The 573,758-nt window shown below is 53.5% G+C and overlaps 1 protein-coding gene across 1 annotated transcript; it reads right to left on the bottom strand.

Moving 5' to 3' along the window:
- Positions 1-316,717: 316,717 nt before the first annotated feature.
- Positions 316,718-320,501, bottom strand: LRFN5 (leucine rich repeat and fibronectin type III domain containing 5; the record flags this gene model as incomplete). Its single annotated transcript, XM_080345821.1, has 2 exons — positions 316,718-317,954; positions 319,114-320,501. 2 exons carry the CDS (start codon positions 320,499-320,501, stop codon positions 317,030-317,032), a joined length of 2,313 nt encoding a protein of 770 aa, XP_080201947.1. The 3' UTR covers positions 316,718-317,029.
- Positions 320,502-573,758: the final 253,257 nt, after the last annotated feature.

Genomic DNA, 573,758 nt, shown 5'->3' with positions numbered 1-573,758 from the left:
CCTTGTGCTGTGTTTTATTTGCAAACAAACAAGCAGGAGTCGGGCAGTGAGCGGCAGGAGCAGAGGGAAGGGAGAGCGGGAGCACAGCGCGGGGAGCAGCCGGGCTCTGTCTGGCGCAGCGGGGGATGGGACTCACCCGCGTGGCTCCTGAGCTGCTGGTTACAACCTCAGCCACTGACCAGCTGGGGTTGACGGGACCTCTGGGGATCACACAGTCCAACCCACCCGCTAACGCAGGCTCACCACAGGATCCCGTCCGGGTGGTTCCAATGTCTCCAGAGGAGACTCCACACCCGCTCTGGGCAGCCTGGGCCAGGCTCTGGCACCTCCCAGCAAACAAGCTTCTGCTCATGTTCAGATGGAGCCTCCTGTGCTTCAGTCTGTGCCCGTTGCCCCTCACCCTGGCGTTGGGCACCGCTGAACAGAGTCTGGTCCATCCTCTGACACCCACCCTGAGATATTGATCCATTGATCAGATCCCTCTCAGCTTCCCTCCTCCAGCTGAACAGCCCCAGCTCTCCCAGTGTCTCCTCACCAGAAAGCTGCTCCCGACCCCCACCGCGGTTCCTCCTGCCCTGCGCGGTGCCGGCGGTGCTGGGCGTGTTGGCGGAGCCGCTGCCCTGGCAGAGGTGGCCCGGGGAGGACGGATCGCGTTCTGCAGATGTATCTCCCCAGCACAGCTCAGTCTGCATGAGGTGCGAGACCGTGCTCGGCCACAGCTCTGTGCCCCCAGAGGGGTCGGGGCTGGTTGTCCACATTGTAGGCAGAAGGTTCTTGGTCGTGTTTGTGATTTGTAGGTCCCAGCAGTCCTGTCACATGAAGGAGATGTTTTGGGGAGCTGGCTTTCTGTGGGGGTGTGTAAGCTGGCTGTGGAGAGCGACCTGCAACAGAACTCCTAAGACTAGAAGGCAGTTTTTGAGGGGACAGTTACAGGTTGATTCATTTAAGTGTCTATAGCACTCCTGCATCTCCTAAACCATTATAAAAGCTTGATTTAATTGCCTACCTTTTCTTGAGCAGTCACAAACCAATATCAAGACAAAGGATGACTTATTTTGTTTTAAATCCTCTACCTCATCCTACCCGAGCATAATGCAATATATCTCAATCAAAACTACTTCTAACTCTTTACTTTGGGATGTATTTTTGTGTCAGTGTGGTTGCTTTTGCTCTTTTTGGTAAGCTGAGATGGAAATTTTATTGTGTTTGAGCTTATCTTCCCATAATTCATTTCCAAAGGAAAATCGCCCCTGCAATTGAAAATATTTAAGAAGCACCTTTCCTAAGGAAAACATAAGGTAACAATAGAGACAAGTCTAGAGCTGCACCATTCTCTGTGCCTGAGCAGAAACGTTTTTAAAGTGTGATGGGGTTAATCCAGATACCGCGGTCTCCATCTTTGCAGTCCCATGGTACCTCATGTGGTGCATGGTGGCTTTGGGACAGCATGGTGGCTCCGGGACAGTGCGGTGGCTTTGGGACAGTGTGATGGCTCTGCGCAGACTGCGTGGTGGCTCTGGGACAGACTGTGTGGTGGCTCTTGGACAGTGTGGTGGCTCTGGGGCAGACAGTGTGGTGGCTCTGGGGCACAGAGCGCGGTGGCTTTGGGACAGTGTGTTGGCTCTGGGACAGACAGTGTGGTGGCTTTGGGACAGTGTGTTGGCTGTGGGACAGCACGGTGGCCCTGGCCCTCGGTGTCCGTCCTGGGGGACTCCTTGGAGCTGGGACGGGCTCTGCTCTGAGGACACGCTGCCAGAGAGCCCTTCTCCTCCGCCCGCCCGTGGCTCTCATTAGCGCCGGCTCGTTTAAGGAGAGGCCAACTGCTCTGTAATTTCCTGCTGGGTCCTGAGCCCTCTTTTCATAAGATGAGGCTTTTGGTGACTTTCCAGCTCCCACAGGTAATTCTTGCGCCGGGGTTTTGCCATGAGAAGTCCGCATGGAAAGACACGTATTTTTCAAATATAACCGTGAAACTTTCGGTAAGTGCCTTTGACGCAGGCCATCAACAGCACACGTTTTTAACCGCTTAATAGGGATTTGAAATGCAAATTCTACATCTCCAGTTCCTAATCAAACATTTGTTCCTTCTGTAAATTTGATATTTATATTTGTCCTGATATATTTAATTTCAAATCCAACACATATTTTATGTGGATTTATTTTCTTTAGTGATAAGTTTAAAACAAAAATCAGCCACACGAACCAGACCAAAACCCTTTGATGCCATTGAGAAGAATTGCCAGTGTCATTCTTATTCTTTATATCTGTTAATTTATTTTCAGAATATACTCAACAGGACCGTTTTCTTTGGAGATAAGTGACCTTGGGAGCAAAATACAGAAGCAGAGGGGGAGAAACATTCTGCTTTTGTTTGCCACCTGTGACTCCCCCCACAGCGAGACAAGCTGCCCGTCTTTCTGCTCCAAGGTTTATGGCTCAAATGAGCTGGAAAACAGCTCAGTCTGCTCAAGCGAGGCCGCACTGACACAAACGGGCTCTCAGGAGGCGCTGAGCTGGTAGCACTGGTCCCTCTGGCATGTCCCTTCAGCCAGACTGCAGCGGGCCAGGTTAAACCAGAGGTCAGGTCTAGCAGCATGCTCAGCTCTGCTGGCACCGCAGTCACTGAACTCAGACACTCGCAGTTTTAATTCAAAGCCAGGGGAGGTCTGGGTTAGTAAAGCTTGCACTCAGCTTGCCTGGTACCTGCAGGTAGCTGACATGTTAATTTTACCCCATCATTTTAATACTTGATGAGCTGTGTGGGCTGTGCTAAAAATAGACCCGAAGAGCTTCTCCGGAGCAGCCAGCCTGCTTGTAGGGGCAGATACCACACTACCGACTGTGGGGAAGAAAACAGCAAGAGCTCCACGTTTGGGGTGCGGTGCAGCTCTCCCCCCTGCACAGAGACCCCTGCCAGCCTGGGGTGCTGGTGAGGGGTGTCAGGGGGTGCCTGGCCGGGGGAGGGCAGGTCACCCCCCGTGTGCAGGGAGAAGCCAGAGGATGATTATCCACCAGTTACCTGAGCAGCAAAGGTGAGCTCTGCCTGGCGCTGTTCTCCTGCTGTGACCCAGAGGGGTGCACAGGAACCTCAAACAGACTGGGCAGGATGGAGCTCTGGAGGTCCGTGTTCAGCCACTGGCTCAGAGCAGGCGCAGCTCAGGGCAGGCTGGATTCATTCACACCGTTAGTGCAATATCTAGTAGTTAGATATTCCTTTATCTCTCTGTTTACACGGTGCCCACATGGCCTGAGCTGCATCTGAAAAGCCATGAGCATGCTTGTGTTCAGATATCATTCCAGGCAATGAGAGGAAACTGAAAACCCTACCACACCTTTGCAAGCCCTACCACACTTTTACAAGCCCCTACCACACCTTTGCAAGCCCTACCACACCTTTGCAAACCCTACCACACTTTTGCAAGCCCCTACCACGCCTTTGCAAGCCCTACCACACTTCTACAAGCCCCTACCACACCTTTGCAAGCCCTACCACATGAGATCATCAGGGACAAGGCAGAACTCCGGTATGTGTGGCTGCTATCAGCACCAAAATTCATCCGTATGCCTGCAGAGCCCGGGAGGTCTCTACGCAGCAGAGCTCACACCAGGCACTGTCTGACACACATGTACGGCCGCAGCCTCAAACAGCTTTCAGGGAGCACACGGACTTTGTCCATCTCTCCTGACACGGGGGCCGGCAAGAGGCCAAGGCATTGCGCACAAGGCAGAGGAGTCAGAAGTACATAGGGGGACATCTGATCAGGTTACTGTCCCAAACCTGCGATATTCAGCATTCACTTCTCAAGGGATCACAGTTCCAAAGATTTCTAAGAATTGTTATGGGAAAGCTTTTGATTTATTGCAACAAATAATATACATGTACCCCCTGGCTAGTGCTATACACCCTGGCTTATCCAAGGCAGGTAGCTTGCTGCAAGAATATATACTGAAATACACGCTGTGCTGGCCCCAAAGCCTTGGCCTTCAGGATCACTCCAGCCAGCTGCAGCTGCCTGCTCCTGTCCCCCGCCTGATCCCACTCCTGTCCCCTGCCTGATCCCTGCTCCTGATCCCTGCCTGATCCCTGCTCCTGATCCCTGCTCCTGTCCCCTGCCTGATCCCACTCCTGTCCCCTGCCTGATCCCTGCTCCTGATCCCTGCCTGATCCCTGCTCCTGATCCCTGCTCCTGTCCCCTGCCTGATCCCACTCCTGTCCCCTGCCTGATCCCTGCTCCTGATCCCTGCCTGATCCCTGCTCCTGATCCCTGCTCCTGTCCCCTGCCTGATCCCACTCCTGTCCCCTGCCTGATCCCTGCTCCTGATCCCTGCTCCTGATCCCTGCTCCTAATCCCTGCCTGATCCCTGCTCCTGATCCCTGCTCCTGATCCTGCTCCCAATCCCTGCTCCTGATCCCTGCTCCTGATCCCTGCTCCTGATCCCTGCCTGATCCCTGCTCCTGATCCCTGCTCCTGATCCCTGCTCCTGATCCCTGCCTGATCCCTGCTCCTGATCCCGCTCCTGATCCTGCTCCCAATCCCTGCTCCTGATCCCTGCTCCTGATCCCTGCTCCTGATCCCTGCCTGATCCCTGCTCCTGATCCCGCTCCTGATCCTGCTCCTGATCTCTGCTCCTGATCCCTGCTCCTGGCCATCTCTGCCTGGTCACTGAACCGCTGCTGCCAGCCAGGGCTGCTCAGCAAGTGGCACTTGCAGCAGCTTCCGTCTCAATCAGCAGATCCTCATCCGAAACATCTCATGCTATGGTCCCAGAACTACCGGAAAAAATATGTAAAGAAAGATGGAATGTATAAGAAATAGAAGTTTACATGTAAATAGAGAACAAGGGCACCTGGCCACCCTGCGCTGGTGCTCTGCCGCACCTCCGTTTAGCAGACAGACCTGTTTGTATCCAGATGTCCACAGGGATTCATTTCAACTCGGTTTCACTCCCAGCCCACTGACACCGTTCTCCCCATGCGTCCCCAGCAGAGGCTCCAGAGCTCTGTGCCCCGCTGCACTTTGTCACCAGGCTGTGAGGGACCTTCTGACCAGAGCAGCGGGGCAGCCCGGGCGGGGTGTGCACAGCAGCTGTACCCACGCTGGGATCACCGCAGGGCTTTGGGTGCTCCCAACCTGCCGCTCACCACTGGCGACGGGCGCTGCCATGCCAGTGGCACATTGCTGCAGGACAATTACAGCAGCGTTTCACAGCCCGTGCCATCGGGAAATGTGATGGGTACTTCTGTGTGGTCTCCTCCTCGCTTTGCAGGCTGCTGCCTCTGCAGACAGGTTGTAAATTAGCACCTTGAACGTGGGAGGGGAGCGTTTGAACCTCCCTGAGAGGCTGCAGGGCATGAGCAGTAAATCAGATAATGTGGCCAAGGAGGAAAGCGGCTCAGACACAGCTGAGAAATGAAGGATCGTGGGGCAGACGGTGCCTGCGCTCCTGTAAGGGGTCTGGGGGCACAGGGACGGTCTGTTCTCCTGGAGCAGGTTTCTTTTCCTGAAGCTTTTCAGTGAACATTAAACTGTTCTCTGTCGGGCACAAGTGGGGTTTCACCTCCAGCCGGGCCAGAGAGCTCGGGGGGGATTGGAGGCAGGTCCAGCAGCACCCATGGTGTGTCCTTCCGCAGACCCCTTGGAACAGCCCCCTCTGCTGACGTGGGGACAGGGCTGGGGCAGAGAGCTGGTGCAAGAGGGGCTCGATCTCAGGAGCAGCCTGATCTCCTGCGCAGCCCGGGCAGAAATCGCTGCAGCGTCTCCTCATTTCTGAAACGACTATTGCATCGCGAGCAAGGTGTGCTAGGAGTTTTAAACTACCGGGAGGTGTAAGCCCACAGCCTTCCTGGCTCCCTCCATCTTAGAGCACTGTAGTGGCACCCTGTCCATTGAGCATATGGAGGAATTACAATTTATACATATGTAAAAGTGAAAAACCGTCGCATTTCTTCACCCAGGGATTCCCAGCGTTCCTGTTACATCAGCTGCACTACACTCCGGTTCCCCAACAGTCATTAGATGGCAAAGATAAAGCCTCCAGCAAATAATTAGCATTCTCAGAACACTCGTATCTGTAAGGTGTGTAAATATACTGATTAAGAAATAGTGTAGATAATGTGTTACTTTTGCCTCTGTGTGTGTTGAGCACACAATGAGAAATGGTGTGTCTGGGGGCCAGAGGAGCTGCCCAGCCGACGGGTCAGTCTCAGGCGGAGCCTGGCTGGGTCTAGCCTGCCCAGCCTGGCTCTGGGTCGCTCTGAGCCAGCCCTGGGGACACGGAACCCGCTGGGACTTGGTGCTGCTCTGACCAGCATCAGCGTGTGCTCTGGAGATCTGAACTGCGACCCCCGTCCTGACGTGCGTGCTGTGAGCGTGTCACCGCTGCATATCACGGAAAGCACCTTCTGTGCCAGTTAACTCTAGATACGTTTATTATTTCAGTTTCTCAGCCTTCAGGTTTCCCTCACAGTGCTCTCCAATCATTTACTCTCTCCCAGAAATCAGTGCCCGAAAAGTCTCACAGATTAAAGAAATGTGTCCTCACTACAGGTGAGATCCGTGGAGAAGGCAGAGGAGCAGGCAGAGGAAAGAGCTTTTGTTCGGCACTCAGGATGGCTCATTTTCAATATACTGTTAAGCTGTCACAGCACAGCCCTGTCAGGAAATACAAGAGGCTTTCAGATACCCACTGATGGGCTAAGTTCTGAAAAAGTTCAATGGCAGAAGATATAGATGCAGCCAGAGTAACAATTCAGAGGAAAAAAGCCCCTACGTTTCATTACAAGGAGCTTTACTTGTCCCCCGTCCAGTACAGTGGCCCCATGAATCCCTCTCCCGATCCGTGTGAGCGCTGCAGGGACATCCTCGGGCAGATCCGTGTGAGCACTGGAGCGACATCCTCGGGCAGGACGGGCTGGGTGGGAGCAGACACCGCACGGGGCCGGGCCGGGTGTGGGAAGAGCTGCAGCTCTTGCACAGCAGCACACGCTGGGAGCCTCCTGCCATGGGCACCATTGCCTGCAACTGCCTACCGCACCCAGCCCGTCCCCAGCCCCTGCACCATCCCCTGCACCATCCCCTGCACCCATCCTGGCCCCATCCCCTGCACCCATCCCATCCCCAGCCCCTGCACCATCCCCTGTCCCATCCCTGCACCCATCCCCTGCACCTATCCTCTATCCCCATCCCCTGCACCCATCCTGTCCCCAGCCCCTGCACCATCCCCTGCACCCATCCCCTGAACCCATCCTGTCCCCAGCCCCTGCACCATCCCCTGTCCCATTCCCTGCACCCATCCTGTCCCCATCCCCTACCCCATCCCCTGTCCCATCCCCTGCACCCATCCTGTCCCCATGCCCTACCGCATCCCCTGTCCCATCCCCTGCACCCATTCTGTCCCCATCCCCTACCCCATCCTCTGTCCCATCCCCTGCACCCATCCTGTCCCCATCCTCTGTGCCGCTCTGACCGTGTCAGCTCAGCTTCTCTTACAAGAGGAACTCACCTCGGAAAACCGAAATGTGGATAATGATGTTGTGAATCACTGTTGTAGTGCTGTACGTGATCTGCAGACACGGTGGGATTCCTGCTCCTCCGTACAGAACACTTATGCAAAGGGTTTGATTAATAATTCAGATCACCTTCCTCAGCTACGTACCACTTTCTCAACCATTTCTTGGTGGAATATATTCCAGCACTTATGGATCATTTTGTTGCCTTTTAAGTCTAATATATTTGTAAATGAGTGCGGGCTGGTTGTCCTGCAGTCTGTTACACACACAGATTACAGGACTTCGGCAATGGTGAAAAACAAGAATAAATACTCTGAGAAAAATAGAGTTGAGATTACTTCATGTGAGCCATTTTTTATTAAAGTGCCTGGCTTTAAACTAGGCAAATGGAGATGTAAAGCTGGAGTAAATCTAAGAGATGTTATGGATGAGAGCGGAGTTGCGGCCTCATGTACATTCATGGGGTCCCCGTCGCACTGTGCGGGACCGTCTGGGCAAAGATCTTTCCAGATACGAAATGTTATTGAAAAACCAGTTATGTCGAGTTTATAGTTTCTGCAAGATGTTCGAGACTGATGTTGCTTGTGGTCCTTTTTTGTTGTTTGTTTTTGTTCTGGTTTGGTTTGCGTTTCTTTTTGTTTTGTTAGTTTGGTTTTATCTAGATATCAGCTAAATATATGCAAAGCTATTACAGAGAAAAACTAATAGCCTGATTTATTTTAATGAGGCTGCCTCTATTTAACAGCCCTTTGAAATTTACTCTTAAAATAGTTACAAAACTCAGAGTTGTTAGATTTGAATTTCACCTCCTCCCCACCTCTCCCTAAGGCAGGAGTGTTAAACACTGTTCCATGACTGCGGTCAGTAAAGGTACATAGCTTTGCATCTAACATACCTTAAACTTCAATGCTTCACACAATTCACCCAGGAAAGGATTAAGAGTTTTCAATTGTTAAACCTTTGGAACCAATGATGGAGTTTTTCATTCAGTTGCCCTCCGTTGTGCTTCCCTTGGGCAGGTGCGATCGGTTGTGGTATTTTAGAGATTCCACCAAATGGGGCAGAGATCTGCAAATCTCTCCTCTGTGTGGCCCTTACGTGTCACAACTTGTCACACCTGCTACTGCAAACAAGCCGGATCATCTCACAGAGATACGGTGCTTATTGTAGGGTTGCCCAAGTCTGGATGCTGCAATAAAGCCAGCAAGAAAAGTAAATGCCATTATATACAAAAACATAGCACTATGTTCACACCCTAAAGAGCCATTTGCATATTGCATTACATAATCCTTTTAGCATGTAACGGGCAACATTCACTCAGAGGACACTTTATCCAACAGTCTTGTGATAGGTGTTAAAGCAAAATTGAACTAATTGTGCGGCTTCACAAGGTCTAAAGCCGCAAGGTCAGCAGTGTCTGCAGTTCACAGTGGTGTTATCTGTGTCAGACTCACCGAAAACTGAAAGGATTTACACACCTTCAGTCAGCAACTGCAGACAGGATTCATTCTTTTAAATGATGACAACACCTCCAGCAGCGAACAAGAGGCTTGTCTGCTCCATAGACCCTCTGCCTGCCCCATTGCCCCTCTGTCTGCCCCACAGCCCCTCTGTCTGCCCCACAGCCCCTCTGCCTGCCCCTCAGCCCCTCTGCCTGCCCCTCAGCCCCTCTGTCTGCCCCTCAGCCCCTCTGTCTGCCCCATTGCCCCTCTGCCTGCCCCATTGCCCCTCTGTCTGCCCCATTGCCCCTCTGTCTGCCCCTCAGCCCCTCTGTCTGCCCCATTGCCCCTCTGCCTGCCCCACTGCCCCTCTGCCTGCCCCACTGCCCCTCTGCCTGCCCCTCAGCCCCTCTGTCTGCCCCTCAGCCCCTCTGTCTGCCCCACAGCCCCTCTGTCTGCCCCATTGCCCCTCTGTCTGCCCCATTGCCCCTCTGTCTGCCCCACTGCCCCTCTGCCTGCCCCTCAGCCCCTCTGCCTGCCCCTCAGCCCCTCTGTCTGCCCCATTGCCCCTCTGTCTGCCCCACAGCCCCTCTGCCTGCCCCATTGCCCCTCTGTCTGCCCCATTGTCCCTCTGCCTGCCCTGCAGCCCCTCTGTCTGCCTCACAGCCCCTCTGTCTGCCCCATTGTCCCTCTGCCTGCCCCGCAGCCCCTCTGCCTGCCTCACAGCCCCTCTGCCTGCCCATTGCCCCTCTGCCTGCCCCACAAGTGCTGTGTGTGCCCCACGGCTGTACCTGCAGCAGCAGGCTGGGTCTGTCGGGGCAGGGCTGCGCCTCCTGGAGCTGCAGCTGAGCTCAGTCATGTCATCTCATTCGGTGCTTATTAAATTAGCATAATTTAAACCTCAAACCCTCTTGTCAGTGGCAGCGAATGTTTCCGTGCGCGGGAGCAAAGGCGTGCGGGGCTGGAGAGGACCGCTGGGCTACCAGCTCCTGTGCCCTGGGATGGCTGCAGCTTCTTCCTCTTTATGAACTCATTGAGCCTAAAAGTGCAGATATCGTCTGCACCCACTGCTGCACTTGGAAGCCTGTTCTTGAATCTGTAAGCTTTGATGTTTAGGAACTTTCTTCTAACGACACCACTGTACTTTTCAAGAATATATTAATTCATGACCGCTTTATCATCATTTTTTCTTATCCCAAAGTTATTTTTAGAATAAATACTTTTTATCCTCCCTGATGTTTTCCCCTTGATGTGCTTGTAGAGGGCAATCATGTCCTTTCTCAGCCTTGGCTTATTTGGGCTGAAGCGGCAGCCTCATTAGGCTGAGCTTGTGAAGGCGTCCTCGGCTCGGTGCTCCTCAGCCGCGACGCCTTTGTTCTGATGGTTCCCATGTCAGCTGTGAGCACCTACCGCCCTTCTCCGCGCGATCATTGCACGAACCAGGCTTTCCACACGCCTTTCACCGTCACTTCTGTTCCCAGTTGCCTTTTCTTTCCCACACAGTATTTTACGTTTTTCTCTCCCGCTTTGATTAGTGTTTGTGGTTTCCAGGCCGGTCCTTTCGGGGATGTCCTCCCCCACCTCTGTGCGTCCCGGCCCCTCCTGCCCCCGTGTCCTGCACGCGCTGCCCCATCTTCTCTCCTCATCCTCTCAGGTTCCCTTACAGCTCAGCCCCCATCAGCACCGTGTCCCTGGTGTTTGCCTCATCTTCTATACACTTTACAAGGCATCATGATATATTTAGCAACTTCCATCTCTGCTCGAGGGCGATGTCCACCCTACAGCTTTTGTCAATATTTACACTCAACATTGACTTAAAGCCAGTAAATATCCAAATTATTACCATTGTCAGTGAAATGAGTATGAGGTCTGGGTACAAAAATATCCCTGAGGGAAATAAAGAATCTACCTGCTCGTTTTTGTGCAGAAGCTCCTCTGTTCCTGCAGTAATCCTGCTATTGTGTACTATAGCTTTTCCTTGTTCTACTCTCTCTATTTTTTCTCAAGTTCAGACTTGATACATAATCTGCAATCTCTAAATCCGTTGTGAACACGGAGATGCTGTTTCCCTGCTGCTGGGTGCCTGGCACCAGGCAGAAGCTACTTTTCATCCTGTGGTCCACACTGCGCGCCACTTGTCACCCCTCAATGCACCAGCCATGGTCAGAGGAACCAAGTTCCTGCAGCTGCAACCAGCCTGCATCACCTCTGCTCACTCCAGCCTGCATCACCTCTGCTCACTCCAGTCTGCATCACCTCTGCTCACTCCAGCCTGCATCACCTCTGCTCACTCCAGCCTGCATCACCCCTGCTCACTCCAGCCTGCATCACCCCTGCTCACTCCAGCCTGCATCACCTCTGCTCACTCACCTCTGCTCACTCCAGCCTGCATCACCCCTGCTCACTCCAGCCTGCATCACCTCTGCTCACTCCAGTCTGCATCACCTCTGCTCACTCCAACCTGCATCACCTCTGCTCACTCCAGTCTGCATCACCCCTGCTCACTCCAGCCTGCATCATCTCTGCTCACTCCAGCCTGCATCACCTCTGCTCACTCCAGCCTGCATCATCTCTGCTCACTCCAGCCTGCATCACCTCTGCTCACTCCAGTCTGCATCACCCCTGCTCACTCCAGCCTGCATCACCTCTGCTCACTCCAGCCTGCATCATCTCTGCTCACTCCAGCCTGCATCACCTCTGCTCACTCCAGCCTGCATCATCTCTGCTCACTCCAGCCTGCATCACCTCTGCTCACTCCAGCCTGCATCACCTCTGCTCACTCCAGCCTGCATCACCTCTGCTCACTCCAGCCTGCATCACCTCTGCTCACTCCAGTCTGCATCACCCCTGCTCACTCCAGCCTGCATCACCCCTGCTCACTCCAGCCTGCATCACCCCTGCTCACTCCAGCCTGCATCACCTCTGCTCACTCACCTCTGCTCACTCCAGCCTGCATCACCTCTGCTCACTCCAGCCTGCATCACCTCTGCTCACTCACCTCTGCTCACTCCAGCCTGCATCACCTCTGCTCACTCCAGCCTGCATCACCTCTGCTCACTCACCTCTGCTCACTCCAGCCTGCATCACCCCTGCTCACTCCAGCCTGCATCACCTCTGCTCACTCCAGCCTGCATCACCTCTGCTCACTCCAGTCTGCTACAGGAGACGGTGTTTTTAATATATAAACCCACACTAGTCTCAATAAAGTGTCTCTTTCACCCGTACTGCCGCGTTATTATCCACGGTTACTGGAGACTGGGGTTGTCTGGCTGCCTCTGAAGCAGGAAGGAGCTGCAGAGCCAGCTTTGAAGCCTTTGCTGTGACAAACCAAACCCGAGCCGCGTGCTTGCTGAGCTGGGGGCTGGTGAGGGGCGATGCCCACCCCGGGGAGCACTCTGTGTCTGCTGCTGAATAGCCGGGCTTTGTGCTGCGCTACAGCGACCCTGAGCATCACCCACGGCAATTTAAAAGTGCTCCATGTGTTTCATCTGAGAGCTTAGCAGCTCTCAATTGGCCTACAATAACACTGACCACAGGATCTTCTTTCCCTTGAAGAAGAGAAAAGGCACTGGAGAAATCTTTGATCTCAAAAGGAGAGTAATATTAATTTTTCCTGCCAACTGACATCTTTCAATTATCTTCAACCTTTACTGAACAATATTCTCTCCACTTCTCTTGGTGTTTCCTATTATTTCAGTGTCTCGGTTACCAGAAATTCCTCTACTACCTGCAGGCACAAGCTCAGTTTATTGAACAAGATGAGCATATTTATTGTAGAAGGTAAGTGCATGGAGGAATACCCAGTATTGAGAAAAATGGGTCCCGCTGCTCTAGTGCCTCTTCCTAAAAATGCCAATTACAGAACGTGAGATCCAGGGCCCCCTCAGGGAGCCGCGAAAGTGACACTCAGGGACAGGGCCAAGGACAGGGACAGGGACAGGGTCCATCTCCATCCAGCGTAATGGGCCATCTGGGGAGCCTGCGGATGCAAACCTGCGGATGGAACTGGCTTCCCTTTCTCTGTACAGCAGTTTTTTTCACATACTTTGGATCACGATAAGCACAACATACAACAAGTTCCAATTTTAAAACAAAGTAGAATCATATTTAAGTGGCACATGTGGTTTGGAGTGAAATGAAGCCACACATTTGCAAGGAAACAACTGCTGAATAATATCTGTGAACAGAACATGGGAAGGTTTTACTAATATTAGATGACAAGAGAAGATTCTTCTTAGCTATAAAGATTTTTAACTTTAGTCACCATTCGGTATGTGTAGTTTTACCACCGGTACCAATGGATACCTTGTACAGTATGTATTCAGAGAAAACAGCAGAGCAGGTTGGTGTTGTGACAATGACCCATAAACGCTTTATTTCAACTAGTTCACCCAGCTCCAGCTGGGCTTTCACCAGCCAGACTGACTTCTGCTGTGTCCTTTTCTACACCTGAGTGTGCCTGTGATGGACAGTCAGACAAACGGACCCACGTTTGGGGCTGCGGAGCTTTTCTGCCAATGGAACCCGGTAGTGGCGGTTGGTAACGTGGAATGACCTCATCCGTCTGCTCGTGCGTGGTCATGATCTGTATTTTAAAGGCCAATTATGTTCTTATTTACTTCACCAGGCTTTGACTTTTGTCTTCGGCATAGCTGGGGGAGGTCCTAGTTCCCAAAACCCTTGGTTCTGTTGAAGTGACCGAGAACCAGCGTTGCTGGAGCCGGGACCTCGCGCTGTGCCGCTGTTGACAGGGCCAGGATTTCATGTACCCATCCCACAGCCGACAGGGCTTTGAGGGTCAGGGTGTTCACAGGCATTTTTGTGGGACAGGCTGCTGCACGTGGCTTCACGCATCTGCCAGGTTAAAGATAACTCCAGAAACCCAAGAATGAGCAACGTGGGAAAGAGAAGGAATGCTGAGAGGCACCAGGGAGCTTCCCTGGCCGTGTGCGCCATGGCGAGGGATCTCTGGCCCTGGGCACGCTGACAGATCTGCCCAAAGTTACTCTTTTTCCTTTCAGTGTGATTTCATTAACCCGTACGAATTGATGAGGGTGCAGTTACCCTGAGGCTGAACCTATTATGAACAGCAGATGTATCACTTTATTCAGTGTGACTTGACCCAACGTGAACCAACGGAGCATTTTGTGCATTTCATTTCATGCATCCTGTTCTAAAAATATTACTTGCTAGATGTAAAGAGGATTTACCTACAATGAATGGGAGCTTGTAGCTGCAGGCTGAGGAGGGATCCTGCCTCTCTGCTCAGCACTGGGGACACACAGCGGGGTGCTGGGCTCCCAGTGCAGGAGAGACCTGGGCTCGCTGAAGACACTCCAGAGAAGGGCCACAAAGATGATGGAGGGACTGGAGCGTCTCTGCTATGGAGAAAGGCTGAGGGAGCTGGGGCTGTTGAGAAAGCTCCAGGGATCTTATCCATATGGATAAATACCTGATAGGGGACAGTAAAGAAGGTGGAACCAGACTCTGTAGTGGTGCTGACTTCTCAGACAGGAGCCAACAGGAACAAATTAAAACAATTTAACTTTCTTCTGAAGTCAGGAAAGCGCTTTTTTACTACGAGGGTGGCCAAACACTGGAGCAGGTAACAGAGCGAGCTGCGGAGTCTCCATCCACGGGATATTCAAACCCCACCTGCAGCTGGTCCCAGGCAGCAGGTGCTGCAGGTGCTGCAGGCGGGTGGCCAGGGTCCCCTTCAGAGCTGCCTCCAGCATCAGCCGTCGGTTGAGCCTCAGTCTTGTGCTGTTGTGCTGACTCAGGTATTGACACTGCTGGAATCCTTGTTTCAAAGGCTCAGAATGAGCCACTAGTTCAAGCTTTCATGGTTTGAGCGGTGTGCTGACAGCCGTTATCCTTCACAGGACAATGTTCTTTAAATGCAATTTAAAAGGAATTATAAATATAATGGACAGGTGAATCCAGTAGCAGAAGTAAAATCAACTTCAAATCAAGCCCATAAGTAACGTGATTTTTTTTTTTCTAGTTAGTTTACAGTTCTATATAGGTTTAGTGAGGTCCAGACTGTCATCTCACATTTACTCATAGGCATCCAAAATCCAACAGGTTTCACTCTCTGGTGTCTGCTATACTATATTTGTGAAAACGAAGAATCTTTTACCTTTCCTTTGAATGCGCCTATGTCAGTGCTAAAAAAACCCAAACAACACACCAAAATGATCTGAATTCATCTGTCCGCCATATAATTCTCATGCCGACCTGTGGAAGCCTGATATAGAAGTGCAGAAATGAGTGCAGAGCAAGCAATGTCAAGATGTCACTGAATTACTAGAGCGTTGCTGACTCTCGTGCATCGCACAGAACCTCTGTTGCTCAGAGGTGAAATATCTTTATTTTTTATTCCTGCACGCCATTAATATTTGAAATTCACCCTGAAGCCATCAAAGTTTAGCGTGCTTCCTATCAGGTTAAAAATGGATTAGATGATGCTTTTGGTAATGCAAATTGTGAAGAGGACACCCATTTCCCTAGTCAGAAAGTTCATCTTCTTTTGTCGCTTCATATGTTAAATAAGGGCACGGGCAATTACTCACTTTCATAGCTGGCTGGATTCAATACTTCAGAAGCTGAAATAAAATAGACTTTGTTCTATTGACCCCAATGTTGTCGATTCTATATTTAACTGTCAATAGCTTACAGAGCATCACAACAGAGTTTGAAAAAATAATTGACGTCCAGTCTTTCTATTTATTTTCTGCAGTAAAAAATCCAAAATAATCAGTTTCCTGGCTGAGCAGAAAAGACAGATTCTTTTGTTTGTTTCAATTGAATTTGTCCACACCTGAACACTGGCTGCTCTGGTCGTCAGGAATGGGTCACAGGGATGGAGTTCACCCGTAAAGACTCGGGGCTTTAGCTCATCTGAAGGGCTGAGCCGTACTTGCTCCAGCGCACAGCAGCTCCAGCAGAAGAGGGTTTGCGGTGTTGTGGATGATGAATCGTGTGAGTTTCATTCACCACAATTGCACGGTGGTCAGCACAGTTTGAGCAGATAAGCGGACAGGGGTTTACCGTCATGGCCGCAGAAGCGGAGCCGTTCCCAGGCTGAACGCCGCTGGCTGAACGCCGCTGGCACTCTGGCTGGGACCGCCAGCCCGGCACAGGGGGAGCTTGGCCGTGACACCAGACGCACTGAGCTTCCGTGGGGAACAGTGCCAGGACAGCTCCAGCGGCCTCACGTAACTGAGAGTCTGAACTGCCGGTGGCAAATAAAGTCATCTTTAAACTTTAAAGCTGCTACATGCATATTAACATTTCTGTTCTTATGGAGAAAATGTGCTGCCACGTGAATTACCAGAACAATTTATTAACAGTCATACTTCTATTTTTCCCAGTTGTTTTCAGGACAACAATCCCTAAACATTTCTAGCTCAGCTGGAGGTACCATGGAAATTCCACGTATGTAGCTGACATGATGGTGTATCTCAACTGTTCTTCCTCACCTTCCACTGATAGCGGAGAAGCCGTGCAGGGACTCCCTTATGGCGCCCAGTCCCCACAGTTTGAAGCCCCTGGACTAGAACATATATAATCGTGCAAGACAGTGATGTGATGTGATGTATGATCCGGAGAAGTCAGATGCTAGGAAGGGAACCATTTTTTCTTCCAAAGACCCAAGTAGTATTCACTCTTTTTGAAGTAAATTCCGAACACAAAGCATTGCTATGCATCCCATAGCCTGCCCTCCTCCAGTGGGTAAAGCGTATATGACCCATCGGAGGTATAGATTAAATGCCCTTTTTCATCCGCTCAGTCCAAGAAAATGTTCTTCCAGGTTGTTGGTGCTCAGTGACCCTCCTGCAGCTCCTACTGAGCGAAGAGGAAAACTCTTCCCTTGGGAACTAGATGGATTGAAGAAATGTATTTATATCTTCTACTCAGAGGGAATATAAATTCCAGAAGCGGCTTTTTTGGATTTGTATCTGAATAAAAAAAAATCAATGACTTAATACAGAAAATGTATCGCTGAGCCCTGTTTAGTCATCCTGGAAGCTGCACTGCCTTCTCATCAGGGAAAGAAGATCTGGAAGCGATACCCCAGAGCCCCAAGTGCAAATGGGGAATTAGACAAAAGTCCTTTTCTGCAGTGCCGTCAGGTGCCGGGGCAGCGGTGCTGCTGGCGCCACGCAGCACCGGCCGCCACACGGGCTGCCAGCCTGCTGGTTCGTGACTGTGACAGCAGAGCCGCCTCCAGCTGCCCTGTCTGGGTGCGCCAGCTCGATCCAAGCAAGCCAAGCTTGTTCCCAGCGCACTCCTGTGCTGGACGTCACTGCCGGATTATCTCGCTGTTCGGGAGCTTGCTCGGGACGCGGCGGCGCAGGGCGAGCGGGGCTGCAGCGCAGGCGCAGGCGTGGGGCTCACCTGCGGAGGACTCACACAGCTCAGCGAGGAGGTCGGGACAGCGGGGGAGCGGGAAATAAAGCGAAAAATTAAAGGATATCAACCACTCAAAAATAAGACTGCTAAATACCTTAAACTGGAAAAACAGACTGTGTCAGGAAGAAATGCTGGTGGTCCAAGGTTTGTTTTCGTTCCAAAGGGAAGAGGAAGCCAATGCAAAAAATGTAATGAACACAATTTAAGGAATTAATTGAAAATGGCAAAACTGCAAATGTTAATTAAGAAAGAAACATTTCAACATTTGAAATGAAATGTTCAAATAAATGTCACCATGAATGGAAATGTTTATATTTGATCTGTCACTTTGAAATCAATATTGTCCTGCACAAAAATCTCATTTGATTTAACCCACACTCTCCCCGAGGACGAAGCTTTGTCTGCATTCCGCCGCCGTGTGTCCCTGCCCAGCCCGCGCAGCCTCACCGGAGCAGCGGGCACGGGTCGTGTGGACTCCGCAGAAAGCATCCCATGCCATAACCGGGGTAGAGCCGGGAAGACCAGCCGGGCAGGACCTGCTGGCACTGGGGCCAGCCGAGGCCCATCAGATGGTGGCACATGGACCAAGCCCCTCCTGTCCCCACCGCCCCCCTCCGCACCCTTGGAAATGGAAACCACAGAGCACTGAGACTCTGCTTATCGGGGGTGACTTTTCATTCAGGCCCCAAACTCAGTACAAGTGTGTAAATGCGTGTGCTCGTGCTGGAGTGTGTGTGTTTGTGTGCTCAGGTGTGTTACAGGTGTCAGACAGGTTTTCCCAGGCATCCTCTCAGCAGTGGCACGGCTTCTTGCTCTCTGAAACGTTTCAGCTATGAGCTGCTGCACAGACTTGCACATGAATACACTTATTGTTTCCTCAGGAATGTGGCTGTGTCCTGGGTTTGTTAAAAAACAAGTTTCTCTTTTAGTGGATTTGCCTGTCAGATAAAGCTTCATATTGGCTGCATTTTCCTGAAAGCCAGATCCATGTTTGGTAGACACAGCCATGGGATGCGAGGTCACTGATAAGGATGGATGGACATCTCGGGAGAGGGGCAACGAGAAACAGGTGACCAAAAACTGACCAACCCAGTGTAACATCCTATTCACCTGATACTTCATATAAAAGGGGGAAATCACCAGGATCTCATCCCTCTTTGTCCTTCTACGTCCCTTCTGCTTATGGCGACATTAGCAGAGGACCTTGCGAGTCGTCCCTGCGAACCGAGGCCAGTGCCAGACTGAATCCAGCTCCGGTTGGCTGCAGAGTCCAGTCCAGGACTTGGGCTGCCGGCTCTGCAGTTGCCGGCACTTTCCAGGTTGGTTTGGTAGAGTTTGGATTATTTTCTCTATTTGATCAGCAGCATTAGTAAAACATTTTGAATTTCCCAGCTCTCTTCTCTCTGTCCTTCTTTCCCTCCTGGTCGCCTGTCCTGAGTAGGAAGGGGGGTAACAATACACCTGCCAGGGTTTTATTGGTTTGTACTGGTTTACTGGGGAGTCCCGTGACTAAGCTGATCTCCGCTGCGGTGGCGCTGGGTCCCAGCCACACGGTGCACGGCGTTGTCAGCGTGGACGGGGCTCTCACGCTACAGCCCCAGCCCAACCAGCCTGACCCCGAGAGCTGGTTCTTCAGGGAGACAAACGGGCACAAACATTTTCCACCTGACAAGAGCTGTTGCCATGGATTAAGGAGAAAAGAAAAATCACTTCCTTTTGTTTTGCCAGGGAATCCAAATGCTCTAAGATTTAGTGTAACACAGGATCTGCTTAAGTGGTAATTGTTCTTTGTTTCAGACTGCATCAATTTACAACTGGAACACTATGGCTGTCACTGAAAATGCTTTGTAAATTTATTTACAGGCTGCAGGAAAGTGAAGAAGCACACAGGCTGCATTTTAAATACAAATTGCTTCAAGGTACAATTTGCCCAAATTGCTGTAATGTGCATTATGAATTTAATTTCAGTACATTTCTTCTATATAATAACCTGATTTGAAAGTATAAATGCAAATTAGATTTAAATAACTTATAATTTTTATGTGATGTGATGTTTCATAAATATTTACTATGGACGTCTTATTATTGAATCAACTAGTCCTTAAACTGTGTGGATAGTAATAAAGGCAAGGTCATCTCCTACTTGTATGTATTAAACTTGTAATCGGCAGTATCTGTTTGTTCTTCAGCTCATCTGTCTAAAAAGAGATAATCACGGTAGCGTCTGAGAGCCTCACAGTCTTTAATGCATTTATCTTTCTGCTTCTCTCTGAGCTAGGAAGTGCTTTTATCACCATTACACTTACTGGGAAGGGAGGCACAGGCAGGCGGCATTTAAGATCATTTAGGTGCCAAATGATTGTGGCAATCGATGGCAGTTAGTGCTGAAATATCTGTGAGGAGCCGTGTCCAGGTACCCGTGCTCGGATACACACGGGGAGGGTGCAGCAAATTGCCATTGATCCCAGTGGTAGATGAAGGCTCAGCTGGTCTCAGATCCGACTCGTTGGCTACGTGGATCATCACTAAGCCTCTGCCTGCTGATCCAGGTACTTCCTGAGCTGCGTCTTCAGCTCTGACAGCGGAGACATCCTGGCCTGCCTACACTAGACATCCCTGCCTGCACCAGGCATCCCTGCCCTGCCTGCACCAGGCATCCCGCCCTGCCTGCACCAGGCATCCTGCCTGCACCAGACATCCCTGCCCTGCCTGCACCAGGCATCCTGCTCTGCCTGCACCAGGCAGATAGAACAAGCAGGTCCAGGGGTTTCAGAGGGTCTGGACACCCAGGAGAGTTTTAATTGATGTGGGATAAGAGTTAATACATGTTAATTGCACAACACTTGGATAAGCAAGTGAGCCCCAAAGGCAGTCCCTGCGGCAGACACTCGCTGCGGGGTGGGTGCCACCGGGCTGGGGAGCATGGTGGGGGGCGACAGGGGGACCAGAGGCTCCTTCACCCCAGCTGGCACGAGCAGCGCAGGGGACTGAGCACAGGGGCTGTGGGATGGGCACCAAACCAGCCCCTGCCCACAACACATGGCAGCTGCGCTGGTGGGGAAGGCACAGCAGGAGAAACCCAACAGCTGAGAGAAGTTTCTGCTTGTGCAAATCTGTCCGTGCGAGGAAACATGACCTCAAGGATAACACTGACTAACCTGGGTGTAATATGTGCTTCAAGAAAGCTTTTATGGAAACCAGAAGTTGTAACGTTACAGCACTGTTCACACTGCAGAGGTCGGCTGGTCAGGGGTGGCTGGGGCACCACTGTGTGCACGCCACCTTCTGCTTTTCACTGCTCTTAATGTAAAGGGTCTTGAAGGAATCTCAAACGGGAGGTCAGCTCTGATGCAGTGCCTTTTAAATGAATGCGGGGACTTTCACTGCGTGAACATGCGACCTGTGATCAAACAACAAAGTGGCAGAATAGAATGATAAATCTCTTACCATAAACAAAATAACAGATGCTTCCATAACAGATGATTTAACAAACTAGTGTTATCCCCATTCTCTGCAGAGGGAGGGCACACTTTCTCCTGACCTCCCAGCACTTCCAGCAATGCAACCACGCAGCAATTAAATAATATTTACTTTACAGGTGATGTTTGTAAAGAAAAAGAACACAACTCCTAAGAAATTGAGGGTGTTTTTATAAACTTGATGCTGACTTTTCAGAAATGACAGTTATCTCTCCTGGGGTTTGTGACTCAAGGACTCTTCCATCTCACTTTAAAACATAATTGTATCAGGCTACATGATCTCTATGGGAAACTTAATATTTTATAATAAAACAAGCAGGGTTTTTTGCTTGGTTTGTTTTCTTGTGCTGTGTCCCCACTGCAAATACGGGGCTGGAGTTAAAGCACTCTAAACCGTGAAGAGGGAAGTCCACTGACCAGCTTAAAAACACGAACGGAGATCCCCATGACCCCCCTTAACCGCTGCTGGTGTCCCCATCAGCCCCTCGCTTTGCCGGCTGGAGGGCGAACGGTCTCTGCTGGAGGAACCTGCGGGTCAGAAGCACAACGGGGATGGCTTCTCATTGTTGCTCTGCCCAGGGACTGTTTGACCTCGGTGTCCCCGTTATCTCCCGGAGCAGCCGCCTTGCCTGGCGGCGGCGAGTGTGCACAGCATCGCGCCGAGCGCTTCATTAGCGCTAATTGCAGGAGAAACAATGGGGTGACAAATGGCTCATGGCGCCGGCAACGGCTGGAGGAGCGGCTCGGGATCCAGCAGCCCGCTCTCCTTGGCTCAGATAAGGGCTGTGTCTGTGTATCCAAGGTAAATAAATACCTTGCCCAGTTGCTCAGAGGACCTAAAGCAGAGATTGTCCAAGAGAGTCCGGCTGTGAAAAATACACTTTCTTGCCAAAAACCAGGCAGATGAGGAGGAAGGGTGGGCTGGGGGCTCGGAGCAGCCCGGTGGGCAGCGGCGGCTGCTGGAGCTGCAGGGGCTCACCTGGCAGCTCTCTCGCTGGAGACACAGCTCTCTGTTTGCAGGGATTATTTTAAAGAGGCCACCTGCAGAAATGTGACGTCCATTCAAGCAAATTACTGCAGCAGGTGTTAAGTGCTGCCCGGAACATTTCTGTTTCTGTAGAGAAAGAAACCTCAAAAATATCGAAGACCATAAACCTCTGTTTGTTGTCACCAAAATGTGCCTTTCATTCACAGCCTTGTACGAATAATTAATTATGTAGCTTTACAAGAATTTGGTTAAAAGTACCATGTTTTTCCTCGCCACACCTGTGAAACATGGCAGTTGGAGGCTGAGCTTTATTGCCCCGGGTATCTTTTCTGCAGCAAGCAGAGAATTGAAGGTGAGCGTGTGGGTTTGCGAGGGCGCTGGGTGATGGTTTGAGCCCAGGTTTGAGGTCTGAGCCCTGCCCACCGCCCCAGCAGCGCAGCTTGGAGCCTGATGGCTCTCGCTTGTTTTGGGCTTATTATCTGCAAATTCAGGAAACTCCCTGGGCCAAGAGTTATTTCATTCCATGATCTGACCAACTCAGGAGAATCACAGTACTTCTCTGTTTCACCTAATGTCTCACCCAGCTTTGTCTGCTGTCCAGCGAGGGGACCTCTCTTGCATTCTTTCTTTGTTTTTTCTGTTTTCAGATGTATGCCCAGGAAATTTAGTTCACTATTCACCTCTCTCTGTTCTGTAAACCTGATCTCTTCCAGCTGTAACTTCTTACCAGCCCTCTTATACCTCCCTCTAGAACTGCAGGCTGCTTTGTTTTTTCCAATGGGTTTCCTTCAATTTTGCAATATTGTCTTGAAATGTTAAGAGTGGGAGCATTGCAACACCCAACATGTTGTGCTGAGTGATTTCACTGAGCAGAACACAGAGACGTAACTGCATTCTCCTGAAGCCCATGCCGGGGCTGAGCTCTCTCCGCACCCTCATCACTAACAGACAAACAGAGGCTCCTGGCTCCGAAACATCCTGCTCTTCTGGGAGAAGAGTGAGAGCAATAATGGAACTAGTATAAAACATCGGCTGGGGGACAGGCAGGGTTTGAGGAATATATCTGAACTGCTGGCTCGGATGTCACGACGCACCTTGTATATGGAAAAGAAATATATTCCCTGAAAATCTGCGGTGTGAGTTTGAAGCCCTTCTGTGGAAGGGAAAGCTGTGATGCCCATCTCACGGACCCAGAGAACCTTCCCCTCATTATTCCTCTATGACAGTGTTTGCTTATGTGCTGAGGTTGGAGATGGGAAAGCATTGTAAGCTCAGGTTTACATTTAATGCCATGAAGTCATGTTAATAATTTATGTGTACAGTATGTGATAGACCTTCCTTATGAATGAGTCAGGGCCCAGTATAATCTTAAAGACAGTTGTATCAACACACCACAAAATTTTGAAACTATCCATGTTTAACATGACAGACTCATACCCACCCAGGCCAGCTTACTGCCCGGCAGCCATCATACAGGTGACTGCCACTGCTATTTCTAAGGCAATTCCTGATATTATTTGATGTTGTATGATCTTGTGTATCAGTAGAATTCCTGTTTCTGTAGGTTGATTTCTTTAGGGAAATCCTCTCCCAGCAGAACTCACCGCTCCTTTCCCCAGCAGCTCCGTCCCTGGGGCAGCAGCGCTGGGTCCTGCTCCTCTACTGCAATCCAGCTCTCCCACCTGCCCCTGCGCATGGTAATTGAGCTTGGAGCTCTCCTGGCACACAGCTCTTCCTGCTCTAGCCTTTTCCTTCACAGAGGAAATATCTGCTTTTATAACTGTCACCTGTGTTGCTCAGCTGTGCTTTAAATTGGCAGGTGAGGAGAGGAAATTGCCAGATGCTGCAAAGGCAGGAGGAGCAAGGCAGAGGGGTCTGGGGGAGCAGTGGGATTCTGCTGGAACTCAAGATTTGCAGCCAGGAGCTCAGCCCTTCACAAGGAGCACATGGGACATGGAGGAAGAGGGAAAGCCTGTTTTCTCTGGAGTTGTGATTCCCCCCGAGCAGCCGTGGGAGAGCGTCGGAGGCTCCGGGGTGACTCACTGGAGTGGGTTCGGCTCAGACGCTCTCCCAGGCCCTGGCTAAAGGATCCCAATGCTGACACGTGCGGCAGCGCTGCCCTGGCCGCCCGCCCCGCGGCTGCCGCCCGTGACTCGGAGATCACGCCCAGGCTGCAAGAAAGCTGCGTTTTTCCTCCAAAGGCAGTTTATTCCAAACCTCTGTTAGCGGTGGAAGCCCTTTCTGAACTTCTTCTTGTTTGTTGACATTTTTAATGGTTTAATATCAGAATTGACCTTATTAATACTGCGTATGATAATAAAATTCCCCTTTGCTCTTCTGTTTATGATCCTAACAACAGGGGAGGCCGTGTGTGGCACGGGGAGCAGTGAATGATGCCCAAGACACGATTGCCAAGCTCTCTACCTTGGTTTTTATGGCTGACTTGCCCTTGTCCTTTTGCCAAAAATAATTCTGGTTTCTTCCATGACACTGGTAAAACACTGGAGAAAATTCTGCGATGAAGATAAAGCTTATGTTGCACAGTGATTTTGCATTTAAAATTACTGCCAGGTGGATATTTTAAGATACATTTAGTATATGGTGCAATGATTTGAATATTATAAATACCATCTAAGATAATTTAATAAAATGTATCGTAAAACATAACAGCAATAATACAATATTACGTAAGTTTATAAATTCATACTTTTTAGATGCAACTGTTTTGTTAACAAAAGTTAATAAAACAAATCAATTGCACAATACTGATACAAATCACATTAACAATAACAAATATTATTAACGTTAACAAATAAAATCAATAAGAACTAACTCCAGCGCCTCCAGCGCACAGCCCAGGTCCCCGCACATGGTCCATGGGGTTCTGCAGCCCCTGGCACGGCCGCACAGCGGGGCCAGGGGATGGAGATTCTCTCTTTCAGGTGCACTCAGGTAGATGTGCTGGGATTGAAAAGCTGTTTCTGTGCCTGGTCAGAGCTGTAAAAGGGGAATCGCATGTGGAGGATTCCGTCATTGATAAACCTGGTCTAGAAATTCGGTGGCAAACGCTGAGTTCCAGACTTCCCAGTGAGCTCCCGCTCACTGGTGTGTCCATTTGCACACACATGTACGCAGAGCCCGTGACTCCAGACAAGCGCACAGCGGGTGGCCCGGAGGCAGCAGCTGTCCCGGCGTTCACGGAACCGTGAGCTGCGCTGTGCAGCACAGCCAGCGGAGCCCGGGAAAGGCCCGGGGCGCTCACGCAAGCTGAGCTGACTGGATGAAGCGCAGGAGCACTGCTCAGGAGGGGAAACAGCAGCGTGTGCTCCCCTCTTCCACTAAGCAGGTACGGTTTGGTGCACTAAGGGCTTTGTCCCTTGCTGTGCTTGCACTGACAACACAGTGCAAACGTTTATCATCCATTATTGCACTATGGTGCAAAGAGACTCAGCCTCCCCTGCAGAGGCAGTGGAGATGCTGAAAGCCGACGTCCTTCAGCCCTGCAAGGCAGCTCTGTGCCACACTGTCACCGTGGTGCCCTGCACACTGCTGTCGCCTCTCAGCTCCGTTCTCAGCACAGACTCAGCAAAGCTGAGCTCTGAGCACCTCCCGGGAGCCAATGATAGAACCCAGAGGTAAGAGCGAGGCCGGCGCAGCCCCAGGGTCCGTCCGTGCCGCGCTGTGTTGCAGAGCATCCCCGCAGCCTCCAGCGCTCACACAGCTGCACAATGCGGCCCTGGCCGTGCTTGCTGGGTTATCTCAGGTAAGTCACCCATGCCCTGGTCTCTGTCCCTTTCTCTGGGAGCTGCCGACACTGCTGTAGCCCAAGGCTGGCAGGAGGGACTTCCCCTGGGACCGGCGCTGGTGGGATCCTGGGCTCCTTCTGCACCACCTCACGCTAGAAATGTCACTGGGACAAGAGACGGTGAACTCAGGTTTGGTACTTTCATTTGCTCGGGCAGCTGATAGAAGTGAGGAGGTGGTCCCTGACACCACGGACAGCCTCTGTGAGGACCCGTCCTGGGCTGGGCTGCCACTCCGGGGGTCCTGAGGTGCGTTTGCAACTGTGACACCGCCACAGGGTCAGGGGCCTGCTCTGTGGGCACTGATTTCACAGGCACCTGGGGGCTTTTTATTGAAAATACCAAAAAAAGAATGAGCCGTACATACCAAAGTGGGATATTTTCCTGTTTTCATTCTGAAAGTCTGCTCCTTGCAGCAGTTAATTATGTGTCCTGACAGAGGTTTTGCACAGGGATGTGCAGGAAGGTCGCCCCTGGTTCATCCTCAGCATGTCTGGGCAGGCAGACCTGGGACCTGGGGAACGGCACAGGTGTCCTGCTGGTAGCCAGCTCCCTGGTCAGCTGCTGCCGTCACCCCACGGGAGCATCTCCTGTTGTGGTGCCTGCCCGCCTGCACCTGGGCCTGGGTGCTTGCAGGGATGGACATGGGGGAAATGGCTTCACCGGGGTTAAAGACTGCGGAGAGCGACAGGGTGCGCATGGTGCCGGCTGAGCAGGCTGCTTCAGTGCAAAGGGACCTGGTGTACGTGTCCCAGGAAAGGGACAGTGTGCACATCCCACAGCAAAGGGACAGTGTGCACATCCCACAGCAAAGGGATGGTGTGCACATCCCACAGCAAAGGGACAGTGTGCACATCCCACAGCAAAGGAACATCACTGTGCACATCCCACAGCAAAGGAACATCACTGTGCACATCCCACAGCAAAGAGACACGGCTGTGCATATCCCACAGCAAAGGGACGGTGTACACATCCCACAGCAAAGAGACATGGCTGTGCATATCTCACAGCAAAGGGACGGTGTGCACATCCCACAGCAAAGGAACATCACTGTGCATATCTCACAGCAAAGGGACATCACTGTGCACATCCCACAGCAAAGGAACATCACTGTGCATATCCCACAGCAAAGGGACAGTGTGCACACCCCACAGCAAAGGGACATCACTGTGCACATCTCATAGCAAAGAGACATGGCTGTGCATATCCCACAGCAAAGGGGCATCACTGTGCATGTCCCACAGCAAAGGGACAGTGTGCACACCCAACAGCAAAGGGACATGGCTGTGCATGTGTCCCAGCAAAGGAACATGGCTGTGTACGTGTCCCAGCACGGCAGCTCCCACCGAGGTCGTGGCGAGGCAGAACAGCCATTTCCCAGCAGGACAGCGGATGGGGGAGCAGACATCAGCCCTCAGCCCCGGTTCCACTGGCCCTGAGTTGGAGCTGGGTTAAAGCGAGCAGGCAGGGGCGGGTTTGGCAGGCTGGGCCGGAGGGGCCGCTCCGCAGCGCCCTGCCGGGGCCGTTCGGGAGCAGGGCCCTGCCGGGGCCGTTCGGGACCACAGCCCTGCCGGGGCCGTTCGGGAGCGGGGCCCTGCCGGGGCCGTTCGGGAGCGGCGCCCTGCCGGGGCTGTGCGGGACCACAGCCCTGCCGGGGCCGTTCGGGAGCGGGGCCCTGCCGGGGCCGTTCGGGAGCGGGGCCCTGCCGGGGCCGTTCGGGAGCGGGGCCCTGCCGGGGCTGTGCGGGAGCGGGGCCCTGCCGGCCGCTGTGCGGGAGCAGGGCCCTGCCGGGGCTGTTCGGGAGCGGGGCCCTGCCGGGGCTGTGCGGGAGCGGCGCCCTGCCGGGGCTGTGCGGGAGCGGGGCCCTGCCGGCCGCTGTGCGGGAGCACCGCTCTGCCAGGGCTGTTCGGGAGCGGCGCCCTGCCGGGGCTGTTCGGGAGCGGGGCCCTGCCGGGGCTGTGCGGGAGCGGGGCCCTGCCGGGGCTGTGCGGGAGCGGCGCCCTGCCGGGGCTGTGCGGGAGCGGCGCCCTGCCGGGGCTGTTCGGGAGCGGGGCCCTGCCGGCCGCTGTGCGGGAGCACCGCTCTGCCGGGGCTGTTCGGGAGCACCGCCCTGCCGGGGCTGTGCGGGAGCAGCGCCCTGCCGGGGCTGTGCGGGAGCGGGGCCCTGCCGGGGCTGTTCGGGAGCGGCGCCCTGCCGGGGCTGTTCGGGAGCGGGGCCCTGCCGGGGCTGTGCGGGAGCGGGGCTCTGCCGGGGCTGTTCGGGAGCGGCGCCCTGCCGGGGCTGTGCGGGAGCAGGGCTCTGCCGGGGCTGTTCGGGAGCGGGGCTCTGCCGGGGCTGTTCGGGAGCGGGGCCCTGCCGGGGCTGTGCGGGAGCACCGCCCTGCCGGGGCTGTGCGGGAGCGGCGCCCTGCCGGGGCTGTGCGGGAGCACCGCCCTGCCGGGGCTGTGCGGGAGCGGGGCTCTGCCGGGGCTGTTCGGGAGCACCGCTCTGCCGGGGCTGTTCGGGAGCAGGGCCCTGCCGGGGCTGTGCGGGAGCAGGGCCCTGCCGGGGCTGTTCGGGAGCGGCGCCCTGCCGGGGCTGTTCGGGAGCGGGGCCCTGCCGGGGCTGTTCGGGAGCGGGGCCCTGCCGGGGCTGTTCGGGAGCGGGGCCCTGCCGGGGCTGTGCGGGAGCACCGCTCTGCCGGGGCTGTGCGGGAGCAGGGCCCTGCCGGGGCTGTGCGGGAGCGGGGCCCTGCCGGGGCTGTGCGGGAGCGGGGCTCTGCCGGGGCTGTGCGGGAGCGGCGCCCTGCCGGGGCTGTGCGGGAGCGGGGCTCTGCCGGGGCTGTGCGGGAGCGGGGCCCTGCCGGGGCTGTTCGGGAGCGGGGCCCTGCCGGGGCTGTGCGGGAGCAGGGCCCTGCCGGCCGCTGTGCGGGAGCACCGCTCTGCCGGGGCCGTTCGGGAGCACCGCCCTGCCGGGGCTGTTCGGGAGCACCGCCCTGCCGGGGCTGTTCGGGAGCGGCGCCCTGTCGGGGCTGTGCGGGAGCAGGGCTCTGCCGGGGCTGTGCGGGAGCGGCGCTCTGCCGGGGCTGTTCGGGAGCGGGGCCCTGCCGGGGCTGTGCGGGAGCAGGGCCCTGCCGGGGCTGTGCGGGAGCGGGGCTCTGCCGGGGCTGTTCGGGAGCGGCGCTCTGCCGGGGCTGTGCGGGAGCAGGGCCCTGCCGGGGCTGTTCGGGAGCGGCGCTCTGCCGGGGCTGTGCGGGAGCAGGGCTCTGCCGGGGCTGTTCGGGAGCGGGGCCCTGCCGGGGCTGTGCGGGAGCGGGGCTCTGCCGGGGCTGTTCGGGAGCGGCGCCCTGCCGGGGCTGTGCGGGAGCGGGGCCCTGCCGGGGCTGTGCGGGAGCGGCGCTCTGCCGGGGCTGTGCGGGAGCAGGGCTCTGCCGGGGCTGTGCGGGAGCAGCGCCTGGCAAGCAGACCTTGGGGAACATGTGGGAGAGTTTGGTTTTCAGATTGTTTTAAGCTACTGCAGTTAAAAATAAATAAATACCAAAGGGCAAGTTTAGAAGCGTGATTCTAATTTGTTTAATCAGATTATGTTGTTTTCTTCTCTGCTGCCTTCTAATTCAGATATATGAAAATGAAATTAATATTAAATTCTCATATTTATTCAGACTTAATGAGATGACTGGAATGGCTTGCCAGAATATAGTTGTCTTTTAAATGTGGCCAAACATTACTTCCTGAAATTTGTCTTTCGTAAGGACTTTATTACCATCTGAATTTTAGGAAAATAACCCCAAAGATCACTTTCATTCCTAATCGTTTGAGAATCATGACATGAGAGATTAAAACAGATAAGTATTAAACAAGATTTAGCAGAATTAAAGAGCAGTATAAGGAGCAGAGTGAAAAAATATATATATACATATATATATAAAATTCCTGTTACATATCACAGCAAGGAAGGAAAAACCCTTGTTTGGCAGCAGGTGATTTGATATCAGTTCAGCCTGTCCATGGACCAGCTGCCCTGCCCTCTCAGTGCTGCCCTGCCCTGCCTACAGCATCTCCTGCCTGCACGGCCCCTGCCTGCACCCTGCTGCCCGCAGCATCTCCTGCCTGCACAGCCCCTGCCTGCACAGCCCCTGCCTGCATCCTCCTCCCTGCAGCATCTCCTGCCTGCACCCTGCTGCCTGGCCCTGCCGGGCTGGGGACGGGTGGGAGGTGTCACAGCCCAGGGCTGGACTCAGGACAGGGATGGTGGCCCCAGGACCCGCTGCCCAGGCTGGGGATGCCATGTCCATTCCAGCAGTGTTGCTGCAGGGCTGGGGTCCTGCCTGGGGGTCGCTCCCTGGCTGTGATGGGACAACCAGCCATTCAGCCTCTGCTCCCAGCACCTTTCATAGATCACAGAATCACAGAATGTCCTGAGCTGGGGGGATCCACCAGGATCATGGAGTCCAACTGCTGTCCCTGCACAGGACACCCCACCATGTTGTCCAGTCTCTTGAACACTGTTGGGTTGAGGCTGTGACACCTCCCTGGGGAGCCTGTTCAGTGTCCAGCACCTCTGGGGAAGAACCTTTTCCTTGTCCCCCACTGACCCTCCCCGGCACATCTGCCGCTCCCTGGGGCAGCTGCTGTGCGTTTCCCTCTGACCCCCGCAGCCCAGGGCAGGACAGCAGGGATCTCCTGAGCAGATATTGTCCCCTCCCATCTGCACTGCGTGGGGCTGCCCGTGGACCCTGTTCCCGTGCCAGCCGCCCCAGGACCTGATCCTGCGCAGCACGATCCTTGTGCCATCAGCCCTTTGGCCACCTGGCGCAGGGCTGGAGCATGGAGAGAGAACATGGAAATTCTTTAAAGATGTAATTATCCTGAAAGCATTTTTTTTGTGTTGGACACAAGAGTTCTCCATTATCTCTCTGCAGAGTGAAACCCAAGTACCTGGCAAGGCAAAGCCATCCAGGAAGGAAATTCTTGTTCCTGGAAGCTGGACAAAACAGAGAGAAAGGGAAAGTCATTAAAGCAGTTTGTGCATTGCAAAATTAAAGTGTACCTGCTGGTAACAACTGTGTTTGAATTTGGCCAACTGCTTTAGACTAAGCGATAACCAAATTATACCTGCTCCAGGCTGTTGCAAATTCTGCTGGTAGGGGGTAGGCTGTAATGGATTAGCTCACATCCCATTTTGTGTGCATCATTAGAAGGTCTGAGCTCTCCAGCGCCGATTTCATCTCTGCAATGCAGCCTTGAGATCAGGAGAGAAAGGTGCTGGGTTTTCTTCAAATGATTCATTCTGCTGTCACATTTCCTTATCTCTCGTTCTCGCGTGTTTAACACTGGCAATATGCAGCCATAAACAGCAGGTTTATAGCTTCAATCAAACAGATTCTTCCCGCAGGAAAAAAACATTCCAAAACTTCAAGGGTTGAGCTCTGTCCTCCCAGGCATGTCCTTGGCTCAATGATTTCATTGCAAATGGACATATGGAGCCAGAGCCCGGGCTGTACATCCAGATTTATGCGAGACACGGCACATCGCTCTCCGACGGCAGCCCGAGAGCTGCAGCACTTGGCAGGAGCGTCCTGGAGCAGAAGGTGCTGGTGAGTGACAGCTTGATGCGTCCTGGCACGCGCTGCTCCTGCACATCGCCGGCGTTTGGAGGAAGAGCTGTTGGTTAACTCTGCCTGTATTGTACCACTCGGCAGGCACACTCCGGTAATTATTTTGGGTATTCAACAGACTTCTCATTTTAAAATCACTGAGTAGTCCTTTACCTGATTGTCTTCATTGTGAATCCAGCCTTGTCTGTATGATAAGATTTCCCACTCAATCAACACGTCTCTAACTTGTAATTATCTTTGGAAATGTTTTCATAATGTCCAACCCTTAACCTTTTTTATGTGTTGATTTATTGCCTCTGAGTTAAACCTTGATGTTCAATTTCCTGGTGTTGTTATTAACATCTCCTGCTAGAGAAAACAATGTAACTAAAATTTCACGGGAAAGCAAATCAAAACACGATGATATTTACATGTGGCCTTTTAATCATTTCAGACATATATAAGTTCTTGATTTAAAATTACAGTAATCTTATTTCAATTGTTCTTGGTATTATCCTCAGCCATAATTAGGAACATGTTCCTGATCTTCTCCAAAAGATTCTTCTTGCCAGTAAGTAACTGTGCTATCAGTGATATTGAAAGCTGATTCTTTTTCCCTTCAGTTGCCCTCTCCAAGTGACACTCCTTGCCCTCAGCTCTGCTACCCAGTGAAGTCTATCAGGTCAGGTCTGTCTGTCCATTTCTCTGTCTCCAGGGCCTGCTGTGCATTTGGAGTCTGAGTGCTGCTCTGTGTGCAGTCAACATAAACTTGGCTGCTGGGGCTCCATAAAAACTGAACCATGCTCAGCCCATCCAAACCTCACTCAGCGTCCATCACCGCTGCACCACAGTGCTCACACGGCACCCAGGAGCTATCAAACAGATTTGGATGGATGACCCTCATTTTACCATCTACAAATCTAATTAAAAAAATGCTGTTACACTTTAATGCATTATCTGTCATGATAATGAAGTTTTATTTACCATTTCCAAGAGCATTTTCACTTTTAGAGATATTATCAGAACAAGCAGATTGGTGGAATCACTGGTGCTCAGTGGAAGGTGCCAAGTGGCAGAGACAAGTCTCTGGTGGGGACGTCCGTGTGTTGGGACACACCGTTCATAGAATGACAGGACGGTTTGGGTTGAAGGGAGCTTCAAAGGTCCCCCAGTGCCCCCCCTGCCATGACAGGGACATCTTCACCAGCTCAGGGTGCTCAGACCCCATCCAGCCTGGCCTGGGATGTCTCAGGGATGCTTCATCCACCACCTCTCTGGCCAACCTGGGCCAGGCTCTCACCACCCTCAGGGCAACAATTTCTTCCTCATGTCCAGCCTGAATTCCTCCAGATCCACTTTGCCACAGGTTTGCTGGCTCCTATATTTATTTTCTGGAATGCAGTGGAGCATGGAGCTGCAAGCTGTGCACATCGTGCATGGCCTGGTCCGCACCCTGCAGCTCCTCGGGGCTGTGACCTGCCAGGACACATCTCTGACGTCCCCATCCCACCACGCTGCTCCTGGTGCCACCACGACATTTCCCATCCCCGGTGAGAGCTTCTCCCTCCCCAGCTCCATCCCCGTGGCCGCAGCAGCCACAGCACACTTTGCAGCCCAGGTAACTGGGGCTGCTGCCTCCTGCAAGACTCCTCCTGGGGTCCAACACTCCCAGCCAGCCCACTGCCTCTCGCCCCATCCCCACCTTCGCTTCCTGAGGTCTTTCTCCAGCTTCTCCTCCACTCCACTGCTGGTTCCCACTCTTGCTCTGCTTACAACATCCAGCGGTTCACGTGACACTTTCAGCCTAACTCTGCCCCTCACCCTCAGGATATGTTTTTCCTACCACATCTCCCTTCCACCCCCCCAGTATTTCTGCACCCTCTTCCCACTTTCAGTCTGCTACTTCATTTACTGCATCTCGTGTTAAAATAACCCACCAGGGTTTGCGTTTGCGCAGCACCTGGCACGGCACCGTCCCCAGACCTCCTCCAGATGGTACTGCGGTGCAAGGGCATGGCCGGCACTGCTGAGACCCCTCATGGCTACAGCAATAGTCAACAATTTATCCTAAGACTGAATTTACTCCTCTTCTTCTTCCTGATAATCTGCTGATGCAGTGATCCATAAAACTTACCAGAAATATTTATAAAGGTGACAGCCCTGACATGTAGAATTAAATCACAATATGAGAATGTGCCAATTTAGTAGCTTATGAAGTTCAAGTAAAAAAAAATCCACAAAAACAGATGAAGAAGTGTCACAGCTGAGAAAAACAAGCATATGAGAAAGAATTAGAGCTACAGATTTCCTATATATGACAAAGACATAAAGAGGATGAATTTGTGCCAGGTGACAGGTAGGCAAGAAGCGAGTGTTAAGCACCATGTCATAATATCTTATACATGAGCAATCCTTACTGCAACAGCTGTTGTTTAGGAAGGGAGAAGTGCCTGTGTTGTGGCACGGAATTAAACGATGAGGCAGCAAAAACAATGCACCAGAAGCACGTCTCTTTTTTTTGGCATAATGTGAGGATTTGTTCCCTGGGAAGAGACGGGCACGGCCGAGCATCCATCTCACACCCGTGTTGGGCCTGCGCTCTCCCACCCTCCTCAGCTGCACAGACCCTCTGCTGCGGGAGCGAGGTTCGTTCTGGCACAGCCACGGCGGAACAGATTTTACACAGAGATTTCTACCAAAACAGAGACACGACTATGACAGACTCAAAGCCGGCACTGCGATTTCCCCTGATGGCAGCAGAACATTCACCGTGGCCCAAGCACATCTTTCCTACTGACTCCTCTGCTTTCTTCTGGAGCTGAGACGCCCTCTCAGGTTTCTGTGATTTTAAATGGGTTTTATTCAGAGACAGAACAAAGTAGGAAGCATGCTGTAACTCTTGTGAGGATAAAGATTAAGGACTGATAACGTATTTGAGAGTCTGTGTTTCGACTGGGAAGTTTCCCATCAGTTACCCCCTGTGAGGTATTGGGGAGCTTTAAACGTCTCTTTGGTTTAATAGCCTGTTTGCTTGGGATGATGCACATAAAAGGGCTGCAAGTACTTCGAAGGTGGAAAAATGGTTGTCATGATCTCAAGGGAGACTATAAGGCGGGGATATTTCTACAATACATTATGTTTTCCTTTTTAAGGAAAGAAAAGTAATGGAGTGATTACATCATGCCGGAGCTCACAGCCCTTCTCATGCTGTTTAGCACCAATCTTCCCCCAACACAGTTCTGCAACTCGGGGATCGAGTTATTGCCAGTGGTGGGGTCCCGGTGTGACAGCCCTGGGCAGTGGCAGTGGCTGCAGGGCTCTGCTGGGGACGTGCCGCACGGGGCAGCTCCCGCTGCTGTGCCCTGTGCTGGCACATCAGTCCTCAGTGCCACACTTAAAGGGTCCAGACGGTTGTTTTCTTTAGCCCTTGCTTTGTTTCATTTTGATTTGTTAACCAAAAGCACTCCCAGCTCCCAGCTGCTTTCAGGGCGTGCTGCACCTGCACTGCCCTGCCCTGGGCAGAGCTGATGTGGATGGGCCATAAATGCAAAAAGATTGTGTGTGTGACCAGCTCTGGTTTTGGTTAAAGTGAAGGTATTTGACAGCTCCAAAAGCCAATTTCTTATCTAGAGCACGACGGTCTAAAAGATGGGGAAAGCTTTTAAACTAGGTTACAAGTGCATCATTACCAGTTAGGAACATGACCCTTGTCCTTATGTGTACATGGAAAAATAATGTAATTAAATAATAGAAACTGAGAAAATTAAGCAACCTACAGTAGTCTGCTATTTCTTCACTGGATTTCAGCCTATGGAAATGAGTCAAAATCCCATGACCAGCTGTGGAACAAGGTTGGGAGGGTACAAGGATCTGCTCATGTGAACAGCTCTTCGCATATGGCAGTAGAAAAGGTGATGGAGAACAAAGTGACCCCACAGCAACAAACCAGCAGCGGCAACCCTGCCAGGCACTGAGAAATGAGGAAGCGGCAGGTTTGTAGCTCTCTGTTAATCCCCTCGCCTCTATACTGTGTCCGTGGGACTGATCAAAAATTCATTTATGTCAGACTTTTAATCAATTTCAATTTTAACAATTACTTAGTCATCCGGTGTTTTCTCCATGTAAATCCATTTCAGGGGCAGAAATATGCCCCTGACCCCAGGACTCCAAAATGTTAATTCACACTCTGAAATTCTGAAACAACAGGATACTAAAGTGCTCAGGGCAAGGAGTCAACTGGGGGCAAACATACGCAGTGAAAATTGCAGGGCAGAAGAACAGGGTGTTGGTATTTCATCGACTGCAGAGGAGCTGTTACCGGCTCCAGAGCCTGCCATCGCCCTGCCCGCAGTGAGGCTCACCCGCGAGTGCTGCCACCACCCTTTGTCCCCCCGACTGCCAAGATACTTGTGGTGACGATGACAGCAAAGGCTTTGCCTGCACGCCACAATAGAAACCTGGGGCCAGAGAGATAGCTAGGAGGAAGGGTTAAGGTAATAGAGGAAAGCAAATCAATGTCAGGAAGGGGCTGGACAGATTTAAAGCTCTTCCTCACCCAGCTCTTCCCAGCAGCATCATCCCAGGTTGCGGCCCCACCATGGCGGGCTGGCCTCAAGTACAGGCGGCCAAACCCGGGGTGCTCGAGGTCTGACAGCTCTTTGTTCAGGTCCAGAAAGCAAGAAGATCCCAATCCTCATATTGTCTTTGCTTGGTTTGTACTCTTCAGTCTTGCTTTTTCCTATGAATCTCAGAGTAGTCTAGTCCCTATTCCCTGTTCCACTCAGTCATGTTCAGGGGGTGACAGCTGTATCTTACAACAAAGAAATTCAGACCAAGAGTCCTCCGGTTTTGGTCCAGAATGTAGAGCCTTTCCAAAATGGCAGGCAGCTGCTTCTGGCCCCAGGCAACACCTGTCCGCTCTGTGCCGGGATACAGCTCCCGTGACCCAGGGCAGGTGCCCACTTTGCGCCCAAATCCCCGCAGACTTACAGGGAATGATCTTACTGCCCTACCAGCAACTGATTCTCATCTTAATATCCTGGTCCCTTTCTAAATACCAAGGATGTTCCCCCCTTGCACTTCTTGGAGGACTTCTGGAGTAATTCTGATGGGAAATGATGAAGAATTCTGTGGTCCTAAACGTGGTCAGGCGATGGGAATTGTTGGCTCCTCCCGTGACAAACAGTGGGGTGATGAGCGGGGCAGGAACCTCACGCTGTGCAACAGCCTTTCCACCCAAAGGCTGTACCACAAAGGGCTGCAGCCGGGGGTGCTGGGAAGGACGCGCTGCCAGGAGCAGCGGGGGCGGACCAGCGGTTTCTCTCTGACCCTCTTTTTGCCCGGACTGACAGCAACGAACCAGCGCAGAGCAAAGGTACCGACTGGCGCTTCCTTCTCTTTAGACACAGGCTGGGAGCCAGCCGTGCTCTGCAGCGTGCTTGTGCCGAGCACTATGGGCTGACATTGTGTAGGCAGCAGTGTTCGTTTAGGAAGCCTGGGAAAGCCCAATTAGCATACAGGGTTCCTAGAAAATGTAGTTGCATCTGCTGGAATTGCAAGTAAATAAATGGTGTTGTTGTGTAACAGAAGAGCCGTCTCCACATCAGTTCTGCCTATAGCAGCTGATATGGATGCGGCTGGTAACAAATTGTACAGAGGATTTAGGGAGCATTTACAACACCCACCAGGACCGAGATGTAAGGTTGGTGTGTGTTTACTGCCAGACTCACCTGTCTCTTGTGTGTAAGCACAATTAACAGGAATTAAGGGCATCGTCCCAAACTTGCTGATCCATTAACCACTGAAAAAATGTAAAATATAGTGAACAAACAAATGGAAATGCCTAATTCACTCCTGAACAGAGGTTGTTAGAAGGTGGCAGCTGGTTTCTTCAGCAGAATACTGGTCCCATACACGGGTTCTGCTTGTGCTGCGTCATGGATACAGTGTTTTGTGTGGTGAGGAGACACAGAGTGGCTTCATGTGTGTTTGCTTTGCTTACTGCTTCAACCGCCTGGAAAATTACAGATTAAATAATTAGATTGCTAACAAAAGAATGCATTATAAAGGAGAAACAAAAGTTTTGCATCATTCTGCAAGTTTGTATTTATGTGATTGTTTTACACAAAGTTACCAGTCTTCGTGAGCTGCTGATTGGGGTGTCTTATTCCCAGACCTGCTCCCCACACCTTGTGCCGCGTTGTGGTGCAGGGAGGATGCCGGGGGGTTTGACAGCAGCACCGCGGGCTCAGGGCAGCTCAGGACCCCGCGCTGTGCAGGTCGTGGTGCTGCCGCGATGTTCTGGGCCCCAGCTGTGCCAGCAGCCCTGGGCTGAACATGCCATGGGGGTGTAATTGCATGCTGTGCAACCCCAAACCACATCACCTTGTCCACCACCTTAGTTTTATCTGCGGGATTTTCATCACAGAATTTAGTTGCTTGCTCTGAAATTGAAAGGTTGTAAACTGAAAACCAGTGGAGGACTTGACAAGTGGGCACAGGTTCAATTGTGCAAAGCACACTGTCTCCCAGGGAGGTGTTAAACCGCTCAGCACCAGCACAGGTTCAGTTGTGCAAAGCACACTGTCTCCCAGGGAGGTGTTAAACCGCTCAGCACCACCACAGGTTCAGTTGTGCAAAGCACACTGTCTCCTGGGGAGGTGTTAAACTGCTCAGCACCAGCACAGGTTCAGTTGTGCAAAGCACACTGTGTCCTGGGGAGGTGTTAAACCGCTCAGCACCAGCACAGGTTCAGTTGTGCAAAGCACACTGTCTCCTAGGGAGGTGTTAAACTGCTCAGCACCAGCACAGGTTCAGTTGTGCAAAGCACACTGTCTCCTAGGGAGGTGTTAAACCGCTCAGCACCAGCACAGGTTCAGTTGTGCAAAGCACACTGTCTCCTAGGGAGGTGTTAAACTGCTCAGCACCAGCACAGGTTCAGTTGTGCAAAGCACACTGTGTCCTGGGGAGGTGTTAAACCGCTCAGCACCAGCACAGGTTCAGTTGTGCAAAGCACACTGTCTCCTAGGGAGGTGTTAAACCGCTCAGCACCAGCACAGGTTCAGTTGTGCAAAGCACACTGTCTCCTAGGGAGGTGTTAAACCGCTCAGCACCAGCACAGGTTCAGTTGTGCAAAGCACACTGTCTCCTGGGGAGGTGTTAAACCGCTCAGCACCAGCACAGGTTCAGTTGTGCAAAGCACACTGTCCCAGGGAGGTGTTAAACCGCTCAGCACCAGCACAGGTTCAGTTGTGCAAAGCACACTGTCCCAGGGAGGTGTTAAACCGCTCAGCACCAGCACAGGTTCAGTTGTGCAAAGCACACTGTCTCCTAGGGAGGTGTTAAACCGCTCAGCACCAGCACAGGTTCAATTGTGCAAAGCACACTGTCTCCCAGGGAGGTGTTAAACCGCTCAGCACCAGCACAGGTTCAGTTGTGCAAAGCACACTGTGTCCTGGGGAGGTGTTAAACCGCTCAGCACCAGCACAGGTTCAGTTGTGCAAAGCACACTGTCTCCTAGGGAGGTGTTAAACTGCTCAGCACCACCACAGGTTCAGTTGTGCAAAGCACACTGTCCCAGGGAGGTGTTAAACCGCTCAGCAGCAGCACAGGTTCAGTTGTGCAAACCACACTGTCTCCCGGGGAGGTGTTAAACCGCTCAGCACCAGCTCGTGGTGTCAGTGCCCCCGTCACCCCTGTTCTGCCCCGGACCTGCCAGGGCCAGCGGATCCGCTCCGCAAACAGAAACGGGGTGACCAGCAGCTCAGGGTGCTCAGGGTGCTGCTCTGGGTAGCACAGGAGTCAGAACGTCATTTGAACAGGAAAGAAAACCGAAGAGTCCAAGGCTGGAAACTCTGCTTCTACACTAGTAGTAGTAGCAGTGTTGTTGTTGTTGTTGTTGTTGTTATATGAATAAAATAAAAAGGTACTAAGAGTTGCTTGACAATTTCATCTGATAGAAATGTGGCTGTTGAGGCTAATTTTGGCACTAGAAAAAAGAGTGTAAACGAACTGTGAACACACTGGTGGTTATAGTGAAGGTTTGCAACTCTCTGACTTTCTGGTAGCTGAGTTTCTGGAAAAATTTTTCACTGGAAACTCATTTGTGCATGAAATGTGAATATTACTTGCGACAGAGTCTCTGACAGAGTGAACCGCAATAAGTGACCTCAAAGACTCCTAAATGTGCTCCAGGAGATGATCTTTCCGCTTTTCTCAGTGTTACACATGATCAAGTGGTGTGCACATTCAATCCTTTATTACTCACCAAATGCAAAGAAGAACCAGGAAAAGGATAGAAAAAAGCATGCAACGCTTTATGTGGAAGCTGAAAGAACAGATAAAGCAATGGCAGAAGGAACTTCCCCACAAATTACTCTAAGAAGTGATCATGTTGGGAAAAAAGTGGCAAGAACAAGAGAAAGACTCCTGAAAAGTAAGAATTTTGTTGTTCTAAGCTCTAAAAGACTCAAATGGATGTTGTAGGGAAAGTAAATCTGAAGGACATAGGGAAGTACAAGGTGCAATATAGGTATAGGGCAAAGGCTGTTTGAAAGAACAGCAGACGCTTTCCTCCAGCCATAAAGATGGGGAAATAATTAAATTCCAATCAAGAGAAAAATCAGTGAGAACAAGAGAGATAATTAAAAAGACATTGGAAGTAGTAATGTCATCAATAAGTAATTTGTCCTGCGAGGAGCAGGGAGTTGGACTCTAAATGGGTCCCATCTAACTTGAAATATTCTATGATTGTGGTATTGCAGAGCCTATGGGTGTTGTAAACACCTGTTTGCTACTACAGATGTAGCAGGATGCGGTCCCAGCAGCATTGTCTGCAGCCTCTACACAGACAGAGCCTGTGCAGTACAGAAAACACGTACAAGAACAAAACGAGAACATCCCTTTGCGCCGGGAAAAGCCAAAGCAAAGAAGGCACGAATGAGCTCGGCTTAGCTGCCTTGGGCTGCCCATGGGCCCTCATTGCTGCCACATGCACGACCAAAGCAAACTCACCCAAGTGGCATCCCCGTTGAAACCCCAGTCAACTACCTCCAGCGGATCCAGACAGGTTCTGCGCCATGTTCCACTTGCTTCACATGTTTTTTAAACACCTTAATACAATTTCTAGACAATTAGAATGTAAAATGTTGTAATTACTATTAATTTCTATTACAGTCTAGTCTTTCTGTCAGTTACCACTTTTGAAAGCAAGAAAAAAGAGAAAAAGCCTCTGTTGACTGCTTCCCTACCTATCCAATTTGTCTATTAAGAGACTGTTAATAATCTTGATGTGTAGACACTTATCGGATGTAAAAACCTTGTGATTCATAAATCAATGGGGGACTGTTAACAAAGAGCATCATGTTTTATCCAGGCACTTATTGGTTTAGGTGCTGCAGGTTACCCGATTTTTATGATAAAAATCTTCCTAGTCAAAACAAGTGGGTAAAAGTAAATGAAGTTAGAATCATTATTACATTTTTCTATTCATCTTGCACGATGAGTGTTCCAGGAGGAAAATGGAACTACCAGTTCTTTACAATTCCAGGGGAGTGGAGTGTTGTGTGAGAATGCAGCAAACCTGAATGGGGTTAAATGGAGCGTTTACGCAGCTTTGTGTCCCACTGAACTGCGGGTCCTCCGCTGGTTCCGCTGCCAACCAACGTCTCCCAGCCCTGTTCAAAGTTACATGTGCATTCTGTTCTACAGGTAATCCATACTGAAACCGTATTTCAGTACAAAAATGAGAACATGAGATACAATTCAACATTGATGGGTAATGAAATAAGACTCTACCATGTATTTAATGGCAGATTTAGGAACTACATTGCATTTCACTCTCAAAGTTACTTGGAAATTGCTTAAATCCAGAAAAGATTTGCCAAGTAACTAGGAAGAAATATGGATTTCTGCATTATTATTATTATTCCTATTTGACTGTTACAATACAGCTGTGGTTCACACGTTGAGCTCTGAGCAACTATTCAGTGAGCATATGTCTAAAACTTCATTTAATCTCTTTGAATGTTTCTGGGAAATGGACTCCAGGGAACAGATCTCGCTTTGGGAAGGAGACGTATTGCATGGCTTAACACATCTTTCTGCTTCTACTGCATCTAGTTCTGTTATATGAAGTAACTTGTTGGAGTGATGTAGTCACTAAAAGAGGAATTGGAACTTCCTATGGATTAGGATCTCACGAATGTCTCGGGCAATTGGGAAGAGATATATGAAGATGTGCTGGGTCTCTCTGGGATGGAGTTGATTTTCTTCATAGCAGCTCATGTAGCACCATGTTTTATATTTGTGACTGAAACAAGGGTGATAACACCGACCCGTGGGCTAACGGGGAGAACAGGGATTGGCATTAATTAGCTGAGAGGACTGGTGGATGATGATTAACTGCCAAGTAATGAGCAATAAGCAAAGTGCAATAGCTCCAAGTGTTTAGAGGGTAGAGCATTATGGGAAAACCTTGAATACTCTGGGACTTCCATCAAGGAAACTTTCAGTACATGAGCAGAGGAGGAATGGAACTGCACTGGTTTGCCACGGCTGTTTCCCCAGCACACACCGGCTCTTGTTCTTTCCAACATTACAGCTGTGTCTGTGTGGAGCAGAGCACATCAGCACCATCCTGCTCCGTCTGTGGGTCTGGAGCAGAGCACATCAGCACCATCCTCCTCCATCGGTGGGTCTGGAGCAGAGCACATCAGCACCATCCTGCTCCATTGGTGGGTCTGGAGCAGAGCACATCAGCACCATCCTCCTCCATCGGTGGGTCTGGAGCAGAGCACATCAGCACCATCCTGCTCCATTGGTGGGTCTGGAGCAGAGCACATCAGCACCATCCTCCTCCATCAGTGGATCTGGAGCAAAGCACATCAGCACCATCCTGCTCCATTTGTGTGTCTGCTGGAGCAGAGCACATCAGCACCATCCTGCTCCATCGCATCCTGCAGCGGCACCCACGCCGCGCACACCCCAGAGCTTTGTTCGGAAGAGCTGGGACACATTCTGCCCGAGGGATGAGTGAGTACAGCAGCGGGTGGGGAGATAACGACACGTACACTCATGACTTATGAGCACAGTTCCGGTAAAATAAGCAGAAGATCGTTTTTCTAACACAACCACAAATAACAATACCTTTTTACAGCACACAGTAAAATACGGCGTCAGTGCCAGGGACTGGAAACGCTCCCACTATCTAATAAATGAGGAGAGATAGCACTACTCTTAGTGTTGTCCAAAGGGATGTAAAGCTCTGCTGGAGCCCCGTGCTGCTCCCCCTCCGCCGGCTGGGGAGGCCGGTCCCGTGCACACCGCACGCGGTGCGGCACAGCGCTCGCTGCGGCGCTGGGACGCGCTCGGCGCCGCAGTGATGAATGTGCGGTGAGGAACTACACGGTGCGGAGCAGAGAGGGCTGTTATTGCTTTATTCTGTGTGACACCCATCCTGTGGCTGCGCTCATAACCTTTGCAGCTGAGAACTGAACACCGCTGTAGAAAGACAGATGAAAAAAGGAGAAGAGAATTACAGCGCAGTGGTACAGCTGCGACTGAGGTTTTAACCCAGTAACGGAGTCAATGTTTTAAATGATGCATCAGAAGGTAAAGCCATAGCACTGTAATGGTATGTACAAAACTAAAAAGCATTTATGGTCCTGGAGCAAAGAGAAAGAGCTTTTTGGACAGAGCTGCAGAAACACTATTAGAGGGATGGGCTGTTTTGTACCGAGGAGCAGGACGCCACGTGTGCCGCATCGACGTGGAATCTTCCTTTCTCATGCGCCGCTCAGACTGCCTTGTTTTTCCCCAAAGTTTAGGTGTTGCAGAAGTTCCCATAAACCTCTTCAGAAGGTCATTTCTGGTGTTACACGTTGGATTGAAAATGTTATTTAAATTTAAATACATTTCACACGCACATAGACGTTTATTATTAAACTGGAAGGAAAACATTTTCTCGAAAGTTTACGCAAGTTATCAACTCCATGTTTGCATTTAGTAGCTTTCTAGCATTGCATTGGGAGAAAACATTCTAGATTTGAGGAATAAAAAGTATTTCTAAAGGCATTTGGACTTATCTTCCTCTATTTTCCCCCTTTGCTACGTGGGTCTATTAAGGTGGCAGCAATCTTGTCCTGAAGAAAACATGTCATTTGTCATATCTGTATTTTGCTGCCTTCTTTCAAATGGGCTCAGAACACCCACAAGTGGAAAAAAAATAATCAAGCCAGCAAAACGACAGCCCAGGAAGAGCGGCTGAGCCCAGACAGGCTTCCATACCATCACAGAACCACACAATGCAGGTTTCCGAGGTTTAATCCCTGCAGCTGGGCAGCAGCTGCGCTGCGGTGGCCAGCGGTGCTGCCAGCTGTGCTGCCCCCGGCACTGACCACTGCAGACCCTCGGGTGTGCGGACGAGCAGCCCCTTACACAAGGGGACGAGCAGCCCCTCGGGTGTGGGGACGAGCAGCCCCTTACACATGGGGACGAGCAGCCCCTCGGGTGTGGGGACGAGCAGCCCCTTACACATGGGGACAAGCAGCCTCCCAGGTGTGGGGACGAGCAGCCCCTTACACATGGGGACAAGCAGCCTCCCAGGTGTGGGGACGAGCAGTCCCTTACACATGGGGACGAGCAGCCCCCTACACATGGGGACGAGCAGCCCCTCAGGTGTGGGGACGAGCAGCCCCTCTGCGCCCCAGCCTTTCTGCCCTCCCTGCAGGTCCCAGCTCCCTCCACTTCCTGCCTTGGCCCCTGGTTCTGCAGTGGCTGCACGACTCCTGCACAAGTAATCAACGCCAAACGATGCAAACGTGGACTTCGGCACTTAAAACTCTGTTCCACCTCACTCGTACCAAACGAGAAACTTGGAATCATCTTTAGACCACTGATGAGCTTCAATCATAGTGATTTGTAACTGATTAATGAGATTTTAGATTTGATGTAGCATAATATATCAAAGCTCTATGCACATAAATTAAAGATGCTGCAGTATGCCTTATTATGGGGTAGGAACGTGTCCAGCTCCAGTTTATGCCCAGAGGCTCAACACAGAGATGGACCAGCAGAAGAGGAGCTCATCGCTCCCCTGGCAGTAGCTGTGCCAGTCTCTCATGAATTAGAGAGCACGTGGAGGCACAGATAGAGCGCAGGGCATCCACCGGGCTGGGAACAAGCTCTGTCAGCACGGCCAGTGCTGCCAGCAAAGTGGACACTTGCCATTAGGCTGATTGTTTCCTGTGAAAACATTTTAAGATGACACTTTCAACAACAGGATGAAGTTATAAAGGAAATCACCAGGGTTTCTGGCACGGGGGAGGATCTGTGCAAACCGGACAGCACGTCAGAGCAGGGCTGCGTTTTTCTCTGCAGTCCTAAATTTTACTTCTTCTTAGCAAAAATTGATGCAAATTGTAGTGCAAATGTACTATTTGCGACCCTATCTCTGTCCGCTGAAAAGCAAGCACACAGCCATTCCAGCACCAGGGGTGGGTTATTGTCAATTTTGCTTTCCATAAGCTGTGATTGATTTAGTAACAGGACACAGAACTTCCTCCTCTCCTTCCCGATGGCTCCTGCTCCCTGGTACTTGCACTTGATCCCAATCAGCTGCATCTCTGGATCAATAGTCCGGGCCGTGGGCTGTCGCACAGGCTGACACAGGCAGTGATCGCCGTCGCTGCCGGAGCGCAGCGCGGCCGGTCAGCGCAGCGTCTGTGCTCAGAGCCACCGCCCCACCATCCCCGGCCCCACCGCTGCTGTCATGTCTTAGAGCTGTTTTCAGTGTTTGATTTATTCTCTGCTCGTTTAATAACAAATGATTATGTGTCTTCTGCTTGTGATTTATAGCGATGAATCACCTTTTCCCTGAAAATCCTGGCATGGTGTGTGCAGCCCTCCACGTTTATAAATCTGAACTGTTATTCTGTGCTTGGCAGGCCAGCTCCAGACTGTCACCCACAGCCGTGGACATCAGGAAACCCAGGGAGAGGGTAAGTAAATGATGTGGGCTGTGCTGATCAGGGCGTGTGTCAGGGGACCCGAGGTGAGCGGGTGAATCGGCATCAGCAGTGTGACAACCGGTCTGCGCTGCTGCCAGAAGACGCCGTTTGCATTCGGAACCCTTGGATGATGTTCAGAAGCCTGTGAATGGTGTTCAGAGCCCCTGGATGTTGTTCCCCTCTCAGCACTGGAGCATCTGCAGCCCTTGGCTCTGCAGGCAGCGCAGAGCCCCTGCGCATCTCAGCAGGAGCCGCAGCCACACGTTGGGAGCAGGATGCCCAGGACAGGTCGAGTGGGACATCGCTCCGTGTCAGCACATGCAGGGGTTGCAGAGGAACCTCTCGTTACCAAAGCCTAACGAAAGTCTTTTAGAGCCTTTCCCGCACTCCGACACAGAACTGAACAAGGAGGGTGCTGCCAGGTTCTCCTGCAGTTTCCAATAGTCTCCTTTGCATCACGGATCCAGGTGCCTGTGCAGGCACCTCGCTCTGGTTTGGAGACCCCAGGGCATCCCTGGTGTGGGGCGGTGGGTCTGGGGGGCATGGGGAGGGTCCCTGCCCGGGGGAGGGCAGCTGGTGGCCCCGCGGTGTCACAGGGCTGCACGGTGCCCTCCGCCCCTCAGACACGTCCTCCGGGTGCTTTTTGACCATCACAAGGTACTCCTGGCAGATCGTTCACCTCTCTATAGGACCTTAACAGGAAAATACTTTTATTGAGCTAATTGGCTAAATGTAAGCGCTTCATTTTTATCCCATTATGATTTTTTATATCATAGCCATTAGAAAGAGTTTGCATCACTTTTATGTACTATTTTCCTTCAGATATCAATAACGGTTATTTCCCTTTTAAAGAGGGCACTTAAGGCTATTTGCTGCGTCTCCTTTCGAACAGTGCTCTCAAGCCCATTTCAGCATTCACTGTTCAAAACCAGCACTTGTAGAATATGTGGAAATCAAATAAAAGCCAACACAATTGAAGGGACCAAGATTAGACAGATGCATTTAAAACCTGGTTATTTCTATCCATCAGAAGCGAGGAGTTTCAAGGTAGTTTTAAATGCAGCCCCTACCTAGCACAGATTAAAGCTTCTCTCTGACAGTTGTGGTTTGTGTCTGAGTTTCTAAGGACAAGCACAGGGGCTGGGAAGTGAACACGGAAAGGAAATCTCTTCCTTGTGTCTCGAATGCAGGTTTCTGGAAGTAAGGGATAATCCAGGAAGAGTGTATTTTAAAAATCCATAATGCTGAAAGGATTTTTCTCAATATCTCAGGAATTTAACAAATAAATAAATAAAAGCTCGCTTTGGTTTCAGCCGTCACGTTTGCGAGGTCTGTTCAAGGTCTGTTCAGCCCAGGGGGTCTCGGGACGCCAGCCGAGGTGGGTGCGGGACCCGGCTCGGGCGGGGAGCTCTGCACCCACCCGCACAGCACCCCGATTCGCAGCCTCGGATTTCTGCCGAGGACAGAGCTCTCCTGGCTGAGAGGGAAACAACGCGACACGGGGGTTCGCAGCTCGGGGAGGCAGGACTGGCGTGGGGACCAGCTTCATCTCCCTTGCGTCAGCCCACCAGGCTGCAGCTTCTGCACGCACAGACCTACTGCAGATGATCGCTAACCTGCATCATCTCCTTATGAAATGCACCGGCTCTTACAGTAAATACAGCTGCAGACCTTTGCGCCTCCGCAAGTCTGGCGCTGCTGGGCAAACAGCAGCACCAGCAAACTCAGCACCTGCGCGGATGATCCCGGATAACGGTGCCAGCCCAGCACAGGCGCTGGTGCAGGCTCAGGGGTGTCTGGTGCTCCCGCTGATGACACCCACGAGTGCCGCAGGGTGTGCGGTGCTGTCCCCAGGCTCCGAGCGGGCACTTTGCTGTGTCACACAGCCGTGAACAGGGGGAGCTCCTGGCTCCCCACAAGTGCACAGGCAGAGTGCGACGTCCAGCATTCCCTTTTCTGGAGTAACATGAACATCAGAGCATCCCTGAAATGCATAATGCATCAGCTTTATTCCAACTGATAAATAAAGGCATAGTTGTCAGAGATTCGAGTTGCTTTTCTTCTGCTGGCTTGAAGCTTTAGAAGAGTATTTGAAAGGTGTGTTTAATCCATCCAGCACTCGCTCTCGAGAGAATCGAGGCTTCAGCTTTAATTCTGCGCTGATGCTCACCTGAGCCTATAAACACCCAGACTCCTGGTGCAGCCCAGACGGGAGCTTTGATATGTGGAAGGTGTTTGCAGTAGGAACCAGGGCAAAAGTGACTAATCGGTGCCGCAGATCCAGGGCAGGACAAGCCGTGCTGTGTGCCGGCTGAGCGCTCACTGCCGCACGGAGCTGGATGTGACCCCGGCCCGCGGTGCAGGGACAGAGCCCCGCTGGCACAGCCGGGGCCACGCGGCCGCTCTCCGCACCACGCCACGTCTGTGCAGCTGCACACCGAGCAGCGTCCCTCCTTTCATCTGCGGAAAACTGAGACATCTGGGCAACAGTTAATTACTGGCACTGGTAATTAATTAGATCTACGTATTGCTTTTCATTTTGGGTGGAACTCAGATGATGAATGGTATGTTTGAACCTACAAATCCATTACAACTAATAGAATTGTAACAGCTTTTTCTCTCTAGCTATTATTTTGTACCAAATGGCCTACTCACAAACAACACATAAACGTAATTTATTTTCACCACAGTGGCAACTTTTGCTGTTACAACAGTCATGCGTATCCAGGCTTCTTATTACAGCACCCTTTTTTATTTACATTAACATTTATTTGTAAGCCAGTTATTATGCTCAAGATGTTATTTGCAAAAATATGCCATACTAAATCCCATTTTACTTCAGGATTTTTAGCAGCTCTTTTAATGAGAAGTTCTCAGGGACAATATCTATAGGCCAGCGGCCTCTGCATCACCCTTTGCCAGGTGCTGCCGCCAGCAGGAGGGACAGGCTCACGTGTGCTTGGACTGTGCTCAAAATCAGCAACACCGCGGGATGACAGAGAGGGAACTCGGAGGAAGAGAAATGCAGTTTGGGTAGGAAAACACAGTGAGGCAGAAGGCAGGATTACAGCAGAGCCAACACGGAAGAGGAAGAAATCCAAAACGCTGAGACTGGTGGTGTCTGTGACATGAGAGCCTGTGACCCCACGGGGACTGGGGAGGCTGCGGCAGCTTAAATCCACTTATTGTGGTATTAATGACTTTCTTTATATGGGCCAGTTCCCCAACCCAACAAAAAAAACCCAAAAGAAACAAACAAAAAGTTGTCGTGTTTTCATCAGCAACCTGCCCTGTATGTTATCACTGACCGTCTTCCCTACAGCTTCCTAGAAAAGACCTCAATAAAGTTCTGCTCCCTCTTCAGTACAAACTGGAGCTGTTGTGCTTATTGCCCCAGCCACACTGGATTAATTTCTTGCCATATCTCTTCAGAAATCCACCTTCAAACAAGGTTTGTTATTTCCCTTGACTCATTTTCGGTGCTCTAGATTTACACAATGCTGCTCCTGCTTTATTTGTGTTTTCAGGCTAAAAAGACTCATATACGTAAACATGATTTGCAAATTCCACAGAATCATAAAGGTCCCTCAGAAATGCCGAATATCCTCGCCGGGCTGGTTTTGAGCGCTTTGGCACTGGGTACACACACCAGCCCCTGCGGCTCCAGCCTGTGAGTGTCCAAGGGGCTGGAATGAACGCGGTCGCTGTTTCCACGGCTCACATCCCGCTCTGACCGCTGCTCCTCTGCTCCGGGTCCCACGCCAATAAACGCGCAAAAAACTCAGGTCGAAGAATTCCTGAAAAATGAGACAGACAATGCACACAAACACCTCAGTGTCCCCGAAACGTGCTTGTGGCAGAGATCAAGTATTCCATGGTGAAACTATTTTGTTTAGATACATTATTTCCCTAAGGAATATTTAGACAGAAGACTTTTAATGGAAACATATTCACAGTAACAAAAACCTCACGCCTGCTGTTTTTTAACGTGGTAGCAGAACGGGAAGAAAAACTTTTTAAAAGTCAAAACGTTAAAAGAACGATGTGCACGCCTAGTCCTGGGTCTGGAGGATAACTACAGGCACACCGACTAGAAGGGATAACACCTCGCTTTATTCTTAGGAAGCCCAGAGCGGGTTTAGCCGAGCGCGGCTCCCACTCTGCGCCCCCAGAGCCAACAACACGCTGGCAGCAAAGCAGCGGCCCTAAAACCACTCGCAGTCCTAACCCAACTGCAGTCCTAACCCAACTGCGGTCCTAACCCAACTGCGGTCCCAACGCCGCCGTGCCCCGTGGCGGTCGTTAGCCCCGGCTGAAGCCAGGCAGCCGCCGCTCATTAGCGGCAATCACCTGCGGGGGGGCAGCCGCCGCTCATTAGCGGCAATCAATCACCTGCGGGAGGGCAGCCGCCCCCAGAGCCGCCAGCCGGGCGCCGGGGGAGCGGAAGCGCACCGGTAATCAGCGCTTTTGTGCGGCGGCGCCGGGGGGACCGGTCCTTCTCACTGGAAAGAAAGCAGAGCAAGTAAATAGTAATCGAAGGGCTTTATTTTTACAGCGGTAACTGTTCCACTGGTTAATTTAAAAATGTCTGGGTTTCTTTCTTTTATTTTTAATACAATTTAAGTTTAACACTTTTTTCTTTTTTCTTTTTCTTTTTTTTTTTTTTTTTAAGTGGAAAAGTGTTTCCTTTAGGAAAAATATAAACCTTCAATACTCGATTAATCAGTTTTGGTTTTCTTTCTTTTGAGGTTGACGACAAAGAGAAGCCGACCTTGTTTTAAGCTGCCCTTGTTTTAAGCTGCCCTTGTTTTAAGCTGCCCTTGTTTCAAGCTGCCCTTGTTTCAAGCTGCCCTTGTTTCAAGCTGCCCTTGTTTTAAGCTGACCAGAGAGCTGAACAGCCGGTGACTGGTACAGCTGCAGCCCAGAGAGCCGCTTCACAACCCAAACCAGTGGGTTACGTAAGTTATCAGGATCTTTAGAGTTCTCTGCTGAGTGATGTGACTGTTTAGCCTGTTTAGCCTGTTTAGGTTAAACATAGTAAACTAGATTAAAGTGTTTGTGAGTTTTTACCCTCTGAAATAATGAATAATAACAAAAAGATTACTCTAAAGCTTATAGGAATCTATAAAATTCATTGAATTTGATTGTCACATTTTGAAGTAACTATAATGACTGATGCCATACGTGCATATTTTTAATAAATTCATTTAGAATGAGGTATATGGGTTAATTAGACATTAGAGGTGGAATCCATAACACAAAATAATACACAAACCAAAATATACACAAAATAAACCACAAACCCAAACTGGAAACTTTTCTCCTTAACTCTTCTTTTCAGTTCTTTCATTTGCTGTGAGCTTTCCAGCTTACCCACTCTGCCTGCAATTAATTTAATGTACATAACGAGAATAGGTCCTGTCAGGAGCCATTGCAAAACACAAGCATCCATTTCCAATGCAAAAGCTAAACCGCAGGTCTCAGAGGAGAGGCCCATGGAGAGCCAGGCTCAGCTCCGGGGTGGATGTCCCAGGCCTGGACGTGTCAGTCGCCAGCGCTGAGGTGCCACCACTTCGGAGTTAGAGAAGGGGGATTCTGTGGGACCCAAAAGGTGACATTTCTTTGCCCTGACCCAGCACTGGTGCTGTTCATACGGATTTCTGCCTGCTGGGTTCAGGGAAGCTGCCCCGACCTCAGGTTTGTTTCGAGGTTTGTTCTTCTCTTGGCATCTCTCCCCGCCTTGCTGGAGACAGAAGGTACCGGTACACACATAAAGTGAGAGACTATTGAATTCCGAGCGCCTGACGGGGGAGTCTTAGCGCTTTTATAACACAACATCACTACCATTTACCATATGCACAGTGACTAAAAGAGCTGAGAAAAGCAAGCAAAGCGGTGTCCCAGGTGAGGGGCCGGATGTGCCCAGGAGCAGCTCTTCCCAGCCCAGGTTCTGCTCCGACACGTCTCACTTATGTTTTTATTGGTCTCTTCTTTCCATTCACATTTGTCTCCGTGCTGCAGAATTTCCCAAACCAGCTCGAGTTTAAGCTTACAGTGCATGCACACTTGGCTCTGCTTATCTGCAAAGATAATTTTGCCCCTGTGGCCACTTTTCTCTCCTTTCAAAATGTCACATGCTGCTGTGCAGCGCCAGGCTGCCTATTAACACAGGATTTCGGTGCTATCCATCTCCGGGTAACGGCCACTGAGATCCCCTCTCGTGGGTGGAGAGCTGGCGGTCTGGGGATGATTCACGCACCAAGTCACCGTTACCCTGCTGCTTCCTGACGGGCTGTGCACTGGTGCTGAGCCCCGGGCTGGTGCTGTCCCCATCCCTGCCCGTGTGCTGGGACAGCGGGCTGCTGCAGCGTCACCCGTGCAGGCTGGAACCGCTTGGCCTTGCACGGGCTCCATCTCCTTCCCTGGGGGGTTCTTTTCCCACTCTTGCTTTGGGAGGTCAAGGGAACCGCTGGAGTCAGTGTGGAGCTCCTGCCCACGTCAGGCACCGCTGGATGGCTGCAGCTGTCAGCTGGTTCTGCTCTCATCAGCCCGTGTTTATGTAGCGAAGCCCACTCAGTCTCGATCAGCACCGAAATGAGGTTGTTTTGAAAGAGGTGATTCCGCACAAGTTTCATTCCAGAGACCGCGAGCAGCCTTGTGCCTGCTGGAGCGCCCGCCGGGCTGGGCCGTGCGGTGTGCCGGCACCCAGCCGCAGGGGCAGCCGCAGCGCTGCCCCCCTGCAGCCGCAGCGCTCGCTGGAGTCACCGGCACGCGAGCACTGGCGCTCAGAACCTGGCTGTGCGCCTGCGATGGGCCACGGCCGCGTGTGCCGGCGCTGCGGGCACGGCGCTGGCACCGGGGACACCGCGTGGAGCCGGAGCTGCTTCCTTCCCTGGTAGCAGCACTCAGGTCTGATTTATTAAGTGAGGTTTTGTAAGTCCCAAACAATATACTGCTTCAACAGCAAACAGGCTTTTTACTTGGGACCTTCCCCAGTGTCGTGTTTGATGGGCCAGCTGAGGCGCGTATCAGTTTGAGACTCATAACATCGGTGCCAAAAAGCATCACATCCGTAAACACAGCAGTGTTTGGTACATTATACACAAAGATCATCTCTATAATTTAATGTCTGTTTTGCTTGTATTGAACAAGTGGTGACCATTTGAAGAGAGCATATAAAATATTTGAAACTACTGCTGTCAGGAAATTAATGACATTTTCCTACACCATTTCAGCGGCTGTAAGACTTCTATTCAACGTTTCACTGACAAAGGTTGTGAGATTTAATAGTCAAAAAAAGGCAGAACAGGAAATGTATGGAGGAAGGTGATGGTATTCATGTGATTTAGGATAATCATTGAAGAAGAAAGGGAATAAATTGGGAGACACAGTGCCTGTAATTCTGCAGCATAATTTCATTATTGCCTACTGAAATTGGCTTCATCACAGTTACTTTAGCCCTTAGAAAGTTCGAACAGATGGCATCTCTTGCTCTAACTGTATGTCTAATTTAGTTTGCATGACTTTTTGATTGTGTATATTTGAATTAATGGTCTTCTCTATGTTTGTTACATCATCAGGTTAATGGTGTTTAAAAGATGGTCATATGTATCAATTCTCCATTGGTCAAGAGTCAAAAGTAAATGAAACTTACTACACAAAATTGGTACTGAACAGTGAAATAACTCTACTAGGCATGAATCGATTCATCCTTGCTAAACGAGGCACAGCTCTGCTGCCTGACCTGTGTAACAAGGGCAGTGACTGGTGACTGGAGCAGTGATCCATCCCTGTATCATCTCTGCCATTATTGCATCAATACGATAGGAAATCAACATTCTTTGAATCTTTGGAAAAAAATATCTGAAGTCTGATATTGCTTTTTAGATGTTACAGAAATAAGGAGTCAACCTCTTGCTTTCCTTTGCAAAGAAGATTCTTATCTAAGTCCTTTAGCAATCATGGGCAAGGACTTCAGCTCAGGCTGCTGGTGCATTTTGTGGCTGATATGGCTCTGGCAGGAGAAGGGCATGAAATACTGAGAGGCAGCGTGGGAGCGCTTGATGTTTTCTCTGTCTTCCCAAGGCCCAAATGCTCTGTTTAATCGCTAGAGTTGGTCAAACTGCGCAATGGGTTCCCAAGCATCTGCTGCAGCGCAGGCAGCCGCTGCCTTGGAGCCTGACCATCTCTTTCCTGTGCGTAGTCACAAACACCCATAAAACTGGGGCTGTCTTCCCAGAAATGTCTAAGGACTGAGTTATTTATATGCAAATGCCCATTCATATCTGCATGCAAACAAGGAGTTTTGTGGCTAATGACTATTCTTTCATGTTATTTTTGCTGCAGCTTAGAAGTAGTGTTGAAGGAACATAATCATGAGTGTGTAGCAGCAGCAGCGAGCGGTTAGTGCAGCACTGAGCAGCTGTCACGAGCACGTTTCATTCAGCTACTTTATTTTCGTTGGTTTTTCCCCATGTTTTTAAGGCTACTTTATCTCTCTACATTTCTACATATGTTACGGAGAATTTCAATCAGTCACCTCACAATGGTTATTCAGCAACACATTAAACTGATACAAAAATCCTCTGTTCGCAGGGTTGACTGGCTCAGAGCTTTCACAACCTGAGATATCAGAGGGGGCAGGTTGCTTTGTTTTATGTGGCAAAACAAATTGATTTTTTTTTCCATTTTGGCCCATCTGGCACCATTCCCAGCTGTAGTTTCTCGGACTCTTACCCCTTTAGTGAAGACATGTAGTTCAGCGACACCACAGCCCAGAAGAAGCATTTAGAGCATCTAAAGAACCATTCAATTATTGAAGCTTTCTCCCTCCCCAGTAGAAAGCCAAGAGCTGCATCTCATACCAGCAAGAACTGTGTCTTGCACAGGACTCCCACAGCATCCTCTCATCCTCAAATGCTTCCATGTGCTCACCCCCACCATGTTCTACCACTGTTCTTTGTGCCTTCTGTGGCAATTTTACCACCGAACCTGTGGTGTCCTCTGCGGGCAGAGACGCTCCAGCCGGGAGTGGGGACGGGACCCTTCGCTGCTCCCTCGCCTGCCCGACGGGGGTGGGAAGAGAAGAACTCGGGTACAGAGAACAAACCTGTTTGTTCTCAAAGGTAGTCGGACAGATTTCCCATCAATTTCCTATGATTGTCTGGGAAAGTTAAAAATTAGAGATTTAGGATTCTGCATCATTGCTACCAAAGCTTTACGGATGCTGCTTAACAAGGAAGATTAACAAGACACCGTGATAAAAATGAGCTATAACAATAAATGATTAATGTTTCCATAAGCCTCACCTTTCAATGTGAATTATCTATGGGTTTAGTTGTACAACAGCATCTCCTATAAATAAAGCTAAAATTGGGTCATCGTTAGCAGTGCCTCTGCACTATGTTTCTTTCTTACTTTATGTTTAATTTTTTAAAAAGTGTGGGTTTTAGAGTGTAAATGACAGTATGGCTTATGCAGAGTCACTGAAGATAGTAACGGATGCACCAATCCCAGTTCTGGGTATTGTGGTCCTATCAGTCCTCACAGAGGATCCTGGCGGTGCTGGCATGGGCAGAGGAGTTCGCATCCGTGGGCAGGGGACAGGCAGGTGTACAGGCTTCGTGGCAACAAAGAGCTTTTATTGAAGAATTTATAGTCCCCCTCAGCTAAGCTGGAATTGGTGCCACTGCTGCGAGCGCAGAGACAGCTGCAGGCACAGCGCCGCACGATCCTGCGCAGCCCGTGCAGTGCTCCCTTCCCGTTTTCTGCCATGGCCTTGGTGTGAACAGGAGGTGCCCGTGAGGTCCCTTTGAGCCCCGGGGACCCGACCATTGTCACTCTGGTGCTGGAGGAAGAGCCGTCTCACTGCTGCAGCTCTCAGCTCCTCGTCCTGCAGAGCTGCAGGTGCTGCAGGACCGGGGGTGTCTCTGGGCCCCTTCCCAGCCCCATGGCCCCCACAGCCACTGCCACCCAGCGGGGTCTGGCTCACCCAGGAACCCCTCTGACCACAAGGCTCTGCTTCCCGAGGCTGCTCGGCCAGTCCCAACGCACACCCACTGCTGAGGGCCAGGACATCTCACTGCTCCACGGACACTGACAGTTGCAACGCCTTCGTGAAAGCCATAGCAACATAAAGTACCACATAAAACAAAGCAAAAGAGATAGCCCTTGTGCACATCACATTTGACATCACCTGACACAGGTGTGATAGGATTCACTCCAACTTTTCTTTCCTACATACAGCATCTCCAAATTGGAAGGATTTCTCTCAGCCAGGCAAATCTCTCAATGAAGCTCCAGGTTTATCTTCTCATTATGCAGGAGATTTCCATCAGCTCAGTGAAAACGCTACAGAATTCAGAATTTTGCTCCTGCCGTTTGTCCTGAGGCAGCTGCACGAAGCCATCTGGCCATGCAGGAGCATCCCTCTGGCTGGGACTCACCGCTCACCATGGTCTGCTGCGGGGGATGATTTCCCATGTCTCCTGCAGATCTTCACAGCAGTTTTACCCGTGAGGTCCTAGCAGATGATTCTGCAGCCCCAGCCAGCAGAGACCCTGTGGCAGGAGCGTTGCCAGTGGCACACGAGCCAGCCTGCAGCCACGGGACAGACGTCACCAGGGTCCGCTTGCACGGGCACGGCTGCCTCGGCTGCAGCATCTGGAAGGTGAGGGGAGCAGGGGCAGCACCTTCAGGCTGGAGTGTAAAGCTGATCTTGGAGTCACATTGCACCAGCCACTGCTGACACAGACCAACAGAGCCTCTCTAATTGATAGCAGATCTCTGTCAGCCCATTCTGCAGCTGCCACTCACGGTGCCACTCTGCATGTGTCCCCCCTGCTCTTGCTGTGACAACAGACCTGTACTTCTTGTGTGCTCAGGGAAACCATGAGGGTTCCAAATACAGGGAGAGGGAATTTCTCTGCTATTTCAAATTCCTCCCTTGGATCTTCCATAAGTCTCGTTGCAGGTCTCCTGGACATAAAATAGACAGATAGGGGAGAACATAGACAGGTAAGTACATGGATGGATGGATGGACAGACAGATGATAAAACAGCTGAGTTATGCAGCCCTACTCTTTCAGCCACATTGAACCAATGTGCATAAACAGACACATTGCAGCCTGACGAGTTCAATAATTGTCCTTGTTGTTTCCATCAAACTATAGCAAAAGGAATACTCATTTTTCCAGACAATGTATGAAAAAGACTCCATAACTGCTTACGCCTGGAAGTCACTGAGTGCAGCAGTTTTGTAAGGTTTTTTACCTGTCTTGTTCACAGCAGTGGTTAAAAACTACCCCTCATTAATGTTAGTGAATTTTGGGAGCGGTATTTATCATGTTTTCTCTTTTAGGAAGTTTAAAGTAATACACATGTACATGTGCACACAAATATTAAGGAGAAGGTGGGCAGGTTACCCTTTCATTCTGTATCTTGTGTTTAAAGGATCTTACTATTCAGTGGGAGCACTGAATCCTGGTGCTGTATCTGACGCTATTTCCTTAAACAGATCACAGGCCCAGCAATTCCTGTGTGCCGTTTGTTTCTTCTTTCGTGGTTAACTTTCTGTCCTTACACTAGCTTGAATACCCAAATCAAAACAAGCAAAGTAGCCCAAGTCTTCCCAGCGTGGCCAGGAAGTGACGGAATAACGTTGGTGGTGTTTGTGTTGTGCTCCGTCCGCACCGAGCAGGTTCGGCAGCAGCGGTGTCGCAGCTCCGCATCCAGCCGAGCAGCGCGAGGCTGCGGTGCCGCTGGGCAGTGATTCACCCGCCGTGACCTTGCACCCCACCGGGGAGACGTCCGTGAGATACAGCAGCCCCATCAATAACCCAGCGCAGACGTGCACACCGTGGGCGTGAAGCTGCAGCGACGGAGGGGTGGGAGCAGGAGCAGGAGAGGCTCTTCCCGCAGGGTTCCCGGCCGGAGCAGGGCTGCCCATCTCCATCCAGCCCCAGCACCGCTGGTGCGGTGGTGCCAGCACTCACACCTTCCAAAGCTCTGCTCAAAAACGGGGCAGAAAGAGCACAAAGCCACTGCCTCCTTTGCACTGGCAGACCTGCAGCCTGGCTGGCACCTGGACCTGCCGGCCTGCGCTCAGAATTTATCTTGCCTTAAAGCACTTTTGCATTTTGATGCTGATGAATTATGAAACCTGTAATTAGTCTATATCATTTATCATTAAGTTTGTCATTTAGCCTTTAAATGGAAAGGTTCTATTTGTTGTATACGCTATTCATGTAATGAGCATTTATCTTTATTTGATTGTAATTATTTTATCTAGAAGGTGCCCCTCTGCTAAGGCACTTGGGAAGCTATGTACGCAATTAGGAAGAGCATGAATTTGTAAATGCAAATCCTAAAAGCCTGACACAGAAGCAGCAGATAAGAGCAGAAGTGGGAAATTTACTTAAGGAAATAACAAGGTTACGGTGTAGAAATGTGCAGAAGTCGGTCGGCAGCGGCACAGCCGCTGCGCAGAGCAGGGACGCGGCTGCGGCCACGGCGTGGGCACATCCGACACCCGCGAGCCCCACTTATTCGCAGCCCCGGTACAAGTGAAGCCCGTGCTGCATCACTTTCCTCTTCCTCTGCTAAACTAATGCACCCAAGAAAATGTCTTGAAAAGTGTAAAATGAAAGTCTGCTTTTAGTTTGAGTTTCTTTCTCCTGGAGGGGAATGGCAGAGGGAGTTCTAGCTGGGAAATGATTTTACCATGTCCTACGCCGGCAGTTCCAGCTCCCTCACAGGCGCTGCCCGCGGCTGTTCCCGTGGTGCCCGCTGTTTATCCAGCTCTGGTGTGGTTTATCCAGCTCCCCGTGGGGATGCTCTGAACTCTTGGGGGACGCTCGGAGCCGGGTTGTGCCAGGTCCTGCCAGGTGGGAGTTGAGCACCCCAGGGTCTCCCCAGCGAGTCTCCTAACGTTATTGTCCTGGGTTTGTCTGGTCATCATCTCCTGAATTTTACAGATTCGTTTCTACATCTTTTTGCGAATGTCTGGTCTGCCCTTCCGTGCAGCTGTTCCTTTGCCCACTCCTGAAAAACACATAAGGGGAACAGGAAAAAAACCCAACAACCCCCAGACCAGACAATGTTTCTGCTCTAAGTGTGCGGTGAGACAGGAGCAGCGTGGCTCGCGGCACTGGGCTTGTCATGCCAGAGCAGCCGCCGTCACCGCTGTCCTGTGGGAAGGAGCCGATATCTCAGCTGACACGACCTTCGCGATGTGGCAGGTACTTGATTCCAGCACTTGCCCTGTGTCACACTTGACAGGTTTAGTTTGGATCAAACGTGTCATCTTAAAGAAAAGTCTGTCCTGATTTAGTGGTGCTAATGGACAGATTCTCCACCATTTCCACAGGCTTTTGTTTTGTATTTGCTCAACCTTGCTGTTAAAAATGTATTTCTAATTTTGAACATTAATTTTGAATTCGTTGTTGTGCCTTTTCCTGTTGGAATGAAGTCCCCTGAATCTCTGCTAAGGTTTCTTTCTGAAAGTGTTGAGCCATTGTGTTCCAGGGGTGGTCAAAGTGGGTGTAAAGTCCATTTTTTAGAGAGCAGCCCTGTAAGAGCGGCTGTCACTCACACTCCAGCTCCAGGTTCCACCCGAGCCGAACCGCAGGTTTCAGGAACTGCAGCAAGACGTCGGATTTCAGGCACATCCCTTTCTACAGTTCTTGCCCAGGCAAAACCCACTTTCTTCCCCGCTTTAATTGCTTTAATTCTGAGGGTCCACTGTGACATGAGCTATGGGCGTCATGGACAGGCTGCGCTGATGGAGACACCAGGGACAGAAGGTCTGACATGACATGAGCTATGGGCGTCACGGACAGGCTGCGCTGAGGGAGACACCAGGGACAGAAGGTCTGACATGACATGAGCTATGGGCGTCACGGACAGGCTGCGCTGATGGAGACACCAGGGACAGAAGGTCTGACATGACATGAGCTATGGGCGTCACGGACAGGCTGGGCTGATGGAGACACCAGGGACAGAAGGTCTGACATGACATGAGCGGTGGGTGTCATGGACCAGGGGCTGTGTGGGCAGCCGCGGTGCCGGCACGCTGGTGTCCCGGCGTTCATGGTGAGGATGGGATGGAAAACCTGGAGATGTCACCCATTGGAGATGCCCCTGGGAAACTGTGATGTTTTCTGGGAACAATTTCTGTATTCTGCAGGGCTAATTATGAGATCCTGCAAACTGGAATAAATCTCTACTGGTATTTAAGGTGATTTGAGATACTCTCCTGATGAAAAAATGTTGGGTTTTGCCATTTAAGGATTTTAAATCCTGAATGCACTGATACAAACTGAATAAAATCACCTGCTGTCCTTCAAAAGTAGTTTGCATTGTTATAATGGCCTTCAAATAGAGGAGTTTTAAAAATCATTCCCATCGATTCACAATGATTTAGTGTGCATCACAGCATAAAGCAGTCCTATCAATTATTATTTTATCTAGGTTCTTAAAAATTTTCCTATCCTATTAGAGCAGTTACGTCTGTGCTAAAAATAATTTAAGCTCCATTAAACATGTTCAAAATATCTAAATCAATCCAATGTTGACCAAAAAATGTTTTATGTTTGTCAGTCTCTAGTGATAAATTGTTCTGGATGCCTATTACATGGAATCTCAGATCTCAGGTTGTAATTGTTCAGTTTTGTGTGTGCAACTGGGAGCGCCAGGCTGCAGGAGAGCAGCGCCACGCTGCAGGAGAGCAGCGCCACGCTTGTGCAGCACCACGCTGCAGGAGAGCAGCGCCACGCTGCAGGAGAGCAGCACCATGCTTGTGCAGCGCAGGGAGGTGAACGCACTTGGAACGGGATCAGCTCCCGCTGCCCGCAAATACTGTAAAGACATAGAGTTAAAATGAACAACAACAAGAACTCTTAACCACGTCATACAGGGTTACACTGCAAAATTATACATATATATATATATATATATATACACATATATACATACACACACACATACGTGTATATATATATACACACATATATATATACTTATTTATTCCTGCCTTTATTGAAATACTACCTATTTTATATATATATATAAAATAATATATATAAAAATATATATTATGTATTATATATATAGATAATATAATATAATATAATATAATATAATATAATATAATATAATATAATATAATATAATATAATATAATATAATATAATATAATATAATACAATACAATATATATAAAATATATAATATATTATATATTTAATATATATTATATATAATCTAGTATATATATAAAAATATATAATATTATATAATATAGATAAAATATATATATATATAATAGGTAGTATTTCAATAAAGGCAGGAACAAAATTAGAATGAATTTATCTATGGTACTACAAGCTATTATTTTTCCATTAGAAGAAAGTGTTTTAGGGATGTATTCCCTAACTGGATATTAAAAATAATCATAACATAGAAGATGACTGCAGAAAATGCAGGATGTCTCAAAACACATGCTAAAGTGGCTTTACAATTTTGTATTATGATTTCCACTTCTGGTTTTCAGCTTGTTTTACTTTCCCCAAATGCAAAAGAAAATCTGTTCATGGAAGCTGAAGTGTCAGACAGCTGAGTCCTGAGCACAAGAGACCAAAAGCGCTAAATTGCATCTTCCAGTGAATTCTGTGATTATTGAACAGTGACAAGCACAGGTGCCTAAAAATGACGATCTGATGGTCGGAAGGCGCAGGGGCAGCGGCGGCACCTGCCTGGCCACGGGCACAGAGCAGCAGGTTCGTACAGAGCGCGGCTCATACCTGTGTACGAGCATTCTGAGGAAACCGAAGAGTGAAATGAGAGGTGCAAATCCTTTTAAAACTGTGACCTCTGGGAACGACAGCGCTGCCTTTGTGTTTGGAAATACCGAACAGTGGGGGCTTTATTCTAATCCAGATAACTAATTGCAGCACAATTATTTTGCAGAAAGTCAAACACAATGCGCAGGATTCAATTAATAAATGCTTAGGAAGATGCTTGAGCACAAGAGCACACTTCTCTTCCCCCCCAGTATAAAAGAAAGCTCCACAGATTAATTTCCGTAATTGATCATTTTAAGCATTGGTTTAACTAAAAAATGGTCACATGTATTTGACAGTCCCCAGAAGCTCCAGTGAGCTCAAGGAGATAAGCCATGTACTTCACGTGAGAAAACTCGGTAACTGGCAACACAGGTGCCCATTCTATCTCTTTGTTTTTTTAAATATGAACTTTTGGCAGGACTGACGCCGTGTTTTCCCCACTTTTCAGAATTTCTCAGCCTCCCACGCTCTCCAGCGCTGGCCGGACAGACGGTACCTCCAGGGCAGTCAGGGCAGTGCCGGGGCCCACGCGCGGCACCCGCTGCTGCGGCACCGAGCAGAACCAGCGGCAAATGAGCTCTGCCACCGGTGCAAACCCAGAGTTAGAGCCCAACAGACAGGTCTTTTGAGTCACTTTCACAAGACACGCTGTTCAAATAGAATAATGCAAACAAAAGCAGTTCTCCCGCTCTGCGGAGGGCGAGTGAGGCTCTGGGAGGCGCTGGCTCTAACGCTTGGCGTGAGCAGCAGGAGCGCAGCTCTGCCAGCGACAGACACTGCAAACACGGGGACACAGGAAAGCAGGATGTGAGCACTGCAAACCTGCTACACGGCTGCAAGAATGGCAATGACTAAAACAAAACTGGAGCTTCCCTCCGGTTCGCTATACCTGCTAAATGTATTTATACACAGACGTGTTATACTGAGAGTGTCCGAACATCTCCATTTCTAGGTGCCATACTGCAGCCCAGAGTTGGCTTTCTGATAGAAAACACCAGAAACTGAGCTTCATAACCACTCAGAAACACAGGAATGGGTCCCTCTTCAGAAAATACAGTCAATACTGGGTTTGAAGGATGCTATTTTTCCACATAATCCCTCTGCATAGTTCGTCTTAAACTGTCAACATTCCTGATATTTATTATGACATCTATATATGCACTAATCCTCAGTCCTACTTCTTCCAATTGACTACTACACTATTAGCTATTTTTTCCTTTAATTTTTGTTGCATTCCCTTTACATTCTTTTTATGAGAAGAAGAAACTATTAGGTTTTTTTTTTTTTTTTTCCTTAGAACTTCATCATAGTAATGGGAAAAATGTCAGAAATATTGAAGAAAAGGAGGTAGTGAAATGTCACACGAAAGGAAGAAGTCTTTCATCTGGCGAGTTTATCAAAAGATGCTATTTGACACATAACTGCTTCATTTATGGACTGTCAGATTATAAAGCCGCGTTTTTCTCCAGCAGAATGGCAGCAGATAGCCAGGAGGGATGCCGCGTTTACAAGTCCCACAGCAGAGGCTTTTTGGGAGCCGGAAATTACTAACTTGGCCAAAGGAACCTTGTCATTTAAGCAGAGGTTAGAGGCAAGAGTGATGGAAAATAATGAGGGATGAGGGGAGGAAGCTGGTTAAGAGCCTGGCCCGGCTGCTCGCGGAGCGAGGCACATTCTTTCCGTGGGGGTTTGAAGTGGGTTGTGCAGCCCGAGAGCTGAAAAGATCATCCCGGAAGGGCGGCCCTTGGAGGCAGGAGGTTTTGTGTCACTTCGGGTAAAACCCACCTTGCTGCCCAGCCACGAGCGGGCGCCGGCACAGCGTCGCTGGTCCTGGGCGCCCCTGGAGCTAATAACCCCCAGATACCCTGGTGTCCTCAGGGACCAGCGCTGACTGTGCCAGGGAAGGGAGCACTTCTCTGCAAAAGTGAAGACCAAACCCATATCCTTGGCAAACAAAGGAATCACAGCTAAGGAATCTGTAGGAGCAGGGAGATGCTGCTGCTGCAGGGGTGCAGGGGTACCCCGGTCCTTGCCCTCTGGCCCCCGCAGACATGACCTGCTTGTCCATCAGACAGAGCTCAGCACACCCAAAGCAACACTGAACTGCTTCCTGCAGAACAGGCTATAAAGCATTATAAGCTGCACAAGCAAACAAAAGCCTTACAAGCCCCTTGAAAGCTCATCAGCACCAGCAGCAGCCGTGGTGGGTGGACTGGCTGGAGCCCAGAAGGACCCTGGGGAGGTGGTTCAGTGAACACAGGGCCTGGGAAACACTCACGCCTTTTTTCCTGAGGATTTCAGAGAAAATAATTCATCCTGTGCATTTTTTTTTGCTGAGGATTTTGAAGACAACCGGTCTGTGAGCCGGACCCGGTGCTGCCGGCCTGGTCGCTGCTGCCACGGCCCCTGTGGCACCGCGGCGTCTGTCCTCGGGGCAACCTGCTCCCCTTGGCCGACAAACCGGGGGCTGCAGCGAAGGGCGGGGAGCTGGTGTGTGCACGGGCACAGCGGCACCGGGGCACCGCGTTCACGGCCACCTGGGATGTCCCGGGTCTGTTCTTCCACAGCTCCTGGTCGGTAACTGGAAGAACGTGATTGACTCACATGCATTATTTAACTACATCCAGTGCATACTTTGCATCCTCAGCAAGAAAGCAACAGCCTGTGCATTCCCAGAGCAGCAGAGTCCCTGTGCTCCCTCCAGCCATCCTGGAGGAAAGCTTGCCAGCCCTCAGTCTGCATGTCCTCAGCCTATTGACAGCCCTTCTACCTTCTACATTAATTCCTACTTCAGGAAATAGAAAGAGTAATAGAAAGACATAAAGACAACCAAAGCAACTCATCAAAGGGTAGGAGAAGTTGAGCAGGAAATTGCCCACATGTAAAATTTGCCATCTGTCTCACAAGACTTCTTGCTACTTGTCCAAAGGATTGAGTTTGACAGTAAGCTTTGCACTTAAGCTATTAAGCTGCTGGCTTTCATTTTCTTGCTAAAAGTAAGTGGAAATCTATGGCTAGGTAGAGCTCAAAACAGGGAGAGCATTTCTAGCTTCCCATAGGATGAAGATAACTGTCTGGTACGTGATCTGTCTCCACGTTCCCTTTTTTTTCCTCATTTTTCCAGGTAATAAGCATATCCTGCAACCTGCTCACCCACCGGGGCCGCTGCGCTACCCTAGGAACAGCTCAGACTGCAAGCAGGGTGAGCAGAGCGGCGATGCACAGAGGTGTGCTGCGATGCTGGGTGGGTTTGGCCTGGGTTTATAACTTCTGCCATTGATCATCCGGAAGAAACAGCAAGAAATTGCCCTACATGCAGACCTTGCTGCTGGTTCACAGTGCTAAGACTCTGAGAACATGCTGCCCTTTCCCCTCCTGCGGGACCCGGTGCAGCCAAACTAACAAAACGCTGCATTTTAAGCCCAGTCTGTGTTCGACAGGCGTGTTCATTGGGAATGTATGTGACCTGAAAACCCCAGAGAAGGATGAAACTCAAACGCAGTGTTACAGATGTGACACTGGCACCGGTCAGCACCATCACAGCTGAGCACCGGCACACACCCGGTGTTTGATTACAAGTGCTTCATTAAGAAGACACGCCAGAAATCTGGTGTTCTACAAATTAACTTTCATTTTTGAAGAAATAATCTCCAGACCTGTCTTTGCATTTTAAAAGTATTAACATGACTACAAGGGGAAAAAGAATATAGCAGAATATAATCTCAGAAACAGTTACTTTAGCTCATGAAATGTGGACTGGAGTTTCACATTCCAGATGACAGGTCCAACCACAACTGCAATCAGGCTCCATCAGAGAAGTCAGTTATGCTGCTCTTCATTTCAGTGTTCTCCTGCGTGCCCTGTTGGGTGCTCTGATCTGGCTGCACGCTCGGTTGTCAGGAGCTGTTTGGAGAGGGAGCCGTGTCTGCATTTCCCTTGCAGAGCACACAGGAGAGCTGCAGAATCCGCCAGGTGAGCCTGCCGTCTCATTAGCCAAGTAAAGCATCTTCAGCCAATGCCACACACTGCTTCTATTTGATAAGGAACCCTATGAGCGAGAGATGTCTTGAGATAGTGGAATAATTGATGACCTCTGGAGACTGCTCGTCCTTTCTTCACCCAGGACACCCCCGTTCTCCCAAGGCACCGTCCCATACAGACCCGGGTCTCCAGCCATGACCTGGAGGCGGGGCAGAAAAGGGCACCAAGAGGCGCAGCCCCAGTGCCAAACTGCCTGATTACCGGGCGCCAGCAGAGAATTTCAGGCCATACCCTGACAGGTAATATGAGGACATCCACCTCCTTGGTTGGACGAGCAAGCGGCTTTTCCCTCTCTCCTTTGCCAAACACAACGTCTGGACGTGATGCGCGGGTTTCCGTCCCGGCTGCGGCAGCCGCGCTGCTCCCGCTGCAGCGCTCCCGTTGCAGACAAGAACGCTCAGCGCAGCAGCGCAACCAGCCAGCGGGATTCAGAACGGCTTCTCCAGGTAACCAACCACCCTCGACAGTGCTAAATACGGGTTTACATGTTGTTCTTACCAGGAACAAAGAAACAAAAACCCACAGCCAATCCAAGTGAATGAAAATCCCCACCAAAAACAACAACAACAACAACAACAACAACAACAACAACAACAAACCAACCAAACAAAAATCAACCAAACACACACACACACAAAAACCCTTGGTAAATTCAAACAAAAAAACCTGCTAAACTTGAGAGCACTGCAGTGCTTACCAAGGATATTCCTTCTTCAGAACAACAGAGGGAGATCTGCCAGACAAAACATGAAGCCAACACAAGAGACCTGACGCCCCCATTGAAAGACGCACATTAAGCAGGAACGGCACTTGCAGCAAAGCAGGAGGGGCTGCTCCCGGGACGGATCCTGCACCGCCAGCCACTGCCCACACCACCCACAGAAACGGGATGTCAGAACCAGCACCATGTCCCGCATTTCGTTCTCATCTCACGAAGCGTGAAGTCTTGTCGCTGCTGTTCTGTAAAATAAGGCACAGGAGACTCTCTGCTTGGTGCTGCAGTCACCAGGCTGATCTCTGCTTTTTCAAGCACATGAGCATTAAATATCATTTTGTGCCCTTTTCATTCTCCTGATCACTTTGAATTCCTGTAATGTTCCTCGATACAGAGCGGGAGCTGCTTTGCTCTCCTCACATTTAAGTCAGGGCAGCGCCTGGCGGATGAGCCGCTGCACAAGCACTTCAGATGAAAGCGATGCTGCAAAGGCATGAGCAGATCAGGCCTCTCGTTTTCAGATTAGTCTTCATCATGTGTTTTCAACACTTGATGTGGCAAAAAAGGCAAAATCCACTAAATCTGCTTTCTTCCTCATGGCTCTCACAGTGCTGGTATTTTCTAGTTTATCAGTCACTTACAAACTGTCAGAGCCAAGTGTATGTCTGGTAATGCTCAGAGCTAAGGCTGAACTTAGCTAAGCGCTCCAAGGTTGCTTAAACCTTACCCTAGAGCAGAGCTCTGAAACAGAACTAGAAATCTGATGAGAACAGATTTTGGGAAAGATTTTCATCGCACCCGCTACCTCTTGCAGTAAGCTGGGCATGGAAAAGTGTGGTGTCAGAAGAAGTGAAGTCCAGCCCAGGCTTGCACAAGGACTGGCAGCACCATTAGTGCTCTGTACCGCCCAACAGCCGAACACGAGCCCGCCCTGGGACAGGGGCAGGGGCTCAAACCCAGAATGGGTCTCCCGGGAGCTCAGAACCTCGCCCAGCTGCCGCCGGGACGCGGCATAGGGACACGCGGGGACACGCTGGGGTGCTGGGCAGCAAAGGCCAGTCCCCCAGGCAGGTCGAGAGGGCAGGAGTGACCCCTCTCCATGTCCACAAGCATGGCTGGTGCCCACTGCAGGTGAGGACCCGTGCCTGGAGACCCACCGAACACAAAGCTGCTCTCCGGAAAGCACGTGCGTTAATTCCTCTTCAGTGCCCAGGGTCCCTGTCTCTGAAGAAAGGGTTAATGACTGTTGGCTTAATTAGTGCAACATGAATGAACAACATTTTTGTGAGCTTGAGGGTAAATTAAGACAACGTTTAGTTCTGCTTCTTATTAGCTCTGCATAAATTCTCCCAGGAGCCTAATTAGCACTGTCACAGCAAACGTCTCCTCTATTTACACGAGGGAACGTATTCCTTTTCTATAGATTTTGCCCTTGTAATAAACCGTATTAGCAAAGAACGCCGTCTCATCCGTTCTGTGCGCGTTGCCACCGGTGCAGCGCAGGGTCCTGCTCCTCAGCGCTGCCCAGCACACCTGGCAGTGCCATCGGCTCTGGGTGTCAGGCTGCTTTTCACCTGGAAGAAAGGAATCCACTGATTTCAAGTGTTGTTTTCAGATCTCAGCACTTTCCTCCTGTAAAGTCACTGCAGTACCCCGCTTATCTATCGGGCTTCTCTCAGGCCTGAAGTGGGTTAAATTGCTCCTTGTGTCAACATTTGGCGCCCGGCGCGGGGAGCGGGATGTGTTTGTGTCACAGGTTGTGCAGCCCAGCCCTGCCCACCGTCCGCAGGCTGCTCACATCCTCTGCCTTCAATAAGCAAGTATAGGTTTTTTAATATTTTTTAAAATGTATCTTTGCTTCATCTCTGTTCTTTGGAAAGACAGCACTGCTTTCCTTGCTGCCCCTTGCTCTGTAAGCAGGTCTCTATCCATGCAGAACTGGGGTGCTGACATGTTTATGAGTTTTGTCAATGCCTTCCCATCCCTGGGCGGCAGCGGGGGCTCCAACCCCCGCGCTGCTGCTGCTTCACCCGCTGGCCCTGTGCTCGGGGCTTGGAATAAATACACGTTACATTAGCAACGTTCCTGCAGGCCAAGAGTGGCTCACGTATTTAATTGCAGCCTTTCTTAAAGGACATAAGCTTGGCCTGGACTTTGACCTTGGCCGTGAGCTGCGGCTCTGTGACCCCTCAGGGCGCGTGGGGACGTGCAGAGGTGCAGCCCGGACCAGCCGTGCCGGTGCTGAGCGTCATTATCAGCCGCCTTCCCCCGAGCCCTCACCAGCTCTTCTCCTGCCCCCCCAAGTGATTTCAAGCATCTTCTGCTGAGCTGCTTTTAGCCATTAGTTCCCAGGACTACTCTACTGCCTCATTTTAAGATTCTGCTTTTCTTTTTTTACTTGTCCTTTTGGTATCAAAGTAATCTTTTACCTTAGATAAATGGTTCCACACTAAAAGCCATGTTCTTTGTGCTTCATTCCTGAGAAGGGACGTTCTGGCCATGATGACCTCTTGTCATTCCTGGACTTTTCAGAGGCATCTCTCCCGCATCGCCAGCAGCTCTCTAAGCAACCACCGTCACACAGGAATTTTCCTCAGGGAGAGTAACAGCCATACATCTTGAAGGAATAATCACCAGTGAAAATCGTCTCTGTACATTAATTACCTTTGGAGATCTGTTCCAAAACACAGGTAGCAATTTTTTGTGCTTTAACATTCATAGTTCTATGGAAAGCACATCATTATGCAGGAGGATCTCCATTCAGACAGCTTCTCTTCTCTAAATCTTTATGTAGAGCTTCCAGAACTTTGGGGTGACACCTCTGTCCCATGCTGGGGGTTGCTGGTCCCCCCCATGCTCCCCGGGAACAGCCCCTCCAGTGCAGCTGTCCCTTCTCCTCATTTGGGGACAAGACATTGAGAAGAGCTGGCCCCAGGTGATGCTGCTGGTACCCCTGGATGCTGCAGTGCTGGGTGCTCCCCGCTCCCGCTCCCCGCGAGCCCGCGGGGACACTCTGGACGCAGCAAAGGCTGTCCCGAGGGCTGGCCAGCGACAGCCCTGCTCTCCTGCTGGGTACCTGGCAAGCTCAAATGTTAAAAGTCATGGAGATTACACAGTGCAAAGATTTCTAACCTACAAAACTGCAAAGGCATCTTTCAAACATTTTCATCACTGATTACAGCAAATTATCAAAGAGGCACCTGCCACACTTGTTCAGCATTACAATGACATATTTAACATCAGACCTAGAGGGTGGATCACATGAGAAATCCAAGGGAGAAGTCTTTGTAATATGACTTGTTCACAGCTGCAATTTTAATGCCTTTCACTTTGAGAAATATTGTGCTTGAGATGTTTTCCAGCAAGTCTCAGGCTGTGTTCTGTGGGGGAAGCAATGGTAAGATTAAGATATCTGGAGGTGCAGCGCTACCAAGGAAGTTACTTCTTCTCAGGCTCAGCAAGACACTGAGGATGAAGTGGCTGCTGAGCCAGTGAGTGACACCAGGTCAAGCTGGGGACACGTCTGTCCCTCATGCCGCCCTCAGACAAGGGCAGCGCCGGCTCCCGAGGCCCAGCAGGTCCAGCTTCGGCGCTTCGCTTTGCCAGCAGCTGTGCCACCGCACGGCCGCGCAGCCTCGTGTGCGCCGGCTGCGCCCCGGCCAGGAAATCCACACGGGCGGTCCCTCCAAGCTCTGCGGCAGCCGCAGGTGTGATCCCTGGCGGCAGCGCAGCCGGGACAGCCTGGCGCTGGGACTGCGGAGGACGGACACACGGCAGCCAGCCGGGCAGGAGCACATCTTCTCCTCCTGCCCACAGCGGGTGTAGGAAGAGCGTCTGGCATCAGCTCAGAAGAGCATGAAGGCTCCCGAACCCGACACTCACGTTCTCTGAAGAGCTCCTGCCCTAGAGAGCTCTCCTAGCTGGATTTCTCTGGAGTCTGATTAAACCCATCATTTGCCACTGAAAGTGTCATAAAATATTTATGACACAGATGATATTTAAAGATCACTGTAGAACATTTCTAATAACTGATGTAATTCAGTGGAAGCATCATAAATTGACACAATCAGAAAAAGGAAATAATGGAGCAAAGTGACACTCCAGTGAGTCCACTAATTAGATCTCCACAGTTCCTGGGGTAAAAAATCACATCCACCTCATCGGTGCACACTCACATCTTATCCAAAGACATTCACAAAGCACCAGCAAGCGCAGCAATCACTGCAGCTGTGCAGCAAATGGTGTCTGAGAGCGTGCAGACCAACGGATGCTCCAGCATGGGAGCTGGGACACAGGGGGACTGAGCACCTGGCAAACAAGTCACCCTCTCCACAACGACTGTAATGCAAATGTGTGTATGTCTGTACAGGTGCACAGGCAGGAGAAAGCGATGCGTGCCCAGGTCACAACATGCCTCCTACTATGAGAAACAAGGAATCTTCTCCATCTCCCGGAAAAATCCACCAAATCCCTCCTCAGCCTTCTCTGCCCCACCGCAAGCTGAAGAACTTCTGTCCATCTACACATTGCTGCTCAACGTGGAGAAACAAAGTCAAGTCCTAGGAATGTTATTTTAAAGCTACTGTCTCTGCGAGTGCTTTCCAAGGGTAACGTTACCCAGCAAATATTGATCAAGGAGCTGGAGACCGGAGAGCTCTGACCACCCACCTGGACACCACTGACATTCCATCTCAGGCTTGTTCCCCCCCGACACGTGGGAGGTGAGTGACTGCGGTGCCAAGGAAATCAAACCTCCCGACTCGGGAAAACCAGTCTGAACCTCCGTAACCCTCGGCTTTGGTTCAAGTGATCTCTGGCGTTTGCTCTGAAAATACAAATGGATAATTTGCTCTGAGCTGGAGACAGTGAATTTTGCAGCCTCTGTCACCTGTTGGCACAGCTTTGCTCTTAAGAAGTTTCATCGACTCAATCCAGGTGAAGAGAAAATATGAAAATGTTGCAGTTGTAAATGTTTTCTGAAAACCATTTAAAAAACCCCAAACACACACACAAAATGGAGTTTGTTTTCAGTACTTTCAGTACTTTAAGACCTGCAGGAATGTTGTCTAAAATGTCACTCCTTTCTCACAGAAGTGCTTTTGTGAAGGGAGGACAACTGTGCTCATTTCTATTTTGGGCTTAGAACATTCTGGTTCTGGTTTGTAACGTGGTACATAAAGCTTTTTCCTTAACTTGAAGTTACAGAAATTGTTGCATCGCTACTGGTAAAGCCAGATGTTCACAGTTGCTTGGGATAAAGTGGCTTTTTAATAGCCTGCATCATCAACTACAGACATTTTAAAACTATAGAAGAGAGTTGTAATAATAACAAATTGTTCAAGAAAAGAAGGCAATTGATATAACTGCTTCCAAAGTAGTGAGGAAAAAGAAAATAGGTTTCCAGAGAAATGAATGAGTCATCGTACATCATCTACAGTCTCGGCAAAACTCCAGATTTAGTCACTGGTAGGTAACACACAGTTATAGAGGAGCAAGTACAGAAGGATTCTGCTCCGCTCACCTGCAGCTGCCACCAGCCAGAGGTGGCGTTATGGGATCTGCCACCAGCCAGAGGTGGCATTACAGGATCTGCCACACACCGTTTCGTTCCCCAATGGGAGGAGCTGGCACAAAAAGCAGAGCTAAGCCCACACTACACCGTGCTCTCCCCACTAAAACCAAAACCCACAACGCACCGTGCCCAGGCAACCCGGAGAGGGAAGTCCTGCCTCTGCACAGCCTCTGTGCAGGGGGCTGGTATGGGCATCCCTGCTTCTCGCGTTGCCAGATCACACTGGCACTTTAATCACCCCCTCACACTCATGTGCGGATTGTAGTGGTGGAAAAATTCCGTTTTGTGAGCGACTCAAAGGTCTCCGGTTGATCATCTGACTCACAGGGCTAACATCAAATCATCCATCTCTGCACCGCCTCTCACCTTTCCACAGCGCACCCAGGGGAGCACCTGGCTCCAGCTGCTCCGAAGGGAGCTCAGGTGGCAGGAACATCCTCCTCCCCTCCTTCAGCTCCATTTTTCTGGTGTATTTTGGCAGGAGTGGACCAGGGGAAGGGGTGAGGAGGTCCGGAACGTGACTGAATTTTCCAGCTTCATTCAGAGAGATAATTATAGCTTCTCTTTCCTCCCTACATACCAGAAACCAGGCTAAGATTAAGATAGTCTACTATCAAAATATGTGAGGCAGCTGTGCAAATAGCTCAATAGGAATATCCCAGATGAGTAGACAGCCTATTAAACTCTATGTCTGTGGATTGGTCTATTGTAGATCAAGAAGATCCTTATCAGCTGGTATTGTTCAGCAGCAGAGAAGTCATTTGTCTTCAATATGAACACAATGCTCCTATTGTTGCACATCAGCTGGGGACCAGCTCAGATATTGTGGCATTGATTACCTGGTTTGAGAGGGCCGGGGAGAGGTCTTAGTTTTAACTACAATTGAAATCAGGTACGGGGATGGTGAGCAGGGAATATAGATCATACGAGCAGCCTGTTAAAAGGAACTGCCTAAGATTTTTTATACAAAACATCAGCTCCACCGTTTTGCAGAGATGTCTCCAGCCCCTGTGCTGGTCACAGACCTCTCTGGCAGCAGCAGGACCGCGAGACTTTCCCCAACAAGCCCTGTTCCGATCCTGTAACCAGATGCTGGAACAGCACCAGGAAGATGAGAATTGTCTCCAAGAGGAGCTTCTTCCAGCCATCTTACCATGACCCTCCCTGCCTCAGAAATGTGACCAGGAGCTGCCCCTTTCATTTAATGTTTCCCTGGGAAAAGGTGAAAAACCTGCGAAGGATCACTGGAGAAACAGTGACAGTCTCCTGATTCATGGGTCTCACTCTGCTTTGTAATTGGTTGTTCTGAAAAATATCAATGCTGTTGATATCTGTCAAAATTATAGATGTGCTACTATTTGTAGATCAGTTCCGTGCATTTACAATCCCAGGAGAGAGCTCAGTGCCAAATTTACTCATTTTCTCACTGATGTTAACAACACAAGAACTTTTTTCCAATATCGGCTTCGTAGGTGCCAATGAAATTCTGCATCTGAAGAAGCAACACGAGCAGAAATAGCGTTGTGCCACTGGGTAAGCAGAGCAGAGCTCAGCTTGGCCCCCTCTCTGTCCTGCCTTACAAAGGACCCCGCAGACATGATGATCTCCTCTGGGTGTTTTAGAACGGAGCCGCAGCCATGGGTGCAAATCAGTGGTCACGCGATGCCCTTGGCTCTCTGGGACCGACACCCCACTGAGTCTGGGGTGGAAACTGGAAACCCCACTGTCACTGCTTTGAAAGTGGATGGGTCCTGTTGCTGGTAACATTCAGCCATTATGAACATGGATCTAGATCTCCCCACTTTTTACATTTGATGTACAAAATCCCTGAAGGGAAGCAGCCTCATGGCGGCTCACGTCAGCCTGCCCAGCAGTACAGGGCGGGTTGCGAGTACACAGGACAGACAGGGAAATCCCTTGAACCGGTTGTTTCCAAAATTCAGTGTAACTTTAGCCTATTTCTGTTTATTATTGTGATTTGCTAGTTAAATTAAAACCAAAAACAACAAAAACATCCATTCCCAGCAATTGGGCAGCACCCTGCCCAGCAGCTGCTGCCCCGCAGGAACCCCCAGCCGTGCCCCAGGATGCTGCCTCTGACACACTGTCCACACCAAGCACGACCTAGTGCAGGCTGCCCCCAAACCAGAACATCTTGGGAAGGAAAGATGTGGCCAAACTCCTGTCTTTCACTGAAAAGCCTGTTCGGAGTCCAGCCTCGTTTCAATCATCTGTATAAATCTCTAATTTCATATGTATGTGGACACAATGAGGTTGGATGGGTTTTGAGCGACATGACCTAGTGGAAGGTGTCCTGCCCATGGCAGGGGGTTGGACCAGAGGACCTTTAAAAGGTCTTTTCCAACCCAAACTGTTCTGTCATCATTGTTTGGGCAGCTGACTTCCAGAATGTTTCTGTCCCAAAAGACCTTCCACAATGCGATCTGTTCTTCACGGTAGGAAATCTCTTGATTTTCTGGCTGCTCTGGGCTGTAGGGACTTTTCTCATGAAGAAATGATGCCCTTTTCCTTTCACACACACTTTCCTTTTCAGGCATGACCTACAAATAACAGCTAGATATTAAACAAGGGAAGGGTAAACACCAGAATTCCTCCTTCGTCAGCTTGACTTTGTGGCTTTCAGCTCGCTGGCTTCACTCTGAACCACTCAGCTGCAGAGCAAACTGCAAAAGGACAGAGTTTCTTTGCACAAAGAGAAGTCGAGGCCTTCGAGAAAACATCAGCTCATTCCACGTTCCTTCTGGGACTTTGAAGCCACGTTCTTTCCAGCCTGGACCTCTTTGCAAGGGGTCAGGAGCCTGGATAAGTTCTCACCTGCGAGCACCACCCCTGGGACTGCAGAGCCCGTCCTGAGCGCCCCCAGGTGGGAGCAGCTGCAGCCTCAGCAGCTCAGCTCGGGGCACCCACAGAGGGGCCTGGGGGTGTCTGTCCCAGAGAGGTAAAACTCTTCATATTCCAGCGGGCAAAAGTCACATGCACATAAACCAAAACCTGTGCTTCTAGATCGATCAGTGACACACTGGTTAGATTTACGCACCTGGATTTTTCCACTGATACACAGATAAAGCTTTTTAACTTGCAACACCCAGACAACAAAGCTACTGCTTAACTGTTGCCCTTGTCCTGTTAAAAAGCAAAATTAGCCTCACAGCCTGTACAGAGCCTGTGGGTCATGATCTGCAGGGTCCTCACCAGTCACTGTTTTCCAAAGAACACTTCTGCCCTTTAACCCGACCGGGAGCACTGGATTCTATCCCTATAAAGCCACAAGGCTGAAGCAAATACTGCCATTTTACCACACAATTCAGTTCACCCGCTACACGTAACCTGCTCTGATCCATTATTTCGCAAGCTGCGATTTGTATTCACCACCTTGACACACAACACCAGAACATATAATAAAACAGACTGGCAGTGGAGTAAGAAAATGTCCCTGCAGGACCCCATTAAGAAGCACTTTAATGAAATCATGCCTCCTTACCTACCACTTGTTTTTCAGACCTGTTAAGTAATTCAATTTTCTGATACATTTAGCGTAACCCGGTTTGATTCTGCAGAGGACTGGTCTCACGGGAGCCCCCGGCAGCGGTGCAGCCCCAAGCACACGGCCGTGGGAACAGTCCGGGAGGCGCGCTCCTGCCCTGCACCCCGCTCCATCTCATCCCAGCCGCGTCCTTCACCAACAGAATCCCAGGGTGTCAGGGGTTGAAGGGCCCTGGAAAGCTCACCCAGTGCAATCCCCCCATGGAGCAGGAACACCCAGATGAGGTGACACAGGAAGGTGTCCAGGCGGGTTGGAATGTCTGCACAGAAGGAGACTCCACAACCCCCTGGGCAGCCTGTTCCAGGCTCTGACACCCTCACCCCAACAAGTTGCTTCTCATATTTCAGTGGAACCTCCTGTGTTCCAGTTTGAACCCATTGCCCCTTGTCCTGTCCCTGGTTGTCACCAGCAGAGCCTGGCTCCATCCTCCTGACACTGCTCCTTTCCATATTGATCCCCAGCAATGAGTCCCCCCTCAGTGTCCTCTTGTCCAGCTCCAGAGCCCCAGCTCCCCCAGCCTTTCCTCACACGGGAGATGCTCCACTCCTGGCACTCTGTTACTCACGCCCTTACTGTGGAAAATCTTTCTGAAAAATCTTTCTCAGTCATTCTGGAGACCCATGGAAGGTGACACATCCGTCATACTGCTGCGGCTGTCTGGCAATTGTGATGGCTTCTCCGGGTCATCTCCAGCTGGCACCACACTCTGGGCAAGAGGGAGCCCAGAGCCAGTGAAACGGGGCAGCTGAGGCCTCTTTAGCAGAACTGAAGTGTTATAACATATTTCCTGCAGTGCTCATTTGTGTCTGTGCCTCCTCATTCGCAAAACACTATTTTTACCATAATATGACAAATACCACAAAATGACCAGGCCCAACATGCATTTAGCTGAGGATGCCCAGTGACTCCAAATCCTCTGGCAGCTGTTTCTCATCCTATACCAGTGAGCTCAGCCTTGCTGAGGTCATTATCTCATACTTACCCTCGCTGCCCCAGATCAGGTTTCCATCCGCCAGTACAGCTTGGACTGGAACCAGACACAGGCGCTGGTAAACAGCCGGTCCATATCCTACCAACGCCGCAATCCACCATCTGCAACTGTATGTTTTTCGCTCCTGTTTCACAGAAAGACATTAAGAAAACCTTTGCCTAGTTTCCTTAAAAGTGTCACATGCAATAATAATTGAGTCAGTGTCATGAATTCCTGTGTATTGCCTGAGCTACAGTAAATTGCCTTTTTATGAGCCCTTAGCCCATAAAGACACAAGGGCAGCAGCAGGAGATCCCGGGTGGGTGCCATGGGGCTGCAGCTGCTTCATTAGCAGCTCATCCCATTTGCTCCCACCCTCGAGAAGCTCTGCCAACAGCTTTAAATGGCGGGGCTGATGGAGAGCAGACTTCTTGGGAGCCAGAAAGGAGCAGCAGTGCCTTCAGGACAGTTTTGCTTGGTTGTGTTTAAACCTGCCTTGAAGTTACTGCTGCACATCCAGGGGTCAGTTGTCTTTGCCCACATTTCCCAGTTCAGCTGGATAACCCGAAGCCTGGTGAGGTGCTGCCCCGCGTCTGACAGGTCTTGTCCCAGGCCCCATTGAGGCGCGGAATGACCCCACAACCCTTGAAGTTATAAGGAAGGTCTGTATTTATTTACAAAGCCGGACACACGGGGAATCATTTCACCTCATACGTGTGTAAAGTTACAGTAGCTGTGAGCTCGGTTAAATGCAGTAAAGAGTTACATATTCATGACAGTTTTAGGAACGCCTGCACATATCCATAACCTGTCCCCGGAAGGCGGTTCTTATGACAATGAGTCCAGGAGACATTTCCACAGTGTGCATCTCCGGCTCCTCCTGGTTGTGATCGCAGGGATCGTGACCCCGGGTCCTCTGCTCCGCACACGGGACCTTTGGTCAGTGTGATGAGTGGGTTGGACTCAGACTGCTGGGTTGGTTGAACTGGCGTATCTCCTGTCCTGTGCCCAAGTTTCTGTTCTCTAGTTCACCCAAGGATGCACCAAGGATTATTATCTTTGCACGGATCAGCGAGCTCCTGTTTCTCGTACAATAAGTTACACAGAGCTAAGCAAGGCTCGGCAATAGTGATGTGGGTTAAAGGGTTGGCTCTCTCAGTGTCTTTAGTGATGTGGGGTAGGGTTAGTTCTTTAAGTGCCAAGTGTTAGTTTAAGTGTTAAGTAGTTAATTGTCAATTCCCTGTATCACCACCCTGCCCCTGGCCCCGAGGGGCCGATGCCGCCGGCGTCTCCGGGTGCCAGATCTGCCACTCGCCGGGGTGAACCCAGGGGGCAAGTTAATTATGTTTGCTGGGGGCTTTTTATTCATTTTGAAATGTTTATTTCTCTTTAGAACTCAGAACCGGAACATCCTAACTGCAAATCTGAAAGCTTCAAACTGCAAATAGAAGTTTGGGGTGACTTGGCTTTTTTTCCACAGAGGTCGTGCAGTTTACATTTGAAATGCTTGGCAAAGGGCTGACCTCACAGTGAAAGTACCATTTACACTAACCGACTGTTCTTTGCTACATTGTAACACCGATTCTGTTGATGTTTGTGAAGTTTCCATAACAAACTCTCCTGGAAATGAACATATTTTCAAAGTGTCAGTTTTGTTTTGTTTGCTAGCTTTATTCGATGGTGCTTGGTGTCTGCTTGTTTTTCCCCATGGGGGTGTGTGGCAGGTAAAGAGCACCCAGAGGATTGTTTACTCAGAGGAAGCTGCAAATGTTCTTTGTTAACTTTCTGAATGTAGACCCTTGCTTTCTGCTGTTTGCTGGTACCTCTGCATTAGCCGTGAGACCCAAGAGCATTGCCGTAAGTAATGCCAAAGTCATCTGGAGGCTGAAGCTGCAGTGGGAGCTGGGGGTGCCGGTCAGGGTGACACAGGAGGGGGACCTGTGGGGTGGCCCAGGGCACACGGGGGTCACCGTCCTCCAACAGCCCCCCCGGGCGCAGATCTGCCTGGGGACAGCGCTGCTTCGTTTCAGTGGGCGCCGGTAACTGCTGTTGCTGATTGAGGAGTTGGGTGATTAACGGTGAGCGCAGCCAGCAGCCCCCCAGGGGCTGGTGCCGGCGCCTAGGGTCTGGTGTAGGGGCTGGTTTGCCTCCCTTGTACCTTGCATGGGAAGAGTTTACTTTGCTGTAAGTGTTATTATTGGTTTCCAGGTACAGAAGGCTTAATTTTGTGTTGAAAGGTAATAGGGAAAAAACGAGTTATTTTTGAAGTGAAAATATCTGCAAGATATGCCTTAGAAATGTGAGCAGAGTTGATTAGTAGAAAGAAAAGAAAAAAAATCGGAGAAAGTGCCATGGCTGCATCACAGAAAATACAGTTAAACAGTGTTTTCTGGTTTGGTGACCAAAAAATAATAAACACATTTTTAAAAATAAAAGCAGACAAAGAAACAAAACCCAACCTGCCCGGGGCAGCCGGTGCACCTCCGAAAGCCCCGGTCCCGCTCTCAGCACCTACAGGTGGAGCAGACACGGACAGATCCAGAGCAGGGGCTGCCGCACCGACACGGGCCCTGCGGAGCTGGCCCACAGGGCACTTCGGAGCTGCTGTTGGGCGCATGAGCCACGGACCCGGCCCGGGGACAAACCGTGCCCAAAGCCGCAGCGGGCAGCACGGCAGCGCAGCCCGGCTCTGCTCTTCCCGAGAGCCCTGCACGTCCGGTCTGAAAATAAAAACACCTGTAAGAAATACATTATGTGCACTATTGCAATAGAATTTATCAGTGCCCAGCTGTAAGAGCGACAAGGCAGTCGAGAACTCAAGCGGCAAAGATAACTTTGATCCTGGGGACCTTTTGTGCTGCTGCTCAGAGCCGGCAGTCGAATCACAATGAGCGTTCAGGCAAAGGCTGCTGGAGGAGCCTCAGGAAGCTGTAATGGGGTGGTGGGAATGTGTGTGCAGCTCCGACAGTCAACAGGAGCAGCAGGCAGGAGTCCCCGAGCTCACGCTGCTGTCACCGCTGTCAAGGAGCAGGTGTTTGATGGGTGCGAACTTGGAAAGATGATCTGTGAACTCTGGTCATTGCCCCCGTCTGCAGCCAGGAGGGCTCACGACGTTTCTGCCACGAGGAGTGGAAACCGAGGTATTTTTACCTGCAGGTGGGGACAGAGTGCTGCCCAGCCGGGACCCCGGGGGTGGAAAGCGGAGCGCTGGTCCCCCCTGTGCTGGGACGCAGTGCGGGTCACAGGGTGGAGCCTGTTCTGTACCCACTGCAGGTTATTTTACACCATGTTATATATCATGGTTATGTAGATTTGATCCATTTGTCAGAATTTTATGCATTTACATGTAAGTTTGCTTAAAAACAAACACACACCCCCCCCCCCAAATCCCCAAACCCAAATTATGCTTATGACCTTGTAGTGTGTACTTTAAACTTGAAGTTTTTTATTTCACCTTATACATGGAAAACATTTTTTCCATCAAATCATGTGTACCTTGAGTCGACAATATGCAGGGTGGAGGGATAAATACTTCTTCACGACACACGGTGTTCAGAGTGTTACCGGTCAGAGGCTGCTGCACGCCCATGAGAAAACGAGCGGGCAAACCCCTATAGAAGTGTTCAGAAAACTTCTATATGAAACCAGGACAAATCTGGTTGAGGCAATGAGTAATGATACGACAGTGTGAAAGGAAACAGGCAAACTTATCGAGACAAGGCAGTTCACTTTACCGCAGTAAAACACGATTGACATAAAACAGATTTTCTCCTGATTTATGGGGTTTGCTTTGGTTTTGGTGTGTGTTTTGTTTGTGGTTGGTTGGTTGGTTGGTTGGTTTTTTCTTATTGTACAATGTCCTAGAAAATCTGAAGACCCAGATCTGCAGCTCTTGGAGAACTTCCTGGTTTTTCCTCCACATAATTAAACCTTTTTATTTCTACCCTCAAGAATCAAGCAGAGGGGTCCCCGTCCTGCACACACACGCTCCTCTTGCTCACTTGGGACACTGCTGTGGATTCCCTTTCTATCACATTGTCAACTACTTCCCCTCTATATTGCCACTGAAACTGTATAGTTGGACATTTTATTTACATGGATAGAATAAGCTAATTATCCTTACTTATACATTTCTAAACAATCCATCAATGTAAGTGGGTTATAGAAGTAATTAGACAGAAACTTGCTAAGCAGGGAGAACAGCAGATGAAAATGTTGGCTCTTTTACACACAGTTCAGTTGTGATACAGAAGCATTTGATAATATATAAGAGCAACTTGTTACAATCCATTACTGCCAAGGAATTATTTCTGATCTTCTTAGTAATTCCCTGTCTTCATTACCTGCTCTCCACAACTTAAATATTCCTGATTTTGCAAGCAGTGCATTTTGGGGTACATTGAAAACTACATTTTTGCCCCTTATCATCCAATGGTCCCTCTTCATCAGGATTGTTCCTTCTGCTTTGAGTTATTCCATCTCTAATTTGTGTATGAAACAACTTGCTCAGTGTTCCATCCTTTGGAGTTTGGGGTTTGTCCCCTGGGAGCTGCTGCCCTTGGCTCCCTGGTCTTGCAGGAGCTGCTCCAGCTGCTGGGGCTTCTCCGCAGCACCAGGGTGGTTCCGTCAGGACTGTCTCGTGGTGCAAACACTGGCGCAGCCCCTGCAGCGTCGGCCTTTCAAAACCCCCATTCTTTTACAAGGTTTTAATCCTCCTGCTTATTTTCGAGTCGAATAGGTCCAGCTGGAAGGGACCCACAAGGATCATCTAGTTCCACTGCCTGAGCATGTCAGGGCTGACCAGCACATACAGCACGTTGTTCACGGTGTTGTCCAATGCTGACAGGCCTGGGACATCAAACACCTCTCTAGGAAGCCTCTTCCAGTGTTTGACCACCTCACTGACCCATTTGCTTTCCATGCATCTGCAAAATAAATATTTATAGCACAAACAGCTCTGCTGTGGAAAACCAGCTGCACTTTCAGGCTGAGGACAGGAGAAGGAAATGCCTTGTTTTGCCTCAGATTGCATGGACCAGTCTCCCAGGTGGTTTGTTTCCTCTGCCTTTCAGTATGTCCGTCACGAGGTGCTTTGAAATGCATTCCTGGCTCAAAGTCGTGTCCTGAGAACAGACATCGCTGTGCCTGTTTTAACAGCCCTCCGCCTGCTGCCGAGTCCTGGCAGGGGCCGCGCTGCCTTCCCAGGGTGCTGAGTGTGCTGGTCAGCAGCTGTAATAACTTGGTGATATATTAAAATGTCTTGTAAACCAATTTGCAGCAGGTGAATGATTGCTGTGCTCGAAAGACTTCCATTTTCATTTCTTATTTTTCAAAGCAGATACTTATTATAATACAGGTTATTAAACATCAAAGGTTTACCTTGTCTTGAGACAATTTAGCTTCTTTTAGAGGCTCATAAATGCTTTATTGTGCATGGTTCTGAATAAATATTTGATTCAATGTGAGATCGGTATCCATCCACGGAAGTCACAGGGCTGGCTTGCCAACCCCAGAGCCACCTGAGCTCCGGCGGAGCTGCCACCTGCCTCTCCTCGCTCTTGCCACATAAGGGCTGTTCTCCAAACCCTCCTGTTCGTCTGAATTGTGTCTCAAGTGCCATGCAATCAAAATCAGCTCATACCGCTTGCATCTGCCTCATGCTGGGTAAGGGACGGCAATGCCGGGAGGGGGTGCAGGCAGTGACACCCCAGGGACGCCTCACCAGGTGCAAGTGGGGTCCCCCGGTGCCTGGGGGCTGCCGGGGCCAGGGCAGGGACCCGCTGCAGACCGGAGGTGCTGGAACGCGGCCGCACAGCCGCAGCACCAGCCGGCTCTGCCAGCGGGGAGGTGTGACACGCATTGGAACAGGAGTTGAGACCTTTGAAGGAGGTTTTCACCATGTGCGCACAGCTGTGTACAGTTCAGCTCACCGCAGAAATCCATCGTTTCCCCACCACACAGATCTCGATTCAGCGCAGAGATGATGCAGATTTCACAGAGTCACAGAATGTCAGGGGTGGAAGGGACCTGGAAAGCTCACCCAGTGCAATCCCCCCATGGAGCAGGAACACCCAGCTGAGGTTACACAGGAAGGTGTCCAGGCGGGTTGGAATGTCTGCACAGAAGGAGACTCCACAACCCCCCTGGGCAGCCTGGGCCAGGCTCTGCCACCTTCACCCCAACAAGTTGCTTCTCAGATTTCAGTGGAACCTCCTGTGTTCCAGTTTGAACCCGTTACCCCTTGTCCTGTCCCTGGATGTCACCGAGAAGGCTCCTACAAGGGAGCGTTTTGCTTCTGTTGCCTCAACACTCAGGTGAACGCGGGTCCCAGAAGAGGACACATCGCTCAGGCCTCAGGTCCACCAATAAAAACTTAAACATTCCCGTTTCTCAGGATCGCTACTCACACCTAAACTTCAACAGAAACACCCTGAGGGCATTACGGCTCCTCCGCCAGTGCGAAAGCGACAATGCCCTGGGCTGGGGGTTTGCAGGGGCTGCGGCTCAGCTGCTGCCGGGGAACCAGAGCTGCACAGTCAGTTGTTCTTCTCTGCTGGAGCAATTCCCAAAACGCCTCATAACACCTGTTGCTTCCAGTTTGTCCTTCAACCTGTTGCACTGGGCTGAACCACAAGGAAAAGGCTGGACGTGGCACAGTATGTAGAGCTACACAGAGAGCAAATTTTCCCCTCAGAAAATAATTAAGGTAAAGATGAATCAAGGCACTCATTTTGTTTTTTTAATGAATGATTTTGAAATTGATTTTCTATAGCTCTGGATTTTTAGAGGATTTTTTGTTTTTTTAATGACTAAACTATTCACAAGATATGATCTTCAGAAGAGACGCAGACTAAAGCTGCCAGGAAGCTGCCAGGAGTCGTGTCCATGGTTATTCCATGTTTCTGGGGAAGAGCTAAGGGAGGGGAGGGCAAGAGCCGTTTCTTGCCTCACAGGGCAGTCTGCATTCCTTTGAGATCACCATGCCCGTTTTCCCAGGGAACCACTATTTCTTCAGTGTTTTGTGTTTCACAGCACATACGATGTGAAAAGGCATCGGGGAAGCTGCCTGCCAGACCAGAGCGCTTTGCAGCAGCAAACACCTGGGAGAGTCGGTGCCCAGGGGGTCAGCTGAGTGCAGGGCAGCGATGGTAACGCACGTCTGGGGAGTGAGAGCCGGTGCCGGGGGGCCAGCCGAGCGCAGGGCAGCGATGGTAACGCACGTCTGGGGGAGTGAGAGCCGGTGCCGGGGGGCCAGCCGAGCGCAGGGCAGCGATGGTAACGCACGTCTGGGGAGTGAGAGCCGGTGCCGGGGGGCCAGCCGAGCGCAGGGCAGCGATGGTAACGCACGTCTGGGGGAGTGAGAGCCGGCCCGGGGCAGCCCAGCTGCCTCTGTTCCCCCTGCTGTGCCTTGCCATCTGAAACGGAGGAATCCTCATGCCAGGGAAGCCCCAGAGATGTTTGCTGGGAGCAGCCGGGTCCCTTACTGGGAGACACCTCATGCCAGCAGCAGTGTGGATTGCCTTGCTGTGTGCTTCATTTATAGCATAACTATAGCATAATACATAGAAGCATAAATATAGTGTAATATAAGAAGTTCAGTAAGAAAAAGTTATCACTATGGCAGCTGCCCACCTCATCCCCATGAGGTCTGGCGCTGTCAGTGGGGCAGCTGGTGGCTCCTCAGCACCATCCTCGCTCTGCACCCTGATCTGTGCCGACGGTCCGGTCACAGCGGGTGCTCAGCCCGGGGGCCCAGGCCCAGCTCAGCTCCTGGCCCAGCTCGTCATGGCCACAGCCAGACCCGGCCGGGCTGGACACGGGGCCGGAGCCCCTGGTGGGTCTGGGCCAGCGGGACTGTGCCCGGAGCCCCCCCTGAGCTCAGGGAGCGGCGGAGGAGACTTCCCGGGATGGAGCCTCCCTGCTCCGTGGGGAGGGATTATTTCTGGGGGGGACCCGAGAGCCCTCGGCCCCCGGCCGTGGGTTCTTTGTGCTGGGTGCCCGGTGAGAGCGGCTGCTCTGGGCGCGAGGGCTGCGGGCTGGGGGTCATTGCTGTGTGTGCTGGGACAGACAATGTCCCCGCGGGCACACGGAACCTGCCGTTGGGAAATGCTGCCAGAGCGATGACGGATTTTGGATTACCCCTCCCAACCCACCCCCCAACGCCATGCCCACTGTTCACATTGGGTTCTGTTGTTTCCCTTCAGTTTGTCATTTGGTTTTGGTTTCAGTCCCCGATTATAGTTGATTTAAGCTGATTATTTGCTTGGAGTCATTTTGGGGTGCTTCCATAACAGTCACACATGCTATAAAGTGTTTCCCAAGGAGGCCTGGGTTTGTCTCACTATCTCCTGCCATGCAAATCCCAAGCAGGGATGTGGAGAACTCCATCAGCTGAGGCCAGAAAAACATTGCTCATTGTCCCGAATGAACAATAAACCAGGCTTGCGGGGGGGACGGTGGGACAGAAAAAGCTATGGTGGTCAGTGAGATTTTCCTGCGTGCTCATGGGTAAAGAAAAAGGCACAGTCTAGTGCCAAAACCCAGACACAGCTGAGGTGCCATGTGGAGTCCTGGAGAGGTTTACAGCACCCAGATCCTCAGCTGTGCCTGGATGAAGAACCAGCTGCAAAGCTGCTGTGTCCCCTCCCAGCTGTGCCCACCCCACCCCACCCCCAGGCTGTGTCCCTCCCAGCTGTGTGCTGGGCAATGCGCAGGCACATCTGCACAGCCCTCACCTGCCTCTCCCTCATTTGGAGCCAACGCGCTGCTCTGCCTGTCGCCCGCTGCTCTCGCTGGTGCAGGTTCTGTGAAAACACTTTGCTTTGCTTTCTTCTCAATGAAAGTCAACCTGAAAAGTGCAGAAAGAATCTTGGCTAATGCTGGTTGAAGCCATCACATTTTATTCTTCTCCAAAGCTGCGTAAATGTAAAACCAGTAATGTCTCTCTTGCATGCCGAGGATCTTCTTCCATTCGCACTGCCGCCTCCAGCATTAGCCAAATGTTTGGGGAGTAATTTTGTTTGAAATGCACCGTCATTATTATTCAGACAATTTATGCCCTCCCGTTCACAAGGACTGTAATAACAAGAGTGGATGAGAAGAAACCATTCTACCGATAATGATTTAAATGGGAGTGTGTGGGATACCAGCCCTCTGTGCATTGTAATCCACCAATTGTTCTGATATATGCAGTGCTTGCAGGTACCTGGCACCAGCTTCTCCAACTATTTTTAAAAGTATGAAGGAAATTCGCCCATTTTCTCCTCAAGGTGAGTGATCAACACTCAGTAACTTGCCTCATTTAATGAAAAGTGCAACGCACCCATGTCCAGCATCCCTCTCGGCAAATAGAAGATTCCATACATATTAATTCGGTAGTTTTGATTTATCTTAGTGGAATAAATTAATGTGAGAAAGGAATTCAGTTCTAGAGAGGAAGGCTCAGTTAATTGCTAACCAGAAGGAGCTGGGAAAGCCGATGGACTCCTGTCGGCGTCATGTTAACCATCCCCACGAGAGCCCGTCCCGGCTGTGGGACCCTGGACAGGAGCTGGTGTCCCGAAGCGGGGGCTGTGCGTGGGACAGTCCTGTCTGTGGGGCGGACGGGGACAGGAGGGTCCTTGTCCCGGCCAAAACCTGCAGGGATGGGAGGGAAGAGTCGCCGGCCCCTCCAGACTGTCCTGGTCCTGTCCGCAGGCAGCGCGGCGCCTCCCCCGGCTGCGCGGCTCGGGGAGCCCGCAGGGCTTGCAAAGGCCAAAACGGCACGAAAGGTGACTGTAAATCCATAAGAGCAATTATTATGGTTAAGAGTTCAGTGAAATCTCCATGCCTATTTATTTTCCATGTCTATCTACAAGCCGAACGACCATGAGAAGTGAGGTCGCCCATGGTGCTACACAGGTGGAAATTGCCGTGTGGATTTCCTCTCCGGAAAAGCTAATGCAGGTCTCCAGGAAACATTGTCAGTGCCCCTTTTATTTTCTGGGTTTCAAAATACAAAAGTAAAACGTGTACTTTTCAACCCTCATTTGCTCTCCAGGGAACCCCATAAGGACGTCACAGCACTCGTCAGGCTCCTGTGCAGTTTGGTACAAATGCTTTTCCCCAGTCCCGGGCCCCGCAGCCTGAGGGACAGCGATGTCCCCAGTGCTCGCTGCTGCAGACGTTGTCCCCTCCTGACCCCCCACCAGGGCCTGCAGTTCGCTCTTCCTGCGGGGGCAATGGAAACCACAGCTGCTTGTATCATGATATCTATGGGAAGTATCCAAGAGTCATTTCTGTAGGGGTCGCTTATGAAGCGGTCTCTAGCTTTGTGTAAACCGTGCTGCTACAGAGACAGCTTCCCTAGCCCTGAAAACGGTGCTGGGAATGGACACTGGCAGCGTCTCCTGGGACCCTTTGCTCCCACTCCCGTTTGTTTAAGCTAATTGTGCTTCCAGATGCAAAGAAGAAGGAAAGGAGTTGTTCTTACCAAAGCAGAGCACGTGAACCCCATGGGACCGGTGCTGGGCTCCTGCTCTCAGCAATGGCGACCTGAAATTTCTGACCAGGCAGTGTCTACCCAACCTGCGAAATGGTGACGGTCCAAGCCAGCGCCAAACACACAGCACCGTCGGTGTCTGCCTTGCAGTCCTCCGGGTGCAGCCAAACCCTGTGTGTCCGCTGAGCTGCAGAGGATTCTTAAAAAAGACCCGTTTGGGAATGTTTGGGTATTGACCTCCTGTGAAGGAACAGGTTCCATCAGTGGTGTGTGAGGACAGGAAGGAAAACCATCCATTTCTCTTTGAAATACAAACTTCTGACACTGTTTGTGCTGCTGCTGGGACAACACATGTTTATTCAGCTGCTGTAAGGTGCAGCCGTCTCCTGCTCACCCTGCTCACCATGGGTGACAACACCCGATGCAATCTGAAACTGCTCCTGTAAGCCTGGCTCCGCAGAACGACCGTCGCAGCAGCCCGGACAGAGCAGTGCAGCGGGACGGAGCAGTGCAGCGGGACGGAGCAGTGCGGCAGGACAGAGCAGTGCAGCGGGACGGAGCGGTGCAGCGGGACGGAGCAGTGCGGCGGGACAGAGCAGTGCGGTGGGACGGAGCGGTGCAGCGGGACGGAGCAGTGCGGCAGGACAGAGCAGTGCAGCGGGACGGAGCAGTGCGGCAGGACAGAGCAGTGCAGCGGGACGGAGCGGTGCAGCGGGACGGAGCAGTGCAGCGGGACGGAGCAGTGCGGCGGGACAGAGCAGTGCGGTGGGACGGAGTGGTGCAGCAGGACGGAGCAGTGCAGCGGGACGGAGCAGTGCAGCGGGACGGAGCGGTGCAGCAGGACAGAGCAGTGCAGCGGGACAGAGCGGTGCGGCGGGACAGAGCGGTGCGGCGGGACGGAGCGGTGACAGCTGCTCCACAGTGCACCTTGTGAATGCAGCCCCGCTCTGCGCTGGGGGCTTTGGGTCACCAGGGGGTGACTGATTTTTGTTCCTGACCGACCTGAAGGACTAATTTAGGCCTGGCATTTTGCAGCTATCTTCTGACGTTGAACTCGCAGCTGGTTGCCTAACCGAATCCTTTAAGTGCTTTGTCAGGGCTTTGCTGGTCTGCTGCTGCGGTTCTGCTCCCTTCTCAAGCCTCCAAAGCTCTCTGTGCAGCTGCCATTCAGCAGCACTCAGCTGAATTGATGCCAGAAAGGGTTCCAAACATTCCCAGAATTCAGCAACCCCATGCTGACAAGTCTGAAACCCGCATGCCGTGGGGTGAATGAATGTCGTGCGTTTCTGTTGGCGCCCGTGCAGACGTGCGGGTCCCTGTGGCTGCTGATGGTGCCCGCGATGCTCCCGCTGCAGCTCTGGCACGAGCAGCAGCAGGGCCAGGGGACATGGGGTAACGGGTTCAGCACAAACCAGCACAAGCTCCCTGGAGACAGCTCAGGCCAGGCTGGACGGGGCTCTGAGCAACATGATCAGGGTGAAGATGTCCCTACTCACAGCAGGGGTGGCACTGGATGAGCTTTGAAGGTCTCTTCACACTCAAACTGTGGTTCTCGATCAGCTTTAGCTGCTGCACAGCTGTAGCTTCACACATGGAAATCCATGTCTGTGGGCTCTTATGGCCTCGTTTTCTGCAGTCTGTGAACAGATTTGCAGAAGGTAACCAGGAAAATAGGTCACTCCATTGCTTTGGGTACTTCAGTTTGAAAACACAAGCAGTAAAATAGATTAGAAGAGAAAAAGAGGGAGAGGGAAATTGGACCAGTATAGTGTGGCATTATGAGCACTTTGTCAACTGATGATTTTCTCTGTAATTTCATCTCTGGATAAACTGTACCACGAAGATATTTCACATATCAACCAGAGAGACAGAAATGGAGGAAAACTAAAGACCCTGACTGCTTTGCCATGGTCAATATTTCCTCAAAGTGGGAGACGGAGGGAGATTCCTGGAGCTAGCTGTGGGCCCGGCCGTGTCCGTGGGTTTGAGAAGGATCTCTGGTTCCAGGGCGACTGGCACTTGGACCGAGCCCTGCGCCCAGGCACTGTGACGTTACTCGTACAGGTACCTGATACAAGGTGGGCACCGATTAATGTCGAAGGTTCCTCACAGGCCTCAGCTATGCCCAGAAAAGCAATTCGTGGTGTAGCCAGGGGAGGTGATGAAGTCCGTCCTCTGTAGGTCTGGTCCCCTCCGGCTGCAAGGCGCTAACACCCTCCCTGGTCCCTCAGCCCACCCCCCGGCTGTGCCTCAGTTTCCCCGCTGGGCCTCCCCTGACCCCGCCGCTCTGATTTCAGCTGCCGCTTTGAGCACTTTTTATTGCAGTATGGTAATTCTGTGCATAGGTATATTACTTCCAAAAGAAATCATATTTAAAAGGTGACATCCTCCAGTGATTAGCTGTGGAATATCCATTACCAGGGCAGAAAGCGTAAAATGCAATGATAAGTTCCTTGAATGAGAGAATCTTGATAAATCTCAATCCTTGCAATTTGGCGTAATATTCACATTGTGATTCCACGTGCGCACCTGTAACTGTTTTGCTGCTAGTGTTTGATTCTGTGCTGTCCCCAAAGGCTGTGCGGTGGATCTGCTGGCCCAGGACAGGCGCCCCCGCAGCCCCAGGGCTCTGGGTTGGTACCCGGGGTCTGTGACAGCTGCTGGTTCTGCCAACGCGCCGAGGAGCTGCTGGGGCACCCAGCATCCCAGCGCCCCGGCTGTTCAGAGCGTCGCCCGTGTCCCGATGCCCTGTTTCAATGACACAAACATTGCTTGACTATGTGAAAGATAAGAAGAAAAACATATTATCAAGATATTGGTGGCTGCCTCAAAGGCAGGCTGAAGCCCAGACTCCTGTGCTCACACACCCTTGGAGAGATGGAATAGTCAGGGCCGTACAAGAAACAGAATATTTCATGTGTGTTATCTGACCTACCACTGCCACATTTCTACCTCAAATTCCCCCAAAATAAAAGACATTCAACCTCCTTTTCTAAGGAAAGATTTCAGGTCTTACCTGATAGGGAATGATAAAGGATGAATACTCAATGCATAGAAAAATGTTAATAAACGTATTTCATCATAACTATATTTTAATAAATCATATAATAAAATGGATGCAGAAGGAATGAGGGCCTCACTGTGCCAAGTGCTGTAGGAAATGGGATGTTTTATCAGCTCCAGTAACTCATATGAAGCATTTTAATTAGCAGCATGGTCAGAATAGGCTGCTGTGGGCTTCATCCTTCTGGGTGCTGAGCATCTCAGACTGACCCCCTGTGCCTGCAACGGGCCTCAGCAGCCCAAGCGTTAGCACAGAGCAAGTGTAAATACGAGTGAAAAGCAGAAATGCAAGTCTCTTTGCAGCTGGCTGGTGCGAGGGGTCGCTCCCATCCCAGCCCATACGGTGCCCGGGTACCCGCCCAGCCCTCGCTCATCCCTCCCCATCCCATTGCAGCCCCATGTGCTCCCACCCAGCTCTCCCCACTCACTTTCCTTTTTGATTTTCCTTGCTGGTGGCATTTGCATTTCTCCTCTGGCAGCACCTTCCCGCTCACTTTTCTCCAGGAAGATCAATGCAGCTGAAGAAGGGGAAGTTATTTACTTTGACAGCCATAAATTCAAATGAGCTCAGCTTAAAAAGTCCCCGTGTCCAGCTCTGCGGAAGGAGCAGCCCCATCCTCACATGCCCCTCTGACAGCTCCCGGCCGATGCGGAGGGTCCTGAGGCACAGGCTCCAAGTGCCACGTGTGTCCCTGGCACCAGCGCGAGCAGTGACGGACACGGTGGCCGTGACTGCACCCAGTGACCCTCAGCTTCTCAGACAGCTATTTGAACCTCAACAATGCACATGTTACTGTGATTCCATTGGGAAGGGTTATCTTTCAAAGAGACCAGGCACAGGTGGAGTGTCACTGTAAGCAGGTTACTACATTGCAAAATTATTGTTAGTTTACATGAGGAAAGTGTTGTCTTTTCAAGTGTCAAAACGTTGGGTTGAATTTTCTCTTAATGACAATTAATATTTTTTACAGTATTGTGTGCAATACTGCCATAGGCTTTGGTCTGCACAACTGCCAAATTAAGGACTGTTCAGTAATTTATTACGTGTGGTTCATAGTGTCCTAGAATCATGGGGTAGTTCGGGTTGGAAGGCACCTTTACATGCCATCTGGTCGAGCCCCTGCCGTGAGCAGGGCTCCTCTCCACCAGGCAGCAAAATTCTCTAAGCAAGTAATTGGGCACGAAGTCTGACTGATCTGTATTTACTTTTCTTTAATTACCCCTAATGTTTAGAAGTTCTGTTCCACCTGCTCCGTTCCACTCTATCCTCTTCTGTACTATTTCAAATGTCTACTCTTACAATGATGGGCTATTATATTATAAAGCCTCACACCCTTCTCAGGACTGATACGTATTCTTGTTTTTTAAGCTCTCATTGCTAAGCACCCTTTTTTGAATCAATAACTTTGATACGTATTTATTTGCATACTTAAATGCCATATGAATGATCTATGTTATTTTTACTTCAAATACCTAGTTTTTAATTATCATAACGAGAAGGATGCACAGTTTTGTACAAGCACACATATAACTCAAATGCTGTACTGCACATTGTAATGAAAATGTGTTCTACAAATGGCCTGCTACCAGCAGTCATCTATTTCCTTCAACTTTCGTAAGATAGAAATAATTTCCTATTTGAGAGATAATTGACTCGACTGTCCATAAATAGATGTTCCAAGGACTTTCCAGAAATTGCTTAACTGAATCTTTTCTACACTGTTCTTAAGTGTGGAAAATCCACTTTCACATAAACCTGCAGTCATAATTCGGAGCCCTAAGTGACAGGGTGCCGCAGTTATTTATATTATATGGTGCCAACAACCATCCAACCTTTGCTGTAAATCTGTGCCCCAAATTCCCTGCTGGAATTGCACGATAATTCCTCAGTGGTGGAATCTGATCAAGCACTTTGCAAAACCAGGTTCACCGCGGGGAGATACACAGTGATCCTGGGGAGATTTCCCTCCTCAGGGATGTGGCTGGGAGTTCTGCCATGAGCCGTGATGCTGCGAGCAGAGCTGCTGTCCCTGCTGTCCCTGCTGTCCCCGATGCGCCTCCGAGCACCGCAGAGCTGTGCAAGGCCCCTTCCAGTGTGCCAGCCAGCAGCGAAACACACACAGCTTCCCTGCCTTTCTCTTCCCAGTCCTTGCTTTACAGGCTTATTTGTTTAAAGCTTTCCTGAAAGGCTCCCCTGTCGTTCACTAATAGCCTGTGTACAGCCGAGCGGTGGAACAGCTGGGGAGGCAGCAGCTCTGGGGAGGCCTTGGTGTCAGCCTTGTCCCTCCCGCGTGCCTCAGGCTTTTAGCTCCGGGATTCTTCTACAAGGTCTGGGTTGCTCTTGAGCTGTGCTAAGATGAACCCTTTAGTTCTTGTTTAGAGTTGAATGTGATACAAGTCCATAGTTCAGGAGTGGAGGCATCATTGATGCAGCTTGCCCTCCTCTAGACTTTTTCTTTCAGCTTATCAGCTCTGCCCTGTATTGCCACACACAGTGCTCCCATCCCATCCCATCCCACCCCATCCCGTCCCGTCCCATCCCACCCCATCCCGTCCCGTCCCGTCCTATCCCATCCCATCCTCACCAATTTGTTAGTCAAGTATTTATCAGAAGCAGAATCAAAGCCTTCGTTTTCCACCTGAAAGTCCTCATGGGCTTCACACAGGTGCCGAGTGTCTCAGTGCTGTTGGGGCTGGTGTTCTTGCTGCCGCTCGGCTCCCACGGGGCAGCACCCCCACCGTGCCACCTGCTGCTTCGCTCCCTGAAGCTGCTTGCAGAACTAACTGCTGCTGGAAATAAAAACCTGAACCTGTACAAAGTGACAAAACGAATGGAGCTCATTAAACCCAGGAATTTAACTACTGCGCTTCAGTCTCAGGCGGGAGTTCCCCTGCGGATGGAGCTGGTCCCCCCGTGCGCCGCGGGAGGGTGGCGCAGAGCCCGGGGCTGCGAGGGCAGCACAGGCAGGGGCGAGGTGTGCGCTGGGACAGTCACCTGCCCGCAGCAGCGCTGGCCCACAGGGCAGCACCGCAGCCCAGCACCTCCACCCTGGGACAGACCACGGCAGCACCGCCGTGCCCAGCCGGGGCTGCACAGCCCGTCCGTGCCGGCTCAGAGGGGTGAGAAGGAGCTCTTGGTGCCCCCCAGCACCCTGCAGGCCCCTGGGACTGACGGAAAATGGGAGCCAGCGCAGGGAGCCCAGAGAAAATGGAACACCAGGGAGATGCTCTGCTGAATTCAAACCAGCTATTTATTGAATGCCCCGTTTCCTTTGAATTCACAAAAGAGATAGTGTAAAGCTGTGCACAATCAGCTCTTTCTATTGCATTATTTATTATTCATCACCCTCCAGGGGACTGAAGATGCTAAATGTGTCAGGCTAGCACTTTGTAGGACACAAGAAGCATTTTGCTATTGAAGATATTCTCACTCTCCTTCCCTTGACGATGATCCCATTTAGAGGAAAAGCTCCAGGAAGGGGAGGACCTGTAACCAGGATTGTCTCAGTACAGCAGGACACATCTCTACAAACATGGACTCTGCAAAAATGAGTTCCATTCCTCATTTACTGCCCTTGAAAGAACAAAGCTGGCAAGACCTCGTGGCTTTAAACTAACGTTCAAAGGTCCTTGTCACCATTTATTGCAGTATTCCCTTTCCCATCCGTGCCGGGGTGTCTGTGATCACGAGTGGGCAGAGCTGTGCTGTCTCCTTCCAAACGTGACGAGGTCCCCGGGTGGTGCAAGGTCCCCGTGCTTGCGTGTGTCCCTGGTGTCATTCACCATGTCGGGAGCAGGAGTCCCTGTTGCCATTCCCCGTGTCGGGAGCAGGAGTCCCTGCTGCCATTCCCTTTATCGGGAGCAGGAGTCCCTGCTGCCATTCCCCGCCCGCGTCACGGCAGAGGCCGAGCCAGATGATCTGATGGTCCTGCAGACACTCTGATGCATTGATCTTTAATACTTTTCCTTCAGCTTTTGCCAGTTTCTTTCTTCAGACATTTTTTACCTCACTTGATATCTCGACCTCCTTTGGACCTCTGCCTTTCACCACTTCCTTAATTAATTCTGTATAGTCAGATCAAAACTTTAGCTCTGCTGTGACATGTCAGTGACAAGTGCCAGACACCCGGGACGCACTGCTGGTTTGCTCCATGTGAGAACCACAAAGTATTTGGAACTCACCTTAGAAGAGTTTAGGAATTCATATTTTCTAATCGAGTCAATAAGCCACTGTGGGGATCATTTTCCTGCCATTGCTGCCCCCAACAAGGCAGCAGGAGCTGTGTAGGGGGTGACAGTCCTTGCAGCACTTCTGGACAGGGGTCCCTGCAAACGCACAAAAGACACGAAGAGCGGGACTGCAGGAGGACGTGGTGGCTTTTCCTACACGTTGATGTAACACACTGCTGTTAATTACACTGAGATAACAACACTTCCAGTCTCTGGTGATCACCCAATCTTTGCTGATTTAGGACACTAATTTCCCCACGTGTGGAGCTGGATGATGGTGACAAAGTGGCTCTGGAGCTCTTCCAGCCTGCGGTGGGTCTGGGCAGGAGCCTGGCTTGGCTAGGAGCAGCAGAAGCTGAACGGTGGCTTAAACCAAACCTTTGGTGTAAGACTTTGGGGCAGCAACAATGAAGCACAGTAGGGCAGCAAAATTCTGTTGAAGAGATACTGCTGCTGCCTGGCACTCTGTCTCATGTCCAGTGGCTGCCTGCTCAGGGTGGGGACTGGAGACACTGGCCTCGCCGCCTCCTCCCATGGAACGTCACAGCCGCCGCGGCTGCCTCCTGCAACACACCCTTCCCAGCCCTCACAGACCTCTCCAGCACCGACATCTGCTCACTGCTGGACCTTTTTATCACACGAATTGGCTCCTCTCCTCTGGGACGGGGATTTGTGCTCTGGCATCTCCAGCAGCGTATGGCGGTGATTTCCCAGCCCACCCAGCGCTGTGTGACAAACACGCTGCCTTGTGCTGCTTTTACGCTTAGACCAGCACATCTCCTTGGATGCCTCCTGTTGTGAGAAATGCTCAAGAAATGTTTCCCGTGTATGCCGTGCTCCTCACCCTGCACTTGCTGATGGAGAGAGCCCAGGCAGATCCAGCAACACGACTGTGACCACGGCATCCGGGGTGCATGGGAGGACACACATGCACCCACCACCACACACGTGCACCCACCACCACACGTGCACCCACCACCACACACATGCACCCACCACCACACACGTGCACACACCACACATGTGCACCCACCACCACACATGCACACACCACCACACACGTGCACACACCACCACACATGTGCACACACCATCACACACGTGCACACACCACCACACGTGCACACACCACCACACACGTGCACACACCGCACACATGCACACAGCCCCGTGCACGCTCAACCGGCCCTATTCGCCAGCTGAGGAGGGTTCCCCAGGCGCGGGGAGGCGTTTGGACACTCGGCTGCTGTGCTGGGGCACTGCCGTGGCCAGGGAACATTACAGACCCCCAGCGTCACGGGGAAGTGCGAAGCGATAGCAAAGCCAGCCTGCTGGTTCCGTGCGCTGCTCTGACACGCGGTGCAGAGATGAATTCAGGGACTGACGAGAGAGGAAAAGTGAAGAAAATAAAACTAAGCGAAAAAAACATGCTGGCCTGCCTGATGCTTTGAAGCTTTCAGAAGTGCTTGGTAAAAGCAGTGCCATTAGTCACGTCCCCTCAGAAGTCCAACATCACTCACACCTGTAAATGTGAATGAACTGCAGAGCTTCAAGGGAGAAAAGGAACAAGACCGTCATGTGACTTGTTTTACATGGTGGGTGGTAAAATCCTGGTGGCAAGGGACATCACAGGAGTCTCTAGCTCTTCTGTTGACCTTAGTTCACTCCTGCAAAGGAGCAGACCTTCCCTCCTTCCAAAAGAGTGTTTCCTCTCAACAGGAGAACAGTGGACATGAAGACGTATTAAACCAGGAGATAAATACAGATGTGGTGGGAGGACACCCATGTGTTTCCGTTGCTGTTCAGGGTTTGTGTCTGTGAGGAGCAGGTGGCCCCTGCGGGTCCATGGCACAGGTGCCCGCTGCTGCAGCGCTCCACAAGCCCACCCCGCCGGTCCCGCGGACTCACCTCTGCGTGTGCTGCTCGGCATGGTGGCACCAGCCCACCAAAGAACGGGAATTGCTATCACCTGTTATGTAAATATCCATGCAAATGACAAATAACACATCCATTACAATAGTGACAAAACACAATGAAGTGCTGGATTGTCGATTTTTTGCACACCAGGATTAGGAGAGATGACTTCCTAGAAAAACCTCTCTAGCCAAACATATTTTGAAATTGAAAGCAGTGTGGTGTTTTGTGACATGCACCGTCAGTTTAGTATTTGTGAAGTTCAGCGTTTGGTTGGCTTGCATTGTTGGATCTGTTTTGTTCTGCCTTGTTTGTAGGCATCTGCACATTAATGGATTTTCCTCTTTCTCTGATGAAATAAGCACTCTGGTGTCACAACATCCCCACTCTCAACATCTCCTTGTCTGTTTCTGTGCCAGTTTTTGCTGCTGGGCATTAACAATGTCTCTGCTGTAATTCGGTGTGACCCCAGCCACGGTGCCCTGAGACACGGCTGCTTTTATAAACTGCCGCAGCAAGCATCATGCCATATACACTGATGTTCTTGATGAGAGTCGATTAATTTTATTAGCAAACAGGAAAGCTCTAAGTAGCCGTGTAACATTAAGGGACCTCTGCTTCAAGGAAATTAGTACTAATGATTTTTTGGGGGCAGATAGCAAGCAATCTCTTAATCAACAGCTAAATCCAGCAGGGTTTAGTGTGATACACTAAGTCAAGTTGTTCTTCAGCGGACTGTTCATGCCACACTAGTGGCATTCTTGCTCTATAACCAACGTGTGGTCACCTTGCACCAGGACACCTGCAGAAAGTTTGAAAAGGGACATTTGAATGTGATTGTTGGGGGAAAAAAAAAGAAAAAAAAAGGAAAAAGAAAGAAAAGCAATTTTGACCATCTCTAAGCAAGGTGCGAGCTCATGGAGAGCAGCGCAGTGAAGGAGCAGGGTGGGTCAGGTGCTGACAAGGTAATTTAGACGTGGTTTCTTTCCTGCAGGCTCTGCGGCAGCAGCGGCCGTGCTGCCACCGCCGTCGCCACCAGCACCTCTGCGGGACGTCACCGCTGGCACTGTCCCCTCTCCCAGTCCCGCGCGCTGTGTCCATTGCTTCCTGTGCTGCGGAGCCCCGGCACCGCTGCTCTTGGCCATGCCCTTGCCCCCCCCCTTGCCCTCGGACACCCCTTGGCTCCCAGCCGGAGTTTGTTTCCCATGCAAAACCACCTCCTTCATGTGAACTGTATCAGTGATGTGTTCCCTTCTCTAAGACACCTCTGCGATCTCAGCTACCTCTGACTGACTGCAAGCCACTGGCTGCTGCAGGAGTGTTTTGCCATCGTCCATCTGACTTTGTAATTATTCTGTAAGTAACACAGGCTGTTTATTATCTCTATCAGCAGCTCTCATTTAGATCAGCATGGAGTGTACCAAGATAAAACTTCACTACGCCATAATTTTCTGCCCTACCAAGAAGTTTTCTAAACATTATCAAAGCACTCATTGCCTCTCAGGTCTGTGGAAAACCAGGTGCTTTTCTGGGACAATCTCCGTATTTTTGTTTAAGTAGTTCTTACTACAGCTCCTAAACCTCTTATTCTGATATGAATCAAATTTCAGACCAAGGTAGCTGGAAAAATCAAGACACATAATTTAAAAATGTATTTTTCATAATAATTTCTATTGGAATTCCTTTGAAGCAACATTGTGGCCAGAGAGCCAACAGTGTTCATGGTATAAACCAAAACTGCTGACCGGGAAACAGTCTGAGAGGCAGTCCCTTCAGTCCGAGGGCAATTAATTGTCATAACACGCCATCCAAAATCATTCTGAAATATTAAAAGAAAAAAGGAGGGGAGAGCACACAAAAATGCCAAGTGTTCACACGTGCAGTGCTAAGAGCCTTCCATTCAGCGGTATCTTTCAGTACCTTTCCTGCTGGCGACAGGGGCTTTGGCTGGAGCAGGAGCACACCAGGACAGACAGAAACCCCCGGTCGGTCCCTCTGTGCCACGGGCGATGGTTCAGGTGTCCCCTGCGCCCCCCTGTGCTCCTGGCCAGGCCAGGGCTGGGCACCTGGGCACGGGGCTGTCCCCAGCCTGCCCCGTGCTGCTGGGCTCTGTCCCCGGTGCCGCGGCCCCTCCTGCCAGCGGAGACACCGGAACATGCAGCCAGGCCAGATTCACAGTGTGTTGAAATGCTGTTCCGTCTTGTTTGGGTTTTTTGTTGGTTTTTGTTTGTTTGGTTTTTAACTGATCCACGAATGTTTGTAACTATTTCTTTAACTGCCAAACTCCTCACCATGTATGTAACTGTCGGCTGTTTTTCCCTGCAAGCACATTTTCACTGCACATCTACATCTTTCTACTTGACTTGAATAAAATGTGCAGTTTCGGTACCTATTGACTCTGCATTTGGAAGTCCTTGTGTATCTCTTCACAGCTCATCTCTGTCTCTAATCATCAGCCTGTTATCTCACCGTTCCCTCCCGTTTCGTTTCATTTGTGGATATCTCGAGTTCCTCAAGCCTCAGCACAGATCTCTGGGGGATTTCAGGGCAGATTTTCTTTTTTCCACCTGAAAAATCTTCTTTTCCCTCCACACTCAGTCCTCGGGCAGCTGTTTATCTAAGCAGCGGCCTTTCTTCTCATGCTGCGGCTGTGTAATTTCTTTAGGCTCCTTTGGTGAATGCCTCGTTAAACACCCTGTGGAAACCCAGGCGTGTTATATCAGCTCGCTTGCCCTTGTCCATGCGCCTACTGGCTCTTAAAGAATCCCGCTGTCCAGGGTGTGCCTTTATCAACACAGGTTTATTACACTCCTCGTATGTCACAGGTGCCCGTGAGCCCTTTCATCCTGTTCTTTATCATCATTGTTATCAATATGACTCAGCAAACAGCTCACCCGGGAGGGTTCGCCAGCCCAGCTCAGCTGGGCGGGTTTGCTGGGGACACCGTTGAGTTCCCAGCACGACGGCTGAGGAGCCATTGCCGTGTTAGGTCCGTATAACAGCTCCTGGGTGAAAACAGAACCCTTCTTTGCTTTTCCATCAAACTTCTGGTTATATTTGTTCTCCAATATTAATGTTTTACCACAGCACTGATTTGCGATTTCATTGAACTGGCTGCCTTTAATGGCTAGCATTTGCATGAGTTCCCTGCATCGGTATCCATGTTTTTATATATATAATAAAGTAAACCACATTGAAAGATCATCTTTATTTACTGTGGCCATTCTGTAATATTTAGACCTGCTAAAATCATTAGAGCATTTTAATTGTCTTATCATTATTCAGTCGAAGCACCAGATACCCTTTCCAAAGACCATGTGCACATATGAAATTGCAGAATATAACTTGACTCTTTACTGAGTATCGAATCTGCTGCTGGATGGTTCTAACTGCCAATAAATCGCCCTGCTTATTTTTAAAATATTTTCGAAGTAACAGCTGATGTCCTCTATAAATGAAAGTTTGTGACTGTTTATGGTTTTAGTTTGGTCTTTTTCCATTCCATTGCAATGAGGAATTATATGTTCCTTATTGGAGTTTGCCAGTAGATTTTGCAATGGAACATAGTGGTTGGGACTCTGTTACTGCCCAAATACCATTAAAACCATTGGGGAGGGGACTTGGTTACAGAGCACAAATCTATCTAGCTTCCTTCCTTCCTTCCTTCCTTCCTTCCTTCCTTCCTTCCTTCCTTCCTTTCTTTCTTTCTTTTCTTTTCTTTTCTTTTCTTTTCTTTTCTTTTCTTTTCTTTCTTTCTCTTTTCTCTCTCTCTTTCTCTCTCTCTTTCTCTCTCTCTTTCTCTTTCTTTTCTTTCTTTCCTCCTTCCTCCCTCCCTCCCTCCCTTCCTCCCTTCCTCCCTTCCTCCCTCTGTCTCTCTCTATCCCAGGAAAGCCAGAGCGGAGGGGCCCCGTGTCCCCAGCAGCCCAGCGTGTCCCCACCACCGTCCCAGGGCTGGTGGGTGTCCCCGAATTCCTCCCGCCAGCACGGAACCCTTTGAGCTGGACTCTCCAGGGAAGAGACTTTCACAAGTTAACCGGCTGCACAGGACGTTGCTGCTCATTAACCAGCTGTCCCTGAGCACAGTGGAGGCGGGAGGGCAGCTGCACCCACAGCTGCTCTGCAGGGACTGCCTTCAGGTGGGGTTCTTACGTGAAAACACTGAAATTAGCTTGCTTTGGTATCTTCTTCTCACTGTGTGAATCTGGGATTTGTGAAATAGCCATAATGTCATTATCAATGACTTCATAATACGTCTGAAGGAAAGGGAAAGAAAAGGATTCTGGAATGACACATAAACATCTCTGGTGTTTTCCTCATTTGACCAGTCTTCAAGAGAGAAATAGAAAAAAGTGTAAAATTGGCAAGCAATATTTTACCATGCAGAAAGCCTTCCCCTACTTACACAAAGAAGATGAATTTGCATGCTGGAGTTAAGCCTAGATTTACAGTACAAATGACAGCAGAGCGAGCAGTCGCCGTCTGAATGCAGAGAGCGTGGTCCTGTTCATCCAGCTCGCGCCCGGTCAGTTGGGGATGGCTGTGCTACCCTGCTTATGTGACGGCAAAAATCCAAGTGAAGCTCAATCTGTGTAATGGATTTCATTATAAACTAATTCCTGACTAGCACAGCTGCTGTAAACATTTGCCTGTTCCAGTGTGTACCCACATAACGCGGATCGCAGGTGTCACCTGGTACGTGTCGTTCTGCAGTGCCGCCGCGCACGTTGCACAAAAACGCCGTAGTCCTGTAAATTTTAAGAGGCTCTGTGAATTGTAAACATATTACATTTGCCTTATGGAATAGATTTGGGCAATAGAGTGTGCAGCAATGTGTAGAAGCTCTCTGCCTTCACTTACAGTCATTCCCTCAAAGTCTGAACTGCCAGATGTTGAGCCCAGGGTCAAATTTTCCCGCTGTTGCTGTTACCTACACCAGGAGAGAGTGCCGGAAAATGGCTGTTCTGCCCGCAGCTCCACAGGGAGTGCAGAACACGGGAGGCAGGGCTGCCTTACGGAGCGGAGTGCACATACCGGGCTGGGTGGGTGCGGGGTCTGGGGGACGCAGGCACCCTGTCCCGTGGGTGTCCCATGAGGGTGAGTGCACCGGCACCCCCCGTCAGTCACAGCGACTCTTCGACTTGGGGCGGCCGGGGGAGGCACCGAGGGCCCTGCGACCTTGTGTCCCCCGCAGATTCCTCTGGAATGCAGAAGGACTTCAGAACGTATCCCCAGAGGTGGGTCCTGGCACCGCATAGACCGAAACCTTTAAAAATGTTCTCAACATCCTTTTGTTTTAAATCTTTCAGTAATAGACAAGGTGAGGGTTTTTTGTTTATTGTGTTTTGTTTTGTTTCTTGATTTTGAAAGCATTACTGTTGGTGTTTCAGCAGCACAGTCTGCGTTACAGCCATAAGTGCTCTTACTAACCAGTGGTTTAAGACTGAAGTATTTTGACACTGAAACTGGCCATGATGCAAGAGCTTCCAGCCCCAGCTATTTTCCTGACAGAGTGCTGTAATGATCTATCTAAGTGCTCCTCTAAGTGCTGTCTTGGCACTGGCCAGTGCCTGAACATGCCGACTCGTCAGCCCCTGAAGCAGTGCCATGCCGGCTTTGATCGTTCTCTTCCAGGCATCCTTTCCAGTTCTGATTCAGAACCTTATTGCCTTTATTTTTCTTCCTCAAGCCTCTTTCGCAAAGGCTGCGCTGAATGCTGTACCGCATGGCCAAAGGCAGGCGAGCTCATGGAAATCATGGACGGAGAACCAGAGTTTGTCCTTGAACACAGCAACTTCATTGCTGCTTTCAGTGCATTTGTAACATCCAGGGCTGAGAAATATTCTTCTGTGTGTACATATATACATATGATTTTCACATAATAATCTAACAGCATTTAATGACCTCAAGTTGCCATATACTCTATGAGTGCCCTGGGTGTATTCAGAATAAATAGAACCATAGAATCATTTGGGCTGGAAAAGACCTTTAAGATCACCCAGTCCAACCGTTAACCCAACACAGCCAAGTCCAGCTCTGCCCCATGTCCTGAGAACCTCATGTCCGTCTGTCCAGCCCTGCAGGGCTGGTGACTCCAGCACTGCCCTGGGCAGCCTGTTCCAATGCCCCACAGCCCTTTGGGGAAGAAATTGTTCCCAGATCCAACCTCACCCTCCCCTGGTGCAGCTTGAGGCCGTTTCCTCTGCTCCTGGCGCTTGTTCCTGGGGAGCAGAGCCCGACCCCCCTGGCTCCAAGCTCCTTTCAGGCAGGTCAGAGATCAGAAGGTCTCCCCTCAGCTCCTGTTCTCCAGCTGAACCCCCAGGTCCCTCAGCCGCTCCATCACACTTGTGCTCCAGCCCCTCACAGTGTTGCTGGGACTGAAGCTGCTGTTACCAAAGGATGGTGACAGATTGGAGGGACCGAGGCCATTCTGGGGAAGGGCTGTACAGGACAAAGCTCTGCTCACCAGCTCACAGAGTCCAACAGCTCATTAGATACACACAACACCAAGGCAGAAATCCCGTCAGCAGGTGAGGAGCCTGGAGAGGAGACGCCTGACCCGGAGCTCTGAGCCATCTCCGGTACCTGGCACTGGAGGGTGTCCTCCTTCACCGTGTCTGCTGTGGAAATCCACACCGGTAATGTTGGAAAATATGTAAAGATAATATTGATCTTTATAAGAAATGCTTTCAAAAGTATCTATAGACTTACACGGTGCTTTTTCATTTCATTTCTGAAGCAGCACAGAAGAAAAAATGAATCTGGATTTTTGTAAATGGCTTGTAAAAAAGTTCCTCTCATTCTGCATTTCAGCCTTTGTGTATCTCTGCTCTCCTTTGTGCCTTTATTTGAGGATTTATTGCTGCTTCCCCATTAGACATTAGTACTGTTTGTTTCTTTAAGCTGGCTGTCTAACAGCATCCAAGAGCAACGCAGTGGCACCAGACCAGCAGGTGGATCAAGGCACTTAAATGGTCATGAGATATCAAATGTATTTGAAAAATTAAACCTTTTATTTTGATTGCATTTCAGCAGCACGGAAATTAAAAGGGCATTTGTGCAGCGTGCGAACTGCAGCACAGTGCCCAGAGGCTGACGGAACATAATTCTAAACAGTGAGAGCATCAAAGCATGAAAAGGGAGAGGAAAGAAGAGGAAAGAGAAGGCAGAGCCAGGCGGGAACAGGCTGTGTAAAAGTGGGCTCTGGAAGTGGGTTTTACAGGTCCCATCCTGCCTATGGCCCCGCCAACGGTTTTGAACATGTAGTGAAGGGTTGTTCTCGGTTTTCTCCTGGTCTCCTTACAGATGCATCTCTCCAAATGTATTTTTGATGGGAATTGCAACTGGACATTAAATCAAATTGTGAGGCAGATGAATTAAAGGAAAGTTTCAGCTTTCTGGGATCCTTGTCTTTTCTTACGAGCCTCTTTTGCTTTGCAGAGAGTAAATCAGAGAACCCTTGAATGTGCACCAGGCGATACCACTGGGCCCTCCAGACTCTGTCTATAGCCCAGGAATTAGCCAACAAATCCCCTGCAAACGGGGTTCCAGCCCCACAGCTCACCCACCCAAACCCCCTGCAAACAAGGTTCAGCCCCACAGCTCACCCACCCAAACCCCCGCAAACAGGGTTCAGCCCCACAGCTCACCCACCCAAACCCCCTGCAAACGGGGTCCAGCCGCACAGCTCACCCACCCAAACCCCCTGCAAATGGGGTTCCAGCCCCACAGCTCACCCACCCAAACCCCCTGCAAACGGGGTCCAGCCGCACAGCTCACCCACCCAAACCCCCTGCAAATGGGGTTCCAGCCCCACAGCTCACCCACCCAAACCCCCTGCAAACGGGGTCCAGCCGCACAGCTCACGGAGCCGGGTGGGAGCAGAAGGGGGCGCTGCAGGGCAGGCAGCGGTTGGGGCAGCGGGGCTCAGCGCCCGGGGAGGCTGGGGCAGGGTCTGCTAGTCTGGGCACTGGTTTATTGCAGTGGTTTTGCCAAGCTCAGCTCACTCTTTGCCGCCGGTACGTATGGCTTCAGGATGTCACCAAAAGATCCTTGTTTTCCGAGCCCCAGAGGAGCCGTGCAGTGATGCGAGTGAGAAATAAACCAGAAATGAATGTATAGCACAGGTTTAGCTGCACCTCTGCACTGGATTTTAAACAGGTATGTGCTAGGAGAAAAAGTACAGACTACGAGTAATTGTTTGTATACAGCTAGAAGAGCGATAAAATAAAGCCACTGAGTTCCATTTTGTGTGGAGTGTTGCAACAACTGACTTTGGAAAAAGCATCAATAGGCATCCTCCAAAATCCCCAAATCCCGCAAGGCTTTTCCTTTTTTTCCTGATTTCTATCAAACACACATTCTGACAGACGCAAAACAATAAAAAGAAACCCCAAACCAGCCTGGAAAAGTATAAGTCTTCAAGATAAATGCTTTGTGAAGTGCAGTTTTCAAGCATGACTAAAACTGCTTAAAATCTAAGACCATTAAGGAATTTAAACTATGTGTTTTTCAGCTTGATCCTGTGCACTGACACAAGTTACCATTTCTCTGGTTTCTGTGCTCTAGGAGGAGAGATTTGGGCTGGACAGGCAAGAGAACTTTCTAATTGTAGAGGCAGCAAGAGCCTCCAATACATTCTTGGGTGTAGGTGACACTGCATCGCCCTGAGGACGCGGTGACAGGGACGGGAGGCACCTTCACACCTTCACTCAGTGAACGTCTGGATCTCCTGCCAGAACCTCCCCTTTGGTGTAAGCCAAACCCCTGCTATCAAATTGCAATCGGATTTTGGGTTGTTTTGTTTTTTTAGGAAGTCTGTATACGCCTGGTAAATGCACTTACAAGCTGACACATCATTTGTGAATTTGTGCCGAATTCAGTGAACAATTCTAGCAAAAAAACCCCAGTAAAATCTTGGAGAGCGTGAATGCATCAGAGAAAGGAAGAGGGTGGGAAGGAAAGCAGGAAGGCGTTTCTGTGATGGTGGAAAGCCTCGTCCTTCCTTCAGCGTTTTCTCTGACTGGGAAGTGGCGCAGCCTCCCAAAGGGTCTCAAGGGTTAAGACGGGTTTGCTCACGTGTTTTACTTGAGTCACGTGTCATGTTTTCATCCCACTAACGTAGAATCTGCGGACTGATGAATACTAATTTGTAAATTATGGGCTTTTTAATTAGCAGAAAAAATAATTAGCATTATACTGGCAAAAATTTCTCTCTGTCTCTCTAATTTTTCTCCCTGCAGAACTCCAAGTCACAATCACGCTGACGAGCATCACGCAGACCCGGACCCTGGGACAGGGTGCTGGGTGGTGCTCCATGGTCCATTCTGCTCTGTGGTGCATGCTGCTCCACGGTCCATGTTGCTCTGGGGTCCATGCTGCTGCGTGGTCCATGCTGCTCTGTGGTCCATGCTGCTCCATGGTCCATGCTGCTGCGTGGTCCATGCTGCTCCATAGTCCATGCTGCTGCGTGGTCCATGCTGCTCCGTGGTCCACGCTGCTGCGTGGTCCATGCTGCTGTGTGGTCCACGCTGCTCCATGGTCCATGCTGCTGTGTGGTCCATGCTGCTCCATGGTCCATGCTGCTCCATGCTGCAAAGGCCGTCACCACACCCCTGCTCCCAGCTCTCTCCCATCTCCAGGCCTTGCACCACCACAGGGAGCCGAGCCTGTCCAAAGCACTGATTAAACCCCATGCTCTGTGCAAAGCCACATGCACCAGGATACCAGGGCAGGAATCAGCGTTGCTCTCTCGTGTCACTCCAGGCAGCTGCTCGGGGCCCATCCTGCCCAGGACCGAGGGCTGTGCTGTGGAGATCCGCTGCGGGAGGTCACACTCGGTGCGCAGACATTAGGAAAGACACAAACAAGGATTTTCATAAGTGTAATTAAAATGATAACTAGATTTTATCAGACAAATATAACAATTAGATTGCAATTATTTCCCTAAGCGAACCACATTGCATTACTAAGCAATTAAAAGACAATAAATTGTGCTATTAAATCCAGACAGGTAACGTTTCCTTACAGGGTGCTTTTCTCCACTTTGGTTTTCATTCCTTTCCAATACCACTTTTCATTAAATAACCTCCTTTTCTTTAAGTAGTGTCCTTATGACTGCAACAACTGGAAACCCCACGTCTTGCCTGGGCAAAATGCAGCAGAGAGCAGTGAGGGGTCCCGCAGCCCCCCATGGCGCAGCCTGCGCAAGCGCCAGGGCCAGGCATGCGGTGTTCAGCCCCACAGCAGTGACCCGCAGGTTCGAGACCGCGGTGCAACCAGCAGGGCAGGGCCGGGCCAGCACCGCTCCGGGACAGCTGCTGCGGGGACAAGATCATGATGCTCCTCGGCCAGGTGCATCTTTGACCCCTTTCAACCCCACTGTATGTGTTCTAAAAGTATACGTTTTGATAACTGAGCTTACAGTAAGAAAATAAACCAAAATTGCTGAATCTGTGTTTTGGTGCTCGTCTCCTTCAGCAAACAGAGTAATAGGTTTTTGGCAATCTTAAACCTGCCACGACAACGTAAGTACTTTGACAACGTTGCTGTGACCCTCTGGGACAGATGTTCTCAAGATCAGTTTCACTCTAGGGGCAGTAACAAAGCTCCTCTTCTTCAATATTGAGCGCTGTCTTTGCAAAACCAGGAATGGGGGGTGCAGAGAAGATCTGCAGAGGTTTGGGGATTTCTGTACAAGGAGCCCCAGCAGAAAGCACAAAGGTGAGTTGAGCCTCTGGCAGGTGAAGAGTGAGGGTGAGCTCGGTGCCTGTCAGAAGCGGGGCTGGAGTCCCGGCTGTGAAGGGAAGGTGGGCAGCGCAGGAACGCAGCCCGTGAGGGTCTCACCCAGTGAGGATGGGGAACTCTGCTCCCTCTGGCAGAGAACATGAGAGGATGGGTGGGCTGTGGAGTCAGAGGGCAAGACTGGGTGGGCTGTGGGGTCAGAGGACAAGGCTGGGTGGGCTGTGGGGTCAGAGGACAAGGCTGGGTGGGCTGTGGAGTCAGAGGACAAGACTGGGTGGGCTGTGGGGTCAGAGGACAAGGCTGGGTGGGCTGTGGGGATTACAGGACAAGGCTGGGTGGGCTGTGGGGTCAGAGGACAAGGCTGGGTGGGCTGTGGGGTCAGAGGACAAGGCTGGGTGGGCTGTGGGGTCAGAGGACAAGACTGGGTGGGCTGTGGGGTCAGAGGACAAGGCTGGGTGGGCTGTGGGGTCAGAGGACAAGGCTGGGTGGGCTGTGGGGATTACAGGACAAGGCTGGGTGGGCTGTGGGGTCAGAGGACAAGACTGGGTGGGCTGTGGGGTCAGAGGACAAGGCTGGGTGGGCTGTGGGGTCAGAGGACAAGGCTGGGTGGGCTGTGGGGATTACAGGACAAGGCTGGGTGGGCTGTGGGGTCAGAGGACAAGGCTGGGTGGGCTGTGGGGTTACAGGACAAGGCTGGGTGGGCTGTGGGGATTACAGGACAGTACAATTAGGAATGGGACATGGACCAGAGCCCAGCACACCACCTTCCCAGGAGCGAACAGGGGCCCCGCTGCCATGACAGCGGTTAAGAATTTTATAAATTATAATTATGAAAAGTCATCTGCTCTTTTTATGCTCCCATATACTCACGTCTTGGACTGTTCCTTAGGCACAGGGCACCTATGTGACTCCCAGACAGAAGAGATTTATCCCTTCAGTCCTACCAGTGACACAAGAGAAGACCAGGACTCACATTGCGTAAGTGGGAACAGACTCTAAAACGTTAGGTGAGTAACTGCAGCCCACCCAGGACTCGCTGGTTTGCAGTTCCAGGTTGAACAGCTGGGCCGTCCTGACCTGCTTACAGAACCCGTCATCTCTGGTCACAGAGCGCGGGGAAGACAAGCAGCTTTCCTCAGTGCCGCTTCCAGCAGCAAGTCCGATGCCATGTGCTCCCATCACACGAGCACGAGTGTCTGTTCACGTTAAGGTGCGTGGAGCCTGACACAGCTCCCAGTGGCGCTCACAAACAAGGACTGCAGTTCCTTTCCTCTGGAAATCATCTGCTCAGTACCTTCTCCTCCATCACATCACCTGGAAGCGCTGATGATTTCAGACAGAGAAAGCCAGAGGAGACTCAGTCTGCAGCCCCTGCTCATCCCAGTGTGCTGGGCTGCTCTCGGGGTGCTGCAGCACCCCGTCCCCTGCCAACCATGGCTCGGGGGAAGCCCAGCTGAGCTGGTGCTTGAACTCGCTCCTCCTGTGGAGCACAGAGGTGGCTGTTGGGTATTGTTGGGTATTTTAACAGGAGCGTAACAGCACGTGTCAGACAGGTCTCAGCGTGGAAGGGTTGCAGCCAGGAGAAATGGCTGAGGATGTGTGCTGGCTTGGGCTGGGGCAGAGTTAGTCTTCACAGTACCTAGTATGGGACTACATTTTGGATTTATCCTGGTATTGTGGTTTAACCCCAGCCGACAACTAAGTCCCACACAGCCACCCACTCACTCCCCTCTAGGGGGATGGGGGAGAGAATCACAAGAGAAAAAGTGGGAAAACTTGTGTGTTGAGATAAATACAGATTAATAAGTAAAGCAAATGCAGACAAAGTAAACCAAGCCATTCATTCACCACTTCCCATGGCAGGCAGGTGTTCAGCATCCCCAGGTCAGCAGGAGCCCATCGCGTGTGATGGTGACTTGGGAAGACAAATGACATCCCTCTGACCACGGGCCTTTAGCCCACGTAAATCCGTTCACATCAGAAAACGAGTCTCAGCCTGTGTTGTAACAAACATGAACGTTTGGTTTGGACACGGTCAAGGTGGTTTGGCCTTGGATTTTTCTTGACCTGAAGAGGGAGCAGCCACCAAGTGTTTTGGTTTCCATCTTTCTAAGGCTATGGGGAAGTGAATTACCCGTCAGCTTTGGGACACTGCCCAGATTAAAAATGAATTCCCTGCTTCATCCTACTTTTAGCTACCCAGGAGATTCATGTGTTTCAGCTGTACAAGAACGACACAGAGTGCATTGCCTGTTCTACTTGAGGCACTCTGCAGTGCCTTACACAGCTATTTAATTTTGCAGTGAATTCATTAAAGATAACAGAGTAAAGCACGTGCTAGTGAAAGCAGCAGACCCTCATATTGTTACTATATGCACATCATATATCTCGTAGGAAAACAACAATACTGTGACAACAAATTTTGGAGGCATGTTTATGACAGCAACATAAATAAGGGACTGCCAGGGCCATTTACCTGCTCCGAGATAATACGTGCATTACAATGCCTGCTCATCGCTGCTATTCACATGCAAAAGATGGCATTTGTAACCTGGCCATTATTTTTAATTTCCCTAGCAGACAGCAGTTACAGAGCCGTGTTCAGTTACATTTTGACATCTCAGTAATAATATTGTTTTAGTGTTCGTGGACTGCTGTCCCAAAGCAGCTCAGCCTAAGTGCGAGGCGGTAGATATTTATTAAGTTTGAGACAGTATCTAGGGGCCCAGAGCAAATACAATTTACACTTTTATGTGGAACCAGCTGGAAAAAGACAAAAACCCCCACTAGTATTAATATTTCTGTCATTCACTGAAAACAGCATTTTGATCTGAATGTCATAGTTAACTCTGCTGTCATAGAGAAATGGGCTTAAACCCATACTCTTCATGTTTACTATCTCAGTAGGTTACACATTTGCTTGTTATTTCCACTATGGAGAGGGGCAATCTGCAAGGAAGCCGTGCAGGTTCCTTAGAATACTTTTGCAGCCTTTGGGTGAGAATCACAGTCTCTGTGAAATCTCCTCGGTTGTGTTTCCTCTGTTAAAAGTCTGACACGAAAACCAAAAGCAAAACGAAAGCTCTGGAGGCACCGAAACCCGTGCGGGGAGCAGAGCGTGTCCTCGCTCCCACGCAGAGGCGCGGGCAGGCGGGTGCAGACCCAGCAGCACTCGCTCACTGGGACACGTGTTAGCAGCTCTCTGGGTCACTGATACTCTTGCCGGGTGCCTTTCTGTCCCTGTTCCCAGAGGGTGTTGCTGCCCTTGGCTCCCCACAGGAGGACCCTCAGCCCCACGAGACCAGTCACGCTGCTGACGGCATCTCCAGCACGGCTGCGAGGAGCACAGCCCTGCGCCTGCAGCTGCAGAAACCGCTGCTGAACGGGTTGAGCCCCAGGAAGGCTCGTTCCCCGGCACTGCATGTGGCTGCTGGAGCCTGGCGCTGCTGTGGTGGACATGGCGCTGCTCAGAAGAAGGGCCTGAGCAGCATCTGTGCCCCCATGCGTGCCCTTGGTCACACAGCGGGGATGAGGGAGCGTCCATCCCGGTTTGGTGCTGCGGCTGCTATGACACCGGGGACAGTCTCACTCCACAATTCATTGGGCTAAGCCACGACTTCTCCCTGAACCGCTGTGCAATTGTCACAAGTGTATCCAGACAGAGACTGTAAAATTGAACATCTCCAGCAAAGACGTTATACTTGTAATTTAGTATCACATCAACATGTGCTGCTTTTGGTTTTTTCAGTCTTCACGTTTTTATTTCCAGCCCTAATGGCAACTCTGTTTTTCAGCTGCTGGGTTCCGTACCCACGGTGCCGGCAGCTGTGGGCAGAAGCTGTAGGTGAAGCCCCATCTCCTGAACCACACACATGGCCGGCTGGTAAATGGGTTTGTTTGGCTGATAAATCATCAGCATCAGCTGGTTGCTGCCCCTCATCTGAGAGAGGGGCTGGACATTGCCGGGGCCATGCCCTGGCCTCCTGCGTCCTGTCCCCTCCAGTACGGCATTGCCACCACGGCAGGGGACATGGCCAGCTCTGTCGTGGGTGGGATGGTGTCCTGCACCTCGTGTGTCCCCTGGCCTGGCCCCGCGTCCCCACGGGACACACGTCCCTCTGCAGGGATCTGCCGTGGCTGCAGATGCAGCACAGGCAGCACCTGCGGTCGGGAGCGGTGGGGAGACATGGGGTGAGGTGGAACGGGCTGGCTCTGCCCATGGAGCACCCGCGTGCAAGTGGAGACATTCTTGCCAAACCTATTCTTCTTGGGTTTTTTTTTGACAACTCTTTCCAGGTGAGGCCAATTAATTTTTTAGTATATTTGACGTGGAAAACTCTCTGTAAACATGCTTTGAGTATCTGCAGAATGAATAAGCAGCAATTTTTGGCTTTGCTTTAGGGAGCTGTGATAATGTATTTTTAATTGATGGCTCCTTGGCAGCGCAGAGCGAGTGATTTGCCAGGGTGGGAGGCAGCGTTTTGAAAAGGTCAGCAGTCATCAGATGTTGTCCTAGGCAGCAGCTCCGAGGCCCCGTGCGCAGCTGGGCCATGTTTTGCAGCCAGCATGCTTTCTCCCCCTCTCCCTCCGTACGAGGTGCACGATTTATTTCCGAGTCCGGCTGCCGGGTCTGCGCTCTCCTGCTCATGCACGAGGGTGCCCAGAGCACCGGCCGCGGGCTGCGCTCCCCGCTCTGCCCGCTGCCGTGCGGTGAGCGGGTTAGCGCGAGCCTGGCACGGAGCAGCCTGCGGCTGTGCGGGGAGCTGCGGCGGGAGCAGGGGGGTCGCACAGAGCAGCCTGCGGCTGTGCGGGGAGCTGCGGCGGGAGCAGGGGGTCGCACGGAGCAGCCTGCGGCTGTGCGGGGAGCTGCGGCGGGAGCAGGGGGGTCGCACGGAGCAGCCTGCGGCTGTGCGGGGAGCTGCGGCGGGAGCAGGGGGGTCGCACAGAGCAGCCTGCGGCTGTGCGGGGAGCTGCGGCGGGAGCAGGGGGTCGCACAGAGCAGCCTGCGGCTGTGCGGGGAGCTGCGGTGGGAGCAGGGGGTCGCACAGAGCAGCCTGCGGCTGTGCGGGGAGCTGCGGCGGGAGCAGGGGGGTCGCACGGAGCAGCCTGCGGCTGTATGGGGAGCTGCGCGGGAGCAGGAGGTCTCACAGAGCAGCCTGCGGCTGTGCGGGGAGCTGCGCGGGAGCAGGAGGTCTCACAGAGCAGCCTGCGGCTGTGCGGGGAGCTGCGCGGGAGCAGGAGGTCTCACAGAGCAGCCTGCGGCTGTGCGGGGAGCTGCGGCGGGAGCAGGGGGGTCTCACAGAGCAGCCTGCGGCTGTGCGGGGAGCTGCGGCGGGAGCAGGAGGTCTCACAGAGCAGCCTGCGGCTGTGCGGGGAGCTGCGGCGGGAGCAGGGGGGTCTCACAGAGCAGCCTGCGGCTGTGCGGGGCGCTGCGGCGGGAGCAGGAGGTCTCACAGAGCAGCCTGCGGCTGTGCGGGGAGCTGCGGCGGGAGCAGGGGGGTCTGAAGCCCGGGAGCAGGGTGAATCTGCTGGCACAGGCATTTCTGTCATGACCAAAGATGTGGCTGCATCTTTGGGCTTTTGGTTTGGGCATTGCTTTTTTCATGATGAGCTATGCTCTGGCAGAAATGTAGCAAAATACAGCAGGGTTTTGGCTTGTGTGACACCGCTAATGACTGCCTGTGTGGAGAGGTCTGTCTGTCCGGGAAAAGCTGGCAGAGGGTGCCCGTGTGTGCCCAGGAGATGCTGGGTCCAGTGAGGGAATAGAGGGAGAGAGCACAGACGGGGGACACAGATGGGGAGCACAGACAAGGAGCACAGGGAGCACAGACCGGGGAGCACAGATGGGGAACACAGGGAGCACAGACAAGGAGTAGAGACAAGGAGCACAGACCGGGGAGCACAGATGGGGAGCACAGATGGGGAGCAGCCTGGCTGGTGCTGCCACCGATGCCCTCACACCGGCTCTTCGGGGGTGTCCCCAGGTGAGCTCTGGCCTGGCCACGGGGCTGGAAGCTGCAAGAGCATGGGGACAGCCCTGGGGCTCTCCCTCCCGTTCACCTCCATGATGAGGGGAACAGGACCCCTGGGGAGGACGATGCTCAAGACATGCATGGGAAACAAGACTTGGAAAGCCACCAGGGCTGCAGAGGACACTGCTCAGACCTCAGGAGGTGTTCTATGCTCTGTGTACAAAATGGGAGGTGCAGGAAATCCCTGGGAGAACATGCTTGCTAACCTACTTAGAAATTCATGTTTGACAGCAAAGTCATTAGAAAACCAAGCTGTCACCTGTTTGTCCTTTTTCAGGTGTGTTACACTTCTGACAGTGATATTTCAGCTGTGTCAATCATATTCTGGCAACCCAGGCCAGAGCTTAACATGCTGCGCAACCACTTCATAATGTATTTCTCCATTTTTCCACAGATTAAGACACTGGACTATTTCTAAAGATGAAAAAAGGATTCATGAGGAGCGAAAGGGAGAGAAATGGCAATGTGCTGCTTTATGACTGCCAAGCACCACCCAAGGTTATTAGCTGGCTCACGCACCAGGAATAGCGATGAGGTGGGGGCAGGTCCCAGCAGTGCTGAGCGCGGGGGCCCCTCCAGCCCCGTGTCCCTCCTGCCCCTGCGCCAGGGTGTGACATGATTGTCTGATTTCAGTCGTGTGGGCTTCAAACACAGGGACCAAAGCACCCAGAGACTGAGCAGGGCTGATATTTTGAGATAATGTGTCCATATGTATATTCTAGGGAAGAGCTGTTTAGTGGCACAACACTCTGCTTTGCTGCGGGGTTGCCCTGGAGATGCGGTGGTAAGCACAAGCCTCTTTCATGACCAGAAGACATTTCATATGGATATTTGCATTAAAATTGATTCTCTGCAATTTCAAAGGGAAGCTGAGCATTCTCTTGATGCTCTCAGCAGCCGCACGCTCTGTGTCCACCGCACACAGCCTGCTCCCCCGGCCGCCCGCACACACCTCTGCAGGCTGCGCGTTCTGTGCAGGTTGTGTGTTTCTTTGCAGATTACATGTTCCTGTGCACATTGCATGTTCCTGTGCACCCTGGCAGCACATCCAATCCTGCGACAGGTGTGTGTGAGCTGGGAACACCCACATCTCACCTGTCATTCCCCACACTGGCTGCAGATGAGACTACAATGAAAGCAGCAGTTCCTGCAGCTCAGGCTGGGAGGCAGAGCTCTTTCCCCAGCAAGCCTGTGGGGGTTATTCCTGACCCCGCAGTGTGCAGGACAACCCACCTGTGCAGGAGGTGACATGGGAACTTGGCTTTTAAGATGCTGTGGTCAAAGCACTTGACTTGGTTCCCAAGGTGAGTTTCTTGGATTTGGCTGAGGGGTTGTGAGTGTGTCTGCATATTCTGCTGTTGCTGGGATAGTTTGGGCAGAGAGGCAGCAAAGCAGCGCGTTCAGTCAGAATCTACTGCCTGGAGATGCAGCTGTGGGCCGTGGACATGTGTTACCACAGCTCCTCTTCCCCATCCTTGGGCCTGTGGAGAGGGAAACTCCTTTTGTTCAGGCAGAGGTTTATCCCCAGCAAGAGCACAGCCTGAAAAAGTAGCATTTTCTTCAAATGCATTTTGCTTTTCCATCACATATTGCTGGCCCTGCTTTTAGATCTGAAAGGAGGCAGCCTAATCGGTCATTTATCCCTTTAGCTTTTTATTTTTCTCCTGAGAAGACTGCATAAACTGTTTGCTGTTCTGTAGGAAATTGCTTAAGTGGGTGACAATGGCTTTGGATCCAGCAATTCTTGCAGCTCAGTTGCCAGTCGCTTGGTGCTCGCTCCAGCGCTGCTGAGAGGAGCGGGAGCTGATGGGGCTGAGCTCTTGCACTATCTGCACTCGTGGTCCCCGGCTTCTTCGCACAGCTGGCACGTCACAGCTGGCACGTCACAGCTGGCACGTCACAGCTGGCATGTAATGACTGGCACATCACAGCTGGCACATCACAGCTGTCGAACCACTGCAGGTGCCCACGGCTCGGGTGCGGGACCCGCAGCACACTGCACGCTGCTCCCGCGCTGCTGCGTCCCAAGCCACACTTCGTGATCGCTCACCCCCACAGGATCGTTAGCACCGCACATCCAAGGGTAAATACTAATCATAATAAAAATAAAAATAATCATACCAGTACAAACCAGGAAATCAGAGAAGGTGCATGCACGGGGCTCTGTTTGGGAGAATCACGTCCTTACTTTGTAGCGACAATTTTATCATTGACATAAAAGCAGTTTTTAGACAACTCGAAGGTCAGCGGGTTTTATCTGAGCTCAAGTCACACAATCTTTTAGATTAGAGAATTATGGTTTTAGTAACTTGTGCCAAACATTTCTGCTCACTAGAAAGTGACATTAACCCCCCTCAGGATTAAAGTCTCTCCTTTAATGACTGAGATTTCCAGCCCCACATGTAAGTTTTACCAACTGGTTCTGCTCTAACACAGGCATTTGCTTCTGGAGAAGAAACAGCAAATTGTTAAATGTGAAAATTGAAGCTCCTCCAATCTGCAGTTCTCCTTTTACTTGCAGCTGAGAATGAAGTAGCTGGAAATCTGGTCCTGTAAATGTCAAACCAATAGTAATTTACCTGAAAAACTATATTAAGAATATAATTCCCTGGAAACTGCTATTTATTTCTGATGTTAGTATGTTATTACTCAGTGAAAAAATATCTAAGAAAATCTTTCATATACGCAATAAATTGAAGACTTTTCCCTAGGCTCTCTGGAGCTTATATAATTCTTATATTCATGGGAAAGTTCCTGATGCAATTTGTTTCTTAAGCAGTTTACTACTGGAATAAATGAATCTTTTATATTGATGTTTTTATCTCTCATTGAGGACGAGCTCTCCAGGAAATGGTGGCACGTTACCTGTTCAGGAACATAGGAACACAGGAGCACAGCTTTGTCTGGGGGTGTTTGCCGCGCTGCTGTTCTCTGCAGAAAACCCCCATCGCCGCGCGTCCCGAGAGCGCAATAGCTATTGGGAGCAACAAACCTGTCTTCTTAATAACCAGAGATGGTTTTTCTTATCACAGCATCCTCCATTACTGCTGAGGTTGTAGCTAGAGGAAAAGGTCATTTTTTGTGAGATACAGACAGCTATTAATATAGGAAAAGCAAGAATAAAATTAAAAAACCAAACTTATAAAGGTGTTCCATGTCGATACAGTAACACAAATTCACTGGAAGAGACATGAGGAAACTTCAGTGTTACTCTAAAACACAACTGAAATACATGATGGTATTTACTGCAGTTGGATGCAAACAGTTTGCTCTAAGTGGTTCATTAAAAACCATTTGGGAATACAGTTTTCTTAGTTAAGAGCAGAAAAATCCCGATAGATATGATTATTCCAAAAAGACCTGCCTTTCAAAGTAGATGAGATGAGGAATTAAAACAAAAGGTACAATTTGAAATTTCAGAACTCGAAGTGTTTATTCCCTGTGAAATTTAGGTTATTTCAAAGTAATTTTTGTTCTGAACCAGAAAAATCAGTGGTAAAGGTGAATTCTTTTTGGCTAAAGCTGGAAGATAAGTTTCCTTTGTGATGTTGGGTATGTTCTGGATTTTACCAGGAACGTAAACTTTGTACAGAAAACGTGGTTTTGTCAGCAATGGGCACTGTCAGAAGGCCGTCAGAACGCACCTGAGCAGCCGCGGGGGCGGGCGCCCTCCACCACGGCGCGTTGGTCGGGTCTGGGCTGCGAGATCCCCCGTTCCCGTGCAGGGGAGCGCAGCCTGGGGGGAGCAGCTGGAACGGCCCCGGGGTGGCAGCCCGGGGACCGGGGGACGGGGACACGCTGCGTTCCTGCTGCTGCACCGGAGCAGCTGTGCCCAGATGTGCCGCGGCTGCCCTGTGACAGAGGGGTCCCGCACAGGCTGTCACAAAGTCCTGACGGGTGAATAACGATGATTTCTGCTGCCGCTCTGGCTGTGACCGCACCCTGCTGTTAATTACCGCCTTCCTCTGCTGCTGATGGCTCATTGTGCTGTAATTATATAATGGATTGTAACAAAAGGAGGTCAGGAAACTCTGGGTATTCAGGGAAACCTCTAAAGAGAAGTGTTCTGCAGTATTGATCACCCCGGCTCACTCCGTGCTCTGCTCTCCCGAGTCTCCAGATAAACCATCCACCGAAACCAGAGCTTCCTGCGGGAGGGACACGGGAGAAAACTGACACTTCTGCCAAAAGACAACGCTCTGTATGATGAATGTGCTGCCTACAGTACCATAATGGTTTTTTTCATCCCTGTCCATGAATGTGTGCAACAGAGAGTCATGTCATAAAGGCTCATGAGACTGTAGCGTCACCAGTTCTGTTTTCTCAGGGCTCCATGCAGCCTCTGACCAGCTGCCTTAATGCATTATTGCATTGAACCAAGCCGGAGAAATTGGATCTCATAGGTTCATTTCTTATTAATGATGATGCAGTCCCTGGACACTGAGAATCCATGTACTGTCTCTCATCTGTGCAAGTTCATCTTATTTTAAAAGCAGAGGATCATTAGGTCCACAGTTTGAGACTGTGGGTAAATTTTAAGATGTCTGTGTCACACACAAACACAAATATAAATACATGTTCAAATATATATTATGAATCCATTTTTGTTTGTCCGGGTTTTTTCATTCCTTTGGGTGATTGCAGGCGTGAGCTGGTCAGCCTTTCCCATATGGGAAATGGCACGGTGAAGCCCACGGTTCCCAGCACTCTGCTGGGGATCAGGAACGCTGCATTGACGTTGTCAGCCCCGTTCTGAACGCGGTCACTTGTTTTCCCGACAGCCCCCGGGGGCCGTGCTGCTCTGAGCCGGCTCTGCCGGGCGGGACCGTGGTCCTGGGCGTCCTGCAGGGTCAGGGACTCGCTGAGTCCTTCATTTCCTTCTGGTTTATGTTGCTGTCCTGACCGTGCCTTACCCTGACCACTGAGCATTGCAACACCCAGATCCTGGCCCTCTGGCGCCTACATGTGCACACACTCTCTGGACACCCACCTGAGCTGGGTGACAGGGGCAGGTGCTTTGGGAACCCCTGTTCTGCATCCTCTGCAGCACCATGACCTGGCCACGGTCAGCATTTCTGCTGGCACCCGCTGAGCCCGTGTCGCCTGGCTAAGGATCATCATATTTGTGCCCCGTTTGATCTTCGGGTGTCTTCTCACTGTCTACCAAACGTCCGTCGTGTGGCAGGACCGTGTGGTACTGCCACGTACATGCATGACCTAAGGGGTTATTTTCAAGTTTTTGGTCTAATCTGGTATCTACTGGGCATATTTTGGAAAACTCAGCAACTCTGGGGAAATAGAAATGAATAGAAATACTTAGCATAGATATAGTGATCTTATTAAGTTATTGTGATGAAGGTTTTGGGTACTCAGAATGCAGCAGTTCCACCCTGAAAAGCACGCAGGGGAGATAGAAACTATCCGCACTTTTCATTCATTGTGCAACAAAGGCAGAAGTCAAGTCCTCTAAACACCCTGTGAGATGCAGGTTGCTGTGTCCAGCCGGATGGAACACGTTGCTTTTCAGGTGAGTTTAATGTCCCTTTGGCCGTGACTGCAGGGACAGCGGGGAGGGGACGGGGCAGACTGCATCGTCTTCTTCCCAAGCGTCCGAGAAATCTTTGTGCCTTTACATTGGTCTTTCCCCCTCTCATGGACCCGAAAGCAGCCTTTGTTGACTCTGCATTAATGTGGCAACAAAATGCAAAATACTATTAAAATATCTTTCCCTTTGCTTGAATGCCAAAGAAATGTCTGATACATGTTTGTGGGGGATGTTTGCAGAATCATGTGTTTTAAGTAACAGGGACAGGTAAGATCAAGTTTCCTGGGGCAACAGCATTAGAGGACCTGACTGCAGCCCAGAAAGATGAACACTCTGCATTAGCAGTGGGAAATGAACCTGAAGACCATGAATCTGGATTAATGAAAAGATCAAGGAATTGGAAAGTTTTCTTGGCTAGAAACACAAGTGACTGCGACTCCCGTTATTTGCAGCATTTAATTTTACATATCCATAAATAGATAGGGTGATAGTTTCAGTGGTGGGGATCATTAAAAAACTGAACAATTGCAATAGTGTTCTATTCTTTATCTGCTGGGTATCACTTTGTAGCTGGAAATGAACAATACACAGCATTATTTTTTTACTTGAAAATATTGCCATCCACAGAGAGTGATGTCCTTTAAATTCTAGATATGAAAAATAACAGTGCGTTCCATTTTCTTTTTTTCTTTCGAATTGTCACAGACCTCTTTTGTTAAAGCCAAATAAAAATCCTTTACAGATGGTTTTAGTCCTTCATTTTTCATCAGTTTTATTTTAATAGTCTTCCAACTATTTTTTCCTGCGAAGAAGTAGAAGGTTTCTTGTGGAACTACTTTTTTAATGATATATGTTCCAACTTTATTTATCTATGCTTTCTCGAGTTTGTGCACCTGAGTAGCTCACTCTGTGTCATAAATGTTTCTCCCAAAAAGCAGCATGGATAATAGCAACGTTGTGCACCAGTTCTGTGCCAATGAATGTATTTCTTTTCTTCAAGCTGCTGGAGAGAGCAAGCTCTCTCCCTGGACCGCATTTGGTGCTTTTCTCACCTCCGAAGGTTTGCACATCACCGTGATGGAACCTCAGCCCCTCCTCATCGCTGCCCGGCGCACGCAGCTCACACCCGCGGTGCAGCGGCTGCTCCGTGGGTCTGGCTCTGATGCGTTGACTGCTTCGTCATCACAATAAGGAATGTTAATCCAGAGAAATTAATTAAATCCAAAGCAGGGAAGCTGCTCCAGAGCTGTAGCAATGGGATGTGAGCTCTGTGGGCAGGAGCAGAGCCCCCGTCCCAGCAGGGTCCCTGCACGGGCAGCACAGCCCCTGCGCCAGGAGCCAGCTGTGCCCATCTCTTGCTGTCCCACCCCACTCACCGCTGGGCTTGCCAGTACAAGTGGGGCTCCGCTGGGGCCCCGGAGGAGGACGGGGCACTGGCCGGGCTGTGTGCTCTGTGTGCTCCAAACGGTCCCTCCACGCGTCCGTCCCCGGCTGGGGCCGCGACCACCTCCTCTCCTCCCGCTGCTTCCACCTTCGCGCTCTGAGCGTCCCTTCATGACCTGTTCACAACTTCACACTGCAATGGGAAGGATTCATCTGGATGTAGGTGATCAGAAGAGTGATCAGGAGAAAACAAATCCATTCCAGCAGGTGTAAAAACTCCCGAACCCACAGCAGCGTGGCCATGGAGCAAACCGGGGGTCCCTCATCTGCAACCCCTGCCCTGCGCAGCACTCGCTGCCCGTCCCTGCCCAGAGACCCCCCGGGACAAGATCTGGCCTCAAATCCTCCCATCAGCACATCTGCATGGCACCCAGCCCCTGCCCTTCCTGGAACAGTTGCAGGAAGGCTCCTGGGGGCTGCGAGATGAAGCACCAAACCACTTCTTCCTCTGTAACGTGAGTTTTCCTTCAAGTGGAAACAGGGCACTTTTCTTCAGACCTGTGCTCAGAAAGGTGAGATTTCTTCCTGGAATATCAAGTGTTATCTTGTGGGAAAAACATAGTTCTTGTGCAGCAGGTTGAATTTCCACCAGCTTTTACATCGTGAATTCTTTGTTGCTCCTCCAAGTGGTGTTTCACCTCTTCTGGAAGCAGACTTGCTTCCCATGCGGATACTTGTGAAATGAAAATGGTTGGGTTCTCCTGAGTCTCCTGTCTCGGAAATGGGCTTTCTGCTTTCTGCAGGGACCGCCAGTTTCAAATAGAAACCGCAAATGCTCCACTTCAAAACGCTCTAACAGCTCAAGGAAAAAGAATACCAAGAACAGAAAAAAAGAATAATCTTTCAAACAGTAACTCAAAACTGTTTGAAGAAATTGCTACACTTGCTGGACAATGATTTTTTAACTACCAAAAGTCATGAAAGTCATTATTTTTTCAGTTCCTTTAAAATAACTCCACAAATACATAATAACATGGGGCTGGAGCAGACAGATGTGCTGGTGTCAGCAGCGGGTGGCGCTGGGCCCTCCTGCCATCGCGCAGCTCCTGAGGTGGAGGAACATAGTGACGGAGGAGGAGGGAAAGGTGCTAAACACCTCTGTACTTCAGTCTTTAATAGTCAGACCAGTTGTGCGCCAGCTAAACCCCCTGAGCCAGGGGACGTGGGTGGGGAGCAGAATGAGGCCCCAGCAATTCAAGGGGAAATGGTTGGTGACCTGCTGCACCACATGGACACCCACAAGTCTATGGAGCAGGTGGGATCCACCCACGGGTGCTGAGGGAGCTGGCGGAGGTGATCACCAAGACACCTTCATACAATCATAGAACATCCTGAGTCAGCTGGGAACCGTGGAGTCCAGCTGCTGTCCCTGCACAGGACAGCCCCAGAATTATAGAAACTTTCAATTATTTGTCAACAGTCCCAGCTGGCTCAAAGGCGGCAAACGTGACACCCATCTGCAAGAGGGTCAGCGGGGGATTGCAGATCAGCCCAGGTGCCACGCACGGCGTGTCCAGGACAGCCAGGAGCTCAGGTCTGCTCAGCGGGGTCTGTGACGGGCAGGTCCTGCTCACCAGGCGGTGAGCTCCGTGAGCACAGGCGGTGCTGCCCATGGAGGTGCCTACCGCTTAAAGCTTAGCATTCTCATTTCTGAATACTCCCATCAGTGATCTGAAATGCATTATTTCTCTTAGAAATTTCCGCAAAGAAACCCATCTCCTAAAATGTACTTGAAAATAAGAGACACAAGGCTATACATATGGTGGGGAAAAGTTGCATTTAAACCTCCAAGTTATCATCCAAGGAAATTGTTTCCAAGAGCTCTGTCCCCTGAGTCTGCTACAGACCATTTCACATTCAGCAGCTCCCGGCGCAGCCCAAGCAAACGCTGGAAAGGAAAAAGAGACGAAACAGCTCCGAAATCTGCCTTCAAAAGGCAAAGGAGTTGCGGAGATCTTCCCAGCCTGTGTGGAAACATCCACATTGCTCCTCCAACTCATCAGAAACTCTGGCAGAAAAACTTCCAACAGCATCCAATTTAACCTTTCAGAAAATGCTGTTTCATCAAAAAACCATCTGCTGGGAGTAAGCCACTATAGGCAAAACTATTTAGGGAAAAATATGTGAAACAAACTGTTTTCATAAGAAAGGAACAACGCAAATTTATAAATACTAGGCAGAATCACAACAGCTAAAATCTAAAAGTATCAAAAATAGGGCTTATCAGTATGATTCTCTTGATCAATAAAATGTTTGTCTCATTTTTGTACACACACCTATATAAAAATTCATAGATGTATGAATTGAATGGAAATTTTAAAAGTATATGTTTTAGTTCTGATTCAGAAAGAAACAGAGGTTTTAAAGGTGGAGAATTCCTGCAGAAAAACCAGACTTTCCAAAAGCTTTATTCTGGAGACACAGGCTTAGTTTCTTATGGCACGATACTGTTGCTCAATGTTACAATTAAGAATCCCTTGCTGCACACCTTAATAAATTGCAGATTCACTTGTGTGTGAACACAGAAGGGCTGGTCCCCTGCCCGCGGGCTGCGAGGGGCCAGCAGCGCCATGGACGGGCCGACACTGCACGCGTGGGCTTGGAGTCTCTGCGCCTTGAGCAGCACTAACAGGCTCCTGCTGGCTTTCCCTTGGGCAGGTTTCTGGGACACACTGTCCCGTGAGGAGCTCCAGTGACAGGGGCAGGATCCCACCGGGAGCGTCGGGATGATGCGGGTGGGACCGAGCGTTCCCATGGCGGGTCCTTCACAGCAAACCCATCTCCAGGTGGCGAGCGAGCCCGTCCTGTCCTCTCTCTGCAGGGAGCTGCTGCGTGCCCTGGCACACTCCCAGCATTAGGAGAAGAGCTCCAGAGTCTCCCCTCCCATCTTTTGCAGCAGGTCTCTCCAGGTGTAGCCTCTCCTCTAGACCAAGCCGCTGCTCAGGTTCTGCAGGTGCCGCTGCTGCTGTCCTGGCAGGACAGGGCTCCGCGGTGGCCCTGGACACGGGGACGTGCGGCAGCAATGGGGCTGCGGCACGGGAACCGCTCACACCTTCTGCAACAGTTCTAATTGCCGTATTTCATCTGACCTTGATAACAGGAGCAGATGGCATGTTTTGTATAACAACATATTGAAAAGTAAGTCTCGGAAGTAATTAGTGTCATAAATAAATTCCTCTGCTCTGGGGCTCTGGGATTGATTATATAGAAGTCTTAGGAGTGATGATTGCCATGGAGATGAGAAAGCAAAACTTTGCCCTTGCAGCAGTAAACACCAATGGTGTGGCCATAACTGTGTCCCCCAGACTGTTGGTTTTTACCTCTCAGTGGAGTGGGTACCTGCCGGCTGTGTCGATTGCTGTGTGCCAGCGGTCCAAGAATGTCAGAGCAGAGGCTACTGCGTGCTGGGCATGTTGGGCATTTCACCATTTCTTTAGAACAGAAGTGGAGCAGAGAGGAATATACCTAAAACACATAACACCAGACAGACATAGACTTTTGCATGTGCAAAAGCACTAAGGTTCTGGATCTCTTCCAAACCCCCCGGGATCCTGTCCCTGAGCAGAGCTGGGTGCTGGGCGCCCGGGTTCCAGCTGATTCCCGTGCACTCAGCAAAACGTGGGCACGTTATTTACTGTCCTCAAGGTCCCCATTTCTTCTTGAAAACTTTGTTGTTTTATGAGTGTAGTTGCTTCCTCTGCAGTTTAACCCTAATTCCATATATCATAGCTTATTTATATCACCCTGTATTATTTTTATATAATACAAAACCACCAACATTTCGTGCACAAATCCTAAGATAAAGGGTTTCTATTTATTGCACAGAAAATTATACTTCAAGCAGAGTCAGAAATGACATTTCCTCTTCTGATTTGTACTTAATGGTTTTAATGTTTTAATTCCTACTACATAAAGGTGTGTCTGTAACTAATTCAGGCAGCATGCAGATATGGCAATGCCCTTCTTACATGCAGAGTTCCTTGCAAAAATGGGTAGTTCTACGTGTAGAATTCTCTGTAGTGGTTATGGATCACCGGACAGCTCAACCTTTGCAAAGCGAGTTCTCACACTGCAGCTGATCTGAAGCAGATCCAAAGCAGCATAACCCAGATAACTCTACGCGGTTTGAGCATTTAAACTTAAAGGGGTTTTTTGAATGAAATTATAAGAAAACCTTTTTCTGTCATGTTTCTTGGACTGCTTTCTCTTTTCCAGCTGTTCTGGGGAAGCGATGTGCTGGATGGACAGCTCGCCATGCGGCGCTGGGTCTGACTGCCCCTTCAGACCCGTGTCTGGAGAGGACACTGAGTCAGATGGGTGTGCTGGGGGTAGGTTTAGCAATGTTACTGCACAACTGTATCACTGCAAGCGAAGGTGAGTTCCAGTTGTGTTGCTGTTGCTGGTGTTACTGGAGATGCGCGGTTACGTTGCCGCAGCGGGTCTTGCACGTCACACTCAGCAGCGCAGTTCTCCAGGTCCTCCTGTCCCTTGCTGCTGCTCCCAGCAGTCAGGTACATGTTCACTCCTGACGGACCTGTCCCCTCGTACTGCACCCGGCACAGGGAGCCATGGACACAGAGAGCCCGGCAGCTGGCCCCAGGGTCCCGCAACTCAGCCCAGCCCGTGCCCGTCCCCTCCTGCCGCCAGAAAGCCCCTGTTCTCTGTCCTCCCGGCAGTTCCATGCCTGTTGACTGTTGTTTCCCTCCTTGAACTCACCTTTTTGCCAGCTCCACATGTCCTTTCTTCACCTACACTCCTCCCAAATAAGCAGCTGGGCACCCATTGCATTGTCCTCATCCATCCCCGCGCTGTCACATCCGTACTCGGGCTCGGCGGCCAGCGCAGCCGCAGCCTGGCGCGGTGTCACCCCTCTGGGCAGGCGGCCTCGCACCCACCGGCCCCCCGGCCCTGCCGTCCCCACTGGGTTTATTGGGTTTCCACTAGCCGCTTTTTGGACAGAATTATCTCACGTTAGCCTGAGTAGCCCTGTGGGTCCTGATTAACACCACCACATGCCCACACAGACGGAGACGTCATTAAGAAAGACACACAAGCGGTAGTCAGAAGGAAAAACAGAATTATTGGGCAGTTCAATGTAGTGTCTGCTGTTCCGCCTGCCACTGCCAGAGCTGCTCTGCTCTGCGGACAAGGTAAAGGAAAACCATCAGCAGAGAAAACTGATTAAAATATGCAAAATATTTCTTATCACAGGTGGTTGCTTTAGATTATTTATCACAACAAGATTTCAGAGGGTCCCTGGGGATCTACCATCCTCAGATACTCACAAACCAGTATTAATTTCAAACATTATTAAGACACATTTAAAGCCCTTATTAAATGCAATCAAATCTGATTTAGAAGGACTGGGAAGGTAAACATAATTAAAATGAACACACTGCCTGGAATATAAATTCTTTTTCATCCAGCATTTGAGAGTCATATTGTGAGAAAATTAATAACCTTAAGCGGTATTTTTTTGTGGCCCACTGAGAAAATAAAAGGTTTGGTTAACCTTGTTAGAAACTTTACAGACTCTTTTGAAGAGGGATCCTGAATCCTAAATACAATTTTACTAATGCGATGCTTCCTCCGTGGGTTGCTCATGCCCATAGCGCACTTGAGCTGAAAGCTTCAGGCTGACTTTAATTGAATAACAGTCACTAGGAAAGGGGAAGGGAGAGATGGGGAAAATGAACCTCGCTGCGGTGTCTTCCCACAGCTGTCCCCAAGCCGTGAGCACACAGACCCGGGAGCTGTTTGCAGGGGCTGCGGGACGGCCAGAGGGACAGTGCAAACCGGGACACAAGTGTCACCGTCCAGCCCCCAGCGCTGCCACCCCCACCTTAGGTGGGCGATGCACAGAGCCAGGAGCGCTCCCCAGAGCACCCAGGTGGGGATTCAAGTGGTTCTGAAGGGGACGAAGAACAGACGGGGCTGGTGGGCAGAGCAGACCCAGCCGGTCAGCCCGTGCCCGGCTCTGTCCCAGCCTGGGCCGCCGGAGTTGGGATGAGCGGAGGGTGGATGGAGCACAGTGGGCAGGAGCAGCTGCTCTGCTCAGAGCCAGGGGACAGAGGACAACCCGGCGGGGAGCGGGGACAGGCCTGGCGGGTCCCTCCCGTGGCCGGGGTGCCACCTGAATCACACAGCAGTGACCCCGGTCACCGCTCTGCCCGGTGCCGAGCGCTGGATCCCGCTCGAGGCGCAGATCTCGGCAGCCAGCAGGACGGAGCAGGCGCCGGCAGCCCCTCGGCCGCCAGCCCGTGCCATGGCCAGGCTTGAACGGTGAGCTGCACCGCCAAGTTTCTCCTGAGTGGTTTGTATTGTTGTTTTAGTTTCCCTGTTTATAAAATAGGCGAGAGTTGGCAGATGGCAGTGAAGGCAAACAAATCTACTTGCAGTGCAAAACAAGTTAATTTCTTAGCTTTTTTATTTTTTGTAAAGCTATTTTCTTGAGAGCTGTTAGATACAAGGCAGTAATCCCTCCTTAATCCATCATAATGCCATTTGTTGAAAGTCCTGTTTTCACTGCTAATTGTGTTTCTAGAGCTAAACCTTGACACTTGCCATCAGCCGGGTGTTCCAGGCAGCACAAGCACAGGGTTAATCTTCCAAAGCCGGTTTAATGTTTAATGCCCTCTGGTGCGGCTCCCCCGGGGCTCTGCCCCAGACCCAGCTCCCCATGTGCACGTCATTCCTCCCAAACCTCCCCGTTTACAGAGGTTCCCACAAGGCTGGTGTGACCAGTTTTACACACACACCAAAAGAAAGCGAAATCGGTAGTTGTGGTAGCAGGGGAGGGGAGGGACACCGAACATCAGCCAAGCCGACCTCTTAAAATACAGCCAAAAGGTTTACATTGTGTTCCTGCCTGAGAAAAAGCATTTACCAGTAAAGATTCTGTTGAAGAGAAGCAGTAGGAAAAGTAAGTGAAAGAGTGCAGATAAACCCACTATTTCTGTGTGTTTAACCGAGAACTCAGGACCTTGCATTTGCAAGTATGAATGTAATGGTCCTATGGAGAAGGGCTGTAAGGACAGACAGATGCCTGACAGGCAGCAAGTATTGGACTTTATCACTCCAGAATTACTCAGGGTCAGCAGAATGGATTTCATTGCTGACTTCACAAAGTCATCTCACAGTTCAAGAATTTGGTCACATCCCAGAAGACTGGGAAAGGATAACATAAATCAGTATTTTCAGAACAGAAGATCAATCCGCTTTCTCATTCGATGGAAAAACAGAGTTTTTATTACTCCCAGTTTTAGAGCAATGGTATTGGACAGCCACGGTACACATCAATCCCCAAATAAGAGGCAGCTAGTTTAAAATCTGTGCAGGCTGAAGCACAATCTGCAGTCTGTACGCTTTTTGGTTTTTTAAAGGAAAATGACTAGGAGCAAAAGGAATTTATCACATAGAATTTGCAGGTGCTTCCGACTCAATGCGCTATGCAGCAGGGTGGCAGAGCGGCTGCGGGTGGGTGTCTCAGGCCTCTGCAGTCCCTTAGCTCGGGCACAGAACCGTGTCAGTGCGTCTGCAGCAGTTGGGAGCGGGGCTGCCTGTTCTGGAGGCAGCTCAAGAGCGAGCAGCGGGGCTCGTGCTGGCCCGCGCCTGCCCGCACGCACCCGCGGGCTGCGGGGCAGCCAAGCGGTCCCGGCTGCGGCTCCGCTGCACGTCCTTCTGCCGTCCAGTGTTTCTTTCATCAACATTGCTCAAAGTCACATCGATTCTTTTTTGATATTTTTTCACAAAGGCTGACTCATAGAACCATAGAATCACAGATGGTTTGTGTTGAAGGACCTTCCCAGCTCCCCAGTCCCCTGCCATGACAGGGACATCTGCACCAGCTCAGGGTGCTCAGACCCCGTCCAGCCTGGCCTGGGGTGTCTCCAGGGATGGTTCATCCACCACCTCTCTGGGTACATGGGCCAGGCTCCCACCACCCTCAGGGCCAACAATTTCCTTGTTTTATCTAGAGTGAATACAGAGCGAATGTTGTAGGGGAGGAGACTGAAGTTATCTTGCTCACTGGAGCCGTCAGGGAGCTACGGCTGCTCTGGGACCTGCAGAACAGCCACGCACGGAGCAGCACAGAGACCCACCCGGCTCTGGGAAAAAGGCACCGGCTACCGAGACAGCCCACGCCAGGGACGAGTGTCAGCGGCGGGAACGGCGCCTGACCCCAGAGCCGCGGGTGCTCCTCCATGCCCGGGCTGTGCTCAGCCCCCCGCTGCTTGTGCAGAAGCCTCTGCAGCTACACGAAAACAAAGCAGCGACCCAGACCGTCTGCGCTTTGGTGTCTGTGGCAGTTCAAGGCACAGAACTCCAGAGCTGAAGCCGAGCGGAGCTTGTGCTGCGGAAGCAATCCCCAGCGACCCAACTTGCTGTTTAGAGACGGAAACATCGGCTTTTCTTCCCGTAAGGAGAGCAAAAAGTGGTTTCTGAGCCTTCTATTGGGAAAAAACAAAATCCTTTGTGCTTTTTTGCAGCATCCACACGGTGCTTTGAAAAATGAGGTGGAAATAGAATGAAATAAACGCCTTAGATAAATAATGTCCACTGCACCAAAAGGTGGTTTCTGAAAAGCAAACCACGAAGCGCGGTGGCAGGGAGAGCTCGGCTGCGGCGGCGCCTGCTCCATCAGGAGCTTGGAACAAGTGTCTTTTTTGGTTTGAAATTATCTTTGTTCAATTTAAAACCATTGCAGAATATACCAGGCAGTAAAAAATGATGTCATAAGACATTTTTGAGCAAGAAGCTGGTTTTTAATGGCAAATCACATCTTTGTGGGATTTCTGAGAATTTTATTCTCCAGGTTTTATTACCTGTTGAAATGAAGGCAAATTTGAAATGTATGGAATGTTTGGGTAGTAACACTTATAGTATCTATATTTCTAAGCACTCCATAGCTAGCCAGAGCTATATCCTCTACAGTGCTTATTTGTTCTATCAGGTTTTAGGTTTTTTGTACTGCTGTCTTGAACCAATACACACATTACAAAGATACCACGAGACAAAGGTTGTCTAGAAATGCGCTGGTCCAGCTTCCTTCTTTCTAATGCCATAGGGGAAAAGAACACCTTTATTTTCCCACAATACGTGCCAAGAAAAAGCATCTATTGTTTCTTTTGATTCTCCGCACCCGTTTCCGAGAAAGCTGAGCCCAGCTCTCCATTGCTTCCCTCGTTCCAGGGACCACTTTCCGTGGACTCGCTCCTCAGTTCTTGTTCTGTCCCCATTGATTTTCCATTATTGTCCTGTGCCGTTTCATGTTATCTGAGGTCAGTGGTGAGTTTTGCTTGAAGATTTGTATCGCTATATAGCTTTTGTTTCTTTCTGGTTTACATCCAGTTCCATCCGTGTTGTTGGAAGTGTTTCTTGCTTGCTCTTTATTTCTCTATTAGTTTTTCTTCCTTGCTTTCTTTGTCTTTCTGCATTTCCCTCCCTGACATCCTTTTTCTATCTTTATTTTATGTTTTTCTCGCGTTTTCCCCGTGTTCTGCCTTCCTCCCAACCTCTAAAGCTGAACACGCGCTCTTCCCCACAGCAGCTGGTTCCCGTGGCACGGAGCCCCCGCTCCTCCGCGCACCCCCAGCAGGACACGGGTCCCGGTTCGGTGCTGGGCTGAGCTGGGGACGAGGGGAGTCAGTGCAGTGACTAAAGTGGGGCTAAAACCTGACCTCATTTACCTTACAAAATCAACAGGATTGCTTTGGGGTCATCCTGATATAAGGTTGTACTCTGATATAAGGCCGTATTTGTTTTTAAACTTTCTGTTTATGTTTTTTCTATTTCCTTCCCATATTCAGGCTTGTGACCACTTGGAAAGCTTGATAGCGTGTATGAATCACCTTGTTTTCATGAGGTCCCAGAATAGCATTTGTAGCAATTAAACTTGGATTGAACCTGACTCCTCTACCCTGCCTGTGGCAAGCTCAACCGCAGATGCCAAGCAAATTTGCATCAATGAGTTATTTTCTTGCAAGGAAGAAAATACAACTTTTCTGGTCGTTGCTATGCACATGTATGTTTTGTGAAAGCAACCACTTGCATCGCCTAATTATGCCAAAATAACACAGCGAGGAGGGGCATGCAGTAATTAACTTTATGTAATGCCTGTTCCCAATCAGCAGCGGGAGGGCTGGCGGGTTCCCACCGTCCGGCCCCGGGAGCTGAAGGACGCGTCTGTAGTGCGCACGGGCTGCTACAGCGAGCGGCACTGATCCCCAACCCAAAGATCCCGTTAGCAGGCTAATTAGCTGCTGTGTACATTCCAATTAAAAAACACGTACTATTAGAATCACGCTCGTTCCATGTCACAAAGAGAAAGCGTTTTTGAAGTACAATTACAGTTTAATGACTGAAGGACATAAATACAAGGAGTGAAGGTCTCCAGGCTGTTCCCACGGCAGGAGCAGCCGCACAGCCCGTGTGGGGCGGCGAGGAGCCCAGTGAGTTCATGGCCAGAGCAGCACAGGTGTGACTGGGCAGACAACACAGACACAGCTGAGACCGAGCAAAGGTCTCCCCTGTGCTTGGGGATAAGTCTGCACTTCCTCCATATTTCTCTTCACATTTTCTTCCCAGATAAACAGTTCTTGTGGTCAGTTGTTCCCAATCACAAGCTGTATGTATTTGGTGAATACTGATGCCCAGCCACTAGTTCTTACGGTGTTTTTTCCTGCAAGCCTTTCTAGCACTGGGTATTTTTACTAATGAAAGTGATGATTATTGTTGTTGTCGAAGGGGCTTGAAAGCTCTGCCAAGCTCTCTTCCTGATTAGTTTAGGGAGCAGTGATTTAAAACATCAGAGAAAAAGTGAGATACATGAGATTTTAAGAAAAAAGAAAATGTGAGGGGTGGTGGATCCTCGTGAGTACATTAAGGACCCAAGTTGTAAGAAAAATCAAGATAGTTTCTCCTGTTGAGCAGGAAACTGAGGCATGAAATGGAAAATGGGCTTCTTCGCTGTCCGTGTCAAGCTGCCTATTCCTGCCTGGGTGACCTCAGCTCAGGAAGAATCATTTCAGAACCAGTGGCATCTCTGTCGGCTGCCGCCCGCACCCACTGCCAGTGGGTGAGGACACCTCGTCTGCTCCTCTGAGCCCGGAGGGGCCGCAGGCAGGACGGGCGTCTCCGGCCTCTGGAAGGAGCAGAGTCACTGGAGGGCAGGTTCGAAATTTAAATACACAGTCACAGTGTGGATTCCCCTGAGAAAAGCTGAAGAGAACTAGATTCCCATGAGCACTGAGCACAGAGGCTGGTGAGGAGCAGGCTGGGGACAGCCCTGCCAGCCACTGTGTGCAGGGAAGGCGCCAGCTCCAGCTCCACCGCACCAACAGCCGAGCTGGCTCTGCCGCCAGCGCCGAGCGCGTCCCGCTCGGGGGACTCCGACTTCGTCACATTAGGTGACACGGACGGCTCTGCTCGTTCTGAGCCGCTCTGCCCCGCCGGGTCCAGGTGCGCTCCTCTAAGCCCTTAGCGCTGTTCTGCCGAGCAGACAGGGAGCTTTGATCCCAGCAATCCCCGTGCCATAGGTGTGCGTTAGACACGGCTAATGAGGTAGGATCAAATGAAACAAAGCACGCTGTGTGCTTGGTCACAGTTATTCAAGTCTGAAGAGAAAAATCGATGCAGGGCTGCAGTCTCAGCTGCCGGGCTGTGTCCTGCAGGGCTGCAATCTCAGCTGCCGGGCTGTGTCCTGCAGGGCTGGTAGGGCCGGCAGATGGGCTGTGTCCTGCAGGGCTGCAATCTCAGCTGCCGGGCTGTGTCCTGCGGGGCTGCAGTCTCAGCTGCCGGGCTGTGTCCTGCAATCTCAGCTGCTGGGCTGTGTCCTGCAGGGCTGGTAGCGCCGGCGGATGGGCTGTGTCCTGCAGGGCTGCAATCTCAGCTGCCGGGCTGTGTCCTGCGGGGCTACAGTCTCAGCTGCCAGGCTGTGTCCTGCAGTCTCAGCTGTCGGGCTGTGTCCTGCAGGGCTGGTAAGGCCGGCGTATGGGCTGTGTCCTGCAGGGCTGCAATCTCAGCTGCCGGGCTGTGTCCTGCAGGGCTGGTGAGGCCAGCGGTCGGGCTGGGGCGGCTGTGCGGACCTGCGGCAGCTCTGCAGCACGGCCGGGCTGCTGCACAGAGCGGAAACATGGGAAAAGCCATCGGTTTTGATTTTCTTGCATGCCTTCTTAAAACAACCCTGTGTAAAAGTGCAGCTGCAGCGTTCATCAAACAGCTTCTTGTCAAAGGAATTAATGGAAGTCCCCAGACTATTCCTCCTTGACATATCAAGTGTTTTGAAGTCCTCTAAATACTCGTGGAAGAAAACCTTTGTTTAGTGTTAAACTGAGCTGTCCTGTGAACAGGTTTATTTTTCTCAAGTAGCAGTAAAAATAATAAAGGGCCATGTGCACAACTAGGATTACAAGTCTCCAGGCTTTTCACTCTCCTTGAAAAGATGTATCAGTGACACGTTGACCTAATTTTTAATTTTTCTTGTGGCTCACTTAGAATACAGAGGGCCAGGAGCCAGAGGTAATTAGCATTTGCAGGTGCATTCGTTATACACAAATATTAAATACAATATTTACACAAAATACAGTACAACATGATGTAAAGTATAGGTATGTGATGTGTGTGACTGTAAAGTTCCGAGTCACCCAGGCACAATGATGAGCAGGTAAATCTATCCATAAATACCTTGATTGGAGAATCCTTGCATATAAGTAAGAACTACATGCCATACCCATGCCGTACCCATGCCATACCCATGTCATACCCGTGCCATACCCGTGCTGTACCCATGCCATACCCATGCCATATCCATGCCATACCCATGCTGTACCCATGCCATACCCATGTCATACCCATGTCATAACCGTGCTGTACCTGTGCCATACCCCTGCTGTACCCATGCCATACCCGTGCCATACTCATGCCATACCCATGCCGTACCCATGCCATTGATTTATGTGCCCCTTGCTATCAAGGAGAATCAAGTGCTGTCAGCGCCCTCCCCTCCAGCGTCACTGGTGCCTGCAGTAACCCACTCTGTGCTAATCAACATTGACATCAAGAGCAATCACACAAATCAAGTTACCCAAACCTGTGCAGAGCAGCAGAAGTGAGATTTTAGAGATACACTGATCTCACCATTTTCTCTCCTCCTGTAACTCCCTTTCCACCACAGGCTCTGCTGCCTCCGCTGCAGACAGGGGCCTGTACGGAGAGGAGGTTACAGACAGAATGTATGTGCTTGGAGGTGAAATAAGGCAGCAAGGAAAAAAGGCAGGGCAGAGCTGCTTTAGAGAAGAGTGCAGTGTACTCGTGAGTAAGGGCAGCTGTGGTCCTTTCACCACGCTCCTGGTTTCACTCAAGATGCTTTTTGCTAGTGGCTGTCTTAATTCCTGATAGATAAGAATGCTGTTCTTCAAAAATCTTTATCAGTAACTACAGAAACCCCGGGTTGCCCTAAAATCATACCAGTTTCTTGGCCTGAACAATTTAATATAGCAGCAACTTCCTGCAGCAAACTGCAGAGTGTGCAAAATGTAATTTGAATTTCATGGATTCTCTTCTGGCCTCTGACACAGCTCTTCAAGCCCTACATGTTTAATCGCCTCTATCACATTCCCCTTCTCCTCATCTCCTCTTTTCAAACCCACATGGCTTCTCCGTCTCTGCTCACGGGGAAGGTGTTTTGCTGTTGCTCTTTGTTTTCTCTCCTTTCTGTTGTTTTGGGGGCTGTGCCGTATCACCATGAGGCATTTGCAGGTTCTCTACGCTCTCCCGTGCCCCTCAGGACCTGCAGACACGGGACGGGAGCAGGCAGGAGCGGGGAGGAGCGGGCAGGAGCAGGCAGGAGCGGGCAGGAGCAGGCAGGAGCGAGCAGGAGCGAGCAGGAGCAGGGAGGAGCGGGCAGGAGCAGGCAGGAGCGGGCAGGAGCGAGCAGGAGCGGGCAGGAGCAGGCAGGAGCGAGCAGGAGCAGGCAGGAGCGGGCAGGAGCAGGCAGGAGTGAGCAGGAGTGAGCAGGAGTGAGCAGGAGCAGGGAGGAGCGGGCAGGAGCAGGGAGGAGCGGGCAGGAGCAGGCAGGAGTGAGCAGGAGCGAGCAGGAGCGGGCAGGAGCAGGCAGGAGCAGGGAGGAGCGGGCAGGAGCAGGCAGGAGCGGGCAGGAGCAGGGAGGAGCGGGCAGGAGCAGGCAGGAGCAGGCAGGAGCAGGCAGGAGCGAGCAGGAGCGAGCAGGAGCAGGGAGGAGCGGGCAGGAGCAGGCAGGAGCGGGCAGGAGCGAGCAGGAGCGGGCAGGAGCAGGCAGGAGCGGGCAGGAGCGAGCAGGAGCAGGGAGGAGCGGGCAGGAGCAGGCAGGAGTGAGCAGGAGTGAGCAGGAGTGAGCAGGAGCAGGGAGGAGCGGGCAGGAGCAGGCAGGAGTGAGCAGGAGTGAGCAGGAGTGAGCAGGAGCAGGGAGGAGCGGGCAGGAGCAGGCAGGAGCGGGCAGGAGCAGGAAGGAGGGGGCAGGAGCGGGCAGGAGCGGGCAGGAGTGGGCAGGAGCGGGCAGGAGCGGGCAGGAGCAGGGAGGAGCGGGCAGGAGCGGGCAGGAGCAGGGAGGAGGGGGCAGGAGTGAGCAGGAGCGGGCAGGAGTGGGCAGGAGCAGGGAGGAGCAGACAGGAGCAGGGAGGAGCGGGCAGGAGTGGGCAGGAGCAGGGAGGAGCAGACAGGAGCAGGGAGGAGCGGGCAGGAGTGGGCAGGAGCAGGGAGGAGCGGGCAGGAGCAGGGAGGAGCAGACAGGAGCAGGGAGGAGCGGGCAGGAGCGGGCAGGAGCGGGCAGGAGCGGGCAGGAGCAGCGCACGGCGTGCGTCCCCGGTTCGCAGGGTGCGGGCGGGAGGAGGGTTTGCAGACGGAATGGGCGGTCTGATGGGTAACACGGAGCCGTGTCAGGCTGAGGACGCCTCGGTGTGTTGTCGAGAGTATCCTCGCAGACAAAGGAGATTTTGAGGGAAGACGAAAATAAGGCTGTAATATTTGTCCTGCTCGATCAGCACAGAGGGTGCTCTGTGTGTGCTTTCAAAAGGACCTGCAGGAAAGCTGGAGAGGGACTTTACACAAGGGCAGGTAGCGACAGGACAAGGGGTGGTGGCTTTAAACTGGAAGAGGGGAGATTCGTGTTAGGTATAACGAAGAAACTCTTCCCCAGGAGGGCGGTGAGAGCCTGGCCCAGGTTCCCAGAGAGGCGATGGATGAACCATCCCTGAGACACCCCAGGCCAGCCTGGACGGGGTCTGAGCACCCTGAGCTGGTGACGATGTCCCTGCTCATGGCAGGGCTTGGAACTAAATGATCTCTGATTCCTTCCAACCTAAACCATTCGATGGCTGTAGGATTCTGTGGTCACTGCCCTTCTGGGGATTCACTTGGTTCTGTCCATGTACCAACCAGCAGCACACTGCCTGCCTGGCACTGCCGGTGAAGAGCACAGTGAACCATCGCCCTGTCTCGCATGCACAGCACCAGCTTAAAGTAGCTGACGTTGTGCATATTCCTGACAAGTCTCTATTAATTCCCACATGAAGCCTCCATTTTAATTAAATTTGTAAGCCATGTTAGACTGGTAGTCACTGGGTTCAAACGCTAATCACTGACTATGCTATTTACTGTGCAGTAAAGGCTGTACCAGGGGAAAGATATTGCGAGTGCTCTTTGCATTTCAAATAAGGAGAAGCAGCTGACAGAAACACTGCAATAGATTTACACAGACATGCAATGGAATGGAGCATGACTGAGAGCAGCATTACAGCTCAGTTTGTAACCTCCCTGGCCACATTTATAGATGCTTGCAGTTCTGCATTAAGAACCAGCAGGCACATAGGGCTCCACGCAGCCCTGGTGAGACACTGAGCACAGCAGCTCGCGGGCGTGTGGCGCCTGGGAATGTTCTGATTCGGTGGCTTTTTCCTGGCTGCCTTCTGCCCTTCTGCGGGGGACCAGTGATCCCCAGGACCTCCAGGTTACGGCAGATGTCACAGCTATTGGTTTGTCTGTATTTTATACAGGTGGATGTCACCTGCATCTGTCACTGCTGTTCTCAAGTGCCTCAATAATATTCTAATACATGTTAAGTCTTCATTGGCGATAGCATCTCAACCTCACCTCATCAGCAGGTGTAACTTAAGGGCCATCTTTTGGTTCCAGAATCACTCGTGAAAATATTACAATGTTTTCAAAGACCTGTGTGGAGAAGCTCTGCTCCTTATGGCCATAATTTCTGCTCAGTGCAACCTGCTCTTATCTCCTCCTCATCTTGTTCCAGACTCATCTGGGTTCAGTTTTCCCCAACACAACTGGCAATATGCTTTCCATGGACTTTTACTGTCAAAGAAGCCTGTCAGGTGCAGGATCTGTCTTTTCTAAAACTTTGCTGGATTTTCTTCCAGCCACCATCAGTTTGTGGTTCTTCATTCAATAACATGTTGTGACTTTATTGGCCTGCAGACTGTTGAAAACAGATTAACAGATTTACTTTTGCTGTGTTTTTCTGCGGGCGGGTCGGTGGGGCCGGAGCCGTGCGCAGCCTGCCCAGCGCAGCGCCCGTGCGGGAGGATGCAGGGGAGGAGCAGCCGCTGCACTTGCAGGTGTCGCAGTGACCTGCAGAGCTGGGATTGACACAGGGGGACACGGGGAGCAGAGGAGCCCCAGGGGGACCCCAGAGGAGCCCCAGGGAACCCCAGAGGAGCCCCAGCGCCGCTGCCTCTGGATGCGCTGGGAAGGCAGTGGAGCAGCCGCGCCTGGGCAGCTCGGTCCCTGCAGCCGGCCCGTGCGCCCCGGGAAATCACTGCTCAGAACTGGCTCGAGTCAGCACTTTCTCCACCGTGCTGCACGGCAATTTTCCCGATCCTGCCTATATTTAACTTTTCCCCTTGGACTAAAACGTTGTTGCAAAAAATCTTCTGTCAGCTGGAAAAAAAGAACAAAGGCTGGCTCAGAGCCTGTGCTCGGCAGTGGAGAGTCCGCAGTTACAGCACGGAAAAAACAGAGCCCCAGAACACCAGGAATGAAAACAAAGGCAAATCTTGTTCCAGTTTCTCTGAGATTCTTCCTTGCAGGCTCTTTTTTGCTCTTTGTGTTGTTTTTTTTTTTTTTTTTCTCACAAGGATAAGCAATATATAAGAGACCTCAGAATGGAGAGCAATAAAAAATGAAATAAATAAAATAAAAATCCTACAGCCTATTTTGCCTGCCAGAACATCCAGCACTAAAACTGACTGCAGACAGGCAGCAGCACCCATGGTGCACAGCAGCGCTGGGAAGGAGCCTGACTGCAGTCGCTGGGGCCACACTGGGAACCACTGGGTGTTACTGGTGTCCCGTGCTGGGCTGGGACAGAGCCGCGGTGACAGCCGGGCCAGTGGCATCGCACCCCCATCCAGACTGTAGGCTCCGCTTTGCCACTTTTGGTCCGGCTTATCTCCTCCTGGGTTTTGGGGCAGGCATCACCACTGGTTTTGGGAAAGACAGCATGCTACGCTCTCTGCTGTTATTGTCACTGAGATACAATCACTCCTGCTAGAGGAGCCGTGGGCTAATATTGCAGCCAGGGGAACCGCAGGAAATGTGTTTCCATCAGATAGAAATGCATAAGTAGGAAACAGGCCACGATTTTGTGTGAGTCAGGGCGATAGCAGCATGCTTGTGGAATCACAGGGAATAGTGTAGGAGGCATCGTGAATGTAATCGTGTCCCGATTCCAGGGCACAATCAGCTGCACCTGAAGCATTGCCATGGATTTGCTTCTGCTTCCTGTAGTCATCTCTAAAGAAAATCATATGTTTAGGCACAACTTCTTCAAAACAGCTGGGCAGCCAGTTAATCCCTGAAGAACGAGTGCTGCCATGCCAGTGTCTCTCTTGAAATCCCTTTTCTTCCACATTTCCCGAGAGGTTCCCAGGACCATCTTGCCAGACGCTGACACCAGAGGCTGTTCTGCTGGGATTCCCGACGTCAGCCCCACAGCCCCGGTGCACAATGCGGGCCCGGACAGCCCGGCTCTCACACCCGCGACCCCCCTGCGCCCCACCTGTGACCCCCCTGCGCCCCGCCCGTGACGCCCCTGTGCCCCACCTGTGACCCCCCCTGCACCCCGCCCGTGACCCCCCTGCGCCCCACCTGTGACCCCCCCTGCGCCCCACCTGTGACCGCCCTGCGCCCCGCCCGCGACCCCCCTGCGCCCTGCCCGTGACCGCCCTGCGCCCCACCCGCGACCCCCCTGCGCCCCACCCGCGACCCCCCTGCGCCCCACCCGCGACCCCCCTGCGCCACGTCCGTGACCTGTGCCCGTGCTCCGGGGTTGGGGGGGAAAAGCAGGTGCAGCCGCTGGCCGGGAGGCCCAGGGCACACAGTCACTGGGGCCACAGGACCAACCCGTTTCTCTGCTGCAGACAGCAGGGGACCCGTTTGAGACACCGCTGACTACAGGGCTTTGCCAAGCTCACAATATCCTGATGTTTTTCTTCCATTTTGAATTGTTCACCCACTTCTCTCTTTCTGTTGTTTTAGACCTCGTCCTTACACAGAGTCGTGAAGCTGGCTGGTCAATGCTGCACAGGTTTTTAGTCTCCCTTATCTTTTAAAATGTGGTGGAATTAATTATTTATGTTTTGCAAACGGAGATATAGATCCCATGAAATGTTAACGTGTGTGGGAAGGAGGAGAGGATGTTTAATGAGAACAAAGCCGGGACGCGGGGGGCCGAGCGCCCTCCCTTCGAGGGGAGCGGCCGCGGGCCGGGCTCTGCAGGGCCCGCGCTTGATCCCTTTTAGCTGCAAGACCTTCACGTCTGGTTTAGAGAAAAATGAAAGGGGAAACTAAACAGAATCCAGTCCGGTGATTCCCAGCTGGCTTGAACGTGCAAGCACAGCAGCGTGTCAGATGCACATTGATCCTGGGGAAGGGCTGCAGACGGGAAGCCTGATCCGGTGTCCTGCAGAGGGTCGCGGCCAGATGAACTCCTGACATTTCCACCTCCTGTGAAGCTGAGTCAATGACAATGAGCCCAGAGTGTGCAGAAGAGAAGGGAAAGCATTTTAATGATGTGCTTTCATTTAGCAAGGCACTGCACTAGTTAGAGTAGAAATCCTGCAACAGAATGAGCATGCATTTTAATTACAAAAAATGATATAAATAATTAAGATAAAAATGCTTTTAGGTACCATTACAGTGAGGATCCAAAGCAAAGCAGCAGTGCGAGAGATGGTTAAACAAACCTTGATTATTCCATTCCCAGCTCTGCTGAGGGATCACAACACACAGAGAGGAAAGGGGAGGGTGCCGGGTGCTGGGTGCTGGGTGCTGGCAGGGCCACCTCACCCGCTGCAGCTGGGGCTCTGGCTTCTTTTGTATCGGCGTGCCTTTTTCTGCACAGCACTAAGGTAGCATCCACACTCTAACTGCCATCTTTGTTCTGTCATTAATTGTAAGTACTAGCTTGAATCACACTCATTAGCTGAATGAGCAGTAATGCACGTTAAGCCTCTATCTGTTGATAATATTCTCCAATGGGTTGAGTATGTGTCATTTGACACTGATAAACTAGGCAACATTATGAGCTGAATGTCTTAAAAGCCACGCAGATGGGGAATATATTAATTTAAGAAAATGTTATTAAGTGTTTAAGGGGAGTAATTATGAGCAGCCTTCTCATTTGACACCTGTGTGCAGTCTTTGCTGTGAGACAGACAGAGGAACGAGAAGTCAGCCTTCAAACCTCGCAGTTTTATTCTCTCTTCAACTTCCTGACAAATTAATTGTTTCCAAGACACAGGCGGTACTGTAAAGAAATCTGGACGGCAAACAAGACCCTGTGCAGCCCGGAGGGACGCGGAGCTGCTGCTGCTCAGCAGGGCGACCGGGAACAAACCGGGGGCGGGAGGGACGGACTCGGAGCCCACGCACGTTCTGTGGGGGCTGCTGCTGCAAAGATGCTGAGCTCGCATTGCCGGCGTGTCGGTGTGTCAGCTGCTGCTCACCAGCTGCCCTGCTGGGCTCCAAAGCGGCTGGAGAGAAGATTCTTGTTAACGGAGAAGGCTTCTGAAAATAGAAAAAGCATTTTCTGGAAAGGTGGTAACTGGCAGCTGGGACGTGTTCCCCTATAATTCTGCTGCACAAATCACTGGAGAAGCTTCATCTGGAATAATGTATGAACCTGTGCAGGTGAAAAAATCAAACGGAAGCTGCTGTCAACCAGGCACAGGCTCACAGACAGAATGGACGGAATATTCTACCAGGGGCACCAAAAAGTTTTGGACTCGTTTAACACAGCAAAAACCGGTGGAACGAAGGACATGATTGACGTGTGTGAACACATCAGGAATGATCATGAGGAGAAGGACAAAAGTATTGAATTGAAAAGGGCAACCGCGAGGAAGAAAGGCAAAGGTTAATACTCTAATTCCCTGGGAACTGGATTTATTTAACCATCACAGTGTCGTGTTGTGCAGTCAGCACGGGGAGTGGGTGCTGGCTCCTACAAGACTCGATTCCTTGTCCAGACCAGACTCCTCTTGGACTCAGGAGCAAACAGAGGGCGCGGTACACGGGCACAGTGACGCGCTCTGGCTGCTACCGGTGCCCACGGCACCCGGCTGGCCCCGGGTCCCTGTCCCCTGCTGAGGGACACTGCTGGACCTGGGGATGTGCCCACAGTCCTCTGCCCCCACTGCTTAATTTGTGGGGAATCCTGGCTACCACTGGTAGCTTTTGCAAGCTGTTTGTAGCCTTCCATGGAAAAACTCTAATCTTGGCACATTTCTTTCCCATTCAATGGTTAGATTCATAAATATTAATGTAACACTAATGTACTAAACAGAAAATAAAATTGTATACTTAATAGCACCAGATTATCACTCTAGATATCCCTTATTGCTTTTTTTTTTGCCTGTTTTGGAGCCCTGTGTTTCCCGGCACCGATCTGCAGATGGCAGGGGCGGGTTGGGGGCCGTGTCCCCGCACTGGCGGTGGCGGCTCTGCCCTGTACACCCTGTGGCAGCAGCCTGTCCCAGACCCTGACCCACTCCAGGACCCCGTCCCACACCTGGATGCCACCCCACACCCAGACCCTGTCCCACCCGGGACCCTGACCCACCCCAGGACCTCATCCCACACCTGGGACCCTGTGCCACACCAGGACCCTGTGCCATCCCAGGACCCTGTCCCACTCAGGACCCTGTCCCACCCCCAGACCCTGTCCCAGCCCCAGCCCCTGCTGCTGTGCACAAACACACCTCAGCACTGCACTTGAATTCAGTCTGTTTCACACACAGCATAATCTCCCTGTGTTTGTATAAACACCAAACCCCCGGCTTCTCCTCCAGCATGCGATTTTATTTATGGCGCATCCAAAAAAGAGTCAATAAAATAGAGTTCAGGATTTCATTTTACTGGAACAGCTAAAATGCAGGAAACATTCAGTTCATTTATAGACTTGGATTTGCAGACATGGGTGCTGAGCCTTGTCGTTCTTCTCCATGGTGAATAATGATGGCCAAGCAGAGGGGTCACAAAAACATTTAACTATGAGCTATTTTAGCACCTGGTATCCAAAAGCACTGTTTGGTTCATTTATTTTCTTCATTTTTGTTTCAAACACAACCTCAATGAAATAAACCACAAAAGAGCCAACGTTTCATCCTTCTCTCCCAGGTGTGAATGCAAAGCTGAAACACTTGGGATGTGCATTTCAATTGGAGCTAGCTACACATTTTTTGTCAAGATTGCTTATGTCAAGAACATAAATAAACATGTGTATAGTGAAACATTTCAATACTTCAACACTGGTTTCTTTTTGCAATTTAAAAAATGAAAGTCCAAAACACTTTTATCAGGAATTTGGATGAGAGAATGTTGAAAGGATGAAAAATTTACATTTTCTAAAAGTCACATCATAGATAAAATTGCGGTGTTTCAAGAAAACCATCGCATGAACTAACATCCTTCAGTTCCATTGAAACACTCATGAAACATCCAGAGTAAAATGGTTCTTAAAATCGTTCTTCCCAAAGCCAGCTGGACACACCAGCCCTTCCTCACCAGCTCATCCTTCGTGAGCAGTGACAAAGGGTGGGGATCCCAGCGGCGCCGCTCGCACCTGCTCCTTGGTTTTCTCTGCAGAAATTAGTGCAGTGTCATTAACATCAGATGAGACAAAGTGGCCGTAAAGCAGGCGCCGCTGCGGGCCCCGGGGTTTCCGGGCTCTCGTTGCCTGGCTCCGCTCTGCAGGGCAATTCTTTACAAGGACAGCTCCGAGGATGAACTGGCCACTGATAGTCCGGATCGATTTATATTTCCTCTCTAGGAACTAGCAGCTGAAATACAAATTCCAGCTGAATAAAACATGAAAAAAGTCTTTAAAAACGGTGCCACTGAAGCACAGAAAGCTCTTCTCTTCTGAATGGTGCTGGCGAAGCAATGGGGACCCTGTGCTGGCTCCCGCTTTGCCCACGCACAGTCTCGCCATGTGCACAAAGCCTGCACGCCCGCGGGGACGCACAGACATCCAGAGGGGAAGCGAACAAAACCAAACCCAAAACCTACACCAAACCCAAAACCTAAACCAAACCCAAAACCTACACCAAACCCAAAACCTACACCAAAACCAAGCAACCAACCAAACCCAAAACCTAAACCAAACCCAAAACCAAGCAACCAACCAAACCCAAACCCAAGCAACCAACCAAACCCCAAACCTAAACCAAACCCAAAACCAACCAATCAACCAAACCAAACAAAACCCCTGAAAAAAAACGAACTCCTCAACAAACAAACAAACCAAAACAAAAACCAAAACAAACCAAAAATCAAAACAAACAAAAACCCCCACAACTATGCGAATGCTCTGGGATTCTGGTGCGGGCTGTGATAATTTAGGACCCTTGCAGAGGCAGCTCCCTGTCTCGAGGTTAATTGACACCCTACTGCTGAGCGATGGGAAATGCCCCAAGCAGAACAAACCCGACTCAAAAAGCAGCAGAAAGACTCAGAGGAATGAATTTCAGCTTGTTTGAGGCCTGCAGTCTGCAGCCCATAATGCTGGTGGCAGGGGATGCTGAGGGAATGGGACTGACGCTCGGAGGGACACACGTCTCAGGGGTCCCTGGGAGCAGGTTGGCCGGTGCAGGATGGGTTCTGCTCATGTCCCCAGGCAGTGGCATCTCAGGGGTCCCTGGGAGCAGGTCGGCGGGTGCAGGATGGGTTCTGCTCATGTCCCTGGGCGGTGACATCTCAGGGGTCCCTGGGAGCAGGTCGGCGGGTGCAGGATGGGTTCTGCTCATGTCCCCAGGCAGTGACATCTCAGGGGTCCCTGGGAGCAGGTCGGCGGGTGCAGGATGGGTTCTGCTCATGTGCCCGGGTGGTGACATCTCAGGGGTCCCTGGGAGCAGGTCGGCGGGTGCAGGATGGGTTCTGCCCGTGTGCCCAGTGGTGACGGGGGCTGAGCGCTGGGGTCTGGGACCGTCTGGGGGATGGGGGTTCAGGGACACAGGGACACAGCTGGGACGTGTGTGGGCCAGCGCACCCCGCTGCTGGACACCCACCGAGGGAGCGGGTTGCTCGGTGAAACCTGAAGGCAGGCACCATGCAGCATGGATACCGAAATAACGGCAGCAGCACTGGAATAAATGGCAGGCTCAATTGCTCTACTTTATTAAACGCTGACAAGCAAACATAAATCCCTATCTGCAAAAATCGGTTATGTGCATTTGGACAACTGAATAAGGAGGACTGAAATATTGTTCTATTTACTTTCAAGGCACAGAACCAAGACACTCTTTGTTACCTCATAAAATGCAGCATAGTGAAGTTAATACCTTTTTGCCAGCAGCTTTTTGCTCTCTCTTGCCAGAGATAGCCTTCGCTTTTGAGACTGCACCATCAATCCAGAAACCATAAGGACCCAAGTTTTTATACATGCACTTACTTGGTCCAAGGCTGAAATAAATGCATATTTTCCGTCTGATGCACTGGCTGTCTTGCAGCAGGAGCTGGTTAATATCAGCACGATGAGGATGCAAAGGCCATTTCAAACCCCACTGACCTGCCCCGTGTCTGTTCTCAGCACCAGGCAGCGTGAGGTGCACGGGAAGGCTGAGCTGTCCCCCGCGGGGACGGGCAGAGCAGCCTCGATCGCAGGGGCCGGGGGGACAGGGTCACCCACACTTTGGCCTCACGGCATCGCTGGCGCTTCCACCTTCACCTGGGCACCGAGAGGTGGGCGGCCGTGGCTGAGTGCTGTGTGCCTGGTGCCTGGGACCGGGTCCCTGGGCACCGAGAGGTGGGCGGCTGCGGCTGAGTGCTGTGTGCCTGGGACCGGGTCCCTGGGCACCGAGAGGTGGGCGGCCGTGGCTGAGTGCTGTGTGCCTGGGACCGGGTCCCTGGGCACCGAGAGGTGGGCGGCCGTGGCTGAGTGCTGTGTGCCCGGTGCCTGGGACGGGGTCCCTGCCCACCTTTGCTGTTCAGCACAGTCAGTGATTGTTGGGAAGCCCCTGGGACAGATCCAGACTGTGAGTTAAACCAGCAAGTCACATGAACGTGCCCCTTTGGTCTCACCTGGAAGCCAACAGCGAGGAGTGCTTGTGTGTAACTCGTAATCAATGATTTATTTAGCATAAGTGATTTATTTTATTCTGTCCTTTAACACTCAAAAGCAAAACTTTCAGTCTTCAGAGGTGCTCAGCTCAGTGCTGTTTTGTTTTGTTTTGAAACAGAAATAATTCAGAAGTGTTGCTTGCTCACAACAGACAGGACGCGTCAGATAACTCCAGCTTTATTCTACAGCAGGGCAGGCAATCCAGGATGGCAGCATTTGTTCTCAGACCGTTTCAGGCAAGGCGATGTTCACTCGCATCTTCTTGATATGCAAACATTAAGCAGTAGGCACTTGGCGAATTAAAATATTTATGAAGCTCCAACTCTGAAATGGAAAACAGGTATGTATGTCTTTTTGCCGTACCTTTAGGAAAAATAAAAATCGAGTTGATCCAGGAAATAAGAGCTGTTTCTCCTTCCCTTTGTGCTCTAAACACACCCATTCTTTCCTTACACGGGGAAGTTACACAAGGATTATGCACAATCTTTTCTGTTTCTATCCTCACATAATTTTACCTTCCTACTTTTTTCCCATCAATCACAATTTGTCGCTCTTTCTTAGCATAGCGCACATCACGTCAAGGAAACACGAAATACACGGGTTGCCCCAAACCGTCGTGGTAAATCACTCACTTTTAGTGCTGCGCAGGCGTCGCACGCACGTTCCACCGCGTGAGCTGCGTGAGGGGCTGTAGAACTTCCCTCATCCGTTCTCATTGATTCTTGCAGGCAAGAAGAAGAGCCGGCACTTCCCAAACCTCCCGATGGCTTCCTCATTAGCAGCTCAGCGTGACGTGTCTCGTGCATACTGAATGAAGCGCTGTGCCTGAGTATCACGCTTCCTTTCCGCAGCAACAGTAGAAGCACAGTTATTTTTGAGATGACTTCCCTCTATTGTTGTCTTTGCCCTCTCGCTACAGCTGCGGGTGATTAAAGGATGCTCATACACTGAGTTCCAGTGGAGTCAGATCCTCAAGCACGGTAAATGGAGAGAGACCACAGAAAGTGGCAAAGACGGCCTAATAGAAAAAAAAATCATGGTCTGGGTGTTTTTTGGTGTTTTTTTTGCTGTTGTTTTTTTAATTAAAATAACACCCTTGAGATGAAGTCCAGGACCACCACAGTAATTAATATTCGGGCCAGGTTTTCAGGGGTTTGGAGCCGTGCAGAGGCCCAGGGACTGGCCGGCGCTCCTCATGTGCACCGGGTGAAGCACTTTCTGCTCCCAGAGGCACCCGGTGTCCAGGCGTCCGGTTTGGTGCAGGACATCCTGACTCAATTCTGCCAACAGCTGACGGGTGTTGGGCGGCCTTCAGCAGGAAACGGAGTCGTGTCCTGCACAGCTTGTCCTGGTTGAGCTCCAACTTGCCTGAATAAGGGGCATAATTGGAGGGAAGAACTCCAGCACACCTGAATAACTCGCACATGGAGGACCCGATTCTGGACGCTGTGGGTGGCGACTGCTTGACCTTAAGGCATATTTTATGTCATTCATTTTAGTTTATGTTGCACTGTATACAAGATGAGCACAGTAGGGAATAAGTAGAAACCAGCTTATTTTTGGTGTTTCATAATCCATAAGTTAATGTTACTGTCTCGCAGCCTCACTGGTTCAGCAAGGTCAGACTGGCACCTAATTTTAGGCAACCGAAGCTCCAGAGAGGACACTGTGTGGAGCAATGGAAGCGGGGGCAGGTCAGTGCTCAGTGGGCATTGACTCATAACCAGCAAACCACTAATGACCCCGCTTGTCCAGGCAGAGCAATTTGTTACAGCTCTCAGGTTTCTCCCTGTGCACCTCAGGGAAATACAAACCCCCTTATTCAATTAGAAAAACCCATAGGTGGTGCTGGAAAAGAACATTTAATACATTAATATACAGCTAATCTGAAGGAACACGCCACACATTGGAGCAACCACGCTGTGTAGGGGCTCCTGAGCAGCACAGCTCCCTGTGCACCCAGCGCCCTGCAACCAGCGCCTGATCCTGCAGCAAACAGCGTCATGGTGCAGGGCCAAGGGTGCAGAGCCGCACCGGGAGCGGGGAGAGAATCCTCCATATTCAGAAAGCAAAACGATTATATCCTCAGCAGAACATGCACCTGAGACATCGGTAATGGATTGGCTGCCGACTCTCAAGCTCCAACAGAAAACTAATTTGCGTCATATAATTAGAAGTGTCATATTCAATAGCACTTTCTTATCCCTTTTTAAAAAGAGAATTAACAATAATTTGTTGTAATACAGCCCCATTGATTCTTGTTTGGAACTATAGATCAGGTAATTAAACATAACAAAAAGCAGAGGAGAGAGAGGGATGTAAAATTGCCAAAACTACAGAGGTCATCATCTATCGCAATGCTTATATAGATTAGCTTTATTGTACAGCACCTTGAGTTCTTAAGAGCAATTACAGCGGCACTTCCAGTGCTCCAGGGCTCTGGCAGCCCCGGGTGAGGAAGGTTGTGCAGGGCCAGCTGGGACGTGAAGGAGCAGACGGATGAGCGGACATGGGCACCAGAGGGATGTGACCCCTGCCAGGTCCGCCCTGCGGGGGGGGATGAGGGACAGCAGCCAGCGCATCCTTCAGAGTTCTCCTCTCTGCCGCCCTGCTGGTGTCTGAGCTTCATCATTTCAGTCCTTTCCCAGCTCCATTTGGCAGCTGCTGTCGGGTGCAGCTTCAGAGCTGAGAGAGGAGAGAGGAGACAGGGAGCAACAGCATCGGGTCCCTGCACCTGCCTCCAGTGTCCTCCTGGCCCCTGCAGAGGGACAGGGACACCAGGACCCCGTCCAGAGCCTCCTCCTGCTGTCCCACACTTCTCTCTGTGATACCGCAATCACAGAGCCCCACAGCCCCTTGCTTCCTTGCTTCCTTTCTTTCTTTCTATAACTTATTTTTCCAAGTGACCTATAGATGAAAAGGCTTTACTTCAAGAGTTTTTCATATCCTGGCTCTTACACTCAAGTGCTGAAAAACCTCCCCCCAACAGGCTGATCCACCGTAAATGCAGCCTGCGGTAAATGGAACAGAAGTGATTGAGTAGTGGAGAAGAGTTCCACATCTCGCCTCTCTGCCGAGATCGCTTTCAAGAGGGAAACAGGGCACCAGAGGGCGGGTGAAGCGGGCGACGGGCTGGGGTGGTCAGCTGCAGGAACCAGGCACCGCGGGGTGGGAGGCGCCCGGGCTGGCTCCGCGGGCGCCTCCTCGTGCTCCGGGGCTCGGCACAACCTTTCACGGGAAGGCGTTGGGGGGAAGTCCCCCCCAGGCAGGTTTTCCATATTTTAGTCCTAAGCTTTAAGACATTTCCCCTGCTGCGCGTGCCCAGCCCCCGGTACAGAAAGGACAGGGGCACGGAGCTCTGGGTTTTGGCAGGTGAGGACTGATAATACATATTTTCTCATGTATTTGTAAATGAAATGGACATGAAAGCCAGACACAAACAGAAATGTACTTTAATAAGCATGTTCTCCCTGCATAAACTGACAGGGAATTCCTCTGGAAACGTTCCCTTTTCCTTGCATGGGAACTTGATCTGTGTTCAGCAAGCACAAAAGATCATGAAGTCTTTGAAGGAGTTTAAACATGCAGCGCTAGACTTCACATTGGGAACGCAGGATGTGTGAAACCGGCTTGAAACAGGGAAAAAGAAAGCTGTTCTGTTCCCCTGGGATCTGCCATCCTGCTTGCAGGGTCTGGGACTTCTCAGCATTTATAATGTGCAGTATTATAAATATTCATACAGACACTCAGAGGCTAAAATTAAATGAGCTCGTCATAGCTATTTTTAGTACAATGGATGCAGGCAATAAGAAAACCCCAAGCAAGTGAATAGATGTAAACGGGGTAACGGTGGCACCCGTTTCCCCCAGTTCAGGGTATGACGTGGATGGAGGTTCAGCCGCTGCTGGGGAAACGTGTTGGGAGGAGACGGCAGATGGTGACAGGGTCACAGCCGCTCCCAGCAGAGCCGCGGGGTCAGAGCGGGGCTGCGCTGGTCAGTGCTCAGGGGTGCTGGGGAGGGGTGCGCAGCAGCCGGCACATCTGCCAACAAACATGGGCTCCCGAGCAGCACCCAGCCCTTGAGCCGGGGAGCGCGGGCACCGGGGTGGGCAGTGAGGAACAAAGCCAAATTCTATCAGGTGAGAATTACCTGGTGCGCGTCGGTGCAGGGGAGGAAGCACCTGGCGGGGTGCAGGACACCAAATCGTTCCACATCTCACTGGAAAAGGAGCTTTGACTCACATGGGGCCGATCTGAAAAAGGAGGTTGGGGCTCGGCAGCAACCTCAGAAATGCAGGTCTGGAAGTGGAAATGTGGAGGTTACGGACCACGCGAGGGGTTTCTGGGTGCACGTCTGGGTGCTGAACCACTGCGGAGTTCCCAGGGTGACCGAGGAGCCCCTGGCCAGGTGACACCCGGGCACGGAGCTGGACGGAGCGGCAGCAGGACAACCTTCCTGAGCGTGTTCTTGCATCTGTTCCATTCCTGCATTTTCTTACTAAAAACAACCCTTGAGGCCACCCTGAGCGCCGCGGGGCCGCAGGGACCATCGCTCCAGGCCGCCCTGAGCGCCGCGGGGCCGGAGGGACCGTCGCCCCAGCGCACAGCGGCCGCTGCTCTGCCAGAGCTGTATGCAGAGATTTCTTTTTCCTGCTTTATGATTTCAGTTTTAATCTTTTGCAGTTTGTAGGAGCATCTTTAAAGAAAAGAACTCTTGGTATTTTCTCTGACAATCTCACACGCAGACCCCAGCAGCACCAGGGTACACATCCCTCGGCAGCTGAGAAGGAACGGGGTTTCTGTACGTTGTAGTGTGCAAAGAGCCCCCAGCAAGAGCAGAGACCCGCCTGTTGTTCATTTAAACTCCACCTTTTCTCCCGGGATGCTGGTCTCATGGAACTAGAGCTGAATCTGTCTTGCCCTGTACCACATTTTCTCCAACTCGCTGGATTTAGTGAGTGTGCGTTATTCCTCTGTCGAAAGCAGAGAAGTGACTTTGCCTCTTGGTTTGTGATTCAGATCTCTTTTTTGACATAATGTGACATAATACAATGTACGAGATGCAATTCTGTGCGGTTTGATTGCATGCGGAATTGACACTTAGGGCAATTATTTCTTTTTAATAGCAGTGATTGTTGCTCTGAGTTGCAGTAGATCACCAAATCCCCGCAGCAAGCAAAGCCATTTGTCATCCGTGTTCTCTCGATAAATAATAATTGAATTGGCTGACTGTATTGACAAACAGAGAGACGTGTCTGATCTGAGGGAAATGTGGAGAATCAGAAAGCAGCAGTGTTGTCAAAGGAATGTCATTTACCTAGAAATAAATATACCACATATTTATACTTTTTTTCTCTTCTGAAGAGCACTTGCTTCTATTCAAGCAGCCAATGATGGCAGGTGACAGTTTCCTCAGAGCTTCATCCTGTAATGCTTTATATTTATTTATAAATATATATCGTTGTATCGTATCCTTCACAGGCAATCTCCTTAATCTTAATAGAAAAAATCATTACAATCAAAAAAATAAAGTGAAAAAGCACCAGTCTTTTGATAAAAAGAGGAAGAAAAATGCAGTTACGTTTGACTCTTGACTAACAATTAAAGTAAAGGCCACAACTGTTTAGACTAGGTCTACTGAAGGAAACTAATACCCATTTAAACCAGCTCATGTCAGGTCAGAGTCCATCCATTGTCCCATCCAGGCGGGTGTCCCATCTCAGGTGGGGTGTCCCATCCAGGCGGGTGTCCCATCCAGGCGGGTGTCCCAGCTAGGCAGGTGTCCCATCCAGGGTGGGTGTCCCATCCAGGCGGGTGTCCCATCCAGGTGGGTGTCTCATCCAGGCGGGTGTCCCATCCCAGGCGGGTGTCCCATCCCAAGCGGGTGTCCCATCCAGGCGGGTGTCCCATCCAGGCGGGTGTCCCATCCAGGCAGATGTCCCATCCAGGGTGGGTGTCCCATCCAAGCGGGTGTCCCATCCAGGTGGGTGTCTCATCCAGGCGGGTGTCCCATCCCAGGCAGGTGTCCCATCCCAGGCGGGTGTCCCATCCAGGCGGGTGTCCCATCCAGGTGGGTGTCCCATCCCAAGCGGGTGTCCCATCCAGGCAGGTGTCCCATCCAGGCGGGTGTCCCATCCAGGCAGATGTCCCATCCAGGGTGGGTGTCCCATCCAAGCGGGTGTCCCATCCCAGGTGGGTGTCTCATCCAGGCGGGTGTCCCATCCCAGGCGGGTGTCCCATCCAGGCGGGTGTCCCATCCAGGCGAGTGTCCCATCCAGGCGGGTGTCCCAGGCATACAGGGGTTACCAGGCTGACTGCAGTGTCAGGGTCATTCACAACGTGATGTGTTTCCCACTCAGCAACATTGGAGCACCTTCCTGTATTGTGTTTGAAATACTGAACATACTGTCATATTATACTAACATTGTGAGGATTTATCCCTTTTGCCTCTCCCTAGGAGAACCTTTTTGATAGTAAAATGTTTTACTTTGTATTTATGGTTCTCTTAAGTAGCCTTTACTCTATTTTCAGAGGATGACTGTGAAGGATGTTAATCCCAACCATGGGCAAAGAGACCACACTGGGACACAAACCAGCCCCCACTTGCTGGATGTGTTTATTCCACACACTTGGTCCTGTCTCTGTTATGGATCTGCTTATCTTAGAGGAGGAACATTCGATGGTGTTTTAAGAAGTTATCACACCGAAAGCCTTTCCCCATGTATTTGTTTATTCATTTCCTCATTGATCCCTCTTTAGCTAAACCAGGCTCTCTCCGCCGGCTGAGGGCTGTGGAGACAAACCGGACTGGCTGCTCTCTGCGCAGCGCGCGGGGCAGCTCTGAGCACCCCAGCCCAATCCGCTGCTTCTGAAGGAGCCACGGTCAGACCCGGGTGCCGCTGGCGGGGAAGGGCGCGGGCTGCCCGGTCAGAGCGGGGCCAGGGCAGCACTGCTGGTGCCGCGGGGGATGCTCCAAGTGTGACGGGATGGGGCTGATCGGCGTGCGGAGCGACCAAAGGCAGCAGCTGCTTCAGTGCCTTTGAACCCCTGAGGAGAAAAGGAACACAGGGAGGAATTCTCATCGCTCGATGACAATGACTTATCTATCCGAAAGCTTCAATGCAAAAATAAACTCTGGAACTGCCCGTGTGAGATGAGGTTATTCACCTGGAGCAGGTACACACGGCTCCTGCACACCCTGCTCTCTCTGTTCCGATGGGTCACTTCTCAACCCCAGCCAGGATGAGTTTCAGGGCAGCTGTGTTATTCCAGTGCAGATATTTTTGCACCCAAGTGTTTGCAGAGTTAATCCTCGCCTATTTCTCCCATAAAGACTGCATATTCTTGAAAGAAGCAAGAGCTGTATTTGGTGAGGCAGACACAAGGCAGCTGCTTCACTCTGCAGCCTTGTAGACATTTTTCATACCCACTAGTGATAACAAGTGAAGATGGAGCACCTACCATAGGGAAACAGGATAAATATTTCATGAGCTGTTAAACATTTATTAATGATTCATATCCAGATGATTAAAAAATTAATACAAAATCTGAAAATGATTTAGGAATGAGTGAACTTACGCTGACAGATGCAAGGAACTGCTGGAGGAGGGTGGGGAACGTTGGAGTCCTTTGGGCACAATCCTGCCTTTCTTTGCAAATAGCGAGCAAGCCAAGCTTGACAGAGACCCAGACCCTCCTGCACCCAGGGGTGAGCTGGAGGACAGGCAGTGATGGGCAGGACATGCAGGGATGGGCAGGGATGGGCAGGACAGGCAGGACAGGCAGAGACCTGCAGGGATGAGCAGGGATGAGCAGAGACAGGCAGGGACGGGCAGGGATGGGCCGGACAGGCAGGGACTGGGAGGGACAGGCAGGTCAGGCAGGACAAGCAGGACAGGCAGGACAGGCAGAGACGGACAGGGACAGACAGGAACGGGCAGGGACAGGCAGGACAAGCATCCTTTCCCCGTGCACCCTCCTGATCCTGCACCCCCAAACCCCTCCAGCTCAGGCAGAAGTGCTTCCTTGGCAGGAAACCTGCCACCACAGCCACGGCAGCTCAGCCAGGAGCGCAGCATGTGCCCCACCTGTGATTAAAACCACAGAATGCATTTCAGTTGGCCAGAAAAGCTGATTTGTGTTTGCACTGAACTGTGTTTGCACTGAACTGTTGTTTTCTTTTTCTTCTTGTTTCCTTTTCCGCAGCGGCTCCCAGCAGCCGCGCTGCTGACGGTGCTGCGCTCAGCGGCAGAATGGCAGCGCTACGGCTCCGCTTCTCCGCTGTGCCTCTGATTTTCCAGTTTTTAATATGAATAAGAAGAAGATTTGTGTTTTCTTCTACATTTAGCATAGCAGCTGCCCAGGGAAGACTTTGGCATGACATTACTTACAAGATAAACAAGTCTGAGTGCAGAGCCTGCAGTCTTTGTGCTTATTACACCACATTGCTTATCAGGAAAACATTATTTCCTGATAATCTTATTCTTTGTATTACAGAAAAAAAGCTGCATCAAATGGTCACTGTTTCCTCAGCAGTGGGTTGTGCAGAAGCTTATGAAGTCAGTTGTTTATTACAAACGCTAGACAAATATAATTTATGTTTGCAAACATTGGAGGGTACGAGTTGGCTCATTGTGCCCGTCGGAGCCATGTGTGCTGGAGCAGCAAAGCCGAGTGCAAGTTGCCTGTTTGTGCTGTTGACCTTTCCATGATAAACACGGTTTCTTCAGCACTTCCCGGCAGCGGCACAAACAGCAGCTGATATCGGGGAACACAGAAACGGGCACATCCCAAACAAACCCCCGTGTCTGCGCCGCCTCTCCAAGAACATCCTTTGCTTTTCTTCTTTTTTTTTCTCCATACAGCTGTGTGCCAGAGGAACAGCCCGTGTTCGGTTCCATACAGCTGTGTGCCAGAGGAACAGCCCGTGTTTGGTCCCTACAGCTGTGTGCCAGAGGAACAGCCCGTGTTCGGTTCCATACAGCTGTGTGCCAGAGGAACAGCCCGTGTTCGGTTCCATGCAGCTGTGTGCCAGAGGAACAGCCCGTGTTCGGTTCCATACAGCTGTGTGCCAGAGGAACAGCCCATGTTCGGTTCCATACAGCTGTGCGACAGAGGAACAGCCCGTGTTTGGTCCCTACAGCTGTGTGCCAGAGGAACAGCCCGTGTTCGGTCCCTATAGCTGTGTGCCAGAGGAACAGCCCGTGTTCGGTTCCATACAGCTGTGTGCCAGAGGAACAGCCCGTGTTCGGTTCCATACAGCTGTGTGCCAGAGGAACAGCCCGTGTTCGGTCCCTACAGCTGTGTGCCAGAGGAACAGCCCGTGTTCAGTCCCTATAGCTGTGTGCCAGAGGAACAGCCCGTGTTCGGTTCCATGCAGCTGTGTGCCAGAGGAACAGCCCGTGTTCGGTCCCTACAGCTGTGCACCAGCTGTGCGCCAGCTGTGGGCAGGAGCCGAGCAGCTGCGCACTGCCGGCATTGTGGGTCCGGAGCTGGCAGGCCAGGCCGCGCGCTGTACCCATCGGAAAGCCTGGAAAAGCCATGCTGGCTTCCTAAAGGCCGGAGTGGGAACACAGACAAACAACAGAACCACAGAAGACAAACTTTGCAATATTTGGTGATATTGCAAATATTTGAAATATTTTCTGGAATGCAGAGGCAGTTTTCAGCATGGAATAATTTCATTAGACTTCAGAAGACTCTCACATTACGGGAAAAACAACCCTAGTTTGGGCGGTTGCCAGAATACCCATTCCCCTTGTAATATTTCCAGCCATATTCACACAAAAAAGGACAGAAAATGAGAAAAAATATCATTAATAAAGCCAACATCTTTCCTTTTTATTTGATTAAATAATTATTGTCCATTCTCACTTCACAACACTGAATAGAGAGAAGTCCTGTGGAACAAACTGTCTATTTGCACCTACACGTGTGGAATGGAACCAAACCGCAAACCCTCAAGGTTTTGATTACACTTATGAAAAAAAGATTATCTGTCCATGTATGTGGGTAGCAACGGCAATTCATTCTTCTCTAATCACCAACTCCTATCAAACTTGCTCCAGCATGATATATGATCATCTATTATTACAGCTTTGTATTGTGCTTCTAGAAACTCAACAATAAATGGTTTTAATTGTATTTAAAATTATGGTAATAACTCAGGTATATGCAGTATGCATACAATGTTATTGATGGTGCAAAAGGTGTTTCTCATATCGTATTCACCTGATTAATTGTGCTGGGAAGGGCAGCGCTCGCAGCCCCGCGCTGCGGGTTCGGTTCGGTGTGGGAGCAACAGAGAAAGCAAAGCTGCCTCTATGATGAAATGACAATGACCCTTTTCCTGCCTTACTGCTTTTCCTATCGTGACAAATAGATTCAATTTCAGTGCTTTCTAGGAAATTGCATCAATATTTAAACTAATTTTGAAATGTTATTTTGCAAATGTAAATTCTCTTCCCTATCCTCACACTGGTGACACATACCCCACTGAACCTGAGTGAGTGAGGATGCAAACCTCAGGAAACATTCGTGTCATTAAAACCACAGCAAACAGGAGTCACTGTGGTTTTCCCACCCCACGTGGTCGGTGGCTCGGGCTCGCTGCCTTCCTCTGGGCACCAGCTACAACGTGTCTGCTACAGGCTGAGATAAGGCCACGTCCATCAGTGGAATCGGTGCTTCCAAATGTGTGGAAGAAAATAAGATTTTAATCCTCCCAGTTCCTGTGCCTTAGAGAATGAGACAAGCTGGTTGATAACAGGGGCTTCTTCCTTTTGATTTTTCAGATCCTGAGACTCAGCGTTGTTTGCTTGTTTGTTTTTTTAACTTTGCATTCAAAATCAGCAGATTCTGATCTGATTTGATGGTGATCTGATTAACTATCATAGGTAGGAATTACAAAGTCGTGAGGTTTGGGTATAAAAACGTACAACAGGAAGGTAATGAAAAGACAGAGGACTTTGATGTCCCTGGGCTACCATGCAATTCGACTTGAAGATGGATTTTTATTTCTTCCTCTTGATCTTGTAACGTGGGGACTGTCCACGGTCACCTCCGAGCACAGGTCCCACGGTCACCTCCGAGCACAGGTCCCACGGCCACCTCAGAGCACAGGTCCCACAGCCACCTCCGAGCACAGGTCCCACGGCCACCTCAGAGCACAGGTCCCACGGCCACCTCAGAGCACAGGTCCCACGGCCACCTCCGAGCACAGGTCCCACGGCCACCTCAGAGCACAGGTCCCACGCCCACCTCCGAGCACAGGTCCCACGGTCACCTCAGAGCACAGGTCCCACGGTCACCTCCGAGCATAGGTCCCACGGCCACCTCAGAGCACAGGTCCCACGGCCACCTCCGAGCACAGGTCCCACGGCCACCTCAGAGCACAGGTCCCACGGCCACCTCAGAGCACAGGTCCCACGGCCCCCAGGCCAGCGCGCTGCTCCTGTGGGCTCAGAGGGACGAGCTGGGAGCGCTGAAAACGGGGCTCACCTGGAGCACATGTGAGCTGAGCAGCAGAGCTCTGCAGAACGTGGGTGTGCAAGCCGATCGACAGCAGCGGTGCGACTGACGGGGTGATCAAGGTGTTATTCCTTCAAACATCAGCTGAACTGTCTCTCTTCCACCTGCCTCCCCGCCCCCGCTCGCACCGTCTCAGGGACCGGGAGCGCGTGTTTGTGGGTCAGACCCGTGCCCCGTGCTCCTCGATGCGTGCATACAGCCAAACTGCTCAGTGCAGCCCCAGACACAGAACCCCGGGTCGCTCGACACACGCAGTGTGAACCGGCCCTGGCTTTACAATGCAGAGAGAAATAAGATGGGAGTTTAGAAAGCGGACATGCCTGGGGAAGCAGGGGTTCCCCTCTGCAGTAAATGGCCTTGGTGTCCCCTGCACGCCCGCATTGTGTGCTCTTGTCACGTTGCCAGTGCAATGTGCAGGGGGTACACCAGGGCAGGGGATGCAATTTAAGTTTAGGCTTTTGAACTAAAGCTTAATTATATCCCAGAATTTACTCTGTCCTTCGCATGGGGCTCTAGCTACATCAAGATTAATTATGCCATAGAGAGCTTTCCCCTCCGGCCTAAATTTCTTTATCAAACTGGTTGCTCATGTATTTTGACTGGGCAATAAACCATTTTCTGAAGACAGGAGAACGACCATTTCTTCTTGCTATTAGCAGTAAGGGCTTTTCTGCACTGGAAAGCTTCATCAATTATACCAGCATAATTACCATATAACTATACTACAGTAATTATTTCACTATATCTCTTTCTGTAGTGACTGCTATTGGATAAAGCAGCTTTTTCAATATACCTTAAATCTATTCCCTAGCAACATAAACTAAACCAAAACGTGTCCTGTTACTGAAGAACAAATATCTTGTGTTGGGAAGGATGCTGGAAGAAGCAAAGCTGTTCAGCTCTACCATTAATACTGGCTCCTGGTGGAATAAACCAGTGCCAGTTAAAGCTCAGCCTGCAGCAGCCTCTGTGTCCCCCATCCCACGCAGACGGGGGGACCCCCTGTCCCCACGCCGCTGCTGCAGACCGGAGCTGGTACCTGGCCCAGGCCAGCGCGACCCGGCTCTGCGTCTCCTTCCAGAGGAGATGTGGGTTGTGTTTCCTGGTTGCTGTCAGCAAGCGTCTCCTGTCCCAGCAGCTCTGCAGGGAGGAGGGCGCACAGGGGATGGTGCTGAGCTGCCTGGGGTCCGGCCTGGGACCTGCCCCTTGCAGGACGAGCCACCCGCTGGTGCGGGACCACGGCTGGTCCTGAGCCACCGCGCCGCTGACACCGGGCGGGAGTGGGGACCCCGGACATTCCCCTTGGTACCAGAGCTGAGCTGCACTTCATCACTTGTATCTCCCTGTACAACAAACAGGACAAACAGGCTTAATGAGGAGGAACCGGCAGATGTTTAAGAGGGATGGTCTATTTTCTGTGTGTGCCCATTGCTAATTGCCTGTTTGTACCTGCACCCCATCAGATGCTTGACCTGGCAGGACGCTGCAGGGTCAAGTCAGGAAAACCCCACCCGTATGCATCCTGAGCTTGCGGAGAGAAAATCAGGCAAAGGGCTTTGCAAACCCGAAGAAGCCACCTGGTTCTGCCGGTGACAGGTGTGCAACACAGCTGGGACGGTCCCCGAGCCGTTAGAGGCAGGTCTGTGCCACCGTATGTCTTCATCACAGCGCAGTTCAGGGGGAGTTTAAGACTGTACGTCTCCTCCTCAGCTCCAGCCATTTCTCCTGACATTTACGGTTACCATTATTGCAATGCTAACTTGCAATAAAATAAATGGTTTAAATCTCATTTGCTTTTGCAATTCATGATACATAAACCAAAGGCGAGTAAAATAAATTTGTCTGAAAAGAATAAATTAACGGTTTATTTCAGGGAACGTGCACTCAGGTATTGTGACACAGGCATTCTATTGGTGGGATATCCCTCTGCCTTCATGTGCTGAACAACAGATAACATCGGGCTGGCCATTTCTCTTGGCAGTCTCGGGGTGCTCAGAGCTCGCGGGATGTTCGCAGCGCTGGTTCATCCATTCTGCTTGTGTGGAGGTGGAAACCATGATCCCACGGTCCTGGGTGGAACACAGGGGTCACATTTCCGCTGCACATCTGGGCTGCTCGGGTTTTTCTTTGGTCCTTCACATATGCAGAAATTGGCAATAGTGTGTGTATGTGCATATTACACCAACAGTGTGACTCCCAAGCCCCAAATTATGCTCACTTTATGGCAAAATTTTAATTTAAAAACAAGATCACAGTGTACACATTCAACCAACTTTATCCATTGCTGCATATTTGCTCAATCTTGTTTGATCCATTGATGTTTGCAGGCAGTCAGACTGCTGTGGTGCATATCTCTAGCAACCACATAAACTATATCTGTGTTTTCAAATCTGACATTGTCTTCTGATGCAAAAAAGCCGAGCTGAATGGCAAGAAAACAATAATAACTGGAGAACTATTGTTCACTGTTCCTCCCATCATGAGAAGCAGGGGTCACTGAACAAATAGTCTGATGGTAGCTTTAAAATAAACACAGTTTAATTAGTCAAACTTTTCTTCCACGTAATGCATAATTAAATACGGAACTGGGAGCCATGGGAGAGTTTGGAAATTAAAAATATAAATATACTCAAAAATAATTACACGTATTCAGGCCAAAAAGATCCACAAACTAATTGTGTTGTATGCAGAAGGTGGAATTTTGTCTCAACTGAAGCCCATGTTAACATCCAATTTATTTTAACAAGGCTCAAGTTTAACACCTAGCAGGCAGGGCTGAAAACAGAGGCGTGAGTTAACAAACTGGGACAAACTGATTTCTACTTTCTGATGTATGCCACACGTTTGGAATTAATTAATGAAAATGTATTTATGTTTATAAACTACTTAATGAGAGAAACTTTACGAATCCACAAAATCCTTCTTCAAATGTCACTCATACTCAGCCTTTTTTGGTTTTCATTTCACGTTCCACTTACGGAACTGTGTCCTTAACTCAGACATTCTTCTTGTCTTTCTAAATCTAAGTATAGTGTAAGAAAAGGAGCCTGCTCACGTTCTTCTGTGCCTGTGCATGGCTAACACCCGCACAGCCTGGAAGGGACATAAGGTAATTTCTCTTCTTTTTTCTCCTTATATTGCCATATTCTCCCATTGTTGCACTTCTCAGACAATTATTATAACCAATACTTTGGGACCCAACACTAAAACAAAAAAATCAAACCCAAATCTTGGGAGAGCAGGGACCTCGCAGGAATATGGGATGCATCACTGGTGTGTTCTATTCCCCTTTGAAAGCCGTCTGTGGTTCATCACTGGGAGCACATCAGAAGCAATGAGGTCAATTTTTGCTCTTTTTGTTTGTTGCCCCCTCATGGCGGGGCAGCCGGCAGCCAGAAAACGAGCTGTTACTCTGCATGGAGGATCAAACGGCTGACTGAGTGCGGACAGGCTGGCTTGTTGGAGCCCGTCTGCCTTGCCCTGGCCGCCCTTCCCCCGGCTGCCGGTGCCCCAGGTCCGCACAGCCCCAGGGACCGGCCCGCGCTGACCAGTGTCACCCAGGCGCTGCTGGGATCAACAGCCAGATTTCTTCTTCTTTTCTTATAGAATAAAGCCAGTCTGGGCTGCACTTGGGTTTTATTGTATCTCAGGTGTGCTGAGCACCATCCGGGACCTGCCCGCGTGCAGGTTTCTCAGCAGCATCTCTCAGAGGGGGTTGGGGACGCTAACGGGTGACACCTGGGACTCCCCTGCCAGCTGCAGCTGTGGCTCCAGCGGGACATGGGGACGCGATGACACCTGGGGATGGGAAATGGCGTGCCCAGGAGGCACCGCTCCTGAGGAAGACACCCTGCCGAAGAGTACAATACCACCGCTGCAGGACACCGGCCAAGAGAGACAGGTCAATGAAAGCATCGAGCATGACGAGGGTGACTTCATCGTGTTGGTAAAAATTATACGGGCTCTTTAAACCCATTCTATCAAAACCTACATCCTCCACTTTCCAGTGTTTGACTTAGTTACCATTTCCTCCGCATTCGGAGGGAATTTAGTCAGGCACATAGGAACATAACCATGCCAGATATTCATTCCTGGTTTTCAGGCACTTTTGTTTAAATATATGTGCATTTATATTGTAGCTTATTTTGTATCTGAAAAAGGAAAATTACAGAGATGTATACACTTGAGAATAACATTTGCTCTAGTTCACTGAATACAGCACTTACTTTTGGAGTATCAGGACCATGGAGTCTCTAAAGTACAAAAACCCACACTTGGTTCCTGGCATAATTGCTTAATCTCAAGGGGTGTGGGAGATGTTGAAAAAGCAATTGAAAAATCCTGCTGAATTTCAGCCTGAGATAGAATTTTGCAGCAAAGCAGATTGTGTTCCTGCCTCGGGTTCATTCTCTGCGTGAGTTTTGTTCTCCCTTGGAAAATTAGTCCCCAGAGCAGGTGCTGGGCCAGGGCATCATCACAGTGTCCTGAGAGAGGCTGGGAGAGTCTCAGCGCGCTGCAGGTCCAGCACCACCTGCAAGGAGTTGATCGATGGAGGGATGGATAGAGGGAGGGAGGGATGGATGGAGGGAGGGATCAAGGGATGGAGGGATGGAGGGAGGGAGGGATCAAGAGAGGGAGGGAAGGAGGGAGGTAGGGATCAAGGGATGGAGGGAGGGAGGGAGGGAGGGAGGGAGGGAGGGAGGGAGGGAGGGAGGGAGGGAGGGAGGGATGGAGGTATGGATGAATGGATGGAGGGATAGATGGAGGGATGAAGAGATGGAGGGAGAGATGGATGGAGGGATGGATAGAGGGAGGGATGGATGGAGGGCGGGATGGATGGATGAAGGGATGAGGGAGGAAGGGATGGAGGGATGGCGGGATGGATGGATTCCTGGATGCTGTAACAAGGAGAGAGTGTTTGGCCCTAAGCACCATGTTGAACAAATAATTTCTGTTTTGTTCCTGTGAATTTATGAGGCCAGGAGGAGCATTAGTAGCCTAAACCAAAGCCTAGTAAATAAACGACCTAGAAAAAAGTCTCGCTGGGCTCAGTTTTCTGGTATTACCTTGTTTTCATTCCAGCCTCCTGCTGCTCACCGGTGTCCACACACCAACTCCAGAGGTGCTTGTCCCAGCCAACACTAAAATAGCACCTTTTTTCAATCTACATCAACAGGAACGGGAACACAAAACCCTCACAGCACCCTGCTCAGGTGCTGGGCTGCAGCACCAGGGCTGGCACCTTCCAGCCCCCACCTCGGGGTGTCCCTGAGGAGCCCCCAGCTCTGCGACACGGGAACCCCCAGGATGGGTCTGTGCCCGGACGGCAGCGCAGCCGGCGGTGCGAGCCCCGCGTGTGCAGGAAACAGCACCGCATGGCGCCCTCACCGCGCGCTGTGCATCCTGCCCAGGGACAGTCTGCAAATCACTATAATATCTGGGGCTAAAAATAGCTGCCCTGCTAATTATCTTCGCAGCAGCTAAGACCCAAAAGTGTTAGCAGTGGCTTTTACTTTATTCACTTGAGAAATACTTTGGTGTTTGGTAATTCTGTCTATCCAAACAATATTTAAGCAGAAAATTGATAGCATTTGACGTTCTGTGTCTTACAATAAGAGGTATTTTTTAAAACACAATGATGGTATCTTGAAATAAAAGGGAATTTCATAGATTTCCTCTAGTGAGTAATTCCTCTCAGTTCAGATAATTTATAGAACAGACACGCAGGCCAGAGGCCACAAGCGAGGATGTAGTTTGGTTTACCCTGTGCAAAGGCAGAGTGACGAGCTGACCTGGGCTTGGGGTGGAGACCAGTGCAGGAGCCTGGCCATGCAGGGTCTCGCCCCGAGGATGAGGAGCTGTCGGCTCCACGCTCTGTTCTTTCTCAAGCCAGGGTCTCCTAATGGGCCGAGGAGCCCTGCACAGAGTCGTGTCCAGACACCGCTCCCCAAGAGCCTCTTCCCCGCCTGCAAACCCTTGCAGAGCATCTTCCCTGGGGACACTGAGCCTGACGGCCCCGGGACACCGAGCAGCCCCAGGACACTGAGCAGCACCAGGACACTGAGCAGCCCCGGGACACTGAGCACTGCAGCCCCGGGACACCGAGCAGCACCAGGACACTGAGCAGCACCAGGACACTGAGCAGCCCCAGGACACTGAGCACTGCAGCCCCGGGACACCGAGCAGCACCAGGACACTGAGCAGCACCAGGACACTGAGCAGCCCCGGGACACTGAGCCTGACGGCCCCGGGACACCGAGCAGCCCCAGGACACTGAGCAGCACCAGGACACTGAGCAGCCCCAGGACACTGAGCACTGCAGTCCCGGGACACCGAGCAGCACCAGGACACTGAGCAGTACCAGGACACTGAGCAGCACCAGGACACTGAGCACTGCAGCCCCGGGACACCGAGCAGCACCAGGACACTGAGCAGCACCAGGACACTGAGCAGCCCCGGGACACTGAGCACTGCAGCCCCGGGGCACCGAGCAGCCCCAGGACACTGAGCAGCACCAGGACACTGAGCAGCCCCAGGACACTGAGCACTGCAGCCCCGGGACACCGAGCAGCACCAGGACACTGAGCAGCACCAGGACACTGAGCAGCACCAGGACACTGAGCAGCCCCAGGACACTGAGCACTGCAGCCCCGGGACACCGAGCAGCACCAGGACACTGAGCAGCACCAGGACACTGAGCAGCACCAGGACACTGAGCAGCCCCAGGACACTGAGCAGCACCGGGACACTGAGCAGCCCCAGGACACTGAGCACTGCAGCCCCGGGGCACTGAGCACTGCAGCCCCGGGGCACCGAGCAGCACCAGGACACTGAGCAGCACCAGGACACTGAGCAGCCCCGGGACACTGAGCACTGCAGCCCCGGGACACCGAGCAGCACCAGGACACTGAGCAGCACCAGGACACTGAGCAGCCCCGGGACACTGAGCAGCCCCGGGACACTGAGCAGCCCCAGGACACTGAGCAGCACCGGGACACTGAGCAGCCCCGGGGCACTGAGCACTGCAGCCCCGGCCCCGCAGCACGGGCGGGCTGAGCTGCTGCTTTCTGCTCTGTGCTTACCGAAATACTGCTGGATTTTGCTGTGTTTTAAACCCCTGCTATTACTCTGGGCACAAACAGATCTATACAGGATAAAAGCAAACAAACAACCTAAATGCCCTGGAGTGCCAGCCATATAGGCTGTGATATTGACCAAGGGTGAGAAAGGGGTTTTGTCCAGAGTCAGTGTCTGTGGAGGCGTGAGATGAGGAGGTGCCAGAGCTTTGTGCTCCTGCACAGCCCCCTCCCCAGCTCGAGCTGCGTCTTCCCGCCCCAGCCACTGACAGAAGGTCAATTTTCACCCTTGGCCCCCAAGCACACAAATCAATTCTGTGCGCTGAATAGATAACTCAGACAGTTTCATTCAGTGCTCCTGACAGTAATTTTTAATTCTTCACTCTAAGCTATTATAAAAAAATCTGCCTCAGATTGGATAAAGAAGATAAATTTTAAATATGTGTAATGCAATTTATCTTCTTTTTTTGCGGTTACCGCAGTGCTCATTTGTAAGCAACCACACTGACACCTTCCATGAAATTCAGAGTGAATAGGAGGAAAACTGAAGATAATTAATTTAAAAATAATTGTGTTCTGCTGACTAAGAAACTCCAATTTTCATTTTCCCTTCACATTTGCTATTTTACATACGCCAGCAGTCAGTTGTTCCCTCTGTACGGGGGTGACCACCATCAGTCAGTTGTTCCCTCTGTACGGGGGTGACCACCAGCGGTCGGTTGTTCCCTCTGTACGGGGGTGACCACCATCAGTCAGTTGTTCCCTCTGCACGAGGTGACCACCATCAGTCAGTTGTTCCCTCTGTACGGGGGTGACCACCATCAGTCAGTTGTTCCCTCTGTACGGGGGTGACCATCAGCGGTCGGTTGTTCCCTCTGTACGGGGGTGACCACCAGTGGTCGGTTGTTCCCTCTGTACGGGGTGACCACCATCAGTCAGTTGTTCCCTCTGTACGGGGGTGACCACCAGCGGTCGGTTGTTCCCTCTGTACGGGGTGACCACCAGCGGTCGGTTGTTCCCTCTGTACAGAGGTGACCACCAGCGGTCGGTTTTTCCCTCTGCACGGGGTGACCACCAGCGGTCGGTTCTTCCCTCTGTACGGGGTGACCACCAGCGGTCGGTTGTTCCCTCTGTACAGAGGTGACCACCAGCGGTCGGTTGTTCCCTCTGTACGGGGTGACCACCATCAGTCAGTTGTTCCCTCTGTACGGGGGTGACCACCAGCGGTCGGTTGTTCCCTCTGTACAGAGGTGACCACCAGCGGTCGGTTGTTCCCTCTGTACGGGGTGACCACCAGCGGTCGGTTCTTCCCTCTGTACGGGGTGACCACCAGCGGTCGGTTCTTCCCTCTGTACGGGGTGACCACCAGCGGTCGGTTCTTCCCTCTGTACGGGGTGACCACCAGCGGTCGGTTCTTCCCTCTGTACGGGGTGACCACCGGCAGTCGGTTGTTCCCTCAGTACGGAGCCGATCCGGCCGCGGGCGCGTGGAGGATGTGCTGCGTGTCCCTGGTGGGAGGGCACCAACCCTGAGGAGCTGCGAACTGAGACAGGATTTCACGTGTGTAAATGTGCATCACCAACTGATGGAGAAAGCTGCAAATGTAAACCGGATCTAAACATTTGCAAACCGGATCTAAATATTTGCAAACTGGATCTAAATATTTGTAAGCCAGATCTAAATATTTCCGTGTTTTTCACCGGGGATGTTTGTTCTGCTGGGGTAGAGGTGTGGCTGAACCCAAGATCCTGCCTTACACCTGCAACCTGCGTTTCATTTTAGGTAACAAGTGAAACGAAGCAGCCTCCCCAGTACACACTAGACAAGTAGCCAGGATATTGAGAAACGAGCAGGCTCTGAACCCATCCTGCGGACGTGCCCGGGCACTGGCAGCAGCACCAGGTGCCAGGCAGGGGGTGCGCGCTGCCCACGGGCTCCAAGCAAGAATGCCAGAAGGTTTGATTCAGGAACGGCTGCGTGTGTTATTTCCTTGCAGTCAAATGTCTTTGGGTCTTTTCCCATGGGTTTCGGTGCAGTTTGAGCCCCAGCCCCTGGCAGAGGCCGGGGGTCCGTGGCTCCCTGTGCCACAGTCACGGGTGGGCACCACGGGTGCCCTGGTGTGACAGGTGTGCAGACACCACTCCTCCCTGTGCCCCCCGGTGGGGCCCCGGGCACTGAAGGACGTGACGGAAGAAGGTGATGGGGGGACAGAAAAGGGTGTGAGGTTTGGTGGAAGCCAGGGGTGCCGCGGGGTGGCTGGTGTCAGGCTGGGACATGGGGACCGCAGCTGGCGGGCTCCGGAAGAAAATTAACACAAGTAGACAAACAAACTAAAGTCCAAAATGTGAAGTTTTCCATTACATCTGGAATCCTTACAGTTCAGCATTAGAGTAAAAAAAAAGAAAAGGTCACGTTTATTTGCATGACGGAGAAAGGAAAAGGAGAGGAGAACGCATGTTTGTTTCTTTCCTTGCTGTGTGGATGCTACAGAAGCATCAGCTCTGATTGCTTTGATTGAAAATGAGTGTACAGGTTAATTTTATCAAGAGAAGACGCAGAGCGATGAAGTGAGATGATACCCCGAGCCTGAGGGGTTCACGTTTTGCACATATTGGCTCTCAGCTGCGGACGCGGAGGCCCCAGCAACACGGCAGGAGTTGGACCCGTCAGCACGGCGTGTCCCGGTCCGTGCTGGGCGGCGGCCGCGCCGGGCGCCGAGGCTGAGGGACCCAATGCCAATGCCAGGATGCAACAAGAAAACTCTGCTCTCCTGGCAGCTCTGGAGCGGTGTGGAAACTTTTACCATTCAAAGTATGATTTTAATCATGAAAGTTGTGATTTGTAATTCTAATATTTACACAGAAATCTCTTTTTCTTACGTCTTTCTTCATAAACTGATATTGAAATCAAAGTGTGGGTTTCATTTCATACAGCTTTGAAGTTGATCCTTTTGACATTTCACATTTTCATGTCACGCTTTTCATTATGCAAAAAAATGAAAAGTTTCACTCATCATCATTCCTTAACCGCCTTTTCTTCACCTGCATCGGCAAACTCAGCAAAGAACTGATAACAAGGAGCGATGCCTGTGAGCGTTCGGTACCCGTGCAGCCCTGGGAACAGCCACACGTCTGTTTGTCCTGCCTGGGGGGGTTTGACACGGCACGTGAAGACGTGGCACATGAAGATATGGCACATGAAGATGCCCGTTCCCTGCTGTCAAGGGCAGGTTCACCCTGGGCAGCTGGAGGTTTCTGCTGGGGGTCAACACCCAGTGCTGGGGGCTGCACAGAGCACCCACTGTCACCCACAGCTCACCCTGCTGCACAGAGCAGCCACTGTCACCCACAGCTCACCCTGCTGCACACAGCAGCCACTGTCACCCACAGCTCACCCTGCTGCACAGAGCACCCACTGTCACCCACAGCTCACCCTGCTGCACAGAGCACCCACTGTCACCCACAGCTCACTCTGCTGCACACAACAGCCACTGTCACTCACAGCTCACCCTGCTGCACACAACAGCCACTGTCACCCACAGCTCACCCTGCTGCACACAGCAGCCACTGTCACCCACAGCTCACCCTGCATGCACACAACAGCCACTGTCACCCACAGCTCACCCTGCTGCACACAACAGCCACTGTCACCCACAGCTCACCCTGCCACACAGAGCACAGCCACTGTCACCCACAGCTCACCCTGCCGCACAGAGCAGCCACTGTCACCCACAGCTCACCCTGCTGCACACAACAGCCACTGTCACCCACAGCTCACCCTGCTGCACACAACAGCCACTGTCACCCACAGCTCACCCTGCTGCACACAGCAGCCACTGTCACCCTGTGCTGCCGGCAGAGATGGGGTGACAGGGAACAGCTGGTGTGCAGGGTCAGAGCCAGCAGCACAGGCTGAAGCTGGTTCTTGTCACAGTGTCTGCTCTCAGGTGTGTCCCTGTGCATGTCCCCCGGCAGCAGCACCAGCCCGTGCCCCTCGCCCCCATCTCTGCCCCCCCGCCGAGGACACCAGCCAGCAGCCGCTGCCAAAACCGCGCTGCAAGGTGAAGTGGCTCACCAGCATGTCACCCTGTCACCCCATCAATCTGTCACCCTGTCACCCCATCACACTGTCACCCTGTCATCCCATCACCCCATCACCCTGTCAGCCTGTCACCCTGTCATGTGCAGAGTGGCAATGACCGGTCAGACACCTCCCAGAAACAGAAGTGGCTCCTCCTCTGAACAAACTCAGAGCATCCTCCTTCCACCCCGCGGGGAGCAGCACGGGTGTGGGTTGGGTTTTGGGTGGGGGGGCACAAAAGGGAGAAGGGAGAGAAAAGCGGTTGTTTTTAAAACTAATGACAATCCGCAGCTGTGCATACCCAATATGGTTTACAAGAGCCAACATGAAAGTGACTTTTCTCCCTGAACACAGGTACGGGGAGTTCAAAACGCCCATTTTCCTCCCCAGGAGACAAAGTGGGCTCTTTCCAGCACCCCCTTTCTGTTCTTTCCTGCCTCTGCAGCTATTTCATTATACTGAGAGATTTCAGTACCAAACTCCTCGTTACTATCTCAGAGCAAACACCAAAGCAAAGAGGTTTGATGCTCTGCGCAGCCCAGCCGAGAATCACGCGGCGATCCCCCCGCCGATGGCTGGAGGGGCTTTGCAGGGCGTGGGGAGGCACAACCCACCCCAGCCCACACGTCGCTCTGCGCCCCGCGGGTGCCGCGCAGCCGTTCCCCGCAGAGCCCCCGCTGCCGCGCGCCCTCACGCAGGACACGGCCTTGCTTCGCCATTTATTTATAAGGTTATTTTCCATCCTGGGTTGTGGCAATTATTCCGTAAACTACAGTCAGCATAACAAGATCCTAATTATGCACAGTTATTTTGGGCTTCGCAGAGACATGATTATTCAGCCACAAAACCAGGGACACATCTAGTAGGGAAAAAGAAAGAAAGAAAAATGATTGTGAAATACTGTAAGAGGAAAGCAGAGGGCAGGCAGAATGGAAGGGAACGTGAGGTTATTCCTGTGACTGCGACAGCCCTTCCTGCCCTGTGCTGTGGATGATGCTCCGGGCTCGATGCCTCTTCCCAGCCCCCTGAGCCCGTGTCCCTCTCCCATGTGCAGCAGCAGGATGAGTGATCGCCCTCCCAACTGCTGCTCCTGCCTCACGTGTCCCTGCCAGCTGGAGGATTCAGATGTGCCACCGTTGTTTACTCCAGGTGTCACCAGAATTCACGGCCAGCCCATGCTGGTGGCAGCCGGGAGGCAGCAGGTTCCTGACAGAGCTGGGCTTTGGACGTTCGTGCCCAAGAACAAGCCGCCTGCCAGACTTCCAGTGCCAGCCGGTTTCTGCCTGGAAACAGCACGGCCAGCGCCATGGGCTGTTCTCCAGGCACGCATGCCCTCCCCTGCCTTTGCATCCTGGACACACTTCTGCTGTTTGGTTGAATCTCCAGTGAAGTCAATCTGGGTTGCAGGACCATGGTTTACTGAGAAAGGGGAAGCAGAACAGGACCAGGTTTAAGAGCTGTGCTGGAGGGGACACGGTGGTGGAGCTGGATCCACTGCACCAGCCAGACTGTCATGTTGTTCAGCGATATCCAGGACAGGGCCACCAAGCCCAGTGCATCAGAGACATTGCGCTGCCATCTGCTCCTTCATTCATACTTTCCTACCCCAGCAAACGCACAGAAGACGGTTGCCTTTCGGGTAAGGCAGGGTCATTCTTTTTCCTCCAAAGCCCCCCATGTTGTTCCTTCAGTGCCCACGGTGCTTGTGCAGAGCGGCTGGAGGGACGCGCAGCCGGACAGGGGGTGGGGGTGGGCAACCCACACACAGGAGCACCCCACCCCCTCCCACCGCGCCACGGCAGCCAGAGGCACGTCTGGCCCCAGCCCGCACATCTGCCTCCCCTGGCAATGACCGCCAGCCGCAGCGGCACTGCCAGCCTGTGCCATGGCCCGCACATCTGCCTCCCCTGGCAATGACCGCCAGCCGCAGCGGCACTGCCAGCCTGTGCCATGGCCCGCACATCTGCCTCCCCTGGCAATGACCGCCAGCCGCAGCGGCACTGCCAGCCTGTGCCATGGCACATCTGCCTCCCCTGGCAATGACCGCCAGCCGCAGCGGCACTGCCAGTCTGTGCCATGGCCCGCACATCTGCCTCCCCTGGCAATGACCGCCAGCATCAGCGGCACTGCCAGCCTGTGCCATGGCCCGCACATCTGCCTCCCCTGGCAATGACCGCCAGCATCAGCGGCACTGCCAGCCTGTGCCATGGCACATCTGCCTCCCCTGGCAATGACCGCCAGCATCAGCGGCACTGCCAGCCTGCGCCATGGCACATCTGCCTCCCCTGGGCAATGACCGCCAGCATCAGCGGCCCTGCCAGCCTGCGCCATGGCACATCTGCCTCCCCTGGGCAATGACCGCCAGCATCAGCGGCACTGCCAGCCTGTGCCATGGCACATCTGCCTCCCCTGGCAATGAACACCAGCATCAGCGGCACTGCCAGCCTGCGCCATGGCACATCTGCCTCCCCTGGGCAATGACCGCCAGCATCAGCGGCCCTGCCAGCCTGTGCCATGGCACATCTGCCTCCCCTGGGCAATGACCGCCAGCATCAGCGGCCCTGCCAGCCTGCGCGATGCCCCCGCCGGCAAAAGTGAGCTGGACGTTCCTCAGGAAGAGGTGAGTGTTAATGTAATGGGAGAAGAGATTAAATTACGTACAGCTGCTCATGGTCTTCCTTCTATACATCAAAAATGTGGAATAATAGGTCAGGGAATAACCGTGCATATAAAAGAGAAGAATTTCCATCATAATAAATTCATAAGCATTCATAGCAAACATTACTTGTTTGTTTATGCAGAACTGTAATATTGACCTGATTACAAAAATAACAGGAAACCTCAAAGGAAACCATAGGGCAGAGTGATCCCGGGCAGAAGTGTGGGGGAAGATTAATACTATCGCTCACAAGATGTGACAACAGCTACCCTTGGAACACGAAGATATCTGAAAGTTAATGAAGAGATAGGAGTGCGATAATAAAGATAAACATGTCTTTTTAGGTTAGGCTGACCCACTGCAAGCCTTATATTGTTTGATAATGCAGTTCTTCAAAAACATGCTGATGACAGCCCTGCAAAGGCAAGATAATTTATCTCAAAATTGAAGAGAGAAACCTGGAGGCGCAGAATGTGGCACCAAAATATGGATGGCAGTGTCCTTGCCAAGGAGGCAAACAACCTTATTAAGGGAGAAAGGGGAAGAGACGGCTGCATTAGCAATGAAAAGAAAGTCTGGGGGTATATAATTAGGGCGAGGGATTCATATCAGCGTTCGCACTGCCAGGCTTGAGGAGCTGACAATCATTTTATGTAGAGAACGTCAGAAAACAAATGGCACCATTTCTAGTGCATGGCCTTTATGCATCAAATTCATTAGTCCTGAAGGTATATGATGAGAGTTAATTTAAAGGGAAGAGAAGCGGGGCAGTAAACACTGCCTGCAGCAGCAGGAAGGCTGTCACCTCCAGCAGCGGCTGGGGCGCTGGTCCTGCAGCCACCGCTGGTGTCACCGCGGATGGGGACCGTGTCACCCCACTGCCACACAGGGCCGCGTGCGCCGCAGCAGGGACCACCCGCTGCCCCGCACCGACAGCGCCCGGGGACGCGCCATCCTGCGTCCCAGAGGCGCGGGGGCTCCGCTCAGAATCGCGGCTTTCCTCCAGTGTCACAAACGCACAAGCACCTGCCATGTCAGGCAGCGATTGTTTCATTTCCTGCAACCCTTTTCTGTAGACATAAATGTATTAATAAAACACTGTGATTTTTATACACAGTTCTCAGCAGGAGACAGTTCTCAGCTATAAGGGAGTTCTGTCAGGCTGTGGATTTTTTGCCATGGAATTTACTTAATTCATTATATTTTTATCATGACATATTCAGCTTCTAATAAAACACTGCTTCCCTCAAAACCTCATTTTTTATAGATCCTAGCAGTGCAAGGGGAAGGGAAGCAGAGAGAGCGCATTTGGATGCAGCACACTGCTTTCCTCCAGCAAAACACAACAAACGGCAACGAGAACGCGTCAGCCTGATTTCTGGGTGGCTGCTATCCCTTGGTATTTTGTGAGCAGAAAGGAAAACACATTCTGCTCCAGATTCTCAATTTCTGCAGGTTTTAGGGGTATGACTTAACCTGAAAATGTAAACTGCAAACAATATAATGGTCTAATCTGCTAAATGAATTGATGCAAAGCATGACCCTTGCAGAGTAACAGCCTGGCTGGTGGAACAAGGTGGTCTGGCCTGGACACAACCCCCAGACATCATCCCCAGACATCACCCCCTGCAGGGCCAGCACACAGCACCTCCTGCCACGGACACCCACTGCAGGGCCAGCACACAGCATCTCCTGCCATGGACACCCATTGCAGGACCAGCACACAGCATCTCCTGCCATGGACGCCCACTGCAGCATCAGCACACAGCATCTCCTGCCATGGACGCCCACTGCAGGGCCAGCACACAGCATCTCCTGCCATGGACACCCATTGCAGCACCAGCACACAGCACCTCCTGCCATGGACACCCACTGCAGGGCCAGCACACAGCATCTCCTGCCATGGACACCCACTGCAGGGCCAGCACACAGCATCTCCTGCCATGGACACCCACTGCAGGACCAGCACACAGCATCTCCTGCCATGGACACCCACTGCAGGGCCAGCACACAGCATCTCCTGCCATGGACACCCACTGCAGGACCAGCACACAGCATCTCCTGCCATGGACACCCACTGCAGGGCCAGCACACAGCATCTCCTGCCATGGACACCCACTGCAGCACCAGCACACAGCATCTCCTGCCATGGACACCCACTGCAGGGCCAGCACACAGCACCTCCTGCCATGGACACCCACTGCAGGACCAGCACACAGCATCTCCTGACATGGACACCCACTGCAGGGCCAGCACACAGCATCTCCTGCCATGGACACCCACTGCAGGGCCAGCACACAGCATCTCCTGCCATGGACACCCATTGCAGCATCAGCACACAGCATCTCCTGCCATGGACACCCACTGCAGGACCAGCACACAGCATCTCCTGACATGGACACCCACTGCAGGGCCAGCACACAGCATCTCCTGCCATGGACACCCATTGCAGCATCAGCACACAGCATCTCCTGCCATGGACACCCACTGCAGGGCCAGCACACAGCATCTCCTGCCATGGACACCCACTGCAGGGCCAGCACACAGCATCTCCTGCCATGGACACCCACTGCAGGACCAGCACACAGCATCTCCTGCCATGGACACCCACTGCAGGGCCAGCACACAGCACCTCCTGCCATGGACACCCACTGCAGGACCAGCACACAGCATCTCCTGCCATGGACACCCACTGCAGGGCCAGCATACAGCATCTCCTGCCATGGACACCCACTGCAGGGCCAGCACACAGCATCTCCTGCCATGGACACCCACTGCAGGGCCAGCACACAGCATCTCCTGCCATGGACACCCACTGCAGGGCCAGCACACAGCATCTCCTGCCATGGACACCCATTGCAGCACCAGCACACAGCACCTCCTGCCATGGACACCCACTGCAGGGCCAGCACACAGCATCTCCTGCCATGGACACCCACTGCAGGGCCAGCACACAGCATCTCCTGCCATGGACACCCATTGCAGCACCAGCACACAGCATCTCCTGCCATGGACACCACCCACTGCAGGGCCAGCACACAGCATCTCCTGCCATGGACACCACCCACTGCAGGGCCAGCACACAGCATCTCCTGCCATGGACACCCATTGCAGGGCCAGCACACAGCATCTCCTGCCATGGACACCCACTGCAGGGCCAGCACACAGCATCTCCTGCCATGGACACCCACTGCAGGGCCAGGACACCCCTGGAGGGCCCGTATCTCCTCCTCAGCCCTCCCTGAAGCAGCTGCTGTGCAGGGATGGGCAGCGCAGGCAGCAGAGCCACCTCCAGCTCCTCATGAGGGTCCACCAAGCTCCCCAAAGGTGGCCTGGACTGAGGAGATTGGCCTTTGAAAGGGCTGGAGAGGTTTTATTATACACCCCTGAAAGAGTGTAAAATACTACTGTTGTATGTATACTACATATAATATAGAATAATATAGAATTAAACCATACATAAATATGCTATGTGCATTGTATTTGTAGCTTATATATGTGCTTATATGAACATAAAGATTTGGAGGGTTTCGAAATAATTTTTTTCATAAATGGAGTGGGGGATTTTTTATGAATAAAAAGTAAAAATTAATCTAAATTTAAAATTCAAAATGTCTGATTATGCTGAAAGTATTTGGAGATCTGAAAGGTTTTGGTTAAAAAATGGAAAGCATTGATCTCCATTTTCATTGATAATGAATTCCATCACACACATTTTGGGAAGATTAAATGATTTTTCATTTCTGTCACCAGCATTTTGCTTCATTATTCTCATAAATTTTCTCTTATGCTTTTAATAAAATAATTGTGGGCCACAGATATTAATCAAACTCAGCTCGTTGTTCTGTTGTGTTTGGAAATGAAATGCAGCCAGACTTTCAGAGTTTTTATTTAGCACCGGGGTAGCCAGATCTTTTTGTTTTCAGGATTATGAAATACGACAGAATAAGAGAAAAAGAATTAACATTTTTCAGCCAATTAAATTAGACGGAATGGTTAAGATAGATAAGACAGCTGAACTATTGAAAAGAAAGTAAATTAACGTGCCTGCTCAGGTGTAAGATCCTCTCCTGTAATAGATTTCACTTCACTTTTCTGACATGTTTTCCCATGATTTAGAGAGAAAGCAGCAGGCTGAGCAAGGGCTGAGGAGCCTCTTTCATCCGCTCTCTTGTGCTCAGATGATAATTCCAAATAGCTTGATGTGGGTTCGAACAGTTTGTCTCAATCAAAATGGAAACTGTTGCAAAGTAAATCTTTAATTAAAAAATAAGTGTATTTAGCACAGTTTTGTGATTTTGAATAAAGAGTTCATTCTGAGACAGCGAAAGAACATTTTGTGGCTTTTCCAGATCCCCCTTCCTTGGCCACGCATTTTGGACTGAATCAATCAAAATTCACCTGGATTTGCATCACCCAGTCAAGAGGGCGGGACAGCAAAGGGAGACCCGTCTCCCTTCGCTCTGCTTTTCCTTTATAAAGCGTGCACACACAGGTGTGCACTCACATACATACCTGCACACACAGGTATGCACTCACATATGCACTCACATACATACCTGCACACACAGGTATGCACTCACATATGCACTCACATATATACCTGCACACATACGCTCACACAGGTATGCACTCACATACATATCTGCACACATATGCACACAGGCATGCACTCGCATATGCACACACATACATATCTGCACACAGATATGCACTCACTATTACACACACGTGCACACAGGTATGCGCACACACATATGCACACAGGTATGCACGCACAAACTGCATTTTACAGGTAAGGGAACAAATGTGCACCCACCAAACGCGCTGCAGAGGATGTGTGGACGGCTCTCAGTTGCCGAAGGGGTCGGGGTGCAGTCTGCTCTGTGGGGGTGCCCCCAGATGTGCTCAGGGACAGACCCCCGTCCCACAGCTCCTCTGCAGTTTGCTGAGCAGCACTGGGTGTTTGCCGTGTCTGTTCCCAGCAGCGGGGACTCAGAGCGGGACTGTCCCTCACAGCTGGCACTGCTGCCTTTAACTTGGTCAGGGCTCTCAGGTGATGAGGAAAGGAACAACACCTGGGCAGCACAGCCCGGCCCCTGCAGGTCAGCTCAGCTGTGCTGGCAGAGGGGTCAGGGTGGTCATTTCTAACAGAGACCTCTCGGGTCTGGAGCTGCAAAGCCTGGTGCCAGCGCGGTGTGAAATTTGTGTGTGATTTGCAGTGGCACATTAAAAAGAAAGCTTGTCTTAGGGATCATTGTGCAAGCTGGATCAAACTCACACTTTTCTCCTTTTTTACCTTTGCACAGAGCATTGTCTCTGTCCTTGCAAAGCGCTTTCATCTGCCACGTCTGGCACAGCGGAAGAGAGAAGTGCAGAAGAGGATGCTCTGCTGCTTCACTGTGTCCTCTGAGCGGTGGTGCTGTCGCCCCCGCACCCAGCACAGCCCCGCTGGTAACCGGGCGGCGGCGCCCGGACAGCTTTGGTTTTGCACAGGGGTTCTTCGGTGGGTCTCGACTCTGTCACCCATGCCCCTCAAACAACAGCCGGTGTTTCAGAATGTGTTGGGATAGGAACTGAGGGTGCCTGGGACACCTCAAGTCAGCTGTTGTGCAGGATGCTGACCCACCTGCTGAACTGTCTGGCTCTGCGTGTTCCATCCCTGATCAAGGCAAGCTCTGCTGTATCTTTGAACCAGCATAAAATGTTCTCCTGCCTTGCGGGGATGTTTCCAGATATTTCACAGGCAGCTGTAACGCCGTGCACAACCTGTGCAGCTCGGGCTGGCGCTGCAGCGAGCAACAGCCTCTAGTTGTCTTCTCTTCTGGCACTTGTGCTCTTTAAGCTCTGAAGCAGATGGAGAAGAGTCAACACAAGCAGCAGGTTTGCAGGGGTGTCTCCTGGCTTGGGTCTGGGCAGTGCTGTGCAAGGCACGGACAGACACAGATGGAGACACAAGTCCTGCCTTGCCTCGAAGTGTTTGCGCCATCGATAACGTTAAGAAATAGGAGGTGTGGAAGCAGAGAGGGATCCAGAGCTGTGAAATGATGTTTCTGAAGGCAGCGCTGCAGGTTGGTGGCAGAGGGACCGTGTGTTTATGTGAACCCTCATGCAGTGAAACTCCAGATCTTCCTGCCTGTCAAAGAGGGAAAAGCAACCCCGTGAGGTGTGACCTGATGCACCCCAACGGCGACGGACACGCACCGCTGCCTCTCCCACACACACTACAGTCATACCGCAAAATTCCCTTTTCATTTCTGGGATTAAATCTGTTACCATCCATTCCTGACCTTCAGGAACATGACCAACAATACTGAAAAATAAAATGTACCATGGCAAATGTTCTGGTCAGCCCAGGGAGGAACGTCCTGGAGCGGCAGCGGGGGGGGATGAGCAGCCAGGGTGGCCTCGCGATGGCTGTGGCACAGAGCAGCGTGATCAGCAGGGAAAGGACCCGGCAAACCAGTACTGGGGTTGTTTGGGGAGATGAAGGTTCTTTAAGAGCACAGGAACAGAAAATATTGCTTAGAGAAGGCTCTTGCCAACTTGCATTGGGGTGCCCTGGCAGAAGGGGCTTTTTCTAAGGGGTGGAAAGTGCAGGTTTGGAGGGGGCTGGGCTGCCTGTTGAGCCTACAAATAACCACGAATACGAGACCGCTTTTCCCATCAGTTTTCCCCTCAGATGTCCCTTCAATTAGATAATATTGCGAATTATTCACTAAGTTGATTGAATCATGCTGAGACTGCACAGAGCAGAATTTTAACAGAATTCTAACACGAGAGCAAAGCGAGTGGTAACAATTAATTATAGAGGCTACCAGTGCGCGTGTTGTTCTGTTCATGCCCTTCCGGCAGTGTCAGTTGTGTTATTTCTGAGAGGTACCGAAGCCGTTTCAGTTGCTCCCTCGGAAGCGGAGCCCAGCAGCCGTGCCGGCACAGCCGCGGGAACCGGCGTCCGGGCGCTGGGGGCCGGCACCACCACCGCCCGCCAGGAGCCGCACACGAGTGAAGGGAAATGCCAGCGCCTTGGTAAAGGAATCAAAGGGAGATGTTTATTTCGCAAAGACTCTATTATGCATAGTCTGAGAAAACACTAATCAGTAGTGGAAATTATTTTTGGAGAATCTGAAGGAACAGCCAGACGCTTGCATGTTATCTGCATAACAATGAAACCAAAGGTTGCCCTGATTAAAAGTAGAATGAGAAAAATATATACAGCGGAATAAGCAATGAGACCCGGTGGTAGCAAGGTATGAAAAATGTCCTTTTTCCGCAGTACGGCAGACATGGTAATTCACAAGAGAAGGAACAGGACTATGATATTATGCAGAAGAAGCTGAAAATGTCCGTTCCCTCAGCTGTGGGTGATGGTGAAGCCGTCAGACCCAGACCTGTTGGGGCACAGTCCATGTCCCTGTCCCTGGACCCGTGGGGACACAGTCCACGCCCCTGTCCCCCACCAGCGGGAGCTGCTGACACGGGGCCGGAGCTGCAAGGGCATCCAAGGTGTGTTTGAACCAGAAGTTCCCTTTCCCATCGCACCTCGGCAAGTCAGGTACAATGATAAATCCCCTGCAAAGAGAACTCCCTCCAAGACAACTCTCCTGCAAGGCAGAAAGGCGGGGGGTCACCCCGCAGGGCTCAGCCCCATCCCTGTTCACGTGCCCACACATCGTGCACCGACCCGCACAGGGTCCTTCCAGCGCCGGGCCGGCCGGTCCAGCACCAGCGTGCACGGGGACGGTACAAGCCCGGTGTCATTTTGAGCTGGTTTTCTGCAGTCCTGGTGGCAGAGAGAGAACAAACAGACAACAGAAACCTTTTTTTTCCTTAAGCCATCCCCAAACCTTCAGCTTAAGGGAAGAGCCTGGTTTGGAAACCTTAGTAAAGTTATTAGCAGCTAAAATGAGTTTTTGTAATGAGGACTATCTGGCAAACATTTTTATCATTGTTACCAGCATCGTCTCTAAGCACCCATTTCTTTAAACAAGGCATGGTAAATTAATATAATGGAGAAGAAATAACTATTGTTATGTATTTACTCTTCACTCTCCCGTGTCTAAGTACAGATGATTCATTTAAGGAAACGTGGACACTTGTGTACTTTCTCAGCTCTAATTTGTTTGCAAAGGGAAGAGGACGGAAATCTTTGATTAAAGTGTTTGGACCTCTTGCAGCAGCACTGCACTGACGTCAAAGAACAGCTGTATTTGCAATCCATGTGTCTGTTAAATCAAACCGTATCAAGCATGCTGGGTATATTTTAGTCTGAACATGAGACAGAAGGAGACATCTGGAATGCCGTAGCCGATGTAATAATTTTGAACTACATTTTAAATTGTATGCATGGATCCTGTACATTTTGTGCAGTATTTTCCATCTCATCAGCTTCAGCTCCGCACCCCTTGCCCAACAGAGCGAGCGTGGATTCCACGGTGCTGTAGCACCTGAATTCGTGTTTCGTTCCATTTCACAGGGCTGGCAAGGACAGGGTTGCTTTTGTTTTCTATTACAAACAAACAAATGCACAGGGCTTTCTCCCCGGGCTCAGAGCCCACGAGGGGGTGTCCCTGGTGTCCCTGGTGTCCCTGTGGCAGAGGGCTGGCGAGGACAGACGGACAGCCTGGGGACCGCGGCAGCGCGGAGCAGGGCCTGGCCACGGCCTCTCGTTTCCACGGGCGTCACCCGCGTCCCTGCGTCCCCAGCCAGCGCTGCGGTTCTTCGTTAGCCCACAAAACACCACTGACTCACTGACTTAATTGATGCGATGCTGCATGTTAAAGAGTCTCCGCAATTATCCAGTAAAGTCTATTATTCTAGATTAAAGCTGTGCGAATACAGTAATAGAATACATGACTATTTGTTTGAATCCTAAGCTAATTTCAGCACGAACATGCATGAGACATCTCTATATTCATGTCCAATTTCCATTCTCATTGAAACTCTGCTAGTAAGAGCTCTACAGTAAGTTCATTCTCAACCACAGTCCGCTCACTTTTGTCATAAGAAAATGGTTCAGACTCTGCAGGTAAAGCTTTGCAGCTCGGCTCGTGCCTGGTCCCAGGGTGCGCAGTGATGGGTGAGACACAGACCAGCGTGTGGCACGAAGTCACTGCTCAGACACAGAATGACAGCAGTGCAGTCAGATTCCAAACAGGACGGAAATTCCGGTGCCATGGTGTCAGCTGGTCACAACAGCCCCGTGCCCAGCGACACCCCGGCAGTCCCAGGTGTCCCACAGCCAGGGATCTGCCTCCTGAGGGACCGACGGTGAGTCCGGAACCAGCTCTGGAGCTTCAACCCTCTCCCCCGTTATCCCACAGCTATGGTTGTTTCCTGAATCTCCCGTAGCCAGATGAAAACTTGTACTCAATTAACAGCAGGAGAACCCTCTTTCCTGTGCACGGTTTCTGACCCGGGTCCGCGGTGGTTCTCACTGAGGACCCCAGGGCATCGCAGTCTTTTGAAACCTGCTTCTATCAGTGCTCACAAAGCAGCACCACTGATAGCCAGAAGATGGATTAAGATGGACTAAATACCTGAGGAACAAAGAAAACAGAAGTTTTATAAAAGTTTCATTTTTAACTAGAAGTTGCCCACTGATATCTGATAATATTTTTCTTTGAAATTTCCTGTGTTCTTACTTGGATAAAATTACACCAGTAACTATGGGCAGGGAACTCAGGTCCTTGCCGATTCTCTGCTCAGTCACTCACAGGCCTGAACAGACTATGGCAAGGACTCACCTGATCTTCTTGAGCAACCACAGACACAGACTAATTCACTTCCACGTTAAAAGTGACTTCCTGTGGCAAGATATTGTCACCCTGAAGCTCCCAGCAGCAGGAGCAGCTCTCCACAGACACCATGCAGGTCTGGTGAGTCCCTGGAAAAGGAAAATACAACCTCTTGTTCAGGAAAGGAGAAGGGGCAGGGGGACAGGAAGGGGCAGATGTTCCCGGCACGGTCCCGGTGGCACCGATGCCCCGTGGGCAGGAGGGACAGCAGAGGGTCCCGGGCAGCCCTGCCCTGCTCTGCCCCTGCTCGCCCGCCGTGCCCAGGGCCGCCCGGCACCACGGGCTCCTCCTCGCCCAAACCGCTCGTGTGCTCCTGCGAATCGGGTTATTTCAGCTAAATGACACATCCAATTTTGTTTGGCAAGTGGCGCGTGTGTGCTGAACTTTCCCTCATCTCAGAGCACCCGGCGCGTCCTCCTCTTTGGCATTCTGCATTTAAACTCCAGCGCTGACCTTTTCAAACATAATTATTCTTACTTCCCATGGAAGGTCTGACACTTTTGGACAGATGAATAGATTTGCCCTTATTCCTCCTATACAGAGTAAATATGATCAATAGGAACATCCTTCCAGTGTTCTCTCCCCTTGCTCTCCCCCACGTACCTTCACACTTCTGAGGAGCCTCCTGAAGGTGTCCAGCTACCAGGTCTCCTTCTTCAAATACCAGAACAGAAGATGAAGGCTTTGTGCATGGACTGGATTGAGTTTTATTTCAGAGACCTGGGCTGGGCTGACTGGAGCAGTAAAGACCCAAAGTGAGTGTCAGGGGCCAGGAAGGCTTCCCTGAAATAACGCTCACTGCGGAAATGGGTCATTTATCCAGATTTTTGTCAGCATTACCTAATTCAGTGGTACTCCTGCAATGCATGTGGTTGCTTTACACATGGCAGTGGCCGTAACAGAATTATGTCCCCGTAGGTGTGACCTTACCTAAGGTCTCCTCCTGAGGCAGGTTCCAGTTGCCATCTGAAACACCCCGGCACACACGATGCCTGCCTTCCAGGTGCCTTTTCAGGGAGCAGTGCTTCCCCATCCAGTGCCACCGTGTCCACCAGCTCCATGTGGTCATTCAAGAATGCTCAAAAGTCACCAATGGCCATAGGAACCTCCGTCTCCAATGGTCATGGACACCTCCATCTCCAATGACCATGGACACCTCCATCTCCAGTGGCCGTGGACACCTCTATCACCAGTGACCGTCAGTAGCTCCATCTCCAATGACCATGGACACCTCCATCTCCAGTGGCCATAGGCATCTCCATTTCCAGTGGCCATGGATGTCTCAATCTCCAATGGCCCCGGGTATGTGCATCCAGGATTTAACGTGTGGCCAGGAAGCTGCTGCCCGGGCTCACAAGCCCCAGAGCTCCCTGCAGAGCCCGCGGTGGCTCCATGACCTTCCCTTGGCTCCTTCTGTCAGCACGGCCAAACAGAACATTCGATCAAAAATGCTGAATTATGCTCCTGAAAACCCTGACTTACAGACTTTTGTGCTTATGTGGTAATTCCAGTTTAAAATAAATTCCAGCAAGATTATGCAAATAATTGTTTTTTTCATTTGTTTCATTATTTTCTAGCTTCTTGAAAATAACAAGAGTAATAAGAATAAAATCAAAAATAAATCTACCCGAGTTTACTTTTTTCAGTGCAAAAGAGCAACTTCAGTTTGCTCTTTTATTGATAATACTCATCACTATTTCATTTTGACAAATTTAAAATGTAAATGTTTGGAAATTAAATATTGATTCTTTTTTTTTTTAACAAAAGAAATTACTGTGTCTTCTGGAAAATATTTTACCTCACAGAGTTCAGTAAAATCTGACCAAATTCTCTAATACCTTGCCAAGGTCTTATTTTTAGCTGGTGTTATCTGAGAAAAGTAAAACACAGGAGCCAGGCACACCTTCAGACCCCAGGAAAAACAATTACAAAATGCATATGTGTGCCCCGTGACTTCTCATGGCAGGACTGACGAGACTTTCTCCCTCTCCACGTCCTTGGTGTGACGGTGCGAGTCTGTCCCTCAGTGTCACCGCGTGGAACCGCCCCCGCAGCGGCGGAGGCAGCGCCGGGACCTGCGGGGCCACCCGGGACAGCAGCGGGGTGGGAGGTGACAAAGCTCCCGGCGCTGTGCCACTGCCCGAGGGCCACGAGAGCTGCCAGGAGCCCCGGAGAGCTCCGAGAAACCTCGGACACAGAATCCGTCCCGCCCGCATCCCCCGCCGCACCTGCCGGGCTTGGGCTCATTGTGCCGGGACGGGGCGGGGCTGCGCCCTGGCCGAACCGACCACGGGGAGCTGCGGCTTCAGCACACCCAGCAGCTGGGGAGAAAGCCCTGCAGGTCACTTGCCAACATAGGTCAAGAAGCAGCAAACAAACTAAGTTCATGTAAATATTTTCTTACATCTCCAGTCATGCATATGTATATAAATTACAGTGTGAGGCGTTTGAAATCAAGTTCTGGAGACAAACGGATTTATTCAGATAGCAGCACAGTTAACTAACCTACCATTCTTCAAATAAACTTAAAATTGTGCTGCCATTGTTACTGATAAAAACGGACTCAGAATCCCATAGGGAAAAACACCCTTGTTTCTAGAGGGGGATGAAAGCAGCAGCAGCTCATGGTTCCCTACAGCGAGTGTCTGCCAGTAAACAGAGCCCCAGGCTCTCAGCAGCTTATGGAAATGCGCAGACACCCAGGTCCTCCCGTCGCCTTTGCACATCACGCTGCTGGGTTACTTTAACGCATCAGTTATTCTTATTCCTTTACAGCTGTATTTTGTAATTAATTCTTTGCTCAGTACCAGGGGACTGGCCTGCTCTCCTTGTCTCGAGTGTTTTCTGTATGTCCCACGAGCAGAGTGGGTGGCACGGCTGTGTCCCTTGTGCAAAGGGGACCCTGCTGGGACTGCGCCCGGCGGTGCTGGTGCCTTCACGGGGGGCAGAGCGGGATCAGTGCCCACATCTGCCCAGAAAATCCCGTGTTCTGCTCCTCCTCCTCTCCCCGCCGGAGCAGCCGCCTCTGTCCGTCTGCCCCCATGGCACCCCAAACCACCACCCCCCTGCACAGACAGTTTCTCTTTCGGGGTGACCTTTGGCTTGTCCCCGTGAGAAAATGCGGCCGGTTGTGGGGTTCATGGGGGAGATGGGCAGAGCTCTGCCGGGGGAACAGGGTGGGACGGAGGTTTTGCAAGAAGGGATTAACTGTCTTCCCATTTGGAGACCTGTATTATAGAAAGGCACTAGAGAGCTGAAGGAATTATATAATTAACAGCAAACTTAATATTAAACCTCTTTCATATCACAGTGAACCCTCTTTCATATCACAGTGAACCATTTGCACAAAAATAGATGCTTCCTTCACCGCGAGCACATCTGAAGTGCAGATTAAAGGATCCTACATTTTGCATTTCCAAAATTCCATGGCTTATACCCCTCTAATTTATTAACTTCAGATGCATATCTCCAGTCCCAGAAGAGCTTAACACGAGCTGCGAGGCTGAGCCCTCACAGGATCAGTGGCAAACTGGCAAGGTCATCCCATCCTCCCGTTGCCATGGCGATACTGTGATAATATAGAACATGGCAACACCATCTTTCTACCAGTTCCTACAGCTCAGCTCTTGGCTTTGTCTGAGCTCCCTGAAATGGAGACGAGATAAAAGGCGAGCTGACGGCAGCGAGGGCAGAACTGGAGAAGCTGCCCACGAGTTTTATGCCCGTTCCCTGAATCAGAAGAGTTTTCAACAAAGGTTTTCTTTCAAGGGTCTGGTGTGTGTCTCGGAAGTGCCACGCTCCTGGTGATCCTGCATTTGGAGATCTGGATCCCACCAGAGATCATTTTTTTAGTTGTTGATCAGGAGGTATTTTCCCCACAAGCAAAACTAAATTTCACCTGTTCCATTATTAGCACACAGTTGCGTTGAAAGCAAAACAATGGGGGGGTGACAAAGCATATTTTGGTGTTGGAAAAAGAAGCAGAGGGTCTGGCACGCAGCTTATTCCGGGTACCTGGAGAGGACGATGCTGTGACACGGCTCGACACGGTCCCTCCTCCAGAGGACGCCTGGGGGGGCCGGGACGGTCTGTCCCCACATGGGCAGGTTGCTTTCCAAGGACGGGCAACAGCCTTTCAGCCCAAATCCTTCTTGTGTCTGGAAACAAAAGGTTTTCAAACCTCAGCTCTTCGCAGTGAGAGCGGCTCCAGTGAGCATCTCACGTATCTGGAGTTAGAAGTTTAAATTGCTCACAGAATAATGTTTCCAGTATTTGATTAAGTAATCAGAAGTTCTGAATTCTGATTCTGAGAATTCTGGAATTATTTTAGAATTGCAGGAATATATATGTATTCGTATGTCTACGTGTGTATATATATACGCATGCATCTACAGATTCAGACGTGAGTTCCACAAGCACTCCATGAACCAGCCACGTAACTGCTGTCCCCAGAGACCTGCCTTGCTTTCCCCTGTCTCATTTTTAGTTTGTCTGTTGGAGCTCCCGAGGGTTTGTCACGGCCGTGGGAGAGGACGGGCCACCGGCCACAGAAGAGTACAGGACATCAGATGGGCCATCGGCCACGGGAGAGGACGGGCCATCAGATGGGCCATCGGCCATGGGAGAGGACGGGCCATCGGCCATGGGAGAGGACGGGCCATCAGATGGGCCATCGGCCACGGGAGAGGACGGGCCATCAGATGGGCCATCGGCCATGGAAGAGGACGGGCCATCGGCCATGGGAGAGGACGGGCCATCAGATGGGCCATCGGCCACGGGAGAGGACGGGCCATCAGATGGGCCATCGGCCATGGGAGAGGACGGGCCATCGGCCATGGGAGAGGACGGGCCATCAGACGGGCCATCGGCCACGGGAGAGGATGGGCCACCGGCCGGGCTCCTGGCAGATCACAGCTGACGTTCCACTCATCGTGGGGCTGCCCAAGAGAAATGCTGGGAAAGAGAATTTCCACTGCCCATCTCCTGTGAACATCAGGACTACAGCCCACCCTTTTCTTGTGAGCAAGATATATTGTTCTAACAAAAACTGGTCAATACTTTAAAATTATTTACCAGAAGGGGAAAGACTACTCCTTGAATAGAGAGTGCCACGTGAAACTTTCTTCTGAAGGAAGTCATCTAAGGAACAGTCGACTGGGACTGGAAGTAAGCAACAGTTCCTAGACACCTAAATACAGCTGTTAAGAGCATCCTTGCTCTGCAAGCTGAACAGAGAGATGTAAAAAAGGATATGTCATTGTGGTGCACTATATTATCATATTTTAAAGTTGTCTTCAGCTGTAACAAGCTCTAAGGTATTTCCCAGAGTGATGAAGTATTTAACAAAAATAAGACAAAGAGTCACTGGAGACCTTAGTGTCTTGCATGCCCTTTGAAACACTTTACTGGTCCAGAAGGTATTAGCTTAATTCCCTCTTCTAGTTAAAACTGTGATTCATTCTCTAAAAGTAGAGAGATTTCAATAGATCTGCAAAACTCTTTTAGCTTCATTCAGCATATCTGGATAAAATTTCCATACAGTTCTCGTTTCGTCTGTGTAGAAAAAGAGACACTATGAAGGATACCATTGTCTAACGGGAATACCTTACTGCAACTTCCTTAAGCAACGTCCAGACCTTCCAGCGTGCGTCCCCCAGGCAGCCAGCGCTCCCCGTCCCGCGGCGCCCGAGCCAGGCAGCTCTCCTGCCGCGCGGCCGTGCCGGCCCGGCGGCCTCACCACGGCCAGTGCCCGCGGGGCCAGACAGCCTCCAGGGAGCTGAAACCTGCCCTGAGGCCCAACGTGTGCTTGTGTCTGTGCGACCTGCACGTTTTTACCCCCTTCTAGTTGCTGTTGACTTGCGTGTTCCTCTCTGCGCATCTCGTGGCCCAACGTGTCCTTAGGAGCTCTTGTTCCAACGTCAGCACAAGGTTTGCAGTGGCTCCAAGCAGCACCAGGATGCTCAACGTGCTGCTCGGGGTCACACACACACAGACGACAGCTGGAAACCAAGGGCTCGTTTCTCCTGGCTGCTCCATCCCCTCCCATGGTAGGACCAGGACGCAGCACCCAGAGCTTCTCCTGGCTCCCCTCAAACAGACCCACAAGCCGAGAACGTCCCTGCCCCCGCAGGCTGGACGGGTGACCACAAACCCCAGAGGGGGCGGCTGAACGCTGAGCCTCGCTGGAGACACGCAGCCATCGGCTCTGGGGACACTGTGACCCCCGTGCCCCCGCACCGCCTGCTCTCGGGTTCAGGTGACTTTTCTTGTCCCCTGTTCCAGCAGGACAAACGTTCTGTTCCCTCCCTCTGCTCACATTCTTTGCACTGCAGCCACTAATGACGCTTTCCTCTCAATAATGTAATGCAATCATATGGAGCTGGTGGTGATTCAGCCTAACCTGTATTTAACTTGAATTTGCTGCTTCTTGCCAGAGCCGAACATCACACCTCCCTCACTACAAGTCTCGAGCTCAAAGCAGTTAACCTTTTCTTTTTTTTTCCTGTACTGCCTGGATTTCAGCTTATTTTCCAAAGAAATGATCTTCTCTGAGCATGCAACGATCCTATAATTAAACTAATTTGCCCTTGTGGCATAGAGGTTACATAATTGGCAGGTAAGGGTACTTGATATTTTAATAACAGTGAGATATATAAGAAATGTTTCTCACCTTCGGCCGGCTGTGAGCAGGAGCTGCTGTGCTTTGTGCCTTTACGATCTTCATCCGTCCTCCCGACCTGTCATTCCCCAGAACTCGATTTTCCAAATGACCCAGTAGCTCACTCAAATAAGCTGAACTCCTCTGCAAAGAGAATCAATCATTTCCTACAAGATCTTACTAAGAAACATTCTGAGCTTGCTAAACTAATACACCGAATTCCATATGCAACGGCAAAACTTTCAAAAGGTTAACGTTTTAATGCAAGCGCTGAGTCTGAAAATGGAAAGGGTCTTTGATGTCTGAACCTGCCTATTACAGAAATGTCACAGGACTGGGCTTCACCAGTGATTCCTTCTAATGGCACCTTTGGCAGGGGCAAGAACTAAAATCTGACACCAGTCCCTGCTGTGGTGTTTTGACGGTTCCGTGCCTGACCTTTTCAAGCCACGCGTGCAACTATCTGTGCTTTTAATCACTTGGGAAAAGATGTTGCAAAAATCCCATGGAATGAAAAATAAACACAATTCCCAAAACCTCCCTAAGTGCAGAGGGTGGGACGATGCCGAAGGGTGTTGTTGCACCTCTTCTGCCTGCCCTTCAGGCTTCTCTGCTCCCTGACCAGGAGAGCGCAGCGAGTTCCCTGCGTGACGTGTGACGTGTGACGTGACATGTGACATGTGATGTGTGATATGTGACACATGACGTGTGACAAGTGACGTCCTCCCAGACATCCCCACAGAGGTGTAGGGGACCCGGCACTTCTGTAAGAGTTTCAGAGGAGAGAAAGATAAAAAGTGTTTGATTTGTGCCCTTGAGAATCGATGTTTAGCATCACAAGGCTTTCTAAGGATTAATTTGCAGTTTTTTTCTAAATATATCTAACAGCATTTTGAGGAACTGTTACCAGGTAGTTAAAAATAAGCTCGTCAGACGAAATTTAGAAATCAGAAAGAGGATGAAGAACAGGAAACAAGAGATGAATCTGTCTTTTGTTTAGTCATAGTGAATGGCTATTTAGGAACAATGCCTGGGGAGCTCAGGCATGCAGATGTCTCACTAAATAGCGAGTCTTACCTCAGTCATTAAGATGTCAGTCATTAAGCCGGGAGGAAGGGGCGCCGAGGCAGCTCTGTGGCAAGGAGGAGATTACATTCTGTGACTTCATTAGACGTGGAAGAAAACCACATCGGGCTGGCCTAGGGCAGACTGATGGCCCTTTTACACAAGCTGGTGTGATCACAGCTGCTCCCCCTCCCGGGGCACCGGGACAGAAAACACAAAGCTCATAGGGAAGCGAGGTCGGGGGAGGAATGGGACAGACGAGCAGCCAAGCAGGGACAGAAGGGGGTAAAAGCGTCCGAGGGGAGGGAGGGCTGGGGCCGGCAGGGGGATGAGGCCGAGCGCCCACCGCTGTGCAGGGCAGGCGCCGGGATCCCGTCCCCATCCGCTCCGGCCCCGACCTCACCCCGAGCACGACCAGCAGCCCGAGCTCCGCATCTCATCTGCTGCGGGGAAGTTAACAGCTCAGTCTGTTCCCGTTTTTGTATGAACCAGAGAAAACACTTTTACTGCCTTACTTCGGCAACATTTCCATGAAAAAGTTGTTGGTTTTTTTTTCAGCAGATATGAAGAGATATAATAAAAATAGACACAGTGTTATATGATCTTTTTCATTTTATCCAACAACTGTTCCATCACAATGAGAAACATCGTCTAGCAGCACAACCTCCCGGCCCCGAGCACAAGCTGGAACCCTGGACGGGCTGCACGGCCCAGGCAGCAGCTGGCACCATCCCGGCTGTGCCGGTGGCCGCAGCGGTGGCGGAGCGCGGCTGAGCGGGTCGCCCCGCCGCTCGCCCCTGCGCAGCCCCGCACCCTGTCCCGCTGCAGCATCACCCGCGCGGGCCCGGGGCAGGATGCAGGCACCAGGGACACACACCGCCACGAAATCAACCTGTGCGTGGCACTAAGCTGTTTCAAAACCCGTGCACAGCCCTCCCAGGAGATGGGGTTACGAGAGCCAGGAATTGCTGAGGATAATCCGTGTTCCCCAGGAGCCCCTGTGGCACGCGGGAGCTGCCTCTCAGGAGACAGAAATTCTCACTCAGGGCAGGATGGTTGTTGCTATAACACTTTAAAATTCCGTTATATTTCGGTCCCATGAAGCACTGCCGCAGATGCCGGCCCCACCGGGCGAGCGGCCGCGCGCGGCCCGTGCAGCTCACACCGGGCAGTTCTAAAATGTAGTTTATCATCGCTGTCTCCCTCGGCCAGGATTCCCGCACACACAGAGCACGGGCCCGCCGCCCTGTGCTCAAAGAGGGGGGCAGGCAGTGTCCATGGGGAGCACGGGCCAGCCGCCCTGTTATAAATGAAGACAAGTCTTTGAGCCAATTAATTAATTTTATTGAGCAAGCGAATTTAAAGCAAGCAGTAATTAGGCAAAACAGTGCTGGGTGACCGGGGGAAGCTCAGTTCCGCCACGGCACAAAACTCAACTTTTCGTATGTGCTTATATATGTTATACACTTGTTCACGCGCTGGGACACCCTGACGAGTTAGCTCCTGGTTGGCTAGTCGACAGTGAAAGATGTTGCTGGGTGTCGCTTGGTGTTTCTGCCTCTGGAGTTCTGTTATCTGTTACACCATCTGGGAGCTCTGTTATCTGTTGCACCATCCGGCCATTGGCTTGGTTGGGGTCCGGCATCCGGCCGTTGGCTTGGTTGGGGCCCGGCATCCGGCCATTGGCTTAACTACTATTTTTTTACAAAATATAATGAAACTTGCACAAACGCAATTACTTCTTACAACGATATGCATAATATGATTGAACCCTACTCGATTTGTTCAACAACCTTGACCATTATTTATTACACGCCCTGTGCTCAAAGAGGGGTGCAGGCAGTGTCCATGGGGAGCACGGGCCAGCTGCCCTGTGCTCAAAGAGGGGTGCAGGCAGTGTCCATGGGGAGCACGGGCCAGCCACCCTGTGCTCAAAGAGGGGTGCAGGCAGTGTCCCACTCTGTGCTCAAAGAGGGGTGCAGGCAGTGTCCCACTCTGTGCTCAAAGAGGGGTGCAGGCAGTGTCCCACCCTGTGCTCAAAGAGGGGTGCAGGCGGTGTCCTGCCCTGTGCTCAAAGACGGGTGCAGGCAGTGTCCCACCCTGTGCTCAAAGAGGGGTGCAGGCGGTGTCCCGCCCTGTGCTCAAAGAGGGGTGCAGGCAGTGTCCCGCCCTGTGCTCAAAGAGGGGTGCAGGCAGTGTCCCACCCTGTGCTCAAAGAGGGGTGCAGGCGGTGTCCTGCCCTGTGCTCAAAGAGGGGTGCAGGCGGTGTCCCACCCTGTGCTCAAAGAGGGGTGCAGGCGGTGTCCCGTCCTGTGCTCAAAGAGGGGTGCAGGCGGTGTCCTGCCCTGTGCTCAAAGAGGGGTGCAGGCGGTGTCCTGCCCTGTGCTCAAAGAGGGGTGCAGGCGGTGTCTGCGGGGACGGGTTCGCAGCAGGGGCTCCCCTGCCCTCCCCAGCCCGGGGGTCCCTGTGCAATGGGGCTCAGGCAGCATCAAGAGGTGCAAATCTAAAAGAGGCTTTTGACAGAGAGGCAGGGAATGTTCATGCAGTCAGAGTGGGAATAGTTTGATATTTAGATGTTAATGAATCAGGAAAAGGCTGTTTCATAAGCTAACGATGGAAAGTGAGAACAAGCCTATTTAACTGAACTCCAGGGAGAGGACAGTGTTCAACCAGGAGCTTGAAAGGACAATGATCAGCGCCAGAGGACGGGCACCCGCCCTCAGCACGAAACACAGAGACCTGGAGGCAAACAGGAACCAGAGTGACCACAGACCCTGGATGCCGCCTCCCCAGGACCTGCAGCCATCACTGGACACGTTCCCACCTCTGTTCCTGTGAGATGCAGGTGATTTTGTATAGAATCACAGGGTTATTCGGGTTGATTCCCTCAGTACCACTTGCTCAGGCGCTGGCCACAGCGGGGTTATCTCCATCTGAGCCACGTGCAGCAGAGCATCACCAGCGGCCGTGTCGGTAAAGATGCACAAACAGCATCGTCACAGAAATCCCCCGTCCTCCAGATGTAATGCTGGGTGATGCTCTGCTTAGTACAGGGCTGAATGTGACATGTTAGGGCTTCTTTCTCATTAGAACGAGGAGTAGAGCTTTTGATGAGTGGAAGAAGCATAATATTGAAAAAGAAAAAAAAAAAATCTTAGAGCTTAAAATTATTGTTTCTTAAGTCTCATTTTCTCTTCCATATGGACCATTAACAACTGGAATAGCAGAGTTATCAGAGAATCACAGAATGGTTTGGGTTGGAAGGAATCACACAGATCACTCAGTGCCCCCCCTGCCATGACAGGGACATCTTCACCAGCTCAGGGTGCTCAGACCCCGTCCAGCCTGGCCTGGGGTGTCTCAGGGATGGTTCATTCACCACCTCTCTGGGAACCTGGGCCAGGCTCTCACCACCCTCAGGGCAACAATTTCTTCCTTATACCTAATCTAAATCTCCCCTCATTCAGTTTAAAGCCATCACTGCTTGTCTTATCACTGCATGTGCTTGTAAAAAGTCCCTCTCCACTTTTCCTATAGGTCCCTTTATTTATCGGAAGGCTGCTCCAAGGTGTCCCCGAACCCCCCTCTTGTCCCTCTGGTGCTGGGTCCCCGGAGCCGGGCCAGCCCTGCAGGGGTGTCAGCGGAGCGGAGGGGCAGAATCCCCCTGACCTGCTGCTCACGCTGCTGGGGACGCAGCCAGGACACACGACACATTGTGTGCCATGTTGAGCTTCTCATTAGATGTTTCCTTTTATGTGCATCCTGTGAAAAAACAAGTTGTTATTATCCTGCACTGACAGATTTCATACTACAATGTGAGATAAAAACATTAGGATGTGAGGTGTCATTCTCTATGATGGTCCAAAATATAAACATGAGGGGTCTTTTTAACAGTGCTAAAGAAACACATTGGATTCTCTGTATTTGCATTTTCATTGAAAAGATAAAACAGAATAAACAGAATTCCAAGGTAAACACAAAGATATCAATACTACACACATTTTCTTTCTAAATGGCCAATGAATGCCATATTTTTAATGGGAGTACTTCAGAAAATGATACAATAAAAATGCGTATGATACCTGTTCAAGCTGCTCTCTCTGCTAGTAGGGCTGAAACCACCAGCCCTAACCCAGACTGCCCGCTGCCCCGTCCCTGCCCCTGCAACCGGGCTCGCGAGGGTCATGCAGCATTGCCACGGAGCCACTCAAAGAAGTCGGGTCATGCAGATATGTGGGAGCTGTGCAGGGCCCCTGGCCTGAGCGGAGCCCAGGACAGCCCCAGCGCCTCCTCTAGAGACCTGGACATGGGCGGCAGATCCCATCTGCTGGGAGCTGGTTCAGCATCATTCGCAATGGCAAAAACAGCCCAGCTCTGCACCCACCGAGCCTGTGGTTCATTGTGTCCTTTGATATTTAACACACAACGGGAACCCCCCAGCCCTTTGATATTAAATACACAACAAACCCCGCAGCCCAGCTTTCTGAATTGAGCAGAGGAGTGGGCGCGTTTTCCAGCTCACCCGCTTTCCTGCCAGGCACTGGGTGCCTTTGTGCCTCTGTTGCAAGACTGCAGTGATTTGCTGTCATTACTATTGCTTTTATTTTTCAAGTATCTCTTTAGTTATACCTCACTTAAAAATGTGGTTATATAGCACACCAATTGCTTTATTACATATGTACAGCACATTTTGTTCACTTCTGTTCAACTTTCTGGGACAAATGGCAGGAGCTGACCGGTCCGGATCCAGCTAGTGATAAAATCACACAACACATTTTAAGCTTCTTGCTAACAGTGATCATTGGCAATAAAAGCATTAATTGAGATGGTCTGAGGATTTGGAAGCACAGCTAGTGAGGAAAGGTAATGTCCTTCACTTCAACTAATGGTTATGGCCAGAAGTGCACACATTTCTGGAAAAATAAGTCCTTTTATCACATAATATTAATTTCATTCTTGTGTTTGGTAAATGTTATTTTAATCTCACTTGAGGTTCAAAGCATATAATTAAAACAATGATAATTCCAGTCCACTGAGGATGATGTGCCATTGAGCGCTGGTGAAAACGCAAAGCCCACCCAAACCCCTCCAGAAACGCAGCATCAGCGTCTTGTCACTCCTTTGGCTCTGGCTCCCGAGCCTGATGTGGCTGCAAACTCCCCGTGAAGCCGGAGCCGCTCCAGCGGTCGATGGGAGGTGGTTTTGGTGCAGCCTCACTCCTCATTCCCGCTGCAATCAATTGCACTCGTCAGGAAGGCACCAGGCGCTGCCTGCACTTTTTCCCCATATAATATTAGGAAGAGAAAAACATTCAGCAAAAGGTGTGTGGGGAGACTGATTGAAGTGTATTTAAAATTAAAGAAACTGAGACTACAAGTATTGACATTTCTTTTACTTTCTTATTTGCAAACTTATGTTTATATGCTCCTGACTTCTTCAAAAATAACAAACAAGGAGAACAAAAATAAATGGAAGCACATTAAAATTCAAATAGGACAATACCCCGCAGATTTCATTGTGTCCTTACACTGACGAATCATCCACTGGATGTAATGGGAGCTGTGCTAGGGCAGATACTAAAGCCTTTGAGGTTTGCAGCGTTTCCCTCCTTTGCTTTTTAGACATGTATTAACAGAAGACAGAATAATTGTAAATGATGAGCAGTTCTGCATCTTCAAGGTGGTGATCACGAGAATAGGTTACAGAAAAAAACAACCAGATGGACCAAAAATCAGTACTTTTTAATATATTACCATGGCAGGATTATTACATAGTTTAGTTCTCCTTATGTTTATGTAAGAAGAAAATAAATAGGCTATATACCTTGAAATATATCACTAGTATTCTAGAATTCTGTTCTAGGAGTTTATTTTATGATCAGTGCCAGGAAGGCTGAGTGAGGAGGAGGATCAGTAAACCAGAGAAATGCGGATGTAAAATACACCTACGGAAAACGACTTCTGAATATCTGCTGTAGGAGCTCAGCCCCTGTCCAGGGACCACAAACCACGTGCACAGAGGAGCCGCAAGCCTGGCTGACTTTGGTTTGCCAGCAGTGTGCACCGACCGCAACGAAACCCCGCGAACCGCTGCCAGCTCTGGTAACGCACCCTGCACGGGGAACCACGGCATGTGGGCTCATCTACAATAACGAGGCAGCAGGGGCTAATGCCACTGCCGAAAAATACAGAGGTGAGTCTCGTCAGCTTTGTGTTCAGCTGAAAGTGCTGATCTCCACCTGTCTTCAGGGCAGAAATCCAGCGGCACCGCTGCCGGGAACGCGCTGCTCGGTCTGCAGCTCTGCCCGCTGCACTGTGACCTCACTTTGGTTTTGAGGTTTGACCTGGATTCAGGGCCGTTTTGGAGAGGCACACGTCAAACTAATATAAACCGCGTGATTAAATACAGCAGAAATGTGTTTTGCCAGACATAGAAAGATTGGTTTTTTATTGATCCAACACTGTTCTGATTTTAAATTGTATATTTACATAGTCACCGTCGTAGGCATTGCAGGCATCCTTGTACCTCCGAAAAACAATCCTACATACCCTTGAAACACTACTATCAGCCTTGAAAGAAAGGAGAATTAGAGACAGCTGTCTGCAAAGATAATAATATATAAAATCTGCTTTATAAAAGTATTCATCTTATGTGTGTTAGCTTAAAGAGAAAAACATGCATACACACACACACACGTACACAGCAGGTTGCAGCGGCGTGAAACACACGGCCCAGGGTCTGCACTTCGGTGTGGAGGCGGTGGCCAAGTCCCCACCCCATCCCATCCCATCCCATCCCATCCCATCCCATCCCATCCCATTCCATCCCACCCCATCCTGTCCCACCCCATCCTATCCCATCCCACCCCATCCTACCCCATCCCATCCCATCCCGTCCCACCCCATCCTATCCCATCCCACCCCATCCCATCCCCCCCCATCCCGCCCTGCCCACCTAGCAGCCAGGCTTCTCCAGGGGCAGCCCTTAGCCTGATACTTTTAGCTGGTTGGCATTACCAAGTTTTCGTAAGATAAAATTATTTCAGAAACTTTTTTTTTAATGAACACCGTCTAGATTATCAAGAAACATAATTATTTTCGATATAGTGCTTCCTTGGCCTTTTCTCAGACCTTGTTTTCTCGTTCCCAGGGCTGCTGCCCCGTGCTCAGGTGTCCCCCGTGCTGGACCGGGGAGGACACCCGCTGCGGGCTGCAGAGAAACGGGCAGGGGGGGTCACTGACGTTCACTTTGCTACAGCTACATACTGAAAACAAAACATTTGGCAAAGTTCTCCGCTTATTTACCCATAAGACATTTACGTTTTTATTTTCTCTCTTCAGAAAAAGCAGCTGTTGCCCAACGTATACAACCTGAGCGCTGAGCTCCAGAGCCACAAGAGTTTACAACACAGATTAGATCGTGATGAATAATTCAGAAACCCAAATGTGCTGTGCCGTGCAACGAGAGAAGCTAAATGAAAATGTGCCATTTCGGAATACGCATGCAACAGATGTAAATAGCAAGGCTGTAAGACAATATATGCAAAATATTTGCAAGTAAGTAAACACTTCTGTTCAAAACAACAGTAGAATTTCAGGAAACAAGTAGAAAGCACAAAGAACACAGAATCAATGGCAGCCGCTGACGCCTATGGCTGCACAGCGCACACTCGCCCCGTGGCCGCTGGGCCGGCAGGGACGCGGAGTCACCTCCGCTCCCGGACAGCAGCGCGAGCAGAGCAGAGCAGAGCCGAGCCGAGGGCTGTCTGCGCTGTCAGCTGCAGATGCGCTCACTGCAGCCCTTGCTCGGCTGCCCGACCTGCCGCGGCGATCCTGCAGGACAGCAGGAATAAAGGCTGTTATTAAGGGCTATCATAGATCAGCTTTGTGCGGTACAATAGGCATTGAAATGATGTGTGATGCTGCTATCATTTGCAATTTCAGGCTTTCGATAATTACAGAAAACTTTACAATATCAAGGTGTTTTCCAGGAAATGGTGAAATGGCCTGTGAAACAGCGCTGGAGCCGCGGCTGTCTGCCACGAGTGACGAGGGCACTTCGCTCCCCCTACGGAACTCTGCTGCTATCGATGCCTTCCAACCCAACCCTTCCATGATTCTATGACTTTTATCTTGATTTCTCTACTAATTACGGTAAGCCAATAAGGAAGACTTATTTTATATACATATATGTGGAAGAAAAAAGTTCCAAACACAGAACGGGACTGACGCCAGAGCGAAGCAGGGAGAGGCTCAATAGGCGTCACTCTCCTCTGTTCAGAAGCAGCAGAACAGTACAGTGCTTCAAGTGAGGATGAAACAATATTTTCTCATCCTTAAGGAGACGTTGAACTCCACCTGACACAGTTAAACATTTAGATCACTTAGTCTGGCCAATATGTGATATTTGTGACGGGAAGGACAGCGGGTGTGACGGACGTGATGAGCAGAGGGCACGTGAGCTGCGGGGGCTGCGAGGGTCGGGAGGATGCTGCTGTCAACAGACAGGACGCTTCTTCCCATCACCCCTGCAGCATCAGATCACACACACGCCTCTTCCAGCACATGCAAGTGTCAGGATGGGGCCTGTGTGTGAGAATACTGCCTTCATTTTAGTGATAAATGCATACAGATTTTCGTAACTTTGCTTCATAGTGAAGGATCCACCTCAGACTTTCCCTCCTAGCTCCAGTGAAACACTGCAGGAGAAAAATCAGTGTGCAGCATGTTAGTCCACGTTCCTGTCATCACTCTGGGCTGGTATTTTTTCCATCCACATCCTTCAAAGTGCTGGAAATGACTCAGGTGGCAAAAGAATCACCCACCCTTGGCCTTGAAAGAAGAGCAGGCTTGTGGTACAGTGAGTAGAAGTGCCAGGAACCTGGACAGAACATCACAAAATCCATCAAGACCTTCAGTGGCCACTTTAATTCTATTGCTACATATATTTGTATTTGAAACAGTTAATATTTTAACGTATGAAAATATATTTTAAAATATTTAAAACTTGGCCATGTAGATAGGTAGTCCAGATATGAGGTTTTGTGCAAATAAGCTCGAGAGATGTCTCATATCACTGAAGTGCTTGCGGTGCGCATAGCAATTAATACGTGAAGTAAAGAACAGGCAATCTGTATATTTAAACCTCCCATGGATTTTTCTCTTTGATAATCGGAATCAAAGTGTAATAAAGATTCATAAAATTTCCTATAGAGGAGTCAAGCACTTGGAAGAAGTGGTGTCTGCAGGTTTCTGAGCAGAAACGGTCCCGCTCCTGGTAGACCTTGCGCTCCCCAGCACACACGGGTCTCCAGGCCCGGGAGGTCCCTGGGGACACAAAGGACGTGGTGCCTGCTTGCTCTGTCACCCAGGGGACAGGGGCCCTCACTCACCGCCAGCTGCAGGGAGACAACTTTGGATCCAGGGCTAAGAACGAAAACAAAGAAAACATATCCAGCTTCGAAGGCATCATGTGTAACAGACACAACCTGGACCTGCAGACCGATGGAAACCAGGAAAGAAAGGGAAAAGGTGCAAAAGTACATTAGCAAGCCTGTGAAAATAACCCCAAATGAGCCCTGGAAGAAGGAAGAGGAAACTGTCACCGTGGGCATCATGTCCCTCCAGCCCAGGACCTGATGCTGATGACGGACAGCATCACCCTCTCCAGCTGCACTAAGCTGCTGACCTGGAGGACCAGGGCAAGGGCGGGCACAGCTCTGTGAGAAATGACGGAAGACGAGAAAAGTGTGCATGCTGTGCTTTTAACTGCACTATAAGCATTATTGTGACTTTTGTGTATCTAAGTGCTCTAGCTTCATCACCAAGGAAGGTTTGTGCAGATGGTGGTACCCACCATGGCAAAGTCCATCCCCGGTGGCAGCCAGCGTGCTTGTGCCCTGTATTTGCTCGCAGGATTTCACTTTGGCATTGTGGCAGATGAGGGGAAGGTTACTGTTCTGCTCCGATAAAGCAGAGGAAGAGAGAGGATACGCTTCATTTGCACTTAGCAACTCACAACAAGGAAACTGGGTGACAAAACCCCATTGCCCAAGGGATACCTGCACACACGAGCTCCTCCAGTCCGTGCGGCTGCCTTTAACCAGAGCGCGGCTCCTGAGCATTCCGCCCGTGAGTCAGCAGGGGTTCTGGTCTGCTAATAATTAAATTCAGGATCAGGAGGAGAGGTCACCTGTGCAAGAGCACAAGCTGCTTAGCTTGCCCACAGACCTCCAGCTAGAGCACGGGGCCACCAAGCTGCTTACAAAGCATCTCCTTAATAGCCACTAATCTTTAACCATTTACCTTCCTGTTAATTACAGAGTCATGTCAAACCCTGCTGCCTTTTGCAATTGCTTTCATGAGAAAAGATGACCAGGTTGCCTTCTTAAGGATACCGTCCTCTCCAGCACACCCCCCTCGTCCAGGATGCCTCCCCCCCACCGCGATGCAGCGCCGTCTGCGAACGCTGCGGCTCCCACCGGTGCGGGTGCTGTAGTCAGATGCACCTGATGGCGCAGTCATCATACTGATTTTTCCCTGTTGCAGTAGATCCTCTTCTGTCCAGTTCCCGAGCACTTGAGGAGAAAAAACACAAAATAAGACCGTGGCTGGATGCATGTTTCTGAGATGCTGTTTTTAAGGTCCCTGGTAGTGCCCAGCACTGCCCCGTCACCTCCCGGTGGGTTGGGGTGAGCCGGCCCCGAGTCTGACACCGGCCAGCGCTGCCCCGGCTCCAGCGCTGAGCCGGCAGGGGACAGACGGACTGTCCCCACTGTGCTCGGGGCCCAGAGCAGCGCTGGGGTGGCCAGAGCCCCTCGCAGGCTCCTACCCCACTGCACAGCGTCTGCACCCGCAACGGGGACATGGGGACATGACCCAACTCTTGGGGGTCAGAAGTGTGAGGATGAGGGTGCTGCATGTGCTTGGTTTAGTGTCCCCTCCCTGGGCACCTCCACGGTCCCTCACACCTTCCAAAACCTGCATTGCTGCAGCTTTATTAATCAGTGTTTCTCTGACAGATGCTAGAGGAACCTGAACTGACAGCACCTGAAAAAGGAGTCAGGTAGAACTCAGCACCCAAGGCAGGGCTGTGTAAACCCAGCTGGTGAAAGCCTGGCTTTCACCCCCAAAGCAGAGCAGCAGCAGCAGCAGCAGCAGGGAAGGGTCCAACCCCAGCCCCAGCCCCAGCCCGTGGCAGTCGGGGTGTCCTGGGCAGGAATGACCAGAACAACCTTGACACTTTGCCTGGCCCACCAAGGCGCTCCCAAAGGTCGGTGAAGAGCCCCAAAGCAGACAAAGCTTTGGAAACTTGATCAGAAACCTCTGGGAAATGAGGTCGAATAACGGAGCTCAGGTGCTGACCCTTCTGACCCAGTAAAATCGGGGCTGCTGAGGATCAGTGTGCACCTCCAGCTGAGGTGGGTTCGGGAGGACGAGCACTGGAGAACTGGAGCTGGGCCAGGGTCCTCAGGAGAAAACTCTGGTGGGGGGCTGTGGGGGTGTCTGAGTGGGCGAGGGGACAGGGGCTGGAGCTGGGACAGGGGCTGGGGCTGGGACAGGGGCTGGAGCTGGGACAGGGGCTGGGGCTGGGACAGGGGCTGGGGCTGGGACAGGGGCTGGGGCTGGGACAGGGGCTGGGGCTGGGACAGGGACAGGGGCTGGGACAGGGACAGGGGCTGGGACAGGGACAGGGGCTGGGGCTGGGACAGGGGCTGGGACAGGGGCTGGGGCTGGGACAGGGGCTGGGGCAGGGACAGGGCCTGGCTGAGCAGCAGTTTGCTGAAGCAGAAAGTTCATGTGGGACTCATTCCCCTTTCAGGGTAATAACCGTGATCTCTCATGTTGCCATTTAACTCTTGTCAGTTGATTTTTATTTTTCTTTTCAATTCCCAAAAAGCCCCATTACTGGAATAACAAAAACATTTGCTAAGCAGTACACATTTTTTTTAAAATTTTTTTATTTTAACAGAAGCTCAACAACACAATTGGTGAACAAATTGCTCGTGTAATTTCCCTGAGGACCGCCCGCCCTCCCTCCCGCCGTGGCCGCCGTGCCCGGGCTCCGCGGGGCACAGCAGCCTGGCCGCGCTGCCACGGCGCGTGCTCTGAGCGCAGCTCATCCGCTTCCTTACTTTGTGTAGTTTGCTGTCAAATAACAGCGGCTCCTCTTCTCCGAAGGAGCATGGCGTGCATGCAAAATCACTTCAAGGATATGTGCCCTTAGGACATATTATTTTCTTAACTAAAATTCAAGTGCATACTTATTACCCAAATCTTTGTCTCAGAAATAGCTTTGCATTCACATGATGGAATTACAAACCACTAGACAATTTTTAAGACTTGTATGCAAAACTGTTTTTTAACATGGCTTTTATAGTTGTCTTATTTATCTAATCTCCATGAGTCATAATTCCTTTAGGACCACTTTCTTCTTTCTACATCGCATCTCGCCAAAACAAATTTTCAAAAAAGCACTGGAGAAACAGAAGGGGTATCCTGCCCTAGCCTGGAGATCTCGTGAAATGCTGCATGTAATTCCTATTTGTTGCACCATTTCTAATAGGAACAGACAGCCCGAGTGCTCACAAAGAGAGTCCCCAGGCAAAAGACTCGGGCAGAACATCTCCCTTGGAAATGAGCGAACTGGATAGATTAAAAACAAATTTAAATACATAAATAAATAAATCCCCACGGCTGTTCCTCTGGCAGTTCCCAGAAAGCGTTGGCCAAAACTGGAGGGAGGTGTCTTCCTTTCCCCTAACCGGGGAGCAGGGCAGGTGAGCTGGGATCTGCTGTAGCGTGCTGAACACGACTGTCGGGGATGGTTTCACAAATCGCAGGCTGAAGCTGCCCCGATGTCGGGTGCTGAGCTCTGATCACAGCTCTGCCCACACAGCAGGATGGGGACAGGCAGGAGCCCGAGTCCCTCATACAGCATCATTTTACCAGACCCTGTTACCTGCTTTTTAACACAGCCCCCTTCTTTCCTTGCCCAACAGTAACAGGGGTCGCCTGCCAAGAGTTCCGTTTGTCTCAGGGTAATGAGAGAGACAGATGAAGTTCCCATTCTTCACCATGGACAAAGGAATGACCAACGAGGACAGCTGCCCAGGGCCCCAGGGCCAGGCTGGGTGGCTCAGGACACACCAAACAGCTCTTCCAGGCAGCTGAAACCTTTGCTCCTGCATTTCACTTGCATTACAATGCAAACGTGGCTTTGTTTGCGTCACCCAGCAATGCCCTGAGACCACCCTGGGCTGCCCTGCCTGTCAGTGCTGGGACCATTTGTACTAGTGTCTCTCTACTCACATCAGCTACCAGCTGTGCCCAGGAGCCACTGATGCTAAAGACAGAACACACGGGAGAAGGGAGCTGCTGCTGCTGACCTTAAGACAAAAATACCACACCTCTCTTTCTTTTTTGTGTGCAAATTCTGGAGACCACATAACAGGTCTTTACATCCAAGCAATGTGATGCAACCGGAGGTGAGACAACAGACTGATCACTAACGCAGAGCCAGAGCTCAGTCCATGCCCTGGCACCCCCAGCAGCACCGGGCACGGCTGGGACGTTCCCCTGCTCACCGGGGCTGCCCGAGCAAGGACAGCAGCGCTGGGTTCCAGCGCAGCTTCAGCTGCAGGGACCTGCCGGTGGAAATCACTTTATCTGTGCATCAGCAGGGGAAACTGCTGAGGTCTGGGCTCACAGCAGTAAGACAAACGTTTTCCCTGCTAAGGGGCACTGCAGCGGGTCTGTGTGCTCACCCTGCAGCCAGCCGGATGGGGACACAACGGGACATGTGGATGGGGACACCATGGGGACATGTGGATCGGGGCCATCCCTGCCTGAGCCCCAGATGGGGGACACAATAGGGACATGTGGATGGGGTCCATCCCTACCTGAGCCGCGCTGCTGCACGGGCAGAGGACCCGCAGTGTCCCTGCTCCAGGGGCGGGACACGGAGCAGCTCCTGCCACGCTGCAGCTCTGTCACACTGCAGCTCTGTCACACTGCAGCTCTGTCACACTGCAGGCCGTTCGGAGGGTAAGTCCTAATTGTATGATCAGGACAGCAATTAATACCATCATAGACCAGTGAGAATCAGGAGTTGGGCTGCCTAGGACTGGGAATTTTTAATCTGTGATCAATTCTTCTTACCAAAAAACCCAGATATCTGAGATTTAAACAGTTTTCACATCTGGAAAAATATTTTTCTTTACTGTCACTTGAGTACCAAAATGTTGAGTTTTCTACAATTCTGTTTGGCCGAAGCAACTACAAAACGATATTAACAGTGATCTTACAAGCTGTTCCAATCAAGATAGGAAACTGATAATTGAGTTCAAAATCTCCAGGAGGAAAGGTTACTGGAACTTGCTGTCTTTTACATCTGCCCATCATTTTGCCCTTGCAGACTAAGCCAGGAGAGAGGTGACAAACTGCTTATAAAGTCTTGCTCTGAAACGCCCACCTTTCTTGTTTTAGCCACACAAGACAACTGTTTCTTCAGTTGGGCTCAAGTGACCCCGAGATTCTTTGCGCTGATGCTGATGGAGCTGGTGACCACTGAATGGACCATGTTAACATGAGCTAATTAACCTGTATCTAGTTTTATTCTGTGTGGCCAACAATAGCAACAAAGAACATTAGCCCTGGCCCAGAGGCTCAAAATTTAAATGTCCCGGGGGGTGAAAGGTGGACAAAAAAGAAAAGCGGCCCCAAAGTGTCCACATGCACCAAAAGCAGCTGAAAAGGGGACATGTCTGTGGGCTGCACAGCCAGGGGGTACCAGGGAGTTCTCACTCCGCTTCTCCCTCATAACTTACTGCTTGGCCTTTCCTTTTGTTTGCTGCACTGTCTGGCAGAAGAGGATCAATAAGCAGGGAATTTCAGTGAAAAAGCAGACCAAGTATATTTTCAGAACAAAGAAATGCAGGAGTGACTGTACTTGAGAAAAGAGCAGGGCAGAAAATAGCAGACCCATTTCTTCTACTGCATCACATAGCGAGGATTATGATTTTTATCAGATTAGTCCATTCATTTTTAATAGCCAGCCTTACGTAGCCGAACCCCACAGTTTCAGGTTAAGTATCTTCCCAGTCCTCCAGTGTCGGCAGGCTCTCCGAGCTGCATCCTGGAGGGTGCTGAGGGTAACTGAGGTTGGGTGGGTGCAGGGAAGGCTCCTCAGGTGAGCGGGGCTGGAGCATCTGGGGACCCGAGACCCCGGGGCAGCCCAAAGCTCCATCAGTGCCGAAAGCACCGGCCCCCTCCTGCCTCCCTCCCAGAGCCCCCCCGGGTCGGGAAGAGCTTGGACCCGCCCCGCTGTCCCCGGCCATGGGCTGGGGGTGCCCGAGCAGGGCAAACATGGAGCGTCTGCCCCCGGCAGCACCGCGACCTGCGGCCACAGGCACGGGGGGTGTGGGTGCAGGGTCTGGCCCTGGGGAAGTGGGAACAGCCTGAGAGACAAAGGGCAGATTCCACTCGGGAAAATAATTGCTGCCACGTTGTGCGTGACCCTTTTTTCCAAAGGTAAGGAACCCTACGCCAGCTTTGACAAACGCCTTTACAATACGCGTTTGCTGCTGGTGCCATTGTTTGCTTTACCTCCCAAGAAGCCAGCAGATCAGTTACTGTAGAACAGCACATCACCCTGACACCAAGAATTAAAACAAAATATCACTGACCCGACCAGCAAAGACAATGCAAGGATTAGTGCAGTTTCACATCATAATGCCATTTATAAACTCCTGACAAATCACTGATAGTTCATATTGATTCTCTGGACTGGGGACTGTGAGTTGAAAATCAAAATCCAGAGATTTGCTGAACTGAAATTATGAACACAACTGAGCACAGAGCTGAGCTGACGGGTGTTTACCCTGCTGCGCTCGTGCTCAGAGCTCACCGGAGGTTTGCGTCGTACACTTTGTCTTTCGAATTCAACACTTCGTTGGTGTCCTCTCAAAACCAGGAGAGCTGGCTGCCTGAACTCCTGCAGTTAAACTCCCCGGCCCGTGGGGAGCGGGATGAGTCGTACACTGGCAGCTTTTAGGTACAACAGCAGCAGCGTGGGGATGGAAATGCCTAACAACAAATGCCGTAGCAAAACCAACCAGAGAGTAGGGTGGATGGATTACGATGGACTAAATACCTGAGGAACAAAGAAAATAAAAGTTTTATTTTTAACTAGAAGTTACCTACTCTGATATCTGATAATATTTTTCTTTGAAATTTCCTGTATTCTTGCTTGGATAAAATTACACCAGTAACTATGGGCAGGGAACTCAGGTCCTTGCTGGTTCTCTGCTCAGTCACTCACAGGCCTGACCAGACTATGGCAAGGACTCACCTGATCTTCTTGAGCAACCACAGACACAGACTAATTCATTTCCACATTAGAAGTGACTTCCTGTGGCAAGATATTGTCACCCTGAAGCTCCCAGCAGCAGGAGCAGCTCTCCACGGGCACCACGCAGGTCTGCTGCTGTGAAAGCCAACTAAAATCTAAGCAAGCGCATTTCCTCCCATTCACGCTTTTATGAGTGTAATACTTGAGTCTTTTTCCTTGAATAATCTAATGGGGGCTGAGAGGTTTCCACTTCTGGTGAAGAAGTGAATGACAAACCAGAGAAATTGTGCTGATAACACTGAACATGGAATAATGTGGAAAAAACTACAGAGCCACAGAAGGACGTGTGTGGGAAGGGAGCTCGGGGGTCTCCATCCAAACCCCTTACGGTGCCACAGCTGGATGCAGCGCTCCAGATGTTGTGAAAAAGCACCAAGTCAACAGCGACTTCTCTTAATTGAAAGATATTGTGCAGTTGTGATCACGCAGCTCCTGGGCAGCAATCAGAGGATGCGGAAAACTCTGCTCTTTACTGAGGCCCATGAGAAGAAAATCAAACCACAGAGATCCAGGAGAGTGCAGTTATTTCATAATAATCTCCATCTGAGCATGACATTTGAGCAGTTCAACATTTTATTCTGTAACTCTTCCCATACCTTCTTTTTCCTGCACACAGTTTTTTGTCTGATGACTTCTTCTCAACCATTCTTACAGGTCCATTTTAATCTCGCTGTCATCAGGACCGGGGACCTGTCACACTCTGCCCCACCATTTAAAGCCATCATGCTGTCAATAAACCAGCTGACTGCCCTTTCCACAGCACAGAAATTGCCATGAGTGCTTTCTTAAACAATAGCTGCACTCACGGAACGACGAGCGCAGAGAAGGAAAGTATAGACTTCACTGCCGCAGCCTCATCTGTTGGCAACACAGGTGATGATAACTGCTTAGAGAACACCGCAGAGCACCTCGCTGTGCCTACCAGGGCGTTCCACATGAGAAGCCTGAGAAAACAACAATTCTACTAGCTGTAGAACAACATTTCAGCAGAAGGAGACTATTCCAAGGGGGAAGAAGACACCCCCACAGGTGGGGAAAAGAGATCCGTCCCTCACAACAGCATCAAGCTGCCAGTGAAGGAGCTCTGGAGTTTACGAGTGTGACTGGTGCCAGCCCAGATTTCCTTAAGTTAGTATCTGCTAGAAAGTCCTTGCTGGCAGAGGTCACCTGCCAGAAGGTGACAAATGAACTCCCACACACTGGGGACCCACCACCCCTGTGTCCTTGGGTTTTTTCCCCATTTCCGATGATAGCGTGCTCCTGGCTCTTCTCCGGTTGCTCTGGAAGCCCCAGCGTGGTTGGGAGCAGCTGCTGCTGCGCAGGTGTTGGACTCCAGAAGGTCCGGCTGGGCTGTTCTGACCACCCCACATCAGTCTGTGCGATGCAGCTGGTGCCAGCACAGCATCCTTCCCCAGGGACCCCGGAGGCACCGCGGCTGGAGAGACCCCGAGCCCGGGGAGGAGCCGGTGGAGGTGACACGGAGGTGGCAGCAGCCATGGGGCTGTGGGGACAGCGGCTTCTGGAGTGAGGCTTGGCTGCAGGGCACCTGGAATCTGCTGGAGTGGGATTTGTCCTGAGAATTTTCACCCTGATCGGGGACGTGTCATCCACCAAGGACACGAGCTAACAGGGACACTGCAGACACAAGACCTGTCCTGTCACAGTATTTCAGACACCAAATTAAGGGTTTTCTGTGCCAGAAAGGCTTTTCTATTTCCTTTACAGAAAAGGAATAAATTGCTTAATTGAAAGTCCAGCTTAAAAAAAAGTAATGAGTGCAGCTGTCTCTTGTCATGCAATCCCCCTTCCCAGCGCCCGAGGCGGCGCCGGGTGTCACAGCAGGGCAGTGACAGCTGTTAGATGGAGGCTGGTTGTGAGGGGGGTGCGGATCCCTCGGGAGGGGACGGGCGGTCCTCGCACTGCTTTCCCGAGTGTGTGCTCACATGCATGTACATGTGTGTACATGTGCACACGTGTATATCTGCACACATGTGCATATGTGCGTGTGTTGCATATGTGTTGCTGGGCGCAGCTTTTCCATTTCCCAAGAGCACGGCAGTTGTGCTGCAGTGACACGCAGTGGGGCAGCCGAGGGTCCACCTCTAATCGTTCGCAAAAAACCTGTGGGGAAGGAGGCAAACAGCCCCTCGAGCAGCCCCACAGTGTCCCTCAGGAGCATCCCGAGCAGCCCCAGTGTCCCTCAGGAGCACCCCGAGCAGCCCCACAGTGTCCCTCAGGAGCATCCCGAGCAGCCCCAGTGTCCCTCAGGAGCATCCCGAGCAGCCCCACAGTGTCCCTCAGGAGCACCCCGAGCAGCCTCAGTGTCCCTCAGGAGCCAGGAGCACCGCGAGCAGCCCGGCAGCTCCCGGAGGATCTGCTGCGCCACCAGGACTCCCATCCCCTTCTCGTCCTTCCATCCTCCCCAGCCGCGGCCGTCAGTTAGGACGGGACTCAAGCAGACCATTCCCCCTCTGAGAGCGGCAGTCTGGAATAAGCCAGGTGCTGCAGGATGAATCCCGCCTCAAACCGGTGTGAAACCGATTTGAGACCGGGCTCTGGAAAGCCATGCTGTGGATGCCCTGTGCATAACTGTGTTGCTTCAAAACCCACCTGGAGCAATCTTGCTAAGAAGTTAGTTACCTCCTGCTTCTGCTCGGGCAGCTTCCTCTGTGCACAAGCACCTTCACCACCTGCGTCAGCTGCTCAGACCTGAGGTTCATGTGCAGGAACATGGAAAGCGCTGCAGAGCCCCAGAGAGGGTCTGTGACCCCTTCCTGCCCCATCAGGATCGGATCTCCCCCACTGCAGGCCTGAACTTGGATTTGCACATAGGAAACCTATTGGAAGTATACATGATTAAAATGTTGATGATGACTGGAGATCTTCATAAGGAAACTGTTGCTCTGAAAAAACGTGGTTGTGGCTGGGACAGGAATTTTGTTAGAGACTGGTCTTTGCTAAATGTTTGTGTGTCCATGATTTATCTACATAGGCTTTGAATTCTTGAGGCTACACTTCTTAATCAGTGCTATTTGTATTACATAACATCCTTTATTTTCAGTCTGAATTTTGTTTTAATTTTGTTGTTGTTGAATACGTCAATGGCGAGTTTTCCCTGCCAAGTTATTCCAGATACATTGCATTTGTTAAACGTTTTTTTTCATTTTCATTTTCTTTGTGTTCTAAGAAGGCAGTGTATTTTGAAATTAAGGATATTTTCAAATCATTACATTTCACAAACTTGGGGGTATATTTCAAATAATAGACCTAAGTCCCTCCAACTTTGGGTTTTCCTCCCCGGCACAGGATGATCGAAATGTCACTGCTGTTCACCGTGTCGCAGGTGACGGGAGATCTTGCTCTGGGTGCGACGCTGTCAGGGAACTCTCCAGGAAAACAAGGACACTTAACAAAGCAGATCCTCCACCTCCGTCAGTTGTATCAACTTACTCAGCTTGACAACATGCAATTGAACAGTCCGTCGTGATGTACCAACACGCACCCCGCAGCGGGGTCAGCTGCGCGCCGCGCTCGGCGGGTGCGGGAGCGGACACCTGGTCCCCTCGGACTCTTGTCACTGAGACGTCCCAGAGTAACTGCGAGGGAACAATAAGCTTGAACCAACTTTAACTGGGAACCGAAACCGTATGACAGAAACCAATACAAGCAGCAGGAGGGGCAAAGGGAGGAGAGAACGGGGTACAAGGAAGGGGAGTGTAATCCAAAATCCGTCAGCACTCACACCTTCCCGCTTCTGAAGGATTAAGATCAATACGTCCAGGTTTCGGATAGCTCTTTTGTTGTCTTGGTGAAAGTGGTGATTTAGGAAGCCCCATTGATATCAAGTGTAGAGTTAATTAGTGTTTAACACCCACTTAACACCTTCCCCTGGAGCCCAGTCCTGAACCACTGCGGCCCTAAGGTGTGTACTGTTGTCACTGCGCGTGTTTTCGGGGGTGGGTAAAGCACCGAACCACCCAGACAACACTCGCACCGTTCAGTTTCCTTGAATGAGGTGGATAGAACAGCAAAGGCTGTGGGTGAGAATAACAAAGGCTGCGGATAGCCCGTCCTGCTGCGCCGGGCAGCGGCCCCGCTCCAGCGCCGCTTCAGCCCCGCTCTCGATCGCGGCGGCCCCGAGCAAACTGCGCGCGGCTCCCACCCTGCGACTTCCGCATTCATCGAAACTAAACGTGTCCGTTTCGGCACAGAAATACGTCCCCAGGGCATTGTCAGGCGTTCGCTCAGCGGGCTGGGGCGGCCCCAGGTCCCAGCGGGACACAAAAGGTGCTAACGAGCCATCAACTGCCCGATTGAAAGCTCCGGAGCTCGGCGGGGGTGCGGCCCCACAGCCCTCCGACACCCCAGGGAAGAGCGGAGTGAGACTCCAAGGGCTGAATCTCAATTTCCAGAAATTATAAAAAGCGAAATGAAAGAAAATAATTTTAAAAAGCAGCAGAGAAAGAAAACCAAACTGTATATAATACAGGTTGTAATTAACTGCTGAGACAATTTGCATGGCACTATTACTCTAACACTACATGCCAAAAGTGACAGCCCAAAATGTGTACTCTGGTTCCCATCCAGGAACCGGGCTTGCAGCAGGAGTTACTGACACAGACTTGCTGGAGCAGCCGATGCCAAGAGCAGACTAGGTGTTCATAAAGAGCTTTTTGGCTTGGATAAATAGTTTCCAACCAGCGAGGCAGGGCACGGCTGGTCCAGAAACGGAACTGCTGGCAAGGTCTGGCCATTAGCCCCGTCTCCTAAGGAAAAGAGATTTCTCTTTCCCAGCCGCGCTGCTGCAACCCGGAAAAGCTGCTGGAGACACCCCGAGAGCGGCCGGTGGGCTGAGAAACCCACCGCAAAATACATGCACTTCATTTAAAAGAGAAGTAAACACAAGTGAGTATCCGAAGTGTGAGGGAATGTGCACCCGGGTGACGGATTGCAGGGAAGGGTTATCCCGCAGGGCACGGCACAGGAAAGCCCTGTTCCTCTGTGCCTAAGCGGCGAACAAGCACGGGATTCATCTGAGAGGCCGGCTGACGGGTTCTTAATGAGATTCCGCATAGTGATCCAGGCTTTATCATTCATTATTAAAATAGCTTCCCACAGTGTCAGACAACCGCAGTGCGTGGGAACAGGCAAACTGGGTGGGCACTTTGTGACCAGGAGGATGAAGACTTCGTTCATTTGGGAGCAGGGTTTTCCCCTTTCTTCCGAGGCTATGCTGTAAATTTTAAGAATTCATGTGTGCTCTGTACTTATAATAACCCAGTAACACAGCTGTTGTGACATGCTGCTTTTCTTCTTCCCATCGCAGAGATCAGACTACATTTGCTGTTACTCTTGGCTCAGGAAAGCTCTTCTTTGCCTCCTGACATGCCTTGAGCTTCCTGCCCCGGGTGACAGGTCTCCTGGGACAGAGCGGCAGAGTCCTGTGCCCTTCAGGGCCAAAGGGCCAGGCGAAAATTCGATAATACTGTGGACAATTAGCAGCTCAATCCTCATTCTTTTATTCCACTTATACTTTGTGAGACCTGTAGTTAAACTCTGCTTGTGTGTATGCACTCCTGTAATTAAACCATCATAAGAGCTTTTAAGGGCTGGGATGGTGGGAGGGAGGCACGCAAACAAGCAAACGGAAGCAGCCGAGCACCTTGAAGTTCAGCTGCTTCCCAAAGGCGCATGTCGGGCCCCTTCCCCTTGCAGCGGTACCGGGGCTCACAGGAGCAGGCAGCGCTGCCCCCCTTCCCTCCGCACGCACCAGCCAGACTGGCCGTGCCAAGCGCTCACAGCGCCTCATTGCTTACGGCGTTAATTGCTCGGGTTTGACCTCTCCTCGCTTAGCAGGATGCTGCGATATGTCAGGATCCCAGACGGGCTTTCCCACATCTCAGGGCTCACGGAGATGGGTGTGCGGGGGCACGGGAGGGAAGAGCAGCGTTTCCCTTCTCTGGGGCTTCCACTGGCTCTCGTGGTTTATCAGCTGTTGACATAAACACAAGCCACACTCTGAGAGCACACCTGTAATAAGTCTTCGCTGATTTTCACCGGCCTGTGTTCTGCACGCACACAACCTTCCCAGTATCGGTGCTTCACCCTTCAAGGTGCGTTTCCCCAGGAGCCGCAGCGTGCAGCGCTGCCCGGGCAGCCCACGATGCCTGCAGCCGCTTCCCGCACGGGTGTCTGTCCCACCCCGGGGAGATGTCTTTGCTTCCTCCACCCGGGGATCCCACGAGAGACCCTTGTGACGGAGGGACGTGGGCAGGGCCCCCGTGCTGTTTGCTGCGGATGGTGCAGAGGTTGTGGCCCAGCAGCGGCACCTGAGCTGAGCGCACGGGTGAGCGCAGCAGATGTGCTGACCCGTGCTTTCACCTGGATGGTTTATTGACCTGGGCGGCACAGGTGGGCAGGTGTTTCCTTGGAACCACAGGGAAGGTGCAGAAAGCTGTGCTCACCAGGAGCAGCATTTGCTGTACCTTCTCCTACTTTAACGCCAGCGCTCTCAGGGGTGATGTGAGTGCCCCTCTTCCACATCCCTGACACCCCCAGAAACCCTCACCAGGTGACACCCACCCGTTCTAGCCTGGAGAAAACTGACAGTGCATTCCAGGGAAATATATCTTCAGAGACCTAATGTTACAATCCATCTTTCTCCGGTTTTGGCCGTGTGCACATGCCAAGCCCGGCTGATTAGTGACGGTGGGTAATGCGTTTTGGTGCACACAGTTATCAAGGAGGAAGTAAATGAGAAACCTTTTTTTTCTTTCCAGGATGTAACACCCAGCAGCAGCTGCATTCTGTTCTCAGAGCAGGAGCAAGAAATCCATTATTAATCTTGCTGCTGGAAAGATCCACGTTTCTGTCCCTTCTTCTGTGTTCCTTGTCTCGTTTTTCTCAGTTTCTCCTTCTGTCTCCTTTCTGTGCATCCCCGAACGATTTCCCGTCCAGGCAGCGCTCCATGTTTAGTCACGTGTAGGGAAATGTTGAACATCTTTCTTTTATTTATGTTCAGCTCTCCTCTCACACGCAGCAATACCCGCACCGGGAGCCGCTGACACGGCACCTTACACCTCACGCTCAATATTTGAAGCGGGCACAGCTGTGCAATGGGGCACGTCGGACTCGCGGGCTGGGAGTGCAAGGACCTGCTACAGAAAGTGCTCTTCTCTATCAACACAGACAGAGGGCTTGGCTTGCTCTGCGTTGTGCGCAGGGACAGCAGGACCACCCCGTGCCCAGGGCCGCGGGTGGGTGGTGGTGGCCAGGACAGCCCGGGGCGACCCGCTGCAGCGCGGTGCTGAACAACAAACACCCACTGCACCTTCAAAACCGCGGCTCTTGCTGGTAATCAGCAGTTCAGGCTGATGAATCTGGTGCTTTAACAGACCTGCAAAAAGGAAACCACCCAAATGCTGCTCTGAATTGGACTTCTCACCAAGAAGCTCACATGTGAAGCCGATTCTTTGTGACTGATGGGCTGACTTGCAGTGAAGTATATCAGGAATGGTTCAGTCCAACGTGGCTGTAGCCTTGGGCAGCAAGCGCTGCCTCCCCGAGGGCTCTGTGGCAGCCCTGTGGCAAGGGAAGAGTTTTTTTCAACCTAAGAGCAAAGCAAAATGTTGAAAAAAATATAAAATTACAAAATGTAAAGCTCTGCCATACTATAATGTGTTGTCAGAGTCATTCCCAAAGGTTACACATTAGTACAACATTATTTCGTTAAAGAAGCAGACACTGTGACAAACTCACTTGCAGGTTCTGGAATGAGAAGGCAGAATTTTGCACCTCCATTACACACACATTATGCAAATGTGTGAGAATAAAGGGCAGAGATTGTTCAACTGCACAGATATATGGGAAAGCTGACCTTTGCTACGCTTCCACCGCATGCAATAATGTTATACTGCCAGAAAAAAGAGCAGAACAGCGGCTGAATTAGACATGCACAGAAATGAAATGCAAGAGCTGCACTGGCAGGCTGCAGGACCTCTCCCCATCCATCTTCCAGGTTAATGAGTCATAAGAGACCCACGAAGGTCAAGGATTCTCTAAGTGTCTCCTCTCAGCCTGAACCCCAAGGGAAGCAGAGGGAAGGGTAATTCCGGCCATGAGGTGTGTGGTGGGCTGATGCGAGGGGTGAGAACGCAGCAGTGGGGACCCGCAGGTGTGGGGGGCTCAGACCCAGCAGCAGAGCCGGGAGTGGGCGAGGGTGGCAGAGCAGGGCTGACATGGGCTGGGCTGGCAGCGGCGCTGGGGACAATGGGGTACACACCTGAACCCCTCTCTGTGTCCCCATGGGACGGGACATCTCCTGCCTCTTGGCTCCTCACAGCTCCACGGGAGCCACAAGCCAGGAGAGCGCAGGGAAAGGAGTCTGTCACCCCTTCCTCGGTCACAGCCCCTGCGATAGGAACGGGGAGGGCGCAAGACCTTGCTGATGGAGGACGGTGCCGCGCGGGCAGAGCCGCTGCGGGGGCACATGCACATGCAGCACTGTCGTCTCCCCACGGACAAGAGCTGCACAGAGAGAGCATGGTGCATTTCACAGCAGGAACCACACCGGAGGGGGTGAGCCTGCGCCCCACAGGCCTGCACACCCAAACCCCCACCCTCACAACACGTTTGAAAATAGACGCTAATTCTCCATGTGAAACTGAAATAGCACATGTAATGCCCTTCCTGTGGGGATGATGTGGGATCTGAGCAAACCGAGTGTGCTGGTGAGTTAAAAGTGTTTCCATTCATCGATTTAAGGCTCTAGAAACAGATGATGTTGTGTTCAAGGTCAAGTGTTTTGGATTACCGCTTCTGTAGTTCCTCAGTTCAAACAGCACTCATCTTGCAACAAGGTGAAACTTTGACTGACTTTATTAAAGCAATTGTTCGACAGTAAATCCTGTTTCCTGGTTTTCTAAGCAGGCAGAAATAGAAACAATCAGAAGTAATTGCCTGGTAATCTTTTGCCTACATGGTTATTTTCTCATTCTCCAGAGTCTGAAATTGGCCATGGAAGAGACTCGGAGTCTTTGAGGCTTCACTTTTGGGACTGGACTGTGTTCACAACGTACAGAACAGGCTAATTCCTGAGTGCACCAGCCAAACGAGTCCTGCTCCGGGAACAAAGAGTGACTCTTCCCATGTGTCACGCAAGAGGACAGAATGACCCAAACGTATTTAATAGCATCAAATGGTCAGGAACTTGCTGACTTGCAAATGATTGCAGCAGACACTTCCAGAACCCACTTCAGGATTTTGTCTCCTGCTTTTCTTTAAAGACAGATTGTGGTGAGTGTTTTAGTAGCCCAGAAAAAACAAAACAAACCCAACCAACCAACAACAACAGAAGGGAACAATTAAGTGAATGAGCAAGAATTGCATAAACAATTAATTTAGGCCACAAACTAATGATGCTCACAAGGACAAACAACGGTCAAAGGACTGGAGAACCTGCCCTAGAAGGAGATACTGGAGGGGTTTGGTCCCTTCTCCCTGGAGAAGAGAAGGCTCAGAGGGGAGCTCATCCCAGCATTCCCGTACCCAAGGGTGGCTGTGAAGGGCATGGAGCCCCCTCCTCACAAGGACACACATGGAGGAGACAGGGGGCAACAGGTACAAGTTGCACTGGGGGAAGTTCTATCTCAGAATAAGCAAGAACTTTTTGACCATGAGAGCAGCAGGGACAGGTGGAGTCTCCGTCGCTGCAGGTTTTCAGTGTGTGGTGCACAGGGTGGTGGTTTAACTCCCCTGGGCTCCCTTTCCCAGAAACGTTGGACCAGGTGATCTTTCGAGGTGCCTTCAAAACTCAGCTCTTTGTGATTCTACAACTCCGTGACGTCCGTCTGTCTGTCTGTCCACACTCCCCGCTGGCGGGGCAGCCTCACCCCAGGGACCAACGCGGTGGCGCCGGGTGCCCGTGCAGCGCTCGGGGGGCTGGCGCTCCCACCTCTTCCCTGGTCCCTCTGGGCGAAGACGATGGAGGGAGAGGGAACTCTGCACAGACGGGATTATCTTCGAGGTTTTTAAATCAATTAATTTAATTAACTGTGAGATTTCGTTTTTAAAAATTGTCTATGTATGCAACAGACATAAAATTATAAGTTTTCTAGTGAAATTAACACCTTCAGAGGACATGGGTTCTGTGCCAAACATTTCTGCTCACATCAGTGCTGTTCTTCAAAAAGAATTGTAATCTGACCAGCTGAATGTCTCTACCCAAGATATTTGTCAATATAGATCCAAACAGAGATTTTCATCCTACAAAATCTGTTGGTAGTCCCTGCCCTTCCCTTGCAGGCTCAGCGCTGTGCGTAGCTGCCATACAACGGGGTGCACGCACTCCTGCCCCTGATCGCTCCTGTACTGCTCTGCTGCCCAATTACGCTGTGCAGGGAAAAAGTACCTGTGATGCACAACACCCCTCATTTATTTTAGAGTCTCAGGGAACTGCATGTGACACTTTGGCACAAGAGTCTATTAAACACTCAGAATAATCTTAAACGGTGCGTTTGCATAGATAGAATATAAAAAAGAGGGGGAAAAATTAAAATCATTGACTGAACACAGACCCATGCAATTTATTTCACATCTATGCAACCAACCCAATCCTAATAAGAGGAATGATTAACGTTTAAGGGACATGAAAAATAAAATGGTTATAATAAATGGGCATTACTAGTAATTACCACTTACTCGTGTGTTCTAGAAAACTAATGGCACGGCACAATGCTGAGTATTAATATGTAGTCCAGCCTTACAAACGCTGAGCAGCAGCTCCACAACGCCCTGCCCAGCGACTCCAGCGAGTCCGTGTCTAATGAAGCATCCGCTCGGTGTCTGCAGTGAGTCAAGGACAGGGCACCCTCTCCCAAGGGTCTCTCTGGGAAAGCAGCAGGTTCAGTGCCTCAGAATGGAAGAGTTAGATTTTTTCCTAATCATTCCACCAAATTTCTTTAGCAAGAGGGTTCATAGAAGAGCAGAAAATGCACATGTAAGTCAGGAGAGATAGGGTTCCTTCCCAGAGCACTGAAAGACACTGCAAATAAGGGCTGGGAGGAATAAAGTGATTCTTGAAATAGGTTGATATAAAATACAAATAACAACAAAAGAAGTACAGAAGACATGAATCTTGCCAATAAGCTTTGATAATACCTCCAGTATATATATAAAATATATATAATATATTATATAATATACATAATATCCACCTACCTATTATATATATAATATATAATATATCCAGACAGGGTGGCTGGAAGCTTTGTGGGGACCACTGGGTGCAGTGTGTGGTGGCCGAGGCCCCGGCTCAGAGCGGTGCCAGGTGGCAGTGATGGCGATGGGCAATGTGGTGATACAAACGGGCACCGTGGTGATGCCAATGGGCGATGTGGTGATACAAACGCGCACCGTGGTGATGCCGATGGGCACTGTGGTGACGCCGATGGGCAATGTGGTGATACAAACAGGCACTGTGGTGATGTTCACGGGCACTGTGGTGACGCCTGTGGGCGCTGTGGTGATACAAACAGGTGACATGGTGACGCTGGTGGGTGCTGCGGCGGGGCCGGTGCTGCTCCGTGTCCCCATGGCAGCCCAGCCGAGGGGCCGTGGCACACGGTCCTGCCGCTGGCAGCTCTCGATGAGGCGATGCCGAGGAAGAATAACAGGTCAGATTTTTGACTGCTTGTACTTGTTTAAAAAACAGGCACTTCGGCACGCTAATTGCTGCTGTGTGCCTGAAGCCAAGGAAAAGGGCAGTCAGAAAAATGTAGATACTTGGCAACAAGTAAGGTTTAGTTACACAAAGGATAAATGATGATCTGACTTTGCAACATTTTTCAGGTGAACCAAGGGAATCCTCTGCCCGACACCCAGCGCTGGCGGAGCACCCGGGGTAACTCAGACCCTTTATTGCGTCTGCGTTGTTTTTAAGCCCCGTCCCCGTGGCTGTGTCAGTGCAGGAGCACTGGACCTGCTGCACCCCCACCCGCCCGCCTCCTAAATCCACATTTCCCATCACTGACCTGGAACTGTATGGGCAAAACTCTGTCAAGACCTGGAAGGCTAATAGTGACAATTTGCAGCATGCTCAGCCAGCCACTGCTCTTTGCTCTTGACAGACGTTTCCCAGCGTGGAAATGCTGCTGACAGGAGCACGGAAGGCGGTTTGGGCAAGAGCAGCACGTGGATGCTGAGCAGAGATGTGCAAGAGAAGCTGCGCTAAATGCCGCTGAGATGGACGCGACAGCTGCTCCGCACGCCACGGTGTCCGCAGGGATCCCGGGACAGGGAACCACCGCGCTGCAAGCGCCCAGGCTCCTGCGCAGGGTGACACGGTGGCACCGCCTGCCCCACGCTGCGGCCGCCGGGACAAACGCTGCTGAGCCCAGCCCCCCCGCGGGGAGCGCAGCCCCGGCCGCGGGCACCGCGTGCAGCGCTGGGCGCCGCGTGGCGCTGGCAAGCCTGGCCCAGGCTGACCGGCAGGCTGGAGGACATCTGTGTTCCAAACCACCTCACACACCCTCTGAAGATTAACGTGTTTTCCGCAGCTGGAAACCGGAGCCTGATGGAGTAATGGGTTCCCGGATAACTTGGAAGCTGATTTCAGATGAGAAGGAAACTTAAGACAACTGAAGCCCCTTGAAATGAGGTTCAGGAAAGCAGTGCAGAGGTTTTGCAGAGGTGAGGGCACAGGTCCCTTCCCTGCGAGGACACAGGACCCGGCAGCAGAGCAACAGCTGCACAGGCAAAGAACCCCTGTCCTCTGGGGATAGCAAAGACCCCCCATCCTATGGGGACAGCAAAGAACCCCTGTCCTCTGGGGACAGCAAAGAACCCATCCTATGGGGACAGCAAAGAACCCCATCCTATGGGGACAGCAAAGAACCCTATCCTATGCGGATAGCAAAGAACCCATCCTATGGGGACAGCAAAGAACCCCATCCTATGGGGACAGCAAAGAACCCCATCCTATGGGGATAGCAAAGAACCCATCCTATGGGGACAGCAAAGAACCCCATCCTATGGGGACAGCAAAGAACCCATCCTATGGGGACAGCAAAGAACCTGCATACTCTGGGGACAGCAAAGAACCCCATCCTCTGGGGACAGCAAAGAACCCCATCTTATGGGGACAGCAAAGAACCCCCATCCTCTGGGGACAGCAAAGAACCCCCGTGCTCTGGGGACAGCAAAGAACCCCCGTGCTCTGGGGACAGCAAAGGCCACCCAGTTCTCTGGGCACAGCAGACTGGGATAAACTGGCCGGGAGGTTTGAAGGAAAAGATGGAGACTTTATTTGATCACCCCCCCAAAATGTGCCAGTGCAGTGTGATGTATTCAGAACAGAGCAGCAGGAGTCTGGCATTTGTATTTTCAACAGAAATTAGGAAATTCATGTGAAGCAAGCTGTGGCAAAACGGGTCCCAGACTCGAGGAAGGCTTGGGTCATGGATCGCCAGATAACCGCTGCTGCCTGTACCACAGCAATAACAACTGCGGGAAAGAACACATTGCGCACAGATAGAAAAGATCACAGCCATCCTGCAACAGCACCCATCTCATATCTGCACTTAGATCATTGACTTAATAAAAAATAAATCATGATTCATTTATTCTAGACAGCCTGGTGGATCAAGATGGGAAAAAACCCAAAGTATTTATTGCTGTATGTGAGAACCCCCAGTCATGTTAAGGGCTGCGACATCTCCCACTTGAGAAGACACGCTCACTGTGATCAGTGGAGATGTTCTCAAGAGCTGCTTCACGTCTGGCCTGGTCTGCGGGGGAAGCAGCTGCAGTGCACGCAGCAGCCTCCGCCAGGGCAGAGATGAGCCCTCGGGTCTCGTTTGCTCAGAAACCTTCATTCTCCACCAGAAATGTAAAATAACCGAGTAAACAACCCTGTGATTGCAAAACAAACGGAAAACCGAATGTTGAAAATGAAAGGAGTACAAGATGCGTTTCAGCCCTGGGTCTTGGTTTCACTTTTGTCTTGGAAAAATCCGAGTGTGGCAGCGTAGTGGAAGATGTTTTGTATATAAAATATAAAACAATCATATAGCTGAAAAGCAGTGGTGGTGACCCTCACCGGAAAATGAGCGTAGAACGCTTCCATAGTGGCTGTACGCACAGAACCCCTCGGCGAGATGAACAGGGTGCTACAATGGCCACGTTCATGGCGGTTCAGCCCCCGTCTGCTGCAGCTTTCAGCAGAGCTGGACGCAGCAACGTGCACCTGCTCAGCTCCACTGGTCTGCAGCACTGAATCTGGAAAATATGTCTGAAGAGTGCATGATGGGCATGGTAAAACTAGAGAGAAACAACTGAGAAAAGGAAAAAATAATTAAAAACAAAAAAGGAAGAAGAAAACAGGCCCCACAGAGAAGGAAGAGATACAAGAAGGGATGGAAACTGCTGCTGTTCCCAACAACGGTGGGCTGACCCTGAGCAGAAATTCCAGTCCCTCTGAAAAAACAGCACATAAAAATGAAAGACCAAATTGAGATAACACCCCACAGGTTCTGAATTGCCCTGATCTCTGTGGTATTTGCTAATATTGCAGAAAAAGCAAAAGGGTAAAAGCTAAAATTGCATAATTTACTGAGCAGACCTTTTCCTGAAAATAGGGAGGGATATCGCATCCAGCATCATCAGTGCGACCGGGAGCAGAGCAGGCAGAACAGACCTGGAACGACGGCCAAACTCTGGTTTTGTTCAAAAATCCGCAGAAAACCAGCAACACCAAGGAGGGAAAAAGAACCATGGCACTGTTGTTTCTACATACGTCAGTCTTATTGAAACCAACGTACACACCTTTTTAGACAGTATCATCACGCACACAAGCTTGTGTTACTGCTAGTAAGTTCTTAATTAATAGCTCCGTAATGAATATTGGGGTGCACAGGACTTGTCGTTGCACTCAGCAGCACATCTGCTCTGCTCTGGTTCCTGATGCTTTGCCCAGGGGGGTGGGTGAGCACTGGCCACAAATGGGATAAAAACGTTCTTACGTTTCCCTTCAGAGTGCGGGCGGCAGAGAAAACGAGCACGGAAATGTACCCGAAACACCTCTGCACTGAGATGGCATCGTTTTCCTGGCAATGCGCCTGGCACGCACCGTGAGCTTATGTTCCATCAGCTCTGAATCCAGACTTGCTAGTGGGGTTAATTTTGCATTTTGGACTATAAAAGCATGTTGAGAAGTAAGAAAGAATACGACATAAACTGATTTTAGGCAGCTTTTACCCGGATATGAACACAGATCCAAGAGAGCTTGCATTTAAGTTTAATTGTTATGATTTGCCTTTCGGTTTCCAGGGAAGGCTTTTCCTCTCCAACGTGATTTAGAAAACCAACGATAACAATAGGAAGCAGCCTGGAACGCAGCCGGTCCTGCCCTCGCAGAGCCCGTCCGGCCGAGGAGCAGGGCTGCTCCGGGCGGGGGGCAGGGCGGCTCGGGCCCGTGTCCTCTTGTCCCCACGCCGAGGACACCGCGAGCAGGTGGTCCTGCCCACCACCCACCCGAATGAAGCAGAAATCCCCCCATCCCAGAGCAGCCGGGACAGACAGAAACAGCCCTGGGGGAGCCAGCGGTGAGAGCGGGGGGACCCGGCCAGTGCCACCACCGGACCCGGACCCGGACCCGGACCCGGACCCGCTTCCTCCCGGTGCCCGGTGACCTCCCAGCAGTGCTTCCGTCCCCCTGTCCCGCCATCTCTCTTGCTTTCCAAAGGGCAGGAAGAAATCAAACCCCCCTTGAGCCCCCCGTGCCTCCGGCCCCATTTCCTGCCCCAGGCTCCGCACCACTTTGGCTTCTCACTCTTAGTGCTACTTTGTGAAAATCTCAGCCCCACTATAACTTTGACACGGGAATGAAAACACCTTTATTAAACACTAATAAAACCATCCTAAGAGGAGCCAAACAGAAACGCGTCTCCGGCGAGATGCAGTTTTCATAGCATCCGATGCATTTCTCTGTTTTCTTTACAACGGTTCCAGGGGAGATGCTGGAAACTGTCACTTCACACTAAACTAATGGAGGGAAACTTCATTGCTAAGAATTAAAGAAACAAAACAGTTGAATGTGGCTCCTGTCCAGCCAAGGAAACATTCACCCCGACACATGAAGGGAAGAGATGGAAGGTTTCCTGCAGGAGGAAATCCTCCTCATTAAGTGATCTGCAGAGAGCAGCTTCTTCAGTAAGCTGGGAATAATCAAAGAAGGATGAGAGATGGCAGTCATCCAACAAGGGCTCACAGAAGTGGAACAAAGGACCGGTGACCTGGAACACCACACAAAGAGATGAAACTCGTATTTTAAAAGCAGCATGCCCAGAAGCCACTTAAGAGCGGTTGTTTTGCAGCGTTGCAGTGTCCTCCATCCAGCGCTGACAGAGCACGGCTGAGCTGAGCACTTCGGCTGCGCTAGCGGGTAAATGCCGGGGGACCGCGCTGAGGACGGGCAGGAGCTGTGACACTGTGTCCCTGTCCCCCATCCCTCCCCGAGCCCTGTGTCCCTGTCCCCCATCCCTCCCCGAGCCCTGTGTTCCTGTCCCCCCATCCCTCCCTGAGCCCTGTGTCCCTGTCCCCCATCCCTCCCCGAGCCCTGTGTTCCTGTCCCCCATCCCTCCCCGAGCCCTGTGTTCCTGTCCCCCCATCCCTCCCCGAGCCCTGTGTCCCTGTCCGCCATTCCTCCCTGAGCCCTGTGTCCCTGTCCCCCATCCCTCCCCGAGCCCCATGTCCCTGTCCCCCCATCCCTCCCCGAGCCCCGTGTCCCTGTCCCCCATCCCTCCCCGAGCTCTGTGTCCCTGTCCCCCCATCCCTCCCCGAGCCCTGTGTTCCTGTCCCCCATCCCCCCTGAGCCCTGTGTCCCTGTCCCACATCCCTCCCCGAGCTCTGTGTCCCTGTCCCCCATCCCTCCCTGAGCCCTGTGTCCCTGTCCCCCATCCCTCCCTGAGCCCTGTGTCCCTGTCCCCCCATCCCTCCCTGAGCCCTGTGTCCCTGTCCCCCATCCCTCCCTGAGCCCTGTGTTCCTGTCCCCCATCCCTCCCTGAGCCCTGTGTCCCTGTCCCCCATCCCTCCCTGAGCCCCATGTCCCTGTCCCCCATCCCTCCCCGAGCCCTGTGTTCCTGTCCCCCATCCCTCCCTGAGCCCTGTGTCCCTGTCCCCCCATCCCTCCCCGAGCTCTGTGTCCCTGTCCCCCATCCCTCCCTGAGCCCTGTGTCCCTGCCCCCATCCCTCCCCGAGCCCCATGTCCCTGTCCCCCATCCCTGCCCAGCGCTGGGGGTTTCTCTGCCCGCTCTACCCGTGTCCCCAGCGCAGGGACAGGCAGAGGGGGTTTGTTCCCTGGTGCCCCCAGCTCTGCAGAACTCGCTGCTGTTCCACCACAGCAAAGCCCCAGCTCCCCGAGTTAAAAACCAGGGTTTCTCTCTCTCTTCATAACATTTCAAAGATGAGTTGGTCTGTGCAACCCCTGAAGAATAATGGTCGGCCTGAATATCCTCCTACACCTGAGAAGAAAACATAATGAAGTTATGATGATAGAAGCACAGATAGGATGACCTCCTAAGGGATGGATCATTTATTCCATTTACAATGAACTTTAAGGAATATTTTAGGGTGTTCAACATTTCGGCTATGTTTTTTTCCTCAAAAAGAGAAACAAACAGAACAAAGAACAACCGGCCAAGCAAACATGCTTTTCTTACCACTCTCATATCTTCACAGCGGTTTACATGCTGAGGAAAATGTTATTTCAGACATAGCTCAAACACAATCCCGTCATTGGTAGTGAGTAGTCCTTGCCTAAATGGAAAGGATGTTAATCCTCAGGATTGTGTTTAAATTGTGAGCATTAGCTCGGGAGAAGGTCACCTGTGCGGGAAGGTGACAGGACAGACCTTGTGAACGCTCCTCTCCTTGGGCGCTGCGCTGTCGCCACTCTCACCCCCTCGCTCCTCAGGCCCCCAGCGAGCGTGACGGGCTCAGCACCTTCACGTTGCCCAGGTTGCTCAGTTCCACCAGCTCAGCACATTCCTAATGATGGTCATGCCCCATTTCATACGGGTCCGAGGCAGCAAAGGTTGAGTCTGAGTCACTGTCTCGGGAGTGTGTGCAGGACGCGCTGAGACCAGCAGGGCGTCGGAGCCCACTGCTGCTTCTGGCCACGGTTTGTCATGTTCATGAGCTACATGAGCCTATTTAGAAATGTCAATTAAACTGGTCAATTTTTTCATGGTATTAGAAAGTACTTGATATCTTTGCTGCCCTTTAGTTTTACGAAATAGGAGGGAATAATCCTGCAAAAAGAAAGCCCCTCCGGCTATGAGCTTATCTGTAAAATATTCATTTTTAATGGCATTATGTTGAAACAAGATCTTTTTTTCTCTTTCTGTAAACAGAAGGAAGATTATATTTGCGCTACTTATGAAAAGAGGTATTAATGCAAAAATGAACAGATGAAGACAAAGACAACAGGGAATGTACTAATTAGAAGTCTTTAAGGAGCCAACATTGGCCAAAATTACGAAAGTCACCATAGCAGAAACTTATTTTCTTAATTAGGCACCAGGTTTTGTGCAGTTTTTCCTCTTTTAGTATTTTTAAGGAAGGGAGTAAACAAATATAGTGTGTGTTTTACTGCTATAGGCCGGTACAGTCCTGATTAAGCCAACGAGCCGTGTCCCAGCTGACGCACCCGGCGTGACGTCAGTGCTGACATCAGCAGGGGGCTCCTGGTTGGCCCCCCCCACCCTCAGCAGCTGCTGACACCCCTTTGCCAAGGGTCACCCTTGGGAGCCCCAGCCGCTGACACCCCTTTGCCAAGGGTCACCCTTGGGAGCCCCCAGCCGCTGACACCCCTTTGCCAAGGGTCACCCTTGGGAGCCCCCAGCCGCTGACACCCCTTTGCCAAGGGTCACCCTTGGGAGCCCCAGCCGCTGACACCCCTTTGCCAAGGGTCACCCTTGGGAGCCCCCAGCCGCTGACACCCCTTTGCCAAGGGTCACCCTTGGGAGCCCCCAGCCGCTGACACCCCTTTGCCAAGGGCCACCTGCCTGAGGGACACGGTCACGGCTGAACCACCCTCACAGCTCCTTGGCTGGGCTCTGACCAACCTGCTGTGGCACCAGACAGCACACGTGGTGACACCTGCGTCCAGGTGAACCTTAACAGTTGCGTGTCTCCTAAACACTGCCAGACAAAGCGCCATGGGTTTGTTCATGACTGAAGTCACCCATCCACTTTTCCTTTAGATCCTTCCTCATCTCCTGGAGCTGGCGGAGGTGCCGCAGCCCCATGAGGACACAGGACACAGAGATGCAGGTTCTGCAGATGGGAAGTGAGAGGTGGGGAGCAGCAGATGCCGCGTCTCCTGGGGCTCAGCCCGTGCAGCCCCCGTGGCGCTCTGTCCCCAGGCTGCGGGGTGTCCCTCCCCGCTCGGGGTCCTGCGTGGCAGCGCAGACGCGCGTGGCCCGGCCACAGACGGGCGGTGACAACACGGTGACAGTTACGGCTGAACGGGGGCTCAAAGGAAGCAGTTTGAACAGCCGGCAATTAAGTGACAAAGAGAGGATTAGGGCATCAGCTGGAGATTGAACAGCGGGAGCAGCGGGACAAGAAATAAAACCAGATCTTAATTTTACATAAACGCATTATAAAGCGATGTGTTCGTGCCTGTATTGATGTGTCTGTGACCCAGTCCCCAGGGGAGCTCGTCTTCCCCTTGACTTAACAATTCCTCTCTAAATACATACTTAACAAAATCTGTTCAAAGAGCACCGCAATGTCCACTGCCCTTACTGTTCCCTGCCGGCTCTACACAGAATGTTTTGAGACTGAATTTTTGTGCTAAATAATCCAATAGGTGCCTCCATCACTTTTCTGTAGTTGTGTATCAGCTGACACCATCACACAGGCCATTTCTGGGTGTGTTTAACATGAAACGGGGCGAGCTCACCCGGACCGGCTGGGAGCAGCACTTGGCGGTGGCTTTTGGAGCAGGAGCCAGCGCTGGAGGGCACCGGCCCCCCCTGGGCTCCGGGACTCGGGTGATGAACCTTGCTCTGGCTTTAGTTCTTTTTCTTTCTGCTTCTGAACTGCTCCCATAGCAGGTGTCCTTAACAGAGAGAGACACATCTTCAGTGATCTCTGTGGGTAAGAGCTTTTAAAAATACACCAGGCTTACCACCAACAGCAGAGAGGGGTGGTCACATTAACAAATCCACGGGCATTAAACCGGGGATTATTTTTATCTGGCTGTGATGCTGATTTTTATTTTAGAATGTTCTTCAACAGCAAAACCATGGGATGATATCATCACTAATCCGAAGTCCTACACGTACAGAAAGCAGGAAAATCAGAGAAGGTAAGATATAGGAACAAATACAGCAAAACAACCCGAATGTTCAATGATCCATTCTGAAGAGCAGCAACTGGAAACTAAAGTCTGGATTGTAGTCAGAGATTTTCTTGGAGCCACCCTGGTTTCTGTGAATCCCCATGCCCTGCGGTGTCAGCTCAGCAGCCCTTCCACCCAGCAGCCCGGTTAGGCTGGGCTCAGGCAGGACCGGACTGGGCTGGGCTCAGGCAGGACCGGACTGGGCTGCGCTCACTGCAGAGTCAGCGCGGCGCAGGGAAGGGCTGCGCAGGGAGCTCTGCAGGGCTCTCCTCACCTTCATTGCTCCTCATAATGACTTCTTTAATGAAGAGAAAACACTCACGGAACAAAAGGCATCTCTGAGAATGAAAGCACCGGTTTAATACATTATGAGAATGGAAAAGAAAATAGAAGAATAATGTATTTCAGTTGGAAGGAGTCTCAACGATCATCTAGTCCAACTGCCTGGCCACTTCAGGGCTGATCGAAAGTTAAAGCATATGATTAGGGGCATTGTCCAATACTATCGATATTTCCCTCTGACCTGATTTGTGTGCCATTTTGGTTTCCCAGCCCCACACGGAGCTGTGCGGACAGGCAGAGCTGAGCCCAAAGGCTGGTCCTGAGCTCTGCACCGCTGCGCACCGAGAAACAAAGGTGCTGGGTTTGTGCACCGAGAAATGTGCTGGGTTTGTGCATCAAGAAACGCGCTGGGTTTGTGCATCAAGAAACGCGCTGGGTCTGTGCAGGGATTGAGCAGGAGCAGAGCAAGCATTCGAGGGATCTCTCTGGAGTTTCTCAAAGTGTTTGCTTTTGGTTTATTTTAAGTTATCGGAGCACAGATTTGTCCCTGAACTCACGTTTATTTTTGTGTCCTCAGACTTCCCTTTAGCCAAATGCTTTCATGTGATCCTCCTTCAGAGACATCAATACTAACCCGTATTGCACTGGAACTGTCCCATGCTGGAAGTTAAGCAACCGCTACGGGCCAGCACCTGGCAGCTTCAAAATGATCAAAATAGGGCAGGAGAAGAACAAGATGGATCTTCTTGGTTGAATTCTCAAAGTACCTGATGGCTAAGAGATGGGAGACTTTGAACAAGGAGCGAGCAAGCCATACGTTGGATAAGAAACCACAGCTCAGGCTGGGCTGCTGGGGCTCTGCTCGTACCAGGGGCCCAACGCTCAGCTGTTGGGCTTTTTTCTCAGTTTTCAAAAGCTCATTGACTAAAATCTGGGCCCTGCAGCACGGCAGCGCGAGGTGCTTCGGGCAGGACAGACGGACCCCGTGCGGTGCCGCCGCAGCCGTGACCTGCAGCTGCGCCCCAGGTCCTGCACGAGAGCTGAACTTTGCAGGCAGGAGCTTTGCCAGGTGGGAAGAAAGATGCGAAAACAGCGTATGAATTGAGAACACACCTGCATTCAACACAGCGTCTCTTCTCATTGGAAAATGCCTTCCTGGCCCAGAGATCCCCCTTCTGATTAAAGTTTTGGAAACTGGCACAGTCCAGTGATACAATTAGATGAAATCCCGTGCTCCGGTGCAATTGTTATACTGGATAACTTCCAGGCAACCGCAGCACAAAGATGTTCATCAGCCTCAGGAGAATATACAGTGACTACAAAACCAGCATTAAACCATCTATGGTAGGCAGCCCAAAATTCAGGGTTCACGGAGAACAAGATTATTCTTGAGAGCAGAATTACAAAGATATAAAAACGGGGAAAAAAATCTTGAAAGCCAGAACCTAAGTGATTAGCTTCGTAGTGCTCTGTTCTCGAGCTGACATCGGGTAACCGAGGCTTTTACTCACAGGGGTGTAGACTGAAATCCAGCCTGTCCGGTGTTAACAAGGATGACCCAAACCCTGCGCCCCAGCGCTGGAGCCCGGCGAGCGCTCCAACTGCCCATGCTGTGCAGAACGAGGGGAATATGCCCCATGTGCTGCCCTAAGCCCGGCTTTGCCCCCGCTGGGGCGAGGACAGGGACACAAGGGGGTGCTGACAAGTGCCCCACGTCAGCCACATCCCCACCCAGGGACAGGAAAGCTCCTGGACAAGCCCAGCGCTTTGCGAGGGGCTGGAGGCGCAGGACTCTGTGCAATTAGAGCCGGGCTTAATGCCGCGTGAGAACCTGAGCACAATGGGAGCTGGCCTGCTTAAAACGGTGATTACTGCGGGCAGGATGGGTTTCGTTCAGTGGCAAGTCGTGTCATTAGGCTGGGTCTCAGCTGGGTGCCTGCTTGTCCTCCTGTTAAACAACCTGTACCTAAATCTCTCCTAAATTTAGATGAAGGCTTAAACTGGTGACAGAAAGTTCAGAATTGCATAGGTGAAGACAGGTTTTAAGGCAAAGGAACACTAGATCATGGGCTGTGAATGTCTGCATTGAATGTCTGTTAAAGCACTTTACTGTGGTCCTAGAGAAAAATGTATTTGGGCTTGAATTACACCACTGGCTTCCATGTGCTGGACTTTGATTTCTGTGCGGTTTTGAGAATCTTCGAGGGGAAGAACATGCGCCAATGAGGCTCCTCAGGTGCCATAAAATGTGAACTCAGAGAGAATAGATGCAAAAGACCCAGCTTTAGGGAGAGGCAGCCAAACTTTGCAATTATCTCCTCTATAAATGATGGGTAACTTGCTGATAAATGGATCTGCATGACTTTGCAGCATTGATAAATTACTTATGCCAGGAAACATGAAGATTGATGCATTGTTCAACCTGAAACTAAACATATAACGTTGACGTTAATTCACTGGTAGGCCCTGCAACCTGGATTTCATCAGCATATATAATTAAACATGTTGCTTCATGAATTTTACAAATATGGCACAAAGTTGCTAATGGAGTGTCTTAAATTCTATTAACATTCATTTAAACTCTTTGGTTTCTCTTTAAACATGCATTTAAAATTCTAATCACTGCAAAGAGATTTTAATAAAACACAATGTTAATGAAATATGTGAAAGTGCTATAGAAAGAAAGAGTTCTTAAAAAAAATAAAGAACTGCAAGAAAGAAAAAGGAAACATGCTAAGCTAAACTGGCATATAAACACAGTCAGGGAGCTATTTAAAGACTGAGGAAAGTGCATATGTGTTCTGGGATGGCATAATTCTAAAAGGCTCTTTTTTGTACTAAATATTAGTTATCGGGATTAATTAGGGGGTTGAGCCTTGAATTCTTCCCAGCTCTGTTGTTTGGATTCTGCTCTCTGCCTGGCTCTGCAGCCGTTCTCACCCTGCAGCACAGGCACGCTGCTCCAGTGCAGCCACTGCATCGCCACTGCCTGCATCAGCCCCGGCCGCATCACCCCTGGCTGCATCAACCCCGGCTGCATCAGCCCTGGCTGCATCACCCCTGGCTGCATCAGCCCTGGCTGCATCAGCCCCGGCTGCATCACCTCGGCCGCATCACCCCTGACTGCATCAATCCTGGCTGCATCAACCCCGACTGCATCAGCCCCGGCTGCATCACCCCTGGCTGCATCGGCCCCGGCTGCATCAACCCCGGCTGCACCAGCCCCGGCTCACTGCCATGTTCCACCACAGATAACAGATTCCATTTCCCTTGCTATCCACCAGAGATAGAAACTGTTTCCAGGGACATGCAATGCCATTCTCTCTGTCTGATGGTGGGGACCATGCAGAAACAAGACCTTCTGTGCATTCCTTCACAAAAGCCCCACCAGCAGAAGCCGCCAGGACCCAGGGATGAGCTTCACCAGCGCAGCCCCGGCAGAGCGGCTCTGCCCACCCAGCACGTCCTCCTCCGTCCCCTCTGCCACCGGGAGCAACTGCAGAGCCTCATCCTGCCACATTCACACCCGTCATCTCCAGTGACCTCCAAATCTGATTAGCAGGCAGAAAAAACACTGGCTTTTCCTTTTCGCTCCCTCCTGGGGTTGGCCCTGGCTGCCCTCGGCCTGGGACGGGTACCGGTCCGCGCCCACGCGGCTGGGAAGATGCTCGCACTTGATCCGGTCGGAGCAGATCCATCTCCGTCAGCCTGTGAGAGCGACAAGCGACAAGTGCCACCGCAGGGATGGCGAGGGCCCGTGCCTGGACCTTCCTGCGCTGCAGGGCCGGGGTCTGTGCCACAGCCCAGGGGGGCTCCGAGTCGGGGGTCGCTGGGGTGGGGGCAGTGGGGCTGGCGGGGCACCCGCAGCTGCTCCTGGTTCTGTCTGTGAGCTCCACCGAGCGGCGCCAGCACAGCGGGGGACAACAGCTGCACCGAGATAAAGGCTCAGCGGGCGGGGACAAAGAGCCAGGACCTTGTTTTACTGGCAGAGAGGGGAACACAAAGGAAAAGACCGTTTTAGGCACCTCTGAATGAGACAATAACCTGGTTTGTGTTGGTTTTTTTAGGTTTCAGTTTGAAGGTGTTCAATGAGGAGAAACCAAAGGAGATTCAGACACAGCAAGGAATTCCTTCCCAGGCTGGAAGCTGAGCCTGTCACCTCGCCCGCAGAGGTGCCCTAAATCAGCAAATAAAATGGCTTTTATTGCTTCCATTTTCATCATACTGGCCCCATGCCCCTCTGTTCTCTAGCTCTGCTTCTTAAACCCCATTAGTCCTGCTGTGATTTTTACCAGTGTTTGCAGCATTGCCTGCAGTGCTGGGAGAAAAATGCCTCCAGCAGTTAATTCACTGAAAACACATCTGAAAAGATTGGGGAAAAGAGGCAGAAGCCGGTGAGCATTTTGGCTCAGGAGAAAAAAAAACAACACACCAACACACCTCATATCTAATTCGTGAGACTGCTTTGGAAAGTGTCTCTGAGTTCCCTGCACCCTTCTCTTTTAAAGAATCAAACTAATTGTTAGCTTTAGGGGCGAAGGGCGGCGGTGTCCCCAGGGTCCCGGGGTCAGACTGCGGGGACACGTCACATCTCGCACAGGAGCCATGTCTGCTCCCGCCTGCCTTGTCCCTCTTGGTGCCATTGCTGTGGTTGGTACGGGTCCTGGCACCTGGGGCGGGACGGGGCAGCGGTGACCCTGTCACAGCCACCCGAACTCGGGGAGCCTCGCGCCAGCTCGGGGAGCTGCCACTGCGGACTGCACAGCGTGCATTCAGTGCAAGCTTGTTCCTGCACTTATTGCTCCATTCATATTTTAATGCAAAATGTGTTTCTGCACTTATAATTACTCCATTAACATTTTAATGCAAAAATAAGCTTATTGCTTGCGGTAATACTCTGCCATAATCTTATATAAGTGATCCATATTATGCAATAACTGGTCAATACACATTCTTTAATTCATGGATTGGGATTTATTCTTCTTTTTGAAGAAACCTGCATGTGCTGTGTGAATATGCGGAATGCAGGGGAGCACTGGAGAAGGAAATCACAGTGTCCGATTCCTGATGGGAAGAGCACTAACCTGTCACTGGCACCGTATTAACACAGCGAAGCGAATGACGCTGCAGAAGCATGAAGCTGTCGCGCCCAATCCTGGAGCAATGAGCAAAGCAGAAGAGAAAGACCTGCCGCGTGAAAACTTCCTTTTCTTTTCTGATCAGTCACATTCAGCAGCACACACGGTACCAAGGGATGGTGAGAATTATGCACCACAATTTGCACAGCACGCACCTCTCAGCGGTGCAGATCTGTACCCTTTGGGCAATAAATAGAACAGAAAGGCAGTGGGCAGCCAAGAGAAACGTAACAACTGCAGTATTCCCACAGGTGTAGCCACAGCGCAGACAAACCAGGAACATCTGGAATCCCGTGTGATGCATCCTGGAGCATCTCTCCATCCCTTGTCCCCACACACACCCGGCAGCGGGCGGTGCCCGCGGGTCCCACCCAGCACCGCTGCGGGTGACAACGTGGCCCTGGAGAACGCACCTCCAGCTCCCGTCTGCGGGGAGCACACATTGCACGGGAGCACATGTCGTGTGGGAGCACACGTCGCACGGGCGCACACGTCGCACAGGCGCACACGTCGCATGGGCACCCAGCCACGCAGAACTGCTGAAAGCACCATTATCGAGAACTGCGCAAGGAGAAGCCCCCAAACCTGCACCAAACACAACCAGACCAGCTGGAACAAGAACATGCTGAATGGGAGCGACTCAGAACAGCCGGTGTGCCCTGCAGGAACGTGGAGGTTGCACTTGCACTTTCCTGGAATATTCAGGCCATGTACTTTTATTTATTTCTAACTACCTTTTTTTTGTTTGCACTGACCCTTTTCCAGAGTGAAGATGAACAAACATCAAGTATCAGAATGCCTTGCAGAATAAAACCTCTTGATTTTCTTCATTTTAATACAGTTTTAGATAGATATCAACACAGCATTGTAAGACCAGTGGCTGTAGCACGGTGACTCTTTTGTGAGCTTGGCATGATTTTTTGCTACACTCGAATATCTCCAGGTATTTATTTGTTAGGTTGCATTGTCTGTATTTGGAAATCGGCGGAAGTGTCGGAGTTCAAAGGCAAACCCCCCAGGCTGTGCCATGGGGAAAACCTCGCTGGTTTGCAATTGAAATTGCTGAAGTTGGTCCCATAACGTACCACTCAGACTAGGACCCGCTGTTCTGCTAGGGAATGCAAAGGGAACATTTCTGAGACTCCCTTCTAACTGTGAAGCAAGGTACTAATTGCACAGTACCATTGCTAGTAGACAGAAATGAGTCATTTCATGCACAATTTACAATATGCAAAAGTCAATACTTATCATTAGCATGAGCTGAGCATGAAGGAATCATCTGCGTTATTAAAACTGACTGCTTGATTAGCTGGTGCAAGTGTCAACAAAGCATTGCCAAAGATGTTGTGGAAACTGCCCATATAGACACACATACAGACATTCAAGTGCCCTTTCTACACGGATTCTTGGCACATTTGTTTTGGTTCCTGCATTCCCCACTGATACTGGACGTGCATTAACAGCAAAGCTATCACAAACACCGCCTGTTTACCGTCATTTCAGTTCATATTTACAGCTACACTGTGCCCTGCCCTTGTGATAATATACCCAGTTCTCTCTAAGAGCAACACCGTGCACACTGTGACCCATTTCAATGGATCGGGACTCTTTATGTGTGAGGAACGGCGGGTGGGGGCTGCGGCAGGACGCACACGGCCCGGCTGAGCTCAGGAAGGAGCGAGCGCCGGCCCGGCTCTGGTGCTGAGGCCGCGCACAGGCACGTGCTGAGCGAGAGGAAAATCCCCTCTCGAGGCCCTGGGATCTGTGCTCCTGCTCTTGCGTTTCCTCCTGACACGAGGAGGACCCAGGGAGAGCATCGTGTGTCTGCTCTGCTACCCGGGCACGGCCCAGGCAGGCGGGGCAGGGCCGTAAATGTTCAGGCTTGGTTTAACTACACCCACCAGCGCGGGAGCCGCCCCCGGCGCCCGTCCCTGTGGGCACCCTGGTGATGCCAGGGCCCGTGGGGCCATGCTACACACACACTGACAGCGAATCACATGAAATCGTCACCAAAGAGCCGCAGAGCATGGATTACTGAACACACCGCTTTCTTTGCTCAGGCACACATGTTGCTGGCTGATATTTTGCTTTATCTACGATTTCAATCAGCCATATGGGAGAAAGTCTGTAAATTATCATATAGCAATTAATACGTACTTACACAGTTTGTAAAAAAATGTTGAATGAATTATACTACAGGAAGCAAGTATACTAAGCCAAATAATGGAACTTCATGAATATTTAATTCTTATAATTTATTTAAAGTAGTAAAGGCATAGCATACGATCGCCTTCAGAACACCAGTTAAGATGAAGCATTTTGTCTCTTAACAATCTTTCTTAAAGAGATCCAGTAAACTATCCTGCTGTAATTGATATTTTACCCAATAAACGGGGGGAAAAGGGGCCGAACACGGGATGCCGCTGCCTTCCCAGGGACAGGGCAGCGGGCGCGGCAGCCCCAGAGCGGGACCGCGGGCTGAGCCCGGCGCCCGCACGGAGCGGGACCGCGGGCTGAGCCCAGCACCGGCACGGAGCGGGACCGCGGGCCGAGCCCGGCGCCGGCACGGAGCGGAACCGCGGGCTGAGCCCAGCACCGGCACGGAGCGGGGCCGCGAGCTGAGCCCGGCGCCCGCACGGAGCGGGGCCGCGAGCTGAGCCCAGCGCCGGCACGGAGCGGGACCGCGGGCCGAGCCCGGCGCCGGCACGGAGCGGAACCGCGGGCTGAGCCCAGCACCGGCACGGAGCGGGGCCGCGAGCTGAGCCCAGCACCGGCACGGAGCGGAACCGCGGGCCGAGCCCAGCACCGGCACGGAGCGGGGCCGCGGGCCGAGCCCAACGCCGGCACGGAGCGGGGCCGCGAGCTGAGCCCGGCGCCGGCACGGAGCCAACCCTCTGCGCACGGCCAACCCTCTGCACAATCGTGGATGGTGCAGTTGACTTCTCTGCCTGGTGTTTTTCCATCCCCAGCTCTAACTGGCTCTGTGTTCCTGGATGTTACAGTTCAAATTGTCTTGGCTGACTGTGGTGATTCCAGGGGGAGCCTCACAGATCTACTCCCAAAGCCAATGCCGAGCGGCTGTCGGCGCCAAGAGCGAGGTCCTGCCGCCCTGCCGGCCGGCGCGGCCGCACGGAGAGAAGGGGCAGAGCCCCCCTGCCCTCGCCGGCGCGCGGTGCTGTCACACACCGCACGGAACAGGGGCAGCGGTGCTGGTGCAGCCTTACAGACCTTTTCAAGGCCAAAACAATGAATTTCAGGCCTTGCATATTCATCACAAGCTGGGATATCAAGTGTCTGTGACAGAGTTTACCCAGGAGAGGCATTAGCTATAGTTAATGCAACCTTGACTGTTTACAGGCCAATACCAGTTTGTTATCCAAATACCAAAAACCAGCACATCATGCTGGCAAGTAACAAATAGAACCCCACACTTTGCAGTGATCCGGAACAGCTGCTGGCCCGGGCTCGGCTGATAACTGTTACCTCTGAACCCACCCACTTGTGTTTGGTATCTCAGCTGACAAAAGCTGATTTGGTTTTAAGGTTTGAAAAGTATTCACCTCTTGCTCTATAAGCACACTAAATGCATTTAATTGAAAGATGATTTTTTGTTCCTCTAAGATATTATCATATAATTACCTAAACAAACTACCTAATTTCTGCCACTCTGAAGCATTGCATGTTCTGACTTTACTCATTTTAATACCTATTGTTTAAATTTGCTAAAAAAAATGACCGAGACTTCTCACATCAGCAGAAGTGCCTATTGCAACCCTCTTCCCATTTACCTACATTATCTCTCTTCAACATATAAAAACAGGAAAGTTACTAAATGGACAACATTAGGTAGTGATTTAAAAATGAAAATACTTATACTGTTCAAGAAACAAAACTGTGATTAACTCTATGGCTCAGAAAACAAGCCAATATCAGGACACAAACACAAAAATCTTTGTGTTTTGACAAATAGAAAAAAGTCCATGTTAACGCAAGTATTTTCACTTGCTAAACCCAGCAGCTGTATATGGATTTCAATGGGACAACAGCACTTTATACCTGGAGAGACTACAGCTCTACACTGAGCAAACTTACAAAACTGTTCTAGTTTAGCACCTCACAGCCAGCCAGGTAACGGATAGAAACATTCTCCTACCCATAGTCTACAAAATCATGTGCCATGGGCTGTGATTTAAAGCCTCCTGCCCACCACAGGTGAGCTGCATGGTGCTGGGACCACCAGCAGGAACCGCAACCCAGCCCCTGCCACAAAACAGCAGAGACAACAGAAAACCCCTGCAGACCCACCTGAACCCGTGGAAGGGAGTGACCAAAGGAGCACGGGCACCCTGGGTCTCCTGGAGTGCTGGAGGAGTCTGCTGGGCAGCAGGTGCCGTGCTGGGCAGCAGGTGCTGTGCTGGGCACCCAGTGCTGTGCTGGGCACCCACACCCTGGGATGAGCACCCCCAGGGTGCTGGTCCCGGGCAGAGAGGTAGGTGGCTCTGCTCGCACCCTTGGATCCAAGTGCTGGTTATCACTGCTTGGATGATGAACTTTGTTTCTGTTCTGCAGAATAGAATTCTGAGGTTCCTGAGGCTGGGGGGACCTAGAAGGGCTCTCTGCTGTAGGATGGGGATTCAGGTTGATGTGCCTGCACTCCCCACTCCTCGGTGGCTCCACGAGGGTGTCGGGCTACTCTGCACCCAGTGGGGTACCCTGCTTGTCTCGGGGGCCCCAGGCCCACAGCCCTCCCTTGGAGTCTCTTTCTGGTTGCTGCCACCAGGCTCTTGACAACCCACCAAGGTGAGAGGAGCTGGACATCCCTCTCTGGCACAGCAGCCAGAACCTGCCCACCCAGTGGGACCCCAGAGTGGTCCCACCAGAGCTTCTCCCACTGGAAGCCTCAGCTGGATGCTCTGGTCCCAGAGTCTTCTTTTGAGTAAATGGACTCGAACACGGAGCAGCATCCTTTCTGCTGGGGCTGCTGGCTCCCCCGTGCAAACCAGCAGAGACCAGCGTGTGCTGATGAGAGCACTGGAAGTCCCTCCCGGAGCTGCTTGGCATGCAACCTGTGCTGCTGCCAACACAGCATCTGCCGGGGCTGCGACTCCATCTCCCCCAGCACCTTCAGAGCAAGCCTGGAAGAGTCAGTCTCTGGGAAAACAGGGGGCTCTGAAGAATGCATCATTAAAACACCTTTATTTAAGCACATTTGGCCTTGGCTTTTCTAGAACATAGATTGAATTTTCGCAGCTGTAATATTTCTATGTGTGTTTAGAGGAGGAAAAAATTCGAATAACTTACACACCCTGCCGATGTGAATGACCAGCTGTGCGCCCAGGTCTGTGCGCTTGCTCTCTCTAGCAGTCCAAAAGACAAGCCAGCATCATGCCTACGTTTCCATGTTTTCCTGTGTTGTGGAGCACGTTGCCACTGCTCGGTGTCACAGTACAGAGCACAGCACCCCTGGCACGGCGCACAGGGCCAGGCGTGGATGGGTGCCATGGGGGGACGTGGTGGGCAAGGACTCCGGGCTGACCGCCAAACGAAGGTGAAGGACTGGCCATTTTGTCCATCAGACTCAGGGTGTTATCAACTGTATCTTTCTTTGCTGGCTTCCTCTCCACCCCAAAATATGAGTCATCAGAAATGTTGGGGTGTAGGGAAAACAGACAGCTGTTGTCATCTGGGGGAGAAAGCATCCCAGAGCCTGCTTAATTCAATCCCCACACAGCATTTTTACTAAATGCTCTGTGGTAATGATATTGCACTCACTTAGATGCACTGATATGTGGAAAAGAAGAAACGCAGGGTAAAATGAAGAGGATGTAGAATACCTAATGCCACATTTCACTATCATAATTGGTTTAGACACTATAAATTTTTTTTGTATTTACATTTTTTAACAAAAAAAAATTGCTCTTTCAAGCAGTAAATCAGGCTTGTTAGCCTCAAGTTTAATAAAGTTTCCAGTAATGAGTTTTCCAAATGTTAAACTTGTTATTCTCTTCTTTTTGATGGAAACTAAAGTTGCTCTTCAGACGCGAAGCTGTCAGCACAGGACCAGGACTGACACAGCGACTCCAAGGAGCCGTCCCCGTGCCCACGTCCCGCTCGCCCGTCCTGGCCGCAGGAGCAGGCGGGACGGCCGCGGCTGCTGGGGCTGCCGGGGTGCGGGGACCCCGCCAGGGCACAGCTCCTGCCCCAGGTCGGGGGTGGGCTGGACCAGCCCGTCCTGCTCCCTGGGGCCCCAGCAGGACCTGCTCCAGTGCCGGGCTGCCAGGACGGGCAGCGGCACGCGGGTGTCTGCGGCCTTGCTGCGGGACAGGACGCGGTACCTCCCGTCTGCCCGGATGGAGCCTGGCGACTGCAATGACTTGAGTCCTCCAGGGACCAGTCCCAGGGCCTGGGGACTCACAGATTAAGGCTTGCCCAGAGCATCAGTCTCTGGCAGGACCGTGGGTGAGCTGTGAGCTTGTCCCCCGCGTGTGTGGGGCAGGAGGAAAGCTGTGCTCTGTGTGTTGTGAACCCCAGGAACAAAGAGGTGCCCAAGTTACAGAGCGTGTCACCTAAACTCAGGGCAGGTCAGGAGGTGCTGCACTGGGGACGCTGGGGCAGCAGAGCCCCGGGAAGAGGAACGAGCCCAGCGTGCTGGGCACCGCTGAGAGCGGGACCATCAGCTATGGTCACATCCATAACTCAGTCCTGCAGAGACCTCAGGTGATGTGGGGAACACGAGAATTCGGTCAGAGCAAGCTCGCGCTAGAGAAATGCAGGGAAATGTGGTCTGTATTCTGATTTATCCTGATAATTGGATTTACCCCTTTCTTTCATAAGGGCTCTACAACCCCTGAGCTTCAGGTGGAATCCTGCTGGCCAGCACAGCCGCCCACCCCGCAGCTGAGCTGACACTTTGCCGCTTGCAGAGGTTGTTTGTTAGTCCTCTCATGGGTAACCAAAGAATTGTGCCCTCACTTGATCTACTTGTCCTGAATTAAAACAAAACAAAGCAAAACAAAAACAAACAAAAAAGAAACAAACCAAAACAAAGACAAAAAACCAAACCAAACAAACAAAACCCCGCACCTCTTTGCCCTTAGAATCCCCAGCAGAACACCAGAAAGCATATGTTCAATGGCAGCTTCTTGATAAAGTTATCAACAATATCCTCAGATGTCTGAAAATACGACAGGGGTTTTGATTACAACTAATGCCTTTTGACACCTCAGCTACAAACCTGCAGGAAGCACAGAGAGATTTTGCCACTTCCATGAAAGAAGAAACGTGATAAGTCCCTGGAAGCGTCAGCTGGCACGAGGTTTCCACACAGACCCAGCAACGGGGAACCCGCGCGCTCCCCAGAATTCAGCAGGCTGTGAGCGCTGAACTCGGCTCAGTGCGTCAGCAGGAACCGGGCTCCTGCGAGACTTCGATTACAAACAAGTTCAAAGAGGTGCTCAGAATCACAGAGCAAAAGCAGGAGTGTGCAAAGCTGTCAGAAGGATGAGGAAGAAAAGAGGGACCTAGGGGGGGTTGCAGAAGAAACGCGTGTGCGGTTGTCTGTACAAATAGCACAGGAAATCATCAAACCAGCTCCGCAGAGGAAAAACTTGAGGCAAAATTCTGAAATGCAGCAAAATGCACTGCACACCACGGGGCCTGCACGTGCTCCCTGCGCCCTGGGCGGTCGGGGACTTCAGCGAGCAGCCGCAGCGCACGACGGGGACACGCGGCGTCCAGCAGCCGCGGGCAGCGTGGGGACCCGGGCGGGCAGCGTGTCCGGGAGCACAGCGCTGTTCTGCAGACGGGGGCTCCGGGGGGTGTCGGTGCCTGTGCTGCCCCGGGCACCTGCACTCTGTCACCTGCACCCTGTCACCTGCACCCTGTCACCCTGTCACCTGCACCCTGTCACCGGCACCCTGTCACCCTGTCACCTGCACCCTGTCACCTGCACCCTGTCACCCGTCACCTGCACCCTGTCACCTGCACCCTGTCACCTGTACCGTGTCACCTGTCACCTGCACCCTGTCACCGGCACCCTGTCACCCATCACCTGCACTCTGTCAGCTGCACCCTGTCACCCCATGGGGCGGCTCAGCTGCGGCACCCGGCACAGGTCTGTCCTGAGGACAGACACCCACACCGGTTTAGGGACAGGGGTTGCACTGTCCGGGGGAGCTGGAGCGGCTGTTCCCGCTGCCCAAGCCAGCCTGGGAACAAGGCTGGGTTTAAATGCTGGCCCACCTTGTCCCAGCTCAGCCCCGGCCTCCATTCCGACCCAGAGCTGTCTGCTTTGGTTGCACATGTTGGGATTATTTTCACGTCTTCTCAGGACTCTCCAAATGTCAGTTTGATAAAGCAAACAACAGATCAGGGAACACTCTGAGCAGTTCTTCTGGTGCTCATACACAAACTATTTGTTTTTAACCTCATTGCTGTTATGAAACTCCATCTCCCAGCCACTGACAACAGAAGGAATGTCTATTTTCTCTCTAACCCGTGATTACATCTCCTCTGCATATTCCTCAAACCAGCAGAAATGTAGAAAATACTTCTGCTTTGTCTACATTGTTTTGCAGAAACATTGTTATGGCAGAACTGTGGTTATATCACAGTAAAATGTTCTTGTGGAATACCGAATAATTCCTTTTTATGCTTGATAACTCATGTGGATGTGGATTTTTTCCAGTAACATCTGTTGATTGCTTTATTCTATGTTCCCCAGTGCGGTTCTGCGTTCTGCTCCGCCAGCGCCCCCGTTCTCTCTCGCTGCGTGCAGCTGCTCCTGCCTCCTCCCGCCCCGGCTCCTTCGCTGCCCAGCTCCACTCTTCCGAATGGCACTTCGATTTAAGGCTGTTCCACAAGGGAGTTCTCCATGCTCTACTGAAGGTAGGACAACAGACCCAAAACAGTCAGTCCTAGACGAAGCCTAACAGGGCAGGGGTGAGCAAAACGGAAAGGCTGTCCAAACGCCCGTGTTGGCCCTTTATTCTGGGTTTATGTCTAGAGCCCACAGAGGAAGGCGCAGATCCAGGACTCGGTGGGGACTGGGACAGGGATCAGCACGGGGCCGGGAATCCCGTCGGAGCCCCGGTGCGGGCTCCATGCAGCTCCCTCCCCCGGCAGGGTTCTCGGTGCTGTCACCTTCCAGATGCTTCTCTCCAGCAAATCTCAGTCTTTAAAGGGGCCACGACCGATCTCTGTTTATCGGCAAACAGAAGAAAACATACAAACGGCCATGGAATGGGCTGTGTATCTGGCACCGATCCATACAGCTAACTCCCAGAATGTATGGATGATAAATGGCACTTTGAGGCTGTCATCCCTACAAACGCCCTGAGCACAAAGTCAATATTTACCATTAACATTAAAATTAACATTTTAATGACTTGTAAACTATATGATTCTTTGCTGCATATAACTATATTTTAGGTTTGCTATAACCTTGTTCTTTCTCCATAGCTAGAAACAGTGTACCAGACTGATGTCTAAAATATCACAATGAAAAGGGTTTTTCTGGGCGATGTGCATACTCTGGTGCTGATAACCGGGTGCGTTTTGGCAGCTGCAGTGGTGATGGGGTGAGCAATTCTCAGAGCTCCGGGCTGCTCCAACACAGTGTGGTATCCACTAACGTTTCATTTCCCCGAGGATACATCAGAGGTATGTAATTCATAAGGGGTCTTATTTATTGCTGAACTTGAGGGAGATTTTACCAGGGACTTAACAGAACATGGGAAGAAACTCAAAACCTGTGGAAAAACAAGGATGAGAAATAAATTCCAGCTGGCTAATGGATTTGGTGCATGTGTGTAGGCTTGTGCTGCTAATGTCAGAAAAGATAAAACAATCATTTTCCCCTAATCCTCCAGGATGTATCCGCTCCCTTGGGTTCTTGAAACATCCATCCTTATTTTCTTCATGTGCTGCCTGCAGATTGCTTATCCCCTCGGCTCCCAGGATGTGTTAGCTGCCCGAAGCCAAGATGAAGATTGCTGCCGTGTACTTGATGGGATAAGCAGGACCCTGGCCTGCATGTCACCCTTTTCCTTTGCTTTTTTCTCGCTTGCAGCCCTGATGAGTGCCTTGGTTATGAAATCCATGTAAATACATGAATGCAAAGTCACACAAGTCAGCAGAAATCTTGTCTTCTTATAGAAGAATCTTGAAAACCCATTTTAAAACAGTCACGCAGGCAGCACACCCGTCCGCAGACAGGAGGTGAGCGGCGGCGGAGCCGCAGGCGCCATCCAGGACCCGGCCGGGTTGTGGAGGATCCTCATCTCCTGCTGCTGGAGCAACGTTCAAGAGATGCTGCTGGCCCGACGGCCAAGGAAGGGTTTGCTAACGAGAAAGGTCCGTTTGCCAGCCGTGCCTTGTGTGTCCAGCTGCTCCCTGGGCAGCTCCTCGTGCCGAGTGTCGCGGGGGACGCCAGCACAGCCTTGAGCTGTGTCAGGATTAGTCCAGCTGCAATCAACCCACAAGTCGGCAAGGACAGAACGTGGGCAAGAATTATTGTTTTCTCCTGCTAACGTGGGCTTGCTAAGGTTTCACATGCCTAAGCTAAACTCAGCTTAGAAACAAATCCCTGGAGGAAATCCGCCGGCTCTGGTTCGAGCACAGCGTGGTGGGCACGGTCTGCAAGCAGAGCTGCTGCGCCCTGCGCAGAGCTGTCCTCCCTCCCTTCAGACCTCTCTTCTGCTCTCCCTGCAGCCCGTGCGCTGGCTGTTGTTGCTCTCTCGCTTCAGTTGGTTCCTGGTTTAGCTCTGGGTCAGTAAATGAGCGGAGTCCCAGGCAGAACCAGCTCTTCAGGGACAGGTGGTTGTTCTCTCGCTGGCCTGGGGCTCCTCAGGCCCTGGCAGCCAGCAGGAAAATTTTCAATCTCGGTTTTCTTCTCCAGGGAACTCTTTGGGTGTATTTTGGATACACAGGGTCTACCTTGCAGCTGAATTATTAAAAAAGCCTGAGAGTCAATCATCAATGCTCAGGTGTACCAAAGCAACCTCTTCTTCTTATTAAATAGTGCACTATTTCCCCAAAAGAATACGAAATACAATATTGGAGAAGAGAGTTGATGAAAGGAAGGGACCGCAGCGAATACTGGCTGAGGTTTAATAATCCGTGCTCCCGGCAGGAATAAGCGCCGGGCGCTGGTGGGCTCGGTCCTGTGCCCGCATGTGGGTCCCTGTGCCGCGCAGCCGAGCCCCATCCTGCCCGCATGGGTCGGGACAGGGGTCACCGTCTGTCACTGACCGCAGAGATCTGCTGGACAGGGGTCACCGTCTGTCACTGACCACACAGATCTGCTGGACAGGGGTCACCGTCTGTCACTGACCACACAGATCTGCTGGACAGGGGTCACCGTCTGTCACTGACCGCAGAGATCTGCTGGACAGGGGTCACCGTCTGTCACTGACCACACAGATCTGCTGGACAGGGGTCACCGTCTGTCACTGACCGCAGAGATCTGCTAGACAGGGGTCACCGTGTCACTGACCGCAGAGATCTACTGGACAGGGGTGACCGTGTCACTGACCGCAGAGATCTGCTGGACAGGGGTCACCATCTGTCACTGACCGCAGAGATCTGCTGGACAGGGGTCACCATCTGTCACTGACCGCAGAGATCTGCTGGACAGGGGTCACCGTCTGTCACTGACCGCAGAGCTGTCCCTGCAGCAAACGCCCTGCGGTGCCACCGCAGCCGCCTCTGGAACCCACCCCCTCCTCTGCCCCAGTCCTGGGGGACAAGACTAAACACAGGTATCTAGGCTTGCTTCTCCAGCTCCTTCGTCTTTCACACGTGCACACGCTTGTCCTCTGGTTTTGTGAAGCATTTTTACTGAAAGCTTGTTTCTTTTTACCATTATATACTTTAATCTGGAATGACTTCTCCTCTTCACTTAATACTTTTACTCTCATTTTTCATATATTTGAAGAGTTTCAGCAACTGCATAAACACTATACTAATGCAAGTTATTTACTATGTTATCTCGGCATAACACATAGAGAATTATTGACAGCTACCATATATTTATAACCTAATGGAGTTGTCAGCTATTTTACAACATATTTATCATTACTGTGATGCATTTCATAAGGAGTAGAAGACAGCTCAGGAATACAGTAGGCATTTTTTTTTATAGTAAGGTCTTGATTACGTTCATATTTTTATTCAGTCACCTTTTTTTTCTTATTTCTCACCTCTCTACATCCTAGGAATTCTGAAAAAAAAAGAAAAGCACCAGCATAAAAACCAGGTTTCTAAAACAAGTTTCCTCATTCACTTTCACACTTTCCTCTTTCCAAGAATCTTGTTTCTGGACGCTGTTCCCCATCAGCTCTGCAGCAGGTTGGTCACCGAGCCCCGTGCTCCGCGAGCCCCCGTCCCCAGCGCCGCCCGCGCCCGCCGCCCGTGCCGGCCGGTTTCAGCCGCCGCGCCGCTGCTCTGGGAGCGCTCGGGTCGGGGTTGCCGTGCAAATGGAGGGGAGAATGTGCACATTGCCATGTCAGAGCTGCAGAGCCCGAGTGTCGTGCTGAGAGTGAGGGGAACAAGGGCCCTGGAGGAGGAGGAGGAGGAAGATGAGGAGAGGGCTGTGGTGCCAGGGGACACGACGCCAGCTCTGTGCATGGAGCCGGGCTCAGTGGTCACCTCAGCAGGTCTCTCTGGAGGGAACAGACCCCCCGCCCACCCGTGGGGGTGCGGAGCTTTCAGCCGAGCCCCCCTGTTCCAACACCCCCAGCAGGGCAGGAGCTGCGGGGACAGCTGGGACCTTTGTCACAGTCACAGACAGACAGGGGTGGCAGGGACCAGCATCCCTGCCCAAGGGGCTCCCACACCGGGACAGTGAAGGTGGGGAGGGGGCACCAAGCCCTCCCAGAGCCACAAGTACGGCTCCCAGATATGTGTGTGGACAGCTCGAGTGATGCTTCTGCACGATGAACCCTTCTTCCTCCAGGTGAAGGTACACCGAGCCCTTCCAAACAATGCCTCTCGCCGTGCTTCGAAACCCACCAAGTCAGGAGAAAATTTAGATTTACAGCTTTGGGTTGTTTGGTGAAATAACATAAACACACCGTCATGGCAAACTGTAATAGCTGAAGGCATTTCTCTTCTTTAAAATTTAAAAAGCTGTATTCCTAGAAGTAGCGTGCAACAAAGTGGAAGCCACGTCGCTGCCTTCAGCACGGCGGGGGAGGCCGAGCAGAGCAGGTGCGCAGGAGGAGCCCATGGCGCTGTGCTCCCCGGTGGTCCTCAGCAGGGCGATCACGCACCCAGCAGCCCGAGCAGCCGGGATCATTTCTGTCATGTCAGTGGTGGCACTTCTATCTACCTGAGGATCACTGCTGTGGAGAGGGGGAATCAGAAAGGAACCAGCAACAACTGATCCCCCCAGAAGCAAACCGGAGCAGCTCAGGGTCAGGCGTGCCCCCTCCAGCCCCCTTTCCACGGCTGTCCCTCGCTGCCGCGCTCCTGGGCCGGCACCAGGGACAGCTGCGGTTTCAGGCCAAGTTCAAGTTCAGAGCCAGCTGGTGGGAGATGCCAACACCTGCCCCAGGGGTGGCGCACGGTACAGATGTACAGAGCCTCTGCCAACCCTGACAGGGCTCAGAAAAGCCGAGCAGGGCTGGCTGCAGGGCTGGCTGCGGGGCTGGATGCGGGTCTGGCTGCAGGGCTGGATGCGGGTCTGGCTGCAGGGCTGGATGCAGGGCTGGATGCAGGGCTGGATGCAGGGCTGGCTGCAGGGCTGGCTGCAGGGCTGGATGCAGGGCTGGCTGCTGAGCAGGGCTGGATGCAGGGCTGGATACAGGACTGGCTGCAGGGCTGGATGCAGGGCTGGATGCAGGGCTGGCTGCAGGGCTGGATGCAGGGCTGGCTGCAGGGCTGGCTGCGGGGCTGGCTGCAGGGCTGGATGCAGGGCTGGCTGCAGGGCTGGCTGCGGGGCTGGATGCAGGGCTGAATGCAGGGCTGGCTGCAGGGCTGGCTGCGGGGCTGGATGCAGGGCTGGCTGCAGGGCTGGCTGCAGGGCTGGATGCAGGGCTGGCTGCAGGGCTGGCTGCGGGTCTGGCTGCAGGGCTGGATGCAGGGCTGGCTGCAGGGCTGGCTGCAGGGCTGGATGCAGGGCTGGCTGCAGGGCTGGCTGCGGGGCTGGCTGCAGGGCTGGATGCAGGGCTGGCTGCAGGGCTGGCTGCAGGGCTGGCTGCAGGGCTGGATGCAGGGCTGGCTGCAGGGCTGGCTGCGGGTCTGGCTGCAGGGCTGGATGCAGGGCTGGATGCAGGGCTGGCTGCTGAGCAGGGCTGGATGCAGGGCTGGATACAGGACTGGCTGCAGGGCTGGATGCAGGGCTGGCTGCAGGGCTGGATGCAGGGCTGGATGCAGGGCTGGCTGCGGGTCTGGCTGCAGGGCTGGATGCAGGGCTGGCTGCAGGGCTGGCTGCAGGGCTGGATGCAGGGCTGGATGCAGGGCTGGCTGCGGGGCTGGCTGCAGGGCTGGCTGCAGGGCTGGCTGCTGAGCAGGGCTGGATGCAGGGCTGGATGCAGGGCTGGCTGCAGGGCTGGATGCAGGGCTGGCTGCAGGACTGGCTGCAGGGCTGGATGCAGGGCCCTCCTGTGCAGCTCCTCACCCTGGTAGCTCTCAGGACATGGGGCTGGGGGACAGGACAGTATTTGGGGGCAAGTGGGCAGCACCCTGCTTGTCCAAAATGGGGGAACACGGGCAGGAGGCAGCCTGGCAGTGCCTGGGTATGGGGAAAGATGAGGAAAGGCTCCTCATGGGCACCAGCACCATAGGAGCCTCTTCAAAAAGCCACTGGCAAATTGGGAATGGCAAGTGTGTGCCTTTCAACATGTGTGTGTGGGTACCCATGCACATATCTCCACCAAGAGATCAGTTTGTTTCTTAAAAATATTCTGTCTGCAGTCCTATTGCCTTTGCCTTTCATTCTCTTCACAGCTGTCACAATATTTGCATGGACAGGGGTACATGAATCTCATTTTATCCTCAGGGATAAGCCCAGACCTTCCATATTGCATTGCAGAGGACCCACTTGTAGACAAGCACAGCAGCAGGAACTGAGGAACAGTTCGGCAGGGTCCGGGGTGCCCACAGCCCGGCGCAGCTCAGGCGGCGGATGGGACTGGTGGCGGCAGGTTTGAGAGCTGTACGTAAACGATGTTCCTGGGATCTCTGGAAAATGACACAGCACCGCGTCTGTCAGCATGTGCACAGACACTAAGTCATCATGACACAGCCTTCTGGAGATGTGTCAGCACTACGGAAATGAGAAAAAGCAGCTTTAAAAATGCCTTAAAAAGCCTTTCCATCAGACTCTTTAGCTTTCAAAAGACACTCCAGGATACTTCTCCCTGAACGAGTGAGGTTTCCTGTGTGACTGAGCGCTGCAGCACCGAGCCTTGCCCCCAGCACACACAGCGCAGAATGGACCCCGGGGCTCCACACGGCTGACGTTAGAGGGGACAGAGCTGCAGGGGTCTGCGGGCCGCCACGCTCCCTGGGACAGCGCTGCTCTGCTGGGCGGCCAGGCCTGCCCATGTGTTGGGGAGCACGGCGCTGCACCCTGGGTGCTGCTCCCCGGGCAGATGGGGGTGCACAAGGGGCATGGGCGGCAGGGACAGGGTGGGAGACCCCCCGCAAAGAGCCTCTCATTAACCTCCTTCGCAGCAGCAGTATTTAGAATGGCAAGGAAATATCAGTTAGTGGTCAATGTCCCTTTCCGTGGGGGTCAGCCAGGTCACACGTCCCTTGGTGCTGGTGGCAGGCAGAAAAGCTGCACTTTCAGGTGCACCCTCATCTCGTTTTTTGCTGCAGAGCAGGGATGCTAGGCTCAGAGTAGAAGGACCACAATGCGTGGAGGTGTCTGAACGGTTTAACACAGCCAGTTTCCTCGGGACGAGCAGCTTCAGAGGCATTTCTGCACAGGATGGCCGCTCCGCCGTGCAGGGTGCACAGACAAGCCGGGCTTTGTGCTGGGCCAGCGTCCCCGCCTGACCCTGCTGACCCTCTGAGCCACCCAGAGCTGCACCCGCGGTGTCCACGGCCCCCACAGCCCACCCCGAGGAGCCGCCCCCCTGTCCTCCCGTGCCCACCCGTCCCCACCCACTGCCCCAAATCCTGCTTCTCCCACGGCCGGTTTGGGGCAGTGGGTTCACGGGGTTGCTCCCAAAGTGCAAACAGTAACAAAACTTAAACAGGCTGGAAAAATGATGGCTGCTCCATCAACCAGGTCTAGAGCAATGCAGATCCTTCATTCTGATCTGCCATAGAGAGAAATGAGCTTGCTTTCCTCTCGTGAACAAGAAATTTAATTTCATAAAAATCTAAATGAATCCACATCAAATTCAGTGCACAGACATTACCGTAGAGTTATGAAGCCACAGAACTATAGGACTGAAGTTTGCCACAAGGGTAATGTACTTCTATACACACAACAGAAGCTGTTAACTTGATTGTTAATCTGTAAAGTGTTTTTTTCCCAGGGAGAAATCAGACTAAATTACAGAGTCAGTCATCAGTAAATGCTCTCATGGATCTGTTCTTACACATCTGAGAAAATGTAGGGCAGAAAATGAGAGCAGCAGGAGCCGCCTGCCCATGAAATCAAACCTGCGAGTGCCGGCCCCGAGACGGAGGTGTCATTGTCACATCTGGAAACACCGGACCAGGCCCAGAGAGCTGAAGGTTCGCGGGAGGTCGGGCAGCCGGCGAGAGCGGCTCCCGCTGGCGACCCGCAGCTCCCTCCCCCGCGAGTGCCCGCGCAGGCGGGATGGGCCGGGGATGGTTATTGCGGGCGCTGTCCCGGGAGCTCTGTCACCACCAGCTGCCCCGGGCCACGGCGCGAGCCGGTCCCTGCTCACCCCCCTGCTGCGGCGCAGAGCTGCGCGTCCATAAATACCGTCACTTCTAGCAGCTGTTCCCCAGCGCTCATTTTGCCGTATGGTTCCTACCCCTACAGTCAGGATCTATGATTTTGCATTTATATTTAAAGTAAAATTACAAAGGTTACAATGGATGAAAACAGTGACAAGTCCGCCATGGAACAAAGCACTTAATAAACCCATTGCCACAGCCACTAGTACGGCTGGTAGGGCAAATACAGCGCCCACATAGAAATGCAAACATGACAGGCTGAGCATATGCTGCGGGACTTGTTCTTCAGACATTGCCGAAGTAGCGGTTGTTTCCAGGGAGGCGCCCGTTCTCAACTGAAAATAACTTGTTTCAGTGGGATAAAGCAGAGGTGGGTTCAGCAGTTCATCAGTGGGTTCAGCAGTTCATGGGTGGCTGAGATCTGGCTGCCCCGAGCACCGCGGTCTGCCAGTCCCGGCTCTGCGGCCTCTGTGCCGCAATGGGCGCTGGCACCGGCACTGGCACCGGTACTGGCACCGGCACTGGCACTGGCACCGGCACCGGCACTGGCACCAGCTGAGCACTGGGCACCAGCAAATTTTTAAAATGACAGAGAATAAAAAGTTTTCCAAAGAAAGAGTTCCTTTTTATAAATTAGAGACATTTAATTCGTTGTTTATGGATGTGGCTGTCATATATATATCCGTAGGTGTTCATTTGTCATTTGTATCACTTAATGGAGATTTAGCACTTTATAATTAGTGAGAACGTTTTACTGCAAGTGTGCTGTTATGATGAGTTAATTAAGTATTCATTGTAATAACACTGATAATAACAAAGTTATTTTGTATTCATTTTTCACATGCGTATGTTCCTTATTTCCATAAGAGTACTATTTTAACTCATCACTGGATATCAGAAGTATAAAACTAAAAAAAACTTGTCACCTAGGCTTTTTCTTCTATTTAGTAACAGCTTATCACAGGGTGAAACAGCGCTGGTGTGGTGTACCAGAGAAGGTCCGTTGTGCAGGACAACCCAGCGCAGTGCAGTAGAGCCCTTCCCTCTGTGCCAAAGTGCCGGTTTGTCTAAGGACACGAGCGCAGTTACGGTTACACGGTGCAGGCAGGAGCTTCCCTGCACCGCGGCTGGCACAGGGTCACCAGCCCAAGCCGCCCCGCCTGGGCCAGCTCAGACCCACGGGGATGGCAGCAGGGAGAGCAAAACAGGCCAAAAGACCTGCTGAAAGCTGCTGGCAAGAGTAACACAATTTATAATAGGCAAGGAAGGCACAGCTGGAGGGAAAGGAGCAGGAGAGGCGTCTCCAGCCATCACAACTGAAGGCTGGTGGCGTGGTGTTTGTGCGCTTCTAGGGAGCAGCAGATGGAGAGGAGCTGCTGCAGCTAAATTTGTAGCTGTTTAGGCAGTCTGTGCATTTACTGAGCTGCATTTAAAATGTGTCTTTCACTTCACAGACCTCTGCAGAAGTGACCTGCACCTTGGGGTACGCACATCCCAGCCAGCCAGCAGGCTGTGCCGGGGAGGGTGAGGTTGGATCTGGGAGCAATTCCTTCCCCAAAGGGCTGTGGGCATTGGAACAGGCTGCCCAGGGCAGTGCTGGAGTCACCAGCCCTGCAGGGCTGGACAGACGGACATGAGGTTCTCAGGGACAGAGTTGGGTCATGGTTGGATGCAGTGATCTTGAGGGGCTCTTCCAACCAAATTAACTACTCTCCTTCTCCGCAGCTCCCGGATTGCAGAGCCGCAGGTCAGCACACCTGGGAAAGGCACCAAAGAGCAGCAGCTGGCGGCCCTGCCGACTGGATCACGAAGCATCTCTGAACTAACAGAAGAAAACGTAGGGGAAAAGGAAGGAAAATGGGTGGAGAGGGAGAAAAAAATATTTAGTACAGGAGACAAGAAAAAAAATGAAGCAAATAATGTAAATTCAGGGAAAAAAAACCTGACTACCATTTTGTCCTTTTACTTTTCGCAGACTCCCATGGGCGGCGCGGAGCGGGGGCCAGCAGGAGGAGGTGGGTATTCTCAGGCTCTTCCACACAAAAAACTCTCCAATGTACTTTGGAATTCAGTCATAGCACAAGGAATCTAGATTAAAAATGACACTTTCTAGGCTGTTCCCATGAGGCCTCTTATTTTCTATAAATCTCTGCTTTGAACAGTGAGGGTCGGGGCTGTGAGGATCCTCACCAGCACGGCCAGCCGAGCCAAACCCAGACCTTTGCTTGCTCAGCTGGGATGGCTGGGGGGCCCCGAGGTCCCTGTCCCTGTCCCTGTCCCACATGGCTGCAGAGGTTGGGGACAGCAGGAGGTGTAGTGCCGGGTGCTGGGGTCCGGTGGGACCCAGGAGCCGGGCTGGCAGCAGGGACGACACGTGCGATGGAGCCGCGGCAGCCGCGCGGTGTGTTTGGTGCCCAATCTGCTCCTCCTGTGTAAATGTTGATACTGCTCACCACAAGTTTGGCAGAGAGGATGTTGCAATGGCTCTGCTCAGGAGCTGCCTTCCGTTGGTCTCCGCACCCTACAAATAGCTCCCGTCTCACAGGGTGGCTGTCTTTGTCTCTGAAAACCACTGGCAAGAACCACAGCCCTCAGAAATAATTTCTCTGCTAAATATGGATAAGAAAATCATGTAATATAAAAATATAATATTGGCTGACATTTACTTCTGACAAAACCAACCAAGAGTTTTCATGCTGGAACATTACATGATGTTAAACATCATAATTATTTACAGGATACAGATTCACTTGCACTGCGCAAAGTGCCCCAGTGCCAGAGGGCTGTTTGTTCACAGGACCATTAGATTCAACACGCAACTGTGAATCAGCGTCTGTAATTGAACCTGTGAGTGTTTTGATGGAAACAATAGCAAAACAACAACAAAACAGTGCTCACTGAGTGAAGAGCTTCCCGAGCGTTACAGCTCCTTTTGCTGGAACTGGAAATGCTAAAACTCGCACATCAAGGAAAGTTCCACATTTAGATTTGAGATTACTAACAGTACCAGTGAATATATTTACAATATTGTTTGCTATTAGAATACTGTTTAATAATATTTAAATATTGTTATTATTGTAGAAAATATTTAGCTAATAATATTGAAATATTATTAGCTGTAAGTAACAACTCTTGTAGACTACCATGGTCACAACAGAATTAGGTGAAGGGTTTGTAATCTCGAAAGGGAATCTCTTGCTACGCAAGGTCATGCCAGGAGGTTGGATAGGAGTTGATTAACAAGCAAGATTACATTTTTTGACAAATTCTGCCTCACGTGCAGTGTGATAACAATGACAATAAAAGCAAAACACCGCAGCCGTAACCCGCGTTCGGTGAGCGGTGACAGGAGAGCTGCCCCGGCACAGCGGGTCCCGGTCCCGCGCGGCTCCGCGGTGCCCGCGCCGAGGGGACGCGCTACCCGCCCCTGGCTCCCGCCCGCCCGCAGCCCCGGGAGCGCCGGCCCGCCCGCCGCTCCGCAGGGCGTGGGCACGCGCAGGTGTGCGCGTGGGGGCGCGGGCTGGCGGGAAAGCCGCCCACGGAGCAGCAGCCGGAGCGGCGCGGCGGGGCGGGAGCGGGAGCGCGCACAGCGGCCGTGCAGCGCAGCCCCGGCCCGGCCGGAACCCCCCCCGGAACAGAGACGCCAACACGGCAGTTAACCGTTGTTAACAACAAAGCCTTTTCCAGCGTGGTGTCAGACACAACATTAAGGTGCAACAGACAAGAACCAGAACTGTCCGGCACACAGTTTTTACAGCCATGTCGAAAGACACGAATGGAAGAGGTAATATATTCAGAGAAGGGAGATTCCAGCAGAACCAAATGCTAATAGTCACAAAATTAATTCCTTCAGTTAAAGATGAATATGCTGCTGGAACGTTTAATACAATGAACACCAGATAAAATTATTGTTCAATCCAATTAAATCTCAACAAGATTTTCTGAGGATGTGATGGCATTTATTGAATTTTCTCTAAACTTCTTATGCAAATCAGAGTTAGACCTGAGTGCAGGATGCTAATTCCGAGCTGTTGTAATGCTCTTAGGAGGAGAAAAAAGGGCTGAACTTTCCTTAAGGCACTGCTGGGGCCGCTGCTCCCACTGTCTGCACCGCAGCCCCTCTGGAGCACAGCAAATCTGGTTTGGGGCAAAAGCTTTCAGAAATGGTGCATCTCTTGCTCCTCAGCTCTGACGCCTCTCTGAATTACAAGTGAGGCCTCTTTGTCACAGGTTTAGCTGCCAATTCACAGTTGGGCTTCATCGAAGACCACAGCTGGTCCATCGCTGGTCATAGGTGTCTTTATCTTGCTTTGAACAAATGCTTCTGAGCACAGAGAGCGAATCAGCTTCAGAAGCAAAATCAGTGGTACCTGCGCCTTGTACCAGTCTGACGGGTGAGAAACCAAAGCGTCATCTGTGTTAGAAACCAAAGACCGCACCGCTGCACTTCCGCGGGGTTTCTGGCAGTATTGGTCACTCTCTGAGTTTTTATTACAGCTACAGCTGAAAGTCTGAGGCGTAACTGTTGAACAGCATCTAGAAGGATCTCGTTGTAAATTATGTATTCAAAACATGAAGATGCACTGAAAAATATAGAAATGTCCCCAGAAGGCGGTCCTAGAAAGAAGTCATACATTTACATTTGAATCCAGAAAGCCTGTTTGAGCTATAAATTGCAATTTTGTTCTAAATAAAAGTATTTTCATACAAATATAGACGTTTTGACTTCCAGGGAACAAGTGACAAATTTACTGGGTTAAGCATTGATTGGGTAACCCAGATATGGTCAATACAAAAAGGAGCTTTTACAAATACAGGTGAAACACTGGTGAGTCGACACTTAACAGAGTCAAATTCCAATGGAATACAAGAAAAATGTCCTGCCATGAGACCTGGAGGTTTCAACAGAGCAGCAGGTGGCTCCTCAGCACTGTCCTCGCTCTGCACCCTGATCTGTGCCGACGGTCCGGTCACAGCGGGTGCTCAGCCCAGGGGCTCAGGCCCAGCTCAGCTCCTGGCCCAGCTCGTCATGGCCACAGCCAGACCCACCGGGCTGGACACGGGGCCGGAGCCCCTGGTGGGTCTGGGCCAGCGGGACTGTGCCCGGAGCCCCCCCTGAGCTCAGGGAGCGGCGGAGGAGACTTCCCGGGATGGAGCCTCCCTGCTCCGTGGGGAGGGATTATTTCTGGGGGGGACCCGAGAGCCCTCGGCCCCCGGCCGTGGGTTCTTTGTGCTGGGTGCCCGGCGAGAGCGGCTGCTCTGGGCGCGAGGGCTGCGGGCTGGGGGTCATTGCTGTGTGTGCTGGGACGGACAATGTCCCAGCGGGCACACGGAACCTGCCGTTGGGAAATGCTGCCAGGGCGCTGATGGATTTTGGATAAACCCAGTTTCTAGCTGGTTCTCTGCTAAACAGCTCTGGTTGGAATAAAGTCTGTTTGGAGCTCATCGCCTGCCTGGGGTCCCTCTGAGACAGCAGCAAACGCGGCAGCTTTCGGTTACAAGTCCCAAGCAGTTGTAAAGAAAAGAAGGTGACATTTTCAGCAGGGGTTATCCTGGCAGCTGTGGTTACAAAGGGCAGGACTGAACAGAGATAGTCCTGGGCTTTGCTGTGCACACAAGGTAACACTGCAAAAGCCCTGCAGCTTACCTGGCTGGACGATAACACATGAAACCGTCTGTGGCACTCACCATTTTAGATATGAAATTCAGATACTAGCAGATCACACTGGCAGAGAAAACTAAATATTTGCAAAGGCATTTGGGAGCTGGAAGGTGGCTCTTCGGGAGGGTGCTCTTGGGTGGCTGCATGCCCACACAGTGCTCAGGGGAGTTACTCCATGGATCTCAGGGTCTCATGGGACTTACCACGTTATTTCAACAGCCATGGCAGAGAGGACTCTGACCTAAACCTGACAATGCTACGCAGAATGTTCAGCCACCACATGTATGGTACAAATCACTGCAGCTACATTAACGCAAGGTCCAGTGTGTCTTAGACACAGGAGAAGCATCAGTCACAAACTAAATAAAATAAAGATAGTAACAAAGATATAACTCCCAGCCCATTCTCAGCAACAGACAATCACACAGGGATGGTGGTTAACCATGAGCTTTGGTCAGATCGCCATTGGCCTGGCTCTGGGAGACCTGATGTGACTGGAACAGGGAGGGCACAGGACGCGACAGACAGGGAGCAGAATGGGACTCTGCAGCCCTGGGAGAGAGAGCCTAAAGCAAGGCAGTACCACCAGCGCGCTTCCAAAGAAACCCGCGCAGAAGCGTCAGTGCAGGTGGGAACCGCAATGCCGGCTCGTGGTGGCACAGCCGCACAGGGCGTCCCCGCTTTCGGCGGCGTTTGCCTCTGAGTGTCAGCTGTTGTCATCTATATGTACGGAGGTGCAGAGCGAAGCTGGAGCGGATGCTCTAGGGAGCGCGTCCCGGGGAGCTGCGAACCCGCAGGGCTGTGCTGTGTGCCCTGAAAGCTGCACAAAGCTCCTGGAAATGGAGAATTTTCTCCTCTGCAGCGCTGTAGAAGGACCAGATACAAAATGGAAAGAACACATGTAGAGATAATACACCAGTTGCTACACTTGGTGATTTTTACAAGTAAACTGGCAGAAATAGAGACAACAGTGATTCATTTGATCTTAAAAAGCCCCTCAAAAAGAGATTCAAAAGCCTTTCAGGAAAACAAGTTTTGTTGGTTAAATAAAATGTGCAAGGGAATTGTGAACCGGGGCTGTGAAACATCGAGGGACAAGAGACACGTGGATTCTGTCCCGTTGAGTGTGAAACAGGAACAGAGCTGAACGCAGAAAACCGGCAGTGCCTGAGAATGACCCAACAAGTGTGGGTGCAGTTGAGAGAGGACACTGCAATCTGCTGGCGACTGGTTATCAAAGACAGCTTTTCCCAAAGAGGGAGCAGGCACTGGCTGTGCGGTGAATCCCGCGTTTGGCCGGTTCCAACACCAGCACACAGCAGAGCTGCCGGGGAAGGGAGGGCAGGGGAGGCTGCGGTCTCCTGGGCGGGGTGGCAGCAGCGCAGGAGTCAGCGGCCAGACACACCGGAGCCGCCGCTCCGAGCTGCTAATTGCCCACAGTCAGCTCATTAGCGGCACCGGCACCAGCGCTGCCCTCGCTCCCGCAGCGCGGCCGGCGGGACCCCCGGGCGCGGGACAGGAGCACCCAGCACCCAACGCCCAGCACCCCGGGGGGGCTCCCGCTCAGCGCTGGATGCAGGAGTCACACCTGAGCCAGGTGAGCAGAGCCCGAGCCCCATGGTCCCCCTGCCCCCCCGCACGGCTGAGCCCATCGTGAGTCTGCTGCACCTCCCCGCCCCTTGTGCTGTGCTCTTTGTCTCAAAGACATTAAAATGCTCTCGGTCTGTTTAAAAGACTGACACCCCGCCAAAACAAACAACACTTGTTCTGCTTCTCACCCTAGTAGAAACAGAACAGGAAACTGCAAACTAAGCTGCTGTTTAAGTGTTGCTGGCTGAAATCCTCCCCTTGCCTCGGTCTTGCTGGGGACAGACCCGTGGGATAGTACAGGAGAGACGGGACCCGTGGGGTGTCCAGCGCCGAGCAGGGTGGTCACAATACCGATGCTTCCAGCATTCAGGAGCCCTGAACACTGATTTTCCACATACATTTTTCACTGATGCTTGGAATACGTATTTTCTTTAATCAGGCAAGGTTATTTCCTAAAGGTTCCTTGTGAGGTGGTTATTTGAACGTTTCTTTGGTTTCGTGCCTGCAGCACAGACACGCTCTTGGTTGTAAACTCGAAAATCAATGAACGAGTCAGGCTGTGAAATGATGGCAAAGCGCTTGCTGACCATCGCACCCTTTTACAGTTGGCGTTTCTCTTGCTGGTTGCTTTTTGTTGGGGTTTTTTACCCTCCAGTCAGGAATGTTTTGTTAGAGAAAGAAGGAATTCTCTTGCAGGGACGAACTGGTTTCCATTTGCAGTAGAAGTACGGCAGAGTAGGTCGGAGGAAGGTGACATTATCACAACAGCGTCAGTTGACGGGAGGTTTAATGATCGCTTGCAGAGGAAGAAGCGTACGCTCTAAATCTGACCTTGGCTTAACAAACATCCACTTTCACAACTTGCTCATTGGAACTTGTGGAGCTGGAAGAGAAGCCATGTGTCATGCACTAGATAGAAAGGACTTTATTGCAACCGCAGTGCAGGGTAAGGACAGATACTTTCATTACTGGGTGTGGGGGGGAAGTTTTTAAAAGAGATAATGAACCATTCATTTCTTTAATTTTATTTTACATACAATTATTTAACTTGTTGTATTCTTTCAATTACCCCATCATTTTAAAATTGCTAAAGAGCAATTATGCATGTCAAGGCTTGCACCTATATCTATAAAGAAACATATTTTGCAAGGCCCTTATTCATCTAACATCTCTACAAAAATTCTATTTAAGTTTGATATTTAACAAAGTGTTTACCTGGAATCTAAATGAGCTGTGCACTTAAGTGTATTAAAAATACTAAGTTTAAAATGTTAAATGCAGATGAGGCTGAATCGGATTTGCTTTCTAATGTGTTTTTGGATGAGTTTTCTGTGAATGTCGTATTTTTGTGAGATTTTCATGGAAACCCAGTTTTCTTTAGCTTTGTTACAGGAGGAGAGCAAACAAACTATATTGCAAACCTCCTTTAGCTTTGTTACAGGAAGAGAACGCAAACAAACTATATTGCAAACCTTCTTTTCAGAGAGGTTTCTTGTGCAGCCTGTTTTGCAGAAGCATCCTGAGGCAGGGAAACCCCCCTGCTCCCGCTGCTTCACGGGCCGGGGGAGACAAACCCTGCGCCCCTGCCTCGGGTGCTCCCCCCGCGTCTCCGAACCTTTTCCATTTCCTCTTTACAACACTTCATTTTACGCAGCCTCTTTCATTTCTCTCCTTACGCTAAAGCTGCATTTACCCTTCCTGCTATCAGGGACCCATTTTTCTCAACATCTGTATGTGTGCGAGGGAAGTGTTGGGTGTCCCCGGTGCCTGCCACGGGTGTCCCCGGTGCCTGCCATGTGTCCCGGGTGTGGGGGACACGGCTGCTGGCGATGTCAGCGTGGGAAGGGATGGGGACAAACGGCTGCCTGGGACTGAGCCACAACCAGGGCGGGAGGCAGGAGCTGCTTTGGGAAGCGTTTCTTGCTCCAGACCCCGCCACCAGCGTCCTCGCTGCTGCCGGGATGGACGGGGGTCACAAAAGGGACAGGTTTGTAGGGAAGGGTAATGCACTTCATTAGAACAGTGGCAATGGCCAGAAAAAATGGCTGAGCCTTCCAGCTCAACGTGGGCCTGCCAGGCCGGCTGAGCGGTGCCGAGCGCGGGGAAGCGCGGCAGCGTGCGCGGCCCAGCGGGGAGGGCACCAGCGCGCATCCCGCGGGGCAGGGACGCCAGAGGAAGGCTGTTGTTCTCTTGGAGACTGACACATGGACTGTCAGACGTCCCTGCTGGTGCCAGCCCGCTCTGGGGCACCGGGCAGGGGACAGTGGCGCTGGCACAGCAGCTGGCACGTCCTGCCCACTTGTCCCGGCTGCGCTGCTGCCTCCTGCCCTGCAGCAGCCCCTGTGACCCCCCAGCTCCCACTGCGTCCTGTGGAGCCGATACAGCTCTAGAACACAGCAGAAAGTCATCCACCTGTTGTTATCTCAGTGGCTTCCAGCTGCCAGGACTGTGCCCTCATGCTGCCAGCCCTGGCGTTTGGCACGAGCGTCCCCCCCGGGCAGCATCCCGGCACTGAGCCCCAGGCAGCCCGTGCCCTTCCCAGGCTTTGAGACACATCCACAATGAACTTGTGTTCTCCTGGGTGAGAAACTGCCCGTCGCGTTTTGTGAAGAGCAGAGCTCGGAGCTGCCTTTGTCGGGTTTACTCCAGCACCCGGGGGCAGAACGTCTTTAGGAAGCTGCTGAGCTCTCGTTCCCCGGCCGTCTGGAAGCCCCTCCTGAGGAGGCGCTGCCGTGGTGCCGTGCGAGTCGAACAAAACCACACAGTTGAAAATTACTGCCTTTGAAACCCCTGTGACGTTCATTGTGAGTTTTGGCTTTGGCAGGGTGATGGTGCTCAATTTATTTAATCAATCTAGCCAGCTATTAATTAATCTGTCTTGGAAAACTCTAACGACATCCTCATATTAACTGAAAAAACACTTGCTTCTCACAGCTGCATAAAATGAGAATATAAAGGAGAATTGGAAGATACATTATCCATGGGAAATTGTCCTTTCAGCAGAAGCAATAGCAAAATCCCTACAGATGTTCCAGGGAGATGTGAGACCGTAAAATATTTAAACCAGATAATAGAACCATAGAATCATTTTGGCTGTAAGAGACCCTCAGGATCGAGTCCGCCCGTAACCCAACAACTCCAGCACCGAACCGCTTCTCCGAGAACCGTGTCCCCAAGAACCTCATCTAAACGCCTTCTAAGCCCCTCCGGGGGTGGCGCCTCCAGCACTGCCCTGGGCAGCCTGTCCAATGCCCCACAGCTCTTTGGGGAAGAAACTTTTCCTAACATCCCATCCAAACCTCCCCTGGTACAACTTGGGGCCATTCCCCCTTGTCCTGTCAGTTGCTACCTGGGAGAAGAGACCAACACCCTCCATGCTCCAACCTCCTAGGCAAGTAAAACTCAAAAAGAATATATATTGTTACCCTCAACATCCTCCATCACCTTTTCCAGCACTAGAGCTGTAAGCACAAGAGGTAGCAAGTGGCTGGTAGATTTTTGGGGGGAAAAAAGAGTAATTCTGCAGCAGTTCTTGTCTATCTTTCCGCTGCAGAGTTCAAGATTAATGAATATGGCTCTGTCCTCCAAGACGGACCTTCCTCTGAGCCCCCTGCACTGAAGGCTCCTCAGCGGAAGCGTCATTGACGCGGCCATTGGAGATGCGGTGACAGTAACCGCGTCCCCGCAGGGTCTGCCGGGGGAAGGCAATGGCCTCTGGGGCCTTCACGCTCTGCAGCTGCTGTTTGGAACGGGAACGAAATGATCAATAGGAAAATACAAAAGGGAGAGTGAATTGCCTTAAGAAAAAAATTAAGATTTCTCGAAAAACCCACATGCAGAGAAAACTTGTTTTGCTTGAGCTTCAAATCAATGTTCTTCGACGTCTCCTACAGAACCAAGCCATCTGGCTTTTGCAAAGCAGTTATTAGCGTGCATAATGTTATAGGTTTTTCAAGTTTAACAAGTACAGTGAATCAAAAAGAAAAACAGATAGCTGTTATGTGAAATTACATGTATAATGTGTGCACAATCTGAGGGTAACCCGCCACGAGCTGCGCCTCAAGACAGGGCATTCTTCAGGGAAAACGTTTCCATCCATCTCTCGTATACAAATGCACTTCAGAGAAAAGAACCACCATGTTCTACAGCGTTTTCTTCCCAATCCCGCTGCTGTTGTCCCTGCGGTAACCGCGGCACTGGGGCCTCTCACCCAAACCGAGAGGAGAAGGATCGCGTTCTTTCTGAACGGAGCTCTCAGCTTGGCCAGGCATCCGAGACTTCCACCTTCGTACGTGTGCTTTGTGGTTTCACACCGACCCCGTGCAGGTTATTAGTGTATTTACGTGTGTATTTCACGGTGTTTTGGGAGCCCTCGGGGCCGGGGCTGACACCTGTCACACTGAGCAGGGGGTCATCTGGCCCGGAATCCGCCGGGACGCTCAGAACGGGCTTGTTCCTTTTAACTAAGAAAACCATTAAGGCTGTTTGCCTTCAGCTCTGGTTAATGGACTGCACGGATTATTTATTTATTTTTAAATGAACACACTTTATTTCCCCAAAGTGCTGCTGTTGACTTTCTTTCCATGCTGCCATCTGGCTCCCCTGCCTCAAAGAGAGAGATAGGTGCCGTAGCAATAAATAAACAAACAAACAAATAAATAAAAATGCCTGATCTTTTGCAATTGGAGCATCACCCAGACATTTGTATATGATTGTGTTAAATTCAATAATTGTCTTGCTAACGCTTTTGAAATAAACAAGCACAATTGTGCTAACATCCTGCAGCGCTGATGGAGAATTACAGCATCAATCTCTCCCTGCGAGGGTCTCTCCCGCGGCTCCGCTCTGCGTCCTGGAGCCCCCGTCTCCGCGGGGGCGCCGGTACGGGCCGGGGCGCTCTCAGTGCCTTCTGCAGAGCACGGCTGGGGCTCGGAGCTGCAGCCTGGCTCATGGCTCTCACTGCCTTCTGCAGAGCTCGGCTCACCCGGGGCTCAGAGCTGCAGCCTGGCTCATGGCTCACTCAGGGCTCAGAGCTGCAGCCTGGCTCATGGCTCACTCAGGGCTCGGAGCTGCAGCCTGGCTCATGGCTCGCCCAGGGCTCAGAGCTGCAGCCTGGCTCACGGCTCGCCCGGGGCTCGGAGCTGCAGCCTGGCTCATGGCTCGCCCGGGGCTCGGAGCTGCAGCCTGGCTCACGGCTCACCCGGGGCTCGGAGCTGCAGCCTGGCTCACGGCTCGCTCAGGGCTCAGAGCTGCAGCCTGGCTCACGGCTCGCCCGGGGCTCGGAGCTGCAGCCTGGCTCATGGCTCGCTCGGGGCTCGGAGCTGCAGCCTGGCTCACGGCTCGCCCGGGGCTCGGAGCTGCAGCCTGGCTCATGGCTCGCTCGGGGCTCGGAGCTGCAGCCTAGCTCACGGCTCGCCCGGGGCTCGGAGCTGCAGCCTGGCTCACGGCTCGCCCGGGGCTCGGAGCTGCAGCCTGGCTCACGGCTCACCCGGGGCTCGGAGCTGCAGCCTGGCTCATGGCTCGCTCGGGGCTCGGAGCTGCAGCCTGGCTCACGGCTCGCCCGGGGCTCGGAGCTGCAGCCTGGCTCACGGCTCGCCCGGGGCTCGGAGCTGCAGCCTGGCTCACGGCTCGCCCGGGGCTCGGAGCTGCAGCCTGGCTCACGGCTCGCCCGGGGCTCGGAGCTGCAGCCTGGCTCATGGCTCGCTCGGGGCTCGGAGCTGCAGCCTGGCTCATGGCTCGCTCGGGGCTCGGAGCTGCGGCCCCGCTGTCGCTCCTTCGCTTCCTCCCCTTTCCCCTTGGCACAGGCCGTCTCTCAGCCTCCCGCACCAAATGGCACTTCGCTTTCTGAACAAGATGAGGTGGTTTCTGGGCTGGGAGGGAGACGTTCAGCAGATCGGTGCCGGGGCTGTGCCGTGGCCAAACGCTGGTGCTGAGGACGAGGGATGCTGCCCAGTGCTGGGGGTCTGTTTGTGACCCCACAGAAACACGGACGAGGCTTCCAGGCAGCGGCTCCGCTCCCCTTGCGGACTCACCATGAGGGGGTGACGATGCTGCCAACAGGCCCAGGCAGTGTCTGCCCAACATAAACACACAAATCAGTCGCACACTTCACGATTTCGCTGAGAAATCACTTCATTTCAGAATGAGAGCTTACTGCCTTTCCCACCTCAGGACAGGAGCCATAAAGCATGGAAAAAGTAGGTGACAGACAAGGATAACTGTTCTAAAGTACTTGGAAAAACACAGATCCTTCAGGTAATTGCACAGCAGAAGGAAGCTTGCAATCCGTCATCCTCCTTCGAGCTGCAGAAGTTTTGCACATTTTCAGTTCCAGTGTCAGGAAGACAGGTAATTTTGTGTATGGTACCTGTGAAACCAATTAGGACCACACGGGGCATCAAAACGTTGAGCAAGTGATATTGGAGTTGCTGACAGGCACTTTCTCTAAAAGCAATCCTTATAACTGGCTTGGGCACAAGGACAAGGGGACACAAGCGCCATCATTCCCCTCCCTGAAGGCTGAGGAAGCCCAGCGGTCTGATCCGGCCCACGGCTCCATGGGGACGCAGCAGTGCCGTGGGCGCTCAGCGAAGAGCCCTCCTGGCGCCCCTGCTCGGGCTGCACAGCCCCGGAGGCTTTAGGGAGCCTGCCGACCAAAAACACAGCAATTTTCATTTCTTCTGCTCTTTGTCAGCAAGACGAGTAGGCAAAGCGTCCTTGGGGTGCCCCCAGGGGTGCCATCCCCTGAGCCCCGTGTTCCCAGACATGGGTCCTCAGCTGCTGTGGGCCCCCAGCACTGCCTCTGGGGCCGCATCCTTCCACGGACCCAGCAGTTCTGCAAGTTAATGTGCTGCCCACCGGGAGCACCGGCTTCTTTAATCTGGTGCAAATCTTTCTTGAGAAAAAGACATTTCACGGATGAGGATGTTTCAGAACAAGACCTAAATAAAGCAAGCACTTAGCTGATGATAGAAGCTGTATATCTAGACAGGAATTGTGTCTCAGGAGATGCCAAGCACTTTCGGTGTCTGAACAAGTGATCTAATGACGCTGGTGACCCTGGGAGCGGCTGTGGGGCTGGAAGAACATCGTGTCCCATCCCCACAGGTGCCGCAGGCTCTGCCCAGGACCCAGGCTGCTGCTGAGGAGCCCAAAGCTCCATGAGATCTTCTCATAAATCCAGCCCCTCAATATTGGCACTGCAAATAAAATAATGACAGCAAAAGTAAAGCAAAAATTGCCCTGTTACTTTGCTTTTCTGTAAGGCAGGCAAACAAAGCTTTAAAGGTTGTCGGAGGCATCATAAAGTCCTCTTCAACATGACTGACGCCCCGTCTGGGAACTCCGCTTCCTAAATCATTAGGATGAGATTGTTCTACCAACCTTCGCTCAGCAGCTCTGGAGCTGCTTCTGTTCTCTGTGGCAACGGGGAGCTGTATTTTCAACAGAGAAGCCAGGAACACACATCTCAAAGATTTATAGCAAAAGAGATCAGGGCAAATGCTTCAACATGCTCATTTGGTATGAGTGTGTTGCTTCTTGCTCTAATCGTTGTCTGAGTAAGGGAAACTCTCATTCCTCTGGTCTGTAACAGTTCAAAGAGGGATTGGTTGTTAATCTTTTGCATTTCAAATCTAATATTCCTGGTATTTTCTATTGATGAAATAAAGTCAAGCACAGTGAACTAGATCCGCTTTAACTGCCCCAATAGCCTTAACACAGAGTTGCTGGCCTGCAAAAAAAACGACACCAGCTGTCTGAGCCTATAAACTACCCTTAAAAGAGCTGCTGAATATTCCTACCGGGACTTTCTGGGTTTGTCTTCTTTTTATACTGGCGGCTATGAATCCTCCCCACACACGCGCGGTTTGTACACAGATCCTTAGGCGTACTCACTGAGACTCACGGACTCGGGTCCCTGCATCTTGACTTAATCCTTTTTTATGACTCTGACAAAATTGGGTTTACACTCCTGAAATGATCTCGTCTCTGTTCCTGGCCAGGCTGGGAGGCCATGGGGTGGCAGAGCAGTGGCGGTGTGTCCCATGGCGATGGGGATGAGGACGGGGTGGGATGGGATGGGGATGGGGATGCTCTGCCCAGGGACAGGCAGTGCCGAGGGCATTGCCGCTGGGGCTGTGTCCCATGGGTGCAGAGAGCAGATCTATTGTCAGGCAAAGAGGAAAATCGCTGGCTCAGGTCCTTTCTTTACTACTTTTTCTTCTGCTTCTAATCTCAGGAAACATTTGGAGGTTATTGCAGCAAATCAAAGAGGGAAATCACTCACCCTGCTCCTCTTCCCTGCCGTGGGTTATGGTCAGACCAGATACAGCCCAGCTCCTTCTCCAGGTGTTGCCTGCACTGCTCGTCAGGAGCCCATTTTCCACCAGTGCCAGCGATGAGGACCGGCAGCACCACGGCCGTTAGGGAGGGAGGTCCCTGCGAGCCCCGCGGTGCCATCCCCGGGCACGGGGCTGAGCCCCGCACACCTGGGCACAGGGGGCTCCTCAGCCCGGCTGGGGCACGGACCTGAGACAAGAACCTGGGGCAGGGACCGGGGACAGGGACCAGGGACAGGGCCCACTGATGCTGTTACCCACAGCTGCCCTGCTCAGGAACACAACCAAACATTCAGCCTCACAGAACAATTTACAGAGGTGTAACGTGATCAGCCAGATCAGGGTCCATAATCCCAAAAATGCCCCCCTTTCAGAAAAACAGGTGAAGAACAGATCATGACTGTACACCACAGCTGCAGGTTAGAGTGTAGCTGCAGCTTCTCTGGCACTAGGCTGCCAACAGCCCGTTCCTGGAGATAAAGACCCTGTCCAGGGATTCCATTCCTGCCCCAGCGCGGCCGCCCGAGACCCCTGACCCGCTGCTGCCGTAGCGGTTGCCATTCATTGCTGTGACACTTCACTTGTGGAGAGCCTGAGATGTTTGCCTGCGCTCCACCAGTTGTTAGCTACAGATGTCATGTTTCTGCCTCAAACAGGGCATTCTGACTTTTCGTAGACTAACAGCGGCTTTCTTCCTCACCTTTTATTGATTTATAGGATTCATATTAAATATAATAGTTGCAATAATTCACCAGTAGTCTATTATTATTATATACAAAAATCTACAAATAAAATGTAAATGTGCAAATTTGCTACTGTTATTTCCATCTAAAAATGTTTTCAATACTCTTTTAATGGATTATTTCACATTTTCTCCTGTCCTTAATAGCTATGTCATGCAATAAGCCATGCAGGTTTGTTCGCTTGCCTATATAATTTACCTTTGCTTTTTAAATCAGTGTTTCTTAGAAATGTTTTCCGTGCTTTCTAAACTTATCTGTACAACCTGTCTTTAAATAAAATGTAAGTCAGAGGTAAAAGTATAGGGATCATCACCTTTACAAGGAGACTAAAACCCTGCAGCTGGCTTTTAACCTTTTAGTTTTGCACAGTGCTCTTTCTCACTGTAAACACTTGCTTAAGCATCTTAGTAACAGACCAGATGATTGCCCATGTCTGGAGAAACAGGAGAAGAATTACACTGGGTCCTTGCAGAAGAAGATGGGATTTCGGGCCTCTGGGACCGCAGGCGTTTTTCCTCCACATTATGAAGATTCAGTGCCTTGCGCAGCATCCGACATTCGCTGCTACGCTGGGGACACAAGGCACTCACACACTTAAAAGCATTTACCAGCTGGTTCCCGGGGTCAGATACTCCAATCTGCAAACCTGAGAGCCCCAGGTAAACTCACAGCAAACTCCTCCCCGTCAAAGGCGAAGGGAGAGGGAAGGCCCAAGAACAGCGCCAGGAATCAGCAAATAAAACGTGTGTGACATAGAATCATAGAATCCCAGAGTAGCTGGGTTGGAAGGGACCTTCAAAGGTTGTCTGGTCCAACCCCCTGCACTCTGCATCTTGTACGAAAAGCAGATCTAAAATTGAGATAGTTATGCTCTAAAAGATCAGAAGATATGTTTCAGAGCACTAATTACTTAGTGTGATTTACTTACGGCTCATCAGTATACTTTGTTGGTTTGGTTTTTTTCTTCTTGAAAACGTTGCAGTTCTTAGTGTTTTCAAAACCGTGAGCCAGAGCAGCTTTCCCTGCCAAACAAACAGGTGAGATCGGAGAGCAGATCCAAATAACTCCATCGGCTTCACAGGGAGCATGAGCATCCTTTCACTTGTGCATATTGAAGCTACAGCACAAGCCCCCAAAGCGCCCTGTAAAATGGGATCTGGCCAAATAGTGGGGGGAAAGTGACAAATAATGGATTAAAGGAATACTGACCTTTTGTCGGATCCATTTGTCACAGACATTCGAGTGTCTGAGTCCTGGCTGAGATACAAAGTCACACATGGTCAGATAAAACGTAGCAAATTCTTGAGAAATCATCTACAGCAAATTATTTTGTTTGGCCTGAGTTTCATGTTATCCTAAGAGTTTACCTCTAGAAAGGAAAAGGAAAAGATAGGCTGAGGCTACTACAGCTCTAAATAAATAACAGTGATAATTCCCATTTAACACAGTTAACAGTTTCCCAGCTAGATTGGGTCTTTCCTGCCTTTTCAGTCCACCGAAACCCTGCGCCAAAGCTCCTTTCTAGTACCCACACAGGACAAGGAGAAAGATGATAGGAAGATCAGCCCCACCTGCGGTGCTGTGCGCTCCTGCACCTGCGGACTGGAAGTTAAAGCCCCGCCCGAGCTGGGACAGGGAGCGGAGCGGAGCGGCGCAGCGGCTGCCGCTGCCGCGCCGGGGTGTCCCTGTGCCCAGCCGGGGGCACCGCGGGGACGCTCGGGTGCGACACGTCGGACCCCCATGGCGGGGGAGCCCTGGGGTGCCGGTAACCGGGCTGCGGAGGGACCCGCAGAGCCCGCGTTGCACCGGGCGGAGCGCGGGCACGGGACGGGGCGCAGGGCGGGGACGGGCCCGTGTCACCCGCGGGACAGCGGCGCGCGCGGCGTGACCGCACACCGGCTCCCGCGCTCTGTCACCCCCACTCGCACCGCTGCGAGTCACGCGGATGTCACCGCGCGTGCGTTCACGGGAGCCGCGCCCGGGCCCCGCGCAGCCCGCCCGGCCCGTCCCGCGCGGCGGGTGACACGGCGGCGGCGCGTCCCGGGGCGGTCCTGTCCCGCGGGCAGTCCCGTCCCGCGGGCAGTCCCGTCCCGGGGCGGTCCCGTCCCGCGGGTGGTCCCGTCCCGGGGCAGTCCCGTCCCGCGGGTGGTCCCGTCCTGCAGGCAGTCCCGTCCCGCGGGTGGTCCCGTCCTGCGGGCGGTCCCGTCCCGGGGCGGTCCCGTCCCGCGGGTGGTCCCGTCCCGCGCGCGCAGAGGGTCCTGCGCGGGTCCTGGGAATGCTGATAATTCTCTGGCCACAAAAATTGTCTGATTAGTTTCTCAGCTTCTCCAATTAAAAAGGAAACAATAATATAGTTTTCTGTCCCCTTAGGAAGGTGACATGGGAAATGAGTGGTGCAGGTTTCCTTCTTGCAGGGACCCACCCTGCAGGTTCCTCTGCAGAGACGGGAGCACAGCGCCTGATCCCAGGGCAACAGCCTGGAGTGGGGAGGGTGACCTGCCATGAACACCCCAAGACGCGGCTTTGCACATTTAAACCCCACATCCAGCTGTAATCATTTGCTTCTAAAGCAGTCCCTTCCTGTCCTGTGACTTTACCTCCCGGGGCAGTTTATGTACATAGCAGGGTGCTCCTGTAATGGAAAGCCACACGTGCTGAGGCGGCGTGCCGGCTGCACAGGCTATTGATTTTTCCATTTGTTACAAGTCCATTTGGTAAGTGTGAACTCCGAGCCTGCGGCGCGGGTGCGAGGACTGTGCAACCTTCACGCCTGGTCACGTCTGCCTGAACCGCCACCGAGCCGGGAGCGTGGGGTTTACGTTTAGTTCGTGTGTCTGTCACGCAGAGCTGCCCTGCGGGATCCACGTGCCGAGAGCAGCGAGCAGAGCGGGGCTGGGCCACCAGCACAGCGGGAAGGGTGACCAGGAGGCATCTGTGCTGCTGCCCTTGTGTTTGCAGGACGCTGTCTTAGAGGCGTTTCATGAAGGCATCAAGAACGTCAGCTTATGGGGTAATGAAGCAAATCACCGTGCAGACTTACCTGAAATGACAGTTCCGCTGCCGGTAACGAAGAGCAAGCACATCAGCACGAGGCTCACCCGGTCACGGTTTACAAGTCACCACTGAGGCCCACAGTGAGCAAACACAGAAACGTTCGTTTGGCTGCCCTCGTCAAACCTCCAGGAAGACTTGTCCTACTCGGCAGGTTCGGAGGGCAGAGGCAGCCGCCGCCAGCCACCGCGCCCCCTCGGGAAGGCGGCAGCGGCTCACCCGAGCTTCTCTTCCCTGTGCAGCAGAGGGAAAGCACAAGTGACACCCCAGCTTTCCTGTCCCGGACAGTGGCTTTGGCTTCGCGGGAGGAGGGACACCGCCTCCCTCTCCAGGATGGAATCACGGCAATCATTGCCACGTACCACGCTTGGAAATGGGGTAGCCCAGGAAACTGTCTCATTAAATAATTTCAAGCTTCAGATCTTTCTCTGCTCCCTGGTGTGTCCTTGTCCATAGCTAAAGGATAATCAGTTCAATTCGACATACGTTCATGTCTGGTTGGAGTGTCTTCTTCTGTACCAGCTCTCTCCCAAGTGACTTTATAAAATGGAAGACTACAAGCACAGAGTTGTGAAGAATCGTAGGAGAGAGCACAATAAATACTTGTTTAGGAGAGAAAGGCATTAAATTGGGTGAGAAATCACGGAAGTGGAGGGACACAGGGAGTATCTGTGCCCAGGAGAACCTGCAAAGCCATCAAACTCATCTTCACAGGGGGGAACTTCAGCCTCGCTGTTGCCTTCAAAGGGCAGAATGTCATTTTGGGACTGTGTAAATGTGGGAGTAGTTACAAGCACAGCTTGTCCCAGGCCACGGACTCTGTGCTGAGCTGCAAGGTCTCAGCACCAACGCTTGTCCCAGAAGACTTCCAAGACGTTAATCCTGCAAAGGTTTGATTATAATAGGGGGGAGGAACGTGTGTTTTAAGTTAAATAATAAGTAAATTTAGGAGAAGGAACCATGCATCACAAAAAGGTCAAAAGGAACATGTGTGGGCAGGCGTGGGACACGGGGAGCCGGAGCAGCACAGCACCGAGGTGCCTCGTGGAGGGGCCAGCGCGAGAGGGGACCCGTGACCGGACAGGCCTCTGGGGCGCTCCTCGTATTCACAGATGAATAAACACGGAAAGCGCCAGCTTCAGACCTCACAGCAGACTTACCGAGTCGAGATACACGTCCAGGAAGGCAATAAAGAAACCCAGCGCTGGAAGCTTGTGCAGGTCATGAGGCCGTGCTGGAGGAGAGGTAGTCGTGGAAATAACGGTGAAAAAGAGCCTTGTGGAGATGCTAATAGATTTTTCCTGGAGGCTGTTGCAGGTATCAGGACAAGCCAACTCCTGAAAGAGCCTTGGACACCAGAGTGGCCTACAGAGCGGGATGGGGACTTGGGATGGGCAAGGAGACCACGCCATGGCCGGGCAGAGCCCACCGCGCGGGCTGGGGGAGGTGAAACGTGGCTTCTCTGCAGCTTTCTGAGATGGAGAAGGTAAGAAATAAGATTTAAATGAAGGATGTTTACGGTGACACAGAAATATGCATGCAGGAGCGGTTCTGAGCAGCACACCCCAGGCAGACAGACAGACAGACACCTCCCTTGCTTGGTTCCATGCACCAGCGGAGATGTACAGGTCACAGACACAAACCCCAGAAAGCCCATTCACAAGAGCAGTTTGCGCTTCTTGCAAAAAAGCCATTGGATGTTGGAAATAAATGTATGTGTTCATTGTGTTGGAAAACTCCTTTTCTATAACTTCCCATTTCATCAGTAGTATTGATACTTGGACGTGCATAGTGCTGCATAGCTGCACGCCTATCTGGTATTCATTTCAGAAATTGTCCTAATGATTTCACAAGCAAATCGTCAATATACTGGTCATTTTATTAAAAAAGAGGGAACATCTGAACTTATTTGTAATTTGTCATGAGATCATATTACCCTGAACTAGGTATGTGTGGAGGATTCCTCAGTAAAAGGGAGTGAGGCTTTTTCCAGTGTTGATTCTTACTATTATTTTATTTTTAGAGTTAGCAGTAAATACAAACAACCCACTACTGATAAATAAAAATATCACCTGAAATGTGCTATATTTTGTTTTTCGATATGAAAGTCTTAAATATCAATTTATTCTCCTGTGTTTTGGGTGCTTTTTCTTTGTCAGTTGCCTTTGAAACACAGAAGAAAAAGACACTGTAAGCAGCAAATCATCGCACTTATCTCCGCAACAAGAAAAGTGGGCCTGGAGCCGCCACGTCTGTCAAACGCAAGAACTCGTGTCCCGCCTGTTCACCGCGCAGACGCTGGTCATCGCAGACAGGTCACTGCGGGGGTGCTGGGACCTGCAGCTGGGGCGGGGACACGGGCACAGGCGGGGACATGGCGGGGACACGGGCACGAGCGGGGACACGGAAGGGGACACGGGCACGGGCAGGGACACGGCGGGGACACGGAGGGGCTGCTCCCGGGGCTGCTCCCGGGGCTGCTCCGGGCATCCTCCATGCAGCAGCTCCTGGCACCCCCACGGCCGCCAGACGCTCGCCCAGCAGGGCCGGGCGCCCCGTGGGAGCCGCTGCCGGTCTCAGCGCTGGTGCTTGGGGCATGGCGGAACAATGAACACAGTTTGTAACAGCGCAAGGGGAGAGCTGGCTGCTTTCAAACGAATGGAGTGCTGCAGGGGTCTTCAGATAAGGACAAGTATTGCTCCCTGAAGCAGCCCAGCACTTAGCAGGGTAACAGAAACCTCTCAGTGCCCTCCGGTTTGTGCATCAATCCGGGATAGTCGGTTACCAGCTGCAGGTTTGCAGGGAGAGAGAAAGGAAGAACAGCTCGTGTTCTTCCTCCAGGAGAGCGGAAAGCTCTAGAAGCAGCCTGTCTCCTGCAACAGCGCTCAGCGTGGCGCGTGGCTCAGGTGCAATTAAAGCAAAAACTGGCACAGGTCTCCTGGGCTTTCCATTGCGCACCTTCCAAAAAGTCACGTCCTGAGCATTCTCACTCCGGTTTTAAGCATTCTCTTTCTCATAGCTAGATGGAAATCACTGCTGGTTTCAGTGACATCTTCGTTATGTGTGAAATTCACCCTTTTCTACCCCACTGTGATTAGCAGCGAAAGCAAACCCTGGCAGGGGTGGCGAAGGCTGGGAAGCAGCACTGCAGGACTGTGTCCTCACCCGGGAGAACGCGTCAGATCCTTCCGAGGTGGGTAAGAATTGTAAACAATATTGACCTTTTCAGCTGACAGGGGCAACCGAGGTATTTGTATTTTTTACCTTACGAATAGTTCCATACAAAGTCTATTTACAGATACCTTTTTCACTACTTCAATCTCCATTAGAAAATGTTTCTTTAAAACACGCCGGAGAACATTTGGGTTCCTCTTTTATCTTTTCTGCTCTTGTCAATCTTTTCCAAATCCTCTGGGTTTCAATTAGCAGTTGGGGAACCCCCGGGAGCCTCCTGCGTTACAAAGTGCCGGAGTGCTGTGCAGCCCTCGCTGCCTCCTGCATAATTCACAGAGCTCTGCAGGGCACGCCGGGATTTCAAACGAACATTATGGGCAGGCTTTCCCAACCTTCTCCTGCTGCAGGTGGAAATCTTACACACAGGGAATGGGCAGCTACATATATTTAGACAGATAGGCCTGTACTGACATGTTTGGGAGCAATATTTACCTGTATATGTATATAACACTGAAATAAACACAACTTCTTGTATTTATTTACATAAGAGTACTTAGATACATTCTTGTCAAACCGTTTCAGTTCTTAAATGTATTTTCTGCTAACTTTTAGTAAGATTCAGATAAAGCAAATGCACCTGGGGTGTTTTTGGTGTTTGCCAAGTGCAATTAAACCCAGAGCCGCCCCTGTGCACTCACCAGAGCTGCCCAGAGCGGGCATCACTTTATACAAAATCATCTCCCACGCGTGTCCAGAGATGGATGCACATGCCCAGCTGGACTGTTAAACGTCACATCACAGAACATTAAAGGTCACCTATAAAGTGCACTTTTTGTCTGGCAATCAGCAGCGTTTGCCGCACGGTCACTGTCCCGCAGTGGTGCAGAGCCGGGGATGCCGCCCGCGGGACGCGCGGGTACCGGAGCCCTTCTCTGTGGGGTGAACACATTAAAAGAGATGATAGTCACACACACACTTCATTCAATCATAAATACTATAGGTGGAAAAGACCTCTTTAATTGGGCTTGTTCCAGGGAGATTAAGTTTGGTTTTCTGTTAGATCAAGGAGATAGCTACCAGCAGAAGCATGAAAAGCAATTAACTTCTTAAAAGTTCAAATACATTTGATCGACAAAGGTAACATTAAACAGACTTTACGGATGCACAGCTAAGTATTCTGAAGTCAAACCCATCAAATATTCAGGAAGCACAACCAGCCTGTCCCTGCGATTCCCATACAGACCCAGAGGTTTCCCAGTCCCAGATGGTGACGTGGGTCGGGTGGGAGCCGCTGGCGGTGCTGCTCATGGTGCTGCTGGCGGTGCTGCTCGTGGTGCTGCTCGTTGTGCTGCTTTGCTGCCAGGCTGTCCCTGGGGAATCCATCAGATTTGGCAAAACCGCGGCACCGTGTCTGAGGTGGCGGCGTGGGCAAAGCCCACCTGTGAGCAGAGCCCGGGCTGGTCCTCCCAGCACGGCCTGCGGACACGTCTCCGGCGGTGGGGCAGGAGGGGCAGGGACCGCGCGGCGTCCCCACGGGGAGGTGACGCTGCGCCGGCATGCGGGGACACGGGGCTGCCAAAGGAGAGGTGAAGGGGGGCATTTGGCACTAAAGTGTGGCACAACACCTGCAGTGGAAAACATCAAACAGTGTACAGAAAACACACAATTGCTTACGTATCAATGGCCAGAGCCTGGGTAGCGCACAAGGAAAGGAAACCCCCCGATCGCTCAGTGGTGACACCGGCCTGTGGAAGACACCGTCAAAACGTCTGTGTTACCAATGCACCGGATACAGTGAACACAGGCCTCTGAAGAAGGAAACAGGAGAATGTGGAAGGTGTCTGCAGACGTGCCCTGATGAATAATCACAGACAAAAATACCAGAGGGCTTATTAACTGATTTCTGGAGCCAACCAGCTCAACATGGTTAGGCATTAGAAGCCCTAACACGACAGAAGATGTATAGCAAAGAGAAGCTCTGGTAAAACTGGTATGCACTGTAAGTCTTATTCTGCCACTGCTAAATTATTATCAGGTTTTATAATCACTTTATATGACAATTTTCTAAAAATCAAACTATGCTGCACCTACCATGGAGAAGGAGATATATATATATTTATAAATATATATAATGTAACAGGCAGAGTTTTTTTAAGAGCTGGCTCAAAATCTTGCTGCAAATATCTGGCACAAAGTGAGAAGAAAGGAAGTATATTGGTATTATAAAACAGAATAAGCAAGATGGCTCAGATAATTATAGACTTGTCAGTCCAACATCAATGCCGGAAAAAAATAACAGAACATCTGTTATGGAAGTTAATCAAGAGAGAGCTAAAAGAGTAAAATATAGTTGGTGCTGGTTTGCAAAACTAATTACCTCCTTTTTGGACAAGATTCCTGCTTTAGAAGCCTCATGTGGCGCCCAAGGAAACCTCAGCAGCACCCACGGGCCAGCGTGGCTGTGCCCTGTGCCCTGTGCCCATCCCTGCCACCGCTCGCAGTGGCATCTCCAGACTCCTTAATCACTCCTTAATCCCTCTTCATGCACTGGGTACGAGACATGAGGAGGTTTCCAATAGCTCTGCGTGCGGCAGCGTGTCCTGCAGCGTGTGACGCTGTGGCTGGGTGTCCTCGGCGGGTGACCGGGCTCACGGAGAGCGCGCTCCCCAGCGCGGGGCCGGGCTGATCCGGGCAGAGCGGAGCTGAGGGGTGAGCGCTGGGCAACTGGTGCAGGAGGCCTGGACTGCACGGGCAGGTCATCATTTTAACACGTCCATGTGCAGCCTCGCGTCCGAGAAGATGCGAGACGGGGGTGTCTGTGTCTGGAATTGGTGCTTCTAGAACAGGTGTCAGGGGCAGAGGGAGAGCGGGGGATGTGACAGCCTGGGGACGCTCCCAGGGAGCGGAAATCGGGTGAAACGGGGTCGGGCGGGTCGGCACGGCTGGTGCAGCCGATGGCGATGGCGAGGGCCGGCCGTGCTGCTTCCTACAGCAAGAGAATTAAAGATCCCACAAGCTTACCGTGCACCTGGGGATTCTAAAACCAGGACAAGATTGATGTTTTCGTTGTTGCTGGTTTTCAGCACTACTCTACTTCTGTCAGACGTTTGTTGAAGAACCTCTTGAGGCCTCTGTTAGGAAGGCAGCAACACTGGTACCTTCTGGCTTTATAATCTAGAAATCCATTAATCTGTGAATAAAGCACAGGCAGTGAATCTGAGCAGTTAGCAGGCTAAGTTGAAACTGAATTGTTGTGCTTTAATTGCAAATGAGGAAAAGCACGGTTGTTATGAGACTTAAACCTGACTTTGGGAAGAGCAATGGAGATTCTCAAGACAAGACACCGGGCTGTTCACAGGCACCGCGCTCCGGTGACCAGGGCAGACCCATTAAAAAACACTGCCAACTTTCTGAATAAACCCCAGTTCTTGTTCATGGGAAATGAGGAAAGGAGACAGACTGGGGATTAACGAGAACAGTTTCTAACGAATGGTGGTAATCACAAAGCAGCCCTGACTCCAGGGAGAGCAGCAGAGGGAAAAGTACAAGCTGAGCAGCAGCCTGGTGGCTCAGCTCGCTGTCTGCCCGAACCCGGCGGCTCCTGGGAATGCCTGTGCTGACAACGGCACTGGAAACCTGCAGCTGCTGAAGCACCAACACCGCGCTCGGCCCGGAGGAGGCGGCTGGCGAGGGACAGGGACCTCAGCACCTCCGGAGCATCCCGGGACACGCGCCGGCGGCTCCCGTGCCCACCTGTGAGTGAGAAGCCACAGGATGCAGTTTGAAAACAGGCTGAGGAGGAACAAGTAAAAAAGGAAAAAAAAATTGTCATTATCATTATTCAGAAAAAAACCTAAACACAAACTGAAATATCTTCTCTACATTTTGTCTCAGCGGCAGATGTGTTGACCATTAGCTGAGGGTCCAGACAGCTTTCCAGGCTCTTCTGGCGCTGTGAATGGCTTGCCTGGATAAGCTGTGACTGTACCAAGCCAAGGGACGCGATGCAGCCCTGTCGGCTTGTGACCGTGACTCCCGCATGCGACACCAGCAGACAACAGCCCAAGGAGACGTCCTTCGCCTCTGCACACACGGGTGCACTCAGAGCAGAATTCATGCTGCAAGGATTCTGGCAAAAACGCTGTTTCTTTGTGTTCCCCAGCAAAGCCAAGAGCAAGGCCGTGAAGCTCAGCTGAGGGTGTGCAGCACATCTGCCCCCGCACCGCCGGGCCCCGGCCACCGCTGCACCCCAGGCACTGTCCCAGCCCCTTCTCCTTGGGTCGGAAACGCGCCATATGGAACCTGAGCAGTCAGGGCAGGTTTTCCAAGTCTCCTTTTACAGTTTCACACACCATCAGAGTTCAGTATTTTGAGATTCTTCCACTGGGAAAAAACAAAATCATTTTTTTTCCAAATAATTATTAGGATCAGGAGTTCGATATATAAGGTTTTCCGGTAGTTTTAGGATGGACTTTTTTTTAAGTTAAAATCCATGGCAACAAAGTATTTGCCAAGAAATAACATAACACTTTTTTTTCCCATCCCCAAGTAGGTCTCAGCTGCTCCAAAGCTCCGGGGAGCAAGGCCGATGCGCAGGGCCCAGCCCGAGGCACCGGTTCGGATGGTGTCCCATAGCGCAGCACGTACCCTGCCCGGGGACACAGCCCGTCCTGCCCTGCTGGCTGCTGAATGCCCTCTCTTTCCTGCATGACACTGAAAAGTCTGGATTTTGTTTCACAAGAAGTGAAAGCAAACATCTCCTATTCTGTGTTCTGGAAAAAGGAAAAAAAGAAAGCAAGCGAATGCAGTGCCCGCGTTGGCTGTCCAGCGGTGCTGGCGCTGGCTGTCCAGCGGTGCCCGCATTGGCTCTCCAGCGGTGCCCGCGTTGGCTCTCCAGCGGTGCTGGCGCTGGCTCTCCAGCGGTGCCCGCGTTGGCTCTCCAGCGGTGCTGAGCAGAAACGCGCCCTGCTCAGGGGAACACGAGTGCAGCACAGGAAGCCTCTCCAGCAGAAAATGTCCTTTCTTTCCTCCTCCATGGCCGCAGCACCATGTCTGTCCCGAAGCTCAGAGTCAAACCTCGCTCCCCCCAGCTGTGGGCCCTGCAGTGTGCACAGGATGACACAGCCTTTAAAGACACTGCTTTGTTTTTCTACGGAACACTGTTCTGCTGCCTCTCCTCCCCGTTCCAGCAGCTCTCTGGAATTACGTTGCAGGATCAGAGCCTTTCTGCTTGGATCTCTTTACTTAATCACTGAAAAAACCTTTCTGTACCAAATGACCCCACAGCCTCAGATCGCACAGCACAGAAGGACAAACACCGGGTTCCGCTGCGGTCTTGTCAGCAGCAGCTCTCCCAGTGACATCCAGTGTCAAACACACCAGACGGCGGGGCAAGAGGCTCCTCGGAAAACAGGAGTCACTGGGGTGTCCCGCCCGGCACACACCAGCCCCAGCCGCACAGCGCCCCCTCCTCCCCTCTCCAGCATAAGCCTCCCAGCAAAGTGGGATTTAGTTCCGGCAGGGTAATAAAGGCACCTGTTAATCACCTCTAAGTACTGCAATTAAGAGCTGACCTGATAAACAAAAGGCGTGGGGGGTTGCCTGATGTTTATTCTGCTTTTGGTGTTGATATTTAGCTTGCTCTTTGTTTATTTTAATCTGTTTTAGTAAACTCTGCCTCAATTCACATTCGCAATGCAAAGGCAGGGAGAAAAACAAGAAAATAAAAGGGTGGGAGGGCTGGCAGCCCTTCCCAAACCCTCAGACCCTCAGATCTCAGCCATGGAAACCACCCTCCCCAGCACACTCTCGCTGGGCTGGGCCTGGCCGGGCCGGGCTCAGGGCAGCGTTGAAACGCCCTTGCGGAGTGGCTTAGCTGGGCTCTGCAATCGTACTGTGTTCGGGGCGTTCTCGAACACGTTTAAACCTGGCTTTGGCGTGCCGAGCGCGGGCAGCGCGGCCGCTCTCCCGTCGCTCTCGCAGGAGGCACAGAGCCGCGTCCCTGCAGCGGCGCCCCAGCTGCGGCGCTCCAGCTGCGGCCCCTCGGCGGCTGCAGCAGCGCCGGCTGGGACGAAGCACGGCCAGGACAGCTCGCCGCAGCTCGCTTCTGGCAGAAAGCTCGTTAACCCTGCTTTACAGAGCTGTGCCAGCTGAATGCTCAGTGCAATGGTTGCAGAATTGTCATCACCAGAGTTTCTTTTTATTATAGCCCCAGAGTAATGAAAACGTAATTACTTCACTTGCAGCAAACTGGATCCCATAGCGGTGCACCTGAAGAGCGTTTCGTTTCCAGCCGTCCTCCTCAGGCTTCTCCACAGCGCTGCAGGAGGTGATGCAGGGCTGGGGGTCAGCCAAGCCGGTTGCCTTTGCAACAGCTCTGTTATCACTCACTAAATTTCAAGCAGTCGTTCCTTTGCCCTTACGCTTGCGTAACACCTCTGAACTTGCAGCAAGGCTTCAAATCAATACTGCAGCCAGCAGGCAGGATTACCGCCTGCCTTTCCACCCTCGCTGTCACAGAACTGGCACCTTTGCTCTCCACCCAGAAGTCATGGGAAGGAATCGCCTACACCCTCCGTGAAAGACAAACAGCATCGACCACAGCAGCACAACTGCTCTGGTTCAAAGCAGCACGTGGTTTTGCATCCATGGAAGGACTCACACTGATAATGCTGTAGATGTGCGCGACGTACACACTCAAATGAGCACTGAGCAGAACGCACCATATCCCACACTGTGCACAGTGAGCAGGCTTTCAGTGCTAAAGGCACCATGGGTTTCTTTTCATTTTCTTGTAAACAACATTTTAAGGCAGTCATAGAGTAAAGAAGGCAAAAAGCCACTTGCACCCAGCATTTACTTACAGAATTAGACTAGGTGAAGTTTAGGCTGTACTAGAGAAGCTCCTTTTATCACATCTGCCCAACACACTGTTCATCTTGGCTGGTACTTCTGGGTACAGCTGGGGACTTCTAAACCAGCTGGTACCTGGACGCGTCAGTCTCTCTGCTGCGTATCTCGTATTACATTTTCTTACCTTTGCATTTGTGAGTTATCTTACCGGAGGAGACAAGCGGTGACATTTTTCAAACAGCATCAGTAAAAAACCACAAGCCTCCTGGGAGGGGAGGAGGTGAAGCTTCTTCCCTCTTTCTGCACGAGGAGGTGAAGCTTCCTCCCTCTTTCTGCAGGAGGAGGTGATGCTTCCTCCCTCCTTCCTCCCTCTTTCTGCAGGAGGAGGTGATGCCTCCCAGCTGCATCTCAGTGGGGCTCCCGCCCTCTGCAACGAGGTGCAAGGATGCTGCATGGTGGTCTGTGTGCTGAGCTCTGCTCCGCGGGGTCTGCCTGACCTGCCTCGTCTCCTGCCTTCAGAGCTGCAGCTGTGCTGGGCAGAGCCAGCATCCCCAGCCACCCACCGCTGCGCACAGCCCCAGCCCAGCGCCCAGCGGGGCCGGCAGCTCGGCCCACCATGCACACCATGCACACCATGCACACCATGCACACCATGCACACTGTGCACCTGCAGCCTCCCCCGTGAACACACCCCCGTAAAAACGTCTGCAGAGCTGGGGTGTGGGGTGGCGGCAGCAATGCCCCGAGAGCTGCCCGAAAGCGCCGCGACTCAGCGCAGGCAGAACTCCTCAAAGGCTGTGCACAATTCATTCATTGCCATTTCAGATAACGCCGGATTTTGCAGAGGAATTCAGATGGTATATGTGATAATCTAGGTGATACGTGTGATTTAAAGTACTGAAGAGCCTTAGAGTAAAAGGGAATAAAAAGGAGTGGAGGAGAGGAAAAAATCCGAGTGAGCAAAAAACAAACGGAAAAAGCTAAAGTAAACACAGAGAAAAGGAACATTCTATTTCAACCTCATAGAGCAGAAAGCATTAGTAAATAGACGCTTGAGGCTACAGAACAATAAAAAGACATAAAAGGCACAGAGACATTGTTTCTTTTATAACAAAATAATTAATACTATTATTCTGTTGGCCTCGGTTGAACTTTCAGAGATTCAGGCAGCAAATTCCTCGCGTTGTAACACCTTTGCAGAAAGAACAGGACTGCATCACTCGATACTGCTGTTGCTGCCTTTGCAGGCAATACACCAACTTTCTGAATCCCGTCCCCATGTAATGAGACAAGCTGTTATGACAGCGAGACATATGCATCTAGCACCTAAAGAGCTCAGAAAACCACCTGTTTGGGTTCCTTCATCATTTAATGGATTACAAAGGAAATAAAATACAGTGCTTTCTCCAGGGAAAATGCTTTAGAAGGTGCCAATGGTTTGGAAGGTTTGAATACGCTTATTTTTTCCCTTGGTCAGGTAAGGATTAGGTTATATAAAAAAGGAACATAAATGGAATAACAAGAAATGCGAAGCATTCTGTCCATGCCGTGTGGCCGCACGGTGACTCGCGGGCAGCGGGTCTCAGGAGAACCGCTCAGGACAGCTGTGTGAGCCTCCCGGGCTCGCTTCGCACACCAGACCCGCGGGCGAGCAGGGGCGGCCGGCAGCTGTTCCAGCTGTGGGCTCGGGCAGAGCGGCATCCCGGCTCCCAGGCGCGTCTTCCTGCAGCGCTGAGGGTGAGCTGCGCCCAGAGACCTGACCCTCCGTGAGCACCCCAGGAGCATCTGGACCTTCCATGAGCACCCAAGGAGCGTGTCTGGATTCCCCGTGAGCACCCGAGGAGCGTGTCTGGACCCCTGTGTGCACCTGGGAAGCGTGTCTGGATTCCCCGTGAGCACCCGAGGAGCGTGTCTGGACCCCTGTGTGCACCTGGGAAGCGTGTCTGGACCCCTGTGTGCACCTGGGAAGCGTGTCTGGACCCCTGTGAGCACCCGAGGAGCGTGTCTGGACCCCTGTGAGCACCCGAGGAGCGTGTCTGGACCCCTATGTGCACCTGAGGAGCATGTCTGGAGCCCTGTGAGCACCCGAGGAGCGTGTCTGGAGCCCTGTGAGCACCCGAGGAGCGTGTCTGGACCCCTGTGTGCATCCGAGGAGCGTGTCTGGACCCCTGTGTGCACCCGAGGAGCGTGTCTGGACCCCCGTGAGCACCCGAGGAGCGTGTCTGGACCCCTATGTGCACCCGAGGAGCATGTCTGGACCCCCGTGAGCACCCAAGGAGCGTGTCTGGACCCCTGTGTGCACCCGAGGAGCGTGTCTGTGTCACCGTGGGCTCTGCTCCTGGCTGATCGTACCCTCAGCTCTATTGGAGACCAGTCCTGCTGGGATGCATAACATATGTATCCCCACTGCTCATGTATATGTATGCATGTACGAGTGTATTTATACACTACATGTGTTCGATGGAAAGAGTTGAAATTCTGCAGTCTGCGGTGTGGTGGGTGGTGGCAGCTGAGAATTTCAGAACACTTGAGAAGTTTCTATTCAGCAGTTATTTTATTTCCTATTTGAGATAAAAGGCCATGGGCCCAGTCACAAGAATAATATATTCTGCATGCTGAGACTTTAGCTTTTATTCAAAATATATAATTTTATAGTGAGCGACATTTTCTAGAGAGATTTATTAAACAGCAAAAGCAGTGCCACTTAGAGTCATGTAGAAACACATTGAAGCAATGTACTTCTGAGAAGCAGGTTACTGGATTTTCAGCCAGAGATGCAGAATTTCTTCCCAGGTCCCAAGCAGCCTAGGGTTGGATCAACTCTTGATTTTGTTCACCACAATGACCTTTCCCTCAAAATGAGCCCCGAAGATTAGGTATCAGCTTGTCACAGAGCTTTGCCTTTGTCCACTGTGCTGATAACTGCATAGCCCACCACTGGCACTGCATAGTTCATATTATTTGTTTCATAATTACAGATTAAAATATTCCGAAGTGGACACAAAGCAGTAGCAACAGAGACTTGTCAGGTGTACACTGTGGGTTTCCAAAGAACATTAGACGTATTTCAGCTGATGACATCTTTTTCCTTCCCCAGTGACTAAATATTTCACACCAGTGTTTCCTTCAGGCTGAGCTGCTGCCCCAGTAGCACCTGCTGCTCCTGCGCTGGGTGTCCCCAGCCGTGTCCCCAGCCGTGTCCCCAGCAGGGACGCGCTGCAGCGTAGCAGCGAGGGCTGGAAGGGCCGTCTCCCGCTCGCAGGCTGGGCAGCTCCTCACCGGTGCCCGCACACCAGCTTTCTCACATCCAGGGGTTTTGCTGCATCCTGGACATCTCGCCGTTCACGCAGCTCCAGGTCCTGCTCCGGGCGGCGGCTGCTGAGCCCGTCACCCCAGCTTCGCTCTGCAGGCAACTCCTTCCTGCTCTGCTCTGCTCCCAGGAAACACGGAACTTTCCCTTTGTCCCCCCTGAAGCGGACACGGGCTTTTTCATCTTTTCTCCAGTTCATCTGGTTGAAGATGGGCCAGAAAATTTCCTCCAGAGCCTCCAGCACCCACCGCAGAGAAGCTGAGACAGGACACGCTGTTTCTCCAAATGACCTGCAGCCTCACGTTAAAAAGCTCAGACGATAAGAATTCACTGGTACCCCTGGGAAAGGGCTGGATGAAGAGTGCTTGCAGCTTATCTAGCCCTCTCCCAGCCTCGTGTTTTGCCTGTGGACGTGGCAGCTGGTCGCGGCCGCTGCCTGCGCTGCTGTGCACCCGGGTTCCACGCAGCCTCCCGATACCTGCGGCGGGCGCTGATTCACCCTTCCTCTGAAATGCAGATTTTTCAGAGCCCTCTGCATTTTGAAGCTCTTTCTGAATCACTTGTTTTTAATTTTCCACTAGTCCAAGTGAGATAAAAGTAGTTACTTTTTAGTAATAAGAAATTACTTCTCCTCCTCAGTCCCCTCAATAATTCAGCAGAGCGAGCGAAGGGCAGCCCTGCGCCTGCCCCCAGCACACGAGCATCCTGACATTGACTTCACCGCAGCATTTTTGCATAAGTTGCACATTATACATCTGCTGCCAGAAAAGATGAGTTTCCTAAGCGCTCTGGCCCACAACAGTATGGCAATGCTAAAAATCCAGAGGAAATTCTCTGAACAGTGAACTTCCTTCAACAGCCCTGAGCAAGCCGTGTTTCGGCAGGACCCTGGGGCTGAGCCGGCAGAACACGGGGTGACGCCACCCTTGTGCTACCCTGAAAAACAGGAGCAAGACGGATGAGTGACTGCACTTAACCTGCAAGGCTCACAGCTTTCTGATCGTCAGAACAAAGATGGGGTAAAAAAGGAAACAGTTTAAGGGCAAACGCCAGGTCAGTTACCAACCCACCACTTTGAAAGGGATTCTTCTACATAGCTGGCATTTTATATTGACAGGTTATTTTTCACTTGCGCGGCGTGTAGCTGTTCAAAGAAGAACCTGTTTTTCCTCGCAAGAGTTACACAGTGATAGAATTTTCTTTCAATTCAGTGCACAAAGATTAAGATTTTAGTTGGCATAAAGTGAGAAATTAGACCAATTTGCACAGTAATTAGTGGTTCCAGGTGCCACAGGTGCTGCTTCCTGTGCTCACCATGCCCCATTTCCTCGGAGCGTTTTCCGCGCTGCAGCATCAATCTCGCCGTGCTCCTAGTCCCCGGCAGGTTCGATACATCTCTGCTGGAGCTGCTCCCTTCAGCTCCCTGAGCTCTGCTGCGCGGAGGCTTTCACGCTCTTTGCATGATGTTGGTGATTGGTTTCTTACCCATTCGGTTTATTTTAGGTGTCTTTAAAAATCACTTTAATCACTCCTCCTCTGACAGGAGTCATCTCTGACGTCCGGCTGGCCCAGCTCAGTGAGCCAGCAGAATCATTATTGCAGCGGCGAATGTTTGATATCGCTCCAGGACTCTCGTCGGGCCGACTTTCCCTGCCAGGACACGGACACAGCACCCGTACCTGATGGACACACCTGACTGCGACGTCTGCAGCACTGAGACAAGCGGTGCTGGCAGCCCGGGCAGGACCGCGGAGCATCCTCCAGAGACGCTGCGACCCCCGGAGCCGCACTCCTCACTGTCCCCAGCTGCCCTTCAGTCATCGTGGCGGCACAAAGTGTCCTGCTGTGAGGTTTTCTTGCAGATTTGTGTTGCTGTGTTTTCAAGCACAATTCTGGTTGTCGCACTTCGTGCCAAAGCCAGGCTGATAAAGCATCACAGCTCTCCTGGTGCTGATATTTGAGGCAAACCTCTGATCAGAGTGACCACCAACTATTCATAGCGTTCTGTAACACTTTAATCTATGCACAACCAAAGCACAATTATTGCCAAACACCCTTTTGTGGAACAGCCACCTTGTAAGCTCTGTTTTAGCTCAAAAGAGGAAGGCTGAATAATCCACCCTGACAGGGCAATGAAACCATCTTTGATTATCATCTCTAAAAGTGCCACCAGTTGCTGCATGGAAGGCGATAACCGAAGAACGGTGCAAGGAAAAGCCTGTCTCTGTGCTATTTTTGATTATGAAGCGGATCTGGCATTCCCGGGCTGTCATGAGATGATGAGCAGTTTCACGATGTGTCTGGGCAGCAGATCCGCGATGCCTGCAGCACTGCTCAGCTGACGGCACGGAGGGGGTTGCTTTGGTTCGGTTTGACTCTCACCGCGCCCCTGGGCGAGCTCAGCCGCACGAACCACGGAGCCGCAGCAAGACTCCTCCAGAGCTGGAACAAGGAACAACCTGCAGACGCTGCATCGCCCACGTTTGCCATCTTCTGTTTCCAAAGCACGACAACGGCTGCAGAATGCTGAATCTCCGAGAACGTCTCATCAGGCCAACAACAATAACCAGTCCTCTGCTTGGCCACTAAGCTGGAATCATTTGAGAGGAAAAGCACGGGTGTCTGTTGTCTCACACTTGTTCAAGAATCCACTCCAAAATGTCATCATCTTCTAAACAGATTATACACCCAACCCCCAGAAAGTCTCACGAAGAGGTTTAGCCAGCTGATAAGTTCCAGAAAGATGAACCAGAGTCTTAACAAGTGGGGTCACAAAGCAGAAGAACATGGAGTGTTCTGCTCCCCCGGGTCAGGAGGAGTTTGGAGACTACATGGTGCAAAGTCCAAACTGCTTCTCCACTCGTTACTCCTCCCACGAAGTGACTCGGACGTGCAGGGCTGTCTGGATCTGTGCACAGAGAACTACGCAAACCTTTTTAAAGACACCCTAGTGGGAAAAACGCGGCTGTCGTCACGGCTGCAGGGAAGGAGTGTCCAAAGTCAACCGCGTCCCAAACCAGACGCTTGCGGAGATCCCTCCTGCCTGACTTGGCTGGGACTGGGAACCTCAGCAGCAGGGGCGCCCTTGGCCGCTGTTTTGCATTGCCGGAGCACTTCAGCTGTCAAAGAGGCCACAGGAAGCACAATGCTGCTGAAAACCCACACATTGTAGACGACATCAAGGTACATCTGCGCGGTGCTGGATCTGCTCTCCCGCCTGCAGCTGTCAATACTTGCTGGTACAATTGATTCCACCAGGGTGATGCTGACAGATATAGATCGTTCCCGAGAACAGCAGATGCATGTGATCTAGCAGTTTTCATACCAGACTTCCTTTCCCAAATCAGAACATAGGTTGTTTTTAAAAAAGAGCAATGCAGTTAAGAGCTGAACACGCTATTACAAGAATGATCCCTGCTCTCCGGTACGCGTGCTCAGCATTCGGGAGCTGCAAACAAGCCAGAGGCAAGTAGCAAGAAGTCCTCATCAGGATAGTAGGTAGGAGTTTTAGAGTTGCCTCTTTCCTAAAGAATGGCATTATAATTAAACATTGAAGTATTTTCTGAATCCGGTTTTCTAGGTTTCACATAACAGAAATTCTGCACAAAGGCCACATCCATTAAAGACAGAAACCAGCGTTATTTATCGAGGTCCCACTTTCAGCCATGTACATACTAGTCCTCAACCTGCCGCAGGGGAAGCAAGTGGCAGACCCCCTCTGTGAAAATGAAAGGATTTTCAGGGAAATGCCAGCCCACCCATCCATTGTAGTCCCTTCTTTTGCCAGACCGGTGGTTTCCTTGGCTCCACCAGGTCTCCTGCTGCTCTGCCACCTTCCCGCAGGGCAACGTCTGGAGGAGGCGCCAGCAGAGCTCACGGTGCCCAGGGCTGGCTGCACGTGGGGCCAGGCGGGACGGGGACGGGCTCTGTGCGTCCTCTGCGACGCCCTGCGGGAGCAGCCGAGGCGGGGATGGCGCCCCGCGCTCCTGGCGCCCCGCGTTCCTCCGGCAAAGCCGGCAGCGGCGCCCCCGCCCGGCCCCGCGCACACAGAGCGCCCGAGGGGCAGCTCAGCCGGGGCCGCCCCAGCTCCCGGGCAAGGGCTGCCACGCATTTTCCAATACGCTTGCGATCCCTTTGGGGTTGGTTTGTTTGTTCGTCCGGTCGTTAACGGGATCACCTGAAGACTGAAAGGAAATCCGAAAAATTAATTTAAATGACCTTCAAGGAAACGTGAACTGCTGCAGCAAATCTGCCTTGAGTTTCCACCACAAGCTGGTGAGCAGGCAGATGAAGCGCAGAATTGTCATGCACCAATATCTACACATTAAATTATTCATCTTAATTGGTATCTAACGCTTTGCAATATTTGTTAATTTTATAAGAATATATTCATTTTTTTTTTCTCTCATGGAGGCAAACAGCATTGAAATATTAGAAAATGAAATAAGAAAAAGGATATGTTATGCTTCTTGTCGTAAGAATATTCACTGGAGACACACAAAGTTTTAATGTTAATGTCTCTGCATCACTACTCCCTGCATGCGAAAATAGGTTTGGAAATGCTTGAAAGGTTAAAGCTTTTGCAAATTATGAAACCAGACCATTTTGGAGCTATAAATCCTGCTCATCTGGGATAGTTGTTCTTGTGTAAAACCTCATGTTTTCTTGAGAGACTCAGCTGAATATTTATGCTTAGCACATCAAACACGAGGAAGGCACAGAGGTTCACTTGTCTGCAGTGGGTGTTTAAGAGTATTCTGTTGATAATTAAATCTAGAAACTATAATTAGTCACTTATCCAAAGCGAAGTGCCCAGTTTTTCCCCATTTACCTTTCCAGTGCAGGACTGGTGTTAGCTCCCCGCTTGCCCTGGAGCAATGGCTTTGTAAATCCAGCTTCTGTAGTTTGTGACTTAATTACACCCTCTTCTTCGCTGGTGCAGAAGCTGCTCAGACAGGTGCACGTGCCGGTGCAGGAGCTGATGAGCCAGAACACGAAACTCTGGAACCACCCGCCGGCAGCCGGAGCCCCAGAGCCACGAGAAGGGCCGGCCCTGCGCCGGAGGGTTTGCGGTGACACGGGTGGGTTGTGCCCAGGGGATGTACCAGCAGCCTCGCCAAACTCGCCCCCTCGTTATGAAGGGAAATAGATGTACCTGGCCCAGAGGAGAGCCGAGGGGAGCACAGGGACCGCGAGCGAGGCCGTGAGCCAGCAAATGAGCACAGGAGGGGAACAAGCATCCCGACCAGCGACTGAGGAGGCGTTTGAGGACGGCATGGGTGCCAGGTGCGGTGAGAATATCGTTCCATGTCTGAGAGGGGTGTGCAAATGGCTTTGGGAGGCTGATGAAGCACAGCCAGTTGTGATCAGCAACCGGGGATGGTGGCGTTTGCCGGGAAGCACCCGAGGAAGACACCTCTCTGGTTCGGGCCACGCGGTGCCGCTGGGCTGAGCCGTGTGCTCTGCAGCAGCACCCACAGCACGGGCAGCAGCGCCATGCGGTCCCAAACCAGCCGCTGCCCAGACCTCCCCGTGCGGTCCCAAACCAGCCGCTGCCCAGACCTCCCCATGCCATCCCAAACCAGCCGCTGCCCAGACCTCCCCGTGCCATCCCAAACCAGCCGCTGCCCAGACCTCCCCGTGCGATCCCAAACCAGCCGCTGCCCGGACCTCCCCGTGCCATCCCAAACCAGCCGCTGCCCAGACCTCCCCGTGCGGTCCCAAACCAGCCGCTGCCCAGACCTCCCCGTGCGATCCCAAACCAGCCGCTGCCCAGACCTCCCCGTGCCATCCCAAACCAGCCGCTGCCCAGACCTCCCCGTGCCATCCCAAACCAGCCGCTGCCCGGACCTCCCCGTGCCATCCCAAACCAGCCACTGCCCAGACCTCCCCGTGCCATCCCAAACCAGCCACTGCCCAGACCTCCCCGTGCCATCCCAAACCAGCCGCTGCCCGGACCTCCCCGTGCCATCCCAAACCAGCCGCTGCCCGGACCTCCCCGTGCGATCCCAAACCAGCCACTGCCCAGACCTCCCCGTGCCATCCCAAACCAGCCGCTGCCCAGACCTCCCCGTGCCATCCCAAACCAGCCGCTGCCCGGACCTCCCCGTGCCATCCCAAACCAGCCGCTGCCCGGACCTCCCCAGCTGTCCGAAGCGCAGCCCCGCTCACCCTGTGCCTCACCATCCCGCGTTTGTTTTACAGGCCATGTCAACACCTCAACTCTCACACAAGCAATTCTGTAGAAGCCTTCTGGCTTTTGCCAAATGCGGTTTTCTGTGGTTTTCATTTCTTCTTAAATAAACACCTTCCTCATATAGCGAAACAAAATACAAAGAGAGGAAAGAAAGAAACAAAACAAACAAACGCACACAAAAAACAACAACAAAAAACCCCCACACCCACCAGCCTCTCCACAAACATCTCCAACGACCAGCACGTATTTCTGGCTCTTGTGACTCTCATAAGTCGGAGCAGAACGTATAGATTTATCGATCTGGCTGTTGCAGGGGGATTTGTAAACACTCTCTTGGCTCAGAGCAGGCTTTCGGCTTCTCTCCTGGTCTTACTCTTGCTTTCCAAACCAGAAACGCAATAATTCAAGCCTCTGTTTGGGAAGTTTAACCTGTCATGTACCACCGTGTCCCTTCTGCCGCTCCTGGACTTTCTGGCTCAGATTTGGGGAACACAACAGCCCGTTTCTCCCTGGTTTGTCTTTCATGTCCTGCCTCTCATTCACCTTAACAGAACACGAGCAGAATGCATACGCGGAAAAGCATCCGAATACTGAAAAATCACAGCTACGTGTCACACTGAAAACAAACGCTTCCTTTCAAAACCACATTCGCTCACCTGCAGAACAAACTGCTGTTCCCACTGCTGAGCCCGTTTCTCTTTCCCTGCAGGCAGAGCTGACAGCACGTCCCACCCTCACCCTGGCAGGTGACATGGAACAGCGATGGGGCACCCAGGGACTGACGCCAGGAAACAAGATCCTGTTTAATTCACAAAGGAACGCTTAATGCCCCTGCCAGTGACGCAGTCGGGGTTGTACCGCACAATGACAGAAATAAAGACTTTTTTTGTTGCTGCTGGGAACAGAACCTGCCTGTGGCGTCTTGCCAGGGGTCACTGCTTCCCAGCGGGGCCCCCTGAATACACCGCAGCACAGAACCACGGCACCAGCTTCAAAACCCAAATGCAGGAGTCTTGCACCGAACCCATCTCTCTGTTTTTTGCTAGGACACAAGGGATGGGGATGCAGAGAAGTTCTTGAGCCATAGATCTAGGAGCCTCTTTCCACGAGAAGTGCTCCAGCACTTTACCCGGACACAGCTGACTGAAGGTCCTGCTCCCACACGCAGCTTTTCCTCACGCAGCAGAAACCATGGTCTGGAACCACCGCACCGACCACTTCCACGTCACGAGCAGTGCGCTCTTGTCGCACCAGGGCGGAGAGCGAAGCCTCGCGGCACAGCCCTGGACAAGCCGGATTCCTCCTCCCTGTGCGGGATGGGGGAGAAGCATTTTCTCGGGAGGAAGGAGGAGGTCTGGCTGTGCGTGGGAAACCCAAACACCCGCCTGCCCGGGGTCCCGCTCAGCAGGAGCTGCCAGGCTGCGCCTCCCCCTCCCTCTAGACCAGCATCCCAGCACCACTGAAAACAGAAAATACACAGATAACAGCTGGAATGAGATGTGCCCCAGATACAGAGTTTACATCTTGCAGAGGAGAGGAAATGGATCGAAGGAGCCTGTTTCCCCACAGCCAGGGTGCCCTTGCAAAGCCAGTAGTCTTCTCCCATGTGATTTAATTTTATAACATCTATAGCTGGTGTCTCCTGCTATCACCTAATCAGAGCATAACTTCTATTTCCTTCCCATTACCACACAACAGATACGAAGAGTTGCATTCTGTGTACTTGTATGAGTGAAACAATTAATTGCTTAAATTATTACCATTTTAGACCAAACTTTTCTGAATCTAGATGCTGTTTTACTCAAACAACTTACACATTATGAAACGGGAGAAGCGGGCTCAGCCATGGCACCAGGAGCACCTGCAGCTCCCCGGGGAGCCGGTTCACTGTTCCTGCCAGGCTGTGTTCCCACAAGGCGATGCCCAGTGCGCCGCTGAGCGCGGGGCTGGCGTGGCGTGCGGGGCGTCGCCGAGGCGCAGCAGACGCTCCGTCACCCGGCTCTGCCCACAGCACCGGGAGAAGGGGATTCTCAGCTCGGAACTTACCCGCCCTTTCCATCCCAAGTCCCAGAGGTGATGATGTCCTGCGGAGGCAAGGACAGAGCTGCCCGTTTGCCCGTGCACCCCAGGCTGGTCTGGTGGGGCAGGATGGGGATGGCCACCAAACACCCTGGCAGACGGTGGCAATGTGGAGCAGCAGCTGAGCGGCACAGCACTGCGGCACAGCCCATGGCAGGGTGACGGTGAGCACTGACGGCAGGGTGACGGTGAGCAGCACAGCCCATGGCAGGGTGACAGTGAGCAGCACAGCCCATGGCAGGGTGACGGTGAGCACTGACAGCAGGGTGACGGTGAGCAGCACAGCCCATGGCAGGGCGACGGTGAGCACTGACGGCAGGGTGATGGTGAGCAGCACAGCCCATGGCAGGGTGACGGTGAGCAGCACAGCCCATGGCAGGGTGACAGTGAGCACTGATGGCAGGGTGACAGTGAGCGGCACAGCCCATGGCACGGTGACAGCGAGCAGCACAGCCCATGGCAGGGTGACGGTGAGTGGGTGATGTAGTGCTGGTTGGGGGCAGAAACCGTGGCTGCAGGGGGGTTTTGATGGGGAGGCAGCCAACAGCAGAGCTGGGATGAATCACTGCCAGCTACCAGGATATCTAAAATTACATGAAACATCTACTCATAGTCTGAAGAATCACAAGCTAAGTACCAGGCAGTTTCCTCCCCAGTGCCAGGAAGCTACAGACATGAGCTGACTTGGTTTTAGCCATTTCAAGCAAAACATATTCTGATTGCCCTCCGTGGGTTGTCACAGCAAACACCTCAGCAGGCTGCAGCCGCTGGCATGGGGACAGGCGTCTGTCACACGGCTCGTCCCCTGCCATGGCGCCATTCCTTTGGCTGCTCTCATGATTCTGCCTGGTACGATAAAAACATCTTGTATGTGTGTCCAACAGCCTTTCAATCGTGTTTTTGAGGCCTGACACACATGGACCTCGTTCCCCAACTTGGTGAGCTGGTGGACAAACCTGCCGGTGAGGAGCACAGTCTCACCTGGGACAACTGCAGGCGTTCTGTTTTGGCACTCTCACCTTTCCTGATGTGTTCAGGTTAATGAGAAAGCGCCAGTCACCAACTCTGGCCCAGGATGCAGACGGCCAGTGCTGAGCAGAGGTGACCCTGCCCACGGCCCTTTTCTTACCAGGTTGGTGCCATTGCGGGTGTCCCAGAGCTCTCGGGAGCGGAGGCTCCGGCGGCACCGCAGCTCTGGCTGTGGCCTCCGGGCTCAGCGGTCCCGGCTCCACTGTCCCCACGGAGAGCGTTCGGAAACATAAAACTCACTGAAAAGGTTACCTGGGGGAAAACCAACAAAACCTGTTTAATAGAGTTGCACCTCTCTGTCGAGGAGCAGAAACACAGTAATTTAACACGCAAAATCAGTTATACCGTGGAAATAGCAAAGCTCATGAATGCAACATCGTTAAAAAGTGTTTTCACATAGTACGAGAAGTAGCTGTAAAAGCAGATTGTGAGTTTTTAGAAACATGGCTGCTAGCAGATGAAGTCTCAGCCAGCAGCCGGCAACAGCCAAGCAGGAGCATTATCACTATCATCCCTAATTTAGGAAAACATTCTTGAAGAAATTGCTCCAGCCAAATGTGTGTAACATTTGGCTCCAATTTAAATCTCACCTAAACTGACATGTTGTAGGCAAGGCAGGATGGAATTTGGTATCTTTGGTCTAAAAACTACTAAGCGTGCGTCTTGGTTTGGCAACCACCCGTTGAGCGGGCTGGTGGGAAGCGGAGGGTCCGTGTGCCTCCGGGCCCAGCGGCCCCTTCAGACCCCGGCGCAGCGGGGGCTCCGCGCCCAGCCCCCCTCCAGCCCCTCGCCGTGATTTGCTCTCAGAAGCCTCCGCGCCACCCGAGCCCTTCAGCCCCACCGGGGCACGTTGCGCCGTACGAACGGCGGCCTTGGCTCGCGCTCCCGCACGGTTCATTCTGGCTTCCAGCTCCAGCTCTGCCCTTGACACCGTCCAGCAGCTTTCACATCTGCAGCACAAATCCAGATTTTTCTTCTTCATGCTTTGTTATGGGGATCGCCACAGTGCAGAGCAATTAAAAACTGAACAGCAGCAACATGGCAAGGGTGAAAATGCAGTGTGTGTCTTGGGGACAGACAGTATTTCCCCACCATTTCAAGACGTTTTGGATCATCTGGCTCCTTCCTTCCAGGCACCTTTGCTCTGGTGCCTGGACCGCAGGTCTGCGGGCTCCGCTCTGTCTGGATGGTCCCACCTGCACGTTCGGCTGCAGGCACTCCCCCCATCTCACCACGTGCTGGGAGCCACAGGGGCCTTTCACTGCAATGGCCACCATGGAAGCTTGTCCCGGAACAGCCTGCCCTGGAACAGCCTGCCCTGGAACAGCCTGCCCTGGAACCCAACAACAGCCTGCCCTGGACCCGAACCGCCTGCCCTGGACCCGAAGAGGCTGCGCTCCCGCGCAGAGCCGGAGCAGCTCAGCTCAGCGGCTCCCCAGCCGGCATCACCCGGGGACGAGCAGCTGCCCCATCCCTGGGGACACCCAGGCCAGGCTGGACGGGCTCTGAGCAGCCGAGCTGGTGACGCTGTCCCTGCTCGTGGCGGGGGAACTGGGGACTGGGAGAGGGCCCTTCCAAACTACCCCGGGAAATGCACATTTCCTACCTGGAGACTCTCACGCCATAAATGCCTACGTGCCACCCACTGGTCACATCCCACAGTGTTCCTCCATTTTACTCCCAGATGCAGCATTTCAGCAAGGATAAAGACACACAAGTGGTGATTCACTTATGTGGTCAAGGCAAATCCCACAAGAGGCAATAAAAGCATCATATGAACAAAACTATTAGTGAAAATTCATGTTGATAATAAGGTATGAGAATCACACACACATATGGAAATCAGAGAACTTAAAAACTTCGTCTCCAAGAAAAACATGGTTTGGTTATATCAGTCTTTCACACTTAGTTCTGCCTACCATTTTGGAGAAAAGTTGATTTAAAAATACAGCATTGATTTAAAAACACAGCATATCCACGTACCTTGAAAGAACTCAAAAATGAGGGCAGGAAACAGGCTGCAAAGTGTTAATACATAGGAAGCTCTTTGCAACATAAAATTATTAATTTGTGCAATAACTGCATAATTAATACTTGGTCTCATCTCATCCTCTTTCAAACATATTCCCATGTTGCACAGAAGTTGTTGGTTAATGAATTAAACAGTTTGATGATGATGAATCACAATTTTTCCTATCAATATTAAAATATTGCCAGCGGTATGTTTTTCAGTTTGGGTCATGAAAGTTTAAATCGTAATATTGTCAAAAATGTAGACGTGATGTTATCCCAGCCTCGGTGCAAAATCAGAAGAGCCCAAGTTTGGTTTCCAGATTTGCGGGTGTTGGACTATTTTTATTTGCTGCTTTTCCATTCAAGCAATGACATGAACATACGGTACCTTGCAAAACTTCAGACATATCAATAATAGCATCTGAAATGGAGAAATCCAGTTACTCGGGAAACCTCAAGTCAAAACTAGTTTGTTCCTTGGACTATGATTAATGCGGTAAGTGGTAGCAGATGGTAGATGCTTTGAGAAGCCTCTGCTCTCCAAAGAAGTGTTAATTACTTCCAAAGCTGCAGCAAAAGGATAACAGAGAAGGAGCAGGTCCCAGCAGCGCTGGAGGGACACGGGAACAGCGGGCACTGGGCACGTGGTCTCTGACCCCGGGGTCCCACCAGCCCTCACCTCCCGGGGGCTCCGTGCGGGGCAGCTGGTGACACCCCCGCTGTGCACGTCCACCAAAGCCATGCCTCCCGGGCCACCGCCAGGACAGCCAACCCTTCGTGCTCTCCATGAGCAGAGACAGACAGCAGTGGCCCGGTAAGCGGCAGACCACACGCTGGTCCAGATGTTGGCATCACGCAGCACTTCTTCATTAAACGCTGGCTTAATTGCTGGGCCAGGCTGAAGCTGCGACGTTCTTCATGCCTAGTCTGAGTTTGTCAGGTTTAGGTTTCACTGACTGGCTTTTGCTAGGCTTTATTTCTGCTAGATTAAAAGAGCTGTTAAAAGATGTTTATATTTCTGGCTGCCAGCTCCGCAAACCTCTCCAAGGCTCTGACAATTGAGCCAAGTTTCTTCCCGGGGATAGGGGAAGCATGAGCTCCAAATAACAGACTTTGTGTGCTAAACTTAATCTTCAGTGACACCTATGCAAACAGAATGCATTCAGAGGCATCGCTAAAATACAACTGACTGGCCATGCAAGTGGAAACAACTGCAGGTGCAGCAGGAGACTGCTCAGCTCGCGGCTCCCACTGCACGGGGCCTGCAGCAGCAGCGCTGAAACCAGCACCGACACGCGTTGTGTGGCTGGACATCGGAACTGCTCACAGAAAAGGAGTCTCTGAAAAGGGCCCCTTTAGCGTACTGGTGCACCCATTTCCACAGTGCGCAGGGACCCGGGACCAGCCCTGCCTGGTTGCACCGTGGGGACGGTGCAATAGCGGCCGCCCCTGCAGGGGTGAGGGGACAGGGCACAGGACAGTGTGCGCGGTTCCCCAGAGCCCCCGCACCCCGCTTGGCCCTGACAGCTGGAACACGGCCCACAGCGGCCCCCCAGCCCGCGGGGAGGAAAGAGCCGGACGAGGTTCCTGCCGCGAGGTCGCTCGCTGCTCACGCGCAGCATCACCCCGGGAGACCCGGCTTCTCTCCGACACTGATTTCCAGGTACTCATGCAGAAAAGTGCAGTGTAACCAATTATTTTGCGTTTGTGCTTCTGGGAAATGCTCTGTTCAACTGACAAATTGACCAGAAAAACAAGCGAGGCACTTCCCACCCTCCCCGCGCCTTCGAGCGCCAGCTCGCTCTGCGCGCCACCGAGATCCTTTGAACAGGGAGCGAAGTGCTACCCGTACCTAGAGGAAATCTTAATTGGATATAAGAAAAGATTTTGTATATTCAGTGTAAAGGAGACTAAGCCACTTAGGAAAGGATCAAACAAATCCTCTGAAGTGGGCCACTATCATTTGATCAGCACTTGGTGTCTTCAAACTGAGATAGTTTCTTTCTTTAGTCTGAGAAGGAGATGCTCTCGTTAAACTGCAGGTTTGGAGCCTATCGTGCCTGTTAATGTAATTGGGAGAGTATTACCCCCACTGTGGGAGTCACTGGCCTCGTAGGTAAAACCCATCCAAGCAAACGACCCGTGGTTCAGACGCAGAGCTGGGGACGCGCGAGGGAAAGGGGCAGCCGGCTGGGGACCTGGGACACGGGAGCGTTCCCTCCTTGTCCTCACACCTTCTGCCACTCAGACCAGGGACCTGCAGCAATGCTCCCTCCCAGGAGCCAGGCCCCCTCCAGCCTCAGAAATCATCTTTCCAGATGCCCAAAGAGCAAACAAATACTTACAAATTCCTCTACAAGCATAAGGCTTTATTTTGGAATAAGCGAGCTTCCCTGTTACCTCCTGACTTACGTTGTACAGGAACACAAGCAGCACCTGAAGAACCGATCGAGAGGAAGAGCAGGCAGCTGGCCCCGTTTCACCGGGGTGTCTGTGGTTGGTCGTTGCTGAGTCAGCAGCGGGCGGTTCCCTGGTGAGCTCACCTGTGCCAGCCCACGCGCCCCTCCTGACAGCTCAGGTGGGTGAACAGGGTGCTGGAAGCCCCGGCTGTGTCTGAAGCAGCCGGGGGAGGCCGATCCCGGTGAAGACGTGCTCCCCCAAACAGCCCCTCTCTTCCCAGGCACCAGTTTTGTGTATTTGCCCTTTAAATGCAAACTGCAACTTCAGAGCAGCGCTCCGGGGGCTCCTCCGCCGAAATGTTTGTACGAAAAGCCACACAGCACTGGACTTTCTCTGAAAGCGCATTGCTGAGGAGAGGCTGGAGACAGAACTCTGCATACAGGTAAACCGAGCTCAGGGGCTGCTCTTTATAACGGCACTGCACTAGGCACAGGGGGGTTTAATGGACAGTCTGGCACATTGTCTATTCCTGGTAATTTGAAGAACATTGAAGGAAAGGCTACCAGTTTCTCTTACAAGAATGTTAAACTCAGAATTTTCACAATATTATTCTGGAATGAACCTACCAAATGGCCCCAGCACCAAGTCATAGAGCTGGTCTTGCCAAGAGCGGGCAGGTACTTGTTCAGTCACTGCGGTTTGTTATTCTTTAATCTGTGCTTTAGCTAATACACTTCTAAAAATTAGCAAAGTTTCTTCTAAATTCTAACTTCAAAACACCTTATTTTTGTTTGTTCTGGTTTCCATACACCCAAGGGCACCCAGAGGCCCATTACAGGAACACCTGGAACAGCCTGCGCCAGCGACCGCCCTGAGCAGAGACAAGACCCCCATTCAATGACACCCGAACACCTGCAGCTGCCCGATCCATTTCTGCAGGAACAGCCGCAGCTCCCCGGCACTGTCCCCCGCTCTGCTGTCACCCTGCGCCCAGCACGGCACGACCGATTGCCGCGCACGCCGCCGAACAACCACCCGTGCTTTCTGCTCACGCAAACAGCGACGAGACAGCACGGAATGTACAACAGCAACGCCACGCATCTGAATCAGGCACAGCCAAGTTCTTTATTATTCTTTAAACGGAACTGCAAAATTTCAAACTAATTTAGACACAACTTCAGCTGAAGTTTCTGCAAAACAGCCACGGTGCACGTCAGGGCAGAGGCACCGCCTGGGGATGCGCAGGGTGCTCGTTCATCTCCAGTTCGGCAGTGACATGTCCGAGGCTCCGGCTGCTGCTGCCAGCAGCTCTAGAAAAGCCCCACGCAGCCGCCCGAGCGCGGTCTCGGCATTGCCAGAGCTGCATTTGCTGTCCCATTTATTTTGCTCCCTGTCCTGAGCTCGAACAGTCACTGCACAAACAGCCCCAGCGCGGGGGTGCTCGCAGGCCGTACTGTGAACTTCTTCATCCTCGCTTCTCTCGGGACCAGAACTCTTGTTCCCCACATCTCACCGTGTTTGACTCGCTGTGCCATCTCTTACACCCTTGGCACATACAAACAGACCCGTGTGTCGAGGAGCTTGGTGCACTCTGATCGCAGGTTTTGCATCAATACATGCGGAAAGTTTTAAAGGATTTACAAAACATGGGTTCTGTGGCCGTGTCTGTTCCTCACACGTACTCTGCTTTGCACCTGTTTTCCTGTCAAAAACCCTTCAACAAAAACAGCATAAAGAAAAGAAAACTGCCAATGACAAGATGAGTTTCCTAAGCTCTTAGTCTTTACATAACACAAATCAGATAGTGGGAATGATTATTCATACCCTTAAAACATGCTGTGTTTTGAAAACTTTCTTCACAGAAATGCCAACAAGAAGAGGGGAGCGGTGAAGGAAAGGACAAAACTCAGACAAGAGATGTGCCCCAGCAGGAAGGACAGCTGCGCTGCGGCCTCTGCACGCTCCTTTTCCGTGTCTGTGTATTCCGTGGACAGCTGCCGCTCTGGCCTCTGCACGCTCCTTCTTGTCTGTGTCTGTGTATTCCCTGTGTGTACAATCATGTAAAAACATTGCTTTCACATGTTTGCAAATAATGCCAGTGAATGGACTGCAATGACAAACCAAGCTGCTGCGGTGCTGCCGACATGTGCCCGCAGTGCTGCCCACGGGGTCTGCGGTGCTGCCGACATGTGCCCGCAGTGCTGCCCACGGGGTCTGCGGTGCTGCCGACACGCGCCCCGCGGTGCTGCCCACGGGGTCTGCGGTGCTGCCGACACGCGCCCCGCGGTGCTGCCCACGGGGTCTGCGGTGCTGCCGACACGCGCCCCGCGGTGCTGCCCACGGGGTCTGCGGTGCTGCCGACACGCGCCCCGCGGCGCTGCCCACGGGGTCTGCGGTGCTGCCGACACGCGCCCCACGGTGCTGCCCACGGGGTCTGCGGTGCTGCCGACACGCGCCCCGCGGTGCTGCCCACGGGGTCTGCGGTGCTGCTGACACGCGCCCCGCGGTGCTGCCCACGGGGTCTGCGGTGCTGCTGACACGCGCCCCGCGGCGCTGCCCACGGGGTCTGCGGTGCTGCCGACACGCGCCCCACGGTGCTGCCCACGGGGTCTGCGGTGCTGCCGACACACACCCGCGGTGCTGCCCACGGGGTCTGCGGTGCTGCCGACACGCGCCCCGCGGTGCTGCCCACGGGGTCTGCGGTGCTGCTGACACGCGCCCCGCGGTGCTGCCCACGGGGTCTGCGGTGCTGCTGACATGTGCCCGCGGTGCTGCCCACGGGGTCTGTGGTGCTGCCGACACGCGCCCCGCGGCGCTGCCCACGGGGTCTGCGGTGCTGCCGACACGTGCCCTGCGGTGCTGCCCACGGGGTCTGCGGTGCTGCCGACACACACCCGCGGTGCTGCCCACGGGGTCTGCGGTGCTGCCGACACGTGCCCTGCGGTGCTGCCCACGGGGTCTGCGGTGCTGCCGACACACACCCGCGGTGCTGCCCACGGGGTCTGCGGTGCTGCCCACGGGGTCTGCGCTCCCCAGCTGCGCCAGCTCGGAACGTCATCCAGCTGCCAGGAAATAACAGTCACTTTGCTACCCAGAGAAGTTCAGAAGACACCCCAGGCAGATGACACAGTAATGATAATTACTGCCTTACATTAGCAAAAACAAAGGAGGAATGCAATAAGGATTTCTGGTAGTATATCTCCATTGAATGGTCACTTTCCTTGTCTAAAAATCTCACTTCAAATAACAGCGGAGAGTTTTCTCTGTAATAAATTCAAGGACAATTAGCTGGAATCATCTAGTGAAACCTAAGATACCTCAGAGGAAGTGTTATGGCTTGCCATAAAAATATATACACTTCATTTGTGACACTCAAAATCTTGTTACGGGCAAAAGGGAGTGCACAGCCAAGGTGCCAGGAATTTACTGCTAGTACAATTAACATTTTACCAGCCTAATCAAAATAGGAGAAGTGGTTATTATTAGTCCAGTTACAACTGCACTAACACACTCCAAATTATCTAATCATTATTTAAAAATTCATTAAAAATACCACTAAAACCTTTTTAGGTCAATTCCCCGGTGTTCCTGTGAGGGGAACTCCCCAGCGCCGGGGCTCAGCTCCCACGGGGACCCCGGGCGCCTCCGGCACCCCGGGCACCCGAGCTCCTCCGCATCCCACTAATTGTGGGTCACAACAACCAGCAGAGCTCCTCATTAGCACCAGCAAGTAATTAACAAAACACAAGCTACAGCAGAAACAAACCCAGGCAACAGGCTCCCCACCGCGGGCATTCGCTGCCCGGTGCCACGGCGCTGGCACCGTCCCACAGCGCTCACAGCCGGCACGGGGATCCGTACGGAGCACACGGCACTCCTTCAGCAAGGGCAGAACTTCAATTAATGGGATATGGGTGAGTTAATTTGGTGAGGAAAAACACCAAGAAAAGCTGAGCCATTATAACATCCTCGGGAAGGACACTGGGGAGGAGCAGGGACGAGCGGGGCGCCGGGTGGGGCACCAGGCGGCCAGAGCTGCGATACCACCCCTGCCACCTGTGCTGTGCCACCACCGCTGGACAGCTGTGCTGGAAGCCACGAGCAGTTTCCCCCTCCCCGCTGGGTCTGTTCTCAGCAGCGACCCCTGGAAGGGGCTGAACCCCCAACACACAGCAGCGGTGACGCCGGGGCAGGATGGCAGACCTGGGGACGGGGACAGTGGGGCAGGACGGCAGACCTGGGGATGCTGGGGCAGGACGGTAGACCCGGGGATGCTGGGGCAGGACGGCAGACCTGGGGATGCTGGGGCAGTGGGGCGGGACGGCACACCTGGGGATGCTGGGGCAGTGGGGCAGACCTGAGGCCGCCGGTGGGGCAGCGACAGGCACAGCCGCATCCCGGCCCCCGTGGCCTGTGTAGTGCTGGTGGTGTGTGATGCTGAAAACCATCTTTCACGTGCCCTTAGATGAGTAACCAGGAACTCAGAAACCCTCTGGTGTGGGCACCTCGCACTACAGTGCTGTATCCTACATCTATAGTTAATTGTTAGACTAATTAAGAGTTTTCTTTGATTTAGCTGTTTTAAACACAACGTCCTCTCGGTTTTGCCCAGCCCCTTTGGCAGCAGCACTTCAGAGAGCACGCTGTGCAAAGCGGCCGGTGGCATCGCCAGCGGAGCGGCCGCTCGGGCCGTGCTGCGGCGCCGGGCCGCCCGCAATCCCAGACACACGGGTGATTCGCATTTTGTCTGTGAGAAACTCATACAGCCTAGTGCCCTTGATATCAGAGCAACTGGGTGTAAATTGGATATTCAGTATGTATTTTCTTATGGAAAATAACTCCAAAGGGATGACTAAATTACTTTTCAATCCAGCTTGGATTTATGACTCTCGAACATCACACGGATGCATTTCCCTGCCTCTGTTTTTTTCGCCCTTCCAAGGTCAGGAAACGTGTAACACAAACAGGCAGGGATGCAGCATTTTTAGTGTTTCACAACAAAACATCTGTAATAAACAGCATGACTGTTGAAAGCTTCTGAACAGAACTACAGGTAAAATAATCACGTAACCCATCACAAGCTGTTTCCAGCCCAGAAGAACCTTTGATCCAACCCCACACAAGGTCTTGGACCAGCCAATAACCCTGACAGCTGCCACAGCACAGATCACTTTATCGTTATGAAGCCACTGAAAGCAAAAACCACAAATGAAAAGGCATTTTAGTGGTGATTTTCTTCTTAAACACATTTTGAAGTGAAAAATGTATTTGCAATGACTCTGGTATCGGCAAAAGCAGCAGTAGGAATTGTAAGAGAATTGAGGAAGTTCCAGCCAGCAAGGGGGCTGGGAAAAAAAAATAGATAGATAGATAGATAGATAGATAGATAGATACATACATACATACATAGATTAAAATGAGCTGGTTATCCCCTTTTTGAGACAACTGAGACCACTGCCAGGAGAAGGTACAAGTACCCTTGCTAAAATACACAAATCGCTTCTCATGTAAATCTCCCTTTTTCACTGCCTCATTGATTCTGAATGGGGTGTAAAGATGAATAATGCCGAGATAAATCTAAAGCAGAGGGAGCTATACCAAATAGGAAAAACTAAAGAACCTTTTAAGAAGGAGGAAAATACATAAATAAATAAATAAAATGAGATGAAAAAGAGAGCTGTTAAAGGCAACAATTTCTTCTTTCACATCAAACAGTTACATTCACCATAGAGATAATCTGGAAAGCAGAAAGAAACATCAGTTCCTCCCGCTTCCTCTATTATTTCCTAAAGAGTTTTATTGCTTGGAGAGGGCTTGCAGGCGGGGAGCGGGGAGAGAGGCCGATGGGGACAGCGGCACGAACCGCAGCCCCCGCCACGGGTGAAATGGCCACGGGACAAGCGGGTCCCTGGCCGCAGCAGGTTGGTGCTCAGGGACGGCGCTGGGGGTGGGTGTGCGGGTGCTCTCCCCATCACCGCCCCCGGCGGAGGGAAGCGCTGGGGCCACCCACCCAGCAGAGATCCGGCCCCCTGGGCCGCGTCCCCACCCGTGACACCCCGCGCCTCTCAGGCTGGGTGCGGGGAGCGGAACCCAGACACCCTCCCCACAGCCCCAGCCCAGCTGGACGTCCGGAGCCTTGGGTGCTCTGCTGCGCCCACAGCACCCAGCTGCCCGGCAGCGGGCACTGCGGCAGCACCCACACCCCAGGCAAGAAACACACTGAGTCAGTGCAAGAGCACACATCCAGTGCAAGAGCACACCGCTGAAGTGCTGCTCCCCACACCCCAGGCCACGAAACACACTGATTCAGTGCAAGAGCATACATTCAGTGCAAGAGCACACCGCTGAAGTGCTGCTCCCCACACCCCAGGCCACGAACCACACTGATTCAGTGCAAGAACATACATCCAGTGCAAGAGCACACCGCTGAAGTGCTGCTCTCTCCTCCTCCTCTCTTTTTTTGTTCCTCCTCTCCTTTAAAGCAGCGGTATGTGCTTGGAAACTAGAACGCATTTGCCTGGGTTAGAGGTGGGCTGGATTTTACTATCTCACCGTGCAAGGATGCAATCTGCCTCTTCTTCCTCCACACACAAGGATATTACCAACACACAGCCCTCTGCAAACCTCCGATCAGCTCTGCTCATTTCTTTCATAATGGCATTGGTTTGTTTTTTTCTGAAGGGCTCACAGGGATTCAGGAGCTCAACACGACCCCAGAGGCCAGCCCTGCGCGGTGCTGGGCACACAGCGCACTGACAGCTCGGACACCGGGGGAGCCCGGCGGGGACAAGGTCAGCGCTGGAGCTGGACCCACAGACACACAGACAAAGCGGCTGTGGCAGGGGGAGGAAAGGAGCTCGTCAAAACAGAAATCCCGGGCAGCTTCCTTGTGAAACGTGTTGAGCGAAGAAAACCATCATGATTGAGCACCCGCTCAGTATTCACCACTGCCTCCGCGCACTCAGCGGCCGGTGCTGCTGTGCATGGCAATAAGCCCTTCACCAGCACTGACAGTCGCTGGCCGCTGCTTCGTGCCACAAACACACTTTATATAAAGCAGAAGGAAAATGCCTGAAGAATTGCAAATGCCTTTTGATAAGGTCCCCACAAGAGCCTGTTAAGGACACTTAATTTTCTCGGCACTGCTCACTGACAGCGCGGGCGGGACGAGGCTGCGTGGCAGCGGCTGCGGTGGCAGCGGCTGCATCCCGGTGGAGCCGCCACGTCCCGGCCCTGGCTGCCATGGGGGACGGGGACGGCTCCCTGGGCCGTGCCAAACACACAGCAGGGACCGCGGGGCCCAGCGCCTGCACAGCCCGGCTCTGCCACGCAGGAAAACCCGCTGTCTGGTCCAGAGGGGCAAACCCCGGAGCCCTCAGCCGGGAGAGGGCACGTGAGCTGGAAGCCACTGACAGGGTGACCGTGGTCATTCCCCCAGTTCAACAGCACCACGGGCACCCACCTCACTGCCAGCACGGTTTAATTATGTTCAAAAAGGGGCCCCAAGACTCATATCCAGTCTCTGTAATGTTTCCTGCGATGATTTCCTTACACTTGTAGTCACTGTCACACCCTCCAAAGCAGCCCAAGGTAACATGCTGTAGCTGGAACAGTGAAACAGACCAAGGAACACCTTTTTGACCAGGGGTAGTACATACCCTGTGCGTGCTCACTAACAGGATCATCGGGTAGTGGGGTCTCTTGTTTTACTGCTCTGTAAGTGCCTACTTGTGCACTTTTGTCTTCTGAAGAGCAAAACACCATTCTCTTTGCAGCTGAACTCCCCCTTTCCATGCATTCCTTCAAAAGGGATTGCTAGTGTGATTTGAGACTGGTCCGGCTCACAGCCAAGGGGTTTGTGCCTGCTCCTGCTCGGGTCAGCTCTGGGTTGGGTGGGGGTCACACATCTGGGGACAGGATGCAGAAGTGTCCACCTCCAGCCAGCCTTGCCCACCCAGCACTGGGCGTCGAGCTGGGACACCAGCTCCTGCACGCAGCCAGAGCATCGGCTGAGCATCCGCAAGCACTGCAGACCGGGTCTTGCAGAGCCGGGATGGCAAACCCCAGACAAAGCTTCACCCTGCGAGCAGAGGGCTGTGTTTTGCCAGCCGTGCCTGTCGGCACTCCAGGAATGCGGCGGCAACAAAACCCACACATTCCTCCGGCACGAAAATACCTCTGTGTGGGCTGAGCCGCGCGAACGCTCCTTCCGCACCGGCATCCGCGCCGTCACGACAGGCGGGCGAGACACAGAAATAGCTCTGCCCCTCCGGCGCTGCCTCTGCAGGCCGCGAGCTCGGGCTGCCGGACGGTTACGTGTGCGGGGCGAGCGGCTGATCCACCCGCACAGCCTGTGCCCCGCGCACCCGCTGCCGGTGCGGCCGGGCTGTGCGCAGCCCTCCTCTGCTTGACATCGGTCAACACGGGTCACCAAGCGAAGGACCTAATGCCATGGTAGGAAACCAGTTAATCTATTAATTGCACCAGGTATTGGCTAAAAAAGCAAAAGAGAATAGGGGGAACTGTATTCTGAAAGGCTTCAAAGCTGGCATTTCCTTTCCGTTCTGAAGGTGAACGGTGTCTAGAACAAGTTGTGTTACAGCAGCAAGGCAGAGTCGGAAGGAATAAGCAAAAGATGGAGAACTCTTTATCTAAACATGCACACACAACCCTCTGCACCTTCTGCAAGTCTCTGCTGCGCCATCCTGCTCTGCTCTGCTCTGCCAAGGGGATGGGTGAGCGACCAGAGCCTTTCCTGCCACCTCCCCAGGCTCTGCCCCTCTGGCTTCACTTCCCCGCGTGGCATTTATCATGACATCATCTCCTGCTCGGTGTCACCAATACTGCGCTCTGATGACCCCAGCACAGCCCCTGGCTGGCAAGATGCCGCACGAGCCCTTCGTGGCAGAGGGGCAGAGGAAAGGCTGTCCCAGCTCTGAACTCACCTCCGCGAAGGGCCAGAGCCGCAGGGTTTGCTCGGCACCCTGCAAGTGCTAAGAGGACAGAACATTTTGCAAACTCCAGCTGCCACCACTCAACAGCAGCTTCTACTGTTGTTTATTTACAGGGGCGAAGGTAGAAAACATTCAGCAGCTGGATGGGTTTTCATGGAGCAAACACAGAAAGATGAGAGCACAACAAAGTGTGCAACTAACCCAGCACAAATGAATAAGGTGCACGGAGTGTGCCGGGGCCGCCAGCAGGGCACGGGGACCCGGTGTGTCTGCCCCGCTCGACAGGCCAGGGCTCGCTGCTGTGTGGGCAGAGGGAACCTCAGCGTCAGTGTGTCCACTTGAACCCCAGCCGGTCACCGCACCCTCAGAGATGTCCACATGCACACCTCTTCTGCAGAAAGCCGCAGCATGATAGTGCCCATCTGACTGACAGGAGGCACAAGGGCTACCAAAAAGAAAATCAAACAGTACCTCTACCACGACATGGAGGTGGGCTCCACCACGACATGGAGGTGGGCTCCACCACGACATGGAGGTGGGCTCCACCACGACATGGAGGTGGGCTCCACCACGACATGGAGGTGGGCTCCACCACGACATGGAGGTGGGCTCCACCACGACATGGAGGTGGGCTCCACCACAGCATGGAGGTGGGCTCCACCACAGCATGGAGGTGGGCTCCACCACAGCATGGAGGTGGGCTCCACCACAGCATGGAGGTGGGCTCCACCACAGCATGGAGGTGGGCTCCACCACAGCATGGAGGTGGGCTCCACCACAGCATGGAGGTGGGCTCCACCACAGCATGGAGGTGGGCTCCACCACAGCATGGAGGTGGGCTCCAGTGCTGGCTTTCCTCCGGCTCCCAGCAGCCGAGGGGCTCCCAGCAACGAAGAGCAGTCAAGAGCCCAGCGCGGAGCGGTTCCCGGGCACCGACCGACCAGCCCTCGCCGTGCTCACCCGGCACCCGGGACTCTGGTCCCAAGGAGCCACAGAAATGCCATCTCAGAGCTAGAGAGATGATCCACATCACGCACCCTCCCCATACACCAGCGCCGTGTGCGCCCATGCTTGTCCAGTCATCAGCTCGTAAGCAGAAAAGCATGCTTGTCTGGGACGCCCAGCTGAAGGGTGCACTAGCGTTTGTAATATACAGATTTGTATTTTAGACCCAAGAATGGAATAAATATACATTTATCTAAGTTTCAAAAGGTCACATGATTTTGTTAATCCAAGAAGAACAATTAAGCTGTAGCTGCATTTATGTGGTAACTTTGAATGTAAACAGGTATTGGAAGCAGTTCAACGTCAGGAGCTGTCACACAAGGTGAGCAGAGCCAGCCGGCTGCACCAGGCAGCACCTGCCAGGACACATCCAGACCTGCCAGGACACGTCACACCGGTGCTTCCCAGCAGAACCAGCGTGCCCTTACTGCACAAGAAAAGCCTCTGTTCTTCACCTGCATCACAGTTTAGACCTTATTTTAGCATCTACATTCCAGATCCTGAGCAGCTGAGGCTGGAAAGGGACTGATGATCTGCCACGAGATACAGCAGCAGGAACAGCCTTTGCCACCAGCAGCAACCAGAGATGAACTGGGAGGTCCCTCTGAGACACTGCCTGTCTGGTACCCTCCTCTGTGCTATCCAAGCCAGACTTGGCCTTAGGAACAGCATGCACAGAGCCGGTGTTAATTATCATCGCGCCATGGGCACGTCCTCTGAGGCTGCGCACCTCAGCAGATCCCAGCACCGCGCTCAGCGCCAATGAACAGGAGCAGGTGTCTCCATGCAGGCCCCTGACAACCTCTCATGCACCAGAAACCAAAGTCCCAGTTTTACAGCAGCAGCATGAACTGGGACCCAGTGACGTGCTTCTGCTGGTGCAGCATGGTCTGCTGCTCCTCGAAGTGCTGCATTTACCCTGCCATTATTAGTCAGTTCCGTTTGGCACATCTGAAGCGCTCAGCAATGTGTTCTCAGCTGTGCCCGGCTGCTGCCAGCGGTGCCGGGAAGGGCAGCACACGGTGCGCTGGGAACACAGGCAGCGGGCGGGCGCTCACACCCCAGAGCTGGACCTGCGCCCCAGAGCTGGACCTGCGCCCCTCGGCCATGTCAGCGCACGATTAATAACGCTGCCTCTGTTTCCAAGGGATAAACAGACACAGTTCCAGCTCCTCTGTATTGCAGGGATTTTTAAAGTTCAGTTTATTGCAGCCTGTCAAAAGTGTTATTTGCAATATGTACCCTGCTGTATCACTTTGAAGTATAACCTGCATCTTCGCATATAAGCTAGACTAGTTATTTGTTCATTTAATGTCAGGGACTAATAGGGACAGGAGAGATACTTGTGCACTACATTTATTCACATCAACAAAAATACACAAATATATTTCAGCTCTGTTTAAAATGCAGCATTGTTATTCAACAGGGTTACAGACAAAAGTTTATGGAGCACAAGCAACAGGAACTACAACACAGCACATTCTAAAACAGTGGTCTCCACTTTGTCCTTCATAGCACGATTATTCACCAGGGAGGACTCACCGTGGGGTCCGATACACCACTGCTCAGTGACCGCAGGGCGTTCCCGGGCACGGCGCAGCGCTCGGGCCCAGGCTGGGAGCGCCGGGGGGCAGCACACGCTCCCCCCGCTGCGCCGTGTGGGCTGAGCAGCCGCTGTGCGGGAGCCGCCGGGGCAACCCGAACCTCGGGGAGGCTCTGTAAAGAAAGGAGCTTTCTCAGAAAGCTACAACTTCTTTTTTACTTCAAGAATGTTTTTTAATGTAGCTACAAAATAATGGTTCTCTTAAGTGTTTGCCTTCCACATACCTGTTACAACTGGTTTCAACCTGAAAAAACGCTGGAAGCATATTTGATTTTCCATTTTCTCTGGTTTTGGTGAAGTGCACAGACGATGTACTTTCAGGGAATGAGTCTTTTCCCTGCAGGGCTGTGTGGGCTGCCGGGCTCGGGGGCAGCACACCGGGGGCGCAGGGCGCTGCGCACCCACACGCGCGGCCCGGGGCAAGAACGCTGCGGGGGAGCCGCGGGCTCACACGCGAGCTGATCCCCAGGCCAGGCCCAGAGATGTGCTGGGCCCTGCCCACCCAGCCCAGTGCCCGCAGCCCCCCCGGCGCCGGCAGAGACCCCCAGTGCCGTCAGAGCAACCCCGGCGCCCGGCAGAGCCCCCGCCGGTGCCTGCAGCCACCCCGGCGCCGGCAGAGCCCCCGCGGCGCCCGGCAGAGCCCCCCCCGGCGCCCGGCAGAGCCCCCCCCGGCGCCCGGCAGAGCCCCCCCCCGCGCACGGCAGAGCCCCCCCAGTGCCGGCAGAGCACCCCCAGTGCCGGCAGAGCACCCCCAGGGCACGGCAGAGCACCCCCAGTGCCGGCAGAGCCCCCCCCGCGCACGGCAGAGCCCCCCCAGCGCCCGGCAGAGCCCCCCCCGCGCACGGCAGAGCCCCCCCAGCGCACGGCAGAGCCCCCCCAGCGCACGGCAGCCAGAGAAAATAAAACCAAACAAAACTACAGACAAAGCAAGCGACACACAACACAACAAAAAGACACAGAGGACCAGTCCCTCACCCTCTTTTCTACAGCCAAGGAGGCAGAATCTCAGCAGGCTGTTTGCCTGGCTGGGAAAGCGCTGGGCGTCAGGAGTCCTGCACTCCGGAGCTCAGCACCATCCAGAAACAGAAGCTCAACAGCCTTAGACCATCCCATCAAACAGGGAACTGAGCCCACCCAGCCTGAAGGAAAGCACAGACAGGACTGCTTTTCCTGCACAACAGTTTAACAGTTTTTCTGCAAAGCACCTGGAACAGCCACTTAACAGAGCCAGGATCCTCAGTACCTGTGCAAGAAACCACGCTGCCATTGATCTGCAGCTTTCCAGAATCTATCAACACCCCAAAATCCAGAAGTTTCATGAATTGATGCATGGAAAACTTAAGCTACTGGCAGCAGAGCAGCTTTTGAAAACTCCTTTGTCAGAGCTCCCAGCCCTGCACCAGGCAGCTCCCGGACGGGCTCAGCTTGCTGAGCTGGTGGCACAAGGAGTCACCAACGTGCCGGGGACCCCCCAGCCAGGACACAGCCCCCAGCACTGAGACGTCCCCTCACCACCCGCCCCGAGGGACCGGCTGCCCACCTCTTCCTTTCATAACTTGCCTTCTCATCCCAGCAAAGCAGAAAAGCTTCTCTTGCGTCCATTCAGCTGCTCCTGGGAAGCCTCTGCAGGTTAATTCCAGGGCTGGTCCTGGCCCAGTGTCACAGAGACAATCAGAGACAACTGGGAACCGCCCCTCCTCCCCATTTCCCTCCCCAGCCCCAGCTGGGGCACTTTTACACCTGGTTCCGTGGGCTGGTCTGCAGGCTGGTGCAGGGACAGCTGGCTTCTGTCACCCCGTGTCTCCGCTACGGCAGGCACGGCCCGTTGGCTGGTGCTGGGCTTCCTGGCCCGGGACACCGCACCGGCCGCGTGAAACCCAGGGAGGAAAAGCAAGTGCACATTTGGGATTCTGGAGATACCTTCAGTGCTCCCTGCGCCACGGGTGAGCCAGCAGCCCCTGCCTGCCTGGGACAGGGTCACCTTCGCTGCAACATCCACCGATCCACCGGGGCTGCAGGCGCTGTCACGGCAGGGGAGCAGGCGGGGTAGAGAGGGGCACCCACATCTCCTGGAGACTGGATTAACCAGGACAGTGAGAGACACGCCGAGCGGGGGTGACTGAGCGGGTGGCAGTGTCCTCGGAGAGCTGGCTGTCAGAGCTGCAACATGCAGCACTCCCCTGCCCGCCCCTCTGTCCACAAAAGGCAAAAGCAGCGGGCAGGATGAGTCCCACAGCTGCGGGTGCTGCTGGCGATGCTGCGTTCGCTTTACTGCCGAGACCCCAACTCGCACGGGCAGGACCTCCGGAGGAGAGGGAAGGACTTCCAGGAAATGCCCGCAGGCTGTGCCAGCCCGGGACAGGCTCCTGGCCCCACGCCAGCCCGTGTCCCGTGTGGCCATCGTGCTGCTGCTGGCAAAGCCTTCTGCTGTCCTGGGGCCTAAAACGACCCTTCCGAAAGGTCCTGTAGGAGAAGCCCTGGGTGCATCAGGGCTGGTGTACAGCACAGGAAGGTACACTGGCTTACCTGAAAATCACATCCACCTTGACTCACCTCTTGAGTAAGTTGTGGGTGCAGGCTGCTCACCACGAAGAGCTACCAAGAGGTGTCATTGCCAAACACAACAACAAGCTGATGAGACAAAATTGTTAGTGCTATACTTGCCCATTTAAGAAAAATGCACAACTGCAAGCCAAAAGGTTGAAATATCTCGTGTGGACAGAGCGGTGGAAGCAGTGGCATCGGCCATTCCCATCGGTCCGAGCTGTCCCCTCCACTGCAGGTGTTCCTGTCACCTCCTGTCGCATTGGTCCGAGCTGTCCCCTCCTCTGCAGGTGTTCCTGTCACCTCCTGTCCCATTGGTCCGAGCTGTCCCCTCCTCTGCAGGTGTTCCTGTCACCTCCTGTCCCATTGGTCTGAGCTGTCCCTTCCTTTGCAGGTGCTCCTGTCACCTCCTGTCCCATTGGTCTGAGCTGTCCCCTCCTCTGCAGGTGCTCCTGTCACCTCCTGTCCCATCGGTGGAGCCAGCGCAGGGCGATGTGCCACCTTGTCCAGGGCTCGGCTGTTCCCTGGGAAGTAAACTCGGCCGTGAAGTGACCCAAACCAGCGCAACCGTGACCTTTGGCCACGGCCACCCCCTGGGCTCAGACCAGGTGCTCGGGGCTTTGTCCCTCCACGGCCAGAGGTCCCACGGGTTTTCCTCCCGCGCGCTGCCCCGGGGATGCGGGTTCGTCCCCCTGTCCAGCCCGGGCGCTGGGTCGGCAGCTGGCGAGGCGGGACAGGACACGCAGTCCTGGCACCGCTGCCCACACACAAAACCTGCTTCTCTCCCACAGGAAGGGTTTGGTCCCAGCGGTGAATTACCCGCTGCCACCAGGTTTGTCCTCTGAGACAGTGACAGGACATCGGCTCAGACACAGACTCACATATTTTAAAATTCAGTTGGGTTTTAGGACTTTAAAGGTCAGACAGTTTTTAGGGATGAATACTCCTAAATAATGAAGATGAATATTAGACCACTTAGAAAAGAATGCATGTTTAAGAGCTGTATAATTACTGCCATTCAGAAGCGTGAGCACAGATGCGGCGGTGGCTATTGCAACCTGAAATATTCCAAAGGACTATATTATTCCCAGTATAATTGGAAGAAGGGGTTGCCATGTCATTACTCAACAGTGAGATGTCTGCACCAAGGCAAAGGACAGTAGCGTGTTGACGTCCTCCTTATCTCACACATTTTTTACCATCTGGTAGCCAGGGAAGGTCTCTTTAAGGAGCCCGTTTGACGAACGTCATCCAACGGCTTGTGCCAACACTGAACCAGTCACCTCAGGTCTTGTCTATACAAGATAGCTTATGGAACAAAATTTCTGCAAAACATGGTAACTTAGAGTGTGGCCCACAATCCAAAGATTCAAGTTTTGTCCTCAGCACGGTGCATCCCGGCTGGTGGGCATGCAGGGGGCACCCACAGCCCGCCTGCGCGGGTCCCAGGCGCCGGCGCCCCGAGCTGCCGCCCGACCCCACGGTGACGCCGGGGAAGGCGCCTGCTCCGCGTTTGCTCCACACGCCTTCCAGGGGCTTCTCCAAAAACTTGATTCACAACTTAGCAAACCTCGACACGGTGGAAGCTGGATTTCTAACTAACACTGAGCTGACAGGTGGAACTTACCTTGACAATTAATTAAAAAGATATAGAAAGGAATCGGCAAGGGAAAAGGAGCTCTGCTATGTGCATGAAAGCTTGAAATTGGAGCCGTTGAATGAGGGTAATAACATGATATTAACGTGAAATGAAATCCCGAGAGCTGATGCGGTCTGTGCAGCCAGAGTCCGGAGTTGCTGGTTTAATGAGGGTTCGGGCAGCTGCACAGCCTAACGCGGGCTGTCAAAAGGAAGATGCAGCCTCTCAGTTCTCCTTGTAACTCCCACTTCTGAGTCGCGGAGTCGCTCTGCCCGGCGGCTCTGCAGACCAAGGTTCATCCGCTTGCCCTGAGGAGGGTCAGTTGTCCTGCAGTTTCACCAAGGAGGTCACTTCAGTCTGCAATAGGGGAGGTGATGAGTTTGTGGACTCAATTACCACTAAATGTTTTATTGAAAAGTAGTTTGTTTTGGGCTCATCCCCTTCCAGAATTCAAACCCAAATTACACTGCACAGTAAAGAAAGGTAAGAGCAATATGTGCTGTTATTATAATCAACATAAAATCTAGGCTATGTGGGGCACCACAAAGATCCCCAGTCACGCTTTGTGAGAATAAGAGCGATGAGTCCAACTCCTGATCTAAATCCCTCTTTCCCACCGAAGGCTCCGTTTGGCCTGGCATTCCTGTGCACCGGGTGAAGCACAGACTGTTTATCCCCAGGGTCTGTGGGGCAGGACCAGCACCAAGGTTTCTGCTCATGCACGAGCCCCTGGGTGCCGGGCCCCACCGGCGAGCTTGGGGTCCCCATCACCGACCCCGGGTGAGCCCCGGCTGCCACTGTGCCCTGTGCAGCCTCCAGCGCTGCAGCCATCACAGGAGGACGCGCAAGAGGGAACGCAAAGGGCGAGGCTCCTGGCACAGCCCAGGCTCTCCTTGCGCGGGCGCCTTGTCCTGGGGAGACGCCGGAGCGTCTGCCGTGTGGGCAGAGCAGCGCTGAGCTCCGTCACCCGCGGGGACCGCGGGGCTGGGCAGCGCCATCTCCTGCCCTCCACACAGCCCGCCTGAAGCCAGCCCCATCAACAACAAACACTTACACTGGCTGTAATCTGTTCTGCAGAAATTATTTTAAAGCTGGTTGATTCCCTGTGGTTTTTGTAGAAGCTATAATTATATCTGTGAGCCATATGGGATTCTTGACAACGAAGAAAAGAAAAAAAACCAAAAACCCCTTGGTCCTGTTTGAGAAGCGAGGCGTGACGGGGGACCCGCTGTCTGGCTGGGCTGGCAGCGTGGCCGGAGGGGCTGGTGCAGCCACGGGACGCTGCAGCCCCGGCTGGTCCCCACTGTCCCCTCACGGGACGGCTGCAGCCCCGGCTGGTCCCCACTACAGCTGCAGCCCCGGCTGGTCCCCACTGTCCCCTGCCCCATGCTGTCCCATGATGGACTGACACGGCACAGGAGCTGGCGGCACACCAGTGCTCGGTGCTCTCCCGGCACACCAGTGCTCAGTACTCTCCTGGCACACTGGTGCTCGGTGCTCTCCCAGCACACCGGTGCTCGGTGCTCTCCCGGCACACGGGGCTGCAGGACCCTGCGGTGCTGTCACCCACCACGTTGCAGGGTCCCTGCCCAGCGCCGCGCGGGGCAGCCTGGCCCCAGGAGGGGGTTTAGCAGGGCCAGTGTTGCTGGAGCCCCAGAGCTTTCCCCAGAGCGGGCAGGGGTGGTCAGGTGCCCCCTCTCCGCCCCAAGCCCATGCCCTTGCCCGGCACCAAGGACCAACATCAGTGGCTTTGCTGCGGCACCGGTGCCTGAGCTGGCCGGTCGCGCGGGGCTGGGGCTGTGCCGGGCAGGACTCGCTGCCGCTCGCTGCACAGAGTCCCGGCCCCTGCCCGCCCACGCTGCAGGGACACGGGTGACCCGCCGTCCCTGCCGGGCACACGGAGCACACCGGCACGGGGAAGCAGCCCCAGGCACAGACCCCTGCACCGGGAAAACCCTTCGGATCAACCAACATGCCCACATCGTCATAGTAAAACATTTATTTGTTCAGGTGATATAAGCTACCACATTTACAGTTCGTGAACTCAGCACTGGCGACATTTAACATGACTTGGGACTGCAGCTTTTGCCACCAGATTTTTCACCATAATTTTTAGTTTTATAAAAACCTTGGACACCAGAAAAACAGGTATTTAGACTTAATGTGGCAGATGGGACATGGGCAATCTGTGAATGGGGGAAGAAAGTTCATCCCACGCAGCCAACCTCAACGGCCTCTCGGCTTTGGCTGCAGCTTCAAGTAAAGGTTTCGGCAGGTTGAGCGTGGTGCAACACATTACTCTTCGGTGAGTTGGAATCGTATTGTTTTCTGCCGAGTAAGAACGTCGGTGGCAATGTTTTCGGGGAGCGGAGGTGGGCAGGCGTCCTGCGGATCAGCCCCAGCTTCTGCGCAAAGAGACAAAACAGCGACAGTGAGGGGAGAAGGAGAGGGATCCGAGCCTTCCCCGCGGCCGGGGCCGAGCTGCCGCGGGGCCGGCGGCGCCGGGAGGTGCTGGGCAGGACCCGCCTGAGCCCGGCACCGCGCCGGCAGCACCGGGAGCCGCCCGCGGCTGCATCCAGCCCCCGCACCAGCACTGTGGGGACCGAGCCGGGGCACAGCCAAGGGGAGGAAGAGTCAGTGGCACCCAGCACCCCAGCCTGCGGCTGCTGAGCTGCCAGCCCGCGCCGCCGGCTGGAAGAGCTGGCACAGCAGCGCTGCTGCTGACAGGAGCTAACGAAAACCTCCCAAATCCCCAAAGCGGAAGCAGTAGGGCTCATTGTTGCAGAATCAGAGAGTTTTCCAGTTTCTAGATTTCCTCCTGCCCTCACTGAGGCCAAGCCTTTTTACATGGCAGGGACTTGGACCCTTTGCATATTTTCAGAGGTTTGCACAGAACTGAAACACCAGGACGGAGCCGTGGGTGGGCACGAATCCAGAACTTGCCTTGGTGAGGTTTACATGCAAGAGAAAATCGCTGCAGAGAGAATGTGCAGATGTTTAAGTGTGCTGCCCCGGGGTCCCGCAGAGTTTCCACCGCTCACGGCACAGCACGCAGCCTGGGGACAGCCGCACCGCCTCGCCGCGGTCCCACCGCGCCTGCGCTTGCTGCCGCCCCGGTGCGGCTCCACTTACCTGAGGGAATGCAAAGGTGCAGTTGTGGTATGTAAATGCAAACTAGACACCATGTTTAAATTCATCTCTGGTTTGCTGCGGGTCGCAGCTCCGGCTGCCCACACACTGGCTGTGCCAAGCCCGGGCTCACGTCTGCCGGTCCCGCCGCGGCAGCCCGGGCAGGCGGGTGCTGCCACGCCACCGCGGGCCGGGCCACAGCTCTTACTGGTGCTCATTTCCCTCCCCAGTGGAAATTTCCCCTGCAGAGACTGCGTGGCTCACACGCAAACCACAGTGGGTGCTCCAGAGAAGCAATCTGGTACTTGTATGTAAAACTGGCAGTCAGGAGGGAAACCAGCTCAGCACCCAGCCAGGCGCAATGGCTTGTTCTTGGTTTTCACGTTTATAAAAGGCAACTTTCAAAAGTGCAGTGCTCGAAAGAACCTGAGGTTCTTGTACCAGCTTGTGCTTGTACCAGCACAACAAAACAGGAGCTTATTCTGTTCATTCCGTACAAAGCTTCCAAGGTGGGGTCTCTGCAGCAGCAACGTGCTACGTTTGCTGTTTTCCCTTTTTAGTTTCCTTCCTTGCAAGCTAAGCTTCCTCCTTTCTGCAGCAGCAGCCTTCGCACCCAGCTCCTGTGAATAAATCAATTACACTGAAAGTCTACAGTCAGCAAGACCAGTAGGACTTGCCTTTTATTGGCCTGGTATTGCTGATGCCGGGGTGTCGGTGCTTTAACCCACACCCCTTCAGCCCCACTAACACTCTTGTCTCGTGGACACCTGCACTGTTGTGAAAGCGAGAGCGCAGCCGCGCTCAAACCGAGCCAGAGCAGGGCACGTTTTCTTATTTACAGAGCTGATTTAACCGGACGGTCACGGAAGGGAAGGGAAGGGAAGGCACGACTGCTGCCCGCACAGGGTGGGCTGGCACCAACCGGCCCCCCGGCAGGTACCCGACGGGAGACGTTTTCTGTAAGCAGGACCTATTAACTTTGCCACGGTTTGCTTCTTTTAAACCAGAACTTTGGCCAATATAAGGATTACTAAATTACCAGGAAAAAGCGCGGTGTGATTTCATGGCTGTTGTTATTGCTGCTTTAGGAGAGCAATAGCACATCCCTGGTTGCAAGCAGCACCCTAGAACAGGACAGTAAATGTTCCTGAGCCATTGCAACGCTGACAGATGTTGCCACTCTGTGAGCGGCACATCGAGACTGCAGCTCCTCTCAATTAATACGAGAGAAGCGATAGTGAGTGATAGCAGCTGTGGCCATTATTTCTGCTGGCTGAATCAATTACTGGAAGAAGCATCGCAGCGCCTCTGTGTGCAGGGGCCCTGGTGGCTCCGGGTACAGTTTCGCAGCAGCACAGGAATGGCTACGCTGCACTTTCTCGAGGGCGCACAGCGAGCGCCGGCTGTGGCAGGACTGTCGGCTGGCACAGCTCGGTGTCACTGGCCAGCGCATGATGCTCAGCGCCAGGCGCACACGGAGTTACTGGGAGACGCGTTGTGCAGTGCCAAAGCAGCGACCAGCCGGGCTCTCGTGGTGCCGGGAGGCAGGGGTGTCCGTGCTGCTGGCAGCAAGCGTCCAGCCTCCACAGCTCTGCCGCCGGCACGGACAAGCCAGACCTGGGGAAGCACCGCGGCAGGAGCACCCACAGCAGTGCAGGCAGCACCCACAGCAGTGCAGGCAGCGCCCACGGCAGTGCAGGCAGCACCCACAGCAGTGCAGGCAGCACCCATAATAGTGCAGGCAGCACCCACAGCAGTGCAGGCGGCACCCACAGCAGTGCAGGCGGCACCCACAGCAGTGCAGGCAGCATCCACAGCAGTGCAGGCAGCACCCATAATAGTGCAGGCAGCACCCACAGCAGTGCAGGCAGCACCCACAGTAGTGCAGGCAGCACCCACAGCAGTGCAGGCAGCACCCACAGCAGTGCAGGCAGCACCCACGGCGGTGCAGGCAGCGCCCACAGTACTGCAGGCAGCACCCACGGCAGTGCAGGCAGCACCCACAGCAGTGCAGGCAGCACCCATAGTAGTGCAGGCAGCACCCACAGCAGTGCAGGCAGCGCTCACAGTAGTGCAGGCAGCACCCACAGCAGTGCAGGCAGCACCCACAGTAGTGCAGGCAGCACCTACAGCAGTGCAGGCAGCACCCACAGCAGTGCAGGCAGCACCCATAGTAGTGCAGGCAGCACCCACAGCAGTGCAGGCAGCACCCACAGTAGTGCAGGCAGCACCCACAGTAGTGCAGGCAGCACCCATAGTAGTGCAGGCAGCACCCACAGCAGTGCAGGCAGCACCCACAGTAGTGCAGGCAGCACCCACGGCAGTGCAGGCAGCACCCATAGCAGTGCAGGCAGCACCCATAATAGTGCAGGCAGCACCCACAGCAGTGCAGGCAGCGGGGACTGCTGGTCCAACACATGGGAACACGCTGGCAGAAATAACCCACATTGGCACCCAGAGCGGAGCAGTACCATATATTCACTGTATAGAACATGCCCAGAACACAAGTGGAAAGGCAGCACAGAAAACAACTAACACAAAAACTTTTCACCCAACAAAGCCCTTGCTTCTCTATCCAGATGTTGTTTGTACCAGCCCTCTTTAACACAACACATACACTCAGAGTAAAGGATGAGGAAAAGGTGTGAGAGGAAGCGTGTGCCAGCAATTTTAATAAGAGTAAACAAATTTGTGCAGTAGCTTCTCCTCTTCCAGTGCTTGTGAAAACAGACACCGTCTCACGGCTAAAAGCTCGGTCAATCTGCTTTGGAGCATCATCCCCTCAAGGAGCAGAGGGTGCAGCCAGGGCGGCACAGCCCGGCCAGCCCCAGACACGTCGCACCCCGGCACCCCCCGCCACACGGGACACTGCTCGCGCTTGTTCAACCCACATTTCGTTTCGGAAGCACCAGAAACATCGCAGTATTGCACTCCGAACACAAACACACCAGCGTTACTCTGATCAAGGAGCATTGCAGCACTTTCTGCTTCCAACTGTTGGCAACCTCTGGTTTTGCAGAACAGAAAGGACAGAGAATTTCCTCCTTCACAAGGCTTCCCACACTTTGACTGAATTGGGCCTGAATGAGATGCAGGGTCCTGCTGCAGTTACTGTGGTGGAAATGGCAGGTTTCATGCCCAAGGGACGTTCCTCTCTGCCCGAGAGAGAACGCTGCACGAGCCGAGCCCTCCGATACCCGGGTTTAACTGTTCTACGCTATCAGCAGAGCATTAAATCAAACGCAGCGACATATGGTCCTTCTAAGCTGCTTATACAGATGCGCTGTGGACAGAACACTCAGCTTCGGTGTTTAGAAAATGATTCTTTTGAGTAAAAAATTAAAAATATAAAAATAAAACTCCCTAAATCCCCCAAAGATGTTAATATTTTAGCACTTTCACAAAACATTAGACACATTTACGTCCAATTTTAGACAACATATAAAGCTTTTTCATTGGAAGTTTTTAAAACACACAATTAAAACGAACACCTCTAGAGCAACCTCCGCAGCCCCGCGCCCCGGGGAGGCCGCGCAGCTCCGCTCCTCGCCGCGGCACCCGCGGCGTGTCCCACCGGCACCGCTCGGACAGGCGGCCGGAGCCGCTCTGCTCCGACAGCCGCTTCCTGCGCAGACAGCGCCCGGCAAGAACGAGGACTTACAGACACATCTGGGGAACTCGTTTTTAACTTTTCCAGCAGGAAGGTATTCTGAGGCTTCATTTCCTTTTGGTCTCTGTGTTTCCCAAGGGAAGTAAAAGGACTTCGTAAAAAAGAGAGACCCTCTTGTTTTTGTGTCCTTCACGCCACCTTCACCCAGACTCTGCTTTTCCACAACAGGCAGTAAAACCGCCGAGAGTGACCCAGGGTGGCCGAGAGCAACAGGGTCACCTTGTGCGTGTCCCCCCAGAGGCAGAGACACAGGGCTGCCAGGGATGCGGCTGCCAGGGATGCGGCTGCCACGGGACATTCCTGCCATGGGACATTCCTGCCATGAGATGCTCCTGCCACAGGACATTCCTGCCACGGGACATTCCTGCCATGGGACGTTCCTGCCACGGGACATTCCTGCCATGGGACGTTCCTGCCACGGGACATTCCTGCCATGGGACGTTCCTGCCATGGGACATTCCTGCCATGGGACATTCTTGCCACAGGACATTCCTGCCACGACTGCTCTCAGGCCAGCCGGCTGCCCTGGTTAGAGCATCCTCAGGCATCTGCTTGGGTTACACTGCCCTCGAGTACAAGCACATAGAGTGTGAAAATTAACTATTCTATCACTCTAATGGCCACAAAGCCCATATCAAACCTATTATTTGGCACCTGAGAATGCACTAACATTGCAGAGTTTAACTGTCTCATTTAAACATGATGACTGTATAAGTTTAATTAATATTAATTGTAGACTTTTCTTTAGAATACGCAGAGCAGCAGAAGCACGTCCACCATCCTCACGTGGGGTTTTCAATTGCTATTGCCTATTGCTGTGTGTTACGTCCTTACATTATTCTGAAATTATTCTGTCCCACAAGGCACCACAATCAAACAGCAGGTTAAAGATGAGACCATCTTCCAGTCCCTTCACTGTGCATGGGGATTAAAGAGAACTGGAACAAACCATAGAGTTCACAGAAAATATGCCCAAAAGGCCTAGGAAAGGAGATGGCATTGTCACATCGCTCACCAAGAGTTGCTACAGCTCTGTACCAGGGGTAGACCTGCTGGCCCCGCTCGCTGCCCCGCTGGGCTCGCACCCCTGCACCCCGAGGTGCCGGCACTGAGCCCCGAGCTCGACCAGGGCATGTTTGCTGCACCCAGAGCTTGACCAGGGCATGTTTACTGCACCCGGAGCTCGACCAGGGCACGTGCTGCTGCCAGGGAGCTCTGCAGGCTGCGCCGATGCCCTCGCTGCGGCTGGGGCGCGCGGCTGCTCCCACGTCAGCCGCAGGCTCCCCTGGCCCGCGGGTCACACCGCCGCGCACCCGCGCCGCGGGGACAGCACGCCGGGCACTGCCTGGGCCCGCCAGCACCAGCCCCAGCCAGGCAGACCCCGGCAGGAGCAGAGGGACCCTCCATCCCAGCACCTTCCTCCTCCTCCTCCTCCTCGCCCCCGTGGCGGGACCCACCAGGTGGCACCCGCGGGCCCCGGGCAGTCACCGCGAGGCTGGCTGGTGTACGGAGTGAATATTTTATTTTACACAACATAACAACACCGCGTTGTTGTTTCTGTACAGCATCTGCCTAAAAACAAAGGCAACACCATTGTCACGGAAAAGAAATATATAGTCTGACCATTTTTAAAAATAGCATTTTACTGATTGATCCAGAAGTGGTTATTCGTTAGTTTGGAGGAAATTTAATTTCCTTTATAAAAGGCTTTTTCTGTGAAAACTCTCTCTTTTGTTTTCTGCTAGTGCAGAACCAGGAAGCCAGTCCTAGAGCAGGGAAGGCACTGGTGCTGTTTCATGCTCTTTTCACCCCTTTATCTTGGTTTTCCTTTTTTAAATTTTTTTTTAAATCTCTGAATGTTGCCTTCGGTTTTGATATTAAATAAAATCAAATGAAAACTAAAGAAAACCCTGTGTGCACTGGGTGGCTTATACAGAACCCCGCATGAACAAGCCATTAATCAGCGAGACAACAGTGGACTTCCAAATCCAGTTCCCCAGGAGAGGGAGTTTCACACAACGTTTGGTGATTTGTTTGTCATCAAAATAAAAACTAAAATTAAAAAAAAAGGAAAAGAAAAGAAAAGGTCACACAGTGCTTTCCAATATCCACTCAGAACTGGAGAAAGTTGCTTTTCCGCTATCCGCACCAGAGCTGTCTGAGCGGACCAGCATCCCGTTCATGGACATGCTCCGCTTGGAGCGCAGTCCGCCCGCGGCCCGGGACTCCAGCAGCTCGCCGCCCAGGGACAGCCGGCGCTTGGCTCGGGACGCGTCGGCCGGCAAAGTGAGGAACTTACTTGGCTTTGATTGTGCTCTTTTGTACGTGGGGGCCCCTGCGAGAGAGTCCGGGGGACGGTTAGCTAACTGCAGGGCAGTGGAGTTATTTCTGTTAGTGTTCTGGGACTCGATGCTGCTGACAGCTTCGCTCTGCAGCTCGCTGCTTGGCTTTGGCCCCGGCTTTCGCTTCTGCTTCTGGGGCGCAGAAGCGCTGGAAGTCCAGGCGGGAGGCAAAGCGGAGGTAGAGGTGGCCGAGTCCTGGCTGGGGCCGCTCTCCGGCGGCTGCGTCGCGCCGTCGCTGGCAGCCTTGCAGCACTGGACGCCCTCCTCGTGCCCCACAGCCTGCTTGGACACCGACTGCGACAGCACCCCGCTGCAGCCCTGGCTCTGCGCCCCGTTCGTCTGCGAGTACACGTTGCTGACCTTGGTGGCCTTCTGCTGCCCGTTGTTGTTACACACCTTGTAGCGGATCATGAGGATGATGATGAACACGAGCACGGAGGCCACGATGATCCCACCAATGATGATAATCATGGTCCCGCCCAGGAACTGGGACTGCATGAAGTGGCAGCGCACGTAGTCCTGCTCGGTGGTGAACTGCGTGCAGCCCACCACCCTGGTGGCCGTCAGCGAGGTGATCCCGTCGTCATAGATGGCCAGGACGCACAGGTCGTATACAGTCCCAGCGGCCAGGTTGTTGACCAGGAAGGTTTTGCTTGTGGGAGGTATCATTCTGGGGAGAAGGAAAGGAGTGTGAGTGACCCCGGCAGAGCCGCAGCCGCCGCGGTGAGCACCGCCAGGGCTGGGGTCCCCGCTGCGCCGCCCCGCGGGGCTGCTCGCCGTGCCCGCAGCGCCTGCCCTGCCTCGGGGCGCAGCACTCGACACCTGGCACCCCGAATGGCAGAGCCCCCTGTGAGAGCGACCGCGTCAGAACCTAAAGGAAGTTATCAAGCAAAGAGAGTTTACAACAGTGTGATAGCTGTGACAGCGGCAGCACAGCACCTCTGCACTCCAGCACGGCAGCACAGCACCTCTGCACTCCAGCACGCCAGCACAGCACCTCTGCACTCCAGTATGCCAGCACAGCACCTCTGCACTCCAGCACACCAGCACAGCACCTCTGCACTCCAGTATGCCAGCACAGCACCTCTGCACTCCAGCACGCCAGCACAGCACCTCTGCACTCCAGCACGCCAGCACAGCACCTCTGCACTCCAGTATGCCAGCACAGCACCTCTGCACTCCAGCACGCCAGCACAGCACCTCTGCACTCCAGTATGCCAGCACAGCACCTCTGCACTCCAGCACGCCAGCACAGCACCTCTGCACTCCAGCACGGCAGCACAGCACCTCTGCACTCCAGCACGCCAGCACAGCACCTCTGCACTCCAGCACGCCAGCACAGCACCTCTGCACTCCAGTATGCCAGCACAGCACCTCTGCACTCCAGCACGGCAGCACAGCACCTCTGCACTCCAGCACGGCAGCACAGCACCTCTGCACTCCAGCATGCCAGCACAGCACCTCTGCACTCCAGCACGCCAGCACAGCACCTCTGCACTCCAGCACGCCAGCACGGACATGCCAGAAGTGCTGCGAGGAGCGTGTTTAACCAACACCTCTACTCTGTGTTTTCACAAAGCCGGGAGTGCTCAGATCCATTTAACTCATCTAACTTTACAACCTTCCTGCCAATCAGATTAGTTCAGAGGATTAGAGGTCCATTTGGATTATCTAAAAATAACATCACTCAACCTAATTTCTTTATTTGTGAGCAGAAGAGTGCAGGAGCGTTTCCGAGGCTCGCGGCGCTGCTGCGCGGCAGGGCTGTGCGCGAGGCTGCGGGCCGGGCGGCAGGGCAGGGCCCGCAGGGCCGGGATGGGCGGCCTTACCTGTAAACAAGGGAGTCATCGTAAGTACCGTTGTACTGGATTTGGAACATACGGATCCCAGGTATATTCCTCTGAAAATTGAATTTCAGCAGAACGGTAGAGGACGTTGCTTCCGCAACAACCACCTTCTTATCCTGGCTGACTTTAGTATCCCCGTTGCTACTGCTCGCGTTGGAGCCCGACTTGGTGGAAGTGGAGATGTCCGAGGAGCCGGGGTCGGGCTCGTGGATGTGGTTCGTGCTGTTCAGCAAGTGGGGGAGTTTGATTATGTGCAGGTCCACCGTCTGCGTGGCCTCCCCCGCCGGATTGGAAGCAATGCAGGTGAAGGAGCCCGTGTCCTTCACCGTCGTTATAAGGATGTCGAGCGTCCCGTTGTCGTACACCACCGACCTCGTCGCATTTGAAATCAGTTTGCCCTCAGGTGAAATCCAATGAATCGCGGGCTCGGGGTCCCCGCGGGCCTTGCAGCGCAGGGCTGCCCGCTGCCCCTCCAGCACCCGCAGCTCGTGCGTGTGCCGGGTGATGAGGGGCGGCTCGCACAGGAACTCCTCCTCGGGGATGGACCAGAAGTACCGGCCCGACAGCAGCGTGGGGGAGGCGCAGGTCTCCAGGTCGTCCTCCCTCGAGAGGCGCCGCAGCCACAAAAGCTCACAGTTGCAATGCAAAGGGTTCCCACCAAAGCTCAACGCGAAGGTCGAGGGGCTGATAATTCCTGAGGTTGCCAGTACCTGAGCTCGCTGGAAGAGAGGATCAGGCGGTAGCTTCTGCAGTTTGTTAGACGTGACGTCCAACCTGGTCATCTTGTGGAGGTGGGAGAAGGTCCCCTTAGGAATATGGTCAATCATGTTGTGGTCCAGACTGAGAGTGTGCAAACTGACCATCTTCTCCACTGCATCCCAGGGGATGGTTTCCAGATTGTTGTAAGACAAATCCAATTCCTCAAGAGCTAAAACATCATCAAAAGCTGTGGAAGAAATTAACGTCAGCTGGTTGTTGTTAAGTATCAAGTGGTGAAGATTGGAGAGTCCACTGAACATGTCATTGGTGATCTTAGTCAATCGGTTGCTGTTCAAATGCAAAGCCCGCAAATTGCGCAGGTCGGCAAATGCGTGAGGTGTAATAAAACTGATTGTATTCCTGGACAGCGTCAGGTCCACCAGGCTGGTCATGTTGGCAAAGTCTTTCCTTTTAATGTTTGTAACAAAGTTGTCTGCCAGCCGCAACTCCACGGTCCTCCTGTCGATGTTGGGAGGAACGAACAAGAGCCCTTTCTTGGCACAAAGGGTGGCAAGGTTCGGAGACAAAATCTGGCAGACGCAGCGCTTGGGGCAGATCTGAGCTCTCACCGCTATGCCAATGAACAGCAGAAACAAAAGCAGTTTTTCCATTGTAGATCCGGTTCAAGAGCCTGTAAGTGAGAGCAAATGTGTGTCAGTCTCTGCAAGATAAGTAAATCCCACATCAAGCAAAGAAAAACTGCCTGTGGTTAGATAATGAAACTGAGGTTCAGGCAACAGTGTGTCATCCTCATCTTGTTACCTGATGTCTCGATCATTCTCCACATCCTGACATAAGAGCTCCTGTACTCCCGCTCAGAAGAAAAATGGAGAGATACATAAGATTGCACACACAGACATACACAGACACCCAGACACTTAATACGAACGACAAAGCAATTTGGGAGCAGCTGGTGTCTCCGCACACGGGGTCAGCGGTGGCTTTCGGGCCCTGCTGCCAGAGCACATCCTGCCGAGCAGCACCCGGCTCCCGGACACGCTCCCGACCTCGGCCCTCGAGTCACTTTGCCATCGTGCCGTTTACATACCAACAATGAGGGATGTTTCCTGTGTGCTTTAATTGCTAAGCTAAAACTCTCAGCGACCTCTAAATCATGGCAATTCAATGGGTTTATAGCCATCTCCACTTAACATTTAAGCTCTTAATGCTATTCTCAGAATAAACTCAGAAGGAGCTAATTTTATGTCACTCAAAGACAAAAAATGCAAATAAAAAAAACCCACAACACCAAACAGGAAAAGCCCCCACAAAAACAGGGATCTAAATAAAAATGGAACACGGGCTAATTTTAGATCATCTCTGTTTTCCCGGCCGCCGCAGCCAGCAGCGCCGCACGCACTCTTCCCCCAGAAAGCCTGACAGTTCAATTAGCCTTATCTCTTACATCGCCAGATCGGGATCCTCACAGAGGATGGAAACAAGGACGAGAACAGCAGTGCCCACACCAGCTAAATTAAATCATCCATCAGTGACTACACCACGAGAGCCACAGCGCCTGCTCCCGTGCAGCCCCGCGTCTGGGCCCCTGGTGCGGGTGCCGGGCGGGTGGGTCGGTGGATGGTCCCCCACGGAGCGGGTGGATGGGTGGGTAGGTGGATGCTCCCCCACGGAGCCGGTGGGTGGGTGGGTCAGTGGATGCTCCCCCAGGGAGCGGGTGGGTGGATGGATGCTCCCCCCTGGAGCGGGTGGGTGGGTAGGTGGGTTGGTGGATGCTCCCCCATGGAGCGGATGGATGGGTGGGTGGGTTGGTGGATGCTCCCCCACGGAGCGGGTGGGTGGGTGGGTAGGTGGATGCTCCCCCACGGAGCGGGTGGGTGGATGGATGCTCCCCCATGGAGCGGGTGGGTGGGTAGGTGGGTTGGTGGATGCTCCCCCATGGAGCGGATGGATGGGTGAGTGGGTTGGTGGATGCTCCCCCACGGAGCGGGTGGGTGGGTGGGTAGGTGGATGCTCCCCCACGGAGCGGGTGGGTGGGTGGGGGCACAGTCCAGCTGAGAAGCACCTTCGTGTCTGAGGGAACCTGTGCAGCCACGGACCCCAGTGGGACTCCGCATCGGAAATGAAGCACTCGACTCCCTTTGGGACGGATAGAACTATATGTGTACAGATCAGATTACTCAGACACATTACCATCCCAGAAATGTACTAATGAAGCTCATCTAAAACAAAATAAAGATTCACAGATAGCCGTAAGCAGGAGTCTTGAATTGTCATGGATATTTAAAGATGTATAACGTGAGAATAATGACTGCTCCTACTGCCCAGTCTGTCCGTAATCCATCCACAGTGCCACGCAAAGGAAGAGGAGCCGACATAAAGTTGCAAAAAGGGTGAATGAAAATATCAGCCTCTAAATCCTGCTTTTCAATTTATGTTTTTTCTAATCCTTCTGGAGACTGTGGGTTTTCATGACTACTGATTCCAGCTCTTAAGTCCACATTGGAGTAAAACAACAAAAACGAGGTCTTTGACTGGGTATGGCACTGCAGGCATGGGCTATCACTGCTGGAGTGCTGGGAGCCATCCCAAAGCCCTCGGGCATATCTGGAGTGACCCCAGTCCACACGGGGCACAGCTGGAGCGACCCCAGCCCATGCAGGGCACAGCTGGAGTGACCCCAGTCCACACAGGGCACAGCTGGAGCGACCCCAGCCCACTGGAGGCACAGCTGGAGTGACCCCAGGCTACGCAGGGCACAGCTGGTGTGACCTCTGTCCACACAGGGCACAGCTGGGGTGACCCCAGGACATGCGGGGCACAGCTGGAGCAACCCCAGCCCACACAGGGCACAGCTGGAGTGACCCCAGCCCATGCACAGCACAGCTGGAGCAACCTGCACTGTGCGGGGCACAGCTGGAGTGATCCCAGGACACGCAGGGCACAGCTGGAGCGACCCCAGCCCACACGGGTACAGCTGGGGTGACCCCAGGACAGGCGGGGCTCAGCTGGGGTGACCCCAGGACATGCAGGGCACAGCTGGAGCGACCCCATGGGCAGAGCAACGCCAGGGCCCCCCGCTCAGCACCACCTGAACACCCCACAGGGCCCTGTCTGGCAGTGGGCTGTGACAACAAACTACCACCACCAGTTCTAGTAACAAACTGAGGTCATGTAAAGAGCTAATGAATTTGAAATTTCTGCCTGGAATTGATCCATGGGACACGGGAATTAAATGTCATGTACATCAGGCTGTGATTGCTTCTTTTCCAGAGGTGTGTCTTGCCAGGGTTTTTTGCCCCTGTCTTCTTCGGGAGCAATGGGTTTTGTGGTGCTTAGTGCAGCATCTGCCCAAGTGTCTAAGCTACAAAGGGTCATTTGCATACTGTGAATTACATAACACACGGAAGCAGCGGGATCCAGGAGACAGTAATTAATTAGCAAACGATTTCCACTGCATCCGATTCTGTTCAGATGGGAGGTGCTGCACAAAGTCCACGTGCCGGGGAAACCCAGCACACACACCAGGAGCTGCTCAGAGCCGGCTGCTGATACGGTGCCTGGCTCAGACATAATCTGTCATCACTACGGTCATGACAGAAGCTATTGACTGCCTTCCTACCCCTTCAGGCCTCGGCAGAAGTTGTGATTTTCAAGGTCTTTGCAAATGCAATTTCATGGTGGGAGAAAAAAAATAGTCTAGAAGGAGATGATATGCACCTGCTGAGGATGAAGGATGGAGAAATGGCTGGCACCAGTCACCAAAGGCATCCTGCAGCCGCGCTAAAATGGGTGCATATAAATGAAGATGCTGTGATATATAGCACACGAGCTGCTAAAAGTACTTAAGCAGAGAACAAGGAGTTTCAATTTCACAAAGGTCAATGGTTTGTAAACACGCCTGAGTGTTCTGCTGAATGGGAAACAAAGCACCTGAGAAAACATAAACACCCAGATGACAGAACCTCACCAAGAGCTTTCCTGGGGGCTCTGCCCGCAGCCCAGCCGCTGCACGGGCCAGGACCAGGGACCAGGACCACGGGCCAGGGCCAGGGACAAGGACCACGGGCCAGGACCACGGGCCAGGGCCAGGGACAAGGACCACGGGCCAGGACCACGGGCCAGGACCAGGGATCAGGGCCAGGGACAAGGACCACGGGCCAGGGCCAGGGACAAGGACCACGGGCCAGGACCACCGGCCAGGGCCAGGGACGAGGACAATGGGCCAGGACCAGGGACAAGCACCACAGGTCAGGACCATGGACAAGGACCACGGGCCAGGACCACAGGCCAGGAGCAGGGACAAGGACCACGGGCCAGGACCCCGGACAAGGACCATGGGCCAGGACCAGGGACAAGCACCACAGGTCAGGACCATGGACAAGGACCACGGACAAGGACCACTGGCCAAGACCAGGGACAAGGACCACTGGCCAGGACCATAGACAAGGACCACTGGCCAGGACCAGGGACAAGGACCATGGGCCAGGACCAGGGACAAGGACCACTGTCCAGGACCACAGGCCAGGAGCACTCTTGCCCCAGCGGTGAGCATGAGGAGCTCCAGCAGCCACAAAGGCCTCTCACACCGATGAGGAGCAACATCTCCCGATCTGGGCAGCAAGGAGCCCTCAGCCGCAAGGCAGCTCCTTCGACACCCAGCCTGCCTATGGCTTTGTGAGGAGGACAAGCTGGTTTGGTTCCCTGACGCTTGTACTGCTTGGTGTAGGACCGAGCAGGTTAATCACCACCGGGAGGCATGGCACGGAGGAGATAACTGTGGCATAGTCTTTGCTGAATGGCTTCAAACAAACACAGCTGCAGCCCCCCCGACCTCTGGGAATTTTGAAAGCCACAGGACATCAAACGGCGCTCGCTCCCGGCTCCTCTGTCGTGCCTGATGCTCAGGTGCGCTCTGGAGGTGACGCCCCTGCAAACACCGCGGCACAGCCGGCGCCGGGGCAGCTGGTAATGAGCTGCTGCTCCGGGCTGCTCCCATTTCCCTCCAGCCTTAAGCTGCAAACGATATGCGTGCAAACCAGTGCATTCTGGGAGGCAATTTTTCTCCCTGTAATGAGGTCTAAACTGGCAAGATTAAAGTGAACAATAACCATTATTTTAATTAAAGAGATTTCAAGAGAAAGCAGAACTGGTATCAGTAAGCTCTAGACTGATCCATGCACCCGGCTGACGTCGGAGAGCAAAGCTGCTGCTCCTGCACCGTGCTGGAAATGAAGGGTGAGGCGGCCCCTTCCCCAGCTGCAGAAAGGGGAGCGGTGGGGGTGCCGGCAGCAGCCGGGCCCGGCGGCAGCGCTGCCAGCGGCTCTTCAGCAGGAGCTGGCTGAGGGAGCCACGCTGGGGACAAAACGCCGTCCCTCGCAGCGCCGGGGCCGGCGCGGGACGCTGGCACGGCAGCTGGAAGGAGCGCTGAGCACCCTCGTCTGCTGCCTGCGCTCCTGGGCAAGGGCCGCACCAGCACAGCCCGCCCTCCGCAGCGCTCTGTGAGCAGGCACAGACTGGAGCTGGAAACTCAGGTTGGAGTGACCTTTCTGCCGAGCCACAAAGTCCCCCTCCAGTTCCGTCTGAGGCAGAACATCAACTGGTTTTCTCCAGAAAGAAATAACATGACCACAATGCTGCACTCTGGACAGCAAAGATGCAAACTAGAGCCTCCAGAGGCAGAGGATGCTTAAATCAGCAAGTAATGGCAGCAAGGAGGGCAAAGTAGGACAGAAGACAAGGTGCAAGGGGAGGTGAAGGTGAGTGTTCTCACGCTGTTGCAGTCCAAGGGCAGGGAACACTTCTGCCTTTTGGAGCTTGGCCCTTTTGTCCTGCCCAGGGCTGTGGAAGGAGGAGGACAGGTGGATCTCCCACCAGCCCACCGCAGCACGGTTCCAGCCCACCAGGGCCCGTGGAGCATCATGGAGCCACACAGGAACCCTGCACAGGAGCAACATGCCAAGACACAGCCATGGCTGCACCAGAGCTGCAGCGGGTCTGCAGACACAGCCACGGCTGCACCAGAGCTGTGGCAGCTCTCCAGACATGGCCACGGCTGCACCAGAGCTGTGGCAGCTCTCCAGACATGGCCATGGCTGCACCAGAGCTGTGGCAGCTCTCCAGACATGGCCATGGCTGCACCAGAGCTGTGGCAGCTCTCCAGACATGGCCATGGCTGCACCAGAGCTGTGGCAGCTCTCCAGCGCCTGGGCCCACTGTGGTCGGTGTCTCCACGCCGCAGCCCCTCCCGAGGCTGGCAGAGCCGCCAGCACGCAGCACCGTGCAGCCGGGGGCCGGCACGGCAGAGAGCAGCGCCGGCAGCCAGAACCAGCTCAGGGACCCCGACTCCGGCTGCCCTCAGCTTTGGTCTGGGACAGTGTCACCTGAACAGCTGAGATAATGAACAGTCATTACTTTATAGCAGGACAAAATGCCGACTCTGTCAGTATATTAACTTCTTAATTGCTTTTTTAATCAATTAACCATTTACTAAATTGGCACAGATAAACTTCTGAGGAAGAGTGCAAACGTCAACCTGTTAGAAAAATAGTGTTCCCAGGGGAGGGACGGAGCTGGCAGGTGAGAGCACGGAGCGCACGGAGGCCAACGCGAGCGCTACACCAGGAGCTCAGGAGGGACGCAAGCGCCGCGGGGCAGAAGCCAACCAGCACTTACTGGGCATGACGGACATGTCCCCTAAAGCCAGGGCTGTGAGACAGGGACTGACCCCACCGCTCACGTGGGACTAATGCAAACAACAGGAACCAGTGGCCGCTGCTACCGCTGAGAGACACCAGCACAGGGTTTGAACCACCCCTCAGCGTTCCAAACACATCCCACCACTGTCCTGGCACGTGGGTGAGACAGGACAGCTGGGGCTGCCCTAATTCCTAACGCCTGGCTCTGGCATATTTCACAATATATCCTACCACACTTCATTGTTGAGGTTCTCAATTAGTTCACAGAGTTGCCAGCAGATTTCAAGCACACATGCAAAAAACCTTCCACATGGAGTTGGTCAGCTGTTTCAGATGTTTTCCTTTATAAATGTACATGCAGATCCACAATTACTCACTAGTCCTCGTGGCCCGAGTCTCCCAGTTTCTGTTCTCGTGGCTTTGAGCAGGCAGCAGCGATTGCGCTGCCTCAAACGGCCGATCCGGTCAGACTCTCCACTGAGGGCTCTGACGTCCCTGTCCCTGCTGACGGACCACCAGAGCAAGGGACCCACAAGCACCTGTGTGGACAAGGGCGCTGACACGGACGTGAGGGGAGGAACTGGCTATTTTGGGTGTGCAGCTCCTCACCCACCTGGAAAAACACATAACAGCCCAAAGCAGGCTCGGGGGTTTGCTGCGGCACAAGAAAGGCTGCATCTTGGGCTCTGTCAGAAGGACACTAAGCTCGTTATTACTGTTAATTTTACACATTCCTCAGTTGCCTGTCTGCCCTGGAAGCAGCCAAGCAGTGAGGGGCCGCCACATTCCCCAAGAGAATCGAGAGACAGCTGGGACGGGTGTCCCGTGCCCGAGCACATGGACCATCCTGACCCGGCCCTGGAGAAGCACCAAGCGCTGGGGTGCAGAGGGACAGGGACACTGGTGGTTTGCAGTATTAGAGCTCAATTGCTGCAAAGTCACCTGGTGAGCACCGGTGTCACGAACGGGGAACACGGGATCTGCCACACAAAATGGGATCACTGGGACATCTCATCCTGCGCTTTGATGCTGGAAGCAGAAGGCAGCCCAGAGCAAATGTGACCGTGCAGACATCGGCCCCTCGCAGGGACAGACCCAGCCCTCCTGCGTGTTTTTAACCTCCACGGGCATGCCTTGCTACGTGGGACATGATTATCTCTGCCTGCCACTATTGATTTTAAAATTACTCATCCCTCCTCAGTTCCCATCCCCTGTTTGTTCACTGACCTCAAAGGGCCTCCGTATCTATCATATCACAGTCCTGCATCCCGGGTGAAAAAACCTCTCTCGCCTCATCACAGCTGTACAGCTGATTCAGGAAATAATGTGAAGTGATGTAAAGGAAACGCAGGCGAAGGCAGAGCCCTCCGCAGAGACAGAGCCACCGGGGTGGCAGGACCGGTCCCCCCCGGCCCCGCTCAGGCGCGCTGGGACACCCAGGGCAGCGCCAGCCTTGCCCAAGCGGGCCGGTGAGAGCCGGGCTCAGAGCGAGCGCCGCGGAGCACGGCCGCGTCACGCGGGGGCTGCATCTCCCGCCACAACGTACACTGCTCCTGGAAAGCTCTGGTTCGGGATTTGCGCTCTGTCTCATCTGTCTTCCACACAATAAAATGTCCCAACTCTTGCCCTTGCAGAGTGCAGCCTACAAATGTGTCCGTAAAGCTCCAAAATTTAGGAGAAAAGCAGAGTAATTATCTTTTATTTGCTTCTAAACCACTTCATTTTAGAATTGTTTCATGTTGTCTGAAGCAGACAATGCTCAAAATGCCAAGTCGTCAAAGAGGTAGAACTAACGGAGGGTTCCCTGCAGCAGCGCGAAGGGAGCACGGCTCCCGGTCACAGCCGCGGGGCTGCCAGCAGGAGCCGGGGACACGGACACTGCGCGGACACCTGGTTCCTTCACTTCTGCTGACACAGCTCTTTGTGTGCCGCATCTCACAGGGGTGCTGGAGCCGTCCCTCAGCACCGCCCGGGACACGGGCCGCACCAGCAGCTGCGCCCTGGTGACACCGGGGTGAGCACAGGTAGCGCGGCAGGGACACCGGGATTTCCAGGAACACAGTTTGTTTTCCCTTTTCATTCTGCTCCCCGCTACTCCCCCCGACTGTGTCTCTCACACATGCGTGTCCCAGCAAGCCGCTCTGAACACGCAGGGACTGTCACCCTCGCCACCAGCTGCCTGCCGCGCACCGACAGCAGCGTGACCAGCCTGTCACCGCGAGTCCCCTGCACCGGGCAGACAAGGCACCAGCGTCCTGTACACTTCCAGCATGCTTCCTGCATTCTTCCTGCATTCTTCCTGCACACTCCTGCACGCTCCTGCACTCTCCTGCATGCTTCTGCACGCTTCTGCACGCTTCTGCACGCTCCTGCACACTTCTGCACGCTTCTGCACACTCCTGCACACCTGCTGGCTGGCGCGGCCCTGAGCCCATGGCCACACGCAAGAGCTATGCACAAGGCAACTCAGTTCCCACCATCGCCAGCTAAAACAAATGCATTTGAAATGCCATGAATTAAATGCTGAACAAGTCCTAGAGGAAGGAGAACTCCGACACGCGGGGCTGCGGCACAGGCAGCTCATTAGGCATTTGTATCGCAGCCGAGGAGCCGAGGGTGATACATGGGATGACTCAACGCGGCAGCGCAGGAACACGACTGCAGCTCTGTAATTTATTAATAGCTGTGCCGTGAGAAGAACGAGCTGGGCGGTCCCCGCAGCCCCCGGCGCGCACGCCCCGGACCCGGCAGCCATTCACTGGGCACTCGGCCCCTGCTGTCAGGTGCTTAACCCCTAGAGGAAATCACCTCCTGGCTTCATTTGTACTTATTAAAGGTAAGGGAGCCATTCCCGCTCCCACCTGTCCAGTGTAAAGCCCCATGCACTATGTCTGTAGCTGTGTAATTACCCTGGGCTCAAGTCACTGCAGCTGAGAGACTATTTGTTTTTTTTTTCATTGCATTTCCTCCTTGTCATTGCAATAGAAAGTCTTGGCACTACATCCTCCTGGTCCAGCAGCAGAGTTCCCTCCCAGTGAAGAACCAGCTTCCCAAGGCAACTCCAAACCAGTGTACATCAGTAATTACCCGCCAACAACAGACTTACCACCTGGATCGCCCACCACCCCTCCATGATTTCCCCCTCGCACCCGGTGCAAGCGCACGCTACCAGAACGGCCCAGCCGGGCTGCTCCGGGCTGGCGGAGCCGGCACGCACAGCGGGGCTCACGCACGCCGCCCCTCTGCCCGCCCCTCGGGGAAAGGCCGTTGTTAATCCCGTCCTTTTCTGGGTGCAGCGCAGGAAACGGCGCGAGCAGCCGCACTGCGACCCCCGCTGCCACCACCCCGTCCCCCACCCGAACCGCCGAGCTCTGCCGAGGGGCGCTCACAAAAACTCCCCAAGCTCCTCAGCAAACAAACGTTGTGGTTTCAAGTCAGAAACACCAAGCTATTGCACTTTCCGGCTCCTGAGGTATCGCCGTGCAAAATACTACACCAACCTCCTAAATGCCGACTGTAACATTGGCATTAATTGCGCAGCTTAAAAATGCGAGCAAACCTAAGTGAATAGTGAATAATTGTGAAAACTGTTTAAACAAAACAGCTTTTAACTTATCAAAACATTGGTGTTGAGCAGGAATATAATGGAATATATTTTCAAAACGAAGTGTTTTTACAACACTGAAGCACAACACAAACATGAAGGGATTTGCTTTGACATTCTGTGCCACCGAGCGTGCGGAGCGGCGCGTGCGGGCGGTGCGGCAGCGAGCTCCCGCGGCCGCGCCCGGCAGGCGGCTCAGCGCCCGGCAGGCGGCTCAGCGCCCGGGGCACGGCCGAGCCCCGCGCGGGCAGGAGGCTCCTCGGGCCGCCGCCAGCCGGGAGCCCCCTCCGGCGCGAGCCTGCGCGGCACAGGCGCCCCACGCGCCGGGTGGCCACGCCGCGGCCACGGGCGCACTCACCTCCTCACACGAGCATCCCGCACACCCCTTCTCGGGGTCCGCGCCCAAATCCCAGGTATCCAGTAATGGTGAGCAAATGGGCCCCAGGCAGACAGGGGGTGTACAACCTCCAGTTACTGCAGTAATGGTGAGCAAATGGGCCCCAGGCAGACAGGGGGGTGTTAAAGCTGTCTGACAGCACCTGCCACACAGTCTTCAAAGTCTCTGAAATTATCCGTTCCTGACCACCATCGAATGTCAGTACAGGATGCCCAATGTTAGCAATTTCTAACTTATTGCTGTGATTAAAATGTAACAATATTATTCCCAAGGTTTCCTTTACCAAAAAACACCGAGGTTTTCACTGCAGCGACACCTGCGCTCCCCGATGGGCACCAGCCCAGAGACCGAAAGGGGACGGGTGCGAAGGGGACCTGGGGACCCGGGGCTGCAGCCGAGCCACCCTGGCAACCAAACCCACGTGCAGCTGGGTCCGGAAACCAAGAGCAGAGACACAGCACCACCCAACAGGGAGGTGCCGGTGCCTCCTGTCACAGTGGAACTGGGGTGTTGGCCATAAGCGCATTTCCAAGCCCGAACAGTTTGTGGTCTCTGTCAAGCGCTGTACAAACCACTCAATTCTTCCACTGCCTCACTTCTGCACAGCCTACAAAATTAAATGAAAAGTAAATTAACAATGATTTATTCCAGATGGACATTTATTACCCCAGTAATAATATCTTGCAATTGTTGCAGGATTAACTGAGGCCAATTCTTTTTTTAGTCACTGTATACTCACATAAACTTATAGTAAATTAAACGATCTAAAACCAGACGGGCATTTATTACGGTTGCCCCTACAGTTGCCTGAACATCGCTCGTGGATGTGAGTCATAAAACATAAGCTGGGTTTTAAGTTCTAAAGTTTAATTTAACGTCAAGAAATACTGGGTACAAACCATAGATCTCTCTTCTGAAAGAATACCTATTTAGTATTTAGGTCTGGCCTGTTAACTGGTAAATCAAAACAGATGTGGTCAAATTAGCTGCTGAAATGATATAAGATGTGCCAGGTCTACAGCAGCCTTGACACTTCAAAGGCAAAACCAAGGAATCGCACAGAGATAAAACATTTTCATCACAATAACGAATGATGTGCTCTGGCAGAAAACATGTAATAAAAGAAGGACAACAAGAGCTGAAATGGAAATTTGTTTTGCAGAAGCCAAGAATAGTAAATGATTTATATGCACTTATTTTAATTTATTTCAGGCTGAGTGCAATTTATCTAAAGTCATCAAAAATTAATAGGCCATACAGAAAGGAGTTTTAATAAATTCAAACTTAGGGGCATACAGCAAGTACATCTCTTCTCAATTGCTATTAGCACTTAACTATCTAATTAATCCACCGCGTTATCTTGCCTGGAAGCCCCAGCAATCCCTTCGCAGGACGGGCGTGACGGCCGCGGCCCCGGCTCCTGGCACCGCCCGCGGCACAGGGCGGTGGAGGGTCCTCGGGGCTTCGTCCTGGGGACAGCACCCAGCAAAGGCCCTGGCAGGCCTGTGCTCTGCCCGCACCTGCCCACACCTGTAAACACCTGCCCGCACCTGTCCACACATCTGCACCTGCGCACACCTGTATGCACCTGCCTGCACCTGCGCACACCTGCCTGCAGCTGCCCGCACCTCCACAAACCTGCCTGCACCAGATCACACCTGCCCACACCTGTCCGCACCTGCCTGCACTTGCCCACACCTGCCCACACCTGTCCGAACCTGCTCACACCTGTCCACACCTGTCCACACCTGCCTGCACCTGCTCACACCTGTCTGCACCTGCTTGCACCTGTCTGCACCTGCTTGCACCTGCACACACCTGTCTGCACCTGCCCACACCTGTCTGCACCTGCACACACCTGCACACACCTGTCTGCACCTGCTCACGCCTGCCTGCACCTGCTTGCACCTGTCTGCACCTGCCCACACCTGCACACACCTGTCTGCTTCTGCTCGCATCTGCACACACCTGTCTGCACCTGCCCACACCTGTCTGCACCTGCCCATACCTGTCTGCACCTGCACACACCTGCCCACACCTGTCTGCACCTGCCCACACTTGCCCACACCTGTCTGCACCTGCACACACCTGTCTGCACCTGCCCACACCTGTCTACACCTGCCCACACTTGCCCACTCCTGCCCGCAGCCTCCGGCTGCCCCGAGAGCGGAGCCCCTGGCGCTGTCCCACCTCCGCCCCAGCCCAGCCAGCTCCGGTCCTCGCTGTCCTGGAGCCGCACTAAGCGAGCGCAGCTCGGAGCCGACGCTGCCCTGGGGCGCAGGTCCATGCACAGACAGCGCTTTGGGGACAGAGGCTGGGCTGCAGAGACAGCGCGGGCGGTGTGCGGTGCCCAGTCCCGGTGCAGGCTGGTGCAGCCAGTGAGGGGACGCGGCTCCCAGCGGTCTCTCCGGCCACGCACGGAATCTGAAGCGGAGCTCGATCGTGGGGCGAGCCTGAAACAGCTCGAACTGGAGCACGAACACTGGAGCTCGCGGCCCACGCGAACACAACTGCAGCAGGAAACCCGTGGATCTTGGTCTGTATTTAGAGCCAAAGGAAATCAATGGGCTTACTAAAAGGAGTATTTTCCTTCACCTACCAAGGATGACAGCTTCAGTGAAATACTGGGACCCATATTTTTTAAAACTTCAGATACATCTGTCAGGGTTGGGCAATTTCACCTAAAAGATAAACTTTCAATGTGCCATAAGGGAGAAACTATTTTTTCAATCTTCCCTTTGGCTCACAATCTGCTGCTGGGATTTTTTCAGGAGGTAGTGCTCTGCACACTCGAAAACACTCACGGCTCTAAAATACATATTTATGGTTTCCTGATACAGGGAAAAACAACAGAAGAAAGTAATGATAAGCTGCACAAAATGTTAGCAGAGCTCTGGAAGCACAACAGACAGCAAACTGGGGATCGGGCAGAGTCAGAGGAAACACAGAAACGAAAGGGTTACTTGGGCAGAGGTGCTGAGCTGCAGCCGCTTGCCTCGGTGCTGTCTGCCAGGGATAGGTCAGGACAGCACGGGGATGCTCAGCCACAGAGACGCTCAGCTACAGAGATGCTCTGCCACAGAGATGCTCTGCCACAGGGATGTTCAGCCACAGGGATGCTGGGCCGCAGGGACGCTCAGCTGCAGGGATGCTGGGCCACAGGGATGCTCAGCTGCAGAGATGCTGGGCCGCAGGGATGCTCAGCTGCAGGGATGATGGGCCGCAGGGATGCTGGGCCACAGGGATGCTCAGCTGCAGGGATGCTGGGCTGCAGGGATGATGGGCTGCAGGGATACTGGGCTGCAGGGATGATGGGCCACAGGGATGTTCAGCCACAGGGATGCTGGGCCGCAGGGATGCTGGGCTGCAGGGATGCTCAGCTGCAGGGATGCTGGGCTGCAGGGATGCTCAGCTGCAGGGATGCTGGGATGCAGGGATGATGGGCTGCAGGGATGCTGGGCTGCAGGGATGCTGGGCCGCAGGGATGATGGGCCGCAGGGATGATGGGATGCAGGGATGCTGGGCTGCAGGGATGCTGGGCTGCAGGGATGATGGGCCACAGGGATACTGGGCTGCAGGGACGCTCAGCTGCAGGGATGCTGGGCTGCAGGGATGCTGGGCTGCAGGGATGCTGGGCTGCAGGGATGCTGGGCTGCAGGGATGATGGGATGCAGGGATGATGGGATGCAGGGATGATGGGATGCAGGGATGCTGAGCTGCAGGGATGCTGGGCTGCAGGGATGCTGAGCTGCAGGGATGATGGGATGCAGGGATGATGGGATGCAGGGATGCTGAGCCCAGAGAGCACAGGTCAGGACAGCAGGGGCACCAGGGGCTGATGACCATCCCTGGGAAATAGAGACTGCTGAGAGACAGGCTTTGGAAAGAGATGGGAGACAAGCGACCTCCTATTTCTGATGTAGAGAGGAGAGCCATGAGACTGAAGTCTCGGGGATAACCCCAGAGAGGAATCGGGAGCTGAGCTGGACAGCAAGAGGTGCTGAGCCCCTGTAAAGCTGGGAACACTCCAGAAACAGGAAGGCAGAGCGTCAGGCAGGAGCAGCTGCCGGGTGCAGGAGCGGGGCTGAGCGCGGCCGGTGCTTTCGGGAGCGGGAAGGGCAGGGGATCCCGACCGCTCCACATGGCCAGGCCTGCGGTGGAAACAGCGAGGGCACGCGAGCAGGAGAGCGAAACCAGCGGGGGCTGGGGGGAGAAGGATCCGGCCCAGGAGGAGCTGACGGCGCCATTCCCCCCAGATCCAATCATGTTTCATTTTTCTATCCATTTTCATTAGCCTTTTCCCGTTCCGCTGGTTCGTCCACAGTGTTCCAGGATTTGTTAAAAATAAACCATTACTGTCTCGGTGAGCTCCTTGGCCAATTATTTTAATACTCCTGGGTACCAGTTATCCAGTTCTGCCACTTTTAAAATGCCTTACTTAAACTGTCACATTTTAACCTTTTCCTTAGTTCCTGTAAAAGTAGAAAATATCTCATTGTCTCTGTCAGTTTGCATCTCTCTGCTTCTTTGCAAATGGCAAACAGAAATCATCACTGAAAAGTTCTCTCTCTTCTGCATCACCCTTGATGGTATTTCTCTCTCTGCCTACAGTTAGGCCCAGCCCAATGACAGGCTTTTATTTGTTTCAAAATGCAATTCCCCTTCTGCACCTGGTACCTGACCCAAGGATATTTAACATTTTAGTTAGAAAACTTCCACTGACCTCAGAAGATCTGCAGGCGCAAACACAGTCCCTCAGCATGCGGAATTGTTTCTGGGGAGCAGGGCGGAGAACTAAACCCTTGGTCTGGCAGAGCCGCGGCTCAGGAACGGCTGCAGAGGACGGCGGCTCCGGCAGCACCTGCTGCCCCTCCCCACGGGACACCCTGCGCCCCCAGGCCTGCGCTTCCAGGGGACGGAGCAACGGGGTCCCGCCGCCCCGGCTCCTCCGGAACCCCGAAAGCACCCTGGCCCCTTCAGCACCGCGAGAGCTCCCCGGCTCCTCCGGTGCCCAAAAAGCTCCCAGTTCCGCTGGCACCCCAAAAGCTCCCAGCTCCTCCTGCATCCAAAAGCAACCAGCTCCTCTGGTGCCCCAAAAGCTCCCAGCTCCTCCTGCATCCAAAACCAGCTCCTCTGGTGCCCCAAAAGCAACCAGCTCCTCCTGCACCCCAAAAGCTCCCAGCTCCTCCGACCCCCGCCAGACCCCCCGCTCCCCGACAGCTGCTCTGGGCCCGCAGTTTTACACTAGTGTTCACCTAAGCAAGCGCATCGTTATTTTGTGTGTTAATTGGCCATTTCTCCATCCTCTGTTGCTTCACACTAATAAACCACGTTATTTAGGCTGCTCGGGGCAGTGTCGACATAAGTGCTCACTGGTGATGAAGCACTGAACTTCGGCTGATAAAGAAAGCCTACAACGTAACGTGAGGCTATTTCCTTTAATAAACCACAGCTCAGAACTTGCAGAGACACCGATCGCTGATGAACAGCGTCGCTGAAACGTACAGAAGCTGTACAGTCATTATTTTTATGACCTTACCTCATCTCTGAGTTACAGTTTTGAACAGTTTCTGAATCTAATTATCACAGATCATTTTAATTAATCGGGGAAGGGCTGACAGAACAGGATCTTTTTGGTTTTATTCCAAAAGACGGATCAAACACCTTGTAGGATGGAAAAGGTAAAACACACAAAGCAGGTTTCCTTTCAGCTGGACATGATCAAAAATACTTTACAGAGGTTTTTAGAATAAAAGAAAAAGAAATCCTCAGCTGTTTTCAAAACTTGCAACCCAAAGGAGCTATTCTGAAAGGTCTTTTCCCTCCTTTTCTACATCTTAGTATATAAAGAAGATACCATCAAATCTGCAGCTGAGATCCAGTCAGTTTGCAGATTTTATAGCTATCTCTTCTGTGCCAGATAATTTAATGGGTCTCTTGGTCCTAATGTTCTTAACTCAGCAATGTGTCTGAGCATTTTAGATAAGAGACATACTTAAGGCTTTGGCAAAGAAGTTTAGATTTTAATTGCTGCTTCAAAAATTGATCAACCATGCTGCTGTCACAAGATTTCTGTTAAACTCGTGAAATGAACGCTTGATAAATGGACACCTCCACCCCGCAAACCCATCCACACTGCAAGCTGACACTAATCCCGGCTTCAGCCACAGCAACGCCTCGCGAGGGCTGCGCATCTGTTCTTGAGCCACAGTTGAGCCGCCCCAGCTGTGCCCAGATGTGCGGCAGCTCGGTGAGGAGCCGGGCCGGGCCCCGGTGCCCCGCGCGCCCCGGCCATGCAGCGGGTTTCTGCAGCTGGGCCCCCATCCCCGCTCTCAGTAGCAGGAGACAGAGACCTCGGGAGATCCTAAGGGCCTTTTCCCAGCTCTTCGCGCCCCAGCTGCGCTCCCGTCGCTCGCGGGAGCCGCGTGGTGCCCCCAGGCCAACAGGAGAAGGCAACTCCTGCGTCACACCAGGCGTGAACAACACTAGTGGGAACTGCCTGCAACCTGCACTTGCCAGAGGAGCAAAATCCTTTGCCAGTTTCCAAAGGGGAATTCTCACACAGAGCAAGCCCCCGGTGCTGCCCGCTCCCCCGCCCCGCACGAGCCTTCCCGCTTTGCACGGTTTTCTAAGAGGAATGAAGATGAATCCATGCAGATCAGTGGCGGCTCCACAGCCCGCAGCCCTGGCTATGGCACCGTATCACACAGCCACAGAACCCCCTGCTCCACCAGCCCAGCGATTTCCATCTGGAGCTCGGGCATGCTTTAAACTTCTGTGTTTTCCATTGAATACATTGAGGTATAATTTCCTCTTATCTTAATTAATATCAAGAAAATTACACAGTTCCTTTTTCACAAAAGGAGAAAGAGCAGCATTATGTGGGAAAATGCTTGTAGAAACAAGAAACCTCAAACTTCTACCCCAGGTAAATTAGCATGACTTTACTGAAGCTAATTGAGCTATCCTTAAATTACGCACGGAAAGCAAAGGCGGTACTTTGCTGTCCCCAGAATGTCCTCTTTAAAAAGGCATTGCTCCTCCTCACTCCTAGGCTCCTGCGCACAGGAATGCGTTCTCCGTGGTGTGGTGCACGTGGCACCGCGCTCACCGGCCCCAGCACCGCGCCAGAACGGAGCCTGACGAGAGGAGGCGGGAGGATGCGCCCGGGAGCCCAGAGGGCTGGATGTGTCCCCAGCACGGGGAGCAGCAACCGCCACCACTCACTCACTCTCCAGGTCACATCCCTCAGATCCACATGGGGTGACAGACGGACAGACACCGCGAGGAGCTGCTCCCCACAGCACCCGCAGCGCCGGCTCCTCGACGAGCAGCTGCCGAGGGGCCGCAGGGGAACCCCTGCCCAGAGGGACCCCCTGCGGGTTTGGGACGGGTACCAGCCTGGCTCATCCTTTGCTGTGGCAGCGCATCGAGAGGGGTGAGGGGACAGTCCACACTTGGACATTGGGCACATTTTTCATTGTTTTTCATCTGTTCGTGTTTGCTGCAGCAAAAAGAGAACAGGGTGTCCCCACCTGCAAACCCCAGAGCTGAGACAGGTGACGACGGGGGTTTTGCTGGGAGTTGGTAACGCTCGCTTCACTCTGAGCTGAACAAGAATCAACCTGTTCTTCTTCAAAATCATTACAGGGGAGGCCGAACACCCCAGACTGCGGGGGACGGTACCCCCGGGAGTCCCCACAGTGCCAGCGGCACCAACAGACAGCACAGCGGTGCTCAGCACCACAGAACCATAGAGTCATTTCTGCTGGAAGAGACCATTAAGATCACCGAGTCCAACCATAACCTGAATTTTAGCACTAACGCACGTCCCCAAGAGCCTCACCCATACACGTCTCAGACACCGCAGCGCGGTGCTGGCGCCCGGCTCCTCACCACGGTCCCACCAAACCATGGTCCTGGGGCAGGCCCTTCCAGAACTTGCCCAGATGTAAAAAAAGTCATCAGACTTGAAACACTTAGAGTGGAGCATTTTGTGCTCCAAACAATGGCAATTTTTAGCATAAGAGTTTACTCAGAAAGCTTCCAAGGAGCTTCCAAGGCTGCCAGCTCCCGCCGGACCACCGGGACACAGCCTCCTTTGGACACCGCGCCGTGAACGCGGCACTGCCCGTGGCCACCCCAACTGCCCCCACCGTTTGCCAACATCGCAACTTCTGCTGCTGATCGTTGCTTTCTTCTTGTTTCATTGTACTAACGAAAGCAACAGAAAAGCAAAAGCAACTGACGCCTCCTGTTGCACCGAAGGCTGAGATATACAAACACTTTTTCATGCGCTTAAATTCTGCTGCAAAGAACTGATGCTGATTGAATTTCTTTCAGTAAGAAAGCCTTTTACTGAAATATTTTTTTTATAAGGAATCCAACACTTTTTTTTTCAATTTTCAGCTTTGATATCAAAGTTCTCCCTTTTCTCCCTCTTTGCTCTCTGCTCTTCTTCAATTTTGTAACTAAAAATGAGGTGGGGGAGACCGGGAAAAACAAAACAGGGCGTTTTTCCCGCACGGGCCGGGTAAGGGCAGAGCAGCGCCGCGGCCGCACGTCGGTGCTCACACCGCTGACAATCGTTCTCGAGTTGGTTCGCCACTCAGCAGCTCAAGTGCCACTGATTGTGTGAGTGCCGTAATGTTACATCTCTCCCAGAAACACGACTTTCTTTTAAGTCTTTTGAAAGATATATGCCCTCTATTTATGGCACTTATGCTTTATAGTCAGGATTGCACATTTCACTGGTATGAAAGGCTTCTTTGCGGTGACACCGGCGCCGCATCCGCCCCGCAGGCGCTGGCCAGGCGTGCAGCGGGGCGGGGGGCTGGCACCCCCCGGGCCGGACGAGCCTCTCCAGCCAGCGCTTCGGCTGCCACGGACACCTTCCAAGTCACCCAGCTCCTCAGAGCTCCGCTCCTGCTCACAAATCCGGCAGTTTCGCCTGTGTGACTGCACGCGCCCAGAGCAGCCACAGTGCCCCAGGACCCGTCGGAGGCAGCAGTGACAGCCCGGCCGGCTCCTGGGGTGACACCTGGACACCAGGTATGTCCCTGCGCCGGCACCAGGACCTGCTCCGCTGTGGCAGTGACAGGCCATGAACCAGCACCGGGCAGCAGCAGCAGCAGCCCAGCGTCACCCTGCCGCTTCGGGCCAGCTGTGAGCAGGAGAAGCTGCTGGAGGCATCAGCAACAGGTCCATTGGCACCCCGACACCATGGGTACCCCCAGGAGCTGCTGGGAGAAGAGCAGCCGCAAACGGGCTGTGTTAGAAACGGCAGGCAGGAGAGTGCCGGGAACACCACGCAGGGAAACAGGAACCCCTAAGGCATGAAAATATTCCCTTTGAACTGAGAGGGAGGCAGAGAATGCCTGCGGTGACCTGCTCCAGCAACCGGCCCCGGTGCCCGCGTCGGCCCTGGGACTCGACCTCAGCCGTCCAGCGGAGGCTGCCGGGTGCCCCGGCCCTGCAGAGCCGCGGGCGCTGCCGGCCGCGGCACAGCGGGGAACGCGCTGCGGAACGCGGGGCTGGCACCGCGCGGCACAAGCGCAGTCCGGTCTGCCAGGCGCTGCCATTTAGAGATGACATAGGGGACAACGTGTTTGCTACCCAGCAGTGCAGCGGAGGCACAGCGTAAGACAGCGCACACCGCTAGGAAGGAGTATTGCAATGCTTCACTCTGCTTTACCCATTCAAATTAGGGGAATGTACTTCTTTGCTATTTGCAATCAGTTAAACTCTCATTTACATATGCACCTGGAAAAACAAACAAACAAATCCCCAAAGCACGGAGCAATATCTCCTAGTGACACCCCAGCAGCCTGCCTTTCACACAGTCTCTGAATGAGTTCTGACTGTCCTTACTGCATCTTCTCAGTCTAAAGAGCTGTCTTTATGTGCAATTTCCTTCCGACATATTGACACTCAGCACATGCACCCACCATGGCACAGCTGGAAATATATTGGAAAAGACTTTTCACAAAGCAAAGTGATTCCATTTTGAAGGCTGCTGCCCCTCAGTAACCGAGTCTAATGAAAGAGCAGAGCAGCCCACACTCGCAGCGGAAGGATTCAGCGCCAGCCCTGTCCTCTGTGATAACACACAGGAATACATTGATGTCATGTGAAAAGTGGGCACTGTGTGGGACACAAGCATCATCACCTCCGCAGACACGAGACGTTGTGGCCCAGCAAATGGGAGGGTCCCTGCCGAAGGATGCGCCCTGCCGCCTGGCTGCCAGCGCCCCAGGACAGGGACACGGGAGCGTATGCCCCGACAGGCACTGCTGCATCCCAGGACACCCCACTGTGCTCACCCTCCTCCTCCTCCCACAGCATCAGCCTCACCAGGCTCAGGACACCCAGCAACGCCGCAGGTGAGGAGGGCTACACAACAGCCCTTCCCTCCCTCTTGCTCCAGGCCACCCTGAGACAGGTGGATCAGCCTGCCCGCTGCCCCATTCCTGCTCCACGTGGCTCTTGGCACCCGGGATCCTGCCCTGCTCCCCACTGCCAGCCCGCCCGGCATGGCTGACCCGCCGGGGTCACGGGTCAATGCAGACCCCCGTCACCACTGGACGGGACAGCACTGGCGCGGCATGGGCGCACTGAACCCGCTGCACTGACAAAACGTCACCGAGCGGGGTTTCGGGCGCCCTGGGCCCTGCCCCTGGTTCGCTGCTGCAAGTGCAGCTGCTGCTCGGGAAGTGGCACCAGCCCCCCGGGCTGTCCAGCCCGGACCCGCGGGCGGTCCCGGCCGGCGCAGGCTGCAGGCGCCGCGCTGGCTGCTGCTGTGCTCGCTGCCACTAACACAGACAAAGCCAGTCCGAGAGTGCTAGGAAGGAAGAGCTGCGTGGGCGCTCCACCACGCCGGAGGAGCGGGGAAGCCCCGCTCTGCCACGGTGACCGTGGAAGTTCCCGCCGGCACAGCTCCTGTGCAGCTGGCAGCCTAGCCACGGCCACCTGCTGCCACCCCTGCTGGGACTCCACTGGGCCTCTCCTCACCCAAAGCCTCGGCCACATTAACCCTTTGGGCACACGAGCTTGTTGGTAGCAGATGGGGAGCAGAACCAGGGTCAGCTCAGTGACACAACACGTGTGGGCACACTGAGCCCCTCAGCCCTTAAGGTCAGGCTCAGTGTGCTGAGCACCGGGAGCGAGAGTCCAGGGCCGGGGCACAGGGACCGAGCACACCTGGACAGCTGGGCACAGGGAGCTGCTGCCGACCAGCACAGCTGGAACCCACCAGCACAGCTGGAACCGGTGCTCTGACAATGCAGAGAGGGAGCTAACATTTGCAAGAATGGTAACATCGATTCCACATCAAGTCAGGGATGTAGGCATCTTGCTGTTTCCATTCCTGTCCTCATTTGCTGGGGAACTGACTTCCCTCCATTGTCTTTTTCCCCTTCATTAACTGGTAACAGGTCTCCTCCCCCTCAGCCCCTCCAACTACCATTAACTCGTTCATACGCCATTATCTTGGCTGCACGAGTGTCGGCTGGTAATTGGGAGCACCGCGGAGACCATCGTTCCCAGATGCCCAGAGGTGATGTATTTGCAATTAATTCCATGATGAAACAGCGTTCATGCATCAACATGAACTGACATTTAGAAGTATTTAGATATCATCCTACTGCAACATGATTGTATCATATTAGTGCACAAACTTCTTTATGGGAATGAATGCCACGTCAAAGTTACAGCCTTAACCAACCGCACATCTGAAAGGAAGCAGCAGGGCACAGGTAAAGAGAAAATAAGACATTGCATCACACAAGGATGGGGAAAGGACAAAAGTCAGGACAGCTGATCACTGCCAGCACACGAAATCTCTCACCCAGTGTCGGGGGAGCTGCTGGGCTGCAACTGGCCACAGAGCCCAAATCTTGTAATTCTGAGAGGGATCTGAAGACGCTGCCCGAGCTTCATGGGGAGAAGCAGCACCCGGGAGGTTTAAAGCGCTACAAATATCGTAAGGGAAGGCATCAGTCCCAGGAAAACAAGGCTGCTGTGACGGGTGCCCACCGGCTGAGCGTTCAGGGCAGCAGTGCCCCGCGCCCGTCGCGCCAGCGCTGGTGTCACCAGTCTGGCCAGCGGTGCCCTGCCGGGGACAGGGGCTGGGAGGGGGACAACGACACCCCTCCCGCTGCCCAGAACTGCGTCTGCGGGGAAAGGCACTGAAAGGACGACGCCTCTGCTGGCACCAAAGTTGGGAAACTTGCATTTTAGCCTTCATCTTTGAAGCCTGGTTGCCATGGATACCACAGCACGGCCTCACCGCAACTGGGAAATCAGCATTAATTTCCCCCTGCACCCAAAAAAGTACATGCTTTTCTCTGCAACGGGTTTTTCCATAAGAATCAGGACTTTACGATGTAATATCTTACAAACAGTCAGGATGGAAATAAAGGCTTTACTCCCCTGGGAAGACAGGAATCGGTCTGCTGAGGGCTCAGGATTTCCCCTGCTCGGCGGTGGGTGAGGGCAGCAGGGTCAGTGCAGGGGGGCAGGATGAGGGCAGGATGAGAGCAGGGGGCAGGATGAAGAAAGCAGGGGAGGATGATGGCAGGATGAAGGCAGGGGGCAGGATGAAGGCAGGGGTGCAGGATGAGGGCAGGATGAAGGCATGGGGCAGGATGAGGGCAGGATGAGGGCAGGGGGGAAGATGAGGGCAGGGGGCAGGATGAAGGCAGGATGAGGGCAGGATGGGGGCTGCAGGGGGTGAGGGCAGGATGAAGGCATGGGGCAGGATGAGGGCAGGATGAGGGCAGGATGAGGGCAGGATGGGGGCTGCAGGGGGTGAGGGCAGGATGAAGGCATGGGGCAGGATGAGGGCAGGATGAGGGCAGGGGGCAGGATGGGGGCTGCAGGGGGTGAGGGCAGGATGAAGGCATGGGGCAGGATGAGGGCAGGATGAGGGCAGGATGGGGGCTGCAGGGGGTGAGGGCAGGATGAAGGCATGGGGCAGGATGAGGGCAGGATGAGGGCAGGATGAGGGCAGGATGGGGGCTGCAGGAGGTGAGGGCAGGGGCGAGGGCAGCTCCTCCTCCGCAGCGCCCGCTCTGCTCCGCTCCCCTGCACACCTGCAGCCCTCAGCCGCCCTCCCACCTCCTCTGCCTTTTCCTTTCTTTTGGCAGGGGAACAGTTTACTGCTGGGGCCCTATTTGTCTTGCCTCCTGCGCCCAGTTTGCTGTAAAGACAGCTGCCAGGCTGCTGCCAGTTTGGGGTTTTCCCTCTGACGAACGGTAACTGGCAGAAAAGCAAACTCCCCGCAAAGTGCGACTGAGAAACTAAGTGCTACAAAATAAGAGCAATTTATTCCAGGGTTTACGAGTCCATCTTTGGTCCTCGGAGATAATTCTCTTCTGCTGTCAGGTGCTTATATTACTCCAGCAGTGCCAGGCTACATAAGCTGCTTTCATATCTATATTTGCCCACACAAGTGTAGATACACCCTTTTTTCACATTATTGTTTGCATCCAGCACGTAAGGAGGGAGGCATTGCCTGATCTGTGCTGCAAACTAAGAGCAATTTTGTGTGGAAAACCAGAACATGTTTCTGACCAGCTTTCATTATTTTGGACAGCAAAACCTCCTGGTCTTTCTGGAAAGTTCTGGTAGTTTAGGAACACCTTTTGCACCCACTGGGTCGCAGCTACGCGCCGCGGTCGGGCTGGTTGAGGTCCATGCTATGCCTGTCACCTGGGAGCAAATCACCTCCCACTGAGGTTTAAACTTTAGTCTCCAAATCACTGAATTTGCCATATTCTACTCTTGAGTTACTCATGTAGAGTCTTACTGACGTAAAGGAGTTTTTACGCTGCTATTTCTTCACCCCAGCGGGTTCGCTGCTCTGCTGCAAAGCACCGCAAGTCACAGACCCCGAGCTCCCGTTCCCGCGCAGCCCCACGCAAGCGCTGTGCGCGACACCCGCAGCCCCCCTGTCCCCTGCGCCGCGGGCTGGAACCCCAGCCCCAGGCCTCACGGGTGTCCCTGCGAACAGGACCCACAGCGTTTGGGACCCCACCAAAGGGAACAGACGTTTTGTCCCGTATTTCCCTCCACACCATGGCACTCAAGCAGGGGCTCCCAGGGCCACGCCATGGTGCTGCAGGCAGCTGGGAACACGGAGCGGCAGCAACAGCAGAGCCTGAGCTGGGGCCAGGGCAGGAGCGTGGCCATCCATGGTCACCCATAGTCAGCCAAAGCCACCCACAGTCACCCATAGTCACCCCCAGCCACCCATGGTCACCACGACAGGGTGCAGGGGCACACGCCATGCCCTCAGACAGACCACGTTTTGGACACCATTTTGTGAAGTGGTGCTTTCTGAGCCACGCTGAGCGCTAAATACTCAGCTTAAACAGAAGCCATTTCATAAAGCAACATGGCAGTAAAAGCTGTAACAGAATCGCACTTTGTCCAGCGCTCAGCAGTAACCCGGGGCAGCTCTGCCCGCGAAGCTGTGCGGGCGCGGGGGCTGCACGTCCACGCTCCCCCGCCACCCCACGTTCCCATGGCCTGTACCAGGGAGACATGTGGGAGAGGTGGCGGCACAGTGGGCATCAGGCAGAGTCCCCTGGCGTCCCCCAGCTCTGTGCAGGACAGGGAGCGCCGCCCAAGGGGCAGCTGTCCCTTCCTTCAGCTGTCCTTTCATCTGTCCCTTCAGCTGTCACCAGTCTGGTCCAGGGGCACACATGAGCCACCACCGTGCTGGAAAGCAGGGCTCGGGACTCTGACCTGGCTGGCATCCACGTCTTGACATCAGCAGGTCAGCCTGTCACTAATTGAATTATACCTGCATTACTTAATAAACAAAGAATACTCTCCACATTACAACGATGTAATCCTTTAATTGGTTTATGAGCGCAGAGTCCCACGGGAGTGTCACAAATCCATCAGGATGCCCTGAGCACTGCATTTCTGAGCCTGTGAGATAAGGAGTGTCACACGTCGGCGTTTGGCTCCGGGCTGCGTCGGGAAGGAGCTGAGCCAGGGCTCCGCTCTGATCCGCACTGCCCAGCACCACTGCCAGCACCAGCAACAGCACCAGCACCGGCACCAGCACCGGTGCCAGCACCAGCACCGACGCCAGCACCGGCATCAGCACCGGTGCCAGCACCAGCACCAGCACCGGCACCAGCATTGGCGGCGCCCCTGTGGCTGTGCAGCCACCGCCGCCGGCAGGAGCCAGTGAGTCAGACCCGTCCCCGGCACCGCGGCGCTGCCCGCGGGGCAGCCCTGGCAGGCTGTGTGCCCCCGGTGTGCCGGGCTGACCCACCACTGCCGTGCGCGCCACCCGGAGCGGCACAGCCAGCCCCCTCAGGACAAACAAGGGCAAGGCGGGCGCTGCCCCCTCCCCGGCACTCCAGCCCCTCAGACCTGCAATCCCGCCTGACTCCTCAAACACACGTGGTGGGGACATCAGGTCCTCATCACCCACCAGGCCGACCTGCTGGAAAGCAGCATTGCAGAGAAGGACCTGGGAGTTCTGCTCGACAACCCTGAGTCAACAACGTGCCTTTGTGGCCAAGAGGCCAGTGGTACCTGGGGTGCGTTAGGAAAAGTGTGACCAGCAGTTGGAGGGAGGTGAGTCCTCCCGCTCTGCTCTGCCCTGGTGAGGCTGCATCTGGAGTCCTGTGTCCAGATCTGGGATTCCCAGTTTGAGAAGGACGAGGAATTACTGGAGAGAGTCCAGCAGTGGGCTACGAAGATGCTGAGGGGTCTGGAGCATCTTTGTGATGAGGAGAGACTGAGAGAGCTGGGGCTGTTGAGCTGGAGAAGAGAAGCTGAGAGGGATCTGATCAATGGATCAATAGCTCAGGGTGGGTGTCAGAGGATGGACCAGACTGTGTTCAGTGGTGCCCAACGCCAGGGTGAGGGGCAACGGGCACAGACTGAAGCACAGGAGGCTCCATCTGAACATGAGGAGAAACTTGTTTGCTGGGAGGTGCCAGAGCCCGGCCCAGGCTGCCCAGAGCGGGTGTGGAGTCTCCTGCTCTGAGACATTCAAACCCCCTGGACCCACCTGCGCGATCTGCTCTGTGACCCTGCGCGATCTGCTCTGGGACCCTGTGTGATCTGCTCTGTGACCCTGTGCGATCTGCTCTGGGACCCTGTGTGATCTGCTCTGGGACCCTGCGCGATCTGCTCTGGGACCCTGTGTGATCTGCTCTGGGATCCTGCGCGATCTGCTCTGGGACCCTGCGCGATCTGCTCTGGGACCCTGCGCGATCTGCTCTGGGACCCTGCGTGATCTGCTCTGGGACCCTGTGCGATCTGCTCTGGGACCCTGCGTGACCTGCTCTGGGACCCTGCGCGATCTGCTCTGGGACCTTGTGCGATCTGCTCTGGGACCCTGCGCGATCTGCTCTGGGACCCTGCGTGATCTGCTCTGGGACCCTGTGCGATCTGCTCTGGGACCCTGTGCGATCTGCTCTGGGACCCTGCGTGATCTGCTCTGGGACCCTGCGTGAGCAGGGGGGTTGGACTGGATGATCTCCAGAGGTTCCTTCAACACAAACCAGTCCGGGATTCTGTGATCATCTCACCCTGAAATCCTCCTCTGTAGATGTAAACTACAGCTATGCCTGTGAAACAAGCGTGCTCTGAAAAGGCAGCGGAGCCTTGGCAGAGCGAGACCACACTTAGAACTCAGATAACTCCGTGACACCCCATGCGTGCAAATGTCAGTTCAGGATCAAGGCTCCAGTGTAAAAAACACACTTTGTACCTTAATACCCAGCATTACTCCCAAAGTTTGCACCGCTGGCCAAACCACAGGTTGAGGAGGGGACATGGCATAGGGCAACGCAGCTGCAGCTGGAACCCTGTGCTCCCACCTGCACACTGCTCTCCCCACTGCTCTGTCCTGCATCGCACCATGCTGTCCTGTGCCGTGCCATGCTGTCCTGCGCCGTGCTGTGCTGTCCTGCGCTGTGCCGTGCTGTCCTGTGCCGTGCCATACTGTCCTGTGCCATACTGTCCTGTGCCGTGCCATGCTGTCCTGCACCGTGCTGTGCTGTCCTGCACTGTGCCATACTGTCCTGTGCTGTACCATGCTGTCCTGTGCCATGTTGTCCTGCGCCGTGCCATGCTGTCCTGCACCGTGCCTTGCTGTCCTGGATCATATCATGCTGTCCTGCGCCGTGCCATGCTGTCCTGCACCATACCGTGCTGTCCTGCATGCTGTGTTGTCCTGCGCCGTGCTGTCCTGCACCACGCTGCCATGCATCACGCCGCCATGCACCGCGCTGTGCTGCACAAGGTGCTGTGCTGCACAAGGTGCCGTCCGCTTTCATGAGGACATGTGTGCTGCTCCACAGAGCTGTTTGGTTTAGATTTGCCACGTCCAGCACTACAGGAGAAATGCACTGTGCCCGCAGAATATGAGTGATTCTTCTGATTCACATGGTAATTGCAATGCTGCTGCACTTTCGTCCTGTATCCTTTACCTCTCCACATTCTCAATATAAATCTAGGAAGAATCACTGACCATCACGCATGGCCTGAGCAATGCTGGCAATGAGCAAGTCCAGTCTCTCCATGGCACTCCAGGTCTTGCATCCTGCTGGCCACAGCTTTGCTCCTCATTATTGTTATTAATTTATTGTTATGATTTAAACTTTCCAGATGCAATTCAAATATAGTCACATGATCTGTATATAGGCCTCTAATGCTTCTTGGAAGAAATTAAGCTTATTCAGCTCAGCTCTTTATATTCCTCAGTGAAAGCGTGGAAGGTAATAACACAGCCCGTGTGAGCAGCAAGGGGCTCTGATGCCTGAACAGAGCTGCTGCGGATCACGTGGCTGAGCAATGCAAGCAATCAAAGGGCATTTACCTAAGCAGTTTATCTTTTACTCATTTTTATATACTGCACAATGCTACACTACTAAAGCGCATTTTAAAACTATTTTCCTAATTTGTTCCTTAGAAATTAATACAATCTTCATTTGGCACTAGCAGGTAGCTGTAATTATCCATCCGGAGCTACCGTGTCTTTTTCCATGTTATTTATCATGTTTTCCTTCTATGAACAGAGAACAACATGGGGATTGCTTCAATCCACAGAAGGTGTTTGTTTGCAGAATGTTTCTTAAATAAAACAAGTTAGAAACAGTGTCTGACCCAGGGCAGTAATGGGCAATAATGAATACAACAGAAATGTGAGTCCTGGGGGAAGCAACCTCCCCTTTCCAGCACCGCATCAAACGTCTACAGGTCAGGCTGCTCCAACACGGGCAGAGAGCTGGAGCACGCTCTGCTTTCTCACGGGCGTGCAAGCAGAGTCCCCGCGCGGGACGGCAGGACAGACGGGCACCACGCCACGGCAGGACAGACGGGCACCGCGCCACAACGCTGCCGTCCCCACACCTGCGCGGCCAGGGGGTGTCAGCCAGGACACCCTGTCCCAGAGGGTCCCCGTACCCCGTGCTTTCAGCAGTCAGAGGGGACACCCTAAGACCCCGCGCCACAGCAAAGAAATACACACCTCCTCCTAAGCTGGCAGCCTCTGCAGAAATGTATTTTACTGTAAACCTCCCACCTTGCACAGAGAACTGCTAGGTACTGCGATTTTTTATGGTTTTCTATTAAATTTTTAACAGCTAGTGTTCAACAGCATGCACAACCCCTCTACTATTTCCAGTAGCTTCTCCATGCTGATGGGTTTCAGAAGCACGGCGCCTCGGCATGGACGCGGCTCCACAGCCTGACACGCGTGGTGCTGCCCCACGACTGACGCGAAGCGAGATCCTACACCCGCAGCCACGAGGGCAGCGGCACAGCTGAGCGCGCCCGGAGCCAGGAACACCCGAGGCGCCGACGGCACAGGCATTGCTCACGTACAAAGCCTACCTAAGTATGTTAGGTGCCAGTGCAGAAGAAGGGCTACGCTGCCCATGCACTGGTCCTCACCAAGGACGCAGCGAGACAAGAAGCCGCGCTCAGCCCGCGCCCCGGCACAGCTTGCGGCGGTTCGGGGGAAGCGCCCCACTGCAGCACCGCTGGAGGTGCAACAGCTACAGCCTGCGTGCTGAAGTTTTCTGAAGAAACTGTTAAAAAAAATCAAACCGCTGCTTTTACCACCAGGATAATGCAAAAGCATTGCTCTGCAACTTTTAATTGCAGAAACAATTGTGAGGGCAACGGCTGGGCTGAAGACCCATTACAGCAAGTTGCTCACTGTGGGAGCACAGTATTCACCCATCGCCACACGCACACGAGCCTGTGCACGTACCAAACCATGTGCTGAAACATCATCTTCTGTCTGGAACAGGAGAAAACCTTCGTATCTCAGACAATCGAGGAGATGTCACAAGGCATCCCCACGGGCATTTCCAACATGTGCTAGATCCTGACGGAAGAGCTTCTCGCTGCTTGTCAACTCGGGGATGCAGAGAGGGGATGTGTAAGTGGGGCATCTGCGGTGCGCATCTGCCGTAAGAGGGGGGCTCCATGCAAGGCAACAACAAGGACTGGAAAGGAGACTGTACCCTGAAAACCAGTCACTAAATGCAGTCCTTCCCACGTTCCTGGGGACAAGGACACATCTGGAGTGACCCAGTCCACCACTGCTAAGGGCACCATCGATGAGCAGCAGGGAGGGTCCCCGTGTGGGCACCCTGCTTGCAGACGCCGGGCAGAGCCCCTGCAGCACCGTGTCACCCGGAGGGCCAGTCCTCTCCATGTACGCCCCACAGTCGCAGTCCCAGGCGCCACCGCTGTTCCTAGCCCGTGTGCCGCTCCCTTCCCACTGTCACCCGCAGCAGGGCACACACACAGCTCTGACACAGAGGAGCCACGGAGGTGCAGCAGGAGCTGGGGCGTGCAAGAAAACCTCTCGGGGATCCAAAGCCACAAGGTATGGGGCCTGAGTGCTGCCAGACCCACAGGCGACACTGGGAGGAAAGGTCATAATCTGGGTTTGCTTGCAGCACATCCCCAGCCCCACACGGGCCGTGCCAGAGGACCCTGCACTGCACCTGTCAGGACATCTGCCATCATGCACCGGCAAACGCCGCCGGAGCCTGAACTGGGGACTGTGCTGTTCTTGCCTCGTTTCCTCACACTGCAGCGGTGAAAGACGCTCAGTTCTCTGTGCCAGCTTGCACAGGGTCGGTCGTGGCGCTTAGGGACACGCTGCTCTCCTGACCAGGGTGCCACGGGTCCGCAGACCCTCCAGGATGCCAGCAAACCAGCGCGCTGGCGCTGGGCGCGGCCACGGCCGAGGCTCGGCTGGCAGGGCAGGCAGCGGCCGCCGCGCCGGCGCTGCCGTGCGGAGCCCAGCCCGGCCACGCGAGCAGCCCGCATGGACCAGGTGCAACGCTGACGCGTCAGGAGGAGCCCCGAGCGCGGCGGATCTGCCCACAGCACAGCACACCAGCTCTGCACAGTGCGGCAGAGCTGAATCACGGTCCCCAATAGAAGGATCTCTTGAGAAACACCACGTACCCAGCAGAACCACTGAGTCACAGCTGACAAGGCGATAAATCCTGCTCGCCTTACTCAGCCCTGCTCCCACAGAGCTATATCAGGGGGTCTTTACATAAACTATTTTAAAACCACGTTGGTGAAAACAAAAACAAGGCAGCTACCAGAGCACCGGCAGTGCTGCTGACTGCACGTGCCTTTCTTTGCTGGGACAAAGACCCCACGTAGCGGGCAAGCTCTTCACTCTGGCTAAAGCCCAGGAGTTTGACCCACACCTCCGCCACGTGCAGCAGAGCATCTGTGTCACTTCTCAGTGTTGTTGAAGAAATCCCATCCCAAACCCTGGGACCGGCGGCACTGTCACCAGGGTACTGAGAACAGATTTGGGGGCTTCCTCTCAGTCTGACTTTTTCTAGCGTGCCTTTTCTTCCTTGCATGTGTTTCCCCGAACGCCTGCTGTGTTGCAGCCGGTCCTTCTGCCACAGAGGCACGCAGCTGGCACAGCCACAGCTCACTGCCGTGGGCTGCGGTGCCACCTCGGGTCTCCTGCCCCTCTGTCCCCCTGGCCAAGCACAGAGACTAGGGAGTACAGAGAATTAGAAATAAATACCCAGGGAATATCGGATACTTGGCAATGTAACAATGCTGAGGCAATGGAAACTGAAGAGTTCTATCTGTCACCAATACAAAAGAAGTCCAACATGCCTGAACAAAAACTTCAAGGGGAAAAACAAGATATTCCACTTAAAAGTAAAGCTAGCTAACCATGTGTTTTCATGGAAGTGTTTTGCAGACGGTTCCTGATGAGGAACTTCATCCAGAAGAGCAACCTCAAAAGCAAGGCATTGGACATGGGGTTTGCAGCTTCAAACACCCAGAGTCAGCACTGGCCACACACTACACAATTAGCGAGCCATTCACTGGGGTTCCCATTGTCACTTAATTCGCCATTTGACAAATCACCTTTGGTATTATTCAGCCTGCTCAGGGCAAATATTATTTGTCGCGCGATCTGTTCCACGGGAACACAAGCGGGGCCGCCCAGCCAGGCCACAGGCATGGGTGTCCATCCCGCGCCCCAGCTGCCCGGGCAGGGGACAGCGGCGCAGCGATGGGGACACGCAGGCAGGGAGCCCCTCCACACCACGGAATCCCTCAGGCCAGCCAAGAATGGGACCATCCTGCAGCTAAAGCAGCTGCCCCGTAAATCCGTGCATGGCTCCCGGCCCCACACCGTTTCACCTTTGCTAGTGCAGCCTGGACCCCGGGGCCAGAGCCACCATGGGGCACAGCGCCTGTCCTGGGCTGCCGGGGCATGAAGGGACCCGGCCGGGGGCTCCAGGCCAGGACCTCCTCTGAGAGCTGCCCCTTCTCCTCGCCCCATCTCTTCCCCGTGAATACCGATCCCTGTAACTTCTCTTAGCTCTCCAAGAACCATCAGCAAGAGCTGCCACAGAAAATGCAATGATTGTCTTTCCTAATTCATGACGTGCTGCAGGCCAGTCAGACAGCCATACTACCACCACCACAACCCAACGAGCGATCCCGGTTGTTGTTTGGAAGGATCTCCGAGGTCTCCATCCCTCCTCAGGAGCCCCACAAGACCTTCGCTTGCTCCAGAGAAACGCATGGACAGACAGCCTGACCCTCGAGCAGCAGGGCGGTGTGGGGATTCTTAGGACAGCCAGGAACTGGGGAACTGCCTTTCACCCCTGGTTCTTAACGCCTTTCCAAAGCGGGACCTGGGCAGCCATTCCCGCAGCACGCGGTGAGCCGGCTGCTCAGACCAGCGCCCCCGCCGGCTGCCGACGGGGACCCCGCTGCCGCCCCTCTGGGCTGCCCGGCTCTCCAGGCCACGTCCCCCTCCCTGACCCGCGGGACGGGGTCACCGGCCAGAGCTTCCGCACCAAGGGCACCTGCCAGCTCCCCAACCTGCTACACACCTGAGCAAACCACAAGTTACTTCTGCGAGATCTGTTGTTTTGTTTTCAAAACAGTTTGTCAAACTTCCGGATACCAGAAGGTATATCTGACTAATGAGAAGCAAATGTTTCTATTTCATTGCAAAGTACATGATTATTTGATGTACATTTCTAGAAAGAATGGTTCGCTCTTAAGCAACAAAAACCTTATACTGGCTTGGATTTGTCTTTCCAGGCTTGAGCATGTCTGCAGTATTGCTTCTCTTCAACCATACTTCCTTCTGCTATCCATCTACATGGACAACATGCTTTTATTTCCAAAGCATTTTAGGCAACTACCTCAAGAATAGTTTTTATTTAACACACACACACACATCCCCTTAGCACAAAACTCATCAAATAGTGTCAGCAAGCACATTTTAATAGCACAATATTGAAAAGTAATTTTACTACTAGCTAGAAAAGTCTGAAGACTGCAAAGGATATATTTAGATGTGTATAAATAGATAACAATGATGTCTGGTCAAAGAAGTACAAATCTTCCCTAATGCATGGAATATGCCTGGCCCAAAATGCTTCAATAGCACTTAGACAAGCCTTTTCTATTTGGCTCAAGTTCTGCAGGCCCATTAATAGCAAAGCTATTAGAATGATTTTCTGGACCAGCTGCTTGCTCAGAGAATATTCAAAAGATTGCTCTATACAACTGAACCTGTTAGCGCATCTGAAAGCATAGGCAATATTGATCAGCAATGGAAAGCCATTAGCTCTCCAGCGTCTGAAACATCTCCACGTGCCCCAGCAGATGGACAAGCCCTCCAGGCACCCCGGGGTGCTCCATCTCCCTGGGGCGCTCAGCCTGCAGGCACCCTGGCTTGCCAAGCCCGTCCCCCCGCACACCTGCCTCTGCATCTCCTCAGCCCGGGGAGAAACGCACGCTCAGCCCCTGCAGCGGCAGCACCCCGGAGGTCTGATGGGGACGATCTCGTTCCTTCCTGCCCTGCTGCTCTGCCACGTTTCTTCTCCGGTTCCCCCTGTTTTGTCCCACACACCCAGCCAGCCTGGTTCCTGGGTTGGACAGTCACTCCTTACCCGTCTTCCCCTGCCTTACAATTGCAGCCTGTCACCATTCATACCTTGTTGGAAAACACAAGCCTCTCCAGATAATAAGAGTTGCACAAAAAATGCAAACCAGACCCTGGGAACCGCAGCGCTCAGCCCTTCTGGTCACGACCGGGACCGGAGCGCTCAGCCCTTCTGGTCACGACCGGGACCGGAGCGCTCAGCCCACCAGCCCTGGCTGGACGGGCGGCAGGGAGCCCGCTCCTGCAGCCCTGTGTGGTTTGGGAACCTGACCTAGTTCAGCTTTGAACCTGGACTAGGTGCCTGAAACATGCACGGTTTACTTCCACTGACTGCCTTGCTATGATAAAACCAGTAATTGCTCTTTCTGAAAGCAGAAAGGCGAGCTAATATGCCAGGAGAAGCATCTTAGTGAGGCTTGTGACTCCAGGCCTAACTGGCAAGCTCTGCTGTGCATTTTGATACAGTCTTACGCATTTAAATGCATTTATTATGCCTTTAAACAAACGCATAATCCCTTGAGTACAGTATATATTTAGAAACGTAGATCGGGAAGGTGTTTGGGCACTGAGAACACTCAGGCTCTGGTACGGTTCTTTGTGCAGAATCAGATCTGACTCCCAGATGAGCAGAGCAATCACCAGGCCCTGCTCTGGAGCCCGCGGCACACCTCCCCTGCCAGGACGGACCGCGGCAGCGCAACGGAACCCACGGGCTGGCAGCAAGGCGGAGCTGCACACAGCCCACGGCGTTTGGGGAACGTCTCCAGGCTCCCGCGGAGCCCAGCCAGAGTCCCCGAGGCAGCACGAGGCACACACAGCCCCGAGCACCCAGGTCCAGGGCAGCCCACACGCACCAGCACGCAGCCCCGACGTGCCGCGGCAGAACGGTCCTGGCACGCGGGGTCAGTTTGGTCATCTGCACCGTGCTCCTGGACACACCTGCAGCCAGGATTGGAGCCTCAGAGCCAGGCAGGGCCCCTCCATGCACAGGCAGCCACTCACAGACATGCAACAGTAACCAAAATGTCTCTAACAACCCAGGATGGGTCCATCTCAGCTCACAGCTTTGTTTTCTGGCTGCCCTAACTCAAACAGGCCCGGATGTGCCAGCACTCATCCGAGGATGCTCAGGAGGAACGAACTGACACCACGTTGCTCTGGGAACACATGAAATGTAAGCATGGGTGGGAAAAGCCACTGTCAACGCAGCACGGTGACCAAGGCACAGGGACTGCTGGCCTGTCCTGCTCCGTGACAGTCAGCTGGAGGCTGTAAAGGGCTGGGCTCAGCTGGAGGCACCCAGGCTTTCCCACCCCAGTCTGGGGGATTGGAGAGGTCATGTTCCTACCCACAACTGAGACTAAAACATCCTTCTGCTCTAGACACCCAATGCAACGAGAAACAGTCCCTGCCCCAGAGGCACGATGGATCAGGCGAGAGAATGTAAAGGAGAGGAAACAGTGGTGTTAGTGCCACAGGTAGAAACGAGAGAGGGAAGCGCTGACATGAACTCTCACGGCAGACCTCAGCACACTGCAGACCCCTACACCTCCCAGCCTGCACTAGCAAGCAGCAACACTGGAAGGGGCTTCGTAAGTGCTTCCAGCCCAACCATGCATGCGCCCCCTGAGGCGTGATGGCCCCTGAACTGGGCCTGGGCCTGGGCCTGTGCATGCCTCCCCTCTGCTGGCATCTCCTCTGCTCCAGATGCTCCCAGGAGCCAGGACATTTATGTGCTCCTGACACCAACATGGCTGCGAGGTTTCCACTGGCCCCTCTAAAACTGCAGTGCCATCTCCCCTAACAGGAATCTTCCAGCAGGAAAGAAAGGTTTATCTTGTCCTACATTTGCTTTCCTGTGGATGAGAAGTGTTCGCTACAGAGGATGGAGGGGAGGGGAAGCGCATACACATCCTTGAAGGCTGGGGACAAGCGGCAGCCCTGCAGGACAGAGGTGTGTGCCTGGGCGAGGGCTGCAGGACGGGGCGACCATCAGGAGGGCAGGGGCTGGGAGAGAGGAAGGCGGGGAGCCGCGGATTTCCCTCTCCCTGCGGAAGAGCCGAACCGGCCGCGGCCCCGGCGGGAGCGCCCGGGGTGGCTCCGCCCGGCTCGGGCAGCGCCGCCGCACCCGCGGCACCGTGCGGGCGGAGGCTGCGCGCCCGGGGCTGCAGCCGCTGCTCCGCCGAGGGCCCGGCCCGGCGCTCCCCGCGCTGCCCGGGCGGCGGCAGCAGCGCCGCGGCGCGGAGGGGGCGGCGGCCGGCGCGGCACCGGCGGCCCTGCGGCTCCTCCAGCCCGGGCGGCCGCCGGCGCCGTCCCGCGGGCAGCAGCGGCAGCGCGGCCCGGCTCGTCCGCGGGGCACCCGCCCCGCCGCGCAGCCTCTGCGCAGCCTCCGCGCCGCTCCGCGCCCCGCGCTCCCCGCGGCCACCGCCCTCCCGGGAGGGGCGTCCCGCCGCCGCCCCCGGCCCCATCCCCATCCCCGGCCCCATCCCCGTCCCGGCGCCGCCCGCCGCGCTGCGAGGCTCGCCCTGCCCGGGCCGGCTCGGGACCCCGCCGCGGCCGCCCCCCCCCCGCGCCCCGTCCCCCGTGAATAAGTACCGCGGGCTGCAATGCAGATGGAGCCGGGCACGGCAGCCCTCCGCAATTACCTGGCGCCTCCCGGGGAAGGACGGCGTCCGGAGCGCTTCCCCTGCAGGTGCGGCCGGGCTCCGGCGGGCTCCGGGCTCTGGCGGCAGGCAGGCTGGCCGCCTCTCCGCCCTGTGCCGGCGCTCACCAGCCGCATCCTAGAGCGGCTTCGCGGCGGCGGCTGCCCGCGGCCGGGGCGGGCAGGGCAGCCCGCGCGGACGGCCCCATGCGGCGCGGCGGCGCGGCTCCGGCGGCGGGCAGCGGCAGGCAGCGCACATGCACACACGCACAGGCGGCGGCAGGCGGGAGGCGGGGGGACGGCGCGGGGCACGCAGCGGCGCAGCCCGCCGAGCCCGCTCGCATCGCCCCGCCGCGGGCAGCCCGCTCCGCGCCCGCCGGCCGGTGACCTTGCCGTGTACCTGCGCCAGGTTAATCCTCTCAAAGCGCTCCCGCTCCGCGCCCCGCTGCGTAATCCTGCGCGCCGGGGCGCTGCCGCTGGACTGACGGAGGGACGGGCGGGCGGACAGACACGGGAGCGAGGAGCGCGGCCGCGGTCAGCCTCGCCGCCGGGCCGGCGTCTCCCGGGGCGGGGGCGGCGCAGCTACAGCGGAGCGGCCGGCGGCGGGGCCATGCGGGCCGCGCCGGGCGCGCTCAAGAGGAGCAGCCGCGGCGCCGGGCGCTGCGGCGGGGCAGGGCGGGGTGCTCGGTGCCCGCGGCTCGCCCCTCCGCGGCTGCTGCTGCGCCCATTCTCCGCGCCGCCGGCTGCCGCCTGGCCCCGGCCCCAGGCAGCCGCGCCGCTCGCTGCAGCATGGAGGGAGCCGCCGCCTCCCCCGCGCCGTGCCGTGCCGTGCCGTGCCGCGCCGGGGCGGGCTGGAGGAGCCGGGCGCCTCCCCGCCCCGCCGCACGCACGGCTGAGCCGCAGCCCGGCCACCGCGCAGACGTGTCGCCGGGCCGTCCCCCGCCGCGCCGGGCACGGAGCTCCGCTCCGCCGGGCGGGACCGGGCACGGGCAGCGACACGGACACCGGCACGGACGCTCCTCCGCCTGCCCCGCTGCGCCAGGGCCGTGCTGCGGTGGCGGCTCTCGGGGAGCGCCCGTCCCCGCCCCGCTCTCCGCCGGGAGCCCCGCGGGGCAGGGGTGCCGGGCGGCGGCCGCTGCTGCGCGGGGACCGGCGAGCCGCTGTAGTCCTGCGTGGTGCGCTCGGGCTTTGACCTGACTATTTGTCCGGCAAATGCACTGGCAGCGTTAGCCCGCGGCGCCGGGAGCAGACACGCGAGGGTAAGAGGCAGCGGCGGGCTCGGCTCTGACCTGCATGGTGAATTGGGTTCTGCGCGCCCTCCCGCAGGCAGGCAGCCGGCAGCTGCCTGCGCCCTGCCCGCCGGACCCGTCCGCGGAGCGCCTGTCTGAGGACACGGGCCCTAACACCTGACTTGTAGGAGGGGATGATCCTGGCAGGAAAAGGAAAGGCTGGGTTATCTTTGGGGTCAATAAATTTGGGAGCTTTTAGGGATTTAGTGATCGTTATCTATCTACAGGGATCTCTAATGGGGAGGAGAGTGCATTTCATGCTACAAAGTACTGACACCTTCCTATAATGCTCTTTTGTGAGAAAATGTCGGTGATGTTGCCAGAAGCAGAGCAGCAAGAGGAGCTCTGCCCGTAGAGCCTTGAAGAGGAGCTACTGAACCTTGTCAGCTGCCAGTGACCCTGCACCTGGAGGGAGGCACACGCCGGGCGAAGGGCCCCGTCTCCTCGGACAGCCTCCTGTTGGGACGGCAGGCAGCTGCCTGCGCTTCTGGAGCTGCCCAGGTGTGCGTCTTCTCCAGCCTAAGCACTCGGGATGCTGCCTGCAGCCAGACCAGCACACAGGGTGGCTGTTGCCACAGGATGCAGGGGACAACTCATCGACTGCTCTGTGCGCTCAGAGGCGATGGAAGCAGCGCTGCCGGGACACGCTGGCGTTTTGCTGGGAATGCATGTGGGAATGTGCATTTCCCCATCCCAGAAAAGGAAAGAAGCAGTGACAGTCCTCACACCTCTCTGCTGACACTGTGCAAAAGGTGTTCATGCCCTGGAATGCAATGTCTGGCATATGTGGGAGTGAGAAAAGGAAAGGCAGCAGTGTTCCCAGGCTCCAGTAAGTCCATGCAACCTGAGAAAATTGCTCTTCTTGCAAACTTTGAAGTGAAAAGGGAGTTTTTGTGATCTCCACAGCAGCGTGTGACCCTGGTCTAGGGAGGAGCACACGTCCCAGAGCAACAGCCATCCTCTGGTCTCCCACCAGCCTCTGAAGCTGCCCAGAGCCTGGAGCCAGGCTGGGTCTCTTAAGTTAGTGTTGATCTCCATGTCCCAGCTGCTATTTCATGGAGCTGGTTTGAGTTGTTACAGGAGCAGATAGGGTAAAATGCTGGCAGGAGGGAATGACTCTCGATCTTCTACTCTCTCGAGGGAAAGCTCATGTCAGTAAGGCTGATTTTGCTCGAGCTGGCTCTGCAGATACTCTCCCTAACACTCAGTTCTAGCACAGTTGTCCTTTGGAGCTGGAGACAGTCTTGTGCTCAGCCCTGATTCAGCTTTCACAGCATTGTCTCCTCCGGAGAGAACAGAGACAAGAAGATGCTCCATGGTAAAACATCTGTTATCTTGGCTGGCATCTACCAGATTAGACAATCTTCTTGGGCTTCATGTTCAAGTGTTCGCTGCTTTGTAAGTTCTCTGCGGTCCCAGGAGCAGGACAGCCAGCGTGATGGTGATATCCGCTGTGCAGCTGGCATCGGGAAAGGAACCACATGTCTGAGTACAGCTTTCCTGGTGAAAGAGAAATTAAAAAGCCCTGTGGGAACTCAGTGGAAGCTTGTGCTCAGAGCCATGTCTATTCTAGAGGGGATATCAGTTTGCTGCTGTCCAGCACAAACACACCATGAGGACTGGTGCAGTACTGCTCTGAACTGGCACCACTACAGCACAGTCCAGAAACTCTGTGTCCTTACAGACAGCTACAAGAACACCCTGCACTCCAGCCTCAGTGGTCTGAGCAAGGGCTGCTGCAGCTTCTTTGCCAGCCTGAAATCCATCTTGGATATGGGATTGAAATGGCATCACTGACTTGTTAATATACCCAGTGGAGAACCTGCTCCTTTCTGGCGTGTCTGGGAGCGCAGGGAGCTGTGGACGTGCTGGAGAGGTTGACTCCCGGACGTGTGGACAGCCAGTCAGCTCACCGGATCTGCCTACGGCGCTGGCTCTGACTCTGTGTAGTCACAACATGTTCCTTCCAGCCACATCCCCCTGCCCCCAGCCTTGTCATCGGGCCGTCCGGGGGTGCTGCCCGCAGCAGCGACGGGCAGCTGCCGGGCTCTGCGGTTGAACGCGGGGCAGCTGCAGGGGCGGGGGAGGCTCTTGGCTGTGATCTGCTGCCAGAAAAAGCCGCTCCAGCTGTGGGCGATCGTGTGTGCCCCCTGCTGGGAGCACAGCGTCAGTGACACGCGTGGGCTCGGGCTGGGGACCCGCGGGGACGATGCTGCTGGGCCGCACGGCTCTGCCCGGCTGGCCCGGCCCCGCAGGCTCTTAGTGCTGGTGTAGCCGGGCACTCACCCAGCGCCGAGCAGAGCTCCATGGCTGGTTACTAATGGGGGAAACCCAGCAGCTTTCAAACAGTAGCAGTCAGCAGTGCATTTTGTTCCACGTCAGAGCACATCAAAGCAAACTCTGGACCCAGACTGAAGTGACAGTGTGTGACTATTGTGCTGTTGCAGGTCTTATCCTGAAACCATTCCCCTCCCTCTGCTTTGCTCCTCTGCTGTGGTCTGTCCCTGGGGCGCTCCCGGGTGACACCGAGGGGGGACTTTGCCTGGACGCTCCCTTAGAGTTGCATCTGAAGCAGGTACCATCCTCGGGAGTCACCACCAAACTGCTGGGCAAGCAAAGTAAACACTTTTATTGGGGCAAGAAAGGAGAAATACCTCTTTTCTGGTAGTGAGGTGGTGGTGGCTGTGCCAGGGTCTGAGGGAGTGACTATTTAGGGATACACCACTCTGCACCGAGCAAAGTGCTTTACAGTGGCACAAGCAGCCCTTTCTCGCTGTGCACCTCCGAGCGCTGATCCAGCGTGCTGTGTGTACACCCTAAAGGAGAGCGACAGCACTGCAGCATCGCACTGACAGCAATAGCAGGTGGCTGCGAGCCGTAGCATCCATGCTAAAACTCTACGGCAAGAGGCAGTAAATGTTGCTCTTTAAGATAGGCTGTTGTACCTCATCAAAAGGTATTTGAAAACTGCAGTGTTTACTCATCCTTACAAGAAGAAAATTCACAGCCTTAATAACTGAAATGTCAAGAGCCGCGCTGTGTGGAGTGGAGGAGTGGATCCCTCCACAGGCACCTGGCAGCGGGCAGCGCTGCGGGCAGGAGCGCAGCACCCGCCTCTCCCTCCCCGAGGCGCAGCCAAGCTGGCGCCTTACCCTGCTCCTCATTTCCCCAGGGCTTTTTCTTCCATTTTAAGTTCTTTAGGCTGTAAGATGGGGGAGCTGTTGCATTGTACAAAAAATGGCAGAGTCTGCTCCTACCAGTTCCTGGGCACACAGGCTGCAGCAGGAGGTGGCAGCCTCCTTGTCCGCCTGCCGAGGCTGCAGCAAGCGCTGGCGCTTCCCGGAGCCGCGGAGTACCCAGCTCGGCCCTTGGCAGCCGGGGCAAGCGGTGCGTGAATCTGACCTCGGCAAACACGTTTTGGGATGCCCCTTCCTCAGCATTAGTTCTGATTTAATTTAAGGTGAACTTGTATTGCGTTTCTGTCCAGGGTCTGTTGGCGCATGGTAAAGCACCAGCACAGGGGGGTCCCTGCTCTGCCGTCCCTGCTGCGGCACCGGGTCTTGGACCCAAACCACCGCGGGCAGGAGGGGCTGGCGCTGGCCTTGTCTTCAGGTGGACGCAGTTCACCCATTGAAAGCAAAACACGTAAAGAGATACTTAATAGGCGAAATGCATATTTTTTACATTTTTTAATCTATTAAAAAAAACAAGTTCAACTTAGATTTAAATTCATTATTACAGTAATTGCACTATCTTGATCTTTTAACAGATGTGCTTCTTGAGGAATAAAATAAAGCACGGATATACTTTGGATTTTTTTGAAATCTCCTGCAAGATTATATTAACATTTCTACCAGTTGGTACCTGGCTTTAAAAGTTTTATATCTTTCAGTACGTTTTAATTGGTAGATATAAGCTGGAGGACTGACACCAGTTAATGCCGGGTGTCCATCCGTCACCTAGAACACGCAACGATTTTGATCACACAAGCACTTTTGTGTCTGGGAAGTTCCTTGAGGCACAACCGAGAGGAGTTTGTGGTGCCATGTACGAGCCTGTCCCCACCGCGAGCGCCGCGGCAGCGCAGAGACGGGCGCGGCGGCAGCACCGGGGCTGCACGGCGTCTCACCCCGGCGCGGGCTCCGCTCACCGGGCGCGCGGCCGCGTCCAGCCCGGCTGCCCCACGGCTGCCCTCAGCTCCCAAAGCACAGAGCGCCTGATTCAGTGTGCACGGGTACAGGAGCGGGAGCAAACATGGCTGATGGACGCCCTAAACATGAAATGGGAAGAGAGAGATTTATCGCAGGGCTGTAAAACAAAAGCAGAGAATAAGCCCAGTCATAATTTTAAAAAAAAGGCCTACCCCAAAAAACCCGTTACCTGAGAAGGCTGTTTCCTTCTGCTGGGTTTCATTGCCACCTCCAGGCCATGGACAAGTGTTCCCGGGCAGGCAGGGACCGGAGCGGTAGGGAAGATCAGAGGGCAATGCTGATGCACGTTGGAGCTGGGGCAGAGACTAAATGAAAGGAGCAGGCTGCCAACACTGCGAGTGACCCCGTTTTTCCAGCTGTAAATGGACATACAGGCACTTGTGGTTCTGAGGTGGCAGACCTTGCCTTCACACGGCCCTTTTCTTGATGCAGGCGTGCTTTGTACTTGCCCGTCTTGGCTGAGCGCTGGGCGGGAGCCGGAGCAGAGCAGGGGTCCTGGGAAAGGACTCAGCGCTGCCGTGCAACGCTGCTTCTGACGAGCTGCTTTGCGGCCCTAAATTCCTTCCTCAGAGGGCTGAGGACCCACGGGCAGTGCTTACCTGTTGCTGAATGTGGTCTCTCGATGGGAGCACAGCCAGGCACCCGCTGGGCTCCCCCGACGCCAGAGCTCACCGCGCTGGCTGCAGGGTCGCCTCGCCCGGCACGAGGGAGCTGGGGGTTCTCCCAAGCGGGGACACGCACAGAAGGCTCGGGAGGATGATGGAGAAAAGGTAGGAGTCTACTGGAGAGGCCTTCAGTCCCAGCTGGCAATCGCTGAAGCCCGTGTGCCCTCAGCTGAGCAGAAGCGCTGGTGCTGTGCAGACAGGACGGGCTGCACCTGGCAGAGAGCACGGGCACCCCGTCCTGCGTCACCAGGGCTCAGCGTCACCAGGGCTCGGTGTCACCAGCGCTCGGTGTCACCAGCGCTCAGCGTCACCAGGGCTCAGCATCACCTGCCTTGCCTGTTTCACAGCGCTGAGCAGCTGAGCTAAGGATGCGTCCACTGCCCGTCTCCTCCTCCCTTCTCCTGGTAGTATTTGGCTGTGCCCTTGATATCTTAGTAACATGCTTCCTTAACACTTGCACTCTCTTTGCGTTGGGTTTTTGAGTTTCAGTCTTTTAAAATTCTTTCTTATTCCTGTTTATTATGCAATTTATTCCTTCTTTGTTGAGGGGACATCTCAGTAGAAAACATTGACATGGCCAGCCTGCTCGAATTCCTGCAACACACTTGTCTGTAAGAGCCATGTGAAGAGTTTGTTTCCACAACAGACTGAAAAATTGTTTGCTCTTCTACCAGTTGCTGATTTAAGTGTTTTCCTTAAGCCAAATCTTACATGGAAAAGCGTATCCAATCTTTCAAGCCATTTTCACAGTCTTCCTTCCACATGTCCCATCTCCTCTCACATCCCAGCAACCAGCTGAAGGCTCATTTCAACTGACTGGGATGGGAGAAGGAGGAGCTACCAGAGGCCTCGTTTATGCACACAGGAAAAGAATCTTTCATTTACGGTCTTTACAGTCGTTAATTTAGAGACTTTACAGCCCCAGTTTGGAGGCTGCAGAAGCTGCCCAGTGCCATGACCACACTGCAGTGAAAAAGCTACTGAAAAACAAGTCAATTGTCACTGCGAAATTCTACTTCTGAATGCAGGCGTGTCTAACTTTGTCTGATGTTCTGCTCCCCAGACAAGGAACATAATATTCCACTGGAATGCAAAGAGAAAGCACATGATCAATGATTAATAGGCATAAGCATTCCAAACAAGCAGAACTGGAAAAATAATAAGGTAACTAATATTTTGGGGAAGTTGCTAATGGGAAAAAAAATGCAGAGACACAGAGGCAAAAGAAGCCTGGTAATAACTGCTCAAAAGAGAGCGAGCTGGAGTCTGGCGTGGATCCCCACCGCTCCGAGCTTGTTCAATTAAAATCAACACTGAATGGGTTTCCTTTCACTTCCATTACTCAAGCTGCATTCTTCAAAGGGAGAGCAAATGAGTGATATGCATATGAAAGAACCATGGAGTATGAAATTACAAAATGATACAGGGTTTGGGTATTTGCACTTTGAGATATTAAATCTTCTGAAGGAAAATATTTGAGCAAATTCTGAAAAAAAGAACCCTAGAGAGGAGGAAGGAAGAGCTGCGAGATAAATCTAATAAGGAAGAGACCAGCAATTTCCAAGCGCTATTGAATTACTCGGTTTAACCGTGACACAGTGTTTCCAGCCCAGATTTTCTCTCGTGTCTGGTCAGGGCCTTTCGAGCACGGGGTCCGGCAGCGGGGCTGTGGGGCCAGGGCTGCCCTGCGTGGGGCTCCCGCAGTACTTTATTTACTAGCGCTGCCTCATTTATGTTCATAACACACGCTGCGTTCAAGGTCCTGAGCCACACTTGGATTTCACCCTTTTCAGAGATTTAGAGGTGCTAAAAATCCCTTCCTTGCCACCTGGCTCTCACCCTCCTTTCCTTTTTGCAGACACCACGCTGCTGCAGCGCCTCTCTGGGCAGGTGGGACCCTCACCCGCTCCCTGTCCCGTACAGCTCTGCAGAGTGGGATGGACATCCACCCGCAGCGTGGGACAGACAGCAACCCGCAGGCTGGGACGGACAGCCACCCGCAGCGTGGGACGGACAGCCACCCGCAGCGTGGGATGGACAGCCACCCGCAGCGTGGGACAGACAGCAACCCGCAGCGTGGGACAGACATCCACCCGCAGCGTGGGACAGACAGCAACCCGCAGGCTGGGACGGACAGCCACCCGCAGCGTGGGACGGACATCCACCCGCAGCGTGGGACGGACATCCACCCGCGGCGTGGGATAGACAGCCACCCTCAGCGTGGGACGGACATCCACCTGCAGCGTGGGACAGACAGCCACCCTCAGCGTGGGACGGACATCCACCCGCAGCGTGGGACGGACAGCCACCCTCAGCGTGGGACAGACAGCCACCCGCAGCGTGGGACGGACATCCACCTGCAGCGTGGGACGGACAGCCACCCTCAGCGTGGGACGGACAGCCACCCGCAGCGTGGGACAGACAGCCACCCGCAGCGTGGGACGGACATCCACCTGCAGCGTGGGACAGACAGCCACCCTCAGCGTGGGACGGACAGCCAGCGCAGCCGCGGCTGCCCGGTGCAGCACGTCTCTGCCTTGGCCTTTCCGAGCGCTTTGTTACTGCTGGTCAGGAAACCAAACAGGTTTGTTTCGTCATGGTTTGTTTGGATCTCTCAAGTTTACAGGACAATGTGCTCTGTAAATTAAGCTTTATTTTATGACCACATTAAGAGATACAACAAACAAACTTGGGCTAAATCCCCTTTGCCCGGACTAGACTTTCACATGAATTCACTTATTCACCACTCAGGTCATGAAGTCTCAGAACATCTAACCCACAACTCAACTCATGCGCCTGTGACCGGAGAGTTCCCTGGCCGAGGGTGAGCGCTCGTCCCTCCTCCCATCGCAGTGCAGGTGTCCCCTGTGTCCCCTGTGTCACGCTGGCAGGCACGAGCGCCTCGGCAGTCCAGCTGCTCTTGGGTCCGCTTCAAAAGCTTTTCGGGTAAGCTGATGTTTACACTTTCCAGCTTGGAGGTTTGGTCCACAACATTTCCAAGAGTTGTTGGATTCTGACAGACCCGCCTGGCACTCGCTCTGCAGAGACGCTGGCTGCAGGGGACACCAGCTGCAGGGGACACCGGCTGCAGGGGACACCGGCTGCAGGGACACCAGCTGCAGGGACACCAGCTGCAGGGGACACCGGCTGCAGGGACACCGGCTGCAGGGACACCAGCTGCAGGGACACCAGCTGCAGGGGACACCGGCTGCAGGGACACCGGCTGCAGGGGACACCGGCTGCAGGGACACCAGCTGTAGGGACACCAGCTGTAGGGACACCGGCTGCAGGGGACACCGGCTGCAGGGACACCAGCTGCAGGGACACCAGCTGTAGGGACACCGGCTGCAGGGGACACCGGCTGCAGGGACACCAGCTGCAGGGACACCGGCTGCAGGGGACACCGGCTGCAGGGACACCAGCTGCAGGGACACCGGCTGCAGGGACACCGGCTGCAGGGACACCAGCTGCAGGGGACGGTGGCCGCATCGTGGCCCTGCAGCTCTTGCTGGCCACCTCTGCCTACCCGCTGCTCTCACTGTGACCTGATGCCACCAGCTCACGTCAGGTCTGGGCATGAGCTGCGTTATCCAAAATCTGAGCAGGGCTCGTGTGAACAGGCGCAAGGAGCCGGGGTTCCCATCGTGCTGGTTTTCGAGGGGCGCGAGAGGAGGGCAGGGCTGCCGCTGCACAGCTGTGCCGGCTCCTGGCCTCAGCCTGCCAGCTTGCTTTATTCTTATTATCATGTTCAGATTAAAAGGCACGAAAAGTCACCCGATTGCCACTCAATCAGCTTGTGTTTTCAGAAATATGCTGCATGGAAAACACTTAGTTGCCTTAGAAAACTCCTAGCCCTGATGGTCTCTCTAATCACACAGGACTCACATGCTGCGTTTAGAAATCTCAGAATGCCATGACTTGATGGTAATTAGTGATAATTGTTTCTCACACAGCCTCTGTATCTGACTAATAACTCCCTTTACAAGAGCCAGGGGGATCAGCCGTGCCTGGGTCAAGATCCGTCGCTGTTAATTACCCTTTTACTCCTCCAGCTGCTAATGCAAGTTCCTCCACAGCTGCTGCTGGCGCTGAGCTCTCCAGGGAGGCTGCGAGGTCCCGCGAGGTCCCGAGCGTCGCAGCGCCGGGTCCAAGTGCTGCATCCCGCGTCCCCTTCACAGGTGGCAAACACGGGTTTGTATTTCCTAAGGAAAGGAGGCAGGTCTATAACCCCGGTCTGACCTGCAGAGCACAGGCCGAGAGCCACACACTCGTGCTTTTGCTGCTGTGTGAAGTTCTTCTGGAGATGAACCCAGGCTGAGTTAAAGAAAAACAGCTCCAACAGACAGACTCGAACAGCCCCTTGGGTAAGCTGCTCCAATGGCTTACTATCCGTATTGTTAAAAATGTGCAGCTTCTGCTTTAAAGTCATCTATTGTAGCTTCCAAACATGGAATTTTTTCTTTTTTAAATGTCTAGCCCCTGAGAGAAATGTTTCTCAGGCGCTGGGTAACGTTTGCTGAGAACAGCCATGGGATAGTGAGAGGGGCCAGGCGGTGTTGAGACCTGTTCTGCCACCTCCAGCCCGAACCCGGGGCCCCAGAATCCTGCCCCACGAGCCCACGCGCCCGCTGGCTCCCGAGACTCCCCCGGAGCTGGGGGTGAGGGTGGTGCCGATACTGCCTCAGCCCCGAGAAAATGAGGCTGCACAAAAGGGGTGATCATCTGAAAAGGCTGAGAAGCTCTGCGGGGCAGAGGAGATTTGATATCAGATGTTTTCCCCGTGCCGGTGCTGCCAGCCCGCGCTGGGACACCTCGTCCTCCCCGCGGGAAAGGGGGTCGTTGCACACAAGACCCCGCTCTGAAGCACTTCGGCCTCTCCGAAAGGCAGGGTGTGCGCTGCCCAGGGACCCCGAGCGGGGAACAGACCCACAGGCCACGGCCAGCTCTGGCCTGGCCCCCCAGCTGCTGCTGGGGCTCCTGGGTGCCCGATGTGCCGGCACCGAGCCCAAGAGCCAGGCACCCCGGGCCCCCACCACCGGCACAGCCATGGAGCCGGCGCCCCTGCACCCTGGGTCGGGGCTCAGCCCCTTCTCCCCGCTCAGGGCCTGGTCCCCACAGCTGGTCCCCACGCCGGCCTGCGCCCACGGCGAGGTCCGGACCTGCCAGCACGCTCCCGGTCCTGAGCGTCGCCCTCCTGCTCGCACGCCCGCTCTGCCGCCCAGCGCAGCAGCAAGGCTTCCCCTTGGAGCAGCAGCCGGCTGGCGGATCCGCAGCCTTGGCTCGGAACCCCATCTACAAAGCTCCGTGAGGATGCTGAGCCACTCACTCCACCAGCCCGGGATTTATTTCAAGCCTGCTTTCTGTCAAAAGCCAGTCATTAGATGCATTCTGTAAATCGTTACAAGTGTTTGTACAGTGAGCAAATACCAAATTTTACATTACAGTTCCACAATTAGCAGTTCTTTGTTGTTAATAATGAATTTAAGACTTGTTTAACAACTCTCAAATGTTTCCACTCCTGCTGGAGACATCATGTTTGCCTTATGAAATGAGTCTACACCCTGGCCAGCCCGTCGCGGACTTTGTCTGGGTCTGAAAATCCTTGACATGCTTGATGAAAGCACTCCTGGGGCAGGGAGAAACTCATTGTGGGTGGGGGGAGGTTCTTCAGTTAGTTTCCGCTTCTACTGAAAGCTCAAATTCAAAATAGTTTTATTTTCCACTCCCTCCCCTCTCTTTTTAATGTCTCTTCCAGTGAGGAAAGCTGGAAGTGAACTGGGAGGCGTATGGGATGGACACCTGGAACTGCAGGCGGAAAGAGCTTGGGACTAAAAGCAGTTTCTGCAGAAGAGTAGAATCCTCTCAAATGGTTGATTCTTATTTAATCAAAAGTGCAGAAAAAATATTAAAGTATACATTTACACTTTATTTCTGTGTTTGTTTTGCAGAATTATGCATTTATCTTGCAGAAAAATAGGGTGTATTTCTGAGCAGCCATGGTGGCTTATGACTTATATTCGCGGCAAACACAAGATGAATGAGGCGGGTCCAGGCAGCTGAATCCAGCCAGGCAGGGTTCATGAAAAACACCACTGTTCAGCACAGACTGAATAAATGCATAAAAATAGGGAAAATCAATAAATCACGAACAGGAGACCAGAACAGGCCAAATAGCACAACATTGCGGCTCCTAAACTGGAGTACGAGGTTTAGAAAAACGTGGAGGACAAGTCTGTAATAACGAATAGTCGCCCTGATGTGTGTAATTTTAATATATCTGCTCTTGGTTGATGTATCGTGTGACACAAGGTATGCTTTGTGTTCCATTAATAGTTTCAGCAATTGAAACCTTAAATGTTAACATTTGTATGATGATAATTTGGGTTCCCGGGAGGCCAGCTGCCCGCAGGGCCGCGTGCGCTCCGCCTGCAGCGCCCGGCGCCGCGCCGCCCGTCCTGCCGCCCCGCGCCGCGGGTGCTCCGCGCCGCTCGGAGCCACCGGAGCCTGCAGGTCAGCCCCACGGCTATGCGTGTAAATCACACCGCTGTCGAGATCCAGTCTCCTGACTGAGGTTCTCTGCGTGCAGGAGGAATCTATCGAGTTACTTCAGCTGGAGTTTACAGTTATCTTTTAAATATATATTTTTAAGCGATAAACTGAATTTACCCCAGCTCGCTATCAGCAGAGGACTCCAGGGACTCGTGAGCAAACGGGAAATTGAAGACATAAAAATACGGGCAGGATTTGCTGTTAAAAAATTAAGTGAGAATTTTGCTGTGATTTTTGGAAAAGCCTGATATTTTAAAAAGATTTGAGATTCCCACTGGTGAAGCGGTGAAGCTGTTGGGGTGACCCGTGCGGGCACCGCGGGCTCCGCGCTCCCAGCAAGGCCCAGGGGAGCCCTGGATTTGCGCAGCGGCCAAAGTTTTCAGCCGAAGTTTTATCACCGCAGAGAAATGTCACCGATGTTGGGAGGGACATTTGTGCATGATGGGGTTTGCAGTTCTCCATGTCAACGCTACACTCGTGGAATTATTTCAAAACGAAGATGGGGTGGTCTTAATAAGGAAATTCATTAAACTACACCTGGGGGAAAAGGAGAAAGGTAAATTTTTTCCTCCCCTTCCAAGATAAATGAGCCACTAGTTTGAAATCCTAAATTCTAAACTTTTTCTACCAGATAATTTTCTTTACTTCTCCCCTCGTTCACTGACATTTTTATCCCAATTCTCTAATGTTCTATGAGGAGGATGGAGACACAGCCCGTGGGGCTCCCAGTCAGAGACCCTTCCCTCTGCTGTTCTGGGCAGAGCTGGTGAACAACAGGGACACGGACCCCTTTCCTCTCATCGGGACTGCTTCTGCTACATCATTCGTGGCTCCTCAGAAATAATAATTGCGGGATTGTTCAGTGAATTATGTGTCACGAGTAATGCACATTTACTGTTTCCTCAGCACTTCGGTCTAGCTTCACTGGAAAGAGCAATTAGTTGATTGCATTTAAAATGGAGAAACTGTTCAGAGGAGGCACACCGACGTGTTTTCACTCAAGCACTTCCCGCTGTTAGCGCATGATCGGAGCCCACGGTCTCATAAAGCCCATTTATACACCGGTAACCCTTGGATGGGGCACCTGCAAGATAGTGACATCTGGAAAGTTTTCCGTGGGTGGCAGGTCTCCCAGAGAGAGGAACCACAGGGCGCCTGCCCCGCACCACGTGCAGGATGCGCGTTGGCCCAAGATGCCCTGATGTCGCTGCATATTCACCCCAGAGCCGGCAGTGTCCCCACAGCCAGAGGTGTCCCCACAGCCAGCGGTGTCACCAGAGCCGGCAGTGTCCCCAGAGCTGGCAGTGTCCCCAGAGCCAGCGGTGTCCCCACAGCCAGCGGTGTCCCCACAGCCTGTGGTGTCCCCAGAAGCAAACACAGCTCTGTGGAGGGCAGCGAGCAGCAGGAGCTGGTCCTGTGTGTGGTCCCCTGTGCCTAAGAGACAGTGCTGGGGTTCACACCGTGACCTGCCTTGCTGTGACACTGCTGCAGCTGTCCGCATGCGTGCCCATGAGAGACCTGCAAGATGCCATTAAATTCATACTGTAAATGTGATCAAAGGATACTCTTACAAGGCACTACTGGTTCTGTCAGATGGGATGGAGCTGAGCAAGGCTGGGCTGGGCAGTATGGGCATGATTTGGAACAGGGGAGGTGGCAAAAACTGTGGCTTGAAGCAGCTTCCAAGGAGCAGCACAGAATCATAGAATCACAGAATGTCCTGAGCTGGAGGGACCCACAGGATCATCAGTTCCGGCTCCTGTCCCTGCACAGGACACCCCACAGGTCACACCTCGTTGTCCAGTCTCTTGAACACTGTCAGTGGGGCCGTGACCCCTCCCTGGGAGCCTGTTCGGTGTCCAGCACCTCTGGGGAAGAACCTTTTCCTCATGTCCCCCTGACCTCCCCGGCACATCTGCCGTTCCCTGGGCTCTGCTCCTCAGGCCGGCGTTTTCCCGGCTGCAGACGTCCAGGACGCTTCCCACTCACAACCCCAAACGCATGCTGATAATTTAGTGCAACATCGCGTTTTCACATGGATATTGGATTAGACTGAGTTCTGACAGTCTTGTGGCTCCACTTAAAAGTATTGAAGCTCTGCATAGAATTGAGACCTCTAGTTTGAAAATGCTCCCCTAGGGGTGGATTATTTGAGAATAGGTGGAAATCTGGGAACTTAGCAACTCCTTCTCCCCTCTGAAAAAAATAACTTTTAATTTTAATGGAAGGTTTTAATGGAAATTACTTCCATGTCTTTTTTTCTGTGAGAAATTTTCATGGGAAAAAGCACACTTTCCGATTAGCTCTAGTTATTAATCTGTTTCCAGGGATTATACAACTTAGACATTAGTTATACAACTTGTGTTGTCACCGGGTGTGCCAGGAGCGCCCAGCACACGGGTGGTGTCACCGTCACAGCTGTGACCGGCAATATTCAACCACTATTGCCTTTCCTTTTGTAGAACTCAGAGAATGCCTGTTTCCGCTGGTTTGGGATGATGTATTCAGCCACTAAATTAGGCAGGGGGAGCCTGCACATGCATCTCACAAATCCAATTAGCAGCTCTTTGAACGCGCTGCTGCCGCAGCAGCCGGTCTGCACAGCGGTGCTGGCGATGGTCGCCCCTTCCTCCTCCAAAGGAGCCGTGATGTATCGCGGCATCACCTCGTCAGTACTTTAAAGGTTATTAGCTTGTTTGAAGTCACAAGGTCACCTACACAGAGTGCAGCTGGTTTTCATAAATACTGTTCATTATGCCAATTCATTATTTACAGACGCCATTAGGCTAAAGTGGATGTGAGGAACAGAGTAATAGGAACCGCACTTCTGACACAAGGAAAAAATATTCGACAGAAGATGAATTAGGCCTTGGCCAAATGAGTAAAAAGTAATTTGGAAAACGGGACTAGAGAACCTGTTTGTGGAAGAAGTGACAGAGAGCCCTTGGCAGGAGCCAGAGCTGGCAGCGCAGTGAGGGCGGGAGCCGCGTCCCGGCAGGGCTGCCTGCGGCGTCACTGCTGCTGCACGGGCACAGCGCTGGCCCTGCCGACCCCCGGCCCCACGGCCCCACGGCCCTGCCAGGCACAGCGCTGGCCCTGCCGACCCCCGGCCCCACGGCCCCACGGCTCCACCAGGCACAGCGCTGGCCCTGCCGACCCCCGGCCCCACGGCCCCACGGCTCCACCAGGCACAGCGCTGGCCCTGCCGACCCCCGGCCCCACGGCCCCATGGCCCTGCCAGGCACAGCGCTGACCCTGCCGACCCCCGGCCCCACGGCCCCATGGCCCTGCCAGGCACAGCGCTGGCCCTGCCGACCCCCGGCCCCACGGCCCCACGGCCCTGCCAGGCACAGCGGTGCTGGCACTGGCGCAGCCGGAGCCAGAGGCTGCTGGTGCTGGGCCCTGCCCAGAGCAGCCGTCCCTGTCCCACTGTCCCTGCGCACACGTGGCACCTGTACCCGGCCGCAGGGTGGCAGGGGTACCTGCCAGAGCTTCCTGCACTCCTCTGGAGATACACATTTCAGTGCCCACATCTCTATGGAGGAAATGTATAAACCATTAAATTGATTTAATTTGAAGAAGCCTGTAGCTTCATGGTCTAGAAACTTAACCATGGTTTCCACTCCTTTAAGCAAACTTGTTTACTGTTCTGGCTGTGCTTCTTATTTGTTTTTTTGGCTTCTTATCTGCCTTCTGTGGGAGAACCAGAGTAAACTTTACTAATTCACTCCACACAAAAGCATCCGCTGGAGTCGTGCAAGCAGGCTGGCAAACACTCGCGTTATTTGTCCTTTGACTGGTGTTGTCATTAGACACAACTGTGGGTCCCAGGGAAGCCTTAACCTGATGCATAATTCACCTTAAGTGAGTCAGAGCACTGCGTGGACATGGTCTAGGGTCATTCTTGCCAGCAGCACTTAATGCGGGCTTGCACACTTTTTTAATATGCTGCACCATTTCAATGGTTGCATGTCCTGTTATCGCTTTGAGGGGCCATGGAAATCAAACTACTCATTTGTCTGTCACTGGTGTAAAAGCCAACATTTCAGCTGATCACGGACTGAATGAAGACAGCACCATTACTGAACCTGAAGGTTTAATGCACTGCTCTTGTGTCTGCCGCCTTTCCTGAAACAGAGGCCGACCCTCAGGAGCGCGGTCCTTCTGCTTTCTCCTCCCTTCAGGTGCCCTTTGCCATGCAAATGTTGTCACAACTGCTGACAGGCGTATTTGCGTGGCACAGGTTGTCTGTTTGCCTAATTCTGGGCTCAAGACACAGGCAATTGGATGCTGACCCTGCTGGGCTGGCATCAGTCAACAGGTGCTTTGGGGAACGTGTCCCAGCCGGGTGCCCCGGCCACCAGTGCTGCTGGGCGCTCACTGTCCCTGCACCAGCACAATGAAGGAGTGAAGTTGCCGCTCATGAACCATAGTGAAGATGAAGGAATTGTTAATAATGGCTTGTTAATAAATCCATAATTAACTCCAGAATGTTTGTGTCTTGCTGAGTGCTGACGAATGGCCAGAAGCAATCCCTTTACCTGTGCTGGCACAGTGCGCACACGGTACCTCACTACAGGAGACCGCAAGTATTTAATCACCAAGGGAAAACAGAAAACAAAACTGCTGTTTAGATAAATGTCAGTGTTATTTTTGAAAACTTCACAAAGAAAAATAATCGCTTCCCCAAAAAATCCTCAGCACCCATTACAGAACCATTTTGCATCTTATCTCCTTTCATTCTTCCCATGGGTCTTGGAAGTGTTGGTACCAACATGCATAACAACAGTGCATGCTCAAAATCTTATTATAATCTCTTCTTTAGGATTCACTGGAGAAAAATACAAGTTTTCTGTGTGTGTGTCTGTGCTCTCAGCTGAAGGGCTGTGCAATGTTCCGCTTGTTCACGGCTGCTTCTTAATTCACAAAGCTGCACAGCTGCTACGGGGGAGCACGGTGGGCAGAGATGTCCAGCTGCCTTCAGGCGGGCAGCTGCGCTCCCAGGCCGCCGTCCCGTCCTGCTCCCGGCCCGCGGCTCCGGGGACAGCAGGGCTGCGGGCAGCTCCAGCGCGAGGGAGCCGGCCAGGACGGGCCAGTGTCCCGGTGTCCCGGTGTCCCGGTGTCCCGGGGCCGCGGGGCCGGACGCGGCTCAGCCCGAGCCGGGCGCAGCGCGCACCCGGGGCGCAGCGCTTTCCAGTGGAACAGCCACCTGTGCCAGGGCCCAAAAACCTCTGTGCTTGAAAGGACTTGCTGAGGTTTAAGGTTACAAGGAAATCTACGTTCCACGTTCACTCAGTTTTCACCTGTAATTATAACTCCAGGATTGACAGATAAACCACCCTTTATCACTGGAGCGGAAAACATCTCCTGTTCACTTTGGTATATTGTCAGTGCAGGCAAGTTATGTGGGATTTAAAAACTGCAATTTTGTCTATGAGCTTTAAAACCATGGTGGCACCACAGGGTTTTATTTAGCAGCACTGCAATCAGAACAGAATGGAGGTAGGAGTTATCCTTCCCTCCATCAGTAAGCACGTAGAGTACCTGCCTTTTAATCCTGCTCAATTTCATTTTAGGGATTCAAAAATACCAAACCAAAAATGCAACTGCATATAATGGTGATGTGAAAACAACAACAATTAAACACCGCAGATTTCTCACTGGAGCACGGATTCCAGCCTAGCAAGGGCAGCAACCAGGGGCACGGCCCTGGGCTCCGTCACCCACCACGGCTCTGGCCCGCATGTCCACGGCATTGACAGAACCAGCAGCAACATCAGCGGGACAAGATTTTTGGCTGTGAAATGACTTGCAACTCAAAAAATATGCCCGCTCATCATACAAACCTAATGGCCACCTGTATGGGGCACATTCCCTTTTCCTTGGAGATCTGCATGTAAAATCCCATTATAACGAAGCAGTAAAAGAACAGAGCGTGCTATGTGCAAAATTCTCCAAAAGCATTTGGGTAATCGTGCTGCTGCTTTCTGCAGGCTTAAAAAAAGAAAAAGACTTTTCAAGTCTATAATTCACTAATACAATCAAACACAATCATAAGCAAAATTATTCACACTGACTTAATTAGTAAAAAGAGAAGTATATGCTAATGAGATATGATACATCATCTTTCTCTGCATTTGAATATGACACTGTAGCTCTCTATATATTCCTGTGCATGGATTCATCAGCCATGGGAAAACAAACCCTCCTCCGTACAGTCTCAGAACTGCTGGTTTCTGGAAGACGGGGTATTTCTTGGGTTGCTGCTCTCCGAGGCACAGCCGCTCTGCACCGCGGGCGCTGCTGCCGCGTCCCGCCGCGCAGGCTGCGCTCCTGCTGAACGGGCTCCCTCTCCTCGCCCGGGCCCGTGGGGTCCCAGTCCCGGTTCGGGACGGCTGGCGGAGGAGGACACAGAGGACACCACTGTGCTGCTCGGAGCCCCCGCGGGGCTGCCGCCAGCGGGAAGTGCCCAGGGGAGATTCCCCCAGACCAAGGGCAGGACAGTGTGGGCTGTGCTCAGGGAGCGCGGGCAGGTGACCCGGGCAGGCAGTGGCAGCCGAGCGGTCAGCAGAGCGCTGCCACCGCACTCCTGGCCACACACTCCGTCTGAGCCCCCGCGGGCGTGCGGGGACACGTGTGACAGGGCAGCCACGCTGCCAGCCCGCGCGAGCAGGGCTGGGCGTGCGGGGACACGTGTGACAGGGCAGCCACGCTGCCAGCCCGCGCGAGCAGGGCTGGGCGTGCGGGGACACGTGTGACAGGGCAGCCACGCTGCCAGCCCGCGCGAGCAGGGCTGGGCGTGCGGGGACACGTGTGACAGGGCAGCCACGCTGCCAGCCCGCGCGAGCAGGGCCCGGCCGTGCCCAGGACAGAAGGGATGTCCCGGGGCAAACCGGTGCCGCAGCATCCTTCTGCCGCCGCTCCCACAGCCCCGCGAGGAAACAGACTGCCTCAGCTTATGGAATTATTTGGTATACTGCTGCATGTGGAACTTGCTTAGCATAGCTCACTTAGCATAAGTAACCAAGTTTGCTTAGGCCTCAAGCTGTGAACTTTTGAACTTTCTGCTTTGTTAAGCAAAGAAAGATCCACAGACTCTGTTCAAGCAAGAAGATAAAAGAGCTTTTGATTGTCACAGGAGCTGCGTCCCTAGAGAAAAGTCAAGGAACAGAAGGGTGCATCTAAAAGAAGATGAGAAATGGAAGAGTATTTTGGTTATTGACAAGCACTTATTTTTCTCCCAGCTGCAGGTGCAAAATAGCAACTAATGGCCAGGCCCTAGATTGATGTCCAGTCTGGTTGGTAAAACACAAACAACTACTTTATCAGCAGAGACAAGAAACAGCCTGCCTGACAAAAATTAAGAGATCCAATGAAGAACGGGGGCACCCCAGACTCTAGTTGTATAAATGGGGAGGGAAGCTTAGGCTGTCAGGGTATGACGGGCCAGGTTTGCTCGGGTCCCTCTCCAGTGGCACCCCACTGGAGCTGGTCTCTAGGCTGCGCTCTACAAATGAATTATTAAGAACTTCTGGAATCTGTGCCTGAGTCTCTGCTTCAGCAAACCTTGGTGAAAGAAACTTCCTCAACAGCCCCTGCAGCACAGGGCTGGGGCTGCACGGGAATGTCTGAGGGGACCGTGGCCAGAGCCGCAGCCCCGCACCAAGCAGGGTCCCGCACCAAGCAGGGTCCCACACTGAGCAGGGTCTGCACTGAGCAGAGTCCGCACTGAGCAGGGTCCACACTGAGCAGGGTCCCCACACTGAGCAGGATCCCCACATTGAACAGGGTCCCACACTGAGCAGGGTCCCACACTGAGCAGGGTCCCCATATTGAACAGGGTCCCACACTGAGCAGGGTCCCCACATTGAACAGGGTCCCACACTGAGCAGGGTCCCCATATTGAACAGGGTCCCACACTGAGCAGGGTCCCCACATTGAACAGGGTCCCACACTGAGCAGGGTCCCCATATTGAACAGGGTCCCACACTGAGCAGGGTCCCCACTGAGCAGGGTCCCCACATTGAACAGGGTCCCACACTGAGCAGGGTCTGCACTGAGCAGGGTCCCACACTGAGCAGGGTCCCACACTGAGCAGGATCCCCACACGAGCAGGGTCCCACACTGAGCAGGGTCCCCCACTGAGCAGGGTCCCCACATTGAACAAGGTCCCCCACAGAGCAGGGTCCCCACACGAGCAGGGTCCCCACTGAGCAGGGTCCCCATTGAGCAGGGTCCGCACTGAGCAGGGTCTGCACTGAGCAGGGTCCCCACACTGAGCAAGGTCCCCACATTGAACAAGGTCCCCCACAGAGCAGGGTCCCCACACGAGCAGGGTCCCCACCGAGCAGGGTCCCCATTGAGCAGGGTCCCCACTGAGCAGGGTCCCCACTGAGCAGGGTCCCCACACTGAGCAGGGTCCCCACACGAGCAGGGTCCCCACACGAGCAGGGTCCCCACTGAGCAGGGTCCCCACCGAGCAGGGTCCCCATTGAGCAGGGTCCCCACTGAGCAGGGTCCCCACACTGAGCAGGGTCCCCACACGAGCAGGGTCCCACATGTCAGCACAGCTGTTCCTCGGGGGAGCCAGGGTTCCCCAGCAGGACCTGACCAGGCAAAGGGCACCTCAGTGTCCCCATCCTGTGTGTCCCCATCCTGTGTGTCCCCACCCTCCCAGCAGTGGGAAAGGTGATGGCCTTTATCAGCTACTGGTCTCATCCAGTGGAACTGCAGAAATCCTGTCTGCATAAATGTCTAATCTGCATTTGGAGTTGTAATAAGTTAGCAGCCTCACTGATAGCTCAGGGCAGTGAAATAAAAGCACCCATACAATTAAAGTGGCAGGTCCTTGAAAAGGAAGACAATTATTCCAGTTTCCACCACGCTACACTGCGGTGACAAGCCCTGCGGTGTCAGTTTGTCCTTAGCAGCTCTGTGAGCGAGGAGCAGCGACCGTGCGGAATCGCCACCGTCACCTCAGCCCACCAGAACCACACATGCTGGCTGCGAGCTCCGCGCGGCTGTCTGAAAGCAGAAATGACGGCTGCAAATCAGAGAAATAACTCCCTGCCACTAACACAGCAGCACAAAGGGAGGCCTGATCAAGGTTTGAAAACAGCAGGGAAACCCATTTCCCTTGCAGGCCACAATGGCAAAGCAATGCCTAATTAGCATTACAAAAGCCTTCTATACAAAGACAAGCGGATAGTCCCCAGCACTACTGAAACCAAAAGCCTGCTAAGTCTTTGTAATTTGTTTAATTTGCTTTATTTTACTCTGCCTAGTAGATAAAAAGAATTGGACCCGCAGTCCAGCTTGTTTAGAAAGCGCTCATGGTCCTCATGCATAGAGACACACATGGTGCTGGTTTTCCCCACCAGTAGCTAGCATTTCAAAGGGAGCTGCCGGCCGTTCATCCTGCAGCGAAGGGGACAACGCGGCGTGTCGGGGACGCTCCGCCAGCCGCTGCCACAGGGGGACACCGCGGGTGTGCGGCGCGGAGCAGCACCCTCCGCCACCGCAAACTGCTGCTCTCAGCAGCAGATGGCATTTTCACGAGGTAAAATGTGGTATGAGAGAGGAGGCCTGGACTTTGTCTCGGTGTGCAGCAGCACAGTAGCCAAGTCACCGCGAGCGCCCGCACCCCCTGCGCTCGCTCTGGGAGACAGCGGTCAGCAGCACTGTGGTCAGTGCAGCACATCCCTGAAAAAGCACTTATTGAAGGCAAGGCTGCTGGGAAGAGCTCTGGCAGGGAGTCACTACGGCCAATTTCTGCTGCCATTCAGGTTTGCAAATAATTTCTGATCTGATTATTTCTGGTTTCACATTTCAGCCTCTGACTTCCTGCTGCTGCAGGGTGCTTCTCCCGCTACAATGACAACGCTCTGCCGTGTCAGTAACTGATGCCCACGCTGCGGGTGACAGTGTGCCACCAGTGAGCTGCTGAACCCCTGCATGGCGACCGCGGGGACCTGCGGGCTGGGTCGGCCGGTGCCAGCTGCTCGCTGGAGCGGGACCCCCACGCCCGGGCAGGCGCTGCTCACGGGACGGCTGGTGCCCCCTTGCTGGTGCTGCTCACGGGACGGCTGGTGCCCCGCGCTGGTGCTGCCCGCGGGACGGCTGGTGCCCCGCGCTGGCGCTGCCCGCGGGACGGCTGGTGCCCTGTGCTGGCGCTGCCCGCGGGACGGCTGGTGCCCTGTGCTGGTGCTGCCCACGGGACGGCTGGTGCCCCGCGCTGGTGCTGCCCGCGGGACGGCTGGTGCTCCGCGCTGGCGCTGCTCACGGGACGGCTGGTGCCCCGCGCTGGCGCTGCTCACGGGACGGCTGGTGCCCTGTGCTGGCGCTGCCTGCGGCTCGGCCCGGACAAAACCTCCTCTCAAACGCAGCAGCACAGCGGCGCAGGGGCGGGGGCCGCACAGGGACCTCCCTGCCTGGGCCTGTCCCACACCCACCCCAGGAGAGCACCGGCCCATCAGAGACCCATCTCCACAAGCCCAGAGGAGCAGGGAGGAACAGAATCGGGTGGGGACCCAAATTACGGGTTCAGAGGAACGGAGACCCTGCCTGGACCCCTGCCGGGGCTGTCCCCGGGGAAACTGAGCTCCAGCCAGGGAGAAGCGCTCCCGCAGCGCTGGGCACGGCTGCAGAAGTGCTCAGCTTACCCTGAAACCAGCCCTCGGTGACCAATTCCAGGACGTACTTGGAAATGACTCCTGGAGACTGTGACCCGTGGGCTCCACGCGTGGGTGCACGTATTGCCACAGGCAGCTGCGGGGCTGGGGGTGCCCACTGCAGAACAGACACGCTCCAGCGCACCTGTCCGAATGCCCCAAAAGCAGAGGAGCAGCCGCCCCCCCGCCAGCCGTGCTCTCACCAGGGCTCGCAGAGATCGCCCAGAGCTGTGTGTGGATGCGTGTGCAGCTATAGGGCTGGTACCCTATGGAGCTGGGAGCCGCGGGGTGGAGAGGGAGAGATGAAGGAACAGAGAAGTGAGGGCACTGGTCCCAGAGGCACTTGCTATGAAGAGGTGGGTAGACAGTCTCACTCAGCACATTCTGGAGAGAAAAGCATTCCTGCCTCCAAAACACAGCACAAACACTTCTAAAGAGTTCCCTGTGGCTTTTAGTGCTGCATTATTCAGGGTGACAATAAGGCAAAAACAACAGCATGCGCTGTACAATGTGCAGACAACTTGACCCAGGACGGGCCTCACCTCCAGTAGGTCCAGAGACGTACAACACAGTTATTCCTCAGTTTTACTTTCCTCTTTTGCCCACCCTGCTTTCCCTGTCACAGGTTACCAGGTCTGCTCCACTGCAGAGCATACGTGCCTACACTAATTGCCCAACATGTTAATAGGCATGTCTGCCTTGCTATCAGCTCCCCATCCCTGGGGACATCACAGCAAATAAGAGCCTAATTTCCACATCAGAATCTTAATTTGTTCTTTTCTAGAAACAAGGGGAACTAATATTTTGAAGGGGACACATTTGGCTCTTTTGTACACTGATATAAATAGGAAGGACCGTGCAGGGCAGTGGAAATGCTCCACATTGCTGATGATGAAAGGGAAGACGTGATTCAATGAGCTGCGCCCTAGAAGGAGGATGTAGTAGCGTGAATGTCACTGGTAGTAGCGCGAATGTTCCTGGTGTGTGCTGGGCAGGAGAGAAGTGCCCGGAGCCTCCGTCTGCCCCGTTCCTTACCCGTGTCCCCGGAGCCTCCATCTGCCCCGTCCCTTACCCGTGTCCCCAGAGCCTCCATCTGCCCCGTCCCTTACCCGTGTCCCCAGAGCCTCCACCTGCCCCGTCCCTTACCCGTGTCCCTGGAACCCCCACCTGCCCCATCCCTTACCCGTGTCCCTGGAGTCTCCATCTGCCCCGTCCCTTACCCGTGTCCCTGGAGTCTCCACCTGCCCCGTCCCTTACCCGTGTCCCTGGTGTTTTCTGCTGCTCAGCCCTCGCCCCCCGCTGCCATCGCCCACGCAGAGACCATGCCCATCTCCCCACGGGGCCGGCCCGCTCCCTCTGAACACTGGCCATGCTCTCAGCAAAAGGCTCTTAAAAAGTCCTAGCATTATACATACGCAGGATTACGCTTCGTGAGTGTGTTAACCACATGGAACTACAGCAAGTACAAATTGTAACCTAAAATTAAAATCTGCTTCCAAAAGCAATGGCACTAGTATGAGTAAAAATGCCATTTTTTGACCCAGTGTGCAATATTTAAAAAGAACAATTGCAACGCAGTCTACCAGCTCCATGTCTAGCTTGCTTTAAATAAAGGTATCAAGGATTGAGGCCGAAGGAGGAAAAGAGCCATTTAAGTGCAAGGAAAGATATGGTAGAGAACACAAAACATTTCAGAACCACTTTCTCAGAAGGAGACGTCACCACAAACAGTGTAGTAGCAAATGTCACTGGATGTGTTGGTAAGAAATGGTGAGGAAATTACGCATGTTCTCTACATCTCTGCAAAGCTCATGCACAGGGAGCCAGAAGCAGCCTAACCAACTGTGAGAGTCACAACTGAGGTGTGAAACCTTCACCCCATGGCTGGAGCGGGGTTTGTATCCCGCATAAACACGGCCAATCATTATGTTTGACAGAGAAGCTGCACAGCTCGCATTGTCAGAAAAGGTGATGTGGCAGCAATAGCAGCAACGAGACATTTTTACAGTTTGGAAAAGTTGTAGTTTGCCTCGCTGTGCTTTGAGAATGGGCCCAAATGTTCTAGGCTGCAGAACGACCATCCTCTCCACAACAGTGTGACCTCCTCTCAATTGTTTTTCAAAGCCCATGTTACCTCCAAGAGGGTCTGTTGGCACCGTCCATCCCAGCCCGCGGCCGCGGTTACACTTGTCTGCTGGATCCATCCCCACCCAGCGGGAAAGGGCCTGTGCCCCGGGCCCGTGGAGCTGCAGGGCGGGCAGCTGGCAGGGACAGCAGCGCTGCAGGGCCGGTTCTGCCGCAGCTGGGCACAGAGCCACAGCACGAGGTTTGTCAGAGAGCCGAGGGGCGGGGGACGTGTCGGGGACGGCCTGGGTGGGCACAGCCCCCGGCCACGGGGTCCCTGGGAGCTGCACCCAAAGGCTCCTCTGGAGACGCTGGGCAGAGGGGCGGCGGGGGCAGCACACGGGGCCAGGGCACCCCCATGGCGCAGAGTCGCCCCCAGCAAGGACAGCCGCAGTGCCCCGGGGCAGGATGAAGGCACAGGACAGCACCTGGAGCAAAGTGTCCTGCACCCGCACCTGCCGCAGAGCGAAGGGGGACCCCCAGCCCTGGGAGCAGAGCTGCGGGGCCTCGGGTCGGGACAGAGGAGTTAGTGCTTAAAAACAACCACCCTTCACTGACGGACAAGCAGGCTCAGAGCCTGCATAAGCAGTAAGGGGAAAAGCAGCAGGAAATAGTAAATTAATAGAAACCCCATGGGCAGCAGAGTTGATTCTGTTCTATGACCAAGCATGAGGTAAGAACAGATTGACAGTTTTTTAAGACTAATTATTAGCAAAAAGAGAGATCAGCCATGTGGTAGGGAGCTTTCCTGAAATCTCTTCCAGATGAAAAAGCAAGATATTGGAGAACAGTGGAAAGGTCTGATGCTAATGAATGTGTCATGTTAAAAAAACAAGGATGAAAAAATAGACTACGAATCTCATTCATGGCTGAAGAACAGTGGAAAGATGTTATGAACAGTTCAGAAAACTTCTATTGTGTGAACTTGATCAAAACATGGACTGGTTTAGTGGAAAACAACTGTTGTTTTGCTTCATGGTGTTTTACCAGGGTAGATTTGGGAGTCTGGAGATGCCGACCGTGCAGCACTGGCACAGCCACACCTGCAGCGGGGTGTGATCACACCAGGACACCTGGAGCCCCTGCACAGCGGCCCTGGACACGGGCAGGGCAAGGGGAGCTGCCGGGCATCTCCTGTCACCTCTGCCAGGCATCTCCTGCCACCGCCGGGCATCTTCTGCCACTGCCGGGCATCTCCTGCTGCCACTGCCGGGCATCTCCTGCCACCGCCGGGCATCTCCTGCCGCCTCTGCCGGGCACCTCCTGCCGCCACTGCCGGGCATCTCCTGCCACCGCCGGGCACCTCCTGCCGCCACTGCCGGGCATCTCCTGCCACCGCCGGGCACCTCCTGCCGCCACTGCCGGGCATCTCCTGCTGCCACTGCCGGGCATCTCCTGCCACCGCTGGGCATCTTCTGCCACTGCCGGGCATCTCCTGCTGCCACTGCCGGGCATCTCCTGCCACCGCCGGGCATCTCCTGCCGCCTCTGCCGGGCACCTCCTGCCGCCTCTGCCGGGCACCTCCTGCCGCCACTGCCGGGCATCTCCTGCCACTGCCGGGCATCTCCTGCCTCTGCCGGGCATCTCCTGACACTGCCGGCTATCTCCTGACACTGCCGGGCATCTCCTGCCTCTGCCGGGCATCTCCTGTCGCCTCTGCCGGGCATCTCCTGCTGCCACTGCTGGGTGTCTCCTGCCACTGCCGGGCATCTCCTGCCTCTGCCGGGCATCTGCTGCTGCTGTGCATGGGGGACAGGTGATGGCTGACCTGTGTGGCAGCGCCTGCACCATCATATGGCAGAACAGGCGGGCACAGGTGTGCACTAAATGTCAGCAGGTATCTGAGCTCCAGGAGTGCCTTTGCCAAGGGGCATGAGCCAGCCGGTCCTGTGCTCTCCTGGCAAATGCACAGGAGGTGCACAGGGCACAGGGGGTCTCTGTGTAGGTGCCTCTTATCGTCAGGACACCTTCGCATGGCAGAGCGATGGCGAACGGCGGTGTCACACTGGACCCTGTGGGGCTGCCAGATCCCTGTGTTGCTGTCTGCTACAAAAGAGGCCAATCTCTCCCTTTGTAGGGGAATAAGGGATCACTCTGATATTACAGGTAGACAAATACTCTTGCCAGAATTAGGGGGAAAACACAAAACCCACAGAAAAACTTCAAAACCAACGAATTAAAGTATTTAATTCAGTGACTAACACCCTATTGCAGGGACAAAAGTCGCTTCCCACATAAAAATGAGAAAAACGGGGAGAACATGCGGTAATTGCAGCCCAAGGTGTTCCTTGTGCTGTCTGCAAGGGGTGCTGGGTGAAGTGGCTCTGGCTTTTCAGGGGGCACAGGAGGAGAGCGTGTCCTGATTCTGCAGCACCCAAACCAGCCCAGCGGTACCGCAGGTCACCCTCCTGCGGCCCCGGGACAGTGGCGCCGTAAATGGGGCTGCAATGGACCCGACAGCAACAGCAGCAGATGTGCTCACCATTTTATCAGCACATACACAACTGCGAGGCCAATCGCTGCAGGGCAGGAAGGGAGCTGGACAGTGTTTTTCAGGAAGCGCTTTTCTGGCTTATTCAGTTGCAGAAAAATTCCTGTTTGACTTTGTGGATAAATATTAGACTAACTGAAAAATCTTTTTTCCTGATGTAAGTTAAGGTAGATATCAAATATATGTAAATTATATCATACATATGCTTAAGACATATTTTTATTATTTTAAACTAAAAATATATGTTTCTCTATATGTGTGAACTTGCCTTTGAATTAATAGCTTTTTTCCTGGATTTATGATAAATGAAGCCACGACCTATATTACAAATGAAAATCTTCAATAGAAATGTTTTGTTCACATTGATTCTGAACAACCTCTAAGGAAATAAAGGGGGGGCAAGTTGTTTTGTTTGCTTTAGAACACTCGAGAACACTCTGGATAAACCTCCTGTGGTCTGCAGGGGTTCCATCCGGACCTCCCCCTACCTGGGGCGTCTCCGAGCTGCCCTGAAACGGACGCGCGGTGCTGCCGAGGCCCGAGCGGGGCGGCGCGGGCAGGACGCGAGCGCCCCGCAGATCCCGAGCCCCGCCCGGCAGAGCGGCCGCTGGTGCCGGGGCGAGCGGAGCCCGGCGCGGGGCGGCTCCGGGAACGGGCACCGGGGCGGCTCCGCGAACGGGCACCGGGGCCGCTCCGCGAACGGGCACCGGGGCGGCTCCGCGAACGGGCACCGGGGCCGCGGGTTCCGGCTGCCGGGGGGTGCGGGGCTGCCCGGGAGCGCGGGGACGCCCGGTCGGGACGGGCGCCGCGCCCACAGACACGCGCACACATATGCGCGCACGCACACACGTGCGCTCACACACGTGCACGCACACACACACGTGTGCATGCACATACACACACAGGAATGCACACATATGAATGCACACACACACACATGTGCATGCACACACACAAATGCACACATGTACACACACGTGCATGCACACACGCACATGCACGCATACAAACACGTGCATGCACACATAGAGGCGCGCACACACACACACGCACACACACACACGTGTGCATGCACACACACGCGTGCACACATACACACAGTTATGGATGCGCACACACACACGCGCACACACACACACGTGTGCATGCACACACACGCGTGCACACATACACACAGGTATGGATGCGCACACACACAGGCGTGCACACATACACACAGGTATGGATGCACACACACACACACGTGTGCATGCACACACACGCGTGCACACACACACACACACGTGTGCATGCACACACACGCGTGCGCACACACACACGAACGCACACACACACGCGTGCACACACACACACACCCGCAGGTGCACGCAGCGCAGGTGACCCCGCCCGCACCCGCAGCCCCGCGCGCCCTCCCGCGGTCCCGCCGAACCCTCCCCCCGCGCGGACTCGGCGAGTCCCCCGGCCCTGCAGCGCCCCCCAGCGGGCCCGTGTGCGCCGAGACCACCGCGTTCCCCTCCCGCGGGGCACCGAGGCGGGACCCGCCCTCCCGGGTCACCTCGGGTGTCCCCTCACGGCCCACCTGTTGGTGACTCTGTCCTGCTTAAAGGTTCGTGTGTCTGGCTGTGGTTTATCATCTCTTTCGCCTCACCTGTTTTCAGCCGGGTAGCTGTTAACCGGGTGTCCCCCCGGTCAGATATCCCTTGTTCAGGTATCTACAGCCCCTCACAGCCCACACTCAGCCTTGCCAAGAGCTTCCAGCCCTGCTGGGCCCCGGCAGGCAGCTCCATGGCCAGGGACCCGCTCTGTGCGGGACCGTGGGGACGTGCCCAGCATCCCTGCCCTCACTGCTGCCAGCGCATTGCCATGCTTCAGTAATAACAGCCTGAGCACAACACGTTTCCTGGGGAATAAATACCTCATTTGGAGGAGTTAATGGTCCCAGCTCATGCTAAGGGCTATTAACGTCAGCCACTCATTAATATCAGGCATTGCTGTGGACTCATGTTATTCTTGGTTTAATGCAGAGAAGGTGGGCATAATCCTGGACATACAGATTCTTTCCCATGGGATGCTGATTTAGGACTGTGTACATAGCATCTCAGGAAGCTGATCCATCCACTCTGCGCTGGCAGCTGCCTCTGCAGCCACGGTAAGAGCCTCCCGGGGCAGGGGGGGTTCCCGGGTTCTCCCCGAGGCGCCTCTGCCCTGACACCCTCCCTGACAGCAGAGCCTGGGTAGGGAGGATGAGGAGGGGCAGTGAAAGGTGGATTGACACTAACAGCTGGGAGGAGCAGGAAAAGTTGTGACTGAAAGTAGTGAGGATGAAAAGGTATAGGCCACTCTTTCAGATGCAAAGGGTGAAATCCACATTTTCTTGGGCTTTATCAAACTTTTTTTTCTGGTAGAGTGGGCAGCAGCTGTAACTGCTGCAATGGGAACACCAGCCTCCAGAACCGGACGTGGGATGTCCTGGCTGCAAAGCATGAGAAGGGGAGGGAGCTGGGCTGTGCCGGGCAGCGGGGCTGTGCCGGGCAGCGGGGCTGTGCCGGGCAGCGGGGCTGTGCCGGGCAGCGGGGCTGTGCCGGACAGCGGGGCTGTGCTGCGCAGCGGGGCTGTGCCGGGCAGCGGGGCTGTGCCGGGCAGCGGGGCTGTGCCTCCCCGCGCCTGTGTGTCCTCGTCCCGCGGTCCCCGAGGAGCACAGGTCGGGCTTCGCAGCCCCGTCGGGCCGTGGGGAAGCGCGGTGCTTCCCGGGCTGCTCTCCCCCTCCCCGCGGGCCGGCAGGCACCGATCACCCCGTGCTGGCAGCGCGCCGTGCCCTGCAGGCTGGGACTCAGCGGTACACACTGCACACATCATTAAGCACAGCAGATGCGACCAACCTTTTTCTTTCTGGGCGAAAGCCAGGAGGAGTAGGCAGGATGAATGCAGGCCACAGAACAGCTTCATTAGGCAGTGATGGAGCAATGCTATTTTTACAGTGAGGTGTGGACAGGAACCGATTATGCTTGTGCAGACTGCTGTAGGTTGTCACAGTGCCCTATTGCCTTACAAGAGGCACGAGAAATGCTTTGCAGCACAAGAAACCAGGTACAGGCTGGGAACAGCACGTCAGGGGTAAAGCATGTGCTGTCGCTCTCTCCTTCAAAGCCATGAAACAAGGTCATTTCTGCAATCGCTACCACCTTCTATTTCAGTGCACCACTATCTAGGTCACTCACACACAGTTACATCCCCACTGCTGCTGTTCAGCTCAGTGACCAGGTGGCACAGAGCACCGCTGTCACAGGAGAAATGGAGGCTTCAGGGTTGATTTTACACACAGGGCACGGTTTGCCTTGCCCTGGTCATGTCCCCTTGCACGCGCAGTGCTGCTTTCCCACGTGTCTGCTGCTGAGAGACAAGGATGGTGTCCTTCCCTTGGCTCCATAGGAGACGGAAATGGATTTGCCCACATGGCTCCAAAGCACGGGGATCTCTCAAGACCCTAGAGCTGCGTACAAGAGGGCACAGCATAAACCCAAAACTGGGCACGTGCTTTAACAATATATGTTCTGTGAAATGAGTGTTACATCAGTCCAGTTGTTTACCTGGGTCAGGCTGTGAGGCGTGAAGGAAGATATGTCTGACTGAGACAGCGGCTTTTGTTTCCTTTCGGGAAAAGCACACACAGGTGTGTAAGCGCGGGGAGCGCGGTTCCAGCACTGGGAGCGAGCCCGGGCAGAGCCCTTGGCCCTGGCCATGGGGCTCCTGCAGCCCCGCAGTGAGCAGTGCCGGCACCTTCCCGCAGCACCGGCACCTTCCCGCAGCACCGGCACCTTCTCCCAGGCAGTCAGCAGTAGGACAAGGGGCCATGGGCTTCACTCTGCCAGGGGATACTGAGGCTGGAGATGAGAAAGCAATTCTGTGCAGAGAGAGTGGTCAGGCATTGGAATGGCTGCCCAGGGAGGTGCTGGACTCACCGGCCCTGGAGGGTTTGAAACTGAGACTGGACATGGCACTTAGTGCCATGATCTGGTCAATGGGCTGGAGCTGGACCAAGGGTTGGACTGGATGATCTCTGAGGGCTTTTCCAACCCAGTCCATGCTGTGATTCTGTGATTCTTCCCGCAGCGCCGGCACCTTCCCGCAGCACCACACGTGTTCCTGCAGCACCAGCACCTTCCCGCAGCACCGGCACCTTCCCGCAGCGCCGGCACCTTCCCGCAGTGCCGGCACTTTCCCGCAGCACCGGCACCTTCCTGCAGTGCCGGCACCGAGCGCTGCTCCCGCAGAGCTCCAGCCCCCAGCTCATCACAAATGCCTCATCCCCAAGCAGAATGGGTTTCTTGTCCTTCCCCCAGCCGCGGTTTGAGCCCAGGCTGCACACAAAGGAGCTGCTGACTCGTCTGAGGCAAATTCCCAGGTTCCACTGAGTTTTGTGTGATTTTTTTCCTCTCCAGCAGCATTCATCCAACTCTGTCTGCTCAAAGTCCTGATAGCAATTACAGATCAGAGGCGTCATTTTTCCTTTCTGTCAGTGGGGATTTTGCCCAGATATATAGGTCAGGATTGGTCCTTTTCACCCCGTTGTCTGTTGTATCTTTCAGTCTTCACAGGACCCAGTATTTCTCCTGGCTTTTTTGAAATATTCCTTTTGCAGCTCTCTTTTCCTCAACCTGTACTCTCCTGGCATTGTGGCTTCTCTCTGTTCCATGTCTGATGTTAGAGACAATGCACTGGACACTGTTTTATACCTGATACAGAATTTCCTTAAGCTTTTGAGCCTTTTGCTCAGATACCCTTCTGGATTTGTCAGACAGATACTTCCATCACACAACTCAAATGTTCAATAATAATAGTCTGGATCTTTTCAAATATCAAAACTTACTCTCACTGGAAATCAATCATCAGACAGACAAGAGACAAGTAGGATAGTTGAGAATTGCCTGCCAACTTTCTTTCACTATAAAAGCTCATGAAAGCAGGCAAAATATAAATGACTTGTCAACGACAGCTTAAAGAGTGAAACTGAGAATGTAATTATGGCTGCACAGAAACCGTATTTGGACAGATACGCTGCAGTGAGGGCACATATAGAGCAAGATGTGTCGGCAGTGCAGGGTACGTGTCCAGAGCCAGCAGGCTCTAAGTCACACTCTGAGAAGATGTTCCAGGAGTCTCACAGGTGACAAACTGGCAGCGTTGTGCTAAGGACACGGGGGCTTCGGGCTGGAGCTCAGCAGTGCCTATCTGACTCCCGGCCCCGTCAGTCCTGTGCAGTTCTGGTCCAGTTCTGGTCCAGTTCTGGTCCAGTTCTGGTCCCCACGATTAAACAGAGAAGCAGACAGGCTGGAGAGTGTCCAAAGGAGGGCCGGGAAGGCGATGGAAGGGCTGGAGAACCTGCCCTGTAAGAAAAGACTGAAGACATTAGGTCTTTACTGCCTGGAGAAGAGAAGCTCTTTCTTCACAGGGAGCCACATGGAGAAAACAAAGGGCAACAGGTACAAGTTGCACTGGGGGAGGTTTCATCTCAGTGTAAGTATGAATTTTTTCACAATGAGAACCACCCTTTTTTCACAATGAGAATTCACTGGAACACCCTCCCCAGGGAAATGGAGGAGGCTCCATCGTTTTCAGCATGCGGCTGCACAGGCTGCTGGATTATCTTGTCTGGGCTCCTTTCCCATGAAAGATGGGGTGAGATAAGCCTTTGACGTCCCTTCTAACCCGGACTGCTCTGTGGTTCTACAGTTCTATGATATGTGGAAAATAAGGATGTAAAAATATGATGAGATTTTTTTAGTTGTGACTGTACAAGAACTCTGTATCTGAAGAGCCAGTATGGACAAGTGCAGGTTCCTCATAGCATCATAGCACACTTTTCTTAGTAATTTTATTTTTTTTTTAATAATGATGCAAAAATACTTTGGCAAATACAGTCATTTATGACAAGAAATGAAGAACATCTGAGACATGACAAATACGATTCCATGAACAATGCACACCCATCATCTTGGGTGTGCACTCGCCACGGCGGCACCACAGCAGTGCAGAGGCCGCTCTTGTCTCCAGGTGCTGCTCGGAGCCCCTGGGGACACGCAGCAGCAGTTGAGGCGCCGGTGCACGCGGTGGGTGCGGGCCCGGAGCCGCAGCGCCCGCACAGCCAGCGCAGCCCCGCTGAGCGGGGTGCAGCACGGGGCACAGGGTGACCTCAGACCCGTGGGCAGAGCAGGACCCGCACGGCGGCCCCGCTCCTGCCACCCCGCTCGCCCCATCGCCTTGTCCCGCACCCTGTGCACTCAGTCACGTTCTGTGCTGGGAGTCACAGCTCCCTTTGCTCCCTCTCTGTCCCAACATCATGTCCATTGTACTGATGCTCAGTGTGTGCCTATCACTAAACATCTTTTTATTTATGGATGAAGAATTCAAACCTTGCATCATTAATATTCTAATTAACCTTTACACAAGGTTTGTTGGGGATGTTTTTAATTTCTGCCTTCTTCTCCCTGCCTCGAGCCATCTTTACAAGGTGTTCATCTACGGACTTTCTCTCTGTCACTTGCATGAAGTCTTTGCCTCTGCAGCATGTACAGAGATCATCTGCAGAACAAGTCACGGCTGAAGAACACGGAGCTGGCTCTTCATAATAATACTTCACCATTTTGATTTCTGCCGTCACTAGATTCTCTCCTGGAAACGTTAATGCATTTTGTCCCGTATTGCTGCAGCTTCTTTTGTCTCCCCTAACAGCCTCCGCTCGCATGAGGAACCCGCATTGCCTTCTCTGATCCATAACTAGCAACACTGAGAAATAACCACATGCTTTCCATCAGGAAAGACAGACTGTGAGTTAGTGGATGCCTATGACTGTGGGGGCTGAATTATCATTATTTTGCTTGATGTTTCTGCCAGAAATGTAGAAATGGGCTAATTCATGAACCTACTGTATGTCTCTTTCCTGTTCAGCAGCTTCGGCTATGCCCTCCTCTCCCTGAGCAGCTGTGCAGTAGCCCCACTTTCATCACCATAATCATGAAACCTCTGACTTCATGCTTAAAAAGTCACCTACCCCATTACAGGAGCTTTGGAAAATGGTTCATGTGTTTCTAACAGGAGCCCTACCAGCCTTCCCAGCCCTGAGCCGGCTCAGGTGCGAACAAGGCAACGCTACAGGTGATGCTCGTCAATGTCATCAGGAGTGGAGAGACGGGAAGGTATAAACAGCTGGTTCAGAGCAGGCCCAGCTTGCAATCATCTGAGAAAACTAAACCAAAACCAAACAAGAGCAGCCAGGGGAATCTTCCCTCCTTCTTCTCTCATCTTCTGCAATTGCTCAGGTTGCTATGAGGTTTTCCAACAGTGACTAACAGACATGGTCCTGTTACTATAAACCATCAGATCATGCTCTGTGTGCCCCTTGCTGCTCGGAGGAGAGCAGCGTGTTTCCTGCGGCCAGCACGGACCCCGGCACAGGGTTTGTCCGTCCAGGCACCCCCTGTTCTCTTCTCGTGTGCTGGGAAGGACCCACCCTGACCCGTGCAGGGCTCTTATCCTTTCAAACACTTCAACTGTGTAGAGTATCAAAAGAATATTAGATGGCTACGACCTGTACCAAAGTGGTTTTCTTGTGTACGAATTGTTTATTGCGCAGTGATAATGGTGTTCTTGCTCCTGAACTCATACCCTAAGTCAGAAGACTACTGCTTATTTGGGGAAAAATAACAGGATAGGAATTAAATAATCGGGATGAGGAAGGTATTCCTTTAACTGATCACATATATCAAGTAATTCAGCTTCAAAATTTGTCATTGTCATTTTCCCAACATAAATTTGGGAAGAATGGTGCTTCATTAAATCTCTTCCAGAGTGAGCGGTGACTGACCACTCGCAATAAGGTAATTAAAACTGTTTCACACTGGAAAGAACAAATGTTGCTGGAGATTAAGTGATTTCCTGTTACTATGTACTCGGGACTGAATGATGTACTAGAGACACTTCATCTGCAGCCACTTCATCTGAGTCAGGTGCAACCTTTGGTGTGCAATTAATTCCAGATCTTCATTAGTAACTACTATTAGAGTAAAGTTAAATACATAACTGTATGTAAACATAACCTTCCTCAGTTTACCATGCGATTTCCAGGTAATAGTTTATTTTATACTAAGCTGTACACTTAAAAAAAAAAAGTGTTAAAATCTGATGATTTATTCACATTTTCGTGTCCCTTCCTCTTTGCCAATTACATTTAATATTGTTTGCGTCTCCTGGGTGATTTCTGAGGTTGGACGATGGGAAGGATGGAGGGTGATTTTGTGTGACTTTCACTGTGCAAACAGGAGCAGAAGTGCCAGGAAACCCCTTTTCTTTTGCCTTTAATCCAGCTTGGCGAACGTGGGGTGGTTCAGGCAGCTGAGGCTGAAGAGGTTTCAGGCGTTGGACAGGAAGGTCTCTATTAGAGACCGTTGACCCTGTCAGGAGGACTCACGGGGGGCAGCACCAGCTCCCTGCGGGTCCTCTGGCCCCGCGGTGACCGTGCTGGGCGGTTCTGATATCCGCATCGCCAACGCATCAGTCGTGTTCCACACCCTCAGACTGAGGTGCCAAATCAGTAACCTCGATGGTGCGTGAACACGGGACAGTGTCTGTGCAGGAAACTTCCCCGCTCCACCTCCGCAAAATCCCGTAACTCAGCAGTGGGTGTGAAGATTTAATCAACGACTGTCCATTAAAAAGTGTTTTTTGGTTTTTTAAGTGATTCCTACACCTCCTGGCAATATCTGGTCTAAATTTTGTATGGAATAATTCATTAATTACAGAAAAACAATTCCAAGTGCAGTGAAATTGCACATAAATTCAGATGAAATGTAGCAGGGAGTTTGTTTCTAAAAATAGGGGAAGTGAAGAAGATTAAATATTTCCTTAGGAAGCTGAAAAATTTCCAACGTTTGCTTAAAGACAAGATTTTGAGACTGAGTTTTAGAGACAGGAAGTGCGCCTGTTCCGAATGAATGGAAGCTGAGGCTGAAGGGAAGCTCGGGGCTGCGCACCAGAGCAGAAAAGCACCGTCCCAGCTCTGCCCCGGTTGTCGCCTCGGGCTCTGGCCGGACCCGCAGCCGCTGCAGCCGCCCTGCGCAGCGACGTGGGGCCGTGCAGCTCCTTTCCGCACGTGCACCCCAGCCCGGTGTGCGTGTTTCTCCGCTCGGAGCCCGGGGGCGGCTGGGACCCGAAATCTGGGCTCTGAGCGGCTCCGGGTCCAGCCAGGGTGGTGCCAGCAGCCGCGTGCTCGGCTGGTGGCACCGGGACGTTGGTGCCACCGGACGGGTGCCAGCAGCTGCGGCTGCTCTGCACAGCCCGGCTCTTGTCATCTGCCCTTTTCCCGTGTACTTACAATACTTGGGACTGTGTTGTTCCCCCGCCCCGCTGTCAGCCCCGGGCAATGGCGTGTTCTGCCGCTTCGTAAATGGTGCGGTGCCAAGGTCGAACCTCATATGAATGAGAAGAGGGGACAGAGTGGCCTGCTCCAAAGCGCTTGTGCCTTCAGCAGAGTTCCAGCTGTGTTGGGGGTGTGTGACACCTGCAGAGCCTCTCTGTTCTCTCTGCAGCTGGACCACAAATACACTGCTCACAGTTTGCGTGATTTTTGCCTGGTTTAGTCTGTGTTCCCTCGCTGCGCCCGTGCTTTGCGTTCCTGGTCTGCCCTCCCGACACAGATGGTCTTGGGGCTGACGTGCTCGCGTCGCGGGAGAAGGGGAGTGAAATCGCCCGCTCTGGGCTTGGCGGGAGCTGCAGCTGCGCGAGTCCTGGCCCGGGGCAGCCATGTCCCCCGGAGGGGTCAGAGCGGGTGGACGGGACCGAGTGTCCCTGTCGCAGCACCGGCACAGGCTCCTGTCCCCGCTGATATCCCAGGAGCCTCACACTGCTGTGTGGGATAAATCCGCCGTTTGAAAGGTCATCGGGGACCCCTCAGTCATTGGTGCTGTTTCCAGTTCTGCATTCAGCCCTCTGAGTGGTGAAAATTCCAGTAATTCCTGCAGCATGTTGCCCCTTGTAGAAGTTTTCTGAAAGCTCCGATATCTAAGGGCCAATCTGGAGAGGAGACAGGACTGTTTATATCGCCCTGAAAACTCTAATTTTGTTTTGGCTTTTAGTGTGCAGAGTTCTAAATATTATAATTATATTAAATTCCTCCTTTAATGAGGAAAGAGCTGGGTAATTACAACAGTGTTCACACCTCTGTAATGGTTGTTTTTGCATTTTAATTACGCACCGTGTTTCCAGGAGTTGGACTCTTCTCTGGGAGCACATTCCTGGGTGCCAAACAGTTTTTATGCCCTTAGTCTGGAAATTAATTGTACCCAGGAACATTGTGAAAGCTTGGGAGCGTGCCCGAAGCTGTGATGCCTTTCTGTCCTATGATTACCTTGTCGTACCTCCCGAATAAGGGCCCTCCACAAAGCCCAGCACTCCCTGCAGGTGCCGGTCCCACCCTTTGAGCTCTGCAGAGGGCCTGGGGCTGCGAGCTCCCTGCTTGGGGAGCCACTGTGTTTGATTTTGTTACCCCTGAAGGGGAGGGCACCCTGGGTGCCGGGCTCATCAGTACCTGCATCTGGTACGAGATGGTCTGTAGGTGTTTTCATTGACCAGGGATAAGTGTTTGCTGTGCCCAGCTACACCAGCTGATTGAAGGAGGTCATTTCAAGGCAAAAATCAGACAAGTGTGAGGAGCAAAGGGTGATGGCAGCGGAGCAGCAAAACCAGAGCACAGGACCAGAGGGAGTGTGTACAGGTGTGAGTGGGTAAGCAGGAGGGATGAGGAGAGATGAGAAACTCCTGTCTGTGCCACAGACAAAGGAGAAGTCTGCAGGAGGGCAGCAGAGCGGGTGGTGCGGGGAGGCTCCCTCCCTTCAGCCCCCGCACGGGCCGGGCAGAGCTCCTGGAGCGCGATGCCTCCGTGCCCATCCTGGTGACGGGATGCGGCTCCTGCTGAGGACAGAGCCAGCGGGGAGGCCAGCCAGGGAAATATGGCCCTTCTCTTCTCGAGACACGTCTCACAGGTTTTCTGTGTTCTTCTCAGCACAAGATAAGGTGATTTGCCAAGGGGGATATCTTTTCTTGGACAGAAGTGAGTGGACTGGAAACTGAGCCCACACTCGGTTTTGTGCATGGGCAATTCACTCCGTCAGACGTGTCGAAGGAGATCAGGAGAGGAGCTGGGCTTGGTCTGCCAGGCCAGGAACCCCCTGGGCCATCACCTCTCTTCACTGGGTGGGTCATCTCACTGCTCCCACTGCTCTTCCATTGTCCTCACTTTGTTTTCTGACCATTAATACGGAAGTACTATTTGGAAATAAATTTTTAATCTTTTATTTAACAATGATTTGACCATTCACTCAAATGTCCTGGCCAAAGCTGAGGGTGCTGGGGTCTCAAAGCCAGTTCAGACCTGATTTGCGAGTTCCCTGCCCGCACCTCAGATGCGCTCGGAAGCTGCACCGGGGAGCAGAGCCCCCCGAGCCCCCGGATCCCCAGCTCTGGGCGTCGCGCGTGCTCTGCCCTCGGCCAGCCCGTGCGTGTCCTCCAGCCCGGGCCCTGCTCGCCGTCCCTTCCCCCGTGCGCCCTGGGAGCGCGGCTGGCGGCTGCAGCGCCTCCTGCACGGGCTGCGGCCTCGGCCACGGCTTCCAGGTGCCCGCTTGGTTTCCCATCAGAACTCTCTGGCTTGACATTAATTGAAAGTTTGAGGTCAAATATTATTCACCTGGCTTTAAAATTGCATTCTTTGTTTTCTTGTGAATAAGCTGTCATCTTTTGTACACTTTTATTACTTAATGTGAGAGAGACATATTGATCCCTTACACTGTGCTGCTGAATACTGCCTTTTCTCAAGGCGATCCCTGTCATCTCCCTTCAGTGGCATATGATTAAAATATGCATTGTGTTCACTGGGCTATTGATTCCAGCAAATGAGGGAATTCATACTGTCAATATGTTTAGATACATTTCCAGGAGGCGGAGAGAAGGCGGTCACTAAATTAACTGACTTTGGCTTCGCTGCAGACTGCAGCTCTGTGCTGGTCCCGGTGGGAGGGCTGGTAGCAGGTGACAGGCGATGGCAGCCGGCACCGTCCCCCTCCCTGCTGCTGGGGTGTCAGCCCAGCCCTGCCCGGCCCCGAGTGCTGGGCAAACCAGTGGGGTTTGCTGAGATGGGCAAGTGGGTGCTGGGCCCCAGGAGCCGCCTCTGGCGTGTAGCTGGTCCCGGCTCGGCGCCTGGGACAGGGAGCGCGGAGCTGGTCCCGGCTCAGTGCCTGGGACAGGGGGCGCGGGAGCTGGGCCCGGGTCGGCGCCTGGGACAGGGGGCGCGGGAGCGGGCTCAGCTGCCCTCAGCCCAGGTCGGGGTGCAGGGGAACCACAGCCCAGTCAGAGCTTCCCGTCAGTGGTTCTGATCTACTGCTGCTCCAAGGCTGAGAACAAACGGGGTGCGTGGGGAGGCCGGGACGTCCTGCGGGCGCTGCAGGGCAGCGGGTGTCCCGCAGGCTCCGCAGCTCCTGGGGCTCCACAGTGCGGAGACGGGCTTGGATCAAAGTGTTCATCTGCCTGGAGTCTTTTGATCTCTGTTGCCTGCAGCCTTGCCAAATGAGACAACAATATGATTAGCCTGCAATGACAGCTTCATCCCACTGTCAAAAGCTTCTGATCAGTGAGATCGGAGATGAAGCCTGAGATCTGTTGCTCAGTAAGTCTTCCCAGAACGAGGTGAGGACGCCGGTATAACCCCGAACACATGCTCCGGCACTGTGAGGAGGCAAGAACTGCAGGTCAGCTGAGATCTGAGAGTCCCATAATTTGCCAGATTGGACATATTGTAACTCCAGACTCATTTGCAGAATCAATTATGGCACATTTGCAAATCACTGTAAAACCATTTTCATCTGCAGAAAAATTATTGTGATATTTCCTGTGCTCTCGGCTCTGGCGAAAGCAGATTTTCACAGCCTCCTTCTAAACAGACGTTGCCAGAAAAACATTCTCCAAAGTGATCTCTGCAGCGCTCTCAACTCAAAGGTGTTCCATGAATGCCACCAGCATCTTTGCTGTTTTGTCTTTCGGTATAAACTGGGGTCAGGACAATGTCTCCCCGCGCACACGTGAGATGCCAGGAAACGCGCTGGCTTGTGCAGGGCGATGGGTGAGCACGGAGCGGCGGACCGAGGGCCCTGGGACCTGCGAGGCAGCACTGTGCTCCGCAAAGCTGCGCACAAAGGGCTCTGCAGGAGCTCGGGCAAAACCCGGCGTTTCTGTTCTTTGTTTCCTTGAAGCTTAGGAAACACCGACCCCAGACTTCAATCGGGGTTTTGTCTATTTGGGAGCTCTTAAAGGACTAAGGACATAAGCAGACACGTCTTGCAGCAATCTTCTCACAACGATGCACAGATAATGCTTAACAAGCTTTCAGGAATAATGTATCCAAAGATGCTTTTCTATCGCTACTTAAACTACATTCATACGACACTGGGAGGCTTTTTAAACAACTTAGGCTGATGGAAACCTTTCTATTACACCCATTTACCTCCACATTGTTCCTTGATCTCAAATTTCTGGTTATAAGGCCAGGTTCCTTAAACATTCCTAGCCCTCTTTTCTTGCTAGATAATTTCTCTGTCTTCAGTAACTTCTCTACTTGGAAAGTCTGACTTGTTTGGAGTAGATTAGTGCCGTTTCAATTCTTTGCCTTTGTGTCTATGAAAGCAATATGTACATGTCCTTCAACCTCTTTAAGATGAGGCTCTAATGGACTTTCAGAAGCAGTTCCCAGATATGAATATTCAAGATTGTTAATGCAGAACATCCCATCTCAAGAATACCCAGCAATATTAATTGAAGATTCCTTGCTTCTATGAGGACCCTCATGTAAATGTGCATTAACTCAGATGCTCACAGAAAGCTGATGTGCAAAGCTAATCCTATTGATCAGAGGAACGTTATCTCGCAGCAGTCACGGTGCCTCCCAGACCAGTGTCGCCCCCCCAGCTCTCCCTGCTGCCGGTCCCATCCCCGACCACGGGCAAGAGCTGATGTCAAGGAGAAGAGGAACAAGCTGAATATACAGTAGTGATTCCTCAAAGTGCTCTCTGTGCCTCCAGCGACTTGTACTGACTTCTGCAGCCAGAGGTTGAATCTTTGTCTTTAAAGTACTTTTATTCTGAAGAATAAAATCACCAGAACTGGACAAATACTGGGGGGCAGGAGGAGGGGAAATTTACTCTTATTAGAAGTTATTACTCTGCCTTGGTGAGGCTGCTTCTGGAGTTACTCTGTCCAGTGCTGGGCTCCCCAGTTTGAGAAGGACGAGGAATCGCTGGAGGGACTCCAGTAGAGGGACACAAAGATACTGAGGGGTTGGGAGCATCCTTCTGGTGAGGAGAGACTGAGAGATGGGGCTGTTGAGCTGGAGAAGAGAAGCTGAGAGGGATGTGATCAATAGATCAATAGCTCAGGGTGGGTGTCAGAGGATGGACCAGACTGTGTTCAGTGGTGCCCAACGCCAGGGTGAGGGGCAACGGGCACAGACTGAAACACAGGAGACTCCATGTGAACATGAGCTGAAACTTGTTTGCTGGGAGGTGCCAGAGCCTGGCCCAGGCTGCCCAGAGCGGGTGTGGAGTCTCCTCTGGAGACATTGGAACCACCTGGACCCACGTGCGTGATCTGCTCTGGGACCCTGCGGCGATCTGCTCTGGGACCCTGTGTTAGCAGGGGGGTTGTTGTGGCTCATCTTCAGAGGTCCCTTCAGCCCCAGCCGTTCTGTGATTCTGTGAAGGTAGTCCGTTAATAAACTACTGTTACACATTTTTTGGAAGACAGACAATCAGTTAGGCCAAAAGTAGCTTCTGGCGTCAGACAACAACTCAAACCCAGCTTGATGTCCTGAAGGAGGGTGGGCTGTGCTGGCAGCCGCTCTGCTCGTGGTGCTGTGCAGGTCTGCAGCTGGTACAGGAGCCCCTGCTGGTGCAGGGGTTCGAGTGAACCTGGTGCTTCAGCTTCAATTTGCCTGTGTCCTGGGGAATCAGGGAACATGAAGTTATTGTTTCTGGAAACAATCTGTCTGGTTGCTATTATTGGTCATTTCTTGCCATATTTGTCATTTCTCTTGACCAAAAATTTTGAATTTTTCTGTACTAGAAAGCAGACATATTGGAGACTGCTTAGTGTCTGTCTTAAGATATATTGGATCAAACTTGCACCATACTTTCTAGCTAAACTATAATCATGTAAATGTAGGTTTGGTTCTCATACTTTGGCTAATTGCTTATGAGTTCTGGGGCTGTTTAGCACATCTGTGTGTTCTGGATTAACTCTTTAAGACAAAATGAAATCATATTCTTGAATACTCTGCCAGAAGTGATCAGTGGACACCGGAATTCAATGTACTATGGAAGAAACTTCTTTTATGTCTGAAGCATGTTAAAATGGTATTGATAGACAGTGGTTAATATCAGTTTTACACAAGGTGAATGGAAAGAGGAGAACTTGGAATCTCACACAGCACCGAAAGCACATTTCTGATATCTTAAAGCAAATACTGGGTCACTTCCTCCGGCACAGTAATTCAGGAGTAAAACGTCTCTAAAAGGAGCAATGGCCTTTTCTCTGGAGGAAACGTTTGGTGAACCCTTTCCCATTCCAGCAGAGCTCAGGCGCTCCCCGCCTGGCTGTGCGCTCCCCGCCCGCCTGGCTGTGCGCTCCCCGCCCGCCTCGTTGTGCGCTCCCCGCCCGCCTCGTTGTGCGCTCCCCGCCCGCCTGGCTGTGCGCTCCCCGCCCGCCTGGCTGTGCGCTCCCCGCCCGCCTCGTTGTGCGCTCCCCGCCCGCCTGGCTGTGCGCTCCCCGCCCGCCTGGCTGTGCGCTCCCCGCCCGCCTGGCTGTGCGCTCCCCGCCCGCCTGGCTGTGCGCTCCCCGCCCGCCTCGTTGTGCGCTCCCCGCCTGCCTGGCTGTGCGCTCGCCGCGGGAGGGTGAGGTTGCTCGCGCGAGCTCGCGGCTCTGGGATGCTTCGGAACTGCTGTGTGCAGTACGATCTGCTGGGAACAGCCAACCTTTGGCATTCCTCCATACGGGATCTTGTACAAAAGGCTTCTCAGGGAGCTGAGCTGAACCTGCACTGTCAATGGTTTCAACACTTACTATTGTAAAAACTTCATTACCAGAACGAAACATGAACTGTTAATTCAGAGTTTCAAACAGAAGGAACCTGAGCCACAGCCGAGCACAAGTTTAAACTCAGTTGAAAGAATTACTGTTCGTCTCTTCAGTTCTGCTTGTCTTTTTTTATTTCAAACCAATAAAATACTTCTCAAACTTGGGAGTATTTTAGCATCGGTCTTACTGGCAGGAGCACTTCCTTCAATTATATTTTAGTCATCAAAGAAACTGTGAGCTTCGTGTAACTAGATAAAAGCCTTTCAAAATGTGAACCTTCCTCCATGGCCTCATTCCTCATCAGAGATGCTTCTTTCTGGAAGCCTGCAGACCTTGCGGTTCATAACAACATAAGGACACTTAATGACATTTTCCATTGCATTTCTGTTTCACAACAGAAGCGTCTCACTGGGGGGGTTGGTTAGACTGTGTTGCGGACCCACCAGAAAGCAGGGACTGTCTTGTTTGTTTGCTTAGAAAGTGCTTCTGACAACGAATCACAGACTGTTTCCCTAAACAGCCTTCATAGAAACCACGACTTGTTTTAAAAGGGTGAAATAAGAAATGCATCCTTGGATGAGATGAACATTATTTTCAGGTCAGTGAAAATCAGCCATATTAATAGGCAATTCCTGATTAGTGCCTGCAGAATTGATTTGCTCTGCTTTGTCTTGCCTGAGGCAAACTGAGAAGCAAACCACAGGAGCCAGGGCAGCGCATCCTCCCTCCACGGGCTGCTGGACCGCGGTCCCCGCCATGCAGCCCGGGCCCGGCCCCACCAACACACCCGGTGTTCCAGGGTCCTGGGGACTCTGGGGACTGCTGGGCATGGGGGACACAGGGATTCAGCAAGGAGTGGCAGCGAAGAGGCCCTTTGGTTTTGCTATTCAGGTCTCCCTGATTGCTAATCAAGATCTGCTAATTAGGAGATGCAAGGTTTGATGGAGAAATCAGTGCAAGGCGCTGGCACCTTCCTGGACTGAGTCTGAGGCAGTTCCCAGTGTCAGGGGAGGGCACAGAACAGGCGGCAGAGCCCTTACCCCCGGGGAGCCCCACGACCCTGACCCTGGGCTGCTGGGGGCAGCACAGAAACGCCCCGGGAGCTCCTGGGTGACGGGGGTCACGGCCACCCCCCGGCAGAGGGACGGGTCCTTGTGCCGGCCCAGCTCACCCCCTGCTCCGTCCCCTCCGCTGTCCCGTGTGTCCCACGAGCAGCAGGAGTCCTTCGGGCATCAGAGCTGGGCACAGCCCGATTTCGTTGCAGTTGTAAATCTTAGTGAATCTTAGTTTCAGGCGTGTGGTGCTAATTCCCGGTAAATCTAGCGTCTGCAGCTCCAGAAGCAGAGTTCCCAGACAAAGGCCGTTCCTTGGTCTTTGTCTGTCAGCCCTGCTCCTGCACACGTGAGCTACAACCAACCATCAGTTGTGCACACAAGTCCAAGTTCAAGTTGCTTTAAGTGTTCCCTTGTGAGTGCACGATTCAAACACTTGTACACTTTATTTCTCAGATTATTAATGACATTGTATTTAGTTTAGTTATTCACTTGCAATCGCAAAGGTAGAGCTGGTTGGAAGTTTACTGCTGAAAGCTCAGGTTTTGTCAGAAATGTGAAACTATTGAAAACTGAGTGTGGGGAGACTGTGACTGCTCATTTGCCTGTGCTATTCCCAAGTGCTGTTCCCTTTGTCCTTCAGGAACACCGCAGGAACGCTCAGGGTCTCATTCAGCAGCCAGTTTTCCTTATTCTTAGCCTCTCCTAATGTCCAATGTGAATCTTCATTGCATGACGGAGATTGTTACTTGTTGCCATTTTCACCATGGGCCTGAGGAACAGACCATCTTTGCAGCAGTTTTTAAAGTAGCTGAAGGGCGGTGTGTTAGCTGTTCTCAGCCACTGTCTGTCCTGCGGTGCCAACCTCCGAGCTGGTCAGCTCCGATACCGACCTGAGGAGCTGTCCCAGGCTCAGCTCCGAGGGCTGAGGATGCTCAGCCAGCACAAGGGAAAACCGCAGCGCACTGTAGAGTCCTCCCCACGCTCTGCGGGTGCCCACAGGTGTCAACAGGCACCTTTGAAACACCCTTTCCTGTGCTCAACCAGCGGCCAGTACAACACCAACGTCTGCATGAAATGAGAGTCCCTAAGTCTTGACTTCAGGTGAGCCAGGTGCCCTGTTCCCTGACTACTGCTGAGGAGGCTTTTATTTTTAATAAAAGTTTTCAAAATGTGTTGCTTAACACAGAGCAGAACAAAACCGCATGTAATTAGCTGCAGAGCAAATGAGGCCATTCAGTTCACCAGTGTTGATTTCCGCTTCTCAGAAGCACAGCACTCCAGCACAGGATATTCATCTCTCACAAGAAGGGTTCAAACTCTGTATAGTAGAATCCTGCTGGGATTTGGTAACTCATTTCCATGAGCTGATTGTCAACAGTGGTGGAATGAATGATAATGTTATGAACAATGTACATCTGCATGTTACCTCTTGATGTGTTAGGCAGACATATATCACATTTGCGATGAAATTAATTAGAGAATGACATAGGATCCTCGTTATAAATATAACAACATGTTAGGCAGCCCAATCAACTATTTAATGTGTCATAGTCTCAGCAAACGTGTTTCTTTCAAGAATTTGCAACTTCTTTCAAATTGCTCAAGATATCCTTCCATTTAAACAGTTTGTACAGTTAAAGCGATTGATTTGTAAAATAATTTCTGCTCCACTGATGGTGACGTTTTGTTTTCAATCCTTTTGAACTGTACTGTTAAGCCCCCTCCCCATCGCAGTGCTTTTTGCTTCACGTTTCCGTAACGCTGTTCCCTTATTTTGTTCTCTTTGTACCCGTTGCCACCGTCAGTCTCCAACGCAAGCCGGTCTGTGACAGCTGCGGCTGAACGCGCGTTTCCCGGGAGCGCTCCGAGCCGGAAAGGAAAGGCGCCGGGGGCCGCGCGGTGTGCGCAGCCCGGAACCGCCGGATCGCCCTTCCCGGCGCGGCGGGGGGCGCTCGGTGGGCTCCGGCCCCGCAGCCCCCGGCGAGGCTCGTTTAGAAACGAGCGTGAACCGGAGCAGACGGGAGCGGCCCGGGCGCGGCAGCCCCGGCGGCGACACTGGAGCGGCGTCCGAGGGGCCGGTGACACCCGCGGGCGGACGGAGCCCCGGGGCCGCCGAGCCGGCCGGGCGGAGCTCGGCGTGTTGGGAACAGCGGGGGTGCAGTCGTGCGCAGGGTGGAAACAAAGCCAAGGGAACGACCGCTTGGTTGAGAAAAAGGCACAAACCAGCTTCCCCATCAGGCTGAGAGCTGGTGGGGTTGAATCCGGCTCGGCCTGTCGTCAGGTGTTAGACCAAAACAAGGAAAGCATCAAAGCACCAGCGAGCTAGGACATAATGCTTCCCGTTTTAACACTTCCCGGTCTCGGTCCGAGTTGTGAGCAGAGCCGAGGGCAGCAGCAGAGCCAGGGCCGGTGGGCAGGTGGCTCTGGGGACCGTGTGCGCGGGAGAAGCTGCAGCTCGTGTCCTGCACACGCACTCCTGTACAGCGGCTGCAGTGCTGGAGAGGGACGGTTTATTTGGCACAGAATACTGTTTTTAAATGGCTGACTTCCCGGTGCCTTTTTAGCTTTAAATTATGCTGAACAACAAGCAAAATTAACTTGTATGTAGAATTTTCATGATCAATGTTACAGCTGTATCAGCCTGTAAGTGCACTGTTGAGACAGGATCATTATTTCCTTTATAACAGCCCCTCTCCTGTTTTCAGGTGTATCTATTTTATGCTTCCATAACTCAACACAGCCTTCTGTTTGGGAGATAAACTGCACACTCTGTCGGTCGGTAACGCGTGTCAGTGCTGCTGGCTGTGTGTAAATCCTTGCATTCAAAAGCTGATACCAAAGGATCAAAATGAATATTGGGCGGCTTCTCCACGCAGAGTTTTAGTTATTGGCTGAGCTATCAGATGAAAGAGCAAGAGTTTCCATGAAGCCTGTGTGTGGGACATGGGGACAGGGGAGGGGCAAAAGGACCTGGGGGTGGGGGTACGTCCAGTCCCGGGGGGGGGGATGATGCTGTCCCGGGGGGGATGCTGTCCCGGGGAGGGGGATGCTGTCCTGGGGGCGGATGCTGTCCCGGGGGGGGATGATGCTGTCCCGGGGGGGATGCTGTCCCGGGGGGAAGATGCTGTCCCGCGGGAGGGGGATGCTGTCCCGCGGGAGGGGGATGCTGTCCAGGGGGGGATGCTGTCCTGGGGGTGGGATGCTGTCCCGAGCGGGGGGATGCTGTCCTAGGGGGGATGCTGTCCTGGGGGTGGGATGCTGTCCCGGGCGGGGGGATGCTGTCCCAGGGGGGATGCTGTCCCGGGGTGGGATGCTGTCCGGGGGGGATGCTGTACCGGGGGGGGAATGCTGTCCTGGGGGGGATGCTGTCCTGGGGGTGGGATGCTGTCCCTGGGGGGATGCTGTCCCAGGGGGGATGCTGTCCCAGGCGGGGGGGATGCTGTCCCGGGGTGGGATGCTGTCTGGGGGGGATGCTGTCCCGGGGGGGATGCTGCTGTCCCGGGGGGGATGCTGTCTGGGGGGGATGCTGTCCCGGGGGGGGATGCTGTCCCGGGGGAGATGCTGTCTGGGGGGGATGCTGTCCCGGGGGGGGATGCTGTCTGGAGGGGGATGCTGTCCCGGAGGGGATGCTGTCCCGGGTGGGATGCTGTCCCGGGGGGGATGCTGTCCCGGGGGGGGGATGATGCCGTCCCGAGGGGGGGATGCTGTCCCGGGCGGGGAGGATGCTGTACCGGGGGGGGATGCTGTCCGGGGGGGATGCTGTCCTGGGGGTGGGATGCTGTCCTGGGGGGCATGCTGGTGAGGGTTGGGGCAGGGCAGAGGTGGGTGAGGGCCAGGGCTTTGCCCGCTGCTGGTTTTCCTCTCGGTTTGTTGCTGTTACCAGTCGTGTCCAGAAGTTGCCAGACGACAGTGTGTTTTTCTGAGTCTCTGTTAACACTGAGTAGCCCAGATGTTTGCACTGTGGATTATACTTCTCCTTTTAATCCACTTTTATATTTGGAATGAAAAGGTAGCAGATAAGTCACAAAGAGCACTTATTAATTTGTTTTATTGTTTTATCTGAGGATCCCCACATAACACCTGGGCTGCAATAACAGATGTGTTTATCAGTCCGGTGGGACTGTTATGTTCCTTCTTACAAGTGCCCTGAAATAAAAGCTTTCCGGCTAACACTGAACAAGCCCGGTGTGAGCTCCTCTGGTCTGAACGCTACCTGAGGACAATCAAGGTTGTTTAATTTCCAGGCAGCAGCTTTGCTGCGGTAATTGGTCTTTTCTCAAAGCCCCCAGACTCAGGGAAACGCTCCTCGCCGTTTCCTCGGCTGACGAGTCGTGTTGTGCCAAACTGCGGCTGTCACACTGCATTGAGTCACAATGTGATTTTCAATGGTAACGTATTGCCAGCTCTGAATGATTGAAGGAGAGCCTAAGAGAGAAGCATGGAGAATGAGAGCTGTGCAATGCTGTTTTCTGTGGAAAGCTACAGAAAATTTAATGGCAAAATATGTTGATGTTCCAATGAGTTATTTTCATTTTACCTGGAGTCCTGGTATGCTAACTGGAACTCCAAGAAGTAATCTTTTCTGAAGAATAACGTAATGTACACAGGATGTAATGTGTTTTTCAGTACAGCCCATCCTCTAAATAATATTGTTAAAGATATGTGAAGCAACCAGAGAGATCTTTGTAGTGTGTGCTAATCATATACTTGGACTATCAGAAAGCTATTAGAGCAATTTTGAATTAGTTGTCCTTTGTCACTTGATATAATCTGTAAACTACAGAAATGGACAAAGGCTTACCCGCAATGCTGATGGCCTAGCGATGGTGCGTTTGTCAACACGTGTACAAGTACATGTTTAAAAAACACTCCTATTTTGCAGCACTGAAAAGCAGAGTGGGTGGGCCGTGGTGAGGAGCGATGCTTGCAGGCAGGGGTGGTGTGCGGGGTGTACGGGCTGTGCAGGGTGTGCGGGCTGTGCAGGCTGTGTGGGCTGTGCGGGCTGTGCGGGGTGTGAGGGCTGTGCAGGGTGTGCGGGGTGTGAGGGCTGTGCAGGGTGTGCGGGCTGTGAGGGCTGTGAGGGCTGTGAGGGCTGTGCGGGGTGTGAGGGCTGTGCGGGGTGTGAGGGCTGTGAGGGCTGTGCGGGCTGTGCGGGCTGTGCGGGGTGTGAGGGCTGTGTGGGCTGTGAGGGCTGTGTGGGCTGTGCGGGCTGTGAGGGCTGTGAGGGCTGTGAGGGCTGTGTGGGCTGTGAGGGCTGTGTGGGCTGTGAGGGCTGTGCGGGCTGTGCGGGCTGTGCGGGGTGTGAGGGCTGTGTGGGCTGTGAGGGCTGTGCGGGCTGTGCGGGGTGTGAGGGCTGTGCGGGCTGTGAGGGCTGTGAGGGCTGTGCGGGCTGTGCGGGGTGTGAGGGCTGTGCGGGCTGTGAGGGCTGTGCGGGCTGTGCGGGGTGTGAGGGCTGTGCCGGCTGTGAGGGCTGTGAGGGCTGTGCGGGCTGTGAGGGCTGTGTGGGGTGTACGGGGTGTGCGGGCTGTGAGGGCTGTGCGGGGTGTGAGGGCTGTGCGGGCTGTGCGGGCTGTGCGGGCTGTGAGGGCTGTGCGGGCTGTGAGGGCTGTGCGGGGTGTACGGGGTGTGCGGGCTGTGAGGGCTGTGCAGGCTGTGTGGGCTGTGAGGGCTGTGTGGGCTGTGAGGGCTATGCGGGCTGTGCGGGCTGTGCGGGGTGTGCGGGCTGTGTGGGCTGTGCGGGCTGTGCGGGGTGTGAGGGCTGTGCGGGCTGTGTGGGCTGTGCGGGGTGTGAGGGCTGTGCGGGCTGTGCAGGCTGTGCGGGCTGTGCGGGCTGTGAGGGCTGTGTGGGCTGTGAGGGCTGTGCGGGCTGTGAGGGCTGTGCGGGCTGTGCGGGCTGTGAGGGCTGTGCGGGCTGTGAGGGCTGTGCGGGCTATGAGGGCTGTGCGGGCTGTGCGGGGTGTGAGGGCTGTGAGGGCTGTGCGGGCTGTGCGGGGTGTGAGGGCTGTGCGGGCTGTGCGGGCTGTGAGGGCTGTGCGGGCTGTGCGGGGTGTGAGGGCTGTGCGGGGTGTGAGGGCTGTGAGGGCTGTGAGGGCTGTGCGGGGTGTGCGGGCTGTGCGGGGTGTGCGGGCTGTGAGGGCTGTGCGGGCTGTGCGGGCTGTGCGGGCTGTGCGGGCTGTGAGGGCTGTGCGGGCTGTGAGGGCTGTGAGGGCTGTGAGGGCTGTGCGGGGTGTGAGGGCTGTGCGGGCTGTGAGGGCTGTGCGGGGTGTGCGGGCTGTGCGGGGTGTGCGGGCTGTGCGGGCTGTGCGGGGTGTGCGGGCTGTGCGGGCTGTGCGGGCTGTGCGGGCTGTGTGGGCTGTGAGGGCTGTGTGGGGTGTACGGGGTGTGCGGGCTGTGCGGGCTGTGCGGGCTGTGAGGGCTGTGAGGGCTGTGAGGGCTGTGCGGGCTGTGAGGGCTGTGAGGGCTGTGAGGGCTGTGCGGGCTGTGCGGGCTGTGCGGGGTGTGAGGGCTGTGCGGGGTGTGAGGGCTGCGCGGGGTGTGAGGGCTGTGCGGGCTGTGCGGGCTGTGAGGGCTGTGCGGGCTGTGAGGGCTGTGAGGGCTGTGCGGGGTGTGCGGGGTGTGAGGGCTGTGCGGGCTGTGCGGGCTGTGAGGGCTGTGCGGGGTGTGCGGGCTGTGCGGGGTGTGCGGGCTGTGCGGGCTGTGCGGGCTGTGCGGGCTGTGCGGGCTGTGAGGGCTGTGTGGGGTGTGCGGGCTGTGCGGGCTGTGCGGGCTGTGCGGGCTGTCAGGCACCAGCTGAGCACCGCGAGGGCTGGGCAGGTACCGGAAACGCTTGTGTGTGTGGGGCGGTGAGATGCGGGAGCAGAGCGCGGCAGCACCGCGGGACCCGCGTCCCTGGGGAGGCTCCGAGCTGGGCAGCCCCGAGCAAGCAGAGCGTTGGAAGGGCTGTGTACATAGTATACATGCATTGTATATGCAGACAGAATTATTATACCTGTATATATCTGATATATACAGGCATGCATTTCCCATATTTCCAAAATCATAGTATTTTTATCAATGTAAATAATTACATACTAAAGCCTGTGGTATCATACTGACAGTGCCAATACTCAAAACCATCTTTTGAGGTTGTCCCAAGCCTTCTCTGTACAGGAAAGACTTCAGAAGTTTTTGCTATTCGAAATTGTAATTAACACAGACAGAATATTTCATTAGTATCTTTCACGAAAATGTAAAAGAAAATATGCTAGAGTCTGAAATTCCTCCTTACACCCCCTCGCTGGACCCTCTCTCTGCTGACACCTGTCTCGCCGAGTAACACAAGGTTTTTGTATGTGGCTGCATATTAGATTCACTAATGATTTCCAGATAAACGCGATTTTGAGGGCGTCCTTTGCCTAGCAGATCAGGTCTCGGCTTTGTTGGGTATGACATCTGCAATGCGCGCTGCATGTTACATCCGTGTTCTTAATTATCCTGTTCTCAGTTAGGCTAACACCTCGTATGCTGTTCGAGTCACGTTCCCAGGCTGGTGGTTGCTGCATTGATCAGGAAACACCGGCCTGGACGTGAGATACTTGTGAGGGAAAGTCACTTCCAGACATCCAGCTGGAGCACTTTAGTGGCAGGGGACAATTCTATTTGTGCTTAGCCCAGAACTCTCATATTTTAGTATTTCTACTCGTGGTCTCGTGGCTGCCTTCATTTCAGTTCATTTTATCCTCATTTCTGGACAATGCCTGTAACTCAACGTGTTTCTGATTTTCCTGAAGGGAGTCATCATTCCATCAGTGATTCCCCATGGTTTGTTGTACAGTTTCCTTTCTATGATGACTATGTGAAGTGTCCATATCACCATTATTTCCTTTAAACCATTTTGAAGACTGTTTGCTTGTAAATAGATCAAAGTTGTCAACTCAGAGCTTTCTGAGCCTTGGTGGCATTTATGTTGCCTTCATTTTCCATGTGAGGACTACAGTATTTACTGCACATTTATCCAGCACAGAAGTAGCACAGAATTTGGAAGCTCATTAACATCTCTAACACTCAGCATTTATGCCCTTCTCATGCTTTATGTAAAGTTGAATAAATCGGCAAATATAAATCACAGATTTTTACAGCTGATGTAGCTGTATTTGTGGTGGAAGACAAAGCAATCTCGATTGCTCTTAATACGACTATGGGCAGCGGGTCAGGCACTCGGGTGGGAGCTGCCAGAGGGAACTTCTCACCGGGGGATGACTGAATGGCTTATGAGTGTGCAACCCAGCGAGCAGTGAGCCCGGGCTGAATCTGGGGTGCAAACCGGGGAGCAGTGAGCCCAGGCTGAATCTGGGGTGCAAACCGGGGAGCAATGAGCCCAGGCTGAATCTGGGGTGCAAACCGGGGAGCAATGAGCCCAGGCTGAATCTGGGGTGCAACCCAGCAAGCAGTGAGCCCAGGCTGAATCTGGGGTGCAAACCAGGGAGCCGTGAGCCCAGGCTGAATCTGGGGTGCAAACCGGGGAGCAGTGAGCCCAGCCTTGAGTCTGAACCTGCTGAGCCTCAAATCCCTTCCCCAGGCACTGATCTTGTTTGTCGCCGTCCGTGCTCCACATCAAACAAAGAGCAGATGCCATGAGTATCTTTTCAAGGTACTTTCTGCTTTAGAGAGAGAACTTCTGCTCAGTCCCTGGTGCTGTTGTCAGAGGGCAGAATCTGGTCAGTGCTTTTCCTGGGAGATTTTCTGTCTTTCCTCAAATTACTGCTCTCGGGTAGCAGAAAGCAAGATGTCTGATGAAAGCTCTGGGGCTGCTTTCAGCTGGTAGAGTGAGCTGAGGGGCGGGCAGATTCCGCTCCTGCACGTCCATCCTGGAGCAGCTGATCTCTGCGCAGCCCAAGCCACCCCAGCGCAGTGTGCTCTTCCTCCGCGGTTTCCCCTCACGAGGACATCTCTGCTGTCCGCAGGAGCCTTGGGGGCGAAGATGTCCTTCCTGTCTCTCATTCCTTTTGGTTTTTTAGTACATCGAACATAGCCATCCCTTTTAAAAGAAGATTTATTGTTGTATCTCTCATTATTAGATGCCATGCATACATTGTTTTATTGGTAAATTTTCAGAAAGATGCATAAAGACTCTGCAGCTAAATGCAATCCAAACATCCATATTTTAAATATGTAGTGATAGTCCCAGTAATCAGCAGAAAAAAATTAATAAAACAGAATAGCATTACATTATTTTCACTTACTGGGCTGCCTGAGAAGTGTCACAGTGCCAGAGCATGGTGAAATGTGTTTAAAGACTGGAGTGAACCAGTTTAATTGCTGCAAACGGGACTTCTAGGTCAGTCTGTGCCTGGATCCTGTGTGTAGCACAGGGCAGTCCCTGGGCAGGCACTGCACGTGTGGACACTGCTCAGCACCGCAAGACGGTGCCTTTGCCGGGGGATCGTGTTTTCTTCCCACATGTGAAGTAGCTTCTGTAGTTCAACAGCATCAACACCACGGTTGCTGGGCTGTCATTCAGGGAGCCTCCTTAACACTAATAAATAAATCACCTTCTCCAAGAGAGGGTGAAATACAGCCTTACCCCTTGCCCTTGATGAACAGAGGGGCATTAAAATAAATAAATAAAATAAAATAAAATAAAATAAAATAAAATAAAATAAAATGAGAGAGAGAAGGAAGGACCAACTGTGTGAGCTGCAGCTTTGTTCTGCTCGACAGCATCGCATAACCACTGCTCCATTGGGGTGGGCAGAGCCCAGAAAGAGCTGTGAGGTCTTACCCTACCCCAGTTGCTCATTAACCTACAACCAAAGTGGAAATGTTAATCACTAATACTTGGTCTCACGAAGCGAAGGACCCACCAAGGCCAGGCAGAACGGAATCCGGGTTGTGACCGCTGCTGCGCGGCCGGGCCCCGCGGGGGCGCCCCATGCACCTCCCGTCCTGCAGCGCTGCCGGGGGCCCGGGCGGCCGCGCTGGCGCTCCGCGGAACGTCCGCTCCGCTCCGCAAACCCAAACTGAGCACCATGTGCGCAGGATAACCTATGCGGAATTTCTACCCGCTTTCAGTGGAGATGAGCAGCAGAACAGCTTGCTACTGGCATGAATGTAAAGCAAAATTTTATTCACTGGGGAGGGATAAAAAAAAATCTCTCCAAACACTTAAATCCAAATTGTTCTTCCAGGTTGTATATTGAAAGAGGATTTGCACATGGCAATGCAAACACAGAGAGGTGCCATTAACTCTAGGAGGGAGCAGCAGCCAGGAAAGGTCTTCCCTTGGGTTTATGCACCACACGAGATGCTACAGGACTTGTCACAGGCACTACAGGCCCTGCCAGGTCTGTGGTTTGAACTGGCCAGTCCATCCAGCTGCAGCCGCGTAGGCTCCTGCTCTCAGCAGCCCGCCTTCTGCAGCTCGTCACGAACAGTTTCAGCAACTGAGCTTCTGCTGGAATGCCAGACACTCTGGGGTCTTGAGAAGAAAATGAGCGCGTACCCCTTTCCAGCCAGAGAGACTGTGTTTGAAGTCCACTGTGAGCTGCAACTTCATTCTCTCGATTGGCTTTAAATCCCAGAGTGTTAAATGCCCCAAGAAAGGAAAGCAAAGCTACTATTAATAATTCTAATGGCTAAAGAGCATATTATTTTCAAGTGGCTTGTTAATCAGCATGGGGTCTGCCTACAGCTATTGCAATCAGTCACCTTTCACCAGTAGTAGATAGTGTCTTAATAAGAAACAACAAGGCATTCAAGGGAGCTAAAATTGCTCAGGCTAAAAGGAAGTTAACAGAAATGATTAACCAACTTGGCTAAAAGCCATTAAATGACGGGAATGCTGCTGAAAGGGCAGATCATAGAGCCTCGATGCAAACAGATAAAGCCAGAGAACAAGCTTGTGAGAACGGCTGCTGCAAAGCTGCTTACCTCTGATGAAATTCTTATCAGGAGTTCGAAATGGGAGGAAGGATTTTGTTTCACAATGCATCCAATAATTGCTTCATGAGAATCAGTGTTTTTTCTACTTTCCTTGTCAGGCCAGAATTTGTGTCCATTATTCACTGCTAGCAGGAAAAGATAAGCCCCTGCTTGTGTCAGTGACCAGTCCTTGTCCCCTTCCCAGCAAAGCGCTTTACACCACTTTGAGGGAGCAAAGGGAAGTGCACCCCAGTGCCTGCGCGTAAACGGCCCACGAGCTGCTTGTCCCTCGGCGCTGGTGGCCCCGGGCACACAGGATCTTCCCCAGCTGAGCCCTGGGCCAGGCTGTGCTCATTTTGCCTCTCTTGGAACTGCAAATCTGCAGAAAACTGTGCTTGAATAAATGGTCACAAATCTAGGAAGAAAACTTTCCATGTTATGGTTCAGATAAGCTATCCGTCATATGGATAAACAGAAATATATACCCCTGAAATGCCAGAAACTGGCAAACTCCCTCTTAAGCACTGTGAAATGATGCTGGCTCTTTTTCTCTCATGTTTCCACTTCCTTCACTGGGTTGCTGAAGCCCCGACAGCAAAGGACACGGAGCCTGGGGCTGGCACCCGTCCTGCTTGGATTTTAACCCGCCCTCGGCAGCAGCATCGCGGGCTTTGCTGCGGAGCGTCTCGCAGTGAGCAGCTCCGGCATCGCGGTGACCTCGGGTACGGCTGGTGGCAGCTCCTGGCAGCACCACGGACAACAGCTGCCGGACAACAGCTGCCGGACAACGGCTGCCGGACAACGGCTGCCGGACAATGGCTGCCGGACACAGCTGCCGGACAACAGCTGCCGGACAACGGCTGCCGGACAATGGCTGCCGGACAATGGCTGCTGGATACTGGCTGCGGGACAATGGCTGCCGGACACAGCTGCCGGACAACAGCTGCCGGACAACAGCTGCCGGACAATGGCTGCCGGACACTGGCTGCTGGACAATGGCTGCTGGATACCGGCTACTGGACAATGGCTGCTGGACACAGCTGCTGGACAACAGCTGCCGGACAACGGCTGCCGGACAACGGCTGCCGGACAATGGCTGCCGGACACAGCTGCCGGACAACAGCTGCCGGACAACGGCTGCCGGACAATGGCTGCCGGACAATGGCTGCTGGATACTGGCTGCGGGACAATGGCTGCCGGACACAGCTGCCGGACAACAGCTGCCGGACAACAGCTGCCGGACAATGGCTGCCGGACACTGGCTGCTGGACAATGGCTGCCGGACAATGGCTGCTGGACACAGCTGCCGGACAACAGCTGCCGGACAACAGCTGCCGGACAATGGCTGCCGGACACTGGCTGCTGGACAATGGCTGCCGGACAATGGCTGCTGGAAACAGCTGCCGGACAACGGCTGCTGGACAACAGCTGCCGGACAATGGCTGCCGGACACTGGCTGCTGGACACAGCTGCTGGACAACAGCTGCCGGACACCGGCTGCTGGACAATGGCTGCTGGACAATGGCCGCCGGACCATGGCTGCTGGACACCGGCTGCCGGACGCAGCTGCTGGACACAGCTGCCAGACAATGGCTGCTGGACACCGGCTGCCAGACAACAGTTGCCGGAAACAGCTGCCGGACAACAGTTGCCAGACAACAGCTGCTGGACAACAGCTGCTGGACAACAGCTGCCAGCATCAGCGCGGCTTGGCAGGCAGCTTCGGGGACTTTATAGAGAGTCTTTATTAATCCTGTGCAGTTAGGTGACCTGCAGTACTGGTCAAAAGGGAAGAGTGGAAAGTCTTGAGCAGAAAATACATGAGTTCTTGTGCAACGATAAGTGTTTAAACCGCCTCATGGCACACCATGCTCTCTGCGCTGCTTGAGAAAGTATTTTAATGCAGGTCATGTTTATTACACTTCAAACTGAAAATCCAGCACTTCTTACTGAAGTGAGGTAACCTCCTAGAGCATTTCTCTCTAAAAATTGGAGTGTTTATCATCGACTGCCACAGTTAATTTGTGGAAGTGACTAGCGGGAAGCATGCCATGGCCAGACAATATCCAAGTTTTCACCTGAGCAGCACACCGGGTTCCTCCATCCTTACCCGACGTGTCCCATCCGGGTTTGCTGGGCAGCCGGGTCAGGCTGGGGTCTCTGGCATGAGTAACAGCACAATTCTCAGGTCCTCTACAGGACAGTGAACACTTCTGAGAGGTTAAAACTGTTACAATAAATGGTAGTGCTCGTTCTGTCAGCATGAGCAAGGAGAATCTGCAACCACGGAAAGCTGGCAAGAGCGCTCCAACCACGTCGCAAAAGCAAGTGTCGGGAACTGCCGCTGCCCCCACCACGGCTGCTGTGCACCCCGGCACCAAACCGGGTCAGGGACCGGCCAGGCTGTCGCTGCGCACCCCTCTGCCGCTGCCCCGCTCGGACACGACCCGTCCCGGCAGGGTGACAGGGCCCCTGTCCCGGCGGGGTAACAGGGTCCCCTGTCCCGGCGGGGTGACAGGGCCCCTGTCCCGGCGGGGTGACAGGGTCCCCTGTCCCGGCGGGGTGACAGGGCCCCTGTCCCGGCGGGGTGACAGGGTCCCAGCCGCCTTCGGGTGGCCACAGGTCTCTGCCCTACCAAGCCAGCCTCCCAGGGGCGTGATGGAAACACAGATGGACCAGACACGGGCACGCAGCACTACACCCCAGCACCTCAACGAGCAGGTGTGCCAGGTGAAATTCAGTGCTGATAAATCTCAAAATGATGGACATGCAGAAAGCAATCTGAATTGCACAGACACCCTGATGAGCTGCGAAAACTGATCACTGCCATTCAAAAAATGACAACTCGGAGTTATAACAGAAGTAAGAAAATGGCAACTCAGTGCTTCTAAGTTGCCAAAAAGCGAGTTCCCTGCCAGAAATTCTTAAAAGTAACGCTATGTTATCATGCACCTGACAAGATGAATCCGAAGTGCTGGTGCTGTTGCGATGCTGCTCTCCAGCGTCACCCCGGGGTCCAGCAGCCAGGGCGGCCTCAGCGGCTGCAGCGGGGACAACGGGAGTGGCTGGGACGGTCGGGGACCCAGGGCAGCCCCCCGCAGCGGGGGTGATGGGGCAAGCCCTGCTGACAGCCAGGCCCGCGGGGCCGGGAACGGGGACAGCCAGTTCGGGTTTAGCAAAGCAGATTATGCCCAAGCAACCCGATAGCTCTGTGTGGTGAGACAGCTGGCTCTGCGGAGAGGGGAGAACCAGCAGGCGAGGCATGTCGTTTCTCCTGACTTCAGCAGTGCCTCCAGCACGGTCCTCCCCAGCACCCTGGAAGCCAAGGCAGGGGCGTGCAAACCGGCAGGGAGGAACACAGCATGAGTAAAGCCCCGCTGCGCAGCAGCCTGACCTGACGTGGACGTTATCCCCACTTTGAGCAGGCAAATGGACCAGAGGCCTTCAGATGTCCTTTTCAGCCTAAATTAATCTGTGATTCATAAAGGGGGACAGAGAATAGAACTAAATAATGAGTAAATAGAACAGGACTCCTCAAACTGTAAAAGAGAAATGTGTGCAAGGAAGTGCTGGACATCTGGAAGAAACAACTCGCATGGCGAAAGCAAATAGTCTCCTTGCTCTTTCTTTTGTGCAAGAAATGGGAAGATCAAACAAAAATGTCAGGCAACAGTTCTGAAGCAACAGAAGTAATGCGTAAATAAATGGTGCTTTTTGCTGAGATGGACCGTTACAGAGACCAAAAGTATAGATAACTGAGAAATCAATAACACACATTCTCAGAAGAAAATTCCGCCGAGAGCCTTTAACCTTAAATGCAGAGCACATTTACCCTAAGTGCAGAGTGGCAGAAAGCGGGAGATGGCACTGTGGGAACAGCCGCTCATCGCCGCCCTGCCCACAGACAGACAGGCTGTGCGGACCCTCTGCTGGGCTGGATGGACCCTCTGCTGGGCTGTGTGGACCCTCTGCTGGGCTGGATGGACCCTCTGCTGGGCTGTGTGGACCCTCTGCTGGGCTGGATGGACCCTCTCCTGGGCTGGATGGACCCTCTGCTGGGCTGTGCGGACCCTCTGCTGGGCTGGATGGACCCTCTGCTGGGCTGGATGGACCCTCTGCTGGGCTGTGCGGACCCGCTCCCCGTGCTGCTCTCCAGCGTCTCCCCCTTCCACCGCAGCTCATCCCCTGCGGGTCCCCGGCCCCTCTGCCGCCTGGCTCAGCCTCCTCCGCAGGACATGGCTGGTTTGTCCCAGAGAAATGCTGATAACTCGCTCACTTGCACCCTGAAGGAATACTGGACCATTTTGAGGTATCCAAGGACATGGGTTCTGAACTGTGCTGGAAACCAGCTGCAGCTGGGTTTGTCTGTGGTTCACTTGACACGCTGACCTCTCAAAACGTGCCGTGTTTCACCCACTCCGGCGTGTCAGGCTGCGTGTTTTGAGGAGTAAAGCCCAGCTCAGCCAGAGCTGCTCGTGGGAGTTGAACAGCAGCAGAGCCGCTTGTCTCGGAACGGAGATGGTGAAACAGGCACAAAGGCGAAGCTGAGGGAGAAAGTTCTTAAGTAATGTGAAAATTCTCCTTTTTTTTGTGCATCCTCTCTCTCTACATGGAGGATTTATAACTAATTTGTGCTCAGTACAAGTTGGAGGTTTTTTTAGATGACTGGTATCTGTGAAAATGAGATTTCTCCAGTAAACTTCTTTAATGAAACCACAATAGGAGAGGTAATGCACTGATCTGCATAGCTGGCTTTCAAGCAAAGTGGCCAGCACTTGTGCTTGTGCAGTGTGATTGAAGAGCTCAGGTGGATCAGTACAGTGCTGATTATTTGCCTATTAATTAATACTCCAGGCAACACATTTCTTTTAATTATATCACATACAACAGCTGTTGCCAGCAGCCAAAGGCTTTCCTGATATTGAGCACCCTCAGCACTTGCCCTTATTTAGTCACGTTCTGAGCCCAGGGACTCGGGGAAATGTTTGTGCGTGGCCGTGGGGAGTCGCGCCGGGGCGGTGAGCGCAGGTCTGCACGGGGCAGGTGCTGTGCCGTGCTTACAAACAGGTGATTCGGGAGGGACACTGGACTTGACAGTGAAACCCTGTAGATTGACGGGAAGGTACCCTTTTGTTTGGTGCGGGAAGGTACCCTTTTGTTTGGTGCGGGACAGAAGCCGCCCCTGTGCCGGGACCAAAGCCGCCCCTGTGCCGGGACAGAAGCCGTCCCTGTGCCGAGACAGAAGCCGCCCCTGTGCTGGGACCAAAGCCGTCCCTGTGCTGGGCAGGGGCTGGTCGGACAGGGCACCAGGGCTGAGGGTTCTGGCTGGGGAGGCACCATACAGCACCTCCGAATGGCTGGTTTAAAACTGCCGAAAACCAACATTGCGCCTTATTTTGCTTCTGCAGTTTTAAACGCATGCAAGCCTCTGGCGCATCGGAGTTTTACAGGTCCACATGTGCACACAAGGAAACTCTCTCACTAATCAAGCAGGAAAGGGTCGCTTCGTTCTAAAAAATTAATAGCTGTTAGTGGCTGTGTCTTCCTTCTGCTTTTTTGCAGCATTTCCGTGATCTCACGTCAGGATACACCTGTTCGGTTGGCTGGCTGTGTGGGTTTTGCCCGGTGGTGAGATCCCGGGGCAGCATCCAACCGGTCTCACACTGAGCCCTCTGCCCCGAGGTTTCCAAGGAAACCCAATCCGGATCGTATTCGCTGCGAAAGGCCACAGGTGCGGGAGGAAAGGCCACAGGTGCGGGAGGAAAGGCCACAGGTGGGGGAGGAAAGGCCACAGGTGGGGAAGGAAAGGCCACAGGTGGGGAAGGAAAGGCCACAGGTGCGGGAGGAAAGGCCACAGGTGCGGGAGGAAAGGCCACAGGTGGGGAAGGAAAGGCCACAGGTGGGGAAGGAAAGGCCACAGGTGCGGGAGGAAAGGCCACAGGTGCGGGAGGAAAGGCCACAGGTGTGGGGAGGAAAGGCCACAGGTGGGGAAGGAAAGGCCACAGGTGGGGAAGGAAAGGCCACAGGTGCGGGAGGAAAGGCCACAGGTGCGGGAGGAAAGGCCACAGGTGGGGGAGGAAAGGCCACAGGTGCGGGAGGAAAGGCCACAGGTGTGGGGAGGAAAGGCCACAGGTGCGGGAGGAAAGGCCACAGGTGCGGGAGGAAAGGCCACAGGTGTGGGAGGAAAGGCCACAGCAGCGAGGGGAGACGGGCACAGCTGTCACAGGAACAGCAGGGCCTCCCTCTCCCTGGGCAGCCTGTTCAGTGCTTCACCACCCTCACTATGAAAAACGTCTCACGTTTGGCCTGAGTCTCCACTCTTTTAGTTCAAAACCACCACTCCTTGTCCTATTGCAACAGGCCCTGCTAAAAAAAACTGTCTCACTTTCTTAGTGGCCCCTTTTAAGTCCAGAAAGGCTGCAATAAGGTCTCCCTGGAGCAGATGACGGTGAAGCCGGCTCTTCTCTCTGTCTGAAGGCTCGAAGGAGGCGCCGGGCTGGCGGTGCCGGGCAGAGCCGGCCCGGTGCTGTGAAACACGTCGCTGAAGCGACAAGGCAGACGAGCTGGTTCCGCATAGAGATAAATGTATAATGTTCGGAGGCAGTAATGTGACAGCAGCATCTGCTGTACGCGGCACCTGCAGCTGCAATGAAGGACACTGCAGCGGGGCATCTTTCCAGAAGACGCGGGCGGGGGCTGGAGGGGCTCCATCGCTTGTCCTGCTTGGGCCTGGACAGGAGATGTTGACTGGGCTGGCGCCACAGCAGCTCATGGCAAAGTTTGCCTTCGTACATCGAGCAGCGTGCCAAGAACAATCATTACTTCATGATTAGGAGTCTCATTTGGTTTTGGAATGCCTCACCACACCTGCAAAATAAAACTGTCCCTAAACTGCAGAGATTGATATGATGCAATAAGACATTTGGCACAACCTGCTGCAAAGCTTATGCCAGTTGTCAGAAAATGAGCTCACTGTGCCACCTCTTCCTGGCCTGTTCTGAACAGCTCTGCAGGGCGTAACTATTCTTAAAACTACCTTTCTCTCCAGTTACACAAACTACTTGGCTGATGTTCTTAGCAGTAGCCAGGAAAGGGAGTGAGTAGCTCCCCGAGCTGTCTTGTCAGTCCAGTGTGTCTCTGTATGAAGATACTGAAGAATTGCTTATGATGAAAATTCATCTCTGATGTGAGCAGGAGAGTCTCCCTCTCGCCCGCACCAGCACGCTGCTGTACAGTCTGCAGGACCCTGGCGGGAAGAATCCCCACGAGGCAGACGAGGTGGTGGACGCTCATCTGCTGCACGCGTGACGTTTGCTTCTTGGGGTCACCAGCTGTATCCCAGTTGCTCCTGTTTATCAGCAGAGTGGTAGTGCAGGCTGTATTTTAAACCAGCTCACTCTCCTTGGTGCTGCAAGACACCACAGGACTGTGAGCGTTGCTTTAGGTCTCGCAGAAATACTTTAGCCACTTTAGTCACTGAGGAGTAAATGCCACAAAGCCACAGCAGGGGCAGGGAGCTTTCCCTGTGACAGCACAGCCCGTTCACCGGGGTACGGCTGTCTGTCTGCACACAGGGGTACGTCTGTCTGCACACAGGGGTACGGCTGTCTGTCTGCACACAGGGGCACGGCTGTCTGTCTGCACACAGGGGCACGTCTGTCTGCACACAGGGGTACGTCTGTCTGCACACAGGGGTATCACAGTATCACAGTATGTTTGGGATTGGAAGGGACCTCAAAAGATCATCTAGTCCAATCCCCCAATCCCCGTCTGTCTGCACACAGGGGGCAGCTCATCCCCGCAGGTATGGAGGCGGCTGGTCTGTCTGCACAGACTCGATGGAGCCAGGAGGGAGAGACTGGATGTTCCAGGGAGACCGGAGTGCTGGATCTGCATGTGCCCCGTTACAGCTTGACTCACCTGCCCTTCTTTTAGGTTCCTCAGTTACAGTCTACCCAGTTTCTTCCATTATTGACCACCCCACTTCCAGGTCAGGTCAGTTTTGGCACTTCCACTGCCCTTGCACTGCACGTATGTTTCTGTGCGATGAGCCGGGACCAGCCCCCCAGGCCAGTGTGCTCAGAGTGCGAAGGATGGAGGTCCCAGCCCCAGTCAAACAGAGTGATTATCTCCTGGCAGCACTCTGCTAACAGCAGCTAATTAAAAAGGATATGGATTATCCATAAACAAAGCAGAATGCCTTGGATGCATAAAAACAGTGTGAATAACATCTTCATCACCTCCTGTTGGGCAGCCAGGAGAGCTTTCACAGGCCTCTCTGGGGCCAAACAGCAGCTCCTGGCCCTTTCCTGTGTGTCACATCCAGCTGGACATTGCTGCCTCCACTGTGGAGACACCGGCCCTGTGGTCACCACCGGGCAAGACGCCAACGCACAGTCACTGCCCCGAGCAGAGGGACAAACAGCCTCTGCTGCCAGGGAGCGGCTCTGCCGGAGCCCGGCGGTGCTGTCCCCGAGCAGGGACACGCGGCTCTGCCGGAGCCTGGCGGTGCTGTCCCAGAGCAGGGACACGCGGGTCTGCCGGAGCCCGGCGGTGCTGTCCCAAAGCAGGGACACGTGGGTCTGCGGGAGCCCGGCGGTGCTGTCCCAGAGCAGGGACACGTGGGTCTGCGGGAGCCCGGCGGTGCTGTCCCAGAGCAGGGACACGCGGGTCTGCCGGAGCCCGGCGGTGCTGTCCCAGAGCAGGGACAGGCGGCTCTGCCGGAGCCCAGCGGTGCTGTCCCCGAGCAGGGACACGCGGGTCTGCCGGAGCCCGGCGGTGCTGTCCCAGAGCAGGGACACGCGGCTCTGCCGGAGCCCGGCGGTGCTGTCTCCGAGCAGGGACACGCGGGTCTGCACGGGCAGCTGTTCACACTGACAACACGCACTTGTCTGTGCCGAAGTGAGCAGTGCCCCATGGGGTGATGAGAATTTGGGGATGAAGTTTTCACATGCAAGCAAGCAAACAGACCCCAGGAGTCAGAATCCAACAGTAGCCATGGCAATGCAGTTTGCTGCACAGGTACATTTTGCAATTTTAAACCAGCATTTGTTTTTTCATGTTTCTCATCACCATTAGTACATAATTGGACACTGTACATCAGTTTAAATGAATTCGTAATGAGCGCTGCAGTAAGTCTATTGAATAGGAGATAAAGAGGTGATTACTGTGACTCTGCCCCGATGGATGGGGTTGCTCAGGGAGTTATGTTCTATTTCCATAACCTTCAATGGAGACACCATAAATCACAGCAGACAGTGACCCATTAGAATCTGTAACCAGAAGAGAACCACCTTTGAGGGATAAATCTGAAAGGGCTGACAATGCCAGGTGCCTGCTGGCGCGGATCAGAGAAGACTGAGGCAGTGTGAAGATGTGAGGGGAAGACTTGAGCCATCAGAACCCTCCTAAGGAGGAAATGCAAAGATGCCATGAGATAAGGGAGGAAGTAAAGGGCTCAGAACTGGTGCTACAGGGCACTCTCTGGGAAAGGTGCATCCTTCAGGCCTTTCCTTCAGGGCTTGCAGTGAGCGAATAAAAATAAAACTAATACTAAAGGAATAAAAGGAAAAAGCAGGGATGCGCTGTTTACTCTTGCACAAAGGCAGAAGAAACCAGAGAAGTGGGAATTTAGCAATGGGAACTGGAACATCAGAAGGCAAAAGGATGGGAAGTGGCCAGAAATTAATGATTAATTCCTGAGCACAGCAACTGAGGTGATTACAAGGTCGTGAGCAGGGCGGCTGCCCAGCAGGCAGGGAGGAGGCGAACGTGGGAGAGATTGTGGCTTCTGCTGAGCGCTGAGGGGCATCGCGCTGTGGCCACCTGAAGTGCTGGAGTGGCACGAGAGCTGTGACTTTTGGTAGAAGGAACATGTTATGGTCGTGAGGACACAGTCTGACCTACTAGCATGAAAAAAGGTGGTAGCAGTAGGAGGTGCTGGGGACAAACTACTCCAGATCGATGTCAGCCATCTGTACGAGTTTGTGATATCTTAAAAACATACAGCAGCACATCTCAAACCGGGAGTCTATAGGAACTACTGTGTAATTAACGTGTGCAATACATGTTGTGTAGGACAGTGGTTCCAAGAAAAGCACTCCACAACATGTGCATCACATTCCAAGGCACCAGAGGAGTCGGGTAAGGCTGTCCTTCAACCATGTACTGAGCAGGACAAAGATAAAATAAAGAAAAACCTTCCAAAGTGTCCTCTAAATACAAAATAAAACTGCCATTTCAGAAAGCTTAACAGTGTTTCATTGCAATTTCAAAGACACTAAAACGTAATCAAACTGCAATTCAGCCGTGTTAAGAAAGAAGAAGTAAGAGGGGGAATTCCTAGAAAGAGCTTGTCTGAGTCACTTGCGCTTCACGCCAGCCGGAGAGCTGATCCCAGCGGCAGCGACATGCGGGACGATGCCCAGGGAGGAGGAACCGCCGCTCGGCCGCGGGGGCAGGGATGCGCCCTGGGCTGGGGACGGAGGGGACTCCGACCAGGCACAAGGTCACATCCTGCTGGGTGAGACTTGTTTCTCTTTCCAAATTTTGTGATAAACCACGTAAGTTTTTGCTGTGCTGTAGGCCCTTCCCCGTCCCCCTGAGGCGCGGGGTGCTGCTCGCTGGCAGGGATGGACACTGTTCCCTGGTTATGAGGGCTCCCGACACGTGGCGTGGACAGTCTCCTGCCTCCAGTGAAGAGCAGCACCAGGAACGTGCCAGGGAGGCTGGGGTGGTTAACAGTGAGACTTCGTCATGGAGCAGGGATGGAGTGTGTGACGAGAGACCTTTCTGACACCGGACACCGTATCATTGTGGGAATCGTCAGAGGTGGGGAGCAAATGGACAAAACGATAGCGTGGACCAGTCGTGGGACATGTGGCATAACCACTGGTCCAAAGAGCGTGAACCATGTTGTGTTGGAAAACAGCCTGGGCAGCACGGAAAACTTGGATAAATGGGAAGTAACTGAACTGAGTGATCGTAACTCGGATGGGTGTGCCTGGGGCACGGCTCATTTGCTAGGAAAGCATAAGTGTCCTTGTACGGGCCTTATCAACACCCAGAATTTTGTGTAAAATGCTAAAATTTCGTATCTGAGAAAGACAGACTCCCACGGGAATGGAAATGGAGAAGAGTTGCAATCCCAGTCAGTGAATGGCCACAGTTCCTGTCCTGTCCTGCACAAATACAGCTCTAAACAAACAGCCGGTGCCTGACTGGAAGAGCAGTGGTGGGTGGCACAGCCCGGCTGCTGGACACGTGCCTGAGCACCTGGAGGTTCAGGGGAACAGCGGGACACAGCGATGCAATGGACCAGCCTGCTGACCGACAGGACTCCGTGCGGCAGGAAAAGGCGTTCGGGCAGATAGAGACAGATAATGAAATTGCCTCTCAGAGCAAGTACAAGAGAATCACGAGAGATCGCTGGAAAAGCTGGCAATGTGGCGCTGAGGGCTGAGCCACTCGAGACGGGGGCGAGGTGTCACCAGCTAGGGAGTGGCAGGAGCGCGGGGCTGGCGGCCGGGAGCCCTCTGCCCCAGACGAGCATCCTGTGCTTCGGGTGACACAAACAGGTTCCGGCGCAGAGACCTAAAGAGAGACGGCACGGAGTAACAGAGATCCCGCACCGTGCTCTGCGCGGGCTCTGCCGGGCCGGGGCCGCGCGTGTCCAGGCGGGAGGAAAGGAGGTCGCAAACTCGTGCGTGGGATAAGCAACGTTTCAGACAAACCTGGGCTGCGTAAACGACCAGGAAACACTATTTGCTGCAGATGTGATGGAAGAGTCCTCCGTGTTTGTGTGTGGGAAGGTGAGAGGACAGAGCTGACCGGCACGAGGCTGGTCTGGAGCAGAGGGTGCGTCTGTCTGTCTGTGTGTCTGTCTGTCTGTCAGCATCACTGAATTCACCACAGATGAGGTCCCACAGCACTGGGGCAGAGGGGGAAAAGCTGCCTGAGGACACTGCCACCCTGAAAGGTTGATGAGAAGAGGAAAAGTATCCGCCAACAGACCTGTTTAGGACACGCGCCTCCCAGAGGAGAGCACCGAGGAGGCAGAGCCATAGGAGATGAAACAGCAGACAATTTGACATAAGAGAGACTGCCTGACATCTTCAACATGGCTGAGTAGAAAGGGTTGAAAAGTTACAGGGGGTTGTAGGGTCCTATCGGCAAAGTCTGTCTTGACTTTTGTCATCACACAGAGGTGTGATGTGCCTGACACGTGCCGACTGTTCAGACACGTCACCGCTCATGCTCTGGTCTTGTGGGTGGCTTTAAGAACCTGCCTGTCTACTCTTTAGAGAATAATTCTGTGTCCTTTACAGATGGCTGGCAATGCCATGTGTAATGTGTGCTTTAAGTATTTGTTTATTCTTATTTGAGTGGAGCTTTTGATGTAGGTCTATCTATTACTTAAAAGCCAATAAGTTGGAAAAGGATGAAAGGAAGTGAAATGGTCTGTATCATATCATTCTGTACAGTATTTGTGTATGCTGAATATTTCATTTATTCTGTAATCTGCAGATGGTTTGAAATTGAAAAGCTGGACTATTCCAGTGGCAGCCTTTTTGTTCTTGGAATGAGCTTGGCTTATTCAAGCAAAGCAAATGAACACCTGATTAATGGCAACATCTATCTTTAAGGAAAAGGGTTGTCATTCGACCGAGCTATTGTGCAATTCTGAAATGTTTTAACATTGTGCTTTACATGGCAAGAGCTTGAGTGGGTTTGTTCCTTCTGGCAAGATCCAGTCAAGCCTGGGAAATGCTCACTGCCCTCTTGGTGGCCATGGGTCGCAGGAGCAGCGGTGTTTGGGAGCAGGGAACAGCCCTCCTGTCCTGTCCTGCCCTGTCCTGTCCTGTCCTGTCCTGCCCTGTCCTGTCCTGTCCTGTCCTGTCCTGCCCTGTTCTGTCCTGTCCTGTCCTGTCCTGCCCTGCCCTGCCCTGTCCTGTCCTGTCCTGTCCTGTCCTGCCCTGCCCTGCCCTGTCCTGTCCCCAGGTGCAGCTCCACAGACAGCTCCTGGCTCCTGCTGCACACACAGCCCATTGCAAACCCCTCCTGGAGACATGGACTTCACCTGCACCTCCAGCCCACAGAACAACCGCAAACAGTCCAGGGCAGAGTTTCCACCTTCTTTCACACCACAGCACAGCTGGACCATTGTTTCTGCTAAAAATGTCTCAAAAGGTCATTTCTCAGCAGTGGATTTCCTAAACATGACTTTGTCCTAGCAGGGCTGCAGCAGGGCAGCATCGACGGGGCAGCAGGGGTCTCTCTGCCTGCCCGCCGTGGGTGCACACCGAGGTGGAGGTGCACACCGAGGTTGGGGACACACCAAGGTTGGGATGCACACCGAGGTTGGGGTGCACACCGAGGTGGAGGTGCACACCGAGTTTGGGGTACACACCGAGGTTGGGGTGCACACCGAGGTGGAGGTGCACACCGAGGTTGGGGACACATCGAGGTTGGGGACACACTGAGGCAGAGGTGCACACTGAGGTTGGGGACACACTGAGGTTGGGGACACACCGAGGAGGGGTGTCCCCCGCAGCAGAGCCCTGCAGGCAGCCTGGGCTTGGGGCTCCTGCCCACGGCACCCCAGGGGAGCAGGGCTCCGGACCACCGGGCCCATCCACCATGCCCTCCCTCTTGCTGGGCGCCCAGCCCTCGGCTCCGCTTTGTGAGGAGGTCTCTGCTCACCGAGGATTCCGGGAAACCTGCCGTTGTTTCCAAGCACAGAGCTTGCGCGCGGTTTCCCAGAACGGCAGGAGCAGAGCGTGGGTTTAGAGAACAAGCTGTGCTTTGCTCTTGCTCTGTGCAAAATGGTTTGTGACCCTGAGAAAAACAATTGAACACTGGACATTAAGGAAGATATTTTAAAACCTTTTAATCCTAGTGGAAAAATTACATTAGAGAGGATGAACAATCAAGGGGTTTTTTCCACAGGTGATATTATTAATTTTTGTGTTTAAACAAGAAACTTTTTGCTCTCTTATTTTAAGGTAACTTGCAGAACTTAGCCTTTATTATTTATTATTATTATATTATGGTGACCAGAAACCAAGTTAAAATTAAGCATGAATTTCAAGAACACCGGTGTGATGGGAGCGGCTGAGGGACCTGGGGGTTCAGCTGGAGACCAGGAGGCTGAGGGGAGACCTTTCCAAGCAAGAAGTTTGGTTCTGTCTGTCCTGAACACCAGAGTTACCCCGCGGGCAGTCCCTGAGAGGGGCTGCGGGCAGATACGACAACGGGAGAGCTCAACACGTGCCAAGATTTGCACCCCAAACAGATCGTAATTAGGAGACAGAAAGGAAAGGTGGACACAATCAAAGGAGGGACGAAGGGAAAAAAATCTTTGGAAAAATGACTATTTGTGAGTCAAAAGCTGTTCATCCTGCCTTTCTCACAGCAGCATGCTGAGTTTTGAGGCTTTTTTGGAGTTTCAAGGAGCACACAGGATCAGCGCAAAGAGTCGCACCTGGAATCCACACGAGAAGAGCCTGAATGGGCAAAGACAGACTCGATGTGTCTGTTCCGATCTGCTTGTGACTGAGGGAGAAGAGCCTGCAGAAGGTGCATTTTCTGCCCCACAGGTGTTATAGGATTTTAGGCAATGTCCATTGGATTTTACTGAGTGGAAGGGACTTGTACATCTTTTATTATTGCAGTTTCTGAGAGACAGCTGCTCGAATCTCTTCATCTCATCTCCATCTCATCAAAGCTGGTGTTCAGAAGTCTGTTCTTAATTTTTTATGCGAGCTGATGGATTTCAACTAAGGTGAAAGTGCACAAAAGGGAGCAAAAGCGTCAGGTGGTGGGAGATCGAGTCGGTAGTTTCAGCAGTAATCGAAGTGCCGTGGGCAGCGCAGGAGGTGGCAGAACCTCCCAGTACCAGCGCCCGTCCTCGCTGCACCCGAAAACCGAGAGTTAAGGAAAAAGCCAGAAAACATCTACTTCTCACTGGGTTTAACTCCACTGATTTCTGCAGAGCTAGGATTACTTTAAGTGAAAATTCACCTTTAAATAAATGTGAATACAATTCCAGGAAAAGACTGAACGCATAATCCTACAATCCAAGATACTTTACCGTTGTTTAATGATGATGTGCCCCACATCTAAAACAATTCAGGAATCTTTAGTCATGAAGACACCACTGCACCTCCGGAAAATCTGCTTCTGCAGGGCGAGCACTAGGGGCCACAGACCTGAACGCACAGAGCAGCACCAGAGTGAAAAGGCTCAAAGCAAAGGTGCAGCGCTGCTCGATCTTGCTGCAAGAGCGGAACGTGTGACTTCCGGTAGCTCAGACAGTGTGACTGTTTTACGGACCTCGGAAGGACTGTTCCTCGGTGTTTAATTAGTGAGTCCCCGAGGCCGGAGGGGTCCGGGCCCGCCGCGCAGCCGCTGCTCCCTGCAGCTCTGGCTGACCCCATCGCCCTCTCCATGCAGCACGACGCTCCACCCGCCGTGACCCGCAGCTCGGAAGCGTCTCTGACCCGGAGGAGGTGGGTCCCAGCCCCATCCTGCCTTACCGGGGCCCTGACAAATCCTCCTGCCACGAGGAGTTTTCCTTTGCTGCGGACTGGGAGGGCTATGGAGTAGTTTTGGAGCTAATCGATATTCTCTTGCTGCCTCTTGCTGCACGCTACCAGCAAAGAGATGCTAACAGAGACTGAAGCTGTACAGACTCTTAGCTTCTTGCTTTATAGACCATTAACTTTAAAGACGCTGTCCAGACTGCCTGCTCCAGTCGAAGGGTCTCTCTGATTATCTTTCCAGGTAAATTAATGCCTGACATATTTCTTTATTAGATTTTGAAGGCACTAATAAATGAATTTATTAGGTGATTTCTTCATTTAATACTGCGGTCTAAACCAACAGACAACAGCAGAAAACTGGTTTATTGGAGCTGGTTCATTGCCATATAGCCAATGTCACGGTACCAGTACCTGTAAATCCTCACTGAACAAGGCCAAGTGATGCTGCTCAGCTGGAGTCCGCAGAACTTACAAACACACCCCCCAGAAGACAAACCCGGCTCCCGCACCCCGCGCACGAGCCGCCGCAGCCCGCGGACAGCCGGCAGGGCTCGGGGCGCTGCCGCGGCCCCGGCGCAGCTCTGCCCCCGCGCACCAGCTCCAGGCCCGCGCTGCTCTGCGTGCGGCGCCCTCCCAAACCTGCGTCCGGACAGAGGGACCAGCCAGACAGCGGTATTGCAGGTCCGACCTTAATCTCCTGTTAGATGTTAAAAACTACATAATAGTTCTTAAAGTACTTCTCCTTAGTTCAAAAGTAGACAAAGTAGATATTTTATATGTCAGGAAAGACATTTCCTTTCCCCAGGTGATATGTTACTTGTACCTTCTAAACACCAAAGCTATTAACAATAAACAATTCAATGCAAATAGGAGGTATTTATAAGCAGAGAGGTGCTCATGGGAAAGAAATAATGAACACAGAGAGTCTCTGATTTCTAGTCTTAAAATAGTCTCAATTTGATGCACATTAAAAATTCTTTCTACGACTATTTCTGCCAACGTACCGTCCCTGGTGCAGATCCAGCAGGACCCTCGGGCTCCTCCTGCCCAGCGCTCCGCGGGGACACCTCCCGCGCCGCTCGCGCTCCTCACCAGCTCTCGCTGGCACGTCAGCTGGAAAGGGTGCGGTGTGGGCAGCACCACGTGCCTCTGGGCACCAGGGACACCTCGGAGCCCGGTGTCCCAGCAAAAGGCTTGCACGGGACTGGCACGCTGCAGCCCTGCGTGGGTGTCCGGCACCGTGGGCAGGGGTTGGTTTGGTCCGTGACGGTACTGTCGACTTGTCACTAAAGATTTTGCTGTCCTTTTGTCCCTTGTACTGCACTCTGGTTCAGCGGTGAAAGTGCAGTGGGATCGGGAGAGCAGCCCTCCGGCCCTGTCTCTGACCTGCCAAGTGCTTTGTGCACAAGTCAGACCGTCCTTCGGGGCCTGGATTTCAATAAAACGGGGTTAAAGCAGCAGCCCTCCACTGCCAGGCGCTCTGCAAGTCCTGGAGGAAGAACTGGTTACATGAGAGACACAAATGCTCCAAAGTATGTGAGCAAAACAACAGCGAATATTTTAATAAGGTATTAACAGTTGACTTAAAAGGCATTGCATTAATCTACAAAGAGCAAGATGGATAGGTCTACTTATACATAAGATTCTAGCCTGCTAATAGTCCTGCAATTTTTAGCTAAAGCCTATTTCCAGGGGTTTATCCATTTTCTCTCATGGGCATTATTGGTAGAAGGTTCTTAGGAGTACCATGCACATTTCAGCAAAGCCTGAGTTGCACAGAGAACATACCCTGTTGTCATTTGTAGAGGAGAAACTGGCTTATGAGTTTCACTTGAAAAACGGTATGTGCATGTTTTAAATCCTGGGTCATTACATCAGTGTCTTCCAGGAGCCTTCAATGTCTGTAAACAACATAGTTAGTAATAACTCTGCATTTAACACAAACTTTCTTCTTACATCTGTTCTAGGAGTAATAGGACAGAAATTCTCATAATAAAATACAAATTTTGGACATATCGTATATCCTTAACATTGATATAATATTTTGTAACAAATTCTATAAATTATTTATTACACAAGGTGAACTTTAAAAAGAAAATATGGATCGAAGCACAGAACATATAAACAGAAGCATTTGTAGTTTCAGTACATTACAGTCTACCAATTCTCTCCTAATTTCCCTGGGATATTACACAGAACCGTAAACACTGTGGCTGGCAGGGACCCTGACCTAACCTGCTGCTCACGGCAGAGCTGCCGTCAGCCCTCCGGGGACGGGGACTCCAGCGCTGCCCCAGCACCGCCCGGCTCTCCTGCTGGAGCCGCTGCTGCGGGCAGTGGGCCCAGGAGCGGTCAGACCACCCCGCCAGCTTCCCCAGCCAGGCTCAACAAGCCTCCAGCTCCCTCCTTGGCTACAGACCCCGGATACCGCACCATCATCGCAGCTTCTGCTGGCTCCGCTCCAGCAGCTCCACATCCCGTTGAACTGGGAGCCTGAAACTGGATGCAGGTCCCCAGGTGTCCTTGCCTGCTCTGTACAAACCCAGTTCCCCCAAGTAGCTCCCAACCTGCTGCACTGTCAGTGCAGGTTGTCCCTTTCCCAATGACCTGTATGCTGACTTTGCCTGCAAAGACTGGGGAAACACATCTCAAGTCCAAACAATTTGAAATAGGGTTTTCACACTAGATTTATCGGAGGTTTGGAAAGCTCGTGGTGTGCTGACTTTAGGCCTGAAGCTGTGCTCTGCTGAAGCACGGGTCCATCGTACGCGGATGGGGTACAACTACAGACAGGGATGGCATTGCAGAAGATGCACACAGGCTGATGAGCCAGCCAGTACCATGTTTAGAAACTGAGCTGACCTCGCATTAAAGCCAAATCAGTTCTCCAGTGATATTCAGAATAGGTGGATTTTCTTGCTGAGTAAATCACAAGTGGAAGCATGAGCAAGGATGATCTTTGGAAGCTTGCCCAGGTTGCAATTAGCTGCATGCCCGGATTTGTGATGCACCCGGCTCGCTCTCCAGCCCCCGCGGCCCCCGCCGGCAGCCCCAGGCCCTCCCAGCCAGAGGCAGGAGTGCTGCCAGCGCCGGGAACGTCGCATCTCCCCATCGCTTGCCAGCATCCTCACTGCCCGCGCCTCCAGCTGAGCCATGTGTGCCAGCAGCTGAGCCCAGAGCTGCTGGCACACATGTTTGTGCCAAAATGCACGAACTGACTGTATTTTCCCTTTCTTCGCAAAGATGCAGAAAATCTGCTGCATGTCACGAGTGCCATCTGCTGACGCTTTCTCCACGTCGCAGGTCTCCGGTTCTGCTCTGGGCGCAGCCAGGGCCACCTGCACCGTCCGACCACGGGAGGAGCGGCTGCCCCGGTCGCCGCCGTCGCTGCCGGCCAGTGCAGAGGTGCGGGTGCAGAGGTGCGGGCGCGGAGCGCACACCCGCCTCGGAACAGCGCCGGCGTGCCGGGCGGCCAGGACGGACAAACCACCCGCTGCTTTCCCAGACCCTTGCAACAGGTGAAGCTGGGTCACTTCGCAGCTTCACTGCTGCAGTCTGTCCTAACAGAGGGGGTTTTGCTGCCCTCGCGGTGGTTCCTTTCGTTCCAAAAGGCGGCTTTGTCCTGCGGAGAGAGCAGCCGGTTGCCAGCTGCGGTCGCAGGGCCGGCCAGGCTCCAGGCACGGTGCCTGTTTTCAGCCGGATCCTGCAACCTGCGAGCCCTCGAGACCCGGGCAGCTCTGAGCCGCGGCGACGTTCCTCCTGCAACGCGGAGTCCTGTGTCGCTACTGCTGCCCTTCGCGGCTCGGCCCGCCCTGTCCCCGGTGCCACGCTTCTCACACCGACGGACACTGAAAGGAGCCACCTACTCAAGCCCAGTGACCTGAGCTGGTCACCCTCACACTAGAAAACTTGGTCACAGGTGCAGAAAGGTCATCTTAGCATTGCTGTGCAGCATAAGCAATAACAGCTGAGCACAGGTGAAGGTGACAGTGCAATTATAACTGTAAAATTCAAACCTCTTGTCTCCAGAAGTAAAAATAAAATAGAATATTTAAATTCTACATAGGAAGAAGGAAGAGAAAGCAATGGAGTAAGTAGCAAATACTTTGTACATGTTGGATATCAAAAGGTCGGTTTCTTTAAAAAACATATTAAGGTATGAAAGTACCGATGCGCCATTTATTTTCCATACACTCAATGTTTAACTAAGTATACTGCCAGCTGCTAAAGGGATGGTATGCAATGAAAAATACGTCTACATGTCTGTGCTCGAAAAGTCTTTGTACTTCTGTGGAGACAATGACAGAATAAGCACTAAAAAGGCAAAAATTGTTGTGCACCCCTTTGGCAGCCATATCCATATCAGTTAGATAATCCCAGCTGCAATGCCATTGAGAAGCATTTTGTGTTTCAATTTACAAAAATATAACTGAAACACAAGATGCAAATGTTCAGAGAGCTGGAAAAGCTCATTCAGTTCCCATTTTAAAAAGTGAGCTGTTTGCTGCTGCAGAAATCCCTTTAGAAGTTTGGAAACAGTTTTTCTTGGTTTTCACATCTCTTTTGTTATGTTAGGAAACTAAAATCCATTTTGCTGGCATAGACTTCCAAAAGCTGGGTATTGTGCAAGATTAACGCCCTGGAATGAAAACATTTACATTCAGAAAGGCCCTGCGGTACTGCCCATGGAATATATGGATTAGAGACTTCTTGGGGTTCTCAAATGTGAAACATTCACGGCACAGACACCAGAAGGAAGTACAATTTCCATATAAACATAACAGAGACACCATCACACATTTACACAAGCAAGTTTGCTGTAGAAGACACAACAGTGGAAGACAATGTGGCAGCAGGTTTGGAGATCAGGACACTTCAGGTCACCCAGCCCGTGTCCACCGTCCCTCCCGAGACACCAGCAGCAGCGCCGCACCCTCAGACCGGGCACCGGATCCGCCGGATCACCGCGGAGCACTCGGGTCAACCAGCGCTCCACGTCTCCTAAATGAACTGTAGACAGAAACGCAACAACACTTCACTTTACATTCCTCCTAGTTGTAAATTAATCAGAAAACATATCGTATTATTCCTTTCTCAGAGAACAAATTACGTCTCATAAACTTATTTAAAACGCAAGTGAGCTGGCTGCTCAGGAACTGAATTTTAGAAATAGTTATCTTTTGGTATTGTTCATGTTGGATTTCTTTCTTCAAGCTGGATGTGCAAACTCTACAAAGAGAAGTTGTTATTTCAAGGGTTCTCGTTCTCCCCTTTTGTCCCCATGTTATCCATGAATGAGATACAAACACTTATTAATGAGTGAGTTTACTTCAGAGCACACTGCACACAGTCTGCTGAAGGCAGGCAGCGTTTCGCATGATCGATTGGTTCTGGGAAAGCCATTGTCCATGATGTCTGGAAACAACTGCAGAAGCAGTGCTCTGGAGCGCATATCTGTGGGAGCATATGATATATACATCATACATGAATCCACAAAGTTACAAGGACTCCAGAAAGGTAACTTAAAAATTTGATAGGGATTAATTACCCAAGGACAAGACTATCCCAGCAGAAACCTATTAGCAGTATGGGTCTCAAAGTACATTATTTGTGAGCAAAGACACAGGAAAAAAGAATTCACCTTCTTTACAAAGGTTCTCCCACAGAAACCGCCGCAGCTGTCGTACCTGAGCGAGCCCGGCAGCGGCTCTGGGTGCGCAGCGAGCCGGTGCCGCCCGGAGCAGCCGTGCTGCCCCGCAGCCCCTCGCGCCGCCCCGGGCCGGCTGAGCGCTGCCCGAGCAGGGGCTGCTGGAGATCGCTCGGCAAAAGATCCCCACGTAAAAATATTGGCTGATTATAGAATATCTAGATTCTTGCATTTTAAAAGTTTAATTGCTTTCCTATCTGCTTAAACTTTCCAGTGTACCACATTCTTGTGCTCTACTCCTTACAGTGATCCTTGGAACATTGTTTCTTGCGAGCAGTTACAGATCAGACATCCCCTTGCTTCAGTCTGCGTTCTGCTGAGCACCGATCTGTAATATTCAGCATTATGCTCCAACCGTCAGTCTACCAGTTTAAAGACTTCCCTGAAGTTGTCAATACTTAAACACAGTGTTTTCATTTCCTAAGCTAGCAGAGCTGTGCTTTAACGCAGGATCTCAAGGGCTCTGCTGCGCTGGTCCCTAAGGGCGCTGCAGGAGCTGAACTTTCTCTAGGGACAGAAAGGAGGACTGAGCCAAGTTCTTTGAGCTCGCACAGTATCATACCAGAAGCACCCACAGCAAAGCCCCTTTGTCAGTTCTGCCACCGCACGGTCGGGATGGATAGTGGTCTAGTACCAGGATAAAGCGCATTTAAGTTCTTGGCCTGAGGTAATTGCAGTTTACTTTCACTTGGAAGGTGCAGGATGCGAAAGCTGCTGGCAACGACCAAACCATGTTTTAGATGCAAGTTCTGGTTTTGCTCCTGGATGCATATTGGGAGACATTCATGATGTCGATCAGCTGCCCTGCACTGCAGAACCCATGCAGCTTCGGGGACGGGAGCTGGTTCTGCTCGCCGTGTCCCTGCGGGCTCTGGTTCCGCTGGGAGCGCAAGGAGGTTTTACTGGTGAGCGCACGGAGCTGGACCAGCCTTTCCAGTCTGAATCGCTTCTTGCATTTTGAAGTTCACTGGGTTATTTCTGCTTACATTTTGCAACTTCTTTACAAATCTGTAGTTGTGGCCAGAAGCCTCATCAAAATAACTGATAACAGGACTTTCTGTCCTCGGTGATCCAGAAGAAAATTTCAGAGACTGCTCTAGGCCTCGGGATTTACTCCTGAAGCAAACGCGTGGTTCCCCAGGAGCTCGGAGCCTGCTCCCACCGCACTCCCCTGACCGACACAACAGCTGGAACGTGCTCATCTCTGCTTTCAGGTTTGCGTTTTCACTGTCTTACCTTTCTTGCTGCACAACGTCTCCTTGGGAGACGCACTCAGGCTTTGTTGAAAGCCAACCAGATATGCCAAGCTTTACTATGGGATTTTTGTTTTACTAAGAAACTGAATAAGTCCCAGTAGCTGCTGGATGTCAAAGGGGACAAAAAGCGGGTTGGTTAAGTATGGAGAAAACAGCTATTCACAGAGGACAAAAACTGCCCGTGGATGCCAACCAGGCACCAGCGACAGGACACACGCGGTGCCTGGGGCCAGATGCCACTCAAACTGCCCACCAGCCCTGCAAGGTCCACAGCAGGGTCAGGATGGAGCCCCTCGATATTCCCTAAAGGCTCTTGTCCATCCTTCATCACTGCAGTTACAATTCACGGGGATTTCAAACCAGCCCATATGACACTCTTCATGTCTTCACTTCCCATGTATCCAGGGCTGGACACTTTGAAAGCAGAGAGGATTTCTGCAAGACAGGACAGAAAGGACAGGTCGTGGCCCACCGACTTCCAGATGTTTACATTCTCCTGTTCAAAACATGTCCCTTTAAAAACAAACCAACCAAAACAAACCAAACCAAACCAACCAAACCAAACCAAAACAAAACAAAACAAACCAAAACAAACCAAAACAAAGCAAAACACAATAAACCACAACATATCTGTCCATTCATTCATTCAGTAACCGCATTTCACATCCCATCTCACAGTGTCTTTCCTACAGATGATGGTGCAGCTCTGCAATTTATAGAATGAGCCTTTAAGGCAAATAATAGGAAATGAGCCAGAGGAAACACATTTCTTCTCCTGAATTTTAATTCCAGCAGGCAGTCCCCTGTGAAATACACATGGTCCATAACTCCAGCGCAACCCCACTTGTGGAAGTTATAACTATGACTCACGTCACGAGTGATCTATTTTTACTGGCCCAGGAAAACGCACTTTTCTTTACTAGTTTGGAAATTGAGCCTGATTAATTTACATACGTGCCTCACTTCACGCTCACATATAACATATGCCTACTATGAGTAAGGATTTCCACCGTACATGATAAGCATCTGTTTACCCGATTAGTGCTTCCATCCATAACACTAAGGGCTGAAATTCAGGGAAAGTGCTACTTTTAGAATTTACCATCTGGTTGAGAGAAACCCACACGTGCCCAGGAGGATGAACGGCCGTGTCTTTCCTGCACCTTTGGCCCACGCACCCATGCGCAAACACACTCTTGTCCCAGGTTTTCCCTGCGGGGGCTGTTTCCAGCCTCGGAGGTGACCCCATCCCGTGCCCCCGCGGTGCTGGTTGTGAGAGCGGCTGCGCCCCCGCCCCGCGGCACAGCGCCACGCGCTGCCGACGAAACCGCTGCCGGAGAGCCGTGCAGGGGCGGGTCGGGCAGGTCCGCTGGGACGTGCCCAGGACACGACGCTGCCTTTGCTGGTCAGGCGCTCAGGCCGCGTGTGACGCTCCTGCGCTCCCACAAGTGCCTGGCAGCCTCCCGCGCTCTGCTGTTGCCCGTCCAAACGCCACCCTCCGTCCACGTGGTTCGCAAGGCCATTCTGAGAAAACCAGCAGCATCTCCATCATTTTTGGCCCTGGCCTGGCCATGACATTCTTTGCTTTAAGCATCATGCTTTTGAGCACGTCACCAGCTGTGGCAGGGCCACCCGTGGGCCTGCACGTGGCTCCAGGCTGTCCCAGAGAGGGGGGACGGGGCCCCTCGAGGGCAGCGGCAGCAAGGCGATAGCACGGGCAGGCTGGGCGCTCACTCAGGTTAAGTGGAGAGAAACAAGTTTCAAGCGAAATTTGAGGATTTTGTCACGCTTCTCCAGAGCTGTGGCTCCGTGCAGGCTCAGTGTCGTGAGCACGGCCGACATTCACACAGTATAATCACACCTCAGGCTGAGCCCTCATGGGAGCGGGCAAGTCTGGATTGCTTGTTCCAAACTGTTTGAATGAATGGGTTTCATTTCTCATCACTGTATGGCTGTTTTGCTTTATCTGAAAGCACGAACAGGGGAGGTAGCATTTCCAGGCACCAGAAAGAAATGTTCTAGGTTTGCCAGAGCAGACTACCTGACACCCATAGCTCAAACATAAAGCTTTGGTTTTTCCAGCGCAGGCTGTCTGTCTGGAAGCATTGTGTTCCAGGCCCACCAGCACACAGTTAATTCAGCGGCTCCTGAGGGTGATGGCGTGTCAGCGGAGTGACACCACGCAAGATGGTGATGCGTGATCTGGTCGGACAGGACTGCAAGACCTCGTAGTCCCGCGCCACTTCACCCGTGGCGAAGGGCGGCTGTAGGAGGCGGCGCTCCTGAGGCGCCCGGTCTGCCACGCTCTGCCAGCGCGCGACGCGCCCAGCGCTGGGAAAACGCAGCGATCAACGGCATTCGCCCCTCTGCCCCAAGAATTAGGAATTCGTTCTCCAGCTCCTGAGCAAATGTGTAATTGCAGAGCCAGGCTATGGTTATGATAAGTTGTTATTTTGTTCTAGATCTGAAAATGAAGTTTCCACAGGCACACTGAATTAAAAAATTATTGTATATTCCCTTTGCACGTGTAGCAAATACTTATATAAATCCTTTAGCTAGAAACTGTACATAGTGACCTTTATGGCTTCCTCTATTATTTTTCTTAAAGATAACGGTAACTAATCAATAACCATGACACACCTTGGACAACCAGAGCAAATTATCTTGTGTGTAACCATATAGTATCTGCCTTCATACCTCTGGAAAATTAAGTCTGAATTCCTTTTTAATTCCTATTTGTATCCAATTATACACACACATTGAAATTAAATGGAATGCACTCACGTACAGCTCCTGACCCGATTCACGTCCGCTGTGAATCAGCGCCAGGGAGAACCCAGCGCAGCGGTGTCAGCGAGCAGCCCGGGTCCCCCTTTGCCAGCGCCGTGACCCTCCTGCTGGCTTGAAGAAGTTCTGAAACAAGGGAGTAGCTTCATTGTGTGAGCAATAATTATTGCACTTCATTTTCCTTGCATATTTTCCTCCAAGCCTTTAGAAATCTGCAGGCATACTTTCAGAGCATCAAGCCTGAATTCATATTTGCACATCCATCTGCTGAAGGCAAGTTTCTCTTGTAATTCAGTGAATGGCACATAGAATAGCTCTGGCCACCTGAAGCCTTCTGAGACTTCAGTCCTATTGATCTGGGCACCGAGCAAGAAAAAACTGTTGTAAGCGCTAGTGGATCCATATCTACACAGCCTGTCCTTTCTGGGCTCAAACTCATTCCTCTGTTTGAGAAGTTGAACTCGAATTGAAGAGCATGAGTTAAATATTTCATGTTGTGCTGGAATGTATAATTCATTATCAAATCCTTCAGAAGGAAAAGATAGAGCTTCAAAAGCTTTAAATAAAGTATTTTCTTTAGCATGTAGACAGACTGCTGAAAAAGTACTTTCCCCCTTTTCTGTTGGTATTATAAACAGAATTGGAGAAGAAAATGCAATAGCAGTAAAACCAGAAACATTCAAAGTAGATTTGAGCAATTACTTGCTATTGTTTGTAGACAGATATGAGTATGTTCTATACATGCTTCTCCAAAGACGCTCTGTTGCACTTAGCTCCTCCACATTTCACTCCCTCCCCTAGGAACAAGATGTACTGGTCTCAACAGGTAAACCGCTCCATCGGTTGTTAATTTGTCACGTTAACCTCCGCAGGTCACAGACGGACTGTTTGACAGTGCAGATCTCGCACAACAGGTACTGAGACGGGTGTGATGGTTTCAGCAGCCTGAACCCTGGGGGTTTGTCACCCAGACACCTGGATGAGTGGGTGATGTCCCTGCTGGGGACCAGGCGTGGGGTGTCAGAGCCCGCTGTCCGCGCGGTGCCCGGCTGTCCCCTGCCCTGCGCTGGAGGAGCATCTTTCCCGTAAATGAGCCCGGCTCTCGCCTCCGTGCACGCTCCCTTCAGGTACCTATCCACATGGATAAGACCCCATTGAGCCTTCTCCAGGCTGAGCGCAGCTCCGGACACGATCCCCCCGCTGTGGCCTCCCCGGTGCCGTGTCCGGGAAGGATCCCCTCCCTCCACCTGCTCTGTTTGAGAACCGACCCTAACAAAAACATCTCAGAAACATGGAAAAAAAATCAAAGCGATAATCACACTCATGGTGGCAAATAAAGATCTTGGCTGAGACAACTTCAGTTTTTTTCACCGCTGAAGCGGTTTCCAGCACAATGAGAGCCCTCTGGTGCCTCGCCGAAGCGGGTCTCTGCGGGAACAACTTGCCTTTGCAACCCGGACGTGCAGCTGACAGAGTCTGCGCTCTGTCCTCTGCCACCTCTCCAAAGCACGCGAGGTTTCAAATACCATCTGCGAGCACTGAATGCTGTTCCGTTCGCAAAAAACAACAAAGTGTTCTGCTTTGCTGTGTTTCTGTAACAGATCCTAATTGTCCGCTGGTGGTTTACAAAAGCCGCAAGTTAATGTTGCGATCCTTCTGGCTTCATGCGGAAAATAATCACAGAGCTTTGGCAAGTGAATAATAGACAATTGCTTGTTGTCTCTGTGCTTGCTTTGAAGAAATCTGTACATAAAAACACCAACAAGATTTTCACATGTAGTTAATCATGCCTGGGATTAAAACACCAAACAGGGAGTTTCAGATGGTCCGGTCGTGCTGCTGTGTAACAGATGTGTACTGCACACCAGGGGCATCAGCTCACGGGGCAGCTTTTCTAAATACATAAAATAAGGGAAAGCATCAGAGAAGAATTCAGTCATTAGGGCACACTTATGTAAGCATACCTAAATGCACACGTGTATTGTCGTCATGCGCGTATGATAGCATGTGAGGCTGATTTATAGGGTCTTTACTAGATTTTTCACTCTTCTTTTGGGCTTTTCATCTTTCACATTTCTTAAAATTGATTTTTCTTAAAATTTTCAAAACTGATAATGAACAACAACAAAAAAGTATTATTGAGTTAAACAAATTAAGTTTAATCCATTATTTTACTCGACTTCAGCTTTGAATTGCCCATTTCACATTTGACGAGGATTTCAGAGCTAATGAGGTTCGTCCATCACTGAGCGCCTGATGAACTCTATTCTACGTTGCAAAACCTCCTCGGTGCCTGGCACCGGTGTGGAAAGCCTGGAATTAACATAACAGGGATAACAGCAACTTTTTTCTAGGATGAAAAACAAAAAGGAAGCCAGATTTTGAAAGGATCCCCTGATCAATATCGACAATGCGGTGCACATTAGTTCATGTTCTTCCCCTCTTCTCCGTGTTCTCTGTCTCCTCAGGACTTTTTTGAGGACAATGATAGATGCCTATAGGAATGGACTTTCTGGAAAACCCATGGTCACGGCCAAGTCCAGAGGGACCTTAACAGGAAAATCTGACATAAAACATCCACAGCTCTAATTTTGGGTGATGTTGGCAGAGCTGCACCAGCGGCCACATCTTTGTTTTGCAGAGGCAGAGGAAGGTTTCTCCGCAGCCTCAGAGGCACCGTGCCACGCCAGAGCACGTTACCAGCGTAGCACCACGAGCTATCGCCTCGCTGTACCTGATCTGCTGAGCTTTAGTGGCTCCCACACACCAGGAACTGCAGGAGACATAAATATTTCATATGAAGGCGTGGAGGGCTGCCGGAAGCTGAGACTGGCTCTGCCTTCACAACCCACCGTGAGGGAGAAGGTTCGGGAATCGGAAGTAAAATCAGGATGTCTGAAGATAACTTTGAGGGATGATTTTTGGCCCTCCCAGCCTGCGTTACAGGCCAGCCCGAGCCGTGCGGTGCTGAGCTCCCTGCGGGAGACGCGCGCAGGCCGGCAGCCCCGGTTTCTGGGGGAGAAGCGGGTTGTTGGGGAGCAGCCCCCCCGCAGCCGCGCGGGTGCTGCCGCGCCGGTGAGCTGCTCCCCAGCCGCACGGCACGAGGGCTCAGCCCGTGGGTCGTTCACGCCGACATGGGCTGCGGGCATGGGCTGCCCCTCGCCGGGCTGGACCAGGGCTCGGCCCAGGCTCCGGCGCAGCCCCGAGCGCGGGTGCCTCTCCCTGCGACGTGCAGCGCAAGGCTGGACCCATCTCCCTATTTTCACTTTATTTTAAAGACAAGTGTGCATCTCTTAGGGAGTTAAATGTGCTCAGTACTGTTCTCTGTCACTGAGTCTGGAAGGCATGATGTGGGTGCTGCTCCATTAGGAGCAGCTAGGCTGTCATACAGGGGCTACATCCAGAGCAGAGGTTTCTGTCCAGTTGCCCAGCGGGACCAGTCCATGGCCCACATTTGCCCCAAAACTATACATTCTGCAAGGAATGGATTTCCCCTCATTTTTGATCTTAGTTTTTGGGACCTGTTTGCTGTGGCAGGTCAAGTCCCCCCAGCCCAGCAATTGAACAGCCCTTGGCCATAACTCCGATCGATCGACAACCAGCTGCGGTGGGTGCATCTGCTCTCAATGGCTGTATCTGACCCAACGATCTGGGTGGGTTCAGGGGTGGAGACAGATAACAGCACAATTAGCCAAGGACTAATTATAGCAATTTGCCCACCTGGCCACAGTACTGGCCCGGCCCAACTGCAGCCAAATTTGGAAGAACTGGCACCTGCGGTCAGCATGCAAATTTGACCGTGAGTCAGTCATCCTACTCTATAAATAGTGGATGGCTCAGCACCCTCTGAGCTGTGCATGGTGTTGGGCTGTGTGCTGGGCTATTCCTTGGAGTCAGGGCATCTTGAGGCTGGGAGAATCCTTATCGCATCAGATACTTGGTAAGTGAATGGGGAACAAGTGCACTGAAGCTTTGTCAACTTAGCTAAGTGATGGGGGATTGATTATGTGTATATAAACCTTTAGACATAAGCTGTTTGCTGAGGCTGGATCCAGCCACCCTTGGGCTCCTCTGAGGAGGAGTTCGGAAAGCCAGGGGCTCCTTTCTGAGCCTCGTGACTCAACAGGGGAGTCTCCCTGACAGGCCTGTCTGACCTTGTCCCCTGTGCAGTAAATAACCTGGTGTACCGCGCCATCAAATCTCATTAAACTGCTGTGGCATTTGCTATCAAACTTTATCAATAAGCACACTGCAGCTTCTCTCTTAGGAGTGAAGTACATCGCTCTATCTGTGACAACTGCAAATGGGTCCCGGGTGAAAACATGTAACATGACTGAGAGTGTTCTGCTTCTGTTTTACTTCTCTTCTGCATTGTGCATTTGGTTACCTGTTTTCCCAGGGCAAGAGGCAGTAAAGGATGCTACTCCAAGCTCTGTGTTCTGAGCAACTTAAAAAAGGTCAGAGCAATGTAGTGCTTGGACCTAGGGGTTACTTACAAGCTCTTAATTCATCTGTGTTCTGCATATTAATGCAGAATTACTGTGTGAGTATTGACCAGGATCAAGGAACAGTGAGTGTCTCACTGATCTTCAATGAAGAGGTGTTTTTCCTGCTGTGTTTCTGTATTCTTTCTCTGAGGGCACATTGAGATGTACATATTGCCCTTGCACAGACACCGGCTTCTGGAAGCTTTTCAGTAATGTTGATCTGACTGTAATCTCAGTACATAAAACTGTGAGATATCATAATTTCTAGTTTCTTAGGAAGGTGTATCTTTACATTACCAGTCTGTTTTTCTAAACATGTATCTTGTCATACCAAATTTGCGTTAAAAGCAGGAGAGTAGCCAAGAGAAGTCAGTGAAAACAAAGTTAATTGCTGTGACTGTTAAGTGCTGGAGCTGCGTTTAAATGAGGAGTCCCAGGTTTAAGATTATTTGCATTAGGATCAAGCTGAGAATTTGTGAGTGGGAGGCAAACTACAAAGAGCAACATTCATCAGCCCAGATTCTAACTTGAATGTGATGATAAATAAGAACATAATCATCAGCTGTGAAGCAGAAACAACAAAACTATAAAGGCAAGCCTACACCTACTGTTAGAATACTTGAAACAACTTTAACAAGCCTCAGACATCTCTGAAAATAATGTGCACAGGTGTGACTTGAATAATGGAGAGGATTTTAATAAACTGTGATAAACTGATAATATAATTACCAGCATTTACTTAGCAATCAGAGCTGTTGTCAAACACCGATGCTCTGTTTTTTTCAGAAGCCTGACAAAGAGGTTGCCAGTCTTCATAGGGAAGTGAAACAGTTTATGCAACTTAAACCATGTGCTCTTTCTGTCTTCTGTACTGTTTGATCAAAACAAACGAGCAGCGCTGTGTACGACAGGCACTGCTGATCAAACCTCCCATTCCAAACTCAACACTTCCATAACGCACACAGCATAACAGTTTGCCAAAACAAACCTAGAGCTCTCTGTTGAGGATATCCCTCCCTTAAGTGTGTGTTCACAATCATATGTTTCTTCTTTTTCCTCCTTTTACTGCAAGACCTCTCCATAGGTCTGTGACTGACGAGCTTGGTAGATCTTAATTTGAGATTAATAAAAATAGGAATAGGTGAAGGAGAGAACAAACCCGAAGTTTTACATACGCTGCATGAAGCAGCATCTGGGCCCTGGTGACCACTGGTCCGAAACACCAAGTTCCAGTTTCGCGTGTCCGTCTGCTCCGTGGTGGGACAGGGTGAGGAGCAGAGGAGCCCCGATGCTGCGGGGTGCTGCTCAGCAGGGACCCAAACGTCCCGCGTTAGCAGCGCTGCTGTCGGCGCGGCCCCGCTGCGGCACAGGCGAGCTGCTGCGAGGAAAATTAACTCTACCCCGGCCAGGACCGCTGCACGCGTCTCTGCTGAGGCTGGGACGCGCCACCTGCGCTCCCTGTGTGCGGAGCTGGAGGGCAGGTGTGAAAACCAGCGCAGAGCCGGGGGTCGCTGGGGCTGTGACTGAAACTGAGAGAGAAATGTAAATCTGCTTAATAGGAAACGGTGTGAGCAAATGTAAGCGTTGGAAGGGTCCGTTTCCATAGCAACAGAAAGCAAGAGGAAAAAATCGTCAAATTCCAACACTCTCTTCCATGTTAAACCAATTTTTCCCAAATCTAGACCAGCAATAGACTGGTTATTACCAGAGAGTGGAGAATGCTGAGACAGTGAGTGTTCTCCCCTTAATGAAGATTTCTGATGATGCACAAGTGGCAATAGGATATTTGCCAGCCTTAGTCAACCAAAAATGTGCCTTACTAATTAATATGTTGATTTGTATAGTCATAAGCAGGTACAGTGTTTTTTATTATTGGAATGGGAGATAAACTGAAAAACATGCACACGGCTTAACAAAGAAATGTGATTTCTCCGAGAGCTCAGTGTCTATCTTTGGCTAAAAACATCTTGCAGAAAAATGTAGATTTGTGTGTGTGTGACTTGGAAATAAAACCAACATAACATTTAAGTAATACCTGTAATTAAAAGCAATACTGAGTAGTCTGCTGAAGGGCTTATTTTAATTTTCAAGCATGCATCTTCTCCAGTGTAGGCATAGTGTACCGAATACATGGCAAACCCATCCTTGGTCTGTTTCTGTTTGGTTATTGATTTATCGTTATGACAATCAGAGAAGCAGTTTGAGCACAGCAGGGAAATACATACTGAAATACTAATTTTCTTCCTTTTTTATTACCTCTGCAATGAATATGTGCTCACTGCCAAGTAAAGGTAACTAATGGGATAGAAGACAGTAAAACAGAGGGAAAGGGAAGAGATTGCTTCCATGACAGTGAGAGGATGCCAGAAACTCAGAGAGCAACAAGTCAGCGTTGTTCCTCAATCACTGCAGCACTGGATCTCTTCCTGGTGTTGGTATTTATGTGTCCCAGGCACGTGTCCAACACAAAGATCCTTCTTCTTGGTTATATTTTGATGTGCCCCAGTATGAGACTTTGTAATTAGGAGCCTGGGAAAAAAAATGGTTTCTGGGATTAGCTGCCAAACCTGAGGGGGGAAAAAATGTGGATGAAAACAATACTTTTCTCACTGAAGTGAAAACCAGAAAGCATTTGTTTCATGGGGACGGAAACCCTCTGTTCAGCCTCAACCAGCGCCCTTCAGGATCAGGCCCGGTGGTACGAAGGGGCAGACGTGGCCGCGGACGCAGCGCGCTCGCTGCTCTCTGTCCCACGGGGGTGTGTGCGGCCGCGCGCGGGCTGGAAGGGCCCGACCCGGCTCGGCCCTGCGGGGGTTCTGAGTCCTTTCTGCAGTGGGGCTCAGCCTGTTTTGTCCCCCACAGGGTCAGGACTGGAGCTCCCCGAGCTCGGTGCAGAGGCGGGGCCGTGCTCCCCACCCCGCAGCATCGCTCCCAGCCCCCACCGTTTGCTTTGTGCCGGGTTTCCCGGGTCCTGTTTCCCCCAGTTCTCCTGTCCCGGTTGGTTCGTGTCCCCGCGGGGCCGCCCGGGGCTCTGCTGTCCCCGGCTGTTCCGCCGGTCCGCGCCGAGCCGGACGTGCTGGACAACGAGGCTTCTGATCTGGATTGCAGATGGAGGCTCCGGGCTCAGAAACCCTCGGAGGGTCAACGCCTTGCCAGGCAAGAACTTGTCAGCACGTCTGTCACCCAGTTCCGAGGGACAGAAACCGCGCCTTTGGCAGCAAGGCTGCCTCCTGGTGACGGGCTATAGTACAGAGCACTTTTTTCTTCCAAAGCAGTATAGTTCACAATCGTCCTAAAGTGCTTGGACCACTCTCCTTCGCCATCCAGGTCCTACTGCCTGAACCTGTGTGGGGTAAAAATGGTCTTTTACGGTAGCCCAGCACTAGATGGTACCTTACATCTTCACACGGAATTATGCAGCCCTGAGTGAGCATCTCCTGCTTGCTGTCCTAAGGTCATTATAGTTTTTTTTTCTCTTCTTTTGAGGAAACAATTGGCTGGACACTGAGCTGCTGACCAGCGCTGGGTTTGCTGTTCAGGTTGGACAGGAATGCCTTCGGGGTTCTCTCTTCTAACCAAATGAGTAATTCCACCAGCTGAGCATATGGTGCAGACACTCTTTCATTAAATCAATATTAAAGCACTCTAATTAAATCAATACTAAATCAGATTTTGCTCATTATTCATATTGTTGTTGTTAAAAATTTCAGCCACTAGTGCACAGTCCCCAGTCTTCCCAGGCAGGGGAGCACAGTTGAATGGACTCTCTTTAACCATCTGAATGAAGAACTGTGAGCTGAGCTCCGGCACTTCCGTATTCCTCTCAGTCTTATACCCATATCTCATATGCAAATACTCTTCATGTACATAACGCACTCTGAAGCAGGAGTCCTGTTTAATTTCTGTCTGCAGTGCTAAATAATGGTGCAAACCTGAGCTGTGCCACCCCACCTCTGCTCTGATGAGCCACCTGCACCCCAGCGCTGCAGCGGGTCCCCAGCGTGGTCTGGACATGCCACAGCGCTGATGTTCGTGTTGGTAGCGTGTTCCCTGATCTCTTATATGTTTGAATACAGGTGTAGTTGTTGCAGCCATGACTTTGTTCTAATGTGTTCTTCTCTTCATGCAAGATGTTAGGGAAACAGGAAGATTTCTGGGCAATGAGAGAAATGTTTGATTGTGCAGCACAAATATGGAGGAGGAATCCTGTCCACTCCGCTTCCCACAGCAGCCCAGTCTTTTGGTAATTACAGGGATGTTCCCACCTCCATCATTACTCTGGCATTCAAGTGCTGTCCATGCAATTTAGCAGGGGTTTTATTTCCAGCAGTGACGTACTGGTGGTGTTTACCATGCTGGTCACAGACCGCGCTTGCTGCAGCTCCCTCTGTGCTCTGCCCGGGCACAGCCGATGGCCCTGGAAATGCACCGGCCGTTTGCCAGCCTCTGTGTCTGGGGATCTGATCTCATGCTGAATAGCCCAGCACCAAATTCTCGTCACAGGTGTCAGTGCCGGGAGAGCGGTTGTGCAGAGCCAGGCTTCCTCACTGGCCCCTGCCCCTCCGCAGCCTTGTCACGGTGGGGAGAGGAGAACTGCCGAGGAGCGGTGCCGCAGCTGCCCCATCTGCTTCCCTGCAGCAGCAAACAGAGTGATGCTCTCCTACAATTCCTTGTTTCTGGCTAACAGTATTTGAAAACGCTGTTGAAGTGGTGCCGGTGGTGAGCCCCTGGGACAGGACAAGGAGGGCTGGGGGTGCCCCGCTGCCCACCCTGTGCTCCACACCTGTCCTCTTGTGTGGATGGAGTCAGACCCAGGTCGCCAAGGGCTGTGGCAGCGTTTGGGCATCACACACCAGGATAAGCATCAGAAGTGGGGTACGGGGTTCAGCCCGGCTCCCAGGGCACCCCCGGGTCTCAGTGCTGGGGGAGGCCGTGCCTCCCTGGGACAACTTCCCACGGTTCTGCCTGGACCTGATCGGTCTGTGCAGACAGAGCGAGCGTCCTCACTAGTGCCTGAATGACAGCCCTATTGAAAACCTGGCTTTTACCATTCCTGATTCAAAGAATCCTTTAATTATGAGGGACCAAAGATTTTACCCAGATTCCATTGTCTGACACTTAATGTACTTTTGGCCTCTTATAACTCTTTCTCGTCTCTAATGTCTGGGTATTTAGTTCGTCACAGTTATTGTCTCAGTACTGAACCATTTGTGATGCCAGTTCAATTCTGCCAATTTCATTGAGATTCTGAATGGTCTGCATGATCCTTGCTGTTGCCATTATTTACCGCTCACAGCTGCTTGGTCCCTGAGCCCCGAGGGAGGGAGCGGGAGGGTATTCCCATCTGCACCCACACTTGCCTGCCTGGGCAGAAACTGCGGTGGAACGTGGGGAGAGCATTTGGTTTGCAATTAGCACGTGCATTAAAAATGCCGTTCCCCTGAGGGGGCAGCAGCTCGGAGGTTCCCTCGGCAGGTGAGCCCTGTCAGAGGGGTGGGGGCCAGGACCCACTGCCCAGACCCTGAGCCGGGCGCAGCTCTGCTGAGGTTTCCCCGGCACCATGCACAGACAGACAGACAGACAGCCTGGGAAGGGCAGGAAGGTGCTGTGGCCCTGGGTCAGTTCATTCCTTCTTGCCAGGAAAGGAAACCGGATGTCTCCAGCCACCTGCCCTAGACCTGGGCTTGATATCCAAGTGTGTTGGCCCTGCTGGGTGGCGCTGGGGTGCAAACCCTCCTCTGGCTGGCCTGACACAGTGGCGCCCAGCAGGGACAGTGGCGCCGAGCTCCAGGTCACTGGAATTGAGAACCATGTACTTGGTGCTTTTATGGTTTGGATCATTTTAATCTCCTGCGCTTTGTAAACTGCATTCTGGAGAGAGTGAAGAAGCCCATGTATGTGCCACTTGTGTCTCTGGCAGGAGCCGTATGACACAGAAATAAGTTAGAATGTTCACTTTACTTTTTCACAGGCAGAAGTGCAAATGCATGAATGGACACATTTTGTTATAGACAAAGGGAAACTGAGATTAATCTCGTTAATCAGTCATGTTCCTTAAATTTCAACTCTTCTTTCTGCTGGGCAGTTTTTTATATTTTACAGCAATAAATGCTCCACTTTGACCTTTCTGACTGCTAGGCAAGAGGATGAGCTAGAGAAAAGGAAGTAATAATCAACAAGAAATGTAAGACATCACAGAGGCTCTCATGCTTCCTTGAACTGCTGCAATAGTTCAGAAATGACAGTGACCTTGCAACGGGTTTGCACAGCACGAAGACAGAAGCACCCTCCATCCGGACTGAGCAGGCGCGGGGGCTGTGCCTGTCTCCAAGGAATGTGCTCCAGCTTTGCTCTGGTCGCTCTGAGGTGGACGGAGGCCCCGGGAGGGCGGTCGCGCCCCAGCCCACGGGCTCCCGCTGGTTTCGGGGCTCTCCCAGCTCTGAGCTGTGGTGGCTGGTCTGGTGAGACCCCTGAGCAGCTGCTTCTGCGTCCTTGGTTACAGGAGCTCCGAACCACCTCAGTTGTGACTGTAAATTGTGCTTTCCAAATGGTCCCCAGAGCTAGACACAGTGTTTCCAAGAGACAGCTACTATTAGTTCCCAAAGTTACATCAAGTAGAACCGTTGAAGAATTTTTTTGTGCACTTTTGTCCATGCTCTGTTAACCAGAAAAGATAGCGGAAAAAAAAATTACAACTGCCCAAATACTAACCATTATCTGTCATTGTAGATTAATAGCACCCAAACTTCACTGCCTAAAAGGCTAAGCTTGCCTAATAAAACAGCGAGAGTTTTTGTGTGAGACCGCCCTTTAATCCTCCTGCATTGCTGGGCTGTTTAGACTGCCTTGCTTCAAATGTCAAATCTAATCAGTGTGCCGTCTTCTGTTAAAAGCACGCTTTTAAATAAAACTTCGATAGACATTTGTCTTACATAAAACTTATCCTTCCATGCAAAGATCAAAAGCAGAACACCGAAGGGAGGATTTGTCTAAAATCAAAGAAATACTCCTCCTCTCGCTGTCTGCCAAGCGCCTTATCCTCGAGTTCTTTCACTGTCATTGCGCGTCGCCCTTTGCAGGCACTGCCGCCACCAAATCAGACAGGTAGCAACTTGCCTCTGGAGTGGCCGGCCGAAGCGCGGTGTCAACGCGCTCCCTGGCTGCCCAAGGGCGCCTGTGCCTCGCACTCTTCTCCGTAGATGCGTGCTTTTGCCTCAGCTGGTGACCTGTGTATTTATTTATGCATTTACATTCTTTGATTATTAATAATTACTAATTCCCGTCTAAACCTCTGAGTTCTTTTTCAAGAGTCAATGTTCCTAATTAAAGCAGAGGTGGGGCAGCACAGTTCCGTGTGCCCGTGCCTGGTAGCGCAGGGTCCTCAGCACGGACACACATGGACCTGCTGGAGAGGGGCCAGAGCAGCCCCAGGAATGACCCGAGGCTGGAACAGCTCTGCTGGGGACAGGCTGAGAGCTGGGCTCTCCAGCGGGAGAACAGGAGCTCCAGGAGACCTTATTGTGGCCTTTCTGGACTTAAAAGGGGCCCATAAGAAAGATGAGACAGACTTGTGAGCAGGGCCTGTTGTGACAGGACAAGGGGTGATGGTTTAAACTAAAGGAGGGAGATTCAGGCCAGACATGAGGAAGAAATTGTTTGCTCTGAGGGTGCTAAGACACTCTCGCAGGTTGGCCAGAGAGGCGGTGGATGAACCATCCCTGGAGACACCCCAGGCCAGGCTGGACGGGCTCTGAGCACCCTGAGCTGGTGCAGATGTCCCTGTCATGGCAGGGGAGCTGGGGAGCTGGGAAGGTCCTTCAACACAAACCATCTGTGATTCTATAAGGCTTCTCCACTTCAGTGCTATTGCTCGTGGCTGCTAAAAGGGAGAAAGAAAACCCCTGAGGCTTGGGGTCCTTCTCCTGGAAGTAACTCCCTGTACAACTGCATCAGCTAACTGCTGCAGGATTATTCTGTTCCACCTTTTTCATTTATTTCTCTGCAAAAATTTGCCATGTTTTCTGAGATAGAAAGTTACAGATGAGCCTTGTTTCTGAGTTTTTGGTTGCTCCATCTAATTCATTTAGGAGCAGTTTCCTTAGCTCGGCCCTGGGCGCTGCTGTCTCAGGGCAGCAGCGTTTCCACCGGCGGCCGCGGCGTGAGCGCCGCTCCCTGCGCCCCGCGGCCCCCAGACGGAAAACCAGACGGAACCACAGGCTTGGCACCCATCTCAGACTGTAACTGCCTCCTGTCGCTTCTGTTTCACCTTCTTCCAAAACAGTTTCCTTGAGAAATGACGTGACGTGAGCTAGACATGAGGATAGGTTCTTCCCCCAGAGGTGCTGGACACCGAGCAGGCTCCCCAGGGAGGGGTCACAGCCCCAACCTGACAGTGTTCAGGAGACTGGACAACATACCCAGACCCATAGGGTGACCTGTGGGGTGTCCTGTGCAGGGACAGCAGTTGGACTCCACGATCTGTGGGTCCTTCCAGCTCAGGACATTCTGTGATTCTGTGAAAGAAAAAGAAAGAAAAATAAAAAGGGGCAAGGGACAGGAAGGGATAAAAAGAGGAGGAGGAGAGAGGACAGCAGAAGGGAAGTCACGCTTATTGTGCCTGAACCTCAAGAGGAATTAGGGCAAATGTGCTAAGACACTGAGGTCAACAGAGAAGCAGCCAGAAGGAACCCAGTGCCTGATAAATTGCAGCCTCTGCTACCACCACTCCTCGTACTTGAAAGCTCATTCACTCACATTGACCCAAACGAGAGCGGACCTGCCCCCAGCGGGAGGGCTCACGAGGACACCGCGCTCAGGACAGGGAGCGTCAGCGCTCGAGAAGGAGAGCTTCAGCGGCGCCGGGGGCAGAGATACTGCAGAGTCCAGGGAGGAATCGTGTGAGTTGCAAGATGACAGCAAAATAGCTGCAGGAAAGCAAGTGCCCACTGCGTTAGAGCTCAAAGAGGCTGAATCCCAGGAAGTTCATCTGTTTATCCAAAGTCAAAATAATGTTACATGAAATTTTCTAAACGCTTCCTCTCATATTTCATTTTGCAAGATAACAGATTGAGTAAATTTCCAACTCTTACTTATTTACTGATTTCTTGCACACAGTCTGTTGGTAGTGATTGACCGAGAACACCGCATACTGCACGTCTCTGCTCCTGTCCACTGTAACTTGGGAGGCTCAGCTGCCATTGGCAGCAGGAGGAAATGTCTAGTCGTGTCCTATTTTGATAAGATCAAAACAGAGCTCAAAACAAACAACAGTTTATTTTTAATCTTTCCAGCAATCTAGAAGGCTTGTAAGACGCCTAAAGACTAGAGAAAGCGAAGGTCCCATGCAGGCGCTGGTTTCAGCTCCTGCGCTCTCCACCGTCACTCAGGGCCGGAGCTGCTGCTGCCGGAGCTGCTGCTGCCGGAGCTGCTGCTGCCGGAGCTGCTGCTGCCGGAGCTGCTGCGCTCCCTCTCCTCTGCTGTCCTGTTGCTCTTCATCACACAGCCTTTTCTGGGAGACGTTAGTAGCTCTTAGGGGTGCAAATTCCCATGTGCTGTGTCATTAGTAATGGACAATAAGTATTTCCACATTTTCAGCTATTTATGTTTCTTTGGTGTGTAACCTTTCCCCATCATTCATATTCTGTGTTTAGTGAGCAGGTGCCAGCCACGGTTAGTGCTGTGCTGAGGGGTCATTGAGGGAGGGAGAGCACGTTTCATGCTCTCAGGTGCACAAACAACAGCTGAAGTCCCGTCTTTCTGACCAGACAAATAATGAGCAGTTTCCAGTTCACACGCCTTGTTGCCGGTTGTCAGACGGCACGTTCCTCTCGCAGCCCAGCGGTGCGCTGGCCGCTGCCCCAGGCTTTGCAGGGTATGCAGGACGCAGCCTGCGGCCGCGCTGCCCGGCGCGCCCGAGCGGGAAACCCGCCAGGGACGGACGGGCCACCGCGGCAGGACTGTGCGCTACCGAGCACCAACAGCTTCGGCACAGCCTGCAATCCTGCTCTCTATAGGTACGCATATGTGCAAATACACATGTGTGTACACAAGTATATGTTTGGGTATGCGTGTACATTTTTCCAGTATATGCTAAGCTACAGGAATCCCAATAAGTCACATACAGAAACATATCCTGTATCTGATATATTTTGTATAACACTAAATGTGATGATGCGAATGAGGGTAAGGAAATAGTTTAAAATGTAAAGAACCATGAAGTAAACATAGGGTTGTAAATATGTATCTCCTATTTGTCACTGTGCAGAAGTGCTGAAGAAGTGATCACAGGCCATTCATAATGGCATCGTCACTAAGAGAAGTTCTAATTCTGATGGGCATAGGGAGTGCACACACTGACACCAGTTTTAATCAAGTTAAACTTCAGTCATTTCACTCAGTATTATTTCATTAGAAGAGCTGTGCTGTGAAAAATAATTTTCTTTAATTAACATTTTGCTCAATTAATTATTTCTCTCAGAGGAGATCTGAACTTTATTAAATTTTTTGAAAGCAAGAAAACACATCTCAGTATGCATATTGCATTAATTCAACGCAAGCTTCCATTTCAATAATGGTTGTCATTTGTATTGATCTTTGCAAAACTTCTCAAATCAATAATCTTTCCCAGAGGTTAAATTTTGCCTTAAGACAGAGACCACATGAAGAGAAATGTCATGTTTCAGCCTCCTGGAATGTCTTGCAAGCATAAAATGAGACATGAAAAAGAGGCAGAGAAGCAGCAATGCTGTGTTTGCCTGGAGGAACAGAATCTGTTGATTTTATTAGCTGTGCAGATACTGTAAAACTCCAGCTCTCCATTTAAGTTAGCCTGGCCCACTTGGCAGCTGGAGCCTCCTCTGGACCCTTCAGCTCCTGTTCCGCTGGAACACCTATTTCCTCTCCACCAGACATCGTTCAGAAGACCAACCATCCATCCATCTATCCATCCGTCCGTCCGTCCGTCCATCACCTCTTCACGGCAGGCTGGGTGTCCCTCTGTGCTGAAAGCTGGGTGGGAGGGTGACAGCCCCAGGGGTCCTGGAGCAGAGCCCTGCCAGCCGCCCCCTGTCCCCGTGTCACCCCAGCAGAGCCCTGCCAGCCGCCCCCTGTCCCCATGTCACCCCAGCAGAGCCCTGCCAGCCGCCCCGTGTCACCCCAGCAGAGCCCTGCCAGCCGCCCCCTGTCCCCGTGTCACCCCAGCAGAGCCCTGCCAGCCGCCCCCTGTCCCCATGTCACCCCAGCAGAGCCCTGCCAGCCGCCCCCTGTCACCCCAGCAGAGCCCTGCCAGCCGTGCCCTGTCCCCGTGTCACCCCAGCAGAGCCCTGCCAGCCGCCCCGTGTCACCCCAGCAGAGCCCTGCCAGCCGTGCCCTGTCCCCGTGTCACCCCAGCAGAGCCCTGCCAGCCATGCCCTGTCCCCGTGTCACCCCAGCAGAGCCCTGCCAGCTGCCCCCTGTCCCCGTGTTACCCCAGCAGGGCCCTGCCAGCCGCCCCCTGTCCCCGCGTTGCCGCCCCCTGTCCCCCGCCTTGCAGGGCTGGGAACTCGCCAGCTCCCTCCAAGAAACCCCAGCTAACCAACACAGGCATTTAGAGAGAGGGATTAGTATTCACATAAAGTACCTCTGAAGTCACTACACTCCATAATTATGCTTGAATCCAGTAGCAACAATATTAGAACTATAATTAAGTTCCAAGACTCGTGCGAGCTCCAGACAAAACCGGAGCTGCTTCTGAAGGGCGGCTGGCGGAGTCGCCAGCACCGAGGAGCTGAAGTTACACCCACAGCCGTGCAAATGTGCTGCTTAACAGACACGAAATCACATTTTTACTCTCGTTTCTTTTGCAACATCTTAGTATAAACTGTAATTTTTATATCTATTCTATACCTTTTTCTTTCTGTCATTGAATTTAAAAAAATCACAGAAAAGCTACCTTACTAAGTTACTTAAAATTACTCTGTGTTTATACCCTAATGAAGTCTGGTAAGCATCCTACACGATTCAAAACCATAATTTCAAAGTAGATAACTAGATACAAAATACCTTTTAATCAATAATTAGCCCCTGACCAGATGTTCCAGTAGTTATGGTTTTCTCTTGGTGAGTTCCTCAGTGCAGGTTCAATGCTTCTCCATATAGCACCTGAGAGTCTGGGACAGGAGCAACCCAAAGGATACATCCCAGGCACTGCACGCCAGGGCGTTAGACCACTCTAAGCTTAAAAGTACATGGGGCCAGCAGGCTCCCACCTTCCCTCGCTCTCAGCAGCTGCACAGCAGCATGGTGAGCGCGAGGGACACAAAACCTGCCCGTTCGGAGCCCGTCTTCAGCTGGCACGGGTGGCACCGCTCCGGTGGGGCTGGTTTCCAGGCATCCACCCTGTAAACGCACAAATGTTTTAGAGGAAAGGAGATAGATGGATGTGTGACATTCCATTCCAGACACTTATTAAAGTACCTGAAAAAGCTCCAAACAGGGATGAGATAAGACTCTCAGCTCACAGGAATTGTTTTCACCTTTGCAGCAACAAACCACAGGTATGACATCTGTGGCGCAGGAGTGCAGTCCTGCCTTTCATTTTAAAGCAGAAACAGAGAAGTCTCAGAGGGGAGCCTCAAGGACTATTAGAAGTTAATTGTTTTCTGTTCTTTTCTGATAATGGCAAATGGGAAGAAAAATATATTCGACATAAAACCTCAGATAAGAAAACCTTCTGTTACAGTGCACATGCCCATAATTTTTTTGGAGAACAATCTGGGATTTGTATGCTTTTCTTTACTTGAGTCATAAGAGTGTTTCATATATGGATGCTTTATCTGTTTCACATTCTGTTCTAAAATATATATGTGAGAATAAAAATAAGGTGCTCCACGGAGTCTGAAAGAGTAAGAATTGTACAGTGCCCTGCAGAGATAACCCGTTATCCTCATCAACTGTTACCAAAATGGAGGGCAGTAAATATTAATCTGTTTTCAGGGGGCCACACACTGCACAATTTTTACAACAGTTGGGAGATTGATCTGATTCAGTGACACCATTATTAATGAGAGTAGGACATAGCAGCAAACGTGTCTCTCGTTGGTCCTCTGACAGTGGTATCTCACAACAGTTGTCAGATCACACAACGGAGGCATGTTCCCCAGAGATGATTTTTTCAGCAAGAAACAAAACCAAATGACAAAGGAGATATCATCATTATGAGCTCTGAGCTGGAGAACAGGTACAGACGAGCCGCAGTGCTGCCGAAGGCCCCGCGAGATGGGCTGTCAGAGGTGACCCAGCCCGTCCCGTGCTCCGTGCGCAGGGTGCGGGAGCTCTGCTGGGACGGGTCGCTGCCCAAGCTGCACGGGGCGCGCGCAGCTCCCGGCGTGCTTGTGCGATCACCGAGCTGCGTCCCACGGGCCCAGGGAAGGGCTGAACCAGCTGTTTCTCAGTCCCCAAGGTCAGCGTTGCGGTCACCGTGTCCTGCCCCGCGGTGCCCAGCTGCCTGTGGGGAAGGCTGGCGCGGGCGCCGTGCCTGCAGTTCCTGCCCCAGCCTTGCAGCGCCCAGCAGCACATCGTGCCTCCTGCTGCTGCTCACCCAACCTCCCTGCTGGCCGCCTGCCCAGCACGGGCACGGACGCTTCCTTGACCCACACCCAGGAGGGCTTGTGAGAGGGGCTGGTCACCGTGACCTTGCTCATTCCAGTTAACTTTGTGTTCAGGAACCAGGGCTGTGCTGGGTCAAACGGGGGGAAGAAGGAGAGCAGGGTCCTCACTGATTTTGGTGGCATTTCCAGATCAGCACTGCATTTGGGGACAGCAGCATCTGATTGATGCCAGTGACAAGCTACTCCAAACAAAACTATGGAAAGTTTTGGTGACACGACAGGGAACTGTGACAGGAAGCAGAGCAGAATTTAGACTTTTCCTCCTTCTTCTCTAACCCTCTGGGTTTTTCTGTTCAGTCTTAACTACAAGTGCAAATTAACCATTGAGAAGGGAGGGAAGAATTAGGAATGCAGAGCACTCCCTAAGCTATAGTATAAGCAAAAGTCATATGCAAAAGCACATCTTTAACCTGAGAAAGCAGGTTCACAGTCAGGTCCCTGGAATTTAATGGGATGGCTTTTGCTGAACGTTCATTAATTTAATGCTACCATATATCTGAACTTCACCCGGGTGCATCCCTTTCTGCACCCCAAGGCTTTGTCCTTGTGAGTCGTACCGTGCTGAGGTGTTCTGGTAGCCGGTGCTGGGTCCAGAGCAGTGCCAGCTCATGGACGGGTGCCCAGTAAAGTGCCTCGTGCTTCGAGCCTGTGAGCCGTGCTTGGCTGCCGGGGCTGGTGTCACTCCCCAGGACATGGCACAGCACAGCCTGTGCGCAGGGCAGGCCACGCGTGCACAGCAGTTCACACACACCTCCAGCTGGTCCTCAGGGCTCGAGACAGAGTAATGGAGTGATGCAGGGAGGGAGAACATGCATCTGCAATGGCTATGTGGCATCAGTTTGAATACAGACTTCTGCCATCTGCATTTTCCTTCTAATGACCTCTAAAGCACACCTAACTCCTCCTTAGGGGAAACATACAAAACACGAGAGTGCAAACAGCCCTGCAGCCTGTATGCAGAACAACCCCTCTGGTCCCTGTCCGGTTAAACTCTTCACGGAGTATTTCTCCAAGCCAAGGATCTGCCCACTTCATCCAGGCCACTAATACACATTTTTGTAATCTTTGTTTAATTTGGGGTCTGGGTATAGATAAATGACGCATTCTCAGTAGGTGATAGTTTCAATTAAATGCACAAGAAAGCCTGTGCAATGCAGAGCCCTAGGGTGGGAGTACCGGAGTTCTGATGGTCGTTCGTGACCAAGCCCTGGGCATTGCCCCGTGGTGTGCAGTGCGCACACAGCCAGGATTCCACCAAACCTGGGCAGGCCATGTTGGGAAGGAAGAGTGAATAAAAACATGTGGCCATCAGAATACTGCACTATTTGTCTTAAGTGAACAGATGGCTTCTAGAAAAGGTGGTCATCCGTTGGTGCTTTTTACCCATGATTTCTCCAGAAGAGTGGAGGACTGACTGCTGTGAGCACAGTCCCATGAGGTTCTGCACCTTCTGCTTCTTCTGCTGCTTCTGCTGCAGGAGCATCAGGTTGGATGCTACTGTCGTTCCTGGGGCTCTCCTGGCCCCTGAAAATGTCCCTTCCCCACCACTGTCTCCATGACCTCCATGGATGGGTCATCAAATGCTCTGTGGCAGGGCCAAGTGAGAGGCTTTCTTCTGTTCTATTATTTGTGGTTCATATATCTAGTATTTGTTCTGAAAGTCTCTGCTTACATACACATAGTATATTTGATATATAAACCCACATAAATACCCCTGGCGTATAATGAGGCAGTGAAATTAATACAGACTGTGTGCTTAGTGCTGCTGAATCATATTTAATCAAAACTCCAATTTTACTGGTGACAAGGAAGAAATCTTTATTGATGGAGATATAAAATATGAAAAACTGCCTCTCATAAGGAGGCATTAAAAACTAATTCATAGAAAAAACTAACTTAGGAAATGCATTGCAATAAGAAAAGGGGGAGAGGAGAGAGAGACAGAGAGAAAAGGAGAGAGAAAGAGAGAGAGTGCCAGAGGTGGAAACGTGCATAGATTTACAATGTACTGCAGAAAAAACATTCTCTGCTCCCTTTGTAGAGCCAAGTTGTACAGTATTTGCTCCTGAAGCAGGTCTTCAGCGATGAGGAGAGCTGAATGAGCAAGTCACAATGAGTAATTCATTCAGTGTCCTGCGTGCCTCTGTTCACCGGCTGTGTGCAGCCGGGCGGTGCCCTTGGCCGGGCTGGGCAGGGCAGCGTGGGGACGGGCGCGCTCGGCGCCAGGCAGGGTGCAGGCGGCCGCTGGCACGCCCAGGTGGCGTACGGTGCTGTGGAGCTTGTTTTGTTGCATTGTTATCACTCCAGCAGGAGACACAGGGCAGCTCAGTCCATCACTTCCCAGCCCGGTGCCTGTTGTCATCCCCTGTACGGCTGTGCCGGGGAGGGTGTTTCACAGGAACGCAGAGGAGCTGGAACACTCCAGTGTAACTCAATTACCTCCACGCTCACTGCAACACCATCTGGTGCTTGGGAGAAGATTCGGGGGCTGGGAAAGCCTCAGGCAAATGCTGTGGACAGAGAATTATCATCGGAAATAACTTGCTGTGCTGAAAATGGTGTTGTGCAGTGTCATCATAAAATGTAATGTTTCACCAGGCAGACAGGTGCCGATTTTCCACCTGAAGGCAGGTAACAACATCACTCCGAAATTTCATTGGCACCCATTTTCATTATCTGTTCCCTTCTCTCTACTGAAGGGTTTTGTCTTTGCAGGCACAGGGCAGCAGTGGCGCTCAGCTGGGAACTAAACATAATGGAACGGGGAGACGGAGGGGAAGGGTCAGCGCAGAGCCGTGCAAAACATACAGAGCTGAGACGATGGTGAGAGAGGCAGTTTGATTATCCCTGCAGTCTGACTTCGGAGAGCTGGCAGCAGCCAGCCCTGGTGCACACGCTCGCTCAAGGGACTCGTCCCCATCAGCCCCACGGCTGCCGAGGTCGGGCGCCGCGACACTGGGGCTGCAGTGGGACCGCCGTGCCAGAGCACTCAGCTCTTTCCTCCGCAGCCCCAGTGCTTGAGCTGGGATGGACTGGAGAAGAACAGCGAGGGCAGGGCGTCTCTGAGCCCCCATCACCTCCTGCGCCCCACGGGCTCAGAGCCGGGCCAGGCGAGCTGTGGCAGCCAAGCTGCAGCGGTGTCCCTGCTCTCCGGTCGCCTGGGCAGGCGGGAATTCTTGTAACCCTGTGCACGAGCAGGCAAGGGGGTCCTTGCGGTGTCGGGAGAGGGGACCAGGTCCGGCCGAGGCTGTCTGGAAGGCAACGCCAGCAAACCTCTAGAATTGTTCAGGATCTAAATGAGGTTGCAGCCAATTACCGACTGCATGGTGGAGACCTTGGTGCTGCAGAATAGCTGGATGTTCTTTGCGTCAAGATTTCCCTAAACCCTTCATATTTAAGAGGGATTCTTTACAATGCGAAGCTGCAGAAAGCAAATAACTTAATTGGAGACTGACACATCAAGCAACAGCCGAGTTTGAGTTTGATAGCATAAAGAGCTGAGAATTTACTTGGTGAAGATAAAGGAATACACACAGTAAAACTGCATTTTTGTGTGGTTATTGTAATACGTGGAGTTATACAGGAAGGCAGCAATAAGGACACTGTTGCACAATAAGAAAAGAAACAGACTATATCCAGATGAAGACATGGCAGAAACTGGCTTTAGGGCAAATGGATAAACAAAGAGAGACCTGAATGGATTTGCAGGAAGGTTATAGCCAAAGGAACTGTTAATGACTGTTAAAGACCACGCTGATTTTCGGGGTTCTTGTGGCTCTTAGAGATAAGAACTGCTGCTGAGCACATCAGACTGGCAGAAATAAGAGAAAACAAACAACAAAAAGCACTTTGAAGGTTTCTAACTAATATTTTTAAAATCATTTTTAACTTTCTTTTCAGTAGTTCAAATTTGGAAAGAACGTGTCTATTTCACGCAGCACTCGGTGCGCGCTGTCCCCTGCCCAGCCCCGGCCCGCAGCTGCTCCGCGGGCTGCACGGACACCAGCAGCCGCTCCGAGCCCGTGGGGAAAACCGAGCACAAATAATAGCGCTTCTTGCCTTTCTTAACCCTCCATCCTAACCTGGATGCGTCTAAGTAGCAAAAGCCTGAATTTGACATCTCAGCTTTGGGTTCGGGGTTTTTTCAGGGCAGTAATTTCCAGAGCAATAAAAAACCCTCATTGTCTTAAGAAAAGCAAGTCTGAGTCTATGTTAATACTACACACTTTATGTGTCATAATTTTTACCTGTCTCCCTGATTTAAAAAAAAAAAAAAAAAAAAGGATTTATCTGAAAATCCTGAAGGCACTAAAAGCTCTTGTGAATAGGGATGCTGAGCACTCTGGTCGGTGAGATAAATGAACCTAGTCAGGTACAAATAACACCAGGATGATATTATTAGATTAATATTCAGGGAATGCATAGGAGAAAGCAGGCTTCTGCTTAGTATTCTTTTTTATTATTATTTTTCCTTTTCTAATTTCCCTGCCATCAGAGCCAAACAGAGATATTTGCCAGTGTCTCCCTGCAATTTTATCTTAAAAATGAATGGTGCTTTACTTTGGAGGCAATAACATGTCATGGGATATTGTATGTTGCATATTGGTTGGGGGTGCCTACAGGCATTGTAATCAAGGAAACAAACAAAAAACCCACAAACCCCCTGAATTATTTTGTCTGGCTTCTCCCCATGCCCTTGGACTCAGGGAAATACAGTCCTGGAAACAGTGACTTTCTGGAGAAGACATTCAGCCATTGTCTGCCTGGAATTGTTTCAGCAACTCTTCTTGGTTTTACTTCCATTTTATATGATGCATTTCAGAAGTCGTATTTTTATGTCTTCTCAGAAATCTAGTTCTCCTGCAATAGAAAATCTTTCACTAAACCATTTGTTTCAGCCAGCTGTTTTATTATCCGTTCCCATCCATTTTTTCTCTTTATACAAATGGAAGCAATAAGTTAAATAAAAACTGTAAAGCTGACAAACACCAGCCATCCCAGCGCATATGAAGAGCATCACAACGGCTTATTTTTTACAATGAGTGCTGAGGCAATGAAGAGTAAATTTAAGCCAACTGGTGTGCAAAGCGCTCCTGCGCGTTCCCCTGTCAGAGCCGGACGCGGCCAGCGGTGCGGTGCCCGCCGCCCTTCACCAGAGGGGAACCGCAGCTGCTTCTCTGGGCTGACGCTCTGGCCGCAGCCGCCGTCCGAGGGGACTCAAACACCACAGACACGGGCCACCCTCCCGGAGCCTCCACATCCCAACCGCTGTCCTTGCCGTGCCACCGAGAATCACGCAGGGCACCCCGCGGCCTCCGGAAACTGTCACCGGTGCCTGCGGGGTCCCGGTTCTCTGCACAGCCAGCCCGACGCTCTTGTTCACCCTGAAACACCCTCATCTTCCTTGCTTCTAACGGGGTTTGGGTTGGTTTGCTACGGTTTGTTAACTCACGAGAATGATGTGTATTTTAACCGCCACGGCTGTGAGTGGGTTACAGGAATCGTCCCTCCGTGAACCTGAGAAGCCAAAGATCACAGAGCTGGTGAAGAGCTGGTGGGAGAGCGGGCTGGCAGCAGCTCCGAAATGCAAACACATTTATACACCAGGGGTGTTTTGCTGTAACTCAAAGCAGACAGAGAGGGGCTGCGTCCTGGGTTTGTGTAAAGCTGTATCTCCTGTGAAATCAAGTCATGTTCTCTATTTTTTCCATCAGTATATTGGGTCACAACAAAAATTATTGAAAGGAAAGCAGAGTTTGACTAACTGAGAAAGAGATAAGCCATGGCTTTTAAATCTGTTCAGACCAGAGAACAGTAGATGAAATCTACTTTAAACTGATGTATTAAAGCCCAGTGAAAGCCCTTATACCTCCAGCAAGATGTTCTTATACTAAAAACATGGATTCAGAACAAAATGCTAATAGTCTCCAGCTGTTTATAGTTGCTTCTGAGCGTATCTTTCAAATGAAAACAACTGCTCAAACAAACCTTGAGGAGAAACCAAGTGAACAGCTGAATGAATAATTAATGACACCACACTGAGTATTACAGGTCTTCTGAATGGAGTAGTTTGTTCTTGGAGCCCATGAATTTGTGCTTCTAATGTGAGTAACTATATTCCTGCAACTAGAGCTAATACTAAATGTATTTGTGCATGTGTTAGTACATTTTCCTTCCAGCTTCTTTTAACTACTGTGTTTGTATGACAGCTTTCATGCTAGGATACAAAGCAGGGAAGTTACTCGGTCATGTTCATGGGACCACGGAGCACTGGCTGCGACACAGAGTGACGCAAAGGTAAAAAGATTTTGTCCTTCTTTTGCGGAGAAAATATTTCTGTCTCATTACTAGATGATTATTCATCTTTTCAGCGTGAAAGATGTGGTCATGCAAAGACTCCTCTTGTCTTAAATACGTTTCTGTCAAAGTTTCCAAACAGCCTGGTCTGAGTGAATGGTGCTCTTTCCTTTCCAAGTACCACAGGAGTGCTGAAATGTGATTTATTATTCTGTCTCCGGGGGCTAAGGAGACAGCAACACACATCCCTGTGTTACAAGAGATCACACACTAATTAACAGCATTATACATTTACAAACCAATTATCATATTTACACAGGACAAGTGCATCCTACATTTAATTACATTTTAAGGTCTCACTTGAGTAAGCCTGTGATTGAAGCAAAGCCCAGTGCACCTTATTAGCATTTCGCAACGATAAGTCAAGACATTTGACCAAGTGTACTTTGCAGCTTCCTTTTCCAGCGCTGTCTATGATACCAGGAGGATTAAGTCCTGACCCATGTAGCAAAGGGAGGACTCGCCCTGATTCAGTAAATACTTCTCATTCCCCCGGGACAAGCTCCCCCAGCCTCCTCAGTGCTGCTGAAAACCCGGCCGGGCTGGACTGGGGCAGGTGACAGCGCCAGCTGTGCCCTCCACGGGACACAGAACACAAGCACCGGGTGCCATAAAACTGCTGATTTCAAAATAGCAACTGTTCATTAAAAGTGTGGTCTCTCTCTTGTACCTGACAGCTATACACAGGTAGGAGGAAAATGAAAGAAATTATTAACCTTAACTTTCTTTAACTCTGAGGCTGATGACACTGTTCTCATTGATTAATGAATAGAAGAGCTGAGTAGACAGATGTTATTTGCATCATATTTTCACCTCTCAAGGCTCACAGCATCTCTCAAAGCAGAAGTGTGTATGTCATGCATTACTGCAAGGGCCTGTTTGGAACAGACGCTGCTATAAACCAAGGGTGAAGATGCTTCTGCTTTGGCCAGTTGCAATGTGTGCCCTGTATTCCCTCAGTATCATTCTTCATGGATGTATCTTTATTTAGCTTAATCAAATAATTCCATTCATACCTAATTAGAAATTCACAAAAAAATAACTTTTTCAGATCATGGGCTGGTCAGCCTAAGTGGAGACAGATGTTCTATGGGTAGTCCTTGATAAACGAATACTAAAATGTGGAACAAGAAACGGGGAGCTGGGTTTCAGTGATGTCTGTCATACCTGAAAGCACTCTCGGCCCGTATGTTTGTCATAGTGTTAGTATTAAGGATTTACAAAATCACATGCATAACCGCAGTGGGAAGTGGTTTTGCTGCCCTAGGTCAGCACACCTCTATTCGCATCAGGGGCGTCTTTGCTTTTATAACATCTGCTGTGTGGAAGGAAAATGCCACTTCTCAGTGCATGGGGGACCGGGTGTGTAAGTTCCGCGTCCCAGGCGGGGTGAGCGCCCACCCGGCCCCCCGGCGCTGGGCGCCGCTGCCGCCGCTGCCGCCCAGTGCTCCTCATCCTCACACCTGCCCAGCCAAACACGCTGCGCTGTCAGCCTCTGCTTCTCATCAGCAACCCGGCCAAAACGCTGTCCCTTCCCATAGCGGTGGTGTTCTGCCTGGGCAAACTCCACAGCCGTGTTCACTTCCCAGCTACAAGGAATACAGATGAAAAATTATTTTTAAAAGTCTTTTAAAACAGCCATAAATGAGTAATTCAAATAATAGTGTCATGGGGCAGCCCGGTGCACACATCGTCTGGAAAATTCATGGCTACCTCAGAACAAAAAATCATAATGTTTGGCTCTGAAATTAATAACATTTTCTTCTCCTGCGACTCCTTTTACTGAAATATATTCCATTACAATTTTGGCAATTCCTGGATAAGGAATGAAGCAACACTAATTTTCTCTAAGGCAGGCTGTATATTTTAAAAGCTCTATAAACATGAGTTTTCCAAAGCACAGTCATTGTTCCTGTGGGCATTAATGTTGCAACCAAGTAATAAGACTTCAAGCACTAATCAAAAAATTCAGAATTGCAAGTTGATAACAAACAACCTGAAGCCCAAATAGCTCTTAGCACTAAAAATAAATCCAGGCTCGTCTGGGATCTCCACGGAGCTTTGTACTTCCCACAGCATAAATATTCTTCCATTTCAGCTTTCAAATCAGTCGCTTCAACACCTGTGGATGGACCGTCCGTGGCAGAGGGAGCTAAAAGGTGTGCAGAGCTCCTGGTTGGTGAGGTCTGGTGGTTCCTGCAGAGCAAACGCTGCTTCCAAAAGCCAGACAGTAAGTTTTCCAGTTTATTCCTATAAAGTGTTTTTAATTTAATTCACTGAAAAAATATAAGTAGAAGAGCAAAACATGAAAAATACAGCTTGCTTAAAGCCTGGTCCAGCTTGGCCCTGAACACTCCAGGGATGGGCCATCCACAGCTTCTCTGGGCAGCCTGTGCCAGGGCCTCAACCCCTCATGGGGAAGAGTTCCTTCCTTATACCCAACCTAAATCTCCCCTCTTCCAGCTTAAAAACACCACCCCTTGTCCTGTCACTATATGCCCTTGTGAAAAGTCCCTCTCCAGCTTTCCTGTGGGTCCCTTTAGGTCAGGCCCTGCTGAGCCAGCACTGAGCCCCTGCTCCTCTCAGCAGACCTTCCCAGAGCGTGCCATGTCCGACGTCCCATGACATCTCTCGTTAAGCTCTTTCTCTCGGCAAGCTGAAGGGATGTTAGGGCTACGGGGCTAACTTTTCTAACAGGGACCTTTGGTCCAGAGCCGGGGAAAAGGTTACGGAGTTGAATCAGAAGTATTCGAGAGAATGAGAACGAGTCTCCGAACTGCGTCACGCTCAGGGCGAGCGCCGCGTGGCCGCCCCGTGGGCCCTGGGGCAGCCCGGCTCAGCCCCGGCGCGGGCAGAGCCCTGGGCCGCGCCATGGCCCCCAACCTCTGTTCTTGAAAAGCACTTCTGCTGGAATTTCCCAAAGAATGAAACTTCTACTTGCAGCTGTATTTTAATTTACTAAGAGATATTAGCTATTCTCTTGTAAGAGTTTTTTCGCTCTGTGATTGAATCCCAAGAAACAACAGTTGAGCTGGGGGGTTTTCAGATAGGAATGAGACAGTCTCTCTCTTTCCCCTTGACACCTCTTTCCCCTAATAATTGACACCTTAATAATTTAATAATCAACACCCTAATAATTTGACACCTTTGCCTTTCCACACTAGTGCCCTAATAATCATCCCATGCCACAACGATGAGTAAAAATATTATATAGTTTCATTAAAATAATATCTAACCAATTATTCTCTGCCTCTTGCCTTGCCATTGTCTTTCGAACTGCACTTTAACAGTTCCTCCAAGTATACTGAATGATCTGCAAGAACGTGGCTTGTCACAAGCTGCGCGGTGCTCTTCTCACCTGGGGCAGCAGACTGTGCTACTCTAATGTTCACTGACAAGCCAAAATGCATCCTGGAGAAAAACACCATTCTTTCCTTCATAAACAAAAGCAGGGATCCCTAAAGGCATAGACGTTCTCTGAAATGCCTATTTAAACTAACCTGTACACAGGATTACTTTCCTCTAGTTTTAGGTAGTAGAATGTGTAAAGGTATGTGGTCTAAATACCTGACCGCCTGACCCGGGACAGGGCAGCCGTAAGGAAGGTGTCTGTGCCCAGCTCCCTGCCACTGTCCCAGGCTGTCACACGTGCCTGCTGTGCTGATGTGCTCAGAGCCCTCCCAGCTCCCTGTCCCTGCTGCTGGCAGACAGACCCCGGAGGGGCTGGGAAGCCGTGTCCTTCCCTCGACCTGCCTTCGGCATCAAGACCTCTCTTCTGAAATGCCTGTCCGCTGTTCCTGTGGGGCCCGAACCGGAGCCCACGGCGTGGCCAGGACGAGTTTGGTCCCACGGCTTGCCTGGCATCTCTGCAGCCGAGGTCTGACGCTGAATGCAGCGCCTGGTCCTGCCAGAGGCTCTGCTGGACACAGAGACACCCCAGCAAACCTGCACCTCGCTCTGCACATTCAGCATCGCCGGCGTCTGCCCTGGGACTGACCTGCAGCTGCACCTCGTGGGGACGCAGACGGGGTCACTCAGCAGCTCATTCGACATGTTCGCACGTCATCCTGAATCTGCTGTCTTGCACAGCTCAGCACGCAGCGAGGAAAGCATCTGTCCCCAGGGCAGCCGTTCAGAAGCCAGGACAAGATCGGCCGTGACTGAGTGATTTACATTGTTATTTTCCAGTTCAGTTCAGTACCAGAGAAGTCGTTCAGATTTCTGTTTTCATTCCAGCTGGGATCAATATGATGAAACTGAAACAAATTAGAAAATATGCACAACTAAAGTGGGAAGGAATTTATTCATGAGACTGACAAAACAGAATTATAACAAACACTTAAGGAGAATTTTCAAATCTATTTTATTCCCCTTCTTTATGTGAAAGTCAAGGAATTTGACATACCAGTTTGAATTCAATTGGAGTCAACTCACATGCAGGAAATGTTCTTTGGCTTTGCTCAAGTGCAGAAAGTTAATGAATCCAAGTCCATAGTTACATATGATAGTATTAGGTACATAGCAAAATAATCTTAGACCAGTAACCCTTAACCATTTATCAGTTAAAACACTGCGTGAAGCAAATCAATAGCTATTATCAAGTGTATAAGCTACTATCTCTTGCAGTGTTCACCCATCTCTGTTGTGTTGCTGACAGGATGCTCAGGGCTCCCTCTCCGCTGCTCCCGCGTGGTATCAGCTTTGTACCCACAGACACCAGCTCTGCTTTTCTATGGTCTTTGTACTGCTCACAGTACTTAATTCCACTGTCCAGTTGGGTTCACTTTTCCCAGCAGTGGCTCCAGATTTACTCTGAGTCTTGGATGTAGTTTTACTTAGCTCTCTGAGCAAAAGCTATAGGTTTTAATCACTTCTGGTATTTTGCCCATTAGAAAAAAACATTTTATTCCACTTCTCACTGTTTCTACTCAGCTCAGGTCAATACTTCCCTTTGGTTAACTACAGAACTTCGTATTGGATTTCTCATTTCACTTTGTCAAAGAATCACGTAGTATGACAAGTTAAAAACGTTTTCATCTGTGATTATGTTCTCCTTAGCCCTGTTCCAGCTATCCACGAATTTTCAGTAGGCTTTCTGAGGAAGCATTTTATTGTTGACAATGGTTTTGTTCATCTACATATCTTTTATTTTATTGATTGTACTGATAACTTTAGCTCCTGTGGTCTTCTGCAATACCACCACATGAGATTTGGACTCTTTTGTGCAACTCCATTGTTATCATTAGTCTACTTTTCCAGTCCTCTGGACAAACTTCAGTTTGCGTTAGGGAACTATAAACACAGAACAGCGTGACTTTCTCAAAGAAAAGCGGTAGGTACCTATGGATCTTGGTAGGAGTCTCTCTCCGGTGTCCAGGTAATACCATCCAAAACAGCTGATTTCCAGGAAATCCACCAGAGCTGTTGTTTTACTGTCTTGAGGAAGATGCAGGTCCAGGCACACGCGGCCGTGCAGGACGCGTCCTCGTGCCCTGCGCTCCCCACAGCGGTCAGAGCAGCGGGGCTGTGGAGCGACCCCGCTGCCGGAGCCCCCGCGTCTCTGGCGCACGGAGGGCAACGTGGGGGCTGCCACATGGACGCCGGTGAAACATTCAGACTGGAACCCCAGGGCAGAGCTGAGAAAAGTGAGGCAGAGAGTTCCACAAAGTAAATCGCCTGCCAGGAAGGAAATTCCTCAACAGCAGATATTTCAAATACATAAAATAGAAATACTTTCCTCACAAATTGCTAAAAAAAAAAAAAAAGAAATGGTAAATGTGTTGCTTTTGAACATAACTGCATTCACATGCATAATCAGGCTGAAGAGACATCAGACTAGACACTCTACTTTATGGTATCTCTATTTCTTTCCTGCCATAGATATAAAGATTTCACAGCTCTTTTCAGCACAGGAAATGTGAGCTGGATGCTCTCAGTAATTCAATTGCTTGCTCATATAATCACATTGTAAAGGTAACAGTAATGCTGTAAAGGGAGGGGAAAAAAAGACCAGCTTCTTCCACTCTCCTATTCAAAGTGTAAATGTCATGCTTTTTATGCGTGAAAATAAATGAAGGAATGAATCTTGCATATTTTTTAGGAGATAATTCATACGTGCATCACGAGTGACACACTTCTATCAGCAGAAGCGTGTTACACGATTTGAATCAGGCACTGCAGTAATTTCCATTGATACCAGAGCCCAGAACCCACTGAGCGCTGGACGTGACGCAGCTGTGAGAGGAAACGGGGCTGCCGGTGTGGGGCTCCGAGCCCGCGCGCCGGGCAGCGTCCCCGCGCCGCCCCGCAGCGTCCTCGCACCGCCCCGCACCGCCCCGCAACGTCCTCGCACCGCCCCGCAGCGTCTTCGCACCGCCCCGCAGCGTCTTCGCACCGCCCCGCCCCGCCCCGCAGCGTCTCCGCGCCCGCTCCGCGGCGTCTCCGCGCCCGACCCGCGCCTCCCCGCCCCGCAGCGTCCCCGCGGCACCAGCCGCTGCCGACGGGACCGGGCTGAGAGAGGCGCCAACAGGGCTCTGCCGAGCCGCATGCAGATGTGGGAACACGCAAGCCCATGAGTCATTCCAGAGTCTGGTTTACTAGAGACAGTGCTCATTCTGTTACATTTCTGCGTGCTGCAAAACCGCTTTGGTACCACATGTGCCTTATTTTGCACAATTTCTGTACTCGTCTGAGATGAGGAACCTCCCTTTCTTTCCCATACATTCTCACAGCGCTCAGGGAACAGGTGGTAACAGCAGTAGCGCCTGTTATAATCAGGAGGGCATCTCTGTTTCTCTTCTTCAGTTAGCCCTGTGGAAGATGACAGTCAGGTCTATGTGTGATTTCCTAAATTTTAGCCAGATTTTAAAAGACTGTTGTAAGAAACACAAAGAAAGAAACCTGTGGATTTATCTCATTCTGTTCACTGTTTTTCTGGTGTACAAAATAGAAAAGAGATGAGAGCAAAGAGGAAGCTATTTGAATTCAAGGTTCAGAAGATATATGTGAAAATTTGGAGCCTCTGAGAACAGCTCTGGCTCTTTGGTTTAACTCTGCGTTCTGTACATACTCTTTGACAAGGAGAACTATCCTTTGCTGATTGTCACAATCCATTTTTTTTTCTTCTTGCAAGTGGCAGATCAATGCTGGAGACTCAGAAACAAGAGGAGAGTGTCACCAGAAAACAAATATCTCTAAGGAAAAGGTGAGTAGTGCAATTTCAAATTCAGAGTACATCTTCGAGCACTTGGTGCTGAAGATTTTTGTTGGTTGGTGGCTTTGATTTTTCTGATTTTTGAACTCTTTGAACTGTATTCTACTTGACTGGATTGCAATAGTGCATCAGCTTTCAAAATGAGCAATGTATGAGAAGGGAATATATTGGTATTAAAGTCTTATTCAGAAAACTTGTGGGTAGTGAATGGTTTCCTGGAAAAGTGAGCTATAAGTATGAACGGAGTATCCAAAAGTAAAAGTGTGTTCACTTTTAACTTGCCTTTTATTTTGTTATTCATATGACATCCATCCTTGACCTTTAAACAGGCTTTTTGTGACAGCACTATTTCACATCTAAGTCCTTGACAAGTATAAATGCCTGAGAGAGCAGTCAGATTAATAGCTCGCATTGCATATATGTAAGAAAAGATAGTAAGTCACAGGGTCTTATTTTCTATCACTGTGAATATCAAGAGCTGCTAATTATAAGCAGTTTAGGGATCCCATCGGTTGTGTTAATTTTAGTACCTAGGCTCGTGGGTTTGGAAGTTCGAATCTGAGTTAGCTTGTTTGTCTTTCACTCTGCAAACATTTTCAGTCAGTTAATCAAGGAAAAGCAACCACGTTGTTGTTTGTTTGGAGAGGAATCCATGAAATTCCTTGACCACCACTGTTCTTGATGGTTCCCTGAACAAACTGTGGCCTGTGTCCTCATTCTGACCCTCCGCCTCACGTGGTGCTGGGGGAGCAGTGCCCATCGCCAGCAAAACTGCTCCTGCTCTCCTTGGTGCCCTGTGACCTGCCACGGGTCGGTGGGACAGCAAACACCCCTTCTCTAGGTACGTGGGTGGAAAACTCAGTGGAGTCCTACTCTTATATACATATATATTTATAAATTAATACATCATTTCTTTATCCAGATATGATTTGCAAACTGCACTTTCCACACTCACATATCCAGGCTTTGTTCTTGATGCTTGTAAGATAAGACACAATGATAACTAGTTGCTTTATGATGAAAAAGGACAGAGGACCGTGACTTCTTCCATCTGCAGGCGTGCCTTTGGCTCGCGGTTTTGCACGTGGGCTCCAGACTTGTGAGCAGATACCTCTTTCACAAACGCTGAACTAGACCAAAGAAATGCGGGAGACCTCCCGTGTGAGAACAGGCGTGTGACAGCCATGGATGTACCAGAGATTTCAATGTCTTTGTCACGCTGCCCGGGGGCAGAGGGCTGGAACTCCTCCCTACCAGCCCTGCCAGGGCTGATGCTGCCTCCTCTTCCTCATCTTCTGGGCAAGTGGGATGTGCCTGCACCTCCCCAGATAGTCCTGTGGTCCAGACTGGCAGCGGGTGACGCTGTGTTGACTGCCGGGGTTTTGGGTTCTCTGGGGCTCACCTCTCTGGAGCGTGTACGGGCGGAAATTGAGGCTCTGAGAGCTCTGTACTAGCAGAAATGTGCATATCTGCAGATTTTAGTTGCCTCCAAACTAGAGTGACAACATAGATGATGTTGCACAGAGCTTCACCACGGCTGGATGGTGGTTTATCTCAGTAGAGCTGATCTTCCTCTGCAGTTCGAGCACGCACCAGGACGGCAGAGGCCAGAATCACCCTGCGGAGTCCCTGCTCCCCCACGCGCTCCCCCTGCTGCAGAAGGACAGACCCCCTTCTCTGCCACAGCGCGGGGGCTGCCCCGGGACGTGCTCAGCAAGACCGGCCGCCCTGCAGCTCGGGGGACTCACAGGCGAGCGCAGCACGGTGAGGTGACGGGTTAACGTCACGGGTGACACACGCTGGAAACCCCACACGGCATTGCTGCGGGGTCAGGGCTCCTCCTGGCAGCACTGATGCCCCCCACTCTGCTTTGTCAGCGTCGCGGATCAGGGGTTATGGGCAGAGAAGCAGGAAGTAGAAAGTGAGTTTCGAACAACTCCTGTAAGTTGTTGTGAAAGCCCACTGAATTCTCATTGTAGCGGGAAGATCAGGAGTACCAGTACTAGTGCCATCCGTTGTTTTTTCCCTGTCCTCTGGGAACTTACCCTTTTTGTATCTCTGTTCTGCTGTTAAGTCATTATGCCAGCACTTCTCTGCACTCTTAGAGCTATTTTAATTGACTTTAAAAAAATCTGTACCCAAAATGTGCTTTAATAATACCTGAACTTAATATGATTTTTTTTTTCCCCTGGCAAAAAAATAAGGTATATTTTCACAATGTTAGACCCCATTCTCTTGCCACATACCAAGGCCAACACAAAACCCAGCATCCCTTTCTCAATAGCTGCCTGTCCTGGTACAATGGACATTACCTGGTTGACTGTCCCCTCCTCCCCTCACCCATAATGAAATTTCTGGAGGACAGAAACATATTGACAAACAATATGTTGGTAATAGTGATGTTCACCTGGAGTGCTGGCCAGTGTCACAGTACACCAGTTCCCTGACCACCACATCCCAAACCGTAACAGTAGGAATGGTCCATCTGTGAGACACTGGATGGAAACCTGGAGCCATTTCAGAGCCTTTTGGACGCCAGACCCACCCAGGAGTGATTAGTCAGTAACCACAGGCACCGCCAGGCTTGATGACAGAGCACTCTTCTCCAAGGACAGATAGCTTCAAAAGCATGGTGGCCACCAGCAGCTCCCAGCAGGTGGAATAGACACAGCAGATGGCAGGGGAAAGAGGCTGGACCCTGCTCCTGTTAATAATCCATCCTCCTCGACATCACAGTGCGTTGAGCGAGATTATTCCAAACTGCATTATCTCCTGGAATTCATATTCCTCCGATAGAAGTGATGATGGAGTCAGTTGCCTGGCTGAGCTGAACGTTATTTGTCTGCACTTGATCTTTCCCAAGGCCATTGACAGATAGATAGATGGAAAAACGTTTATTCTCTCTATGGTTTGTGTCATTTTCATGTAATGTCATCTGGTCCCCTAGATGTCTCTCACATTTAAATGAGGTTTATGCAAGGTGCTGGAAGAGTAGAATAAAGCTGATGAAAATCACAAACTTTGCAGGAGTCATTTGTGTTTGCCAGTTCCACAAACCTCACCCACACTGTTATCTTTCACCAGTAATATTGTTCCCTGACACCTGGATTCTGCTGCGTTGTCCATTCCGTGTTTGTCAGGACTGGATTGTTGATATACTTCCAGCATCCATACACACAAACAAACATGCCCTGTCAAAACACTCGGTTTCACTCAAATGACAGCTGCTCCTTAATCAGTCCCAGGTTAAGTGGATGACGATGTGATTGAAATTCATTAATAAAGCATGTGGAAGAGGATGTCTCTGTGGCACAGAAAGGGATCTGTCTTCCCTGGTGCCTGCTGCGGTGACAGAGGGTCCCAGGGGAGTGCACGCGGCTGGGCAGACCCTGCAGGTGAGCGCTGGCGGGTGCGGGAGCTGCTGTCCCCTTGCCCCTGGTGCTCCTGCCCAGCACCCCGGCCTTGGTGGCCCCGCGGTGCTGGGGGCCGGGCTGCCGGCCTCGGAAAGCAGCGCTGGAGCTCCCCGGCACGCCCAGGGCGAGTCCGTGGAAACCCGGCCCCTCTGCACAAACCCAGCACAGGGAGGTGCGCTCGAGGGGCTCTGGAGGCACAGCTGCCGTTGTGCTAACCCCGCCACAGGAGGCTGGGCTGTCCGCAGACCGTTTAAGCCTCTGTGCAGGGTTAGGTGAGTCAAGACTGCTCCCAGCCTGGGAAAACAGCCCTGCTCATGGCAAAAATTACTCCCCATGAAATGAGGGGTACGGTCAGCCTCTGGATGGGGTGCGGGATAGGAGCACGGGGTGCAGGGACGCTCCCCGTCTGAGTTTGCAGCTCTAAGCCAAATGTTTTTTCTCCTAATCCTATAACACCTTCATGCTGTGGCCAGGGAGTCTCTGTGCATGCTGAACCCTTGAGTGTGTCTCCATTTCAGATGTGGTACCTGACCGTCCCATGGCCCCAGCATGGCTGTGAAAGTCCAGAAGTTTTGCCTCATTACAATTTTTGAAATAAGGCACTGAAAACAAGCGAACATTGTACACTCTGGTCAACTGAAGAAAACAGGAATCTAAAAAGTGTTACTGCCATTTGTGACATGAAAGGAGGATTATTAGAAGATATTGCAATGTACTGCCTCAAAAAAAATGTTAACCTCTTCAGATTATTTTTTTGAAAATATGCCATATTCAGCTAATTTATGGTGTCTAAAAATAGCCTTCCTAGTAGCCAAAACGTGGTGGGGTATGTGCCCGCAGTGGAAATGCGATAAACCTCCGAAGTCACGCAGGTTCTTTTCCCAGCACGTTGCCAACAACCCCCCCGCGTGCCGGGGATGTGTCCCGCACGAGGCGGTGAGCTGGCACCCGCGCCACGGCCGCGCACGCATTCTGCTGCTGCACGAGGAGGCGGCGCGGCGCTCTGTCCCTCGTCTGCTAATGTGAGCCGACTGCCGGCAAAAGCCGTGAGCCAAAACATTTTGCGTGACCGAGCCTGTTAGAAATAGAGTTTTGACAGCCCAGTGGTGGGGTCAGGCCAATAGTCTGACGCTGGCAACACATGTGCGCTCCCTGCCGGGCTGTGGTATCTTTGAGGCTCCAGGCAAAGCGGCTGGTAGAGTGTCCCCCCTGCAAAGGGATGTGGCACGTCCTGCACCTCCACGTGTGACAGACACCGAGGCCACCACCACACGGTGCCTGGGTAGGAACGTTTCGCACAGTTTCTCGGAGCAGCAGCCTTGACACAGACAGACAGCACCTGTCCTGCTGTCTGATCACAGTGCAAGCTATGGAGCACGGGTACCAAGACTGACTGGGTCTTCTAAGGCACTCGGCTTTTGGTAAATCAAAGCTGAAAGGGTGACAGTAACCATTTCCTGAAAATGGTCCTTTGCAGACTTCTCAAATGGATATTTGGAAACAGACACCCAAAAGAAGGGTTCCCAATGTTTCTGGGCATTAAAGCAAGTTAGGAGGAGATTTCTCAGGTGGAAAAGACACCCTTTTAAGGAGAGCTTGAATGGAAATCATTCGACACCGGGGATGCCCTCGGAATGCTCCCACAGCAAGGCAGGCTCGGTGCCTCACCCGGCGGGTCTCCTGCGGGAAACTGCAAAGGGCAGACGCTTCCTCCACGTTCCTCAAATATTTTCTATCTGAAACCAGAGTATTATGATTCCTGATTTTTTTTTCTGTACTCCGCAGGTTGAGGGTGGCCTGGCAAAACCAAATGCTTGGTTAGATTGTTGTTGCAGAGGGAGTGTGTGTGTACACACCTGTGTGTGTGTACCTGCATCCCCATGTGCACACACAGCAGTGATACTAACAGATTCCTTCTGCTACTGTGAATCAGTGAAAATCTTGCCCAATTTCTCATGCTCGGGAGTAAATTAAGGTGTTTCCCAAATCTGAATGTGGTGATACTGCGTGGTTTAGGCTGCCATGGTCTGTATGTTTGTGGACACACCTTGACTACGAAGTGTGGTGGAATAGTGGGGGCAAACAAGGAAGATATGAACAGATAGATGTGGAATTTGAAATGTTCAAACTGCCATTTATGGAAAAAGTGACCAATAGCTCCTGAACCTTAATTGTGAGCAATCAGTTCCATTATGCAGGTTTTGTTAGTTCTGTGCTCTGTGAAGCAGGTGGTACCATTTATGTGTTAAAATTATCTCCCTCAATGTTACTTAACTCAGTTGTTTTCCGTATTTCAGTCTCATCCTGCTTTTCAGGATGAAGGTGAAGAGCACGATGAGAAATCTAGGGCGGCTCTAGAGGCCATCTGTGGCAGAATGCAAATCTCCCTCTGTCCCCCTCCCTCCTTCAGTATGGAAGGAGCGGGCACACCTCCCTCTCTCTGCCACTTGAGGCCAACAGCTGCTTTTGTTTGGCCCAGAGCCCCTGGCCAGGGCCGTTAGAAGGGAGCGCCGAGGCGGCACTGAGCCGCTGGGCGCCCACGGCCAGTGTGGGGGGTGCTTGGAGGCTTCAGGGGCCCCCACAGCCAGTGTGGGGGTGCAGAGAAGCTTCTAGAATGCCCGCAGTCAGAGCTGATCAGCCCACTGTTGTGGGTCTCTCGGAGCACGAGCGAGATGCGAGCCCCCCGGGATGGAGACTGCGCTCGCCCCGCCGCCGCGAGGTGAGCAAAACTTCTCGCAGGAGTGCGAGTATATTTATACTTTCCGTGCACATATGCGCGTGTAACTTTCCGTGCTCAATATGAGCACGTGTAAAATAAATCCTCGCATAATCGCAGGTGTATTTTCCTTCTGTGCACGTTTGCACGTGTAACTTTCCGTGCACATTTGCACGCGTACTTTCCGTGCTTAATACAAGCACGTGTACTTTCCGTGTACATATGCACGCGTAACTTTCCGTGCTCAATACGAGCACGTGTATAAACTATTTCCTCACACAATCGCGAGTGTATTTTTCCTCCCGTGCTTCCACATAAGCATGTGTAATATTCCGTGCACATTTGCACGTGTAAGTAAATTAACCCTCGCAGGATTGCGAGTGTATTATAAACTTACCCTCGCAGAATCACGAGTGTACACTTCCCATGCTCACTACGAGTACGTATATCTCTTTAAAATAATCCCACACCGTGTTCAGGCAAGCATGTACTTCTCCGGGACTCAGGGCCGGCTCCGGCATTGTTCTGGTGAAGCCACGTGCATGCACTCTGTGGACCGCCTGTTGTATTAGTTGCTGCCCCTTCGTAATTTTCCTCAACTGATATCCGAACCTGTATTCAAGTCACTTTTGGAGTGCTAAACCCCTGTTTCTCACCAGTTTAATGAAAGTTGTTTTGGACCCTGTTGTCCCTTAAACTAACCTCGGGGTGCCTCCGTGACACCATCTATACACATCCAGGTTCATGAAATGTTAGCCAAAACACAAATGCTGCTACCAGAGCTTCACACTTCTGGCTTGCTAACTGGTTTGTTAACTAATTTTTCTTCAGGGTCAAAAAGAGGAATCATCGTAGCATTTACTAGTATCAAAGCAACTGGTTAAAAAATATTTTCCCTATTAAAGTTGACATTTAATTAGCTTAGCTCTGGTGAGCCTGCAATGCCTGAAAAAGAAATCCCTCAAAAGGCTGTATAAAGCCTTTTGATTAATGGTTTTCTGTGACTTCATATCTGAAACTATCCTATATTACTTGAGTAGCAATTATGTCAAAATGACACTTATTGAGATGACAGTAAAACTGTAATGTAAAAGTGCCAATATAACTGTTCCAATAAGTCAACTAATATATTTAGCTTGTTTAAAAATACGCTGTCTTAACCCTATTTTATTAAACCAGGAAGCCGCAGTGCCGCCCGTGAAGGCTGTAACGTGTGAATCCCGAGAGAGCCAAACAGGAGCTGTTTGCCCCAGCGCAGGCCCAGGTTTGCTGTCAGAGCCCCCGGGAACGCGCGCCGGCGGAGAGGGGGCGCGGGGACGCTGCAGCCGCGCCGGCGGGGAGGGGACGCGGGGACGCTGCAGCCGCGCTGCCGGGGAGGGGGCGCGGGGACCCTGCAGCCGCGCCGGCGGGGAGGGGGCGCGGGGACGCTGCAGCCGCGCTGCCAGGGAGGGGGCGCGGGGACCCTGCAGCCGCGCCGGCGGGGAGGGGGCGCGGGGACGCTGCAGCCGCGCTGCCGGAGAGGGGGCGCGGGGACGCTGCAGCCGCGCCGGCGGGGAGGGGGCGCGGGGACGCTGCAGCCGCGCTGCCGGGGAGGGGGCGCGGGGACGCTGCAGCCGCGCTGCCGGGGAGGGGGCGCGGGGACGCCGCAGCCGCGCCGGCGGGGAGGGGGCGCGGGGACGCTGCAGCCGCGCCGGCGGGGAGGGGGCGCCCCGGAGAAGGGGCTGCTGCTCAGCGCTGTCTGCGCAGAGCCGGGGCGGAGGCGCTGGCTGTCACCTCGACTGTGATCAGTAACTCCCTCAGACATTTCGCAGTGATTTCAGTGGAAAAACAAAGGCACTTGGCAAAATAAGCGGGGGTGAAATTTCTTGTTCCATTTCACACAGCTCTGAGGAACAGCACCTTCGACACTGAGAGGTGCTTCTGGAATTCCAGCTCACATCCACACATTCTGCAAGTCCTTCTGATCAGCTGAAAGCGACAGACATGCAAACTGCCACTTGTGCATGAATGAGCCAATATAACTGTTTTAATGGACCTAGTCATACATTCACTTTTCTTAAGTAAAAAGTGACAGAACAAGAGGAAGTAGCCTCAAGTTGTGCCAGGGGAGGCGTAGACTGGATTTTTTGAGAACTTTCTTCACCCAAAAAGGTTGACAAGTGCTGGAACAGGCTGCCAAGAGCAGTGGAGTTCCCATCCCTGGGGGCTTGAAAAGGCGTGTAGGCAGTGGCTCATAGAGACATGGGTTAGTGGTGGACTTGACAGTGTTGGGTTAAAGGTTGGACTTGATCATCTTAATGGTCTTCTCCAAACTAAATTATTTCGTGATTCTATGATTTTACTCCTAAAAACATGCTGGTTTATAACTGCAAGCCTGTGGTCTGCAGGGCTGAACAGTAGGTAACAGATTAGACTAGTTCAAAATCCCCCAGATGTGTGAAAGAACACAAGTACAGCCTATCTAACAGTCACCAGCAACCAAACAGATGGGGAGGAAAAAAAAGTAAAGAAGATAGCAAAATACAGATTTGCTTGCACACCAAAATAAGAGGCATTTTTTGTTCCTTTATAGGGAAGCGAATACCCGTGAGATCAGAAAAGGGCTCTTAGGCTAAAATACAGAACAGTAAGGCAGTCTGGAAAAACCAACCAGCCAGAGAGAAAAAAGCTATGAACACACAGGAACTAAACCTCACAGCTTTGGCAACAGCCGAAAACAGTTCTAGGAACATTTCCCTGGTTATCCTCAGTTCTCCCTGCTGCACGTTCTGCTGCCTCTGGGCAGGTGCGGATCTTATCAATAACCTTCTGGGAACAAAAGGGACCTCTGAAGTAAATGTGCAAGCTTTTGTGGCACTTTTTGCATTTTCCCACTGATAGCACTTGTTTTATTCTCTGCGGTTGAGGACACTCAGGCTTTTTGCTATTTCATCACTTTTATTACTTTTAATTTTTCATTTGAAGTTCCTTTGCTTCTGACTGTAAGTCAGTCATCCTGAATACTGGGGATGGATGTGGGAAACCATCAGCGTTAGTTTAAAATGCAACCAGTGGAGATTGTCAGCCTGTATCTATAGAGCTTTATCTCTGTATTCAGGTAGAAGGCTGTTGGTATCGTCATACAGTAAATTGCAGTACATTTTAGTGATTTTCGTCCAAAAAAAGTTTAAAATATTCTAAGCCAATAAATAAGGAAAAGATTACACTCTTTTTTTTATACTCTTCTTACATGTGTATTTTCCTAATTCATCGAACAATTTGGAATCTTTAGAGTTCTTTGCCAGGCCCACTGAATTCCCTTTCCACCATTACATTTAACAGTCTTCTCAGTGGTTTCCATATATCAATACTGCAAACGTGTGGCATGGAGAATGCTAAGGAGTTAATAGCACATGAAATTTTGTCACTTGCAATGCTGCAAATGTTAAGTTATGCCACTGAAATTGCATTTTAAGCAGTTTGAGATTAATGCAATTTGTCGTAAATGTCCTGTATTTTAAATGTTATGTAAAATGTGTTTTCCAGGCATGCAGAGAAGCAAGGCTGGGAATAGAGGCTGCTTTACTAGGCTATTGCTGGTTAGATTATGCAGAAGGATTGTGTTTTTCTTTCCTTTACAGCAAAAATACCTTTGAATGTACAAGATTTCTATAGATTACTCTTAATCAAAAAAATACACACACATACATTGTACACAGAGGATATATTTTTAATATATGTAAGGGAAAATATATAATATATTATATAATATTACATAAATATGTAATATATACATGTAGTGTTCATTTTATATGCATGTAAATATATATAATGAATATTTTGCTTTTTGCATATCATTAAGATCAGGAAACCTCCTCATGTTCCTTTCTAGTTCTCTCTCTCTTCCTCTCTCTGTTTCAATATCTATCTCAATATCTATCTCTTCCTTTAACTTTCTAATTTTAAATTATCTACAGCATATAAAAATTAGAGACAGAGATAGAAGGGGGTGTGAGGAAGAGTCCTGATGTATTTTTCTTAATAGGACATAAATACTTTATACCTTATAGCCTAGAAAGTACATGAAAACCGCACACTTACCAGACCTGTTACTTTGTCAATACGTACCTGAAGGCATCACAAGCTACTAAAGACACGTTGGTGCTAAAACTCTGCAGTGTAACAACGAGCAGAAAATAGGACGTTGCTCATTGGAGCAGAATAGAAATGCCGTGTAAGCATAGCGGCTGTGACAATTTGGAAAAATTTAACCCTAGAGATTTCATGACAGGGTTTGCTGTAATTTGATTTCTGTGACTGTTTTTCTAAGGAGAAAATATTCAGCTTGGTTTATTCAGTTACTTTTACAAAAGTTTTGTGGCTTCCTGTTTTTGAGGGGTAAACTTGCCTTGTGATGAAATGAATGATGAGTTAATATATCGTCTGCAGGCACACGGCTGGCTGTAATTTTACTCGGCTGAATCAACACCCAGGTCAGACCCAAGTGAATTCCCTTCATCCGTTTCAGCAATCCGCCTTTCTCACACGGTGTGGTAAGACGCTCGTTACCGTTGGCCACCGGAGCCGCTGGCAGGACGCGCTGTGTCTGCGCTGCCCGCGCGGCGGGCGCGGGGACGTGCCGGGGGGGGCAGGTGCCTGCGGAACCCGTCCCCGGCTGTGGGGACACAACCCGCCCGCACGAGTGAGCTCAGAAATGAATCACCACGTTTCCTTAACTGGGTCAGGCGCGTTTTATTTAATGACTTTGTGCAGTGTTCACTAGCATGACAGTAGACGGTCAGGTGAGTTATTTTCCATGGCTGAGGCCAAACCATAACGAAGGTCCTGAGAAATCAGGGCCATGCGGGTGACTTGGGGTGGTCGTTGCCGGGAGCCAGGGGAGCTGTGACAGGGCCACAGCCTTAGTCTCTGTGAGGAAGTGGATGTTTGGTGTGGGTCTGACCCAGGGCCCTGCGGGGCGGCAGCACCAGCGCGGTGCTCCTGTGCCCTCAGCTCCCGGCAGGCGCGGCGGGAGCGGGGAGCAGGCTGGAGAGCGTCCCCCGGCCACCCCGTCACGAGGCACCAGCTCCTCGCGTCCGCGCCGCAGAGCGGAGCGCCGGCGGCACCGTGTCCGCGCCGCAGCGCGGAGCGCAGGCGGCACCGTGTCCGCGCCGCAGCGCGGAGCGCCGGCGGCACAGAGTCCGCGCCGGAGCGCGGAGCGCCGGCGGCACAGAGTCCGCGCCGCAGAGCGGAGCGCCGGCGGCACAGAGTCCGCGCCGCAGAGCGGAGCGCAGGCGGCACCGTGTCCGCGCCCCAGAGCGGAGCGCCGGCGGCACAGCGTCCTCGCCGCAGCGCACACCGCGGCCGCGCGGCCCGCTCGCCTTCCCCGCGCTGTGCTGAGCCAGCCCTTGGCGTCGCGTTCGGATATTTGACTGCATAGAGTTGTCAATATTCATTAACTAAGTACCAAGATGTCCCCAAAAGGTGGGTCATATTGGGAGAATAAACGTTTGAAATACTAATAACTACCAGCTAGGAAGCCATTAAAAGTTAATTAGAGGAGAGGATCAAAACTACCTATTTTTAATAATAATTACTGTCATGCAGAACAGTGAAAGGAGTGCTTCTGCATTGATACAATCACAAATTGCTTTTCAGAGCTTAAATATTCTAGCAGTTAATTTGTCCAAATGCACACTGCAAGGACACAGGGGTTTTTAGAAAACACATTCCAGTCATGTTTCTTAAACCAGGCAGTGGTAACACTTGCTTTAAGGGAAGTTAGCAACCCAAATTAATTATCCAAAATTAACACCAGCCTTTAGGACAGATATTATCTCCTCAGCATTCATTGTCACAGCTCCAGACTAAAAGAGGAAATGAAATAAGGCGGTATTAGCAGGATAACTAAAAACTGAGCAAAGAGAAGAGATGTGCATTGATCTTTCTTACATGAGTTTCTTTTCTCTGTTGGAGTGAAATCTTTTCACTTACAGATAATCAGCGCGAATTCCATCTAAGTGGCACTGAATTTTACACGCTGCCTTACTAGTGTGGGCAGAGGAGAAGCAGCTGCCATGCAGATAGCTCAGTAGAGACATTTCTGGTACTTCGGCACTGTTGATGATGGCTTTGTAGGTGTATCACATGCAATATTGCCCTTTCACATACCTCCATTTGGCACTCGAACTGACCTCAGCAGGAGAACTGCTGCAGGTCAGGAGCCCTCCCCGTGACAGCCCTGGCGCAGCCTGTGGGCCCGGGGAGGCCCAGGGCACCCTGCATCCAGCACAGACACGGCCTGAGCTCGCACAGGTGTCGCTCCTGGCACGGTGTGCCCCGTTCGCAGCGTTTCAGGGCCCAGACCCTCCCCAAGGGATGGCTTGGGGTGCATGGGCTCTGCCCGCGCCGTGTCCCCAGCCGAGGATCTGACCCGTGTCCTCCGACAGCCTCTGCCAGCATTGCCACACAGATACCCACCATCAATTTCTAATGAATTGCCATATAAAGCCTTTCACAGCAGGAAAACTGACATTACCATGCAAACAATGAGTTCGAAACAATGAGATGGAAAGTACAATCAAATATTTGTGTAATGACCTAAAACAGAACAATATGATATTTTGTAACACAATAAACTACAGATAAAGATAAGTGAATAACGCACCAAATTATGGATCTGTTAATTTTGAAAGAGCTGTTCCTATATAGCCCCACACTGCTACAAGGAATTGGGTCCTGTCCATTTTTATCTCATGAGCTATCTTTTCATGGGAAATTGAATTTTAAATTAATTGTACAGAAGGCTAAAATTGGGAGACAAGTTTCTAAAGAAAAGTCTCTGTTGACATGATGTCTCTCTTCTCCGTGTGCTTGTCTGCTGGCCCAAGCTGGATTTTCTGGACTTAGTTCCTGTTTGCTGTGACTTCAAGATTTCTTGCATGTAGCCCTCAAAAATGTTTGCTGCATCTAATCCTTGTGTTGTAAGACAATCACGATTTCAATGTATGGTTAGTTACCCTCAGACATGTAGCATTGGTTTTGTTTTCCCCTTAGAAGCTTTATGAGATGTATCTTTTGACATGTGGTTTGTGTAGAAAACCCCCGCGCCCCAGGGCTTTCCACACCAGTGCACACGTGGTGCATCCCGAGCGCGGCTTCCCCAGCTGCGTCTCATCCACAGACTTTTATAAAGCGCCTGCACAGCAAAACACTCATTGCAAACAGGGTAAAAATGTTTGATGTGGCTTTTTATGCTGAAAGTCCAGACACAACCAACTCCCTTTGCTTTCACAGAAAGTTTCTTCCTACAGTGCATTGGACAAAAGAGAAAGTTTAAACACTTCCAACTTCCACCTTTCCCTAAAAAGCAAATGGCTTAGCTGAAGTAATTGTATGAAAACATAAACAAACAGTTACACTCCCTCAAGAGGCCCTTAAATATGGCATGTTAAGTCAGTAATTTGCATGTGGCTGCTTGTTTAAAAAAAACTGTCTCCTGAGAGGTAATTTAATCTTTTACACCTAATTAGTCTTTCTGGGAATAATACTAGACGTTGCAAGTAGGTATGAGTCATGATACCAATGTCTTTGAAATTTAGGATTAAACATGGCAATGAACAAAACTTTAAATGTGTTTTTTAACTTCAGGAGCATCATATGGTTTAGTAAAAGGTGAATTATTTTTGACTTTAAAATTAAAGTCTTTAGTATTCTTTCTATTAGGCAGCATTATTTAAAAATCTGAATTAAACTCAAGAGTGTGATCCATCTACAGGCTGTTGCATCTGTGAATTATTGTAATATTGAAAATATAAAAGGAGATCTACATTTAGATGTACGTTACTGACTATACAGGGACTAGACTTTTATTTCTGCTTTGTTTTGTTATTGTTAGCAGCACGCTCCAAGCCGACTGAGGCTGACGCTGCTCACGAGGGCCGGCGGGGCGTGCGCGCAGGCCCTGGGGGCACCAGCGTCCCTGCGCTCTCCCACACGCGTCAACAGCATCGTGGCACCCGTGGTCCTGAATCCAGAATCTCCCACATGATTCAGACGAGGTAAACCTGATAACCGCTTTTAGCCCAGGCCGAGACCAAGGTTTGTCTGGTGACAGGTGGGTCATTTGATCTGGTTTTATCGGGACGGTGCAGACAGCCCCGTCGTCTCGCAGCGGGCACGTCTGGACCGTGTCCTGCGCACAGGCCAGCCCGCGCCGCCCGCGCTCCCCGCTGGGCCCAGCAGCGCAGGCTCTGCTGAGCTCGGACTAAGCGCTGTTCAGCGCAGGGCAGGCGGGGTGCCGACCCGGCCCTGCCGTGCCGCTCGAGGAGTGCAGTCTCATCGCTGCTTTACTGTGCGGTACAAGAACGTAAAAGAACGTAAAACTCTGCAAACAGGACTCTGCTGGACCTAGAGTCACGGATGGTGTTTGGCAAAATTACATGGTGTGCCGTCAGACTGTCAGTCTCTTTCCCTGGGTCAGTTATTTTCAGTGATAAGCTGTCAAAGGAGAAAATAAGGTAGATTGTGTCTCTCATTCACTTATTTCAGCCATGCAGAACCTACCTGTCTCACTGGCTTTGTTGTGACGTTACCCCTGTGGGAGCTCCTCCTGTTTTCGAGGAGCGTTCTGAATGTCTGTGGGTCGCAGGCTGTGCCTGGTGCAGATGGAGGGGAGCACCCCTGCCCAGCTGGACCCCGCTTGGCTCCAGCTCTGCCTAGTGGGGCTGCTGAAGACAAACAAACATTTTATTGTTTAATAAAGTAGCAGGAGAAGAGCTGGATAGCCTTCTTTTATCACGTTGGGTTAAGTAGCTATTGATTGCCACTACATGTTTGTTTGCTTCTGCTTCCCGGAGGCGAAGTGCATGGTGACTTGAGGAATTTGCAAAGGGAAAGATATGACAAAGATATGATACTGTAATCCACACTCTTCAGGCAGCTAGAAAAGTCCTTAAGGTACCACAGGAAGATTACTATTTATAAAGAAATAGCTGACAGCTGGGGACAGCTGCTGTGATTTTCTGTCATTTCCTAACTGACGTCACTGGGACTATTTGCATGAACTGAGTTTCCCGGTTTCCTTTCCAGAATGAATGATAGCAGTAATAGTAATAACAACAGTTTTTGTCATGGAGTAATCTGATTTTTCTAATGTGGACATGAATCAGAATACTGCCAGAAGACCTCCAGTTTAGGTGTAAGGAAGTTTATATGTAATAATAGCTTGAAGGTGAGACCATATTTCTAAAGTGAAGGACAAGACTGTGCCTTGCCAGCATTCTGCAAAGAGTAACTGAGAGCAAAGCACTCCAGGGCACGTGGGTCTGGGGAGGCACCTGGTCGAGCTGGCAGCCAGAGACACATCTGGCCAGCTGTGTGTGTGAGATGTGTGTGTGTGAGATGGGGTGAGATGATGCGTAGCAGCAGCTGGAGCTGCAGCCTCAAGGCTCACATGCCCTGTCTATGGGAATGTAGCACAAGATTGGCAGGAGATTAGTTAAATGTAAATACGCTCAAGCGACTTGCACCTGTCTGTAGAAAAAGCACATACATCACACTAATTGTTTTACTGACCTTGTGTGCCTGAGGAGTAGAACCTCTGCATTAGGTAACAGAGGCCTGTGAGAAACTCCAGGCACCTTGTCACTATGGCTGAGATTCCCGCTTTGCTGTGAGAAAGAGCGGGAGGCTGCGCCCGCCTGAAGCCGTGAAATGCAGGCGAGCTCAGCGGGCCCGGCGACCTCCCAGCGGGGCCAAAGCGGCCGGCGCCCGCGTCCCCACCAGCGTCCCCTCTGCTGGAGCTCGGCTGCGGCTCCGGAGCGCCCGCGTCCCCGCCGGCGTCCCCTCTGCTGGAGCTCGGCTGCGGCTCTGGAGCGCCCGCGTCCCCTCTGCTGGAGCTCGGCTGCGGCTCTGGAGCGCCCGCGTCCCCTCTGCTGGAGCTCGGCTGCGGCTCCGGAGCGCCCGCGTCCCCGCCGGCGTCCCCTCTGCTGGAGCTCGGCTGCGGCTCCGGAGCGCCCGCGTCCCCTCTGCTGGAGCTCGGCTGCGGCTCCGGAGATCCCCCGGGACAGAGGGAGCTGAAACAAACCTCGCTCTGCAACGCGTTCCTGGCCTCTGGCTCTTCTTGCAACGTGCCTGCAGATGTGCACACACCCTGGCACCAGCAACTGGGGAGACTGGGCTCCAGGGGCAGGTCCTGGGCAGCCTGAGCCCGTCTGCTGGAGGGATCTGCACTGCACATGTGTGTGTATGTACAGAATACAGCGTGTGTGCGAAACGGAGTGGTTTCTGCTGAAGGATCCTCGTGCTGATTAGCCAGAGGGGGACGAGGATGCCACCCTGGGTGCTGTTTGTGTGACATGAGTGCTCTCACCTGCCAGCGCAGAGCCGTGCAGCCAGCTGTGCGTGTGTGTCAAATACGTGTGTTTGTCTCTGCCTATTGGAAATGTGCCCTCAGCCTTGCTGCTGGCTGGACCAGGACATGCGGCAGCAGCAACCAGTCAGGCTGCCAGATCTGGGCTGATTTCCCCTGATCCCACACAGATCGTTCCCCTAGATGTCCCTGCAGTCTCTTGGGACAGGAGGCTCAGCAGCTGACTCAGCAGCACTGGACAAGGAGCAGAAAGGCTGGAAGGCTCCTGGTCCCTCACTGCTTTGTTTCAGGTTCCACCTTTTCATGCCTCATTTCAAAGGGGATCCTCCTCCCTTGGTATTTGAACATGGTTTTTGTGTTTATCTTTCCCAGGGCACTCTGTGTTCTCTAGATCGTTGCCAAAGGTTTAAACAGTGTGGGGTTTGTTCATCTGCTTTCACTGTTCAGCTGTCTCAAAGATCTGCCTTCCTGGGTCACACTGTGAGCAGGCTCTCTCTGCTAAATGCTACATCTTAATGGATATAAATCTGACCTAGGACTCACAACAGCAAAGCTGTTGTGTCTAGCCCATTGAGCTGATGTGTGCCATGTTTAAAATCTCTAAATACAAGTATTTCCATAACAATTTCACATGCCTTATGCCTGCTATATGTCCTTACTGCCTCTCCATAGAATTCACTCTGTGGTCTCTTCAGGGGCCACACCATGATATTTTTTTTTTGTTTGCCTGGTATCTAGAATATTGTGGATCTTTCTGAAAAGGACTAGTTAATAATATTTGTGGGTTTATCAGCTTTTTGCAGTATGGTTAGTTTTTGCTGAGTGCTATTTCTCTTTATTTGTGTTGAGAAACTGTACCAGATTTCAGAATTTTTCCAGATTTTAGAGCACTCCGTGAGCATAGAGGAGGTACTGTAGCAGACAAGATTATATTAAAGACTTGTATGCTAATTGTTCAAAATATCTCTTCCTCACCTCCCTAATCTGTCCTGGCTGTAATGTTTATTTTGTAGAACTCCAGTGGGTTTGCAGCAGTAACAGTCAGCTGTCCTGTGTGCGGATATGAACAATCTGACAGTGCACTGATCGCCAGCCTGTCCTGTGCTGTTTGACTTTCAAAACCTAAATGTTGAACAAAGGAAAAGTAGAAAGATTAGACTCTGCGCTGACTTAAAATGAAACAATGGCTGAGTCGCTCTCAAAAGATGGAGATAAAGGAGTGAAAGAGACCTGCAGGAAGGATAAAATTCAAAGACATAAGACAAGCAGAGTTTGCCAAGCATTATAGTAGCTGGAAATTCTAACACTGGTCCCCCAGTTAAATTAGAACAGTGAGGCCCAGTTCATTTAAATCTACCGTGAGACAGAAGGCTTATACTGCCATCCGACGTGTATCTACCAAGGGTGGATAAATATTTTCAGCTATAGGAGAGGGAGGACAGTATGTCTTCCCCAGTCCTTGGTTAAAACGACAGCTTTCCACAAGCTCCCTTTGCAGGACAAGTCTTCCCATTATTTTGGCTACACATTCCAGCAATTAACAGGTTTTGGAGTGCTGTCCCCCCGGGGCAGACAGTAGGGAAGTGGTACAGGCTGGGATGGGCAGCCGGCGGTGCAGAGGAGCGCTGGCTGCAGCGTGGCCCCGGGCACTGCTTGGAGCAGCTGGAGGACAGTGTTGGGATATGAGCAGCTCTGCTCCGGCACGGTTAAGCCTGCACCCCAGCCAGCTTATGGCCCGAGACGGTGCCTGGAGAAAGCAGATGATACTCACTTGGCAGCCGCGTCCTTACATTGAATTGGTAGGATTCAAGAATTTAGGGCTTGCCTTCATTAGTGACCCCCTCCTGAACGTGCCACCCCCATTAACCTGGTTCAAGACACTGGGATAAAGATAAAACAAACCCGGGTATTACAAAACCGCAGTGCTAGTGAGGGGGGAGGGTCCTATTGCAACACAATGCAATTGTATTGTAATGGAGTTACTGGGAAAGCAAAATCTTCCTGGATGTGTGCAGCTGGAAAGAAAACTAAAGCACATTTTCATGCACTAAACCAAAAGCAATAATCACCAAATTTTGTCTTGTAGAAAAGTGCCAAAACTCCTCAAAATTAGATATTTTTGGAAAAGAAAAAAAAATTATTATGATGGACAAGAAAACCATACTGCGCAGCCCTCCCCTCCCAGTGGGAGCAAATACAGAGTGAAACGCCAGCGGTTGCAGGGGCATTGCTGGGGATGACCCGGTGTGGGTTCTCTGTCGTGGGTCCGTTCTTCAGAGCGGATTCTCCGTTGCGGGTTGTCCCAGGTGAGCCGTCTGCTGCGGGTGGCCCCGGGTGGACCCCCCCGGTGCAGGTCACCCCCGCACACGTCCCACCCCCCCCGTGCACCTTTCTACTTGCACAGCCTTCCTCGGCTCTTTGCCCCTCCCCAAATGGCTTCTCTCCAAATGTGTCCTGCGTGGGTTTTTTTCCCCGTGAGACGCCCCCCCAGCCTTTGTCATCCGCTCTCGTGTGCCCACTCCCTCCTCTCTCCCCTCCAGCTCCCCCATTCCGCGCTGCCCCCCGCATAGCCCCTCTGCCTGCGGACCCCCGGGGCGCCTGCACCACCCCAGGCTGCTCATTGTCTCCCCAGCCACTCGCTTCTCTGCAGCCCAGCCCCACGGCAGTTGTTTTCCAGCCCCACGGCAGTGTTCTCGTTTCCGTGCAGCTGGCTGCCGCCCGCCGGCCCGGCCATGGGCGCCGCGGGCTCCGTGCGGCGCTGCCGCTGGGGAGGGAGCCGCCGGTGCCGCCCGGGGTCGTTGCTGCTGCCGCCCCGTGGCCGCAGCCGGTACTGCAGCCCGCGGGGAGCCGGCTCTGGCCCCCGGGAGTGGCATCATTGCTGTTGGTAGAAAGCCCTTTTTATGTTACAAAAGGCAATTAAATAAACCCTCAGGCTCCTCTCTCTTTTTTTTTTTTTTTTTTTTTCGGGGGGGCGGTGAACATTGAGGGATTTAGGTGGGGGAGAAACATCCTGCTCAGCTTTGTTTTGGGGAAAAAAAAGCATCTTTTCAGAGGGAGGGAAGTTATGAAATGGAAGAAATGAAATGATCAAATTTTATCCCAACAAATTGGGATAAAAAGAGGGAAAAAGGCTGGTCGGAGAGGGAACTGGGCAGGCTGGTAACACAGATTGCTGCCTCCCTGCCTCGAAGGATTTCAGTTAAATCCGTGTGGGTTTAGGGATTGTTTCAGAACGGTTTCCTCTGCAACTCCACTGCTGATGCTAAAAACACAAAATATTTTGATTTTCGTTTAAAAGGGGAAAAGTCCAAAGAAAAAAGGGAGAGTGTTTTTTTTCAGCGCTTTTGCCTCAAGGCAGTGGAACGGAGCCCTTTTATTAAGCAATTCCTCCCCAATTTGGGGGTTTCTAACCTGCGGGCACTGTTTTGAGGTGGAAAATCCCCATTTCCCAGCGCGCTGGGGAAAATGCCCCACACGGGACAAACCTCCACAAAACCAGAGGATTAAAAGCCCCGACAGACCCCGCCCCAGCTTTGCGCTAGAGCTGTATTTTGAGACAAAATATGCCCAGATTGGTGTCTCTTCGGTATAACAAGCTGGCGATTTAAAAAAGCGCCTTTTGGGCCCCGTAGTTACAAACGGCCGCCGCCGGTCTCCCCGCAAACGCGCCCTCCGGCTCCGCCCACCGCCGAGCAAGGCACGTTTAGTGGCCACGCCCCCTCTCGCGAGCCGCAGGTTTCACTCAGGCCCGCTCGCAGGAGGGTCCGGGGGGCGGAGCGGGGGAAGGAGCAGCCAATGGGACGGCGCGGTGGAGCAGAAAGCAGCCCGATCAGGGCTGTCTGCAGCCGCGTCTCTGAGAGCGCGTCTGTGTCTCGGTGGGTACCGGGGATTCAAGGAATGGGGGGCGGGCGGACCGGGGGGCTAAGGGCGGGAGGCTGCCAGTGGTCTGGAGGCAGGCGGCTCAGGGCAGTCCCCGGGGCCGGCAGAGGAGCAGGAGGCGACAGCCGGCCGGGGGCAGGTGCCGGGTGCGTCCCCAGCGCTCCCCCTGAGCCTCCCCCCGCGGCTCCGGCAGCTCCTGCGAACCCGTCCCGCGTTCCTGGGCCGCTCCCGAGCCCCACGGTGAGGGCGGCAAGCCGGCCTATGGTCTAAAAGTAGCCAGCCTCCAGTACGGGTTATTAGCTTGAGAGTATTGCAAAAATGAGATATTTTTACCGTTTGTTTTTTTGTCAGAGGCAGCGCTACACAGTTGTGTGACAGTGCATTTTGAACCAGTGAGAGCACTGGTGTGTGTTTGATACTGAGTGTACAGGTGAACTATGGAAACCGTAGAGTTATCTTGTACCATTTTATATGCTGTGTCTCAACAGGTGCACTAGCGCTGAAACAGGGGTGTAGATTGTCACTGACAAACACTTGGCTGAGACTTTTGAAGTTGCTTGAGGAACTTGTATTCCAAGGGATTTTGATACCACATACATGTAACATTAACCTGCCATCATTGCCTAATGGTAGTCCTGCTTTTTAACTTTTTATTTATAGCTAAAATCTTAACTGTATCAATGCATTTTTCATTATCCTAATTCAGAGGACTCTGTTTTGACATATTAATAGTGAAGTCAATTCAAAGGATTCAACCCTTTCAGTCTGTACAGATTATGGTTTTCTGCATTACAATTTCTAGGAACAGTTTTCATGAAACCTGCACTTGCTTAAATATTCTGCTTTCAAAACTGATGTGTTTTACAGACTGTAGAACATGGAGATGATGCTACTAACTACTGCTGGAAATGTATGACATATAGTGGAAGCTGAAGTAACTCTGCAGTAGCAGTTTGGACTCTGGTAAGTGGGGATGTATATTTAAATTTTGCACTGATTTTTGTAAAATGGGCAAATGGGTAAGGATCATCAGCATCTGGGATTAAGCTTGGGGATGTAGGATGGGACGAAGGAAACATTGCTAACTTGTTGCAAATTTCTGCAGATAACTGCAACTTTCAAACTACTTTCTCTCTGCCTTGTTCGTAGTTTAACTTCGCAAGAACTCTTCAGGCACATATGGAAGATATTGACAGTAGGTGCTTCCCCTCATCCCCTCCCCTCCCATTGGATCAACTCAATTTAGTACAATCCTCCATGCCAAGATTCATAATACTGAACTTAATTACTGAAAACATGATTTTGCTCAGCAGTGCTTTTTCCATTATCAGTAGCATTATTGTAAGAGGGAGTTCTTTTTAATTCTCCATGATTAATTGCCCAACATTATTAGAGTTGTTTGGACCACAGAAGTGTTTTCTGCAAGTGATAACAAGATTCCTGACTAGTAACGGTTTGGTTATTTTCATTCTAGTGGTGTGAAGTTTTGCAATTGGTGGTGACCTTCAGCTTGTAGCCTTTTACATGAGTCCTAGTAGAGCAGAAACATTTAAAGTTGAGTTTAACTGCACTTTAATTATCCTGCTTCTCTTGCCACTTCCTCTTCTCCCCTTTGTTTGTGTGTTTTTTTCTCTTTTCTGCCCCCTTTGGTGTTTTTTTGTGTTTTTTTTTCTTGTATCCACACACACTTTTTGGTTTATCACTTGGTCGGACTGATCCACTTCAGGAATGCAGTTGTGGCAAAGGACCAGCCTGCTCGTCACCTGATGGTTTCTTCAGTGTGCTCGAATTAAAAAATAAGTGCTGATTTCTGGTACATGTATCCTGAATCTAAGTCTTATTTCTGAGTGTGATGAGTAGGCAGTAGAAGGGTAGTTGATCTATCTTCTTTTTCCTCTAATGTGCATGTGAATGTCAGCATTCAAAGTTTGTATATGAATTTTCAGTGCACAGGATGTATTTGGGGTACGATAACGAATGTTGTGTGTGTGTAAGGTTAAGTTCAAGAAGCAGATGATTATTTCAGTAATTTAATCTATGTTTGATTCAGGCTTTATCTAACTTGCAGGTGAGAAATACTGAGGTTTAGATTTATTGAAGATGCTGTTTTATTTACATTTCTCTTTGAAGAACTGAAGAAGTGGGGAGACAGACCTTGCTGCTTCCTGTGTTCAGAGATGGAATGTTACTCAAGTGGAAATACTTTCTTTACCGCAGAGTTTGCTTAAGAGGACAGATTAAACTCCTGTTACAGACAAGCTAATGCTTTGCAAACCTATTGTAGATGTCTGTATTGACTTCATGTAGTTGACAAGTGTGTATTTGTCATGGCCCGACAGCCCTCTCCCACTTGGGATATGAGGCGGCCCAATTATGCCAGCCCCACATGGAGCGCAGCACTCCCGAACTCGGCGCTTCCAAACTCGGTGCCTCAAAAACCAGTTCCCCCGAACCCACTGCCTCTTCAACAGGTGACCAACTTCACAGCGCAACCGGTTGTCCAGCCGAACCCGCCACCATCTCAGGGACAGCAAGCGCCACCCCCTGGGGGCGAGACCCCGGGGTGGCTTTGGCCGTAAAATGTGATAGCCCACCAGTGGTGTGGGGCATCTGCTCCCTTTATAATACCCCAAATAGCACCACCATTAGTGTCCCCTTCTTGATCGATACCGGAGCAGACATTACAGTTATCCCTGAGACGAACTGGCCTCCGTGCTGGAAACTGGAAGATGCTCCCATGGTGGGCGGAGTTGGGGGACTAACCCGAGCTCGGAAGAGTGTTCATTTGGTTGCAGTCACACTCCACACAGAAAAGGGACCAGAAAAAACCATTACTCTCTTCCCGTTTGTCTTGCCTGGAGTCCTACCCCTGTTGGGAAGGGACGCTCTAGCCCTACTGAAAGCCAGGGTGACAAATTTATAGTGAGGGCCACTGCCGCATACCCACTTCCACCGATCAAACTGACATGGAAATCGTCTGGCCCAGTGTGGGTCGAGCAGTGGCCCCTGTCAAAGCCTCGAATGGATGCCCTTCTCGAGTCAGTCGACCGCGAACTGCAACGGGGTCACATAGAGCCTTCTGCCAGCCCTTGGAACACTCCTGTTTTTGTAATACCCAAGCGAACCGGCAAAGAGTTCCGTCTCTTCCATGATCTGCGTGAGGTAAACAAGACAATTCAACCAGTGGGTCCTGTTCAAACGTTGCTGCCCATGAACTCTATGATACCAGAGGGGCAACCTTGCGCTGTCCTTGATATTAAAGACTGTTTTTTCTCAATACCTTTACATGAAGAAGACAAGGAGCGATTTGCTTTCTCTATCATGCTTCCAAACACCAACGTCCTAACCTACGCTTCCAGTGGAAAGTGCTGCCTCAAGGAATGATCAGCTCGCCTACCATCTGCCAGATCATGGTGGATGGGGCGCTGGAGCCAGTTCGGCGCAGTGACCCGACCGCGACAATCATTCAATACATGGACAACATCCTGATCGCCGCACCGTCAGGAAGTCAGGTGGACCAGCTGGTGTCAACAGTCTCGGAAACCCTAAAAACAAATGGGTTTGAAATCACGAGTGCAAAAATTAAAAAGGGACCATGTGTAAGCTTTTTGGGAGCGGGGATCACAAATTCTTACATAACCCCTCCCCAAATAAAAATCCGTCAGGACGTCAAGATGCTTCATGATGTGCAACAATTAGTGGGATCCTTGCAATGGCTCCGCAACATCGTCCTGATTCCTCCCGAGACCATGGCTCCCCTGCACGATCTTTTAAAGGGAAAAAACCCGTGGGAACAGAAGACCCTGGCAACAGAAGCAATGGATTCTCTCGGTTTTATCGAGCAGCAAATATCATCAAGCACGCTTGCCAGGTGGAACCCACACGAGCCACTCGATCTGTATGTATCCTTCACAGAAGGAGGGGGAGTAGGGGCACTGACTCAGGGCCCTACTGAAAAAGCTCGACCAATACAGTGGATAGTCCTGGGAAAACCGTCACGCGCATTCTCTCCAGGAGTCGAGTGTCTTGGCAACCTCATCATGAAAGGCCAAAAACTCGCCTTAAGGCACTTAGGTATCAAACCTGCCAGGATATTCTTACCCTTGCGCAAACAGCTGTTAACGCAATCAGTGGTGATGTCGGAATCTCTGGCCGTGGCCCTTGCAGGATTTCGCGGAGAAGTCCATCATGCTATCAAGCCCCCTTGGGCTCAAATGCTGAAAATTGCCAACATTGACCTTCCACAGAAGATCATGGACCGACCCCAGCAGGGACCAACGGTCTTCACAGATGCATCCTCAGTGACCTCAACCGCAGCAGTGGTATGGCAGTCGGGAGAAGAGTGGCGCCGCGTTAAAATGACAGACAGCGCGCTTTCAGTCCAGCTATTAGAAGCGACGGCCGTGGTGCTGGCGTGTGGACTGTTCCCAATGGAGCATCTCAACATAGTGACCAATTCGATGTTCCTAGCCAAACTTTGCTTGGCCATGTCGGGGCCTGGTGTGTCAACATCCACAGCTGCTCTAATGCTAGAAGAAGCACTTTCCTCCTAAAAAGGAACCATATCGGTCATCCATGTCAACAGCCACGACCCAATCAAAGGGTTTTACCAAATCGGTAACGATAAAGCAGACGCCGCTGCAAAAGGGCTGTGGACACTAAGAGATGCCCGTCAGCTACATGAGTCCCTCCACATTGGAACTAAAGCTCTAGCAAAGACATGTGGGATTTCGACCGCTGACGCAAAACATATAGTAGCTACGTGTCCCCACTGTCAAAAAGCACCACTGTGGTCCAGTGGAGTCAACCCCAGAGGTCTCAAAGCCTCCGAGGTGTGGCAGTCGGACTTTACGCTCTGCCAGTTGCTGGGACCTCAAGCGTGGCGAGCAGTAACCGTGGACACATATAGTGGGGTGATCGTAGCTACACAGCACCTTAGGGCCAACTCCAAAGCAACCATCCAACATTGGCTGACAGCCATGGCGTGGCTTGGTGTCCCTAATCAGATCAAAACAGACAATGGTTCACATTTTCTGTCCAAATCAGTCCAGGCATTCATTCAGAAATGGGGTATCACTCTAACACATAGTATCCCGTATAATAGTACAGGACAGGCGATAGTTGAACGAGCAAATCAAACTCTGAAATCTAAGTTAGAAGTATTAGCAAACACAGAAGGTTTTACCACCACCGTTCCCTCAGGAGACCAGGCACACTTGCTAGCGACTGCTTTTCTGGCACTAAATCAATTCCCCAGGGGGGAGGAGGTGAATAGCCCTGCCCAGAAACATTGGGCCACTCGAGCGCTGGAAGAAGGCCCGTCAGTTGTTGTCAGAAATTAGCTAGGAGAATGGGAACCGGGGTGGAAATTAGTCCTGACAGGGCGAGGGTACGCTGCGGTCAAAAAAGATGGGAGTCAGATGGTGTCCGCTTAAGTCCATTAAACCGGATCTTCAGACTAAAACTAATGAAAACTGTGAGTTTCTGTTTTCAGGACCGGATCATTGGACGCCCTCGCAATCCATGTACCCTGATGACAAGAGAAGTCAACAAGCCGGCAAGCATCCTGTCTGAGCCTGAGTCCCGCACTGATAGAATCCAGACAACAGCGTTGTTATCCCTAGTTATCCCTAATTACATTCCATTACTAACCGTCGCTCTCTAGTTTTCACCAGTTTATGGTGCCTTGCTGCTAACGTTATGAAGTCTACCTCTAGAGATTACTTACACAGTATTGCACACTATTACCTCCTAGTTTTAACCAATTTATAGTGCCTTATTGTTCATTGTATTCACTTTATTCACAAAGTATTGCACTAAGGTAGAAGCACAAATTTTCTAAGACTGTTATATTTTTTAGCTAATTTAGTTGTGCATAGGGAGGGGGGAATTGTAGGTAGTTAGGGTCTGGCGGCCGGAAGATCTCGCGCTGTACGGAAAGGTAGTAGCCCCTCCCTAGGTAGGTAGAACTGTGAGGTAAGCAGACGGAAGTGACGTTGTAAACTCAAGGTATATAATGCTGTTACCTGCCAATAAATGCCATTTGCTGTCCACCACGTTGGTGTCTGCGTGCTGATGGACCGAGGGACCTGGGGGGTGGTCGCCGTGCTGCTCCTGAACCAGGTCGTCACTGCTTCATAGAAGGCAACAATTTGTATTTTAATTAACCTTGCAACAATAAAATCCTATGCATATGTGGGCTTTATGTTCCTTTTGCATATGTTGAAAGAAGGAGGATAAAGAGAGGAGCTGCTTCCAAGTAGGCCTGACTTTCCTGCATTAAGCAACATATATATAAGAATTTAAGAGTCTTTCTGTTATTTAGACTGCTGAACCTTTCTAGATATTTTAGTATCCAAATTGTTAACTTTGTGAGCCATTTCTTTCCCGTGTGTTGGGTGCTGCTGTCATGGATTGAATATACTCTCCTCTGACTACTGTTGGAATTAGACACTGTAAACACTACGTGAAAGTTGAATATCTGGTGTAATTAAGATTTCTTCCTTTTGTGTTGAGGAAGAACAGCAGGAGGACTCTGCATTTTGTATTATTGAGTTTTGATTTGAAAATGCTATATTTTTCAGACATGAAATGCATTTCAAAATTAATTTCACAAGGTTTGGACAAGTATTACAATGTGCTATTTAACATTATAAAATTATTTTTATTTTCTCCACTGATCTTAAAGTGCTCTGATTTTGGAGATATTTGTCAAGGCTGCCGATGATACAGTTTCTGAGGATGATTCTGAAGGCTGATGCCAGCAGAACTTTGATACTGCAAGAGACAAGTGGAATTGCTGCAGAAATGCTGAACTGGCAAGAACAACATTAAAACACATTTGTTGTTTTCTTCTCCTTAGTAAAAAGTGCATTGATATTACTGTAGTGTTGGAAGCATTGTCGAATTCAAAATCAACTGCTGCACAGTGGAACTCAGCGGACTTGAGAACCACTCAGCTGTGTGAGGATCAGACACGTACAAAGCAACTTCGCTTTTTAAATGACGAGGATGATGTGCTCTGTTTTGGAAGACATCAGATTTGGAATGTTTAAGGAAGCTGTAACTGCCTTGGTGTTTCCTTCTCCCCGCAGTGGGATTTCTGGTTCTGTCTGTCGAGCTGTGCTCCTGTCCCGCACCAAGTGCTGATCGTGGGGCTCAGGGTGAGGGGGGGCAGGGACGGCGGGGATGTCTGTGGGCTTAGATAAGTTTTGTTTGGGGTTTTTTAAACGCCTGTGTTGACACGTTGTATAAAAACTGATTGCTGCAGTGTTAAGGAATGAACAGGAGGATGAGCAACAGACTTTAGAAATTGTTTGGGTTTTAGTTTATTGAAAAATTATTATTTAACTCAGAAGACCACTGCAAGATCTTATTGCTTTTTAATACTTAGTGATAGCTTTTTAATGTACTGTTTTGGAACCTTGAGATTATATTTGATATTAAGTGGCTGTTCCATTGTGGAATATCGCATTTCAGCACTCCTGGCAGATCTGCAGCTTGATAAAGACCTCAGGTTGTTTAGTTTAATCAGACTTTTGTAGATCCCACCTTCACTGGTCAAAGCACCGGCTGTCAATGTGTTTTCTGGTGTTGTCCTTTCTGAACAAAGATGGCAGAGGCAGCATCTCTACTGGTATCATCTGTTTTATTTAAACATCGATATTTACAGGAACTTTAACTTGAAAGCTTAGAAAGCTGTGGTCTGTGGTCTATCTTTGTAATGTTTGTAGATTCTTCTGCAGATATTCTTAAGCCAACTATCACGGAACTTTTGTGAGTGTGAACCGCTGTGCAGTTGGAAGGAAGAAAGCTGTGTGAGCTGAAGCAGCAGGAAGGCTGCAGCCGTGTAAGCCGGGGGTGCAACCGGCACGAAACGGGCTGCAGCGGCGGAGCCCTCGGTCCCGGGCCGTCTCGGGCAGGCGGCGGAGCCCTCGGTCCCGGGCCGTCCCGGGCAGGCGCAGCCCGAGCGCTCCCGGCCCCGCTGCCGCTGCCCCGCCGGGGCCGGGGCCGCGCTGCGGGCGGACGGGCGGTGGTTTCGGGCCGCGAGGCGGGGGGGCGGGGCGGGGCCGGGCCGGGCGCGGACGGGATTGGCTCCTGCGCGGGATGGGCGGGGACACGCTGCAGAAGCGCGCGGGCCGAGGAGCGCGTGCCGCCGGTGCGGCGGCGGGAGGAGCGGGCGAGGAGCGGCGGGGCCGGCGGTGAGCGAGGGGCGGGCGGACACCGGGGAGACCGGACGGGGCCGCCCCGGTCCCGGCTGAGGGGAGAGGCTGGAGGGGGAGGGACGGGCTGGTTTGGGCAGGAGGAAGGCGAGGGGCAGGCAGCCGCAACAGCGCGGCCCCGGGCCGGGCCGAGCAAGGGGCGAGGGGGAAACACGCGGGTGGCTGTGAGGGAAGGGAGCCCCGGGCTGAGCGCTGCGCGGGGCTCGGGCGGGGCCGTGGGGCGGAGGGGGGAGCCCGTGGTGCCACAGGGCAGAGGGAGGAAGGCGAGCGGGAGGGGGCAAAGCCGGGTTCGGGAGGGGCCGGGAACGGGGGGAGCGGCGGGAGCGGCGGAGGAGCCTGAGGGCGGGACGGCGGGGAAGGAGCTTGGGCGGGAAAGACTGAGGGACCTCGGGGGGGTGACATCGGGGGGGCTTTGGCGGGAAAGGCTGAGGGAGCTCAGGGAGGAGATGGCGTCGGGGAGGCTGCAGGGGGCAATGCTGAGGGAGCTCAGGACGGGATGGCACTCAGGTCTGGTTTCAAAGGGAAATGCTGAGGTACCTTGAGGAACGGACGCTGGGCTGGGAGCTATGAACACATCAAACTGGTTAAGAGAGTGTTCATGACAGAAATTTGTGCAGTGAAGTATTCCAGCAAAGAGCGGGAGAAGAGCCAAACTTAGATCAGGCCTCCTAGGACGCCTGCAGGTTTGGGGACAGGGATGACGAGGTTGTTAATCCGGTCCTAACTGTTTCTTTCTCTGTCCCTCTCTTGCAGCACCTGAGTGAATGGAGGAGCAAGTGGACGGGAAGTTCCTGCGCCACACACAGGTCACATTTATCGCTCTTGACTTTAGAGACGTGGAGATCCAAACCGTTCGCATCGTGCCTTGAAGCAGCCTGTGCTCATGCGCTTCTCCCAGGGAGAAGGCGGAATGGCAGTGACTGGCCACGTTAAGCCACAGGGTGCACACTGTGCAGCTGTCAAGCCCAGCTCTGCGTTAGCTCACACCTGCGGTTTTGCGCCGCACACGCACATTTGAGTTGTCGCTGGTTGTTGCAGCGTTTGGCTTTGGTGAGGACAGGTGTGTTTGTCAGCAGTTGGTGTAGGTGGGATCTGGAGGAGAAAGCGATATTTCCGTGCCAGAACTGGCTGGTATTTGCCTGGTATTGTGGCGGTTGTTCCTGCAGGCAGTCAGTGCTGGAGTATTATTGCAGGATGAGGGGTTTTTGGAGGCTTGTCTGTGAGATGCACTAGAGGCAGCAGTTGAAAGCGAAAGGCTGAGGTTTGGAGGGTTTGTCGGTGGGTTTTGGGCGGTTGTCAGCTTAAGAGTTGGCTGTTTGCAGGTGAGGTGTAGGGCAGAGGGTGAAGCTGACTTTGCCTGGGCGGCGCAACTGGCTGGGTGTGCAGAGCTGAGGAGAGCGGGCTGCTGCGGGTGACCCTAAAGCTGGAGAACCAGCCGGCAGCTCCAGACGCTCCCGCTGCCGGGCAGGGCCGTGCAGGCCAGTGCCCTGGGGCACAGCGACGTGACCCTCCGCAAGTACCAAAGAGCAGGTGAGGACCGTGGGCATTTCTACTGAGCTGTGACATCTCTAACCTGTGACACTGGGGTCCAGCAAGTACCAAAGAGCAGGTGAGGACCGTGGGCATTTGTACTGAGCTGTGACATCTCTAACCCGTGACACTGGGGTCCAGCAAGTACCAAGGAGCAGGTGAGGACCGTGGGCATTTGTACTGAGCTGTGACATCTCTAACCCGGGACAGTGGGGTCCAGCAAGTACCAAAGAGCAGGTGAGGACCGTGGGCATTTGTACTGAGCTGTGACATCTCTAAGGCATGTGCAGGGGCCGGGGCCAAGGCAAGGTGGGCGCGCTGTGGGGTGTGGGGAGGTGTCAGCCCCCAGACTTGTCCCCTGTCTGACTGTAGTGCCCTTGGGCTGGTGTAGCTCAGTCCTTCGTGTGTTTCTCTTCAGGTGGAGTAGCATGCAAAGGAAAAAGGAGGCAGAGGAAGGTGGTGAGGCTGTGAGGAAGAGTGTAGCGAGTCTGGCGTGCACTCACGGTAAGGTGCCGTGAGAGGCAGTAATTACAAACTCAGGTTTGTATTTATACTCGCTATGATGCTTGCTCAAGCATTTGCTGATTAGCTAAGTTAGACATTACATAAGCGAAGTATTTTGTGTTCACACCAAAGTTACTGCCAATAACACATCTTTTGTCTATCGTAATCTGTCCCTGCTGGTGTAGCTCAGTCCTCCATGTGTTTCTCTTCAGGTGGAGCAGCTTGCAAAGGAAAAGCAAGGAAGGAGGCGAACCTGTGAGTAAGAGTGATCGAGAAAGAGGGTTGGAGCGCACCTGCCAGTCAGGAGGGATCAGGAAAGAAGACACCGGTGGTGGAACCGCAGGTCAGGAGAGCTCAAGGAGGGAGAAAGGTGACTGTAGCCGTATGGGTTTTTCTAGCTCACACACCAATGAAAACAGTTTGGATAATAAAAGAAATGTATGCAAAACCGATAAGTAAAGGCAGAGAATGTTTATGTGCTATGTATGGGATAGACCTGAAGGTATATTTATTCCTACAACAAAGGAGAATTCGCAATGGTAATTGAGGATGTGAATTTCCAGATTGCATTGGCAACATACGCAGGCAACATATCCGTTTATTACCCTCAACATAAACTGTGGGCTGAAATTGGTAATTTACCATTGTGCAGCAAATGCTGCTGTCAGCAACGACCAGTAAGTGACAAGACTGTATTTACTGATGCCTCTGGTCGCTCACGTAAGGTTGTAATTACATGGCTAAACTCAGATACCCAGTGCTGCAAACACAAGGTAGAAAAAGAGCCCAAGGGTCAAACAAATTCTTGAGCTGACAGCTGTTAGGATCGCTTTGAGGTGTTCTGTAACAAACCTTTGAATGTTGTCACTGACTCATATTCTGCAGCTGGCATACCTAACCGCCTGGAAGCTTCTTTTCTTAAGGAAGAGGATAATCCTCTTTCGATGGCTGAATTGAGAATGCTATGGTTTCTAATAAATCATAGACATCATGGTTATTATGCAATGCACACTCGCTCTCGCACGGCCCTTCCAGGACCACTTGCGGAAGGCAGTAGGAGGGCCGATGCACGAGCTGTGCCGCTCACTGTACCTAAAGCCTTGGAGCAAGCTAAATGATCACATAAATTCTTTCACCAGAGTGCAAAGGCGTTAAAACGACAATTTCAAATGACAGTGGATCAGGCCAGGAGCGTTCTTATGTCCTGCCCTGATTGCCAACAGTTGGCACCCGCGCCATCCACAGAGGGTGTTAATCCAGGAGGGGTCACTGCCAATGAAGTACGGCCAGCGGATGTAACGCATTGTTCTGAATTGGGTAAATACGTACGTGTTTCTGTAGACACTCATTCCAGATTTCTCGTTGCTGCTGCACACGCTGGTGAAAGAGCACGAGACGTCTGTAACATTGGTTGGCAGGTTTTGCTGTTTGAGGAGTTCCACGGTCTGTAAAACCAGAGGAAAGCGGAACGCGGAACGCACGCTCGATTAGAGGAGCGATCCCCCAGCGTGCTGTAATAAAAGTGCCTGCTTTTTAACACTTTCAAAACAGTGTTAGAGAGTCTGTTTGCTGACTTTTTGGTATAATTTTCTGGCAACGAGGATGGATAATCTGCCTGACCTCCTGTGGATCCCAGGATCTCTGGGACCTTGTGCCGGCACCGGGGAATTCCCGGAAGGGACCACAGCTCCTCGGACCAGCTCGGGACGCGGGTAAAGCCCCATCAGTGAGATCAGGCACTTTCGTTGTCTGGCTGGGTTGTGACGCTGCCTGCGCGAGACGTGGGCGACACCGGCGCGTGGGGTCTGCGCATTCGCGTCTGCGCATTTTGGTAAACTGAGTAACTTAAAAAGAAATAAAAAATTAAAGAGGAAAATGAGAAAACAATAAATAAAACAGAAAAACGAGGGAACAGTAATTTGGTAAAGCTACCTTTAGTGATTTTGCTGGTTTTCCCTTAGCAATTGTATGATTGTGTCTTCAGTGACCTGTTGTTGTTGTTACTTGTGTCTTGGGTGATTTTATAGTCCAATACTTACGGTTCACCAATTGTCTGTTACCGTGGTTGTGAAGTAGGTGGTGGTACAATTGACAGGAGGGATTTGGAAGAAATCCCCCCCGGGTTGTATTTCATGACATTGGAAAAGGATCGTTTGACTCTCTGGGGAACAGCAACCAGGGGGAATCTGATTAAATATTGTAATTAATGGTGGCCACTGTAAATAATATTTATATGCTGAATAGGTCTAGGTGGGTATACTTTGGGATGTGTAGTATAGTACTGCACTACATGTAATATATAATAAGATATATATTTTAAATCATATATTGCTTATTACATAATGTGTATTACACAATACATAATGTTACATATGCACTGTATTTATCCCCGTCAGATCCATTTGTTTTGAAAAAGGATAATCAGAAATTGAAACCAGTACAAGGTTTGTTGAAGAACAGCTATTGGTGTAGAGTACACAGAGAACATGAGATCAGAATTGTCCCTCAGTCAGTCCAGGGTGGCATCCTAATGTCCTTATATCGGGGCACAGGCTGCGTTGGTATCGCCAGTGCATTTTATACGGGGTTAGACGCGCTGCGCCTAAAGCTGTAAATACACCAAAACCTTCTGAGATTAAACAGGATCGTGAGGAGTCGCCCACGGAGTTTTTACACCGTCTTAAACCGACAGCTCAGAAATATATTAATATAGATCCTGACTTGGAGAACAGAGAAATAGAATTCTTAGTTGACTGGGAGCTCATTATTCTGTGTTAAACACTATGCAGGGAATATTCAGTAGTGATTCTGTAACAGTTATGGGAGCCACAAAAATTGCGAAACACGGCCCTTTAACCCGCTGCTTAGAATGTTTGTATGTGCAGTCTGTACTTATTGATTGTGTACCATGTGTCTTCTCTTGTGCACAACGAATGGTTGAAAAAAGCTTTAATGGTGCAATGGCTGTGCGGTTACACGCTGCTGTGGCTGCAATTGTTAAACAAGAAGGGGAGATGTGGCAGGGTTGGGACATCAGGCCTGAGAAACTGCAGGAGTCACAGTGTGAGAACAAGCACTGGTGGAACAACAAACAGCAAAGACTGTGTGGAACATGAACCATCAGGGACAGAGGGACTGATACGGGATTGGTACATCAGGGACAGAGGGATCGATACGGGGTCGGTACATCAGGGACAGAGGGATCGATACGGGATCGGTACATCAGGGACAGAGGTATTGATACGGGGTCGGTACATCAGGGACAGAGGGATTGATACGGGGTCGGTACATCAGGGACAGGGATCGATACGGGATCGGTACATCAGGGACAGAGGTATTGATACGGGGTCGGTACATCAGGGACAGAGGGATTGATACGGGATCGGTACATCAGGGACAGGGATCGATATGGGATCGGTACATCAGGGACAGAGGTATTGATACGGGGTCGGTACATCAGGGACAGAAGGATTGATACGGGATCGGTACATCAGGGACAGAGGTATTGATACGGGGTCGGTACATCAGGGACAGAGGGATTGATACGGGGTCGGTACATCAGGGACAGAGGGATTGATATGGGGTTGGTACATCAGGGACAGAGGGACTGATACGGGGTCGGTACATCAGGGACAGAGGGATTGATACGGGATCGGTACATCAGGGACAGAGGGACTGATACGGGGTCGGTACATCAGGGACCGAGGGATTGATACGGGATTGGTACATCAGGAACAGGGATCGATACGGCGTCGGTACATCAGGGACAGAGGTATTGATACGGGGTCGGTACATCAGGGACAGGGATTGATATGGGATCGGTACATCAGGGACAGAGGTATTGATACGGGGTCGGTACATCAGGGACAGAGGGACTGATACGGGATCGGTACATCAGGGACAGGGATCGATACGGGATCGGTACATCAGGGACAGAGGTATTGATACGGGGTCGGTACATCAGGGACAGAGGGATTGATACGGGATCGGTACATCAGGGACAGAGGGACTGATACGGGGTCGGTACATCAGGGACAGGGATCGATACGGGATCGGTACATCAGGGACAGAGGGATTGATAGGGGGTCGGTACATCAGGGACAGAGGGATTGATACGGGATCGGTACATCAGGGACAGGGATCGATACGGGATCGGTACATCAGGGACAGAGGTATTGATACGGGGTCGGTACATCAGGGACAGAGGGATTGATACGGGATCGGTACATCAGGGACAGAGGTATTGATACGGGGTCGGTACATCAGGGACAGGGATCGATACGGGATCGGTACATCAGGGACAGAGGGATTGATACGGGGTCGGTACATCAGGGACAGAGGGATCGATATGGGGTCGGTACATCAGGGACAGAGGGATCGATACGGGGTCGGTACATCAGGGACAGAGGGATCGATACGGAATCGGTACATCAGGGACAGAGGTATTGATACGGGGTCGGTACATCAGGGACAGAGGGATTGATACGGGATCGGTACATCAGGGACAGAGGGATTGATACGGGATCGGTACATCAGGGACAGAGGGACTGATACGGGATCGGTACATCAGGGACAGGGATCGATACGGGATCGGTACATCAGGGACAGAGGTATTGATACGGGATCGGTACATCAGGGACAGGGATTGATACGGGATCGGTACACCAGGGACAGAAGGATTGATACGGGATTGGTACATCAGGGACAGAGGGATTGATACGGGATCGGTACATCAGGGACAGAGGTATTGATACGGGGTCGGTACATCAGGGACAGGGATCGATACGGGATCAGTACATCAGGGACAGAGGGATTGATACGGGATCGGTACACCAGGGACAGAGGTCCGTGATGTTTCAAATGCAAACCTGAGTTTGTATTAAATGTCTCTTTGCATCTTAAAGAGAGTCTGTGCCTCATCTGCTACACCTCTTTATCTGTTTCCCAAATTACGATTTAAACACCATTGTAAAAATAAAGCTTTCCCCCCTTAATTTTTGTCACATATTGTAATTAGAATTAATAGAGATCTTGAAGCCCATGCTAGCTAAACTGGAGAAAAGACAGCAGCCATGTGTATGTTTAAATAAAGACTAAATCAAGTCTGCTAGCTCATTATCTTTAAGCGTTTCACTGTGATCACCTCACTCCCAAGGTTTTGTGTCTGTTGTATCAGGGCCTGACACCCACGGCCACAGCGGATGAATCACCACGGGCACAGCACCAGAACCCACCTGTTCGTGTCCAGGATACCCACTGCAGCAGACACTGTTGGTAAAAGAGCACATCATGGAACTGAAAAAACATCTAATTGTGTCATCATGCACATTCACTGCTCTTTTTTCTGCTTTATACCCTTTGTAGCACACGAGCCTGATTTTCCTTCTCTAGGGCCTTTCCCCCGGTTCACCGCACTCGTGTGATCATTGCGCTGCACGTGGGCAAAACCAGCCGTGCCCTGTGCTTCTCTGTAAAATAGTAAGAACGCTGATATAATCGTGCCAGGAACTGCCTTCACAGTGAATATTTGAAGGAGCCCACTGGTAAAGTATTGTTAATTGGTACTTGCATTATGGATTAGATGCAACAAAAATCCGTACTTTCTTTTATCCTTTGCTGTACAGGAGGTGGTTGAACTTTTCTGTAGCAGATTCAGTCACCTGTTGTAAAGCAAGATGCTCGTCTCCTGTGGGAACCAGGGTAGATTTATCCATACTCTATAAGCACCATCGATGAGCTATGTAGAGTGACAGCTTAAAAACAAACAAACCAACAACAAGAAGATAATGATAAAAACAACAAAAGAGGCAAAAAGCCCCACACAAACCAACCCCAAAGCGCAGAGGCTCCTGAACGCCCCCTCTCAGTGCTGCGATGGCCGTTTTCAGGGAGCCCGCGGGGTGTCCCCAGAACCACAGACACAGGTGACCCGGTGGGTGGTGCCGGCAGAGAACAGTCTGTGTGACCCAGCCCAGGAGCTGCCCGGGAAAGCCGGGGACAAAGGGCCGGGGCAGCAGGAGGCTGGTTCCAGCTCATGGAAGAGCCCGAGCCGGGACGGCCCTGGCCGTGCCTCCTGTCCCGCTGCCGCGGGCTGTCCCGGCGCTGGGCATTGTTGCGCAGGGTCGTTTGAGAACCGTTCCTGAAGGATGCGAAGCGCCCAGAACAGCAACACCTGCCCGGCTGCTGCTCAGCCGTGGGGAAGGGCTGGAACGGACCCCGTAACAGCCCCAGAGCTGCCGCAGCGGCGGAGGAGCCGAGTTATTGCTGCAGACGAGACTCGGGCACAGGCAGAGGCAATGTATTTTATTAGGCCAGAAGACATCTTGAGGAAAAATAATACTTTATAAACGTCGGGGTCTTATCTTTTATCAGCGTGTCTGCCGTGCCCGCGGCTCCGGGAAAGCGCGTTCAGGGACCCCGGCTGCCCGCGGGCCAGGAAACAGCGCCCGCGCTGCGGGCCCGGGGGGCGCTGCGGGCCCGCGCTCGGTGCTGCCGCCTGGTGGCCACAGCCCGGTACTGCAGCTGGGGAGCGGCGCCCTGTGCCCGTGCCGGGGGGACGAGGGGGCGCTGCCGATGCGGGCGGGGTCGTGCCGGTCAGAAAGCGGGGGGGGGCAGCGGTCGGATGAGCCGCCGGGAAACAAAGAGGCCCCCGGCTCCCCCGGGGCAGCCCCGCTGCGAGGGGAACGGGCGAAGCGGCAGCAGGAGGCGGCGGCGTCTCCTCGGTCCCGGGCACAGGGGAGACAAACCTGCCGGCCGGAGCTCCTCAGGGCTCTCTCTGTTCACAGTGAATTTATGGGTAGGAGACCACCCGCCCCCCTTCCCAGTGCAAAGCAAATGAGCGCGGTTTGTTCCCTTTTAAACACGGCTGCTGGAAGCCGCGCGGCGAGCAGGGGGGTGAGGATGCTGCTCCCAGCTGTGCGGTTGTACCGGCGAAGGGCATTGCAGCACGGAAGGGCTCTTTGTGGTGCGCGGACCCAGCCGCCCCTTGTCAGCGCGAGGCAGCGGAGCGCGGTTCATTGTTCCCTTTGACACGCGGCTGCTGGCGCGGGAGGGCTGGAGGGCCGGGAGGGCGGAGCGCTGGTTGGCTGCTAGGCACGTCAGTCGCCACTCTGTCCGCCTATCAGGTGGCCAGAGGGGCGGGCGTTGAAGTCTCCGTACTGCGCATGCGCCAAAGAGCGAGCGCTGATAGGCGGCGAGAGAGGTGATTGACGTGTCCTAGGCAGCCAACCGGGACGCGGCAAGGGGCGGGTGCAGCGCTCTCACTACTGAGCATGCTCAAAGCGCGAGCGCTGATAGGCGGCGAGAGAGGTGATTGACGTGTCCTAGGCAGCCAACCGAGACGCGGCAAGGGGCGGGTGCTGCGGGCTCCCTCCTGCGCATGCTCAAAGCGCGAGCGCTGATAGGCGGCGAGAGAGGTGATTGACGTGTCCTAGGCAGCCAACCGGGACGCGGCAAGGGGCGGGTGCTGCGGTCTCCCTCCTGCGCATGCTCAAGCCGCGGGCGCCTCGCGGCGTTGGCGGGGCGGCGGGGGGTAACCGGGAGCGAACGGGACCGGGGCGGCTGCGGAGCGCTCGCTGCGGCCGGCGGCCGGGCATCTGGAGGCAGGCGGCTCCGGGCCGCCCTTCGTGAGGCTCCCCGGAGGCGGCAGAAGGGCAGAGGGGAAGGAGGCGACAGCCGGGGACCTCCCGCCGCGGGGGTCTCCGGGGCGCGGCGGGTGTCGGTGCCCGCGGAGCCCGGCGGGACGGCGGGAGAGCGCGAGGGGAGCGGAGCGGAGCGGCGAAAGAGGCGGCAGGTGAGTGCGGCCGCGGCGGGGGTGACCGGGGTGCCGTTCCGCTTCCCCCCCCCGCCGAGCTGGCGAAGCTGGTGGGAGGCGCGTGTGGGACCCTGCGGGCAGGTGCGCTGAAGGCTGGCGGTCTGGAGCCGCGTCTCCCTCCGGCGCGGCGCCCGTGCCCGGTCCGGCGGTCCCTCTGGGAGCGGCGCAGCCCCCGTTAGCCGGGGGGACGTTGAAAAGCAGAGCTAAGGCGCGGTTGCAGGCTCGGTGGCGTGGCGAGCGGGGCGCCGCTTCGGCGGGAGCTCGGGGCGAGGCGCGGCGCGGCGGGCTCTGTGTCCCGGTGGCGCGGCTGTCGCGCCGCGGCTGTCTGTGCGCTTTTTTGTTTGGTGGCGTTTGTTTTTTGGGTTATTTTTTGGGGATTCCCGCGCCAGGCGGCACGAGCGCTCGGCCGGGGCTGCCGCGGCGGGTCTCAGTGTCGCCGTGCTGTGGGCAAAGCGCGGTACTGCAGCCGGCCGCCCCAATGCGGTGCCGCGGCGCGCCTCAGTGCTGCCGCCCTGTGGCGAAACCCGGGTACTGCAGCGCACGGCCAGGGGGCAGAGACGCCGGTTGACCCGAAGCGCTCAGAAGTGCCAGGTAAGTGCCAGGTAAGAAACACAAGCAGTCCGAGGTGCCCGATAAGAAACAAACGTCAGAACCGGTAGGAGCTGCGGCTTCACAGCTCTTTCAGCGTTGATCGTATGACGCTGATTTTGATGCTAGTCATTCTTACTTGCATTATGCTACAGTGTTCTGTTTGGTGCTGCTCCTGCGTAACAAATTAGTTTATATCTATAGTAAAAAATAATGTGTGCTACTTAATCCGCCTGGTAGTAATGTAATGATAAAAATGTTAAAGTGGAAAGAAGTGAAATTATTTAGGCGTGAGCAATAACTAAATTTCATTTCAGCTATTACTTGGTGAACTAGGCAGCGGTTATTCCCAATCTGAATCCTAGTTTAAAAAGCACATTGTTTGGAATTCCTTTTAAATGATAAAGGCGGAAAACTGATGTGGAGTCATTGGTAGCTACATTTGAACAACCTGTACACCCACAGTACTGCCCCACAGCACCATATAGCTCCTGTACTCTGCCCCATACATCCACAGCAGTGCCCCACAGCACCCCATAGTGACTCTGTTCTTCCCCATAGACACACAGTGCTGTCCCACAGCACCCCGTATCTTGTTCACTCTGCCCTATAGACCCACAGTGTAACCCCACAGCACCCCACAGTTCCTCTGCCCTACAGATCAACCGCACAGGGCTTCACGAAAACCAACAGTGTCTGGCAGAGCCCGACAGGAGTGCAGGTGCTGTCACTTCAAGTGAGATTCCAGGTGATGTGATCGGGGTGGTGGGTGGGCCTGGGGTGATTGATCCCTCCCCTTCCCAGGGGATTGTAGGAAGGGGTGGGCGGGGCTCAGGGTATTTGAGCCCCAGTCCCCGGGGAGGGAGCTCATTCAGCTCCAGGACCGCTTGGGTGCCGGTTCTCTGCTGCTCTTTGGGCAGTCGGCAGCTTTTGAGCTGTTTCAGCTACGTGGGCAGACGTCTTAGGAGAAGCGGAGGTGTCCGTTTGAGGCAAGAGCTTCGGGCGCGGCAAAGGTTCAGTAGCAGCTGTAGTAGAAAGGTTGTTTGTCGTTATTTTTCATTGGCTGATTCAATTCCGGGTGCTTTGCATTCTCCAGTAATTCCTGACTATGATGAAGATGGAGTGTTGTGTTTTGGTTTGCATTGCTGTATTAATAGCTGTTAATATAATCTCCTCTCCTAGAAGAGTGTTTTGTTTCCAGGACCTTTGCAGCGTGCGGCGGCCCCCGGTAGATCGTTCAAACGTACCTCCCGGAGCTCAGCCAAGGCGAGCAATGACTCGTAGACTGCTACCGATAAATATTATTCGGGCGCCTAATCGTAGGCATGTCCTTGCTTTCCTTATTGTAGGTGATGATGGAGAAAGTGAGAGCTGCAGGAAGATCCCCGTTAGCCCACGTGGCGTTTTCCTCTGTTGAAGATGGATCTGGTCCCTTGTCCCTCTAAAAGTTAAGTGGAGGCACGAGGGCTGGGAAGGGGCTGGGAACTGCAGGGAGGGTTTAAAGTTCTCAGGCAGAAAAGGGCAATCCAGGAGCAGTCCCCTTTGGGCAGATAAACGGGGTCAGGGAACTTTACAGCGCCACGCCAGCGTGCGCCGGGCAGGGCAGCTCCAGCCCGCGTCTGTTGTCGCGTAGTTCGGGAAGCGCGCCTCGCGCCTGTCAGACGATCCTGGGCTACCGTTGCGCTCCAGGGGCACGAAAGCCATTTCAAGCGCCGTCCCGGGGTCTGGCAAGCAGGTGCCGATCGGGGTAGCACCAGTCGGATGCTGGTTTTCTTGTATCGACAGCCGAAAGGGTGCACGGTTCTTGCATCTTGAACGTTTCTGGTCAGTTGTGTTTTATGGTGTAGTTCTGGGCTGCGACAGCAGCTCTGCTCTCTACCCATCCAGTCTAAGGGACTGGCACTTCTTCCCAGCATCTTGAAGGTTTTAAGTCTTGCAGCAGCTTCTCTGTGCGTTTGCGCCAGAGCTGCCGTCTCATAAGGGGCCCTCACCAAGGAGGAGCAGTAGACCTGGGGGCCCCCCGCCCTGGGAGGTAGACCTGGGGGCCCCCCCCCCGGGAGGTAGACCTGGGGGCCCCGCCCTGCGAGGTAGACCTGGGGGCCCCCCCCGGGAGAGTTAATCCTCAGAAGGGTTAATCCCAATCCTCGTTTTTTTTGGCAAGCCGGCCCTCGGCACCTCTCCGGTGGCCCCTGCGCAAGGAGCAGGCTCAGGCAGGGGTGAGCTACGGTGGTAACGGCCGCTGCTTCTTCTTTCCTGCTCCCAGAGGCCACGCTGAGGATGTGGCCGTTCGCTGCCCCCTCGGATATGCCGTGGGCTGCGCCCGCCTCGGGCTGGCGAGGCTCGTCTCGCAGCGCAGAGGGCAAAGGGACGGGGGAGCGCGTCCCGTCCGTGGACGGGTGCTGGCGCGGCTGGAGCCGGAGAGGTTGGGGAGAGGTGAAGAGGAGGAAACGCGGGGCCGTGGGCCCGACGTCTGCTTCCTGCGGCGGGCAAGAGAGAGAGCCCCTCTCTGCGGAGGGCGAAGGGTCCCTCTGCGTGGCGTGCGGCGGGCCAGGCCGGCAACGCGCGCGGCAGGGTCCGCGCGCGTATCCTGGAGCGGGACGGCTACGTGGCGAGCGAGCCGGCGAGGCTGCGTGTCCCCGAAGCCTCGTCTCGTGGGAGCCCTGACACCCCACCGTGTTCTCCTAGGCTGAGGACGGCCGAGCGCCCCGAGGGAGGAGAGGAGGAGACAGGAGCGTCTGAGCTGTTAGAAACCTCCTGGCAGCCACGGAAAGCGAGAGCCGCTGTGAGTCCCTGGCCCTCGGGGCCTCGTCCCCGGCTTGTGTGTCCTGGTGCCGCCCTGCCCCTCCGTCTCCTTTTTCCCCACGCTTTCTCTGGCCCGTTGTGGCCCCCGCTGCTCTGCCGCCCCCGCTGCTCTCTTCCTCTCTGCGTCTGTACGTGCTGCTCTGTCCCCCGACCTTCCTGTCTTTCTCTTTCCTTCCTCCCTCCCTCCGCCTTGTCTCTCTGTGCCTTTCTCGTGCTCCGCGTTGCTGGCTTTCTTCGTTCTGTACGGCGCTGTTCCCGTCCTCGTTCCTGTTCTGAGCCTTCGTGCTGCCCCCCGCCCCGTTTTTCTCTTGTGTTGTTGTTTTTTCCCTGCCCTCCGTCTCTCCACGGGGCTCCTCGTTCCTCTCTTTCCTCCTCCAGCCCCCTGTGCTCCCCGCCGTCTCTCTGGCTCTGCCATCGGTTTTGCCCGTTGCTCTCCCTCTTGCTTCCCGTTGATAGGAGGAGCAAAAGTCTTTTAGAAAGCCCTCGGCATGAGGTAGCAAGACTAGGCCTAACGTAACAGAAACCTAACGGAGCAAAGCTAGCTCTGTAGGGACTGGAGGTGGGGCAAAGCGGGATGTCCTTGGCTCGCAGGCTGGGAAGAGGGAGCGTTCCACTGACTGGAGAAGGAGCTACTGGAGTAGCAGCACCAAGTGGCAGTGGGCGTGCTCAAGAGATGAGGTCGAGAAGCCGACACCGGGGCGGGGGGGCACCGGGGACCACTGGAGACCCTTGACGGACACTCTGGCGTACCGACGATGGACTGCCAGCGGAGGGTGGCGTTATGGAAAGCGCTTCTGTTTAAGGCGTTAACTAAGCGCTAGCAGCAAATGAACGTGCAATAGGTGTATGTCATAAATACCAAGGAGCGTGAGTCACGCGCACGCTCGATGACAGGGGCGATCCTCTGAGCGTGCGGCGCGCTGTATTGAAATTGCCTGCCGTGTAACGCTTTCAGAGCAGCGTTAAAGAGTCTTTTTTGCCGACTTTTTGGTATCTCCCCGCGTCCCGTGGCTTCTCGCTGCGTCCCCGTGTCCCGCTCCCCGCCCGTGGCCGCGTTCCTCTCTGTCCCGTTGGCCGTGCCGGGCTTTTTTGCCCCGTCTCCGCCCCGCCGCGCCGATTTGTTTCTTCCTCTGCCCTGTTCCTCGGTGCTCTTCCGGCCTCTTTTCCTCTGTCCCCCCCGCTGCTCTGTTCTCTGCCTTGTTTTTTCAGATGCCTGTCCCTGCTTTCTCTTCTCGCCTTTGCAGAGAAGCTGCCGGGGGGCAGAGCCGCTGTTTGACCCGCGGGGTTCGCAGTCAGGTCTCTGCGTGTCAGTGTCCGTCCCCCCGACGGGGGTCAGGTCCCTGTTTGTGTGCAAACAACATCCCTCCCTCGGTGCCTCCTTAGAACGTTTAATGGTGTAAATATTGCTACTGCTAACGTTGTCGGTGCGGCTTCTTTCCTCAGCGGATCCGTCTTGCGGTCGGTGGCCCACGAGTGCTTGGCAACAGCAGAAGCGGCTTGAAGGGACCGGCCGCCGGAGGATGCCGAAGGCTCCTGGGTCGCTGACGGGAGCGGCTTTGCGTAAAGCCAGGGGTACGCGAAGCCGGGCGTGCGGTGACGGCTGCCCAGCGGGTAACGGAAGCGAAACCTTTACCTGCAGGGACTTCTGCCCAGAAAGCTGAAGAAATTGCTCTCACGCGAGCTTTAGAATTACGCAAAGAGAAGAAGATTAATATTTGCACTGATCCTAAGCAGGTTTTTCGCATGGTGCGTGCCCTTGAAGCCATTTGAAAAGAATCAAGTTTATTCACAGCACAAGGAAGGCGGATTGAACATGATGCTCCAGTTGCTGGAAGCTGTGCTGTTGCTAGAAAAGCTGCCGCCACGCGTTGCGAAGGGCCTCGGAAGGGAAACACTGGTCAGGAAACTGTAACAAAGAGGCTAAGAAATGAATAGGAGATTTCTAGCCGAATTAGAATTAGGGTCCAAAGAAGCTGTCACCGGCGACGGGAGGGCAGCGGTGCCTCGCGGCGTGAGGAGCTGATGCGCTCTGTCGAGATTAGGCGAAAAGGTAAGAGCGAATTTATAAACTCTTTGCGAACGAGTGACCCGGCAACGTGAAACGTGTCTAGAAAACCACCTTAGTACTGGATACAGGGTACAGACAAGAGCAACTGGACGAGGGAAATGTAGCAGGGCAACTCTGGCCAATAGAGTTCTCCAAAGTGCCTGGAAAAGGGGGGGTATCGATGTTGGCCGGCACGAACAGGTCCCTTCTCAGGCTGGCGAGCAGCATTGCCGGGCCGGGGGGCAGCTGCCGGGCTGTGGGCCGGGGGCTGCGGCTGTTTGGGGCGCTGCCCCCGCTTTGTTTTCCTAGGGGAGCCCCCCCCGTTTTGGGGGGTGGTGGTACGTGCTCGTGTAAGTGACACGATGTTCCCAGCTGCTTTGTTCTCTGCCTTGTTTTTTCAGACGCCTGTCCCAGTTTTCTCGCTTTTGAAGAGAAGCTGCCAAGTTAACGTATGCTGCGCTGAAGTTATAGAAGATGTAGCCCTCCTTAACCGGTTGACGTGCGGGAAAGGCTTTCTGACCGCCTGCACGGCCAGGGGGCGTTTTTCGCCTTTCCGATCCTTCTGCACGACAAGAGGGAGACGGAAGGTTAAGTAACACGTTGTTTAGAAGCTGAGAGCTTAGTTTGTATTTAACTAAGAATTCACAGATGCGTGGTCAGCGAGAAACTAAAGGGTTATAAGTAAGCTCATGAAATGAAGTAAAGAACGCGGCTTAGCCTTGGTTTTTGACAATGCACTGGAACGGCAATAACTACAGCAGAAGCTGCCGCGGCTTTAACGCGCAAGGGGCGTGAGCGTTGCGAAGCCGCCTGCGTTGCGGAGTGTCCTGATTGCGGTGCTGAGTGTTGGATAGATTGGAGCTGCGTAGCGGAATTGTTTTGTTTTGGAGAGGGTGGGATCAAGTTGGAGCACAGCTTGTGAGGGCGGTATGTCGTGGGTAGGCTTTAGTATTATGCGTGGAGCGGTGCTGTAAGCGTTGCTAGTTATTGCCTGTCTTTGTTCCAAGATGAGCCGCGTCGTTCTGCGTGACGCGTAACGGGAGGACGGCGTAGGAGCGTCATTGTGAAAAAGAGCCCGTTGGGGGGTATTTTAGCTGGCAGGAAAGAGACTGGGGAACCGCCCGCTGATGATGCGAGTAGAGCAGCCTCGATGAGATGTGATGAGCAGAGGCCGTTGTATAAAGTGGACAAGGAAGGAAAGGCTGCGGGCAAAGCGCGGCGCTGCAGCCGGCCGCCCCAGGGCGGTGCCGCGGCGCGCCTCAGTGCTGCCGCCCTGTGGCGCAACTCGGGTACTGCAGCGCACGGCCAGTGGGAAGAGCCGCTGTTGGACCCGTAGGGTTCGCAGTCAGGTCTCTGCGTGTCAGTGTCCGTCCCCGCGACGGGGGCCAGGTCCCCATTTGTGTGAAAACGACATCCCTCCCTTGATGGCTCCTTAGAAGGGATGATCCCAATCCTGTTTGTTTTTTTTTTTGGCAGCGGCGGATCTGTGACCTCGCGGGAAGCCCAGGCTGCTGCGCAGAGCTCGTGGGGAGCGGGAGCTGCGGAGGCGGGGCCTCGACGAGCCAGAGCTGCGGCAGACGGACGGGGCGCGCTGCCCGGGGGCCGCGTCAGGCGGAGCCGAAGTGACCCGCGGCGGCAACGAGCGGGAGCCGCTCGGAGCTGGAGCGGCCGTTGGCCGGGCTGTCCGCGGGGAGGTGAGCGCGGGGAGCCCGGCCTCTCTCTCCCTCGGGGGATCAAGCCCGCGCCCGTCCGTGCCCTTCCCAGGGGCAGCGGCGAGGCGGGGTCCCCCGGCTCTCCCGGGGCGGCCCCGCTGCGAGGGGGCACGGGCCAGGCGGCAGCGCCTCCTCGGTGCCGGGGGGCAGAGGGGAGAGAGACCTGCCGGCCGGAGCTGCGGGGTGCGCGGCCCCTCGGGCAGGGTGCTCCCGGTCTCTTGGCCGCAGGCTGGGGGCGGCAGACGGGTTCAGGCGCTTTGGCCTGCTTTTTTGCCGGCGTCGCCTTCTGGGTGCCGTGAAGAAAATCCCGCGCGGTTGATTCCGCTCGCTGCTCAGGAGATTGCGCGTCTGGGGCCGTGGACCGGGGAAGAACGTTTGCGAGTTGGAGGACGCTACAAGATATTCCCCGTGGAAGCCAGAGAAGAGGCAAATTGGCTGCCAGTGGAGTTGTGTTCCGTGCAGTCTCCAGTTTAGGGCGTTCAGTTTGTCCTTCCAGAAAAGGAGCAGTCATTGGTAGGAGTGGGAGAGGCTTTTAAGTGCGTGATCAGAATTGAACGCGGAGTGGGCGTTTTCTCTTCCCCAGGGAGAGGCTGTGCTTCAAGAAGAATTTGTTTCCTCAGGGAAGTGCAAGTCCGTGTGCGTAAGACAGCCAAAAACCCCAGCCTGGTCAGGTTCTGCGTGTGCGTCTGTCAGACGGCCGCTTGACGTTGCCGAGTTCCCAGCTGTGCAGTTGTACTGGCGAAGGGCAATGCAAGACGGAAGGGTTTTTTGTGGTGCGGAAAGCCAGGGGAGCGCGGTTTCTTGTTCCCTTTGAGACGCGGCTGCTGGAAGCCGCACGGCGAGCAGGGGGCGGGTGAGGATGCAGAACGGGCCAATCAGATGGCTCGGGAGGGCTGGAGGGGCGGGGCGCTGATAGGCGGGGAGAATGGCAGTTGATGGTCGTAGGCAGCCAATCAGGATGGCGGGGGGGCGGGCGTTGAGGTGTCCGTCGTGCGCATGCCCAAATTGCGCAGTCCTCAGTCAGGTCGGACGCTGAGGCGGGCACCTGGGCGCGGCCCGCGGGAAGGCGCATCCAATAGGAGGGCGGCGCGGTGGGGTGGAAAGCAGCCAATCAGAGCGCGCCGATTCAATCCGCTTTGAACAGCTGCCTGCCTGGCTAACGCGTCCGCGGTGTGTCGGGGCGGGTAGCGGGAGTTAACGGGGAAACGGGGGTCCGGGCGAGGGAGGGGAGGCTGTGGAGCGCTCATTTTGGCCTCTCCGTCCCTTTTGCCTCTCTCCCCCTCTCTCTGGGTCACCTTGTCTTGCTCCCTGTCACTGTCTTTCTCTGATAAGCTGGCCTGCTCTTTGCCCTCCTTTTTTTGTTGAATCACAGGCTCATTCTGCTTGGAGGAGACACGTGCAATTTTAAATTTGGGTTTGACCTCTAGGGTTTTTTTCCCCCATGAGTGTAAATGGATGGCACGTTGTCCTGTGGCTCAATCCCCGTTCCGTTCCGTGGAGTCTTCAATTTAGGATGTTCAGGTAAGAAAGGTTGTCCTTCCAAAAAAGGAGCAGTCATCGGTAGGCCTGAGAGAGGCTTTTAAGTGCACGATCAGAATTGAAGCCAGATTGCACTCGACGTTGCTGCTGTGTGGGTCTTGGCCGTTTTTCGCTGTGAGAGGCGGCTGCTGGCGCGGGAGGGCTGGAGGGCTGGGAGGGCGGATCGCTGGTTGGCTGCTAGGCACGTCAGTCGCCAGTCTGTCCGCCTATCAGGTGGCCAGAGGGGCGGACGTTGAAGTGTCCGTACTGCGCATGCGCCGAAGAGCGAGCGCTGGTAGGCGGCGAGCGAGGTGATTGACGTGTCCCAGGCAGCCAACCGGGACGCGACAGGGGGCGGGCATTGAAGTCTCAGTACTGCGCATGCGCCAAAGAGCGAGCGCTGATAGGCGGCGAGAGAGGTGATTGACGTGTCCTAGGCAGCCAACCGGGACGCGGCAGGGGGCGGGTGCTGCGGGCTCCCTCCTGCGCATGCTCAAAGCGCGAGCGCTGATAGGCGGCGAGAGAGTTGATTGACGTGTCCTAGGCAGCCAACCGGGACGCGGCAAGGGGCGGGTGCTGCGGGCTCCCTCCTGCGCACGCTCAAAGCGCGAGCGCTGATAGGCGGCGAGAGAGGTGATTGACGTGTCCTAGGCAGCCAACCGGGACGCGGCAAGGGGCGGGTGCTGCGGTCTCCCTCCTGCGCATGCTCAAGCCGCGGGCGCCTCGCGGCGTTGGCGGGGCGGCGGGGGGGGGGGGGTAACCGGGAGCGAACGGGACCGGGGCGGCTGCGGAGCGCTCGCTGCGGCCGGCAGCCGGGCATCTGGAGGCAGGCGGCTCCGGGCCGCCCTTCGTGAGGCTCCGCGGAGGCGGCAGAAGGGCAGAGGAGAAGGAGGCGACAGCCGGGGACCTCCCGCCGCGGGGGTCTCCGGGGCGCGGCGGGTGTCGGTGCCCGCGGAGCCCGGCGGGACGGCGGGAGAGCGCGAGGGGAGCGGAGCGGAGCGGCGAAAGAGGCGGCAGGTGAGTGCGGCCGCGGCGGGGGTGACCGGGGTGCCGTTCCGCTTCCCCCCCCCGCCGAGCTGGCGAAGCTGGTGGGAGGCGCGTGTGGGACCCTGCGGGCAGGTGCGCTGAAGGCTGGCGGTCTGGAGCCGCGTCTCCCTCCGGCGCGGCGCCCGTGCCCGGTCCGGCGGTCCCTCCGGGAGCAGCGCAGCCCCCGTTAGCCGAGGGGACGTTGCAAAGCAGAGCTAAGGCGCGGTTGCAGGCTCGGTGGCGTGGCGAGCGGGGCGCCGCTTCGGCGGGAGCTCGGGGCGAGGCGCGGCGCGGCGGGTTCTGTGTCCCGGTGGCGCGGCTGTCGCGCCGCGGCTGTCTGTGCGCTTTTTTGTTTGGTGGCGTTTGTTTTTTGGGTTATTTTTTGGGGATTCCCGCGCCAGGCGGCACGAGCGCTCGGCCGGGGCTGCCGCGGCGGGTCTCAGTGTCGCCGTGCTGTGGGCAAAGCGCGGTACTGCAGCCGGCCGCCCCAATGCGGTGCCGCGGCGCGCCTCAGTGCTGCCGCCCTGTGGCGAAACCCGGGTACTGCAGCGCACGGCCAGGGGGCAGAGACGCCGGTTGACCCGAAGCGCTCAGAAGTGCCAGGTAAGTGCCAGGTAAGAAACACAAGCAGTCCGAGGTGCCCGATAAGAAACAAACGTCAGAACCGGTAGGAGCTGCGGCTTCACAGCTCTTTCAGCGTTGATCGTATGACGCTGATTTTGATGCTAGTCATTCTTACTTGCATTATGCTACAGTGTTCTGTTTGGTGCTGCTCTCGCGTAACAAATTAGTTTATCTCTATAGTAAAAAATAATGTGTGCTACTTAATCCGCCTGGTAGTAATGTAATGATAAAAATGTTAAAGTGGAAAGAAGTGAAATTATTTAGGCGTGAGCAATAACTAAATTTCATTTCAGCTATTACTTGGTGAACTAGGCAGCGGTTATTCCCAATCTGAATCCTAGTTTAAAAAGCGCATTGTTTGGAATTCCTTTTAAATGATAAAGGCGGAAAACTGATGTGGAGTCATTGGTAGCTACATTTGAACAACCTGTACACCCACAGTACTGCCCCACAGCACCATATAGCTCCTGTACTCTGCCCCATACATCCACAGCAGTGCCCCACAGCACCCCATAGTGACTCTGTTCTTCCCCATAGACACACAGTGCTGTCCCACAGCACCCCGTATCTTGTTCACTCTGCCCTATAGACCCACAGTGTAACCCCACAGCACCCCACAGTTCCTCTGCCCTACAGATCAACCGCACAGGGCTTCACGAAAACCAACAGTGTCTGGCAGAGCCCGACAGGAGTGCAGGTGCTGTCACTTCAAGTGAGATTCCAGGTGATGTGATCGGGGTGGTGGGTGGGCCTGGGGTGATTGATCCCTCCCCTTCCCAGGGGATTGTAGGAAGGGGTGGGCGGGGCTCAGGGTATTTGAGCCCCAGTCCCCGGGGAGGGAGCTCATTCAGCTCCAGGACCGCTTGGGTGCCGGTTCTCTGCTGCTGTTTCGGCAGTCGGCAGCTTTTGAGCTGTTTCAGCTACGTGGGCAGACGTCTTAGGAGAAGCGGAGGTGTCCGTTTGAGGCAAGAGCTTCGGGCGCGGCAAAGGTTCAGTAGCAGCTGTAGTAGAAAGGTTGTTTGTCATTATGTTTCATTGGCTGATTCAGTTCCGGGGGCTTTGCATTTTCCAGTAATTCCTGACTATGATGAAGATGGAGTGTTGTGTTTTGGTTTGCATTGCTGTATTAATAGCTGTTAATATAATCTCCTCTCCTAGAAGAGTGTTTTGTTTCCAGGACCTTTGCAGCGGCCCCCGGTAGATCGTTCAAACGTACCTCCCGGAGCTCAGCCAAGGCGAGCAATGACTCGTAGACTGCTACCGATAAATATTATTCGGGTGCCTAATCGTAGGCATGTCCTTGCTTTCCTTATTGTAGGTGATGATGGAGAAAGTGAGAGCTGCAGGAAGATCCCCGTTAGCCCACGTGGCGTTTTCCTCTGTTGAAGATGGATCTGGTCCCTTGTCCCTCTAAAAGTTAAGTGGAGGCACGAGGGCTGGGAAGGGGCTGGGAACTGCAGGGAGGGTTTAAAGTTCTCAGGCAGAAAAGGGCAGTCCAGGAGCAGTCCCCTTTGGGCAGATAAACGGGGTCAGGGAACTTTACAGCGCCACGCCAGCGTGCGCCGGGCAGGGCAGCTCCAGCCCGCGTCTGTTGTCGCGTAGTTCGGGAAGCGCGCCTCGCGCCTGTCAGACGATCCTGGGCTATCGTTGCGCTCCAGGGGCACGAAAGCCATTTCAAGCGCCATCCCGGGGTCTGGCAAGCCGGTGCCGATCGGGGTAGCACCAATCGGGTGCTGGTTTTCTTGTATCGACAGCCGAAAGGGTGCACGGTTCTTGCATCTTGAACGTTTCCGGTCAGTTGTGTTTTATGGTGTAGTTCTGGGCTGCGACAGCAGCTCTGCTCTCTACCCATCCAGTCTAAGGGACTGGCACTTCTTCCCAGCATCTTGAAGGTTTTAAGTCTTGCAGCAGCTTCTCTGTGCGTTTGCGCCAGAGCTGCCGTCTCATAAGGGGCCCTCACCAAGGAGGAGCAGTAGATGTGGGGCCCCCGCCCTGGGAGGTAGACCTGGGGGCCCCCGCCCTGGGAGGTAGACCTGGGGGCCCCCGCCCTGGGAGGTAGACCTGGGGGTCCCTGCCCTGCGAGGTAGACCTGGGGGCCCCTTGGGAGGGTTAATCCCAATCCTCGTTTTTTTTGGCAAGCCGGCCCTCGGCACCTCTCCGGTGGCCCCTGCGCAAGGAGCAGGCTCAGGCAGGGGTGAGCTACGGTGGTAATGGCCGCTGCTTCTTCTTTCCTGCTCCCAGAGGCCACGCTGAGGATGTGGCCGTTCGCTGCCCCCCCGGATATGCCGTGGGCTGCGCCCGCCTCGGGCTGGCGAGGCTCGTCTCGCAGCGCAGAGGGCAAAGGGACGGGGGAGCGCGTCCCGTCCGTGGACGGGTGCTGGCGCGGCTGGAGCTGGAGAGGTTGGGGAGAGGTAAAGAGGAGGAAACGCGGGGCCGTGGGCCCGACGTCTGCTTCCTGCGGCGGGCAAGAGAGAGAGCCCCTCTCTGCGGAGGGCGAAGGGTCCCTCTGCGTGGCGTGCGGCGGGCCAGGCCGGCAACGCGCGCGGCAGGGTCCGTGCGCGTATCCTGGAGCGGGACGGCTGCGTGGCGAGCAAGCCGGCGAGGCTGCGTGTCCCCGAAGCCTCGTCTCGTGGGAGCCCTGACACCCCACCGTGTTCTCCTAGGCTGAGGACGGCCGAGCGCCCCGAGGGAGGAGAGGAGGAGACAGGAGCGTCTGAGCTGTTAGAAGCCTCCTGGCAGCCACGGAAAGCGAGAGCCGCTGTGAGTCCCTGGCCCTCGGGGCCTCGTCCCCGGCTTGTGTGTCCTGGTGCCTCCCTGCCCCTCCGTCTCCTTTTTCCCCACGCTTTCTCTGGCCCGTTGTCGCCCCCGCTGCTCTGCCGCCCCCGCTGCTCTCTTCCTCTCTGCGTCTGTACGTGCTGCTCTGTCCCCCGACCTTCCTGTCTTTCTCTTTCCTTCCTCCCTCCCTCCGCCTTGTCTCTCTGTGCCTTTCTCGTGCTCCGCGTTGCTGGCTTTCTTCGTTCTGTACGGCGCTGTTCCCGTCCTCGTTCCTGTTCTGAGCCTTCGTGCTGCCCCCCGCCCCGTTTTTGTCTTGTTTTGTTGTTTTTTCCCTGCCCTCCGTCTCTCCGCGGGGCTCCTCGTTCCTCTCTTTCCTCCTCCAGCCCCCTGTGCTCCCCGCGGTCTCTCTGGCTCTGCCATCGGTTTTGCCCGTTGCTCTCCCTCTTGCTTCCCGTTGATAGGAGGAGCAAAAGTCTTTTAGAAAGCCCTCGGCATGAGGTAGCAAGACTAGGCCTAACGTAACAGAAACCTAACGGAGCAAAACTAGCTCTGTAGGGACTGGAGGTGGAGCAAAGCGGGATGTCCTTGGCTCGCAGGCTGGGAAGAGGGAACGTTCCACTGACTGGAGAAGGAGCTACTGGAGTAGCAGCACCAAATGGCAGTGGGCGTGCTCAAGAGATGAGGTCGAGAAGCCGACACCGGGGCGGGGGGGCACCGGGGACCACTGGAGACCCTTGATGGACACTCTGGCGTACCGACGATGGACTGCCAGCGGAGGGTGGCGTTATGGAAAGCGCTTCTGTTTAAGGCGTTAACTAAGCGCTAGCAGCAAATGAATGTGCAATAGGTGTATGTCATAAATGCCAAGGAGCGTGAGTCACGCGCACGCTCGATGACAGGGGCGATCCTCTGAGCGTGCGGCGCGCTGTATTGAAATTGCCTGCCGTGTAACGCTTTCAGAGCAGCGTTAAAGAGTCTTTTTTGCCGACTTTTTGGTATCTCCCCGCGTCCCGTGGCTTCTCGCTGCGTCCCCGTGTCCCGCTCCCCGCCCGTGGCCGCGTTCCTCTCTGTCCCGTTGGCCGTGCCGGGCTTTTTTGCCCCGTCTCCGCCCCGCCGCACCGATTTGTTTCTTCCTCTGCCCTGTTCCTCGGTGCTCTTCCGGCCTCTTTTCCTCTGTCCCCCCCGCTGCTCTGTTCTCTGCCTTGTTTTTTCAGATGCCTGTCCCTGCTTTCTCTTCTCGCCTTTGCGGAGAAGCTGCCGGGGGGCAGAGCCGCTGTTTGACCCGCGGGGTTCGCAGTCAGGTCTCTGCGTGTCAGTGTCCGTCCCCCAGACGGGGGTCAGGTCCCCGTTTGTGTGCAAACAACATCCCTCCCTCGGTGCCTCCTTAGAACGTTTAATGGTGTAAATATTGCTACTGGTAACGTTGTCGGTGCGGCTTCTTTCCTCAGCGGATCCGTCTTGCGGTCGGGGGCCCACGAGTGCTTGGCAACAGCAGAAGCGGCTTGAAGGGACCGGCCGCTGGAGGATGCCGAAGGCTCCTGGGTCGCTGACGGGAGCGGCTTTGCGTAAAGCCAGGGGTACGCGAAGCCGGGCGTGCGGTGACGGCTGCCCAGCGGGTAATGGAAGCGAAACCTTTACCTGCAGGGACTTCTGCCCAGAAAGCTGAAGAAATTGCTCTCACGCGAGCTTTAGAATTACGCAAAGAGAAGAAGATTAATATTTGCACGGATCCTAAGCAGGTTTTTCGCATGGTGCGTGCCCTTGAAGCCATTTGAAAAGAATCAAGTTTATTCACAGCACAAGGAAGGCGGATTGAACATGATGCTCCAGTTGCTGGAAGCTGTGCTGTTGCTAGAAAAGCCGCCGCCACGCGTTGCAAAGGGCCTCGGAAGGGAAACACTGATCAGGAAACTGTAACAAAGAGGCTAAGAAATGAATAGGAGATTTCTAGCCGAATTAGAATTAGGGTCCAAAGAAGCTGTCACCGGCGACGGGAGGGCAGCGGTGCCTCGCGGCGTGAGGAGCTGATGCGCTCTGTCGAGATTAGGCGAAAAGGTAAGAGCGAATTTATAAACTCTTTGCGAACGAGTGACCCGGCAATGTGAAACGTGTCTAGAAAACCACCTTAGTACTGGATACAGGGTACAGACAAGAGCAACTGGACGAGGGAAATGTAGCAGGGCAACTCTGGCCAATAGAGTTCTCCAAAGTGCCTGGAAAAGGGGGGGTATCGATGTTGGCCGGCACGAACAGGTCCCTTCTCAGGCTGGCGAGCAGCATTGCCGGGCCGGGGGGCAGCTGCCGGGCTGTGGGCCGGGGGCTGCGGCTGTTTGGGGCGCTGCCCCCGCTTTGTTTTCCTAGGGGAGCCCCCCCCGTTTTGGGGGGTGGTGGTACGTGCACGTGTAAGTGACACGATGTTCCCAGCTGCTTTGTTCTCTGCCTTGTTTTTTCAGACGCCTGTCCCCGTTTTCTCGCTTTTGAAGAGAAGCTGCCAAGTTAACGTATGCTGCGCTGAAGTTATAGAAGATGTATCCCCTCGTTAACCGGTTGACGTGCGTGAAAGGCTTTCTGACCGCCTGCACGGCGAGGGGACGTTTTTCGCCTTTCAGATCCTTCTGCACGACAAGAGGGAGACGGAAGGTTAAGTAACACGTTGTTTAGAAGCTGAGAGCTTAGTTTGTATTTAACTAAGAATTCACAGATGCGTGGTCAGCGAGAAACTAAAGGGTTATAAGTAAGCTCATGAAATGAAGTAAAGAACGCGGCTTAGCCTTGGTTTTTGACTATGCACTGGAACGGCAATAACTACAGCAGGAGCTGCCGCGGCTTTAACGCGCAAGGGGCGTGAGCGTTGCGAAGCCGCCTGCGTTGCGGAGTGTCCTGATTGCGGTGCTGAGTGTTGGATAGATTGGAGCTGCGTAGCGGAATTGTTTTGTTTTGGAGAGGGTGGGATCAAGTTGGAGCACAGCTTGTGAGGGCGGTATGTCGTGGGTAGGCTTTAGTATTATGCGTGGAGCGGTGCTGTAAGCGTTGCTAGTTATTGCCTGTCTTTGTTCCAAGATGAGCCGCGTCGTTCTGCGTGACGCGTAACGGGAGGACGGCGTAGGAGCGTCATTCTGAAAAAGAGCCCGTTGGGGGGTATTTTAGCTGGCAGGAAAGAGACTGGGGAACCGCCCGCTGATAATGCGAGTAGAGCAGCCTCGATGAGATGTGATAAGCAGAGGCCGTTGCATAAAGTGTACAAGGAAGGAAAGGCTGCGGGCAAAGCGCGGCGCTGCAGCCGGCCGCCCCAGGGCGGAACTCTGCTGTGGAATTCCTGTGTTTCAGAGGGGGAGCTGTGACCACCCCATGCTCAGCAGAGCCCCCAGCCCAGGTCGGGGGAGCAGGACTCGCGGCACCGTCCTCCGTCCCCAGCGTGCCGGGGTGCGGCTGCCGGCCTGTGGGACATGGCTGCGGCTGTTCGTGGCGCTGCCCCCCCGTTTTTGGGGGCTCTGGTATGTACATAGGTAAATGGCATTTTAAAGTAATGAGCTGGCAGCTGGGGCTGTTTTCCTTTTCTACCTTTTTTTTTTGGAGTGAATAAATGGGGGGACTCAGGGCGTGACCATGATGTTACTGGAGGAGCAGGCCAGCGAGAGATGGGGGCTTACAGCCCCAAAATGCCTAAAGATTCATGGGCGGGGTGTTCAGTGGTACTGTGGGGAGGAGAAATTACTCCACATCCCCTGCAGGATAAACAGAACAATCCCACATCAAAGCTGTCCTAGAGAAATACTCACTGTTTGTCATTCAGGTTCTAGAACAGCCCAATGTCCTGTTAAAGGTTGTGGTGGTGCGGGTCAGGGATCCCCAGGCTGTGCCGGGACCACAGGACGGCTGCTGGTGGAACCGAAGTCAAGGACAACTTCTCAGAGGTAAGAACCTTCCGATTTGTTCCCCTCAGGACACATCCCTTTGCCTCTGGACCCCTCACAAGCTTACTCGCCCCCTGGTTCCCTCAGAAACCCATTTCCTTCCAGTTCCTCTGCGATTACCCTGCCTGCCTTTGGGTCCCTGCAGGCTCTTTGGTGGCATCACGGTGCCTGTTTGACCTTTGCCCCATTAAATTCCCCTCAAAACTTGCCCATTTGCTCTTGACACATCCCAGAGGCCTCATTTTTCCCTCTTGTCTCCTCTCAGGACCGCCCATCTGTTGGCCCCTGTCGAGGGTTTAGATTGCGAGGTGACAGTAACACCCTGGCAGACGTATTGTTAACCCCCTCTCTCCCCCACTTCCCCCTTTTGCCCCTCCCTCTCCCCTTTCCCACTCAGGACAGGCGATCGGGAGGGAAAGAAGGACAGAGAGAAGAGAGTTGGAAAAATTAACAATGTTTTACTAATGCTACTAATAAGAATAGAGAAAATCATACCAAATATACAAAACCAATCTTTAATGTCTCAGCACCTGCAGAGCCGGCACCCGAAGTCCTGGACTGGACTCTGCAGACAACTGGAGCTGGATTCAGTTTCTCACTAGGCCTCAGTTCGCAGGGACGACTAGCAAGGTCCTCTCCTAATGTCACCATAAGCAGAAGGGACGAAAAGGGGCCAAGAGGACAAGATCCTCGTGATCTCCCACTTTTATATGAAGTATTCACGTGAATGGGATGTTATACACCATTGGTCAGTTTCTTGGTCACCTGTTTCTTGTTGCCCCTCTTGCAAGATGTGAATCTGTCCTTAGCAACAAGTTAGCATTCCATTGCTCTGTTTACCAAAACAGGTATCTGGTTCTCCAGGAAAATGCAGCTAATGTGAAGCTTTAGCTGACAGGCAAATTCACTAAAAGAGAAACTTGTTTTTTAACAAAACCAGGACAGCCCCCCACCGCGATCCCCTCAGAACTCCTCTGATTCCCATCTGCTCCTCTCAGGACAGCTGAGCTTGTCTTTTGGGGCCCCTGAGAGCCCCCATTTACCTTCTTTGACCTACCTTTGTTGTCGTTCCCAGCCGATCCTGGTGTTTTCCATCCTTCGGGACTTACTTATTACTGTTGTGAGAGTCAGAGAGAAAATGAGGAGTCTCTGTGACTTACAACTGTCATTGTTGATCTACAGTATATTAGAGGCGGATTCTTGCAGGATTTATTGCTGCCTTGTCCTTCGCTCCTCCCCAGAACGTAGCGCTGGTGCGAGTTCCCCAGTACACGTGTGTGTGTCCAGCCGGGTACGTCTGCGGGTGAGCGCGTCAGGGTGGGCAGACGGCTGGATGGACGCGCAACTCAGAGACAGTGTTGCTGCGCAGCTGCTAAGGACAGCGCGTGTCCCGTGCAGAATAACATCCTTTGCGCTCCGTGTGCGTGTTCCTCCTTTGAGATGAAGTTGCGCTGCCCGGTGTTTCACGTTGCGTGCGGTACCTGCTGGGCTGAGTCTCCTCCCCGCGCTCCGGTCGGTTCCATACGCTGCCGCAGCCTCGGCAGCACCGTGGGGTTCGTTGGATGCGTTGCTGGCGGAGCCGGCACCGACAGTCTCTGGACACGTCGAGGCGCTGCGGTGGGTTTTCCTGGAAATTCCAGGGTCCTTGTGTTTTATTATTGTAACTGCTTACTTACTGTAAGACATTTAGAATTAAAACTTAAATAAGAGTAACCAGAAGAGGCTTTGGGAGTAAATAATGCCTCTCATCTACTCTAGCTGTTACTCAAGACTCTGCAGACAGTAATTATCCCCAATTTATGTAGTAAAATTTAAAAGAGTGGAATATAAATACTGGAGCACTAATTGGAAGTAATACCTGTAGAGAAAAAACCTCTAGTTTATATCTATAATAAAAAATAATGTGTGCTAGTTAATCTGCCTGGTAGTAATGTAATGATGAAAATGTTAAAGTGTAAATAAATGAAATTATTTAGGCGTGAGCAATAACTAAATTTCATTTCAGCTATTACTTGGTGAACTAGGCAGCGGTTATTCCCAATCTGAGTCCTCGTTTAAAAAGCACATTGTTTGGAATTCCTTTTAAATGATAAAGGCAGAAAACTAATGTAGAGTCATTGGTAGCTACATTTAAACAACCGTTATGAAATAAACTGCAGGCACGAATGACTGCATAGGAAACAAAATAAGGAAGCTTTAGATGTTAAACAGCAGTGGAAAGTAATCGGGAGTGTTTCGTATTTAAATTATAACAGAGCCATGAGATTGGAGGCAACAAAGCTCAGAACCAAACGGAGTCAAAACGTTACTTTTTTTTTTTTTTAAAGAGAAGTTAAAAGGAACCACTAAATAGTGGCTGTTTATAAATAAAGGCAGTAAAGAGTTCCCAGGCAGTAATGATTCCCAACAGAACAGTAAAAGATATTTTGATGTAAAATAAAATTAGAAAACAGTCTGAATTTAAGCACAGCTTTTTTGGGGTTGTGCAAAAACATGACGGCTATTAATTACCTCTGAGTTAAAATAAAAAGACAGCAAACTCGCTGTGGTTAACAACAGTTTATTTTAATTTTTCAGTGTGCTATCCAGTCCGGCCTCTCCCTCCAAGGGCGTGGTCTGAGAAAGCCACACCCCCAACTCCACCCTGCCCAAGCTCCGCCCCTGCCGGTCTGTGCCCTCCCCGAGGCGCGTGTCCCTTACAGACCCCTTCCCTTTCATCGCGCCCACCCCCCAGCAGCACGGTGCATCGAAGCCCCGCCCACAGCTCCACCCCCAAACTCAGCCCCTGCTAACCCACACCCCCTCAGAGCACGTGCTGTACAGAGCCCACCCTTATCTCGGCTCCACCCCTCCTTTCCTAAGCCACGCCCCCCGCGGGCGTGTCCCTCTCCCTTCCCCAAGAGGCTCCTCCTATGAGGGCGTGGCACACGGAGGCTGCACCCCCTGCCCACTTTCCTCAAGCAGGCCTCCCAATGGGCGTTTCTTCACAGTCCCCGCCCCTCAGCACTGACCCCACCCCGGTGGGTGGGGCAGCACTCAGCTGCGCGTGGCCCCCCGCCCCCCCCCAATAGGTGACCCTAAAGTAACTCCGTGGCTGCCCCACAGGTACCGCTATAGCAGCGCTGTTCCTGCCCCGTAAGAGCTCCAGACTCGCCTCTGAAGAGCCCCTTAGCAGCCACTGAAGTGCCCCACAGGTTATCACCACAGCCGCCCCATCCAGCCCCACGGCCGCCGCTGCGGGATCCCTGGAGCCCCCGGCCCTACAGCGCGCGGTCTCGCTCCCCCGGTGCCCTTGAAGCCACGTCCTGGCCGCGGCCGGAGCAGCCGCCGCTTTCCGCCCCCCCCACATCCCCCGATCGCCGCTGCTGCCGCGGCCGGAGCAGCCGCCGCTTTCCGCCCCCCACATCCCCCGATCGCTGCTGCTGCCGCGGCCGGAGCAGCCGCCGCTTTCCGCCCCCCCCACATCCCCCGATCGCTGCTGCTGCCGCGGCCGGAGGAGCCGCCGCTTTCCGCCCCCCCACATCCCCCGATCGCTGCTGCCGCCGCGGCCGCAGGAACCGTCGCTTTCCGCCCCCCCCACATCCCCCGATCGCTGCTGCTGCCGCGGCCGGAGCAGCCGCCGCTTTCCGCCCCCCACATCCCCCGATCGCTGCTGCTGCCGCGTCCGGAGCAGCCGCCGCTTTCCGCCCCCCCTACATCCCCCGATCGCTGCTGCTGCCGCGGCCGGAGCAGCCGCCGCTTTCCGCCCCCCCTACATCCCCCGATCGCTGCTGCTGCTGCAGGAGCCGCCGCTTTTCCGCCCCCTACGTCCCCCGATCCCTGCTGCTGCCGCCGGTTTTCCGCCTAGCCCCAACTGTCCTCCTTCGTCCTCAATCGCCGCCACATGCCGCCATAACGTCTCCTCTTCCGCCATCTTGTCTTCCCCTTCTGTTCGCGTTCGCTATTTTATACCGAGGGAGGGAGGAGGCGCTCGCTGATTGGCTGAGGTATCAGCCGCGGAAGTCGCCCATTGGCTCATCCCCACGTGGCATTCCCCGTGAGGGTGGGAGAAAGGCGCTGATTGGTCATCCTGTCGCTGAGGGGAGGAAGGCCTGATTGACGTTCGCAGTACCAGGCGCTGATTCGCTAGCGCCCCTCAGGTAGAAAAGGCGCTGATTGGTCGCCGTTTTCCCGCCGACGTTCGCCCACAGCAACGAAGCGCTGATTGGGCAGCGCGGCTGAGGGGGGAGGCTCGTCCATTGGCCGGAGGGCGGGCGGGGGGCGGGACTGGGCGGGACAAGGAGGTGATAAAGGGGGCGGTGCAGAGCGCGCGCAAGACTGGAAACGTGGAGGCGGCAGCGGCTGCGGGAGCTCCTGAGCGCTGACGAACCGGCCGACCCCCCCCCCCCCCCCCCGCGGCGGGAAACCCGGGAGCGGCAGGAACGGCGGCCGGAATCAGTTAACGGGGCGGGTTAGGGCGGTAATTATCGTGCGGGTGTTAATTGGGGCTCGGCGGGTTAATGAGTGACCGGCGGGCTGGGGTGTATCTGGGGGTTTTGATCGAAATTGGGGTTTTAAAGCCGCGGGTTTGTGATGGGGGGGGGGCGGGGGGTGATTAAGGCCACCGGAGCCGCTTTAACGGTTTAAATCGTTGTGTTGAAACCGGGAGGAGCTGGTTCGGGGCTTTTCTCAGCAATCGGGGCTGGTTTGGGTCGAATTCGGCTTTTAAAAGTTTTTTTAGCGTATTTTTTGGGTGCCGATTTGTGCCAAAAGGCGCCTTTAAAATCTGTTTATTGAGAGTTTATCGGGAGAATTAAAGTTTAAAGCTCGGGGAGATTTGGGGCTTTTCCCCGGGATTTTGAGTCCAAATCGGGTTTTTTTAGAGCCCTTATTTATTTAAATTGTTATGTTTGAGGGAGCTTTTTGGGGTTTTATTTCGCTGAGCTGGGTTCGGGCGGTTCGAGGCTCCTGAGGACGCTGAGTTGTTTTAATTACTTAGAGCTGTGAGGAGCCATTTGGGGCCGTTTGGGTCTAAATCGGCTTTTTAAAAGGTTTATTTAACGCGTTTAAAGTTGGAGGGGCCGATTTGCGACTTTAAAGCTTTTTGAATCTACTTATTGATAAGAATTTATACACTAGATTAGTATTTAAAGCCCGGGGGAGATTTGGGGCTGTTTCCCAGGACTGCGAGTCCAAATGCGGTTTTTTCTTTTAACCGCTTATTAATTTAAGTTATTATATTTAAAGGGGGCTTTTTGAGGTTTTATGAGGTTTTTTTTGAGCATTTTGGGCGGTTCTGAGGCTCCTAAAGCCGCTTAATTGTTTAAATTGTTAATTGTTAAAATAATTTAAATAGTTGTTGAAATAAGTGTGTAAATTATTGTATTTAGAGTCGGGAGGGGCATTTTGTTGCTTTTTGAGGGGGTTTTAGGGCTGAATTCACTTTATTGAACGTGTCCAGAGCTGGGGGTCCCGGATCTGTGCTGATTTGCGCCCCAAAAAAAGCTTTAAAAATCTATTTATTTGTAATTTACTGAATTAATATGTAAGCGGGAACAAATTGGGCTTTTTTAACCCGCCGCCATTTTGTCTCCCCCGTCCCGTTCTCCCCTCACGCTGGGGGGGCCGAGGAGACGCTCGCTGATTGGCCGGTGCCGTCTGGCGGGAAAGCCTCCCGCGGGCTCAGCCCCGCTCCGCTGTCTCCGAGGGACAGGAAGGTGCTGATTGGTCGCTGCCTCTGAGGAGAGGAAGGCGCTGATTGGTCACCGCCTCCCTAAACCCACTTAATTGTTTACACTGTATTTTTAAATTTATTTATATATTTTAATTTAATTTAACTTAATTTTAATTTAACATATATATATATTTAATTTTTATATATATATATTTAATCTATTAAATAATATATTAATATTAAATCTATAGTTAAAATCAATATAGTAATATACTACTATAAATGATATAATATGATGAATAGTAGAAATATATATAATATATAATCTGATATAATTAACTGATCAACTAATATTCATTGATATTACTTAATGTAATTTATAATTAATATATAATGACATAATATAATGATATATAACCTAATATTGTAATAATGATATTCATTATATAATATTAATATCTATATTTATATAATTACTATGTAATGTATCTAATCTATTTTTACATATATATCTTATTATATAAAGCTGTGAGGGACCATACTGGGCGGGTTTTTGAGATTTTTAAGGCTGTTTGATCTCAAATTCAATTTACTTCATTTTGGGGCTGTTTTTAGTATAATTTGTGCTCAAAGAAGCTTTTAAGATCAATTTTTTTGGCAGTTAATTTGCTCACTGGGTTAATATTGAAGCGGGGGGATTTGGGGCTGTTTCCCAGGACTGTGACACAAATAACGGCCCTTTCCTTCCCTTTCCCACTGCAGCTCCTGCTCAGAAAACAGTGAAGGCAGCCTGGCCGCCCCCCAACTCCGGCTGACGGCGCCCCCCCCAACTCCGGCTGACGGGGCCCCCCCCCAACTCTGGCTGACGGCGCCCCTCAACTCTGGCTGAGGGCCCCCCCCAACTCGGGCTGACGCGCCCCCCTCCAACTCCGTCTGCCGGCCCCCCCGCCCTCCCCTCTCCGGCTGACTGTGCGCCCTCCCCACCCCCACCTCCAGCTGGCTGCGCCTCCACTGCACACCATGGCAGGGACGGGAGGGGGGATCACAAGGGTCTATGGGGTGGTGTGAGGGTCAGGGCGGCTGTGAGGTCAACGGGGCTGTTGTGGGGTGAAACACCCCTGAAGAGGCTGAACGCCCTGCAGATGAGTGAACCACATGCTGACACACAGTGCCTCATAGCACCTCCATTCTGCCCTATAGATCCACAACACTGCCCCACAGCACCCTATAGCTCCTGCTTGCTATCCCACAGCACCCCATAGCTTCTCCACTCTGCCCCATACATCTACAGCACTGCCACAGAGTACCTCATATGTCTTCCACTCTGCCCCATGGATGCAGAGTGCTGCCCTGCAGCAACCTATAGCTCCTCTGCCCTATACACCCACAGTACTGCCCCACAATGCTCCATAGCTCCTCCACTCTGCCCCATAGACCCACAACACTGCCCGACAGCACCCCAGACATCCTCCACTCTGCCCCATACATCCACAGTAGTGCCCCCCAGCACCCCATGGCTCCTGCACTCTGCCCTCTAGATGCCCAGTACTGCCCCACAGCACCATATAGCTCCTGTACTCTGCCCCATACATCCACAGTAGTGCCCCCCAGCACCCCATGGCTCCTGCACTCTGCCCTCTAGATGCCCAGTACTGCCCCACAGCATCATATAGCTCTTGTACTCTGCCCCATACATCCACAGTAGTGCCCCCCAGCACCCCATGGCTCCTGCACTCTGCCTTCTAGATGCCCAGTACTGCCCCACAGCACCATATAGCTCTTGTACTGCCCCATACATCCACAGTAGTGCCCCCCAGCACCTCATGGCTCCTGCACTCTGCCTTCTAGATGCCCAGTACTGCCCCACAGCACCATATAGCTCCTGTACTCTGCCCCATACATCCACAGTAGTGCCCCCCAGCACCTCATGGCTCCTGCACTCTGCCCTCTATATGCCCAGTACTGCCCCACAGCACCATATAGCTCCTGTACTCTGCCTCATACATCCACAGCAGTGCCCCACAGCACCCCATAGTGACTCCACTCTTCCCCATAGACCCACAGTGGTGCCGCACAGGACTCTACTCTGCCCCTTAGACCCAGAGAGCTTCCCCACAGCAGCCTGTAGGTGCTGCATTCTGCCCCATTGGTGCAAAGTGCTGCGCCACAGCACCCCACATCTCCACCTGACCACCCTTCCCTCCTGACCACACCTGCACTGCCCACTATGGGTGGGTCACAAGGGTCTGTGGGGTGGGTGTGGGGGTCAGGAGGGCTGTGGGGTCAAGGGGGTTGTTGTGGGGTGAAACACCCCTGAAGAGGCTGAACCCCCTACAGATGACCCACACAGTGACCCACAGCAGCCCATAGCCCCTCTGCCCTGTAGAGTCACTGCACCCCATAGCTGCTTTTACTCTGCCCCATAAATGGACAGCACTGTTCCACAGCATCCTGTATCTCCATTCTGCCCCATAGACACACAGTGCTGTCCCACAGCACCCCATATCTTGTTCACTCTGCCCTATACACCCACAGTGTAACCCCACAGCACCCCACAGTTCCTCTGCCCTATACATCAACAGCACTGTCCCAGAAAACACCATAGCTTCTTCACACTAACCCATAGGCCGGCAATGCTGCCCTACAGCACGCTGTAGCTCCTGCACCCTACCCCATAGACCCACAGCAGTGCCCTACAGCGCCCCACACATCCGGGCTGCCCTATACATCCACAGCACTGCTCTGCAGCACCATATAGTTCCAGCACTCTGCCCCATTGATATGTAGCACCCCACAGCTTCTGCATTCTGCACAAAGATTCACATTCCTGGGTCCCCTCACCCCACCAGATGTCCTGGGTTGCGATGCTGCACGGGGCCCCGTGCACAACAGAAAATGAGGACAGCGTGGCTGCTGGGCTCCACCCTGCTTGGAATCCAAGATGGCTGGGGGGGGCTGGCGGCCATGTTGGCGCTGCCAGAGGGGCTGTTGATCTGGGCTGTGCTCAGGCGGCAGCTCCCGGCTGTATCGGCCGCTCCCATTGGCTGCCCCTGTGGCCCTGCACCTTGCCCATGGGAACAAGATGGCTGCTCTGATGGGTGGCCCTCTCGGCTGCTGTGTCCCTGCTGGTGGGCGGGGCCATGGCTGTCCTGGCTGCCAAGCCTGTGCTGGCAGGGTGGGGCTGAGGTGGGCGGGGTCTGCCTAGGGCGGCCATTTTGGGATGGGGCCCAAGGTGGGTGGTGGGACCTCTGACTTTGTTTACCCCTGATGGCCATCTTGGAAAAGGGCAGCGCTGTGCCACTGCCATCCTGACATTGCTCCCCCAGGGCCATGCTGGGGGATTTTTAACCTGGTTTTGGGGCCAATTCTCACCCAATAAAATTAAATAATGTAAAAAAACCTTTAGCATGTGGTTTGTTCCATCTCCAGTGAAGGATTTGGGTGTGGGGTTTAGGGTCGAGGGTGGGGCTGAAGGTGTGGGCGGGGCCACTGCCAACTCCATGCCCCTCCCAAGCTCTCCCCAGTGTGCCTTCCCGGAGGGGTGTGCCCCAACGAGGCCCCACCCCCTTTCCAAGCACCCCACCCTCCCAGCTGGGCTCCTCCCCCTTGACCCACACTTCCACCCCCATTGGTGGGATCTCTACAGACCTACAACTCTTTCCCCTCCCCTGCTGAGCCATGTACCCAACAGTATGACAGGGGCAGACAAAGCTCAGGAAAGACCAACAGAGCCAGGCAGGGCCTGAGAGAGATTGAGAAAGTCTGACAGAGCCCGACAGGTCTTGACACTGCCCGACAAAGCCCGACAAGGCCCAAGAGAATTTGACGGATCCTCACAGAGCCTGACAAAGCTTGACAGAGCCCAACAGGACCCCTCGGGGCCTGACAAATCTTGTCAGTTCCTGATAGAGCCTCAATGTGTATGACAGAGCCCTGGGGGCCTCAACAGAGCCTGAGAAATCTGGAAAGGGCTCAGCAGAACCCAACAGGTCTCGACAGAGCCCTACAGAGCCCATCAAAACCTGATAGAGCCTGACAGGCCCCAAGAGGTCTCGACAGAGCCCTACAGAGCCCATCAAAGCCTGATAGAGCCTGACAGGCCCCAAGAGGTCTCGACAGAGCCCTACAGAGCCCATCAACACCTGATAGAGCCTGACAGACCCCAAGAGGTCTCGACAGGGCTTCACAAAGACCGACAGTGTCTGACAGAGCCCGACAGGAGTGCAGGTGCTGTCACTTCCAGTGAGGGTCCAGGTGATTTGATCGGGGTGGTGGGTGGGCCTGGGGTGATTGACCCCTCCCCTTTCCCAGGGGATTGTGGGAAGGGGTGGGCGGGTCTCAGGGTATTTGAGCCCCAGCCCCTGGACAGGTGCTCATGCTGCTCCTGGGCTGCTTGGGTGCTGGTTCTCTGCTGCTCCTTCAGCAGTCGGCAGCTTTTGGGCTGTTTAAGCTACATGGGCAGATGTGTTTAGAGAAGTGGAGGTGTCTGTTTGAGGTAGAACTTTCAGGACCAGCAGAGTTTTAACAGCAGCTGTAGTTGAAAGTATGATTGTAACTATGTTTCATTTATTGAATCAATTCCAGGTGCTTTGCATTTTCCTAAAATTCCTGACTGCAATGAAGATGAGGTGTTAATTTTGGTTTGTATTGGTATGTAACAAGTTGCTGATATAATCTCTCCACCTAGGACTGATACTCAGGTTATCTATCAGGAGTTAGGATGAGGATCTAGTACCTGTAGGTGGAGTTTTAGCATTTCTGAAAGAAGCAGCAGGACCATAAGGCAGAGTGTCTTTCAAGCTACCGGGTCGCTCATCGCCTCCCTGATCACCCATAGAACAGTGTGTTATCCACAGAACCTTTGCAGTGTGCGGTGGACTCTGGTAGATCATTGAAATGTATCTCGCAGAACTCAGCCAAGAGGAGCAATGGCTAGTTAACTAGTATTGATAACCGTTATCTGAGTGATCATTATTGTGTACGTATTTTCTTATTGTGGGTGATAGAGAGGAAAGTGGCAACTTTCTGGTTTCTCCCAAGAACTACAGTTCTACATTTTCTTGCTGTCTTACGCGTCATTAGTGGTTGTAGGAGAGGCTCCGGCACGGCTTAACGAGCGTGTGTTTTCTCGTGTTCCTGTAGACGCTGAAGAGGAACCCGGCGACGCGGGAAGACGGCCGTTGGCGCGCGTGGCGTTTTCCTCTGTTGAAGACAGACGGGTTGGGTCCCTTGGCCCTCTGAAAGCTAAGTGGAGGCACGGGGGCTGGGAAGGGGCTGGGAATGGCAGGGACGGGGGGTCTAGTTCTGACAAGGGAAAGGGCCGTCCGGGAACCGTCCCCTTGGCGCGGGGAAAGGGCCCGGGGACCTTTACAGAGCGATGGCAGCGTGTGCCGGGCAGGGCAGCTCCAGCCTGTGTCTGCGTTGTGGTGTAGCTCGGGAAGCCTGCCTTGCGCCTGTCAGACGATGCTGGGGTCTCGTTGCGTTCGAGGGACACGAAAGGCATCTCGGGTGCCGTCCCGGGATCTGGAACGCCGGTGCCGACTGGCGTAGCGCCCATTGGACGCTGGTTTTCTGGCATCAGCAGCCGAAAGCGTGGAGGGTTCTTGCGTGTCGGCCGTTTCTGCGCAGTGGCGTTTGTGGCGTTGTCCTGGGCTGTGCCGGCAGCTGTGCTCTCTACGCATCCAGTCTCAGGGACTGGAACTTCAAGATGCTGGGAAGAAGTTCGTAGGCGTTGCAGCAGCTTGTCGTTTGGTTGCGCCGCCTCTGCTCGCTTGTGGCGGTGCCGCCGTCTGGTCAGGAGCCGTGGCGTTGGGCTCCTTGTTCACTTGGGGTTGTGGGAGAGGCTCCTCGCCTCACCGCTGCCTCCCCGTAGCTGGTTTGGATGGATGCCTGTGTGGTCTCGGAGCGTCGTTTTCGTTGTGGAGCGTTTTTGGTGCCGTGGCCGTCGTGTGGTCTCTGACGTTGTGTGGAGCCTCTGTCTGCGCGGGTGCGCGTTTGGCTGGGAGCTGCTCTGCCCGGACGCGTGGAGTCAGGGGTGGGCGGACGGAGCTCTGGGAGCCCCCGGTTAATCTGCTGACGCGTAAAATTGCGTAGGCAGAGGTTGTGCGCTCACCTGGGACGGAGTAGCCGTGGGCAGGGGAGTGGAGGGTCCCTGCGCAGGCGTTTTAGAGGCTCCACGAGAGCTTGGCATGTCATTGCGCAATAGAAAGCAGACCTGTGGGATGGGCAAGCTGTTGATGAGCTGCTGGGTGACTTGCTGCATAACTGGATTTCAGGTGCAGAGGAAGGACTTGGCACGGAAGAGCGGCGGAGGAGGCGAGCTGTGCGCCGTAAGCAGGTGGGTCGGTGCGTGGCGCCAGAGGGAAGCTGTGCCGTGTGGCTCTCGCTGAGCTGGGTCGTTTCTCTGTTTCCTAGGTGTGAAGCGACGAGGAAAGCTGCGTATGGGCACCGCAGCTCCTCGGGCCAGGTGAGCACGGAGTGCTGGGCTGAAGCGGCAGCTGGCGTCAGGTCCCGTGTTGCTGGTGCGGGTCTGAGCGTCCTTTGGTTGTGTTTTAGAGGCGGTAGCTGAACGTCTTCGTGGTCAACGGCGTGGCAGGCGAAAGCAAGGGCGGCCGGCTGGACGGGCGGCCCAGGTAAGGGAGGGCGAGATGGGACCGTGCGCGGGCCGGCTGCGCTTTCGGGCGGCGTCCGAGCGCGTGCCTCTGGTTTTGCAGGTGCCGCAGGCGAGCTGCGAGGGGCGAAGCCGCAGGCGGGCCGGCAGCCGAGAAGGTGAGGCGGCGGAGGGCGTGGAGGAGCCCGGTATTGCCCGCTGACTGGGTCCAGCGTTTCGTTCTCGCTTCGCAGGCGCTTTGTGGGCCCTTTGGACTGGGAGGGGCGTTTGCGGTGAGCCGGGCTAGGGGCGAGGAGGAGCGTGGGGCCGGCGACTCGTTCCAGGCGCTAGAGTTCCTTTGCTTCTCGCCGTCTTAGGCGCCTGGAGCGGTGAGGGTCGGTGACCGCGGCCGCGGCACGACGCGCCCAACGGAACGCCGTGGAACTTAGCAGGAGGTGGGTGTTGCGGAAGGGGTCGGCGTTGACCCCACGACGCCGTGTGCCGGCACGGCTTAGCGAGCGTGTGTTTTCTCGTGTTCCTGTAGACGCTGAAGAGGAACCCGGCGACGCGGGAAGACGGCCGTTGGCGCGCGTGGCGTTTTCCTCTGTTGAAGACAGACGGGTTGGGTCCCTTGGCCCTCTGAAAGCTAAGTGGAGGCACGCGGGCTGGGAAGGGGCTGGGAATGGCAGGGACGGGGGGTCTAGTTCTGACAAGGGAAAGGGCCGTCCGGGAACCGTCCCCTTGGCGCGGGGAAAGGGCCCGGGGACCTTTACAGAGCGATGGCAGCGTGTGCCGGGCAGGGCAGCTCCAGCCTGTGTCTGCGTTGTGGTGTAGCTCGGGAAGCCTGCCTTGCGCCTGTCAGACGATGCTGGGGTCTCGTTGCGTTCGAGGGACACGAAAGGCATCTCGGGTGCCGTCCCGGGATCTGGAACGCCGGTGCCGACTGGCGTAGCGCCCATTGGACGCTGGTTTTCTGGCATCAGCAGCCGAAAGCGTGGAGGGTTCTTGCGTGTCGGCCGTTTCTGCGCAGTGGCGTTTGTGGCGTTGTCCTGGGCTGTGCCGGCAGCTGTGCTCTCTACGCATCCAGTCTCAGGGACTGGAACTTCAAGATGCTGGGAAGAAGTTCGTAGGCGTTGCAGCAGCTTGTCGTTTGGTTGCGCCGCCTCTGCTCGCTTGTGGCGGTGCCGCCGTCTGGTCAGGAGCCGTGGCGTTGGGCTCCTTGTTCACTTGGGGTTGTGGGAGAGGCTCCTCGCCTCACCGCTGCCTCCCCGTAGCTGGTTTGGATGGATGCCTGTGTGGTCTCGGAGCGTCGTTTTCGTTGTGGAGCGTTTTTGGTGCCGTGGCCGTCGTGTGGTCTCTGACGTTGTGTGGAGCCTCTGTCTGCGCGGGTGCGCGTTTGGCTGGGAGCTGCTCTGCCCGGACGCGTGGAGTCAGGGGTGGGCGGACGGAGCTCTGGGAGCCCCCGGTTAATCTGCTGACGCGTAAAATTGCGTAGGCAGAGGTTGTGCGCTCACCTGGGACGGAGTAGCCGTGGGCAGGGGAGTGGAGGGTCCCTGCGCAGGCGTTTTAGAGGCTCCACGAGAGCTTGGCATGTCATTGCGCAATAGAAAGCAGACCTGTGGGATGGGCAAGCTGTTGATGAGCTGCTGGGTGACTTGCTGCATAACTGGATTTCAGGTGCAGAGGAAGGACTTGGCACGGAAGAGCGGCGGAGGAGGCGAGCTGTGCGCCGTAAGCAGGTGGGTCGGTGCGTGGCGCCAGAGGGAAGCTGTGCCGTGTGGCTCTCGCTGAGCTGGGTCGTTTCTCTGTTTCCTAGGTGTGAAGCGACGAGGAAAGCTGCGTATGGGCACCGCAGCTCCTTGGGCCAGGTGAGCACGGAGTGCTGGGCTGAAGCGGCAGCTGGCGTCAGGTCCCGTGTTGCTGGTGCGGGTCTCAGCGTCCTTTGGTTGTGTTTTAGAGGCGGTAGCTGAACGTCTTCGTGGTCAACAGCGTGGCAGGCGAAAGCAAGGGCGGCCGGCTGGACGGGCGGCCCAGGTAAGGGAGGGCGAGATGGGACCGTGCGCGGGCCGGCTGCGCTTTCGGGCGGCGTCCGAGCGCGTGCCTCTGGTTTTGCAGGTGCCGCAGGCGAGCTGCGAGGGGCGAAGCCGCAGGCGGGCCGGCAGCCGAGAAGGTGAGGCGGCGGAGGGCGTGGAGGAGCCCGGTATTGCCCGCTGACTGGGTCCAGCGTTTCGTTCTCGCTTCGCAGGCGCTTTGTGGGCCCTTTGGACTGGGAGGGGCGTTTGCGGTGAGCCGGGCTAGGGGCGAGGAGGAGCGTGGGGCCGGCGACTCGTTCCAGGCGCTAGAGTTCCTTTGCTTCTCGCCGTCTTAGGCGCCTGGAGCGGTGAGGGTCGGTGACCGCGGCCGCGGCACGACGCGCCCAACGGAACGCCGTGGAACTTAGCAGGAGGTGGGTGTTGCGGAAGGGGTCGGCGTTGACCCCACGACGCCGTGTGCCGGCACGGCTTAGCGAGCGTGTGTTTTCTCGTGTTCCTGTAGACGCTGAAGAGGAACCCGGCGACGCGGGAAGACGGCCGTTGGCGCGCGTGGCGTTTTCCTCTGTTGAAGACAGACGGGTTGGGTCCCTTGGCCCTCTGAAAGCTAAGTGGAGGCACGGGGGCTGGGAAGGGGCTGGGAATGGCAGGGACGGGGGGTCTAGTTCTGACAAGGGAAAGGGCCGTCCGGGAACCGTCCCCTTGGCGCGGGGAAAGGGCCCGGGGACCTTTACAGAGCGATGGCAGCGTGTGCCGGGCAGGGCAGCTCCAGCCTGTGTCTGCGTTGTGGTGTAGCTCGGGAAGCCTGCCTTGCGCCTGTCAGACGATGCTGGGGTCTCGTTGCGTTCGAGGGACACGAAAGGCATCTCGGGTGCCGTCCCGGGATCTGGAACGCCGGTGCCGACTGGCGTAGCGCCCATTGGACGCTGGTTTTCTGGCATCAGCAGCCGAAAGCGTGGAGGGTTCTTGCGTGTCGGCCGTTTCTGCGCAGTGGCGTTTGTGGCGTTGTCCTGGGCTGTGCCGGCAGCTGTGCTCTCTACGCATCCAGTCTCAGGGACTGGAACTTCAAGATGCTGGGAAGAAGTTCGTAGGCGTTGCAGCAGCTTGTCGTTTGGTTGCGCCGCCTCTGCTCGCTTGTGGCGGTGCCGCCGTCTGGTCAGGAGCCGTGGCGTTGGGCTCCTTGTTCACTTGGGGTTGTGGGAGAGGCTCCTCGCCTCACCGCTGCCTCCCCGTAGCTGGTTTGGATGGATGCCTGTGTGGTCTCGGAGCGTCGTTTTCGTTGTGGAGCGTTTTTGATGCCGTGGCCGTCGTGTGGTCTCTGACGTTGTGTGGAGCCTCTGTCTGCGCGGGTGCGCGTTTGGCTGGGAGCTGCTCTGCCCGGACGCGTGGAGTCAGGGGTGGGCGGACGGAGCTCTGGGAGCCCCCGGTTAATCTGCTGACGCGTAAAATTGCGTAGGCAGAGGTTGTGCGCTCACCTGGGACGGAGTAGCCGTGGGCAGGGGAGTGGAGGGTCCCTGCGCAGGCGTTTTAGAGGCTCCACGAGAGCTTGGCATGTCATTGCGCAATAGAAAGCAGACCTGTGGGATGGGCAAGCTGTTGATGAGCTGCTGGGTGACTTGCTGCATAACTGGATTTCAGGTGCAGAGGAAGGACTTGGCACGGAAGAGCGGCGGAGGAGGCGAGCTGTGCGCCGTAAGCAGGTGGGTCGGTGCGTGGCGCCAGAGGGAAGCTGTGCCGTGTGGCTCTCGCTGAGCTGGGTCGTTTCTCTGTTTCCTAGGTGTGAAGCGACGAGGAAAGCTGCGTATGGGCACCGCAGCTCCTCGGGCCAGGTGAGCACGGAGTGCTGGGCTGAAGCGGCAGCTGGCGTCAGGTCCCGTGTTGCTGGTGCGGGTCTGAGCGTCCTTTGGTTGTGTTTTAGAGGCGGTAGCTGAACGTCTTCGTGGTCAACAGCGTGGCAGGCGAAAGCAAGGGCGGCCGGCTGGACGGGCGGCCCAGGTAAGGGAGGGCGAGATGGGACCGTGCGCGGGCCGGCTGCGCTTTCGGGCGGCGTCCGAGCGCGTGCCTCTGGTTTTGCAGGTGCCGCAGGCGAGCTGCGAGGGGCGAAGCCGCAGGCGGGCCGGCAGCCGAGAAGGTGAGGCGGCGGAGGGCGTGGAGGAGCCCGGTATTGCCCGCTGACTGGGTCCAGCGTTTCGTTCTCGCTTCGCAGGCGCTTTGTGGGCCCTTTGGACTGGGAGGGGCGTTTGCGGTGAGCCGGGCTAGGGGCGAGGAGGAGCGTGGGGCCGGCGACTCGTTCCAGGCGCTAGAGTTCCTTTGCTTCTCGCCGTCTTAGGCGCCTGGAGCGGTGAGGGTCGGTGACCGCGGCCGCGGCACGACGCGCCCAACGGAACGCCGTGGAACTTAGCAGGAGGTGGGTGTTGCGGAAGGGGTCGGCGTTGACCCCACGACGCCGTGTGCCGGCACGGCTTAGCGAGCGTGTGTTTTCTCGTGTTCCTGTAGACGCTGAAGAGGAACCCGGCGACGCGGGAAGACGGCCGTTGGCGCGCGTGGCGTTTTCCTCTGTTGAAGACAGACGGGTTGGGTCCCTTGGCCCTCTGAAAGCTAAGTGGAGGCACGGGGGCTGGGAAGGGGCTGGGAATGGCAGGGACGGGGGGTCTAGTTCTGACAAGGGAAAGGGCCGTCCGGGAACCGTCCCCTTGGCGCGGGGAAAGGGCCCGGGGACCTTTACAGAGCGATGGCAGCGTGTGCCGGGCAGGGCAGCTCCAGCCTGTGTCTGCGTTGTGGTGTAGCTCGGGAAGCCTGCCTTGCGCCTGTCAGACGATGCTGGGGTCTCGTTGCGTTCGAGGGACACGAAAGGCATCTCGGGTGCCGTCCCGGGATCTGGAACGCCGGTGCCGACTGGCGTAGCGCCCATTGGACGCTGGTTTTCTGGCATCAGCAGCCGAAAGCGTGGAGGGTTCTTGCGTGTCGGCCGTTTCTGCGCAGTGGCGTTTGTGGCGTTGTCCTGGGCTGTGCCGGCAGCTGTGCTCTCTACGCATCCAGTCTCAGGGACTGGAACTTCAAGATGCTGGGAAGAAGTTCGTAGGCGTTGCAGCAGCTTGTCGTTTGGTTGCGCCGCCTCTGCTCGCTTGTGGCGGTGCCGCCGTCTGGTCAGGAGCCGTGGCGTTGGGCTCCTTGTTCACTTGGGGTTGTGGGAGAGGCTCCTCGCCTCACCGCTGCCTCCCCGTAGCTGGTTTGGATGGATGCCTGTGTGGTCTCGGAGCGTCGTTTTCGTTGTGGAGCGTTTTTGGTGCCGTGGCCGTCGTGTGGTCTCTGACGTTGTGTGGAGCCTCTGTCTGCGCGGGTGCGCGTTTGGCTGGGAGCTGCTCTGCCCGGACGCGTGGAGTCAGGGGTGGGCGGACGGAGCTCTGGGAGCCCCCGGTTAATCTGCTGACGCGTAAAATTGCGTAGGCAGAGGTTGTGCGCTCACCTGGGACGGAGTAGCCGTGGGCAGGGGAGTGGAGGGTCCCTGCGCAGGCGTTTTAGAGGCTCCACGAGAGCTTGGCATGTCATTGCGCAATAGAAAGCAGACCTGTGGGATGGGCAAGCTGTTGATGAGCTGCTGGGTGACTTGCTGCATAACTGGATTTCAGGTGCAGAGGAAGGACTTGGCACGGAAGAGCGGCGGAGGAGGCGAGCTGTGCGCCGTAAGCAGGTGGGTCGGTGCGTGGCGCCAGAGGGAAGCTGTGCCGTGTGGCTCTCGCTGAGCTGGGTCGTTTCTCTGTTTCCTAGGTGTGAAGCGACGAGGAAAGCTGCGTATGGGCACCGCAGCTCCTCGGGCCAGGTGAGCACGGAGTGCTGGGCTGAAGCGGCAGCTGGCGTCAGGTCCCGTGTTGCTGGTGCGGGTCTGAGCGTCCTTTGGTTGTGTTTTAGAGGCGGTAGCTGAACGTCTTCGTGGTCAACAGCGTGTCAGGCGAAAGCAAGGGCGGCCGGCTGGACGGGGGGCCCAGGTAAGGGAGGGCGAGATGGGACCGTGCGCGGGCCGGCTGCGCTTTCGGGCGGCGTCCGAGCGCGTGCCTCTGGTTTTGCAGGTGCCGCAGGCGAGCTGCGAGGGGCGAAGCCGCAGGCGGGCCGGCAGCCGAGAAGGTGAGGCGGCGGAGGGCGTGGAGGAGCCCGGTATTGCCCGCTGACTGGGTCCAGCGTTTCGTTCTCGCTTCGCAGGCGCTTTGTGGGCCCTTTGGACTGGGAGGGGCGTTTGCGGTGAGCCGGGCTAGGGGCGAGGAGGAGCGTGGGGCCGGCGACTCGTTCCAGGCGCTAGAGTTCCTTTGCTTCTCGCCGTCTTAGGCGCCTGGAGCGGTGAGGGTCGGTGACCGCGGCCGCGGCACGACGCGCCCAACGGAACGCCGTGGAACTTAGCAGGAGGTGGGTGTTGCGGAAGGGGTCGGCGTTGACCCCACGACGCCGTGTGCCGGCACGGCTTAGCGAGCGTGTGTTTTCTCGTGTTCCTGTAGACGCTGAAGAGGAACCCGGCGACGCGGGAAGACGGCCGTTGGCGCGCGTGGCGTTTTCCTCTGTTGAAGACAGACGGGTTGGGTCCCTTGGCCCTCTGAAAGCTAAGTGGAGGCACGGGGGCTGGGAAGGGGCTGGGAATGGCAGGGACGGGGGGTCTAGTTCTGACAAGGGAAAGGGCCGTCCGGGAACCGTCCCCTTGGCGCGGGGAAAGGGCCCGGGGACCTTTACAGAGCGATGGCAGCGTGTGCCGGGCAGGGCAGCTCCAGCCTGTGTCTGCGTTGTGGTGTAGCTCGGGAAGCCTGCCTTGCGCCTGTCAGACGATGCTGGGGTCTCGTTGCGTTCGAGGGACACGAAAGGCATCTCGGGTGCCGTCCCGGGATCTGGAACGCCGGTGCCGACTGGCGTAGCGCCCATTGGACGCTGGTTTTCTGGCATCAGCAGCCGAAAGCGTGGAGGGTTCTTGCGTGTCGGCCGTTTCTGCGCAGTGGCGTTTGTGGCGTTGTCCTGGGCTGTGCCGGCAGCTGTGCTCTCTACGCATCCAGTCTCAGGGACTGGAACTTCAAGATGCTGGGAAGAAGTTCGTAGGCGTTGCAGCAGCTTGTCGTTTGGTTGCGCCGCCTCTGCTCGCTTGTGGCGGTGCCGCCGTCTGGTCAGGAGCCGTGGCGTTGGGCTCCTTGTTCACTTGGGGTTGTGGGAGAGGCTCCTCGCCTCACCGCTGCCTCCCCGTAGCTGGTTTGGATGGATGCCTGTGTGGTCTCGGAGCGTCGTTTTCGTTGTGGAGCGTTTTTGGTGCCGTGGCCGTCGTGTGGTCTCTGACGTTGTGTGGAGCCTCTGTCTGCGCGGGTGCGCGTTTGGCTGGGAGCTGCTCTGCCCGGACGCGTGGAGTCAGGGGTGGGCGGACGGAGCTCTGGGAGCCCCCGGTTAATCTGCTGACGCGTAAAATTGCGTAGGCAGAGGTTGTGCGCTCACCTGGGACGGAGTAGCCGTGGGCAGGGGAGTGGAGGGTCCCTGCGCAGGCGTTTTAGAGGCTCCACGAGAGCTTGGCATGTCATTGCGCAATAGAAAGCAGACCTGTGGGATGGGCAAGCTGTTGATGAGCTGCTGGGTGACTTGCTGCATAACTGGATTTCAGGTGCAGAGGAAGGACTTGGCACGGAAGAGCGGCGGAGGAGGCGAGCTGTGCGCCGTAAGCAGGTGGGTCGGTGCGTGGCGCCAGAGGGAAGCTGTGCCGTGTGGCTCTCGCTGAGCTGGGTCGTTTCTCTGTTTCCTAGGTGTGAAGCGACGAGGAAAGCTGCGTATGGGCACCGCAGCTCCTCGGGCCAGGTGAGCACGGAGTGCTGGGCTGAAGCGGCAGCTGGCGTCAGGTCCCGTGTTGCTGGTGCGGGTCTGAGCGTCCTTTGGTTGTGTTTTAGAGGCGGTAGCTGAACGTCTTCGTGGTCAACGGCGTGGCAGGCGAAAGCAAGGGCGGCCGGCTGGACGGGCGGCCCAGGTAAGGGAGGGCGAGATGGGACCGTGCGCGGGCCGGCTGCGCTTTCGGGCGGCGTCCGAGCGCGTGCCTCTGGTTTTGCAGGTGCCGCAGGCGAGCTGCGAGGGGCGAAGCCGCAGGCGGGCCGGCAGCCGAGAAGGTGAGGCGGCGGAGGGCGTGGAGGAGCCCGGTATTGCCCGCTGACTGGGTCCAGCGTTTCGTTCTCGCTTCGCAGGCGCTTTGTGGGCCCTTTGGACTGGGAGGGGCGTTTGCGGTGAGCCGGGCTAGGGGCGAGGAGGAGCGTGGGGCCGGCGACTCGTTCCAGGCGCTAGAGTTCCTTTGCTTCTCGCCGTCTTAGGCGCCTGGAGCGGTGAGGGTCGGTGACCGCGGCCGCGGCACGACGCGCCCAACGGAACGCCGTGGAACTTAGCAGGAGGTGGGTGTTGCGGAAGGGGTCGGCGTTGACCCCACGACGCCGTGTGCCGGCACGGCTTAGCGAGCGTGTGTTTTCTCGTGTTCCTGTAGACGCTGAAGAGGAACCCGGCGACGCGGGAAGACGGCCGTTGGCGCGCGTGGCGTTTTCCTCTGTTGAAGACAGACGGGTTGGGTCCCTTGGCCCTCTGAAAGCTAAGTGGAGGCACGCGGGCTGGGAAGGGGCTGGGAATGGCAGGGACGGGGGGTCTAGTTCTGACAAGGGAAAGGGCCGTCCGGGAACCGTCCCCTTGGCGCGGGGAAAGGGCCCGGGGACCTTTACAGAGCGATGGCAGCGTGTGCCGGGCAGGGCAGCTCCAGCCTGTGTCTGCGTTGTGGTGTAGCTCGGGAAGCCTGCCTTGCGCCTGTCAGACGATGCTGGGGTCTCGTTGCGTTCGAGGGACACGAAAGGCATCTCGGGTGCCGTCCCGGGATCTGGAACGCCGGTGCCGACTGGCGTAGCGCCCATTGGACGCTGGTTTTCTGGCATCAGCAGCCGAAAGCGTGGAGGGTTCTTGCGTGTCGGCCGTTTCTGCGCAGTGGCGTTTGTGGCGTTGTCCTGGGCTGTGCCGGCAGCTGTGCTCTCTACGCATCCAGTCTCAGGGACTGGAACTTCAAGATGCTGGGAAGAAGTTCGTAGGCGTTGCAGCAGCTTGTCGTTTGGTTGCGCCGCCTCTGCTCGCTTGTGGCGGTGCCGCCGTCTGGTCAGGAGCCGTGGCGTTGGGCTCCTTGTTCACTTGGGGTTGTGGGAGAGGCTCCTCGCCTCACCGCTGCCTCCCCGTAGCTGGTTTGGATGGATGCCTGTGTGGTCTCGGAGCGTCGTTTTCGTTGTGGAGCGTTTTTGGTGCCGTGGCCGTCGTGTGGTCTCTGACGTTGTGTGGAGCCTCTGTCTGCGCGGGTGCGCGTTTGGCTGGGAGCTGCTCTGCCCGGACGCGTGGAGTCAGGGGTGGGCGGACGGAGCTCTGGGAGCCCCCGGTTAATCTGCTGACGCGTAAAATTGCGTAGGCAGAGGTTGTGCGCTCACCTGGGACGGAGTAGCCGTGGGCAGGGGAGTGGAGGGTCCCTGCGCAGGCGTTTTAGAGGCTCCACGAGAGCTTGGCATGTCATTGCGCAATAGAAAGCAGACCTGTGGGATGGGCAAGCTGTTGATGAGCTGCTGGGTGACTTGCTGCATAACTGGATTTCAGGTGCAGAGGAAGGACTTGGCACGGAAGAGCGGCGGAGGAGGCGAGCTGTGCGCCGTAAGCAGGTGGGTCGGTGCGTGGCGCCAGAGGGAAGCTGTGCCGTGTGGCTCTCGCTGAGCTGGGTCGTTTCTCTGTTTCCTAGGTGTGAAGCGACGAGGAAAGCTGCGTATGGGCACCGCAGCTCCTCGGGCCAGGTGAGCACGGAGTGCTGGGCTGAAGCGGCAGCTGGCGTCAGGTCCCGTGTTGCTGGTGCGGGTCTGAGCGTCCTTTGGTTGTGTTTTAGAGGCGGTAGCTGAACGTCTTCGTGGTCAACAGCGTGGCAGGCGAAAGCAAGGGCGGCCGGCTGGACGGGCGGCCCAGGTAAGGGAGGGCGAGATGGGACCGTGCGCGGGCCGGCTGCGCTTTCGGGCGGCGTCCGAGCGCGTGCCTCTGGTTTTGCAGGTGCCGCAGGCGAGCTGCGAGGGGCGAAGCCGCAGGCGGGCCGGCAGCCGAGAAGGTGAGGCGGCGGAGGGCGTGGAGGAGCCCGGTATTGCCCGCTGACTGGGTCCAGCGTTTCGTTCTCGCTTCGCAGGCGCTTTGTGGGCCCTTTGGACTGGGAGGGGCGTTTGCGGTGAGCCGGGCTAGGGGCGAGGAGGAGCGTGGGGCCGGCGACTCGTTCCAGGCGCTAGAGTTCCTTTGCTTCTCGCCGTCTTAGGCGCCTGGAGCGGTGAGGGTCGGTGACCGCGGCCGCGGCACGACGCGCCCAACGGAACGCCGTGGAACTTAGCAGGAGGTGGGTGTTGCGGAAGGGGTCGGCGTTGACCCCACGACGCCGTGTGCCGGCACGGCTTAGCGAGCGTGTGTTTTCTCGTGTTCCTGTAGACGCTGAAGAGGAACCCGGCGACGCGGGAAGACGGCCGTTGGCGCGCGTGGCGTTTTCCTCTGTTGAAGACAGACGGGTTGGGTCCCTTGGCCCTCTGAAAGCTAAGTGGAGGCACGGGGGCTGGGAAGGGGCTGGGAATGGCAGGGACGGGGGGTCTAGTTCTGACAAGGGAAAGGGCCGTCCGGGAACCGTCCCCTTGGCGCGGGGAAAGGGCCCGGGGACCTTTACAGAGCGATGGCAGCGTGTGCCGGGCAGGGCAGCTCCAGCCTGTGTCTGCGTTGTGGTGTAGCTCGGGAAGCCTGCCTTGCGCCTGTCAGACGATGCTGGGGTCTCGTTGCGTTCGAGGGACACGAAAGGCATCTCGGGTGCCGTCCCGGGATCTGGAACGCCGGTGCCGACTGGCGTAGCGCCCATTGGACGCTGGTTTTCTGGCATCAGCAGCCGAAAGCGTGGAGGGTTCTTGCGTGTCGGCCGTTTCTGCGCAGTGGCGTTTGTGGCGTTGTCCTGGGCTGTGCCGGCAGCTGTGCTCTCTACGCATCCAGTCTCAGGGACTGGAACTTCAAGATGCTGGGAAGAAGTTCGTAGGCGTTGCAGCAGCTTGTCGTTTGGTTGCGCCGCCTCTGCTCGCTTGTGGCGGTGCCGCCGTCTGGTCAGGAGCCGTGGCGTTGGGCTCCTTGTTCACTTGGGGTTGTGGGAGAGGCTCCTCGCCTCACCGCTGCCTCCCCGTAGCTGGTTTGGATGGATGCCTGTGTGGTCTCGGAGCGTCGTTTTCGTTGTGGAGCGTTTTTGATGCCGTGGCCGTCGTGTGGTCTCTGACGTTGTGTGGAGCCTCTGTCTGCGCGGGTGCGCGTTTGGCTGGGAGCTGCTCTGCCCGGACGCGTGGAGTCAGGGGTGGGCGGACGGAGCTCTGGGAGCCCCCGGTTAATCTGCTGACGCGTAAAATTGCGTAGGCAGAGGTTGTGCGCTCACCTGGGACGGAGTAGCCGTGGGCAGGGGAGTGGAGGGTCCCTGCGCAGGCGTTTTAGAGGCTCCACGAGAGCTTGGCATGTCATTGCGCAATAGAAAGCAGACCTGTGGGATGGGCAAGCTGTTGATGAGCTGCTGGGTGACTTGCTGCATAACTGGATTTCAGGTGCAGAGGAAGGACTTGGCACGGAAGAGCGGCGGAGGAGGCGAGCTGTGCGCCGTAAGCAGGTGGGTCGGTGCGTGGCGCCAGAGGGAAGCTGTGCCGTGTGGCTCTCGCTGAGCTGGGTCGTTTCTCTGTTTCCTAGGTGTGAAGCGACGAGGAAAGCTGCGTATGGGCACCGCAGCTCCTCGGGCCAGGTGAGCACGGAGTGCTGGGCTGAAGCGGCAGCTGGCGTCAGGTCCCGTGTTGCTGGTGCGGGTCTGAGCGTCCTTTGGTTGTGTTTTAGAGGCGGTAGCTGAACGTCTTCGTGGTCAACAGCGTGGCAGGCGAAAGCAAGGGCGGCCGGCTGGACGGGCGGCCCAGGTAAGGGAGGGCGAGATGGGACCGTGCGCGGGCCGGCTGCGCTTTCGGGCGGCGTCCGAGCGCGTGCCTCTGGTTTTGCAGGTGCCGCAGGCGAGCTGCGAGGGGCGAAGCCGCAGGCGGGCCGGCAGCCGAGAAGGTGAGGCGGCGGAGGGCGTGGAGGAGCCCGGTATTGCCCGCTGACTGGGTCCAGCGTTTCGTTCTCGCTTCGCAGGCGCTTTGTGGGCCCTTTGGACTGGGAGGGGCGTTTGCGGTGAGCCGGGCTAGGGGCGAGGAGGAGCGTGGGGCCGGCGACTCGTTCCAGGCGCTAGAGTTCCTTTGCTTCTCGCCGTCTTAGGCGCCTGGAGCGGTGAGGGTCGGTGACCGCGGCCGCGGCACGACGCGCCCAACGGAACGCCGTGGAACTTAGCAGGAGGTGGGTGTTGCGGAAGGGGTCGGCGTTGACCCCACGACGCCGTGTGCCGGCACGGCTTAGCGAGCGTGTGTTTTCTCGTGTTCCTGTAGACGCTGAAGAGGAACCCGGCGACGCGGGAAGACGGCCGTTGGCGCGCGTGGCGTTTTCCTCTGTTGAAGACAGACGGGTTGGGTCCCTTGGCCCTCTGAAAGCTAAGTGGAGGCACGGGGGCTGGGAAGGGGCTGGGAATGGCAGGGACGGGGGGTCTAGTTCTGACAAGGGAAAGGGCCGTCCGGGAACCGTCCCCTTGGCGCGGGGAAAGGGCCCGGGGACCTTTACAGAGCGATGGCAGCGTGTGCCGGGCAGGGCAGCTCCAGCCTGTGTCTGCGTTGTGGTGTAGCTCGGGAAGCCTGCCTTGCGCCTGTCAGACGATGCTGGGGTCTCGTTGCGTTCGAGGGACACGAAAGGCATCTCGGGTGCCGTCCCGGGATCTGGAACGCCGGTGCCGACTGGCGTAGCGCCCATTGGACGCTGGTTTTCTGGCATCAGCAGCCGAAAGCGTGGAGGGTTCTTGCGTGTCGGCCGTTTCTGCGCAGTGGCGTTTGTGGCGTTGTCCTGGGCTGTGCCGGCAGCTGTGCTCTCTACGCATCCAGTCTCAGGGACTGGAACTTCAAGATGCTGGGAAGAAGTTCGTAGGCGTTGCAGCAGCTTGTCGTTTGGTTGCGCCGCCTCTGCTCGCTTGTGGCGGTGCCGCCGTCTGGTCAGGAGCCGTGGCGTTGGGCTCCTTGTTCACTTGGGGTTGTGGGAGAGGCTCCTCGCCTCACCGCTGCCTCCCCGTAGCTGGTTTGGATGGATGCCTGTGTGGTCTCGGAGCGTCGTTTTCGTTGTGGAGCGTTTTTGGTGCCGTGGCCGTCGTGTGGTCTCTGACGTTGTGTGGAGCCTCTGTCTGCGCGGGTGCGCGTTTGGCTGGGAGCTGCTCTGCCCGGACGCGTGGAGTCAGGGGTGGGCGGACGGAGCTCTGGGAGCCCCCGGTTAATCTGCTGACGCGTAAAATTGCGTAGGCAGAGGTTGTGCGCTCACCTGGGACGGAGTAGCCGTGGGCAGGGGAGTGGAGGGTCCCTGCGCAGGCGTTTTAGAGGCTCCACGAGAGCTTGGCATGTCATTGCGCAATAGAAAGCAGACCTGTGGGATGGGCAAGCTGTTGATGAGCTGCTGGGTGACTTGCTGCATAACTGGATTTCAGGTGCAGAGGAAGGACTTGGCACGGAAGAGCGGCGGAGGAGGCGAGCTGTGCGCCGTAAGCAGGTGGGTCGGTGCGTGGCGCCAGAGGGAAGCTGTGCCGTGTGGCTCTCGCTGAGCTGGGTCGTTTCTCTGTTTCCTAGGTGTGAAGCGACGAGGAAAGCTGCGTATGGGCACCGCAGCTCCTCGGGCCAGGTGAGCACGGAGTGCTGGGCTGAAGCGGCAGCTGGCGTCAGGTCCCGTGTTGCTGGTGCGGGTCTGAGCGTCCTTTGGTTGTGTTTTAGAGGCGGTAGCTGAACGTCTTCGTGGTCAACAGCGTGGCAGGCGAAAGCAAGGGCGGCCGGCTGGACGGGCGGCCCAGGTAAGGGAGGGCGAGATGGGACCGTGCGCGGGCCGGCTGCGCTTTCGGGCGGCGTCCGAGCGCGTGCCTCTGGTTTTGCAGGTGCCGCAGGCGAGCTGCGAGGGACGAAGCCGCAGGCGGGCCGGCAGCCGAGAAGGTGAGGCGGCGGAGGGCGTGGAGGAGCCCGGTATTGCCCGCTGACTGGGTCCAGCGTTTCGTTCTCGCTTCGCAGGCGCTTTGTGGGCCCTTTGGACTGGGAGGGGCGTTTGCGGTGAGCCGGGCTAGGGGCGAGGAGGAGCGTGGGGCCGGCGACTCGTTCCAGGCGCTAGAGTTCCTTTGCTTCTCGCCGTCTTAGGCGCCTGGAGCGGTGAGGGTCGGTGACCGCGGCCGCGGCACGACGCGCCCAACGGAACGCCGTGGAACTTAGCAGGAGGTGGGTGTTGCGGAAGGGGTCGGCGTTGACCCCACGACGCCGTGTGCCGGCACGGCTTAGCGAGCGTGTGTTTTCTCGTGTTCCTGTAGACGCTGAAGAGGAACCCGGCGACGCGGGAAGACGGCCGTTGGCGCGCGTGGCGTTTTCCTCTGTTGAAGACAGACGGGTTGGGTCCCTTGGCCCTCTGAAAGCTAAGTGGAGGCACGGGGGCTGGGAAGGGGCTGGGAATGGCAGGGACGGGGGGTCTAGTTCTGACAAGGGAAAGGGCCGTCCGGGAACCGTCCCCTTGGCGCGGGGAAAGGGCCCGGGGACCTTTACAGAGCGATGGCAGCGTGTGCCGGGCAGGGCAGCTCCAGCCTGTGTCTGCGTTGTGGTGTAGCTCGGGAAGCCTGCCTTGCGCCTGTCAGACGATGCTGGGGTCTCGTTGCGTTCGAGGGACACGAAAGGCATCTCGGGTGCCGTCCCGGGATCTGGAACGCCGGTGCCGACTGGCGTAGCGCCCATTGGACGCTGGTTTTCTGGCATCAGCAGCCGAAAGCGTGGAGGGTTCTTGCGTGTCGGCCGTTTCTGCGCAGTGGCGTTTGTGGCGTTGTCCTGGGCTGTGCCGGCAGCTGTGCTCTCTACGCATCCAGTCTCAGGGACTGGAACTTCAAGATGCTGGGAAGAAGTTCGTAGGCGTTGCAGCAGCTTGTCGTTTGGTTGCGCCGCCTCTGCTCGCTTGTGGCGGTGCCGCCGTCTGGTCAGGAGCCGTGGCGTTGGGCTCCTTGTTCACTTGGGGTTGTGGGAGAGGCTCCTCGCCTCACCGCTGCCTCCCCGTAGCTGGTTTGGATGGATGCCTGTGTGGTCTCGGAGCGTCGTTTTCGTTGTGGAGCGTTTTTGGTGCCGTGGCCGTCGTGTGGTCTCTGACGTTGTGTGGAGCCTCTGTCTGCGCGGGTGCGCGTTTGGCTGGGAGCTGCTCTGCCCGGACGCGTGGAGTCAGGGGTGGGCGGACGGAGCTCTGGGAGCCCCCGGTTAATCTGCTGACGCGTAAAATTGCGTAGGCAGAGGTTGTGCGCTCACCTGGGACGGAGTAGCCGTGGGCAGGGGAGTGGAGGGTCCCTGCGCAGGCGTTTTAGAGGCTCCACGAGAGCTTGGCATGTCATTGCGCAATAGAAAGCAGACCTGTGGGATGGGCAAGCTGTTGATGAGCTGCTGGGTGACTTGCTGCATAACTGGATTTCAGGTGCAGAGGAAGGACTTGGCACGGAAGAGCGGCGGAGGAGGCGAGCTGTGCGCCGTAAGCAGGTGGGTCGGTGCGTGGCGCCAGAGGGAAGCTGTGCCGTGTGGCTCTCGCTGAGCTGGGTCGTTTCTCTGTTTCCTAGGTGTGAAGCGACGAGGAAAGCTGCGTATGGGCACCGCAGCTCCTCGGGCCAGGTGAGCACGGAGTGCTGGGCTGAAGCGGCAGCTGGCGTCAGGTCCCGTGTTGCTGGTGCGGGTCTGAGCGTCCTTTGGTTGTGTTTTAGAGGCGGTAGCTGAACGTCTTCGTGGTCAACAGCGTGGCAGGCGAAAGCAAGGGCGGCCGGCTGGACGGGCGGCCCAGGTAAGGGAGGGCGAGATGGGACCGTGCGCGGGCCGGCTGCGCTTTCGGGCGGCGTCCGAGCGCGTGCCTCTGGTTTTGCAGGTGCCGCAGGCGAGCTGCGAGGGGCGAAGCCGCAGGCGGGCCGGCAGCCGAGAAGGTGAGGCGGCGGAGGGCGTGGAGGAGCCCGGTATTGCCCGCTGACTGGGTCCAGCGTTTCGTTCTCGCTTCGCAGGCGCTTTGTGGGCCCTTTGGACTGGGAGGGGCGTTTGCGGTGAGCCGGGCTAGGGGCGAGGAGGAGCGTGGGGCCGGCGACTCGTTCCAGGCGCTAGAGTTCCTTTGCTTCTCGCCGTCTTAGGCGCCTGGAGCGGTGAGGGTCGGTGACCGCGGCCGCGGCACGACGCGCCCAACGGAACGCCGTGGAACTTAGCAGGAGGTGGGTGTTGCGGAAGGGGTCGGCGTTGACCCCACGACGCCGTGTGCCGGCACGGCTTAGCGAGCGTGTGTTTTCTCGTGTTCCTGTAGACGCTGAAGAGGAACCCGGCGACGCGGGAAGACGGCCGTTGGCGCGCGTGGCGTTTTCCTCTGTTGAAGACAGACGGGTTGGGTCCCTTGGCCCTCTGAAAGCTAAGTGGAGGCACGCGGGCTGGGAAGGGGCTGGGAATGGCAGGGACGGGGGGTCTAGTTCTGACAAGGGAAAGGGCCGTCCGGGAACCGTCCCCTTGGCGCGGGGAAAGGGCCCGGGGACCTTTACAGAGCGATGGCAGCGTGTGCCGGGCAGGGCAGCTCCAGCCTGTGTCTGCGTTGTGGTGTAGCTCGGGAAGCCTGCCTTGCGCCTGTCAGACGATGCTGGGGTCTCGTTGCGTTCGAGGGACACGAAAGGCATCTCGGGTGCCGTCCCGGGATCTGGAACGCCGGTGCCGACTGGCGTAGCGCCCATTGGACGCTGGTTTTCTGGCATCAGCAGCCGAAAGCGTGGAGGGTTCTTGCGTGTCGGCCGTTTCTGCGCAGTGGCGTTTGTGGCGTTGTCCTGGGCTGTGCCGGCAGCTGTGCTCTCTACGCATCCAGTCTCAGGGACTGGAACTTCAAGATGCTGGGAAGAAGTTCGTAGGCGTTGCAGCAGCTTGTCGTTTGGTTGCGCCGCCTCTGCTCGCTTGTGGCGGTGCCGCCGTCTGGTCAGGAGCCGTGGCGTTGGGCTCCTTGTTCACTTGGGGTTGTGGGAGAGGCTCCTCGCCTCACCGCTGCCTCCCCGTAGCTGGTTTGGATGGATGCCTGTGTGGTCTCGGAGCGTCGTTTTCGTTGTGGAGCGTTTTTGGTGCCGTGGCCGTCGTGTGGTCTCTGACGTTGTGTGGAGCCTCTGTCTGCGCGGGTGCGCGTTTGGCTGGGAGCTGCTCTGCCCGGACGCGTGGAGTCAGGGGTGGGCGGACGGAGCTCTGGGAGCCCCCGGTTAATCTGCTGACGCGTAAAATTGCGTAGGCAGAGGTTGTGCGCTCACCTGGGACGGAGTAGCCGTGGGCAGGGGAGTGGAGGGTCCCTGCGCAGGCGTTTTAGAGGCTCCACGAGAGCTTGGCATGTCATTGCGCAATAGAAAGCAGACCTGTGGGATGGGCAAGCTGTTGATGAGCTGCTGGGTGACTTGCTGCATAACTGGATTTCAGGTGCAGAGGAAGGACTTGGCACGGAAGAGCGGCGGAGGAGGCGAGCTGTGCGCCGTAAGCAGGTGGGTCGGTGCGTGGCGCCAGAGGGAAGCTGTGCCGTGTGGCTCTCGCTGAGCTGGGTCGTTTCTCTGTTTCCTAGGTGTGAAGCGACGAGGAAAGCTGCGTATGGGCACCGCAGCTCCTCGGGCCAGGTGAGCACGGAGTGCTGGGCTGAAGCGGCAGCTGGCGTCAGGTCCCGTGTTGCTGGTGCGGGTCTGAGCGTCCTTTGGTTGTGTTTTAGAGGCGGTAGCTGAACGTCTTCGTGGTCAACAGCGTGGCAGGCGAAAGCAAGGGCGGCCGGCTGGACGGGCGGCCCAGGTAAGGGAGGGCGAGATGGGACCGTGCGCGGGCCGGCTGCGCTTTCGGGCGGCGTCCGAGCGCGTGCCTCTGGTTTTGCAGGTGCCGCAGGCGAGCTGCGAGGGGCGAAGCCGCAGGCGGGCCGGCAGCCGAGAAGGTGAGGCGGCGGAGGGCGTGGAGGAGCCCGGTATTGCCCGCTGACTGGGTCCAGCGTTTCGTTCTCGCTTCGCAGGCGCTTTGTGGGCCCTTTGGACTGGGAGGGGCGTTTGCGGTGAGCCGGGCTAGGGGCGAGGAGGAGCGTGGGGCCGGCGACTCGTTCCAGGCGCTAGAGTTCCTTTGCTTCTCGCCGTCTTAGGCGCCTGGAGCGGTGAGGGTCGGTGACCGCGGCCGCGGCACGACGCGCCCAACGGAACGCCGTGGAACTTAGCAGGAGGTGGGTGTTGCGGAAGGGGTCGGCGTTGACCCCACGACGCCGTGTGCCGGCACGGCTTAGCGAGCGTGTGTTTTCTCGTGTTCCTGTAGACGCTGAAGAGGAACCCGGCGACGCGGGAAGACGGCCGTTGGCGCGCGTGGCGTTTTCCTCTGTTGAAGACAGACGGGTTGGGTCCCTTGGCCCTCTGAAAGCTAAGTGGAGGCACGCGGGCTGGGAAGGGGCTGGGAATGGCAGGGACGGGGGGTCTAGTTCTGACAAGGGAAAGGGCCGTCCGGGAACCGTCCCCTTGGCGCGGGGAAAGGGCCCGGGGACCTTTACAGAGCGATGGCAGCGTGTGCCGGGCAGGGCAGCTCCAGCCTGTGTCTGCGTTGTGGTGTAGCTCGGGAAGCCTGCCTTGCGCCTGTCAGACGATGCTGGGGTCTCGTTGCGTTCGAGGGACACGAAAGGCATCTCGGGTGCCGTCCCGGGATCTGGAACGCCGGTGCCGACTGGCGTAGCGCCCATTGGACGCTGGTTTTCTGGCATCAGCAGCCGAAAGCGTGGAGGGTTCTTGCGTGTCGGCCGTTTCTGCGCAGTGGCGTTTGTGGCGTTGTCCTGGGCTGTGCCGGCAGCTGTGCTCTCTACGCATCCAGTCTCAGGGACTGGAACTTCAAGATGCTGGGAAGAAGTTCGTAGGCGTTGCAGCAGCTTGTCGTTTGGTTGCGCCGCCTCTGCTCGCTTGTGGCGGTGCCGCCGTCTGGTCAGGAGCCGTGGCGTTGGGCTCCTTGTTCACTTGGGGTTGTGGGAGAGGCTCCTCGCCTCACCGCTGCCTCCCCGTAGCTGGTTTGGATGGATGCCTGTGTGGTCTCGGAGCGTCGTTTTCGTTGTGGAGCGTTTTTGGTGCCGTGGCCGTCGTGTGGTCTCTGACGTTGTGTGGAGCCTCTGTCTGCGCGGGTGCGCGTTTGGCTGGGAGCTGCTCTGCCCGGACGCGTGGAGTCAGGGGTGGGCGGACGGAGCTCTGGGAGCCCCCGGTTAATCTGCTGACGCGTAAAATTGCGTAGGCAGAGGTTGTGCGCTCACCTGGGACGGAGTAGCCGTGGGCAGGGGAGTGGAGGGTCCCTGCGCAGGCGTTTTAGAGGCTCCACGAGAGCTTGGCATGTCATTGCGCAATAGAAAGCAGACCTGTGGGATGGGCAAGCTGTTGATGAGCTGCTGGGTGACTTGCTGCATAACTGGATTTCAGGTGCAGAGGAAGGACTTGGCACGGAAGAGCGGCGGAGGAGGCGAGCTGTGCGCCGTAAGCAGGTGGGTCGGTGCGTGGCGCCAGAGGGAAGCTGTGCCGTGTGGCTCTCGCTGAGCTGGGTCGTTTCTCTGTTTCCTAGGTGTGAAGCGACGAGGAAAGCTGCGTATGGGCACCGCAGCTCCTCGGGCCAGGTGAGCACGGAGTGCTGGGCTGAAGCGGCAGCTGGCGTCAGGTCCCGTGTTGCTGGTGCGGGTCTGAGCGTCCTTTGGTTGTGTTTTAGAGGCGGTAGCTGAACGTCTTCGTGGTCAACAGCGTGGCAGGCGAAAGCAAGGGCGGCCGGCTGGACGGGCGGCCCAGGTAAGGGAGGGCGAGATGGGACCGTGCGCGGGCCGGCTGCGCTTTCGGGCGGCGTCCGAGCGCGTGCCTCTGGTTTTGCAGGTGCCGCAGGCGAGCTGCGAGGGGCGAAGCCGCAGGCGGGCCGGCAGCCGAGAAGGTGAGGCGGCGGAGGGCGTGGAGGAGCCCGGTATTGCCCGCTGACTGGGTCCAGCGTTTCGTTCTCGCTTCGCAGGCGCTTTGTGGGCCCTTTGGACTGGGAGGGGCGTTTGCGGTGAGCCGGGCTAGGGGCGAGGAGGAGCGTGGGGCCGGCGACTCGTTCCAGGCGCTAGAGTTCCTTTGCTTCTCGCCGTCTTAGGCGCCTGGAGCGGTGAGGGTCGGTGACCGCGGCCGCGACACGACGCGCCCAACGGAACGCCGTGGAACTTAGCAGGAGGTGGGTGTTGCGGAAGGGGTCGGCGTTGACCCCACGACGCCGTGTGCCGGCACGGCTTAGCGAGCGTGTGTTTTCTCGTGTTCCTGTAGACGCTGAAGAGGAACCCGGCGACGCGGGAAGACGGCCGTTGGCGCGCGTGGCGTTTTCCTCTGTTGAAGACAGACGGGTTGGGTCCCTTGGCCCTCTGAAAGCTAAGTGGAGGCACGGGGGCTGGGAAGGGGCTGGGAATGGCAGGGACGGGGGGTCTAGTTCTGACAAGGGAAAGGGCCGTCCGGGAACCGTCCCCTTGGCGCGGGGAAAGGGCCCGGGGACCTTTACAGAGCGATGGCAGCGTGTGCCGGGCAGGGCAGCTCCAGCCTGTGTCTGCGTTGTGGTGTAGCTCGGGAAGCCTGCCTTGCGCCTGTCAGACGATGCTGGGGTCTCGTTGCGTTCGAGGGACACGAAAGGCATCTCGGGTGCCGTCCCGGGATCTGGAACGCCGGTGCCGACTGGCGTAGCGCCCATTGGACGCTGGTTTTCTGGCATCAGCAGCCGAAAGCGTGGAGGGTTCTTGCGTGTCGGCCGTTTCTGCGCAGTGGCGTTTGTGGCGTTGTCCTGGGCTGTGCCGGCAGCTGTGCTCTCTACGCATCCAGTCTCAGGGACTGGAACTTCAAGATGCTGGGAAGAAGTTCGTAGGCGTTGCAGCAGCTTGTCGTTTGGTTGCGCCGCCTCTGCTCGCTTGTGGCGGTGCCGCCGTCTGGTCAGGAGCCGTGGCGTTGGGCTCCTTGTTCACTTGGGGTTGTGGGAGAGGCTCCTCGCCTCACCGCTGCCTCCCCGTAGCTGGTTTGGATGGATGCCTGTGTGGTCTCGGAGCGTCGTTTTCGTTGTGGAGCGTTTTTGGTGCCGTGGCCGTCGTGTGGTCTCTGACGTTGTGTGGAGCCTCTGTCTGCGCGGGTGCGCGTTTGGCTGGGAGCTGCTCTGCCCGGACGCGTGGAGTCAGGGGTGGGCGGACGGAGCTCTGGGAGCCCCCGGTTAATCTGCTGACGCGTAAAATTGCGTAGGCAGAGGTTGTGCGCTCACCTGGGACGGAGTAGCCGTGGGCAGGGGAGTGGAGGGTCCCTGCGCAGGCGTTTTAGAGGCTCCACGAGAGCTTGGCATGTCATTGCGCAATAGAAAGCAGACCTGTGGGATGGGCAAGCTGTTGATGAGCTGCTGGGTGACTTGCTGCATAACTGGATTTCAGGTGCAGAGGAAGGACTTGGCACGGAAGAGCGGCGGAGGAGGCGAGCTGTGCGCCGTAAGCAGGTGGGTCGGTGCGTGGCGCCAGAGGGAAGCTGTGCCGTGTGGCTCTCGCTGAGCTGGGTCGTTTCTCTGTTTCCTAGGTGTGAAGCGACGAGGAAAGCTGCGTATGGGCACCGCAGCTCCTCGGGCCAGGTGAGCACGGAGTGCTGGGCTGAAGCGGCAGCTGGCGTCAGGTCCCGTGTTGCTGGTGCGGGTCTGAGCGTCCTTTGGTTGTGTTTTAGAGGCGGTAGCTGAACGTCTTCGTGGTCAACAGCGTGGCAGGCGAAAGCAAGGGCGGCCGGCTGGACGGGCGGCCCAGGTAAGGGAGGGCGAGATGGGACCGTGCGCGGGCCGGCTGCGCTTTCGGGCGGCGTCCGAGCGCGTGCCTCTGGTTTTGCAGGTGCCGCAGGCGAGCTGCGAGGGGCGAAGCCGCAGGCGGGCCGGCAGCCGAGAAGGTGAGGCGGCGGAGGGCGTGGAGGAGCCCGGTATTGCCCGCTGACTGGGTCCAGCGTTTCGTTCTCGCTTCGCAGGCGCTTTGTGGGCCCTTTGGACTGGGAGGGGCGTTTGCGGTGAGCCGGGCTAGGGGCGAGGAGGAGCGTGGGGCCGGCGACTCGTTCCAGGCGCTAGAGTTCCTTTGCTTCTCGCCGTCTTAGGCGCCTGGAGCGGTGAGGGTCGGTGACCGCGGCCGCGGCACGACGCGCCCAACGGAACGCCGTGGAACTTAGCAGGAGGTGGGTGTTGCGGAAGGGGTCGGCGTTGACCCCACGACGCCGTGTGCCGGCACGGCTTAGCGAGCGTGTGTTTTCTCGTGTTCCTGTAGACGCTGAAGAGGAACCCGGCGACGCGGGAAGACGGCCGTTGGCGCGCGTGGCGTTTTCCTCTGTTGAAGACAGACGGGTTGGGTCCCTTGGCCCTCTGAAAGCTAAGTGGAGGCACGCGGGCTGGGAAGGGGCTGGGAATGGCAGGGACGGGGGGTCTAGTTCTGACAAGGGAAAGGGCCGTCCGGGAACCGTCCCCTTGGCGCGGGGAAAGGGCCCGGGGACCTTTACAGAGCGATGGCAGCGTGTGCCGGGCAGGGCAGCTCCAGCCTGTGTCTGCGTTGTGGTGTAGCTCGGGAAGCCTGCCTTGCGCCTGTCAGACGATGCTGGGGTCTCGTTGCGTTCGAGGGACACGAAAGGCATCTCGGGTGCCGTCCCGGGATCTGGAACGCCGGTGCCGACTGGCGTAGCGCCCATTGGACGCTGGTTTTCTGGCATCAGCAGCCGAAAGCGTGGAGGGTTCTTGCGTGTCGGCCGTTTCTGCGCAGTGGCGTTTGTGGCGTTGTCCTGGGCTGTGCCGGCAGCTGTGCTCTCTACGCATCCAGTCTCAGGGACTGGAACTTCAAGATGCTGGGAAGAAGTTCGTAGGCGTTGCAGCAGCTTGTCGTTTGGTTGCGCCGCCTCTGCTCGCTTGTGGCGGTGCCGCCGTCTGGTCAGGAGCCGTGGCGTTGGGCTCCTTGTTCACTTGGGGTTGTGGGAGAGGCTCCTCGCCTCACCGCTGCCTCCCCGTAGCTGGTTTGGATGGATGCCTGTGTGGTCTCGGAGCGTCGTTTTCGTTGTGGAGCGTTTTTGGTGCCGTGGCCGTCGTGTGGTCTCTGACGTTGTGTGGAGCCTCTGTCTGCGCGGGTGCGCGTTTGGCTGGGAGCTGCTCTGCCCGGACGCGTGGAGTCAGGGGTGGGCGGACGGAGCTCTGGGAGCCCCCGGTTAATCTGCTGACGCGTAAAATTGCGTAGGCAGAGGTTGTGCGCTCACCTGGGACGGAGTAGCCGTGGGCAGGGGAGTGGAGGGTCCCTGCGCAGGCGTTTTAGAGGCTCCACGAGAGCTTGGCATGTCATTGCGCAATAGAAAGCAGACCTGTGGGATGGGCAAGCTGTTGATGAGCTGCTGGGTGACTTGCTGCATAACTGGATTTCAGGTGCAGAGGAAGGACTTGGCACGGAAGAGCGGCGGAGGAGGCGAGCTGTGCGCCGTAAGCAGGTGGGTCGGTGCGTGGCGCCAGAGGGAAGCTGTGCCGTGTGGCTCTCGCTGAGCTGGGTCGTTTCTCTGTTTCCTAGGTGTGAAGCGACGAGGAAAGCTGCGTATGGGCACCGCAGCTCCTCGGGCCAGGTGAGCACGGAGTGCTGGGCTGAAGCGGCAGCTGGCGTCAGGTCCCGTGTTGCTGGTGCGGGTCTGAGCGTCCTTTGGTTGTGTTTTAGAGGCGGTAGCTGAACGTCTTCGTGGTCAACAGCGTGGCAGGCGAAAGCAAGGGCGGCCGGCTGGACGGGCGGCCCAGGTAAGGGAGGGCGAGATGGGACCGTGCGCGGGCCGGCTGCGCTTTCGGGCGGCGTCCGAGCGCGTGCCTCTGGTTTTGCAGGTGCCGCAGGCGAGCTGCGAGGGGCGAAGCCGCAGGCGGGCCGGCAGCCGAGAAGGTGAGGCGGCGGAGGGCGTGGAGGAGCCCGGTATTGCCCGCTGACTGGGTCCAGCGTTTCGTTCTCGCTTCGCAGGCGCTTTGTGGGCCCTTTGGACTGGGAGGGGCGTTTGCGGTGAGCCGGGCTAGGGGCGAGGAGGAGCGTGGGGCCGGCGACTCGTTCCAGGCGCTAGAGTTCCTTTGCTTCTCGCCGTCTTAGGCGCCTGGAGCGGTGAGGGTCGGTGACCGCGGCCGCGGCACGACGCGCCCAACGGAACGCCGTGGAACTTAGCAGGAGGTGGGTGTTGCGGAAGGGGTCGGCGTTGACCCCACGACGCCGTGTGCCGGCACGGCTTAGCGAGCGTGTGTTTTCTCGTGTTCCTGTAGACGCTGAAGAGGAACCCGGCGACGCGGGAAGACGGCCGTTGGCGCGCGTGGCGTTTTCCTCTGTTGAAGACAGACGGGTTGGGTCCCTTGGCCCTCTGAAAGCTAAGTGGAGGCACGCGGGCTGGGAAGGGGCTGGGAATGGCAGGGACGGGGGGTCTAGTTCTGACAAGGGAAAGGGCCGTCCGGGAACCGTCCCCTTGGCGCGGGGAAAGGGCCCGGGGACCTTTACAGAGCGATGGCAGCGTGTGCCGGGCAGGGCAGCTCCAGCCTGTGTCTGCGTTGTGGTGTAGCTCGGGAAGCCTGCCTTGCGCCTGTCAGACGATGCTGGGGTCTCGTTGCGTTCGAGGGACACGAAAGGCATCTCGGGTGCCGTCCCGGGATCTGGAACGCCGGTGCCGACTGGCGTAGCGCCCATTGGACGCTGGTTTTCTGGCATCAGCAGCCGAAAGCGTGGAGGGTTCTTGCGTGTCGGCCGTTTCTGCGCAGTGGCGTTTGTGGCGTTGTCCTGGGCTGTGCCGGCAGCTGTGCTCTCTACGCATCCAGTCTCAGGGACTGGAACTTCAAGATGCTGGGAAGAAGTTCGTAGGCGTTGCAGCAGCTTGTCGTTTGGTTGCGCCGCCTCTGCTCGCTTGTGGCGGTGCCGCCGTCTGGTCAGGAGCCGTGGCGTTGGGCTCCTTGTTCACTTGGGGTTGTGGGAGAGGCTCCTCGCCTCACCGCTGCCTCCCCGTAGCTGGTTTGGATGGATGCCTGTGTGGTCTCGGAGCGTCGTTTTCGTTGTGGAGCGTTTTTGGTGCCGTGGCCGTCGTGTGGTCTCTGACGTTGTGTGGAGCCTCTGTCTGCGCGGGTGCGCGTTTGGCTGGGAGCTGCTCTGCCCGGACGCGTGGAGTCAGGGGTGGGCGGACGGAGCTCTGGGAGCCCCCGGTTAATCTGCTGACGCGTAAAATTGCGTAGGCAGAGGTTGTGCGCTCACCTGGGACGGAGTAGCCGTGGGCAGGGGAGTGGAGGGTCCCTGCGCAGGCGTTTTAGAGGCTCCACGAGAGCTTGGCATGTCATTGCGCAATAGAAAGCAGACCTGTGGGATGGGCAAGCTGTTGATGAGCTGCTGGGTGACTTGCTGCATAACTGGATTTCAGGTGCAGAGGAAGGACTTGGCACGGAAGAGCGGCGGAGGAGGCGAGCTGTGCGCCGTAAGCAGGTGGGTCGGTGCGTGGCGCCAGAGGGAAGCTGTGCCGTGTGGCTCTCGCTGAGCTGGGTCGTTTCTCTGTTTCCTAGGTGTGAAGCGACGAGGAAAGCTGCGTATGGGCACCGCAGCTCCTCGGGCCAGGTGAGCACGGAGTGCTGGGCTGAAGCGGCAGCTGGCGTCAGGTCCCGTGTTGCTGGTGCGGGTCTGAGCGTCCTTTGGTTGTGTTTTAGAGGCGGTAGCTGAACGTCTTCGTGGTCAACAGCGTGGCAGGCGAAAGCAAGGGCGGCCGGCTGGACGGGCGGCCCAGGTAAGGGAGGGCGAGATGGGACCGTGCGCGGGCCGGCTGCGCTTTCGGGCGGCGTCCGAGCGCGTGCCTCTGGTTTTGCAGGTGCCGCAGGCGAGCTGCGAGGGGCGAAGCCGCAGGCGGGCCGGCAGCCGAGAAGGTGAGGCGGCGGAGGGCGTGGAGGAGCCCGGTATTGCCCGCTGACTGGGTCCAGCGTTTCGTTCTCGCTTCGCAGGCGCTTTGTGGGCCCTTTGGACTGGGAGGGGCGTTTGCGGTGAGCCGGGCTAGGGGCGAGGAGGAGCGTGGGGCCGGCGACTCGTTCCAGGCGCTAGAGTTCCTTTGCTTCTCGCCGTCTTAGGCGCCTGGAGCGGTGAGGGTCGGTGACCGCGGCCGCGGCACGACGCGCCCAACGGAACGCCGTGGAACTTAGCAGGAGGTGGGTGTTGCGGAAGGGGTCGGCGTTGACCCCACGACGCCGTGTGCCGGCACGGCTTAGCGAGCGTGTGTTTTCTCGTGTTCCTGTAGACGCTGAAGAGGAACCCGGCGACGCGGGAAGACGGCCGTTGGCGCGCGTGGCGTTTTCCTCTGTTGAAGACAGACGGGTTGGGTCCCTTGGCCCTCTGAAAGCTAAGTGGAGGCACGGGGGCTGGGAAGGGGCTGGGAATGGCAGGGACGGGGGGTCTAGTTCTGACAAGGGAAAGGGCCGTCCGGGAACCGTCCCCTTGGCGCGGGGAAAGGGCCCGGGGACCTTTACAGAGCGATGGCAGCGTGTGCCGGGCAGGGCAGCTCCAGCCTGTGTCTGCGTTGTGGTGTAGCTCGGGAAGCCTGCCTTGCGCCTGTCAGACGATGCTGGGGTCTCGTTGCGTTCGAGGGACACGAAAGGCATCTCGGGTGCCGTCCCGGGATCTGGAACGCCGGTGCCGACTGGCGTAGCGCCCATTGGACGCTGGTTTTCTGGCATCAGCAGCCGAAAGCGTGGAGGGTTCTTGCGTGTCGGCCGTTTCTGCGCAGTGGCGTTTGTGGCGTTGTCCTGGGCTGTGCCGGCAGCTGTGCTCTCTACGCATCCAGTCTCAGGGACTGGAACTTCAAGATGCTGGGAAGAAGTTCGTAGGCGTTGCAGCAGCTTGTCGTTTGGTTGCGCCGCCTCTGCTCGCTTGTGGCGGTGCCGCCGTCTGGTCAGGAGCCGTGGCGTTGGGCTCCTTGTTCACTTGGGGTTGTGGGAGAGGCTCCTCGCCTCACCGCTGCCTCCCCGTAGCTGGTTTGGATGGATGCCTGTGTGGTCTCGGAGCGTCGTTTTCGTTGTGGAGCGTTTTTGGTGCCGTGGCCGTCGTGTGGTCTCTGACGTTGTGTGGAGCCTCTGTCTGCGCGGGTGCGCGTTTGGCTGGGAGCTGCTCTGCCCGGACGCGTGGAGTCAGGGGTGGGCGGACGGAGCTCTGGGAGCCCCCGGTTAATCTGCTGACGCGTAAAATTGCGTAGGCAGAGGTTGTGCGCTCACCTGGGACGGAGTAGCCGTGGGCAGGGGAGTGGAGGGTCCCTGCGCAGGCGTTTTAGAGGCTCCACGAGAGCTTGGCATGTCATTGCGCAATAGAAAGCAGACCTGTGGGATGGGCAAGCTGTTGATGAGCTGCTGGGTGACTTGCTGCATAACTGGATTTCAGGTGCAGAGGAAGGACTTGGCACGGAAGAGCGGCGGAGGAGGCGAGCTGTGCGCCGTAAGCAGGTGGGTCGGTGCGTGGCGCCAGAGGGAAGCTGTGCCGTGTGGCTCTCGCTGAGCTGGGTCGTTTCTCTGTTTCCTAGGTGTGAAGCGACGAGGAAAGCTGCGTATGGGCACCGCAGCTCCTCGGGCCAGGTGAGCACGGAGTGCTGGGCTGAAGCGGCAGCTGGCGTCAGGTCCCGTGTTGCTGGTGCGGGTCTGAGCGTCCTTTGGTTGTGTTTTAGAGGCGGTAGCTGAACGTCTTCGTGGTCAACAGCGTGGCAGGCGAAAGCAAGGGCGGCCGGCTGGACGGGCGGCCCAGGTAAGGGAGGGCGAGATGGGACCGTGCGCGGGCCGGCTGCGCTTTCGGGCGGCGTCCGAGCGCGTGCCTCTGGTTTTGCAGGTGCCGCAGGCGAGCTGCGAGGGGCGAAGCCGCAGGCGGGCCGGCAGCCGAGAAGGTGAGGCGGCGGAGGGCGTGGAGGAGCCCGGTATTGCCCGCTGACTGGGTCCAGCGTTTCGTTCTCGCTTCGCAGGCGCTTTGTGGGCCCTTTGGACTGGGAGGGGCGTTTGCGGTGAGCCGGGCTAGGGGCGAGGAGGAGCGTGGGGCCGGCGACTCGTTCCAGGCGCTAGAGTTCCTTTGCTTCTCGCCGTCTTAGGCGCCTGGAGCGGTGAGGGTCGGTGACCGCGGCCGCGGCACGACGCGCCCAACGGAACGCCGTGGAACTTAGCAGGAGGTGGGTGTTGCGGAAGGGGTCGGCGTTGACCCCACGACGCCGTGTGCCGGCACGGCTTAGCGAGCGTGTGTTTTCTCGTGTTCCTGTAGACGCTGAAGAGGAACCCGGCGACGCGGGAAGACGGCCGTTGGCGCGCGTGGCGTTTTCCTCTGTTGAAGACAGACGGGTTGGGTCCCTTGGCCCTCTGAAAGCTAAGTGGAGGCACGCGGGCTGGGAAGGGGCTGGGAATGGCAGGGACGGGGGGTCTAGTTCTGACAAGGGAAAGGGCCGTCCGGGAACCGTCCCCTTGGCGCGGGGAAAGGGCCCGGGGACCTTTACAGAGCGATGGCAGCGTGTGCCGGGCAGGGCAGCTCCAGCCTGTGTCTGCGTTGTGGTGTAGCTCGGGAAGCCTGCCTTGCGCCTGTCAGACGATGCTGGGGTCTCGTTGCGTTCGAGGGACACGAAAGGCATCTCGGGTGCCGTCCCGGGATCTGGAACGCCGGTGCCGACTGGCGTAGCGCCCATTGGACGCTGGTTTTCTGGCATCAGCAGCCGAAAGCGTGGAGGGTTCTTGCGTGTCGGCCGTTTCTGCGCAGTGGCGTTTGTGGCGTTGTCCTGGGCTGTGCCGGCAGCTGTGCTCTCTACGCATCCAGTCTCAGGGACTGGAACTTCAAGATGCTGGGAAGAAGTTCGTAGGCGTTGCAGCAGCTTGTCGTTTGGTTGCGCCGCCTCTGCTCGCTTGTGGCGGTGCCGCCGTCTGGTCAGGAGCCGTGGCGTTGGGCTCCTTGTTCACTTGGGGTTGTGGGAGAGGCTCCTCGCCTCACCGCTGCCTCCCCGTAGCTGGTTTGGATGGATGCCTGTGTGGTCTCGGAGCGTCGTTTTCGTTGTGGAGCGTTTTTGGTGCCGTGGCCGTCGTGTGGTCTCTGACGTTGTGTGGAGCCTCTGTCTGCGCGGGTGCGCGTTTGGCTGGGAGCTGCTCTGCCCGGACGCGTGGAGTCAGGGGTGGGCGGACGGAGCTCTGGGAGCCCCCGGTTAATCTGCTGACGCGTAAAATTGCGTAGGCAGAGGTTGTGCGCTCACCTGGGACGGAGTAGCCGTGGGCAGGGGAGTGGAGGGTCCCTGCGCAGGCGTTTTAGAGGCTCCACGAGAGCTTGGCATGTCATTGCGCAATAGAAAGCAGACCTGTGGGATGGGCAAGCTGTTGATGAGCTGCTGGGTGACTTGCTGCATAACTGGATTTCAGGTGCAGAGGAAGGACTTGGCACGGAAGAGCGGCGGAGGAGGCGAGCTGTGCGCCGTAAGCAGGTGGGTCGGTGCGTGGCGCCAGAGGGAAGCTGTGCCGTGTGGCTCTCGCTGAGCTGGGTCGTTTCTCTGTTTCCTAGGTGTGAAGCGACGAGGAAAGCTGCGTATGGGCACCGCAGCTCCTCGGGCCAGGTGAGCACGGAGTGCTGGGCTGAAGCGGCAGCTGGCGTCAGGTCCCGTGTTGCTGGTGCGGGTCTGAGCGTCCTTTGGTTGTGTTTTAGAGGCGGTAGCTGAACGTCTTCGTGGTCAACAGCGTGGCAGGCGAAAGCAAGGGCGGCCGGCTGGACGGGCGGCCCAGGTAAGGGAGGGCGAGATGGGACCGTGCGCGGGCCGGCTGCGCTTTCGGGCGGCGTCCGAGCGCGTGCCTCTGGTTTTGCAGGTGCCGCAGGCGAGCTGCGAGGGGCGAAGCCGCAGGCGGGCCGGCAGCCGAGAAGGTGAGGCGGCGGAGGGCGTGGAGGAGCCCGGTATTGCCCGCTGACTGGGTCCAGCGTTTCGTTCTCGCTTCGCAGGCGCTTTGTGGGCCCTTTGGACTGGGAGGGGCGTTTGCGGTGAGCCGGGCTAGGGGCGAGGAGGAGCGTGGGGCCGGCGACTCGTTCCAGGCGCTAGAGTTCCTTTGCTTCTCGCCGTCTTAGGCGCCTGGAGCGGTGAGGGTCGGTGACCGCGGCCGCGGCACGACGCGCCCAACGGAACGCCGTGGAACTTAGCAGGAGGTGGGTGTTGCGGAAGGGGTCGGCGTTGACCCCACGACGCCGTGTGCCGGCACGGCTTAGCGAGCGTGTGTTTTCTCGTGTTCCTGTAGACGCTGAAGAGGAACCCGGCGACGCGGGAAGACGGCCGTTGGCGCGCGTGGCGTTTTCCTCTGTTGAAGACAGACGGGTTGGGTCCCTTGGCCCTCTGAAAGCTAAGTGGAGGCACGCGGGCTGGGAAGGGGCTGGGAATGGCAGGGACGGGGGGTCTAGTTCTGACAAGGGAAAGGGCCGTCCGGGAACCGTCCCCTTGGCGCGGGGAAAGGGCCCGGGGACCTTTACAGAGCGATGGCAGCGTGTGCCGGGCAGGGCAGCTCCAGCCTGTGTCTGCGTTGTGGTGTAGCTCGGGAAGCCTGCCTTGCGCCTGTCAGACGATGCTGGGGTCTCGTTGCGTTCGAGGGACACGAAAGGCATCTCGGGTGCCGTCCCGGGATCTGGAACGCCGGTGCCGACTGGCGTAGCGCCCATTGGACGCTGGTTTTCTGGCATCAGCAGCCGAAAGCGTGGAGGGTTCTTGCGTGTCGGCCGTTTCTGCGCAGTGGCGTTTGTGGCGTTGTCCTGGGCTGTGCCGGCAGCTGTGCTCTCTACGCATCCAGTCTCAGGGACTGGAACTTCAAGATGCTGGGAAGAAGTTCGTAGGCGTTGCAGCAGCTTGTCGTTTGGTTGCGCCGCCTCTGCTCGCTTGTGGCGGTGCCGCCGTCTGGTCAGGAGCCGTGGCGTTGGGCTCCTTGTTCACTTGGGGTTGTGGGAGAGGCTCCTCGCCTCACCGCTGCCTCCCCGTAGCTGGTTTGGATGGATGCCTGTGTGGTCTCGGAGCGTCGTTTTCGTTGTGGAGCGTTTTTGGTGCCGTGGCCGTCGTGTGGTCTCTGACGTTGTGTGGAGCCTCTGTCTGCGCGGGTGCGCGTTTGGCTGGGAGCTGCTCTGCCCGGACGCGTGGAGTCAGGGGTGGGCGGACGGAGCTCTGGGAGCCCCCGGTTAATCTGCTGACGCGTAAAATTGCGTAGGCAGAGGTTGTGCGCTCACCTGGGACGGAGTAGCCGTGGGCAGGGGAGTGGAGGGTCCCTGCGCAGGCGTTTTAGAGGCTCCACGAGAGCTTGGCATGTCATTGCGCAATAGAAAGCAGACCTGTGGGATGGGCAAGCTGTTGATGAGCTGCTGGGTGACTTGCTGCATAACTGGATTTCAGGTGCAGAGGAAGGACTTGGCACGGAAGAGCGGCGGAGGAGGCGAGCTGTGCGCCGTAAGCAGGTGGGTCGGTGCGTGGCGCCAGAGGGAAGCTGTGCCGTGTGGCTCTCGCTGAGCTGGGTCGTTTCTCTGTTTCCTAGGTGTGAAGCGACGAGGAAAGCTGCGTATGGGCACCGCAGCTCCTCGGGCCAGGTGAGCACGGAGTGCTGGGCTGAAGCGGCAGCTGGCGTCAGGTCCCGTGTTGCTGGTGCGGGTCTGAGCGTCCTTTGGTTGTGTTTTAGAGGCGGTAGCTGAACGTCTTCGTGGTCAACAGCGTGGCAGGCGAAAGCAAGGGCGGCCGGCTGGACGGGCGGCCCAGGTAAGGGAGGGCGAGATGGGACCGTGCGCGGGCCGGCTGCGCTTTCGGGCGGCGTCCGAGCGCGTGCCTCTGGTTTTGCAGGTGCCGCAGGCGAGCTGCGAGGGGCGAAGCCGCAGGCGGGCCGGCAGCCGAGAAGGTGAGGCGGCGGAGGGCGTGGAGGAGCCCGGTATTGCCCGCTGACTGGGTCCAGCGTTTCGTTCTCGCTTCGCAGGCGCTTTGTGGGCCCTTTGGACTGGGAGGGGCGTTTGCGGTGAGCCGGGCTAGGGGCGAGGAGGAGCGTGGGGCCGGCGACTCGTTCCAGGCGCTAGAGTTCCTTTGCTTCTCGCCGTCTTAGGCGCCTGGAGCGGTGAGGGTCGGTGACCGCGGCCGCGGCACGACGCGCCCAACGGAACGCCGTGGAACTTAGCAGGAGGTGGGTGTTGCGGAAGGGGTCGGCGTTGACCCCACGACGCCGTGTGCCGGCACGGCTTAGCGAGCGTGTGTTTTCTCGTGTTCCTGTAGACGCTGAAGAGGAACCCGGCGACGCGGGAAGACGGCCGTTGGCGCGCGTGGCGTTTTCCTCTGTTGAAGACAGACGGGTTGGGTCCCTTGGCCCTCTGAAAGCTAAGTGGAGGCACGCGGGCTGGGAAGGGGCTGGGAATGGCAGGGACGGGGGGTCTAGTTCTGACAAGGGAAAGGGCCGTCCGGGAACCGTCCCCTTGGCGCGGGGAAAGGGCCCGGGGACCTTTACAGAGCGATGGCAGCGTGTGCCGGGCAGGGCAGCTCCAGCCTGTGTCTGCGTTGTGGTGTAGCTCGGGAAGCCTGCCTTGCGCCTGTCAGACGATGCTGGGGTCTCGTTGCGTTCGAGGGACACGAAAGGCATCTCGGGTGCCGTCCCGGGATCTGGAACGCCGGTGCCGACTGGCGTAGCGCCCATTGGACGCTGGTTTTCTGGCATCAGCAGCCGAAAGCGTGGAGGGTTCTTGCGTGTCGGCCGTTTCTGCGCAGTGGCGTTTGTGGCGTTGTCCTGGGCTGTGCCGGCAGCTGTGCTCTCTACGCATCCAGTCTCAGGGACTGGAACTTCAAGATGCTGGGAAGAAGTTCGTAGGCGTTGCAGCAGCTTGTCGTTTGGTTGCGCCGCCTCTGCTCGCTTGTGGCGGTGCCGCCGTCTGGTCAGGAGCCGTGGCGTTGGGCTCCTTGTTCACTTGGGGTTGTGGGAGAGGCTCCTCGCCTCACCGCTGCCTCCCCGTAGCTGGTTTGGATGGATGCCTGTGTGGTCTCGGAGCGTCGTTTTCGTTGTGGAGCGTTTTTGGTGCCGTGGCCGTCGTGTGGTCTCTGACGTTGTGTGGAGCCTCTGTCTGCGCGGGTGCGCGTTTGGCTGGGAGCTGCTCTGCCCGGACGCGTGGAGTCAGGGGTGGGCGGACGGAGCTCTGGGAGCCCCCGGTTAATCTGCTGACGCGTAAAATTGCGTAGGCAGAGGTTGTGCGCTCACCTGGGACGGAGTAGCCGTGGGCAGGGGAGTGGAGGGTCCCTGCGCAGGCGTTTTAGAGGCTCCACGAGAGCTTGGCATGTCATTGCGCAATAGAAAGCAGACCTGTGGGATGGGCAAGCTGTTGATGAGCTGCTGGGTGACTTGCTGCATAACTGGATTTCAGGTGCAGAGGAAGGACTTGGCACGGAAGAGCGGCGGAGGAGGCGAGCTGTGCGCCGTAAGCAGGTGGGTCGGTGCGTGGCGCCAGAGGGAAGCTGTGCCGTGTGGCTCTCGCTGAGCTGGGTCGTTTCTCTGTTTCCTAGGTGTGAAGCGACGAGGAAAGCTGCGTATGGGCACCGCAGCTCCTCGGGCCAGGTGAGCACGGAGTGCTGGGCTGAAGCGGCAGCTGGCGTCAGGTCCCGTGTTGCTGGTGCGGGTCTGAGCGTCCTTTGGTTGTGTTTTAGAGGCGGTAGCTGAACGTCTTCGTGGTCAACAGCGTGGCAGGCGAAAGCAAGGGCGGCCGGCTGGACGGGCGGCCCAGGTAAGGGAGGGCGAGATGGGACCGTGCGCGGGCCGGCTGCGCTTTCGGGCGGCGTCCGAGCGCGTGCCTCTGGTTTTGCAGGTGCCGCAGGCGAGCTGCGAGGGGCGAAGCCGCAGGCGGGCCGGCAGCCGAGAAGGTGAGGCGGCGGAGGGCGTGGAGGAGCCCGGTATTGCCCGCTGACTGGGTCCAGCGTTTCGTTCTCGCTTCGCAGGCGCTTTGTGGGCCCTTTGGACTGGGAGGGGCGTTTGCGGTGAGCCGGGCTAGGGGCGAGGAGGAGCGTGGGGCCGGCGACTCGTTCCAGGCGCTAGAGTTCCTTTGCTTCTCGCCGTCTTAGGCGCCTGGAGCGGTGAGGGTCGGTGACCGCGGCCGCGGCACGACGCGCCCAACGGAACGCCGTGGAACTTAGCAGGAGGTGGGTGTTGCGGAAGGGGTCGGCGTTGACCCCACGACGCCGTGTGCCGGCACGGCTTAGCGAGCGTGTGTTTTCTCGTGTTCCTGTAGACGCTGAAGAGGAACCCGGCGACGCGGGAAGACGGCCGTTGGCGCGCGTGGCGTTTTCCTCTGTTGAAGACAGACGGGTTGGGTCCCTTGGCCCTCTGAAAGCTAAGTGGAGGCACGCGGGCTGGGAAGGGGCTGGGAATGGCAGGGACGGGGGGTCTAGTTCTGACAAGGGAAAGGGCCGTCCGGGAACCGTCCCCTTGGCGCGGGGAAAGGGCCCGGGGACCTTTACAGAGCGATGGCAGCGTGTGCCGGGCAGGGCAGCTCCAGCCTGTGTCTGCGTTGTGGTGTAGCTCGGGAAGCCTGCCTTGCGCCTGTCAGACGATGCTGGGGTCTCGTTGCGTTCGAGGGACACGAAAGGCATCTCGGGTGCCGTCCCGGGATCTGGAACGCCGGTGCCGACTGGCGTAGCGCCCATTGGACGCTGGTTTTCTGGCATCAGCAGCCGAAAGCGTGGAGGGTTCTTGCGTGTAGGCCGTTTCTGCGCAGTGGCGTTTGTGGCGTTGTCCTGGGCTGTGCCGGCAGCTGTGCTCTCTACGCATCCAGTCTCAGGGACTGGAACTTCAAGATGCTGGGAAGAAGTTCGTAGGCGTTGCAGCAGCTTGTCGTTTGGTTGCGCCGCCTCTGCTCGCTTGTGGCGGTGCCGCCGTCTGGTCAGGAGCCGTGGCGTTGGGCTCCTTGTTCACTTGGGGTTGTGGGAGAGGCTCCTCGCCTCACCGCTGCCTCCCCGTAGCTGGTTTGGATGGATGCCTGTGTGGTCTCGGAGCGTCGTTTTCGTTGTGGAGCGTTTTTGGTGCCGTGGCCGTCGTGTGGTCTCTGACGTTGTGTGGAGCCTCTGTCTGCGCGGGTGCGCGTTTGGCTGGGAGCTGCTCTGCCCGGACGCGTGGAGTCAGGGGTGGGCGGACGGAGCTCTGGGAGCCCCCGGTTAATCTGCTGACGCGTAAAATTGCGTAGGCAGAGGTTGTGCGCTCACCTGGGACGGAGTAGCCGTGGGCAGGGGAGTGGAGGGTCCCTGCGCAGGCGTTTTAGAGGCTCCACGAGAGCTTGGCATGTCATTGCGCAATAGAAAGCAGACCTGTGGGATGGGCAAGCTGTTGATGAGCTGCTGGGTGACTTGCTGCATAACTGGATTTCAGGTGCAGAGGAAGGACTTGGCACGGAAGAGCGGCGGAGGAGGCGAGCTGTGCGCCGTAAGCAGGTGGGTCGGTGCGTGGCGCCAGAGGGAAGCTGTGCCGTGTGGCTCTCGCTGAGCTGGGTCGTTTCTCTGTTTCCTAGGTGTGAAGCGACGAGGAAAGCTGCGTATGGGCACCGCAGCTCCTCGGGCCAGGTGAGCACGGAGTGCTGGGCTGAAGCGGCAGCTGGCGTCAGGTCCCGTGTTGCTGGTGCGGGTCTGAGCGTCCTTTGGTTGTGTTTTAGAGGCGGTAGCTGAACGTCTTCGTGGTCAACAGCGTGGCAGGCGAAAGCAAGGGCGGCCGGCTGGACGGGCGGCCCAGGTAAGGGAGGGCGAGATGGGACCGTGCGCGGGCCGGCTGCGCTTTCGGGCGGCGTCCGAGCGCGTGCCTCTGGTTTTGCAGGTGCCGCAGGCGAGCTGCGAGGGGCGAAGCCGCAGGCGGGCCGGCAGCCGAGAAGGTGAGGCGGCGGAGGGCGTGGAGGAGCCCGGTATTGCCCGCTGACTGGGTCCAGCGTTTCGTTCTCGCTTCGCAGGCGCTTTGTGGGCCCTTTGGACTGGGAGGGGCGTTTGCGGTGAGCCGGGCTAGGGGCGAGGAGGAGCGTGGGGCCGGCGACTCGTTCCAGGCGCTAGAGTTCCTTTGCTTCTCGCCGTCTTAGGCGCCTGGAGCGGTGAGGGTCGGTGACCGCGGCCGCGGCACGACGCGCCCAACGGAACGCCGTGGAACTTAGCAGGAGGTGGGTGTTGCGGAAGGGGTCGGCGTTGACCCCACGA

The sequence above is a fragment of the Nesoenas mayeri genome (assembly GCF_963082525.1).
Source record: "Nesoenas mayeri genome assembly, chromosome: 5".
Lineage (NCBI taxonomy): Eukaryota > Metazoa > Chordata > Aves > Columbiformes > Columbidae > Nesoenas > Nesoenas mayeri.
This window is presented reverse-complemented; position numbering and strand designations above follow the sequence as displayed.